Source organism: Phascolarctos cinereus, unplaced genomic scaffold (genome assembly GCF_003287225.1).
Source record: "Phascolarctos cinereus isolate Bilbo 61053 unplaced genomic scaffold, phaCin_HiC Scaffold_4;HRSCAF=312, whole genome shotgun sequence".
Classification (NCBI taxonomy): Eukaryota; Metazoa; Chordata; class Mammalia; order Diprotodontia; family Phascolarctidae; genus Phascolarctos; species Phascolarctos cinereus.
In genome coordinates this window covers 505093559-505569267 of record NW_027555847.1, presented here as the reverse complement: position 1 = coordinate 505569267, position 475709 = coordinate 505093559, and the positions used below count along the sequence as shown (strand labels likewise).

General features: G+C 38.7%; 4 protein-coding genes and 1 pseudogene across 4 annotated transcripts; 3 read left to right on the top strand and 2 right to left on the bottom strand.

Moving 5' to 3' along the window:
• Positions 1-8289: 8289 nt before the first annotated feature.
• ENOSF1 (enolase superfamily member 1) lies at positions 8290-46961 on the top strand. The gene is given in 17 exon segments (XM_020970656.2): positions 8290-8552; positions 11416-11524; positions 21485-21600; positions 24695-24781; positions 25255-25281; positions 26974-27046; positions 27153-27191; positions 28096-28178; positions 28834-28868; positions 35416-35503; positions 37510-37540; positions 37543-37643; positions 40240-40281; positions 41250-41379; positions 42224-42323; positions 44058-44139; positions 46060-46961. Coding segments are annotated over 17 exon segments (1329 nt in total). The 5' UTR covers positions 8290-8468; the 3' UTR covers positions 46162-46961.
• Positions 29015-35409, top strand: LOC144456986 (glutaryl-CoA dehydrogenase, mitochondrial pseudogene; annotated as a pseudogene).
• A 1131-nt stretch (positions 46962-48092) lies between the features above and the next one.
• Positions 48093-59622, bottom strand: TYMS (thymidylate synthetase). Its single transcript, XM_020970658.2, has 7 exons — positions 59264-59622; positions 57374-57447; positions 53397-53571; positions 52083-52184; positions 50046-50221; positions 49397-49468; positions 48093-48463 (listed from the first exon to the last, which is right to left on the bottom strand). Exons 1-7 carry the CDS (start codon positions 59538-59540, stop codon positions 48326-48328), a joined length of 1014 nt encoding a protein of 337 aa, XP_020826317.1. The 5' UTR covers positions 59541-59622; the 3' UTR covers positions 48093-48325.
• A 9892-nt stretch (positions 59623-69514) lies between these two features.
• CLUL1 (clusterin like 1) lies at positions 69515-94202 on the bottom strand. The gene is made up of 7 exons (XM_020970657.2): positions 94097-94202; positions 92610-92758; positions 86633-86800; positions 81951-82383; positions 74653-74790; positions 71897-72111; positions 69515-69694 (listed from the first exon to the last, which is right to left on the bottom strand). Exons 1-7 carry the CDS (start codon positions 94200-94202, stop codon positions 69515-69517), a joined length of 1389 nt encoding a protein of 462 aa, XP_020826316.1.
• A 130588-nt stretch (positions 94203-224790) lies between these two features.
• COLEC12 (collectin subfamily member 12) lies at positions 224791-458227 on the top strand. The gene is given in 11 exon segments (XM_020970676.2): positions 224791-225343; positions 247562-247612; positions 412313-412435; positions 429161-429259; positions 430023-430929; positions 430931-431067; positions 439497-439985; positions 441600-441736; positions 443389-443498; positions 454536-454681; positions 455518-458227. Coding segments are annotated over 11 exon segments (2226 nt in total). The 5' UTR covers positions 224791-225336; the 3' UTR covers positions 455538-458227.
• Positions 458228-475709: the final 17482 nt, after the last annotated feature.

Below are 475709 nucleotides of genomic sequence, written 5' to 3'. Positions count from 1 at the left end.
TAATTATTCATAGAATTTCTTTTACCACTTCATCCTGTGCATCAGACTTTTGGAACATAACCTGCAGTTATTTTCAGTGTTTCTCTTTTTGCAAATAGTTCCTCATGAGCATTGTAATTTGAGTTAATCAGATGTCATATGAAATGATTTTTCTTGTTGCCTTTGGAGACATGATAAAACCAACTCCTTTATTTGCTTCTCCATTGAGAATTTAGAAGCTATCCTTCCATTTAAGTGCAATGTTCTTCTGTCTTCTGGTTTTGTTTTTAGTGTGAGAATGTTAAGACTGATACAATTCTGTGTTATGAGAAAGTCAAGACTGATAAAAGTTCAGTTGTTTGTCCACCCAGTGGACAGGAGTCTCACGAGAGATTCTTACCATCCCTTACCTTCCTTTGGGTTATTTTGTATTCTTTGCTTAATGATTGAATGAGAACATGTTGCTGTTGAGAAAGGAATTTATAATTTTCATGTTAATATGATATATGTAATGAATATACTAATAATTTAGTTTTCTCAAGAGCTGCCTTTTCCAGCTTGTGAGTCAGACTCACAGTGCAGCTTAAACTGATCAGTCAAACCTTGACATGGCTCACAATCACTGGTATCCTTGTGCCTGTATACCTGAAGTAAAGTAAATCAAAGACTGTAGAACCTGTTCCTGTTACAGAGCTCTAGTTTTGTACTTTAGGGGAGGTGGTCGCAACCCCCAGAGACTTGACTTCTCAGAATTGTATTGTGGGACTCGTAGGTTTCTCATGGGAAACCAGTAAATGATTGTTTGTAATCCACCTTCCCCAGCTGTGATTTAAGTATATAACCTGTGCTTTTACTTCAGCAAAGGGAACATTCCTCACTCTGAAATTGATTAATTAAACTACTTCATTACTGGCATTCCCATCTTTAGGCCTGCTTTGTGTGAGTCTGAGCATTCTCAGGTTAGAGACTGGCTTAGTAAAAATCCTGTTAACACTGTGTACTATGTGCTTAAGCCCTGGGATTACAAATAGAAAAGTATGACAGTTCCCTGCTCTCAAGGAACTCACATTACATTAGGGAGAAACACCACTTAGAGCTTTAAACCAAGATGAAAAAGCACAGTGGTCTTTAGGGTGCAGCAGCAAGATAGATAGTAATCCAGCTTCTTTGATGTCATTTCTACTAATAAAACTATGTCCATTTCTGATGCAGAGTGAACCATTTGACTTTGGTGTAGCTTTGATGTAAAACTTTGGTGTAAAAAGTTTTCTGTCCTAGATCTCCAGTAATTGTTGTGACTGCTAAAGCAGTTGGAGAACCAGTTGCCAAGTCACATCTCTAATCAGGACTGATGCCTATAATGATGGTTGTTGGAGCTGGGCTGGAAGTAGAGCATGTGGTCTGTAGGGTGATGCTATTCTTGGGGTTCCTAGGCTGAATCCTGGGGTTATTTCCATCTGGACCTGAGAAGAGTTGCTATAACCAAAGAATGCATTACCTTGTGTCTAGCCTATTGGTGAGGAATTTATCCACACTTAGCTGAACTGGTCCTCAGGAAGAAGTCTGTTGCCAAGACTATAATGATATTCATTACACTTAAAATTTGATCCATTTATGGTCTGAAAATACTGAAGAAAAATTGAACAATATAAAATCCAACTAAAAAGTGGCAAAGATAAATGTAAGTCTTTTCAAAAACATCCAAAAAGTTCTTTATGTTGCCTCCTGGTTTGTTTATAATTTAAAATTATTTTTATCACTCACCAAACATTAAGGGCCTACCATGTATGAAACACTGTTAGGTTCTGGCCACATAAAGACAAAAATGAAACAGGCTCCATCCTTCAGAACCTTGCCTTTGTTTTATACTGGGAAGGAATACCACACATACACATAAGTTAAAATACAAGTTAATTTGAGGAAGGAGAGCATTTTCAAATGAGAAAATAGGCAAAGCACTTTGCAAACTCTAAAAACTGGAAAGAGTGATGGTCAAGGAAGGTTTTACAAAGGAAGTGGAATCCTAAGCTGACCCTTATTTTTCATTCTTTTATATAGTTGAAAAAGCTAAGGCTCAGGGAAGTTAATGTGGCTTCTCCAGATCCACATTATTCTTCATATTCCAAGACTAGTGCTCTTTGAATTACCCAGCATGCTACCTTTATATAAACCAAAGTCTACATGAAAATCTAAAATATATTCATACCAGTTTAATCCTAAATTTATGAATAGCTCATTCTAATCTTGTAATTGTTATCAGCTCATAAGTATTAATACCAATAATGACCTCAACAAATTATGATAATCTAAGAACAATTTTTATTCAGACTAGAACTTTGAGACATTGAGACAGATGATTGTAAACTGCATTTTCCCTCCCTTCACACTACTTTCATAAACACAACTAATGTAGGCACTGTTTGTAATAAATAGCATTACAGTAGTAGCTGTATTAGTAAAGGGGCAATCAACTTATGTAGAGTGGGTCAAGTAATGTGATATAATTATTCAACATTCTAGTTAATAGAGTTAAATTCTATAAATGACAACTTTTTTCTAATGGTATCAGTAAAATACAGAAAAACCTTGGGATTCATAGGATCTAAGATCTAGAACTGGAAGGGACCTTAGTTATCGATCTACTCCACTTACAGCAAAGAAACTGAGGCCAAAGAAATGAAGTGATTTGCCCAAAGTCACAGATAGAAAACAATGAGTTTGAACCAACATCCTCAGCTTCCATATCCAGTACTCAGGGTTCCAAATATTTGCAGTGCACGTGTTCTCTTCTTCTGAAATTCACAGAATTTCAGAATTGAAAGACATCTTTTATCAAATTATATTAAATATGCCAAAATACAAAAAGAAATAACTGCTTAGAAACCAGGAGAACATTGTACACAGTAACAGCAACACATTGTGCGATGATCAACTATGATAGACTTGGCTCTTCTCAACAATACGATGATCCAAGACACTTCCAAAAGACTCATGATGGAAAATGCTCTCCTCACCCAGAGAAAGAACTATGGAGTCAGAATGCAGATTAAAGCATACTATTTTCACTTCTTTTGGTCTTTTTGTTTTTTCTTTCTTGTGGTTTTTCTCTTTTGTTGTGATTCTTCTTTCACAACATGACTAATGTGGAAATATGTTTAGCTTGATTGTACACGTATAACCTTAAGAAGGAAAAATGTATTGCAATTCAAAAAAATTGCTTTGGCTGGAAGAAAGACACTTGCTACAATAATAACTACCATAGCTTTACTCAGTTTTGAAACCCATTGCTCTTGTTAAAATCATTTTGTTTACATGCTTAAAGTTATCACTTAACTAGATTAGAAGCTTTTACTTCCTCTCAATTTCATCCTACCATTTTTTCCCTTCAGAAGTCTTAAGTATGAATGGAATCTTCCCAGGTCTCATTTTGTGTGATCTCTGCAACCTGTTGCCATCAAATAACAAGGCTACCCTCCTCTTTTTGTAAGTCCTTTGAGGGTGGTGACTTACTTTTTGCCTTTCTTTATCCAGTGCCTCCCACAATTTCTCACACCCAGTTCGAAATAGTTTATCTGGCTTCCTTCAAGAAGTGGCTCAACTACAGATCAAAGCATACTATTTGCCATTTTTTTCTTCCGTTTTGTTTTGTTTTCTCTTTCTTGTGCTTCCTCCTATTGGTTCTAATTCTTCCTTACAACATCACTAACATGAAAATATGTTTAATAGGAATGTATATGTATAGCCTGTATCAGATTGCACGCTGTCTAGGGGAGGGAGGGGGAGAAAAATTTAAAACTCAAAAGCTTATGGAAGTGATTGTTGATAATTCAAAACAAATTAATTTTTTTTTAAAAAGTGGCTCAACTAGAAAAAATAATAAGATTCATTTGGAAGGACAAAAGGTCCAGAATTCAAGAGAACTAATGAAAAGAAATGTAAGGGAAGGTGGCCGACCGTTCCAGATCTTAAATTTTTTTTTAAAGCAGCAATCATCAAAACTACTTGGGGGCAGCTAGGTGGCACAGTGGATAGAGTACAGGCCCTGGAGTCAGGAGGACCCCAGTCCAAATCTGGCCTTGACACGACACTATCTATGTGACCCTGGGCAAATCACTTAACCCCATTGCCTAGCAAAACAAAAACAAAAAAGAAAAAAAAAAACTACTTGGTACTGGTAAGAAATAGAGTGGTGGATCAGTGGAATAAGTTAGGTATGTAAGACGTAACAGTCAATGACTATAGTAATCTACAGTTTGACAAGCCCAAAGACCTCAGCTTCTGGGATAAGAACTCAGTATTTGACAAAAAACTGCTGGGAAAACTGGAAGAGTATGGCAGAAACTAGGCATAGACCAACATCTTACACCATATACCAAAATAAAGTCAAAATGGGTACATGATAAGCAAACTGGGAGAGCAAGGAATAGTTTGCCTATCAGGTTTATGGAGAACAAAAGAATTTATGACCAAACAGGAGGTAGAGAACATTATGAAATGCAGAATGGATCATTTTGATTACAATAAATTGAAAAGTTTTTGCACAAACAAAACCAATGCAACCGAGATTAGGAGGGAAGCAGAAAGCTGGGAAACAATTTTTACAACCAGTGTCTCTGATAAGGGCCTCATTTCTAAAATATATAGAGAACTAAGTCAAATTTATAAGAATACAAATCATTCCCCAGTTGATAAATGGTCAAAGGATATGAACAGGCAGTTCTTAGATGAAGAAATTAAAGCCATCTATAGTCATATGAAAAAATGCTCTAAATCACTATTGTTCAGAGAAATGCAAATCAAAACCACTCTGAAGTACCACATCACACTTATCAGATTGGCCAACACAACAGGAAAATGATAAATTTTGGAGATGTGGGAAAATTAGAACAATAATGCATTGTTGGTGGAGTTGTGAAATGATCCAACCATTTTGGAGAGCAATTTGGAACTATGCCCAAAGGGATATAAAAATGTGCATACTCTTTGACCCAGCAATAGCTGTATCCCAAAGAGGTCATACAAATGGGAAAAGGACCCACATGTACAAAAATATTTATAGCAGTTCTTTTTGTGGTGGCAAAGAATTGGAAATTAAGGGAATGCCCATCAAGTGGGGAATGGCTGAACAAGTTGTGGTATATGAATGTAATGGGATACTATTGTGCTGTAAGAAATGATTAGCCGGCGGACTTCAGAAAAACTTAGAAAGGCTTGTATGGACTGATGCTGAGTGAAGTGAGCAGAACCAGGAGAACATTGTACATAGTAACAGCTGCATTGCGCGATGACTAACTTCTATAGACTTAGCTCTTCTCAGCAAGGCAAAGATCTAAAACATCTCCAAAAGTCTCATGATGGAAAAAGCTATTCACATCCAGAGAAAGAACTATGGAGTTGGAATGCAGGTAGAAGCATACTATTTGCTCTTTTTTTTCTTCTGTTTTGTTTTGTTTCAACTTTTTTGTAATTTCTCCTATTGGTTCTAATTCTTCTTTACAACATGACTAATGTGAAAATATATTTGATAGGAATGTATATGTAGAGCCTATATCAGATTGCACACCTTGGGGAGGGGGGAAGAGAGGGTGGGGAAGAAAATTCAAAACTCAAAATCTTACAGAAGTGAATGTTGAAAACTAAACTGAAATTATTAAAAAAAAAAAAAGTGGCTCAAATCCCATCTCCATAGTAGCCCTTTCCCCACTCCCCTCCAACCAACCCCCAACGGGAAATTCTTTCCTCTTCCAAATTACCTTTATCCATTCTGTATATATCTTGTGTGTATCCAATTATTTATATATTGTTTCCCCTATTCGAATGTACTCTGAGGGTGATAAGATTTTTCACATAACAAATTGCCTTATGTAAGTGTGTTTATACTATATTAAGTTATCTCTGTTTTTCCCATGATTTCATAAAGAAACTAATCTTTAGAGCCCTAAAAATGGAATTAGGTCTTTTTAATAGCTCAGACTACTTTATCAAATTTTCTTCTCAAAAGCCTCCTGCTGCACTTTTATCACCTTCAGCCATCAATTCAGTGTTCCCAAGTAATCCAGATTTTCTATTGTACAACTGCCTAATAGAGTGCTAGGTACACAGTTGGCATTTGATATAATATGTTGACAGATCAGTTCTGTTTTGGGGGGTTAAGTCTGAAGCCATGAGCTGGGAGCTCCCTCATCTCCCCTGTTCTACACATCAAAACTCTATCAGTCCACTAACCATTCAACCAACCCTATACCATTCTTCAATCTGGAATGCAGATGTGGTTTTTCTTGCCAAGGCCACACCCTATAATTGGGCCTTTGAGCTCCTCTCCTCTCTCCTTTAGGAGCTCACCTCCTCTGTCATCTCTAATTTGCAGTCTTTCTACTAGCCCCTTCCCTTCTGCCATCAAACAATTTCAAGTCTCACTCTTAAAACAGCTTCACTTCACCCCTGCTGTCTGCTCCAGCACCTCTTCTTTTCACTGCCAACCTTCTTACCTCCACTTTCTCATCTCTCATTCACTCTTCAAATAATGATCTCTTAATTGTTATAGCTGATGACCTTTTTTCAGTCTTCATCCTGAATTCTCTTTTGACCATCCTGAATATTCTCTCCTGGCTCAACTTTTGTGACAGTCCTCTCTTTTGGTTCCCTTCCTTTCTGACTGACCACTCCTGTCTCTTACACATCTTTTCTAATTAGAAACCATGAGTCTCAATCTCTCAGGGCTATGTCCTTGGCTCTTTTCTCTCCATTAACCCTCCCTCCATGGTTTCATCAGTTTTCATGGGTTCAGATATCACCTCTATGCACATGACTCCTGGATCATATAACTAGCCCCAATCTCTCTCCTGAGCTTAAGTCATGTACCAACATGGTTAACTCCTGGATTTTAGCCTCTTATTTGGCCTCTTGTCCCGAATTCTTCTTTCCAATTCATCCTTCATAAAAGCTGCCCCAAGTAATCTTCCCTAAGCAAAAGTCTTACCATGTCCCTAACCTGCTCATAAATCTTCAGTGGCTTCCTGTTGCCTTTTGGATAAAATAAAACTGCTTAAAGCCCTCCATAGTCTAGCTTCAACTTATCTTTCCAGACTTATTTGACATTTCTCTCCTTCATGCATTCTTGTGCCATCTGAACTGGCCTATTCGTTGTTCTACACACTCCCCATTTTAATCTGTACTTTTGCCTAAGCTGTCCTCTGTGCTTGGAATCCACTCCCTCCATATTTCTACCTCTTAAAGTCTTTAGCTTTCTTTAAGGTTCAACTCAGATACTTCCTCTTATAGAAGCAGTTCCTGATACTCAATAAACATTTATTCATTTATTAAGTTCTGACTGTGTTCGAGGCTGACAAGACAGTCCCTGCGCGCTCTCTCTCTCTCTCTCTCTCTCTCTCTCTCTCTCTCTCTCTCTCTCTCTCTCTCTCTCTCTCTCTCACACACACACACACACACACACACACACACACACACACACACATACTGATAAAGGGGGTGAAGTAGGGAAGGCAGTGAAAGAGTACCCAAAGCAGGGGCATGGTGGAGAGCAGAAAGTCCCAAAGTAGTGCAGCAAGGTGAGAAATGAGGGGATATGTGAGCTGAACTCTCCTTAAATGGAAGTTTAGAGTTCCTACAGTAAGGGAGGCTGAGGATAATGAAAAGGTCCAGCCAGCACTGAGGCTGATTAGACTTTTCGGGCTGATGAGATTATCCCATTAGTGAGCTTTCTGGGGCATGAAGGAGAGGTCAAAAAAGTTCCAAAGTAGTGAAGCCAGGTGAGAAACAAGGATCCTATTCCCAGCGGTGGGCTCTTTCCATCCTCAAATAATTTTGTACACATTTCTCTTTAAGGATTGTATTCCCTCAGTAAATTTAAGCTCTTTGAGGGTAGGGACTATTTTTTGTTTTGTTTTGTCTTTGAATGCCCACTGCCTAGCAGAGTGTCTTACACCTACTTAATAAGTGCTAGTCAATGAATGAAAATAGTTTGCAAAATTACTGCAGAATGAACTAGGAATGACTGGAAAAAAAAATTCTATGTATTAACTCTTCAGGGATGTGACATGCATTTTAATGGAAGACAAAACTCATTGAGCCAAGGGAATGACGATCTTTGCAACTTCAAGTATCACTGGGGATCAGGACTGGAGAGGAGTAGGTAATTGAAGCTTTCTGACAACAAGGAAGTAGCAAGTGGACGTTCCGAGCTCTGTGGGTAATAGAACTACATTTCCCACATGCTAGTGAGCCGACCGCTCCCATCATGCTTCTGGCTATTTCATAATAACCTATTCTGTACTATACACAATGGAGAAATGGAAGAGGGAGGGGACACAACAACGTGGACGGTACGAAGATGGACAGGGCTCCAACCAATCAACGCCGGTGAGCCCTTCTTTCCGGGGTTATAAATTGGACAAGTCCTGGAGTTTCCTCAACCCCTCTCCAGGAGTTACTTCTCTAGTGTGTACCGAGAAGAGCTGAACTGAAGCAAGATGGTGGGGGGCCGCATCACCAGGCTGTCTGTCCACGACGTGCGTTTCCCAACCTCTCTGGGAGGCCACGGGTCCGATGCCATGGTAAGAGTGAGCTCCAAGGCCTGAGCCCGTGAGCTTCTAGCCCGAGTCATTAGCGAGATACAGCCTAGAGGCCGTGGGTATCTCCGCGAAGCGGAGTTGGAAACGCGCGGAGACTTTGACCCCTGGTTGGGGTCGCGGGGAGCGGGATGTGGGGGTACATCGCAGCGCAGCGCTGACAGCCAGACCCCAGCTACTGGCTACGGTGAAGTTTCTCTGCTGCAGTTGCCCAACTTTCTGGAACTTGTGGGCGCAATTTTTTTTAGATGTAGTCTAAATCCCTGCCTGGGTCCTAAATCCCTGCTGTACGACCCACTAAGTGGTCGGCCGGTCGGCAAACCTCTCTTTAAGTATCTGCCGGCGCAGTGTGCGGGCCATTTCACTTGGGACAGCTAATATGTCTCTAATTTTAGTGATATAGGGTACTCCCAATGAGGAACCTTCTACCAATGGAATTCAGCAACAGCTGCAACTTAAAAGAGTTTAGAGAGTTGCCTGGGTGCGAAAAGACTTACCCTAGTCTCACATAGCTGCCACGACGGGTCAGAGGGGCACTTAAACCCAGGTCTTCCTTCTCTGTGGACAACTCTCTACCTTCACCTCAAAGGACAAAAAGTAAATTGTACTGGGTTTAAGGTTAAAGCTCAGAGTTTTGATTTGAATTTCTTTTTCAGTAAGGTCTCTTACACTTTTTACAAGCACAATGCAGCTTAATTAACTTTCATGCTCCTTGAGTAACTTATTATTTTGCTTCTTCCAGGATTATGGTGTTGTAAAATCTGCAGTAGCATTATAGACAGCATTACCAGGAGAATTTTGGCTCTTAAAGAGACAGAATTTTGTAGCATCCAACTATTTGAGATAATTGGAAGCATAGGTTGACCAACTCTTCCCAAGGTCCATCCAGCCTCATTTCTTCCACTACTCTGTTTGGAGTCAGCCAAATTTTTTGTTTGTTTTGGATATAATGGGGGTTAAGTGACTTGCCCAGGGTCACACAATTAGCTAGTAAGTGTCTGAGGTCGGATTTGAACTCAGATCCTCCTGACTCCAGGGCAGTTTCTCTATCCACTATACCACATAGCTGCCCCTAGCCAATTGTTTGTCTGCAGCACCTGTGCAGTCTGTGGTCACATTATCAGTGAACTAATTTGACAGATTCTTAGAGCCTGGGCAACTTACATTTTTTATTCGCGTTTTTCATCTGCAGAAGACCAGACATTTGCATTTATTGAGAATTTCATTAAGAATACTTGATAGCATTTTAGAGCTTGATATATAATTTGTACAATGTCATGCAAAATGGAGGATTTGGAGAGGCTGCCTCAACAGGTGGGACATTTCCAGCCAGGATATCTTTTTTGAAAAGAAAATAAAACATACACCTACAGAAGAATGACACTGATTATAGGACACATAAGTTTTGTACAAATTTGATTTTGGAGGAGAAAATGGCTATATATATATATATATATATATATATATATAGTACTGATACAATATGGTGCTTACATCATTCAGGTGCTGTGTCTTGTATTATTTTTTGCGTTTTAGATGTTAATCTTTACTCCCTCTGTAGATGGTAATCTCCTTAAGGCAGGAATTCTTAAGCTTTTTGTATGTTATAGACTACTTTAGTAATCTGGTGAGGTCTAGTGACCCTATCTCAGAGTGTTTTTAATTTAAATGCGTGAAATAAAATACAAGGATTAAAAAGGAAACCAGTCATATTTAAATAGATATCAAAATATTTACAAAACAAATTAAAAGTTCAGAACCTCTGTTAAGGGCAAGGACTACATAGTACACAGGACTTCTCTACCACCACCACCATCCCCCTTCACCTTTCCCATTGTTGTTGGGTAGTATTAAGTATACTTCATTACCCAGTCTACGCAATCTGTGTTGGTTTTACTCTTTGGTAATCAATGCAGCAGTCCTTGGGGCAGCTTAAGTGGAGCAGTGGATAAAATGCTGGACCTGGGGTCAGAAAGACTCATCTTCATAGGTTTAAAACTGGCTTCAGACATTTATTAGATGTGTGACCCTGGGCAAGTCATTTAACCCTATTAGCCTCAGTTTCTCATCTGTAAAGTGAGCTGGAGAAGGAAATGGCAAACCACTCCAATATCTTTGCCAAGAAAACCCCAAATGGGGTCACAAAGAATCAGGCATGGCTGAAAATAACTGAACAACAAAGCACCAGTCTTTGGGGAGTTGAATTAATTGAATGAGAGCTGAAGCTCTCTGCATATTTCCCTTCCCTCACTTGGCTTCTGACAGCTTCCATTTTCCTTCAGAACTTTCAGAAACTTATTTGTGTGGGGTAGTGTACTCAAAGAACTGAAGGAGGAAATAGATAGCCATAGTCTGACATGAGCAAACATTCAAGGGTGTAAAATACACTGGAATGCCATTATATTTGGAATTTGACAACTGTGAATTGATCAATATAAAATAAATTCCCTCACTTGATTTTATCAGTATGACTACTATCTCCTTAGAAGGTCATTCTTCCCACCCCCCTCCCCCAACTTATTAAAATGTTTTCATGAGTTGCTGTAGCCAAAAAAAAATTACTTCCTGGTGGGATGCTTACTGAAAGCTTCCATCACTGTGTAAGACCCAACAGAGGCAGTGTTCCACAGCATAACCTCTGATCCCAGGTTCATCTGGAGTGGAGAGATGGCAGGGAAGACTGATGGAGGACTTTCATTCTTACCCTCTTTATTGTTGTTCAACAATTTACTCAAATTAATCTGTTATTGTGCTAGCTCTTACTTATTGCTCATGACTTTCATTTACCTAAGAATACTAACATTTTTAATTTGGGGCGGGGTGTGTGTATTGGAATGTTTCCATGCAGCACGCCAACCCAGACTATTCTGCAGCCTATGTTGTAATAGAGACAGATGCAAAGGACGGACTCAAGGGATGTGGAATCACCTTTACTTTGGGGAAAGGGACTGAAGTTGGTAAGTTGACTTTTCTTTGAGTAAAGAAGTATTTAGGCATCTCTCAGTTTTGTTCTTGTTTAACCATGTTTTGACATTCTTAGATCTTAAAATAAAAGAAAGTAAAGAGATACCTGTTTTTAATATAAGTTCCAAATTCTGGCTCTCCCTCCCCTCTTCTTCCTCCTCTCTAAGATGGTAAGTGATCAGACATAGGTTATACGTGTGCAATGATGTAAAACATTTCCGTGTTAGTTATTTTTTACAAGAAGACTCAAAAAAAAGTGAATGAAAGAAAATGAAAAATAGCATACTTCAGTCTCTATTCAATCAATATCAGTTCTTTCTCTGGAGGTAGGTAGTATACTTCATCATTAGACCTTTGGAATTGTCTTGGATCAAGTGGGATGATTTTTAAGGAAAATTGGCCCTTGCCCTCCTCAGCCACCCACAAGTTGCTTCAAAACTAACCTTCCTGGGCCCATTGTCCCATTGCTTCCAATGAGGGTAACTTTAATAATATTAACCAGTTGCCTGGTTTGAAATTCAGCTTAAGCAATAAAGGTTATCATTTTAATACGTAGCCTAATCAATGGAGTGCTGGACTTGGAAGTCAGGGAGATCTGAGTTCAAATCCTGCCTTATGCCAGCTGCGTGACCCTGGGCAAATCACTGAACTCTGTCAGCCTCAGTTTCCTCAGCTGTAAAAGTAGTGATAATAATAGCAACTACCATACATTATTGTGAGGATTAAATGAGATGATGTTTATAAAGTACTTTAGGAACATTAAAGCATTCTATAAATGCTAGCAATTGTTGTTGTTGTTATAGGGGCATTTACATTAAAGGGGTTGGACCAAAATGTCTTTCTCATCAATGCTCCTGAGCCCTAAGAAATGAGTACAGGTCCTTCTAGAAAATAAGGCTATTATGTCCCATCTAGTTTCTCTCTGCTTAAGCCTCTGTTCCTTACATCTATGGCACATATTAGTTGATCAAAGTAGAACAATATCATTATAGAATCATGGAATGCTTAGACTGGAAGGGATCCTTGGATCCTTCCAAATCCCTCATTTTACAAATAAGGAAACCAAGTCACTGAGTGGTGGAGCTGGACAGAACCCCAGGTCTCCTCAGTTATACCCCAGGGCTCTTTCCATACAAAGTTGTTGAAAGGAATGAGCAATTTACCACAGTATCTGGTATGTCTGTTAACCTCCTGAAGCTATAAATGTAGTTTCCAAAGTGGCCTGACTTGAAACCACAAAGCAATAAATGGGGTTAACCTCAGACAAAATTCTGAAGTAGCCGAATACTTTGTGTCCTTTTTCTCCTACATGTCTAATTCCCTAGTCCTTTCTTTCCCCCTCTTGAAATCTGCTTTCAGGAAAGTATATGACATCAGAGGGTTTTTGAACTGAAAGGATAAGCCAGATAACCATATGAGAGACGAGACCTCATCTTTGAATCAATCAGCAGCATTTATTGAGTGTCTCCTCTATTCCAGATGCTACTGACAGGCCCCCTGAGAAAACAAAGAAAGAATGAAACAGTGCTTGTGTGAAGGGAGCTTACCTTCTAATGGGAAAGATAACAAGTACATGTCAGCATAGAGAGTCTAAATAGAAAGTGTATAAATACAAGTGTACGTGTACAAGAGAGTTTGGGCAGGAAAGCGAAATAGCCTTTGCAAGGCTCAGCAAAGGCTTCAGGCAGAAGATGGTGCCTGCCTTGCATCTCAGAGGAAGAGAGGAACTCTGTTGTGTGAGTCAGCAGTAAGGGAGTGCCCTTTGAGCCCACAGAAAAGCCAGTTCAGCTCAATTGCAAATCTAAGGTTATCTTTATTCAGTTCTATCAAACATATTATACAGGGTTAGATTAACCTTTTTTGTTTCTTGGATCCCACTGGCTGTCTGCTAAAGCCTAGGGCCCCTTTCCCACGATGATGTTTTGAAATGCATAAAATAAAACACATAGGGTTATAAAGGAACTAACTGTATTAAAATACAGTTACCAAAATATTTTTTAAAAATAGATTTATGGACCTCAAGTTAGGACCCCTGGTTTAATGCTTGTGTTTGTGCTAGGAACAAGGATACCTTGTATCACATGGGAGTCTTTTTTTTTTGAAGGCAGTCAGCATTAAGTGACTTGCCCAGGGTCATATAGCTGGTAAGTATCTGAAGCCGAATTTGAACTCAGGTCCTCCTGACTCTAGGCTAGTCTTTCTTCCATTCACTGTGGATGTGGTACATAATCTCACATAATAACTGATTTTATGAAGTACTTTAAAGTCCTCCAAGAGTGCTTTCCATTTATTTTCACATTTGAGCTTTGTTAACAAACCTTGTGAGGTATGTAATATTTTCCCTATTTTACACATGAAGAAACTGAGGCTCGGATCATAGGATTGTAGTGGTAGGATTGTAATCATTTCATTTTACAGATAAAGAAACTGAAGCCTAGGGAGGTTATTGCCCAAGGTCATGCAGCTAGAAAATGTCATAAGGCAGAATTTGAACCCAGATTATTTTGACTCCAACCCCAGTACTCTATTCTCTATGCCATTTTGCTCAGATAATTTGATATCATTGAATTCATTTTAATTAAAGTTTTTATTTCATGTTGATTCCATTCTCTGCATCTCCTTAGGATTATTTGTTTTTAAGTAGAGTTTGGCTTTATTTCTTTGCTAATGTTGGAAGATGGTGTTCATAAACAAATATGTCTTCAAGCTCTGCCTTTTAGTTAAAAGTGGTAGAATATTTGGCTTTTATAATTCCATCTCTCAACATTAATGATTTCCTACTAATACTAGTAAAGCTAGTGTTCAATTCTAGGATCTTTTTGAAATGCCTTAGGCATTGGCCTTTCATATGTTTTTGTAATTAGTGGAATGGTTGAATTTAAGGGAATTCTTTTTTAACTTGGCATATTGAAAATACTAATTAAGTACATGGTTTCTTTTTGGAGCTCACGGTTTTGAATCCTTAGTTAAATTCTTTGGACTTTAGATGTAAACACTTTAACTAAGCTTCTCAATGCCACTTGCCTTAGCTTATGCAGCTAATTTTAATAATTTACAGATTGTTGATCCTCAAATTCATGGCAGCCATTCTGAATGATGCTATGCAGTGTCAGGATTGAACCTGCTACCTATTGAATTCTTATAGAAGTTTATCAAAAATATAATGTGGTGTAGTGGGAAAAAACATGGTAAAAGTGACAGATAACTTGGGCTAGAATCCCGTTTTTTCTATTTACTACCAATTCCACTCAAGGCAAGTCACTTCACCCCAGTGGGCCATAGTTTCCTCATCTGCAAAATTAGGGGGCTGTACTAGATTAACTTGTTCCTTTCAGACCAACGTCCTATTACGGACATGTGATCTCCAATCATTCAAAAAGAAAGGGTGCATAGATATATATCTTTCTGATCCATTATTCAGTTGGCTATCTACTAACTGTATGACCATGTTCAAGTGGGTTGTTCTTTCTGGGTCCCAGCTTCCTGATTATAAAATAACAGGTTGGACAGGGTGGCCTCCAGCCCCTTCCTGCTCTAAATCTGTGATCCTGTGGTCAGGGGAACATTGTACATAGAGATTGTCCAGATTTTAACAAAGCATTTGACACCAGTAGTAGTAGTAGGAATAATGATAATAATAATAATAACAATAACAATAACCAATATTTATATATTTAATGTTGGCAATGCACTTTTACATATATCATCTCTTTTAATAAGCCTTAAAAAAAACCCCTGTGAAGTAGGTACTATAGATATTATTATTATTTTTTTTTTAACAGATGACAAAGCTGAGGATCAGGGAGGTTAAGTGATTTGGCCTGGTCAGACCACATATAAAGTATTGTGTTCATTTTTGAGCATCACATGTTAGGGAAAATGTTAATAAGCTGGAGTGCGTCCAGAGGATGGTGTAAGGCCTACTTGTTGTTCAGTGATTTTCAGTCGTGTCCCAATTCTTTGTGACCCCATTTGGGGTTTTCTTGGCAAAAATACTGGAGTGTTTTGCTGTATCTTTCTCCAGCTGATTTTACAGGTGAGGAAACTGAGCCAAACGGGTGTAAGTGACTTGCCTAGGGGCAAATAGCTAGTAAGTATCTGAGGCCAAATTTGAACTCTGGTCTTGCTGACTCTATCCCCTGGGCCACCTAATTCCCTAGAGAATCTTCCATATGAGGATTCTTTGCAGGAACTGATGATCGTTAGCTAGGTGTAGAGAAGGGAAGGAGGGGAAGAGATATGAGCTGTCCTCCAGTATCTGAATGGCTGTCTTGTAGAAGAGGGATTACGCATGTTATGTTTGACCCAGAAGGCAGAAATAAGAGTAATAATGGGTGTAAGCCCAAGAGGCCAGTTTCAGCTTGATGTCAGGCAGTGTCTCCTAATAATCAGAAGTTTCCCAAAAAAGGGAATGGGCTGCCTCAGGAGACAGTAGGCTTCTTCAGACAAAGGGTAGGGGACCATTTATTTGTTGGATATGTTGTAAAGGGTTTACCTGTTCAAATACAGCATGGACTCAAAGTCTAAGGTGCAAAGGTTTGGGGCAGGCAGAGGTCATGGGAACTTAGGCACTATAGTAGAGTAAAAGGAACGCTGGAGTTGAAGTCAAGAAGAATTGGATTCAAATGCTAGATCTGGTGCTTGTTATTTGTATGATCCCAAGCAAATCACCTCATCTCTAGGAGCCTCCTGTTCTCATCAGTAAAATGAGGGGCATGGATTGCATAATCTCTAAGGCACCTTCCAGCGCTGAGCCCTTTGACCTATGGCTCTACCCTTGAAGTCATGCCCTCTATTTATTCATTAGGCCCTTTATTTATTCATTAGGCACTTAGGAGTGAGAAACAATATTGCTGATCACACTGCTAATTATAACGTGTTTGTATGGCTCTTGGCTGTTTACAAAAGATTTTCATCAGAACCACCCTGATAAGATGTCTTAGAATGAACTAGCTTCCACGTGTTCCTGGACCTGCACCTGATGTAAGTTAAGCCTCTTTAATGACTGCAGAACCTTTTTGTTATAGCCAGTGTTGTGAAAAGTACAGACAAGTCCACAGAGATTGACTAAGACGGAGCTCACCAAAGATAGTGACAATTTCATAGCTTCGTGCTTTGCCTTTGGAACCATTACCTGTAGGTAGATAACCAAGGCTTTGGATTGCTCATTTCAGATACTTTGCTGATTTCTCTTCATTCCTTTGGCTGAAAACTCATTTGGGGATTTAACTGAGAGCTCTTTCTGAACATGGCCAGACAGCTTAGCCTTCACCTAATGTTGCCCATTGGCTTAAGGTTTTAAGATAGATATCCAACCTTGGATCACATGCCTCTAGCTCCTGACTTTGGGACCTTGAAGAACACCTCCCAGTCTTGCCCCAACTTTCCCACCTGCCTCCTGTGCCAAGAAGGGCAAAAATAGATGTTTTTCTTCTTAGTGCATTTTAAATAAATGTGTTATTTTATAGTAAAGTTTTTGTTTCTGCCTTTCTGAGGCCACAACATGACAGAACACACTTGAATCTGACCACACAGGTCAGGTGACTCATAGTGGTCTCATTAAATGTGTTATACTGATGAGACCTCATACATTCGAGATGAAACATGTCCATTGGTTTTTTTTTAATATTTAAAGCTACTTCACTCAGCTTGCTTAGTATTTCTATAACCACATGATTCAGAAAAGAGAAAAAAATGTTATGCTTTTCCTCAGTTCAATCAGAACTTTTAAAAACATGCATATGTAAAAAGATAAATTCCACCCACTGGTTAAAACATAGCTACCAGAGCAGCACTCAGATGAGACTGGGAACAGTAGGGAGCAACAAAGCTACATGCTCAGTGGAGATATTACAGGAATGTTAAAACACTGTTCCCAGCCATTCATGGGTTAATGTACATGTGTCTACGCATCATATGCATGCAAAGTATACTTTAATACTTTAAGGATCCGTGCTTTCATTGTTGTGAGCCCTCCCTCTACAATGGCCTTAAGAGAGTTAATAGGACTGAAAAGTCCATCACCCTGAGACCAACTTCTTGCTGAGCCTCCCCAAACTTATCTAGTCCTTGAAAAATATATATATATTTTAAGGCAGTTGGGGTTAAGTGACTTGCCCCCAGGGTCACACAGCTAGTAAGTATCAAGTGTTTGATCGGAGGTCAAATTTGAACTCAGGTCCTCTTGACTCCAGGGCCGGGGCTTTATCCACTGCGCCACCTAGCTGCCCCCTGAAAAATATTTTTTACCATTTGTCCTAGGGCCCATATTCCAACCCTGTCTAGGTTGGTTGGACCTGCCAGAGGCAGCACTCTGCTAGGCTTACCTTCCAAGAACCCAAGGTTCTCCATATCATTATGAGATATTTGGAGTAGGACTTTAGTGGGATACAGCTAGGTCTCGATTAATGAAAATAATGAATCCATATAGTCAAATTTTCACTATTCAAAGTTACATAATTATGTAAAAAAGGCCATTCATTTTTTCCAGCCCCATTGTAAACATTCACTGTGAATCTGAATAATAGGACCACTTCATGGGATTCATTATTCCAACTAATTGAGACCTAGCTACATATTGTCAGGGAATTTTTTCCACCACTTAGGAACAGCATACCCATCAATGGAACACTGGTAAGTGTGGGTCAAAAATAGGAGACCAAAATGAAAGCAAAGAGATTTATTAGCATGCCAAGGAAACTATTGACAGTAGCTTCAACTTCCTACAAGTGCAGATTTAGTTTTTATAACTTTTCAGTTCTGCTTAAAGTACATAGCCAATTAGCGTCATTCTGCAGCAACTTAGGAGAGAAATAACACCTTTTACAGGAGAGGGATAAGGAGAGAAAGAAGAAATCATTTAAGGGAAAAAAGGGCAACTTCTGGGGGGATATTTGTCATGCATTTGGTAGGGTTTATCAGAATGAAAAAATATTCCCTGTTCAAGGGTTGGAGACAAGGAGAGGTGGCGAAATAGTTTTACAATTGTGAAAGAGATCCTTTTAGACAAAACTTCAGGGTTGAGGTCACTGTTTAAGCAAGACTACAGGTGTCTCTTGTCCAAGGACAACAAATACTTGTTAGAACAGTGGATGAGACTATTCTTCTTACTTTCCACTATTAGGCCACCAGATGTTTGGAGGATTTCTACATTTTTAATCCATCACGATGTAAAATGATCATGGTCCCCATCCCCACCACAATATGTATTATAGTATATTGTTGCTATGGTTCCAAAGTATCAAATTGCTGCAGTTTTTTGGATCTGATTCTCACAACTTCAGTAATTAAAAATCCATGTTCTTTATTAGTCTAATTGCAGAATATAATCAAAAAATACAGTCACATAGTCAGTGTGTTTCACAGCATCCAGGATATTATAGGGGCATTTTTGTGTTTTCTCATTACCATGTGACCTGCTGATCACATGGTCAGTGATTCATAGTATTGATCCAAATCAAGGGCCCAAAGTTTAATGTAACTTAGAATGTAATGTACCATAAGTTATCACTCTTTTCTTCAAATTGCTTTTGTATACAAGGACACAAATTCCTTTTGAAAAGAATGCCATAGTTAGTGAGTAACCATTGAGGAACAAACACCACATTTACCTTTCACTGTTCTTGGGAAAAGCCAGTATTCCTTCCACCATCCCATAATGATTTATGATGATACACAATAATAATAATGATAATAACTAGCATTTGTATGGTGCTTTCATATTTGCAGAAAGTCTTTCCATATATTATCTTGTTTGATCCTCACAATGCCCAGTGAGTTAGATGCTATTGTTATCCCCCATCTTACAGATGAAAAAACTGAAGATTAAATATTTCTTAGAAAGGTCGTGTGACTCCAGGCTCACATTTCTAGTAAGTAGAAGAGGGGGCGGGAAGGCATGGAACATCATATTCCGTAAGGCAAAGGAGCTTGAATTGCAGCCAAGGATCAACTACCCTACAAAAATGAGCATAATTTTTCAAGGGAGGAGATGGATGTTCAATGAAATGGGGGACTTCCAAACCTTCCTGATAAAAAGAGCAGAGCTCAATGAAAAATTTGATCTTCAAGTACAAGATTCAAGAAAGACATAAAAAAGTAAATGGGACAGAAAGATACAAAATGTTAATAAGGACGAACTGTTTACATCCCTACTAGGGAAGGTGACACTTGCAACCCTTGAGAACTGTATTGTTATTACACCATGTTAAAGGAGTATACATAAAGAGGGTGGATATTAGTTGACTTTGAGGTAATGATAAAAAAAAATCTAATCAAGTGGATTAAATGGATCCAAGTAAGTGGATTAGTCTGATCTTAGGAAATGTACTGAGAAAGGAGGAGGCAGACAAAGGTAAATTATATTACAGGAAAAGACAGAAAATCCTATTACAGCAGAGGGAAAGAAGGGAGAGGGGTGAGCATTGTTTGAACCTTACTCATCAGATTTGGCTCAAGAAGGGAATAACATAATCAGTTAGGCATAGAACTCTAACTTGCCCTATGGGCAGTAGGAGGGAAAAGGGGAAAGAAAAGGGAGGGGGGATAGAAAGGAGGGAAGAAATAGTAAGGGTAAAGGGGAAGGAAAGGGAAAGGGGATAATAGAAGGGAGGAGAGACTGAAGGAAGCAGTGGTCAAAAGCAAAACACTAGTGAGGGGAGAAAGGAGAAAGAAAAGCATAAATGGGGAAAAAAGGATGGAGAAAAAGACACAGATAGTAGTCATAACTGTGAAAGTTGAATCACTGTCTTTTTTTCCTCTTCTGTTGAGTTTTGTTTCCTCTTACTGTTGGTTCCTCCTATTGGTTTTAATTTTTACTTACAACTTCACTAATGTGAAAATATGTTTAATAGGAATGTAAATGTATAACCTATATCAGATTGTGTGCCATCTTGGAGAGGGTGGTGGGGAGGAAGGGGGAGAAAAATTTTAAACTCAAAAACATGGAAGTCATTGTTGATAAATCAAAATAAATTAATAAAAAAAAAGAAACAAAAAAATTGCATTTCAACATCAACCAAAAAAAAAAAAGAAGAGGGGTTGGGATTTGAACACAGGGGGTCTTAACTCTAAATCCAGGGAACTATTCACTACACCATTAAGCTACCTGGGCTATCTGCCCCACTGAGTTTATGCGAAGAAAGTACTTTGCCAATATTACAGCTATATTATCATTATTACTTAACATAGCAATAAATTAATCTTTCATCAGTAAAAAGTGGTTCTTGTTAGATTCTAGATATAGACACATTTTGATAGCAAGTATTTGTGTACTCAAAAGTAAGGTTGAATTTTAAAACAGTTTTTTGTCATTCAAACCCCCTTTTCCTCCAGTTACTCTGAACAGGTGACATTTAACTCTAGGTTTGATCATTGGTCAAACACAGAAGGACGGTTAGGTGGTGCCGTGGATAGAACATCAGGTCTGGAGTTCAGAAAACCTGAGTTCAGATCTGGCCTCAGATACTTACTAGCTGTGCAACCCAGGGCAAGTCACTTAACCCTCTTTGCCTCAGTTTCCTTATCTGTAAAATGAGCTGGAGAAGGAAATAGCAAACCATTCCAGTATCTCTGCCAAGAAAACTCCAAGTGAGATCACAGAGAGTTGGATGTGGCTGAACAATGACAAATATGAAAGGAAAATAATTTAGGAACATTACAATTTAAACTTTCAGGGCCCTATTTCTGTCATTAAGTCCAATCAGGACATTCATTTTCTCTACTAGAAATTACCTACATCATCACACATATTAAAGGGCATAATATTTTTGAGTTATTCATTGATTATAGTTGGAAAGGATGTATTTGGGGATCCTTTTTAAAGTTTAAAACATTTTACAAAATACACAGATTGGTTTCAAGTTGTTGAGTTGATGAAGTATTTTCCTCAACCTATTGGCTTACTGTGAAGAAAAAGCCAAAACAAAAACCAAATGCTTAATTGTGTTTTACAGTGGTCTGTGCCATAAAAGCACTTTCCCATCATGTGCTTAATAAAGACCTTGGAGATATTGTTAGAAACTTCAGAGGATTCTACAGGCAGCTCACTAGTGATGGACAGCTCAGATGGGTAAGATGCTTATTTTATGGAATGTTCATATGACTCATGGGTTAGCAAAGAAAATCTGAGGTGTGCAATGAACATAACCAACTGTAATAAAAATATCAAATATCCCTGACAGTGGGAAAACTCCGAAAGAGGAAAACATCTATGATACAGACAAATTAAGATTTCAGGGGTTTAAACAAGGTATTTTTGAATATAGCTGATAGGATTCTGTTCCCTGAATAAGCAACACTGATTGTCCTGACCCACACTGGGAGCTCAGGGTGATCCTGGAAGAGGCCTTTCCACCACCCTTTACTTGCCTAATCCCAGTGTTTTAGGGAAATTAGTCCAAGCAGAAACCATGGGATTCTCTGAGCATGTGGATGTCATAGCCAAGTTGGAAAGAGAACTCCAAAGCCACTAAAAGGAAAATATGTGTTATAGACTTTATCATGGAAAGAGACACCATCTAGTGCCCACCTTTCATTTTCACAGATGAAAACAAAACAAGACCCAGCTCTAGAGAGGTCACGTGACTAAAGTCACACAGGTTAGTGAGGAGCAGAGTTGAGTCCCAGGCTCTTTCTAATACCTGGTGCTGCTGAAAGACATGAACAAGGCAGTGGAGCAACTTTTCAGAACTGGTGTTCCAGAAATGGAGGTTGAAGTGGGATTGTACATAGTTATGCTTTCACTTTAGTGGATTAAGCTCAGTTAAATCTGAACTGATGTAGTAGGCATCTGTTAGAGGCAGCTGGAGAGGAGCAGAGCATAAAGCTTTGGATCTGAGGAGTGACTGAGTTCAAATCCAGCCTCAGATACTTACTAGCTGTGTGACCCTCCATAGGGTCACGTAACTTCTGCCTCAGTTGCTTTATCTGTAAAATGGAAGTCATGGTAGCACTTACCTTCCAGGGTTGTTGTGAGGATAAAATGAGATAATTTTTGCAAAAAGCTCTGTGCCAAACTTAAAGTACTATATAAATGCTTTTGTTCCATATGCCTTATTTGGGGGAAAAAAACAACAACCAACAACCCACTGTTCAATTATGGGTTTATTGTTGTTCAGTCATTTCAGTCCTGTCTGACTCTTTGTGACTCCATTCAGGGTATCCTTGGCAAAGATAGTAGAGCGGGTTTGCCGTTTCCTTCTCCAGCTCATTTTACAAATGAGGAAACTGAGGCAAACAAGGTTAAGTGACTTGCTCACACAGTAAGTGCCTGAGGCTAGATTCGAACTCAGAAAGATAAGTCTCTGACTCCAGGTCCACGGCTTTATTAATCCAATAAATATTTTTAGAATACCTAATATATACCAAGCGCTGTGCTAAGTGCTGGAATACAATTAATAAAAAGAAAGGCAGTCCTTGCTCTCAAATTGCTTACAATCTAACAGAGGGACACAACACACAAAAGGAGGCAGGAAAGTAGGAGTGGGGGGAATAGGGATACCTGGTGCAGGAGGCATTTTGTTCCATTGAGTTGAAGCCAGCCAGAGCAGCAGATGCAGAGTGGAATGAGCCCCCAAAAGTCCCGTTTCTGCCCTGGCTAAAGGAAGGCATTGGGAGGAGTTTGCTCCACCCAGAAATAGCATGGGAGAAATGTGACTTTCGTAAGACACTTCTTTTTCAAAAAGACATTTCGGCCTTAAAGTGCTATATAAATGTTGCTGCTGATTGATGACGATGGTAACGATGCACAAGATTCTCCATTACTTTCACTGTAGCTATGCCTGCTTGAAGCATAAGGAAGCTGTTATATAAATAGACCTGTACTATCTTGCATATTCCCAATATTTCTGTTCTTTTTTTTCTGGTGAGGCAATCGGGGTTAAGTGACTTGCCCAGGGTCACACAGCAATTAAGTGTCAAGTGTCTGAGGTCACATTTGAACTCTGGTCCTCTTGACTCCAAGGCTGGAGCTCTATCCACTGCGCCACCTAGCTGCCTCTAAAATTTAGATGCTGTAGCATTTGGTGCATATAGTTTTAGTACTGATATTGGTTCATTTTCTATAGTGCCTTTTTTTTATAATGAAGTTTCCTTGTTTGTTTCTTTTAATTAAATCTGTTTTAGCTTTGGCTTTGTCAGAGATCATGATTGCTCCTCTGCTTTTTTTTTCTTTTTTTTCTTTTTTTTTTGGTGAGGCAGTTGGGGTTAAGTGACTTGCCCAGCATATTTCCAATATTTCACTTATGTTTTCTTCCCTCCATTCTAACACTGACCTCCTTGGCTTCCTTTAAGCCCCAGCTAAAATCCCACCTCCAGGAAGCCTTCCCAACAACCTCTCTTAATTCCTGTGCTTTCCCTCTGTTATTTCCTATTTATCTTGCATATAGCTTATTTGTACATATTTGTTTGCATTTTGTCTCCTCTATTAGATTGTAAGGCTGGTGTCACTGGATCACAGTTCATGGGTTAGGATGTAAGATGACTGGAAAGGTGTGGGAGTGGGGGAAGGTTATGAAGAACTTTGAATGTTAAACATAGGATTTTATACAATATTCGATCCTAGAAGTGATAGGGAGCCACTGGAATTTATCAAATGGGGATGTGGGGAGGGTATGATATGATCAGACTTATTCTTTCGGAAGATCACCTTAACAGCTCAGTGGAAAGTGGCCAACAGGGGGGAGAGACTTTTGGTAGAGAGACCAGCTTCTCTAATAGTTCCAGCACAAGAAATGGGGTATGGGAGAAAGAGCCCTGGGCTAGGACTGCGAACGATAGTGTGTCATGGTTCCGCTGTAAAATAGCCATGAGACCATGAAGCTCTCTCTGCATAGTATTATGTGGACTTGAGACAGCAGAGACCTGGTCTTTAATCCTACTTTGGACACTTAGCAGCAGCATGGTGATAGAAAATGACTCTCAGTTTATTCATCTGTGTAGAAATTGCCATTTTTAACTGTCAGCTAAGAGAGAACAGATTTGTCATCAAGTCCCTGATGGTTGTTTATTTAGGTTTTTAACTTTGTGACTCTCAGAGAAGCTGGAAATATGGGATGTCCCAAAAGTCTTAGAGCAGTTTCAGGCTTTAATAGTTCAGTGCTGCAGTAAAATTTTTGGATCTTCATGATTTCCAAATAGTTGTGCTGTGTTTTGTTTCCCAATAGATTGGCCCAGAGAAAGGCGTTGTGCATTTGGCTACAGCAGCTGTTTTAAATGCATTGTGGGACTTGTGGGCCAAACAGGAGGGAAAGGTAAAGTGGTAAAATTTCCTTAAGATTAAGCTTAGTTGGATTATCTTTTTCATTAACATGATTAGCATTTACGGGGCATTGGTCTTTTGCTTGTGAATATGCCTAATGTATGACAAAAGGCTGATAGTATTTTCCTAAATCTGGTTTTTAGTGAGGAGGAGGGGTGGGTAGGGACAGGTTTTCTGTGATTTGGAGACACTGAGAATTGGTTTGTTTTCCTCAAAGGTGTGAGGAGGGATGGGGAAATGAAAGGAATACAGAAAGAAAAGAACCAAGTGGAGGAGGAGATGGCAAAGGTGTAGGAGAAAACAGAAGGCCATAGGGAGAAAATGTTGGGAAAGAGGACAACATAGATATTTGTCACATGGAATCAGTTTGGTGCTGACACATTTTCTATCAGGCAAAAAAAGTGATGTGGGTGTGTGTTGGGCTACTTTTGCACATAAGTTTAATAAATGTCTTTTTTTTAACAGCCCCTTTGGAAATTACTTGTTGACATGGTAAGAAAATGCTTTTAAATTATACTCATTGTATCACTGAAGCCCAGTTACTTCCTTCAGTCCTTGAGGGAGTTGTAATTTTGTCGGTGTAGGCATACTCCCTCTCCCAACCAGACAGCTCAAAGAAAGATGGTATTGGAGATTTTCTGTAACTGAACAACTACCCTGGTGATAAGCCTCGCTCGGCTCAGAAAGGCTGGTCTGCAACAGCAAATGTCTCTGGTTGTCTCCTGGAAGCCTTTCCAGCTGGGTAGGGCCTGCTAAAGTCTGTGCTCCACTGGTATAAGCCTTCAAAACCTGAGCCTGTCTACATGCACCATGGAATATTGGAACAGGGCATCAGCAGAGCTGGCACAGTTATTATGCTTTATAATAAGTAGAGTAACTGGCTCAATGTCCCTACAATCACGAAGCAAAAAGTCTATTTAAAACCTAAGCTTCTTCTGGTATGCTGGTATTAAAAGTATGAACATCTGTACTCAACCATTCACGTTGATTCCAAGGATAAATGGCCTAGAACAGGATTTGGAGATCACTGTGATGCCTGCCTAGGAAGATTGTGGCTTAGCCCTTTTCCTTCTGTTACTTAAAAGCTTTATATTGATACCAATGTGGGCCACTTGACTACTGAGGAGGAAGAATGTGGACAAAATCAAAGATAAGAACAATGTTGGTCTGTCCTAAAGGATTCTTAGATATTTTTTCAGTGGCCTATGCACTTGTTTATAATTAGTGGGATGTAGGCAAAATAATGGAACATCTGCTGTGAGCTTCACCTCTACCCAGCCCATAGGGATAGCAATATCACTGCTAGGTCTATTTCCAAAGATGATTGGGGGAAAAGGAAAAGAACCTTTGCTTTATATGTTCTAAAATGTTTATAGCAGCTCTCTTTGTGGCATTAAAGAACTGGAACTTGCAGGCATGCCCATCATTTGGGGAAGGGCTCCTGCTTTTTATCAGTTCTATGAATTTCTCCCTTAGTGGCATCATCTATTGCCTTGACAATATGGTGTTTTATTTGAATTGAATAGTATAATAAGCCAAAATATGAGGAGATAGAGATCCTTTAAAAATTGTTTTCTTACAATCTGAAAGAGAAAAGCAAAATTTTATATAGCAAGATGGTACCTTTTTTTTAGTGACAAGTACAGATGGAGACTTAATAAAAGTATGAAAATGGAAGTCCTCTCTTAAAATATAAATACCCTCAAGAGGGATAATACATTAAAACATCAGTCATTTATATCTCAGTGTGAATGGATTTATTTTATGCTTCCCAAACAACAGCTAGCTGGAAGCAGATTTCAGTGATGGTGAAGAAGGGAGGGGGTAAGGTGAAAGAGGAGCAAAGGGTGGGGCTATGTCTGAGGAAATAAGGCCTGGCTGTACTAAGTTGTGCCTTACAGTTTTGTTTCAGACTAACCTTTGCAGGGAGGGCAAGGGGCTGGAAGGGCAAGAGAAAAGTGGTGAGGAGGGACATGAGATCAGGCCAGTTGCTGATGAAGTAGAATCTTGGCAGCCTAACCAAGTCAACATGACCTCCAAAGGTACATTCATTTAGAGGAGCAGGCCCAGCCACATTTTTTTGTCAACACAGTCCTACAAACACCATCATTATTTGTATTTAATCAGGATGCATTTTTTTCTTTTTCCTATTTGCTTTTTCCCTCTTTGCCGTTGTACTGCCAGGACCCCATGCAGTTATTATCCTGCATAGATTTCAGGTACATCACAGATGCCTTATCTGAAGAGGAAGCCTATGGTAAGTCATTTAGAAGATGCTGTTTGGCAGCATTTTTTGTTGTATAAATAGAGTAGAACCATTCCTTGTCTGAAAGAATGGATAATCAGCATTGTTATATTTTCAGAAATACTGCAGAAGGGGAGCATTGGCAAAAAGGAAAGAGGTATGTTGATTGAAATTTTGCCTTCTTTTTCTCTTTTTTTTAGCTTTTATGTAGTATTTTACTTTTCACTAGTTACATGTAAGCTTCTAATGTTGTTAGTTGTCAGGGTAAGCTTTCTATACAAGAATGTTACATGCCTTAGGGTATATTTTATCATACTGAATGTCTCACTCACTTTGCAATGAGGCCTTTAGTCAGAAGTCAGCATGAAGGGAATCTTGAATGTATTTTAGTCATAGGGGTAGGGTTTGGGCCTGTGGTTCCACTAGTATGGGAAACTCCCTAATGAAGAAACTTCCTCTACTAATGCAGATAGCCACTTTCTTTGTGACTTAGAGTCTTAGAGAGTTGTTTAGAGTTCTTCATCTGTGTTTGTGAAGGCTATGGACCCCTTCTTAGAAAAGGGTTTTTAAATGCACAAAATAAACTCTGTAACTGAGGGAAATGCTAAATTTTAATTCGACATTAGTGAAAAAAAAAGTTCATAGAGCCCCTGAAATGAGTCTTGGTTAAGAACCCCTGCTCTAGAAGATTCCAGGGAGTTGAAACATTGAAAAAGAGACTTAGTCATTCTGGTACCACCCTATTTACACTTTAGAAAGTAAGCTCTTTGAGGGCAGGACCTATCTTTTTTTTTATTCTTTGTGTTGAGTACAATGCCTACCACATAGTAGGTGCTTACCAAATCATATCAGCCAAAATGGTAGTCTCTGATTGCCAGGTAGGTAGCAGCTGTGATCTGTTTAGGGAAAGATGTTAATAGGGAAACCACATGTCCCTTAGCATGTGATTGGGGTTTACATGAATAGCAAAAGGTAAGCCATAGGTAGTTCTAGACCTCTTTTTCCAGCAAAATTGCCCGCTAGGCAATATCAGATACTCACTTGAAGAATTGTCTTTACAGAGGAACAGATGTTGGAGTGTGGCTACCCTGCATATACTACTTCCTGTGCCTGGCTGGGTTACTCTGACCAGCAGTTAAAGCAGGTTTGTACTTTGGATATTCTATGAGGAAGAATTCCTAAAATCAGCTGCCTGGCAGATCATATGATCATAGATCTAGAGCCAAAAAGGTCCTCAGAGGTCATCTAGTCCAACCTCCTGCTTTTACAAGTGAAGAAAGTAAAGCCCAAGGAAGCTAAGTGATTTCCCTAAGATGTCACAGGGAGCAAGCATCAGAGGTGAGATTTGAACCTAAATCCCCTGAAGCCAGAGCCAGTGAACCTTCTGCTGCCTAGATGTGGGCTACTGGTTTGTCCACTTAATCGTTTTGGAACTTGGTAGTCATTTTAGAGAGTACGTCTACTCTTGGCAAAATAATATACATGGAGGCCTGTCAAGTTGTACACATGGATTCTTATTTGAAGCTAGACAGCTGTGTACTCCCCAGTATTAAAAATGTCTGGCCTTAAGATCACACCCACCCCTGCACATCTGCATCTCTATCCTATCTGTCAAGTATATGGCTAATGAAGGTAGATCTGAAAAGACTAAACGTTTGGGATTTCATTTTCAGGTATCATATATCTAATAGAGGTATATATGTCACAGACTCCCCTTCTATAAAAGAGAAGTATTAATGCATTTTTTCCCTTCTAAAAATGCTTTGATGATTAATGGAATATGTCTCTTTTCTCCCCAGTTATGCAGTGAAGCGCTCAAGGAGGGCTGGACAAGGTATGTGGTTTCAGAGTAATATTGGACTTTACTCTCCACTAGTAAAGAGCACATAAAGTCTGTCAGAAGCTTGAGGAAGGACTGAGAGTGAAAAATCAAGCACGCTCCCCAAAACACTTCTACTGTTTTGGAATTAGGTAAGTGTGAGATAAACTCTCAGAAGGATTACCTCCAAGAGGGATTTGAGCACATCAAGTAAGAGCTTCCTAATCTCAGAAGGTGGAAGGGCAGTTAGAATCAGACTTTTATTTTCACACTGCAAACTTTTCTAGGTTGTGTCCCACCCTGTGAGAGCTCTGTTATAACAGAATAAAACAGATAAGCACACAACATTCCATCGCTATAGCCTCTCCGGCCTCTCTTTTTAATTAGCCTCTCTTTTTAATTAACAGATATCTATTTACTCTTCCTCCCATTTCCCTAATCCACTGGAAAAAGAAGGTCGTTGTTGATCTTAATTTTTACAACTTTCAAAGTTGTTTGTTTTTACAGTGTTGTTATTGTGTAAACTTCTGGTTCTATTCCTTTTATTCTTCAGTGGTTTTTAAAGTTCTTCAAAATTATTCATTCAGTAATCTTGATGTTAGACTATAGCCTATTCTTCTGGCTTTTCTTCCTTCCCTTTGCATCAGCAGTTTGGCAGCGACTGCATTTGATTTGTGATATTGTGGTTTAGAGTACTCCCTCTAGTGGTGCAGTTCACAGATCATCCGCAGCTTCCCATCCTGTGCAGTTTTTGACCCAGGTCCTGCCAAAAATCTGCTGTAGGGGGCTCTCCTTCAGATACTTTGTCACTGATGACAAAGCTATGAGAGGCTGTCTAGTCAGTTATCTCAGCCTGTTGCTACTTGACTAACACATCTCTCTGATGGATGATCTCCTTTGTGCTGTTTCTTCCATGCAGTTCTTCATGGGAAATGTCTTGCAGTCTACTCTCAGGCACTAAGTATCTCTTCAATCCCTCTGGGTAACCAGCCTCTTTAATTATTTTGTTTGTAGTATTCCACCATTTATCACTGCACACTATCACCGGAAAAGTTTGCAGTTAAAAAGATATGTCTGTATTTCAGGAAGAAACTTGGGGGTCATTAAAATCTCTGTACGATTTCTCCAGAGCAATGCAGATAACTCCCCTATTCAGTTCTGGGTCTACTTCATTGTGCATCTGTCCTGACTGCCCACAACATACGTACTAATGGACCAACTCTATGGTTTGCTTGTCCAACTGCACTCCATAGTCTGGACAATAGGCATTCTTCATTTGGTTGGTTTTTGCTGTGTGGATAATTAGGCTGAATTCTTGAATGACTCTCCCTAAAGTAGAAGGCACTATTGTGTCCTAGAGCTTGACAGATTGAGACAATGACATCTACCGAAGGGAGCATCTGGAAGACTTCACTGTCTTCAGGCAGTCTTATGATAGATACTCTAACCTCCAGGATGGTGATGAACACATGTGGCTAGCTTGTTTCCTATTTGATCAAAATTATTTCTATTGTTACATCTTTTAAAGAATCTTCCACAATTTTGACATAGGTGTGAGAGATTACTGGTTAAAGAAGATGCTTTTAATGAGGTGTTTTTACTTTATCAAATGAAATGGGTTTTTTTTAAATAGTTAACACGTAGTAAATACAATGGGATCTTCTGTTTTCTAGGCTTTTAGGTCAGTTGTATGACTGTAACAATGTAATCTACTGTGGAATATTATTCGCATCAATCTCTAGAATCCTGCTCTATGCTGACCTTGGGCTCTGAGCAGCTAAGGCAAGCTAGCTTTTCTCCTCATGGCACTGAAGAGTGTCTCCACCTGGTTCCTTAGGCAAGGCTACAGCCCAGTCCTGAACTTGGTGAGAGGTTAAGCTTCCTGTCTTACCTTCAAATGGTGGGACCCATTGTTGCTGGAATCACAACTGACCCCAGATGAGATTCTAACCTGAGATACTTTCTAAGCCTATTGTCTGAAAAGGCTGATGCCCTGGATCCCCCTAGCTGAGCAGAATGAAGCACAGATCATTTCATAAATTAGGGGAGTGACCATGCTAGGTCCCACCGTTACTGGATGTGGCTGTGCAGGGACCTCGTCTTTGGCGTACGGTCTTTTGGCCTGAGAGCTAGAGCATGTAGATGGTGGATACTGGCGAGTCATGAGTAGTTCCTGCCCTGACTGGCAAAGGGTGAACTCCTGGGTTGATTTGAGAAGTAACTTGGCCAGAATGGAGATTTAAACCTACTACCATGCAGCCAGCAAGAGCTACACTCTGAATGGCTCCAAGAGCTGGATCACCAATGCACCTGTTGCTGTGTGTGAGGATGGTTGGGCATGGGACTTCTGTTAGATGCCAGTATGTGAGGAATATCAGCTTCCCAGATTGAGGCCAAGTTTGCACTGTGAGCCTTGGTCACAAGCATGGTCCTCATGGTCATTGTGGAAAAGCCTAAACAGAAGATGTTGCCCCATATTTCTGGCCTTGCTGGACCATTTGGATGTCTGAACCCTATACATGAAGCAGTTTGGGGTCCCCTTGGCTAGAAACTAGCTCATCAAGTAGAAATTGTCTAATATGCTCACAGAGATCAGCCTGGGCCTACATGTCTGCCCACAGCTTGGGCACTTGAATGACCAGGCAAGGCCGGCCCTGAAATGATTTCTGCCATGGAAAGAAACAACTGTGGCAAAGCTCTGGATGTCCCTAGATGGGCCAGTGACATGCTTGGCGGGAATGGGATTTCTGCTCAGTCATTCACTGTTGAGAAGTAAGTGTGTTTTATTCAAGGGCTGATGAGCATCATTCAGAGTGGTCATCTCATCTGTTACTAATTGTCCCGGTCCCCGCTGCCTAGAGGGACAGACCCATCTCATTTTGCCCTTCCCCCAGGGCTCTTTGGTGCCTTTATAGGGTGTGGAAGATGTCTAGTCTTTCTGCCCCGCTACCTCAAGCCCCCACCAATCATCTTCTTTCGGAAGCAGGTCCCTAGCATCTCCCATGTGGATGCCTCTCTGTTGGGTGATCTGGGCATGTGCAGAACAAAGTCCATGTTACACATGATTTTAAAGTGGATTTCCCAGAGAGTGTGAAGATTTCTTTTATGAGGAGATGGCTGAAACTTTCCTTTCTGGAAGGTGGAGATTGAGACTGAAGAAAATGATTTTGGTAACCTGAATATTCCTTGTTCTAAAATAAATTCTGTTGAGATGCTGAAAGTAACCGTGTAGACCATGCCAGTCCATTATACTTAATTTTATGTAACTTAGGAATTCTTTTTTTTTAAATCAGGGCAAATGAAAGGGGAGTAAACTTCAAAGTAGCTTTGTGGAACTATTCAGTTGGTAATTGAGTAATGTAAATCCTCTTTACCCAAACCTGTAATGCTTCACAGCTTGCTAATACCTTCTGACCCTCGTGATCACCTACTTATTTCCTTTTTTTTTTCATGAGGCAATGGGGGTTAAGTGACTTGCCCAGGGTCACACAGCTGGTAAGTGTCAAGTGTCTGAGGCCGGATTTGAACGCAGGTCCTCATGATTCCAAGGCTGGAGGTCTATCCACTGCACTACCTAGCTGCCCCCACCTACTTATTTCCAAGATCCTGGACTTTGGAGCAAACTGAGAACAAGTGGATTAACAAAGACCACATGATAGAGGGGAAAAATAAACCTTTATGTACCCTACTCATATCTTCATCAAGAGTTAGCTACCCAGAATTAAACACTTTGCTTATCAATATGGTTTAAAATAGCATCACCTTTTTTGACCGCTTCTTCACACTGTTGTCTTATTTTGAGCTTGCAATCCACTGAAACTGTAAAATTTTTTGCATGATGATTGTCCACTATACTCCTCACTATCCAGTACTTGTCCAGTTGGGGTTTTTTTGTATTTTTGTTTTATTTTGTTTCAAGCACAGGTATAGGAGTTGACACTTTTTTGCTATTTCATTTTAATTAGACTTGGCCCATCGTTTTAGCCTGTCAGAATTTTTTTTGGATTCTGATTGTCATCCCATTCTTTTAGCTTTCCCTTCCAGGTTCAAGTCACCTGCAACTTGATAAACATGTCATCTATATATTCATCCAAGAGACTGCCAGAAAAGTCACTGATAGAAACCTCCTTCAAAATGAACATTGACCTATTAATGACTACTTTTTGGGTCTAGCTATTCTACCAGTCCTGGTTCTACCTAACTTTCCCAGCATATCTGCCCATATCTGTCCCTCTTGTCTTTAAATTTAGAATAAGTGACTTTGTCACTACTTGGCTGAAATATTAGTATGTCTATAGCATTTCTCTGACCTGTAATAATTAGGCCTTCCCTTGTAACCCTTTCAGAGAAAAGAAATGAGGTTAGTCTGACAGAGCCTATTTTAAAAATAATCAAAATTAAATATGTAAGACAGTAAAATTTTGACTTCTCTTCCCACCTCTCCCCATTCAAAGTGAAAAAGAAAGAAAAACAAAACCCCTGTTACAAAGGACATGTATTTTGTCCCCAGTTTTCTAAATCCATGTCTGTCTTTGTACTGTTCCTTAAGCTCTCAACTTTCTTTCCCTTGTTGAATTTATACTCATGCTTTAAAGCCTGACACCAAGGCCATGACCAGGAAGGCTTACTTCTCCTCCCCGGTGATCACCTTTCCCTCTTTTGAATCTCACATGTCGTTTATTTCCTTTGGGCCCTTTTCTGTTAAAAGTGGAGATTGGTTGACATGATCTCTACAGTACTCTGCAGCTCTTAATCTTAAGTGAACACAATACTACAAATGTAATTTGACCCAACTCAGAGTACAATAGGACTTTAACCTCCCCTGTTCAGGACTCTAAACTTTTGTTAATTATTGGCAGCTAAGTGACACAGTGGATAGAGTGTTGGACCTGGAGTTAGGAAGTACTGAATTTGAATCCCACCTCAGATAGCTATGTGATGATGGGCAAGTCACTTAACCTGTGGCTGACTCAGTTTCCTCACAGGTACAATGGTAATAATAGCACCTACCTCCAAGGGTCCTTGTGAGGATCAAATAAGATAATATTTATAAAAACATTATGTAAACTCTAAAGCAATATGTAAATAGTAATATTTTTATTATTAACTCAGCCCAAGACTGTTTTTTAATAAGATAGATAGATCACACTGTTGAACTGACATTGACCATGTGATCATCTAAAATTTTCTAGTTTTTTTGTATTTTTTTTTATGAGTACGGGTTGCTATCAATTTACTTATCTCCTTAATTAACATGTTAGTAAGAACTTAATAAGAAAACTTGGGAATTGTAACTAGTTAGTCTAGAAAAGTTTGAGAAGAGAGTTAGGAACGGTTTTTGTGACCCTGCTCTAATTAGGTTCTTCTCTTCCCTCCCTGACCACTCCTTCTCACCCTCCTTTGCTCATCTATCATCCAAGTCATGCCCACCAATTGTGGGTGTATCCTAAGGCTGTCTTCTGGCTCCTTTTCTCTTTCCTCTCTACAGTCTCTCACTTGGTGACCTCACCCCCTTCCATGGGTTCAACTACTGTCTCCAGGCCAATGATTCCTAGATCTGTGTGTCTAGCTCTTGCCGCTCTCCTAAGCTCTAGTCTCACATCAGCAGCTATCTATTGGACATTTTTTAATGGATGTCCCATAAACATCTCAAACTCAACATGTCCAAAACAAATCATTATCTTTCCCCTAAAACCTACTCTTCTTCCAAATTTCGTAATTGCTGTTGAAGGCACCACCATACTTCCTGTTACCCAGATTTAAAACCTCATTGTCACCCTCAACTCCACATTCTCACTCATCTCATATGTCCAATCAGTTGTTAATTTCCTGTCTCTACAACATCTCATCTATATCCGCTCCTCTCTACTCGTACAGCTACCAACCTAATTCAAGCCCTCTCATCTCCACTATGCAATGCCTCCTATTCATTCTTCCTACCTCAAACCTTTCCCCACTCCAGACTCTGTATCCCTAGTGTTTAGCAACAATGCCCTGGCACAAAGTTAGCTTTTAATAAATGTTTGTTGGTGAGTTGATTAAAGGAAGGTTGTTATGTTTTGGAATGCATATTTTTGTTCTGGGCTCTAATTACAGAACTTGTAGACTCCGCTTATTTGTAAGCCCTTAAAAGTCAGGTAGAGTGCTTTATAAACTTAAAGTATTATATCAATATGACTTGTTAGTTTAGGTTATAGTTTAAATCATATGGCTGCAATAACATCCCTTCCAGTCTGGCTAGTCTGTGAGTTACCAACAATTCATTTCCTTTGTCAATGCAGTAAATAAATTATAGTAGTACTAAAGATTCTATTTATCTGATGTCTCCTTGGACCAGCCAGTAATTTGTAGTTGCTACAGTTCTAAGTTGAGACATTCTTTACAATAGTCTTGTCAATACTAAGTGACTCATCTGAATGCTCTTGGAAAAAAAACTGGAGGGTATTGAGAAACTGATATCTGTGAATTATTGGTAGATGTGATCATTTCTGTAGAAAATTCTCCTGATTTTTGTTATGTTTTGTGGACAGATCTGAACCTCAAAACCAAATGTGTTTTTTAGGTTTAAAGTAAAAGTTGGTGCTGATCTTGAAGATGACATTCGTAGATGCAGAATTGTAAGAGACATGATTGGGCCTGAAAAGATTATGGTAAATAGCTTCTTAAATATACATGTGTTTTAAACATACGGCTTTGAAGAAAGATATGTTTACTTACCTGAGGAGCAACCGGTATTATGAGTTGGGGTTATGGTAAGGTTAATAAGCTGTTTCAAAAAAATTGGAGGTGTGAGACTGGCAGTAGATAGATAAACAAATAACAAGATCTATATAGAGTATATAAATCTATATGTAGAATCTGTATAGATAATTTATAGGCTTATATGTTCTATAAGGATGCAGGTAAAATATAATACTAAAGTCTCTAATTCTTTGTCTCACTCCATCTTAATACTAGTTAGCATTGCCTCAGTCAAACTGAGACCTTTTAAAGACCTTAGCTTTAAAAAAGCCAAGGTCTCTTGCTTCCAGGACCATCTCCAGTCATCCTGTTCTATATCTGGCCACTTGACCCAGGTGGCTCTGGAGGAGAACGTGAGGCTGGTCACTTTGCACAGCTCTCCCTCACTTAAATCCATTTCACTTGCATGTCATGTGCCACCTCCCTGATGTCATGGTTGTCAGCAAGAGCAAAAGACAAGCAACAACAACCTTTGAGCAAACACCTGTCCTTTCAGCATATCAGTTCATTGGCCCAAATAGGAATAATTATTCCACCTTCCTAATATTTGAAACTACCAACTTCCTGGTTGGTGTATAACAGTGAGCCAGTGTCAAGCAGAGAATATTAAAGGACATTGGCTGAGATGACAAGGGTTTTTCCCCCTGTATGCTTTGATTATATAACATATCTGTAGAATGTTTTTTAGAAAATGGATGAAGTCACTGAGATTTTTTCCCCACAGTATTTTAAAGGCCAGCTACATGGTTCAGATTGGCTGCTTGGTACTGGTATTTTTACATGTATTTGGGGTCCATATGTGTGATTTTTATTGGTGTGGAGAACTCTCAGGATGGAAATTTCTTCCACCAGTTTGGTCAGTAACTCATCTGTAACCTATAGTTTTAGAGAGCTGCCAGAGATATTGAGAAAATTAAATGACTTGCCCACAATAAGAGGTATGAGCAGGCGTCCGAGGCAGGACAACCAGTTCCTCTTGACTTCGAAGCCAGCCTTGTATCCACGCTGCCACTATGTCAGTAAGAGTATGAGATAAGAAAATACTATCACCCTATATTATCACCATATGTTAAATTTATAACATATAATATGATATCTAATAATTTATAATATTTGATAATCAGTGAAGCTTAAAATTGCATTAAGACTTTTGAGATGCTCTGCATATGTCTTTCTGGCCTCATTATCATACAGGATCCCAAATAATTTTTATGTTATTCTGAGAATTATAAATACTAAAACTTCATAAACTGCTAAATGTCAGCTCTATAGAAGAGTTCAGTGCAGCAAAAGTTGGTGTCTATAGCATGTTAACTGCCAATTGAATAGGGACTTTTAAAGGCAATGTTCAAATTGGAAATTAACCAGAGGGTCAGGTAGGTGGCACAGTGGATAGAACACCAGCCCTGGAGTCGGGAGGATCTGAGTTCAAATCTAGCCTCAGACATTTGACACTTACTAGCTGTGTGACCCTGGTAAAGTCACTTAACCCTCATTGCCTCACAAAAAAACAAAAAGAAATTGGCCAGAACACCAGGTCTGGCTAAAGACTTCATATGGGAAGTGTCCTGAGCTTTTCCAAAGATCATACATCATTTAGATACACAGTTCACATCTCTTCTAAAAGACATGCAAAAACTGGCTGAGAAAGCTCTCAGTCTCTTAGCTTCTCTTATTGTACCTGCATGTTGTGCTTCATAGGTAAGCAATGTTGCCCATCATTCGTTTGGAGACTCTGCTTAGGCAGTCAGTTCAGTCATGTTCAGCAGATTCTGAACCATCAACACTCCTTTCCTTTTGTGCCTTAGCTTAGAATTAGAAATTAGTTAGGATGCAGCTGTGTGTATTTCAAAGTTTAGGTTCTAAATACCTGGACAAATGTGGGATGATGAATGGGATTTCTCATTCCCTTTAGATGGTGGATGCCAACCAGCGATGGGATGTGCCGAAGCAGTGGAGTGGATGTTAAAGTTGGCTGAATTTAAGCCGCTGTGGATTGAGGAGCCGACCTCCCCTGATGATATTCTTGGACATGCCACCATCTCTAAGGTAGGAGAGTTGTGTCTCTTCTTCAAGAGGTGGTCATTACAGATATCAAAATTCTTTTGGTTTTTACTTTTCCTGATGAAGAATTAAAAGAAGTAACTTGTCGCAATACTAGGTTTGAAGAATTCACATCCTTTTATTCTCTTAAGCCTCTGTTTCATAGCTTTCTTTGAGTTCACATCCTCCCCTCAGACACTAAGTAGCTTTGTAATGCTGGGCAAGTCACTTAACCTCTCTAGCCTCAGTTTCCTTATCTACAAAATGAAGGGATTGGATTCAAGGACCTCTAAGGCCCCCTTCTAGCTCTAAAACTTAGGATTCTATGACTTTTTTTTTAAGGCAATTGGGGTTAAGTGACTTGCCCAGGGTCACACAGCTAGTAAGTATCAAATGTTTGGTCTGAGTCTGGATTTGAACTCGGGTCCTTCTGACTTCAGGGCTGGTGCTTTATCCACTGCGCCACCTAGCTGCCCCTCTGACTTATTTTATTAAGAAATGACTAAAATTTCTCCAAAGATTAACTACAACAAATCTTATACTGTACAATTATGGAAATGTTGACTGTGTTTTATTTTATTCACCCAGGCATGAGAAAATATGGAACATCATAATGGGACTGGAAAGTATTTGAGATGTGCCAATTTAGGAATGGGAACAGCCAGGTGGCACAGTGGATAGAGTGCTGGGCCTGGAGTCAGGAATACTTACCTTCCTGAGTTCAGTTCCAGCCTTAGATACTTAACTGACTGTATGATCCCGGGCAAGTCACTTAACATTGTTTGCCTCAGTTTCTTCATCTGTAAAATGAACTGGAGAAGGAAATAGCAAACTACTTTAGTATCTTTGCCAAGAAAACCCAAAATGGGGTCATAAAGAAAAGATTAACATTTAATCTAGGAATATCTTTCTATTCTGTAACTTAGTCAAGTATTACTAAATGCCTAGCACTGAGTTATGTTTACAAAGGAAATCTCAGATGATAACAACTCTCAAAAATCTTATGATCTAGCTGGTTTAGCAACACTTGCATATATGAGATTATTAGAGACAATCAAGAAAACCAAGAAGAATTTATTAAGCATCTATCACTCAGCTATTGTGTTAGGGGCTAGGGATTTGAAGACAAGATAGGAAACAATTTCTGATCTCAGTGAGTTATATACAGAATAAATACTAAATAAATAAAGATAGTTGGGGAGAATGGGCACTAAGAGTTGAGTGGGTCAGGGAGCAATAGTAAAGGCAAGAGGCAATGAGGACCTGAATTAATGTGATGATTCTCTGTCAGTGGAGAGAAAGAGATGTGTAGAATTAGAAATGGCAATTAATCAAATATGTTGGGTTGAGGGAAAGTGAAGAGTAATGCCAAAATTACAAACCAGGAAGGCTGGAAGAATGGTACCTTCAACAGAAATAAGAAAGTTTAGTAGAGAAGGGTGGGTATTAGGGTTGGGTAATGATACATGTTTTGGACATGTTGAGTTTGAGGTATCTATGAGACATCTAGTTGGAAATATCCAAAATGTCAGTTGGTAACACAAGACTATGGCTGGGGAGAGAGACTAGGGATGGAGATATAGATAGATAGATAGATAGATAGATAGATAGATAGATAGATAGATAGATAGATAGATAGATAGAATGAATCATCTACAGAGAACTAATCATTGAACCTATGAGAGCTGATGAGTGAAAGGAAAAAGAGGTTGGGGAGTTGTCAGAAGGGGTAACAGGCAGAGCTAAGTGGCACATTGGATAAAGTGTGGGGCCTGGAGTCAGGAAGATCAGTTCAAATCCAGCCTTAGATACTTAATACTAGCAGTGTGACTCTGGGCAAGTCACTTAATCACTTCAGTATCTCTACCAAGAAAACCCCAAATGGGATCATGAAAGAGTCAGGTACAATTTGAACAGGAATAACAGAAGGGGAAGGGGTAACATGACTCTGGGATTTTTTTTTTTAAGGTAGGGACAATTGGTATGTTTGAAGGCCAAAGTGAAGGAGCCTGTTGATAGGTAGGCAAAAACTGAAGAGTCCAAAAATTGTGGGGACAAGGTTCCAAAGAAGGTGGGAAGGGCTGGAGTCCAGAGTATAGGTATAATAAGCCTCAAAAGAAAAGAAAGATGTTGGTAAGGTGAGATGTGAATATCAAGAGAAGGTATCTGAGAAAAGTTCTGGTAACCTCACTTTTGTCCATAAAGCAGGAAGTTATCATTTGCTGAGTGTAGATGGGGGAAGGATTTAAGGTTGTAAGGAAAGAAAGTTTGAATAAATATTATATATCCACAAACATAGCTTGCTTCGTATGTATTTGTTTGTCCTTTCCCCTCCCCCCCCATTAGATTGTAAGCTCTTTGAGGATGACTGTCTTTTGCCTCCTTGTATCACCAGTACTTAGCACAGTGCCTGGCACATAGTAGACATTTAATAAATATTTTTGATGGATTAATTAGTATTTCCCTTAACATTCTTTAATTGCATTCAGTTTATAGTATTCAAACAAAAATGTTCCCTTCAGCTATAAATATTTTTAAACATTCAAAATTAGTTTAGAAACCTATGAAAATTACTCCTCTTTTTATGTGTCTTTTTTTTTAGGCCTTAGCCCCATTAGGAATTGGTGTTGCAACAGGAGAACAGGTAAGTGCTCAGCACTGCATCCCTGCCAACAGTTCTTGACCATCTGTTGATGGCGTCCTACTGTAATATCCTCTCAAAGCGTTGTCATGTTTTAGAAATTTTTAGAAATTTCTATAACATTTAGAAATGAAATCATTTTGGAACCATTATGGAGGCTGATTTAGCACCTGGCACAGAGCTGGTGATGAATAAATGTTTATTGACTGAAGTAAAATGTCAGAAATGTGTACATCACCACAATTCAGATGACTAAGTGTATATTTTTCCTTTCCTACACATCTAATCCCTACCAAAAAAAAAAACCCAATGATTTTGAGCTCTTGCTGCAAACTGATAAATTTGCATTTTGTCATTTTAAGGAAGCCAGCTTCTGAATTGAACCAATATTGTAAATTTATGTTCTTTTTCTGTGCTTATAAATTAAATACATCTGCCTGCCAAAATCTACTCTAGTCATTCTGAAGAGCTGACTGAGAAGGAAGTCATGGAAGCTCAGAGCAAGGCCAGGGCCAGGAAGATGGATCTTGACTAAGTTAGCAGATTCACAGCCCTCCCCCGCAAAAGGCGACTCAGTAATGCCTGGTCCAGGTCATTTGGGGATCCTATGCTGTCTCTAGCTCAGGGCTTTCTTTCATCATAATTCATTTTGATGCTTTACTTTATCTCTGACCTGTCAACATCCATGATGCATAGGTATTTCTTAATGAAAGGAGGTTTGGTTTGTCTCTCTGACAGTGCAGGCCAGTTCACTGGCTGAGAAAATCTGTGTGAGGTGGATCAAACCCCCCTCCAGCACCTTCAGCCTAGTATTCACAAAAGAAAAATCCAGTCCAGGTCTCACAAAGGACCAGGGTCTCTGGAATAATGATCTTTTAACGCCAAATTGCCTTGTTGCCATTTACAAAGGTTTTAAAGGTTAAGGCAAAGGCTGACTTTTTGTTGGCTTTTATTTTTAATTCTATCTCCAGTGCCACAATAGAGTGATATTTAAACAGCTACTACAGGCTGGTGCCCTACAGTTTCTCCAGATTGACAGCTGCAGACTGGGAAGTGTCAATGAAAATCTCTCTGTGTTGCTGATGGCCAAAAAATTTCAAAGTAAGGGTTTGGAAGAAGTTGAAAATCAACCAATCATTTTTCCCCCTGAGTAGAAAAAGTTAATAGTTAACCCTGTGATTCCACTGTCCTTATTTTCAATTCATATGTGAGTGCTGGCCCTATGATAGATTAGATGTCTGCTGGTTTTTGTTTTGTTTTTAGTGAGGCAGTTGGGGTTAAGTGACTTGCCCAGAGTCAAACAACTAGGAAATATTATGAACTCAGGTACTCCTAACTCTAGGGCCGGTGCTCTATCCACTAAACCACCTATCTGCCCCCTCTGCTGGGGGTTTTTATGTTTTGTTTTGTGAGGCAGTTGGGGTAAAGTGACTTGCCCAGGGTCACACAGCTAGTGAGTGTTATGTGTCTGAGGCCAGATTTGAACTCAGGTCCTCATGAGTCCAGGGCCATTGCTCTATCCAGTGTGCCACCTAGCTGCCCCTATGTCTGCTATTTGAAGACTAATTTGACCATAAGTAATGAATTTATTGGCCACGGAAGCTTTGGAAGTCTACCTGTTAAAATTATAGGGGTTGTCATCTGCAATGGGGGAAGGACCACTCAGTAAAATTACAGATCCTCAAAGGATGGAAGTGAGTGTATTTTTCTATTTTGATTTTTGGTGCCACACAACCTTTAATCCGAAGTGTCTGACTCGTTAGTCCTGGGATTTCTTTGTCCCAAATACTAATGAATATTAATACTAACACCCACAGCAAATCAAAAATTACAGGTTCACCTTCTAACTTCCATACTTTTAACATTTTATTGGGATTTACCTCTTTCACTTTATTTGACTTAATACTCTTCACATTAAATTGGGATTTATCTGATTTCCTTTCAGTTCCTGTTTGCCCTCATGCTGGAGGAGTTGGCCTTTGTGAGTTGGTACAGCATTTAATAATATTTGATTATATTTCAATATCTGGAAGCCTTGAAAACAGGTCAGTAATGTACTCTTTTAAAAACCTAATTAATTAATTAATTTTTAATTTTCAACATTTGCTTCCATAAGATTTTGAGTTTATGAATTTTCTCCCCCTTCCCCAAGATGGCACGCAGTTTGATATAGGATCTACTTATACATTCATATTAAACATATTTTCACATTAGTCATGATCTAAAGAAGAATTAGAACTAATTGGAGGAGCCACAAGAATGAAGCAATGAAACAAAACAAGAAAAGAAAAGGAGAACAAACAAAGCTTTGATCTGCATTCAGACTCCAGAGTTCTTTCTCTGGATGTGGATAGCGTTTTCCAGCATGAGTCTTTTGGAGTTGTCTTAGATCCTTACATTGCTGAGAAGAGCTAAATCTATCAAAGTTCATAATGTACTCTTGAGAATCATAGAAACTTAATTCTGGAAGGGACCTTAAGTAATCTCAATTAAGACTGATTTCTGCTTATCTAGTATCTCCAACCAGGTGTGTTTTCTTCTCCAGATATTTTTAGATTCAGCTGTGGTGACAGTGTTAACTCTAAATACATGTCTAGTTATGAATGAATGAACAAACAAAAAAAAGAATTTAGTGCTTATTGTGTGCAAAGCACTGGGGATACAGAGAGAAAAACAAGACATAGCAACGTTCTAGGAGGTCATATTCTAACAGGAAAAGATCATACACATAGGAGATTTCTCCTACAACTCCAGTGGAAGAGGTCAGTGGTCCACTGGGTACATCCGATGACCTTTCCATTGATAAAATCATACCCATTTCTGATGTTGAATCATTTAACAGCGGAAGGACTTTGGTTCGAAGAAATTTCTTTTTCTGAGTCTTCAGTAGCAATGGCTACAGAAGTGAGTGCTGCTTGAATCGCCCAACAGTTGTTACCTTAGATGATATTTTCAGGGCCTATGCTGAAATCAGGACTTATGATCTGAGAGTTGCTGCTAGTCCTGAGGCTCTTGGACTGATCCTGCCTATGCATGGTCTTCAATTGGTATTAAATTTAAATTAAAGTTGGTCTTAAATTAAAGGCTACATTGCCTCTTAGTCCTCACAAAATCAGTAGCAACAGCATTCATATTTTTTAAGGGTTACAGAGTGCTTTCCTCACATCACTGTAGGTAGGTAGTGCAAATATTATCTTCATTTTATAGATGAGGAAACTGAAGATTAGACACAGTAAATGAATTTGCCCATGGTAAGCACCAGAACCAAGATTTGAGCATGGTCTCCTGATTCCCAAGACCAATGCTTCTTCTACTATACCGTGTAAGCTCTCTAAATTATTGAATCTTAGGGTTAAAGGACTTAAGAACTAAACTGATCCCACCCCTTTGTGTAACTGGAATCTTCTCTAAAATATCCGCCACAAAAGGTTGGTTACGTATGCTCTTAAAGGCCTACATACAATGGAGAGCTCACATTTCTCAAGGTTGCCAAGTGCCAGGCCAGACAATCAGAAGCCAGGTACCTGAAACAGGCTGAGGTATACCCAGCATTGCTAACTCTGATAAACCTTGTCATTGTCAGCTGCTGCATAAGCTTGGCACACACAGTGCCCAACTGCTAGATGGATGATGCTTTGAAAAAAATCGAAAAGCATTTTCAAAGAACATCAAACATCATTCTGAGTAGTGTAGCATGTTGTTCTTTCCTCTTAGGAAATTAAAAGCATTGCCTTTACCTAATTTATGCACTAATATCTCAGTTTACTTTTTTCTCCTAGGATGTGTGAATATGTAGATCATCTGCACGAACACTTCAAGTATCCTGTAGTAATCAAAACAGCCTCTTACATGCCTCCTAAGGTAGGCTGAGGACAGTTATAGTAAAGTGTTTCTAAGATGTTGCTAGTGGTCTAAATGGATTCTCTTAATTCTGTCTTACATATTTAACAGTACCTACCCTAGCCCCTGTGATCTGGACCTTAAGACCTTGCCCATACCCCAGGGTTCTCTGGTATTCTTAAAGGGGGCTTGAGGGTGTCTCATCTGTGCCATTAGCTCAAGCCCCCACCAAGTGTGTTCTCTCAACTTTTGGGAGTCCACTGCATCCCAGTTCCATTTAATCACTTAAGTCATACTAGCCTTAACTGAAGAATATTTACTTCAAAGGTATAATAAAGACAAATATACAGGTATCCCCCCTGCAAACCTTGGGGTGAGGGGAATAGCATAATCCACCACTATACCACCTCAGTGTCTGGGGATGGGATTTACCTCAGTTCCTATATAGCACAATCCCACCAGCTTCAAAGTCCAAAACCTGACTTGGGCTTGAGTCCCAAGTACCTAGGCTCCCATGACAGGCAGACAGCAACATTTGGCCTGGAGTCCTGCCTCCAAGGTCACTATGGCTCAAGCAACCTATAATTTCACTGGTATAGGGAATCTCTTTACTAATGCAGAACTATAACTATTCTGTAAGTTGCCTTTTTATTGACTTGCCACAGACACCAAGAAGTTAAGTGACTGGCTCCAGGTCACAGTCAGAATGTATCAGAGGCAACACTTGAATCCAGATTTTCCTGCATCAGGGATAAGCTCTTTTGTCTATTACACCATGCTACTTTTCCTGTGTGGAATTACTTGAACTAAGTGGCTTGTTACCCGAGTTAAAACTGAAAAAGAGCCAGTTAGGAGACTTGTAGAGACTTTGATGATGCCTGATCATCTCCCAACCCACAGATAAATAGATAAGTAATTCAAATTGGATAATGGACTTTTCATTTCATCCCTCAGGTGACAGGTAAAATTTTCAGTAGTCATACTTGACACAGTTTCCAGGCATGTACTCAGCTTTATTATTTTGCTGGTTTGCTCAATTCCTTAAAAAAAAATAGTAAAACTAAAACATCGTGACTCCACCCCTGGAGGTATCTTCAACCTCGATAACATAAGAATTGTTCTTTAAGTTCTTGAAGTGACTGAGCAAGTCACTTCACCCTGTTTGCCTCAGTTTCCTCATGTGTACAATGAGCTGGAGAAAGAAACGACCAACCACTCCAGCATCTCTTCCAAGAAAACCCCAAACGGGGTCACAAAATCAGACACCAACTAAAACGATTGAACAACAATAACATGAGTAAACTGAGCTTGACAGGTTAGGTGATAAAAAAATATGTATGTCTCTCATGTTATTATTCAGTCGTTTTAGTTGGTGTCTGGTTACTTGCTCAGGATCACATAGATAATGAGGGTCTGAGGCCACATTTGAATTCAGGAAGTTGAGTTTTCCTAACTTCAGGCGCAGCACTCTATCCACTGTACCACCTAGCTGCCCACTTACTCATCTGCACCTCGAGGATAACACTAGCACCTACTTCACGTGGTTGTTGTGAGGATCAAATGAGATAATATTTGTAACTAGACGTTAGCTATTGTTATCATTCAATTAAGTAATTGCCTTTGTAGGCTTAACTGTCAGGGCCAAGAAAAGTAGGAAGTTTTCCCAAGTTTATTCTTTAGTTCTCAGTTCAGTTTAATGATATACAGGCTTATTTAAAGTCTTAAAAGTTGACAAATAAATTCAATTTAAAGCATCTGGGGTCTGATAATTAAAACAGCTCAATTGCCTTACAGTTGGGTTTTCATTAAAAAGAGGTCAAAGCAACTCTATTTCTGAGAGTAGCAGTATCACACTGGGCAAAGAAGGCTGACATTTCTGTTCCCTTGAGATAATGTATTTTTATTATTATTATTATTATTATTATTATTATTGTTATTAAGGATGCCGGCTATTCCACAGAAATGAAGGAAGAGTCTGTAAAGAAGCACCAGTTTCCAGAGGGTGAAGTTTGGCAGAAACGCATGGCTGCTCAGCAAAATTAAGTTCTTAGCCTAACTCTGGCTTTTCCCTCTAGTATAGATGAATTTTTAATGAGGGAGAGGGGAGGGAAGCTTGTCTGATTTGACATATCAAAATAACAGTATTATCCAAATCACTGTCAAGATTTAAACCATTCAGATAAATGTCTCAGGTATGATCCTCAGTGATCTGAGCCATATTCTTTGATTATTTTCTTAAAGAGGAAGTAGATTATCATGTATGCTAATGTTTCCCTGTAGTATTGACATTTAAATGTTAAACAACATTTTAAGAATTGTTATGTTAAGAATGTTATGTTATGTTGTCAGAATGTTTCTGCTATTCTTTGCTGTTTCTACAAATGTATCAAAGAAAAAAAAAAGAAGCCCTGAAATTCCTGGTATGGTGTTTGATATAGAACCAAGGGCAAGACAAGAACACTGAGATTTCAGAGGAGTTTTTGAGCGGCTCCTCCTGGTCTCTACTGTTTATTAGAAAGAGCAAGTGAGGGAAAGCTGGCCCCCTTTCATTCTTTTAACACGTATCTTCCAAGAATTGACTGTGTGCCATGGGACGGACTTAAAAAAAGTCACACTATCTCCTAACTGACATTGCTATCTGAATGGGTAAATCAGCCAGGTCTAAATGGAAAAATTCTTTACAATTCCCTAATTAAACCATAACAAGGAAGCTTGGGAAATGATGGGAAATTTGCACAATTGTGTTCCAATATTGATTGCTTGAATTTTATGCTAAGAAAAATGCCAACATGTTTTAAAACTTCTTGTGTGGATAAAAGATCAAGTAAATCTTATGACATTTATTCAGTAGTCCATAAATATACACTAACTATACAAATAAATCTAAATATATATATATATATATCTATATATCTCAAATATAAATATTTCTATAAATGTAATACTAACTATACAAATAATGGTGGGGGTGTGTAAGGGTAATGAAATGATTCAGAATTAGAGAATTTAGAGGTACAAGAAGCCTCATAGGTCCAATCTAATGCCCTCATTTTAGATGAGGAAATCAAGGCAGAGTAGTGAAGTGACTGGTCCAGAGTTGGATAACTGCTTAGGGGGAGGCAAAACCAAGAACCCAGGGTCCTGACTTGCTGTCCAGTACAGTACACACATACCCCCTCAGTACATGAAAGAGAATAGGAGTGGGCCTGAGTGCTGGGCTAGGCCCTGGGTGTGACTTTGGATACTGAGACTACAAAGACTAAAATTAACCTTGCCCTCAAGTTGCTTCTATACTTTCAGAGGAGAGGACAAGGATCTGCCTGTGCAGGCAACTTGAGACCACTGAGAATCAAAGAAGGCCGTGTTACTTCCAACAGAAGTATCTTTATGACCCATAAAGTAGGATATTTGTAGGGGCAAGGTTCAGCCACGTGGAATCCCTCCCTCCTCAGGACAGCTCCCATCACAACCCTTCTCTCCTAAGCCATGCCTTGGGAAGGCTTGGCACAAAAGCATTACTGGAACCAGCAGCTTTCATGACTTCATCTATTTGAAACTGTTTCCCATGCCGTTCATTCCCCAGGGGGAAAAAAAGGAAACCTCCTAAATCCAAAAAAGATCATTGAAGAAGGGATTATCAATTCAGATTCTGTAACAAGCAAAGTCTACCAATAGCAAAATTCTTTGTAAAAGGTAATATAAGCGCATTTCAGGAAGTATAATTCTATACCCAAAATATGTTATAAGTGACTGCCATGAATTCATTGTATATGCAATGTATTTCCCATCTTTGTGACAAAATATTTACATTCTAGTAAATTTTTAAATGGGAAAGTCGACTAGTGACATTTTAGTCCTTACCTGCCACAGTGCTTAGCACTTTAGCTCCATAAAGCATCTGTTGATGGAGATAGCATGACCAGAGAATTCATGAGTACACAGCTGTACTGCTTTAGAGAATAAGAAAAGACCTATTCTGTAATGCAAGAACTGCTTTATTTTAATAATTACATAAGACAAATACTTTGTTTATAACCATTCACTTCTGTTAAAGTTGTGTGTGTATGTACATAAGATAATAATCTGATCTGTTAGGACTTCTGTTTATGTCACAGGGTGAATTAGATTTTCTCCACTCCTAACCCTTTTCCATGTCTTCTTATCCTGGAAAAGATGGAACTTGTTTTCAGCCGGGAATCAGGCTGCTTTAAACAGCCATCTCCATTTTAATAGCTGGGTGAGGATTGTAGTCTTCAATCAGGAAGTCCTCAGCCTGGAAATCATCAATGGTTTTAACTTCTCGAAGAATTCTGAGCTTAGGGAAAGGTCTTGGTTCTCGCTGAAGCTAAAAGTTAAAAGGTAAAAATCAGATTACCACTGCACACCTACAGAAAATGGCTCACCAGAATTTTCAGTGGCTCATCATGTAGGCACCATATTTCACATGGGGCATATATAGCAAAAACTCCAGTCTCTACATAGCGGCAGTGGATGGTGTTAGGCCTGGAGTTGGAAAGATCTGAATTTAAATACAATACTCTATAAAACCCAATTCTAGGGTCTGTATTTTAGTTTTTGTGTGTTGTTTTTGTTTGTTTGTTTTTGTTTTTTTAGGCAGTTGGGGTTAAGTGACTTGCCCAGAGTCACACAGCTAGTAAGTGTCAAGTGTTTGGTCTGAGGCCGAATTTGAACTCAGGTCCTCCTGACTTCAGGGCCGGTACTCTATCCACTGCACCACCTAGCTGCCCCCTAGGGTCTGTATTTTAGAAATAAATTATAGAATTACTGGACAGTTGTTATGCTAGTAATAGTGAATGGACTAAATCTAATAAGCAGTTAGACTACCAATGTGTATGTAGTTTTGATAGGAGCTACAGATGTAGCTGCTTTCCATGATGCCAAACTGTTCGTTATTGCAAGGACTGATGTCTTCACTGTGGTATTCCCCTAGTGATGCAAATCATAGAATACTACATATTTGGAAGAATAAACAAGTAACCCAGAGAGTGACAGGAAGTCTCATGGTGGGCATTCATAGGCTTACTATGCATGCAAGACTGGTATAAAAAAAATGTTATTGGCATATAGAGTACTGTGTGCCTGGAGTCAGACCTGAGTTCAAATGCAGTCTTAAACACTTCCTAGCTGTGTAGCTGCGTTTATCCATTGCAGAAGGAAAGGAAAGGGAAAGCCACTCTACTAACTTTGCTGAGAAAACCTCATGGACAAATTTAGAGTTGGACACAACTGAACATATACACTCAGAAAATTGTCTTACCTGAATTTTCAGTGGCTCAATATGATTTGAGTATATATGAGCATCTCCCAGAGTGTGTACAAAATCACCTGGCTAAAATACAGTGAGAAGAAACAAAGAAGTAGTGTTAGTTAAAACTCAGATCAAAGAAAACAGTACAAAATCCACTTTTCCAGAACACAATAACAGTAATAAGTCTTAAACTTACCATGCTTGTTTTAGACTTAGGTCTCTTAGGTCAAATCCAACATTCTTATTTTATTTTTTTAATCAATTGACTACTAATTTTATGATCTACTTCTCTGTTAGTTTTAAGAATCCTCTCTATTTTTTTTAATCCTACTTCTCTAGATTACCTTATGGCCCTATATATATGTTTTGAGTTGCAAATCCTCCACATATGCCATCCACATTTCATTTGAAAGAGGAGGAAACTGAGGCAGATGAAAGTTAAGTGCCTGAGACAGGATTTGAACCCTGGTCTTCCTGACTCCAATCTAGGATTCTGTCCCCTCCATTATACTGCCTCTCATCAAAAGCGTTCCTTGTAATTAAGTCCCAAATTTTATTGGAAGGTAAAGAATGAAACAATTCTCACTTTTTAAAAAAATTCTAACTGAAGAATGTGGTTCATTTGGTGCTTAACTTAAGAGGAGAGGGAGTTTCCTACCTTTAGGCCTGTGATGTGAGCAATCATGTAGGTTAGCAGGGAGTAACTGGCGATGTTGAACGGCACTCCGAGGCCCATATCTCCAGATCGCTGGTATAGCTGACAAGAAAGCTCACCATTCAATACATAGAACTGACAGAGAGCGTGGCATGGAGGCAGTGCCATCAGAGGAAGATCTGAGACCAGGAATGTGAAAAAAGGGAGATAGTAAGAGGATATCAGCATAGCTCTAAAAATATGAAATATAACAGGACACACCAGCTGCATGCTGTACTCATTTGACCTGGTCTCAAAATGACCCTTTATGATGATAATAATAGCTGGCATTTATATGGTACTTTAAGGTTTGCAAAGTGCTCTGCAGATATCCTCACTGAAAGGTAGATACTATTATTATCCCCATTTTACAGAGAGGAAACCGAGTCAGGCAGAAGTTAAGTGGCTTGCCCAAGGCTTCTAAGTGTCTGAGGCTGGAATTGAACTCTGGTCTTCCTGACTGCAAGTCTGGAACTCTATTCACCTAGATGTTGCAGTGACAGTAAGAGAAAGATATTTAGTTATTGTGTTAATCTACTAGGGTTAATACAATAACTAAATAAAACTCTTTATGGCCAGAGACTTTTGATTTTTCTCTTTGTACCCCTGGTGCCTGGCACATAATTTGTTGTTGAGTTGATAGTGGAATGTTTTGCCATTTCCATCTCTAGCTCATTGTTATAGATGAGAAAACTGAGGTAAAGAAGGTTAAGTGACTTGCCCAGGGTCATATAGCTAGTAAGTGAGGCCAAATTTGAACTCGTGCAGATGAGTCTTCCTGATTCCAAGCCTAGTGCTCTATCCACTTGCCACCTAACTGCCCTGAAACATAACAGTAGGTGTTTAATGCTTACTTGGAAAAGATAAGAATTCTAACCTTTCATATTTAGTTTCTTTCTCTCAGTATAGCAGGATTATGGTAGGTACCTCCACACCTGGTTTCATATGGAGGTAACAGTGGCACCATCTTATTCTTAACAGCTGTTTTAAAACAGTGCCTGTTAATGACACTATTTGGGTTCTTCTTGGCAAAGATCCAGCTCATTTTACAGATGAGCAAACTGAGGCAAACAGGTTTAGGTGATTTGCCTAGGGTCACATAGCTTGAAGTCTGATTTGAACTCGGGTCCTCCTGATATCAGGGCCAGTGTTCTATATACTAGCTGCCCAGCGACAGTAACTAAGGTTGATTCCCTCCAGCTCTAAATTCTACAATGTTCTGTATTCTTTGTTCTTATCCTTATTTATTATATTTCTGAATTTTTTTTTCTTTTGTTAATGTGCCTTCCCAGAACAGAACTACTAAATGTTTTTGTTGCACAGGTCACCGGTCAGTCAGAGATTCAAAGAAAGCCCTTACTCTGTACTTCTTAAATGCTTAAATATCCCAATTATATTTTCCCCACATAATACTATTTTATTTTTTCCATTTACATGTAAAGATAGTTTTCAACATTCACTTTTATAAAATCTTACAAGATTTTGAGTTCCAAATATTTTTCTCCCTCCCTCCCTAAGGTGGCAAGCAATCTTATATATGTTATACATGTACAAACATATTGAACATATTTCCACATTAGTTATGCTGTGAAAGAATCAGAAGAAAAGGGAAAAAACATGAGAAAGAAAAAAGTAAGCATTGATCTGCATTCAGACTCCATAGTTTTTCTCTGGATATGGATAGATAGCATTTTCCATCGCAACTCTTTTGGAATTGTCTTACATCATTGCACTGCTGACAAGAGCTAAGTCTATCAAATTAGTCATTGTACAATGTGGCTCTTACCATAGACAGTGATCTCCTCCTGGTTCTGCTCACTTCACTCCGCATCAGTTCGTGTAAGTCTTTGCAGGTTTTTCTGAAATCCGCCTGCTCATCATTTCTTATATAACAATGAGCAGGCGGATTTCAGAAAAACCTGGAAAGATTCTGATGTTTTTGAAAAACCTGCAAGCACGGTGGCCAGTTTATGATTACGATTTATTTTAGGGGGTAGCTACCTTTAGGATTCCAAGCACACATAATGATCCTTCTGTCATCAGGATTGGTTTTGATTGTGTCAATGACTTTTTGCAGTTGATCCACTCCTTGTCCGGAATAATCTGAAGGGGAAATAAATTCCAGAAATATTTATAAACAATAGAAAAAGACAGAAACAGAATAAAGAAGATTGTAGAATCTTAGAGCTGCAAGGAATAGATCTTAACCTTCTACTTAAAAATGCTGAAATCATGAAATAGCCTCTTCAGAGTGCTAGAAAGTTCTCTTTGTGGGAAAGTCCTTTCCTGGACTGACATGATGCTTGCCAACAGCTGTTACTTGGCTCTGAATTTGAAAAAACTTTTTTCAAAAAAGGATAGTTAGATATAAATTAAGGAAACTATGTCCTAGAAGAAACAGAAGGCCAAGTACAACAGGTGGTAGCAGTAGTTAGATCAGACAGGTCAAATCCCAGGAATTTATGAGGGCCTCTGATGACAAGTGCTTTACTGTAGACAGAAATTACGTTAGTTTTTCATTTTTAAATTCAATTTTATTTTCAGTTCCAAATTCCCTCCATCCCCTTCCCCAACCCATTGAGAAGGCAAGAAAAACAGCCTACTAGTACTACAAGGCATAATCATAAAAAACAAATTCTATTGTATTTCTATATGTATAAAGCACTTAGGTTATTATATATTTGTAAAAAGATAAACACAGGCAAATGGGGAGGGCTCCCTGAAAGACAAAGATGGGAAAGATGGACCAAGGGAAGGTCAGTAATTTCAGCTCTACAAAGCATTTGCTGGGAAATAGGACTTGTGGGAGGTTCATGGAATGGGGATGTGTGCAAAGTTTTGAAACAGACAAAGGCAAGAACCATAAATAAAGGAAGGTCCTAGAACTTAAAAAGGTGTAGCTATTTGGAGTTTGTAGAATGGGCCTGTTAGTCTTGGGTTCAAATGCTACCTCTTGACACTCAGTGTGATCTTAGGCAATTAATTTAACCTCCTCAGGCCTCAGTTTCCTCAAGGGGGTTAGATTACCTCTGAGGTCCCTTCCAACTCTAATCTATGATCCCCTGGGGAAGCTGCTTTGGGGTTTAGCTTTTTAGCTTTGGAAGCTCTTCCCTGCCTCCCAGGCATTTCTTCACACAACCCTGAACAGAGATATTTCTCCAGGAGACCTCATGTGGCTAGAGACTGAGTGTATTTTTTTTTTGTTCCCCCAGTATACGTTTCTTATTTCCCCACACTCTTGTCTGAAATAAAAGAATACGCCTACACTCTTGGGAACACATGTGAAAACTTGACTCATCGCTCACATCTCCTTACCTGTGTTCATCTCTTTGTATTCTGCCCCAAAATGTCTCCACTGGAAGCCATATACAGGTCCCAAATCTCCTTCCTCTCTGGTAGTGAACCCCTGCTTGTCCAAAAAGTCTCGAGATCCATTGGCGTCCCAGATTTTTACTCCTTTGGCAGAGAGCTCCTTAGCATTTGTGGAACCCTAGAAGAAGTGGGGAAAGAAGTCCGGTCATTCTACCCACCTCTCAGAAAACTCAAGGGCCTGGCAAAATGGTGGTCTTGCCCTCCGTGAGAGAGAGACAGGACAGTGCAGTGGAACCACACTTAGGAGACACGAGACATGTGCTTGACGCAGGTTCACTCACTGAATCACTTTGGACAAGTCATTTAATTTCTTTGACCCAAAGCTTCCTTATCTATAAAATGGGGATAATAAGGATGAAACCTGAATTGCACTGTACCCACCCTCACAAGGCTAGCATAAGGATCAAATGAAATAACAACGCATATTTAGAGAGTACTTTATAAGACTACCTTGCAAGGTGGGTCAAGGTGATACTAGTATTCCCATTTTCCAGATGAGATAATTTGTACTGAGTGAAAAGTGTCACATAAGTGCAAACTAAAGAGAAGAAAAAAATCAAATATCTATTTCTTGCCCCTCCTCCCTCAAACCTTCAGCTAAAAAAGATCACCTTCTCCCTTGAAGTCAATTCTTCCGTCACCTCCTTGCCTTTTCTGAACTGGACTCAAAACCAGTTTTTCTAAGCGCTATCACTTTCAATGCATTTTTCCTATCTTCCAAGTAACTCTTCAAAATCATCCATTCTTCATTTCTTTTCTCATAAAAGTTTCTTGTTTTGAAAGTTCCCATTTCTCTCATCTTTTCTTTCAAGCTACCCAAGGTTTATTAAGCACCTATTGTGTAACCAGTACTGCTGGGTCCTGGAAATCCAGTGATGAAAGATGAGGTCCCTGCTATCAAAGAAGGTACACAATCAGAATACAATTAAATGCGTTTCAGAGATGAGAGTGGAAGAGGAGATTAAAGAGGGAGGGCTAACTTCCAGCTGAGGGAAAGGGGAGGTGGCTTTCTGAAGGCAGTGGACCTTGAAAAGAATTTCACCAGCTGTGGCTTCCAGGCCTGAGGAACATGCAAATTACAGAGACTGGAGAACAGGATAACGTGAGGGAGTGGATAAGTATTAACAATTCGGCTGGACTGTAGATTGTGTTCAGAGGAGCAGTACACATTAAGCCAGAAAACTAGGTTGAGCCATATTCTGGAGAGCCTTACAGGCCAAGCAAAGACGTATTTTAATTGTTGGGCAGTAGGGAGCCATTGAAGATTTCTGAGCATGGAAATGAGCAAATTTTTAGCAGCAATGTGGAGAGTCTGGAGGAAGAGGGAGACCAGTCAGGGGGGCTGTTTTAATAATGCAAACAAGAGAGTTAATGAGGGCTTAAATTAATGTGCTAGCAGTGAGTGGGAATGGAAAGGGCTAAATGTAAGAGATAATGCCAATGCAGAACCAGCAGGACTTGGGAATGGATTAGATGCAGGGAGAGAGAGGGAGGAGTCAGGTTTCAAGTCAGTAAATATTAAGTACTTTTTTTTTTGGCTAGGCAGTTGGGTTAAGTGACTTGCCCAGGGTCACACAGCTAGTAAATGATTAGGATTTGAACTCAGGTCCTCCTGACTCCAGGGCTGGTGCTCTATCCACTGTGCCACCTCGCTGCCCCGGTAAATATTTTGAAGCACCTATTATATGCCAGACACTGCTAAGCACTAGGGATACAAAGAAAAGTAAGAGACAGTCATGTTCTCAAATACAGCCTAATAAGGGAGATAATGTGCAAATAACTATGTGGTAACAAGGCGAGTACAGGACAAATTAGAGACAACAGAAGGAAGCACCGAGATTAAAGAGGACCAGAGAAGGCTTCTTAAAAGAAGATTTTGGCTGGGACTTGAAGGAAACCAAGGAAGCTGGGAGATTGGAGATGAGGGAGAGAATTGCAGGCATGGGGAAACAGCTACAGAATATGCCCGGAATCAAGATGTCCTATGTGAAAAACAGAAGGGAGGCTGGTGTCACTGGACAGGCTTTGAAACCACTTTGGAGAGGCATCTGGAATTATGCCCAAAGAGTTATTAAACTCCCTTTGGGACAGCAATACCACTACTAGGTCTGTTTCCAAAGATGATTAGGGGAAAAGGAAAAGAACCTATAAGTTCTAAAATATTTATAGCAGCTCTCTTTGTGATGGCAAAGAACTAGAAATTATAGGGATAACTGTTAATTGGGGAATGGTTGAACAAGGTGTGGTATGTGATTGTGTTGGAATACTCCTGTGCTGTAAGAAATGATGAGCTCTCGGTGATCTTAGAAAAAGACTTCCACAATATAATAGATAAGACTTGCACGAAATAATAAAGAATGAATGAGCAGAACCAAGAGAATGTTGTATACAGTAACAGCAGTATTGTTTTAAGAACAACTTCTTAAAACCCAAGGCATTTTGACTACTATAAATACCCAAGTTAACTACAAAGGACATACAAATGAAGATGCTATCTGCATACTGAGAAAGAATAGAATAGAAAAGAATAAATAGATGTATACATATTTATGTCTTAATGGTATATGGGAAGGAGGGAAGAATTTACATTATTATATATTTCAAAGGAATAGCCATTTGTACATAATAGATTTATAGTTTCACAGGCAATCTTTATTCTATAAGTTAAAAATTAAATAAATAAATTTTAAAAAAAGAAAAGAACCTGGGTATGTCATCAAAAGAAACATACTCAGGAAGAAAAGCAGACTGGGGACAGAGAGGGAATGAGGAGTTCTTTTTTAGACCAGATGACTTTGAGATGTTTACACAATATCCAAGTGTTATACCAGCAGGCAATTGGAAATATAGGAATGGAGCCTGGGGAGAGATTAAAACTACATTTGAGAAACATTTGCATGAAGGAGATAACCAAAGTCATCATACTAGATGAAATTGCCAAGGCAGAGAAAGACTCTCGAGAACTGAGGATGTCCACAGTTAAAGGGGAGGAGGAGGAAGAACCTTAAGACACAGGAGGAAATACAGGAGTGCAGTATCAATTTTCCCTTCCTCAGCTCCTGACTCTTCATGACCTCGTTTGAGGTCTTCTTTGAGGAGATGCTGGAGTGGTTTGTCATATCCTTAGGAAACTAAGCAAACTCGGTTAAATAACTTGCCCAGGGTCATAGAGCTAGTTAAGGGTCAGAGGCCTGGTCAGGTCTTGCCAACTCCAGGCCTGGCATTCTATCCACTGCTCCGCCTAGCTGCCCTAGACTTTTGGCTTAGTGCTATTGACTCAAGTCAATAAAGATTAGGAAACTGAATCTTTTTGATAATGGGATTTAGGGTTAGTCTAATTAGTTTAACACCTGGGAAGATACATTAGACCTTTCATAGAGCATCCATAGCCTCCAGGAATGAGAATCTCCCAGCTTGTGGGTAGAGGAGGATGGCCAGAAAATGACAAACACTGAGAGGAGGAAGATAAAGGCAGAGGTCAGAGGGGTTTTGGCACATGGCCAATTACATCTGACTGTCTTCCCTTCCCAGTGAGCCATTTTTAATCCAGTTCTTGTGAACAGTGATACTTTTTCACTAAGAAGATTTTTTTTGTTTTTATCTTAAAAAATAGTTATTGATATCTTTCTTATATACCTTCTTCCCAGATATGTCTCTCCCTCCCTTTATCTGGGGAGCCAGCTGTTAGGAAAAAAAAAACTAGCTCAGAAAAACTAATCAACAGTCTTCTAGTATATGTAACGTTCCACTCCCATAGGTCCCCCACCTCTGGGGCTTCCATTTTCTAAGCAGATAACTGCTGGCTTCCTGTCTGTACCAGCAGTGAGGCAGAGTTTAACATCATGATGCTACAGGAAACAAAAGCAGTAATAACACTGTGTTCTTTAGAGAAGTTAGATGAGAACTTCAGGCATCTTTACCTTAATAAACCACAGCAGTTCCTCCAGCACACCCTTCCAGAACACACGCTTGGTTGTCAGCAAAGGAAACTCATCTAAAAAAAAATCCACAAAGAATCATAGAAAATTGAATTAGAAAGTAAGGCCACACAGAAAGCACTATTCTATGCTGCTTCAAAAATCTGTGGTGGGGGAGTCACTGGTGTCCAGGAGCACATAGCATTGATGTAGGTTGCTACATTAGCAAAAAACCAAACTAAAAAACGATGGATTCAGTGCAACTAGCCTGTGTTACCACCTGCCACACACAGTAGGGGGTGTTCTGCTGAGAAAGGTTAGGATGCCAGCATGGAAACAAAAACCTGTTGTAATGTGTCAGGCAAGCTGCCTCTTAGCTCCACCACCATGAAAACCCCCTCCAGGACAAAGTCCCCTGCATCTTGGTGGTTACCAGAGAAGACTTGCTCTACACCACTACTCCACAGTCCATTTATTCCACAAATGATAATTTGCTCAATCCGAGACCAGCTGGGCCAAAAAAAAATTAGGTTAAAGGCAAATGAAAGTAATAGAAGTTAAAAATCTAAATAACTCTGCTCATGGGTACCTAATGTCTTCAGATCATTTGCTTAGGCAGAACAGAACCTAAACTACTATGCTCATGAAATGTCTGCTCTACTTTTTAGAGTCTCTGGAGGATGAGCATCATTTGCATTTGTCAAGGGTTAGATAATTGTTATTTAAGTCAATGTTCTGAGCACAGTTGGAAGGAATTTTAGAAGCTTTATCTGGTCCAGCCCCCTTTTTAAATTTCTTTTTTTTTGCAAGGCAATTGGGGTCATCTCCCTGTGCCCAAGTGTCCACATCTGTAAAATGAAGGGGTTGAACCGGCTGACATCTAAGGTTATCTTCCTGCTCAAAATCTATGATCCTATAATTGGGTCCCAAGTCCCAAGTGATGATGTGTGTCAGTCTTTTCTCCAGTCTCTATGTGCTCACTGGATAGCCCTGGATTTGGTGACATTAAGATATGGGTTCAAATTCCATGCCGAAAAGTTTTAGTGGTGTCCTATTGAGCAAATTCAGGTAGCTAGGTGGGGAAGTAGAGTGCCCTCCCTGGACTCCGGAGGACCCGAGTTCAAATTCCACCTGCGACACTTACTACCTATGGGACCCTGGGCAAGTCGCTTAACCTCTGTTTGCCTTTATCTATTGAAGAAGACGCCAAATGGGGTCATGAAGAATTAGACTCGAATAATCGACTCAATAACAACTGAGCAAGTCACGCGGGGGCCTATGGGCTTTAGTTTCTGAAAAATGAGGCGAGCAGGAATAAAAGCTAAACGTTGTGAAATCGTAATGAGCAAGCCTGGCCCCAAAGAAGACATCTAAGAAGACGCCTCCACTCGCTGCTGCAGGGATGGCTTACCATGCGTGAGTATTACCAGACCTTTTCAATGTTGGTTAGGTTTTTTTCTTCTTTATTCTGAGAAATGGCTCCTTCAGAATAGATGGAGGAAGGATGGATGATTTAGGTAATGGCAAGTGATTGAAAACACAAGATTTCAATTAAAATGCATTTAAAAAAAACCCAAGTGAACCTCATGGTTAATTTTCATGAATTACCATGGCATTTTAGAGCTTGCAAGCGCTTTGCTCACACAACCGCCGGGTAACGCGGGTCACGCCAGGGGGGGTTATCTCAATCTAAAGAGAAGAGCTAGGTTCCCAAGACGGGGCTGATCCATCCCCAAGCATCCCCCCTAAATGAAAGTCAGGGCCGGGCGGGGGCGGGGAAGGGGGGTCGGCCCACGTGGGCGCCAGGGCCCTTTCCCGGGCGCGTGCCCGGCCTTCTGAGCCGCCTCCCCCCCTGCCCCCTCCCGACCGTACCCTGCCGCCCCCGTCTCTCACCTCGGAGGTTGTAGCGGGCTTGCAAGCCGAACACGGACACGGTGCCGGTGCCCGTGCGGTCCCCCTTCTTGCAGCCGTGCTGCAGGATGTACTCGATCTGCTCCAGGTACTGCTTCTCCCCGTGCGGTCCGGGCGGCGGGCTGGGGCTGGGGCTGGGGCAGGGGTCGAAGCTGGGGTCGGAGCCCGGGCTGGCGGCGGCGGCTGCAGCAGCATCCTGTGGCTCGGCTCTCGGCTCCGGGCCCAGCTGGCTGTGCAGCTCGGAGCCTGCGGCGGGCATGGCTGCAGCGCGGCGACAGAAGAGCGGGAGGAAAGCGCGGCCCCCTTGGCGCCTTTTTCACTTTAAATTTAGGCAACTCCTCTTCCTGCTGCAAAAAAAAAAAGGAATTTCCGTTCCCGAGAGACCCCGAGTTGGGCCCCCTGGCTGGGGCGTGTGTGCGGTGGTCGCCCAGGGAGGTAGAAGTTGCACGAGTATTTGCTTGCAGCCCTCTCCCCCTGTTCTCCCACGGCTCCCCACTACCCAGTCTTGGCATCTGTCTAGCAGAGGCGGCTCAGCCTGATGATTGACATTTGTGTGGCTTATTAGAGTGTGCAAAGCGATCGACTTAATGCCCTTCATTACGGAGCCTCCTCCCACCTTTCCCTGCCCTTACTTGTGGATCCAGTGACAGCGGCCTCCTGGCTGTTTCACTCACAATATATTCCATCTCTTGCTCGGGGCACTCCCTCTGGTGTTCCCCCGTGCCTGGAATACTCTCTTTTCCTCCACTCTGACCACTGACATTTCTGGCTCCCTTTAAGTCCCAAATTAATTCCTATCTTTTACAGGAAGCCTTCCCCAGTCCTTCTTAATTTCAGTGCCATGACTCTATTGATTATTTCGTATTTATCTAGTATCTGTCCCACTTGATTTGTATATGTTCGTTTGCATGGTTTCCTCCATTAGACTGTAAGCTCCACCAGGACCTGACAGCCTTTTGCCTTTTGCTGTGTCCCCAGCGCTTAGCCCTGGTGCCTGACGCTTTATAAATGTTCATTAATTGGTTGATAAACCTCACCCCAGCAGAATGTAAGCTCCTTGAGGGCAGGGACTATCTTTTGTCTCTTTCTGAATTCTCTGTGCTTAGCACAGCACCTGACACCTAATAGGGGTTTAATAAATATTCGTTGATTCGTTGATTGATAAACCATAAATAACTGTCCTCACCCGGGTATAATGTAAGCTCCTTTAAGGCAGGGCGATGATTGACTTGCATAGGCACTGAGAAAATTCTTGTTGAATTGACTTGAACCTTTCGCCCTTGGGGAGAGGTCTACTTCTCACACACCACTGGCCTTAGGATTTCGATTCAGTATATGGCTTGGCTTATAGACATTTGAGAGGCATTTCGTGGCAATGCAGAGCCCACGAAGCCAGGAAGACCTGGTTACAAATCCATGACAGATACTGGTTGTGTAACTTCGGGCCAATCACTTAACTGTCCGTGCTCTAGGCCGATTCTCCATGAGCCCATCTGTTGCACAGAAGGTGAGATCTACATTAATAGGAGTTTGCTCAATTTCTCATATACCAGTGAAATCGCAAGTCTGATCCCTGTCCCTGTATGCACATATCCAGAACTCATTCGGAGTTTTCCCCCCTACTCCCGACGCATACTACCTTTTAATGTGGCCATAATGGGAGACAAGCATCATGCCTGTGACTTTCCTGAAGTCTAACTTTTTTGGCTGTTCATTGAAACTCATGACTGTTGTTCAGTCATTTCAGTCATGTCTGACTCTTCATGACCCTAATTGGCATTTTCTTGGAGTGGTTTGCCATTTCCTTCTCCAGCTCATTTTACAGATGAGGAACTGAGGCAAACAAGGTTAAGTGACTTGCTTAGGGTCACACAGCTGGTATGAGGCTGAATTTGAACTCAGGTCTTCCTGACTCCAAGCTTCCAATAAGGAACAGGGGGAAAGCCCAGGAGTTAGATGAATAACAGTTTGTTCCTCTTAAGGATTTATGAGATCTTTGTAGTTCAGTAAACATCTGTAGCCAAAGGAACTTATAGTTAACAATAATTTCCCAATTTAGCAATAACATTTTTAAGTATCAGTATCCTGTAGAAGCTTTAGTGTGCCCTGCCATTTTGCATATCATACATATCTTTGTTCAGGAATCCCAAATTTCTTCCATCTGCAAAATTCTGAACTCCCACAAAAATTTCAAATAATAATAATATAAGTAATAAATTTTTTTGCTGTTAACAGAAGTTTTCTTGACTTCTAGGGAATCATCCTCTAGAAATTAGGAAACATTTTCTCATCAGTCCCTGGCTCCACTACTTGATTAACAAAAACCAGGAAAATATTCTTTTATACAGTCTGTTTTCAAATAAATCACTTTCTAAAAGACACTTCACAGAAGAGACAAAATTAAAAGATTAGGCATCAAAGAAGTTCTGTGAGTGTCCTTAAAGGCCTTTAGTTGAGGTCACTCATGTTCTTTTTCAGGTTGTACATTTGTATTAAGTCAAAAGCACCATAAGTACATGGGAAATCTTCATAGATAATGGAAAACTCAAGGTTTAAAAATCCATTTTGTTGCTTTTTGGCGTAAGATTTTAATAGGGAAATAGAAAAGAACTTGAAATTGTTTCTGTACACCCTGATCCCTTTGGTCAAACCATCCCTCAAAAGGGAGTTAGCCCAAGTTTTGAAGGCCTGGCTCATTTAGTCTGTCATAGTAAATTTCTTCCTATTCAGTATGGATATAAAATATGTACAATCTGTCACACAGGACAGGAAAGTGCACTTGAAACCTTAAAACACTACATAAATGAGTTGTTTGTTTTTAACATTAAGTTCAGGTGATTTTGTGGATTATCTGCTGTCTCAGATTCTCATGGCTCTACTAGGTAGGGTTTTTGAGGGTTGACTTTTTTTTATTTTATTAATTTATTTTGATATATCAGTAATCACTTCCATATGCTTTTGAGTTTAAAATTTTTCTCCCCCTTCCTCCCCACCACCCTCCCCAAGACAGCACACAATCTGATATAGGCTATACATTAACATTCCTATTAAACATATTTTCACATTAGTGATGTTGTAAGTAAAAATTAAAAACAACAGGAGGTACCATCAGAAAGAGGAAACAAAACTCAACAGAAGAGGAAAAAAAAAGTAGCAATTCAACTTCCATAGTTCTTTCTTTGGATGTGGATAGTATTTTTCATCACAAGGCCTCTGGAGATGTCATAGATCCTTATATTGCTGGGAAGGGTTAAGTTTATCAGTATTAGTCACGAGGGTTGACTTTAATAAGGCTAACTTTGGATTTTTTATGCCGTCTACATCCTACCACCCCAAACTCAGTGTTCCCTGACCTGTGCCCAGACTATGTCATACACCGATTTCCCCTCCATCTCCCTGAAATGCACTCTCTTCTCACTTTTACCTCTTATTATTCCTAGCTTCCTTCAAAGCTCAGATCAGGTGCTCCCAGGTCCCAGGTGTTCTGTTCACCCCAGTTTACTGACCACTCCCATTCAGATTTTAGACCCCTCCTCCAGTCATCCCAAACTACTTAGCCACTCCTAGATCCCTCCCACAGTCTTTCTGTATATAAGCTCCGTTTTTGTCTCCATTAAGGTGCTCAGGCTCTTTTAATCTACCCAAAGGCTTAGATGCCAATCTAGCTCCTTAAGAGTCTGCCCAATATGACGGATGTTCTAATAAACCTTGACTTTGGCTGAAAGAAGGCCTGGGTCTAATTCTTTTGAGCAAGATCCACATGTTGTGATATTGGGGTCCCAGCACCCCTAAACCTCAATATTGTGACTAACCTTCAATAAATAGAAGCCAAATGAAAACGGGCAAGTTTTAAGGGGTGGCTGAGAAGGGTTGCAGTAAGAGGAAAACATCAGTTTTCCTTTTGCTGTCCTACATTAGCTTTCTGAGATTCCTATTGTGTACCAAGCATTTGCCTTTTTCCTTTTATGTGACCTTCTCCCATCCACCCCCTTTGTTTTTCCTTGCCTTCTTTCTTACAGTCTCAGTCAAGAAGGCAGCACCACATGACCTGAGGTGGACCTAAAATCTGAAAGACCTGAATTCAAATCCTGCCCTGAGATACTTACTGGCTATGTGACCCTGAGCGAGTCACTCTCAGAAATCAGTTGTTTCCTCATCTGTAAAATGCAGGAGTTGGACTTGACTCCCTTCCAACTCTAAATGAATGAGTGCACGATTATACACATTTATTATTATATATAATTGTACATTATACATAAATGCTTATTCCTTTTCCCTCCCCCTTATACCTTGGAAATTGCTACACTCCAAAGCAGGGCTCAATTGATTGTTTTGTTGATTTTTTTGGATTTAAGAAAGTGATGGAGAAAATGTTAATAATACAGATTAAACACTGGTCCTGGAGTCAGGAGGACCTGAGTTCAAATGTGACTTCAGACACTTACCAGCTGTGTGACCCTGGGCAAGTCACTTAACCATGATTGCCTCCAAAAACCAAACAAAAATAATGCAGATTAAACTTAAAAGTGTGTCATGGACTCTTTTTTTCCCTAGAGAGCCACTTATAAAACATTTACCAGCACACCCCTGATTCAGACAAAAGGAATTCTTAAAATCAGAAGCAAGTATGTATGTGTATGAATAAACAGCCAGGAAATAAATACATGTTCAATTACATAAGCAGTTTTGGACATGGACATTAAGATTACCTCAGAACCAGTAGTCTGAAAGAGGTAAATGCATTCCTAAGCATAGGTCAAAGCTCACTATTTTGATATGCAGGTGAGGGCAAAAGTGATGCACAAATAAATTTTATATGGCCTTTTTCCCCCCTACTTGTTTTCAGCTTTATTTCAAAACATTTTTCTTCCAGTTCGAATCAGAGGACGTTTCCAGACCTCTGGTTTGCCCCTAAGTGATCAGATTTCCATCTTAACTTATTCTTGCCTTGTCCTAAAAAACATAGACAGAGGATGTGGTGAAGTCATAGAATTTTAGAGCTAGAAACAGTCCATCATTTCATAACAGAGGAAATGGAAGATCAAGGGAGGGGAAGCCAGAAACTCAAGTTTTCATGATGTTAAGATTATTAGATGAGGTTTGGAAATAGCACTTCCCAGTGGCCTTTTCTAATTTATCAGGCCATAAGTGCCTAGAAAAAAACCTGAGTCTCATCTAACCTTTATATCGTCTCCAAAATGTATAAGAAATATTTGCTGAATTTTATTCACACCAGGTCTGTAACAAGTGTTTTCCTCAATTAAATTGAATTGACTTACCTTCGGTTGCTAAGTGGCAGAGTCAGGACTATATTCAAGCACTCAATTTCCAGTAATCTTTCCATTTCATATCAAATATTAGATCCATCGTGAAAGTGCTCAAGTACCTCCCAGGGAGTAATTTAACGCTAGAAAAATCTACCTGAATGGGTCCTATACATTTGAGATGCAGCATGGAAGAATAAAAGAGCACCATACTTTATACAAAGGGTACACATACTTAGAAAAACCTAGAGAATCTGATTTTACCTTTTGCTTCCATTATAATTTTTAAAAGACTTTATCTTCCATTAGGAATGATTATCTTCAATTTTCAGTGACTCCAAACAATTGAACTTTCTAAGCTCTGTGTCTGTGGTCTAAGAGAGTAAACTAACACAGTCAACAAAGAGTTATTTAGAAGAGGAATTATTTTGTAAACGAAAAGAATCCCTTTTAATGCTAAGAATAGCCTTTTTTCCTTTAAATACTGCTTCCACCTTGGGCTCATCACTTTATCTCTTGTGCTTCAAGTTAATGATCTGTAAGATTATAAGATCACTGTAACAAATGGTTTGTGTTTACATTCATAAGATGTTGCAAGTATAGTCCAAGAAGAATTGATGGGGTACAGGTCTGAGCTGAGACCTTTGCCTCTCACCCCAAAACGATTTTGGGTCCCTTCTGTCTGTGGGATTCTTCTAGAACTGTCCTACTTGATCAAGGAAGTCTGTAGCATTCACTTGAAGCTATAATCTCATCAACCGGCCTTTCCTTCTTCCAATTCTTTATTACCCTAATTGAGCCCAGCCCTCCATCTCTATTAGCCCCAGTGGCCCCTAGGCTATTTACCATCTTTGATTCTATCTAAGATTCCTTTCAACAACTCCTAGTCACTCCCATCCAGATCCTCCCTAGACCCTCCTCCAGTAACCCCCACCTACTGGACACTCCCACCAAGGTACCCCTTCTTCCAGACTCCTCTTCCAGTCACCCCAAACTACTTGGCCTCTCCTAGATCCTTCCCATAATCTGGCTGCCATTTAGGGGCTGAGATTTCCTCATGTCTGCCTGCCGGTCTTTTTTCTTTAATTATTATTAATTTATTTTGATTTATCAACAATCATTCCCATATGCTTTTGAGTTTAAAATTTTTCTCCCCCATCCTTCCCACCACCCTCCCCAAGACGGCACACAATCTGATATATCGCCTGCCTGTCTTAAGCGTGTCACAAATGTTTAGATTCTTAAGAGTCTAGCCAATATGGATGATCTATAATAAACCTTGTCTTTGGCTGAAAGAAGAATTGGGTCAAATTCACTCAGGCAATACCCGAGTGTTGTGATTTTGAGGTCCCAGCACCCCTAAACCTCTAAACCTCAACAGAATGATTAGATGTCAACCAAAAGCAGCATGTGTTTTTCATTAAAATATTGCCATGTTAAAGGAAAATACTACAGTGTCAATGCATATTATAAATGTAAGACTGAAAAGAAGGAAAACCCCCAACATATTAGTAAAACAGACATTTCAGAGACTAGATCTTCATTTATTTAGTTTTTAAACAAAACCCACAAAATATAGAGCATCCATACACTAACTATACTTTTTTTTAACTTAAAGCATGTTTTGAACAGCTATTAAACTACAATAGAAAATTAATCAATTCTCAGTTTTTCATGGCATTCAAAACTAATATTTTACCACCATAAAATCACATATTTAGTGCATTCATCACATCTTTCTCATCTGTTTCACGATTCTGGGACCTCAGACGGAGGGGTATGTCTAGATCCCAGATGTCAGCTGTATCAGATCATCTCATCTTTAAAAAAAAAAGGCAATAATAATTGTCATTTTTGCAGAACACATAAAAAATCAAAACAGTGTTTATTATCTACATTGCTGTAGTTAGAATAGGATAGAAAGGATAAATATCCTTGTCAAGTTACAAATACTCCTCCAGTGTTTAGCATCATTTAGCTCAGGTGAGATCCTTTTCCCCTTTGGGGAAAGTATGAGAAATAGTTATAAAATAGCAATATAAGAACAGAGGCTTCTGGTGATAGCTTTTATAATTACAGCCTAGGGTGTAAGACAATAGCATAAGTGGCTTTAGTTGTTGAAAAATAAACAATTAAATATTATTAGTCATTAAATAAGCAGCAAACTAACATGTAAAAGTTCTATTTATTCCTATTTGATTAGATGCTTACTGCTCCCTGAGGTTTTCCTAGATCGCAGATGGGCCTTTCTCTCTAGTGGGAAAGCCAAATAGCTTTTTGGTGCTTTCCTTGCTCACAATTGATGAACAATAAACATTTATTATTTATGGTAATAAAAGATACATATCTATTAAGCTAGCACTTAATAGATGGGCACTTAATAGCACTTAATGTTCTAGGTATTCTAAATGATAATATTACAGAATCATAGATTTAGAGAGGGAAGAGGCATCAGAAGCCATTGATTCCAATCTATATATTATACGGATGAGGAAACTGAGGCCCAGAGAGGTTCTGGGACTTTCCCAGGATCATACAGCTACTAAGTGTGTGAGACAGGATTTGAACACAGGTCTTTCTGATTCCTAAGTACCACTTTATGGAAATGGCACTTAGGAATCAGAAAGACCTGTGTTCAAATCCTGTCTCACACACTTAGTAACTATATGTACATGGTACATGGAGGAGATAGATAAAGCATTTAAGTGCTTAATAGGGGCTAGGCCCTGTGCTAGGTGTACAAAATCCAGAAAACAAGATGGTCCTTATTCTCAAGAAACTTACATTCTAATAAAAGAGATGCTGAAAATTAGAGAAAACAGATTTCTCCCAGTAAGTCAAGCACTTTTTTTTCCCTAACGGTGGGATGGTGATATGGGATGGAGCTTCAAAATGGCCTGTTGTTCCTTATGAACATTTGGAGCAAACGAGGGAGGTAATATGATATAGTAGAAAGAAAAATTAATCTGGAATCTGGAGAACCTGACTTCAGTTAAATCTTTCAGGTTCTCAGTTTCATTCTCTGTAAATTAAGGGAGTTGGACTCTTTTATAATACTTAGAGCACATGATAACATAGCCAACATGTAAGTGTGTGTGTGTGTGTGTGTGATTAAGTTAGTCAAATCCTCCCACCCCTGGCATAGAGACTACCCAGAAATGGCATATGTAGTTTAATTATTCATTGAAGGCAGCGCATTAACTATGACCCCTCATAAACAGTAAGAAGACAAATCCTTCAGGATGGCGGTTACTGAACGAAGTTCCCTTCTAACGATCGCAGAAAACAACATTTAGACTCTGGTGATCACTGTTACAAAATAGTTCTGGTGGTCTAGAAACCTTCATGACAGTCTCCCCTTCAGGGAGGCTGTAGCTTATAGAATCTAGTCATGTAATAATACTGGCTATAATATTTTTTAAGGTTAATCCAGCTGTGTATCCCAAAATAATATCTTTCTAACAGTTAGCTTGTTTTTTCTCCCTATACTTATGTACCCCACTCCAAATCCCCTATATTCCCCAAACACTAAAAAATGGACAGCTCCAGGTGGTTACCAAAATCAGGGTTTAAGTATCCTACTCTTAGAATGGCACCTTGGAGCATGCCTTTTCAGCTGAATGAACCGTGTCTCTGTGCTTCCCCACACAGCAGTGTCCTTATGTGAGTTATTCTCCATGTTAGCATCAGGATTCCCACCCACGACCACTCCTCTTTTTACCCCTTTATTTTCTTACTATTAGGAGAACACCCTGTTTTCCAGAGCTGAGGCCCAGCAAGCAAGCTGTGCCCTGATCTTGGCGCAACAATCCTCTGGACTCACCCTCTGGATGAACTCTGCTGCAGCTAAATCCTAGAACTGGCTCGAGCCAATCCTAGGTAGTCCCTGAGCTCAGACAAGCGCCTGCACGATCCATGTTCTGGTCATCAAGCCCTGCTATGAGTAGACTTTTTCCACTAGGCAAACTTGTCTCTGTGTTGCTGTTACTCCCTCGTTGCAGTGGCTGCACCTCAGTGCTTGCCTCTATGTCTAGCCATGTCTACATGTAACAAGGCTTAGTCCTACTACTTTGGGTCTGCTGAGTCCTAGAGCAGACTCCGGCACCTGTGTCTAGTTTCCCACCTCCAGCCGAATAAAGAAGACCTTTTGCCTATTACCTCCATGATTTTTCAGAGTTTAACTGTATAACCTCTGTGGCTCTTTGGTCATTTATTTTCAGAGTTTGAGAATGGTGTATGTGATTAAGTTGTATATTGGGTCCCCTTCAACCTTTCTCCTTCCCTTTCTTTCCCATTACTGCCAATAAAGCTTTGCATTGAACTGACTCCCATTGTTTTACATGCTATTCTGTGCATCAGAACTCATTAAGGGGTTGTTTTTTCCAACATCTCTGGCTGGCCTACAGGCCTTCCTTTAAACATAAACCAGGTATTGGTCAAGGATTTAACCGGTTGGTAACTGCACTTATGTTAAGAGAGCCTGGTGCTATAAGCCCAGTCACAGAAAGCAAGGATTAACAGGGGAACCCTATGTTCTTCCGGAAGGGATTTATTTGTACCAGATTGGTTACAAATCAATCACGTGTCCAATTTAATTTGTTAAATAAAACTTAAAAATGAAATGTGCTTACATTTACATGAAGGTTCATTGTATTACCAAAGCAGAGAATTGTCACATCTCACTCTAATTGGGACATACATTTATTTAAAAGAGGATTTTGTATCTAACATCAAGAAATGCAGTCCATTCACTTTAACTGATGAAATCATCCTTAGATGGTATAGCATTTTGTTTCAATTTGTGGGAACTGAGAGGATGTGAATCTTTTACCTGGATGAGACTATTTATGCTTAAATTGTAAAATGCGGAATACATTGCATATTGGTGTGGTCTATTGCCCTTACTTCTCTATAGAGTTAAACACATTTCAAGAAAGTACCCTCAATGAGGCTGCATTGCTTACCAGGCTCAAAAATGTTGCTTGTAATGCTGTAAAGCTTTCCCAACGACATACTCAATGAAGTCAGAATTCTCCATGCTGACATCCTGGGGGACTTTGATGGTGAAAGTAGGTGAAGTTAGGATGCTCACTTCAAGCAGAGTGCCATTTGAATTAGCAGACTTTTCTTCACCAATTCTTGGAGCTACCTGGAGAAAATGTATTTACAATAAAGATTATTAGAGTTTTATACGTATTTAAGACTTAGTTGAATTACCAATTTTATGTCTCAATTTTAAAAGCCATTTTTACTAGAGAAAATAAATATTTCAATTAATCAAGCATTAATTATTGACCAAAACCACCAGTTGATCCAAATAGTATTGAAATAAAAATTACATACTACTATCTATACTTTCTTTGCTTTGTGGCTTAAAAAAAAAGCACTGTGTCAATCTTCTAGATTTTCTTAAATTCTAGACCTTTTGGTGTTAATGGGCTACTCATGTGCCATGCACTGCTAAGTACAGGGGATACAAAGACATAAGTAAAACTGTCCCTATGTCAAGAAGCTTACATTCTTTGATGATAGCCCATAGGACTTTGTTGTATTTTTTGGGGGGGGGTTTCCAATATTTTTATTCAGGAAGTACAACTATTAATAAAGCACAGCAGTGATTCCCAAAGAATTCACAAACATACACATACATATGTATTATATGCTATAACATACATTTCATATGTGTTATTTAGTTGTTGTTAAGTTTGTATCTGACTCTGTGACCCCATTTGGGGTTTTCTTGGCAAAGATACTGGAGTGGTTTGACTTTTCATTCTCCAGCTCATTTTATAGGTGAGGAAACTGAAGCAAACAGGGTTAAGTGACTTGCCCAGGGTCACACAGCTAGTAAGGATCTGAGATCAAATTTTAACTGGAAGATGAATCTTCCTGATTCTGAGCCCAGTGCTGTATCCACTGTGCCACCTATCTGCATCAATGTCTGTATGTATCTACCTATCCATTTCTCTCTCTGCATATGTATATGTATGCATACATATATGTATGTATACATATTTTTATTTGAATAAAAAATAAATTGTACCAATGCATAGTTTGACTTGAACTTTAGAAAAATATTTTTTAAAATCTTTTTCAGTAAATTCCTAAATGTTTGTCAAGCAAAAGAATAGACCAAATGAAAATCTCAGCATTCTGCTAATTCCCATTTACAAAAGTGTAGTTAGCATTGCTTATTTTACCTATTGGTATTTGTATGTTTTTCCAGATAAAGTCTATTGAGTTTTCACTGTATGCAAATATGGAGCTATACATGTATGTAATGAAATTACAGCCTTTTTTTTGTGTGTGTAAAGCAAAGAAGAATCAAAAATAAACATACTAACAACCCCCTGCCCCCCAAAAAAACCCCAACTCAAACCCACAATCTTTAATGAGACCTAACATTTATATATATACTTTAAGATTTCTTAGAGCAAAGATACATAACCTCATTGGGCCCTCAAAACAACCCTATTGGTAGGTGCTATTATCATTGCCATTGTATAGATGGTGATACTGAGGCTGAGGAAGGTTATGTCACTTGCTGACCTAGCTGGTTAAGTCCCTGAGGCAGTATCTGAACACAGGTCTTCCTAACTCCAAGTCCAGTACTTTATTCACTATACCATTTTGCACCTTTCATGTAAAGATAAGTATATGAATTTGCCTAATTCTTGAACCAAGGGGGAAGAGGGGCATTTTATCTATTTATGTCAGTTGTACCAGGCTGTGATAAGGCTGTCAATAACTTATCTCTTATCCTAAAAGGATATAAGTAAGAATGGTTTGATCCTATCAGTGAAGTATACAAGGCACTGAATCTATTTTTTTTAACTGACAATAATATTTCATATATGCATAGCATTTCACAGTTTTGGAAGTATTTTTCTTTTTTTTAAATAATATTTTATTTTTCCAATCACATGTAAAGACAATTTTTAACATTTTTAATAAGATTTGTCTCTGTCCCTCTTTCCCCTCCCCCCTCTCTGAGAGGGTAAGCAATTTGATATAGGTAATATATGTGCAAACATGTAAAACATATTTCCATATTAGTCATGTTGCGAAGGAAAAAACAAAACAAAAGGGGAAAAAAGGGAAAAAAAGTAAAAGAGTATTCTTTGATCTACATTCAGATTCCATCAGTTCTTTCTCTGGATGTGGATAGCATTTTGGAAGCATTTTTCACAAACATTTGATTTTTTTTTAAGGTTCTATGTTTTTGAAAAACCTCAAATTGCACCAGATTAAATGTCCCATGCTGGGTGCTAGCACAGTGGCAATATACACATATAATCAACTTGTCATTTCCTCGGAGGGGAATGAATTCTTTTTTAGATTGATGCATCACCTTTATAATATTGAAGATATTTTCTGATCCTCTGGTCCAGTGAGAGAGTTCAGTCACCCATGCAAACTTCTCCCTCATCTTCCCCATCATGGCTATCATGTCTTCCATGTGATGCTGGGTCATCTGGAAAATCTGGGTATATTGCTGCTCAGAAATGTTAACCAGTTTAAAGGCTTCATCAAACTTCATGTGCAGCTCAGGGACATCAGGGCAGTCTGAGGAAGAAGAAAAAAACTTGGCCGCAAAATATTCCTGGATCTCCCTTTTCTTGACCATTCAGGGATCCCATAGACTTCTGTGGTTGATTCTGTTGCAGAGCACCCTGGAGTCTGAGGCCTCCCCATTCCATATGACTGGGCAAAGACTGCAACTAGTCAAAGAATCTGTTTATTTTTATGATGCACATTATTATAGCTAGGGTGAGCCGTACTGTATGAAATACCAACTCCCATCTGATAGTTATCGCCTATGAAGACTTATTTTCACTGATTGTCTGAAATATAGGTGAACCTATCCTCAGTCAAACTGTCTTCTTCAATCTTTAGCCATTTTTAGACATAGTCCAGACAGAACAATTCAACTCAACAACCATCAATTACATACTCTTCAAGAGTACTGTCCTAGGCATTGGTAGAAATACCAAGATGAATGAAAAGAGCTACACACAGTTTTTAAAAAAAAAAACCCTTTAGATTTGGAAAGGACCTCAGTCTCTGTCTAATCCAAACCATACAAGAAAGGAATTCCCACTATCACATACCTAGCATGTATCAAAGAGGTTAGATTTCTATATTCCCTTTGGCCCAGAAATCTAATACCAGACAGGCATGTGTCCCAAAGATGCCAAAGACAGAATGAAAAGTCTAATATTTACCATAATATTCATAGCAGTACTTTTGTAGTAACAATGAAGTGGGAATAAGGTAGGTATACATTGATAAGGAAATAGCTTCACAAATTGGGATACATTAGTAGAGTGTCACTGCCCATTAAAATATAGCAAATATGAAATATTCAGAGAAAGATGGATAGATTTATATGAACTGATCCAGTCTCCTGGCCAAGGCAAATCCTTCTACAGGCACTTTTCATCCCACTTCATTCTGTCCTTTCCAGGATATTGACCCCTCTATTATTCCCTACTTACTCACTAATCTTCCGTCTTTCCCTGTATACTGTCTGCTTCTCTGCTGTCTACAAATACATCCGTTTCTCCCATTTTGAAAAATTTTGAAACTTTTCACTTGATCTGCCCATCACCAATAGCTGTTGTCCTATATCTCTCTTACCTTTTTGTGGCTAAACTCAGAAAGCCATCTATAATTAGATGCAATCTGGCTTACTCCAAGAGTCCTGCTCTCTTGATACCATACTGCCTTGCAAGCACTTGAGCCAACGAAACATTAAACAAAAGGCAGGTTTTATTACAGGCAGGGCTAACAAAGGGGGAAAAAAAACTCAATAGAAGTAGCCTCCTGATGACAGATCTCTCTTCTCCAGATTTCCCGGCCAAGAACTCAGTTTAGCGTTTCATCACAGTGAGCTTGAGAACTCAGTGAAGGAGCAGCATTTTCTGAATACTTGCATTTTCCCCTCTGTTGCTACCATGGCACTGGGTAGTCCAAGTCCTTCTCTGCAGTGTCATCACTTTCAGTGTGCAAGTTTGCATACTTTTCAGGCTATTCAGCTATAGTCCCTGCCCTTCTCAGTCCTTTTATACCTCTGGTAGACTAGCAATACGGTCATTGCTGACTCTATATACCTCCCCTCTTCCTTACCCCTAAATCCATTGATACATAGAGCATGGAACAAGCCATTTGATAAGGGAAAAACCCATCCCTGCTCAGCACACATATGCAGTGGGCCCCTCCCCATCCCACACAAGAATGATCACTTCAGTGAGCCACTCAGCTCCCTTCAAAGCCACCTGAACCAACAGTGCAATTACTTTAAAATTAAATGATTAAGTAAACATTAAATGAACTAAAATTTGCAGTTATATCCTCACATGATCCTCCAAGCTATATTTACCCAATGCATAAGTGGATATACCTAGAAGCTGAAAGAATTCTTGAAGGCTATGGTAACATCGCATTTCAACAGATTGAAAGAATTACAGCATCATCCCCATCATGCCTTATTCTACTTGGACAATTTATCCAATGGGGAGAATTGCTTTATTTATTTTTCAATTGCATTATAATTTTTTTTTATTAAACAATGCTTTTAATGCATTATTTTTTTCTTAGTAAGTAGTAATAATTTACTCTAATTAGCAGATATAATTAGTATTCTTTTCTGTTGGGGACATTAGCCTGTATTTAGTCTTTCATCATGAGCTTTGAGAAATCCAAGACAATGGAAAGGCAAACCAAAATAATTGGCAGTAACAGGCTTTGAAATCTAGATTAAGCATACTCAAATGGCAAAATGTGGAAATATATGGAAAGGAAAACAATTTGTGAATTAAAAGGACTTGTAAAGGAAGTCTTTGGGCCTCTAAAAAGAGCACATACCATATTTCATTTTGTACTGGGAATCTGTTATGTACGTATCTTATCTCCCTTAGGAGAGTAGAAACCTGTTGAGGGGAAAGATTATCTCTTATTCATCTGTATACCTCTCCCACCTAGCCTGGAACCTTGTACACTGAAGATGCTTTAAAAACAATAATAATAACAACAATAAAATACAAGCTCTGAAACCTATTTATTAAATCAATGTGCATTGAAACAAATAAGAAAACATTAATTTACCTTGCAAGAGGTTTTCTTGGCATTTTTGACATCTTTCTTGAAATTCAGAACATCCAGACAAATTCTGGCTAAGCTCTTTACATGGTACTCTGTTGTGTCCAGGGAAAACCTCCAAAAACATTCCTGCTTTGTCAGGCTCTAGGGAAAAAGAAATTACTGATACATTGATTTCACTTCGGTTTTAGTTCTAGTGAATACAAATGTAATTTTTAAAAATATACTTTTGATAAGAAAAAAGTTATTTTATTCAAAGGATATGAGTAGAAGTCAAAGACTGAGAAAAGACATAAAGCATATACATATATTCATACACATATAACATGTAATACATACATACAATATAATACTACTATATGCACATGCATGTAACACAATATAGACAATAACCTATGTACACAATGTAATGAACATGCATGTATTTGTATATATGTGCATACATATGTGCACATATTTGCAGATATGTGTTGATATGTGTATGTATATGTGTGAAAGAGAAGAGAGTGAGAAAGCAGTATTTCTGGAAGAGATTTAAAGCTATATCAGTTATCTTTCATTTAAAAGGGAGATCAAATAAAAAAGTGAATAATAAACTACGTAAGTCAAGTCCTACAACGTATTAGAGTATTTTAGTACATTAGAAATTTGGACATACAATGGAATGCTTATTTCTAGTTCAGGGACATAATTTTCCTAGAATCTTTCATGTTACACCAGTACAAAGTCATGTCCACAAGGTGCTTATTAACTATTTTAACTGTTTTACATGCTGCTGCTTAGGCATAATTCCTGATGGGTGGAGGGAATGCCCTCTTGATGTCAGCCTGTGTGAGAGGTGGAGTTGGTAGGGGAATGTTGGAGAGGAAAGACACGTTCTTTATTCCAGCTTCAAGAAAGAGACACATGGTTCCAGACACTCTTTGGAGAAAAATATGTGTAGAGAGATGAAAGACTTTGGGAAGCAGCAGACCAAGAAAGGAGCCAGAACCTCACTATTTCTCTAAATCTCAGCTTGCCTCCCTAGAGACTTTCGGGAAATCCCCCTCAGGTGAAATGTGGGGAGGGGGAGAGGAAGAAGCTTTTCTCTTTCTTGGTTAAATGAAATCTCAGCTGGCTCCCATAATCAACTGGCTCCTTTCCTATGTATTTCTGGTATATTCTAATCTATCTAACTTCTCTGATTTCTGTATGCTATCAGCTTGAATAAAAGATTTTGCTCACAATTCAGTATTTGTGATGGTCTTTTGTATAACTAGCATTTACAGACCAATGAGTGTAAGCCTAGGGTTACCCCTTCCTCTTTAAGGGGCGGTGCCCAGAAAAGTGACTTGAACCTAAAAAAAATTCCCTTAGACAAACAATATATAGGGGGATAGATGGATATAATTCTAGTTCAGTACCCCCTCCAACTTTGTAGTCCCTTCTCCTATTCCCCTCCAGGAAAAAATAAAATTCCCTTGGAGAGGGTGGGCGAGTTCAGAGATATATATCCATACTTCATCATGATATGCATTTAGGTTACCCATATGGGCACATACATAAAGCACATAGGCAACGTATGCCCTACACTAGTATGAGGGTTAAGGACTAGACTAATGATTTCATTTGCATAGGGGACTCTGAGTTGAGTGAACTCATTCTACCGATACTTGCAAATAATAACAATAGCTATAATAATAGCTAACATTTATATAATGCCTACTACATTCCAGACACTGTGCTAAGTGCTTTGCATATATCATCTGATTTGATGCTCATGACAACCCTGGGAGGTACAAACGAGGTATTAATGGGGAAACTGAGGCAAACAGAGGTGAAATGATTTGCCCAGGGTCACAGAGCCAGTATGTGTCAGAGGTGGCACTTTTTAATTCAGGCTGTCCTGGTTCCAGGGCTGCCACTCTAATAACTATTAACCAATTATCATCATTATCATCCTCTTCCTCCTTCTCCTCCATGCTTGGAATACACTCTCCTCACCTCTGCCTCAGTCCCTTTCTTCCTTTAAGATGTAGCTCAAGTGCCATCTTTTCTAAGAAGCATTTCTTCATCTCCTAACTACCAGTATCCTCTCTCCCAAACTACTTTGCATTGAACCATTTTGTATTTATTTGTGTTCTTTTTATACGTATCCTGTATATACTTAGAGAAGTACTTGTCATCTCCTCCATTAGACTGCAAGCTCTTTATAAATAGGGACTGGTTCATTCGTTGTATTCTTATCCCCAGTGCCTAGCACGGTCCCCGACATAGGTAGGCACCTAATAAATACCTGTTGACTGATTGATAACAAAATGATATCTTTATTAAGCTTTCCTAGTATCTCTTCTCTCCTTGTCCCAAGGAACCTTATTAGCCATCAGACACTATCGTTGGATTGCCATTACAAATAAAGGCTGGCAAAATCTTGTAATACCAGGTTCTTTAGGCAGGTTTCCCAAGGGCTGTAGACCAATATGACTTGCTCCCTTTCCCAATTGGAAAAGTGCCAGTAAATCCCACACCCATATACAAATGCCTGTTTGCTCTCTGAGGTAGCCTTAGCGTTCTTGGCATCTGGTTTGCAGCAACCTTCCAAATAGCTCTGCACTTACTTTACTTCCCTTGGGAGAAAAGATCCATGGTGAGGAATGAGGATGCCATTTAGTGATCTACATATTTCCTGGCTAGGACCACTTGTATGTCAAAAGGTTGAGAGGAGCTTAGACTGATGTGAGTTTTTTCCCTTGAATTTTATCCTGAAAATTGAAGTTTCAGTCCATTTGCAGCAAGGAAAAAGTGGAGGGCAGGGTCTTCAATGGATGTGGTGAATTGGAAGAGAGCCATGGAAAGCTAAGAAGGCAGATATTGACATTTTTCCTCATTTCAGAGCATTGGAATATACAAAGTTGTCCTGCACTAGGAGGAATGATGGTGTAAACCAGGAAAGAGTGCTAGCTTGTATCCAGAAACCTACCTATGTGATGTTAAGCAAATTATTTAATTTTTCTGGGCCTCAGCTTTTTTTTCTGTAAAGTAAAGGGGCTGGATTAGAGGATCTCTGACATTCCCTTCTAGCTCTGAATCTATCATCCTATCACCTGGATTTAATCCCCCCCTCCCCCATCAACATCTACTGTCTCTGTGTGACTTTGGTCAGGCCACACTTCTCATTGGGGCATCTTAGTTTTCTCTCTTTCTCTCTCTCTTCTTTCCTTTCTTTGTCTTTTTCATCCTTTCCTTCTTCCCTCCTTCTCTCCCTCTCTCCCTCCTTCTTTCCACTTCCTTCCTCCCTCCCTTTCTCTTTCTTTCTTACTTTGAGGATGTCTACTTATCTATCATACTACCCTGTCTTTGTTGTTATTTTATATGCATTATATTCATCAATACATTTATATACCATATATAAATATGTAAATATGTAAATATATAGTAAGATATCTCAATTATATAATATATATAAAGCACTTTCTAACAGTAAATCACTTTATAAGTATGACTTATCATTATGTAATTGCAAGGATGATGTATTATTTGAAACATTTAAATTCATCTACATATCAAAGAAACTTGATGTCCAGTAAAATTATTGGAATAAATTTCTTCCCTCCCCCCCAAACTCCCCTACCCTGTAGTGGCCCTGGTGGTGAATTATTTTGCCTAGGACCCTGTCTCTGCTATTGAACATATGGAGAATGTTCAGAAATGATTGCCAGATTAAAGGTGCATCCTACTAGAAAAAGCCATTGGTCATTGAATCTAACTGTTTTTCCAGGTATGGAGTTTGTCTAGCTGGCTGATTTCTGCCTATATAGCAAAGGTACAGGAGAGAAATCCAGCACAGTTTCTGACTCTTACATAAAACAAGTCACTCCCAGGGAGGTGCCAGTCATTCAGAGTCCTAGCTAGCTGGTGCAAGAGCTTGCTTTCCATTTTGCCAGCTGCAGCTATTTCAGTCAGTTGTCAGCCAGCAAAAAATCCACTCCTCTCACCTTTCTTCTGGGAAAGAACCCAGCAAGAAACAAGTTCAAGAATGCACAGGTACTTACTCCAGGTGTTGACCATGTAGCAACACCTGTTTTTGAAAATTTTTGCTATCTAAACACCACAGAGAAATTCTGAGAAAGTCTTTTTCTCTCTTTTTTCAAGCTGAACTATGGAAGATAAACCCAGAATAAATTCTTATCTCCCGACTTAAAGAAATAAGGTTTTCTTTTTCATTATGGAGAAATAACTGTTATCTGTAGAAAGCAATATTTTTTTTCCTTGTCTGGCTCATTCAATTTGGGCCACATCTAAAAGAATCTTATCCCACAATTCTTTGCATGAGCTTTCATAGCTTAAAGAATTATAGCATTATAGCATTTTAGAATGAGAAGGGAGCTTAGAGATCAGACAGTCACTCCGTCATATGGGCTTAGATCTGTAAGAGACCTCAGAAGCCATCTCTCTAGACCAACATGTTCTTATTACAAAGAACCCTTTCTACAATTTACATGATAAGGAGTCATGCAGCTTTTGCTTGAAGATTTCCGATGAGAGAACCCCATGACCTCTTGGGACAGCCCATTCTACCTTGAGATAGCTCTCATTCTTGTGAACTTTTTCCTTGCATTGAGCTAAAGTGTGTCTTTCTGTAACTTCCAAATACTGGTTCTAGTTTTGTCCTCTGGGACCAAAGAGAGCAATTCTAATTTATCTGTCATGTGACAGTCATTCCACCTTTCCAAAACTTGAAGGCAGTTGTGCACATCACTAAAGGTACATCATTACTCTTTGGTTTGAGCCATTCAACCAGTCCCAAATCTCTCTTAATGTAGTATTGTCTAACCTACATCTCTCCATCTTGTGCACAAGAAAAACATGAGAGACTTTGTAAAATACTTTACTAAAATATTGATAAACATCATGTATAACATCCCCCTGATGTGGAAGTCTAGTAACCCCGTAAAAAAACGGTCCAGGATGAACTGCCCTTGATTTAGCCCACACCAGCACTTTGTGATTGCTGTTTCTTTTTCTATATGCTCACTGACCATCCCTTTGATAATACATTTTAGAATTGTGCCAGGAATCAAAGCTTATAGCTTTCAGACTCTGTTCTTTCCTTTTTCAAAAATTTAGATATCTTCCTTTCCCCCAGACCTTCTGCATTTCTCACATCCTCAATGACCTTTCAAAGATCACTGACAATGTTCTAGTGATTGACATGTTGTCAAATTTCAGTAAGTGCCAAACTTCTCATTTTAAAGATGAGAAAACTGAGCCTTAAGAGATGATACTCTTTTCCCAGAGTCACATTGGTAGTGAATGGTGGAGGAAAGATTTAAACTCAAGTTATGGATTCAAACTCCAAATTTCTTCTGTGGCTCACTGTCCTTCCTGCATTATGACTCAGAGAAAATAGGGTAAGGCATTGAGTTCTACCTGCATATAAAGCTAGATGAATATGTCTTAAACTCGGCACTGAGTCTCAAATAGTGTCTAGAGAAAGTCATAAAGAATAGAATTGTGTGAGTGAAGTATGGAGAAGGAGAACTATTAACAATGGCCACAATGATTAAAATGATGAGAACAATAAAGCAAAACTGAATGCTGTGTGATCATAATTACTAAGCTTGGCCCCAGAGAAGGAAAGATACACCTCCTTCACTTAATTAGAGAGGTTGGGAACTGTGGTTGGTGTATTGGTTATCTTTGACAAATTCTTTTTTTTCTTTTTCAGTCTTTGTTACAAGGAAAGGTTCACCAAGTGGGAGATGGGGATGAGAGGGACATATTCTGAGATGAACAAGATGCAAAAACAAAAGACATAATTTTAAACAGAAGAATAGAACTGTGGGGCTCTGTGCAGTTCTTTGGTGTGGGAAACTAAATACAGGTTATATAAATATAAAGAGTAGGCAGCTACATGGCACAATGGATAAAGCCCTGAGCCTGAAGTCAGGGAGACATTTTAGGATGATCAGATTGGGCAGCTGTGTGGAGGATAGATTGAAAAGATGGGATGCTGGATACACAAAGACCAATTAGTCATTAGGATACAATTAGTCACCAGATGCCAATGCTGAGAAAGGACTCTATTTTTGGTGGTATATTGTAATTCAGGTTGGTATAGACTATTATACTGATATTTTCATTAATAACATTTACTTAAAAATTCAGTGTAAAGTGCTGGGATTGGAGCAGGATACACACCTTACTGAATTATTCCCTTCTGGGACCTTCCCAAAGACAAAGAAGGACAGCAGAGTTTAATTTTGGGCTATCCCCTTAGTTGGGGCAGCTAGGTGACACAGTGGCTAGAGTGCTCTGGCCTGGAATCAGGAAGACTGGAGTTCAAATTCTATCTGAGACACTTACTAGCTGTGTGACCTTGGGCAAGTCACTTAGTCTTGTCTGCCTCAGTTCCTTATCTGTAAAATGAGCTGGAGAAGGAAATAGCAAATCACTCTAGTATCTTTACCAAGAAAACCCCAAATGAGGTCATGAAGAGTTGGACATGACTGAAGGATAACAAAAATATAAAAAGTACACCAATCTCTTCCATCTTCTATCTAAACACTTTCTTTCCATCAACTTTTACCCACACTGATGATTTTTTTCCAAATGAGGAGGTACACTGGTATTTAATTTCAAACTGGTGGTTGATGTGTAAGGAAGACAAACTTTGTGACATGGCAAGGAAATTTGTGAAATGAATGGGTTAGAGTGGATTAAATTAACTTGTATAGAAAGTGTGAGTTTGTTCTTTTATCAGCATGTTCATTCTCAGCTGAGTATATTCATAGCAACCTGTTTCCCAAGTGGCATGAAGTACATATCAGTCTATAAGCAGGGGCACGGGCCTTCAGCTCACATCCTGTCAGGGTGAAGTGTCTTGTCATTTAAGGAATGACTACTTATGATTTACCTACTTCATTCAGAAGATGGACCCAAGTGAATAAACTGGGGGAAAAATCCATGTAAAAAACTTGGAAACATTGCTTAACCACAGAGTGACACTTCAGTAACAATAAATAAGGAGGCAGTGAGGTATTAGAAAGAGTGCTACATTTGGAATCAAAGGATCTGGGTTTGGTTTCTGGTTCTGCCACTTACAGCCTTGTAGTAACCTTGAGTAAATCATTTCATTTCTCTGGGCCTCACTTTCCTCAGCTATAAAATTAAGGTGTTAGACTAGATGACCTCTAAGGACCATTTAAGCTCTAAATCTGTGATCCTATCATCTCACGAACTACTGAAAACTAACATTTACTATTCTACCCCAGACTAGATATTGGTAAAGATGTTGGCATCAAATTCCTTTTTATAATACTTGCCTTTCACTTGTTCTGGTAAATTCTTCATTCCTTTTAGCATTTCAGTAATCGTTTCACCAATACCTGTCAAAATTGATTTGCTGAAATCAAAAAATAGCTGAAAGAAATTGGGTATGTCCCAGCTTTTCAGAAGACTTGTGTTTTGGGGGGTTGTCTCTGATAAAGCTGGAAGTAAGTAGGCCTCTGTTAAGTCTGTGTCTGAGATGAAGTATGTTTGGAAAGCCTGGTCAAATTCTTTCTGTATCTGTTTGAAGACATCGGTGCTCCTGTCGAATAGTGTGTTCACATCCATGGTCAGTTGGTTGAATGTGCCCTCCATTTGGGATAGCTGAGTATCCTCCTCATCCAACTTTTCAGTGACAGGAAGAGCTTTTGCTTCATCCTCATGAAAAGGAAAAATTAATTGAGGCATTTTCTTGAAAAAGCTTTCAATCTGTAGGGGAATAGAAATAAATTCAAGTTCTTACCTTACATCTAGGACCTTTCTATCAGCAAATTTAAAATTCCCAACTTGCTGGCATATAGGAGGCACTTAATAAATGATAGCTGAGTTGAATTCCTGGGTACCTTAGAAATAATCAGTGCATTTTTAATAATGTACTAATCATTCGTTTCAGTTCCGTTAAGTGCTTACTGAAGCAGGTAGGTGGCACAGTGGATAGAGTGCCGGGCCTAAAGTTGGAAGACCTGAATTCAAATCCAGCCTCAGACACTTCCTAGCTGTGTGACCCTGAGCAAGTCACTTCACCCTATTTGCCTCAGTTTCCTCACCTGTAAAATGAGCTGGAGAAGGAAATGGCAAACCACTCTAGTATCTTTGCAGAGAAAACCCCAAAAGGTGTCACAAAGAGTGAGACACAACTGAAAATGGCTAAATGACAACCACAAAAATATTCTGGGTTGAATTAAATTCCTGTAAAGTTCTGATCTGAGAATCTTGGTCATGCACAATTGGCTCAAGTTTAATGACATTACTAAGGAACCAAAATTTGAGGAATGGAATTTGGAATCCTAAGAATACCAGAAGATGCATAAGGTAGTATCCAGAGAAGATTTTTGGGAAAAAAATATGAATAAGCTAAGATTGCCTAAAGTCCTTTTCTTTAGCTTCTCTTAGTTGCATGTTCTCAACCTTCAGTCCTTTCTGAATACTTTCTCCTTTGCCTTAACCTATAAAAATGAGCTCTTGGGAAAGGATCAGGTAAAGTATTCACTCTGAGATGTATATGATTTGTAGGGACGGCTTGGTATGTTACTTCTACCAAGAGTATTTATATTTTTTGAAAATCAAAGCCAGTGTTTAGTTTAAGCCAAATTCTAATCACTGGATTTCACATATTAAAAAGTTAGCAAGGGAGGTATTTTGAGAGGCAAAGGAGTCTTCCTGGGTGACTCTGAAAGCAGACAACATGTATACCTCCTATTTTACTTCCATATGTAAATATCCATATACCTAAGCCAGAACTTTGGCTGACTTGGGACTATTCAACAGGGTTACAATTAGCTTTATGACTGGCTGCCTTGACCACCCGCTACCCTTTGCATTGCATTGCAGCATCTCTCTATTATATCTGACAACCCTTCATCTCCCTCTTCACATTCCAGCTCCCACCTTATCTATAGAGAAACCCTATGACTTTATTTAAAAACAACCACAAGTAACAAGCAATAAAAATAAATTTAAGTTAGGCCTCCACACCAAAGAAGAGTATTTCACACTGAAAACCACCTTTGTATGAAGGATGTATTTTACCCATATCTTTGTTTTCTGAGCATTAATTGTCTAAGAATAGAAAACCATGGTTACCTTCATTCTTGGTTAGGTATTGCTAACAGCAAAGCAAAATAGGGAATTTAAGCAAAATTCAAATCATTCATTTCCCTTTGACCATTTAAAAAAATGTCTGCTACCTAAAAGGCACTGTGCTAGGTGTTAGTGATAAAATGACCAAAATGAAATAAAGTTCCTGTCCTCAAAGAGCTTATGAACTGGGGAAACAACATGTATACATATGAGTAAACATAAGAATAAATGTAAGATAGATATAAAAGAATTTTGGAGGCAGGCATTAGCAGCTGGGGGGATAATCAAGAAAGACCTCACTGTATGAGGTGGCCTGTGAGTTCATCTTTGAAGAAATCTAGAGTTTCTAAGAGGCAGAGTTGTGGAGGGAATAAATTCTAGGAATTCCATGGTAAAATGAGTCAGCTGGCTAACGTCCTTTCAGCACAGAAGTAGATCATGCCCATGTTGCTACACCATTAGACTAGGCCTAGACATGTTTATTTAACAGCTGCTGTTTCAATTATAAAAAGATTTGGGGCAGAGCATAGCAAGCTGTCAAATATTGGGGAGCTCAGACTATCCACAGGGATCTTTCTTCAGTTCCTGACTCTCACAAAGGAGTTATGTTTTATATCCTTTTAATTCTTTTATCATCTTTATTTATAGTACTTATTTTATCACAAGGAAAATATATATAATATTTATCGTAATATAATATTTGCTTTATTTATGGTATTTAATTATTTTTCAATTATTAAAAGTTTTGATTGGAAAAAAAGGTTCTCAGAATAACAAAAAAAACAAGTAACAAATAAAAATTAGTCTTAGGAAGAAAAGAGTAAACACAATTACCATTGACCATTTGTCAAGCTCAACAAATACAACTTAGTATGTAAAAATACTTTTGTCTGTATATTGAGAGCAGTTATTTAAAATGAAAAGAAAAACTTTGTATACTTTGTCTTATAATCTATTAGGTTTGAACCAACACTTGGCCAGACTATTTTTAATTATGTTGATAACCTTTTGTAGTGTTTTATAGAATCAAAGAATGTTTGATTTGGAAGTAACTGAAGGAATCATCTTATCCAATCCACATATTTTGCAGAAGGGAAACAGAAGTTGAGGGGTTGAGTGATTTGTCCTGAATCACACCGCTAATCAGTTAACAGTAAGACCTGTACTCTTCACAGCACGCTCCGGGGGCAGCACTGGCCCTGGAGTCAGGACTGACCTGAGTTTAAATCCAGCCTCAGACACCTGATGCTTACTAGCTGTGTGACCCTGGGCAAGTCATTTAACCCCATTGCCTAGCAAACAAAAACGCAGCACACTATGGATGGATTAGAGATTGGAGGCAATCACAAAAACCCAGCAGATTTAGTTTAGGGGAGAGCCAAGCAAATTTAGCTTCTTATTTATCCTGGGGATTACTTTCTATTTAATTGGGTATGGCACTGGCAAACAAGAAGGTGTTCTGATTTTCCTTAGCATTGTCCAATACTGGCATGAAATCTTAATCATCAAGCTCATGTCTCAACAATGTTGTTCATCCTTCATTTTTTGAAGAGGACCAATGATATCACCAATGATGTCTTAGATATCACCAATGATGTCTTGACTTGTGTATGAATTGGATTTAAGTGAGTCAGAGTTGCAAAGTCTTACAGGAAGGGGAAGAAATTCAGGACAATAAGACAGGCATCTCTAATATGGAGACTGCCCCAGTGTAGATGGATCCACTAAAGTCCTTCTCTGATGCTTCATGATGATTCTGAAGTCACCATGGGCACTTTAAGTCTATGCCAGCAAAAAGTAAGCTGTGGCAGGTTCTCCCAAGCTGGAAAGATTTTTGTACATGCCTGGTGAAAGATCACAGTCTTCCAACTGAGAACCTAGCTAAATTTGGAGGCTTCCAGCAATGGCAACGTATAAACAAAGTTTGCTAAAAAGTAGAAGTGGGGCAGCTAGATGGCACAGTGGATAGAGCACCGGCCCTGAAGTCAGGAGGACCTGAGTTCAAATCCGGCCTCAGATGAAACACTTGACACTTAGCTGTGTGACCCTGGGCAAGTCACTTAACCCCAACTGCCTAAAAAAAAAATTTAAAAAGAGTAGAAGGGTTGCTATCGGCATTGAGGGAGGAAGTGCCCAAACTTACAGCTCCCTGAAATATTGAAGAAGTATGCAAGTAACCTCTCCATTTGTGCTTCTTGACCAGGAACCCCAATATTTAGATAATATTACCATGAACTGAGTCAATTTTATACATGTGAGAATAGGTGAGGTAAGAGTGCAAAGGAGACTCTCCACTCCAAGAGGAAAAATGAAGGAATGAATGAAACGTCATTACTGTTTTCTAGCAATAATATTATAGCATTGTATAGATTTTGAAGAATTGTAAACTATTTAAGTATAAATACATTGAACCATTGGCACAAAAAATTGACAATATGCTCTGTCCTCTGTTTAAGATATTTCAATGGCTCTGGATCTAACTGGCATTGGTAGTGTCTCCATTGGTACAAATGTACTCTTACCCTGTGTGATTCTTGCCTGTCAGGTTATTCTATCCATCCTTCAGTGGGGATTTAATCAGCATACTGGGGGGCTCCATCTGGTTCTTTTTAATATTGTGTTGATATCACAGCAACACTTGGGCAGTCCATCTCTTCTCTACCAACTGTCACGTTGTGGCTGGCCCACCTATCACTTTTTATACCTGCTCTTTTGTGGAAATCATCCCCCGTTTCCCCTCCATAGCCCCTTTTGTTAACTTTCTTTTCCCCTTTTCCTTTTCTCCCTGTCCCTCCACCCCACTAATGTGGAGCCAGAAGGGAACTTAGTCGAGTTCTGGGAATCTTGAAATCCTGAGACTCATTTTTTTCCCCCTTACCTTATTTATCACAGTGGACCAACTTGGTTGGCAGGTTGTATAAAATCTCATGCAACTGCTTTCCAGACAAGACTTGCATTCATCCCATAAACCTGTCAAAGACACCTGGCATCGCTTTTCCTCCGCCTCCAGTCTTTCTTTGACTTCATTCATAAGTTGCAGGGCCTCCTAATTGAGGGGGAGAAAATAACATGTCATTTCAATGTCAAGTGCCTCAGTACTTGCTGCTTTTAAAGTGAGTGTTTCTAAGCTATTTTTCCAAACCATTTCCCTTTCCCCTCTCAGCAGCTGACAGAGCAGCTTCTATTGTCTATTTGGATAGGACAGAAGTGGTCACTGATCAAGCAATTCTCTCTGTAGACAATATAAAGGCCACTAGGTGGACACAGTGGATTTAGGAAGACCAGTGGTCAATTCCTGCTTTAGATATCAGCTGTGTGACTCTGGGCAAGTCATTTGATCCCTCTCAACCTCAGTTTCCTTATCTGTAAATTGGGGATAATAATTGCATCTATTTCCAAGGGTTGTTGTGAGGATCAAATTAAATAATATTTGTAAAGTGAATTGCAAGCCTTAAAGTGGTATGTAAATGTTAACTGTTACTATAGGAAAAACAAAAACCTAGGGGCTCTAAAAATCTAAAACAATAACTTACATTTATATAGCTCTTTAAGGTTTACAAAGTGTTTTGAATATATTAACTCCTTTAATTCTACAAACAACCCTGTAAGGTAGGTTCCATTATTATATCTATTTTAAGGATGAGGAAACTGAAGCGTATAGAGGCATATAGAGGTTAACTAACTTGCCCAGTCACACAGGCAAATCCTGAGGCAGGATTTGAACTTAGGTCTTTCTAACTCCAAGTCTCTCATATTTCTTGTGCTACCTAGAAGACTGCCTCAAAGTGAATGTGTAAATTATAACTTTTATAGTCTATAAAACCATGAGATTCAGTTGCACTGAATGTCTGAATATATTGTTAAGTATTACATGTTAAGCAACATGTTTGGGATCAGATGACTCCTCCACATTAGGGGTGTCTAGATACCCACATGCCTGTGAGTACTACTGTCTATCAAAAAAGGCAGGGGTGTCAGGGCTGTCCAGGAGTGGAGCTGGGAACATATGGCTACAGGCGTGATATAGAAAGAGGAAGAGCACCCTCTAGTGGGTGCCTTTTGGTGGTGACAGAAAGGACTCCCCTCTGTCTTCCCATCCATTTTAGAGTATGGAAAGCGGAAACGGTGTGGAGCAATCCACCAGCTGAGCTTCCCTGGTCTACATTTTGTCCTAGGGGGATGAATAATCTCTTTCTAACTTTGTGTGACTCTCTCCCCTCTCTGCGCCTCAACTTTTCCTTATGCTTACAGAAAATGATTAGAAGAGACACCAGTTAACACTGCTAAAGTCCTCTAGAATACTCAGTAAGAAGCCCTAAGTAAAGATTAAAAAGCATTATTATTATTAATAAATTATTATATTAAACAGTAAATTATATTAAATATTAAATAATTATTAATAATTATTACTAATATTATTAATAAAGAATTTTGCAATTCTGAAATAGTGCATGAAATCCTGAAATGCATGATCCTAGGATGAAAAACTGTGGGTCCCAAGCCTTTGTAGAATAAATCCCAACTCCTCCCTCGATTAATAACATAAAATGAGTTCTGCTAAGTAAATTAAATTTTTATAAATAAAATTTTATCATTGTCTTACATTATGATTTCAGGGTCACCTAATTTTTGTTTTCTGTCATCTTCTTTGGGGGCAACTAGGTGGAACATTGGTTAGAATGATGACTCATAGTCAGGATAGACCTGAATTCAAATCCTGACTCAGATATTTATTAGTCAACTCCAAACTTATCTCTGGTCAGGTCACTTAATGTTTCTCGGCTTCAGTTTCCTCATTTGTAAAATGAAGATAATAATGACACTTACCTCATTGGGCTGTTGTGAGGTACGAGATAAATGCGATAAAATATGAATGTATAGTTCTGCATAGAAAATTTAGTACAAAGCCTGGCACACAGTAGGCACTTAATAAATGCTAGTTGATTGACTAGTTAACTTTAAAAATTTTAATGAAAATTATTCTTTTTTCTTTTACATTTATTAGGTATTTCTTTTTATGAAGTTATTCATTTTGGTTTTTTATTTTTTATTTTTATTTGGAGGGAGTTCAATATTGCTAATATGAGTAAAGAATGGTCCTTGGGGCTTGCACTTGGAAAAATCCTCTAGGTTTGTCTAAGTTTAATCAGGGCTTCCCCTAAAGCATGGCAGCTATTGTAATAAAGGTCCCTCTCCTCCTGCTGCTGAGACCTCAGGATCCTTTTCAAATGTTTTTCCTACTTGGCTCTTACTCTCTCAGTTATAGAGAGATGCATTTAATAAATGGCTGGTTTGGAGCTGGCTGGCTCCAACACATCCCTGGAATGATCAGACCCAAGCCTTAAGAGGAAAATTGGCCTCAGAATTGTAGTGAGGGCCCCAGAAACAGAGATGACCAGGAGATCAAAAGCTTTCATATCTGGAGACCATGACTAGATTTTGTTTCCCTCCCTTTTTAGCAAGTGGAAATGGAAATGAGCTTTGCCCAAAGAATCTTCCCTGGCACCTCACTGTCTCAGTGCCCTTTCTGTAGAATATGCTGCATTTAAGTGAAGCAAAACAACTTGTCAGGAAACCAATTCCCCCCCTTTCCTCCTGCTTGGGGTAAGGAGGGAGGGGGGAGCTTCATACCAAATAACAGGAAAACAGAAAAGTTCATAAGCCTAAACCAACATGAGAATGCAATAGATTTAGAGGATTCCAGGACATTTCCAGGGAGCAGAAGAAAGAACACTGGACGTGGCATCAGACTACGTTTCTGTCCCAGCTCTTTCACTCACTAGCTGAGTAACCTTAGACAAATCCCCTAATTTCTCAGGGCCTCAAACATCTATTGGACAGTCTGTGATTCTGTGAAATTTTAAATTGTTCTTATTCTTCCTTTAGTTTTATTGTCTAGGACTTCAAAATCCTAAGCTTTAATAAAAGACAAAATGTGATGTGTCATCAGGGAGATAAAACAAAGTGCTTTTCATTTCATGGGGTTCAGAGGAAGGAGAAGCAACAAATGGTTGGGATATCAGAGAAGGCTTCATGAAATGAGTGATGTGATTTATCTTACAAAGGTGAACATTCACCTAAACTAATTAACTAGAAATTCTAAATTTTTTTGAAAAATTCTTCATGACAAAAACGGAATGAATCACACATCAGTGATTAGCTTCTTTACCATTATAGGGTTTTGCACAGTAGGCTTTGTGTGAAACAATTTTGATTGTTTGTGACCTAGTTTGATTATCCATCTTATTTAACACGTAGATCTGAATTACCTCTAGCCTCATCCTCAAAGAATGACGACTTACCACCTTTGTGCATATTCAAAAGATTATGTTGCAAGCCATGAAGAAGGTTCCAAAAGTGTTTTGAGCAACATTAGCTTCATTGGAATGTGTAGAGTCTACCAAGTTGGTTACTTTGAAGGGAATAATGTGCTTTTATTTATGTACATTATGGTGTGTTTGCTTTAAAAAAAATTTACTAGTAATACCTTGTGGGCTACTGATTGTTATCTTAAACTGAATGTTTAGACATGCTAATGATATTGCGCCATTTTGCAAGAGCTAGCATAGTGAAAGGGTCTAATGAATCATGGAGTCTTACAGTTGGAAGGGATATTAGAAGCCATCTATCCAACCCCTACCCAAACAAGAATCTTCTCTACAACATACCTGACAGAATGGTCATCCAGTCTTTGCTTGAAGTTCATATACTATTAGGCTGCATTAATGAATAACTGTTAATGTCAGGAATTTTTACCTACTAATGTTAAAGGTTTCCATCAACACTATAAAGCTGAAAACAGCTAATCATTTCTTGTATTTCAATATCATACTCTTTAGTGATGCAGTGATATAAGAAAGTATAAAATTGAGTCTAGAAGATCAACAAGTCCTTTTGGTAATTGATACAGTGTGGCGTTAACACTGAGTTTCCAGACTGAAGATCTAAGAACTTATTCTTTGTGCATGTTAGGTCTACTCCAGCTTTGTACCTCTCATTCAGTTTCATCAGCATCCTCAGTGCTATGGAGCTCATGTGAAGACATGTTTTACTAGACACAGAAAGACTTCCTTCAGGTCTGACAGGACTTCCTTAGCTCCTCTCTACTACAGACCTTCCTCCAGGATGACATTATCCATTATTGACTTATGTAGCCGGCTCGGAAACTCCTTACTGTACTATCAGCTGGCCCATATCTCTTTATCTTGTCTATAAACAAGGTGCCAGAGACTTTGTCAAGTGCCTTGATGAAATGCAGGTATATGATGTCACTCGATGTTCCTTTGATCTAGACAATGTTGTAAACCAGTCAAAAAAGCAACAGCTAGGTGGCACAGTGGGTTAGAGCACTGGACCTGGAGTCAGCAAAGTCTGAGTTCAAATCTGGCTTTAGAAATCTGTATTTGGGGGCAGCTAGGTAGTGCAGTATAGAATGCCAGACCTGGAGTCAGGAATAAAATTTCATCTTCCTGAATTCAAATCTGGCCTCAGATGCTTATTAGCTATGTAACCTTAGTCCAGTCACTGAACCTTTCTTGGCCTCAGTTTCCTCATCTGTAAAACAGGGAAAACATTAGCATTTACCTCCTGGGGTTGTTGTGAGGATCAAATGAGATAACCTGTACAGCACTTTGCAAACCTTAATGTGTTATATAAATGCTAGTTATTATAAAAGGAAATGAGTCTGACATGCCTTGTTCTTGATGGAGCCATGCTAATGCCTAGAGATTACTGCTTCCCTTTCCGTAAGCTAACACAAAATCCATTAAAAATATGTTCTAGAATATTGCCAGGCACCAAAGTCAACCTACAGTTTGATAAACTCTCTTCTTTCTTTTTTGCTCAAAGTAAAAATTTCATAGAACACCTGAGTCATAGAGACAAAGTTCTCTCTAGCCTTTTATTTGTCACAATATGGGGTTAACTCTAGTGTTTAGGTTCAGGGCATTTATTAGCTGCATTATTAACAGATTACTGACTAAGAAGGTCACTAGAGAGTAACTGTGGGTATTTTTATAGCCCTTGAAAGTTTGCAAAACATTTTATATAAATTAATTCATCTGAGCCACACATCAACTCCATGAGATTAGCAACTGCAGGTATTATTATCCCCATTTTACAAATGAAGAAACTGAGGTTTGGAGAATGACTTGCCTATGGTCATACTCCATGTACATAGTAAATGTTGGAGGTGAATTTTAAAATTAGGTCTGCCTGAATTCATTTCTAATACCTGATTCCCTATTGCACAATTCACCCAAATTTTATCACTGTCAGGATGAGGAGATGAATCCCCTCTAGGAATCTTCAGGAACCTGCGGTGAGGGAAGGAAGTATGGGGTCAGCATGTGCTTTGGAGATCTACTAAGATATTTATTCATCTTTGAGATGAACACATCTGGAAGTCTTGGACAAATATTCAACTGATTTCTTGGGGGGAAATGCTTGGGAGGAAGGGACAGGTCTTCTCCTATTTAGAAGAAAACATGGAGGTGATAATTCAGGCAAACCCTCCCCTACCAAACCTGAATATAAGGTTTCAGAGAACAGAGAATTTGTTAGATTGCTGCTTTGGTCAGATATGACACGGCTATTGAGAAGACACACTCTCCCAGGAAGAACAGATTTGGGGGAAAAAATCCATTTGGAATCCTTCCCTCCTAGTGGGGTGTGCACAGATAGTGATGTCATCTATGCATAGCAAATACAGCAAATGCCTATTTGGGAAGCTGATTCTTGATGTAACCAAAATGATTGTTGGTTTATGAATGCTGGAGGGAATAATTGCTCGATTGGGCTAACCATCACAGTCTATTTTCTTGGCACATTTAGGGAACAAGACCATTTTCAATCACCTGTTTTTCTTTACTGCTTTTCTTCAAGGTTTTCATTAGCTCCTTATGTTTTACTTCATTTCTTTCCATCATGATTTTCATCTGCTTAATTCCAATCAAAGCTTTCTTCACCTCTTCATCTACATATTGCTCTCCAACCACAGACAAGCCTAAGAGAAGTACAGGATCTGTTTTTGGTTTTTGGTTTTTGCTTTGATTACACAACTACATTGCAAAACCAGTTCACCGATTTTTTATTCTCTTAAATACAGGCCTAATTGCTCTTTTATAGCATCTGACTCTGGAAGCCTTTCATAATGAATCAGCAATAAGCTGCCACCCCAACAACACCTTCTGTTCGTGTGTTGTGAGCGCCTCAGTGTGCTGTAGTTAATTGGACCTCATTCTTGTCACTTCCATCAGTGACCTATTTTTATTTATTCAATGTGTTTTTTTCATTTGGGAGTCAAAGTTTTGCCATTTAAAAAAATAAAAAGCATAAATCGAATGTATACAACCAGGACGTTGAAGATAATCTGTAACCCCAGTCTTTGTTCAAATAACCTCCATGGAAGCGTGAAAGAAAGAGCTATGCCTGGAAATTTCTGCACCTGGGCCAAGTTGGGTGGGTGGGAAGGAGAAAAGAAAATTCATCTCGGGGGTACTATTGTAGTACACCACCATGGGGTAGAGCATGTCAGTGCTTTCTCAAACACCCTTTAAATTTAGTACCCTAAAGCAAAGCCCCAGTCACTCCACTTTATTTATAGTTCTGAACAAAAATAATTGATTCATTGGCATGATCTTTCTCCCAGGAATAAGATTCTTTCATCTTTTTCTTTGAATACACTGTTTCCTAATTCTTGATGAATTGATTTAATAGGGCTAGAATTCATTGTTTGGTATCCCCGATTCTTTAAAAGAGTAAATTGGATTTTTAAAGAGTAATTATAAACCTTCAAAGCATTTTCTAATTTGTTCCTTTTCAACAAATTTAATTGTCAATATATATGAAATACCCATTATCAAGAAAAGGCCACATTTAATTCTTAAAATGAGAACTCAATTAATGACCATAGAACAGCTAGATGCAATATATTTGTTATTTAATTATCCACAGTATAAGGATAACTGTAAAGATGATCTTCGTTGCTTAATTTTTTTTGAAGTTGGAATCTCAGTTCATTGTTCACTATTTATGTGACACCAAACACCTGGATGGTACTGGAAATCCTGTCAAAAAATGGTCAGTTTTATCTCTACAATACCAACCAGCTGGCTATGGAAAAGTATTCAGATAATTGGCCAAATTTTTCCATTTCTGTCCAGATGTTTGGCATCACGTCTCTGCAGCCTCTATGTTTAATATCAATCAGCCCTAGAGAAAGTTTTACAACATTATGAAACTGAAGGGCCGTAATGAAAGCTGTTATCTCATAACTGTGAGCCCTAGTAAATGCCAGCAGTGCATAGAAACAGGATAAGGGAGATAAAGAAAGCAAACCTACTCTTTAGGTTTTCACTGAGATCAGTTGTGTCTTTCCAAGTAGGTGCACACTGACAGCCTTTCAGCCATAACAGATGCACAGTAAACATCAGAATTGGAGGCTTCATGTTCCCCATTACTGAAAAAGAAAAATAAACCTAAATTAAGTGCTAGCCGTTAGGTTGTTATTTTCAATTCAGTATCAAATGGAAACATATGTTACTCCAAAACATGTTTCTGTTGAAAGTTGACTACTTTCACTTTATGAGCTGAGACCACATACACTTATTTTAATGCTTCTATTTGAGGGTATTGAAAAGACTAAAATTGATATAAAAAGGCAAAGATTATTGTGTTTGCATTCCTGCTGATGGCTATAGAAGGACACTATCCCAAGAATCACCAGCCAACGTAAGGCCTCATAACCTCACAGATTCAAAACCTTATTTTTAAACTAACTTTATTAAATGTAAAGATCTCTAAGAAAAGTGGAAATGTAGCCATAAAAATGTTTTCCAAAATTCTAATTTTTCAAATTGGTTTTATACAGAAATTTCTCTAATTTACTTATTGTTATGAAAGCAGAAAGAGCTATTTATAATTTTCCCTCTTTAAAAACAACAACAACAACAAAACACCATAAGGGTTGATAATACCATATGTGGTAGGGCCAACAAAACTTAAACTACCTCAAAGCTTTTCCCTAATGTCTTTTCTCTATAGTTTCTATGACTCCTTTGTATTATGTATGGAAAGATATGGTTCTTAGAATTTCACAAACTCATGTGCTTTCCTTTCTCACCCTGATGAATGCAGATGAATCAATCTTCCTTGATTAATAATATATACATGCATATATACATTAATACATAACGATTAATAAGTAGATCCGCTGAAGTTTAATCTTCCTTCTCTGTGGAATTTGAGGCAATACTTTACAGGTAAATTCCCAAGGGGGAAAGTAGAATATCATAAGCTCCTCTACAAAGCCTTTGAAGCTATATTTGAGGGAATAAACTCAAGTTATAAGGTCTTGAATTTTTTTTATAGTACACTTAAACAATATTTAATCAGGTTACAATTCACGCAAATTATTATGTATAATATATGTACATATGTAAAATACAGAACTCTTATTTTTCCACTAAGAATACATATTCAATTAATTTCATAATAAATTAGGAGCAGCTACTAAAGTAAACTTTAAATATATACATATATGTATCTTATATTTGTATCATATCATTATATATGTATTATATCATTATATCTTATATTTACCAGTAATTTTGAAATTTTTCCCTTGTAAAGTTGCTTCTCAGTGGCAGGAAAGAACCTCACTTTGCTCTGATCTAATTTTCATCTGTGTCAAGGATTTAGCATTGTTCTCTTTATCTGATGACAAGGTCCTTAATCTCATTAATGAAATGTTTTGCTGTTAGATAGAAGGCTTGCTGTTGGTTTATGTACTAAAACCTTTTGGGGCTTAAAAGTAAACACTAGGGGGAGTGTTGCACAAACTGTTGGGCCCAAAGACATTTGTCATTTCACAATTCAGACACATTTCTGGTTTCTATAAACCATTTTGAGCCAATTCTATATTTTAAGAAAATACATGTTGAGATTAATTTAAGGTCTTAAAGGCTTGTGTATTTTAGAAAAATCTCTGGCATGTGGCCTTAAAATAAATTTTATGAAGAACCTAAAAAAATTAGTTCCTCGTATACTCATACTCCATAACTTACATGAGAAGCCAGACACAAGGGAGGAAGACCAAAAATGTTTTTGGAAAATATAGCTCAAGATCAAAGAATTAAAAAGATTATGGTTCTCCATTCCTGAAGAGGACCATGACATCAGGGAGATGATGACACGACTTGCAACTGACTTTGGTTTGAGTGAGGGAGGGCTGTGCAAAGTCACCAGCCTCACTTTCTGCTCCAGAGCCATCTGGGTCCAGTGGCCAGATATTCATCAGGATGACTGGAGATGGCCCAGGATGCAATGGGAGGCCCTGGCCCTTTTAAGCTAAGGTCTTTTCAGGTTCTCACTTTGAGTAAGCTAATGCCGTTTCATGTTTCATATAATTTTTTTCTCCATGAAGAGAATAAAGATACTGGGTTGGGTAAATACCAATGACGCTGCAAAACATTAAATTGACTCCAATACCCCAACGGATTTATGATATCATTGATGAGGATGCTCTGTCCAACAATACAGAATACAAACCACTAATGTCTACTTGTCTTGTGTGATTCCTGTCCATGTTATTCTGTAAATTTACCACAGTGGAGTACACCAATGTGCTGAGGGACCCTTCTTATGTTCTTTTGTAATAACATGGATACTAATGGCATATACATGCTGTCTACTTTTCTCTCACCATTGCTAATGCAAATAGAAAATAATTGTTATTAATTATTTATATGATTATGCACATCTGAACGAACAGGAAATACCTGGTCACTTCTGACTGTGTACAGATAATTGATTGGATAAAGCAAAACCAATACTAATTTAGAAGATTAAAGGTGACAGATATTTGTGGTTATAGCAGTTTCAACCCTACCTGTGTGAACAAACCATTAACTAAGAAAAACCTTTAACTTAATAAAATGATATTGACTCAATCACCTCAATTCTGAGGTGATGTGAAGCACCACAAGAATAATGAAAGAAATAACACTTAATGGTTGTGGTACAAAATGACTTGAAAAACATGGAGGAGGAAGAGGAGGATGAAAGACAGAGAAGTATCATCTCACTAAATAGTGAAGAGCAGTTGAGAAGACAATGGGCCTATAGAGAGTTTGGCATGAGACCTAGTCAAACTAGGTCATCCTAAAGGCATTCATAGATGAAACTTGGAGGAAAAAAAACCCCAGATGTCAAATGGAATAGATCTGTGGGTAGTCTCATAGTAGTCTATTTTTATCAACATGAATAGTGGAACCCTCATATTTGGGCTCTACTATCTTAGTATCTTGTATCCAAGAGTTAGCAATAGGGATCCTTAAGGATCCAAAGCAAGAAAGAGCTGCAAATCTGACTAAGTAGAAAAAAAAATACAAATTGAAAGGCAATAAAGATTGATTTCTGAAGATAAATCTAAAAGGAGAAAATTCAAAAAGGGCAGAAAAGATTGTAGCCCCCAGAAGGCAACCAAGAAAACATTGGCAATTCCCAAACCAATAGCCATTTTCTCATCTATACAATATCTTTATGAGGATGGTCAGTACACACACATCAAGGTTATCTTGGATGAAAATAAGTGAAGGGAATGAACAGGCTTTCCCAGCTTCAATGTACAGCCAGAGTTCATCTGTTTTTTCTTTTGAGGTGGATTTTTTTTTTCATCACGAGTCTTGATCATAATTACAATAGTGCTGTTATGTACACATTAAGCATTTAATAAATACTTTTTAAATTGACAGATTGACTGATTCTCTAGCAGTACAAAGGGTTTCTAGATGCTCAAGTTTGAGTACATTATGAACCCCAGAAAACTACAATTCTTCTTCAATGAGATCTGTGGTCATTTGAAAAAGGTTAGCTTATCCATAGATAATGGAAATCTGCCTATATATATAGTCATTGATCTAGATGCCATAGATAGTAGCTATAACATAGGAAGAGGAATAGCAGTAGAGAAACACAGAAATTCTTAGGAATTGTGCTTTGTACCCCTCTAATCCACTTTTCTTGTAATATTGTGTGGTTTTGATATCTGTGTTGATGTCTTATCATGCTACTAAAAGGCTTTAAACTCTAGAGCAGGAGTTCTTAATTATTTTTGCGTTGTAGACTTCTTTGGCAGCCTGATGAACCCTTTTCAGAATAATATTTTTAAATGCATAAAATAATACATATGATTACAAATAAAAACACAGGATGCAACCATGTATACATACATATACACATATACATATATGCAACATACACATAAAATGTATATATACATGTGTATACACACACACACACACACACACATCACCTCTGGGAGCAAATATCAAGTCCTATTTATCACTTGTCCCCTTCCTACTTTTCCACTCTTCTTACACACTGTTCCCCATTCTGCCTCCACGTATTCTGAGATTCAGTGACACTGGCCTCCTTGCTGTTCTTTACACAAAACAATCCATTTCTTAACTCCAGGCATTTTCACTGGCTGTTCTCCATGCTTGGAATTTTCCCCTTCTCTTTTTCACCTCCTGGCTTCCTTCAAGTCTCAGGTGATGTCCTACCTTCTACAAGAAGCCTTTCCCAGTCCTCCTTAGTTTTAGCTCCTTCTCTCTGAGATTAGCTCCAATTTTTTCTGTCTATATCTCATTTGTATGTAGTTGTTTATATGCTGTTGTAATATGCTTTCCATTACACTGTGAGTTCCTTGACAGCAAGGACTATTTTTTGCCTTTCTTTGTATTTGCATGCTCAGTACAGTGGCTGGCACATAATAGTTTCTTAACAAATTTCTTTTTTGACTTTGTTGGGTCATTTTATTGTATTAATTACTCATGAGTTAACTATTTTGGCTGGGGGAATCTTTCAACACCATGACAAAGCAAGTTGAGTCAAACCAAATATTTGGCTAAGACATTCTTGGAACCATCTGGTTTGAAGAGTTACTATCCTTCCCTACACACAGGCTTGGATTACCCTAGAGAGCGACTGGCTATTTGCCCAGCAGCCAATGGAATATCCAATACTTCTGGTACATTTCTCAGAAAAATGAAGGGTAGCTGTAGCTTGCTGCTCCTAGAGAGGTGACCTAGCAGCTGGAAATTATGGGAATTTGCTTGTCCAGGAATCTGACCCTGCCCATATGCATCAGTTTGTTCATCCTCAAAATGGTGTCTACTTTTGTGCATACACCCAACTAGACAAGGCAATAATTCCAAATCCAAATTGGTTGCAAAATAGAAACAGCTTTCAGAAGGTCAGCAGACTCCCTAGCTCATTATATATATTTTTTCCCTTAGCCCTTATTCCTCCTTTAAATATAATTTCTGGGAACAGAACTTGACTGCAAATTAATAGTAATGACTGGCAAATTATTCTGATGCTTCCCAAAGTTTTCCTTCTTTAATTACCTCATCTGTTTTTCTAGCTGTCTTTTTGTCCTTAAGATGAGGCAATACTTCATTTAGGTCCTGGTACTTCTAATGTTATGACACATTATTATGTCCAAAATTTAGGCGTTTTTGTTGAGGTTTTAAATTTATGGATAGATGTTTAGCCATTCCAGAGACCCGAGGGAAAGACATCTTTATTGAGAAGGACAATGGTAAGACCCAACAAAAAGAAGTACACACACACACACACACACACACACACATGCACCCACACACAGAGGAAGACAAAGGCTTAAAAAAAAAAGAAAGCAAGGGAAACCATTCATTTCGTTTTAATTAGTACATATGGTGCCTTTAGCCCACACATTACTCTTTGTGTGTCTACTGGAAAACATGGCTCACTGGCACCCCAGTCTGGATCCTTGATGACTCCAATATTCTTTTCTAAATCTTGGATCAGTGCCAGAAGAGAATGAGGGTCTCTCCCCTACTCCATGACAACAGCATGCAAAATTTTTTTTTAAATTGCCCTGTACGACAAAGAAACATAGATGGGAGTCAGGATTTGCAAATGTCCTATCAGTTCCTCCTAGACTGCCTTGTTAATGTGTAAGGAACTTGGTAGCCAATGTGTTCAGTTTGGAAAAGCCACAGGTGGCTGGGATTGCAGAGTACCCTTCCCCAAGCTTGATCTTTTGGTGGAAAAACCCTTCGCTTTGACAATTTCCCTCTGAACTAATGGAGTCCACACAAATGACCCTTTTCCACCCCCGGCCAGTTCTATCTTTCTCCCTGGCTCATTAGATCAGAATACTTTTTTTCCCTCTTTGGGTTTCCCAAGAATTATGCCCTACAACTTTTGGCTGGATCCCCTAATTTGGCATACCCATCTCGCTCCTTTTCTTGGAGACTCTGCTACTTTGTCTTTTTGTATTTAATAAGTATTTGTTAACTCAATTCAACAAAGATTAAGCAACTACTATATCCATGACACTGAGAGAGATGTATCAGAGACCAAAGCTTGATGGTTTCAACTCTTTCATCAGCAAAACTTCTGCCCTGTGGCCGGGTAATCCTAGTTAATGGCTGCTTTTTCCTGGCCCACAATTTCAGGAAATCCCTTTTTCCTGAAATGCTTCACTTATAACCATCTCTACTAGTCACGATAACAATCTTGTTCTACTGCCCCCCCCCCATTTGTGTATTGTCTTTCCTATTGCAATGTGAACTGCTTAAGGGTAAGTCTATTTTCTCCTTTGTATTTGCCCCGAACTTAGCACATTATTTGCTATATAATAGCTAGCATTTATATAGCACTTTAAGATTTGCAAAGCACTTTACACATATTGCCTCATTTTATCCTCACAACAATCCAGGGAGGTAAGTGCTTTTATCACCCCCAATTTAGAAATGAAGAAACTGAGGTTGAGATAGATCAAATAACTTACCTAAGTCCATAAAGCTAGTGTCTGAGACTAGATTTGAACACAGGTTCTCTTGACTGCAGATCAGATAGTCTGAATCTGTAAACATTTATTAAGTGGCTACTAAGTGCCAGGCTTTATGCTAAGATGACAGTCCTTGCCCTCAAAGAGCTCTCAATATGATGGGGGAAGATAGCATATAAAAAACTGAAAAGCAGTGGGAGGTGGAGGTCTCATTCTGACCACTGCACGACATGGCTGCCTATAAGAACAAGTTTTTCAATAGCAGAATGACTTCTAGGTCACAGGTTTGGGTGCGCTACTGGTGAGCAACAGAGCTGATCAGAGTGGAGAAGAGGGTGGGAAGAGCTGGGCTGGTCTCCAATTACTAGAGTAACTACAGACTTAGAGGTTTCTTAACATTGAAGTAGGGCTTGGGTTATAACATTTTAACAGTATTATGAAACAGTGTCAACTTCATGTAGGCAACCTCTGTAGGAAGCAATGAATGATTTTGTGTTGTTCCTCCATCCATCCATTCATTCACCACATAGCAATTTCCTATTGGGTACCTAGCACCCAGTGGGACAAATAAAATGTTGTAATAAGTCAATAAGCATTTATTAAGCACTTGCTGTGTGTCAAACACTTTGTTAAGTGCTGGTGATAACAAAGAAAAGCAAAAAGTCCTTAAGTGGAAGGCTCATTACCAATTAATATAGGAATATAGGAGACCAGGGAAATCTTCCAGGTACAGATAGCTTTTGAATTAGGTTTTACAAGATAGGTAGGAATTTAATAAATCTATAGCCAAACTCCTGCGAATAATTATCTAAATTTGTCACCTCCACTTTCTCACTTCTCACTTCTCAGTCCCTGGAAATTTGGCTTTTGATCTCACCACTCAAATAAAGCTGCTCTCTCTAAGCAATAAACTGAAGGTAGATTTTTTGTTAAAGCAATGACTTTTTCCTTGTACTTAGCCTTCTTGATCTCTCTACAGAATTTGACATTCTTCCCTTTGCCCCCTGTCCATGTACTCTTTTCCCTGGATTTTCTGACACTGTCCTCTCCTAGTTCTCTTCCTCCCTGTCTTATTGATCCTTCTCAGTCTCCTTTGCAGGATCACCTACTTCTCACCTCTGTCTAGATAGACTCAAGACTCTGTCTTGGACCCTCTTTTCACATCTCTCTTTATTCTTGTTGACCTCATCATTTCTCATAGATTCAACTATCATCTCTTTGCAGATGACCTACAAATTTACATATCCAGCCCTCATCTCTCTCCCCAATTCTAATCCTCTGTCTCTGACTGTTTGCTGGATATTTCCACCTGGATGTCCCACAGGCATCTCAGAGCTAGAACTCAAACTAGAACTAAGTAACCTATCTTCCTTATGAACTTTCATGTTACTATCAAGGGTACCACCATCCTTCCACTCCTCTTGGTCCTTCACCTCTCTTATCCTTTACTCTTCACTCTCATTTATTTCCCATTTCCAATGATTTCCAAGTCTTGTCAATTCTATCTCACAACATGCCTTGCACCTACACTTGTTCCTTCTTGTCACTTACCATAACTCCACTAATTCAGGCCCTCATCATTACTAGCGTGAAGTACTGCAATGGTTTCTTATGTGGTCTTCTTTCATCATCCTTTTCCCTCTCCAACATATTCCTCATCCCAGTAGTAAATTGAATTTTCCTAAAGCATAAATGTGACCATGTCACTCTGTGCTCAAAGAGATTCCATGATTCTGTATTATTTCTAGGATAAAATCTAAACTGCTTAGCTTGGTATTTCAACTCTCCATAGTCTGGCTCTGACTTACTGTTCTAAGAGAATTACATGTTATTGCCCAAGCATTTTACGTACCAGCGAATTTTGCTTCCCTGCTGTTCCCAGGCAGTGTGGCACAGTAGAAAGAATATTGGGTCTGGATTTGGAGGAACTGGGTCCAAATCCCAGTTTTACTATTTACTATGTAACCTTGGAAAAATTACTTAACTCTTCTGGGTTTTAGTTTCTTTAAACTTTCAAGTAAGGTGGTTGGACTAGATGACCTTGAAGTTCCCTTTCAGCTCTAGACCTATGTTGCTGTGCTCTACAACAGAGGCATCAAACACTGCCCCCACCCCAGACTTATGCTGCCTTCAAAACTCCCCTAGAACCTGAACCAGCTTAAATGTAATTGGGAAATATTTAACAAAATAAATAAAAATACAATAGAACCTAATAATGTTAAAAGCACTGAATAAGATCCAGCCCAAATTTCCTCACCTGCTCATTGTTTATCTTCACAATTTTGTCTGTGTTTTCTGATGGGCTAATTCAACAAACTTTCCTTCTAGTTTCATGTCATAATAATAAAATACTAATAACTAATATCTGCATAGAACTTTAAGGTTTGAAAAACATTTTACAGATCTAGAATCCTCATTGGATCCTCACTCAATCCTGCGATGTAGATACTATATTGTTATTCCCATTTTACATATGAGAAAACTGAGATAGGAAGGAAGCAAGCATTTATTAAGTACCTGCTGTATGCTAAGCACTTTACAAATATCTCATTTGATCCTTATAACAATCCTAGGAGGCAGGTGCTATTATTGCTGTCATTTTACAAGTGAGAAACTGTAGACAGTGGGTAAGTGACTTGCTTAGGATCACACAACTAACAGTGTCTGAGTCAGGATTCAAACTTAGGTTTTCCTGAAGTCAACTCCAACACTCTACTCACTATGCCACTTAGCTGCCACAAGTCATAATCTGATCAATATAAAACTTTCAGCAACTTGTTTTTTCTTTAGTGTAGAATAGTTCTTTTCATCTTTCTGCCAATTACATTGAAAAGACTTTGTGGTGTTATAGAATTCAATACAGTTAATACAATGCCATCTGTGAACAGGATCACCCGGAGAAGTTTAGCATCAATGGGGAATCTTCTTTTGTTTGGACTCAGGGCAGGGAGTCTTTATATGATGCTAGAGAACATTGTAGGTGAGCAGACATCTCTAGGGTGTTTTTAATTTAATAAACTACAACCTTACTTATTCATTTATGACTTAATTGCTAATTTTGTTAACCAGCTAATATATTTCTAAAAATTCATGCCTTCTTATTGATTGAGCCAAACAAAACAATGAAAATACATATAGAAAACCAATTGGGAATAATTTTACATATATGGCATTTGAAAATGAAAATTATTTTTAAAGCCAAAACAACACAATGTAACTCATTTCTTGTTAGGGCAGATGAGTGGAGCTTAAATTCATGCACATCTTTGTTTTCAAATACTTTGGAGTGCAGAGATTCTTTTAATTTAAAGGTGAACCCATGGAAAATCGAGAACATCTGTAGAAAATTGCATAGGAACTCAGTGCCACAGTCACTTTTTTAGGTTAAGACACATAACCCCAGGGTAATCCCACCCTGAGCTCGCCACTGTTCTGAATCATCAAAGACAGAAGCCCCCATTCCCACTGCTACAAACAAGATGCCTCCCCGATATTAATTGTCTCATTTACTGATACAACCAAAAAGAAGATAAGGATGGAGGGAAAGCCGGGTAGCCTTTCAGCAGGAGGCAACACAGTCTAATATAGACTCTGGAGAGTCTGTCCAAGGCAAGGCACAAAGTAAAGAAAGTGTTAGCTCTGTTCATTAGATGGGAAGATATCTCAGCACACTTTTTGAGGGGCCTAGAAAAATATTCCAATGTCATGTCCCTCAAATTCTTCAAGGTCATTCAAAGTTTAAGTGATTTTTATTATCCCACATTCCAACTCGGACTTTTCTATCAAATCATTTCCTGTGTAATTTCATCGCACACTATATTTATTGCATTTTTATTAGGTAACAGCATCTAATTGCCTCCCTGTAATTTGTACTACCTCATATTTCTGGAAGGTCATTTTTAGCATGTTACTGTCACTAACTAGAAGACATTATCAGTTCTGGGAAGGCAGTTAGAACTCTTTTTCATTTGAATGAAACTTTAATGTAATTCCAAAAACTCAGAGCAGGTTTTCTATTCACAGAGACCAAAGTGATGTCCCAGGTAAAGAGAAATGAGCATGGGCAGAACTGTCATCTTCTTCCATAAGATTTTTTAGTAAAATCTTTTTCAATGAAAATCTACTTTCTCTCTACCCATCTTCTACTTCCTCCTTCCTACGTTAAGAAAGAAAGAAAAACAAACCCTGTATTACAAACATGTTGTAGTCAAGCAAAAAAAAATTCCTGCATTGGCCAAAAAGAATATGTTCAGTCTGTGCTCTGAGTCCTTTGCCTCTCAGACAGGAGGTAGGTACGTGTTTGGTTGTGAGTCTTCTTTTGCAAGATCTTCAACTTTATACTACTTTAAAAAAGTAGGCTAAGTAGGACTAATCAGTCTAATCTAGTCCTATAAATACTCTAGACAGCATCTTTATTCCATTAGTGCCAGTTAACTAATGTTCTGCTCAGAAGCATAAACAGCAAATGAAATTAAAGGGGCCATCAATATATTTTTATGTTTGGTTTAGTAGACTGGTTGAAATAATACCCTTCTTTTTAGCCCCTAGCGTAGAATACTTGTTACTGCCCAGAGCTCTAGCCAATTCACAAGTATTGGGAGACAGCACATATTAGTACAAGGGAACTTGTACTGTTCTAACTCAAGTCAGAGGACCGTGTTCAAATTTCACCTTTGGTACTATGTGACCTTAGATAAATCACTTAACTTTCCTGAGTCTCAGTGTCCTCATCTGTACAATGAAGGGATTGGATCTTATGACCTCTAAGGTCCCTAGATCAATAGCCCTATGATCTAGGACTGTTCTGTATGATGAAAGCCCATAAGTGTTTACACAGCTCAAAAAACACTCACTCCTCTTGTAATTGTAAGCCTTGTTTTGTAAATAGCCCCTCACAACTTTAGACCTCATGAAAGGTTTCTCTTGGAGAACTCCTTATACTTCATAGTATTTATCTCTAGTTTCTTGCAGGGCAGCTAGGTGGTATAAGGCAGATAGGTGGCATAATGGATAGAGTGTTGGACTTGGAATCAAGAAGACCTCAAAAAGTATGTTGAGATATCTTCCTATCTAATGAACAGAGCTGGCATTTTCTATACTTTGTGTTTTGCCTTGGACAGACTCTCTAGAGTGTATATTAGACTATGTCGCCTCCTGCTCAAAGGTCACATGGCTTCCCCTCCACCCTTATCTTCCTCTTAGTTGTATCAGTAAATGAGACAATTAATATCAGGAAGGCATCTTGTTTGTAGCGTGGGAATAGGGGCTTCTGTTTTTGATGACTGAGAAAAGTGGTAAGCCCAGGGTGGGATCCTTCCTTAGAAGTATGTTATGTGTGTCCACATAGATCTGCCTAGATGTGGCAAGGGGGATATGAGTAGATATCTGTAGAATCTCTTCTATCCATACTTCTCCAAGAGAGATTTTGATTTCCGCTGGGGTTGGGGATGGATGGGAGCAGGAGGTTAGGGCCAGAGGCTGGCCACTCTGCTCTACTCAGAGAAAAGGTTCCAGGCTAGAATTGTATACAGCCACACTTTTAAATATTGTTAGTCCAGGGCAAATGAATTTTAGGTTCTAGCTGAATTCCTGATCAATGTCTCTTTATGGGGAAGGAATGCCCCAAGCTATATATTCAAGACTTGGTTCTCTTCCTATACATAGCAAATGGCAAATAAATCCATTTATCCAAGCTAATAGCCAGGCATTATGTTAATCACTAGTGATATAAATAAAGACAAAAATAATCTCTGCCTTCAGGGAGTATACAATCTCATGGATTTGTTTATTTATTTTCTTTTTCCATTTAAAAAAATTTGCTACCTTTTATTTTCAAATCATTTTTATTTCCTTTTTTCCTTATGTTTATTCTTAATAATATTTTGTTTTTTCCAATTACACGTAAAAACAAATTTTAACATCCTTTTTTTTTTTTTTTTTGCTTTTAGGCAATTGGGGTTAAATGACTTGCCCGAGGTCACACAGCTAGTAAGTGTCAAGTGTTTGGTCTGAGGCCAGATTTGAACTCAGGTCCTCCTGACTTCACTGCCGGTGCTCTATCCACTGCACCACCTAGTTGCCCCTTAATGTCCATTTAAAAAAAATATTTGAGTTCTAAGTTTTCTCCCTCCCTTCCTCCCCCCCTCCAAGACAGTAGGTAATTTGATATAGATCATAGATGTGCAACCATGTAAAATATATTCCATATTACTTATGTTGTGAAAGAAGAAACAGACCAAAAAGAAAAAAAAAAGAAAAAATGAAGTGAAAATAATATGTTTCATTCTGTGTTCAGACTCCATAAGTTCTTTCTCTGGATGTGGATGGCATTTTTCATCATTCGTCCTTTGGAATTGTCTTAGGTCATTGTATTGCTGAGAATAGGCAAGTCATTCACAGTTGTTCATTGCACAGTACTGCTGTTACTGTGTATAATGTTCTGGTACTGCTAACTTCATTTTGCACTGGTTCATAGAAGTCTTTCCAGGTTTTTCCAAAATCTTGCCTGTCATTTCTTATAACACAATACTATCCTATTACATTCATATACCATAACTTGTTCAGTCATTCCACAATTGATGGGCATGCCCTCAATTTCCAATTCTTCACCACTACAAAAAGAGCTGCTACACATATTTTTGTACAAGTAGGTCCTTTTTCTTTTTTTTAATCTCTTTGGGATACAGACCTAGTAGTGGTATTGCTGGATCAAAGAATATATACATAGTTTGATTACCCTTTGGGCATAGTTCCAAGTTGTTCTCCAGAATAGTTGGATCAGTTCTACCAACAGCGCATCAGTCCCAATTTTCCCACATCCCTTCCAACATTTATCATTTTCCTTTTTTTTTGTCAAATTAGCTAATCTGATAGGTGTGAGGTGGTACCTCAGAGTTGTTTTAATCTGCATTTCTCTAATCCATAGTGATTTAGAACATTTTTTGTGTGACTATAGATAGCTTTGATTTCTTCATCTGAAAACTACCTGTTCATATTCTTTGACTATTTTTTCAATTAGGAAATGACTTGTATTCTTACATATTTGATTCAGTTCTCTATATGTTTGAGAAATGAAGCCTTTGTCAGAAATACTTGCTGTAAAAATTGTTTTCTAGCTTTCTGTTTTCCTTCTAATCTTGGTTGCTTTGGTTTTGTTTGTGCAAACCCTTTTTAATTTAATATAATCAAAATCCATTTTATATTTCATAAAAGACTCTATCTCTTGTATGTCATAAATTCTTCCCTTTCCCATAGTTCTGACAAGTAAACTATTCCTTGGTCTCTTAATTTGCTTAAGGTATCACCCTTTATATCTAGATCATGTACCCATTTTGATCTTATCTTGGTATATGGTGTAAGATGTTGGTCTATACCTAGTTTCTGCCATATTGTTTTCTAGCTTTCACAGGAGTTTTTGTCAAATAGTGAATTCTTATCCCAAAAGAATCTTTGAGTCTTTGGGTTTATGAAATGCTAAATTACTATGGTCATTTACTACTGTGTCTTATGTACTTAATCTATTTCACTGATTCTTCACTTTATTTCTTAGCCAGTAATAGATAGTTTTGATGACTACCACTTCATAATATAGTTTAAGATCTGGTATGGCTAAGTCACCTTCCTTTGCATTTTTTCATTAACTCTTTTGATATTCTTGACTTTTGTTCTTCCAGATGAATTTCATTATTATTTTTTCTAGCTGTACAAAATATTTTTTGGTAGTCTGATTGGTATGACACTGAATAAGTAAATTAATATAAGTAGAATTGTCATTTTTATTAAAAATAAAATAGAGAAAAGAAAAATAGTTTATCAAAACACTTCAGTAGTGTCTGACAATATATTAAAGTATCACATCTGTAGTCCTCACACTTTTAGTAACTTTTCTTAAATTTTCTCCAGGAGGAAGCATGGTCATTATAATTACATGCCTACTATGTTTATTTTCTTTTTAAAGATACTTTGTTATTGATATCTTTTGTCTTTAAAATCACCTACATTTCCCAATGTATCAGAACCCTCCTCCTCAGCCATGCCTAATGGCAAAAAATAAAAAAAGGGAAAAAAGCAGTTCAGCCAAACTAACTGTCCTATGAGTTAGTCATGTGCACATAAGCATCTCTTCTGCTCTCTTCTCCATTGACTGGTTCACTCTTGCTGGCAAGTGGTAGGTCGTTAAATGTTCTAAAAAAAAAAAAGGACATATGATACACTTTTAATTTGCGTTGTTGACATTTCTTCATAACTTTGAGTCTCGACAAGAAAACAAAAAAAATTAAGCGCTTATTTGTAGTCCTTTGCTAATTTCTGAAGTGTAAATGCTAACACTGAAAATTTAACTATCCTCTCTTGTGAGTTGGTTCAAGCTGGCTCCAGCAAACCCCTGGCTGGTTCCCAGAGGGAATGGTCACACTGATATAATTCATTTTCTAAGGGCTCTAGGGATAAGGATAGTGTGGAAAAGCTATGTGATACTGTGGATAGAGCCCAGGGTCTGGATTCAGGCAAGGCAGACAATTCTGTTTTGTCACCAACCAGTTCCGTTAAGAAGGAAAGACTCTTCTTTCTCCAATTAGTTCCCAGCAGTGATGCTCTTCCTACAATAAACTCTCAGCAGTGAAGTTTTTCATCTAATCAGTTTCACCATGGAGGAAGGTGCAAACTCTAAGTTCTTTATTTCTGCCCTTTTCCACAAATTAAATTGTCCAGATCTGAAAGGGGGTGTACTTTACATAACCAATACATCAGAAAAGTCTGACATCTGCAAGATTTCATACCCATAGTGCTAAATTTAATTTCAATGATAGGGTACATCTGTGAGCAGGAGATGGCAATGAGTAGGTAGGCTGAGCTGTCAATCTAAAACTAAGCCAGAAGGCCTCTCTGAACATGCTCTAATAATTTGTATTGTCTCCTTTCATGTAGGGCATTTCCCTAGCAGCTCACTTCAGGGCCATGACCTTCCCTTTCTAAGCAAATCACTCCTCCCTTTCTTCACAGGGTGATGGCTTTCCTTTCAAACCCAGTGTGCCAAATGGCAAGATACCAGGCGAAGGGAAAGTAACAAAAATTCTGATGCTTTTCTTCCCTTACAGCTTGGGGTGTTTCCTAGTTTGCCATTTTATTTCTAGAGGCATCTGGATTCTAGATCCATAGCTAGGTTTAAAGCATTTAGTTCATTATTGATCCCTTTCACTTTATCCTAATGCTTTTAAAATATGACTACCAAAGATCCTAGTCTGAGCTAGGCAAAGTCTCTTGCCTTCAGAAAAGAAAATCTGTTGTTAAGTTGTGGCTGACTCTTCATGACCCCTATTTGGACTTTTCTTGGCAAAGATACAGGAGTGGCTTGCCGTTTCCTTCACTAGCTCATTTTATAGATGAGGAAACTGAGACAAACAGGGTTAAGTGACTTGCCCAGGGTCACACAGCTAGGAAGTGTCTGAGGTCAGATTTGAACTCAGGAAGATGAGTCTTCCTGACTCTAGGCAAGGCATTCTATCTACTATGTCATACAGCTGCTCCATACTGGGAAAATTTAAGTTCTCTCTTTCTCCCTTCTGCTTTATATCCATAAAATTATTAACCAATATATAACACTACACCAGACTTGGCTTAGAAATCTCCCAAATGGACTTGACTTTAAAGAGCGCATTTTTTGCTAAGATTCTAGATATGCAACATAATGTTCCATGGGCTCCAGAGTCATTTCAAGAACTTTGGGGATAGACCACCAGGGGGAACTATTTAGAAGAGGACAGAACTCAAGGGGTTATGCAAATTGTATATCTGTTAAAATTCCTGTCATATTAACTTTAGTCATATCACAAGTCACAAATTCGTCAGGCAAGAGATGTAACAAAACACAAGGTGGAAACATTTTCTCTAAGTGGTAATGCTCTTCTTCTTCGTTAGTGATTTACTAGTGTATTTTTGTTTTCTTTTGTCTTTAAGTAAGATAAACTTTTGGGGTGGCTAGGTGGTACAGTGGATAGAGCACTGGCCCTGGAGTCAGGATAGACCTGAGTTCAAATTTGACCTCAGACACATAACACTTACTAGCTGTGTGATTCTGGGCAAATTACTTAACCCCAATTACCTTGCCAAAAACAAACCAGAAAAGTAAGATGAACTTTAGGGTTGTTTTTTTTTTAAATTTTATTGATAATAATGAAACCCAAACTGCAAATCCACTAGGCTTGAAGAGTCTATATCTAAAATTTCTTTTCATTGTGCATCTAAAAAACATCTAGGAAAACTGAGATCCCTGCTAAGGTATCTCAGTTTTCATAGTCTGCAATGCTTCCAAGAATGATGATAAAGTCAGAATAATCAGAATTCATTTTAATCACTTGGAACCAGATATAGGGAGGGGAAGGAAAGGAAAAGGAAGAAAAAATATTAAAAACCATATAGCATGAGCTCAACATTGCGCAGACAGAAAGATTGAATTGAACTGGATATCTATAAAGTTTATTACAAAAATGGAGCAAAGACTTTTGCACATATAATATCTAACATCTAACTTTCTCACTGTCCAAGGTTTCTGTGGAATATGCCTAGTGTAGTTACATTCAAAGAATGTTTTCAAGTCCATATGTTTAGTTCTTTTATTTTCCCTCTGGCATTCCAAATAAACCATGTATCCTAATACCTTTCTAAACCTTGAAATGCACCATTTTTCATTTTTACCGTAGAATCAAGAATGTTGTAGAATATACACTTTGATGGCTGGGCTTAGGTGGTAGATATTGAAAAGGTCCTATGGGAAGATCTGAGATTTGTTTGTTTTTTAAATTAAATTTTTTTTTCCAAACAAAAATCTGTCTTCTGTCACTTTACTTCTTCTCCCCCTCTAATGGGAAAGCAAGAAAAACAAAACTTCTTGAACAAAACAAATCCCCACATTGGTCCTTTCCAAAAAAAAGACATGTCTCAATCTGAACCATGAGTTTATCATCTTCTATCAGGAGGTGAGTAGCATGTTTCATCATGAGACCTCTGGAATCATGGCAGGTCAATGTGTTGATCGGAGTTCCCAAATCTTTCAACATTTTTTTTTTGGTCTTTATGATACTGTTGTCATTGTATAAGCTGTTCTCCTGGTTCTGCTAGCTTCACTTTGCACCATTTTTTAAGGTGTCCCAAGATTTCCCCATTCCCTTCATTAAACAATCCCCTTCATAATTTCTAACAGGACAATAGTATTCTATCATTCATATACCATAGTCTGTTCATCTATTCCCAATTGATGGGCACCCCCTTAGTTTCCAATTCTTTGCCACAAAAAAAGAGCTGCTATAAATATTTTTGCTCAAATGGGTCCTTTTCCTCTTTTTTTGATCTCTTTGGGGTACAGACCTAGTAGTGGTATCACTAGATCAAAGGGTATTGGGTTCTGAGATTCGTGCAACTCCCCAAGACAAGTGAAATCGTTTGATGGAGTGGAAGAATGAGATTATTGAGCAAAAAGAACTATATGCCCCTATCAAAGATTCTGCTTCAGTCTATTGCCTAATATTTCCACAAAACAGCTAAAACTGATTTATCTAATAGCCTGTCAAATAGTTGATTGAATTATCATTTCCAGCTGAGTAACCAGGCTCTGTAGTGCACCCCCCCCCCCTTTACAGTGTCTGCTACTATAGAAGTTGAGGCTGGTGGAACAATTGAGTTTAAGAGTTTTGTCTTTCAGGGCGGCTTAAGCCAACTGGATTTCTGCACCAAGTCTGAAACCAATATGGTAAGTTCCCAAGAATAGGGTCAAAACGTCTATGCCAATTACCAGTGGGATTGGGCTCGTGTGTGGCCACTGAACTTCCAGCCTGGGCAAGATAGGTAGAGCTAATCTAAAAATAAGTGAATACATACATTTTTTATTTATTTAATTTAACTTATTTTTTTTACATACAATTAAAAAAAAGATCACTTCACACCTATAGCACAATGATAATTCAATAAATTCAAGTTAGCAACTATTTATCTTTAAAAAATAATTAACTAGTTTATTTTTAGTTTTCAACATTTACTTCCATAAGATTTTGAGTTTTAAATTTTCTCTCCTTCCCTTTCCTTTCCCCTCCCCAAGATAGTATACAATCTTATATAGGCTCTACTTATACATTCATATAAGCATATTTTCCCATTAGTTTTTTTCCCCTTTTTTAGGCAATTGGGGTTAAGTGACTTGCCCACGGTCACACAGCCAGTAAATATCAAGTGACTGGTGTGAGGCTGGATTTGAATTCAGGTCCTCCTGACTTCAGGGCTGGTGCTATATCCACTGCACCACCTAGCTGCCCGTCCTGTTGGTCTTGATGTAAAGAAGAATTAGAACTGATGGGAGGAACCACGAGAATGAAGCAATAAAACAAAACAACAAAAGAAAAGGAGAGTGAATAGTATGCTTCCATATGAATTCAGACTCTATAGTTCTTTCTCTGGGATGTGGATAGCATTTTCCATTGTGAGTCTTTTGGAGTTGTTTTAGATCCTTGTGTTGCTGAGAAGTGCCAAGTCTATCAAAGTCAGTCACTGCACAACGTAGCTGTTACTGTGTATGATGTTCTCCTGGCTCTTCAGCAACTATTTATTAATCCGTGTTCTATGTGCAATGTCCTATCAATGTCCAAAAATGAGGCACTGGGGATCCCTGAAGTGCCTTCTGTATCACCAAAGACAGCTTCAATTGTGTTTAGGTGGGTTTTAGTGATGAATGTTTATAATTGCATGTCAATGCTTTAAAAACTGGTCGTCTGAGTATGATATGCAGGCTACCTCTCTTAACCAGAATAACATATTATCTGACCATGAAAGTGTGGGAGAATCTTTACTGAAACTTGATGTCCTCCTAGGAAAAAAATGACCTATTGGCATTGCCAGACTTCTTCCCATCTAGAGGCCTTGATTTTGGATCAGTTGAGACAGTAAGATGTCATTGTGGTTGTCAGTCTTCTTTAGTTCATGTTTCAGATGGGCAAGAGCAGCAGTTTATGTGGGTTGAATACTCTTGCCCTCACTTTCCCCAGATGTATATACTTACTTTCCTCAAGTTTTCAACCTTTTTCCAAATCAAATACCCTTCTCCTTGCTTCCTAGGAACTCATTGTCCTTCACAATTCACAAACCTTGTTCATCTCCTATTGATAGTCACAAGATGTTGCTGGTGAAAATTGTCTCAATTGTTACTTAATGTTTTAATTTGTGTGTGTGTGTGTGTGTGTGTGTGTGTGTATGCGCGCGCGCGCATGAGCATGCTGACACCTGTTTTTAATACAGTAAACCTATGGAGACAAAATCCTAGAAAAGTCAGCAAGAGGTATGTGTGAAATGGGGAAGAAGGCGTCAGAATGATGAGCTTTCAAAGAGGACCTCAGGGAGTATATGAAACTAGTAACTTGAGACAGGAAAAGTATAAGCATTTCTAAGATGAGAATTAGGAACTTGGTGGGAAGTCTTAAGGGAATTGGGTTCTCTTTGGGAACAGGAATAATCTTTTGCTGGTCAATGGAGAAAATGATCATGGGATAGAGGCTCCAGAAGATGATGGTTTACCTACAAGGCCACATATTTTCTAGAGGAGAATTCAGTCTAAAACATTAGTTAAAGGAATTGACCTTTACTATGAAGGTAGAAGTAGCTTTAACAACCAGTCAATTAACCTAAAGGACAATAGATTAAAAGCTGAAAGGGACATCAGAGGTCATTTAGTCTAACCCTTTTATTTTACATGTGAGGAAATGAAGGTGAGGAGAGTTTTTGACTGAGGTCCGTAGTCAACCGGGTATTAAGTGTCAGAGGTGGGATTTGAATCCAGATCTCCTTAGTTTCCACTAACTTTCAACTTCCTTCAAATTGATGAGAATAGAGAGAAACAGGCTAAGGACAGGTGACTGCCAAAGTACAAGATGTACTATCTCAAATTGGATAAAGAAGGTAGCTATAATGCTAGAGAAAATGGAAAAGTCAAAGAGTGGCTTCCTATAGATGCTCCACATATCCAGGAAGAGTGGGCAGCAGGATGGTGAACTTACAGCCTTATCAACAACCATTCTACCTTAGACTAGGAGCCTGAGAATTTCTACTTGAAAATGCTCAGGCTCTAGAGGCAAAGGATCCGGGTTCAAATCCCACCTCTCATGTTTAATCTCTGTGTGGTCTTGAGAGGTCCGTTGGGTCTCACTGGGTCCACGTTTCAATATTTGTAGAATGAGGGTGTTTGACTGGATGGACTCATGGGTCCCTTCCAATTCTAAATCCATGATCCTATGATTTATTGTCCAAGCTGAATATAATTAGGGTTAGGTGACTCTAAGATAAGAACTTGAAGAATGATAAAGAAGAATAAAACTGTTAGTCAGTAGAGGGTAGCTAAGAAGGATAAAGGATTAGCTCCATATATATGTGTATATATATGGCAATTAGGGTTAGGTGACTTTCCCAGGGTCACACAGCTAGTAAGTGTCAAGTGTTCGGTCTGAGGCCTCATTTGAACTCAGGCCTGACTTCAGGGCTGGTGCTCTATCCATTGCGCTACCTAGCTGCCCTTTCCATTTATATTTTCAATGAAGACTTATGCTGCTTCATTCTGTGCCACAATGATTTCTTAAAAAAGGGGAATCTTTCCCCTTTTATTTTATATTTGTATCCCTATTTGCTAGTACATAGTAGGTACATAATAAATGCATGTTGATTATTTGCTATGCTTTTTCTATAGTTGATAGCATTAAAGCCCTTAAAACACCTAAAGGGGGCCTTCTGCTTATTCCAGAAACAGCTAGGTGGAAGAGAGGATGGAAGCTTGCATCCCCTGCTAAAGAGAGATGGGGCGGGGCATGTCTGGAGAGGAATTGAAGATGGAAAAAAAGAATTTTGGCAGTAACGGTAAGAAGCAGAAGACAGCTGGGGTATGGGGGACTAGCTGGGAATTGAGAAGTATCTCCAAGGGATTACCACTTACAGAAGGCCCTCACTAATAACATAGACCTCCTACTCTTTGCCCCAGCACAAACCAGCATAAGTCGTGTTAGGGATAATGGACACTGCCTTACGCAAAGCTGCATTTAGACAAGGTAGGATCCAAAGCAAAATAATTGTCTGAGGGTCCAGATGTGTTCAATCAAGACTTATACCAGTTACCATGAGGTTTCTTAGCAGAAAATTGTGACTGTGAGAGAAGATGGTTGAATGTTAATTCCAGAGACAGCAGGGTGGAAGAGAGGCTGGCAGCCTGCTTCCCCTCCTGCAGAGAGAGCTGGGGGAGAGGAATTAAAGATGGAACAAGGCATCTTAGCTTCCTCTTATAGCTAATCATTTTGGCTAACTAGGTGCTAAGCTCAGCTGTTTTTACCAGCCGAAGGAGTGGAAGTATTGTCAACACCCTCTAAATTTGGGGGCAAAGCTTGCTACCCAGCCTTAGCTATGTCTTAGGAAATGGACATTTTCTTTTTTAAAATTTGTTAAGCTGTTAAACTTGCCTTGTTTGTCTAAATACCATGCAGGTATCTGAACTGGTTCGAAAAGCCCCTTTCTTTTTATTTTCCCTTTGTCCACCTCTATCCCTTCATTCTAAACAGTAAATAGATAGAGTTCCAGTTATGGCCAGGGTTGAAAATGGGGGAGAGGAACAGTTTTAGTGGCTTTATGATAATTTCAACATATGTATGTTTAATGTGGATGTATGCACACATATACACACATTTAGCTGAAGAGGAAAGAGAGAGCGTGTATACAGGGAAGATTAAGTATTATTATTATTATTGTCAATCATAATAATGATGCTAATAATAGCCAATATATAGCATTTTACGTAGATTATGTTTAAGTTAGTCTGTAGAACCACAATAGCTAGGGAGAAAAAATGATGCTGGAATGTCACAATTTGCACCCTGGGACCTGTGCAGTTCACTGATTTTTCGGGTTTGATTTCCCGTTTGACTTCCAAAGTATGAGAGGTGAAGTTCCCAAGTATTTTAAAATTTAAATTGCCTTCAGTGAACTCCAGGTGTGAAGCCTGGGTTGAGCTGGCCCATCAGGAAGTGCCTTTTTGTTTTAATTATTTATTTTTTATTTATTGCTGTCCATTTCCCAACTGATTCAGAAGAAAGAAAACATGCAAAATGCTTAATCTTCCTTCAACTTGAGGACAACAATTCTGGTGGGGTGGGGGTGGGAAGCAGCTGAAATATGTGTTCTTAAATATGTGCAGTCATTTACAAGAAATGGACTCGGCAGCAGGGAGTTTTACAATCCCGGTGGTCCCTGAATAAGAATATAAAATCAAATCGTGTGACTCAGTATGGGCCCTTTTGGCAAGCCTGGAAACAGACATAAATGTCCAGCCAAGGACTACATAACTTCTCTTTCTACGAACCCCAGAAATAAAGAAACACTCAGATACAAAAAACAGATTATGTTCTTTTGAGTGCTAGACTCAATATCCTAGGAAGAACTCACAAGGTTTGAAAAACACAGATACTTATTTTGATGCAGAGCTTGAGATGGTGGGAGGAGTAACATAGGAAAAGAAAGAAAAAAATGTAGTATATAGAAAAGCACTCTAGATTCAAAGTCATGATACCTGTGTTTGTATCTGGGCTTTAATAATTTATGGGCAAACTACTTATATTCTCTGAGCCTTAGTTGCTTTATCTGTAAAATGGGTATAAAAACTGCATTTCTTAGCTCACGAAGTTGTGTGATGGAAGAACTTTGTAAAACATTACATAAACACGAATTATTAAAAAGAAAGTAAAATTGTTTCCCTCTTTCACTTCTAACCCTGGCCATGGCTAAAAGCCTGTCCATCTACTTTTTAAAATGAAGGGATATCATTTGCTTGACTATTCATTTCTATTCCAAGGGCTTTCCTCCCTCTTTTTACCCCATTTGTGGGAGTGGGGTGGGAGGGGAGAGAGACAGTTAGTCACTAAACATTTATTAAGAGCCTACTCTGTGAGTTCAAATATGGCCTCAGAGACTTACTAGCTCTGTGACCCTGGGTGAGTCACCGAACTCTGTTTGCCTCATTTTCCTTATCTGTAAAATGAGCTGGAGCAGGAAATGGCAAACCATTCCAGTCTCTCTGCCAAGAAAATCAGATGTGCCTAACTGACTAAACAATAACTATGAGCCAGGTACTGTGCTAAGTTCTGGGAATATAAAGAAAGAAGACAGTCCCTGCTCTCAAGGAAGCCACAGTCTAATGTGAAACAACATGCAAACAGCTATGTACAAAGAAGCTGCATGTAGGGTTGGTTGGAAATACTCGGCAAAGGGAAGGCACTAGAATTGAGTGGGATAAAGAAAGACTTCTGTAAAAAATGGGATCTTAGCTAAGACTTGAGGGAAAAGGGATCTGAAAATGTGTGGAACCACTAGAGTTTATTGAATATTTTTTCCCCCAGAAATGATAGTCCTTTTATTTCAGGAAGAAAGGAAACAGAGACAAATAAACAACCTTCTTCCCTCCCTCCCCCTAAATCAGAGCATTTGGGGTTCCACTGAGTTCCCAACAGGCCCAAGCCTTCCTGTATCCCTTCCCTAAAAGTCATAAGACTTTAAAAATTAACTGTGCTCTTCCCTATGATTCAACCCACCCTGAGAGCTGGGCAGGGGTGAGAGATGTAAGGAAAGAGACACCCCTCCTTAATATACTAGAGATGCCTTTCCCTAGGAAAGGATGAAGGCCTGGCTGTTTGGTGTAGGGAGATGGAGGAAATGCAGGTCTGTTCTTTTTCTTTGGGTAGGTGGAGGGCTGAAAACAATTTCCATTTAACCTGATATATTTATGTATTTACAATGTATGGGAGAATGAAGTAAGGTTTGGGTGAGGTCAGTTCTCAGGATGGGGAAAAAAAGAGAGAAACATACATCATCACCCCTCTCTTCTTGGTCATAGTCTTTCTCTACTCATCCAGTTTCTCAAACACAAACTGGAAAAAGTGAAGGAACATGAAGTGATGGGAGTCAGAGAAAGAAGGAATGTTTGAAGGATTCCAGTCCACAGCTCTCTCCAAGAGAAACTGAGAGAGCAGGGAAAGGGTATTCCACAGGGAAAAGGGATCTGAACGTGTGTGGAACCCCTAGAGTTTATTGAGTAGGAAGGTGACACGGTCAGACCTGCACCTTAGGAAGATCACTCTGACAGGTATGGAGCAGGGGTGGGGAACCTGTAGCCTTTAGGCCATATGTGGCCTTCTAGGTCCTTGGGAGTCCAAGTTTTACAGAACAAATTCTTTTATTAAGGGGATTTGTTCTGTGAAGTTTGGATTCAGTCAAAGGGCCACACTTGAGGACCTAGAGGGCCACATGCGGTCTCGAGGCCACCCTTGGTGTGGAGGATGGATTGGAGTGAGAAATACTTCTGGCAGGGGTACCAAACATCAAAATATTGCAATTGAGGTAATGAGGGCTGATGAGGGCCTGCACCAGAGTGGTGGCAGCATCAGAGGAGAGAATGGAGAGTACTTGAGAGATGTTACAAGGGTAAACAGCAATAGACTGGCTGTGTGAAGTGTGACAGAGTGAGGAACTAAGGATAACGCCCAGACTGAGAATCTGGATGACTGGAAGGATGTTGTCCCCTCAACAATAATAGGGAAGTTCAGAAGAGGGGAAGGTTTAGAAGGAGAAACAATGAGTTCAGTTTTGGACACATTGAGTTTAAGATATCTACAGGACATCCAGTTCAAGATGTTCAACGGTCGGTTGAAGATGTGAATCTAGAGGTCAGTGGGGAGGTTAGGTTTGGATAAGTGTATTTAAGAATCAGCGCAGGATGATAATTGAGTTCACTTGGTAGCTGTGTGACCCTGGATACACTCTGTACACAATTCTGGCAAAAAGAAATGATCTGCAAAGGGACAATAAACTCAAAGGTAGAAGTACATTTTTATATCCCACACATTCCAACAGTTGGAGATTATTAATGATAATGGTTAGCAATAATGATAATATAATTATATTAACTACAATTATCATTATATTGGATTATTATAATAGAGTAATTATATTATAAAACATCATAATTAATAATAATAGCTAGCATTTATATAGTCCTTTACAATTTGCAAAGCACTTTACATGTTATCAATGTTGATTCTCACAACAGCTCTGAGGAAACTGAGGCAGGCAGAGGTTAAGTGATTTGTCCAGGGTCACACAACTAGTAAGTATTTGAGGCAAGACTTCAACTCAGGGCTTCTTGACTCTAGGCCTAGCAATCTATTCACTGTACCACCTAGCAGCTTCCTAAATTAGGTAGTATAATTCAGATAGTGGGTAGCTAAGTGGCAAAATGGATTGAATGCAAGGCCTAGAGTCAAGAAGACTCATTTCCCTAAGTTCAAATCTGGCCTCAGACACTTACTAGCTACGTGACCCTGGGCAAGTCACTAAATTCCATTTGCCTAGTTTCCTCATTTGTAAAATGATGTGGAGAAGGAAATGGTAATCCAATCTAGCATTTTTGCCAAGAAAACCCCAAATGGAGTCATGAAGAATCAGACATGACCGATCTACAGCAAAATTCAGTAGTGGTGAAATCAACAGATATTGGGAAGTTTTGAGGATGGATAGGCTTTTTGGGGAAATATAATAAATTCTGTTTTGGATACTCTTGCTCTTTTTACGGTTTTTTTTCCCTAGAATTTCTTTTTAATCCAGGAGCTTTTTGGCCCACATGGCATAATTCATAGAGCTATGCAGAAATGCATTGTAATTCATTTGTAGGGATTGTCATTGTTCTTCTATGAGAGGCAGCATCATGAAATGGAAACCACACTGGATTTGGAGTCAGAAGATCTTGGTTCTGATCCAGACCCATACTTGTTGTGTGGCCATAAACAAGTAAGTCATTGAACCACTCTGCCTCTCTGAACCTTAGTTTCCTCATCTGTAAAAAGGGAATTATAATACTTATACCACCTACTTCATAGGTTTTTTGTGACCAAAGTAAACCTTAAAGCATTACATAAATGTCAGTTATTATTAAAATCTGGGCATATGCGTGGCATAACAAGGAAACTGAGCAGCTGAGGGAGTAGAATTCTCTGCCTTTTCCTCTACGATGAATGTCCAGTGGGCTTCCTTTGTAAGACTAAGTCAGATCTCTACTTCTCAGGTCAGCAACTCATTTTGAGAAAATATGGTGAAATACAGCAAAAAATCTAATGGCGATGCCTCATTATCATATAATAATGATCCTGGGTTCTTGTAGGCTTTGTCAGCTGTGAAAGATTATACCAAGCCAGAAGTGCTCTGAGTACAGGCCTGGCAATAGTCTGGGGATGGAGCTAGCTAATTTTGGAGACTTATCAGCTTGGTCACCTTTTGATGAATTCTTTTTTGTCATAACTTTCTCTATGAAGTCTCAGAGCAGTTGTGATCTCAAATCTTAGATGGATGATTAGCTGATAGGAGATCAACCAATGAAAAATAAAGCGCCTTGCAAACTGTAAAGGACTACATAAATACTATAGCTATTATTATTGATTGTATTATAACTACTATAACATAACATTATTTTTTAATATAATTATATTAGCATTATTGGTAACATTTATAATTATTAATAATTGCAGTAGGAAACCTGCAAGAAAAAGAAATCTGAGAGTAAAGCAATGGTCTTTGTTTGTAGAAGACATAATTAAAAGGAGAGGGACTGGGGGAAAGAAAGATCACTTTTGAACTAATAGCTAGTTTGCCTGCATTTCAAGGTTCAAATACTGTTTTAGAAACACATCAAAGGAAAATCAGGAGGTCATTTTGGTCTTCTGTAAAGGCAGAGGCTGCAAATTCTTTCACCACGAAGTAATCATATCACACAATCCCCAGCTGGGCTACTCAGTAGGGGGAAAAAAGCGCACAATTAGAGTGAGAGAAGATGTGGACGCACAGGTCTTCCTTTTCTCTTACCAGTTGACAGCTGATGCTGACCACAGGTTTTTCATTCAGATGTCAGTGAGAGGCCTTTCCACCCTATGTCTGCTCACCATCTCCACTTTTGACCCTAGTGGTTTCCTTCATGTTCAGTATTCATTATTTTCCATCTGTGGAGTTCTTTCCAAATTCCTTTACTTTCTGGCCCTTTCTTATCTGAAATCCCCATTCCTTTTTTTTTTTTTCATACTTGGCCTTAGCCAAGGTTCCATATGCTCATAAGGCTGTGTGAAGTACATAGTTTAGAGAGAGAAAAATGGTCATTTATCTGAGGTGCTTTTTCCCTTCCTTTAATTAAATTCTTCATAGGAGATGCCTTGGTTCCCATGTGACTTCATGCCTCATTCCTTCTTCGCTGGCCCATATCCATATGGTATCAAGACTTTCATATTTTCAGAAACCACTTGAAGCATTGTTTTGCATCAAGGGATTGGGATAGAGACTGGACCTGTAAGTTCCTTTGTGTAAGGAACTCTCAGGTGAGGAAATTCCTTGCAATTTATAGTCTCAGAGTTGCCTAGATCATTAACAGGTTAAGTGACTTGCTCAGGGTCACACAGCCTATAGGAATCAGATATGAGACTTGAGTCCCGGGTTCTCTGGCTTTGAGGACAGTTTTCTGTCTACTATACCAGGAAGGTGAAACAGAGATTTTAATTTCTCACAGCAATCTTGGGAAGTAGGTGCTATTATTATCACCATTTGATAGTTGGAGAAACCAAGGCAGACAGAGATTATGTGACTTGTCCAGGGTCACAAAGCTACTAAGTGTTTGGGGCAGCATTTCAACTTAGGTCTCCCTGACTCCAGGCCCATGACTCTATCTAAGACTGAGAACAATAAAAGAAAATCAATCTCAAGTTGCTAAATCTTTGTTTTAGTTTCCAGGGTCTCTGGAATAAGCCCTAACAGGGCCCCCCATCCATCTCATGCAAATTTATGAATTTAAAAACCTGGCTGAATGAAAACAGGAGTGTTGACAAACACCAGTTTTGCCAGGAGTAGTAGAACAGCTCTGACAGTCCACAACAAAGCCCCCTTTTCCATTTTGAAAATGGAAAAGTTCATATCCAGCAGAACCTTAGCTAGAAGAAACTGCAACTGGGCAGCTTCATTGGGTCAGTAAGGATGGGATCACTAGGTTGTGCAGAAGACAGGTTGATGAGGGGAGGGAACTGACAGAGGGTGATCACAGTTGAGCTGGCAGTGTGTTCCTCAGAGAGACAATTGAATGCCACTTTTAGGGTGGATCATGATGGTGAAATAATTGCCTTAGGGAGGGAGTATGGTTGCTTCCCTGAAGTTAGTGCCCTGGGGCAGATGACCATTTGTCCCACGTTTGTTGTGGCTCTGACACCCAGTGAACATTTGGGAAAAGGTGAAAATATCAACTGTATCCTCACATACTCATGCCTTGTCCCAAAATGGGGGCCTGGGTGAGAATTATGAAGCAGCAAATTTAGTGTAGCAAAATTGTGGGGGGCTCCACATGCACAGAGAGGCCCTCTAGCCTCTTTCACCCCTGCCCCCTTCCAAGGAAAACTTTTATTCCTGCCAGAAGGGGAAGCAGGAAGGTGGGACTAGAAACTACTTTGCTGTCGTTGGAGAGAGGGCTAGAAGCATATTTCTCTGCTCACTTAAAGATTGCTAGTGGGGATATGATTGGATTCCATCTAACTTCTGATCACTTTGTCATTTTTGGGAGGGTCAGGGGGACCCTTTTATATTCAAGGCTTGACCTTTTCCCAACTAATACCAGTTCCATAATGAACATTCATAGAGAATAGCAAAGAAACTCATTTATGAAAATCATAGTGAAACAAACATCAAAAAAGTATACAGAGAATATATACCAGACAATACAGAATGAAGGAACACTCCCTTTGGGAGTGGGATAACTCAGCTCAACCAAGAAAGAAGGTCCTGGATCTCACCCAAGGGGAAACTCAAAAATTTCTAGTGTAGCAAGCTGGGGATAGGGACATGACAGAGACTGCTGGCTCTTCTCATGTTTTTCTAGAGTCTTTTCCTTTAGTGACCTTAAGTGAGCTTGGCCTCTTCCATCTTCTCTCTTGAATCTGGAAGCCAGAGGCTGTGGAACTGACTCAACTCCAAGAAGAAGAAACAAAGCTTGAGAGTCCCCAGAAGGAGCAGGAAAGGGGACTGGGAAAAGCTTGAGTTTTCTAACATCTCCCAACTCAGCCCCACTCGTCACACATGCTAGGGTCTTCATTCCCACTAATAAGGAGCAAATCCCATACCAATGGCCCTTGGGACAGTGGTTACATTAGAATATGAAAAAGGGAGTTTCTATGGAGGCCTGTAGAAATTTACCATAATGGAGTTGTGACAGATATTGTCTGCTGGCAATATGGTAGAGGAGATAGAAAACTGGTCACAGAATTAAGAAGACCTGGATTCAATTTCACCTCTGAAACATGCTGGCTGTTGCAACTCTGGGCAAGTCACTTAACTTCTTACTGCATCAGACACTTCTCTTCTCAGACTGAAAGTTATAGATCAGGAACTCTTGGTAGAAAATGTTTCCTCATCAGGAATTCTCAATATCAATGAAATCATGGGTCAGTTAAAAAAAAAGTCCAAATCACTAGTATAAGAAAAATTTCAAGAGGACACAGAAAGACAGATGGGGAAAGAGAGACAGAAAAACAGAGAGAGAGATGATAGATAGAGATAGATAGATAGATAGATAGATAGATAGATAGATAGATAGACAGATAGATAGAAAGATAGATGGAGAGGTCTGCTGGAGCCAGCTCAGCCTGGGGAGCAGATTGTTAAATTTTCAATGTGAGTATTTATACTTCATGAAATTAGCACACATTACAAATTAGGTCTTGATTTTATTTTTTATTGATTTTCTAGACTTAAGAAAGTGATGGAGAACACATTAGTAATGCACATTAAACTTAATATGTGTCATGTACATTTTTTGAGATGTTTAACAACATTTACATCACCTCCATAGATAGATAGATAGGTAGGTAGGTAGGTAGGAAGAGCATTTATTAGGCATTTACTATGTGTTGAGTGATAGGAATAAAAATATAAGCAAAAAGAAAGATAGTTCCTGCTCTTGAGGAGTGTACAGTCCAAAGGGAGAAGAACATATAAACAGGAGCTAGAAAGGTAGGTGGGGAAATCCCACCGGAGTCATGGATTCAGCCAGATTTGAAGTGAGCATGGCTGTTATGATTGCTTCCTGAGATGGAGGTTCTGGGGAGGAAGTCACCTGTTGGAGGAGGAGGAGGCTATATCCATCAAGCCACAGAGGTGGAGAAGTCATGGGGAACTCAGGGCCTGGGCTGAATTTGAAGTCATCATTACATTTGGTTAACTATAAAGTAAATCTTCAGCAAAGAGGATTTCTTTCTTTACATGAGAAAATGCAAAACCAAGGATTATTTGAGTCAGAATGTCTATTAAACCTGGCCAGATACTATAATTCTATTGACCATCTTCAGAGATTAAATGAATTAGAGTAGTTTTTGATATCTTGGGGAGTCAATGTTCTCATTAGTGAAATAATCCCTGAATTTGGAGGTGGGGACTCAGGTTCAAATTACAGCTCTGCTACTTACCAATTGTGTAACCTTGAGCAGGTCATTTCATGCCTTTGAGCCTCATTTTCCTCATCTGTGAAATGCAGAGAATAGCATCTACACTAATGACCTCATAGAGTTTTGTTGTTTAAAAAAATGCTTTGTAAACCTTTGAGTGTACATGTAAATGAGCTATCACTATTCTAGATTTGTGTAGTTATATTCTTTAGTATATACCAATTAATTAAAGCATTAATGATTCTTTTGTATAACACAGGTTAACAAACTTCAATAAAGTAGAGGATGAGAAGTATTCTTATTGAATGTTCTGACAAGTTATATATGTACATATGTATATATGTATATGTTTGTATACATACATATAAATGTGCGTACATAAATATAAACATATTGTATATATATATATGCATATATATATATATATATATATATATATATATATATGTATGTATAAAAGCATTTATTAAGCATTTTTCTCTGTGCCAGGTGCTGTGCTAAGCTCGGGGGATACAAATACAAGGAAACAAGTTAGTCCTTTTCTATTAAGGAATTTCCTTTCCAGTGGGGGAAGACTAACCATAAAAGGGTGCTGGAAAGGGGAAGATTGTGATGATATGGTGAGATGATGTCAGGGAAGTGGCATGAACCCCGGCAGCATAAAATAAGAAGGCACCTCCAAGGTTCCTCATCTCCAAGGAGATGAGGAAGATGACCTGAGAACAGAAGGCATGATAGGCAAATGCTGGGAAGTGGCATGGAGGTCTGGGTGCTAGCGAAATAAGGCTGCAATACAAAAGGGCAAAATGGGCTGCACCATACAGGTTTGACTCTAGGCTACCTCTGAATATAAAAGTCATTTCTTATTAATTAGCATCACCAGCAACATCTGGTCCAGGCTTCTTCAGTGTGTGTGCAGCTATACAGGAAGCTGCTGCTGCTGCCGCTGCTGCTGCTGCTGCTGCTGCTTTTTGCTGCTGGGGAGATGAGTGAAGCTTATTCCAAATTCATGGCACTAAGTACATGGTGTAAGCAGCACTCGGGTTTTAGACAAACCAGATGTGGGAGGAGGGGCAGGAAACATTTTGGTCAATGTAAGCCTTATAGTTGGATGGGCCATTTCAATTATTACTTATGTTGTGATTTTTATTTTCTTATAGAGTGATATTTTTTTTAATCTAACACCAAAACACTCAAGTTAGTTCTGTGGATTCACAGAGATAGTGAAATCCTGTAGGAAAAGTGGAATCATAAGTCCTGGGTTCAAAACTTAACACATGCTGACAACTTGTGGGACCTCAAGCAAGCCCTGTAGGCCTCATTTTCCTCATCCATAAAATGAGAGGGGTTAGACTAGACGATCCCTAAGATCCCTTCCACTTCTAAATCAATGGTTTTCCTCTGGCCATGATCCAAATGACCACAGGTCACACAGTTATTTGCACCCTATCAATGTGACCACTGTCTTTGAGATACAATCAAATGGTGGCACCACAGGGATGAATCTCTATCTCACATTTATTTCCTGATTATTTAAAAGGTATGCTAACTCTAGCTATTTTTGTTGTTGTTGCTTTTTTGAAACCAGAAGGAGAAAGAAAAAAAAGAGGTCACCCTGAAATTTTCATTGTATGAAGCAAAAAGAGAAAGCCACATTCTCTCTCCCCATCAATAACATGAACTTTCAAACATGTAAGAATAGTTAAGGATTCCTTCTGGCCTATTTTAAGGAACAAATTTTATTGGAGCTATAGCATCTCGTAATCCTGAGGTATTTGGGAAAACTGCATTCTTCAGATTCTGGGACCCTTGCCGCTTCCCCTGCTACTTCAAATAATGTTCGTTTTGCTGATCATGCACTCTGTGAGCCAGCCGTGTTGTTTAATTGTAAGTAAATAATGTGGAAACAAATCCATGCCTGACATACTGTCATGTGATGTTTACTGCTCTGGAAGGGCGATTTATTTTGAGGATATTGAAAAATTCCATTGCTATTTAGGGGAAGCAGCAACTGGGACCTTCCATAAATTAAAGTGATTGACCTCTGTACAGTATATATGATCCAAAACATCGCACACGTACAAAAATGTCATGTTAGAAAAGGAGCAGTGCTGGACAAAAATACATAATGTTGCTAAATAAAAACAGATACCATAGAGACAACTGAGTTGCTTAGATTCGCCAGGTCCAGGCACAGCTAATTTAGTCTTCCTAGAATTAATAAACATGGGAGTTTCATAATGGGGAGGGAGCACTGGTTTAATTCAAACTAGATTGCGCTCCACATGATCATTTCAATTGCAAGCTCGTTTCTTAAACTGAAGGTTTTGTTTTTCTTTTGTATCATTTATTCTCATTAAAATTTTTTAAATAAAAAATTTTTTAATGCTTTTTACTTTTATATCACAGTAATTTGTAGAAGTACTCCTTCCTTCCCTCCTCTCCTCTCACCCACCAATAGAATTAAAAAAAAAACAATTGAACAATAACATTAGTTAAGGGACCTCACCTCATAATGTATACACCATTCCAGCTTAATCTCCTTTGTCTACCAGAGGGAGTTATATTCCTTTCTTTCTCTCTTTCTTTCTTCTTTCTTTCTTTTTTCTTTCTTTCTTTCTTTCTTTCTTTCTTTCTTTCTTTCTTTTTTGAAATAAATTTTTATTATCTTTTGTCTTTATATCACCTACCTTTCTTAACCTTTCCCACCTTACCCCACTCATAGAGAGCTATCCCTTATAACAGTAAAAAAGGGGGAAAACAGTTCAACAAAATAAATTAACTATAGTTGGAAAAGTATGACATTGTATGTGGTATTCCACACCCTTAGTCTCCCACCTGTACAAAGCAGAGGGCAGAGGTAACTTCTCATATCTCTTCTTTGATTTAAACCTAGCCATTATAATTTTGCAGCATTTAGTTTTCATCATGTTATAGTTATTTCCATTTACATTGTGCTAAAGGTAACTGGTGGGAGATGTCTATCCAGGAGGCATCATGTGTCAGGCTAATCAAATAACTGCCAACACTTCCTCTTAGACCTAGAAGGGTCTTGGAGTCCCAAAGCCCTGGGAGGAGCAGCATTTCCAGACCAACAGCCAGCTTTTAGCCCTGATCCCTGCAGCCTTAACATAATTGAGTAGGCAAATTCCTCCATCATCCTTGCTACCACCAACACTAACTGCAGGCCAGCTACCACCTATGGGCAAGTAAGCCCCTGGGCAAAACCTCTAAAATTACTGGCCAGTATCTGGCTTGGCCCCTAGCCATTATCCAGAGAGCAATCCCAGTGGCGAAGAGGCCAGCTGCCGTCTATGGGCAGGAAAGTCGGCTTAACTGAAACAGCAAGAATACTGAGAAAGAGAGACAGGAAGAAGAGTCAAACTGTCACCTCCACCTTGACCACCATCTTCACTCAGTCTCTGATAGAAACATACTGGGATTCTGATCCCAGAAACCCGGGGAATAGTAACATGCCCCAGGCCCCAGCCCACCCTTTCCTGGCCCAGATCCCAGGACCACCCTTACAGTCTTCACCAAGGAAAGCAACCCCTGGGAGGATGCAACTTGGCAACTCTTTCTGCAGGTGCTGCAATCTTCCCCTCCTCAGCAGCTACAACTACTGAAGACAGGCTCGAAATGCTCCATACCAAAGTCCTTACTGTCAAATGGCTCCATGTCAAAAATAGATACAGTTCCGGGCAGCTACGTGGTACAGTGGATAGAGCACTGGCCCTGGAGTCAGGAGGACCTGAGTTCAATTTTGGCCTCAGACATATAACACTTACTAGCTGTGTGACCCTGGGCAAGTCACTTAACCCCATTGCCTAGCCCCCCCCCAAATAGATACAGCTTTATTAGTGGAAATGATATTAAAGGATATGCATATATTTTGCCACTGAACCATAAGGACCATGGGACTTTCCATTTGACTAACAATCACAAGATTTGGAATGAGTAGATGTGAATTTGGAATAAAATGTGAGCTCCTTAAAAGAGCATGGGATGTCTCCATTTTTCTATTTTTATCTCTAGTGCTCAGCACAGTGCTTTGCACACAGTAGGCACTTAATAAATGCTTTTTTATTCATTCATGTATATATTGCTTTCTGGTTCATAGACACATACATAGATCTTCTTCTTCTTCTTCTTCTTCTTCTTCTTCTTCTTCTTCTCCTTCTTCTTCTTCTTCTTCTTCTTCTTCTTCTTCTTCTTCTTCTTCTTCTTCTTCTTCTTCTTCTTCTTCTTCTTCTTCTTCTTCATCCTTACAGCTTGAAGAAACCTCAGAGGACATCAGGCTCATTTCTGTCATTGTACAGATGAGGGCTAAGAAGCTTAGGGAAGTTTAATGACTTTTCTAAGGCCACACATCACAGTAAAGATTCGAGGTGGTATTTGAACTCAGGTCTTCTGAATTCAGAACCTCTGCTCATTGTTTTCCTTACCTCGATTTGTGCAAGTTCACGTAAGTCTTCCCACATTTCTCTGTATTCATCGAACTCATTATTTCTTATAGTGAAGTAATATTATATTACATTCATATACCACAACTTGTTCAGCCATTCCCCAACTGATGGACATCTACTCCTGTTTCCAGTTCTTTGCAACTACAAAAAGTGCTGCTCTAAATATTTTGGTATATATTAGGTCCCTCCCTCCTTTTTATTTTTCATTGACTTTCTAAGGTATACACACACCTAGCAATAAAATCTCTGGGTCAAAAGTTAAGAGGCAGGGGTGGGGAACCTGCGAACAAGCAACCTGCTAGGTCCTCAAGTGCAGCCCTGCAGCTTCAGTTTATTAAAAAAAAAGTGTGTATCAAATACTAAGTTATTGAGAATCTCTGATTCTTTATTTCTTTGGTCTACTTTTCTATTTTTTAACCAAACGATTTTTATGATCACTACTTTTTTTTCCCCCTTTTTGGCTAGACAGCGGGGTTAAGTGACTTGCCCAGGGTCACGCAGCTAAGAAATGTTATGTGTCTGAGGCCGAATTTGAACTCAGGTCCTTCTGAATCCAGGGCCGATACTCTATCCACTGTGCCACCTAGCTGGCCCTGACTGCTACTTAATAATACAGCATGAAGTTTGAAAGTGCTATTCTCCTGTCAAAGTCTTTTTCCCACCATCTGTTTTTATAATTATGTAGTTTTATATGTTTTTGTTTTGGAGGGAGCTAAGTGGCCTACTACTTGGAGTTGGGAAGATCTGCCGGAATTTAAATCTGCCCTTAGACACTTGCTAGCTATGTAACCCTGGCTTGAGCAAATCACTTAGCCTCATCTGTCTCAATTTCTTCATCTATAAAATGGGGATAATATTACACCTCTCTTACAAGGTTGTTGTGAGGATCAAAAAAGATAATTTTTGTAAATCTCTTTGCAAACCTTGAAAAATTACACAGTGCTAGTTATTATTATTATTTTGAATAAATTATGTTGATTGTTTTTCTATTGTTGAATCATCCTGGCATTGGTTGTCAAATCTGACAAATTTGACTTGGTTATCATACATTTTTTGTTTAAAAAATTCAGTGTTTTTTTAAAATGTTGCCAGAATTTCATTTCCTATTTTTGATAGATCTTCATTAATGATATTGGTCTATAGTTCTACTTCTTTGCTTTTATGGAGAAAATTATATTTCAGTATCTGTTCCAGGGCCATTACTAGTTTTTCAGTTATGCATAGTTTGACTTCTTTTTCATTATCTTTTCATTTGCGTTTTTGTAGCAATGTGGGTGTGTATCTGAAGATTCTGCTTTATTTGTTTTATTTTATACAATTTTGGGTAAGTTTTTCCATACAAATCTTCCCACATCTCTCTGAATTTCTCAAATTAATATTTTCTTACTGCAAAATAATACTCCTCTATAATTATACACACTAGGAATTTTCTAGATATCAATATATCAATGTTTAATACTTTTGATTATGTGACATTTTGTGAGTTCAACTCATTGGGGCTCAATGATTGTAGCATCATAGATTTAGAGCAGGAAAGGCCTTTGGAGGGGATTGAGTCTAACCTCTTCATTTTACAGATGAGGAAACTGAGACTGAAAGGTTAAATATCTTGTCCCAGGTCACACAGCAAAGCAGTATCTCAGGCAGAATTGGAACTTAGGACATCCTGACTCCAAGTGCAGCATTCTACCCATTGTGCTGTCTAACTGCCTCTAGAAACTTACCACTGTCAAAACTGTTTCTAGACTTTTTCCCTGCAGTAGTGCAGCTTCATTGGATCAGAGAGGAAATGGTGTCAGAAGTGGCTAATTGTTGTTGTTGTTTTGGTTTTGAACAAGTAACACAAGGTGTAAGTTCAAGTTCTGTAGTGGAGGAGAAACAGACCCAGAAGTAGTTGTGGGAAAGGTCCATTGTTACTGAGGAATGAGGGTCAGTTCTGAATCAGGAACTATTTAAAAACTATGGTTTCTTTGAATCATTATTTTGAGTACCATGGATGTATCAGAGCAGATTTATTAAGGAATTCTTATTTTTCTATTAATAAAAACCAGAGATGTTAGAGCTCTAGGTAGGGGAAAATCTTTCTGCCTCCACTCCCCCCTTACCTTCCTCTCCCCCACCCCAATGGCCAAGCAGTCCACCTCTTTTTGTCCAGGTCTGTCTGTTACAGTAGCTCCAAAATATTGTCAGTCCATGAAACTTCTCTGAAATTGCAATGTGGAGACTCCCTAGGGGAAAATGCCTTCCCAACCTTTCAAAATCACCACTCCAAAAAAGTTCTTGTTCTTGACCGTATTGAAGAGACAACTTGGACTAGAGAATAAAGGGATGAATTGGAATAGCTGGAATCAGGAAGACCCTAGTTCAAGTCTTGAATCTAACACCTTCTTACTCTGTGACCATGGACAAGTCATTTTACTTTTCAATGACCCAGGCAACCTTTTTGGCTGTAACTTATAGATGACATGAACCTGCGGAGGAGATTTCTATACTGGCAGTTTCCCACACTGATGAAATCATAGGTGGAGACATGATGGATATAGAGCTGGGCCTGGAGTCAAGAAGACTTGAGTTCAAATGTGACCTCAGATACTAGTTAAGTTAACTAGCTGTGTGACCCTGAGCAAGTCACTTAATTTCTGTTTCCCATCTGTAAAATGGGGATAATAGTAGCACCTACTTCCCAGGGTTGCTGTGAGGATCAATTGAGATAATATTTGTAAAGCACTTAGCACAGTGCTTGACACATAACAGGCACTGTAAAAATGTTAGTTATTATTATTAATAGAGCACTAGCCTTGGAGACAGGAAGAACCTGAATTCAAATCTGACCTCAGACATTTACTCGCTATGTGATCCTGGGCAAATCGCTTAACTTCTGGCACCAAACACATTCTAAAAGTATACACACATGCAGAACCATCTTCTTCCCACTGTAATAACCATTGCTGCTTTCACCCTATCCCCCTAGTCATGTATTGGTTGGAAGCTCTCATATGACATTCAGGGCATAGGGACACTTTGGGATATTGGGAGAATTTCTGCCTTGTTATCCCATGTCCCCCCAAAATCTGGGAACTCCATTAGACAGCATTACCCAATGGGTTATAACCAGCTCTCCTTGCCTGTGTCAGGCAATATACAAAGCTCAGAAAAAGAAAAAAAAGTTTATCAATAGGCAGAAAGTCGAAAGGTTTGTTAATAGGCTGAAATTGAAGTCTTAGCAGAGCTCGCGGAAAATATAGATACCCAACCTTTCTCCAGACGCCTACACAGCTTCAGTCACATTTTTTTTAGGGCTGAGTTCATAATCCGCACCTCTTGAAGCTTTTCACACCTGCCCAGATCACTCTGCCTGTAGTTCTACATAGATCCAGCAGGTGGCAGAACTAGCCCCATTTTTCTCCCCCGAAAAGAAGCCTTTCGGGATATTTCAGTTCTCAGATGAAGTTTCCTCCATCCAGTAGTAATGAAGTTGGTCTGTCCCCTGTAGTACAGTTCCCAGGGACAACTGACCTCAAACAACAGTTTACCTATCTGTCAGGAAAACAAAAAAGTTCCTCTTGCCCTCAAACATGCCTCCATCCCCTGCTCCGGGGCTTATGTTTCCCTCTGGTCTCAGCACTTCTGAGGGACTTGGAAGGTTAACAACACCCCCCCTTCCCACTTCAACTCATTCCTACCTCTGCCCACTTGTTGGAGTTATTTAGATTACCTAAGGTATGACCTTTGACATCCAAGGTCACGTGAAACCCAGAACTCCTCAACATTGCTACACACCTGTAAGAGAAAAATGTACAGTCTCATTACATTGGTAAGAAGCACATGATGTTTTGGGCATTGTAATAGAAGTAGTACCAAAACACAGTAGGCAAGGAAAGCAAGACATCATGACATGAGCAGGGCATCTTCATTGCAAATTCGATATTAAAAAAAAACTTTTTATACAAACAAAATCAGATTTAAATAATTGGAGAAATATTAATTGTTCATGGCTTCACAGGGCTAATATAATAAAAATGACAATTGTACCTAAACTAATTTATCTATTCAATGCTATCACAATTAAATTACCAAAAATTATTTTACTGAATTAGAAAAAATGATAACAAAATTCATTTGGAAGAACAAAAAATCAAGAATATCAAAGACGTTTAGCAGTACCAGATCTTAAACTATATTTTAAGACAATAATTATCAAAACTATCTGGTACTAGCTAAGATATAGAAAGGTAGATCAATAGAACAGAGCAGACATACCATTTACCCCAGCAAATAAATATAATCAACTTGTATTTGAAGAATTGATATGATCTTAGTTTACACTGAGAGGCATAGCTTTGAGGAATATGTCCCTCAATATTTTTCTGGACTTACCGCATCTATAGTTCTGGGTGCCACATTTTTGTTTCTGCTGTTCAGTTGTGTCTGAATATTTGGAGTTTTCTTGGCAAATCTTTTAAGAATGGACTGCCTTCAGAACTCTGAGTACTAAAGAGGTAGGGGCAGGAGGGATTTATAACTTGTTGAGTGCTAGAGTTTTGAGCCAACTGGGACCCTGGAAGCAAGGGTTTTAAAAGGGGTTTTAGTCAGGCAATAAATGGCAGTTTTTCTCTATTTTTTCCTCAAACTAAAAATATTCTGAACTTAACATCATCAACAGACACAAACACTCCAAATATCCCAAAACCAAAACAGACATAACTCCTGCTAAGTACATTTTTTTCTAAAAAAGTGTATATTTATGTTTTGTTTTCTTCTGTGGTATATATTTTACATGTTTTTCTCTCTGTCTCTGTCTGTCTCTTTCTTTCTCTCCCCTTTTCTCTCTCTTCCCACTAACTCATAAATTCTCTCCAATATAGACATTCTAATAAATATAGTTAAGCAAATCAAATAAATATCTTTTGGTTTCTTGAGGGAAGAAGGGATTGTATTTTTAAAAAATCTTCATATCCCCTGAACCCAGCACAGTGCCTTGTACACACTAGGTACTTAATAAATCTTTGTTGAATTAGATTGGAGCTGTGCCTATGAGCCTTTGTTCATTTTAACCCAACTAGAATTGATAGTCACTTAAATTCTAAGGTGCCTGAGGAGAGCTATTTGCTTTACCTGGGATAACATTTGAGTTTATTTACATATTTCTTCTTATCTAAGTTTCCAAGCTAATAGGAGTACTTGCCCACCTTTGGCTATTTTTCTGTTCATTAGCAAACACTTTGCAAGAACCTAGGCTTAAATAGGGCCATCTAAACTATTCCCAGACTTAGGTTTCTTTGGACTCGGCATTTCAGTTTCCCTTTTGTTTATGGAAATCTTTTCCAGGTGGACAGAGGAGACCAGCATTCTATTTGCGCAGTGTTACAAGGCTATCTTTTATTGCCTGTGATCTGGAGTGTATCTCTGTCTTTGACCTTCCTTGGCTGTCCTCATAGAAGATGAAAAACCAACAGGAGCCCTGATGGGGAATTTCCCCCTACTGTGTAAGCCTAGAAATTCATATTGGGGGAGGTTTTGGTAACAGCCCTTCCACAGGGATAGACTTGCTTTAGTAAAGCATTGCAAGTGAGCAGCAGCTAATAGTCTTCACAGTATAGTCATCTATGATAGAGTTGCTGGCAACTCACCCCTGCCATGAGCTAACATTCCATTCCATGCTGAGATGGAGAAGAATATGATTAATGCCTCTAACACAATCACATAGTTACCTAGAGTGGGACTCTAGCAATGCTAGGAGCAACCTTAATCATGGGGATCCCTTGCTGTGAAAATATTTGAATAATTAAAAGCATTCCTCTGTCAAACAAGTCTCCTGATAGTGAAATTTGTTACTTCTATAGTTTTTCTTCTTTTTTGATCAAACTCTTCAAAGCAAACAGGTAGCATCTATACCAAGGAGACAGACAGCTTTTAATTTTTACTTTCTACAAAGATTAAAGTCTTTTTCCTGAAGAGAAGGCTCAGAATTGTGACATTTGTTTATTTGAATTCTTATTCTGACTCAGAAAGGCAAAAACTCTTAAAAGTTAGGATTAAAATGATTAATTGGGGCACATAAGGAAATGTTTGTATTTTCGTGTGGGTATAAGAGGACTGGTTTTGCTTACACAGGAAATAGATGGGCAGAAAAGCTCAGGAGCAGATTTCAGAGTCAATCAGAATCTCTGCTAGAGGATGGGAACAGAAGCATGCAAACTTACAACAAACATGAAAGTGGCCTTGCCTGCAGGCTACAGTGGGCAAGGTCATACTCACTGGGCTATAGCTCCAGCGTAAGAAGAAGTACACAATTTAGGGCAAGAGAGAACCAAAGTCAAAGGTCAGGAAGATAACAACACACCCAGATCAGAGAAGTACCCCTCTCAGAGACTGAATCCAACAAGGATCTACACACTGTAGGTGAGATTTGAAGGAAGGAAGGAATATAGTATTATAGTGGCAACAGAAGGGGAATAGTGACATAGCGAGAGGGAATATACGATTTAGGGCAAGAGAGAACCTTGAAAAAGGTTGGGAAGGTGACATGACAAGATATCAGGCAAGTGTCTTTGCTCTGTCCCCTGTGGGGCAGATAAAAGCTGAATGACGGATAGGGTATGACACAATAATAAGAGCCAATAGAAGGGGAACTACTAGAAATGTGTCTGAGGATTTTCAGCACAGTACAGTGTTTTGAATAGCAGGCACAAATCTGTCCAGGTGCTTACATGTTCCCATGGCAAAGATGGGTAAATTAGTAAGCTACTGTGCCTGATTGAAAAATATCCCTTGGGGGCGGAGCCAAGATGGCAGAGTGAAAGCAGTGACTTGCTTGAGCTCTCCCCCAAACCCCTCCAAATACTCATAAAAAATGGCTCAAAACAAATTCTGAAGGAGCAGAACCCACAAAAAGACAGAGTGAAACAAATTTCCAGCCCAAGACAACCTGGATGATTGATCAGAAAGATGTTGTCTTGAAGGGCTGGGAGTGGAGCACAGCGCAGTGTGGGCGCGCAGGTCGCAGTGGACCTGGAGCTGAATCGCGGGCAGCTGTGGCGGCTTCCAGATCTCTCAACCCACAAACACCAAAGACAACTTAGAAGGTCAGTGGGAAAAGTCTGTTTCTGTTGGTGCTAAGAGAGGAAGGCGGGATCTCAGCTCCATTCCCCAAGAGCGTGGCCCTTGGCGGGGGTTAGGCTATTTTTTAAGGTGTTATTGGACTATCTGAAAGCCATGATCAAAAAAAGAGCCTAGACATCATCTTTCAAGAAATTATCAAGGAAATCTGCCCTGATATAGTAGAACCAGAGGGCTAAATAGAAATTGACAGAATCCACTGATCTCCTCCTGAAAGAGATCCCCAAAGGAAAACTCCTAGGAATATTATAGCCAAATTCCAGAGTTCCCAGGTCAAGGAGAAAATATTACAAGCTGCCAGAAGGAAACAATTCAAGTACTGTGGAAACACAATCAGGATAACACAAGATTTAGCAGCTTCTACATTAAAGGACCGCAGGGCATGGAATATAATATTCTGGAGGGCAAAGGAGACAGGATTACATCCAAGAATCACCTACCCAGCAAAACTGAGTATAATCCTTCAGGGGGAAAAATGGTCATTCAGTGAGACAGAGGACTTTCAAGCATTCTTGATGAAAAGACCAGAGCTAAAAAGAAAATTTGACTTTCAAATACAAGACTCCAGTGAATCATGAAGAGGTAAACAGGAAAGAGAAATCATGAAAGACTTATTGAGACTGAACTGTTTACATTTCTGCATGGAAAGATAATATTTATAACTTATGAGACCTTTGTCAGTATTAGGGTAGTTGGAGGAAAAAAAATTAAATGTATATATACATATATATATATATATATATGTATATGTATATATACATATAAATAGATAGATAGGTAGAGGGCACAGGGTGAGTTGAAGATTAAGGGGTCTTATCTGGAGAATAAAATTAAGGGATGAGGGAAGATTATACTTGGAGAAGAAGAAAGGGACAGGTAGAATGGGGTAAATTATCTCACCAAAAAAAAACATAAAAGAAAAGGCTCTTACAGTGAAGGGGAAACGGGGGAAGGTAAGAGGGAATGAGTGAATCTTATTCTCATAGGATTTGGCTTAAGGAGGGAATAACATACACATTCAATTGGGTATGGAAATCTGTCTTACTCTACAGGAAAATAGGGGGAGAAGGGGACAAGAGAGCAGGGGGATGATAGAGAGGAGGGCAGATTGGGAAAGGGGATAATAGAAGTAAATACTTCTGAGGAGGGACAGGGTCAAAAGAATGAATAGAATAAATGGGAGGGCAGGATAGGATTAAGGGAAATATAGAGTTAGTTTTTCACAACATGTCTACTATGGAAGTGTTTTGCATAACTGCACATGTTCAACCTGTATGGAGTTGCTTGCCTTTTCAATGAGGGTGGGTGGGGAGGGAGGAAGAGAGAACATCTGAAACCTAAAGTTCTAAAAACATATGTTTAAAAAAATGTTTTCACATGCTACTGGGAAATAAGAAATACAGGAAATGGGGTACAGAAGTCTATCCTGCCCTACAGGAAAATAGAAGGGGAAGAGGATAAGGGGCGGGGGGGAAGAGATAGAAGAGAGGACAGACTAGGGGAAGGGATATTCAGAATGCATGCAATCTTGGGGTGGGGGGAGGGGTGAGATGGGGTGAAAATTTGGAACTCATAAACTTGTGGAAGTGAATGTTGAAAACTACAAATAAATAAATTTATATTAAAAAAAGAAAAATATCCCTTAAAATTATCTACCACTTTTGCCTTATAATTCATGTATATCGAACTACCTGCTGCTTATGAATGAGGTTTCCTTGGGATCCTCAGCTAGGAGCTGTAAGTCCTCATGATATGTATATCTCTTATTATAAATTAATAAATTAACTTATTTATGATTAAAAAAAACTCATGAGTTTGGACAGTGTGAATTAGTCCTCAGAAACCAATTACCTCTAGAGAACTGTTAAAATAGGATTATACAATGGTGCTGGAACAGACCTCATAGGGCACCAAGTCCATTTTAGAGATAAGGAAGCTGAGTCTCAGAGAACTCAAGTGACATGACTGGAGTCACATGGTTAGTAAATGTCTTAAGGCAGGTATCAAACCAACATCTTCCTGATTTGATGACAGACTCTTTGTCCACTGCACCATGCTGCCACAGGTAAGTGAAGCTGTTAAGCCAAGGACTGGACCCTACATTCTGACGACCCCATCTAGCTTCACTCATCTTCTTACTACATATGTTAGTAAAGATGATAATGAGCTTGGAGGCTCCAGAGCTATACCTTTCAAAATTCAGAGCAGAACTTTTCTCAGTGAAATTGCTAATGAGTTTGCCACCTGCTGCCTGCCTTAAGGACTCAAGCCTTGGGACAGATTTTTGGAATGAACTATTTCAGTTGCTATAGCATAAAAATATCTGTTAAAACCTGTATGCTAGGACCATGTGGTCCCAGAAACAGGTTATGCCTTTGTAACTGAGCTTCCAATCAAACCTAGGACATTTATCATGCAGTTGTATATGCAGAAGGAAACATGACTCCAGATTGGTTGTGAGAATACTGAGGCAACAGTGCATTCATTTAAGAGATTTAGTTGGAGCAAGGATTTCTTGGGAGAAAGACATTTTTAGTTTCAGAGACTCCTCAAGAAAGAGAGATATGAGAGGCTGTTGCAGGGAGTGGAGAGGAAAAGATTTTAGAAGCTGCAGACAGCAGGGGACTCCAGCTCCTTAATATGGCCCTGATTTCCAGTTTGCCTTCTTGAAGACTTCAGAGGCATAACTTCTCCTCGGTGAGATTGGGGTTTCTCTCTTGGTTTCAGCTGAGATCTTATTCCACTCAAACCTAAAGATTTCATTTAGTCCTTTGTATTTTCTGGTATGTTTTTATAATCTGTATAACTTCTCTAATTTCTGCTTTTCATTTCTTTGGATAAATGCATCTACTCACTATTTGTAAACAGTATTTGGTGGAAGGACCTAAGCTGGCAAGTATAAACCAAGGACTACTCTCTCAGTTAAGAGTGATCAGGGAAGCAACTTTTGTTTTTAATCTATTATACTCCAGATCAGATACATACATACATACATACATACATACATACATACATACATATGTCTTTTAACTGCACCAAGATAACCAAGAAAACTCAGTATCATAGAAATCCTCTCTTATACAGTTAACTAGAGTAATAACAAAATCATTTAGGGCAGCTCCAAACTTCCCTTTGGCTTCCGCCTGAGGAATGTAATATTATTATTCCATAATCAAGTTTTGGTCAGGTAGGGTTAATATAAACAGAAAACTGTCAGTTGACCAAAAAGTTGCAGGAGGAATGGCCCTGATCCCAAATAATAAATAAAAGGGATTAGGGCATAGCTGTCTTCTAGGCAATCATAAACACTGTGAAACAGAAAGCTAAAGCAATACAATAATGATCATTTATATTAAATAACATCAATTTTCCTTGTAATCAGGTAACATACCCCCAATATCCACTTAATCAGCACATTACATCTTGAGTCCCAGATATCCCATGTCTGGTCCCTGGAAACATCTTCACTTGGACATTCTGGAATAGACCTTGTTTCAGGGTAGCTCTGAAGGGGGCTCCTATGAGTGGATCTGATTCTCTGATTCCAAGTCACTTGCAGGGATTCCTAGGTAATTCTGCTAAAATCTGCCAGTAACAAGACTCAACACAATTTAGCACAATCTCCTAATTTGCTTTTTCAGTAGAAAACTAACTCAAACCTTTATGGATCTACCTCTATTAACACCAGAGCAACAAGTACAACAAATTAAGAACCCAAAATTCACCTGAAACTGAAGAGATTTTTCAGTTTTTATATATGACTTACTCTTTCTATCTCTACCCAAACCCAGTACCTGACATGTACAATGCCATCAAGAGGCTGAAAGAAGAATCTTTAAATATGGAAAAATGATCCATGAGGGCCTGACTTGTAAAATGAGCCCTTTTATGTCTTAACAATATCACACAGATACTTCAAAACAGGAAAAGGGAAAATGATTTTAAAATCCTTTACAATTATAATACCATTTTGTATGTAAAATCCTTAATCCAATTTTAAGAACTTATTACTAAAACATACTATGTGTGTATATATGTATATATATGTATTGTATGTCCTAGTTCTTAGAGAAAATCTAATCTCATTGATTTCTGAAAGTTTACTACTCCAGTAATTAAAAAAAAACACTTTCACATTTTTGTCTTATCCCCCTCTTCTAAGGACATATATATTATCCTCATATCATCCTGAAAGAATGGACCTAATCTTATACATAAACAAGTATCTATTAACAAGGGTTTGGCAAGTCCAAAAAATCATTTATCTAGTTGCTTAGGATATATAGTTTACCCCAAAATCAGATTAAAAATGGAAAGATCTTTCATATTTGTGTCCTGTTATAGTAACTCAGATGTTTTAGCATTAATCTATTAACAGATTTAGTATTACAACTTCTAAAACTTCCAACAACAAAACTTCCTACGCTGATTATAAAAATTTGCTGTAAAAGGAAAAATGGAGGGAAATGGTTATAATGATATTAAAACTGTCCCTTCAAGAAGCAGGCAGATCTGACATAAGCCATAACAGGGAAAAAGTTCCTTAGTTCTGTTGGTTCCAGACATGAGTTATTTAACAACCAATCATTTAGCAAGGTTCCAAATTATTTATAGGGTACAAAGCTAGCCTCAGAATGAACCAGGTGGGAATATTTCCTGTTCAGAAAGCACAATAGAGAAACTGAGTCAAGAGGATCTTACCTTTGCCTATGCAAGGTCATCCTCTCAACTTTCCTAGACACAGACATCCATTTGTAACAGTACGTAAACAATATAAGGGATTTTAAAAATATAATGCAGACTTTTTTGCCAATAAAATAATATTCATTCATTTGAATGCCATTTAAAATACTCTCATATAGAAAGCCACCATATATAAATTTGATATTCTATATTAGTCACATTGAAAACCCACTGTAGAGTACTCACACTCAATGAAAATAATAGTAGCTAAGATTTTATATATAGTGCTTATCATGTGCCAGGCATTGTGCTAAGCACATTTCAATTATTATATTATTTGATCTGTATAACAACTCTGGGAGGTAAATGCCATCATTACACTTTTTATAGATGAGGAAACAAGTAAAGAGAGGTGAAGTTACTTCCTCATCTATAAGAGGTCACACAGTTAATGAAGTTCTGAGACTGGGTTTGAACTCAGCTTTTTCTGTTCCATACACTTTCCTAAACATATTGCTTTAATGCCAAGTAGCAAATTTATTTCACATTAAGTTCTGATTTTCCACAATTATCTTTATACGATACCAATTAACTGTTATGCTTTTTCAGCAGTTAGAAAATCTTTAAGCCATAATTTGGAAATTTACATTAAAGATTACATTTCATTTACAAACTTTTCTTTCTAATTTATAAGGTGATAAATTTCTTAAAACCAAGGAAGAAGGGGAAAAAATTCCCCTCTTCTTACCTATCTTTACCTCTTTAGTTTCCAACCTGACCAGAGTTGTGAAGGCAAAGAAAAAGAAACTCAGTTTTCCTCCTCATCTTCTACTGAAAGTCTAATCAAAAGTCAGTGAGAGCAAATCCCTGTTTAATATTACTGACAGCTGGGTTTGATGTTTGTAAGGATTGTGGGTGCCAAAGCAAAGGTAGGGAAGGGGTTCTATGTGATATGTGGTTCTTCAGCAGGATGCCCTTTGCATAACTTGGGAGATATCATCCTCTGCTGGAGGTTTTATCTCAATTGTGTTTCCTGCAATCCCTCTCAAGTGCCCCCTGTTAAAGTAAAGCACACTGGCCCCCTTCCCCTTATTGCTCTAAATCTCCCTTTCCAGTTCTTTGTCCTTTTCCTTTTTAAGTTCCTCTTCCTCCAATTATTCCCTACAAAAGTGGTTTCTTAGGAATGCCATGCGCTCTCGCTCTCTCTCTCTCTCTCTCTCTCTCTCTCTCTCTCTCTCTCTCTCTCTCTCTTCCTCTTTGAAAAATCCAGATTTTTGAGGAACAGTTTCAATTTGAAAATCCTGTCCCACTGCACCAACAATTTTTTTTCCCCTAGGTTCTAGTTCTTCAGGTCTGGTTTTTAACAAGTATAGCTGACAATCAAAGGTCCCATATTTACCTGGCCAAATTTGTTTCCCACAATTATCTAAGTACTGATTCCAACGTGAACTGAGTTTTATCACTTGGGCTATGGACGTCTTTGGGTGCATGTGCAGCTTTACCTTATCCCAAGCTTTATCCCAAGCTTTTAATAACTTACCTACTGGGGAATTGGCAGGAGGCTTACTCTGTGCCAATCCTATATTGATACATGTATCCCTTTGCCATTCTATTTCTTGGCAATCTAATATTGGGCAAGGACCAGTACTCACCCTTCTCGCATTTCCACATACTCCCTTTTCTTTCTTTGTGCACAATGAGAGAGAATTAATTTTGAGTTTAAGACCTATTTCTCCTTATCCTTTCTGAGTTTGGGGGGTTTAATTATCCAACCACTTCACAGATGACTAACCAACTCATGATTGGACAAAGCCAAGTGCCAGCTGAAGGATGGAATAGGCTCCCTCAGTGATAGTCATGTGAGTGAAAGGCCACTCTTGGCTAGCTTGCCAAATCGCTAAAAGGATTTCTTTATATGGGCCTCACCATAATTAAAAAAAGAAACTCAGGGAAAAAATGATAAAAAGGAGTTTATTCAGCATACCAACGCAATTAGCAGTAGTAGTGTGACTGGCCATGATTCAAATTTAATACTGCTTATAGGCAGGAGTAAACAACTCTCACGTAAGGGAAAGACAATCCTAATTCTTCCATATTTCAGTGAAGAGATAAGGTTAGTACCACCTCAGCTATTCCCTAAATGTTTTGGTTGGTATATGTTTCAATGAGAAGATGGGGTAAGTGAGCATGCGCATCATCATCTCATGTAAGCTAGCAGCCATGTACTCAAAGTCTAAATTAGGTTTTTTAAATGGAGTTACTTAGACTGACTCAGCACAAATGTCAATACCCTTCATCATTTCTTGAAGCACAATAATATTCCATTGCAATCATATACCACAACTTATTCAGCCATCCCCAATAGATGGGAAATTCCTCGGTTTCTAATTCTTTGCCACCACAAAAAGAGCTGCTATAAATATTTTTTGCAAACATGGGCCCTTTCCCTTTTTTCTTTGATTTCTTTGGGGTATATATCTACAAGCAGCTGTATGTGGTTACATATGCGGTTTGTCCTTCGTTCTCAAAGAGGACATGACATCAGGAAGATGATGCCATGACTTGCAAGTGAATTGGATTTAAGTAAGGCAGGGATGTGCAAAGTCACCAGCCTCATTTTCTCCTCCAGAATCACCTGGGTCCAGCGGCCAGATATTCATCAGGATGACTGGAGTTGGCCCAGGATGCCGTAGGAGACCTTGGCATTTTTTCCCTAGAAGCAGTATTTCTGGGTCAGAGGGTATACACAGTTTTATAGCCCTTTGGGCATAGTTTCAAATTGTTTGCCTGACTGGTTCAATTCACAGCTTCACCAAGAGTGCATTAGTGTACCTTTTTTCCCCCCATCTCCTCCAGCATTTGTAATTTTCCTTTTCTATCATGTTAGTCAATCTGATAGGTGTGAGGTAGTGCCTCAGAGTTATTTTAATGTACATTTTTCTATTACTGACTTAAAGCATTTTCCATATGACTATTGATAGCTTTCATTTATTTCTTCTGAAAGCTGACTGTTCATATTCTTTGATTATTTATTAATTGGGATTGGCATCCATTTTTATGAATTTGAGTCAGTTCCTTATATACATGAGAAGCTAAATCTTTATTAGAGAAACTGGCGAAACTTCTCCCAGTTTCCTGCTTTTCTTCTTATTTTGGTGTTTTTGTTTGTACAAAAGCTTTTCTAAAATTTTATGCAATCAAAATTGTCCATTTCCCTCCTGTGATCTTCTCTGTTTCTTGTTTGGTCACAAACTCTTCTCTTTTCCATAGATCTGACTGGCAATTTTTCCATGCTCCCCTATTTTGCTTGTGATAGCATCCTTTATGTCTAAATCATGTACCCATTTTGACCTTATCTTGGTATGTGGTGTGAGATGTTGGTCTATACCTAGTTTCTGCCAAACTGCTTTTCAGTTTTCCCAGAAATTTTTGTCAAATGGTGGGTTCTTGTGGCAAAAGAATCTTTGGGTCTTTGGGTTTATGAAACCCTAAATTACTATGGTCATATACTACTGGGTCTTGTGTACCTAATCTGTTTCACTGATTTAGCACTTTATTTCTTAGCCAGTACCAGATAGTTTTGATGACTACCACTTCATAATATAGTTTGAAATCTGGTATGGCTAGATCACCTTCCTTTGCATTTTTTCATTAATTCTTTTGATATTTGTTCTTCCAGATGAATTTTATTATTATTTTTTTCTCACAAGTTCTCAGCCAAACTCTTTGGAAAAAAAGCTGTGATACTTGATGCCTCTACTTTCTCTCCTCTCACTCAGTCCTCAACCCTTTACAGTATGGATTCTGATCTCATCACTCAACCCAAATTGCTCTTTCTACAGTTACCAGCAGTGTCTTAATTGCCAAATCTGATGGTCTTTTCTCATTCCTTATCTTTCTCAACATATCTGCTACATTTGACACTATTGACCACTCTTTCCTCCTGGATGTTCTTTGCTCTGTGGGGTTAGTAACACTATTCTTTGCTCCTTCATCTCCTACTGGTCTGACCCCCCTCCTCAAATTCTTTTGCTACTTCATAACCACATCACATGCCCTTATGGTAGGAGTTCCTTACATTTCTGTCCTAAGCATTCTTCTTTTCTCCCTCTATGCTGTCTCAGTAACCTCATGAGCTCTCATGAGTTTAATTATCATCTCTCCATAGAGGACTCCCAGCTTCTGTTGAGTGATGCTGATCTGGATCTGGAGTTAGGGGACCTGGGTTCTCTACTGCTTATAACCTCTGTGACTTTGGGTAAGTCATTTAGAACATGAGTTCTTGAGAGTTCCACCCTCTTTAAGGGAATGTTTTACTTTTCTATATTTATCCCCCAGTGCTTAACACAGTGTTTTGTGTATAGTTAAGCCCTTAATAACTGGCAATGGGACATTTCAAATTGAATGTCCTGGAGACATCTTAAGTTCTGCATGTCCAGAACTAAACTCATTCTATCCGTCTTCCAAACTTCTCTATTTCTGTTGAGATCACCACCATCCTTCTAGTCTTTCAGATTTGTAACCTCCACATTACCCTGAACCCTGCCTCCTCCACCCCCCCGCCATTCTCCTTCAACTCACATATGCAACTGGTTTCCAAATGCTGCTATTTCTATCTTCACAAATATCTTACATCCAAACTTTCCTGCTCGTTCACTTAACACCTTAGTTCAGAACCTCATCACATCTCACTTAGATTATTGCAACAACCCCCTATTTGGGCCTCTTGCTTTCAATCTCTCCTCACTCCAGTTTATCCTACATATTTCTACCAAAACAATTTTACTTAAGAGCACATCTGACTGTGTTACTACCCTACTCAACTATAGTAGCTTCCTATTGCCTCTAGGATAAAATATAAACTTCCTTGTTTGCTTTTCCAACCTGGCCTCAGCCTACCTTTCCAACCCCAGTGAATATCATCCCTCTCCCCTATTCCATACTTGGCAATTCAGCCAAACTAACCTTCTCTTTATTCCTCACATGTGCCACTTCATCTTCAGTCTCTACTCCTGTACATTGGCCATCCCACATGCTTGGAGTGCATTTTCTTCTTTACCTCCTCCTGATAGATACCCTCTCTTTAAAAGGCAGTCCAAGCACCATCTTCTACTTGAATTACTCCAACTGCTATTACCTTCCCTCCCAAACTACCTTGTATTTAACTAATTTGTATGTATTCTTATTGATTCACTTTATACCTATGTTGTATACATCTGTTGCTGTTGTTCAGTCATTCAGTCATGTCTGACTCTTTGTGACTCTGTGGACCATAGCATTCAATCTCTTTTGTGTCTGTGGAGTTTTCTTGGCACAGATATTACAGAGGTTTGCCATTTTCTTCTCCAGTGGATCACCTTTTGTCAGAACTCTCTTGGATATGACCTGTCTTGGATAACCCTGAACAGCATAGCTCACAGTTTCATTGAGCTATGCAAGCCCGTCTGCCACAACAAAGCAGCGATCCAGGAGGGCCTGTATATATTACAAATATATTTATTGTCTTCCCTATTAAATGTAACTGCTTTCTGAATGAGATTGTTTCATTCTTGTCTTTGTCCTTTCAGTACTTGGCACATTTTTTTTGTTGTGTAGTCAGTCAGTCATGTCCAACTCTTTGTGACCCCATTTGAGGTTTTCTTGACAAAGATGCTGGAGGGTTTTACCATTTCCTTCTCCAGTTCATTTTACAGATGAGAACACCGAAGCAAACAGGATCAAGTGACTTGCCCAGGGTCCCATAGCTAGTAAGAGTCTGAGGCCAGATTTGAACTCAGGTCCTCCTGATTCCAGGGCCAGTGCTCTATCCATTGTGCCACCTATCTGTCCGCCTGGCACACAATAGGCACTTAATAAATGTGTATTAGTTGAACAGAGGGTTAAAAGGAGAAGTTAGAGAGGTCATAAGAAGCAAGAGAGAGCAATGTCACAGAAGAAGAAAAAAGAGTATATCCAGAGCCACCTTCTAGGTGATTAATGGTGTCCAAAGCTTTGGAAAGACCAAAGAGGTTGGGGAATGAGAAAAGTCTATTGGAGATGGTAATTAAAACCCATAGGTGACTTTGAAAAGGGCAGTTTTAGTGGAGTTGGAAGCCAGATCTCAAGAAATTGAGATTCTATTTTCTTGGGAATTGGCAAGAAAAAGGAAGAAATGTGGTGCAGTAGAAATACCAGTGATTCTGCAATCAGAGGACCTTCATTCAAACCATACTGCTGATGTTTGCTATCTATATGACCTTGAATGAGTTACTCAGATTCTCAAGAGGGTTTCAGATTTCTCATATGTAAAGTAAGGTGGTTGGTTTAGATGACCTCTAGGATCCCTTCTAGCTCTTGATTTGTCATCCTATGAAAGTAGGGTAGCTTGGGTTGGTCAGAAGGTCAAGGAAAGTATTTTAAGGACAAGAAGACTTCACTATGTTTGTAAGGAAAGAGATAAGAAACCTGTAGAGAGGGAACTCTTGAAGATAAGTGAAAGGAGGTGATTGATGAGAGTAAACTCTTAGAGAGGATAGGAAAGGATGGGCTGGATGGCATAAGTCGAGGGCCTTGGCAAGGAGATGGACTTCTTCAAAATAGGAGGAAAGGAAAAGAAAAACAGGTGAAGATTCAGACATATGTTTAGGCATGGACATGGACACAGAGAAAAATGTTGAACTTAGGCAGCATCTTCAGGGACAAAATGAAAGAAGAAGCAATTGTCCTAATGATTTGATTAATGTATATACTAATACCAATAATTCTGAGGAAAACCCACCTATTTTTTCCTCACAGGAGATAACTGCCTCAACCCTTCCCTTCACTTTGCCAGTGTAGATATAGCCTAGGGCTTTGGCAGGAATGAGATGACTTTATACTAATTAGAAAAAGAAGAAATTGGCAGCTGCTCTTTTAAAGTGCTTTGAACAGCTCTCCAGAGAGCACATTCAATAGCCAAAACACCAAAGCAAAAATGTACATTATTAAGATCATATCCATTCAAAAGGCAATTGTTCACCATTAGTTCCAAAAAGAATAGAGAGTTCAGATTCCCAGAATTCATCATGCCAAGTCTTTGCTTTCCAAGTTTTCCTCCTTGCTCTTCGCCTCTTTGCCTTACACATTACATATTACAGTTCCATTCCATAAGATGTAAGTGATATTTATAGGAAATCCTGAGTATTGCCAATGAGTGAATAGCTACATTAAACACATTTTAAAACAACCTTTTCTCACAGTTGTTTATAATAACCTCTCAAAAGTTTGAAATTAAAATCTGTTTCCTATCCACCCTTTCTCTGCTCACACCTCCCTTTTCCCCATTGATTAAAGCCAAAAACTTGCCCTTGAATGTATTTCAACTGCCTTGGCCCGGCCCACCACCCTCAAATGCTCTGTAGCTGATTATCCAATCCCTGAATATTCTTGTCTTCCTGGGTTTCCTTCTCATGGTTCATGCTCAATGGGTGCTTCTCTCCAAAAGCTTACTCTTCCCTGCCCCATCCCCATTCCCATCCCCAAAGGACTAACTCTTTTCTCTCTGCTCCTGCCTCTGAGTCTCTAACTCTTGCCCCATACTCCCCCAATTCTTGGCAACAGAACACTTGAAAAATTAGCCTTCCCACCAGAGATGTAACCCATAATTCTTTCACATGGCACAAAAACAATAGAGGAGACTGGGATCTTGGTACTGCAGAGGACAGATTTGATTGTAAGACAATTTTCCCTGGGAGGTCCATCCCCTAGAGATCCAGTTCTTTGCCCTTGTGGAGATTAAGGGAGGGGTAAGCCCAGGAGATGGGTGCTACTGTGATGGGGATCCTGGTAGTGGTGATATCCCATATGGTGTGGAGGGCTGGCAGAGGAGGTTCGATGAACTGTGAATATGGTATTTTATTATTCTTGTTTGTTTGTTTTTGCTTTGTTAGGCAATGGGGTTAAGTAACTTGCCCAGGGTCACACAGCTAGTACCTGTTATGTGTCTGAGGCCAAATTTGAACTCAGGTCTTCCTGACTCCAGAGCTGGTGCTCTATCCACTGTGCCATCTAGCTGCCCTGGAATATGGTATTTTACACAGGAAAGAAGCATACCCTCTGGGGAGAAATTTCACCCCCTATATTTCAGGATCCCAGGGCAAACTCCCATTTACCCTATGTTACTTAGGCCCTGCTTCCTTACCTCAGCAACTATTCTGCACTCACTGGTATCTAAGACTGTTACTACACTTCAGGCTATAGCACAGAGGCAAGATGGCTCTAAATACTGTATCTCTATTAGATGAGAATAAAGAACAAAAAATTCCTTGATAGTTGTATCTTCTCCGGCCTAGCAGAATGACCTGCACGTAATAGGTATTTACTATTCAAAATGAAGCTGAACCTTGTCCCACTTACATAGAATTGTGAAATTTAGAGCTTGGGTAGTTAGGTCGCGCAATGGTTAGAGCACTGGGCCTGGAATCAGGAAGACTTCAGTTCAAATCCAGCCTCAGACACACTTATTAGCTGTGTGACCCTGGGCAAGTCACTTCACCCTGTCTGCCTCAGTTTCCTCATCTGTCAAATGAGCTGGAAAAAGAAATGGCAACCCACTCAAGTATCTTTGCCAAGAAAACCCCAAACGGGGTCACCAAGAGTTGGACACACCTAAACAACAATAATAACAAGGATTTAGAGCTAGAAGAGATCTTGGAGATCATTTTGTCGAGCCTTCTCATTTTATAGTTGAGAAAACTGAGGCCCAGAGAGGTTAAATGACTTGTCCAAAGTCACACAGATATAACTAGAAAAGCTGAGATTTTGACCTAGGTTTTCTGATCCCGGATTCAGTATTTTTGTTTTAGCATTGAGTAACATAGAGCACAATGGGACAAATAGACTCCTTAACATTTGGGAGATTTAGGCATGCTAAAGATTTACTATTCATTTCCACTTCAGCGACCATCTCTCCCAATCTACCACATCTACAACTTTATCCTGAGGTGCCAAACCCTCAGCTGACACTTCACCCAGTTAAAAATCTTTGCCAGTAACTTCCCCCAGAGTGTTTTTGGCCCAAGGGTTTAGGCAGGAGATGTTTTCAGGCCAAGAAAAGTCAGCTCTGTGCAGAATTGTCACCATTATCCTCATGCCTATCATATCCCATCCATTTCTGCAAGATCTACAAAAACTCTGTTTGTAGGTGAGTGGCTGAGGAGGATGGGGAATGCATATAGTGGTGAAGAGAATTGTGAGGCCAAACAAACTGCTTGTGGGAGAGGCGGGAATGGGATGGAGAGAGGGGTTTCTTATCTTCTCAGTGTTTGGAAGTATATTATTGTGTTCTGTGGAGTTTGTAAGTGAGAAACAGCACAAAGTTCAGAGTATTTAGTACCTCTGAACAACCAAATTCATTTGCATGAATTTATTTCCTGTCAAAACACTGATAAGCATGCAGGCCCTAACTCAGCCTAACCCCAGTACAGAAAACCACCTTTACATAGTACATTTCTTCAACATTTGCTGATCTCTACTTCTCACTTCTATTTTTTTAAACTTCAAAAAGTTTTTGACTCCATGTATCCCAACACTTTCTCCACATCCTTTTTATTTATTTATTTCTATTTATTTTTTATTAATTTATTTATTTTTAGTTTTCAACATTCACTTCCACAAGATTTTGAGTTCCAAATTTTCTCCCCATCTCGCCCCTCCCCCCCCAAGATGGCATGCATTCTGAATACCACTTCCCCTAATCTGCCCTCCCTTCTATCTCTTCCATCCTTCTCTTATCCCCTTCCCCTACAATTTTCCTGTAGGGCTGGATAGATTTCTATAACTCATTTCCTGTATATCTTATTTCCCAGTTGCATGTGAAAACAATTTTTTTAATATTTGTTTTTAAAACTTTGCGTTCCAAATTTTCTTCTTTCCTCCCTCCCCACTTACCCTCATTGAGAAGGCAAGCAACTCAATACAGGTTATACATCCACATACACAAAAGGAAGCATGGAGAACTCACCTTCCTTCTCTGGGTGTCCTGGCTAAGGCTAAGGGAGCTACTTTCTTCTCCTTTTAGGATGGTAGCTCTGTCTCCATGAAGCCCTCTCTAGGTTTTGGTCCAAAAAGATTCCATTCTTTGTACATAACATCTTAAGATTTGGAAAGGATCTTCAGGGTTATCTATTCCAACCCCCTGGTCAATGTATGAATCCCTCCTATAGTATCTGGGACAAGTGGTCATTCAGTTTCTGCTTGAATACATAAGTTCCTTCTTTCCATTCTTTTGCCTGTTCCTCTCTTACTTCGGAAAACTGCCTGATCTCAAGTCAGATTCTTTAAGCCCAAATAAATGTCATTTTGCTCAACTTTCTTAATTCAAATTTATTTCAATTTCAATTCTAGATCATTTATAATTTAAAGATCTACTCTGTGCAAGGCACTGTGCTGGGCACTGGAGTACAAAGATGAGATATGATGCAAATTTCTTTGTGGGGAATATGAAACACAGGCAGAATAAATAAATGGAAAAGCATTATTAAGCACTTATTTGCAAAGCACTGTGCTAAATGATAAGGAGGATAGAAAAACAGAACTATTCCTTGCTCTCAAGGAGTTCATATTCTTTTTTTAAAAAAAACTATTGGTGGCGTAATAGCAGTGACTTGCTTGAGCTCTCCCCCAAACCCCTCCAAATACCTATGAAAATGGCTCTAAACAAATTCTAAAGCAGCAGAACCCACAAAAAGACAGTGTGAAACAAATTTCCAGGCCAAGACAGCCTGGATGGTGGATCAGAAAGATATATTGCACTGTGTGGGGAGAGGAGCGCAATGTGGTGTGGGTGCTCAGGCCTCAGAGAACCTGGAGCAGGCCTCAAATGATTGAATTGTGGGCAGCTGTGGTGGTTTCCAGACTTCTCAACCCACAAACGCTAAAGACAATTTAGAAAGTCAGTGGGAATAGTCTAGGTCTGCAGTGAGAGAGAAAGAAGTGTGGTCCCAGCCCCAGTCTCTGAGCTTGGCCCCGGGGCGGCGGCAGCCTCCACAGCTTCAGGCCCACAGACTGAGGGGGAATCCAGTGGCTGATCAGAGGTGAATTGCCAGGATCTCTCTGCTGGTGCAGAATTGTCTTGCTTTGCCTGTGCTTGGATGTGGGTCACAGTTCTAGGGGGTAGTCCTGGGGTGAGGAGGAGTGCTGGTATGGTGGAGCTTGTAGTGATGGTACAGAGAGAATCCTCCTCACAGTTCCAAGACAGAAAAGAGTGCTTGTGATCATTCATAGACCAGAGCACAGGCTAGGAAAGGAGTAAACACCTCTCCCCTTACCATACCACCTTGGAAGAACTGAAAATTTACAGATTCCTAGAAGTATCTCTGAAAACAGCTGTACAAACCCCTGAAGCTTGGGACAGTACATTCTCCACATTGAAAACAGACTCTTACCTTAACATAGAGTTTAAAACTCAAGTTATTGGCCGGGATCATGAGCAAGCAGCGCAAAAACAGTCAGACCATAGAATCTTACTTTGGTGATAAAGAAGATCAAAACATACAACTAGAAGAAGACAACAAAATCAAAGCTCCTACATCCAAAGCCTCCAAGAAAAATATGAATTTGTCCCAGGCCATGGAAGAGCTCAAAAGGGATTTTGAGAAGCAAGTAAGAGAAGTAGAGGAAAAACTGAGAGTGATGCAAGAAAATCATGAAAAACAATTCAACAGCTTGCTAAAGGAGACCCAAAAAAATCCTGTAGAAAATAATGCCTTAAAAACTAGCCTAACCCAAATGGCAAAAGAGATCCAAAAAGCCAATGAGGAGAAGAATGCCCTAGAAATCAAAATTGGCCAAATGGAAAAGGAAGTCCAAAAGCTTGCTGAAGAAAATATTTCCTTAAAAATTAGAATAGAGCAATTAGAAGATAGTGACTTTATGAGAAATCAAGACACTGTAAAACAAATCCAAAAGAATGAAAAAATAGAAAACAATGTGAAATATCTCATTGGAAAAACAATTGACCTGGAAAATAGATCCAGGAGAGATAATTTAAAAATTATTGGACTATCTGAAAGCCATGATCAAAAAAAGAACCTAGACATCATCTTTCAAGAAATTGTCAAGGAAAACTCTCCTGATATTTTAGAACCAGAGGGCAAAATAGAAATGGAAAGAATCCACCAATCACCTCCTGAAAGAGATCCCCAAAGGAAAACTCCTAGGAATAGGAGCCAAATAGCCGAATTCCAGAGTTCCCAGGTCAAGGAGAAAATATTGCAAGCAGCCAGAAAGAAACAATTCAAGTACAGCGGAAACACAATCAGGATAACACAAGATTTAGCAGCTTCTACATTAAGGGACCAGAGGACATGGAATATAATATTCTGGAGGGCAAAGGAGTTAGGATTGCAACCAAGAATCACCTACCCAGCAAAACTGAGTACAATCCTTCAGGGGGAAAAAATGGATATTCAGTGAAATAGGGGGCTTTCAAGCATTCTTGATGAAAAGACCAGAGCTAAGTAGAAAATCTGACTTTCAAATACAAGACTCAAGTGAATCATGAAGAGATAAACATGAAAGAGAAATCATGAGACACTTATTAAGGTTGAACTGTTTACATTCCTGCATGGAAAGATGATATTTGTAACTCATGAAACCTTTGTCAGTATTAGGATAGTTGTAGGGTAAACATTGTATGTATGTATGTAGATAGATAGATAGATGGATAGATAGATAGATAGATAGATAGATAGATAGATAGATAGATAGATAGATAGATGGTACAGGGTGAGTTGAAGACGAAGGGGTCATATCTGGAGAATAAAATTAAGGAATGAGAGAGGATTATACTGGGAGAAGGAGAAAAGGAGAGGTAGAATGGGGTAAATTATCTCACATAAAACTGACAAGAAAAGGCTTTTATAACATATACACTCAATTGGGTATGGAAATCTATCTTACCCTACAGGAAAATAGGGGGAAAGGGGACAAGAAAGCAGGGGGATGGTAGAAGGGAGGGAAGATTGGGGGAGGGGGTAATCAGAAGCAAACACTTCTGAGGAGGGAGAGGGTCAAAAGAGAGAATAGAATAAATGGGGGGTGGGATAGAATGAATGGAAATATACTTAGTTTTTCACAACATGACTACCATGGAAGTGTTTTGCATGATTATGCATGTATAACCTGTATCGAGTTGCTTGCGTTTTTGATGAGGGTAGGTGGGGATGGAGGAAGGGAAAAAATTTGGAACCCAAAGTTTTAAAAACACATGTTAAAAAAATTGTTTTCACATGCAACTGGGAAATAAGAAATACAGAAAATGGGGTATAGAAATCTATCCTGCCCTACAGGAAAACAGAAGGGGAAGGGGATAAGAGAAGGGTCAGGGAGAGATAGAAGGGAGGGCAGATTAGGAAAAGGGGTACTCAGAATGCTTGCCATCTTGGGGTGGGGGGAGGGATGAGATGGGGAGAAAATTTGGAACTCAAAATCTTGTGGAAGTGAATGTTGAAAACTAAAAATAATTTTTTTTAGTTTTCAACATTCACTTTTATAAGGTTCTCCCCCACTTCCCAAGACAGTATGCAATCTGATATAGGCTATACATGTATAATCATGTTAAACATATTTCCATAGTAGTCATATTGTGAAAGAAGAATCAGAAGAAAAGGGAAACACCACAAGAAAGAAAGAAAAAAAGAAGAAAATAGTATGCTTTGATCTGTATTCAGACTCCATATTTCTTTCTCTGGATGTGGACAACATTTTCCATCATGAACTTTTGGACTTATTTTAGATCCTCACATTGCTCAGAAGAGCTAAGAAGGATCTCACATTCTAGGAGGCAACATAAGTGGAAGATTTCAGCTGCAAGTACAAAGGAAAGGTCCAGTGTCCTGAGGGGGAAGTGGCAAAGCAGATGTTAATGCCTCTTTACTATCATTACCACTGACAGAGGCTTATCAGTTTCTGATGTTGAACCATTTGGCAGTGCCAAGGATTTTGGCAGCAAAAGCTTCATTTTCTGGGTCTTCGAAAGATATGGCTGTAGTACCTGTAGGAGCAGTTGCCAGGATGCATCTCCACAGGGCTTGCTTCACAAGTTGATGGATCATTGCTGTTCCCAAGACTCCTAGGTTCAGGGTCCTGGGCTGTCTCCATCGGGATCTGGGGGAAGATGGTAACAAAGGTGGTAGTAGCGGTTTGGCTTTCCTGGCACATACTACCACCTATCTCTCTTCAGTGTAATTTACTGCCTCAGATAGGTTGGCTTGCCTGCCATGTGGGTAGCACTTGGTTGGCGATGGTGAGAATAGCTGTCCCCTTCTTCACAAGTTCTGCTTCCCTAGATAATGGATATGAGAACTGGGCTGGAAATAGGACCAGGCATCTGTTGGGTGCTGCCACTCCCAGGGTTCCTGTACCCATCTGCCTGCTAGTGGCAATTGATCAGCTTTTGTGGCTGGTGGTGATGAGGAAGGTAGGTTCATTGTCCACAGTGGTCTCTCCCCTCAGTGATGGCTGCTGGGACTGGACTGGAAGCAGGTTCGATGGTCTGGGAGGCACTGTTACTGGGTCCAGAGTCCCACACTGTTTCCATCCAGGTCTGAAGGGAGGTGGTGGCCCAACTTGCCTAGAACATGCTGCCTCTTGTCTTGCCATCCACCTAGAGGATCCTGCTGCTTCAGGGACACTGCCCTACCTGCTGGTGGGGATAGAGTACAGTAGAGGAAAAAAATGAAGTAAGCATTCCTGCACATTGGTAAGATGCTAACTTTCTACATGACACCAGAGAAGATATCTCTTTGTATCTATGTATTTGCCTAATAGAAAGTAGCTATGTAGGTTAATCACTCTACAGATGTTCTCAACTGGAGAATAAAGTGTAGTCTTTTCCCTTTTGTAGGGGACTTGATCTCAAATTTTCCTGCCACCCATATATACCTATAGAATTTTTTGTAAACATGTTCAATACTTATGGATGTTGTCTTTGCCTATGTGATGACATTATGCATTCCTGAGACCAGCATCCCTGGAAGGCTATGGTCAGTAAACAACAAAAGTATAAAAATCAGCATTGTTTGAGGTAGACATTTTAACTTTGAGAGAATAGAAAGAATTACATTATTTCCATTTTCCTTGTGGTTTTTTTGGGGGGAGGGATGGGAAGAGTGAGCTTCTAGGTAGAAAAGAGAATAAATGTGGCTAATAAGAAATTGGAGCCTCAAAATGCAGCAGCATTTCTATATAATAATAACAAAATCCAAGAGGCTAGAAATAGAAATAGAAAGGGAAATCTCATTCCAAATAACTACAAAAAGCACAGAGTATCTAGGGATCAATCTACCAAAACACATAAAATATTTGTATAGATTCAGTTATAAAATATTCTGAAAGAAATAAAAAAGAACTTAAATAACTGAAGAAATATTTAGTGCTCATGACTAGGCCATGCCAATATAATAAAAATGAAAATATTTCCTAAGTTAATTTGCACTTTTGATACTATGCCAATCAAATTACCAAGGGGATACTTTATAGGCTTCGATAAAATAATAATGATATTTATTTGGAAAAACTAAGGTCTAGAATATCCAGAGAAATTATGAAAAGAAGGAGGGACAAAGGGGGGGGGGGACAGCATTTCCAGGCTTCAAACTTCCAGGATAGTACTTCAAGGATTCAAACTATTGTAAAGCAGTGGTCATCAAAACCGACTGGTATTAGTTAAAAAGAGAGAAGCAGATCAAAGGGACAGACTAGAAAAGGGAGAATCAGAAACAATGTAACTCAATAGTCAGCGTTCAATAAACTAAAAAAACATAAAATGCTTAGGAAAGAACAAACTATTTTTATCTGGAAACTAGAAAACAGCCTGGCAAGATTTAGGCTTAGACCAATATACCATGTTCTACAATACATTCTAAATGGATACTTGACTTTAATATTCATGATCAGGCTATAAAAAATTAAAAGAGAAGCAGATAATATACCTCTTTCAACTATGGGTAGGAGATGTATTCTTAACCAAACAAGTGATAGAGATAATTACAGAAGATAAAACAGATAATTTTGATTAAGCTGAAAAACTTTTGCACAAACAAAATTAATATACTTAGGATAAGAAGGAAAGCAGTTGAATGGGAAAAACATGTTTTTATCAAGTTGCTCTGGCAATGTATCTAAGATACATAAATAACTAACATATATATGTATAAACATACATATACAGATGAATACAGGGCTGCTAGGTGGCATAATGGATAGAGTGCCAGTCTTGAAGACAAGAAAACCTGGGTTCAAATACAGCCTCAGAAACTTACTAGTAGATGACCCTGGGCAAGTCACTTAACCCTATTTCCTCAGTTTCCTCATCTGTAAAATGAGCTGGAGAAGGAAATGGCAAACCATTCTGGTACCTTTGCCAAGAAAACCCCAAGAGGGGTCACAAAAAGTAGGACACAACTGAAAATAGCTAAACCACAACACATAAATATGTACTTATTATATATATATACACATATATAATATCCAATCCAACTACTCTGCTATCCCTCTTTTTCTTCATTGCTCAACTTCTTGAAAAACATGTCTACCCTGATACTTTCACTTTCTTAATGCAAACTTTTCCCTCAACCCCTTGCAAATTTGCTTTCTGTGTTCTCCCTAATGATCTCTTAATTGTCAAACCTAATGAATTTTTTTCAATTCTTCTCCTCTCTCTGTAGCTTTTTACACTAAGGACCACTTTCTTCTCCCTTGGCTTTACAGAGCCACACTCGTCGGATTTTCTTGCTACCTTTATGACTGACTCCTCTGAGTCACCTTTGCTGACTCTGCATCTTCAAAACCTCCCTTCCACACTTCTTATTTACATGTCCCCAGCTGCTGAAAGGATCTATCTACCAAGGGTTCCACTGGCACCTCATACTTAACATAACCCATCCTGGCTTACATTATCTTTGCCCCTGTGCTTGCTTCTGACTGGTATTTTTACCAGTGATACTACCAGGCATCTTGGTCTCCAGTGTTAGCAACTTTGGTTTTCTACTCTGCCCTCTTTCTTACTTTTTATGTAAGAATACCTTGGAGATATTGGGGGTTCAGTTCCAGACCACTGCAATAAAGTGAATATTCCAATAAAGTGAGTCACACAAATTTTTTGGTTTCCTAGTGCATATGAAAGTTATGTTTACACTATGCTGTAGTCTATTAAGTGAGCAATAGTATTATATCTAAAAAAGCAATATACATAATTTAAAAATACTTTATTGCTAAAAAAAAATGCTAACCATCATCTGAGTCTTCAGGGGGTAATAAACTTTTTGCTGATGGAGGGCCTTGCCTCATTGTTGATGGCTGCTAACTGATCAGGATGGGGTTGCTGAAGGTTGGGGTGGCTGTGACAGTTTCCTAAAATAAGACACAATGAAGTTTGCCACATCAACTGATTCTTCCTTTCAAGAAAGATTTTTCTGTAACATGTGATGCTGTTTGATAGCATTTTGCCGACAGTAGAGCTTCTTTCAAAATTGGAGTCATTTCTGTCAAACCTTACCATTGCTTTATCAACTAAGTTTGTGTAATATTCTTCAATACTGTTGTGTCACAGGAAATAGAGAGGCCAGAGGAGAGGGAGAGAGATGGAACAGCCAGTTAATGGAGCAGTCAGAGCACACACAACTTTCATAGATTAAGTTTGCCATCTTCTGTGGGTGCAGTTTGTGGTGCCCCAAAACAATTACAGCAGGAAAATCAAAGATCACTGACCACAGATCACTGACAGACATAACAATACTAAAAACTTTGAAATATTAGAGTTACCAAAATGTGACATAGAGACATGATGTGACCACGTGGCTTTGGAAAAACAGTGCCAATAGACTTGCTTAATGAAGGGTTGCCACAAACCTTCAAACTGCAAAAAGACAAAACAAAACAAAACAAAAAAACCCACAATATCTGTGAAGTGTAATAAAGCGAAGCACAATAAAATGAGGCATGCCTGTATACAATCTGCTACTGAATCCTATCCACTATCCCTCCACATTCTCTTTCCTCTCATTCTCTTCCTCTATTCTTTTCTTTCTTTTTAGTTTTCAACATTCACTTTTATAAGATTTTGTCTTCTAAATTTCCTCCACTCCGCCTCCCAAAATGGCAAGCAGTCTGATATAGGCCATACAGGTATAATCATATTAAACATATTTCCACATTGGTCATGTTGTGAAAGAAGAATCAGAACAAAAGGGAAAAACCAACAACAAAAGAAAGAGAAAATAGTATGTTTGGATCTGCATTCAGGCTCCATAGTTCTTTCTCTGGATGTTTTTCCTTTATTCTTAATACCACCATGGTATTCAGACTTTCATTACCGTTGTCCAGACAATTCCAATACCTTTAAATAAAAGTTTTATTGATGTGTTTTGTTTTTACATTACATATTTATGGATTTCATTTTGCAGAGTAATTTGTACTTCATAAAAGGTCTCTTGTAACAAAATAAAATAGTTAAGTAAAACTAATAATACAGTAAAAGTACATGTTACATTTCATATCTATACCACTCCTACTCCTCTATTTAAAAAAATTAACAAAAGGCTATTTTCTCTCCTTTCCATCTACCCCACCCCCAATTCTTATAACAAATATGTGTAGTCAAGCTGATAAATTCCCTCACTGGCTGTATACATACATATATATATATATATATATATATATATATATATATATATATATATATATATATATATATATACATGTGTATGTCTCATTTTGCACATGTATATATATATATATATATATATATATATATATATATATACATGTGTATGTCTCATTTTGCACATGATTCATCATCAGTCCTCGAGTCATAAATGGTCATTGTATTGTGAATACCATTAATTTTTTAATAACATCTTTTGTTTTCACATTTTACCTTAGTTTTCTCCTGTATCCCTCCCCTTTCCCCACCTAGAGAGCCATCTCTTAAAACAAAGATTTTTTAAAAGAGAGAAAAAATTTAGCAAAACTTATCAATACATGGAAAAAAATATGATATTATATGCAGTGTTTTACAGCTACGACTCTCTCATCTTTGCAAAGGAATGGAAGAAGGTACCATCTCAAATCTCTTCTTTAAGATGAAACATATTCTTTGTGATTTTGATACATTCTTTTTCTATTGTTTTATGATTGTTCTTTCCATTTGTTTTAATGTAGTCATCAAGTACATTGTTGGTTCTGCTCATGTTAGTTTGCATCAATTCATTTGAGCCTTTCTAGACTTCATGATATTTGGCATTTCTTTTTTTTTTGGGGGGGTTTAGGCAATGGGGTTAAGTGACTTGCCCAGGGTCACACAGCTAGTAAGTGTTATGTGTCTGAGGCCAGATTTGAACTCAGGTCCTCCTGAATCCAGGGTTGGTGCTCTATCCACTGCGCCACTTAGCTGTCCCTATATTTGGCATTTCTTACAACATAGTAGCATGCTATTACATTCATGTACCACAATTTCATTAGCTATTCCCCAAATCAATGGATATCTAGTTTGTTTCTAGTTCTTTGCTACTACAAAATTGCTGCTATAAATGTTTTGGTGTATTAGAGTCTTTCTTTTTATCAATGATTTCCTTGGAAGTGTGTGCCCAAGAGTAGAATCTTTGGGTCACAGGATATGGACATTTTAGCCGTTTATTTGCACAATTCCAAGTTGCATTCCCAAATGGTTGAATTAAGTCACAGCTCCACCAACAATGTACCAGTACACCTGTCTTTCCACAATCCATCTAATATTGACTATTCTTATCTTTTGTCATATTTTCTAATTCACTGGGCATGAGGTGAAACATCAGGGTTGTTTTGGTTTGCATTTCTCTCATTATAAGTGATCCAGAGCATTGTTTTTTATGGTTATTAATAGTTTGCAATTCTTTCAATAGCTGTTCATAGTCTTTAACCAATTATCTTTTGGAGAATGGCTTTTGGTGTTAAAAATTTCTGTTACTTGTCAAAATATTTTGTGTATCAAACCTTTATCCAAGAACTTTGATACAAGGTTGTTTTTTTCCTCCTCACTAGATTTCTTTTCTTCTTATCTTAGACGTTAACTTTATATGTACGAATGCTTTTAAATTTCATGTAATCAAAATTATCTTTCTTATCTTTTACATTTGCCTCTACACTATGGCAAAGAATTCATCTTCTACACATAGCAGTGAAAGGCATACAATCTAATTCTCTTTTTTCATGGCATGATCTTTAATATTAAAGTTACATATCCATTTTCAGTTTATTGTGGAATATGTTGTAACATATTGATCTAAGCCTAATTTTGGTCAGGCTGCTTTTTCATTTTTTTCAGCAGTTCAAATTAAATAGGGAGGTTTTTTTTTCTAAGTAATTTATGTTTTGAGATTTATTGAACACTGGGTTATTGAATTCCATTATTTCTTTGGCTAGTCTGCTCCATTGATCTAATTTTCTATTTTTCAATGAATACCAAATGGTTTTTATGATCGCTGTTTTATAATATAGTTTGAGGTCTGGAAGTGATATTCCCTCTTCATTTCTACCCCTTTTCATTATTTCCCTTGATATTCTATATCTTTTATTCCTCCAAATAAATTTTGTTATTTTATCAAGTTCTATAAAGTATCCCTTTGATAATTTGATTGGTATAGCATTAAGACTGTAAATTAACTTGAGTAGTATTACTGTTTTTATTATCTTGGCACAACCCAGTCATGAGCATTCTAGAATATTCTTCCAACTACTTAGGTTGTTTATTTCCATAAGGACCATTTTGTAGTTAAATCTATACAAGTATGGGATATGCCTTAGGAGATTGGCTCCCAAATATTTTGTTTATTCCAAATATTGTAGTTATTTTGAATAAGATTTCCCTTTCTATTATTACCTCTTGTGTTTGGTTGTTATTATACAGAAATACTGTAATGTGGAATTTTGCTGAAACTGTTATCTTAGCTTTTTAACTGATTCTCCAGGAATTTTTAAGTACTCCATCATGTCATCAGCAAATAAGGAATTTCAGTACTTCTTAGAAGGTTGTTTTGTGTCTACTTGATTCTCCTTACCCTCCTCACCCAACCTATCCTTCATTTAAACTGATCTTCCTCCTACATAGATCATGTCATGCCTCTACTCTGCTAAAAAAAAAAATCAGTGCCTGCCAAACTCCTTTGCTTAACATTCAAGTCCCTTTATAATCTGGTACCACCCTACTTTTCAGCCTTATTTTATTCTATTCCAAGGGGGGAACTCTCTGCTCTAACCAAATGGGACTGTTCTCTGTCCCTTGAACTGCTCCATTATGATTTCCTGCTTTCACACCTTGGCTCTTTGCTGTTTATAAACCATCTTTCTTTCCCATCTTCACTTTTTAAAATTACTACCCATCATTTTGGGGCAGCTAGATGGCTCAGTGGATAGAGTGCTGGGACTGAAATCAAGAAGACCTGAGTTCAAATCTGGACTCAGATACTTGCTACTGGCTGTGTGACCATGGGCAAGTCACTTAACCTCTGTTTGTCATAATCCAGTGGAAAGGATATGGCAAACCACTCTAGTATCTTTGCCAAGAAAACCCCATGGATGGTATTGTTGTGCTGTGGTCCATGGGATCACAAAGAGTCACACGTGACTGAATAACAGCAACCCATCAATTAGAGCCCAACTCAAATGAGGAGGGCCTGTGTGAGAACCTTAACAATTGTGTTTTTTTTCTAATGGTGCTGACGATTCTAATTTGTAAAGTATAGCAACATGTTAAAATAAAACACAACTGCTTTTTCATCTGATCATTGCCATGGAAATCTAAACACTTCATCTTCTCTTAAAAGCTTGCATGGAAAACCAATGTCATGATATCAAATCTAAGAACTCTTCTATTCTCACTATTACTATGTTCTAGAAATTCCATTCTAATGATTTTAGTACTCCCATACCCTGTTTGAATGCAGGATATTGCTATTTACATCCCACCCACTACTCTCATGGTTGGTCAATTCAATTTTTTAAAAATCCATTTATGCCAAGTTTTTTATTCGCAGATGCTTTGAGAGCCACTTATCACCCTCAGAATGTTGCCATAGTGACAGTCCTCTCACTGGGAATTGATTGCCGGCCTAACTTGTATCCCCAAACAAAGGCCAGTTTTAATAAAAAATGGGTACCCTTTCTTCTTCTTTCTCACATGCTGACACTATCTCTTCTCTACCAGCTCTTGGGCTCTTATGAAATTATTTTTCTTCCTCCCTCAACCCCTCTTCCCCTGATAGAAAGCAATGTTCTATTCTTTCAATGCAGCTTCAGTCTCTGTTAGGAGGAAAGCAAACTGGTAATCACTTTATACTAAGATGTGGATGACTCATAGCCCCGGGGTGGTGGCAGGGGAGGAGGAGTTTTAAAAGGATATTTGTTAAAAATAAATCTTCTAATATGTACAATTTTACATGTTGTGAAAGAATGGAAGGAAGGATTTCTGGTGGTGGGTTGTAGAGTGCCCTTTATATCATACTCCATAGGGCAGAGAGTAACTAGATAGTGCAGTGGATAGAGTACCCAGCCAGGAGTCAGGAAGACCTGAGTTCAAATCTAGTCTCTTGCTAGCTCTGTGACTCTAGGTAAGTCACTTAACCTCTATTTGCCTCATCTGTAAAATGGGATAATAGCACTTACCTCACAGGATTGTTGTGGGAATCAAATGAGATAATGATTGTAAAGCCCTTTAGCCCAGTGCATAGCACATAGTAAGGGCTCTATAAATGTTGACTATTATTTTTATTACCCACCTTTAAGGTTGGCTCTCATTCGATCCTCTGCTCACTACCTTTCACAGGCTTCCAACCTCTGTTGTATATACCATCTAGCGGTACTGCTGGGGTTCATTGCATGGAAAGTACACTAAGGAACAATTATAACAGTAATTAAGAAATGCTGTAAAGCACTGTTTTATTTATTGATTCAATAACTTTGCCATGGGTCATCAAATAACTTATTTTTTTCCCCTCTGAAATGTTTTTCTTTTGCTTCATGTATCCATTTTTATTAGTCACTGTGGAAAATGAGGCTTGCGTTGACTTAAAATTAAGCCATCTGGATTTGTGCTTTTAACCAATATTAATGAGTGGTCCAAATCTAAGAAAGAAATGCAATTAATGATTTCTAAGGGATTTTCATTCACTTCAATAGGAAAAAAAGATGCAGAGTGCATTTTTTTAAAATGGAGCTTTTAGCTTTTCCCAACTCTTTTTTTTAAAATTTATTTTTATTTATTTTTAATTTTTCCCCAAGTCTTTTAAAGTACAATTTTGGGGTACAAATTTAGGTGAACTGACCACATTTCCATTCATAAGTTGTATTTAATGTTAAAAATAAGACAGTCTAACAAATCAACTTTGTAAGTAAAAGGAGAGGGAGACATTGGCTGGATAGCAGTTAATCTGAAGTAGATCTGAGGGGTTTTAGTGGACTGCAAGCTCCGTGTGAGCTGACAAGGTCATATGTTAGCCATAAAAGCTAACACAATCTTACACTGCATTAAGAGAGAAGCACAGTGTCTAAGACTAGGGAGGTAAGAGTCCCACTATACTTGGTCCTATTTATACCACGTCTGGAGTGCTGCGTTGAATCCTAGGTATCGCACCTTAAGAAAGACATTAAGATGCAGAGGGGGCCACCAGAACCTTGAAGGACCTGGAGCTGGTGCCAAATGAGGATCGGTTGAAGGAAAGGAAGGGGAAAGGGAGGGACATAGCCTGGAGAAAGGAAACCATGGAAGAAACATTTACAGTTTTCAGGCATTTGAAGGACTATTCCTGGAAGAGAATAGACTTGTGATTGGCCCCAGACTCAGGGATAAAGCAGGCAGGCAGATTTAGATTTGATGCAAACCTAAATCCATCCTAAGGCATGTATCTCAAAAAGTAGAATGTTCACGCTCAGGAGAAAACAGCTTCCCATTGCCTGGAATTCTTTAAGAAAAGCCTGGATGTCCGCTTGTCAGATATGTCCCCAGAGGTATCTCCCCTGCTTGCTTGGGCATCAGAGGGATTAGGAGGCTTGTGAGATCCTCTCCAAATATGAGACTGTGGAAGAGGACAAAAAAGACAAAATATATTCCAGCACAAGAGTAAATAGCCAGTAACAGTGGGTCAGTCAGCAAGCATTTATTAAGTACCTACTGTGTGCCAGGCACTGTGCCAAGCACTGGGGATACAAGAAGCTCACATTCTAATGAAGCAGACAAGACGAAAACAACTCTGGACAAACAAATTTTATACAAGACAAGAGAAGATATTTTCAGAACATGGAACATTTGTGTAAAAGGCTATGGAAAGCAAGTTCTTTTTTTTTTTGCATGTTTCGATTCCATTGTTGTATCTCTCCAATTTAAATAGCAGGTGACTGCACAGAAGTCGCGCTATCACGTGCTGTGGCTAGGTACGGGGTAGACATGTTCCACTCTTAAAGGAAAGGACTAGTGCATTATCTGTGCTCGGTGTTGACAGCCATTGACTTTGCACTGGTCACCTTGTTCTTCCTGCACCTGATTCTGTCTTAAAATGTATCTGATGATACCTCCACACCTGGTCTTAAAAAGAAGAAGCTAAAGATACCAAGGCATTAGATGCCAAGGTTTTAAGTCAGGGTGTTAATGAGAGAAGGACTTGGGAGTATGGAGACATGGTAGAGAACTTGCAGATGCAACTAACTGCCCAAGAGCAAACGTTTTGGTGAAATATTTTGTTATGCTGATTTGGTTCATTAAAAATAATATTGATATTTATATAATGCTTTAAAGTTTGCCAAATGCTTTACTTACATTAGTTCTTTTTTATGAGGTATTATAAGTAGTGGTGTGCTGGTAAATGGGCAGCTAGGTGGCACAGAGGATAGGGTGTCAGGCCTGGAGTCAGGAAGACCTGAGTTCAAATATGACCTCAGACACTTACTAGCTGTGTGACTCTGGGCAAGTCACTTAACCCTGTATGCCTCAGTTTCCTCATCTGTAAAATGACCTGGAGAAGGAAATGGCAAACCACTGCAGTCTCTGCCAAGAAAACCTCAAACAGGGTCATGAAGAGCTGGGCATGACTGATAAGCAACTGGATCATCAAAAAATGTATTTACAATACACTTCTAAGTTTAATCTGCATTATTAACATTTCTCTAAAGCTTTCTTAAGTCTAGATAATCAACAAAACAATAAATCAAGCCCTTATTTATAGCATTTGATAATTTCCAAAATGTAAATGCTCATACTGAAAATTTAACAATTGTCTGGTTGGAGCTAGTTCTAGCACACTCCTGATTATGTGTACTGCTATTCCCATTTTACAAATGTGGAAACTGAGGCTCAGCCCGAGTGAGAGCCCTGGTTCACACAGCAAGGGTCAGAGGAAGGATTTGAACCAAGGTATTTCTGACAAGAACTCTACCCACTAGGCAACACTTCCTTTCTTTTGTTTTACTACTAAGCAGCATTGTCCAGAGATTATCATTTTGTGAAAATAGGGTTTTTAAATTAATTTATTTTGATTTATCAGAAATCGCTTCCATATGCTTTTGAGTTTAAAATTTTTCTCCCCCTTCCTCCCCATTATCCTCCCCAAGATGGCACAGAATCTAATATAGGTTATACATTTACATTCCTATTAAACATATTTTCACATTAGTGATATTGTAAATAAAAATTACAACCAATAGGAGGAACCATCAGAAAGAAGAAACAAAACTCAACAGAAGAGAAAAAAAATAGCAATTCAATTTCCATAGTTCTTTCCTTGGATGTGGATAGCATCTTCCATCATGAGGCTTCTGGAAATGTCTTAGATCCTTGTATTGCTGGGAAGGGTTAAGTTTATCAATATTAGTCTTTGCACATCTTGGCTGTTATTGTGTACAAAGTTCTCTAGGTTCTGCTCACTTCACTCAGCATCAGACCGTACAAGTCTTTCCAGGATTTTCTGGAGTCAGCCTGTTCATCATTTCTTGTAGCACAGCAGTATTCCATTACCTTCATATACCACAACTTGCTCAGCCATTCCCCAATTGATAGGTATCCTCTCAATTTCCAATTCTTTGCCACCACAAAAAGAGCTGCTATGAATATTTTTGTACATGTGGGTCCTTTTCCTATTTGTATGATCTCTTTGGGATATAGCCCTATGAAAATAGATTTAATATACAAAAGTGACTAACCTATGAAGAAAAATCTGATACCTTATAAGTTCTTGAACCTGTCATGATACCTGTAGTGTTGTGTGGACCAGATTCTGAGTCTGTAATCTAGGATTTAGTCCCTCATCTGCAACTAACTAACTATGTGACATTGGGAAAATCTCTAGGACTTGATTTTTTAATTTATAAGATGAAAAAGTTGAAGTAGATGAACTCAAAGGCACTTTCTGGCTCTAAAATTTCATAATTCTATACATTTGAATCTTCATACTTGACTACATTTAGACTTTTCAATATAGTGAAAGAATTGTTCATCCTGAAGCTATGTATTGGGGAAGGCAGTGCTGAAGAGAAGAAAGGTGCAGGGGTGGAATAATAGCACACATCAGAGAACACTCATTGTGCTTTCCTAAAAATATCCAAATGATCCTCTCCCTTTCTGGGCAGACATTGACACATCGAAGGCCCAGCCCATTTCTGCCTAAGCTACAGAACCCATCTATTCTTTTTTGTTTGTTTGTTTGTTTGTTTGTTTTTAGTTTTCAATTAATTTGTTTTGAGTTATCAACAATTACTTCTATAAGCTTTTGAATTTAAAATTTTTCTCCTCCTCCCTTCCCACCTCCCTCCCTAAGACAGCATGCAATCTGATATAGGCTATACATATAGATTCCTATTAAACATATTTTCACATTAGTGAAGTTGTAGGTAAGAATTAGAACCAATAGGAGGAACCACCAGAAAGAGGAAACGAAACACAACAGCAGAAAAAAAAATAGCAAATAGTATGCTTCCATATGCATTCAAACTCCATAGTTCTTTCTTTGGATGTGGATAGCATTTTCCATCATGAAGCTTTTGGAGATGTCTTAGATCTTTGTATTGCTGAGAAGGGCTAAGACTATCAGTGTTAGTCATCACAACGTGACTGTTACTGTGTGCAATATTCTCCTGGTTCTGCTCACTTCACTCAGCATCAGGCCATATAAGTCTTTCCAGGTTTTTCTGAAGTCACCCTGTTCATCATTTCTTATAGCACAATAGTATTCTATTACATTCATATACCACAACTTGTTCAGCTGTTCCCCAATTGATGGGCATCCTCTCAATTTCCAATTCTTTGCCACCACAAAAAGCTGCTATAAATATTTTTGTACACCTGGGTCCTTTTCCCATTGTATGATCTCTCTGGGATACAGACCTAGAAGTGCTATTGCTGGGTCAAAGGGTATGCACATTTTTATAGTCCTTTGGGCATAAGAACCCATCTTTTCTTAATGACAGGATGGTAGATCTAGCCCTGGAAGGGGCCTCAGAAGATATCTCATTCAACCCCCTCATTTTCTAGATGAAGAATTGAAGGCCCAGGGAAATTGAATGATTTGCCCAAGATCACATGTTCAATAAATATCAGAGTCAGGATTTGAACCTAGGATCTGACTCCAGAGCCAATACTCTTTCTCTGTACAGTGCTGTCTCCCCACAGTAAATAATGTGGCTCCTCAGGCACTGCTTCAAAGGCCTTATTTTCTCTCTGTGGTTATAATTTAGGGACATCTTATCACAGTGGATATCTGGATGGAAGGAGCCCAGACCACAGTCTGGCTGTGTCCTCATAGGCAAAGGGAAGTAAACAGCCAAGCAATGCATTATCCAGGAAGTTCAACCACTATGGACAGACAGTCTAGATAGTTTGGGCCAGAAAATGAGTGCTTTTCGTCACTAGAACAAAAGCTTTTTTTGAAGGGGAGGGGCAGCTTCAATTATCTGTGTAGTTGCCTCAAGTCTCTCTACTTCATTTGGCCTGTCCAGACTCAGGTAAAATGTCATTTTTCCAAGAGGAAATACATATGCAATTTAAATTCACATTTAAACAAAACCAAGGTTAGGTCCTGAAAATCAGGCCAAATTTTATTATTTTCAGTCAAAGGCTCAGAGTAGAGATAAGGAACTCTGATTTTCAGAATAAATTGCAGAATCTTAAGATTCAAGCATTGGATACTTACATGGGACAGAAAAAAAATAATATGGATCATACTCTAACTTGGGAGAGAAAGGATCCTCATGGCATCTGCCCTTAGCCATGGCATAGATGTGTCTTAAGAAGAAATCGTGACAGTTCTGTTTAATCAAGTCAAGTCAACAAGCATTTATTAAGCACCTACTGTGTCAGGCACTGGGCTAAGCACCATGGATACAAAGGCAAAAAACAGTTCCTGCCCTGAAGGAGCTCACAGTCTAATGGGGGAGACAATATGCAAACAATTGTGTACAAACAAGACATATACAGCATAAATTGAAGATAATTGCAGAGGGAAAGCACTAACATGAAGGATAATCAGGAAAGGCTTCTTGCAGAAGGTGGGACTTTAGCTGGGACTTGAACGAAGGTGGGAGGTGGAGATGAGGAGAGAGAACATTCCAGGCATGGGATACAGTCAGTAAAAATACCCACAGCTGGGAAATGGAGTGTCTTGTTTGAGAAACAGCAAAGAGGCCAGTGTTGCAAGGTAATAGTTGGCCCAGAGGCATTAATCAGTTACCACTGAATTCATACACCACCTAGCAGGGGTAGGACACAGCCATTGAATTCGTTAGGTTGGCCCTAGTCTTTCATGGTCCCATCCCATGCAACTGCTTGGGGTGGTCTAGCAGGTGCTAACAGGGGTGAGGAATGTGCGGCCTCAAGGCCACATGTGGCCTTTTAGGTCCTTGGGTACAGCCTTTTGACTGAGTCCAAGTTTAACAGAACAAATCCTTTTATGGGAAGTTTGAATTCAGTCAAAGAACTGGACTTGAGGACCAAGAGAGCCACAGGTGGCCTTGAGGCCACAGGTTTCCCACCCTGTGCTAGAACCTTTCGACATGAGTGTGTAGCATATATTACCTAGCAGGTGCAGGCATTTTCTCTGCTGCTCATGCTTCTGCCTCCAACAACCTCCAAACATTCAGTCTTGTCTAAACGCCATTACTATTTCTCCCTGTTTCTCATTCACTTGAGTTCATATTTCTGACATTTGCCAGTGCTCTTTTTAAAAACAAAAACAACAAAACCAAACAAAAAACCCTCCCAAAACTCTTGTACTCAGAGAGTTGTCCCCATGTTGCACTCATTTACAGTTCCCTGAGATTTTCAGTTAAGGACTTTCTCCCAATAATTAAGTCTCTGAGTCCCCCAAAGCTGTTGGAAAATGGCAATCCTTCAAGGAGAGGCCCATTACAAATATGTTTTAGTTTGTGGTAGACCACATGGCTTAAATACACACACACACACACATGCACACAAACTTTGGATTGGAGTTTTATGGACTCTCAATATCTAAGTCCTTCTGAAACAAACAAAGGGGTAAATTATTCATGGAAAAGAGAGAAAGGCTATTCTTTGGAAGATTAGTCAGCAACAGATAAACTGCTTTCCTTTCCTGTGATCATGCATTTGAGTAATTTTCAAGACTTGTGAAATGTTGAAAATTTTTTGTTTTATAGATGTGATTTTAGATTGCTCACTAAACTTCTTGTGACTTCTGCTTCCTCCCCTGTAGAAAGTAGAACTTGGACCAAACGATCCTCAAGCTCTCCTCCAGCTCTAAAATTCTATGATTATGAAGACAATTTGCATATTTGAGAATTGAATTCCTGATAATGCTGTTGCTTTCAGTAGTCCACTATAGTTTATTTAATTTATCTGTTTCTGATTGCCAGGAACTCAGGGGAGTTCCATCCAATAGTGAACAGTAGTTATCTAGGCAGTCAAGCGGGTGGTGATTATGAGGAATATCATGGTGGGTAATAGGAGGTGTCATGGTAAGTGAGTGGCTCATGGAATCAGGGTAGTCTGGTGACAGACATTAGAATAGAAACTTAGGCAGATAATCTATATCATGAAATCTCTGGGTTTCAGGAGACCTTAGAGTCTTCTAGTCTAACCTGTAATTGCATAGAAATTCCCTCTACGGTATAATTGACAAATCACCTTACCTCACTGGAAAAGCTCCAGTCAGGGAGAACTCACTGCCTTCTAATGAAGCCAGTTCCACTTTTGGCTGGCCTAATTCTTAGGAAGTTTTCCCTTATGATAAGCCAAAATCTACTTTTTTTATGATTTCTACTCCTTGGTCATAGTTCAGTTTTCTGTTATCAAACACAACAAGCTTAATTCCTAGTTCAGCTCCTTCATATGTTGTTTACTTTGAGGAAACTGAGACCCAGAGAGGGGCCAAAATTTTTAAAATGACCTGTACCTTAAAAAGGGATGGCTCCTCCAGTGTTCCTCGTATTTGTCATACAGCTTGGAACACAAAAGGTGTGATTTTACCTCCAACCCTCAGAGGGAACTAAGGAGTAAACTAATAAGCACCTCTAGCAACAAGGAATGAAATGATTGTGTTTTCCAACTAGACTACAAGCAGTAGAAAAGACACAGCATCATACACAGGGGTGGAAAGGATTTTAGAGGCTGTAAAGTTCAACCTCTTAATTTTACAAATGAGGAAACTAAGGTATAGAAAGATGATGGACTTGCCCAAGATCCCACAGCTAGTGTGTCTAAGGCAGCCTTTGAATCCAGGTCTTTCTGACTCCAAAGACCAGTGTCCTATCCACCATACCACATAGGGAAGATGCATAAAGGATTTGCACTTTGCATTAGTTTCTGGGTCTCTTTTTTTGTGTCCATGTCAGGGACTGCTCATTGTGGTAGACAGACTAGTGACTCACAGGCAGCCTTCCTCCCCATGACTTCTAACCTTCCTCCCTCAACATGTTCTTCTTTTTGGCAGAAAGATCAGCACCCAGATGTAGCACTTCCCTTCTTTTTTTTTTCTCTCTGGCTTCCAGCCAAGATCAGTTGTAGCTTCCCTCTTCAACTCCCCACTTGGCCTGGAGTTGATATATCTCCATGACCTCCTGCCAGATACATGTAGACAGGTGAAGTACTGATTTGTATTACAGTTCTGTCTTCAAAGAATCATTGAATGTTAGACCTGGAAGGAAACTGAAAGCTAATTTAATGCAACACTTTCATTTTGCAGTTAAAGAAACTGAGGAAGATTCAAAGAAATAAAGACACTTATTAATAGCAACTAGCATTTACAGAGTACTTTGGCATTTGCAAAGCATTTTACATGTCATCTTGTTAGATCCTCTCAACAATCTTGGGAGATAGGTGCTATTATTAATCCCTATTTTACTGAGGAAGAAACTGAGGCTGAAAGGTTGTGACTTGTCCAGGGTCACACTGCTAATAAGTATCTGAGGCAGGATTTGAACTCTAGTTTTCCTAAATAATCAAACATTCTCTCCACTGCATTGTCCAGGTGCCTGAAATTGCCTAATGTCACACAGCTAGTAAATGGCAGAGACTTGGGCCCAAGTCTTCTGGCTGTAAGTCCAGTGCTCCTTGCATTGTGTCTTATTTTGTCTGGACCTGTGGGGTTATTGTTAAGAATTATGCTCTCAACTGATGGAAATCACTTTTGAAGTATTTCCATATTTTTATTGAACCAAAAATACTTCTCCAATTCACTTGCTGGTAAGTCATCATTTACATTGTACTCAATATTTGCCCCTTAAGGTAAGTGGAACTTGTTTTATTGAGAGATTTAGCCTGCCAGAAGATCCTAGGAATTCTGGGGTTCCTGGAGGTTGAGGGCAATCAGTCAACAAAACCTCAAATTTTTTCCTCTGAAGAGTTCTTAAGAGATTGCATAGATGGTAGGTATTTTAATACTGTGCAGCAATGGTGGTGGAGCAGCTAATAGAGAATGGCACTTAGAATTAGGAAGACCTGAGTCTGAATCCTGCCTCAGTCACTAGCTGTGTGATTCTGGGCAAGTCACTTAACTGCTCTGTGCCTTAGTTTCCTCATCTGTAAAATGAGCATAATAATTGTACCTTCCTGAAAGGGTTGTTGTGAAAATAAAGTGAATTAACATATGTAAAGTGTTTTGTGAACCTTAAAATGCTACATAAATGCTAGCTATTATTGTTGTAAGAAGAAAGGGATTAAAGAGTGGAGAATGGTGCATTTTTCAAAATATACATTCGATTTTTTAAAAAATTATTATTTATTTATTTTTAACATTCTTTTCATTTAAAATTTTGAGTTCCAGATTCTCTCCCTCCTTCCCAACCCTTCCCCAACCCCTGAAAGGCAAACAATATGATATCAATTATACATTTGAAATCATGCAAAACATTTCCTCATTAGCCATGTTACAAAACAAAGCAAAAAAAATAAAGAAAATGAAAAAAGTTATACTTCAATTTGCACTGAGTTCATCAGTTCTCTCTCTGGAGGTGGATAGCACTTTTTTATCATGAGTCCTTTGAAATGGTCCTGGGTCATTATATTGATCAGAGTAGCCAAGTCTTTCAGAGTTGATCATCATTAGAACATTGCTGTTACTATGCACAACAACTTCCTGGTTCTTCTCACTTGACTTTCTAAGAGTTTATACGGGTCTTACACGTTTTTCTGAAACTACCCCCTTGTCATTTCTTTTTTTTTTAATATAAATTTATTTATTTTTAGTTTTCAACATTCACTCCCACAAGTTTTGAATTCCAAATTTTCACCGCATCTCCCCCCTCCCCCCACCCCAAGATGGCATGCATTCTGAATATCCCTTCCCCTAGTCTGTCCTCTCTTCTATCTCTCTCCTCTTCTCTTATCCCCTTCCCTTTCTATTTTCCTGTAGGGCAGGATAGACTTCTGTACCCCATTTCCTGTATTTCTTATTTCCCAGTAGCAGGTGAAAACATTTTTTTAAACATATGTTTTTAAAACTTTAGGTTTCAAATTTTCTGTCTTCCTTCCTCCCCACCCACCCTCATTGAAAAGGTAAGCAACTCAATATAGGTTGTACATGTGCAGTTATGCAAAACACGTCCATAGTAGACATGTTGTGAAAAACTAACTCTATTTCCCTTAATCCTATCCTGCCCTCCCATTTATTCTATTCTTTCTTTTGACCCTGTCCCTCCTCAGAAGTGTTTGCTTCTGATTACCCCTTTCCCAATCTGCCCTCCTCTCTATCATCCCCCTGCTCTCTTGTCCCCTTCTCCCCCTATTTTCCTGTAGGGTAAGACAGATTTCCATACCCAATTGAATGTGTATGTTATTCCCTCCTTAAGCCAAATCCTATGAGAATAAGATTCACTCATTCCCTCTCACCTTCCCCCATTTCCCCTCCACTGTAAGAGACTTTTCTGCTTTTTTTTGTGAGATAATTTACCCCATTCTACCTCTCCCTTTCTTCTTCTCCGAGTATAATCCTCTCTCATCCCTTAATTTTATTCTCCAGATATGACCCCTTAATCTTCAACTCACCCTGTGCCCTCTATCTATCTATCTACATATACATACATATAATTTTTTTCCTCCAACTACCCTAATACTGACATAGGTCTCATGAGTTATAAATATCATCTTTCCATGCAGGAATGTAAACAGTTCAATCTTATGATTTCTCTTTCCTGTTTACCTCTTCATGTTCCACTTGAGTCCTGTATTTGAAAGTCAAATTTTCTATTCAGCTCTGGTCTTTTCATCAGAATGCTTGAAAGTCCTCTATTTCACTGAATGACCATTTTTTCCCCTGAAGGATTATACTCAGTTTTGCTGGGTAGGTGATTCTTGGTTGTAATCCTATCTCCTTTGCTCCGGAATATTATATTCCATGCCCTGCTGGTCCTTTAATGTAGAAGCTGCTAAATCTTGTGTTATCCTGATTGTGTTTCCACAGTACTTGAATTGTTTCCTTCTGGTAGCTTGTAATATTTTCTCCTTGACCTGGGAACTCTGGAATTTGGCTATAATATTCCTAGGAGTTTTCCTTTGGGGATCTCTTTCAGGAGGAGATCTGTGGATTCTTTCAATTTCTATTTTGCCCTCTGGTTCTAATATATCAGGGCAGTTTTCCTTGATAATTTCTTGAAAGATGATGTCTAGGCTTTTTTTGATCATGGCTTTCAGATAGTCCAATAATTTTTAAATTCTCTCTCCTGGATCTATTTTCCAGGTCAGTTGTTTTTCCAATGAGATATTTCACATTGTTTTCTAATTTTTCATTCTTTTGGATTTGTTTTACAGTGTCTTGATTTCTCATAAAGTCACTAGCTTCCAATTGCTCTATTCTAATTTTTAAGGAAGTATTTTCTTCAGTAATCTTTTGGACTTCCTTTTCCATTTGGCCAATTTTCTTTTTAGGGCATTTTCTCCTCATTGGCTTTTTGGACCTCTTTTGCCATTTGGGTTAGGCTATTTTTTAAGGTGTTATTTTCTTCAGTATTTTTTTGGGTCTCCTTTAGCAAGCTGTTGACTTGTTTTTCATGATTTTCTTGCATCATCTCACTCTTCAGTTTTTCCTCTACTTCCCTTACTTGCTTCTCAAAATCCCTTTTGAGCTCTTCCAAGGCCTGGGACTGATTCATATTTTTCTTGGAGGCTTTGGATGTAGGAGCTTTGACTTTGTTGTCTTCTTCTGGTTGTATATTTTGATCTTCTTTTCACCAAAGTAAGATAATATAGTCTGACTCTTTTTGTGCTGCTTGCTCATGATCCCAGCCAATTACTTGAGTTTTAAACTCTTTGTTAAGGTAAGAGTCTGCTTCCAATGTGGAGAATGTACTGTCCCAAGCTTCAGGGGTTTGTACAGCTGTTTTCAGAGATACTTGTAGGGACCTGTAAATTTTCAGTTCTTCCAAGGTGGTATGATAAGGGGCAGGTGTTTACTCCTTTCCTGGCCTGTGACCACAAGTATTCCTTTCTGTCCTGTAACTGTGAGGAGGGTTCCTCCACAGCCACTACAAGCTCCACCACGCCAGTGCTCCTCCTCACCCCAGCACCGCAGCCCACAACTGTGACCCAGATCCAAACAGAGGCAAAGCAAGAGATTCCTGCCTCAGCATTGGCAAAGAGATGCCTGCAATCCTTCTCTGATCAGCCACTGGATTCCCCCTCAGTCTGTGGGCCAGAAGCTCGGGAAGCAGCTGCCCCGCCCAGGGCCACACTCTTGGGGAATGGAGCTGAGACCCCGCCTTCCTGTCTCAGCACCGACAGAAACAGACTTTTCCCACTGACCTTCTAAGTTGTCTTTAGCATTTGTGTATTGAGGAATCTGGAAACCTCCACAGCTGCCCACAATTCAGTCCTCTGAGGCCTGTTCCAGGTTTGCTGTGGCCTATGCGCCCAAGCCGCGCTATGCCGCTCTGTGCCGTGCCCCCAGCCTGGCGTGATACACCTTTCTGAACAATCATCCAGGTTGTCTTGGGCTGGAAACTTGTTTCACTCTGTCTTTTTGTGTGTTCTGCTACTTCAGAATTTGTTTAGAGCCATTTTTTATGAGTATTTGGGGGGGTTTGGAGGAGAGCTCAAGCAAGTCACTGCTTTCACTCTGCCATCTTGGCTCTGCCCCCCATGTCATTTCTTATTACACAATAGTACTCCATCACAATCATATGCCACATGTTCAGCCATTCCCCAATTGATGAGCATCCCTTCAGTTTCCAATTCTTTGCCACCACAAAAAGGGCTGCTATAAATATTTTTGTACATATGGGTGCTTTTCTTTTTCCTTTGAATCTTTGAGGTACAGACCTAGTAGTGGTGTTTGCTGGATCAAAAAGCACTGTCTTCAGCCCCTTTGGGAATAGTTCCAGATTGTTCTCCAGGATGGTTGGATCAGTTCACTACTCCACCAACAATTCAGTAATGTTCCTATTTTCCTTCATCCCCTCTAGCATTTGTCATTTCTGATAGGTGTGAGGTGGTACCTCAGAGTTGTTTAAATTTTCCTTTCTCTTATCAAGTGTGATTTAGAGCATTTTTTCCTATTACTACAGATACAATTGATTTTTTCTGAAAACTGAAAAATCCCTTGACAATTTAGAAATTGTGGAAGGATGATGCGTTGTTGAAATAGCTGTCTAAACATAGCTCGTTGTGTTAGTAAAGAACTGGAGATAAAGTGGATGCCCATCAATTGGGGAGTACCTGAAAAAACCATGATACATGAATGAAATGGAATATTAATTGTGCAGTAAGAAAGGACAATATGAGGAATTCAGAAAAAAAAAACATGCGAATATGTGTATTAAGCCACAGAGAGTGAAATGAACAGAACCAAAAGAATAATATATACATTGACTACAACAATGTCAATGTCAATGAAAAGATGCTTTAAGGAAATTATTTGAAAACCAGTGAAGTGCCTGGAGAATAGGCAATGAATGACACTTCTCACAGCTGAGGAAGTCAGGGAATTACTAGCATTCTATGTATTACCAGATTTGCTTACAGTATTGAATAATTTTACTTAATTTTCTTGGTCACGAAGGTGGATTCATTTTGGAGGGTGGAAGGTAGTTCCCCCTAGAAATGGCTATAATGTAAAAATGAGATGCCAATAAGACACATTTTAAAAAATGAAATAGCTGACAAGGGTCAAGAGTGTGCAAAGAGGGAAGTAGATAATAATGACAGCTGGCATTTAGATGGTATTTTAACATAGTGGTCCTCTGGTTCTCTGGCCCTTCCTTCTCTATGGAGAATGGCACCAGCTTGGCTGCTTGGTGGTGAGCAAGAAAGGAAGTGATGAGTCAAGGTCCCAATTAAGAGGTGGTGTGGATGAGGTCAAGGACTTAGAAACCTAGAGGAATGGATCATGCTTCTCAGCTACAGAAACATGAACTGAAGGCCTCAAGGTCAAAGAAAAAGGGGAATAGAAAAGGCAAAGTGGGAAGTTGGACACAAAAAGTCTCTTTGCTAGTCTGATCTACCCTTGCCTACATGCCTGCTCATTATGTTGAGAAACACAATTGGTGTTTGGTCTCTACCAGCAAAGACACTGAAAGGGTAAACCTTAGCCATCAGGAGTTTCAGGGTCCAGTGGATCCCAAGGCCCATCAAAAATATGAGGGGCTAAGACAGGTCCAAAGTTCCTAGGTCTTATGACTACTTAATCACCTACCCTAGTGTATAACAGGAGTCAGAAATCAGTGGAGGGTTGTTTTATATTGTCTACACTCTTTAGCTTGCTTGTAAGAGGGTGGCCATTGAGGTGGGTATGAGATGAACTGTGTTTTTCCTTGGTTTAATAGTGTATATATACTGTTGGCAAGGAAAGGGTGTTGTTTAGGTCTAAAATGCTGTGTACAGTTGTGTCACAGATATTTTTATTATGTGTTTTTTATTGCTCCCATGACAAGAGTAAAACACTATACACAGTTGAGCATGCTGTATATGTTCCAGTGGAGAAATGATTCCAATTTGCCAAAATCATGTAACTACAGCTCAGTGAACAGTGTCATATTTAGAGAGAAAGTGGGTTTCTGGTACAATGGGAGCTTAGAGCTGACCTGGGAAAATCTATACTAAATGTATATTTAATACCAAGGATGTGTTACAGTTTCCCAGGATAGAAGATTGTCCACTCTCTGAGAACCACAAAGAGCTTAATACTTCCTTTACCATTTTCATGTAGCAGGGAGAGGTACATAATTGCCAAAATATGCATGGGACTTGTTCTGAACATTTTCTTGCCATCAAATAGGATCAGGTTGGTGGCCAGCAATACTAACTAATAGTTAAGTTAAGGGTTATGAGGGTTACATACATTCCTTAATTTAGTCTGCGTAATAATACTGTAAGAAGGTTGTTCATCTTTCATTTTCCAAGAGGACCAATGACATCACAAGAGTGATATCTTGACTTGGGCATGACTTGGATTTAAGTGAGGCCTCACTGTCTCTTCCAGATTCATTGAAGTCCAGTAGGACAAAAGTCAAGACAACTGGACACAGCCCCAGGATGCAGTGGATGACCTTGATGTCTTCTGTGTCTGACCAGGCTCTAAGTGCTCCACAGTGCTTGCTTTAGCTACCTTCATGGACTGTGGAGCAAACTATTCTTATCCACCTGTTCCACTGGGGGAAGTCTTAACCTGCTTGAGGTAGACAAGCCCCTAACTCACCAACATGTCTGAGGCCTTTTGGTTACCCTTAACCTAATTTAGCTCATGTGCCAAGATGATTTTACCAGAGTGCGACTTCTGTGCGTGCTACAGCTTCTTGGAGCCCCTGGATGACAGGTGGATAGGCAGCCCTGAAAAGGGTTCTTTGAACCTTCATACAAGAGGTGCCAGAGCTCCTTAAACACCCCAAAGTAAAGTGGTTTACCATTTCCTTCTTCAGTGGATTAAGGCAAACAGAGGTTAAGTGACTTGCCCGGGTCACACAGCTAGTGATTGCCTGAGGCAAGGTTTGAAATCAGGTTTTCCTGACTCCAGACCCAGTGCTTTATCCACTGAGCCATCTAGCTCCCTCATTATAATCCCAATTTTACAGATGAGGAAACTGAGGCTTAGAGAAATGAAGCAGTTTATCCATGGTCACAGGATTGGTGATGGGCTTCAAACCCAGGTCTGTCCTAATTCCAAGTCTAACACCATGCTGCCTCTCTGAATGCAGAACAGGAGTTATGACAGGAAGAACAGGGAAAGATGTAGGGACCAGAGAGATTACAGTGAAGTCAAAGAACAGGTTAAAGAGGAGAGACACAGTAAGAGAACAGGCTAAGGGAGAGTGATGATGGAGGCCATGGAAATGAGGAAGTTAATGAACTGACAGGCACAGGGGTGCGGAACCTGAGGCCCTGAGGCCACATGTGGCCCTCTAGGTCCTCAAGTGAAGTTTGAATTCAGTCAGAGGGAGAGCTGCCCTTGAGGACCTAGAGGGCCACATGTAGCCTTGAGGCTGTAGGTTGTCCATTCCTGGGCTAGGAGAATAAAATAGCCATCAGTGTGAAAACTGAAATTACCAAGGAATGACGGCAGGGCCTTGAGTGGAAAGGAAGACTGTAAGCCACATGTTAAAGCCACTGAGAAAGGTGGAAGAGTTCCCTGAAGGTCAATATTTGATAGCAGTAAGGACTTAGTCATTATCATCATACAGCATCTAGTAGCTCTTAATGAGAGCATAGGCTCCTAGGACTTAGAGCAGGAGGAGTTCTAGTTGTTGAATGATGGGATGTGGAACTAATCATCTCTCTCCTTTTGGCATTTGACTCATTCTGGAAACATTCTTGGGCCTTTCGCAAACCCAAACAATCTCATTGACACTGGAACACTGACAATTTGCTTCCTTAGTTCTTTGATACTAGCAAATTTCAAGAACTGAAATAACTTTATTCCCAGAATTCAGCTTTAGTGCTTTTAGCCAACGGTAGTTAGGTGGCACAGTGCATAGCACACTGGGCTTAGAATCAGAAAGACATCCTCATGAGTTCAAATCCAGCTTTAGACACTTACTAGCTGTGTGACCTTGGGCAAGTCACGTAATCTTGTCTGCCTCAGTTCATCTGTAAAATATGCTGGAGAAGGAAATGGCAAGTCATTCCAGTATCTTTGTCAAGAAAACCTTAAAATGGTGTCAGGAAGAGTTGGATGTGACTTAAAAATGACTGAAAAGAGAAAACAGTTTTTAGCCAGCATAGGTAGTGGCTTTTCACTATTCTAATTTGTGTCATCTATAAAATGAGCTGGAGAAGGAAATGGCAAACTACTCCAGTATCTTTGCCAGGAAATCAATATATGGGGTCACGAAGAATTGGACACAACTAATTGACTAGAACAACAACAAAGTCGATTGAATTCAACAAATATTGATTGTTCATTCATCATGTACATAGTGTTATCTTAGGTATACTCACATAAGCATGAGTACAGATCGGTTCTGGCCCTCAAAGAGTTTATAGTGTAATAGGGGGAAATAGATAAGGCACTAATAATTGTAGTGGAAGGCAAAACACATAAGCACAATAAGAAAGGTACAAAATTTTATAAGGATTCAGATAGAGAATTAACACTTAGTAGAAGTTAGGGGAGGCTTGGGAGAGATTTCATTGAGGAAGTGCTATTTGAGCTCAACCATGAAGGATGGATGAGATTTCTATAAGCAAAGGTATGGTATCAAAGATTCCAGACAAAGGGGACAGAGTGAGTGAGGGCTGTTTAATAAGTGATTCTGACAATTAGTTTTAAACCACTGAACCCAACTTCACTCTGACACTTGAATGTCAGTAACAGGATTGTAGAGAGAGGAAGGGAATATGGAGACAAGGCAAGAAGCCAGAACCAAGAGCTCTAGGGATTTGCTAAGGCTTGGAAGGCTAGATGGTGGGTCCTCAACTAGGAGAGTAGTCAGAAGTTTGGAGGCATACATTAATTGAAGTTCAAGTTGGAGAAGTGAGGCAGAAAATGGTCAGGTAAACAAATGTCAGAGTAAATATAAAGGGCAAGCAGAGGATCAGTAATCAGGCAGGCATGAGAGAACTTGGAGGATGAGAGAGGTAAGTTCCAGAGGATGAGGCAAAACTAAGGGTTCAAAGGCCAGGCATGTGAACAGAAATCAGGAGATCCACAGGAATTATAGAGCCAAAAGTAATCAGGAGAATTACTGTATGTAGTATATTAGCATCAGAAAGACCTTCATTGAGAGACAAATCCTTGTCCTAGCAGCTAGCCAAAAGCTTCTATGCTTCCTGTTGGGACAGCGACTACCTCGGGTTCATGATTTATAAAGCCCACAGGTAGAAGCAGGAAAATGCTATGCTGCCTTGAGGGATGTATAAAGATATGTGACAGGTCCATTAAAGAGTAAGGAAGCTCTCACTGAGTGAGATTTAGCTGACTTCAGAACTCCTTTACACTGAAGGTATTTCTTTACAAGGTATTATGTAGGTGAAAAATGGACCCACATAAAGCTGGATTCTTGTAAAGCTTGACTTGACCTATACCCAGAAGAAGTAGACTGACAAAAAGAGCTACCCATAAATATAGAATCATTGAACTTACATGTAAAACATCAAAATTTTTTATTGCCATAGTTAACTAGAGAATCATAAGCCTAGCAGTCTTCAGTATTGCTCATGGGTAAAAAAATCAGTAGGTGCACAGTAAACCCAAGCCCAGCTGAAACTCTTCTATAATTTGCAGGCTTTCTTGCAAAAACCACTTCGAATCAATTTGATAACATTCAGTAAATATTTATCAAGCGCCTATTGTGTGCATGATACTGTGCTAGATGCTGGAGATAAAAAGGTGAAAAATCACAGTTTCTTCTGGGTGAGAAGATAGAGACCTTGACATAAAAAAAATTATTAAGAAGGCAGAACAGTTACAGCTAGAAGTCGAATAAGAATTCCTTTAAGAATATTCCTCCCAAAAGGTGAGCCAGCCTTCAGTTGAAGAATTTTAGTGAGAGCAATCCACTGCTTCGCAAGGAAGCCTATTTCATTTCTGGACAACTTCTCTTGTTAGGAAGTTTTTCTTTACATCAAGCCCACATCTGCTTCTCTTCTATTCATTATTTATTTATTTATTTTCTTTTTAATTTATGGAATAAAATAAGCATTTCCTGATAAGCAGGCAGATTGCAGAAAAACCTGGAAAGACTTACATGAACTAGTGCTGAATGAAGTGAGCAGAACCAGAACATTGTACATAGTAACAGCAACACTGTGCAATGATCAACTTTGATAGACTTCTCTCTTCTCAGCATACAGTGATGTAAGACAATTCCAAAAGGCTCATGATGGGAAATGCTATCCACATCCAGAGAAAGGACCATGGACTCTGAATGCAGATCAAAACATACTATTTTCACTTTTTTTCCTTTCTCGTGTTTTTTTCCTTTTTGTTCTGATTTTTCTTTCACAACATGACTAATGTGGAAATATTTTTAATATGATTGTACATGTATAGCCTACATCAGATTGCTTGCCATCTTGGGGAGGTGGAAGGAAGGAAGGAGGGAAAAATTTGGAATTCAAAACTTTATTAAAAGTGAATGTTGAAAACTAAAAATAAATAAATATTGGAGGAAGAAAGTATTTGCATAGCATAACATAATAAAAAAAATGATTGCACATGAAACTGCAAATCTACTATGCACAATTTGCTTTTCCTTTTAAATATATGATAAAGTTATCATACAAATTTCTTTCTCCCTGCCCCCCATGGCTACTATTAGACACAAATACGTATATATATATATAATATATATATATATATATATATATATATATATATATATATATATATATATATATATATATATATATGTAAAGACATTCTATACATACTTCTATTTATCAATTCTTTCTCTGGCTGCAGATAGTGTCTTCCTTCATAGGTCCTTCATAGTTCTTTAAACAATATTGCTGTTACTGTTGTATTCAACATTCTCTTGGTTTCTACCCATTTCACTTCTACTTCCACCCATTATTTTTAGCTCTGGATTATCAAGATAATAAGTTAAATCCATCTCCAGTTTGACAGCTCTTCAGATATTTGAAGGCAACTATCACGTACTCCCTAAATCTTCTCCAAGTTAGACATCTCTAATTCCCTCAATCAATCTTCATGTAACATCATTTTGAGGCGCTTGATCATTCTGGTCACCCTTTGCTGGCTTCTCCTCAACCTATCAATGTCTTTCCTGAAATGTGGCACTCAGAACTGAATTCCATCAGACTAGGGAAGAATACAGATATACAATCACCTCCCTTGTTCTGGGTTTGGGCTCCTGTATCATAACATTCCTCCAAAAAATCCTTTCCTGTCTCTCATAATGGTGTGAAGATGACCCTGGGCTCAAAGGCTACAAGACAATATTTGTAAAAGTGCCTAGCATAGTACCTGGCACATGGTAGGCAAGACACAAATGCTTATTCCCTTCTTTTCCCCTTTCCTATGTTATAGGCTTTTTATATTGGAAAGGCTTAGAATCTTGAATGTACCAGCAAAACACTAAGTATGTTTTCTGACCCTTCTAAGTACAGACAGGCTTCTTGCCCATAGCTTGACTTCCTGGTCACATGTTCTTTGGCCATGACCACCCACAAAGTAAACAGAATTACCAAATAGCCTTCAGTCCTGGTGCCCCCTTCTTTCTGCAATGATGACCAGTGACCTCTAGCCACTACATCCAATTGCCTTTTCTTAATGATTGCCCTCCCTGGTTTTTCTGAAGGGTTTAGTGTTATTAATCACCGAGAAAGTGGTTCTGGATACTTTCTTTTCTCTTAGCATTTTCTGTGACACTGCTTTCTCCAGATCCTTTCCAACCACTCCTTTTCAATTTTCATTCAATCCCTCAGTCAATCAATACATGATTGAGAATCCATTACATGCTAAGCATTGTGCTAGGGACTGAGGATACAAATATGAAGAATAAACAACTCCTACTCACAAGGAGCTTACTTCCTAATGGGAGACATGAATACATATAGAAGTATATATTCAGCATAATTATGGGACGGGCTAGATGGCTAGGCTGGAGTCAGGAAGATCTGAGTTGAAATCCGGCTTCAGACACTTACTAGCTGTGTGACCCTGGGCAAGTCATTTAACTGTTTGCCTAAAATTAGCTGGAGAAGGCAATAGCAAACCATTCCATTATCTTTGCCAAGAAAACTCCAGATATGGTCACAAAGAGTTGGATGTGACTGAAATGACCGAACAGTAGCATAGATGTAGAGTGAATTAATATGAATGTATACAAAGTAGGTAAATATGAGGTAGATTGAGAAAGAAGTTGCAGGAGGTTTGGGTAATCAGAACAGGATTTATGCAGAAGATAGTGCTTGAGCTGGACATTAAAGGAAAAGACGCTGTAAGGAGGAGGTAAGGAAAAATTGTATTCAAGCATGAGAGACAGCCAATACAAAGAAATGGAGAGTGCAGATGGAGTGTCGTGTGTGGAGACCAGTTTGGCTGGATCACAGAGTGAGGAGGGAGAGGAATGCTCAGAGAGACAATAGGTTGAGACCAGGTTTTAGTCCCAACTTTAAAAGCTAAACAGAGGAGTTTATAATTTTATCCTAGTGGCAATAGGAAGCTTCTGGTGTTGATTGAGGAGAGTCACATGCCCGTTAGTGCTGCAACCTCTAGACTTCCTTCTTGATCAAATCTTAAATTCTGGAACCAACAAGCCAGTATAGGATCAGGCCCCGACTAAACTGGGGACAGCAGAGCAAGTGTGAAAGAAAGATCATTGCTTACTTCTGCCATTGTGTAGTTTAGGAGTTAGAATAAGAAGCCTGTAGCAAATGACTGCTTTGTAGAATTGGTTCAGAAAAGCTTGGTGACTTAACCAAAATCCAAGATTCAAAATATGATAGTGCTGTAGAAAAAGGAGGAATTTTTAAAGTATTTTAAATACTTAGAGATAAAAGCATTAATAACAGGTCAAGAAGTTGCTACTGCCTGCAGAGCCAGGATCTTCACCAAGGGTTGCTAATGGGTGTTTTGCTTGAATGATCAAAGTATCAACTTTCCAGGCCTCCTCTTGCAATGAGATAAGGAAATACTGTTAAGAAATTCTGTACATCCCTGGTACTTTCCTTGCTTCATATGTTTTCCTCTTTAAATATGATTCAGGTCACCTCAGGGTCATTGCATTTTCTTTTGCAAGACCAAGAAAGATCAGTGGAATCAAGAAACCCAGTGTGATTTCTATTGATCACGATGATAAAAAGAAAAATTTGTGTAGTAACTGGAAAAAAAATCCTTTTCATTTATTTTTTAAATGTACTTTATGAATTTTATTCCACAGAATGAAGCAGAAAGAAAATAAATTGATGCTGTAGAATTCATTGCCAAACTTTTGAATTAAACGAGTTTATAATGATCGAACTAAGATTATTTTATGCATAGCATTAATTGTAGTATGATTCTGTGTTACGAGTTCAAATTGTGTAGTTCATCTGGAAGAGTTAGTGGTAAATAGAACTTGGGATCATGTTCCCCAACCACAGATGGGTGCTTGTCTCCAATTAAAATTTCCATGTAACAAATGGTTTTATTCAACACAGAGAATAAAGTTTCAAATCTTTTTTTAAAGTAAGCCTACAAATAAAAACATCATCAAAATCATGTCATATTCAAGTAAATCAAATAAAAATAAAAGTACTATTATCAGATTGTCAAGAATTTAGAGTCTTTAAAGTAACTCATTTGTCTGTCTTCCTCTTTTGCTGTATCTTTAGACTTGAAATCAACATAAGCCAGAAATAGTTATTAAAGCAACCCTAAATTACTATCATTGTGTCCCATGTCCTGAGACTTCAAAGGTTACTAATCTTGTCTATAAATAATAATTTACATAAAATACAGATTATTGTACATCCTCAGCACGACAGCAAAAAACTCACAGACTTTTAGAGCTGGAAAAACTTTTAGTCTAATTCTCTCCTTTTACAGGTAAGGAAACTGAGGAACAGAGAGTTTAAATCTTTGCCCAATTTCATGCCCAGGTAGAATTTCAGACAAATGATGTTTTTTTTCACCAAGAAGTTTGGAGGTTAGTCTTTTGCAATGATTCCTTATGCCCTTAGCTGGTGGTCTAAAAAACAATGAACTGAATTAAAAAAAACTAATTGAATTTTTATGTTTATATAATTTTATGATTATTTCATAATCACATTTTACACTGTGTAATTAGTTAGAAAAGTCACAATTTTTACTTTTAAGCTTCAGCTTAATTTTTTATTTTTCTACAGCAATGAAGAACAAACACAATTAGAGGCAGTTTATTGAGTAATTTGGTATGTGTTTGGCCTAGACATAATTAATATAAGGGTGTAGCCTCTATTCTGTCCCCGATTTTTATACATTTGCATATTAATTAGTTAAAATATATCACTTGTGAGTTTTAGCTTCAACCATTTAGAAATATTTCAATTGCATTTGACTTAAAAAAATAACCACATTATCTGAGTCTAAAGAGCAGATAAACTCACCTGGCTGTTTTGAGAATTCACTAGCTATTTAGAAATCAACAGAATCAACAAAAAATATTTTAATTCCTGAGGGAAAATAACATGAAAGTAAGATGTGTAACTATTATTTAATAAGCTTATTTTCATTTACTTATCTTTATCTTTTCAAATAGCTTTAATAACATTTAGGTATAGCATAAAGACTCACAGGAGGTCAGGGTAAGCATGGGATATGTCTGAGGCATGATGAGTGGTCATGTTTGGCTGGAGTAGCTGTTTGAACAAGGCAATACTCTAAGTGCTGTGAGGAAAACAAAGAAAGTATGAAATGCTGGTGTTTATATCAGGAGCATGAGCATGAAGAAAATGCTATTTCTTGAATTCAGGAGCTCTAACATATATCAACTAATTACTGAAATTAAATCCTTGCACATAGTAGGTACTCAACAAATACTTGCTAAATGAATGACAGTTGCTTGTTCACTCAGTATTTGCATCTTTTTCCTAAGAAAAATTCTTTAATGAAGGATTTTGGTGAGCTGAGTGACATTTAATTTGATTTGTTGTAATAATAGTAATGAAGCAGCTAAGTGGCACAGTGGATAGTGTGCTGGGCCTAGAGTCAGGATGACTCCTCTTCCTGAGTTCACATCTGGCCTCAGACACTAGATGTGTGACTGGGCAAGTCATTTAACCATTTACCTCAGTTTCCTCATCTGTAAAATGAGCTGGAGAAAGAAATGGTAAACCACTCAAGTATCTCAGCCAAAAAAACAAAGTCATGAAGAGTTGGTCACAACTGAAAACTGACTTAACAGCTTAACAACAATAGTGGTAATAAATTTCTATAGAAATCTAAAAACAAATTATATTAAAAGTAATTCATTTCAACCAATGTTTAATGGTGTTTAACTTTGTGCTAGGTAGCAGGCAGAAGAATGGGGCAGGAAGCAATATAAAGATGAATGAGACACATTCTAAGAAAAAGAGAAAAATCCTTTCAAATTTTCCAAAAGGAAGAACTTCATGAGAAAATACAATAGGAATAGAAATGTGGAGCAAAATCAATAATTTGGAATTTACAATGATGGACACTGGTTGAGCTGAAATACCTTTTTATAGGGATCAGAGCTCAGTTTATAAGATTTGTAAAGTTAGCATTTAAACTACTTAATAGTATAAAGTATTCAAGCACCCATTTATTTACAAACAATGGATATGCTGATTATGAATATTTTTAAAAATCCATTCAGTAAGCAATTCTCTACCTGGAGATGATCTTTCCTTGTTCTAACCAACATGACCCTGTATAACTCTTTAATTGTATCTTCACATAATATTTTATATTATAGTTATTGATGTGTATCATCCCTCCTACTAGACATTAAGCTCCATGAGGGTAGAACTATTTCTTCTCTGCAACTGCTCTTATTAGCACCTACCACAGTGCCTTGTGTAAAATAGGTTCTACAGCCAATGTACCCTCTCTGTGCCTTTTCTGATATTGTTTCTTATAATTGGAATGACCTCCTTATAAGCCCCAACCCCTCCCTCCATCTTTTCTTACTGAAATGCTATCTATCCTTCATGGCCTCACTCAAGCCTCAGAATGAAGTCTTCCTGAAGTCTTCCCTAATTCCTCTAGTCAGAATAGATGTCTGAATTTTTATAGCACCCAGTTAGTACCTCTCTTATATAGTTATATTGTGTTTTTAAATAGTTATTTGTGTAGATATCCCATTTCCCTACATCACCATAGTTATACGCCCCATAGTCTCCTTGAAGGAAGAGGCTATGTAGGTATATCCTCTCCAGCTTTGGTAATTGTTTCCATGATACCATGGTGGTAGATTAGAAAATATTAGGAGGTGGAGTCAAATTATAGGGAGTAATGCAGTGAGTCCCTCTCCACAAACTCCTCTTAACAGATTTAGAAAATCACCAGGCTGAATTCTTAAAGGGAAATCCAGAAAAAGACACAGTGTATCCTTTATCTAGTTTGGCTAGATATAGGAGGCAGAGAGTGAAGTCTATGGACACTGGGAACAGGGTCTGGGCAGGAATCTGCCCATGGAACACAAGAGGACCTTGGAAGAAGCTGTGCACCAGGACAAGGGGAAGTCTCAGAACAATACCAGATTATTCCTAGAGTCACACCACAACTGTTAACAGGTGCCATCTGGCAGCTTTGTCTCCCACTCCTCTTTCCCAGGTAAAAGATCCAGGGCAGGGGGAGAAGGGGACTGGGGCACGGCAGTGGCATTCTGAGGAAGGAAGTGCCTGGGAAGAAGGGAAGAAGTTCAGAAGCCAGCAGCAGAAACAGCAGCAATGTCAGAGGTGTGACCCAAACCGCAGGCACAAAGCAAGGTCTTACTTTGAATGTCTATCTCAGCCTGTAAAGAAATAATCAGGGCAGGAATCCCAAAGCAAAGGGGAGTCTACAATTCTACTTCTCCTAGCCAACAGAGCTTTCTAGCTGGCTGATAGGGGCTGAGTCCAACAGCAGTCTATTGTTGCTCAGACCCAAACCTAGGTCAGGCACTTGCAGGTATCAGATCAGGGGGGCAATCAGACTTTATCCTGGATCAGACCACTTTGAGAGCACTGAAAACTTGCAGGTCCCCAGCCTATTCCTGAGATCATGTCCGGAAGTGCCACAGAGCTCAGCCCTAACATCAGGTCTGAAGTCAGGAAGTAGACTGGAAGGGTGGACAAATGAAAAAGAACCATACCATAATGAGTTATTATGGTGGCAGGGACACTCAAAACACAGACTCAGAAGAGAATGACACCAAAATATCTACAATCACTGACTCAGAGAAAAACATGTCTTGGACACAAACTCAACTAGAATTCATGGGAGAGATGAAGCAAGAGTTAAAAAAAAAAAGAAAGAATTTTTTTTTTAATAAATGGAATGAAAGCCCTTGAGGAAAAAACTGAAAAGAAATGAGATCTATTGAAGAAAGAATTAAAATGGAAATTAACAGACTGGAACAAGAGATACAAAACCTTGCCCAAGCAACAAACTCCCTAAAAATTCAAATTGACCAAATAGAAGCCAATAACTCCATGAAGCAACAGGAAATATTAAAACAAAATAAAAGACTGGAAAAATAGAAGGAAGTGCTAGATACTTCAAAGCAGAAACAATTGATGGGGAAAACAGGTCAAAGAGAAAAAATTTAAGAATAATGAGATTATTTAAAGGACACAACTAGAAAGAAGCTAGACATATTTCAAAAAATCTTAAAAGAAAACCCTCTAGATGTCTTAGAACCAGAGAGCAAAATAAAAATAGAAAGAATCTACCCGTTACTTCCTGGAAAAAAAAATGAAAACTCCCAGGAATATCTTAACCAAAATCCACAGCTTCAAGGTTAAAAAAAAATGCAAGCATCCAGAAAGAAAAAAAAAATCACATACTTAGGATGCAGTCAGGATGACATGTGATTTAGCAGCCACCACTATAAAGAAGTGGAAACTTGGAATGATATTCCAGAAAGCAAATAACATAGGCTGAAAGCCAAGAATAACTTATGCAGAAAAACTGAGTATATAGTGTCACAGGGTAAAAATGGATTTTTAATAAATAGAGGACTTCCAAGCATTCCTGATGAAAAAACCAGAGCTGCAGAAAAACAAACAAAGCAGTGAAAAGAAACATAAAAAGATAAACAGGAGTGAACAATGATAAGGTGTTAAATATAGATAAATTACTTACATTCAAATGTGGAAAGATGATGCTTTTGTCTTTTTTTATCCCTACCATCAGCCAGGTTCATAGAAAGAGTCTAATTAGATAGAAGGCCTTGAGAGTTGTTCTGTTAGGTCTTCATCTTAAAAGAATGGAAAGGAAATGGGAAGAGGAAAAAGGAAAGTTAGGGGAAATTATCTCATATAATTGAGGTGAGCAAGTAGAAGTCTATGCAAACAAGGAGAAGGGAGTGGGAGGAAGTAGCTGATACTTGAATTTCATTCTCATCTGAACTGTAAAAAGAGGAGGAATACACAGAGTTGCATTTTACTCAACAGGGAAAAATAAGGGAAAGGAGTGGAGGGGAAAATAGGAGGGGAATAAATTTAAGGAGGAATTAGTCCTTAATAAAATAATTCTAAAGATATAAAAAATATTGATAGCTCTTTTTTGAGATGACAAAGAATGGGAATCTGAGGGGGATGCCCATAAATTGGGGAATAGATGAATAATGTGTGGCATATAAATATAATGGAATATTATTGTGCTGAACTTTTATCACTGTAATAACCAAACAGGGTTCCAGAGGACTAATGAGGAAACATACAACATGCCTCCTGATAGAGAGGTGAAAGACCCAGAATGCAGAGACAATTTTTAAAAGAGACTTAGCTAACATGGAAAATTGTTTTGATTGACTATACACATTGGTAATGGGTTTTGTTTCTTGTGTTCTTAATTGGGAGTGTGGTGGGAGTGTGAGAAGATGGATGATCTTGGCTGATTAAAACTCTGTGTTGTGTGTGTGTGTGTGTGTGTGTGTGTGTAGTGTGCGGTAGGGTGGGGATAGAGAGAAGATAGCTGGAAAAGCAAAGAAAAGCAATGGTATCTAGACAGTGCTGAAAGTGGAGATATATATGGAGATATAAATGAAAGTGGTGAAACTCAGGCTGACATGGAAAGAGCACTGAGACATGGGAATAGATAATACAACATTCATTGCCTGACGCATCAAAATGGAAACTTGAAAGATTCAGCAGAGACAGGTTGCAGTTGATGTTGTCTAATACTCTGCTATGAGCACTATATCCTTCCCCCAATATGTTGAGGACACAGTGGAGAAATGGGAATTTGGCATGCAATCTACCTTGGCTGCCTGGGAGGGCAGCCATCTGGGTACAGATGCAGAGGACTTTTGCCACTTAATTCAATTCCTTGCTATTTGCTTTGCATTTTATTTTATTCAAATGTCTTTTTTTTGGCCATGATTTCAGGTGTCCCATTCTGGCATGGTCTGGCAGGGCTGCACCTGGCAGGGGACAAATGAGGCAAAGAATGATTTGTAAGGCCCCCCTGAAGAGAGAATCTGGTCTGTGTAAACTCAGAGTGAAGGTCCTGGGCCAAGAGCTACATTTTGTGGGGTCTCATCCAGGATCTATTACTGACTGGGTGAGCTTAAGCTACCTACTCTAATATGATAGGAAAGCTATTGAAGATTTATCATTTTTTCCTTCTATTTTTTAAAGACTTCAAAGTGACAGTAATGTTTTCCAGTGAGTCTTACAGGCCAGACAAATTGATTTAAGTAACAGCAATATTATTGTGTGTCAAAGAGCTATTGAAGTTTGGGGTGTCCAATTCTCTAGGGACATCGTTGAATTATCATTTCAAATTGCACACTGTAGTCCTGGATTAAGTAGTCACTGTCGCTCTATGTATGCAGTTCTTCAGAGATCAGTACTCCTTCAGAGGACTGGACACCCAACAATGACTATTGGTTTGCAAAGGATCTTGTTTACTTTGATGATGATGATAGCATATAAGCTTTATACCATGCTGTTCACCCTTTGGAGAATATGAAGTACGGACTACTGGGTTGAAAGAGAAGCAATAGCTGCCTTATATAAATTGCCCGGAATTAATGCAACATTCCAGTATTTCCGAAGAGATAATTTTGAATGGGGTTGTATGGAAACTATTTAGTCAATCCCATACTGCTGACCAAGAGATAATGAGAAAGCGTAAGGCCTTCCTAGTAGGAGGAAGAGGTGCCTAAAGATTATATGAAGAGGCCTGCTGAGAGGGAGAATACCAACTTTAACAGTTCAGGAGTCAGTGGGAGCAACATCCTCAGCTGCTCAGATTTCAGTGACAGGCCATGTGGGGTAATGAAAAAAAAAAGACCTCAGGAGGGACCTTAGTTCAAATTCTGTGAGAAAGTTAAATGACTTCTCTGAGCTTCAGTTTCCTCATCTATAAAATATAGATAATAATACCTGAAGTATTTATTGTTGTGATGAATAAACAAAAATTATATTTAGCTAACACTTACATAGCACTTTAAATTTTGCAAAATGCTTTACAAATATAAACCCTTTTTATCTTTAAAACAATCGGGGAAGGTAGGTGCTATTATTATCCCCCTTTTTTGTGGTTGTTTAGTCATTTCAGTCATGTCTGACTCTCCCTGACCCCTTTTTGGGGTTTTCTTGGCAGAGATACTAGAGTGGTTTGCCATTTCTTTCTCCAGCTCATTTTGCTGATAAGAAAACTGAGGCAAACAGGGTTAAGTGACTGGCCCAGGGTCACACAGCTATTATGGGTCTGAGGCCACATGTGAAATCAGGTCTTCCTGACTCCAGTGCTCTATTCACTGTACCACCTAGCTGCCTCATAAACCTTAAAGTGCTATATAAAATCCAATTGTTTTCTTCATTATTCAGTGGCAGTGCCATCCTCAACAGGTAGTGATCTAGCGGAAACGTCATCAGTAGTCAGTGATTTGCTACTCACATTTTCCTCAACAACAAGTTAATTTGTGGCAAAAGTTAATCATCATAAAAGACAGTCTGTCAGCCTAACAATACTCCCACATGCGACCCAACATGAGAAGCTTGAGTCCTTTTCCGGTGGTCAGCCCGTCCAATAAATGAGGAACACTCTAAGTGCTAGCTTGAACATACCTCTGAAATAATGCAGGAGTGGTGAGATACTGATGCCAAGAGGAGAAGGCTTCCTATATTTGTAGATGGCTATTATGTCCTTGCTAAGTTTTCTCCCCTTTACTCCAAACATCCCCAGATCCTTGTGTGGCACAGTTTCCAGTCCCATCACAATCCAGGGGCCCCAGCTGGACATGTTTCTTAACAGACTTCCTTTTGAAATTACTTTGAATATACTTTGTATTTACTTAATTGTATAAAATGTTACATCCTCCAGTAAAATGTAACCTCCTTGCTGTCAGGGAGTTTTGTTGTTGTCCTTCTATTTCTAGCATGTAGCGCAGTATGTCACCAGGCACATGATAATTGCTTTATATGTGTTTATTGAATTGAATTGAATGAAAATGTTCTGTAAGACCCCATCTTTCTCTAAAAGTCAATGAATCTATTTTTAGGCAACGAGGAAACATAACTATCACTCTTTGTAGATGATATGATGTTACACTTAAAAAATCCTAAAGAATCAACTAAAAAAACTACTTGAAATTACTAACAAATTTAGCGAAGTTGCAGGATACAAAATGAACCCATATAAATCATCAGCATTTCTATACATTAACAATAAAACCCAGCAGTAAGATATAGAAAGAGAAATTCCATTTAAAATAACTGTAGACAATATAAAATACTTGGGAGTCTGCCTGTCAAGACAAACCCAGGAACTATCTCAACACAACTATAAAATGTTTTTCGTACAAAAAAAGTCAAATCTAAACAATTGGAAAAATATTACTTGCTCATGGGTAGGCTAAGCCAATATAATAAAAATGACAATTCTACCTAAATTAATCTATTTATTCAGTGCCATGCCAATCAAACTATGAAAAATTATTTTATAGAGCTAGAAAAAATGATAACAAACTTCATCTGGAAGAACAAAAGTTGAAGGATAGCAAGGGAAATGATGAAAATATATATATATATATATATATATATATAAACTATATTATAAAGCAATAATTATCAAAACAATTTGGTACTGGCTAAGAAATACAGTGTTGCATGAGTGGAATAGGTTAGGTTCAAATTACATTATAGTAAATGATCATGGTAATCTAGTGTGTGAGATCCAAGCTTTTGGAACAAAAACTCATTATTTGCAAAAACTGCTGGGAAAACTGGAAAACTGCTGACAGAAACTAGGTACAGACCAATGTTTCACAACGCATGTCAAGATGATTTACCATAAATGGTGATACCATAGGCAAATTAGGAGAGCATGGAATAGCATATCTATCAGATTTGTTGATAAGGGAAGAATTTAGGGCCCAAGGAGACACAGAGAGCACTACAAAATATAAAATAGATAATTTTGATTATATAAAATTAAAAAGGTTTTGCACAAACATAACCAATGCAACCAAAATTATAGGAAAGCAGAAAACTGGGGAAATTTTTTTTCCAACAAGCACCTCTGATAAAGGCCTCATTTCTCAAATATATATAGAGAACGGAGTCAAATTTGTAAAAATATAAGCCATTCCCCAATTGATAAATAAAGGATATGATCAGACATTTTTCAGACAAAGAAATCAAAGCTATCTATAGTCATATGAAAAAGTGCTCTAAATCACTATTGATTAGAGAAATGCAAATTAAAACAATATGAGGTACTACCTCACACCTGTCAGATTAGCTAATATGACAAAAAAGGAAGATGTTGGGTGTGGGAAAACTGGGACACTAATGCACTGTTGGTGGAGTTGTGAACTGATTTAAGTGTTCTGGAAAGCCATTTGGAACTATACCTAATGGGCTATAAAACTGTGCATACCTTTTGTTCCAGCAATACCACTGCTAGTTCTGTATTTCAAAGATATCCAAAAAAGGGGGAAAGGACCTATTTGTACAAAAAATATTTATAGTAGCTCTTTTTGTGGTGACTAAGAATTGGAGAGTGAAAGGATGTCCATTGTTTGGGGAATGGCTAAACAAGCTGTGGTATACAATTTTAATGGAATACTATCGTGCTATAAGAAATGACAAGCAGAGTGATTTCAGAAAAACCTGGAAAGACTTACATGAACTGATGCAAATTGAAGTGAACAGAACCAGGAGAACATCGTATACAGTAATAGCAATATTGTTGGACAAAGAATTGTGAATGACTTAGCTATTCTCAGCAATACAATGATCCAAGACACTCCCAAAGGAGTAATGATGAAGCATATTGTCTGCCTCCAATGAAAGAACTGGTATTATGTGAATACAGACTTCTTTCATTTTTTTTTCTTTTATTCAAGTCTTCTTGTACAAAATGACTAATATGGAAAAGTTTCATATAATTGCACATGTATAACCTATGTCTGATTGCTTACCATCTCAGGGAAGGGGAAGGGAGGGGAGGGGAAGAAGGGAACGATAAAATTTGGAACTCAAAACTTTAAATAAAAATGTTTAAAAATTTTTAAAAATAGTCAAAAATAGCTATTTTCTGAGATTTTTTAAAAAAGGCATATATATTTATAGGAATCAACCCAGACTTATGAAATGTGGTGGTTCTTCTCTAAGTTTTTCAAGATCCCCCAGATATAGACCAAGTCACACTTGTGAGCTATTCCTTAGTTTTTATTTTCATTTTTATTTATTTATTTATTTATTTTTTAGGCAGTTGGGGTTAACTGATTTGCCCAGGATCACACAGCTAGTAAGTGTCAAGTGTTTGGTTGGAGGCCAGATTTGAAATCAGGTCCTCCTGACTTCAGGGCTGGTGCTCTATCCACTGTACCCCCTAGCTGCCCCTATTCCTTAGTTTTTAAGGGTCTCTGGGTCCAAGGTCATCCACTGCATCCTGGGCCATCACCAATTGTCTTGACTTTTGTCCTGCCACTGGACATTGTTAACTCTGGAAGAGAGAGGGAAGCTGATGACTTCGTGCAGCTCTGCCTCACTTGAACCCAATTTGCTTGCAAGTCAAGACATCACTCCATGATGTCACTGGTCCTCCTTGAAAATGAAGACCACCACCATCACCAGCAGCAGCAACAACCACAAAGATCACTAACTGCAAAAAGAAAAGCTTATAGAAATATTGTCACCTTGAAATATACTAGGCTATCCAATCTTTCTGCTTCTTGGTTGAATATTTCACTCAGCACTCAAATGATGTTCAATGGAAGTTCTATACCCTCAAACTATAGCACTTAAAAAATGGAAGGAAGATGTGGAAATGGAAGATAAGAAAGGTTAAGTGATTTACCCAAAGTCTAATTTGAACCTCTGGTCTCTGATTCCAAAATCATGTTGGCTTGAAAAGGTCAACTATTAAGTGTCAGAGTCAGGGCAAGGGTCTAGAATCATAGGTTCCCAAAGTGGGCAATCCTGCCCTCTGGGGGCACTGAAATGATCCAGGGGCACGATAGTGCCCTCAAGTGCAATTTGGGTGGGGCACTGAATAAAAGTAAGGAGGCAGTGGAAACATAAGGGAAGAAAAGAAGAAAATTTTGAAAAACTTTTTCATCTGTTATGTAACAGAGCTAAAGTCACAGTGATTACATTATTTTCTATAAACACACAAAATGCAAGTTATAACCAATCAGTAGTCAAGTCTGCAGACACAAACAAGTGTTGGCAGGCGAGTGTGTTACGCATTGTCGGGTAGTCCAACATGCATCAGCAGGAATATGTGCATGTAATGACTTGTTTACAATATGATACTATATGGTTACATGATGCAATATTGTGTCATCAAATTTCAATGCAGGAAAAACCCCACAAATTTATAATACATTATTAAATTTAAGATGTATCATTTTTTAAATCTTATATATTTTTTGAAATGACACAAAAATGAAACTGTTAAAGGGTTAAAGAAAGTAGATTTCCAGGGAAGCGCTGAGTAAATTTTTTTTAAAGGGGCAGTAGGCCAAATAAATTTGGGAACCTCTGGTCTAGATCTAGTGCTTGGCACATATTATTGATATTATTATTGATACATTGGATCTTTAATCCCCAATTCCTTCAACCACATTGATTTTACTAGACTTTACTAGAATGTGCATTTTTCCTTCCTAAGTAAAACTGAATATCTCCCTCATCTGAGTCTTCCTTAGAGAGACAATACCTGTAAGAAAAGCATAAAAACATTTTATGGATAGGTCAATGGTCTGAAATACATTAATAATAATGTTTTTTTTCTAACAGCTTTAAATAGCTTAAATAAAAATTTATATAGCATTTTAAGGTTTGCAAAGATTGTGCATGTTAACTCATTTAATCCTCACAACAGCTGTAGGAGGTAAGTGCTATTATTATCTCTTTATACAGACAAAGGAACTGAGGCACTGAGCAATTAAGTGGCTTCCTCAGGGTCACATAGCTAGTAAGTGTCTGAGGTAGGATTTGAACCCAGGTTTTCCTGACTCCAAATCCAACACTCTTTCCACTGTTCCATCTAGCTCATTCATAATTTGTCAAGAGGTATAAGGTCTGTGTTACTCTTGTATCACATCTGTCATTTTGAGATTCTTTGTGATGATGTGTAGCAAATCTGATCCAGCTCACCAATTTATTACCATTCCAGACAACGTGGCCATAGTGTAGAAAAAGACGTGGTCATACAGATATTTGAGGTTATTCTTCTAAAATGCTAAAACATGAAGAAAAACTGGCCTGTCAGTTTTCTGGATAAATAGGGAAACCAGCTGTCAGCCCTAGCTAACACTCTTTCAAAAGCCCAAACATTTAAAATCCTAGAGAAAAATAAAATCTCAGTAGTCAATTACATAATTTTTAAGTACCCAAAAGTAATTACTCTGTTAAAGATAAATTTAAAATATCCCAAACACAATCCCAAATTCAGCTGGAATGCTTGCCTGCTGGCTCCCAGACCAACCAAAATAAGAAAGGAAGTAATTTTGGACTCCTTTTCCCACTTCATTAGTTCCTATATTGGAAACATAACCTTTTTATTTTAAAATATATTTTATTAATACCTTTTGTTTTTATATCACTTATATTTTTCCACATTCCTCCTTCTTCCCCTTTCCAGAAAGAGAAGAACCATTTCAGCAAAACTACAAATAGTTGACATAGTCTGACATTAGAAGCCAAGCTCCACACTCATAGTCCTTCATCTCTACAAAGACAGACAATTGGGAGTGCATAAGTATAACTTTTCAGTGAGATTTCTCCACTCTTTAACTGCTATAGTTCAGTTCAAGACCAGTCAAATTAAAAACAAAAAACCACTTACTGAGTGCCTTTTATGTATTAAGATGTTTATGCTAGGTGCTAGAGATGCAAAAACAAAACCAAGAAAAAGAAATCTTTAAAACACACGTATAGAAAAATAATTGCTGCCCTCAAGGAGCTTATATTCTATTAGGGCAAAGGTTCTTAACCTAAGAACTTGAATTTAAACATTTTTTTAATAATGTATTTCATTGTTATTGGTGTCCTTTATATGCGTGTAATCTTAATTAATGCATTTAAAAACAATTTTCTGAGGGATCCTTAGGACCAGACTGCTGAAAAGATGTTAAATACTGAAAGGATAAGAGCCTCTGTAGTAGAGAGACGTGATGTGTACACAGATAAGTAAATAAAAGTTCATATCTGGGAGCCTTAACAGGTAAGAAAGAGGTGGTAAGTGAGTTGACTCTTGAAAGAAGATAGTTTTTCTTGGAGCAGAAAATAGGAGACAATGCACATCAGACATGGGGTATGTTTTATGCAAATGCCCAGAGCCTAGAGACAAAATGTTGAGTTTGGAGAAGCCAGGAAAATAGTTTACTTGGCTGTAGAATGCATGAAAGGAATCAATATGAATGTTTGGAAAGGTAGGTTTCCTACTTCTAATGGTGGGAAGAGAGTCATATTATGGAGGGCTTTAAATGCCAGATGAAGTCTGTATTTTATTCTGTAGTCAACAGAGAACCACTGAAGATTTTTGAACACAGCAGTGAAGCAGTCATACTTGTTCCCCAACAAGATTAATTTGGTATCTGTGTGGAGGTGTACTGTGTAGAGGACAGGAAAAAGCATGAAAGTGGGAAGAACAGTAGTCCAAATGAAAGGTGATGAATATTATTGTGGACAATTTAAATTCTCTGTGAGGCATAAAAAATATTAGCAAGTAACATTCTATATGCCATGATGTTTTTCAGAGAACAAGCTTATCTTCCTGTTATGCTGTTAAACCTTGATTGTGAAAATAGGGAGAAACCACTGATTAGTATAAAAATAGAACTGTGTTTGGTACTCTGTTATTGATGCAAGACTTTCTTGAGTAGTTAAATTTTAAAAAAATTATTGGCCCTTAATCTTATAGTTTGTATCAAATTTCTATAGATTGTGGCTGCCTGACTTTCATCAGCAATATTTAATGCAGAGATTTTCCCCCAATCCTTACCCTTTCTTCTGATTCTACTTGTAATAATTTCATTTATGCAAAATATTTTAAATTATATATAATCATAATTATTTATTTTCTTTGATGCTGTCTTCTATCCCATGTCTGGTTGTGTTTTTCTCCTACCCATAATTATGAAAGATATGACCTTTATTCTCTTTTAATTTTTATATAACTTTTTATACTTAATTTTTTTATTGGTGGCATATGGCATAAGATGCTGAGCCAAAATTATTTTATACTACAGTGATTTCCGGCTTCCCAGTAGTTCTTGCTGAAAAAAGAACTCTTCACAATAATTTGTCTTTGTGGGTTTGTCAAACAGTTGGCTGCTATTCTCATTTTTTATCTATGTCTTACCTACCTAGTCTTTCCAATGATCTCTTTTTTTTTCAGTCCAATACTAGATAGTTTTGATAATTACTGCTTTGTAATATTATTTTGAGACTTGATAGTGTCACACTTATCCTTGTTCTCAATTTGCTTCATTATTGCCCTTGATATTCTTTACTTTTTATTCATCCACATAGGTTTTGTTGTTATTTTGCTAATTTTTCCATAAAATCTTTCTGTAATACCTTATCATGGTATAGAGGTGATCCTGGGTTCTTAAAGCCTAGGCCAGCAGAATATAAGCTCTGGAAGGTTCTACTAGGTTGGAAAGGCTTCAGGGATGGTGCTGATGACAGACTGAGTCTGTTTGTGAGGACCAGCTTTTGCCAATCATAAAGAGACACAACACTGGTAGGCTGATCATTGGTGATGCCATTTTGGGGAGGGCTATGACAACTCATCCACCAAAGAAAAAATTAAAACAGACCTCACTCCTTGTGATTCCCTCTGCTTTGGGAGTGATGATGACAGAGTGGCAGAAAAGGGAGCAGAGGATACTAAGAATCATACAATTTTTAGACCATCAATAAGCTTTAATTTGTTTGTTGGTACTCCAAATTTAAGAGCATTGTCTGCATATTGCTAGGGGAGTAAAATCACACCAATCTTCACACACACACACACACACACACACACACACACAGAGAGGGAGGGAGGAGAGAGAGAGAGAGAGAGAGAGAGAGAGAGAGAGAGAGAGAGAGAGAGAGAGAGAGAAGTCACACTTAAATGGAACTATGGCTCATAGGTACTCTTTGGAAAGGCAAGGAAAGGAGTTGATGAAATGAGTTTATTATGTACCCAGAAGCTACAAGAAACATTATTTAATGGAACATTTTGTAGAATTAAAGAAAATTGTTTTTAATTAAATTTTATTTTTAGTAAACAAAAGCCTGCCCTTTTACCCTCCCATCCCACCTCTCCCCATGTAAGAATGACAGAAAAATAAAACCCCTTTTACAAACATGTATAGTCAAGCAAAACAAATTTCCTCATTGATAACATCCAAAAGACAAAATAAATACATATACACACGTGTATATCCACAAAAATATGTTTATAATACACATGTGTACTTATTTTTGTATATGTATAGATGTGTTTATATATGTACATTCACGTGTGTGTATCATTCTGTACTCCTAATCTCTCGTCTCTTTCTGAAGAGGTGGGCAATGTGTTTCATCATTAGTCCTTTGAAATTCCAACACTGATCAGAGTTCCTAATTCTTTCAAAGCTGTTTGTCTCTGCAATATTGTAGTTACTATACAAACAGATCTCCTGATTCTGCTTAATTCACTCTACATCGGCTCATACAAGTCTCCCCAGGTTTCTCTGAAACCATCCCCTTCATTGTGTCTTGTATATATGACATCCATACATCACAACTTGTTCAGTCATTTTCCAGTTGATGGACAATCCCTCAGATTCTAATTCTTTGCCACCTCAAAAAGAACTATAAATATTTTTGTACATCCTGAGTTAGAGTTCATTCTGCCTAGGACAAGTTCTCTCTTAATCTGTCCTCCCTCTAATTCCTTCTTTTCCCTTCTTCCCTTTACCTCATATTTCCTTGTTGGGTAAGATGTATTTCCGTTCCTAGATAGGTATGTATGTGTATTCTTCCCTCCTTTGATGAGTTCAGAGAAGAGTGTAGTTCAAGTTCCATCTACTTCTCGTACCCCTTCCTCTTTGTTTAGATAGACTTGCTCACTCCAGTTATGGGAGATACTTTTCCTTAAATTTCTTTTCCTTTCCCTTACATCACTTCCAATGTATTCCTCTTCACCTTTAATTACCATAAATACATAACAGAACAAGTCCCAGGCCTTCCATCTAATTAAATTCACTCTATGACCCCTGATTACGATAGAGTTCAAAGGGGACACATGTATCATCTCCTCATATAAAAATATAAGTGGTTTATCCATGTTTTGTCCTTTGTCATTGTTCATGCATGTTTACTTTTATACATTTCTCTTAATTCCCAAAGTTTGAACTTCTATAAAGTTTTGGTCTTTTTATCAGGAATTCTTGGAAATCCTCTGTTTCATGTATCCCCATTCCCCTTTCCTCTCCCCTCACCTGCATAGAATTATACTTGGATGATTTTTTCCCCTGCATGTTATTCTTGACTCTAAGTCTATATAATTTGGTTTCTGAAATATCATATTCCAAGTTCACCACTCCTTTACAGTGGTGGCTGATAAATTATATGTGATTCAATTTGCTTCCTCAGTCCTGGAATTCTTTCTTTATGACTACTTGCAATATTTGTTTTTTTGACTTGGTAGCTCTAGATTTTGGCTATACTGTTCTGGGGAGTTTTCATTTGTGGGTTTCTTTCAGGAGGTAACTGGTGGATTCTTTCTATTTCTACTTTGCCCTCTTATTCTAAGAGATCAGGAAAGTTTTCTTTTAAGATTTCTTGAAATATGATGTCTAGGCTCCTCTTTTTTGGTTGTGGCTTTTAGATTGTACTATAATTCTTAAATTTTTTTCACCTCAATCTATTTTTCAGGTCAGTTGTTTCTGCCAAGAGATATACTTTACATTTTTCTTCTACTTTTTCAGTCTTTTGACTTTGTTTTCATATCTCTTGCTGTCCTGCAGTGTCAAGGAAGGCAATTTAGTAGTACCAGATCTTAAATTATATTATAATGCAGTAATTATCAAAACTCTTTGGTACTTTCCCAAAGGGCTATAAAACTGTGCATACCTTTTAATTCAGTATTACTGCTGCTAGGTCTGTATCCCAAAGACATCCAAAAAAAGGGAAGGGACCTATTTGTACCAAAATACTTATAGCACTTCTGTTTGTGGTGGCTAAGAATTGGAAATTGAAAGGATGCCCATCAATTGCAGGATGGCTAAACAAGCTGTAATATATAATTGTGATGGAATATTATTGTGTTATAAGAAATGACAAGCAGGATGATTTCAGAAAAATCTGGAAAGACTTACATGAACTGATGCAAAGTGAAGGAAAACATTGTACACTGCAACAGCAGTATTGTTAGACAAAGAACTGTGAATGAACTTAGCTATTTTCAGCAATACAATGATCCAAGACAATCCCGAAGGGCTAATAATGAAGCATACTATCCTTCTCCAGAGAAAGAACTGATACTGTTTGAATAGAGACTGAAGCTATTTTCTACTTTCTTTCATTCTTTTTCTTCAAGTTTCCTTGTACAAAATGACTAATATAGAAATGTTTTGCATGATTGTACATGTATAACCTGTATCTGATTGTTTAGCTTCTCAGGGAGGGGAAGGGGAAGGGCAGTTTTCCTTGATAATTTCTTGAAAGATGATGTCTAGACTCTTTTTTTGACCATGGCTTTCAGATAGTCCAATAATTTTAAAATTATCTCTCATGGACCTATTTTCCAGGTCTGTTGTTTTTCCGATGAGATATTTCACATTGGTTTCTAATTATTCATTCTTTTGGATTTGTTTTACAGTGTCTTGATTTCTCATAAAGTCACTAGCTTCCAATTGCTCTATTCTAATTTTTAAGGAAGTATTTTCTTCAGTAAGCTTTTGGACTTCCTTTTCCATTTGGCTAATTTTGCTTTTTTGGGCATTCTTCTCCTCATTGGCTTTTTGGACCTCTTTTGCCATTTGGGTTAGGCTATTTTTAAAGGTGTTATTTTCTTCAGTATTTTTTTTGGGTCTCCTTTAGCAAGCTGTTGACTTGTTTTTCGTGATTTTCTTGTATCACTCTCATTTCTCTTCCCAGTTTTTCCTCTACTTCTCTTACTTACTTCTCAAAATCCCTTTTGAACTCTTCCAAGGCCTGGGACTGATTCATATTTTTCTTGGAGGCTTTGCATGTAGGTGCTTTGACCTTGTTGTCTTCTTCTGGTTGTATGTTTTGATCTTCTTTGTTACCAAAGTAAGATTCTATTGTCTGACTCTTTTTGTGCTGCTTGCTCATGATCCCAGCCAATTACTTGAGTTATACACTCTTTATTACGGTAGAGGTCTGCTTCCAATGTGGAGAATGTACTGTCCCAAGCTTTGGGGGTTTGTGCAGCTGTTTTTAGAAATACTTCTAGGGACCTGTAAATTTTCAGTCTTCCAAGGTGGTATGGTAAGGGGAGAGGTGTTTACTCCTTTCCTGGCCTATGCTCTGGTCTATGAGTGACCACAAGCAGTCTTTTCTGTCTTGGAACTGTGAAGAGGACTTTCTCTTCACCGCCACTACAATCTCCACCACGCCAGTGTTCCTCCTTGCCCCAGGACCGCCCCTCAGAACTGTGACCCAGATCCAAGCACGGGCAAAGCAAGAGATTCCTGCCTTAGCACTGGCAAAGAGATTTCTGCAAACCCCCTCTAATCAGCCACTGGATTCCCCCTCAGTCTGTGGGCTCCAAGCTCAGGAGGCAGCTGCCTCCCCAGGGCTGAACTGGCTCGGGAACTGAGGCTGAGACCTAACTCCTCTCTCACCAGAGAAACAGACTTTTCCCACTGACCTTCTAAGTTGTCCCTGGCGTTCATGGGTTGAGAAGTCTGGAAACCTCCACAGCTGCCAGCGATTCAGTCCTCTGAGGCCTGCTCCAGGTTCACTGCAGCCTGAGCACCCATGCTAAGCTGTGCTCCTCTGCCAGCCTGGCGTGATACACCTTTCCGATCAACCATCCAGGGTGTCTTGGGCTGGAAATTTGTTTCACTCTGTCTTTTTGTGTGTTCTGGTGCTTTAGAATTTTAGAGCCATTTTTTAGAGGCATTTGGAGGGGTTTAGGGGAGAGCTCAAGCAAGTCACTGCTCTCACTGTGCTATCTTGGCTCCGCCTCCTATAATTCTTGCTCTCATCTTCAACCTCTCCCTGTATACTGGTTCCTTCTCTACTGCCTCTAAACAGCACTGTTTTTTGTATTTTACTTAGTTCTCATGTATTGAGAAAGAAAGCAGAGGAGACAACTTCTCCTTTACAGAGACAAGAGATACCTTGCCTAAACAGAGTTACGCTGTTTGGAGTCATACTTTAGAACCATTACAGATATAAAGTGGTGGAGCCAGTTATGGTATGCCTACTTAAATTTAAGTTGATCATTAAAAAATGGACACAGAAGCCAGCGTGCCAGGGGTTACCATGTTGGGGCCCTGGCTCAGTAATGCATAGATCTGCCACATTTCCAAGGTTCCAGTTCTCAGCAACCAGTTTCAGAAGTGATTTGTCCCAGGCTGGAATGACATCTCCCCTGCTGCCTATAGTCACCAACTAACTCAACATATTTCTTTTACTTAGCTTCTTAGTTCTCTTACCCAGAAGTCCCTTTATCAAAAGTTTATGAGTCAGGGCTTAGGGAGATAGAAGTTTAGGAATCTAAGTACTGGCTGTCCAACAATTCGAGACACTCCACCAAGTCTTTATGTCCCCTTTGTGGCTGTGAATAAGCTAGCATTACACAAATTTCACAGGATCACAGAATTTTAAAGTTGGAAGGGACCTGAATGACCATCTAGTTCAGGCCAAACACTAAAGCCATCCTCATTATAATAACACACCTAATAGTGATAAGCCTTCTAGGAGGGAAAATCCACCATTTCTGGAGGAAGCCTATTATTCTTGGAAAACTTTGTTAGGAAGTTATTAACATCAGGCCTAAATCTGTTTCTTTGCCATCTCTACACATTGCTCCTGGTTCTGACAATGAAACCAAACAGAACAAGTCCAGTACTCTGTGTTCATACACTTCCTGATTCTTTCCCCCATTTCTCCAACCAAACTTCATATAAATTGTAGTTGAGGCCCTTTGTCAAAATGGTTGCCTTCCTCTGGCCTCTCTTTGGCCCATCAATGTCTTTCTCAAACTGGTGCCCAGAACTGAACATAGTATAACTCTATATGAGATCCGATAAGGACAGAATATGGAGGGATTATCACTTCTTTATTCTAAGCTGCACCTCTCTAAATGCGTTAGTTTTTGCAAATCTGCATTGGCTTTTTTTTTTTCCTGTCTGGCATATAACACCGCTGACTCCTACGGAGCTTGCAGCCCTCTGGACTCAAATTCCTAGAATTTTTTCAGACTTCTGTCTAATCATGCTTCCTCATCCTCTACTTCTGCAGCTGATTTTTAAAAACCCAAATGTAAGGCTTTATGTTTATTCCTGTTGCATTTCATTTTATTTGATGCCCATGTTATTTATGACTTTATTAGAATCATTGATAAAAATGTGAAACATTTATAAAAATATTGTTGTTGTTTTTTTACTTTTCAGGGTTTTTCATTTGTTTGCTATGCATTAGACTTCTCAGAAATGCAAAGTTTCTTGTCTTAGCTGCATCCCATAAATTAAGGTATATTACTTCATTATTATAATTTTCATTACCATCATTACTTAGTATTTTGTCTTCAACCTACTTATTTTTTCAAAAAACATGATTAAGTCTTTTAAATCAATTTTATTTGTAGAGACCTGTAATTTTTGTGATCTGTACTTTTTTTTATTTTGTGATCTGTATTTTTTATACTTTTCTCTAATAATTCTTGTTCTTTTGATTCCCATTTTCAAAGTGTTCATTGCTTTGCTAAGTTTTTCTAGTTTCTTTTCCAAACCATTGATTTTCCTCTCCAGTTTTTAAAATTTAAGTTTTATGTCACATTGAAACTCTTCAAGTTTTTTTTAATAAGGCCTCTTAATAGTTCTCTGGGTCATTGTTTTTTAAAGGATTATAGATCTAGATCTTAAAGGGACTTCTAGACCATTTTATGAATGAGGAAACTGAGACCCAGTCCCAAACAGGCATTGTCAGAAGCAGATTTTGAACCCACGACTTCAGACTCTAGAGCCTGTGTTCTGGGATTCTAGTTGTAATTATTGCTGAATTATTCTCTTGAGGTTTCTCCCCAACATTTGTTAACCCTATGGTAGGGAATGGGAATTGACTCATTTCTTGAGCTGCTCTGCCAATTTTTCTGTGGAATTTCCCTGTATTTCTTTACTTTCCTCTCTTTTTGCTATTATTCTTTTGGCATATTTCTTGCTGTTTTGAGGTGATGAGAGGTAGCTGGGCTTAGATACAAGCTCTCACTCAGCCATCTTGCCAAAAGTTACAGTAAGTAAATTTTGAGTTAGGCTCTAAAGTTATCTTAGAAAACTGGGCAAATCCCTTAACATCTAAAGACCTTGGTTTTCTCACCTTTAAAAAGAGGGAGTTATAATAGATGATCTCTGTGGTCCCTTCCTGCTTTAACAATCTATGAATCCATAAAATTTGATACAGCAGAAAGGAGAGAGAAAGGGATTTCAGAAAGGTGATGTCAAAGTACACATATGGAAACAAGAAAACTGTGTGGGGATATGTTAAACAGATTACCTTGCCAAGAGTAGAAAGGCTGTGATAGAATAATGAGGAATGAAGAGATGGAAGTAGAGGAAAGAGCCAAGTGTGAGGGAGGGCAAGGAGAGGGCTGACTGATGGAGGATCTCAAATGCTGCAGTTGGTAAACCAGAATGGATGCCTCACTGCTGCTGATGCTGAGTTTTCTAGTGTATGAGAAAATAATAATCATAACAATTTGTATTTCTATAGCACTTTATGGTTTAAAAAGCTTCCCCTTTCCTTTCCCCCAGCAACTCTGTAAGATAAATAGTATCTGTATTATTATCCAAATTTTGTAGATAAGGAAGCTAAGGTTTCCTTATTTGGCCAGGCTCACACAGAAACTGTTAGAGCCAGGAATCTTTTAGCTCCATGACAGTTATCGCACCCTTTTCTCCTCCCTGCCCTGTCCTTGACTTTTTGAACTTCAAACCATGCCTTCTCTGCTGCAGGAACTTCCCTTAGTGCCTGGGACCTCCTTGTACTGAAACAGCCTACTACCCTTGCAGGCGGCTCAACCTGGAATATTCACTGCAAGGCCTTCCCCCACCCTCCACTCTTTTATCCCATTCTTCCTGGAGTTGCCATTTTGTGGAAGGGCCCAAGCCCACCTGCTTTCATTCTCCTCCCAGCCCTGTCCCTGACTTTCTGGACTTCAAAAACTTCACGAACATGCTGCCATGAAAAGCACCTCCCTCTTGTCCTCCTACCCACTTTTCAGTCTTTTTTTGTGTGTATGTCTTGCCTCATTAGAACTTAAACTTGAGTATAGAGATTTCCTTTTTGCATGTATTTCTATCCCCAGCACTTAGTACAATGCCTGGCACAATTTCCTTCCTTCTTTCCTTTGTTCCTTCATTCCTTTGTTCCTTCATTCCTTCCTTTTCTCCTCTGTTCCTCCTTCTCTCTTTCCCTTACTCCCTTCCTTCCTTTTTCCTTCCTTCTTCTCTTCCCTCTTTCCTCCCTTCTTCCCTTTTTCCTCCCTCCTTCCATTCCTCCTTTCCTCTCTACCTCCCTGTGTCCCTCCCTTCTTTTCTCCATTCCTTCCTCCTTCCTTTCTCCTTCCTTCCTTCCTCTCTCTCTTTCTTCCTTCCCTCTATCCCTTTCTTCCTTCCTCCCTCTGTCCCTTCCTTCCTTCCTTGACAAATGCTTCTGAAATCCTTTGCTTTCCTCACTCTATGTCTAGAATCATTCATTTCCAGCAAAATGAGAAACATGGATATGGAGCTCAAGAGTCAGATAAACCCAGGAGTAGCAGTAGCCAGGATTTTCAATTCAGATAATAACCTCAGTATCAGAATGTTTTAGGCCAATACCAGACATGTGACAACATGCTAAAATAATCTTGGCTTTGAGATAATATTGGAAATCAGTGTGGGGCAGTGATGGATTGAGGTAGCTGAGCCCCAGCAACAACATTGGCACAAGTAATCAAGAAGGCAAATAAAGCCCTGTTCAGGTCTGTCTGAAAACAAAAAGGCATGGCCAACAGGCAGTTTGCCACAGGATTTCCCCACAAGTGTTGGAGAGAAAAGCTACTATCAAGAAAGAAAAGACAGGAAGATCTCACTTCCAGCAAATATAGAAGACAAAGGGAATTCTGCTGTGACCTGCAGAGTGTATACTCTTTCTGTGAATTTGCCAGTGCCAAGTTCTTGCTATACATGTACAAGGTAAAAGTTGTTCTCTATAGAGTTCAGCAAAGCATTTAACCGTGTCTCTCATTCTTTCCTTGAAGGCAATGCAGGAAATTATCTCTTGCACACAGTAGGCGCTTAATGATGTTTGTTGAATTGAAGGTAGACTAGATGGTAGTATAGGCAAGAAGATTCAGAACTAATTGGACGATTGAGTTGAAAGAATAGTCATAATGGCTCAATATCACCTTGGAGAAAGGTCATAAATGATAATAATGACTGGCATTCATACAGAGTGTGAAAGCTTATAAAGCATTTTACATATACACTGAGCATCACAACAACCAGATGAGGTAGTTGTTAAATTGAATATTATCCTAATTTTACAATTAAGGAAACTGAGGCTAAGAAGGGTTAAGTAAATTGCCCATGGTCATACAGTTGTAAAAAAAACAAGCCAAAATATGTGTGTGTGTGTGTGTGTGTGTGTGTGTGAGAGTGTGTAAGAGCATACTATGCAGGTAAGAAATAATGAGGGCAAAGGAGAGGTCCAGATAAGGTGCTTTAAAACTATTTGATGTCGGAGAAAACACATTCAGCTAGAGGAATCAGGGCAGTACTACACAGAGCATACACTTCTTAAAAAGGAGGAGGAGGAGGAGAAGAAAAAGGAGGAAGAAGAGGAGGAGGCATAGGACATAGTACTTCTGGGAATGGATGATGGCCGGTGCAAATATCAAGAACTGGGAGATAGCACTCTGAGTGTGAAAACAAGTAATTTAGCTAGATGGATTTATATCCTGCAGGTGGTCTCCCTCCTCCTCACTTTGTCCTGACTTTTAGGTTGAGATAGATATAGAATATTGTAGATGGAAGAGGTCCAAAGCTGGCCCCAAGCCAAACTGCCCTCTGGTGTAACTGAATCAGCTGTACTGATCTAGGGGCTCTGCCGTACTTAAATCCAATTCTGGAGCAAGTCAAGACTTGGCCCTTACGATGTCACTGGCCCTCTTCTAGAACGAAGGCCCACCAACAACAGCTGATCTAGATAAATCATTATAAGCAGCGATGCCTCTAGGCAAAATCCTGATAGTCCAAAGTTTATCTTGGTGTTTCCTGTTTCGCCTTTCTTTGTCCTTTTCCTTTTCAGTATCTTTCCCAGTACCCTCCACAAGGGGTATCCTCATACTCTTCTAAAACCTGTTCTGAAGAAAGGATCTGATATGTCATTCATTAGGTATTGGCAACGGGGCGGGATGCTAAATGTTTTCTTTATTCTTTTAGACCAAGTGCACTTGAAGTCCATGAACATTGTTTTTAAAAAATATATACATCTTGATAATTCTATTTTAATATAATTTGTTTCCTTTGCAATACTAAATATTTTGTTTTGTGCATTTGAAAACATTAATCTGAGAAGGGGTCCTTAGTCTTTGCCATGTTCTTTTTCTTTTTTTCTGTGAGGCAACTGAGGTTAAGTGACTTGCCCTGAGTCACACAGCTAATGTTATGTGTCTGAGACCAGATTTGAACTCAGGTCCTCTTGACTCTATCCATTCTGCCACCTAGCTGCCCCTTTTACCATGTTCTTGAAGGAGTCTGTGACACACATAGAAAGAGCCTAAGAACCTTTGCTTCAGATTATGACGTGTGACGTGAAAGGCAGCAGGGAGGGTCACTGCATCAAATACAACCACCACTGCCCCAAATTTCACCATTTGAGATGCTTGTTTTTGTGTCTTAAAGGTTTTCCAGTCTTTGAGGGCCCCTAGGTACTGTTGAAAAGAGACATCTTAAGCCTCACTAGCTGCTCTAAGTAAATGAGTTGATGATATCAAGGCTCTGGAGAATGAGATATGGGATAGGGTCTGAGGTGGAGGAAGAAGAGAGGGAAGTTACCAGGAAGCAAAAGCAAGACTCTGAAACAGAAGGCAAGAATGGGTTAGAGATTTATTCCATCCTGACTAGGGTTACTCTGAGCCAGGAGAGAAGAAAACAGCCATGAAGAAAGGACAGCCAAAGACAGGCCTTTTATAGAAAGGAGGTTATTTTTGAGGAAAGCAGCCCTCACGGCAAAGAGTAAGATTCCCAAATAGCAGAGGGCCCTGCATATGAGTCATGGCTGTTGTCATATCCAAAGTCTCCACCAGGCATAGGGAAGACCATTTGATTGTAGATCTAAAGCTGGGAGGAGCCAACTTTCTCATTTTCCAGATGAGGAAACTAAGTCTCAGAGAAGTTAAGTGTCTTGCCCAAGAGGACGCTAACTGTAAGTGATAGCAGTGAAATTTGCTATTAAGTGAATATGGGCAAAGTACTCTTTGGGTTTTGGGCCATAGAGTCTTTATCTGTAAAACGGTGATAATACTTGCAATTTCTATCTCATAATTTTAGGGTTTTTGTTTGTGAGAAAATTGCTTTGAAAATTATAAAACTATATATATATATATATATATATATATATATATATACATATATACACACACACAAATATATACATATATGTATATATATCAGCTGTTGGGTAGCATAGAGAAGAGAGTGCTGGGCTTGGAGTCAGAAAGACCTCAGTTCAAATCCAGTTTCAGACATTTACTAGCTATGTAACTGTGGGCAAGTCACTTAACCTTTATTTGCCTCTGTTTCCTTAACTGAAAAATGGGGGATAATAATAACACCTGACCTCCCAGAGTTGTTGTGAGGAGCAAATGGGATAGTATTTGTAAGTATTTACCACAGTGCCTGGCACATAATCATCATTTAATAAGTGTTCATTCAATTTCTCAGACCTCTTCCCCTGCGATGTGTATATATTGGAGGTTGTTGTAATGCTCTCTAGTGGATGTGAGTGGATAGTTGGTGGGAAGTAGACATCTATGAGATTTGATTGGAGGATGAAACATACCTCTAGACCAGAGGTTCCCAAACTTATTTGGCCTACTGCTCCTTTTAAAAAAAAATTACTCAGTATCTACCCTGGAAATCTACTTTCTTTAATCCTTTAATTTTTTTTTTTTGAAATTTGCATCATTAACAAATATAAAATCTATATATGTTTTTTAAAATAATGATCTTAAATTTAATAATTTATTGTACATTTTTAATTTTTTTCTACATTGAAATTTTGATGGTACAATATTGCATCATGTAACCATATAGTATCACATTGTAAACTAGTCATTTCACACACATATTCATGCCGATGCAAGCTAGACTTCCCAACAATGCTTGACATGCTCACCTGCCAACACTTACTTGTTAAGACCTGTCATTGGACTTGACCATTGATTGGTTATAACTTGCATTTTGTGTGTTTATTTGGAAAACAATGTAATCGCTATGACTTTAACTCTATTATACAACAGTTGAAACACGTACAATTGATTTTTCAAAATTTTCTTCTCTTTTATCCTTATGCTTCCATTGCCCTCTTATTTTTATTCAACGCACCCCCCAGTTGCACCCAAGGCTACTACTGCCCCCCTGGATCATTCCAGCACCCCCAGGGGGCAATATTTCCCACTTTGGGAACCTCTGCTGCCTAGACTAACACGAGAACTGCCACATTACCCATTAGGGTCTGAGACAAGAGACCAGTGACACATCAGCTGCTCTAAGAGCCTGAGGCACCCTAGGTATTTGGGTAACTACCCAAAGTATCGGTGTTAGCCTGGTGTTGGGTGACATGAATTACATAATGATGACTTACGTACAAGAAGTAGCCTAAGAAATATCATTCAGAAAATGGATATATCTATTAGGAAAGATGTAGGCCAGTTATGTAGCAAAAGCAAGGATAGACAGCCCAAGTGATACCCTTGTGTATAGAAAATATAAAAAGGCCTGGAGGGAGGCCTCCAGCACTTTGGGTACATCCTCTAGACAGGATTTATGTGAGACAAGAATCTCACAGGTTGAGAGGGCCATTTCCAGTGGTGCTGATCCATATCTTGCTGCTGGACCCAGATAGCTCTGGAGGAGAAAGTGAGGCTGATGACTTTGCACAGTCCTCCCTCACTTAAATCCAGTTCACTTGAGAGTCATAGCTGATATCACAGTCCTCTTCTAGAGTGAAGGACAAACAACCTGAGAGAAGGCATTGATGGATTGCTATCTGGAATGGCCATATCAATAGGGGTTGAAAATCACTGAAGTTTTGGGGTACAAAGGATAAGTATTTGGTCATTTAAAGCCTCTTTGTAATTTGATCTCATTAATGCCTATTGCCACTTTCTCATAAAGCATGTCAGAGACAAGTTCTCTACAAACGTGTTGGTTTTACTGCCATTAGTGGTGAGAATAAATAGATTGCTATAGCCAATATGACAAAAATCTATTGCATTTTGCATCTAAATTTTTTCTTCTTTCCTATTTTATCTATAAATTGCCTGAAGATGATTTTAGGGTGGTAGGTGGCACAATGGAGAGAGGGCCAGTCCTTGAGTGAGGAAGACCAGAGTTCCAATCTGGCCTTAGACACTTTTTAGTTGTGTGATCTTGAGCAAGTCACCTAACCTCTGCTTGCCTCAGTTTCCTCATTTGTAAAATGAAAATGTAAAATGAAAACAATAACAGCACCTAGCTCCCATAATAGTACCTACCATCCAACTCTTGTCTATTTCTCTCAACCTTTGCTTCAGGAGGTATACTCAACATGACTGGGGAATTTCCTCAATCTCCCCTGCCATTGTGAATGTTCCAGTGGAGCACTCTGGCTACCTCATATTTCACTGAAAAGAAAAATCGGGGTCATTTGCTAAAAGCTGCCTCTTCTCCTGCTCTCATCTCACATTGGATGCCTTCCAACACTATCTCCACCTTTGTTCTTGTCTCACATGAAAAGACAGCCCTTCTTGCCAAAGCAAATACCTTTATGTGTGCAAGTGATCCCATTCCATAGTGTCTACACTAGCAGATTTCCTGCTCAGTCATCTCCACTCTCTCACTCACCTTTACTCTCCCCCTGGCTACTGGTTGCTTCTCTCCATGCCGATATCTCCCCTATCCTCAAAAAAACCACTCACTTTATCTGTCCATCCCTGGTACCTCTCCTTCCTTTTGTGGCTAAACTCCTTGAGAAGGCTCTCTGCAATGGTTGTCTTTACTTATGTCCCTCTCATTCTCTTCTTAACTCTTTCCTGTCTTCCAAACATTGCTCTCTCTCAAATGAAATCATAATTGTAAAGAATTTAGCACAGTGCTGGACACATAGTGAGCACTACATAAGTGTCATTTTATTATTATTATTTAGCTGAGTCTCATGCCAACCTTTCGAAAGGCTATTTTTTTCCTTTCTGCTACTTTTTGTTATTTTTGAGACAGCATTGTTGGTAACATACTGCCATTTTCCTCAGGAATGTTTTTTCAAATGAGCTTATATTCTAGATTGGTATCTCTCTTGGCTGCTATCTCTTTTGCCAAAGAGATTAAGTATTTGCTGGTTGAGGCAATATTATTATGTTGGGTATTATAACTATCTGTGTTGGTCTTTTATCCTTTTACTAGACTCCAAATTCCTGGAGGGCAGAGACTTCCTCTTGTCTAAACTTTGTATCTTACCCAGTGCCTAGCACAGTGATCCACACATAATAGGAGCCTGAAAAAGTAGTTTTATGGATATCATTTGTTGCAAATTATTATTCCAAAAATATTCCTTCCTTCTTTCCTCCTCAAAGAATCATTTTTTGGAGCAAAGAAAGAGAGAAAAAGAGAGAGAGGAAAAAAAGCAGTTTAGCAAAGCAAACCAACATATGCACTGATTCTGATGATATGTGCGTTTTTCCACACCCATAGTCCTCCCTGTCTGCAAAGAAGCAGGGTGTATGTACATGCATTTTCTCATCTCTTCCCTGAGGCCAGGCTCGACGATTTTAATTACTCATCATTTAGTTTTGATTTTCGTTGTTCATATTAGCTAGCATTTATAAAGCACTTTAATGTTTTGTTGTTGTTCAATCATTTCATTCATGTCTGACTCTTCATGATCCCATTTGGGGTTTTCTTGGCAAAGATACCAGAGAGATTTGCCATTTCCTTCTCTAGCTCATTTTACAGATGAAGAAACCGAGCAAATAGGGTTAAGTGACTTGCCCAGGGTCACAAAGTTAGTAACTGTCTGAGACCAGATTTGAACTAAGGTCTTCGTAACTCCAGGTTGGGTGCTTTATCTACTGTGCTACCTCGCTGCCCCCTTTAAGTTTATAAGTTATCTCATTTGCTGCTTACAACAGCCCTGTGAGGTAAGTGCTATTATTATCTCCATTTTAAAGAAGAGAAAACCAGGGCTGAGAAACATTGAGGGACTTGCCCAGAGTCAAACAGCTAGCAAAGGGTCTGAGGGAGGATTTGAACTGAGGCCTTAACTGACTCCATGTCCTTTTTCTAGTTCTTTAACCTTCATTGTTGGAGTATATATATATATATATATATATATATATATATATATATATATATAATATATATATATATATATATATATATATATATATATATATATTATATATATATATGTGGGATTTTTTTTGCTCTTCTTTCTTCATTTTGCATCGCCTCCTACAAGTCTTCCCATGCTCCATTATATCCTTCATATTCATAATTTCTTAGAGGCCCATAATATTCCATGTTTAGCTATGCCCTGGGAAATGAGTGAGCAGCAGGAACTTAACACATATTTTTTATGGTAGTGCTGTCACCTAATGACACATCATTCATCACCAGGCCATACTTGAAGCCTATCTCACTTGGGAGGGGCTGGCAGGGCTTATGCTAATGACCTTCTAGAATTCAGACTCACTTGCATGGAATGATACACCTGAACAGCACCCTCGCCTAGAGAATCAATGCAAAAATGAAATTTAACTGATAGCTTCAATAAAGTAGTAGTGTTTAAATAAATTTGCAAAAATTATCACATTTTCTAAATATTATTAGCAAAACTCATGAGGAAGAACTAGGAGGAAAAGTTCCATTAAGATAACAAAATACATTATATATCTGGGAATTAACCTATCAGAATAGACATGAGGCTTATGTAGATAAAACTATAAAACAGTATTTTACCTAAATAAAAGAGACCTAAATGATTGGATATATATCCAAGGTTCGTGGCAGGGCTGTAGTCAAATCACCAAAAGGCTACTTTATAGAATTAGCTAAATACTCCAATGGATTTTCGATCTTATTGATAAAGGAGGTCTCTCCAATGACGTGTTTTAACTCCTTTGTGATCATCCAACTCTTGTCTATTTCTCTCAACCTTTGCTTCAGGAGGTATACTCAACATGACTGGGGAATTTCCTCAATCTCCCCTGCCATTGTGAATGTTCCAGTGGAGCACTCTGGCTACCTCATATTTCACTGAAAAGAAAAATCGGAGTCATTTGCTAAAAGCTGCCTCTTCTCCTGCTCTCATCTCACATTGGATGCCTTCCAACACTATCTCCACCTTTGTTCTTGTCTCACATGAAAAGACAGCCCTTCTTGCCAAAGCAAATACCTTTATGTGTGCAAGTGATCCCATTCCATAGTGCCTACACTAGCAGATTGCCTGCTCAGTTATCTCCACTCTCTCACTCACCTTTACTCTCCCCCTGGCTACTGGTTGCTTCTCTCCATGCCCATATCTCCCCTATCCTCAAAAAAACCACTCACTTTACCTGTCCATCCCTGGTACCTCTCCTCCCTTTTGTGGCTAAACTCCTTGAGAAGGCTCTCTGCAATGGTTGTCTTTACTTATGTCCCTCTCATTCTCTTCTTAACTCTTTCCTGTCTGTCTTCCAAACATTGCTCTCTCTCAAAATAACCAATGATCTCTTCATGGCCAAATCTAATGGTCTCTTCTTGATCCCTTTACAACTTTTGAAGTTATCCATCATTCTCTTCTCCTTGATACTCTCTTTTCTCTTTTTTTTCTTTTGTGACCCAGCTATGTTTTGATTCTCCTCCTGCCTCTCTGATCTCTCCTCAGTCTCCTTTGATGGATCCTCATCTAGGCCACATCCAGTGGAGTGTCTCCCAAAGCTCTGTCCTGAGCCCTATTCCCTTCTCCCCCTATACTGTACTATGTTATTGGCTTATTCATTAATTCTGGTGGGTTCAATTACCATTTCTATATGAGTCTCACATCTCCGACTGCCTTTTGGATACCTTAACCTATGTTGGTTGTCGTCCTTTGTGCTTGAAGAGGACCAAAATAGCATCACTCCATCAGAGTCAAGGTATTGTATGTCTGACTGTGGCTCAGATCAACACAAACTCAAAAGGCTCTACCACAGGCTAAGCACAAATAGTCCATGTGAACATTTAAGGTGGAGATGTCTCTAAATATATGCATCTCCTGTTTCTTTTGACTTACTGCAATTCTGCTTTGCTCATAAAGCACAGCAGCTTCTTTGATGAGAGCATGCCAAGCTGGGTGATCCTGTGCCAGTGTCTTCCAGGTCTCACAACTGATTCCAAAGTTCTTCAGAGAGACCTTGAGAGTGTCCTTGGATTTCTTCTTCTCAACTCCATGTGAGCACTTGCCTTGTGTGAATTGTCCAAAGAATAGTGTTTTAGGCAAACACATGTTTGGCATTCAAACAATATAGATAGCCCATCAGAATTATTTCTTTCTTCTACTAATAGCTAATTATTGAACTAGGGCCAAGGTTTTCCCCCTTTTCTACTTCCTCATCCAGAAATTAACCAGTGTGGGAAATCTCTTTCCAAGATTTAGCCTGCCAGGGTGGCTGAGGTCTAATCAAAGACAGTAAAAGAAATTCTAAGTTTAGGCTAACAGATGGATGGATTCCAGCTCATTGTGTTTACTCATATAGGTTTGGGGAAATATTGATTCTCCCTTTTGTCAGACAGGTGATATGGAAATTGACAAGTGTCTCGTACCAAAATTTGGGTGATCCAGTTACATATCCCAGGACCCTCATTATAATGTGGCCCAGCCCCTCATTGTAATATTCATTTTCTCATTGATTGTTAATGAACCAGAGTTCATTGCCACCCTCAGGAACACCTACTCTTCGGGGCAGCTAGGTGGCACAGTGCATAGAGCACCGGCCCTGGATTCAGGAGGACCTGGTTTCAAATCTGACCTCAGACACATAACACTTACTAGCTGTGTGACCCTGGGCAAGTCACTTAACCCCATTGCCTAGCCAAAAAAAAAAATTTAAAGGAACACCTACTCTTCCATGGGTGTATAAATTGTGAGCTCCCCACCATGAGAAGTCTTTGGTTTAAGAGAGATAGCCAAATGAACATCCTTTTATTAATAAACATGCTGGCCTTATTAATAAAATGATTAAATTTCCCAGAAGCTAGAACTTTTTAAACACCGTATTTGCCTGTCACCACAGGACTTTAAGGTAGGTAAAAATGGTAAAATGGCATAGGTTATATTTTTTGACTTGTGCCTAAATTGGATTTAAGTGAGGCAGAGGCATGTGAAATCATGGGCCTCACTCTCACTTCCAGAATCATCAGAGTCCAGTGGCAAGACAAAAGTCTAGACAAATGGTGATGGCTGAGAATATAATAGATGACTTTGTCATCTTTGATGTCTAACCAAGCTTTAGGTATTCCACAGTCTCTGCTTCTGCCACCTCCGAGGCTCATTGGAACAAATTGTTCATGTTCATCTATTCTACTGGGGAAATCCTCACATGCTTAGGATAGATACTACCCTAACTCACCAAAGGGCTTGAGACCTGTCAGTCACCCTGAACCTGGTTTAGCCCATCTGCCAAAATGGTTTACCAGAGTGTGGCTGCTACACAGGCTGCAGCTTCTTGGAGCTACAGGGGAAAGCTGGATGACTCGGGTGGACAACAAAGGTGGAAAGGAGGCCTGAAAAGGGATAGGCAGACCTTACACCAGAGGTGCTAGTCTTCCCTACATGCCCATACACTCCGATTTCCTATATACATCTTAAATTCAATGTGACCAAAATGAAATTTATTATTTTTTATTATTATTATTAACTGATTATTCAAACTCCTTTTCTAACTTCCTGATTACTCCCAAGGGCACCCAAGCCCACAACCTGTCTGTCCTTTGTAACATGTCGTTCATGCCCATATCTCTCCTCTGACATTGCCATCGACCTAAAGTAGGCCTTTACCACCTCAGGCCCCAACTATTGCAATAGCCTTTTGTTCGGTCTCCCTTCCTCAAGTCTCTCCCTACTCCAGTGCATCTTCTTCTACTCATTTATCAAAGTGATCTTCCTAAGGCACAGATCTAACCAGGTTACTCTCCTATTCAATAAACTCCAGTGGCTCCCTATTGCCTCCAGGATCAACTACATCTAGGCAGGGGGAACAGTCGATGAGAATTCACGGGAAGATGGAATGTAGTACAAGAATAGTAAGGAGTCCAAAGTCATTGGTTCATAGATTACATGGAAAGGAGTAAGGTGTAAGAAGATTGGAAAGGTAGGAGGGGGCCTGGCCATGAATGGCTTTAAAAGCCAAGAAGAGGATTTGACATAATTATTTACATATTGCTTCCCCCATTAGACTGTGAGGTCCTCGAAGCAGTCATTATCTTTTGCCTTTCTTTGTATCCTTAGTATTTAGAATAGTGCTTGGCACATAGTAGGTGCTTAACAAAAGCATCAGCACCTCATCAGAAAATTATAGTGGCAGGAAGGTTCCCAGAGCCCTGAGCAGTTTTACCTACGATCATGTAGCTAGTATGGGCCAGAGATGGGATCTGATCCTGAGTTTTCCTGGCTCAGAAGGCAGCTAGCTCTCCAGTCATTAGGCTACACATCTCTCCCCTCTGCAAGATTTCCAACACATGATTGTTCAGTCTCTGCTTAAACTCCTCTAATCATGTAGTACTATATAAAGTACTATGTGATTTTAAAAGAGGGAGATATCACTTCTGGCTGAAGGAATGATAACAACAACATATTTATATAGAATGTGGGGGGTTTAAAAAGTGTTTTTTCCTTTGTAAGGGCATTAGAGAGAAGGTGAATTTGAGGTGAGCCTTGCATGTGGGGTTGGGTCTAGACATAGACAAAGGAAAGAACAAAGTCAAAAAGGTGGTAAACTGAGGCAGCTGTAGAGAATAATATGATTTAGCTGTGGTGGTGTAGCAGAGTGGATAGAGATCATGTCTTTTTTTTTTTAAGCAATTGGGGCTGTGACTTGTCCAGTGTTATATAGCTAGTAGTTATCTGAGGCTGAATTTGAACTCAGGTCTTCCTGATTCTAGGGATGGTGTTCTATCCACTGCACCACCTCAATGCCCTGAGACCTCATCTTAAAGCCTGCAACACCAGGCATATATTGGCTGTTACCCTGGGCAAATAATTTAACATCTTACTGACAGAGAGAGTATTTCCTCTTGGCAAGGTATTAGGAGACACCCTGTCTTCCAGAGCTAAGGCCTAGCAAGCAAGCTGTGTACCCTGAGCTTGGCATAACAATAATCCCCTGGATGATCTCAGCCATTGCAAAATGCCAGAATTGTTTCATATAATTATTGTATTGCTTTGACCAGCACTAGGTATTCTCTGAGCTCGGACAAGCACCTGCTGTATCCATGTTCTGGTCATGAAGACCTGCTATGAATTAAACTTGTCACATTGTTGCTGCTACCCCTCATTGTCAGGGCTACAGCTCACTGGGAAGCCATTGGAATAAGTATTGAGATCTCCTCATGCTGCCTTGGGTCCCTTGCACTAGGGAGCAGAACACCAGCACATGTGTCCTTTCTTGCAAGCTGTTTCCCTCACTTTGAAATTAAACTTCTTTTTGATTCCTGACTCTCCTGTCTCTAGACTGCTCTGTTCAGCTCTAGCCATCCACAGGTTAGAGGCTAGCTCTGTCCAATTGACACTCTCCACCCTCTGGAAGTTCCCTACACCTTTGAAATTGTAGGTCCAGTATATAACATTAACTGCTAAGTTGGAATCAAATTGTAGTGGACCTTGAATGCTAAACTGATGAATTTACAATTTAACTGGGATGTGATGGGGGACAATTGAAGGCCTTTGAACAGTAAATGGATGAAATTTGACCTATGCGTTAGGAATTGGCAATAATATATAGACTATTTTGGAAGTGGGACAGACTAGAAATTTTGAGGCTGACTTTAAGAGCACTGCAGTAGTTCTGGAGGGAGGTATTGAGAGTCAGAATCCAGTGGTGACACAGAGGTTGACAGGGGAGATGAGTGTAAAAGGGATTGCAGAGATATGTGTTTACACAAGGATAGGGAGAGGAGAAAGGTGAAGATATGTGAGTACTAAACACAAATTATAATAGCCAACATCTATATAGCACTCTGAAGTTTATAAAGTACTTTTTCCACAACAATCCTGAGAAGTAGGTAATATATTATGATCCCCATTTTACAAATGAGAATACAGAGGCTCAAAGGATGAGGACTTGCCCAAAGTTACACCACTAATATTTGGCAAAGCAGGTCCTCAAACCCTGGCTTTGTGAGGACTTCAGGTCCAGTATTATTTTCACTATACCAGACATTAAGCCAACAAACAAAAAAGAAGATAAGGTGTGCTAGGGCAGCTAGGTGGTGCAGTGGGTTGAGTGCCTTACTGGAGTCAGGAAGACTCCTCTTCCTGAGTTCAAATCTGGCATCAGACACTTACTAGCTATATGACCCTGGGCAAGTCATTTAAGTTTGCCTCAGTTTCCTCATCTATAAAAATGATCTGGAAAAAGAAATGGCATACTCCAATATCTCTGCCAAGAAAACCCCAAACAGGGTCATCAAGAGTTGGGTAAGACTAAAAAAGCAACTGAACAACAACAACAAAGGTGCTCTAGTTCTCTCTTCCTCCTTGCTTATATGAAGTCTGGTTTTGTTTGTTTTTTTCCAGATTCTTTCCCCTGATACTCAGCCATGATAGGGCTGGATCAGAGATCAGCCTTATGAGATATTTCCTTATGAGATACTTATTGCTACAAGACAGACTTTTCTGCCGAAAAAAAAAATGAATGCAATAGATTGCCTATTCATACCTATTTCTTAGAAAGTATTTTTAAAACCTATAAACTTAACACCTGTCTGAATTGAATGAAAATGATCAAATGAGCAAAATAAGGAATAACATCACATACAAAACAATAAACTCCAATTTTTAAAAGCTTAGTAAAATGGAAGAATATGCAACACACACAAATATTAACAACATAAGTAATCTAATTTGTTCTTTGTCCCTGTCCAATGTCTTTTCTGCTTGGGAGTTCTTATTGAATTTTATTGTGTCACATTATATTTCCTCAAACTATTATATGGACAAACAGAAAAGCAACTATTTCATGGACAGAAGTTGTTGGCGTCCCAGTATTTTTATATTTTGCTAATATTTCATATTGCTTGAACAAAACACTCATCCAAAATATAAAACTTTGCTGGACCTCCATTTATTTACTTATTTGCTTATTTATTTATTTATTTATTTATTTAATTATTTAATTATTTAATTATTTATTTATTTATTTATTTATTTATTTATTTATTTATTTGAACAGGCTAGCGCAGGGGTCTGTTTCCAGTGGTTTCTGAGAACACAGGCAAACACACAGGCTTCCTTAAATAATTGAGAATGGATGCAGAAAACCCAGCTCAGTGTAGTGGAAAAATCCCTGGGGCAGAATCACAAGAGCTGGATTCCATTCCTAGTTCTGTCACCCATGTAACTTTAATCACTTATCTGCTTCGCACCTCAGTTTCCCCATCTATAAAATTAGAGACAACATAGAATAATAGCTAGAAGGTTTTCCCCAGAGTTCAGAAGACCTGTATTCTAATCTCACTTCTGACACATAGACCATGTGATCCTGGGCACCTCATTTAACTTCTCAGCACCCCAGACAATTCCTTAAGACTGTAAGCTGCAGAGATGCTATCAAAAGAACTGCAATGGTTGAGAATTTTTCTTATAAGGTGTTCCCTACACTAATGAGATGACAGATAAAAACAAAACAAAACAAAATATGGTGGCCAGGAGAGAGGAAGATAATATGCTTTCCTTACCTGCTAAGTTTGTTTCAACCTTGTCTGTGTCTCAGCTTTCTTGACCGAGAAGTGGGGATAATAACATATACTACCCACTGGGTCATCAAAGAGGAGAATTCATGTAAAGCATTGTGTAAACCTTTAGGTGAGGAGAGTAGATCTGTCCTTTCATGGATATAAATAAGGATCTCCTTGGTGAGGAAACTCCCTCTCCCAAAGTAAGTTGGCATCTTCTCTTAGAAATGCCTAGAGCACTATCAAATTAAGAGACTTGCCCAAGGCCACAAGGCTAGAATATGTCAGAGGCAAGACTTGAACTCAGAATTCCTGATTTCAAGCCAGCCTTCCTTTCTTGTGAAGCCAATACTATTATTGATCAAAGCAACTTGAAAGAATGTCCTGAATTAGTAATCTCCTTTTACAAAGGAACAGATCAGGTCCAATACCCAAGAAATAAATATGCATTCCTGATTATTTCCAGGGTAGTAGGTGAGAAGGTAATTTTTTTTAAAGCGAGATTTTACTTTTAACTCTTTCTTTTCTCAATATGTAACATATTGAGGACATTGGTCAAAGTACCATAGGAAAACTAGGTGGTTAAATTTGTCCTTCACATTACCTATCCAGATACTTCATTTATAGGAATTTCAGCCCTTCCGTGCCTTCTCATTCAATGCATATTTTGCCCATGTCTTTCCCTGAATTGTCCAAAGAGGACAATCCCCCCCTCAAAAAAATCTTTGAAGCCCCCTTCTTCGGTCTTCATACTTGACTAGGGTTCCAGAGCAGAACTCAGGTTGCCTATCACTTATACAGACTACTCTGTATGTGCTAGTTAAATAATTTTTGTTTTGAAGTATGGTTTTTTTTTTTTGCCTTTTCATACTGTGTCAGTTTAAAGTGAACTTTTGACGTTCACTATGCTTGATCGGCAAAATTAAGGCTCAAGAAGAAGCAGTTAACTTGTTGAACCATATCTAATTTATCTTAAAACTCTAGTCTCTGATCTTCACAGAGCAAAGCAATTCAGAGATCTCCCCAGGCGCTCTGGCGGTCATTGGTGTCAGCCGAGTAGTTTGGGAGACTCAGGGAGGGACACCCGCCCGGTAAACACGGAGTGTCACGCAAAGAGAGACACTGAGAGACAGAGAAAAGCTAGCGAGAGAAAGCGGAGGAGAGGACCAAGTTGCGAGAGAGGAAAGAGCTCTGTAGCTACTACTACCCCCAGGTTTCTCGCTTCGCCCTCTCCCCTTGGCTCTGAGGACTGGGTGAAAAGGGGAGGAGATGCTCTTGTGAGTTGCGCCTCCTTTCGTCGGGTCGGGTGAGTGAATGGTGTGCGATCTCCAAGTTTTCAGACTGGAAAGAGCCTGGGACGCAGAGCCCGAGCTCAGAGGACTGACTGACTGGTCGGGAGAAGGACAGGCAACAGGCACAGTTACCAGTCAGCAGCAACAGCCACTTTGGGAAGCAGCAGCAGCAGCAGCAGCAGCAGCAGCGTCCCACCGGTGTTTGAACATGGAAGTCGAATAAGAAAGAGGACCACGGCAAACTTCATAAGCGGCGCTCCAAGTCTCCCAGGCGACTCCTCTTTTCTGTCAACATGAAAGGTCAGACGAGGAGCGGGTGGGCACCTGGGGACTTGGGGAGGCTCCATCTCTCAGCTTTTCTTGGCTGCCTTTAGGCTAAGAGGGGCATCTGTCAGTACCTGGCCGGCCAGTGTAGGGCAGGGATGAGAGAGATACCTGCCCCATACTCCTGCTAGAGAGCACGGGGACCGAGGGAGGTAGAAAGCTGGCTCGGTAGCTGTCCCATATGAACTTCTTGCACACTCCTCTGGGGCACCCACGCAGATCTCATGCGTGGGTGTGCAAGTTCACGTGTATCTGTAAGGAGAAATATGCATCATGCAGACGGGATGTGAAAACTTGGAAATATTCCTCCCTCCCCCTCCCCCTCGTCTCTGAAGGAGTTTGAAACTCTAAGTAGTTGTTTACGGATTCCAGTTTCCAACTTTTTAATTGAAAAAATATGGTGAGGAGGAGAGGAGTAATAATTCTTCCCAGTCATTTTTTTTTTCCTTTAACTTTCTCAAGTATTTCCCAGCCTCTTTCCTATATTTTCGTTTTTCTTCTTTTGGGCAATTTACCAGCCGGGGAGGTTGGTATGTTGTAGTGTGAGTGTGTTTGCTCCATGATTTTGTGATGTTCTTGGTGCGCCTTCTAAACATCTGGCAATGATTAGGTGCCAGTGGAGGTTTTTAGCTGGCTTGGGAAATGTATTTGGCATCTTTCTCCATAAGATCCACTGACTGGAAAAATAGCTGTTTTCGGTTTTGAATCTCTTAAAGTTGAAACTTAAGTTTACTTGTGTGCTTAAGTTTATTTGATGCACACATGTGCTTTAGTTGTGACACATTCAGTTTAAAACTCCACTGGATTGGATCCCCTGAAGTTTTGTTTACGGAAGTATCAGATAATATCTTACCTTAAAAAAATGAAATAGTTACAAGAAGGGCTTTGCAAGGCATCCTTCTGTTTGGGAGAAATTCGGATTTTTGTCAGCAGGATTATGATTTATATCTCGGATAAATAATTACTGCGTGGGCATCAAAGGAAAATATTTAGAGGTTAGCATGCAATTGTATATACATGAGATTCAAGTTTCCTTTTTTGTTTTGTTTAAGATAACACATTTCAATAAACATGCAAGCAGGCACCAGTTCAGAGCTCAAATTAGGTAGTTGGATGCTTAAAAATGCCATCCGGATACACTTACAGTGAGTTTCCAGCACTCAGAAGACTAGTGATGTGATCACTTATTCATTTGCCAGAGTGGCTGTCTAAAGGGTGGAGCTTGGGAAGCCCACACACACTTTTAAGGAAATTTTTGGCACTATGAAGACTCACTCTCCTAAAAGGCAACCACACCATATTGTTAGGAGTGACAATTTACGTGAATTATTCTACATTCCCTAGTTATTTTAGTCCCTGCCTTAGATTTCCAATAGAGACCTACCACAAGCCAGGTGACGTATACTCCCTTTCTGAAAGGGAACTTTCTTCCTATTGGAAACAGAAGCTTCAGGGTTGTTTTTCTCATGTTGGTAGCTGGCCTAATACCATTTAATCAGTTACCAAAAGGGGGAGTGTCCAGATTGCTAAATGTTCCTTTTGTTATCCATTCCTGTCCCTTTGGCCAGAATTCACTCTTTGCTTATCACCATGGGCAGCCAGCATGTCTTACCCCCATGGCTTTCAGACTTTGCAGCCTGAGGACTGCTTCAGCAGGGCAAATCACCAACTCCCACTTACCCCAAGTATTCCCATTTGTCTCTGCAAAAAACTACAAACAAAAAGGTAGGCTTTTTTAAAAAACAAGATATGTCATAAAATTAGTTACATTTTGAATGTTTGTCAGTGTTCTTTGCAGTTTTGATTCTACTCCTGTAAAAAATATATTCTTCCCCCCACCCCACCCCCCAAAAAACCCCAACAACTAAATGATTACTTTGAGGAGATTTGCACTGCAATTTGGACCAGCCTACAGAGAATCTGGAGAATATTTACCCACTGTACACTTATAGCTAGTCTCCTTCATGGTACAATTTGAGGTATGCCTAAAGGCCTCTTACCCAAAGACATCTCTCCCCATGACTACCTGATGGTAGGGCCTGAAATTACCAGATTCTTCATGCTTTGTACAAGACATTAGGTTGAAGGCCTCCGTTAAACTGTAAATACTATCTGGAGAACTAACTCTTTTGGCCATTAGCACATCAGCTTGAATTAATTTATTGAGCTCACCCTAGCAGAAAGAATAGGACATAAGTCAGGCATAAGAGAGACAAAATGGGAACTAGGAACTGAAAAGTCCAGAACATGGGATACTTGTGGGAGGCACTGCCAGGGGTTGCCCTATTTGGAAAAGGGCCAAGTGTTCTAGCAGATATGAATAAGCAGTGAAATAGTGCAGCTGAAAGAGCTAATTCAGTTTTGGACTGGATAAGTAAACATAGAATGTTGAAAGCCGGAGAAGAAATGGTTCTGCTATACTCTATCCTGGTCAGATCACATACAGTACATTGTTTCCAAGTCAAGGTGCCACATTTGCGGAGAGACATTGATAAGAAGGAAAATTTCCAGGGGAGTGTGGCAAGGATGAGGAGAAGATGGGAAACTAAGAGGAAACATGAGAATCAGTTGAAAGAACTGAGGATATTTAGCCTGGAGAAAAGAATTGATAGGGAGGTCAGGGGGAGATGATAGCTGTCTTTAAAAATGTGAAAGATTGTCATGAAGAAGGTTTAGACTTTTTTCTGCTTGATCTCATAGGGCAGAAGTAGGAGCAAAAGATTGAAGTGATAGTGAAATAGATAACTCAACCACAGTAAACACTTCCTAACAGTTTTTGTGATTCATTCATTTCAATTGTGTCTCACTCTTTGTGACCCCATTTGGGGTCTTCTTGGCAGAGATACTGGAATGGTTTGCCACTTCCTTCTCCAGCTCATTTTATAGAAGAGGAAACTGAGGCAAATGGGATTAAATGACTTGCCCAGGATCATACAGCTAGTAAGTGTCTGAGGCCAGATTCGAACTTGGGAAGAGGAGTCCTTTTTTTAACATTTGGGTTTTTTTTTAAAGTTTTGAGTTCCAAATTCTATCCCTCCATTCCTTCCTCCCTGAGACAGTAAGCAATCAGATATAGATTATACGTGTGCAATCATGTAAAACATAGAAAGATGAGTCTTAACAAAAAAAAAAAGTCCTAACCACTAGAGCTGTCCAAAAGTAGAGTGGACTGGTTTAGGGAACAGTGAGCTACCCATCAGTGAATTAAGATTAATCAGAGGCTAGATGACCATTTGCCATTATTATAGACATTAGTCATAATTTTGGTAGATGTTGGTCTCCAAGGGTCCTTCCCAAATTAAGGATTCTGTGATTCTATGCCTAGCTAGTATGACCTTGAAGATTCAGGGGCAATCTGAAGACATCCTATATTTGGTGGGAAAAGTAGATGATAGAAGAAGTTGGCTACAAAAGTAAGGATGGAATAGTTTTAAAGGCAAACTTTGCCTGTTTACAATTTTGTCTTAGGTTTGCCCTTAGTGTACCATTTAAGAACCAAAGAAACTAATGTGATCTTAGGTTCCATTAAGAGAGGTATAAGATAGATAGGCGGTGGGGATTGTTAATAGGGTTATTCCAAAGTGGAATGGGCTGCAATGGGAGGTAGTGGGTTCCCCTTCATTGAAGTGGCAAGATGACTAAGTGCCACTGTGCTGTGGAGGGTATTCTTTTTGTTTTTAGATACGGATTGGATGGCCTCTGAGGTCCCTTCTCAATCTGAAATTCAGTTCTGTGAACTGTTGGCCTAAAATAGAGGATCAGACTAGCATTGGCCTCTATTCTTCAATTTGTCATTGATTCACTGTAAAACACTGAGTCAATCTTATCAACTTGATCATAGCATCATAGAATTCTTCCTTAATGAATTCAGAGCCTGGCTCACAGTCTTTCTCTTTTCCCAATCTCCTACCCTTATACAAGGGGATTTCATCATCATATTGGTGCTCCTTCAAATATCCTAACTTCCCTATTACTCAGTCTACTGAATTCCCTTGATCTACTTTTACTTTGCATCTCAGCTATACAGAGAGTTGTGTGCAGGCAAGAAACCCTTGACTTTGCCATTACCCACAAATGTCTTACTTTGGAGTCCATGCAACCCAAAATTATTTTATCTGATCACAGTTTTTTAGATCATTCTATCTTTCCCTATGTCCTACAATCCCTAACTTGAGTCTTCATCCTTACTCCACCATCCATTATGCCATCTTGAGTTGGCTTCAGAGAGCCTATTATTAAATTTTTCAGCATGAGCACTGATACCCCAGAAATTGTCAAATGCTATAAATCAAGGCTTGATTTATTGTTTTGTTGGTATTCTTAAGAAAATGATGGATAGAAATGCTGATAATTAAATTAAATGTAAATGTGTATATTGAGTACACTTTTAAAAAGAGTCAGTTGTTAGACATTTACCAGTACAACATCCGACCCACCACCTCTGTTATTTTGTAAAACCTCACCCTTACGCTATGCTCTCCTCTCTTCCTTTGGTGAACCAACTTAACTCCCTTTGGTGAACCAATTCAACTCTACACTAGCCTCTACTCCTGAATCTCTTCCCTCCTAGTCCTATCATCAATCAAATCTTGTTAAACTCCAATCCTGTGTTACTCCCCTCCTGCACTACCTTCGCTGCTATTCATGTGCTTCTGAGTAGAGCTAAAGGAAATCATGAAACTGTGCTTGCTGGGTCCATTACAGATTTATGTTATCTAATCTCAACTGAGCCCTAACAAGCAAGGAAAACATTCTACTCCTCCCTAATTGATTTGCTATCTCACTCCTCACAGGGGTCCTTTCAAACCTTCTGATCTCTCCTCAGATCACCCACTAAATGCCCTCCCTCTACCCTCTCAGCTAAAAAAATTCTCTTTATACTTCACTGAAAAATTTGAGGATATTCAGCAAGAACTCCACTTTCTCCCCTGCTCCTCATCTCACATCATTCAGACATGCCCCTACTAGAACTTCAGTCTAGCCTCAGATGAAGATGTGGTCCTTCTTCTTACCAAGGGCAGACCCTATACATGTATCCTGTTCCCATTCCCTCCCATCTTCTCCAGGAGATTGCTCCCCATTATCATAACCACTTTCTCTTTTATCTTCAGTCTTTCCTTATCTACTGTTATTTCCTTGCTGACTATAAGCATAACTATTTCTTCCCCATCCTTAAAAAACTCTCACTTAACCTTACTATTCACACTAGTTATCATTCTATAGCTCTTCTCTTTTTCATGGATAAATGCCTTGAGAAAGTTGTCTACACTTGGTGCTTCCACTTCCGGATCTCTGTAGCTAACCCTAATCTTTCTCCTAAGGTACAGTCCAGACAGTTGGAAATTCATTTTTGCATTTTCCATTTCCAAAAGAGAACTTGTTATATTCTACCTCACTCCTCTCTTCTGAATGTCTCTACTATTGTTGAGGCCACCACCACCCTCCCAGTAAACCAGGCTTACAACTTCAGTGCCATCCCTGACTCTTCACCTGAATCATCCCACATGTTCAACCCATTAACAAATCTTGTTATTTCTACCTTCACAACATTATTTGCATATATTCGCTTCTGTCTGTACTCACATACCCACCACCTTAGTTCAGAGTTTCATCATATCATTCCTGGATTATTTAAATATATAAATATGCTGGAGGCAATGGGTTGATTGACTTGCCTAGGGTCACACAGCTATTAAGTGTCTGAGGCAGAATTCGAACTCGGGTTCTTCTGACGCCAGGGCCAGTGCTCTATCCACCTAGCTACCCCTCATCCCTTGATTATTGCAATAGATATCTTTCTCCCAGGTCTCCCTGCTTCTAGTCTTTCCCTACTCCAAGCCATCCTTCAACTACCTGACAAGGTCAATTTTTTAAAGTGTCTTACCATACATATCACCTCCCTTTTCAATGAGCTTCAAGATCAATTCTAAAGTCTTTTGTCTGCTGTTTAAAGGAAACATAACTTGGACCCTTCCTGTCTTTCCAGTCTGCTTAAACTTGTCTTGTCTCCACTCACTCTCCAATCCATCTATTCTGACCCAATTGTACTTCCTCAAACATGACTCTCTCTTTTCACTAACTATCTCTCACACCTGGAGTATGTTGCCTCTTCACTTTTGCCCTCTTGGTTTTCCTGGCTTTTTAAAAGACAACTCAGATTTGCCTTTTGCAGGTAAACCTTCAAGACCCACCTCCAGATCAGGTTCTACCTCCTTTGTATTTATGTTGATGTTCCCAGATGTTTTCTTGTTGTCTCTCCCATTAGAAAGGACTCTTTTGGCCATTCTTTGTATGCACAGTGCCTAGCACACAGTTAATACTTAAAAGCCTGTTGACTAACTAAGAACTAGAAAAGATCTTATGGTTCTGTTTCTTTTTTCACAACATGACTGATATGGAAATAGATTTTACATGATTGCACACATATAACCTATATCGAATTGCTTACCATCTTAAGGAGGAGGGAGGGGAAGGAAGGAGGGAGAAAAACTTGGAACTCAAAATCTTATAAAAAATGAATGTTAAAAAATTGTCTTTACGTGTAATTGAAAGAAATGAAATCCTCTTAAAAATAAATAAAAATAGAAACAAAAAAGTCCAACCCTTTCATTTTGCAGATAAAGAAATTGAAGCTCAAAGAAATTAGGCAAACATGCCCAACATCACATAGTAAGTGACAGAACTGGGATTCAAAGACAAATCCTCTTCTTTCAAATTCTATGTACTTTCCACTACTTCAGGTTATTTGTCCTTATGTAAAAGAGGGATAATGATCCATGTCATTGGTTTAATTTATCCGATTTTTCAAAATGTTCTTTGTGATATCGTTGTTGAAAAAATATTTTTTTCTTAACTCTGTGATAGGTCCAAAAATATTAGAGCTGTTTGATATAATTGAGGTACAATCAGCTCTCCATTACCTACATAAATGGAGAAAAGGGTTACAAAAGAACAATATGTAGTTTTAAATCAATCGATCAATCAACAAGCAGTTATTAAGTGTCCCTTATGAGCTGGACTCGTTGTTGGGTGCTGGAAATACAAAGACAATTTTAAAATTTCACATACATATGTAACCTTAAGTTTCTTTATGTTTATTTTTTTGTTAGAGCAGATTTACCTTCCTAATTAACTTTTCCTGTAAATCATTAAAGAACTCTTTTGCATACCTTAAGTAAACACCAAACAAATGGTTGAGTTACAAGGAAAGAGTTGGGAATTCAAAAACTGCTATTGGTGTTCCCCCAGGTCAATAACCCACTTGAGAGTTCCTCTAAGTTAAAGACAATAATGATAACTAGCATTTAGCAATATCGCCAGTGCAGTTATTGAAATATTTCTTTGTCTTTTAATCACTAACGCATGATTCAGAAATCCAGAATTTCATGAATATTTGATTTCCAGAATTATGGAATCCAATATTAACCCTGTAAAACAGCCTTTAAAGGAAAGCATTAATGTAAAGCCTTCTTTAACCAAACACAAAATCAATGGGCACCTCAAGAGTTATGGGAGTTCATAAATATTGCCAAAGAAAATCTAGCCCCTATGTTCTTCTATTGCCTTTGTAAGGTACATATTTGGCTTTCTAGTTCTGATGTTTAAATCTTGGTTGTCATGCTTAAGATAACTAGCACTTTTCAAGGAAGGATATTCACACACTCCTCTTATGAGTAACATTAACACCAGTCTACTGAGTGAGTTCAGCAAACAGCTGTCTCCATTTCTATTTCCTCTATCCCTGGAATAACTAACGAAACAATTATATCATTATAAATTTGCAAAGAGCAAATGATGTATTCTGTTCCTGGAATTCTGGGATTCTTTTAAATTGATTAAAACATGAAGTGCTTCTTCGATTGATAGCCAGGTCCAACCCTTTAATATGAAACCGTGCTTATAAATCTTGTTAAGATTTTCTAATAATTATTCACAGTGCTTACTAAAGGATCTCTGATTCTTCATCTAGAGTAAGGTAGGTCATTCCTCAATCACATTCTCCAGTTCTGAACTTTGGGGATGTTTGTGAGTTCTGATGCAGCATTTGTTGCCTAAGAAACAGCTGAAAACAACTGCCACACATTACAACATACATACAGAACCACTGGACTAATTTAACACAGGGGAGGAAGGACATTGCTATTAAAACATGGTGTTCAGCTGCATATTTTTTATGCTTTTGTATATAAACATCTTTGAAATGCTGTTTAGTAATAAAGAGTTTTAACATTCATCAGTAAGTGGTGTACTCCCCCACCCCTATTCCTCTTCCCCTTCTCCCACCCTCCCCCCAACTTCTGGACTCATCATCTTTTGCTTTTCCAGGGCTTGTCTAAGATTTTTGTTCTGTTTAAGAACAAAAGAAAAGCATATACAGAGGCTGTTTCTGTACAGGTCTAAGGGGATGATGTTAGTTAAGGGGAAAACTAGAAAAAAGAGAAGAAAGCTTTTTCCTTCTCTGTGTGTGTTTGGAGGGGGGTGGGATTAACAGGTGGAGGAAGTGATTGAGCTCTTATTTTGATAGGCAGGTTTTTACAGATGAGGAAACTGAGGTCCAGAAGAAGCAAGTGGGATTTATTCAAAATCATGGACCCACTAAGTGATAAAATTGAGACTCAAACCCAGAACCTCTGACTCCAAACCCGGTGGTTTTTTCCCCCTCTACCCTGCACTGGGTAAAGACGTTAATCCTTTTGTCATTAGAAATGACTCCCTTAGGCAGAATTTGGGCCTGAATCAAGCACAATCCAATTTAGAAGAGGCTGAGCTTACTGATGAATGAATAAATGTGGATAGTTTACTGCTAGCTTCCACCACTGAAAACAATTTGAGCATAAGCAGTGCTGACAGCTTTGCCATGAAAAACTTAAATATTGTCAGCAGTAGAATTTCCAGACATAAATCATAACACTTGGTGGGTGATCAGTAAGAAACAGAAATAGGTGACAATGAAGGACAGTAATATATCTTTACAATGTTTATATGTGTGTGTGTGTATGCATAGTATATGTACATCTATATCCATATATACACACACAATATACATATATGCACAATCTTTAGAAAGACCATTTTATTTTCTCTTCTTGTTAGCAGACTTCTGCCTAACCACACAAACCATCGAAAGCTGGTGGGAGGTAAAATTCAAGTTTAAGCAACTGTATGATTTTCATTTAATTAAATGGAATGTGAACAGCCAAAACTCGTGTAGTGCTTTGAAAATGTCCTGTAGATCATTTAAGGGGAATGAAACTTGATGTTTATGATTGCATAGCAACAAATGCCAACAAAACTAGAAATTAATATTACACAATTAAGCTGCCAGTGAGCTCACATGAGCACTCAACAACTAATGGAGACATTTAAATGTGTCATGAAAATTAAGTCAACATTCCTTCTTGGTATCTGTAATTGGTAGGAGACATGAAAAACAAATCATCAGATTCAAATAAGTCTATGTTACTGCATTATTAGAGGCACGCTGACTATTCCCCTGTGCCAGGGAAGTGACGATTGGTCAAAGAGGTCAAACATTTGAAATTCTAAGTAAATCACTGGTTTACCTCCTATGCTGCTTTGTGGGAGTTTCTTCTTCTCTTCTATGGCCCTGGGTTTTTCTTTACAACATAGGAATCTAAGAAAGACATTTTTAAAGGGAATGATGCTCTACCAATGAAAGAAGCCTGCACATAAAATATGTGAGAAATTTTTAAAAGGATTATAATTGTAAGCATTTCACTCAGAGATTCTGAGGTGGAATCTTATATACTTTGAACAGGTCATTATATTTATGTAATGGGTTATATAAAGTCAAGGTCGTTTAATCCTAAAAGTCCATTTTAACTTAAATATCTCAGGTAATATGTCAAATACTTTAGGTGAAAAAGTTCATTTTTTTGGTCAGGTATACTTAAGTAATTACAGATGTGTCAGAGCTGACCTTCCACTGGTATTTGGGACCCAGTTTGTCCATTTTATTTGCCTTCAGCTGAGAACACCTCTACTTCACCATCACCATGACCGACATCATCACAGCTACTTCCTTTGAAGTTTCAGAAGAATGCCCTCCATAAACTTGCGTTATAAATCAGTAAAATGAGTAAGCTTTTCCCATTTGCATAAGCTGCCCAATCTAGTACATGTCATCAGACATTGGCCTAGGTGAAGGTAGGCAAGGTAGGGTGCAAAGCATAGAAGGGCGCAACAAGGGACATGTTAAAGACTACACACTTTTAGTCTTTATTTTCTTTTTATTTTAAATATGTACATAGATGATCATCATAACAAACACAAAATAAAATTTAGATTTTATTTTTCTTTTAAGTATATAAATTGCTTGCTTGCCTATGTTTCTTTCTGGTCTTCCTTCTGTTCTTTTCTCTGCATTAAAAAAAAAAAGATGTTGCCATGACCCTCTTTTATTTTTTTTTTCATTTTTTTCCCCACTACCCTGTTGCCATCTTTCTCACCTCCCTGACACCTCTCCCTCTCAAATAGACATGATCAAGCAAAATCAATTTGCTCATCAGCCAGGTCCGAAGATGCACGTCTCCTTCTGCAACTAGCCCATTACCACTTTGTCAGGAGATAGGTAGCATTGCAGTGGTTTGTGGGGTGCTGGGAACTATTTAACAACTAGCTGGGGGTGAGGGGTGGGGCTGGAATGTACATATGAAGCACTTTCAAATTTAGTCTTCAATATTAATACTTTCTCACCTTCTTAAGTCTGGACAATCAACAAAACACCAAGCCAATCTCTAATTTGTAACTTGCTTATTTCCAAGGTGTAAGGGCCCATACTGAAAATTTAACAACCAGCTCCTGTGCTGGCTCCAGCACAGCCCTGGGCGTGCTTCATTATGGTCAAGCCTCTGGAATCATAGTTGATCATAAATGCATGTATTTTCAATACTAGAAAATTCTTCTCTCAACAGAAAGGTATTTATGCTATGCTAAGTGCTCCAGCAAAGGCTCAAATTCTTCATAAAGCAGAGATATGAATGTGGGGAGATGAGATTCTGAAACTTTATCAGGGGATAAAGTAGCACTATGGCTGTCAGCAGTCAGTCGATAAACATTTATTAAGTGCCTACTATTTGCTGGTGCACACTGTGCAAAGCACTGGAAATACACATATGAAAAAAGAAAGATAGTCCCTGCCCTCCAGGAGCTTCCAATCTTAGCTGAAGGGGGCATTGCAAAACAGAGTACCTAGGGCTGGAGCAGGATGTTTCTGGAGCCAAAATTTAGCAGAGCAGCTGATAAGAAATGAAGTTAGCTGGAAAATTCTGAGCCCTCTACAAATTAAGGTTTTTAGAGAAGTTTATTGCTTCTACCTGCTGCCCTGTAATCAGAGGGAAGAGGCACCCGAGGAAGCTGAGGAAGGGTTGAATCTGAGCACTGAATCATTCTCTGTGATCATGAGATTTCAGGTGATGAGCTCATCGTGGTGGAAGCAGATATCTATAATCAGCACCATGACTGATTGCTTTATGCCTATTTGTATCTGGCAGACCTCCTGAGAGTGGGTAAACCAAGACTAATTTCAAATAAGGACATAAGAACAAAGGACTATAGGAAACACCACACAAATTTGTATCTGCAAGGTAGGAAAGAGGAGCAAGGTGGTGAGGAGGAATGTGTACTGAATTTGGAATCAAGGATCTGAGTTCTAATCCTGCCCCTGATACTGTTTATCCAGGTAACCTTGGAGGACTCCTCTGTGCCTCAGTTTCTTCATCTGTAAGATAAGGGGGTTATTTCTAAGCTACCTTCAGCTAGGTGGCACAGTGGATAGAGTACCAAGCCTAGTCAGCAAGCCTCTTCTTCCGGAGTTAAAATCTGGTTGAAGACACTTACTAGCTGTGTGACTCTGGGCAAGTCACTTACCCTGTTTGCCTCAGTTTCCTCATCTGTAAAATGAGCTGGAGAAGGAAATGGCAAACCATTCCATTATCTTTGCCAAGAATACCCCAAATGGGGTCAGGAAGAGTCAAACACAACTGAAAAACAACTGAACAACATGCTTCCTTCTAGCTCTAAATTTGTCAGATGATTATCTATGCCTGTCTGTGGCATAGATTTCACAATAAGCTGGATTATTATCTAACACTGTTTTCCCTAATGTTTAGAATTTGTTTGTAATTTTAACATTAGTCGCTATCATAGAACGATTAGTCTCAAAACAGTCTCTATTCACGGTCCTCTAACTGTATGGCACTGGGTTAGGTACCATGAGGTATCATGAGGTACAAAAATGAATGCATACGTTTCAGTTCCCACTCTCAAGGAACTTTCTGTCTAGTAGAATAAGAATTGTACACAAATAACTAAGAAAAAAGAATAGAACTTGAGAAGTGATGTCACTAGAGAGATACAAGGGGTTATGTGAATGCAAAGGAGAGAGAGTTCACTTTTTATGGGAATATATCAGGACATGCTTTGTGGAGAAGGAATCAATCGATCGACAAGCAAATTCAAAGCTTCTGAAGCAGGATTTGCCTTGAAAGATGGATGAGATTTTAACTAGTGGAAATGCAATGGGCAGCATTACAGATGGAGGGGCATAGCACAGGCAAGTGAAGAGTTGCACACACCTGGTAAGAGAATGGAAGTTCTTGAGAGCAGGGATTGTTTCCTTCTTTGCATTTGTATCCCCAGTGCCTTGTACTTAGTAGGTGCTTAATATATACTTGTTGACTGATTGAATGAATGAATGAATGAATGAATTGGAATGATCTTGGCTGGAACACAGAATATAGGAGGAAAACAGTCTGGAAAGTTAGGTCAGAACTAGATTGTAGAGGGTCTCAAATGTCTAATTGCAAAGTTTGGACTTAATTCTGTAGTCAGTGAGGGAGCAGTAAACTTTTATGTGCAAAGCAATGATATTATAAGAAGTAATAAAGTGTGATTTTCTTCTATTTAAATATTCAAATCTGTAGTCTTTTTACTCAATCATTTTGCATTCTTCAAAAAACACATTGATATTTTATTTCTAAAGTTAGGTCTTTTTTTTGTAGTATTCTTTGCCTTAGTATAACTGGAGACAAACTATTTGTCCTTTTTTTCTGTTCTGGAAGATTTATCATGTTTTCATTATAATTATAATAATGTCGCTGTCATTATTTATCATGCTTTTTATACCTAATAACAATAGCATTATTATTACTCATGTTACTATATTATACTTATATTGTTACTTTTATTTCCTTCATCATAAGTTTAATTGCTGATTAGATTACATATAAAATGCTGATCTCTATGAAATAAAACAAGAATTAGCAACCTCCTAATGGACAGAGTAACAAAAACCATTTTCCTGATTTCTGTGCATTTGACATATCGAAAGTCAGCTTGGTGGAACAGATAGAGTGCTGGATGTGGAGTTAGGAAGACCTGAGTTCAAATCATCCCTCTGCTACTTATAACCTATTAACCAAGGACAAGTCCTGTAAGTTCTCAAAGTCTGTTGCTTCATCTATAAAATGAGAACAAAGATGGCTACATAACATACTTAAGGGGTTGCTTTAGGTCCTGAGTTGCTAATAATATATGTAAGAGATTTGCAAAATCTAAAGCACTATATGAATGATAGCTATTATCAATTTCTCCAAAATCTCCAGGATCTGTAATTTCATCATTGTGGGTATTCCTACTGGTGCCGATTATATCTCCTTTAGACCTTAGATTGTTTTAAAGCTTTTGTGTGGTCCCATTTTATTTTTCAAATTGTATGAATCTGATAGGACAAAAGTGATTAAGTTAAGAAGAATCACAAGCATCTAAGTTGAGCCAGTAGCACCAAACCAAGCCCTTTAGAATGTGCAGTTTGAACATGGGAGGTAGGAACAAAGAGATTTAACACAGAATTCACTTGAATTGGGTTTCCTAAGCCCAGTTTGGGCTCCTCATTTGCACTTAATCAGAGTAATATAGCTCTTGGCTTTTAGCACAGTTGTTTAGATGATCTAAAAATAAGGTTAAGTGATTTTAAAAGAAAGTGCATTTATCAGTTTTCCACCATAGAATGTATCTCTAACCACATAGCATTTGTGACACAGAGATACAGTGTTTGGTTTAGATTCTTCTGGCCAGAGTCTCCTTGCATCATGGAGCTCTTGTAGGCTTTGGAGAAAGGGATTCAGAAAGCTACAAAAATGATTAAATGGGAACCTCTCAAATACTGAATGAAAATGTGAGTCATGTTCCATTTAATTTGCTGAAGACTAATATGCTGTCTAAAGGGGCCTTTCAGGGCACACAACTTATTTCTTTACTCTTTAGTTCTCAGGTTGCAGAAATCAGAGGCAGTTGACTTAGTATAGATCATTATTCACCCCAAACTAGCTTAATGGATGAAAAATGCCAAAGATTTCCCTAAACTTTCTTCAACTATGAAGGAATAAACAAGACTGCCTATCTTATTTTATCTCTGTTTATCCCCAAAACAAGCATTGGAGCTTATTACATTTATAATAATTGCCTGCTGTACCTAAAACTGTCATTTTAGGTCTTACTTTTGAATAAATCATTGTGTCTTCTGATTGCAAAACAAGAAGTCCAGAAAGTAACTCAAGTCCACCTCTTATGATGCCATTGAGCAATCCATGAATAATTAAATCATCCACACAGTCCATCTACTGTTTGAGGGAAAAACCTGAGGCTGGGGAGGAAAAAGGCAGATACAAATAACACTTTAAAATCATATATGTCAGCTATTTAATGATACTGCATTGAATTCGTTCCATATGTTTGCAGTATCCTTTACAGCAACCAGCTGGAAAGGCAGATGGAAAAGAAGAAAGCAACATAATAAACTATATACACTTAAAATAAGCTTTAGAAAGCTGTAAACCAAGGACATTCCCAAACACAGACTTAATATAGATAAAATGCACTTTAAAGAATTACTTTTCTTCATTTTTACATCAACTAATCAATAAACATTTATTAAGTACCTACTGAGTGCCAGGCACTGTACTAAACACTGGTAATACAAAGACAAAAATGAAACATTATAAAGGAGTTGACATTCTAAAAGAATACATAAAAGGTAGCAAATGGAAGCAAGCCTTGGTTTCTTGAATGGTTGGGCAGCAGCATATTTTCCATGGTTTGCCTATGATGTGAGTTAAGTGTCTGAATTCCTGGTTAGTGTTAGTAGGTTAATCACAGGGCATGAATCCCTATAAATGACGAACTTGAGTTTAACCGAATAGTGAGCCAACTGTTAGAATGTGCTGTACAGAGCGACTGAAGTTCTGGTATTCATTCTTGACTGAACTGTGAACTAAACAGAGGTTATTGGTCCCTTCCCTCCTAAGAACCTAGACAGCCAGACCAAACTGAAACCAAATACATGTGATTTAAAAAAAAAAAACACTTTTGAAATAGAACAAAGATGGAGCATCAATACAATCTCCAAACCAAGCCTGGACCAAGCATAGATTCATTAAGTGCCTGCTTGAAGACTATGGCAGCAAAGAGCCCTGGTATCACTGCTACTGTCCACAGGCCAGCTGCTCTCTCTGCAGCTCTGGATTGGCAATGAAGCTATCACCTAGAATTCTTCCTTATTGTCATAACAGCTATGTGTATTTTCAGACCAGCCATAGAGTCAGAGTTATGAAGGACCTTAGAGAGATCTTCTGGCTCAATGTTTTATTCCATGCAGTACTTCTTCATTCTTAGGATGAATGGGGGGAGAGGAGGGGAAAGGAGAAGGAAGAAAAAAAGTAAAAAAAAAAAAGAAGGTTACATGAAAACTTTATTATATATTTTAGAGGAGTAGTAAGTTGTACATAATAGATTTGCAGTGTCATGTGCAACCATCTTTTTAAAATTCTACCATGTTATGGAAATGCTTGTTTTATTTCATAAATAAAAAATTTTTAAAAAAAAGAATAAAGAGGCAGTATGGCATGGGGGAGAGATTGATGACTCTGGAATCAGAGACCCTGGGTTCAAATCATGCTTCTATAACTGATAAATTCAGTAAGTCACTTAACTCTTTCTGGACTTTGGTATCTTCCCCTTCAAAATGAGGTAGTTTGAGTAGCTGACCTCTAAGGTCCAGTCCTAGATCTGTGATTCTATGTAATAACTCATATTTTTATTGTGCCTTTAGGGTTCACAAATTACTGTGAGAGATATTTTTTGGCTATTGTTGGGTCCTTTCAGTTGGGTTCAATTCTTTGTGACCCCATTGGGGTTTTCTTGGCAAAGATACTGGAGTGGTTTGCCACTTGCTTCTCCTCATTTTACAGGTGAAGAAACTTAAGCAAAAGGGGGTAAATGATTTGCCCAGAGTCACCCAGCCAGCTAGTAAGTGAATTTGAACTCAGGTCCTTCTGACTCCAAGCCCAGAACTCTATCTGTTTTGCCAGTTCATACCTCCTCAATATAAATTAACCAAATACAGCTTTGACAAAGGGACATTTACAGAAAGTTGTGGCATGGCCTGAAGCACAGGCAGAGCAGACTGCACATGTTTGAAGGACTGGGCCCCCGTAGCCCAACCCTCTGCTACATGTAGGTCATTTTCCTGATTCTTCTTGCTTTGTACCCATCCATTCAAGTCTTCCCAATGCTTTTCTGAATCATATATTATGGAGCAGAATGTGCCATGTGCCATAACTTGTTTAGTCATCATCTAATCAATGAGCACTTATTTTGTTACAATTAAATTATTTTGTTACAATTTAATTCCTGATAATCAAAAAGTATAATGGCTGCTTGTGAGGTAGTGGGTTGCCTTTTACTCAAAGTGTTCAAGCAGGGGCTAAATGACCCCTGGCCAGGGATGTTGTGAAGAGATTATGGAAGATACAGGGATAATATAAATGACCTCTATGGACCCTTCTATTTAAACCCAAGGAATCTACCAGTTTATGATGGATCATTTAGTTTCCTTTAGCAGAGCTACAGAGATGACAGTTTTTGTTTTCCTCAACATTTACTTTGATGTTTTAATTTCTAATAGACATACATGAACAAAATCTCTTTGTTGGGTCCTCAATAATTTTAAGAGTATTAAGGAGTCTTAAGACTAAAACATTTGAACAGAGCTATATTGAAGGATCTTTAATCTCAGTGGCATTGGTTCTCCAATTTCCTCATCCTGTATGATTTTTGTCCATGTTCTACCTTAAATGCTTCATAGGAGATTTACCCAACATTTGGCCCTTCCTTTTATTGTTTTAGTATCTTGAGGAGTATCAGCGCACCATTTGGGTTATCTTGCTTTGCATCAATTAGTTTTTAAAAAGTAACATGGGCTGCTTGTGAAGTAGTGAGCTCCCTTTCATGGAAAGTGTTCAAGCAGAGGCTGACTGACTACTACAAAGGAAATTATAAAGAGGCTCATAGAACACAGGGAAATTGTTGTCTCTCATTCACATCATATGACTGGACCATCTAATGTTACTTATACTACTTCTCATAGGCAGCTCTCCCTTAGTAATATGTTACCCTCTGCTTATAGCCACCACAAGTTAAGTCAGCAGGCATTTATTAAATACCTACTATGTGCCAGGCATTGTGCTAAGTCCTGGCAATACAAAGAAAGGCAAAAATAGTCCCTGTGCTCAAAGAGCTCATTCACTGTTTAATGGGGAGACAACATGCAAATAATTATGTACAAAGAAGATATAGGCACTCTAATTGGAAATAATTCAGGGAGAGAGCAAGGGGGCACTAGCGGCTGTTTTTATTTTTTGTGATTATAATTTTCCCAAGATCATGGTGTTCCATAATTTGCATCCATTTGGTGTCATGGAGAAAATATCACTGTTTTTTTTAAAAGGCAGTTGGGGTTAAGTGACTTGCCCAAGGTCTCACAGCTAGTGTCAAGTGTTTGGTCTGAGGCTGGATTTGAACTCAGGTCTTCCTGACTTCTGGGCCAGTGCTCTATCTACTGCGCCACCTATGTGCCGCAGAAAATATCACTGTAGACATGTGTTTGATAACACAGCAAATAACCTGCATTTAAATATTTGAAATTAAGGAACAGGGAAGGGGGGGTTGGATGGAAGTACCAGAGATGCTTCTGAGTTTCACAGACTGCCTCCAAAAAATCATCTCCCCCCATTTGAAAATGTTTTTTTTCCCTGGAATCTAGAAGACTCTGAATTCCAGAAACATAGTAAAATAAGCTCTACTTGAACTTGCATTACTATGTAAAAGCAAGACTCAAAGAATAAATCACCAGTAGAATTCTGTTCAACATACCATATTGCATGATCTCGAGCCAGCTTGGCTCTGTGCCAGTTACCAAGGAGAGCTGGAGGGGGAAAAAAATCACATTTCAAAACAGTGCAGCAAAATACAGCATACCCCATAGGTATTAAAACTCTAAAATGCATCTGCCAAAGCCAAAAACTATGTTCTCCCTGATATAAATCTTAAATTAAACACTTTTATTGTTGTTTAATTTGTTAAGGTCACCTCTTCCCTGAAGACAAGTTGCTGTCAAAGACAGGAATCAAGTTCAGGCAACTTCAGTCTCTGGGTCTTAAATCTCAACCAAATCCTTATTTGTTTAGGAATCTAGTACTTGCTTTGGCTTTGAATATGTCAAAAACAGTACTGGAAAAGTGGCAGGCTGCTCAGGAGACCTGTCTGAGAAGGGCATCAAGTCAGATGCCACTCTCTTAGGGAAGGCATTAAGTTTGGGTTTGAGAAGCCAGAAGGAAGATTTTGAAAGGATTCTGGCACACTCGCCTGTTGTGCCATGACATCCACAAAGATGGTTAGGGATGCGCTTTGCTTGTCTCTCCATGTCTTGAGAAAAATGTTAGGAGACACTCTAAGGTTGTGTGTGCTGAGTCAAACATCATCAAACCCATTTGGGCCTTGGAAAAGCTGTTGTATGCCTGCCACAGCTGAGAACATTTTTTATGAAAGGAAATTCATTTTTAACCACTTATCTTGTGCCTGTACACTGCTAGACTGACCCACACTCAGACATAATCTTGTCGACTTGTTCCATATTCCCCAGTTCCATTCCCTGATCCTCTGTGCTCTCTGTGTCTCCCGAGCCCTTATTTAGATGATCTGTTTGTGAAGGGAGCTGCCAGGAAACCAGTCCACTTGACTTTTGGGTGTAAGCACCTCGGCCAGGGCAGCAGACACCGGAGCCAGGACATTCACACCCCTTTAAATATTGTGTAACAGGCATGAGTGTAAGCGACTTGGTTGTCTGTCCTATCAACAGACAAGGTTTGTCATTTAATTGTAGAGCAATCTGAGCCTCTCATCAATTCAACTCACAGGAACTATTAGCCAAAATGGATAGAAAGGTTACCACTCTTTTTGTCAACAAACTTTCCATATAGAACATAAAACTGAGGGGGCAGCTGGGGCGGGGCAGCTAGGGGGCACAGCAGATAAATCACCGGCCCTGAAGTCAGGAGGACCTGAGTTCAAATCCAGCCTTAGACCAAACGCTTGACACTTAATAGCTGTGTGACCCTGGGCAAGTCACTTAACCCTAATTGCCCAAAAATAAAAAATTTAAAAATTAAAAAAAAAACCTAGAACATAAAACTGTGGATCCATGTCGAAGAAAAACCAATTCACTCATATACTCAGGGTATCCTCACAGACACCCAATCTCATTTACTTCTTCACAATAAGTAGGATTGGCAAAATGGAAGACTATAGAAAAGGAAGAGAAAAGGTGCTACAGACTTCAGACCCATTCTTAAGATATATTTTCTCACAATAAATGAGCACTCCAAGTATACAGTTTCATCCATTTGGGTATTTCAGACAAGTGTTGGGCCTTTGGGGGAAAGGAGTCATAATTTTCTGGATTGGTTGGTCAGTCAATAAACATTTATTAATTTCCTACTATCTGTTGGGCATTGGGCTAAGCTTTGGATCATTGAAGATGGTACATTTTTTATGTCAGTTAGCCAAATAATTTATCTTCATAGACCCAGTGGAAATAAAAAACAAATCAGTGGATTATGACAACTGAGTATATTTTTGAGGTAAATCAAGATCAGATGTAATAATGGTGATGAATAATAATTTTCTTAGAGCTCCGAGAGACCTAGATATGGTATAATAAGCCTTAATTTTCCTCATTAAATGTGTTTGGCTGTAGTTTTGAAAAGCAGCAAAGTCTGCCCTACACAACCACACCTAATTTAAACTTTAAAATGAGAAGCCTTTGAGTTCAGCCCTCATAGAATAGGGAGGCAACAGTCTGATGGAATGTTAAGCATTTGTATTTATCTGTATCTAGGAGGAGGATTTTAGGCTATTTAGAAGCTAGCCTGGCTTACATAATTTTTAATGCTTAGTTGTTTCCAAATCTGTCTCAAACTTTTTTCTTGTTAAGTGACCAAAGAATTTGACACAGCAAGGAAATTACCTGTGCTTCTTTGGTTTGTGGTATGCTTTCACTGGATAAGCAGAGCAATATAAAGGAGAAAACACTGGACATAAAGTCAAAAAACCTTCTCTTACCCTTGTGCGCTCACATATAGTGGGAACATTGCCTTCCGTTGTTCTTTCTGCTACCAAGTTGTCCCCTTTCCAATCAGTCCTTTACTCAGCTGCCAAAATGAATCTTCAAATGGCACAGGTCTGCTGGTTATTTTATTACTTTACTCAAAAAGATTCAGTGGCTCCTTATTACCTTTAAGATAAAATATAATTCTTTAACCTGTCCTTAAGGTCTTCTCAAAACTGGCTCCAACCTTCCTTTCCAACCTTATTTCACATTGCCCTACTCCACTCACTCAACATTCCAGGCAGCTTGGGTGACTGGCTAGTTCTGGAGATTTGTCCAGCTTTTTCCTGCTTCTGCTCTTTGATAGAGGCTATCCCTTGTGCCTGGAGTAGATTCCTTCCTTATCTCTGTCTTTTGAAATCTTTCTTTTCCTTCAAAGCTCAGCTACCATATCACCTCCTCCATAAAGATTTCCATAATTCCTAAGATCTGTGGTGTCAAACTCAAATAGAAACTCAAACCAAATACAGCCACTAGTCCGTACATAAGGAGCCATGTTGTCTCATAGTGACTTAGTTTTAAAGTATGATATTTATCTATATTTTCTTACAATTTTATTTATTTTGTTAAATATTTCCCAAATATATTTTAACCTGGTTCAGGCCACACTGGGAAGTCTTGTGGGATGCTTCTCACCTGCAGACCATATGTTTGCAATCTCTACACTAAATGGAGTTGATTTTTTTTTCACTACTATTTTCCTCGTAGCCCAGATCTCTTCTTTGCCCCTGGTATTATAACTAGATATATGTAGCATTCCACTCATGCAGTAGATTATAAAGTCAGTCCTTGAAGGCAGGACTGTTTCATTTTTAAAATTTTTATACCTCCAGAACCTAGAATATTGTGCCTTGTTCACAATCAGTAAATAGTTGCTGGTTGAATTGCCTTTTGGAATCCATAAGACTTTCCCTGATCCCTGAAGGTAAAGGGGATCACTCCCTCTCTCCTTCCCCAAGTCTTTCCTGCTATGTTTTGATTTTTCTTCTAATTAGTATTATAATTATTTGCATATATGTCTCATTCACCTACTAGAATGTGAACTACTGCAGTGTCCTTTTCCATCTTTGTATCCCTGTCTGGCACAATGCTGTGTACACAGTTGGAATTTAATAGATATTTGTTGAATTGACTGAAGGGCTCACCTCTGCTGTTTACTAGCTGCATAATTGTGAATCACTTAACCTCTGAGCCTGTTTCCTCATCTCTAAAATGGGAATAATACTACTACATGCCTCTCAGGGTTTTGAATACATCAGAGAAAGTATTGGAAAATGACAGGGAACTCAGGAAATGGATCTGAAAAAGATATCTGGGTTTATCTAGCTCTGTTATATATTATATAAATATAAACTATTAGTATTATTTCTAGACATTTTTAATTAGACTTGAAGCTCCCATCCTAGAGAAGAAGATTAAGAAAGCTGTCATCAAAACACTCTCTGATGTTTACTAGAATTTACGTCAGGTGCATTGGATGTGAGAATATACGTAGGAAATATGGTCTGTATCCATCCGTGTTCAACATATGTGAAGGAAAGAATGCCCATAAGATCAGTTTTATGAAAATATCCTAACCACTTAAGCAGATACTTACTGAGCCACATTTCACCTCCAATATTATTTTCCAGTGCTAACATATCAATTCTCTATCTTTTGTTTACTTGTAGACGATTTTGCAGAGGAGGAGGAGGTGCAGTCCTTCGGTTACAAGAGGTTTGGTAAGTAATGAATACCGTCCCCATTCCTTGTGTGTTGTTGCTGAGATACAGTAAAGAATTGTGGAGTAATCAGAACAAGATCAGTGTTGGGCATGTGCTAGCAGAGACTTTTCCGATGGACTCCTCTGGTTCCAGGGATCTGTTTTGTATTTAGTTTGACAATGGGATGTCCGTCAGTGGCTGATGTAACTGAAACTGGTGCCAGTAGATGAGCTGTTATGATGTAAGTTCAAGGGAGATGTATCTTGTGGGAGAAATGCATTTTTCTCTGGGAATAAACCTCTAACAACTGTAAAGCCCATTGAGGATAGCAGCAACTAGAAAAAGAGTTAGGGTGATGGAATCTCCAAGGGGTTACTCACTGAATATAAGACTGACATTTTAGCTAGGTGAAGAAGTAGTAAAGATGGGACATGTAAACTTTTAACAAGACAGAGGTTAAACACACAAGATTTCTTGATTCAGCTGTTAAGAGAACAGCTGTATTTCCCTTATGTGACCTGTTACTCCTTTCTCACCTAAACCCCAACCTCACCACTATCTCAGTTAACATCAACTTATCAATGGTAGTGATGTCATTCTGGTCCTCTTAGAGAACAAAGAACAACAACCAAAAAAATGTTCCTTCAGGTTTCTTGACCAGGATGCAACCTGGAAGTCATGAGGCAGCCATGGAGGCACTGTCTGTCTTGAGAATGCATTTTGTGGATCCCGTACTTTGGTTTTTCAAATTCTCAAAAAGCAAACAAAACAAAACAAAAAACCAAAAGCATTGCAGAATTTAAAGAATGTTTAAGGAGAAGCAAGTTCCATCTGTCTATATGGCTTTTATGGGGGGGGAGGCGGGAAAGAGAGACAGAAAAAGAGACAAGGAAAGGAGAGGAGAGAATGAGAGAGGGAGAAGGAGAGAGACAGAGAGAGAGAGAGAGACAGAGAGAGAGACAGAGAGAGAGATACAGAGACAGAGACAGACAGACAGACAAAGACAGAGACAGGAAGAGACAGAATCAGAGAGACACAAGAAAGACACTGGAGAGAGACAGAGGCAGACTACCCTTTGATTAAAGTTAACAATTCCCAGCTGTACTAGCTCCCTACTTGTTTTTACCTTTTTTCCTTTTAAATGTCACTTCCCAAGTACAAACCCCTCCCTTAATTTTTTCCTTCCTTTGTCACTTTCTGGGTAAATAATGTTTTTAGATTGGACTACAGTTGTATTAAACCCACAGTTTCTCCATAAGCATGCAGACAGCGTAGCATATTCTGCTATTTATGCTGAACCTCTCTCTACCCCTGGCCAAGGCCACAGAGTCAATATTTCTGTCATGTGCAGTTGTGTTATTCTGTTTGGGAGTTCACTGAAGTGGGGGAGAGGCAAGGGAGAATGAAGATGAAACTAGAAACTATTAAAGGAGGCCCTCAAAAGAAAGAAAAAGAAATAGGCAAGATAAGGGGAAATAATATAGCAGCAGTGATTGGTAGACAGGCAGATACAAAATACGAGACAGAAAAGCAGTTAGGAAAAAAAATTGAGATACCTGTGAGCAAAGGATATCACCAAAAGTATTTTGAACAGTGAACAAAAAGAATTCATTTGGCAACATTGACTTTGAGAGAAATTTTATTTATCACTTGCAGGAGAAAGTTTCATTGCTCTGAAATTATAGAGAGATTAGTGGGAACTTTGTGAAAAGCAAGAAAAAATAAAATTTAAAAAATTGGAGGGATTAATTTATGATAACTAAGGAGCTAAATGTGTAAGTAGAAGTTGCTGAACAGTGATGACCAAAGGGAAAAATGTGATAACAGCTTACAAATATTTGAATAGTGTAAATTCCAAGAAGTGAAAGGAATGATACTGGGTGGTACAGCTTACCGGGAAGGGTGGGATGTCGTTATGAACGAGAAAATTAAATCAGGATAAAGAATCTTGATGATTTTCAGATAAACTAATGGATGTCTCATTCAGGATAAAATTAAATTTTACAGTTCAAAGGGGGATCTAGGACTTTGTGTGGTCCAATTCCTTCATTTTACAGAAGAGGAAACTGAGACCCAGTAAGAGGTGATCTGACTTGCCTAACTCATTGTACTACACGTACCAGTGCTTAGCAAAGTGCCTGGCACATAAGAAGCCCTTAATATAAGTATTTATTGACTGAATAGAACTGATGTAACCTGCACTCAGCACAGCCACTATAACATGTCAACATGTCAGCATGCTATGAAGTTGAGTTTATGAAGAGATATAAATTTATATATATGTATTATATCACATATGATATAATATATACCTCCAAAAACTATAATGTGCTAGATGGGAGTAACTAGGTGGTGCAGCAGATAGAGCACCAGACCTGGAGTCCAGAAGACCTGAGTTCAAATGTGGCCTCAGACAATTACTAGCTGTGTGACCCTGGGCAAGTCACTTAACCCTGTTTATCTCAGTTTCCTTATCTGTCAAATGAGCTGGAGAAGGAAATGACAAACCACTCCAGAGTCTTTGCCAAGAAAGCCCCAAATGAGGACATGACTGAACAAGAACTGAAGTGTTAGATACACTACCTAAAAAATGATACAGGAATGAATCAATCTGGTGTGAGTATGGTCAGACTGGATAACATGGATGACTTAGCTCACTGATTATAGTATATCTTCCTTAATAAAATGAACATACAAAAATCTGAATTTAGAAAAATTATGGAGATATTTACAGCATACAACATTAATAAAAGATTCACTATAGAGGCCCTTTAAATAACATGCTCCTTTATCATACTTAATATTTTTTATTTACAAAAAATACAGTCTTTCATGGACCTATTTATTGCAGAAAATAAGGGACAGGTGTTATATTGTAATTCTATTGGTGTTATTTAATCAGTTAATCAGCAAGCATTTGTTAAGTGTTTATTTACTATGTGGTAAGTAGTGTGTTAGGCACTGGAGAGACAAAGACAAAAATGAAACAGTGTCTTTCCTTAAGAAGTTTACATGTTCTAGGGAGAAAAAAAGTGCACAAAAAGCACACGCAAAAGATAAACATAATGTAATGGGGGAAGGGAGCTTTAGGAACTAGTGGCTGAGTGGCTCAGGAAAGGTCTAACATGGGAGCTGGTGCTTCAGTTGAGCTTGGAAGGAAAGTAGGGATTCTTTTTAAAACATGGCGCTGAAGAGGGAATGTTTTCCCGACATGAGGGGCTGGTGTATACCAAAGCATGGAGATGGAGATTGGGTGTTGCATATGAAGAATAGCAACAAGGCCATTTTGGCTGTATCTTAGTGTGCTTGAAGAGGAGTAATGTGTGGAAAGGCAGGTTGGAGCCAGTTTGTGAAGAGCTTTGAATGCTGAATGGAGGAGGTCGTCTTTGATGCTCCAGGAAAGATGGAGCCTCTGGAGTACATCAAGCAGGGAATGAAATGGGCAGACCAACAGGTCAATTCAGTATAATCAACAATAAATGAACAAAATAGTCTCTTCTTTTGCATTTCATATAATATGTATATATGTACATACACACGATTTCAGTAAGTCATCCCCAATTATTCAGGTACTGCTTATTGAACATGTAGGATAGCGGCTAGAATGCTGGAATAGCAGTCAGGAACACAGGCCTCATACACCATATGACTTGTAGCAAACCACTTAATCTCTGTGTACCTCAATTTCCTCATCTGTAAAATTAGGGGGTTAAACTCAATGGTCTCTAACATCTATTCCAGCTATAAAACCTATGCTTTTTTAAACTATGGAGATATTCTTGTTCCCCCTCTGGGTCTCAGTTTCCTCTTCTGTAGGAGGAGGGGGTTAGATTAGGTGATGTCTAAGGTTCTTTCTAGCTATATCATTCTACGGATGACTAATCAGCCTTAGGCTTCTCCAGGCCATTTTTCTGAGCTCCCATTATTTGTTAGCACCTTTTTCTCAGCAAAGTAAAGTGTATAGTGAGGCTGAAATAGGCCAATTTGCCACTTGTTAAGTCACTCTAATAAAAACTTTGGTGAGGGAGATGTAGAAGGATTAACTACCTGGAATTTGGAGATTTCTGTTGATTTCAATTATCAGTTTTCCCTAACCCCTGGATAGATGAGCCTGGATAGAGAGGTATTAGTATGTAAATGATTTGGCATAGTTTATTATCTGTTAATTTTTAAAATGTGTATCATGTAAAGTGAATCAGAGTATGAATTATTCTCTTCCTCTTTTCCCCCCAGTTATCATTATCTTAAAATGTCTTAAGTGACATTGGAAAATTGTATTATTATTAGAGTTAGCAAAAAGAAAAGAATTAGTTCATATTTTAAAGGCATCAGTTCAAAATGTTGGAATGTATTTGATATAATGATCCAAAAATGTCTTCCAAAAGTTATGGGTTAGTCGTATGATTAATATGAACACATCCCCCAGTTTTTTTTTCATTAAAATGATCTTGGGAAGGAGAACGAAAAATGCCAGTTCACTTCCAAGGTGTGAATGGTAAAGTGTGGAGTTCTGGATTATCCCTTCATTTGCATTTGGAAACTTGAACTTGGAATTCTGCTATTGAGTTTCTCTAAATGGAATCCAAGAAATGAAGAAATTCATAATAGAGATAATTTCAGAAAAGCAAATTGGATAAGCCTTAAAAGATAAAATCTCTAAAGATTTCTGAGGCCTTCTTAAAATTCTACAACCCCTTTTTATTAGAGGAATTGGATAGTGGCAAGAATTTAACATTTTGCGTTTCCTCACATACAAAGTCACATTTACTAATAAACAGTGAATGCTTTTTTTTCAAAAACTAGAAATGTATAGATATTTCTCCTTCTTGTTTTTCTTCCTCCTCTTCTTCCTCTTCATCCTCTTGTTCCTGTTCCTCTTCCTTTTCTTCTTATTTCTCTTCCTTTTCTTTTTCTTCTTCTTCCTCTCTTTCTTCTTCTTCATTTCCTTTCTCTTCTTCCTTTTCTCCTTCTTTCTCTCCCCCTCCTCCTTTCTCCTCCCTCTCCTTCTCCTCCTCCTTGTCTTCCTCCCCTTCCTCCTTTCTCCTCCCTCCTCTCCTCCTCCTCCCCTCCTTCTCCTCCTCCCCCTCCTTCTCCTCCTCCCCCTCCTTCTCCTCCTCCTCCTCCTCCTCCTCCTCCTCCTCCTCCTCCTCCTCCTCTTCTTCTTCTTCTTCTTCTTCTTCTTCTTCTTTCTTCTTCTTCTTCTTCTTCTTCTTCTTCTTCTTCTTCTTCTTCTTCTTCTTCTTCTTCTTCTTCTTCTTCTTCTTCTTCTTCTTCTTCCAGATTTGTGATTTCATTAGTAGAGAGAGTTTCAGGGGGAGGAAACCCCCATTAGTAATGCAGATGGGCAGCTGTTATGCAATTTAATAGTCTTAAAGAGTTGCCTGGGACACTGAGAAGTTAAGTGACTTACCCAGTTACATCTCTAGTAAGTGACAGAACTCAAGGACTTGAACCCAAGTTGTCCTGGCCCCCAGGCTAATTATCTAGACCAAGGGTTGGGAACCTGTGGCATTGAGGCCACATGTGGCCCTCTACGTCCTCAAGTGTGGCCCTTTGACTGAATCCAAACTTCACAGAACCACCCTCTGTGGCCTTGAGGCCAGAGATTCCCCACCCCAGTCTAGACACACTACCATGCTGCTTCTCAGTGACTTAAATATGCTGTTTTTGGATGGCTCGTTACAATATTCAAATCACTTTTGCATGCATTATTTCATTTGATCTTCATATCAACCCTGTGAATCAGACAGGGCAGATATAATCATCATCATCATCATCATCATCATTATCATTCTAATTTTAAAGATGAGGACACTAAAGCACAAAAAGGTCAGGTGAACTGTCCAAAGGTTTGTCCAAAGCTGTTACACAGCTGGTAAGTGGGATAAATTAGAGATACTCTTCAAAGGCAAGGCACTACCCAAGCTTGAGACTCAGACGCCAACCTCTGATCCCAAGCTCAACTCCTTTACCACTTCCCAATGTTGCATCTCTACACAGGCTTAATCCTTAGCTTATTTCTCATGTAGAAATGTTATGCATGTCTAGACAGTAACTAGTGACAGACCACTTGGGAGACGGGATAAGATTCTCCTCTTAAGGTCTCAGTTTCTTCTTTCATCAACTCTGATCACCTCACAGCGGTCTAGTGAGAGCAAAAGAAGACAATATAGGCAAGAGCATTATGAATTTAAGAGGTGTCATTGTGATAATGATGATGACAGTAATGTAGGTGCTCTCCATTTGAAGTATTTTATGGTGCTGAACAGAGTTGTGATCCTGGGCAAGCTGTAACCTGCATCTGTCTTAATTTCTTCATCTGAAACATGAGGATGATAATAGCATCCACTTCCCTGGATTGCTGTAAGAATAAAAAGAGACAATATTTGTTAAGCCCTTTGCAAACCTTAAAGATAAATGCCAGCTTGGCATGGGGAGAGTAGAAAAGTATTTGCCTGGCAACCAGGTGAACCAAGTATTAACTATGTGGCTTTAGATAAATCAGTTAATTACTATGTGGCTCAGTTTGCTCATTTGTAAAATGGGGTGAATGGATTTGATTATGTCTCTATTATCCCTTCTATCACTGGCATTCTTTGATTTGATGACGCAGTACCCTTTGTGGGCTTGATGGGGGCTCCAGAGCACATGACTTGTGAATTCCAAGAGTCCCAAAGTTGCTCAGATTATGGAAAAAGACAAAAGGATTTAAACTCACTCTTAGCATTCTGCCCTCTCTGTGGCAGGCAGCCTTGGTAGTGCTTTCCTTCTGAGGTTATCACCAATGATTGTATATGTGTCTTGCTTGTACATAGTTGCTTGTACCTTGTCTCTCCCATCAGACCATGAGATTTTAAGGGCAGAGGCTAGGTTTTGGGTGTTTGATTGATTTATTGATTTATTTATTTATTGCCTTCTTTTATATCTCCAGTAACCCTAACCCTAACCCTAATTGCGCCCAGCATATAGTAGGCACTTGACTTGTTGACTTGACTCAGTAGTGAGGAGCAGACCTAGTCACCAGGACAAGTTCCTTTGTTCTGTGATATAGCCTTGCCTGTCTCCCTGACCTCATCCCCCTGGTCCATGGTGGGGGAGTGGTAGAGATAAATCCAACTTTGCTTCCTTCATTGCATTGGGCTTTCTTTTGTTGTTTTTGGAATACAAATTCATTTAATAACAGGATGCTCAAAGTTTGAATGATGGGAGAGCAGGAGATACATTGCTGAGCCTATGAAAAACATGGGTAAAAGTCCTGTAGATTTAAAAGTTTACAGTGAGCAATTGTGGGCAGCTGGAAACATTTGTTGGTCAGTGTTTGGCAAACAAAGCTCTAACCAAATTGCTTCCCTGGGGCTTAGCTTTGGGATTATTAATAGCCATAGTGTGTTTGTTGTCATTAGTCACATCACAGGAGAGAAACAGATCCATAAGGTTGCAAGTTGTGAAACAACAACAACAAATAGGACGAAGTCATTCTCTGTGAAGTGGAACTCAGTTCCTTGTGGAGATGAAGTGATAAAGTCTCAAGGAAAAAACCTGGAGAATAGGCTTTATGGGAAAGAGGTTTGCTGTTGGGCTTTTTTTTTTAAAGGCACATCCTGTGTATCTGTGACCACCTCCCTTGCCAATAGGCACAAGTGTGCATTCCAATTTGACCTAAAAGAACCTTACTTGCTCACAGCTTCACATGCATATGCATATTTGTTTCTTAAACTGTAAGAGATTTAATATTTAAACTACTTATTTTCCTTGTACTATCTAGGATGGTTGTGAAGAAAGTGTTTTCCTTTTTTAAAATACGTTTTATTGATGCCATTTACTTGTATACTGGCTAAATTTCTTCCTGTATTTCTCTCCCTCCTCTGTCCAGAAAGCCATCCCATCCCAAAGGTTTTTAAAAAAAAAAAAAGAGAAAGAGCAAGAAGAAAAAAATAAATCAAATCCATCAATTCATCAAATAAGTCTGAAATATATACAATGTCCCTCTCTCCTGATACTACCCTCTTTCCCCCACATACCTCTACAAAGGAGTTGGAGAAGGTATCTTCTCATATGCTTTCTTTGGGTCAAGCTTGTTCTTTGTAATTTTGCAATGTTCATTTTTAGTTGTTTGTGGTTGTTTTTTTCATTCATATTATTGTAGTCATTTGGGCTCTGTTTACTTCACTCTGCATCGATTTATGCCTTTCCCTGCTTCTCTGCATTCATCATATTTGTTGTTTCTTACAGCACAGTAATATTCATTAAATTTGTGTACCATAACTTGTTTAGCTGTTCCCCATTTGATAGACAGCTTTGTGGTTTCCAGTTCTGTGATACCACAAAAATGCCAGGATTTTGTATATATATACATATACATACATATATACACATACACACACATATATACATACATATGTATGCACATACATATATACACATGTATGTATATATACATAGAGAGAGAGATTTTCTTCTTATCAATGGCCTCCTTGAAGTATAAGCCTAGTAATGGAGTCTCTGGGTCAGGGCATGGACATTTTAGTCACTTTATTCACATAATTCCAAATTGCTTTCCAAAATGGCTATACTAATTCATAGCTTACATTACATTAATGTTCCTATGGAAGAAAGTACTAGATATATGAAAATTATTGTTATTATCCATAGCCACTGATATGTAAGGTCCTTCTTATCCCTCTCTTTAATGTCCCCCCTTTCAAAATAAGTTTAAATGGACAATCATTTTGTTAAGCAGTTTAATTGGCAAAGTGATAAATATATAGTAGGGCTCAATAACTATTTATTGAATTGGACCAGTCCTGAGGCTTCACTACTATCTCCAACCTCCCCTTCCCAGGCCTTTGTTAATTAAGCACCTCCCAGTATACAAACACAATATGTAAAACTTGCATTTTGTGCCTATTGTCAACTTTCTGAGCTGCTACCTGACAGGAAACTAAGTGGGTGCTGAAGGAATTAGAGTGTGGTGGATTATTTGGCTTTCTTTTGAAAAAGAGAAAATATTCATCCTTAGCTATTTTCCTGTCAGCACAAGTGATGATTCCTTCTTCGAGGCAGGGTGAAGTTTCTAGTTTCAGTGGAGAAAAAAACCCTGAAGTAGTTTCCTGAGTAGATGCTGCTAAGGGCAAACAGTCTGATGTCCCAGTTGGGTTCCCCTGCTTGGACTTTGGGGACCCAACTGCCCTTCTCAAAGCATCTCCCTGACTGGGCTTTCAAATTTGAGTAGAGAAATGCCTTTGAAGTCATCTGTTTCAGAAAACAAACTATTGCTTTCCTCTCACATTCCTCTCACCACCCTCCTCCCCAAAGACTGACACCAGCAACGTTAACCCTTTCCCCTGATAAGAATGTTAGGAATTTCCATCATTTCCTGTGGGGAATGACTAAATGAGCCCAGTGTGAGGGCCGTCCTTTCAGCAGTACCTTTTCCAAATATCTTTAAACAGAAAGAAAGAAAAAAATAATAAGTCAGAGGGATGAAACTGAAAAGAGAAATGTGTTAAAGAACAATAGAACATAAATCTGGCTTGGTGCCCGTGTGAATTTTTTTTTTAATATTCAGAGCTATGAAGTAAGCATCTCTATAGATATCAATAACTCTAGCATTTATGTTCTGTAAATCATAATGAATTCAGCTATTCCTGAGTCTATGAGAATTTACATGTAATATAATCTAAGGAGCAGGCGCAAAAAGAAAGTATCAGACATAATTTCTTTTAACCGTTCAAATAATAAGACTGTTGGATGAGACCTTAGTCGGTCATCTAATCCATTCCCCTCCTTCTGGGAGGTCAACATTCATAGTATTTTAGAAAGGTAGCTATCTACCAGTTTTCTTTAAACACTCTTGGAAAAGAATTTTCTAAAGAAATTTATTTACTTATTTCTCAAATTAAGGCAGCAGAGTAGATAGATTGGTATAGTAGATAGCCTACTGGTCTTGGAGACAAGAAGACCTGAGTTCAAATCCTGCTTCAGACACTTAACTAGCTATGAGACCTTAGGCAAATCACTTAATTTCTTTGTGTCTCAGTGTCCTTATCTGTAAAATGAGAGGCTGGACTTAAAGACTTCTAAGATCTCTTACAACTCTAATTTTATGATCCTATAAGTCAGCTAGGTCGAGGTTCAAATTTTGCCCCTAATACTTATTAATCCTGTGACTCTAGGCACTTAACTAACCATGTGACCCAAACTCTGTGTGCCTCCAATGATTCTGTAAGACATATCTACTGTGTTATAGATTTATTTAGACAATCATAAAATCTGGGGTTTGGAAGGCTCCAAAGAGCCCTTTTAGTGTCCATTCCATTAATTATAGTTTTGCAAAAAAAAAAAAAAAGGAATCTGACCTGCTTTCTGCATCAAACATGAATAATAAATTTGGTTTTGGTTTCTACTATGGCTTTTGGGAGAGACAGCTTAGCCTATGAATTGAGTTTTTCACAACTTCCATTTTTCAATAGTATCTCATAGCTTTTGCTGGAGAGGTAAAGTAGTTTAGTGAATGTATATAGACCAAATCAACAGTAGCTCATCATTTCATAATGGCTGTAGTACTGAACACAGAAGTCAAAATTGCCCAACTGTTTCAATTATAATTCCCACCCCTAACCTTCCTGGTTTTCAGTTTCTCATAAATTTGGGTGAGGGGGTGGGGTAGGGAATCTGTATTTCCTACACTTGGTCTTAAGCTGAATATATGTTGTTTCTATTTTTGGAAAGATTTTAGAAAAATCTACTTAGCTGTTTTTTGGTTGACAGCATGAAAAAATTAGGATTTTTTTCAGTGGTGGATTATAGGGGATAGGATGGGAAAGAAATCAATCCTTTTGGGAAAAAAAAATTCAAGTAACTAAAAAAAATCCAGCAGAGTTTTGGAAGTTTGCTTTACAGTAATGTCAATTGCTCAGAAACCTTTCATAAAATATAGGGCATCGATGGCTGCTGCTCTGAGGCCACAGGTTCAGGGGAAATTCATGATTAAGGGTGCTATCCATGGTCAATCCAAGAAAAACGGTGTCTTTGGCATTTTTCATTTTCTGGTGGGTTTTTTTTTTGGTGGACTTCTTCCTATTTTAGGTGAATCTAGTCCTCAGAGCCAGCTTCCTACAATCCTCTTTTCTTCCTTTCTGTCTCTCTTTCCTACCCCAGGCTTCAGTGCTCAAGTGGATCATTCTCCCTTTTTCCTTCACACTCAACATTTGCCTTTCCTGTTTCCTATTTGCCTCAGTGTCATGATCTGGTCGCTGTTAATATAATTAAGGCAGGGTCTCTTAACCTTGGGTTCAAAGGTGTCTGTGGATAGATTTCATGGGGTCAGTGAACTTGAATGGGAAAAAATTGCATTTTTATTTCAATGCTACTGGTTTCTTTGGTAATCTGATATATTTTATTTTATTCATTTAAAACCATTCTGAGAGGGGATCCATAGGCTTCACCTCTGCCAAAGGGGAGCATGACACAGAAAGGTTAAGCACACCAGGTTAAGGGTTATAGGTCAGTTAGTCAACATGTATTTATTAAGTATTTACTATATACTATTCTATGTACTAGGGATAAAAAGAAAGACAAAAACATTATCCCTGCCCTTAGGGAGCTTACACTCTAAAAGAGGAAATGAAATGCAAGCAACCATGTGCCTACAAAATATAGCAAGTGTAAATGTAACATAATCCCCAAAGGAAGGCATGAGGGGGGGAGAGGGGGGAGGAGGCGAGGGATTGAGGAAGACCAAGAAAGACCTTTTGAAGAAGGTAGGATCTGAACTGAGACTTGAAAGAAGAAAGGAAAGCCCAGAGCAGGAAGTGAGGAGGCAGAGTATTCTAGGTATAAGGCATGGAGTAGAGAGCTATAGTGTTAAGTGTATGGAATAGCAAGAAGGATGGCGTAGCTGAATTATAGAGGACAGGGAGGGACTAAAGCATATGAAGACTCAAAAAGTAGGAAGGGGCCAGAATGACTCAAGAGGCCTCCTGGAGACAAGGACTTGAGGCAATCAAATAGAGTTAATGATTTAAAATTTTGTTAATTCAAATGCATAGCCAGTGGAGAAAAAATTTGAATGGAAATGGTGGTTTGCAAGAAGTGGGCTTCTTTGCATCCCTCCAATGTCATTTCATAGTTGAAGGCTAGGACGCTCCATCATCTTCCCTTTCCAATCTATCCTTTGGCTACCGAAATAATTTTCCTAATGCTCAGGTCTAACCGTGTCATTGCCCTTATTAAAATCCTTCAGGGACTCCCTATTACTTTAAAAATTGAGGGGGGGGCAGCTAGGTTGCTCAGTGGATAGAGTACCAGCCCTGGAGTCAGGAGGACCTGAGTTCAAATCCAGCCTCAGACACCTAATACTTCCTAGCTGTATGACTCTGGGCAATTCACTTAACCCCAATGCCTTGCTAAAAAAAAAAAATGGTAGTGGTGGGGAGAGTCCAGAATAAAATACGAATTCCTTAGCCTAGCATTTAGGGGACCCTGCATTCTAGCTCTTGTTTATTTTTGTAGCCTTATTATCTATATTCTACTTTTTTTTTTGTCTAGGCAATGGGGTTAAGTGACTTTCCCAGGGTCACACAGCTAGTAAGTGTTATGTGTCTGAGGCCAGATTTGAACCCAGTCCTCCTGAATCCAGGGCCAGTGCTCTATCCACTGCACTACCTAGCTGCCCTATTATCTACATTCTATATCCTAGCCAAATGGGATGATTAGGTATTCCATGATCTTAATCTTTTATCTTTCATATCTGTGCATTTCCACAGATTACCCCACATGCCTAGAATATACTGCCTCTTCATCTCTTCCTTTGAAACCTTTCTCTTCCTTCGGGGCTCAGCTAGGATGAAACCTTCGCCAAGCCTTCCTTGACTCTCCCTCATTTTCTTAGCTCTCTTTGGATCTTTCCTTTATCACTCTCCTTTTCTACACCATCTCATACTTACTTGTAAGCATGTCATAACCTCCTTCTGCCTCCCTCCGTTAGCATGCAAGCTCCTTGAAGACAGAAATTGTGTGATTTTTCATCTTCGTGGCTCTGGTACTTAGGACAGGCCCTTGTATAAAGCAGTTTCTTGAATAAAAGGTTATTTTAGTTAAGGCTCGATTCATCTCAGCCCTCTCCTCTGGCATTTGAAGTGCTCCTTGGTCAGGCCAGTGTGTTACTACAGAGAGCTTGGGCCATTCTTGTAAGCTACTCCTGTCAAACCTTATGTTCTTCATGTTTTCCTTCATCCAAAGAGTAGCTGTGGGGACTCTCATAGTATCCAAATTTATTCCAAAAAGTATTTATTAAGCAGCTACTGTGTTTGGGCACAGTGCTAGGCTTTTGGGATAAAATGACAAAACAAAGAAACAATCCTTAAGTGAATATATTTTGAATTCTACAGAGGAAGGGGGGAATACTAGTTCCTTTAACCTCCTCCTTACCTATGTAGTACCAGAAGGGTTAATCACTCCTGCTGGGGCTGCTGCTATTTCTTTTACTCTCAGCAAATTCTTCCTGGAAGACTGCCACGGATTTCTCAGAGCTGCAGGGTCTCACACCATCCTTTGTTTTATTATTGTCATTATCGTTGGCATTTAGCATTAGTGTGGTATCAGAATGAATAAAAGACCTAAAGATGCTCTGACTCACACCATTTGAAATCACCTGTAAGACATCATGTCCTAAGTGTGTTGTTTGTTTTATAATCTGATACCGTTTTATTTCTGCCTTTTAATCTTGGCTGCAAGAGATTTGGAGCAATGTAAACTGCTGACCAAATCATGTCCTTCTTATTCTAATCATGTTTGAAGTCTCAGTCTAGGAAATCTTGAATCATCCTCAGCTTTATTCTTCCTGTTTCTTAATAAAGTTTTCACTTACTTCCTTTTGTACTTGTCAGTGAAAATACAGAGCCTTAAAACAATATTACCAAGCCTGTTTGGCAAAGACAGTCCAGCAAAAGTGCTTTCTGGCAAGGTTGTCACCATTGCTAGGGATAATTTTACATATATCTCCCTCTTGAATATATTTTGGAAATCAATTTGGGGGATATAAACTGTGAAGCAATATAGGGACATTTATGTCAGACATTTTCTTTATCAGTCTAAAAAGAATTTTATAATTTGATCTTTTCTATCAAATAAAACAAAAAATGTTTTCAGGAAGGGAAAAAGTTTTTTTTTCTGATTTTTTTTCTGTTTTCTCTCTCCTAATCAAAAACTTTACTTTTCTAATTATCTTACCAATTAGTCACATGATGGTGACTGAAGACAGATTTCCCAAAGTAAATCCTAAAGTATGTTTACAATGACAATGTCATTGTCACATGGAACTTTATGTCAAGGATTCAGAAAGGTGGGAGTAGGGGAAAGGAACAAAAAGGATTTTTTTTTAAAAAAGCACTCATTGGGTCACAGAGAAGGTGAGTACAGAGAGATAAACAAGAACTTGAAGAAAAATGTAGGTGAGAGCTGGTGGGCCTTAAGGAGCACTCCTTTCGTGAAAAAGCATTCACTTCATGATGTTTGCAGAGAAATTGAGACAAGCAAGACTCTTTAAAATGGGAAAATGACCTTCTTAGTCAATGAGACATAAAAATTACATGACATTTATTAATAGCTGTCAATAATTTGCTGGGCATCATACATAATTTTTAAAAAGTAGAAGGCTTTTTTTTAGTGTAAGTTAATGAAAAACACTAAGACTCATACAAACAATAATGGACTTGCATAAAAGAAAAAATAATAGCCAATTATAAAAATGCCTCCCCTCCCACCAGCAGGATTTCCAAAAGTACAATAGGGGGCACCCCAAGCTAGGGGGAATAGATGCTGCTTCTCCTCAGTTCTTTCACCCTCTTCCTCCTTCCTGGAGGGGAATTAGAGACTAGAAGATTGACAGATTTAAATGTTTTGGAGGGGAAAAAATGTTAAATAGTTATTCCTACCCTAGATTCTTCCCATCCTCTATTTCTCCCCTCCATGAATACACTCATCCACTTAACTAAGGGTTTTTCTTCAAGACCCTGTTTCCTTGTGCCCAGCAGCAAAGATACCATACTAAGACAGAGATCCTGCCTGGTGTTAGCCCTAGAGAGTCATTTGAGGAAGGTGTTTCCTTTCCCAATTGCTTCATATGTCTTGAATTGTTGAAACTATTAAGCGTTAACATATGAACCCATGCTAATATTAACAGTGGCTTTTAATTGGCTCTGGAAATATTTAATAAGCTAATTTGGTTCAAAGGTACTAACTTTTTATAGGAGGAAAATCTTGGAAAGGCATAAAGTTATCTGAGAGCCCAAGAATAAGAATACATTAACAGAGTTGGAGAGAGAAAGAGCTAGGAATTTTCCATCTATAAAACGGACACAGTACTTTTTAGTATCATACAATTAGGGGCATTATGTGAACTGGTGTTTTAATGTGAATTGAACTCTGAAGATGTATGTCATCATTCAATCTATGTCACACTTATAAGAAAAATATGGGATTATAAGTGGGCTTAAAAGCTAAACTTTAAACATTTGTTAAAAATTAACAAGCGGAAAATTCAGATCTATCCATCCTTGGTTCCAGATTGGAGCGGTTCATTCCAATCTGTCTGTTCTATGTTCTTTTCATGTACTTTTTCAGTCCCGTAGAGATATGTAGCAAAGCTTTTGTGTCTTGAGTCAATCTTCTTTCAAATTAAAATGAGAAAGAGTTCATTCCCCACCAATCACATTAAATCAATTGGGTCATTCTTCAAATGCATATATATCTGCAAAATTAATAAAACTATTAAGTTTTCATTAACAATAATCTCAAGGAAATGAATTCAGTAAACTGGTCATATTTATCATATTATGAAATTTTTGTTTGTGCTTTTCATGTTAATGAAAGACATGCTGAATGAAAATCTTAACCACACTAGTTACCATCAAACAAGTATCACATTAGCTGACAATCCAAAAAGACTGTGGCTTTTGAAATCTCCTCTTACCTATGGAAATATTCCCTGTTCTAGTTGGTGACCTTATAGAAGACAGAGTACCAGGTGGTCCTATAAATCTTAGGACTTTCCCCCCTTTTGTCTCCCAAACTCTGTAATAAGAGTAAGCCCCTTTTCCTGAGTGATAAAATACTAGTTCAATTCTCTAATTTCTTGCATTACCAGTGTTTCCTTTGATGTTATTCAAATTTGTGAGCAGATGATCATGCTATAAAATTAAGTAACCCATGTTGGCAAGCCAGGAAGAATGAGTTTTCTTGAACAACATTAGCAGTTTTGGTTGGGAGTAGGGTAGGATAATCTATGTGGAAGACTCCATTCCTCTAATATCACCATATTTCCCAAGAGGCTAACCCTTGAGTCTGGAGGAGGCTTCTGAAGACTGAACTGAGGTTAAATGACTTCCTCAAGGTTGGGTTGGGCAGTTGGTTATGGAAACAGGGGCTTGGAATTAAGGTGGTTCTGCAACATAGTTCAAGAGAGCAATGAACAGACTAGCTCTAGGGAGAGATTAGAGGAACTGCTAGAATCAGGAAAGTAGGTAGTTAGGATACCACTCTGAGGCCCCTTTGAAGGTCTCCACAAAACTCCAAAATAGCTTGCCTTCCTGCTTTTCCATTTAAAAAAATGGCATTTGGTAGGCCTCCTGCTCCTACATCTCTCCTTCACACTATCTGAAATGCTTCATTTCATTTTACGTGGGGTCACCTAAATATGAATTGGATTAATTATATTGCTAAACACCTAGTCCCTATCTGAAAAAACAGTTGCACCAAAGGAAGTGGAATTTTAACAAAGGTGGGAAGTGAAAGGAGGGGCCGCTTGGGATCAAGGTGTTTTTGAGAGTGAAAGATATTCTGGGCTCTGTCTCTGACCCTTTTCTCTTTTTTTCTCTACATTTTTTCACTCTGTGATCCCATCAGTCACCCCTGGGTTCAATGACCATCTCTATGCAGAGGACATAGATCTATATTTATCTAGTCTTAATCTCTCTCTTGAGTTACTGTCCTGAATCACCAGGACTCTACTAGACATTTCACGGACCTCTTAAATTCAACATGTTCAAAACAGGACAAGTAGAAATAGTTCAATGTTGCTTTAGCACCCGGCCAAGGGAGTGTGCCTAGAAAGTTGCAGACCCCAAGAATGCTTAGGGCTTTTGAAAGAGTATGTGTATAATGCTTCTGCTTTAGTAAAAGAACTTAAAGCTACCTGAGAAGCCTGAGAGTTGCAGAAAAGTTGCTTCTTCCAAGGAAAGAGTAAACAGCCTTTGAAGAGGACCAAGTAATTTGCAGTAATTCAATTCAATAATTCATTAAGCATTTATTAAGCACCTACTATGTGCCAGGCACTGTATAAAGTCCTGAGGATACAAAAAGAAGCAAAATACAATTCCTACCCTCAAGACTGTTCCTTAAAAGAGACCACTAACATTTAGGCCTGTGGCTACAGTTGTAAGTTGTTGTAAGTCGTAAGTTACTCTTGGGCATATGGATTTCCCTACTCATGTGCCTCACTGCTAGGTTTTTGTAAGTCCCCCAGAGGCTGTTCATTGGTAGGAGAGTGTGACCTATGTTTATGAGTAGATTGTTATTTTGATTGTGTAACAGTCCATATAACAGTGCGCTTCTGCCTTTTTTTGAGTAAATTATCATGTTAAGATTACTATGGCTTTTGCCTTCTCATTTAGCAAATTTCATGTTAAGATTAACTGTGCCATTGTGACTGCTTTGTATAAGTGGGAAGTGCACCAGTGGGGGCTCGGAAATGATAGTTGCAAGTAGTAGGAGCATATTCCTTACACAATTTCCCTTAGGACCTGGAGAATGAACAGTAGATGAGTGGTCATGACTGTGGCCAGCCCACCAATATCCCTCTTCCCCAAATCTCCCAGGTGTAGCACCACTGTGCTGTCTGTGTAGCTTGTGCACATGATATCCAAATTAGCAATTGCATTCTCACCTTTTCTCTCTCTGGGCTGACTTATTCACCTCCAACTGAGAGAGTGTGTGCGCTTGTGTGTGTGTGGGGGTGTGTGTGTGTGGGTGTGTGTGGGGGTGTGTGTGTGTGTGTGTGTGATTGTTTTCCCTTTTTCTTTATATCCCTAGAGCTTAGCATAGGGCTTGACATATAGGTGCCAATTACTTAATCAATTCTTATTGATTGATTAATTGGGACAAGGTCACAGAAAGGAAAGTAGGAAAATATAAAGACAAATACCATGTACTTCACGATTTTCCTAGGATCAGCCCTACTTCTATTGCCAGAGACTAGACTGAAGAAACCTACCATGTTTAAAGGGACATCTGCAGGGCCAATAATCCTCCCACATCTTTGGATCTGGGGCCCCAGAATAAGGGAAACCCTACATGCCTCTGCCTTGGAGAGATTGGGGTAGAATGCTGGAAGTGGTGAAAACCAATCCAGTTTATTTATCTGGTGCATTTTCCTTGCTGGCAGATCTATTTTCTGTGGATTGAGAAAGGTATCTATTTTATGGATGAGAGAGCAGCTCCTCCATGATTTTGTCACCTGGAGATCAGCAGCTGATTCCCAATATTCTCCTCCCCTAATATCAAGGTAGGAAAGAACTTCTCATTTTCCTCTGTGGAGCTCTAGGAGTATCATTATTATACTCTGTAGAGGAACAAAGGAAGAATCAGGTTGTTTGTTCGTGAAAATTATTATTTAATGACTAAAAGATTAGAGGCAGCATGGAATAGTAGAGGATGTTTGACTTGGAATCAAGAGAAGTGTTCAGATCCTGACTCAGACTCTTACATGCTATGTGACCTTGGACAAGTAACAACCTCTTTGGGCTCAGTTTCCTTATCTGTAAAGATAAGGGGATTGGACCTGAGGGGGGTCATCACAGACTGAGCTCTGGACTCTGAATAAAGAAGATCTGAGTTCAGATCCCGTTCCAAACCTCTACTAGCTGTACCACCCTGGGCAAGTCACTTAACCTCTCTTGACCTCAGTTTCCTCATCTGTAAAATGGGGATAATAACATGCACCTCTCAGTTTGTTATTAGTATCAAATCAGATAATACATGTAAAACATTTTGCAAAATGTAGCTATTATTTGTAGTAGTAATAATAACGATGCAAAAATAATCTAGCCCTAAGATAAGCACCTTAAATCACTGAGGGTAGGAATGAAAAGGGAGGTATAGGTGATGGGTATTTGAAAGAAAAATACCTAGGACTTGACTAGTTAGATCAGGGGGTAGAGAAGAAGAGTCAAAGATAACTTGAAAGCTCCCACCACCCAATTTCCCTTTGGTGTCTGACAGCATCTCTTTGTTTAAACCCAAAGATGCATAAATAACAAACCAAAGCATGTAAAACTAGCACCTCCAGAGAAATCCACAGGAGCAATCCTACTCATTCTTGAAAAGTAAAGCAGAAACTCACAATTTGGTTTGCCTTCAGCAGTTCTTAAGGATCACCATGTTATTAGTTACACTGGGGGAGACGGATGGTCATTTATCATCTTTTTTGGGGGGGATTGTTTTCTAGACACAGTTAAGCCTTGTACAATGAATAGAGTGCTGGGGTTTGAGTCGGGAAGACCTGAATTCAAATTTGGCCTCAGACACTTACTAGCTGTGTCCCTGGGCAAGTCCCTTAACTTCTGTTTGCCTCAGTTTTCTCCACTACAAATTGGAGATAAGAACAATCCCTGCCTCCCAGGGTTGTTGTGAGAGTCAAATGGGATAATATTTGTAAAAAGTGCCTGGCACATTGTAGGCACTACCTAAATGCTCATTCCCTTCCCCATTTTTGGATTATTTCCCAACCATTGTGAAGCCTAGATTTCTTTGCTGTTGGTATCTAGGTGTATTAGTAGTATCCGTTTAGCATTGGATCCAGAATATGATTTCTCTGCAGTTATCTGGAGTTGTGTCTACACAGGCACAGTAAGATAATTTCCACTTCATCACTCAATTCTTCAGTGGATCTGTGATCTCATCACTGTGGATATTCCCATGGTAAAGATCATAATCCATCCATGCCTGCCCTTCCTGTGAAACCTTCATCCATCATCCATGTCTTTCCACAGATTCACCACAGAAGATTTAACCAAAGGCCTGAGGGTCTTCCTTCTGTTCTCTTGACACTGCATGGAAACCAGTGGAGCATATGGGCTATCCATCAGTCATCCTCTCTTATTCTCAACAATTGACTACTTTCCCATCTTTCTCAGTAATTCACTTCTCTGAGTCACACTTTGCACTACTCTCCTACACAATTCCTCATTGGCAATGTGTAGTTGCTGCCGCCTTCTCACATCTCTTCACTGGCCTTTGGGTATTATTCCTCAACTTAACTTCTTCAGAGACTGTAGCATTCCACGGCTTGCAGCTGTATAACATCACCAGAAGAACATTGGTGTTAAAAGGAAGAACATTTCTTTCAAGGAAAATCCTAGGATCATTAAATAAATTGTGCTGTTTCTCAAAAGCAATCTACTCTGCTCTTCTCTGATCCATTTCTAGGTCCATCTCATTGATCTGCCTTCAACATCAGGAAATTTGGGGGGGATGGCAGAGTGGGAATTGGGGAGATCAAGGATATACAAAGTCTTATACAAAGTTCTAATATATAAATACATATATTTTTAAAAGAACAGCTGTTAAACTACCCTGAGAAATGAAGGGTGGGAGGAGATAATTACACTTTTCTTCCAAAGGAGGAAAAGTTTAATACTACTTTCTGTTGCTTATTTTTGTGGGCACTTGGGGGAGAGGAATCTAGAGGGAAAAGTGGGCAGGAAATGAAATTAACCTAAAGAGAGGGTCATGAATGGAATAGAGACAACCAATGCAAATGAACCTTTTCTGCCTCTTTCCACCATGGGCCCTCAATAACTGCTCTCAGCCTCAAAGAGTCATGTCTTTGATGCTCTGTAAGGCTTAAATCTTAGAGCTGGGAATTTATTTCTCTTAGTGCCTTAGTACTAGCAAAGGAATAATGAAGAGGCTAAGGACTTCTCTTTCTAACTATTTCTTTCTCATATCTATTCTAGCCAAAACCTGCCCACCTCCAATGTTTTTGTGGCAACCAAATCCCCATCCATGTGCACTTCTTTACGTAAGCACCTGACAGTCAAACTGAGCAATGGAGAGATCTCAGGTTCTCTGACACCTTGCCAAAAAGCCTCCTGAGTAGTCAGTCTTCTTGAATGTGGTTTGAAGGGCCATTTTGTTTCCTGTTCTCCATTTCAAAAATGTCCTAGGAAAAGGGAAAAATCAGATCAAATTATGTTTACATAGTACTGATTTTTAGCAAACTAGAGAATGATAGAATTGAAATGCCTTAAGAATGTTTTGACATAAGATGTCATTTAACCTCATGCAGGCCCCCCTGCCCAAGCTAGCTTATGCTTTCCCCTCTTTGTGCTGAATTCCCATTTAAGCCAATCCTGTGGGAGGTATGGCAAGGCAAAACTTAGACATTACTTATGAGGCTCACTTTGGAACTGATGGAAGAAAGGAAATTTAATTTAGCTAAACATCCTTGGGAAAACTCAGATGACACCTGTATTAGCAGATTTTTTTTCATCCCTGAAGTGGGAACCTCTTAACTTCCCAGAACTTTTGCTTCAAAGGAGTTTCTTTCAGCTTTCATCATTTAAACCCTACATTGTGTAAATCAATCCCTAACCACTATTTCTAGGTACCCCAGTGGGCCAGGAGAAAGAAATCTTGAAAGTAGCTAGAGTCCCTTAAAACTAGCCTATATAGGGCTGTTTGTAGGTCATTTCCTCAAAACTATTGTTTAGAAGCTTCCTACACTTAGACTTTTGATGTCTCTGACCAGTAAAAGTGGAATGCTTTAAGAAAATGGAACCTGAGAGAATTGCTCTGTATCAATTGTGATAACTCGGTTATCTATTTGCTTCACCTTATTATGCTCAGCTGTTTTAAGAAAACCCCTAGTGTTCAGCTGCTTGGGGGCATTTTTAATTTTTCTCTACCCCAGAGCTCAGCATGTTCTTTAGGTGTGACAATAGGTCCTTGACACTTTTCCCAGGATCACAAAATCTCAGGGATAGATGGGACTTCAGGGGACGTCTAGTCCAAGCTGAACCTGTTATCTCCTTTATGACTTCTTCCCAAGTGATCAGCCAGCTCTAGCTTGAAGGCTTCTAAGGTCAGGGAACCCAACCTATTCCATTTGTTGGGAAGTTGTTCATTACTCCAAGCCCCATGAAACTTCCAGCCATTGCCCCTAATTTTTCCCCGTGAGGTCAAGCAGAATAAGTCCAAATTCTCCTGTTGAGCACCCTTCTTCCTTGCCTTGCCTCTGACCCTCCCCCCAAACCCCCAAGGCCTCATTAGGGTGTCTGCAATACCAATAGGACTGTTCATATCCCTTGGATGAATAGAGAGTAACCAATTACAAGCTTTCTAGTGAGGCCTTGTCGCCTGCCCTGCCATTGTGTCCTGAAGTCGTCTGAATCTTACCACCTGCACTGATTATGCCCAGGGTTACTCAACCAGTATGGGTCAGAATAGTGACCCATAAGTCCTGGGTTGATAACCCAGAATTTAAACCCAAGTCTTCCTGGCTCTGAGGCCAGCTCTACATCCATCACACCAGCCTTCTTCTCAAGGATGAGGTTGACAAGAAATAAATTCTTATCCAGAAAATATCATTGCTAAAGACCATCATTGCCGCCTACTAGTATGCACTGTTCCAACTCCCCAGAACAGATTGAAACATATCAATTTTTGTGGCCATTCAACCTGCTGACACCAGCCTTCCATTCCCCTTTGTTCTTATGGCATAGTAAAAAGCTGGCATGTGCAGTGATAGTAGGGCTGTACCTGATGTTGGGAGAGACCTGGTTTTGAATGTTGCCTCTGACACTTAATAGCTGGGTGTTCATGGGCTCATTCTCTCTGTCTTGGTCTCTGTCTCTCTCTCAGTTTTAGTTTCCTCATCTGTACAAAGGAGATGGCATAAAAAAAATACCCATGACACAGGAAATCAATTGAAATACTAGGAGCTAGGTGGCACAGTAGGTACGACCTGAACCTGAGTCAGGAAGACCTAAATTCAAATCTGGCCTCAGATGCTTACTACCAGTGTGACCATGGGCAAATCACTTAATGGTCATCCGCCTCAATTTTCTCATTTGTAAAATGGGGATAATAACACCTACCTCCTAGGGTTGTTCAGAGGATAAAATAAGATAATATTTGTTAAGCACTTTGCGAACTTTAATAAGTGCTAGCTATTATTATTACCATGCTACATATATTTCATATATTACTGTTGTTAAAAAAAAAAAGATCTGGCTTCCCTCCCCTCTGCTCCTTTGTTGCTCTGGCATAACTCTTTCTAACTATCAAATCACTTCCATTCTTCTTTTAAAATCCTAACCCTCAAATCCACCTCTCACACAAGGAATCTCAGAGCTAGATCGCTGTGGGCATGGTAGATTTTAGATTCCCCTTTAAAGATGCTTTTTAGGATTTCAGCAAACATATAGTAGTTTGGGGTTGGCATATTAGCAGCATCAGGCCCCACACTGGGGAGAAAGTTTGTGAAAGGCATACCACCATCCCAATATTCTGTTTGGGAAGCTGGGATTGAACCTCATTTATCTGAGGGTGGGTTCTGGGCTGGCTCTTTTCATTGTGGCCCCATCTCCCTCCCATTAGGAGCCAAGTCTCCTTCCTTTATCTAAACTTCCCAGCCCCCAATAACCTCTCCTGTGGGGGCCTCATTACTTGTCTGTGGGGGCAAGTAATTCCTAGTTCCCTAAAGCTACCAGTCTACAACCAAATGTTTATATAACACAGTGATACCACTTTACTACTTCCTAGAAGGCACCACAACAAATCTAATTCTCCTGAGTTCCCCAGCCTGATGCTTTTGTTTCTCAAAGTAGCTAACAAGACAAGGTTTACTTCATCTTGCTTCATCCATGGTTCTGTGAGTCTCATCTTGTGGAACGACCTTCTTTATGGAGTAGTCTTCTCATGTCTTCCACCTCTGCCTTTATAGTGGAAACAGGTGGTAGGATTATGCCTGCTCCAGCTGCTTCTTTAAAGTTAAAAAAAAAACAACACCGAAATTAAACGGATGATGTGTCAATATAAACCAAAAAAATCAAATAAATATACAAAACAAGGGGAAAAACCTTGCTGAAGCCTCTTAGCCTTTAGTGAGGCAGAACCCAAAGAATTAACAAACAACAGGAAAAATAAGATGTGGTTGTACTATATTTCCTTCCAGATCTCTCCAAAATTCCACCATCCTTAGCTCCCCTCCCCCCTTTCCTCATGGCCTAAAATTTAGCAGACACCTCAGAGGTACAGTCCTGAACTAAATAGTGAATCCTGTTTAGAACATTTCTAACATGGTCCTCCACACTCTACCTGAAGATCTCTAGTGATAGAGAATCTTGAGGTAGCCCATTCAATTTGTAGGGATAACTGTAATTGTTAGGAAACATTTCCTTCTGTCGAATTAAAATTTGTCTTTCTGTAGCTTCAAGTAGTTGACCCTAATTTTTCCCTCCAGAACTAAGCAGAAAAGTTCTCTCTCTCTCTCTCTCTCTCTCTCTCTCTCTCTCTCTCTCTCTCTCTCTCTCTCTCTCTCTCGTCTCTGTCTCTCTCTGTCTCTGTCTCCCTGTCCCTGTCTCTCTGTCTCAACAATTATTGTTAGTTGTTTTTCAGTCATGTCTGACTCTGCATGACCCCATTTGGGGTTTTCTTGGCAAAGATACTGGAGTGGTTTGCCATTTCCTTCTCCAACTCATTTTACAGAGGAGGAAACTGAGATAAACAAATGACTTTCTTAGGGTCACATAGTTAGTAAGTGTGTGAGGCTGGGTTTAACCTCAGGTTCTCCTGATTCTAGAGCCAGTGCTCCATCCACTGTGCCACTTCAAATATTCAAAAGCTGATTTCACTTCCCCTCCACATAGCCTTATCATTCTCCCAAACTGGACTACTTGTTATTCCCAGAACTCATCATTCCTTCTCTTGCCTTCATGCATTTGCACAAGTAACATTCCCATAGCTAGCCCCAGACCTGGAATCCTCCTGATTGGCATTATGTAGAGATTCATCTTAATTCTTGTAGTGAGTCTCAGCTCAGCCTCTGCCTCCTATAAACCCTTCCATGATTATGCCAGCTACTACTCTCAGATCATCCTTTTTTACCGCCAGATCACCTTGCATTATCATTATCTACACAAATACTATTCTCTCCTTAAAAAGCATAAACTACCTGAGAACAGACTGATGCATCTTCTTTTTATGCCCAGAATCTAGGAGAGTGGTTCAAACAGAATAAGCATTTAATAAATATTTAATTGAATTTAATTGTCTATTGACATCTTCCTAGCCACAAGAGGCCTTATCTCTTTGCTGATCTTTTGTAGAGTTGTAGGATCAGAATTCTTGGCAGCAACCCTTGTGAAATATATATCATGTTTTGATGTTTTCAGTTTCAAATGCCTGCACGTGAGGTACACTGGTGGTTACATGATTCAACACAGTGAAAGAGCAAAGTTTGTACAAGAGCACCACACAATATAACTTGACTTGAGTAAAGACCCTGAAGGCAGTGAAATTCCTAAATTTATCTCCAAAGTGAAGAAAACTAAGATTTGAACTGATGTATAGAATAACAGAAGGGAAGGATGAAGACGGTGGGGGAAATCAGAAAGCTTTAGGATTTGCAATGCATCAAGTATCCTAACACATTCAGTGGTCTGTCCCAAGTGGCCTCCTAGAAGAGAACCTTCCATAATGAGGCAGAATAAACATGAGTCACCTGTGATCTCTTTCTGGGATGACTACAGAAGATCTTTATGTGAGTTTAAATAACAGATCCAGTCAAAAACCTGCTTCTGCCCTAATACTATTGTTTACTAAGCTCAGTGCCAGGTCAGAAGAATCAATTTTTTTTCTTTTCCCCTCTCTCTTATTGGAGGATTCCTGAAGTAGAAGCTTAATCAGCTTAATGAATCATCATTCAGCACTTAAGTTTTCTAAGCAAGAATTTCAGGGCATTCTCCCCTGGGAAGTATTGGAAGGTCACAGAGTGAGTTGGTTGGCTAAAAAACAGAATAGTGCTGAAGGATGATGAATGAGGGGGAAAAAAGATCTGATAAACTGATGCATGTGTTTTGCACATGATTTCATTAAATCTCCAAGTTGATTTTAGGGCTGCCTTAAGTGCTTTCAGAGGGACCTGAACATACCTCCTCTCCTTCTAAGCTCTCCTAACTCACAATTGTAAGAAGAGAGCCAGAAAGGGGCTTCCTCTGTCTGGCTTTTCTTCTCTCACTGCTAATTCTTGGAAGTGAAGGAAGAAGTGGGAAGAGCCATTTGTAGCAATCTGGAGATATTTGCCTCTCTTGGTCATGGCCAAGTCCTAGGGTCTTCATCCTTAACAAACTTGGAAGTAAACGGAATTTGTTTTTGAGATGCCTCACAATCTGTCCCTCCTCCCCAACCCTTTCAGTGTGCCCTGCTGCTCCCCCTCCCTAGTCATCATTTCATATAGTCCTGGATCCCTTCCATTGAGAAAGGTGATTAGATAAATTAGATAAATCAATTCACACTTAGTTGTTGATGACAATGTGGTATTCTTCCTGAGGTATTTGCTGGGTTGTTTTTTGTTGCTGTTGTTGTTGTTGTTGTTTGTTTTTTGCTTTTTGGTAAGGCAATTGGGGTTAAGTGACTTGCCCAGGGTCACACAGCTAGTAAGTGTCATGTGTCTGAGGCCAGATTTGAACTCAGGTCCTCCTGACTCCAAGGCCCTGTGCTCTACCCATTGCACCACCTAGCTGCCCCTGTATTTGCTTTTTAAAAGGCCTTCAGGGACGGGACAAAATTTAACTCAAAGGGGTGATTCTCTAGTGATCATATTTCAGATACCCAAGCTGAGCCTTTATACCAGGATTTGGAGCAATGGAGATCAGCAGGTAGAATAGTGTAGGAAAGGGAGAGTGTTGTTGTTCAGTCTTTTCAGTTGTGTCTCACTCTTCATGACCTCATTTAGGTTTTTCTTGGCAAAGATACTGGAGTGGTTTGCCATTTCCTTCTCCAGCTCATTTTACAGATGAGGAAACTGAGGCAAACAGGGTTAAGTGATTTGCCCAGGGTCACACAGCTAGTAAGTGTCTGAGGTCAGATTTGAACTCATGAAGATGAGTCGTCTTGACCCCAGGCCCGTCATTCTAACCCCTGTGCCACCTACCTCCCCAAATGCATGTAAATGCATGGATTCAAAAGATATTTAAAGAGAGAGAGTAGGTACTACCTTCCCCTTAAATCACATCAATTGGGCAGCCACCTATGTCATTCAAGTATTAGGCACTCCTTCGCCCTTGTACAGTCTAACAGCTAACTGAATTATTGTTGGCTTTAAGACTAGGTCTGTACATTAATCAGTCAATTAGTCATTTAACAACCTTCAGTGAGATGAGCACTATGTTCAAAGTACCAAATAAGGTCAGGTAAAGGATACAGAGGAAGTAGGGTTCATGGTTCTTGGCCTTGAGAAACTTGCATAAATAGGTCAGACTAATAAATATGTAGACATTTGAGTAACAGAAACAAAACATAACTAGCCAGCTGAAGAAGAAAAACTTAAGGGGAACATGATTGTTGTCTTTAACTATCTAAAGGGCTCTGTGTGGCTCCAGAGGTCAGAGCTAGGACAGTGGATAGGAGCTGTAAGGCAACAGAGTCTGGCTAAGCATAATGGATAGCTTTTTAACACTCAGAGTTGTCCATGATGCAATAGGATCTCTCAGAGTTCCAAATTCCCTGTAACAAGAGTGTTGCAAGCATTGGCTGGATTATCTATCAGAGCCGTTGTAGAAAGGACTCCTGCGTCAGGCAGGAGATTGGACTTGAGAACCAAGGTCCCTTCCAACTCTCAAATCTCAATGTATGACAATTTTCTGGAGATAGAGGCAAGTCCAGAGTGATGAGGGAAACATGAACGCTTGAACACGAAGAACTAGGTGGAGATGGATCCACTAGGTGGATTTAAGCAGCATAGACAGCAGTCCTATGGTGACAATGGACAGGAGAGAGCATATCTTTGCGATCCAAGACAGTTGGCTTAAATGGTTAAAGAACCACGTGGAGCCCAGTAACAGATAGTACATCTGTTGCCTAAAAACTAGCCTCATCAGCATTTGAAGGGTCTTGCCACCAAAAGACTGTCCACTAGCAGATGAATTTCTTTTGGCAACTTGTAAAAAGTGCCTAATGAGGGTGTAGAGGCAGCATGGATAGAGGGCTGGCTTTAACAGCAAGAAAATCTAGAGTCAAGTCCTGCCTTTGAGACATGCTAGCTGTGCAAGGATGATACTAAACCTCTTAGTACTCCAGGCGATTGTCCACAATTATAAAGTTGCTGCTAATCTATCACCGGGGAAAATTTCTATAGCCAAAATTCTTGACAAAAATGAAATCACCAGTCCAGGACAAAAGACATCCAAAAATTTGGAGTTTTGACCAACTTCAATTGATGGACACCCACATAAATCAATGACAATAAAATTATACTTTTACACAGTGCTTTAAGGTTTACTAAACATTTTTTCTAACACTAACCCCACAGAGAAAGCAATACAAATACTATTGTTCCCTTCTTATAATCTAGAGGAGAAAACATACTCTGAGAGGTTGCACGACTTGCTGTGAATAACACAACTAGCAAAATGCAGGGTTAGGATGCAAACCCGGGTCTTCTGGCTTCAACTATAATCCTCCTTGTACCGTAACACATTGCCTTTTGGATGCTTGAAGTGCTGCAATTAAACTGGGAAGAGCTGGCATGCCTGAGTCAGTAGGAGCTATGGTAAGATGATCATAACTTGTTTAATATGGGAGACACAGTGAAATGGTTTCGGTGAGACATCTCAGAGTAAATAAGGAATGTAGGTTAAGCATTTAATATATGGTCAACATAAGCCACTCACCTCATGACAATGGTCATGTGACAATTCTTAGGTGACTCTTGCTTTCAGTTCTTCCAACACGTAAAACTAAACCCTCTCAGTCTTCCCTCAAGGCTTCAACAGTTCATGGAATGCATGCCCTCATTGATGCAGATGCTGTTTTCATTGATGCAGGTCTTAATTCATCTGTGACTGCCCATTCTTGGTGAATTTTATAGATCTTCCACAGATGAGACACATTTCATGCTGGAGGCCTTCCCCAAGGATCTTTTCACATTTCATGGGTTCCTTATAGAATACTTGGGGTGTCCATCTCCTATCCCTTGTCCCCACTGCAAGATTGCTAGGCCCTCTGCATTTCAAATCATGCATTTCTTTGACAATATTTCCTTTACAACTTTTTAGTCAGATGTCATCATTGGAAATATGCTTCGGCCTACTTGTACCTATGATGTGTCTCTTCATTTTGGGTAACCCAAATTTAGATTGCTTGGAGGCCACAGTGTTTCAAGATTCTCAACCCTACAACAATGCTGGGAGAACATTTGTGTTGAAATGTGTCTTTGCATTGTTGACTAGCTTGAGATCATTCAAAACTCTATACAATGTAACATTTGCAATCTAGCCCACTCTCTTCCTCTCGTTCAATTCTAGGCATAGGGGCAGCTAGGTGACACAGTGGATAGAGCACCGGCCTTGGAGTCAGGAAGACCTGAGTTCAAATACAGTCTCCGACCAGATACTTGGCACTTACCAGCTGTGTGACCCTGGGCAAGTCACTTAACCCCAATTGCCTACAAATAAATAAATGGAATGAGTGCGTTGATTAGATGATCTTTAAGGTCCCTTCTAGTGCTAAATCTGGAATCCTAAAGACATCCCTGTCTATCTGTCCTGGATGTCATTTGCAAACAGAAATATCTGGAGAGATCCACTCTTACTTGGGCCTCAAGTAAGACATCTTCCATGACAATGTCAAACATATCTGGCAAGCAAACATCTTCTAGTTTTACTCCATGACTGAGGTTAATAACCTGACAGCTGCTGAACAGAGTTATCTCCATGGTTTTGTTTATGAAGCAATCTTAGCATAAGGTTAGTACAGCATCAGTAGAATTTTAGCATACATATGAAAGTCTCCTTGTTAGAGAAGAGCCTTTATGGACTGAAATTTTCTGATTTCCCAAAATCTCCTCTGCTCCCCCTCAACTTTGCCACAATGAAAAATGTGGTACATCTGGCAAGCCACATCTTCATGAAGTCACAAGACATGTTTATGTAACTTAGTCAAAAGAACTTGAAAATATAAATTTGCAGCTCTTCAGACATAATGGAGCTTTTGAAAGACAATCTATATCCTGTCAGTGAGATATGCTATTCCTTTAATCATCAGCTCCAAATATCCTGAGATCCAGTTATTGTTGGCAATGATGTCCTTTAATGCTGAATGAAGACAGTTTTATTTCCCTGGGCTCAGCTTGCTGAGAGAGGCAAAAAGTGGGAAATACTATAGCAACCCAACAGAGCAATCTTACAATTATGGAGAATGTTCCACCCTTGCTAGAGGGTTCTCAATTGACTTCATTTGCACGTTATAAAAATGAAAAAAAAAGGATACATTTCTTGACTTTTACCTTGTTCATTTTTGTTTGTTTGTTTGTTTGTTCTGTTTTGGTTTTTTGTTTTGTTTCATTTTGCAGGGGCAAGAGACGGGGAGGTGTCTGATTTTAACAGTTACCCAACCACTGTGCTGGAGATAAATCAACATAGTCCATATATTCATTGGCCACTTTCCGAACACGAAATATAAAATGCTTCCATGATAGTTGCTCAGCTTGGACACAGCTCACCATGGTCTATATACTGTACTTGACTTTGTTGGAGGAGAACATAGGTGTCGGACATTATTCAAGGCAGGGTTAAAAACATCTGCAGTTTAGAAATCAGCAGAGTTCCCCGGGGGAGAGTGTTAAATCCAGAGTGTGCTGATCTGTTTCCTGTCTTTGTTATGATTTCTTCACTGTAACTGAATATCCCTCTGAGCTGCAGTGAATGAGTGGCCCTGGCGCAGCTGTGTCAGCAGGCCAAGGACTGTTGGCTTAGCGGACTCCTTTCACGTTTACACAGCTAGCTTCCATAATCCCAGAGTCAGTCCTATTCATTTACAGGTTAAGCCGCTCCTTGTCTTAAGATCGATGGTCTTTGCTATACACTCCATTCGGTGGTTCCATGCTGGAGAAATATAATCTAATTAAAAGTAATTAGGAGTGGGGGTTGAGACTGGAAAGCAATCACTTGGCCTTCTTGAGTCCCTACCTAAAGAAAATTCATAGGAACATGAGTATGCCTCTTACTTAGCTCTAAAAAAAATGGTCAGGAAAAATATGTGGGAAAGCAGTATTACAATCAAGCATCTGAAGGGATTTCCTGGTTAATCCTTAGAATTGTAAAAGGGCTAAACATTCTACAGGAATAAATGAAGGAATGGAATCTTGGGGATTGAGGGTATTATAGCCAATGGAAACTTACCTACATAATGCATTGTTTTACTTTTACTTTCTGGAAAATGGTCTAATAACGCCTTCTGACATTAAGGTCCACACCAGCTCTAAATATATAATCTCACGGTCCTATGACCCTTATTGTTTTTTCCATGTGTAATCTATCTAGTCTCAAAATGGTGAGCTGCCAGGAACTGACCACTACCAACAGTCCACAACCCAGCTGGAACACTTGTACTCATTTTAAAAATGAGTCATTTAGAGACCTTGAAGATTACATATTCCATTCTTAAAACAAAGAATCAACTGCCAACAGGTTTCCAGTAAGCTAGAAGAGCATTTAACCCAAAGTGGGTTTGGTGACCTTCTTGAACTGAGAAGTGGGGCAGGTTCCAGTGAAGTGTGGGGAACAGATCATGAGTAATGCAAAAAAAAAAAATCAGTCCATTTTTTCCAGTTTCAGGGAAGGGGGACTGGGGAGTGTGGAGGTGGAGGGGAGGAAAGCCAAGCCAGTTTAACATTTCTATAGAGGTTTTATCTGGGTGGTTTTTCCTTATTGTGCTTAACATTCAGCTGTGGAGGCCCAACATCTGAGCATAAATCTGCACATCACACTATTGACCCAGAATCTCCCAAGTCATTCTTCCTAATGAAGACACCAGTGAACATTTACAGGTTTGTAAGAAGGCAATAGACCACAGCACTGCAAGATCAATGTTGATGTTCTCAGCTGTGATCCCTAGCTCTGAAGCCATATACAATGATCATTATTGGTACAGTAAGATTTCAAAATTATTTTAGGGCTGGCATGATTCTCTGATTCCACATAGCTCTGGTGGGCCAAATGATTTTCAATGGTAATAATAACAATAATAGTTAACATTTGTATAGCATTTACCACGTGCCAGGCATGTGCTAATGAGCTCTTTATAGTAATTAACTCACTTATTCCTCACATCCAACCCAGGAGGTGGGAGGTACCAGGCCCACAGCCCCCATGGTGTGAGTAAATGTATATATTAGATTATTTTTCTAAATCCAGTGTCTAAATTCCATTTCATAATAGTAATAACACAATATTAGTATAAAAATCATTCATCCATCAGCAGTGTGCCTTATAATACCACAGGAACTTTACATACTGTCTAACTGTACGCCCTGTTGTATATATGACTTTCTTAAGCATGTCATTTAAAATATTTTGCGCTAATTTTGTATCATTATAAAATTCCAGTGCCTTTCATCTAGCTACGGCATCATCAGGGGATATGAAACAACACCGTCTATCACAGTGTTGTCTACTCCTCAATTAGATGGATTTGGGGCCATAGTACAGAGGAAAGAGTACTCAGTGAGGAGTAAGAATACTCGGGCTCAAATCCCATCTGTTACTACCTGTGTAACCTTAGTCAAGTCACTTAACTTTTTGGATCTCAGTTTTCTCATTTGTAAGATTTAGGGTTTGGCTAGATGTGCTCCAGCTCAAGTCTAGGAACCTACGATCACCACTGAGAAACACATTATCTACAATAATAAAAGGCCTTTATTGGGAAAGACGTTAGTGACACATCACTGATCTTCCAAGTACACTGCAAAATGTCCTCCTCTACCCTTCCATATCCTTCCTATATTTAACTTCAGAGATACGTGAAGGAACAAGAGACGGGAAGGGAATAAGCATTTATATATCACTGAATACATGCCAGGCACTGTGCTAAGCATTTAAAAAAATAGTATCTCATTTGATCCTCACAACAGCTCTAGGAGGTAGATGCTATTATTATCACCATTTTACAGCTGAGGAAACTCAGGTTGTGACTCACCCAGGGGCACACAGCTAGTAGTATCTGAGGCTGGATTTGAACTCCAGTCTTCCTGATTCGAGGCCCAGCCTTTTGTCCACTGCATCACCGACTACTTCTGGGAGGATTCTGCATGTAGTTTCTCCTTCATTATTTGTGGTTTAGTTGTTTTCAGTCATGTATGATTCTTTGTGACCTCTTTTGGGGGTTTTCTTGGCAAAGGTACCGGAGTGGTTTGCCATTTTCTTCTCCAGCTCACTTTACAGATGAGGAAATTGAGGCAAACAGGGTTAAGTGACTTGCCAAGGGTCACACAGCTAATAAGTGTCTGAGGCCAGATTTGAGCTCAGGTCTTCCTGACTCCAGGCCCTGGCACTCTATCTACTGCATCACCTAGCTGCGCAGCTTACGTACACCAACAGAAATTGTAATACCTCTTTGCCTGGTTAGATGGGCTTAGTGTGGTTACTGAGTTGCGATATCCAAAAAAAAAAAAAAAGCTCCGCTATGTAGCCACTCTAGTTAAGAGCTTCTCCAAGGTCAGCTTACCTAATCCTTGGACAGCAGACGTACTTGGATCCGACTTCGAGTCTTCCAGCTTGAGCTCCACTGGCGTAGCCCCAAGACTCAGTCTCACCAAACTGGTAACATGAGTCATGTCCATCACATCTTTATTCAGCACTGTGTCTCACAGCAGCCTTTTCCTGACCAACCCCACCTGACTAAAGCTTCCTTGGCTCTCTATCGACTTAGCAATTCAATGCTTATCTTGCACTAGATTTATTGAATTTGTGGATGTGACTTTGTATTGCTTGTCTGGTAGTTCATGCATGGTGTTTTCTCCCTGAGTTTACTGCATATTCTTCATAAACAGGAACTCTGCTGGTTCTTTCTTTTGTACTGTCTCTCTCTAGGGCCCTTCACACAGTAGGTACACAAGGAATGACTGCTGAAAGGACTGGAAAATTATGAAAAGGAAACCTGTCTTTGGGGAGATGACTTCAGCTGCCTGGCCACAGTTAGGCAGCATTCTATCTTTATTATTTTAATAGTTACTAATGCAACGAGCGTTTTAGAGCTTGTGTTCATTTCTGTGTTTTGGACTTAATATCACTCTAGTTCCTTGTGCTCACTATGTGATTTCTTTTTTTTAAATTTTTTAATATGAATTTATTTATTTTTAGTTTTCAACATTCACTCCCACAAGTTTTGAATTCCAAATTTTCACCCCATCTCCCCCCCCACCCCAAGATGGCATGCATTCTGAATATCCCTTCCCCTAGTCTGTCCTCTCTTCTATCTCTCTCCCCTTCTCTTATCCCTTTCCCCTTCTATTTTCCTGTAGGGCAGGATAGACTTCTGTACCCCATTTCCTGTATTTCTTATTTCCCAGTAGCATGTGAAAACATTTTTTTAAAACATATGTTTTTAAAACTTTAGTTCAAATTTTCTCTCCTTCCTCCCTCCCCACCCACCCTCATTGAAAAGGCAAGCAACTCAATATAGGTTGTACATGTGCAGTTATGCAAAACACGTCCATAGTAGACATGTTGTGAAAAACTAACTCTTTTTCCCTTAATCCTATCCTGCCCTCCCATTTATTCTATTCTTTCTTTTGACCCTGTCCCTCCTCAGAAGTATTTACTTCTGATTACCCCTTTCCCAATCTGCCCTCCTCTCTATCATCCCCCTGCTCTCTTGTCCCCTTCTCCCCCTATTTTCCTGTAGGGTAAGACAGATTTCCATACCCAATTGAATGTGTATGTTATTCCCTCCTTAAGCCAAATCCTATGAGAATAAGATTCACTCATTCCCTCTCACCTTCCCCCATTTCCCCTCCACTGTAAGAGACTTTTCTGTTTTTTTTGTGAGATAATTTACCCCATTCTACCTCTCCCTTTCTTCTTCTCCAAGTATAATCCTCTCTCATCCCTTAATTTTATTCTCCAGATATGACCCCTTAATCTTCAACTCACCCTGTGCCCTCTATCTATCTACACATACATACATATAATTTTTTTCCTCCAACTACCTAATACTGACAAAGGTCTCATGAGTTATAAATATCATCTTTCCATGCAGGAATGTAAACAGTTTAATCTTATGATTTCTCTTTCCTGTTTACCTCTTCATGTTCCACTTGAGTCTGTATTTGAAAGTCAAATTTTCTATTCAGCTCTGGTCTTTTCATCAAGAATGCTTGAAAGTCCTCTATTTCACTAAATGACCATTTTTTCCCCTGAAGGATTATACTCAGTTTTGCTGGGTAGGTGATTCTTGGTTGTAATCCTATCTCCTTTGCCCTCCGGAATATTATATTCCATGCCCTGTGGTCCTTTAATGTAGAAGCTGCTAAATCTTGTGTTATCCTGATTGTGTTTCCACAGTACTTGAACTGTTTCCTTCTGGCAGCTTGTAATATTTTCTCCTTGACCTGGGAACTCTGGAATTTGGCTAAATATTCCTAGGAGTTTTCCTTTGGGGATCTCTTTCAGGAGGAGATCGGTGGATTCTTTCAATTTCTATTTTGCCCTCTGGTTCTACTATATCAGGGCAGATTTCCTTGATAATTTCTTGAAAGATGATGTCTAGGCTCTTTTTTTGATCATGGCTTTCAGATAGTCCAATAATTTTTAAATTTCTCTCCTGGATCTATTTTCCAGGTCAGTTGTTTTTCCAATGAGATATTTCACATTGTTTTCTAATTTTTCATTCTTTTGGATTTGTTCTACTGTGTCATGATTTCTCATAAAGTCACTCTCTTCCAATTGCTCTATTCTAATTTTTAAGGAAGTATTTTCTTCAGTAAGCTTTTGGACTTCCTTTTCCATTTGGCCAATTTTGCTTTTTAGGGCTTTCTCCTCATTGGCTTTTTGGACCTCTCTTGCCATTTGGGTTAGGCTATTTTTTAAGGTGTTATTTTCTTCAGTATTTTTTTGGGTCTCCTTTAGCAAGCTGTTGACTTGTTTTTCGTGATTTTCTTGCATCACTCTCAGTTTTTCCTCTACTTCCCTTACTTGCTTCTCAAAATCCCTTTTGAGCTCTTCCAAGGCCTGGGACTGATTCATATTTTTCTTGGAGGCTTTGGATGTAGGAGCTTTGACTTTGTTGTCTTCTTCTGGTTGTATATTTTGATCTTCTTTTTCACCAAAGTAAGATTCTATAGTCTGACTCTTTTTGCACTGCTTGCTCATGATCCCAGCCAATTACTTGAATTTTAAACTCTTTGTTAAGGTAAGAGTCTGCTTCTAATGTGAGCAATGTACTGTCCCAAGCTTCAGGGGTTTGTACAGCTGTTTTCAGAGATACTTGTAGGGACCTGTAAATTTTCAGTTCTTCCAAGGTGGTATGATAAGGGGTCAGGTGTTCACTCCTTTCCTGGCCTGTGACCACAAGTATTCCTTTCTGTCCTGTAACTGTGAGGAAGGGTTCCTCTCTACAGCCACTCCAAGCTCCACCACGCCAGTGCTCCTCCTCACCCCAGGACCGCCGCCCAGAACTGTGACCCAGATCCAAACACAGCAAAGCAAGAGATCCCTGCAGTCCCTCTCTGATCAGCCACTAGACTCCCCCTCAGTGTATGGGCCGGAAGCTCGGGAAGCAGCTGCCATGCTCTTGGGGAATGGAGCTGAAACCCCACCTTCCTGTCTCAGCACCGACAGAAGCAGAGTTTTCCCACTGACCTTCTAAGTTGTCTTTGGCATTCGTGGATTGAGGAGTCTGGAAACCTCCACAGCTGCCCGAGATTCAGTCCTCTAAGGCTTGCACCAGGTTCACTGCAGCCTGTGCGCCCACACCTGCACTGTGCTGTGCTCCCAGCCCGGCGTGACACACCTTTCTGATCAATCATCCAGATTGTCATGGGCTGGAAATTTGTTTCACTCTTTCTTTTTGTTGGTTCTGCCGCTTCAGAATTTATTTAGAGCCATTTTTTATGAGTATTTGGAGGGGTTTGGAGGAGAGCTCAAGCAAGTTACCTGCTTTCACCCCGCCATCTTGGCTCTGCCCCGTCACTATGTGATTTCTAAGATTAGTTATAATAGTCTCTTCAAATTATAGAAGTCTTTTCAGCAGAGATGTGGAATGATTAGCTCCCAGTTTTTCAGGGTTTTTTTCATGGTAAAAGTTGATAAAAGGTAAAAATGTGTTGGTTGCCACAATTTGAATTTTAAAAGCCCATCCCTAAAGACTGAAATTCGTATTTTGAGACTTAAATGCCAAATAACCTATGAGAGTTATGCCCCACTGTCCAAACACCAGCCCCCTTCCCTTCTTTTCTTTTCTCTTCTATTTCCTTGATTCCTACTCTTTTTTTCCTCATTGATGATTTCTCAAACTGTAGTAGTCCTCACCAAGTTCTAGGTGCCCCAAAAGTGAACCATCAGAAGCAGATGTGGTTAATGTTCAGGTGATACTCTGAGAAAAGGGTTGTCATGAATATAGGTACAAATCCCAGGACATCCTTCCTCTTACTGATCTCCCAGTGGAAATCCATCCCAGTAATAATATGGCAGTAATTAAGAATTCTTACTTGCTGAATTCACTGTCACCTTTAAGTAGGGGAAGTTGCGTTGCTGTGGAGGAAGCAGAAAAATAAACCACCAAGCCCTAGAGACCTCTCTTTGTTGTTTAGAAATTCAGCTATGTATTAGAAGATGGATTTGGCACTTATAATAAAAATGACTCTGGTTTCCTGCTGGTTTTTAGGATGATGTCTTTTGGTTACATTCTTTAAACTTGTAGAATATTAATTTAGAATTCTCTTGGGTAAGGGCTTCTAACTGTGTTGCCTCTGTGAGGGCACTGGTTCAAGGAGTCAAGACAATGAATGACACATACCCCATAGCCTTCTCTATTACCAGCCCAATGTGGTGTTTAGAAGCTTAGGGTTCTGAGTTTCAGTTGCCTGGCATAGCAGAAGATAGAGGTTTTGTGATGTTCATAGAGTAGAAAGCAGGCCAAAAGACAATTTTTTTAACTGAAAAATGAAGAGCAGTGCTTAGAGACCTATTTATTTTTGTCCCCATCTCCTGTTTTTGTTTGGACATTTTGTTCAGAGTAACTAAAGCTATAGCTCTTCATTGTTGCACTGAAGGCAAAGTCCAGGATTGCAGAACTATGGCAATGATGAGAACTATTTAAAAATAAATAATGATGATGAGTTTCTTAGGAAAAGAGACCAAAGTATTTTAAAATCAAAATACTAGAAAACAAAAGATTTACATTCTTGGTAAGAAGAAGAATAAAATAAAATGAGACACATATATGAATTGTAGACAGCTTCAAAATAAGGCATTTTTGTATACTAAGTAAAGTTTGAAAATGATACCCCCTGCATTTGGAGATCATACTTCCTGGGTATAAGTGTCCATGAGAAGCTGAGCCTCGTCTGTATCCTATATAACTCAGCTTTTTACATTGACATTTTAATAAATCTGTCGTTTCATTGCTCTGGTCCACTTCTTCCAAGGGAAAAAGATTGTGACCTTTTCTGGCTCTGTGCAATTCCTGTTCATGCCTTTTCGTAAGTCCTTCATAAAGGAGCCATCCAACATACTGGATTCCTCTGGTTACTTTACTCTCTCTGAAGTACCAAGTTAGCATTTAAAGGGTTCTGGTCCATCTATTGTCTCTCCTTCCTGCCTCATGACTGTCCTACAAGCTTCTCAAATCATATCTTCCCTTGATGTTATCTACACCATTTCTGTACATTTTTTCCTTAGAAACATGCTTTCCTTTATAACATGCTTTCTACTGTCAATGTCCTATCCTTTGCACTTTTTTCCTTTTTTTAAATAAAGAAAACTTTATTTGGTACACACATTTTTAATATGATAAAATTATTAAATCTTTATCAGAGCACAGTCAAATAAATTATGAGATTCCTAATTTTTTTCTCAACAATAGCAGTTTTATTCTCAGTATAGTTTTTTTTTGTTTGTTTTCTTTTTATGCTTTCTGGTGAGGCAATTGGGGTTAAGTGACTTGCCCAGGGTCACAACAGCTAGTAAATGTCAAAGTGTCTGAGGCCGGATTTGAACTCAGGTCCTCCTGATTCCAAGGTCAGAGCTCTATCCGCTGCATCACCTAGCTGCTTCCTCAGGATGGTTTTTGAAAGAGATACCTGCATATTGCATTCAGCCTCCAGTTTGTTTCTTGCTTTGGATTTGATCAAGACACTAAATCTTGATTTATAGGTATAAACAATATTAAGGCTTTTTGAGCATATTTAGTAAGAATGAGACATACTTCTCTAAGAGTAGACAGAAAAATTTTTAACTTCATTTCTTGGAAATCAGTTTGGTGTTTGTTTATTATAGAAATCCATTAACTTATATTTAACTGAATTGTTGCTGATATTTTTCTAGGTCACGAAAAGGATTTCCTTTTCAAACCTCTTTTATTTGGTTTTGGTCAGTAGGAACTATTCCTTTAACTGTCTTTTTCAGATTTATCATATGTACTATAATGTTCCCCCTCCTCCCTTCCTGCTTCACTCCTCTCCCTTACCATTCTTTCTCTAATCCACATGTTTTTTCCCTAACACTACTACTTTTGGAATATTTCTCTAGGATAATAAAGTTTTTCCCAAGTATTTCCTGTGTCCCTTTGATAAGCTGCTTATACCCACTGAGGGTGACATATACACCCCAAGCTAGAGCCCATACTTTATCTTACTAGCACATACAGAGCTTGCAGCCCACTAAAATTCATTCCTGTAGTTATATGTCTATGTGCATGTGTATATATACACATGCATATATATACATAAACATACACATATTCATACATATGTACATACAGTCACACATATACATACAGCTTTCTGTCCTTGTCTCTCCCATTCAGAATTTTTGTAGTTGATTTTTTGACTCCAAGTGCAATATTTTACATCAATTCCTATTAAGTTTCCTCTTTTACAATTCATACTATCGTTCCAGTCTGAGATCTTTTGTTTTGTGACTCTGTTAACTAGCATATTAGCTGTCCATTCTAGGTTCATGCCATTTGGAAATTTGATAAACATTCTCTCTATACTTTCATCTCAGGCACTGATAAATATCTTGATATGAAATCAACATAGATTTTAGCTCTCTATCCATTAAAATACACTGACTCTGGGAGCAGCTAGCTGGCAAAGTGGATAAAGCACAGTTCCTGGAGTCAGAAGCACCTGAGTTCAAATCCAGCCTCAGATCAAACACTTGACATTTACTAGCTGTGTGACTTTGGGCAAGTTACTTAACCCCAACTGCCCAAAAAGAAAAAAAAAGAGGTAAAGGAAAAATACACTGACTCTGATAGATTAAATAGAAGCAAAATAAAAACTGAGTTCTTTTCCTTCTCTCTATTGCCCTTCATCATCATGTATAACCTTTCCCTCTAAAGAATAGTCCTATACCTTCCTTGTGCCTTCTATCATCTCTGACATAGCTAAAGAAAAGATCCTTGTAATTATCCCTAGCGTTAATTGAAAGATTCAGCTCATGCTGTGTTTAATTTGATTCTTGTAAAAATTTTTATTGATCTCTTTTTTACATTACCAGAATTTCCCCCAGTATCCCTCTCCATCCCCACCTGACAGTGCTATCCCATTTAACAAATAACATTTTTTAAAAAGAAAAAGAAGGAAACAAAAATTGACAAAACTATCAACACTTGGCATGTGTCTGAAAGTGTGTGCTGTGTATCACACTTGTGTACCTCTCATCTCTGCAAAGGAGTGGGCAGTCTTCTCATACCTTTTGATCCATACTTATTCTTTCTGATTTGACAGGATTCACTTGTGATTTCCCCCCCCAATTTACATTGCTATAGTCATCATGTATATTATTTTCTTGTCCCTGCTTACTTCACTCTGCATCAATTCATATAGATTTTTCCATGCTTTTCTGTATACATCATATTCATCATTTTTTGCAGCACAGTAATATTCCATTGGGGCAGCTAGATGGCATAGTGGATGGAGTGCTGGGTCTGGAATTAGGAACATTTGTCTTCCTGGGGTCGAATCTGTCTTCTGATACTTAGTAGCTGTGTGATCCTGGGCAAGTCACTTATCCCTGTTTACCTCAGTTTCCTCATCAAGTTTACTCTGACCACAGCACAACCACTTCTGTAATGGCTGACCACAAAGTCTGGCATTGGTTGCACTTCCAGGTGTGCCGAGTTTTCAAAGCTTCTTCACCTTTCCAGTCCTCTTACATCTTACTCCCTGACACGTCTTTTTTGATTCAGTGACACTGGCTTCCTGATTGATCCATGAACACGAGAAGCCACCTCTCAGCTGTGGACATTTTCCCTGGCCTGCCTCCATGCCTGGAATGCTTTCTCTCCGGCTCTGACTCAACCTTTTTCTTTTTTTTAAATAAGTTTTTGTTGATGTCTTTTGTTTTTCACATCACCATAGTTTCCCTCAGTATCTCTCCCCTTCCTCCTCTCAGAGAGTTATTACATATAACAAATAGTATTTTTAATATAAAAAAAGAAAGAGGGCAAAATCAACATAATTAAATCAACACATCACAAAAATCTGAATTTATGTGTAATGTGCAACACTTGTGGGTCTCTTGCTTCTGAAAAGCGGTGGTGAGTTAGGAGTATTTTCTCATATCTCTTCTTTTGAGCCGTGCTTATTCTCTTTAATTTTGCAACATTAATTTTCAACTTTTTTGTGGTTGTTCTTTCCATTTACATTATTGTAATCATTGTGTATATTGTTTTCTTGGCTCTGCTTGCTTCACTGTGCATAAGTTCATGTAGACTAGAGATTCCCAAACTTATTTGGCCTACTGCCCCCTTTAAAAAAAAAATAGCTCAGCAACCCCCTGGAAATCTGCTCTTTTTTAACCCTTTAACAGCTTTTTTTGAATTTTGCACCATTTCAATACACACATATATATATATGTATATATTTTTTTTTAAATGACACATCTTAAATTTAATAATTTGTTGTAAATCTGTGGGGTTTTCCCTGCATTGAAATTTTGATGATGCAATATTGCATCATGTAACCATAGAATATTGTATTGTAAACAAGTCATTACGTGTACATATTCCTGCTGATACATGCTGGTCTTCCAGATGGCGCATAACACACTCACCTGCCAACACTTACTTGTTAAGATCTGTCAATGGACTTGACCACTGATAGGTTATGACTTGCATTTTGTGCATTTGTTTGGAAAATAATGTAATCACTACTCTGTAACACAACAGATGAAACATATACAAATGGTTTTTCAAATTTTTCTTCTCTTATCTTCTTTCCTTATGCTTTCACCACCCCCTTCTTTTTATTCAACACATCCCAATTGCACCAGAGGCTACAACCACCCCCTGGGATTATTTCAGTGCCCCCCATGGGGGCAGTGTCACCCACTTTGGGAACCTATTAGTAGACCTTTCCATATCTCTCTGTAGTCATCAAATTTATCCTTCCTAACAACATATTAATATTTCAATACATTCTTCCTTGTTTAGTCATTCCATAATTGATGGGCATTTATTTTATTTTCAATTCTTTGCTCTCACAAAAAAAGGGCTGCTATAAATATTTTAAGTGTTTACGGAGACTTTCTTCTAATCAATGACTTTCTGTCCACTGGGCTTTGGTATGTATTTGGGGGTGTCTAGATGTGTTCAGTGACAAAGCTGAGAAAAGTAATATTAATGTAATGAGCACATGATGATAGAAGTTTGGACAACTTCTGCTTTTCCCACTTCCCATTGTTGAGAGAATCCAAGGATGCTTGTGCAGAGCAAGAGTTTCTGGATGAGTAACCATGCAGGATGGAGAAAGGCTGGCGAGACTAAGCAAAAGAAGGGTGCACGTCCAATTCACGCTGCCAGAACCGCTTTGACAAAGCCCGAGAGGCAGGCCAGACATGGACCAGTGTTTGGAAACTGTGCTTGACTCCTGATGCCTTGCCAAGAAACATGTTCTGGTTGTAAGGGAACTATTATTGCCAAACTACTGAAGCCAGGCAGCCCCACCAGAGGCCAAAGAGAAGCTAGAAACAGACGGCATTGCTGCTCTAGCCTTGAAAGCTATGACTTGATTATCAATTCAGTAACTTACCTAAGTGGTTCTGAGAGTGTGTGGGGACTGTGAGTCAAATCTCTGGAGAAGGTGCACCAGGAAGACCTTTCCTAATGGCTTTGCTAAAGGCCTAAGCTTTCATGAATCCTCTCTGTGTTCCTGACTGTCCTAAATAAACTTGGTCTTTGCTTAATACCTTTGTTAGCTTGCGTGTTTACCCAGTGGGGCTGAGGATCCTTTGAGAGATTTAAGCCAAATTATTGTGTTCCCAGGGGAACTTCTGGGTAGAGAAATGAACCATCAAGATCACTGCTAGAAAGAGGACCCTGAAAATGAATCTGGTCTAATATATCAGAGGTAAAGGTCTAATACTTCTGCCATCATCTTCATCTTGCTTTCCTCCACCACCCTCCAGCATGGCAAACTTGGACTCTATCCTTGGATGCCATAACTCTGATAAATGCACTTTTACCTTATCTTGCCCAGAATCAAGCCTCTGTGCCACTTCCCAGTCATTTACACACTATGCCTATGTGCCCATATCCCACCCTTTTCTATTTCCCCTTTATGTGTTCTTTCCCCCCATTAAAATGCTTATTGAGGGCAAGAATTCTTTTGTTTGTTTCTATTTGTATCCCTGGTGCTTAGCTCAGTGGTTGGTTCCATAATAAGCATTTAACAAGCTTTGTCTATTGACTCAGAATCCATTTAAAAACTGTGATTCAAATAATTGGTGCAGTTAAGTGGTGCAATGAATAGGATTCCAGGCCAGGAGTCCGGCAGACCCGAGTTCAAATCTGATTTCATATACTTACTAGCTATTCGATGACAAGATAGAGTGAAGGCCAGTGAAAAAATGGAGTTGATTTGATGTGGGAATGGAGAGAACCAATTAGATTCTGTCTTATGAAAAATGACTCCATCTTGTACTGCCACATATGTCATCCTCCATCCTGTTGGTTTTTTGCAAATCACCCATGGGAAACTAGATGGTGTAAGCCATCTTTTGTTTTATAAATGCAAATGGATGCAATTAATTAGCATTTCTCAATTCTGGGAAAAGAAACTTATTCACCACCCCCACCTCCTAACTCAACTGAAACTAACTCTTTCCCCTTCTCAACTTGGAAAGCCCCTGATCTCTCCTCTAATCAGAATCAGAGCCTAATTTTGTATTATGGGTTTTATCTTGTTAATTATTTTCTTTTAATTAATTTATCTTATTTGATTAATTGTTTTTAGTACATGAAAATCAGTCTCACTCCGTGTTCAGGGTCTTCGGACTTACTGGGGAGTCCATTGACCTGTTTCGCTAATATAGTTCAGACTATTTCCTCAGTTATTATTAATTATCCACCACAGTGACCTCAGGTAAAGTATTTAACCTCTCTTTCTCTCAATTTCCTCATCTGTAAATAATAGCACTTTGCTCCCAGGGTTGTTGTCAGGATCAAATGAGATAATATTTGCAAATTGCTTACTAAGCACAATGCCTGTTACACAGTTAGCACTATATAAATGTTAGCTATTATTTTCGTCATCATCATCATCATTATCATCATTAAAATGCATAGCTGATTCTGTCCTGAGTTACACATTCATGATAGCCATTGCTGTCTTTTTTGAGCTACACATGTGCTTTGGAAAGCCAGTGTGTTTACACTACACTTTAAGTCAAGACTATATTTTCACAATGTGCTTGCCAAACTTTGTCATTCTACAATGGAAATTCTGCCAGCACAAATATTAGGAGGATCAGGCTCTCAGTGCACATCCGAATTTATTTGTAAAAGGAAGTTCTGTCTTATTTTTACAATCCCAGACTCTCCACATCACATTGGAAGTGCTATTGTGTTTATCCCATGATAATTAAAAAGTGTTTGAAAGAATATTATGACCAAAAGAGATATCTTTGAGAGACACCTAAGGTTAATGATATAGATAAGCTTAAAAAAAAAAAGGACACATTTGTTGACCACCATTTGATATTAGGAAAGAAACAGAAGGTGGTTTTTTTTCTCTCCTCGTAAGGTTCAATGTTTTTGGATTTTGCACAGCAGCCTTTTCTGTTAACTTGCTTAAAACAAGTTAGCTTTTCCAAAAATAAAGGATTTATTAGAGCAATAGACTTTGAGTCAGGAATACCTGGGTTGAAATTAATCCCCAGACATTTACTAGCTGTGTGACTCTGGGCAAGTCAATTAACCTCTATTTGCCTCAATTTCTTCATCTGTAAAGTGAGAATAACAATTGTACCTACTTCACAGAACATTTGTGAAGATCAAATGAGGTAATATAGTAAAAATCCTTTGCAAATTTTAAAGTGTTATGTAAATGTTGGCTATTAATTAGAAACATTTTAAGCTAATTTGGAAGAAGGTACAAAAAAGTCTTATTAAAACAAATCCCTCATGGTCAAGAAAATTCTGAGTCTCTGTCAACATTTCTTTTCAGTCAATCAGTTACTAAGCATTTCCTAAGCCCTTACTGTGTGCCAGGTACTGTGCTACTAAGCACTGGGAATACAAAGAAAGGCAAAAACAGTCCCTGCCCTCAAGAAGCTCACATTCTAATTGGGGAGAAAACATGCAAACAACTATGTATATGCATAATATATACAGAATAGAGGGAAGGTAATCTCAGAGAGAAGGCACCTGGTGGTGTGGAAGGAGGGGAGTAGAAGAAGGGAAGGACTTGGAAAGACTTTCAGAAAGTCAGATTTGAACTGAGCCTTGACAGAATCCAGGTAAATTGAGAGGCAAAGGTGGGAAAAGGGATCATTTGAGGAATGGGGCACAGAATAGGAAATGGAGCATCCTATATGATTAACAGGAAGAAGGCAAGGGTTGCTGGGTTGTGAATGTGGAAAGGAGTAAGGTGTGAGAAGATAGGAAGGAGCAAGGTTGTGAAGGGCTTTGAATGCCAAAGAGAGCCTCTTGTATTTAGTCTTGGAGTTAGTAAGGAGCCACCAGATTTTATTTAGTGGAGGTAAGGGGTTTGTGTTTGGGGGCAGGGGTAACATGGTCAGGTATAAGCTTTTGGAGAATCAGTTTAGCAGCTGAGTAGAGGAGTGGGAAGAGACATGAGGCAGGGCAGACCAACCAAAAGATTATTGTAATAGTCCAAGAATGAGGTGATGAGGGCCTGCATTTAAGTGGAGAAAAGGGATGTATACCAGAGATGTTGTGAAGGTAGAAAGAACAATACTTGGAAACTCATTGGATATATGGTGTGGGTAAAAGAGAAGAATCTCAGATAATGCTGACATTTGCAAGCCTGGAAGACTGGGAAAATGGCGGTGCCCTTGACAGGGATAGGGAAGTTTGGAAAAGGGGAGTATTTGGGTAAAAAGCCAATGGGTTCTGTTCTGAATGTGTTGAGTTTAAGAGGACTACAGGCTATCCAGTCTGAGATGTCCAAATGTTTTCACAAATAAATCAGAAAATGCACCAAGGCCTGATCCTCCCAATTCCCTATTACCGCCTATAAAGATCAATTGTAGCCAGATTGTGAAAAGCTTTAAATGTCATATAAGAGTTTTAGCTTGTCACAGAGGTAATGGAGAGCCACTAAAGCTTCATGAGTATAGGAAAGAGATGATTAGATGTATACTTTGGTGATATCTCTTTAACAACTATATGGATGATGTATTAGAGTGGGGAGAAAAGGGATACAGGGAAATTAGTTAGAAGGCTGTTCCAATAGTCCAGGCAAGAGGTGATGGCCTGAACTAGGGTGTTTTGGCTTCCATAGAGAGAAAGGAATGGATTAGGAAGTGTTAAATTAACAAGATTTTGAGGATGACTCCTCAGTGTGTATCTGGAAGCATTGTGGTATCCTCAATAGAAACAAGGAAGTTTGGAAGACAGATGGGTTTAGGGGAAAAGACAATGATCTCAGTTTTGGGCATGTTAAGTCTGGTGGGACATTCAGGTGGAGGGGAGAGGCATCCAGCAAGGAGATAGAGATGTCATACTGAAGCTCAGGAAAAAGACGAAGCCTGGGTATGTAGGTTTGAGAATCATCTACATAAAGATGATAACTGAACCCATGAGAGCTGATGAAGTCACCAAGGGAACAAATGGAGAGAGAAAAGAGGAGGTCTTAGAGTACATCCATGCAGTGGGGAAGGACATAGATGATGATCTTGCAAAGGGGAATAGGAAAGAAGTTATATGGAGGCAGGAAAATAACCACAAAATTGTCATAAAAACCCAAAGAAGCATCCAAAAGGAGAGGTCATCAGTGTTCAAATGCTACAGAGAGGACAAGAAGGATGACTGACAAAAGTCCATTGGATTTAGTGACAAAGAGATCATTAGTGACCTTGGAGAGAACAGTTACAGTCAAGTGGTGCAGACTGGAAGCCTGATTATGACGGGTTGAGGAGTGAGGGGAAGATGAGAAAGTGGAGACAATGACTGGTATTTGGGTTGTGAAAGGGAGAAGAAAAGTAAGATGATAATTCCAGGGGAGAGTTTTACAATAGTACATTCCCAACTCCATGGTTTTACTTCTTTATTAACTGGAGAAGCAAACTAAATTTAATAATCAGTTTAATTTTAAAAGTTCAATTTGGATTTGATTTTTTTGTTTCTTTTTTTTTTTGGTGAGACAATTGGGGGTAAGTGATTTGCCCAGAGTAACACAGCTGGTAAGTGTTATGTGTCTGAGGCCAGATTTGAACTCAGATCCTCCTGACTTCCGAGCCAATGCTTTATCCACTATTCCACCTAGATGCCCCTGGATTTGATTTTGTTTGTTTACATATGCATAATATTGTTTCTCTATCTACATCTCTGTGTAAGGTTGTGGGGGTGTTTTTCCACGTGAGGAGATTCCTGTATAACTTTTACCTTAAATGAAAACCAAAATCGGATGTGTATTTCTGGGAAATGACATTTCTACTTTTTTCGTTATTGTGAAACATTGACTAACTAAAATATATGTCATTATATGGCATTGAACATGTTATGGCACTGCTCATCACTGGACACAGACTAAGTTTCAGTATTCTTAACAGCAACAAATGTTGCTGTTTTTACAAAACATTGTGACATTTTTTAAGATTAACTCCCACAGTGTCTTGTTGGCATTATTCTACTCCCTAGTTTAGAATAAACATTCTTGCCCATGTATCAGCTGCATTGTTTTTAATATGTTATAAATTTTTGAAAATTAAGTGTTCTTTACATAGCATATAACAAACCCTATGCTTATGTACAGTGCATATTATTTGCTCCAGACTTGTATGAATAAATACAGAAATTGGCCTGGAAATCAGTGACCTGGTTATTGGAAGGAAAAAAACCATATTCATATGGAATATATTTACATACACGAATATGTGTGTATATATTACCCACCAACATTTTCCAAATATATATGAAATTCCTTCATTCTAGGAGGGTAGAATAAGACAGAATTCTAAGTGTACCTCACTGTTTAGAATGATGCAGATGTTACCTCTGATTGGTTCTAGGCTCAGTGATTCCAAATAGATCATAGAAAGATTTCAATAAATTTAATAAAGCACAACCTACAATTTGGCATTTGGTCTATTTTCTCCTTGATAACTAGGTTGCGGACCTCTGAGCCTCAAGATTTTGCGGCGTGGTATACTGTTAAAAGTGCTCGATAACAAGGCAAGCCATGAGTTCTGAGTACTGGCTTTGCCTTTGGCTAGTTGCGTGACCTCATCTTGTGCAGGTCTCTTCCCTTCTCTAGATGTCAGCTTCCCCTTATGAAAAATGAAGAGGTTAAACTAGATGATCTTTAAGATCCTTTCCAATTTTAATATTTATTCCGTGAAAGATTTTCACTCCCCCAAAATTTAGTGCCTTCTTTGTAGAGTACAGCATGGTCATCTAATAAATATCACAAGATGCTTTGAAGTAAACAAGATGCTAAGAACTAAAATGCACCAACAGCCACCAAGAAATTAATCATTATCTTTAGGGGAAATCAAGCAATATCTCTTACATGTCTCACCACTGGAAAATTTTCTTCCTTTCTTGTCTATAAATCTACAAAAATTCACCAAGGCACCAGCAATGCTTGCTTAAATTCAATAATAATAAAACTGAGTCCTTTTGAACCAGGTACAACATGATAGAATACTAATTCACCCCCATTAAACTTTTAAGAGAATCCTGCACATTCTTGTAGGTTTTTATAATACAGCACCTCAGCACACTTTTTAGGGGGGCTGAAACCTAGTGCATGAAGCCTGTGTATCCACTTTCTTGCCTGCAGTGTACAGGAAGGTAGAACAGTGTTTCTACTACTGGTTTAGCCAGTCATCTTGAGCCAATCAATTAGTTGCAAATGCCCTTGTTAAACTTAGGACATAAGTGCCATCTGTCTACCTTATGCAGATGTTAGGAGAGCAAAGGAAGTCAGATACACTAGATTCTGTGGTAGGGGTCTTATAGAGGGAAATTGGATGAAAGGGGAACATAGGCCAAAGTTGTTTAAAAATCCTTTGAACTGATTACAAAGGAGGAGCTGTTTATGAAACTATTCCTATTGTTTTCTTATGTAGGGGTAGTGCCTATTGGGAGGAACATCTAAGACACACATGTGGACAGGTTGTTAATAAGACTACAGTCTTTTGGTCAAAGGATTCACTTACCAATAAGTGACTCTGCCGGATCTCCATGGCCACAGAAGAAATGGTGTGCTGACCCCACTCAGCAGTCTCAGGGGTTGATTTATTCCGTAGTGACTCCAGAATCCCAGGGGCTCACATCTGTCATTTGTTCCACTCAGCAGGTTCCTTTGGTGACCCAAGTTACATGTGCTCATTTTCAGGGACAAATTTCCAGAACTTGTGGAGAATAAACATTATGATAGTATTTATCCAAAGTAAAGCATGAAGAAATCCTTAAAGAAGTGACAGTATTCAAATCCACCCAGTATTCTTAGCCTACATAATCTTTCTTGGGAATAATAATACATTTTCTGCATGTCACATTCATAGTTGTGTTGAAAGAATTGGTTATTGTGCAAAATTCTTATTATCTACTTTGATTTTAGATAGAGAGATATAAAATGATATTTGAAAATAGTTAAGTTAAAGGAAACCCTTTATATACATATATATATATATATATATATAATAATAATCCTTTAAATATAATATCAAATTTAGATGAGACTTCAAATATTATTTCATCCAGTCCCCTAGACTTCATGAATTGTGCTGAAGTTTTTAATCTTTAAAATTCACTGTGAAGAAAATTTCATAAACTCCTTCCTGTTGAAGGACTTAACAATCCTTCCTGCCTGGAAGTTCTTACTTCTATCTAGCTTCAACATTTCCTGATATAATTTAAACCTGTTTCCTCTTGTTCTGACACTTGTCAAATTAGGCTAACTATGGCAAAATCCTAGAGAATGCACCAACATCCTACAATTTAAATGCTTTTTTTTTTTGGCTAGACTTGCCCAGGGTCACACAGCTAGTAAGTGTCAAATATCTGAGTCCAGATTTGAACTCAGGTCCTCCTGACTTCAGGGCCGGTGCTCTATCCACTACACCACCTAGCTGCCTCATTAAATGTTTTTTGTTTTTTTGTTTTTTTACCTGAAGTGAAGGAAAGGGAAAACACCAAAGGCACCAAGTTCTAAGCAGCCTTCTCATTATTAAAATAGGAAAGTGTAGGTTTGACAGAAATAGAATTATCCCTCATTTCACCTTTTACAGTAGTTATGAAAGAAGTAACCTTCTAACTTTTCCAGAGATGCCTCATAACCTGTTAATGGCTTAGACACATACTGGGAGGATCTAGTTCCATAGGCCTGACTGTGTTGTCAAATTCTGTTCTCCAAGAGGTCAAATTAGACATCCTCCACAAAGTAAGCTAAGCAATTTCCCAAAATGCTTGGGCTTTTAGGTAGAATTTACAAAGGTAGAAAACCACAGGTCCTTCTTCTCATATCATTGGAATCTACTAAAGCAAAAAGCCGTCTTCCCCTCTCCCCAGTCCTGAAAAAGTGGCTACTACTCCAAAAGATGCTTGGAAAGCAATATCAGAGCTAAGCATAGTAGTATGTACCAGAAAAAGGTAGCTGTGTGAGTTAGCAATGTTATCTTAGAGATTGTGGTCAGGATAAAGGACAAAGGGCATGTCATCTGCAGGGCTTGGAGAGACCTGAATGGAGTGGGGGATGAGTAAAAAGTGACTCCCTACCACATTGACTCCATACCATGTTGACTCCATACCATGAATAACTGTTACTGCTCCACAGGTCTTTCAGCTACCATCCACCTGGGCTCATATAGTCTCCTACCAATGTGAGGTCAATAAGTGAACTTAATATGATTGGACAATGTAAAGAGCTAAGAATAGTATCTCTAACAGGAACAGGTGTTAAGGCAGGAAAAACCAATCCAGATAACTTGGACCAGAGATAATGACACAATTAATTTTCACAGACTCCTTACTATTAAAATATTATAGAGCATTAAAATATCATTGTATGGGGCACAATATATGAAATGAAATGCAAGCTCACAATATTTGTGGATAGAATTTGTCTAATACAGACTAAGTAGGGGGAAGACCAGTTTGGATTTGTTTTTTTTAAAGTGTTACATATAAAATATTTTGAAAGTAATGCCTTTCAAGTCCCAGTGAGAATAATGACTAACAATGTTCTGCCATTTTTAAATCCTACTGAACCTGCTTTAATAAATGAATCAGAATGTATAATTGGAAAATTAACTACTTTATGAAAATAGTATCACTAAAGTTTTAGAAGGGTCTGAAAACAATTTGTTTTCATGATCAGGCAAACATTATTCTTGGAATTTTGTTTCCCTATTGATTTATTTAGCAAATCTGTCCTTGTGGACAGCACTGAGACAAATTTTAGCTGAACCTGTGTCCTAATGATCATAAACGTTGAATTCGTGGTGTCCAAATTGATAAGATCTTTGTAGCATGACGTAGGCAACTTTTGTGAGTGACAAAGATCAAGAATAAGAAACAGAAGGACAGAGTAATAATGTTTTTACCAGGATCTTCTGAAATCCACATGAAATGGAATCTGCTGAGACATGGGTTTTGCCACATTGAAAGAACAAGCGCATGTTTTTACACTTCTGGCACTGATTTCATTCTGTTCTCTGCATGAACATTATTGCACTGGTCAGGTTTGATGACTTTATTATATGTGCAGTCCAGAATGCCAAGTTTCATGTGGGAAAGCCATTTTCAATAGAAATAAATGAACTGTGAGAGCTGCAGGAAAGGAAGAAAGCAATAAGAGAGACTGGACTCCATTTAGAAATAATGTATATGAAAAGGATCTCAATTGGACTGTTTTCAACTGACAAACAGGAAAAAAATGAAGGGTGAAACTTTGTCCTGGATCTGGGAAAGCCCTGAACATATGATCCTCCTCACTGTTAAATCACATTCCACGATCTACCTCCTCCAGATACCCGATCTTAGAGTTCTGAAGTGTACTGCGCTGAGTTCAAGATTTAGCTTCTGACTTAATTCTAAATTTCTTGATTTAAAGATATCTGAAACATAATGGAATTATTAATTTTTATGATCAGTACGTTTTTATCACTGGAATTCCTTGAATTTTTTTCATTCCACCCAAATTTTTTTCACCTTTTGTCATACCCTCTGTTCCTGCTAGAGAAAAAAGATATTCTTTTATAAAAACTGAATGTATAAAAATGTAATCAGGTTTTTTTTAGATGGGTCAATTTCTCAGAAAGCAATTATCTTCCTTAAAATTACTACATGGAACTTAATGTTTAAGATGAACTTTTTTTCCATAAATGGTTATATTAAATAACTTTAGCAATAGATTAAATTTAAAAAAAAACTTGTAGGTCTATCAATGCTTTCACCTTCCTTAGAATTTTTACTGTCTCTGTCTTCAACTGTCAGTACAATACCCTATCATCATCTAACTTAACATTTAATGATTACAACTATTGGACATATAGGAAATGGGGCACTGCACCTTCTCCTTCACTAAGAGGCATACCTATTTTGGATACACATGTGGTGTGGACCAGGTTCAGTTCTGAGGGGACCCAGTCTCCAATAAGATGATCACACTCCTTTTCTCAGTCTCTTTGATCTACTAAACCCCAACCTTGCTCCCCAAGGGAATATTTACTTAAAGGTCAGATTTGGTTTATGTCTAAAATCTCCTGAAAGAGAAGAAATGTACGAAGTGTTCAATATGAATCAGGTATTTATTCCCTACACATAAAAGAAATACTACATACCGAATATTCACGAGTCTGCCTTGACAGAAAGACTTAAAACAGGATACATTAACTTTAGTTTATAACTGCTGTTATACCACTCTCCTAAGAGATTAAGATTTGAACCTCATCAGACCATAGAGCAATTTAGGAGCCTGATGAATAGGCAATATTACATTTCCTCTTGGATCTGTAAAGCCCCCCTCTATCAATGTCTTTAGGCCAGTGCTTAGTCTTCTCTTGTTGATGGTCATCTTCTCTGATGTAGAAACCTCTCTCCAATGCAAACAAGAAACCAACCAGGACCTCAAGAACTTCCAAATTCGTAAGATAATCTCTAAACACACATAGTCCATTTCAAGACGGATGTTCAGTTACCTATGTATACTCAGGAAAGAAACATAAAACAGAAGCACCAGATAGGGAGGGCTCTGCGATCTAGTGGTAGGCTTGTCTGTGTAGCACATGTACATTAGCTGCCGTGTGCTCATAGCTGGAGAAATGGGCGAGCCTCCCTTTCCCCTAAACCTCACAGAAAGTTACACAGTTACAAAGGGAGTCATGGGTGGAATCATCGACAGGTTCCATAGATTGCTTCCTGGTGTTCCTCAACACTGCAAGTAGGCAGGGAAGACTTAAGGATTCATTGTGCAATCTCTGGTGATAATCAAGTTTAAAGCTGGAAGGGACCTTAGAAATCATCTAATCCAAGCTCATTATGTAGCTGAGGAAACTAAAGTCTGAAGACATCATGTGACTTTCCCAAGGTGAAACAGCTGTCACAGGATCATAGATTTTAGGGTTGGAAGAGAACTTGGAGGTCATCAAGTCCAATCCTCTAATGTATAGGTGAGGGAATTGAGACCCAGAAAGGTTTAATAACTTGCTTAGGGTCACACAGTTAGTAAGAACCTGAGGTAATGTTTAAACCCAGTATTACTGATTCCAAATCCAGTGCTTGATTCCCTGTGCCAGACATGTCCAGCATATGATCTCCAGCACTCCTGAGGGTGGCCTGAACTAGATTAAAATGTAATTGGGAAATATTTAACAAAATAAATAAAAGAAAAATAAAACAGATAATATTACATTTTAAAACTAAGTCAATATGTGGCCTGCAGGGATCCTTATACATGGTTTTGTTGTTGTTGTTCAGTCAGATCCAACTCTTCATGACCCCATTTGAGATTTTCTTGGCAAAGACACTAGAGTGGTTTGCCATGTCCTTCTCCAGATCATTTTACAATGAGGAACTGAGGCAAACAGGGTTAATTTGATGCCACTGCACTATACTATTCTGCCTCTCAAGTAGTAAGGATTGGGGGAGAAATGAGACTTGAACTTAAGACTTTTGACTCCAATCCCATGCTTATCTCTATCTATGACGTTAGGATTGTCATTATATCAGAATGCATATTTCTTGGCTGCATCATCCTTTTCTGTCAATATCTACATTGCTGGATGAAAGAACAGAAGCATATACTGCAGCCAAATATATTTTAGAGATCACCAAGAAATGCAAGCACCCTCCCATTACAACATAAAAAAATCCAACATGTCTTTAAGAAAATGTCATTTTTACTCAAAATTAAGACGTAAAACCCGGCAGGTTTTTCAACCAGAAAATGAAAGTAGGTTCACCCATAAACCAAAAGGGATTGAAATGGAGAAGATGCAGAGTTTACTGAGTTTCCTTTAAGCCTGACATTTGTTTTCTTTCCAGCCACAGGGAAATAGATATGCCTGTTTATTTGGATATTGTGGGTCTGCTGGTCATAATTTAGCTCCTGTTCTGAAAGGGGTTCTTGAAAGATAATTTAACACTATGAAATTTAAAAAGCATTTATTAAGTACCTACTATGTGCCAGGTCCTGGGCTGCATTCAGTGTCGTGTTCTATTAAGAATATTAGAAACCATGAAAACCAGACTCTGCACCTTCGGAGCTTGCTGTCTAGTTGTGGAGAAAAGCTAAACTGGGGGAAAGGGGAATGAATTAAACAAAGGCAGTCCCTAAGACATGCCAAGGGGTGCTAATAGTCAATATGTATAATTGGAGTCCAGAGGAGGAAGACCTCCCTATCAGCTGAAGTGATTAGAGAAAGTTTTTAGAGAAAAATTGAAAGGGACCTTTACAAATGGGTATACTTCCAGCAGGTGAAAAAAGATACTAAAAATCATTTCAGCAGGGCAGAAAGGGAAGTCAATGAGCACAAAGGAAGGAATGCATGAGGCACATTTAGGAAATAGTGTGTGGGCCAGCATGCCCAAAGCAGAAAGTCGTTGCGGGGTTGATGTCACAAATAAGCTTGGAAATGAAGGTGGGTTTCTGGTGTGTAGGTCTTGATGCCACAAAGGAGTTTGGACTTCATCTAAGGGAGGCTTTGAAGGGTTTTGTGTAGCAGCATGATGGAAATGGTATTTTAGGACATTAAATATGGACAAAGTATGTATGAAAGATTGGGAGGGGAGAGAACAGAAGCAAGGAGAGCAATTGGGAAGCTATCACAACTATTCAGATATGAGGTGGTATAGGGGTGGCAATGGAAAGGAATAGAAATGAGAGATACTACAAAGGAAAAATGAAGAAGACTTGGGGCTTGATTGGATATGAGAGGCATAGGAGAGAGACATGTAAAAGATAAATTTGAGATTTTTTAATTCTGGGCAAGTAACATCTTTTTAGATTGTTTTCACATTACTCTCACTTTTATGCACTGTGCACCATAGCCAAACTGGCTTACTTGCTGTTCTCTGTATATAGACACTACATTTCCCACCTCTGAGCATAGTCTATTGTCCGTGCCAGTAATGCCCTCACTTAACCTCCATCTATTGGAGTTCCTTTCTCTCTTCAAGATCCAAATCAAGTGTTACCTCCCACACAGATGTTGTTGTTTGTCCTTTGTTCTCAAAGAGGATCGCGACATCAGGGAGGTGATGCCATAATGTGCAAGTGAATTGGATTTAATGAGGGAGGGCAAAGCCTCTTCTGGTCCTTCCCACTCCCCACACAGTTGTTAGTGCTGTCCCTCTCCAAAATTACTGTGCAGTTTTATTATACATATTTTGTATTTAATTATCTGTGTACTTGTCATGTCCTAGTAGAATATAAGCTTCTTGAGGTCTTTGTATTTCCTGTGGCTGGTATAGTGCCTAACACATAGCAGCTGTTCAATAAGTGCTTATTGAGTTGAACTGAATTAAATTCACAGCCAGGACAGTCTGTTTTTAAATAGCATTTATCAAATGTCCTTCTTAGTACAAAGTACTGTGCAAATCTAGAAATGCTGAATTTTGTAATCCATATAATTTTTCAGGTTGAAGATCCTTTTCATTCCAAGGATTGCATTCCTTTTCTTATTAGGAGACAATATTCTTTAATTCAATGATCTCCAATGGAGGTGCTCCCCTGGCTTTCTGGCAGATGAATAAAATAGCGTTTTTGATCTATATAGCATTTTACAGTTTACAAAACGCCTTCACGTAGCAGTTTGGTTTTCACAACATCCCTGTAAGATAGCCAGCAAAGGAAGGGTCAAGTCTTCATTTTGCGGCATAGGAAACTGATTCAGATATATTTAATGATTTGATAGATTGGTAGTCGTTTATATCCTCACCACTTGTTTGATCCATCTCACTGATGTAAGAACATCCTAAAATGTGAATTATAGAACAAAAGTCCCTGAGTGAACGTTAACCTGCTTGTTGCACCTTCACAGAAAACTAAAATTTGGAGACTGGTCCAAGAAAATTAGGAGTTAAATGAGGTCATGGACAGAGCATTTTTATTCCTGTCTTTGCTGTCATTTGCTACTCTTAGCTGTGAGAATGTACAGATGTTTGCCTCACAGACTCCAGCTGTAGGCCATGGAAGGAGCCAGATTCCTTCCCCCTTTCCTTCTCTCCCTTTTCCCCCCCTCAACTATTTATAATGCTTAAAGATCCCAAGAAATAGACTTGGAGATGGAGGTAACAAACAATACCTTGACTCCTTATGAGTCAAGACTGAGTGGCAAGGGAGCTTCTGAGTCCAAGTCAAGAGATGGGACTTTTTCTTTATATAAGAGAAAAATTATAAAGGCATTTATTTTGCTTTTGTTGTTCTATGTACTAGTCCCACATGTTCTGGGCCCTTGGCAAGGTCTGAATCATCAGCTGACATAGGACTTGGGAACCTCCCAGACCAGTTAAGAACATATTTCTCACCCAAGGAAGCATTTAGAGAGCCAGCAGTCATGTTCTTGCCTTCCCATCAACAACTCATTAATTTGTAATGACAATATCCTTCGATAAATTTGGCTCCAGATACATTAATTTTGTGCATGGATTGTCTTTCATTTCTCTGTTATGGCCTCTAGATTACTTTTAAAATTACCAGTTCAGAAAGCATTTTCTTCTACACAGTGAGAAATTTGACAGGAGAAGGCAACTGTCTCCAACAAACCTTTCCAAGCTAAATCACGTGGCCCAAGACCATAAAGCTAGTCACAAAGATGGAACTGGAGTGCTAGTCCAGTGTTCACTCCCTTACAATGTAAACTCTGTAAAAGATATATTGTACTAGAAAGGACAATGGCTTTGTTTTGTACACAAGTTGCAATAATTGATACTCATGCAGCATTTTAAAATTTGTTACTTTAAGTGCATTATCTTATTTGATGTTCATAGCAGCCATATGGGTAAGGTAACGTTATTATACTCATTTTACAGATGAAGAAACTGTGACAATAATGATAGCTGGCATTTATACAATAATAATAGCCATGTAAAGTAACATTATTATGCCCATTTTACAGATGAAGAAACTGCGACTTAATAATAATGTTTATATTTATACATAAATAAATTTATAAATAAATAAATAAAAATAATTATATTTATATTTATAAGGCTTGCAAAGTGCTTTACATATATAAATTCATTTGCTCTTCATGACAATCCTGTGAAGTAGGTTCTACTATTATTCCTATTTTACAGATAAGGAAACTAAGGCAAAGAGAGGTTAAGTGACTTGCCCAAGATCACACAGCTACTAAAGCCACAGAGTTGACATTTGAACCCAGGCCTTTTTACTCAGCAAGGCGTAATGGAAAGAAAAAGGAAACAAGCAATTACTAGGTAGCTACTATCTACCAGACACTGAGCTAAGCACTTCATTAATATTATTTCATTTGATCCTCACAAAACCCCATGTGATGTAGAGTTTATTATGATCTCCATTTTTCCATTGAGGAAAATGAGGCAGATAGAGGTTAAATGATTTGCCTAGGGCCATACAGCTAGGAAGTATTTGAATCCAGATTTGAACTCAGGTGTTCTGATTCCTAGCCCAGAGCTTTATCTGTTGTGCCACCTACCTGCCCCAGACATGTAGTCAAAAGACCTTGGTTTAAACCCTGGCTCTGCCATTTACTAGCTAAGTGACCTTAAGCATTTAAACTTTGAGGGCTTCTGTTTCCTCATCACTCAATGATTTGTGAAGTTCCTCTCAGCTTACATTCTGTGATTCCATGACTCCAAGCCCAGAGCTCTGTCTCCCCCACCACGCTTCCTCTCCTGTCTTGGTTTGTCGCCAGACCATTTTTGAATTTGACATAAGACACAACAACTTTCTGGGCTCAGTTTTCTAGATGCTTATCTTCTTAGCATGTCATTTGGGAGTCTGTTACTGACAGAAGCATAACAATTTTTAGTTTATAATGAAATTAGATTCATCTATATTTTAGAGGGGAAACCACACATTCTATCCAACGCATTAAAAAACTGGTTTTGGGTCAGGAATGGAGGCCCTTGAGCAAAGAGCAGGGACAGGGCCTGTGGGTGGAGGGAAAAAACAAAATTAGATGGGAATGAAGAGGTAAGTAAAAGGCTAAGCATGCTTCCAAATGAGATCAGCACAGGGGCTGGGCAGAAGAAGAATAGCTTCAGAGTTTTACTATTTCTTCCTCCCTACCCAGTGCCGTTACTGATACCTTAGATCCCTTCCTGCACTGGCCCTGAGGGGAGGTTAGAAGTAGGGACAAGGTAAGAGAGTGGTAGTGTCAAGTAGCAACTAGTTCAGACAGAAGGCATTTGACAGGGTCTTTCATAATATTCAAGGTCATGATGGAGAGATGTAAGCAAAGTTAGTAGTATACTTTGGCGGTTGAAAAACTGAACCCTCAAACTAGTGACTAATGGAGAAAAATAATGTAGAAAAGCGGCCTCCAGTGGCATGTTATAGGACTCCAATGGGGCTCTAGCAATGCACTGTTCAACATTTTTATTACATTTGGATGGAGGCATCCAACTGTTAGGCTTATTTAATGTGCAGGTGACACAGACCTGAAAAGAATAGTTAACACCTTAGATGACAGTCAGAATTCAAAGACAACAGATTAGAATATGGGCTAAATCTAGTTAAATAATATTTAATAGAAAATTTTGAAGTCTTACATTTGGGTTTTTTTAAAAAATCAATTTCACAAATATGAAATGGAAGAGGTATGGTTAACAACATATTATGTTAAAAAGCTTTGGAATTTTTAGTGGGCTATAAGCACAATATGAGTTAACCGTGTGATACAGCAGCCAGAAATGTTAATATGATCTTAGGCTGCCTTGAGAGGTGATGGTCCCACTACACTCTACCCTAGTCAGACTATATATCAAGTGCTCTGTTCAATTCTGGGCCCCATGTTTTAGGAAAGATGTTGATAATCTAGAAAGTGACCAGGCTGGTGGGAGGCTGCAAGATCATGCCATATGACAATCAGGTAAAGGAACTGGTATGTTTGTCCAGGAGAAGACTTAGAGGGAATATGATAGCTTTCTTCAAATATTTAAAGGACTACTGTAATGGGCAGTTTTGACTTGCAGATAGTGCCTTATCATGGAAGACCACTTGTTGGGAATGTAGCTGGGAGAATTCAGACTTTAGATTTCAGTTAGACAAAATTAATTCTAAGTTCCCTTTGAACTCTGTGACTTTAAAATTCTAGTGAAAAGTGTTGTAAAAAATGGGTCACATCCTGACAAATCTCCTTCCATATGTATTTTAAATCCACCACATTTATGCTTTAAACTCTGACACTGGGTCCTGGAATGTTAGTGCTAGGAAGGACCTTATACATCTAGATCAACTCCCTCATTTTAGAGATGAGAGACTGAAGCATAATATTGGGGCCTGACTTCAGAAAGTTGTAAAAGTGGTAAGATAGGCTAAATATAAGCATATATGTGTGTATGTGTATATATGTGCACATATGTGTTATATATGTGTGTATGTGTGTGTACATTTATATAGGGTGTTCCCAAAGTCTTAGTGTAGTTTTAATCTTCAAAAACTTGTGTATATGTACATATGAGACATGCACGTATACTTAAATGTGCACATATATTCATGTCTGTGTATGTATATACATATCATGGACATATACACATACACTATGTACATACATATACACTATGTAAGAGTATACCTGGTGAAACTTCAGCAAAGTCTGGAGGGGAAAAGACAAAAACATAAAAATGTAAATGAGAAGGCCTTCAGATTCTTTAGTAAGGGTCTTGAACTGCACATGAAGGGGCCAGCAAAGATGCACTCGCTTCTGGGCACAGGTTGCATCCTTATCTTTGCTCCTCTCTCCTTATCTGCATAAGACCCCAATAAGAGTCTGGAGAATATAACTGGTATTGGTAAGCATAACCCGAGGAAGAGTCCTTGGCTGAAGGCTACCGAAACCATTACTAAAGGAGAAATAGCTGTCGAATACAAGAGTCTAACAGGGGTAGGGAACCTTTGACTGAATCCAAACTTCACAGAACAAATCCCCTTATAAAAGGATTTGTTCTGTAAAACTTGGACTGAGTCAAAAGGCTGTACCCAAGGACCTAGAAGGCCACAGGTTCCCCGTCCTTGGAATCTAGACCTCACCTCCTGCCTGGAGGTGACAAAACTCAGAACCAAGGCTCTGAGAAGGTCAAAGAGGGGAGGCTTCTGCCAAACCTGGGCTAAGGGCCGTTACTCTAGTTGAAAGTGCACATTCACACACATGTATCCATACATATGTACATATACAGAAACATAAAAGTGATGCTTTTAATTAAATGTAAACATTATTTTAAAAATTTTTATTAAGCATATCTCTAAACTTACTTCAACTAAACTATAGAAATTTGCTTAGTGTTTTATCACTTGTGCATCAATTGAGAACAAAATTACTAGCCCTACAACCATAAAAAAAGGAAAAAAGTATATAAGTAAAATATGGGAGCATCTTTGGCTGAGAATGATTATAGCTTATCTGGGCTTCTCAGGGAAATTAATTATTTGCAATGATAAGAAGTTATGATCTACTTTTGATTCATACCCCTTTAGACAATTCATTTATGTACTTTAAGAGTAAAAATATGAAAAAAATATAAAAATATGAAGTTAAAGGTAACTTCTGTTGGAAGAGGAGGAGGAGGGAAAGGGAGGCAGAAATGAGGATTTATGTGGTCATTGATTATAATTTTATGCCTGTGAATGTGTACTATGGAGTGAGAAGTCAAAAGCTTTGCATTCAGCTTTTTCAGACTATTTCATTTATAATCAATGAGATACTTTACCTATTTTCCTGGCCTCTATAACTATTTGCTGTTAACTGGGTTATAGTTCACCCACAGATCTCCCATTCCAAAGACTTTTTCAAGTGCTATAACAAAGTATCTCCATCTGTTCTCTCCCTTCACCCTACTCAAATCAGAATAAAACTTTTTAATCCCAGGAATCATTTTCTGTCGTTTCTGATTGAACAGTGAAACTTACTGAAGAAAAAGGATTTGCCTTGCCATCTGCTATCTGCTGAACCACTTAATGACAACTTTCCTATTCCTGACCTCACAATGAAAACCAACTTAGATCTATGAAAGAAGAATAAGTTTGTGGGGGAAAAAATCTGTTCAGTGGAGAGTCATGGGACAGGTCATCCTGGGCAGGGGGAAGAATGTTGGAGAAATGAAAATCCAGTGCAGGTGGCCACCCTGAAGCTAGTTTAACTTGGGTCAAGTATGATCTCTTCCAGCTGTTAGAATATATATAGTGGTACAATGACCCAGATGTTCTCCACTTGTTTTTCTTCATACCAAAGTGTTTTTTTCTTTACTTATTTCATCATCAATGAAGCCTAACAGAATTAGATTTACTTTGGGGCTAGTGGAAGGAAGGAACTATGAATATTTAGTTGGGTGGATCCAGTAGGACCTACCTAGCAGACCCCAGGATAAGAAAGTACTCACTGTCCCTCATACTTCTTTCACATTGAATCCCACCTTTCTTCTCTATCTCATCCTTCTTCTGTCCTTCCTTACTCCCATTTTATAATCTCTTCTTAGAATGGCTTTTTGTTTAGGTGGCTATCAGACTGTACCCAAGAGAACTGTGACTTCAGGCCCTGTCACTCTTTTTTTTAGACCTGAAGAAAATCCATTCTAGGAAACAAATATATGGTTGTGATTAACCTGGTCTCTTCAGGTTAATTTGGACAAGGAGTAACCATAGCATGAGCTTACATTTAGTGTCCCCCAAACTGAAGCTCAGGACCCCAAATCCAATCATTTCTGGAAGAAGGAGGAGGAGAGGAGAAAGAGAAGAAGAAGAAGAAGAAGAAGAAGAAGAAGAAGAAGAAGAAGAAGAAGAAGAAGAAGAAGAAGAAGAAGAAGAAATTAATAGCTCAAGAAGGAGGAAATTTATAGGCCACTAGTTGACCATCCTTAAAACTGCCTATAGGAAGAACTGATCCTCCAACAGATTTTTGACTCACTCCTCCCCTATAATTTGTTATTTGCAAAATAAGCAGTAATTTAGCAAAGAGAAAGTGCCCACCCCTAATCCTTAATTCCCTTTAAATGTAGGAGCTGCTTATGCATTATTTCTACCATTGATTGAGACTCTTCTATGTAACCCAAGTTAGCAGAAAAGAAAGGCTAATATGAAGACAAATGGTTGATGGACAACTTAGAGGTTAATAGTTTCACTGGGGTCGTCCAGCTGACATACTTACTATGCCCATTAGTTACAGATTTTTGTTTCAATTTCCCCCCCTTCCCCCAGAGATAACATGATGCATTGAAGATGAAGGGGAAAAGTGGCCAGTTATTAAGGGCATCTGACTGTCAGGAAGACAAGAGGCTTTTGTGGCTACTTAAGATGAGCAGTCTGGATTTCAGTCCAGGAAATATCTACTCTGCATTACCAGACAGGAGAACGCAAAATTGCAAGAGACTCTTGAACATAACCAAACAAAATAACAATTATAATATTTTTCTTCCAACATTTTTGCATTTTGAAAATGTTAACTAGTGTTAATAATTCACGTTTATTTTAATATGTACAAAGGAAATGAATTGAAGGCTGTGACTGCAATGCCAAATATCCAAATGAAAAAATTTTAAATGTAATACAAAACCTGGCTGGTTTGTCTATATAATGCCTAGTATCTGATTATTTGGATTCTTTCTTCCTCTTTGGTTTATAGAAAAAGAATACTATGTGTGTGATTATCTGTAGAAATGAGCCTGCAATATGGTCTACAATATGCAATAGAAAGCTAGCTAATTTGGTCAAGGACATAACAATGTGTGCTGCAACAGTCACTTATGTTGTCATTCATAATAATCATGTATAGAGTGAAGAAATCTTAACTATATTAATATTTAACATTAATTAGTCATTAGCTATAGCACCAAATATATCCTTAATAATTTGGATCTTAAAACGGGACTCATTTCCCAGACCAAATATTGATCGTTCAGAGTTCTTGGAAGGTATTGAACCCAGTCTCCAAGCTTTAACTTTGAATCACTTCATATCATATTATATCATATCACCGTGGTAATTGTACAGAGAAATAGACATTTCATGAAATAATCCAATATAATAAATAAGAAAACATCTTCTAGAATAGAATGTTTACCTTTTATGTGTGAAAAATGTAAAACCTATGTCTAAGATTGTTATTAGTAACTAGGTAACATAAGGAAAATTGGGGTAGACCAAAGTATGATATGACTTCAAAAAGTAAAGCCATTCAAGAATAGCTAAAAGAGCAATTATTTTTTACAAATGAGGTGCAAGACGAAGAATCAATATAGAAGAATTAGATAGGGGAGGTGAGCTTGTTAATTCTGGAAACTTACTCTCATCAGTAATGGATTTAAGAGGGGAAAATAGAAGAGCATAAAATTTTAGAAGAGTATAAAAATCTAAATCTGGGAAGAAATAAAACCCTAAGGGAATAGAGAAGGGGGAGAGGATAAAGGAGAGATCTTTAGAGGGGAGGATGTGGGACTACGTTAAAAGAGGGATATAGAATGATGTTTAGATTTAAGGGAATGGGAGGATAAGGGAGGGATTGCTGGAGTGGAAGTAGGTCAAGTAATAGCAGGGCAAGGTAGCAGGTAGAAGTAAAGTAAAGGAGTTAGGAGACATAGGAAAAAAGATATGCACAAAAGAAAACATCTTCTGTAGACTGAGAAGAGTAATATGTAGATATTCAAGACATTTGTCACAAGTATATAGAAACTGTGTTTAATAAAATATAAATTCATGTAAATGTGTTGCTCAATGCATGCTTGCTTTTTGCCATTATTTTCTCAATTAATAGATATTAATAGTATACATGCTATCATGTTTGGGGTCTGTGAAACTTTTCAATCAAAAAGGGTTCCTCAAAATTGAAAAGGTTGGGAACCACTAGACTAGATACTTGCCAAGGTCTTTTCCATGTCTACTGTATGATGCAATGAGATTAATAAGGAATTGGAGGTTTTTCAATGATTTTTAGTTTGAGGTCCCAAACTACCTTTGGAAGAGACATACAAAAGGCTGTTTGAAGTTACAGTGGAGCTCCAGTGAGAGGTCAGGACTAGAGATAGATGTTTGGGAATAATCTATATGGGGATGTGCCCTGAAACCAAGGAAAAAGATGAGATCACAAAGGGGGATAGTGCAGAGAGAAGAGGAGAAGGATAAGAACTAGGGGAATACCTATAATTAGAGAGGAGAAAAGAGGGAAAGATGAAGATAGAAGGAGCAAGTAGAGAGGTAGGAGAATGAGGATAGTATCATGTCAAAGAAGCCAAGATATACTTTCTAGATGGGTCAGTGTTGAATCCTATAGCTCAGATTAAGCTGGGAAAAAAAAGGCCATTGCATTTGCCACCTTTGAGAGAAAACCATCTTAGCAGAGCAGACAGAAGGCAATGTGGCTTGGAAGCCATATCAAAGTAGAAGACATGGACTTTTAGGATGGAGTGACTTCAGCAGGTTCACAGGAGGGGGAAACGAATCTAGTCAAGATGGAAAGATTGATGGAGCCAGCTTTCTGAAGAAATGGGAGGTATGGGCTCAAGAACACAAGTGGATCTAGCCTTGGTGAGAAAGAAGGGGTACATATTTCTCCAAGATTCAATTAGAAAAGGTGTGAGATGGAGAGAAGGGAAACTGAGGAATTTAAATCATTGAATATTCTCAGGAAGGTAGGGAATAATTTCATCTGCTAAAAGTGAAGAGATAGGCATGGAATTAGCCCCTTGAGAGAGGACAAAATATTTGAAACAGCCACTGGATAAACCTAGAGATGGATTAAAAACACAATTGGAACCTAGCTCATGTAAACTAGCATGATTTTGTGGGAAACCCAGTCAACTCAGTTTTGTGAATTTCTCCAACAGTGCAAAAGTCTAGGACCAAGAATGGAAAAAGTAAACAGTAAGGTTACCCAGAGTTAGGGAACAATAAAATGGAAATGGCAGAAGGCCCCAGATTGGGTAGAGAGACAAATGAAAGTAGAATAAGGGAACAGGTTTGAAATATTAGAGAAGGTAGAGAGATTGAAGATGCTAAGGAAGCAAGGTTCAATAAGAGGGGTCAAATAAGAAAAAGAGATTGTGAGAAAGAGAAAAATCTTGACTACGAGAGATTAACAAGAAAATTTTAAATTCCATATGAAATTCTCCTGGATTATTACAATTATTTTGAGTATCTATTTTTTTTAAAACATGAAAGGTTTTCAAGTTTGAAAATGCAAAGCATGAAAGAAACCAAAGAAATTTTAAAAGTCTCCCTTTTGATTGGCTTATTTTTCCATAATAATCCATTGCTATCTAAATTCAGTTTGCAACAGGAAACACGTTTTGAAATTGCTTTTCTTCCTTTCTTCTAGCCAGTGAGGATTTAATGATTTATAAGTAATAGTCTAAAAGAATTCTCCACAAACACACGATACTAGATTATTTATTAACAGTAATAATAACAACAACATCATATATTTGCATAATGAGTCAATAGGAGTTTGTGTTTTCAAGGGAGTTCATTCTTATGGGGCATAACCCTCTATGAGGTTGCTTTTTAATGTTGCAAAGAGGTTAACAGCCCACAGAGTCCAGTCTGCTCCCTAACACAATAGCCCTGGAGCCTCTAGAACCCGAGGGACAACTGCAAGGAGTCAGATTACAAATGGGCCTGAGCCAAGTATGAAAATCCCTTAATTATGGCAAGGGGTACTCTCTAAAATGGTCTGACTCCCAGGCTGGGTGACAATCTGACTTCTAGGCCCTATTCCACACTTCTGTGAAATGATTGCTTGGTTACCAAGCCAGACTCAGAGACAAAACAGCACTAACCCATTCATTTGAGGGTCCTAGAGAATTCTGGGGCCCCAAAGTGGTCTCTCCCAAGCATCCCAGTAAGGCCCATCCTGATGGAAATCTTCAGAGATCCCTGGGCTACTGCTCACAAGTGGGGAATCTCTCTAAAGAACTGAACTCCCGAGCAGATGGAGGTAGTGGTTTTGTCTTGAAGGAAAAGAGAGGAATTAGATTAAAGCAAATAAATGTTGATTATTTTAAGGATATCAATTGATCCTTTAAAAGTGAGTCTTGAGAGGCCTCTCTGAAGCAAAGCTGAAAACTCCTTGGAATTTTTCTCCTTGGATAATCATGTGAGTTTAGATTCATTTCAGCCTCCCACTGATTTGGCTGGGTCTGGCAGGATTCTTTGGAAGGCCTATCAGATTTAAACACTAAATCTAGGAACAACACAGTGGAGTTTCAATGTATTTTAAAAAACAATTATCATCATTATTATTGTTATTTTTCCAGTATAAAAATTATTTAATATGAGTATTATACTATGAAGAAATGATAGATGCCAGGCTTGCATCTACCTAATTCAAGGACCTGAAAAGATATACAATCATCTTTAAAAAGTATGACTTTTAAATGATTTCCCTCTCCTCAAAAAAAACCCGTTAAACTGCTGGCTTATGTCTTGGCTCTCCTACGAGCCCACCCACTCCTAGTCTCTTACTTCTTCTTCCTTTGACTATTGAGAGACTTGGGACTCAAAGGATGAATGGGTGCGGCAGGGGTTGGAGTTGGGGATAAGTAACTTTGTTAAAGAAACTTTCTCAGAATATTTGGTCATAAAATGTCTGTAGCTATCTTTAGCTCCAGTCTTATGCCTTACCCATCCTGCACATTACTTGCTGTTCACTCACATGGCACTCTTTCTATCTCCACACCTTTACACAGACTCTTCTCCAAGACTGAATTAATTGCTCAGCCCTTTCATCTGTGCCTCTTCTATTCCCTGGCTTCTTTCATGAGTCAGCTCAAATCCTACCTTCAGCCAGAAACTTTCACCTACCCTCGGCCCACACCTTCTGCCCCCATGCTAGTGCCGACCCACTGAGGATTATCTTCCCTAGATCTTATGTGTACAGTCATTGAGACATTGTCTCCCCGCTAGCCTGTGAATGCCATGAAAACGGGGCTCTTTTTGACCCTTTCTTGTATCCCAGTTAACACAGTATCTGGCATATGGAACGCATTTATTAAATCTTTCTGATTGATTGATAGATTGATAGATATTGATGATAGACTTGCAGGTCTATAAAACTCTTCCTTCTCATCTCTGCCTCCTGGCTTCCCTGGCTTCCTTCAATCAGTTCAAATCTCATCCTTTGCTGGAGGCCTTTCCTAGTCGTGCCCCACCTATCCCTCAGGGACTGATTACTTTCCACCTCTTCTGTCTACATCTTGTGGGTACTTTTTTTTTATTCGTGTATTTTTTATTCATATGGGGTTTTTTTTATTCATATGTTGTCTCCCTCCTTAGAATACATGATCCTTGAGGACAGGGACTGTTTTTACTTTTCTTTGCATCTTCAGCTCTTAGTGCAGTGCCTGGCACATAGTAGCCCCTTAACAAATCCTTTTTGATGGATTATTAAAGGTTATCAGTATTAAGATTATTAAGGACTAGTTTAACAGTAGGTAGACAAGAATTATTAAAATTTTAGATCTGAAATCCTAGAATATTAAAGTTGGAGGGCACCTTAGAATGTATCCAGTTTAACTCCTGAACATTTTGCCCAAGGCCCCACAGCGAATGCTGGCGAGTAAGGACTAAAATCACCAAATTTTAGAGCTAGAACTTTCAGTCATCCTACTTATTCTAGACATGAGAAAGGAAGAGCCCAGAGAAGCCGTGATATGCCTTAGGTCACCCAGCTGGTCAGTAGCAAAACTGAGACCAGAGCCCAAGTTTCTTCACTCTTGGTCCAGTATTCTTTCTACTACCCCACACTGCCTAAGAGTAATGAATTCATTTGGGATTGGATTCCTTGTTTCTGTCTGATTTTCCTGAAAAATAGCCTTGAACTACACTGGTTTGATGTTTTTATCTGCAGAAATGTGTATGCATAAGGTATGCAATATGTAGTAGGAAAGCTAGCTAAGTTGATCAAAGACAAAATAGTGTGTGCTGTGGCAGTCAATTGTCATGTCATTCACAAAAATCCCAGGGTATTGTTTGGCACAAAAAGATAATTAATTGTAGCATCAAATACATATTCCGTAATTTGGACTTTAATACAGAATGAGCTTCCAAGTCCAGGCATTGGCAATTCACAGTTCTAGGAAATTATTGAATCCAGAGTCTCCATGTTTTAACTTTCAACTCCTTCTTATCATATCATGCATACAGAAAAAAAATCATTAAAATCCTCTGTAACCCTATTTCCTTTTCAAAGCAACTTCCCTTTGATTCTGTGATTACATGAAATTTTTACATATAGTGCCAAGTTAATAATACCAATATTCACTTTGTGCCAAGCCAGTGTGGTTTTTTTTCCAACTGAGATTTAACACACATGGCCCAGGTTTATCTTGTGTATTTTTCCACTTGAGGTTTCTATCTACTCTTATGTTCACATTTTCAAAAAGAAAAAGTAGGTATCTAGAATGATGATGTGTCTGTTATATGCATATGTCATATTTGAAGCAGAAAATGGGTTTATCCACAAAGCAGATCATTATCACTCTCTATACAAGGTAATGTTGAGTAGAATTTGCACACTTCCTGGATAAATGAAATCCACGTAGAGAGAGTCATTAATGATTGAAAAACAAAAATGAGCCACAGTCTTCCTTCTGAATTATCCAGTTTAACTGAATTGATCATATTAATTCATTAATCAGATTCAGTCAACTGACTGACCCCTTATGTACAGAGCACTGAGACAATGTTAAATGACCTACCCTGGTCAGTCCAATGAAGAGACAACACCAATACACACTTAAAAAATAGGAATTCATATATGATTCCTTTCTTACATGTGGATTCCCAGAGAAACCATTCTAGGTATGATATCTTCCATGTGTCAACGCCCACTTAAAACCATAGCTCATGTGTTCCTGCCATTGTGTTTACTTTTATCAGCTAATAGTACAAACACAGCTCTAGTTCAAACAAAAGATATTTAATGAAATATCATAGCAATCAAAATGTTAAGAAAAGATTCCCCTGTGCATACCTGGGGTATATACTGTCCCAAAAGTTGCTTAACACTAGTGGGAGGACACACATTCAGAGAATGTGTGCGGCCAAGGAACAAGCATGAAGGGTACACAAAGAGAGAGCACTTATGACCAGGGAACATGTGTGAAGAGGCACACACCAAGAACCTGTGGGACCAGGACACAAACATAGAGAATATGTATGGCCTAGACATACTCATAACCAATGAAACTCATGGTATCAGCATGCTTCCCTCTGCTACCTTCTGCTTGGCATCATCTCTGCTCTGCACAGGGATACATCACTCTGTTGATCTGGTGATTGGTATTATACCTTGCTCCCCACGACCAATCTCTAGAGTTCATCTCTTCAGGGCCACTTGCTAGCAATTTTGGCACATATCAGGAAGTTTAATTAATTAATTAATAGCTGATAATAGATGGCAGCTATTTGGTCATAAAGAGCTTAAGAGCCACCACACCCAACTAAGGAGGAGCCAAACAAATTCCAAATGAGTGCTCCAGGCTAAGGTTAGGTTTTTCCTTTAAGTTACCCTTATTTGTGTCTTAATCAAAGTCCAAAATGACTGTCTGATTTAGGTTGAGAAGGCTCTGGTAAGTCCCATTTAAAACCTTAAGGGAATTATAGGCCCTTCACATTGATTCCCTTGGTCTTCTCTCTCCTCCTCTCTCAGACAAAAGCCAATGGCTTTGTAGAAGCTGGGTAAGAAAGCCATTTACCTCCTTAAATTCTCTCTGGGCTGGCATGCAAATGAATCTAAGCAAGCACAACAGCCAAGGAAGAAAGTAGAGTTATCATCCGCTAACTTCCTAGCCTATCATCTTGCATTTACTATGTATATCACTACCAAAAAAAGAAAATCAACGGAAAACAAAACAAGACAAAACAAAAGAGCCAACCCTGGCTTAGGTGCTAAATCTTGGCTAGTGAAAAACCTCACTGTCTTCCTAAATTTCAAACACAGACTATCTAACAATTCATAAAGGTTACTGATTTGTACTTGAAATTACTAACTGCCGACTCTTCGCTTGACACAGCATGGACAAGGCATAGCTGGACTCCAGTATGCAGAATGGGCGGTACATTACATTGACAGCTGCTGATTTGGCAGTTCAGTTCTCGCCTGGTCCATCTATTCCAGCGAACCTTACTAAGCACTTTGACTAGGCTTCTCTCCGTGGGTGTAGGACATGGCTACGTATCCAGGATTTTACTTCTCATTGAGCCTACAAAGTTGATGGTTGATTTATTGAAACAGTTTTAAAATTTGGGCCTGCGGATTTTTGAAATGGAGGTTTAAAGAAAATTTAATTTGTAAACATAATGCCTTATGCAAAATGGGTACTTTATAAGTATTTGTTGAATTGGATACACTCTGTTATTCAGTTTTTAGCCCTTAAAATGCTTTGCTATATGAGTATGGACTTAAAATTGAGGTTTACATAACTCTGTAAGGATAACAGTAATCTCATTACTTTAGATGCTGCATATGTTTTAACGCAAATAGAAATCAAGTATCACTTGAAATTTACTTTTCAGTAACAGTTTTTATGTATGGAGGTAGATCTGTGGATTGATATGAGCATGTACATGTAATTAGTAATAGTTTTTGTATGTAATACTGCATTACTACAAATTTTTAATCTGCTGAATGTCTGACTATTCTTTAAAAAGCATACCAAATAACACTTCTAAGAAGTCTTCTCTGATTGCTCTAGTCAGTAATGGCTTCCTCGTCCTCCCTTGGACTTTACACAGCACATTACTTATACCTCTCCTAAGTACTTACATATTATTTTGTGCTATAGTTGTGTGTCATATCTCCTATTAGACTAGAAGTCTTATGAAGGCAAGGACTGTGCCTTATCTAAATATTATATCTTCCTTAGCACAGTGTTCTGTACATAGTATAATGTTAGTCAATGTTTATGGAATGTAGCATAAATTTCAAATTTATTTTTAAATTAGATTTTTATTTACATCTTTTATTTTTACATTACCTACAGTACTCCCTCTAACAGACACTCTCTCCCTTCTCCCAGAGAACTGTCTCTTATGACAAAAATGTTTTTAAAACAGAAAATTTCAAAATCATCACAATGAACAAGGAAAACTCTGTTTTTCAAAGTATACTTCAGTGAGTAAGGAAATATTTTCAACAGGCTATTTTAATAGCAGTATTATGCAACACAGGGTCATAGGATTTAGAGTTAGAAAGGATCTCAAGTCATCTGGTCCAACCTCCTTACTTTTATAGAAAAGAAATGAAGAGCCTAGAAGGTAAATCAACTTGCCCAAGGTCAAATAAGTAATGACTAATAGAGCCAGGTTTAAAACTCAGGTCTTCTGATTCCAAAAGAATATTATACATTTCCCATAGATTGTGTAAATTTCACACTGTGCCATACTCTAGGAATATGCTAAAGATATAATTGTTATGTAACAAACAGTAAATAGACAAACTTGCAATCTACATCTTACCGATAGACACTAAGACAGAAATATAGACATCCAGAACCATAAAGATTCAAGCTAAAACAATCCTTAGAAATCATACAAACTAATCTCTCATTTTAGAAATCACAAGATCATAGAATATCCAAGGTGGAATGGAGAAAAGGAATCTTATGTATCACCTATACAGAGAGTAAACAGATCACAAGACTGGCACAGGGGCATAATATGATAGTAATGGGAGAGTTTTAATTATCTAAACATCTGCTACAGTTTTCCCTCTTCCTAAAACATAGTAGCTACCTATTTCTAGTCTTCCTTTAAGGATAGTTTCATCCTTTAAAAGGTGGGGGAAGTCTACATCCTCATTTGATAGATCACAGAATCACACAGTCAGTGAAAGGAACAACAGCTGCTATCTAGGGGTGGGGAACCTGTGGCCTCGAGGCCACACGTGGCCCTCCAGGTCCTCAAGTGCAGCTCTTTGACTAAATTCAAACGTCACAGAACAAATCTCCCCACTCTCTGAGTCTATCCATTCAACTAGTTTTAAATCCATCTAATTATATTATTGTCTAATCCCCATTTCTCCATTTTTTTCCCCACAAGAATAACATGAGATACTTTATCCAATGTTTTGCTAAAATCCCAGTATACAGTATCTACAGAGTTCTCTTAATTTATCAATATAGTAACAATGTTAGAACAACAGAATAAGGTTAGCCTGACATGACCTGTTCTTACTAAAGTCATGCAGGTTCTTTATAATCACTGCTTCCTCTTTAGGTGTTCATTAACCATCTCTTTAATAATAGGTTCTGGAATTTTCTCAGAAATCACTTACCCAGAGTTAGCAGATTATTCTCTTCCTTTTTTTTTTTTGAAAATTGGGACAAATTTGCCCTTCTTCAATCCTGTAATTCCTTTCCCATTTTCCACAATCTTTTAAATACCACTTAGAGCAGCTCTGTAATCACATGCACCAGCTCTTTTACTACCTGAGGATACTATTCATTGGAGCCAGGTGACTTTAATTCACCAAGGGCTCCTAAGTACTCTTTTCCATTTTATATTGGTTACTAATTTCCTATTAACCATTTCATTTTTATATTATATTGTTATTGTTTAGTCATTTTTTAATCATGTCCTACTCTTTGTGACCTCATAAGTGGTTTGCCATTTACTTCTCATGTTCATTTTTACAGATGAGGAACTGAGATAAACAGATTTAAGTCACTTGCCCAAGGTCACACAGCTAGTGTCTGAAGCTGTATTTGAATTTAGGAAGACAGTCTTCCTGACTTCAGGCCCCAAACTCTATCCACTGCCCATATTATGTATCATCTCCCTAGTAGCCTTTCTTTTCTTTAGAAAAATCTTCCTTTTCTTTTGTTTTCTTCTTTGCAAAGAAACTGTATCAGTTTGGCCTTTTCTCTGTTTTCAGTTATCATCATCCTTTCAAGTACATATCATTTGAAGAGAGTCCTATCCCTTTTTTGATCCTTCTTTTCCCCCTACTTAAACTAAATATTAACCCTCTCTTTGCTGTCCTTAGCTTTCCTGAACAGGATCTATGAAATAGATAGAGAGGTAGTCTCAAGAGTCACAAAGACTTGGGGTTCAAGTTCTGCTCCTCTGTTACATATTGGCTGTGTGACTTTCTCAGGAATATCAAACTTGAAGCCATGGGCATCCAGCAGTGGCAAAACTCCTGAATACCACCCAAACCAAATTAAGATGTAATTGGAAAATGATTAACACAATAAATAAAAATACAATACAGATAATGTTAATTTGAGGTTTTCTAAGGCAATATACATTCCACAGAGGTAATGGTCACTGCCCACTAGCCTTAAAGTTCCTATTATTTCCACCCCAGCAACTAGCTCCTCTCTGTTAGTGAGAATCAGATCCAGAATAGAATTTCCTCTTGTTGGTTTCTCCATATTTTAAATAAAGAAATTATCATTAAAGAAAGACTAGAAATTGTTAACTGCTCTCTGGAGCAACCTCCAGTAGATGTCTAGATAATTAAATTCCTCTGTCACTATATTACTTCATGCCCCTATGCCAGTATGATGGCCTCTTTCCTAAACTCTTTATATATTTAATCTTTTTTTTAATCAAGGGTGGTTAGAAGGAGGGTTTCTTTTACCTAGCATGTTCCAGTCATTTGTTTAGCTCTGGTTTCCAAAATGCAATAGGGTTATCAAAAATTTAAAGTCATTCCAGAAGTAGTTGAGGAGCCTTGACATAGTTGAAAAAAATTCGAAGATCAGCTATATATGGGAGGGTTTGTTATTACTTCCTTGAAAAGTAGCAATATCAACATTTATTCAACAAATGTTTATGAAGCACCTACTGTGTGCACTTATTCCCCCTCACTCTGTCCAATCAGTCACCATGTCTTATCATTTCCATCTCCTTGACATCTCTTCTGTCTTTTATCTATCTTCTATCTCCTCATCCATAGTACAGTTCCTCTAGTGTGGGCCTTTGTCACCTCTTGCTTAGAGGTATGATGGTACGCTTGACTATAATAGGGAAGCTCAAAAGAGGGGTAGGTTTGGGGAGAAAGATACTGAGTTCTGTTTTGGACATGTTGAGTTTGAGATGCCTACGTGAGGTCCAGTTCAAAATGTTTACCAGGCAATTTGTGATGAGGGACTTGAACTCATGAGAAAAACTAGGGCTAAATATATAGATCTGGGAGTCATTGACACATGTCAGAACCCTGGTCAAAAAACTTCTGTTGCCACCTCTCAAATAAAATGCAAACTCAGACTGTCATTCAAGGCTCTCCACCTTCAAGGCTACTCCACCCTAGCTTTCCAGTTTTCTGATGTTATTTCCCCTGAATGTACTCTTTACTCCAGCTCAACAGTTACTCTTCACAGTTCCCCAGTCTTATCCTGCCATCCCCAGCCTCCATGTTTTGGTGCATGCCAATCCTGAGGTCTAGAATGGATTCTCCTTTTCCACTAAGTCCATTCCTACCTTTTGGCATCCTTCCCATCCTTCAACGTCTAGCCCAGGGGTGGGGAACCTGCAGCCTCGAGACTACATGTGGCCCTCTAGATTCTCATGTGTAGCCCATTGACAGAATCCAAACTTCACAGAACAAATCCCCTTAATAAAAGGATTTGTTCTGTAAAACTTGGACTCAATCAAAAGGCTGCACCCAAAGACCTAGAAGGCCACATGTCACCTCAAGGCCACAAGTTCCCCACCCCTGGTCTAGCCCATGAATGACAAGTAAGGGTCTCAATCACTGACTACAAGATTCCTGCAACCTCTAAGTCAGACACTCCTGAGAGACCAGGGAAGGGCTCAGAAGGTACTATAAAGAGCACAACGATTACTGACCTTGTGACACAAGGTCAACATTTCTCAGCCATTTAGCTTAGTCTTGGCCTAAGACCTCAAGCAGCTTACAGCATAGCCCATTGGCAGAGGACTTTCCCCAGAAATACACAGGAAAACAAAGACCAAGTGCCCTACCTTTCTGATTATGATGCATCCTATGTGAAACCCTTCCTAATCACTCAACCGCCCTCTAAGTAGAAACACTCATTCTCTCCTCAAACTTCTCAGGCCACTCTTCCCTTTCCTATGCAAGTTATCAGTTACTAATTTATAGTGTAATTATTTGCTTGCATCACTCATGCCCCACTATGAGATTATAAGTTCTCTGAGAACAAAGAGTGAGTGGTTTTTAGGTTTTTTGTTGTTGTTGTTTTTTAATCTTTGTATCTCCAATGTTGCTTAGCACAGTTCCTTGAACAGAGTAGAACTTAATAAATACTCACAGGGGCAGCTAGGTGGCACAGTGCATAGAGCACCGGCCCTGGATTCAGGAGGACCTGGTTTCAAATCCAGTCTCAGACACATAACACTTACTAGCTGTGTGACCCTAGGCAAGTCACTTAACCCCATTGCCTAGACATAAACAAACAAACAAATAAATAAGCAAACAGATAAATAAATAAATGAACAAACACATAAACAAGTGGATGAATGAATGAAATAAATAAATAAATGAGTGAATGAATGAATGAATACCCCCAAACTTGAAATAAATTTGCTAACTTTAGAACAAATCCCAGAGAACTTGTGGGATCTGGTTCCTTGAAGGCAGGATCTGTGTCTTATTTTGTTGTTGTTTTATCCCTACCCCTAGTGCTGTGTTCTGTGCAGAGCATATAAGTAATATATAGGGTTTTTTAATTGCATTGGAGATTTGTAAGAATATGAAAGGTGCCTCATTTCCTTGGATGACACAGGCAGATTCAGCAAGCAGAGGCTCAAGTCCATTCTTTTTTTAGTGGGAATACGTAAGGACCAAGGAAGGATACTTGGGTGTCCTTTCTCAAATTCAGCACCATCTATCTTTTGAAAAAGGACAGGGTTGTGGGGGTAGAGTGTGGTCCTTCAGGACTGGACCAACCCTTTAGAGTCTCCTCCAGTGCCTAGAAGGCCACCATGGCCATTTATAAGAAGATCTTTCAAAAATAAGTGGTAGCGTAGGGATCCCACAAGTTTCTGTGAAGTAACAAATGAAGTTTGATGCCTTGATAGCCCAATTCCTTGCCTGGTTGAAGTTGTCAACAGAAACCATGTTGTATATGGTATTGGGAGAACTTCTCAGAGTAGTCAGTACAGGAAGGCTTTAGACCAGAGCTGGGCTGTCCTTTGTTGTATGAAAAAATAGAAAGTCTAAGTCCAAATCTCCAAGCTAGGAGTGGGACTATTTTCATCTTTCTCAGAGACAGCATCTGTAAATAATCAGGCAGAAGCCTTTCTATAAAATAACACAGCAAAACCTCAAAGAGGATTCTAAGTCTGCTACATTTAAACAAGATTTTTAACCCATGGGGGAGCCAAGATCAACACAGAGCTTCCTGCACATAAAAGCCTGGAATTTCATCGCAGTGTGGGGGCAAAAGCGACAATCACGTTTTCACTTTTCTGAATCAAATGCTGTTTAATGTTACTATGAGGATGGGTGGAATGGAGTTAGGCCTGTGGGTTTGATAAGTCCTGGAAGTACTACATATATGCCACCTGTACATTGGGGTATACAGCTTCCATATATGAGAAAGAAAAAGAAAATGGGAATTTAGCCAGACTAGTAAGACTGATGGAAGTCAGGGAGGAAAAAAAGAGGAAAAGAAAAAGATCACTTCAAGGTCAGGCTACTCGACATAATTTGTAACTGGACTTTGATTCTTCACAGAATAATATAATCAGTGAAGTTTATAGTATAAAATGTTCTGCCTCTGAGGATGCTTTGCCTAAAAACAACCCCTGGGACACAGCTGTAAACACCCATCCAGATGAAGCACAATTGAAACCAATTTATTTTCCTTTCTAATTCCTGCTCCATGGAGAGAAGGAGCAAGAACCCAGCCCACATGTTTGTGGGGGAGAGAACAAGTAGTCAGTCTGGGACTTGAGCTAAGGTGAGTGAGTAGGAGGGCTGCAAACTGCATTTTGATAAACTGAAGAGGCTTTCAATGCAAGTGATTATCTTCTCCCAAGCAATCAATGACCCAGAGACTTCTTGGCCCCAGCAGATCATGGGACCCCATGAGCACACTGCTGCTGGGCTAGGCTCACCCAGAAATGATCAGGAACTTCTAAAGGCTCTTAAATTCACTCTTACTAGGAGGCTCTATGCAATGTGTACCAAGGGTGAGGAACCTTCAGCCTTGAGGCCACGTGTGGCCTTCTTGGTCCTTAAATGCAGCCCTTTGACTGAATCCAAACTTCACAGAACAAATCCCTTTAATGAAAGGATTTGTTCTGTAAAACTTGGACTCAATCAAAAGGTCTCGCCCAAGGACCTAGAAGGCCACATGTGGCCTCGAGGCTGCAGGTTCTCTACCCCTGTAGGCAGTCATGTGTTGTGAGATTCTATTTGGCCTCAGAGGGCAGAATTAGAATTAGAAGCAATGGGTAGAAGTTAGGCAGAGGCAGATTTTGGCTCAACATATGGAAAAACTTGCTAACAGTGCTATCTGTCCAGAAGTTGAGGGAACTGACTTGGGAACACAACTCAATTAAAAATATGTACATACACACATATATCTACATATCTATATCTATATCTAATTCTGCACAAAACATGGTGCTAGGGTTGGAAATTTTTTTTAAAAGATACAAATCCTACCTTCAAGGAAGCAGACTCTGAAAGCTCCCTGGGACTTGTTCTAGGGTTAACAAATCTAACTGAAATTAGTAAGCATTTATTAAGTTTTGTTCTGTGTAAGTAACTGTGCTAGGTAGCACTAGAGATGCAAAGTTTTGTGTTTCCTTCTAAAAATCATCTCTACTGTTAAGGAGCGTGCCATATTATAGTAGGGCATGAGTATATATAACAATAACAGATAGATAGATAGATAGATAGATAGATATAGATAGATAGATAGATAGATAGATAGATAAACAACATATAACAAATAACGATAGTGCAAGTTAGTAAATGAGAGTCCCCCATCTCTAGAGGCCTTCACTTAACCATTAGGTAACTACTTGTCTGGGATATTGCAGAAGACTTTCCTACTCAAGATTGGACTTCATGATGTCCAACTCAAGAGATCCTATGATTCTGAGAGACCTTCCTAATTAGTATGATCTTTTCCTATTGTTCTATAATGTTATCAGAAATTTTCTCCATCAAAGACATTCATAAATGGCCTTCAAGAGACCCGTGCATTGAACCAGGTCAAGGCATTCAATTACTTTGAAGGGGAGATATATTAGTTAGTTAATACATTACCAATTCATCTTGATTGAACAGACATGTTATTCTTCTCTAGAAGATCCCAATAAAGTCCTACTACGTTATCTCATTGTAGTTAGGAGGTGACTCTGGGATTCCAAAGGTTAGGGCCAGTGCTACAAGTTCTGATGAGCTATACCAAGTTGCAAAGGCTTTCATTACAGGCCTAGCAACTGGCTGTTTTTCTTTCATCCAAGGACAAGACTCACCAAGTGTATAGAGTCTTATTACCAGAAAGCTGGCTGCTATGTGGCAAATTTTTTAGCCACTACAATCCATAAAAATGGATTTAGCCACTATAAATCCATAAAAATCTGTAATGGGCAGATAGTTGGTGTAGTGGATAAAGTGCTGTGCCTGGAGTTCAAATCCAGCCTTAGACACTTACTGTGAGACCCTGGACAAGTCACTTAACCCTTTGCCTCAGTTTTTTCATTATAAAATGAGCAGGAGAAGGAAATGGCACACCACTCCAGTATCTTTGCCAAGAAAACCCCAAATGGGGTCCCAAATAGTCAGATGCAACTGAAATGACTGAACAACAACAAAAGCAATCTGTAATAGTGGGAGGAGTTCTCACAGGTCACGAAATAACAGATTTCATTGTGCTTTATAGGACTTAGAAGTGTAAGGGACCTTTGAAAACATTTGGTCCAGGGGTGGGGAACCTGTGGCCTTGAGGCTACATGTGGCCTTCTAGGTCTTTGGGTGAAGCCTTTTGACTGATACAGAACAAATCCTTTTTATTAAGGATTGTATTATTTTACAGATGCATAAAATGAGGCCCAGTATGGGAGGTAACTTACTCAAGGTCATACCATCAGTGAGTAGCAAAGTATCCCCTTGTATCCAAAGTGCATAGGAGGTAAATGCTGAAGGAAATAGAATTAAATTCCTCAAAGGCAGGGATCACATCTTCTCCTTTTATACCCATCACAATGCCTAACAGAATATCAAACACATCAGGCATTTAGTGAGTTCAATGAGTGTGGCGCAGTGGATAGGGAAACATTCTGAGAGCCAAAGAAAATCTGGGTCTGAATCTGGCTTCTGACACAGGCTGTGTAGGCTGTGTGACCATAGGCAAATCACTTAACCTCTCAGTGCTTTAGGCAACTCTGTAATACTATAAGTTGAAGAGGAAGGGCCTACCTACTTTGGGAGTTCTGAATGCCAATGGAGTTTCAGGTTCAGTCTCTGGCCTTATCTCTTGGAGTGAATGAAGGCTAAAGTCATGCTGACCCGAGCACAAAGAATTTTAGTGGTAGGTTCACAGTGCCTACCAATAACTGTACTTTCTCATTTCTTCTCCAAAGCCAACCATGGTCATTGTGATGCTATATGATGCTATAGCATTCAGTCTCCTTTTCTTTTTTTTCTTCCTTTTCTTAACCTGTACGTTATTGTAATTCTAGGTTCTGATTACTTAACATAGCATTAGTTCATAAAAATCTTCCCATGCTTCTCTGAATTCTTCATATTTGCTGTTTATTACAGTGTAATAATACTGCATTATATTTATGTACCACAGCTTGTCTAGCTATCCCCCAGCTGATGAGCATTTACCTTATTTCTGTATCTTGGCTGTCACAAAAATTGTTGCTGTATTTTTTTGCATATGTGTAACCTTCTGTCTTTGATCTTCTTGGGGTGTATACCTAGCAGTGGTATCTACATATCAATAGATATTTAATATTTCATTAATACTCTTTTCTTTCTTGTAATTTATACCACTATTATTCTTCCCACAAAGATATCCCAACAAACAAAAAATAAACAGAAACTTTAAAAGCACCCTTCTTTGTAACAAATGAGTGTATAGTATGTATAGTATAGTATATATACTACATAGTAAAGCAAAATAGAGCCACACATTGGCTATTTCAGAAAATGTATGTTTTATTGTGGTACCTCTAGTCTATCATCTCTCTATCAGGAGTTAGGAGATATGATTCATTATTGGCCTTTTGGAGTCATGGCTGTTCATTGAATTTATCAAAGTTCTTAATTCTTTCAAAGTGTTTTCTTTTATAATGGTTGTAGTTAATGTAAAAATTGTTTTCCTAGTTTACTTAATTCACTTTGCATTAGTTTATACAAGTTTGCTTAGGTATCCCTGTCATTTTCATTGTTTCTTACAGTGCAATTATATTCATATATCATAATTAGCTCAATTCCCCTAATTGATGGACAATCCTTTGTTTCCAGTTCTTTGCTACCATGAAAAGTACTGCAATAAATATTTGTTGACATATGAGTTCTTTCCCTCTTTTATTCTTTCAACTCTTTGGGGTATAAGCCTGGTAGTGATATCACTAAATAAAAGGGTATGAACAGAATAGTTATATGGTATCTAATTCCAGAATGCTTTCTAGAATGGTTGGATTCATTCACAGATCTGCTAACAGTGTATTAGTGTGCCCAAATAAGTAGACTCTTGATGGTGCCCTATGGTGACAAGTCAGTTGAGCAAAAGGACACACTTTAGGGAAAATACACAAAAGGCATTGACTTGGTGAAAGAGAGATCAAGAACAGAGAAGTCCATTTGATTTGCTATTGTTAAAATGATTTCTTTTGTGTTTTTAAAAACACTGAACAAAACACAATTATATACACTCTAACTGGGTTTATTAATATTAGCCCATGACGTAGGTGTGATCAAAAATATTTCTATTGTTTTTCTTTTCTTTTCTTGTCTTTTCTTTTTTTTTTGCCATACAGTTAAAAAGTATTATGGTACAAGGGGAAATTATATGGCCAATAGGACTGCCACTTTGACCTTGAAACATTTGGTTAGGAGTGATCCATCTTATTTATACCTGGAATAAGAACCATCTATGAGTTTTAATCAGCTATGGACATGTTAGGTAATACTCCTCATTCTCCCAATGTCTAGGTCCCGGTAGATTAGGCCACTATCCAATGAATCAATTGGTTCAACCTGTAGATGAGACCATTCCAACGACCATTCATTTGTTTGGACAGGCCATATCTTGATGCCATGCAGACTGGATCAAGAAAAAAAAATCCATTTCCATTTGTGTCCCTGTGTAGACACCAACAGGATGCTATTTGACCAGAGTGTCTGTGCTTATGTTTGTCAGCTGTAAATTCAGCTGAAATATTTAAAAATATACTTACTGACAGAAGTATGGTCGGTTTCAAATAAATAAATAGAAAGCATCCCAAAGGCAAGAATTTCTAGACTGTTGGAATATTCGAATGTTTCTGTGAAGTGAGATAAAGTGCCACTTATCTTCAGTATGGGTGGCAGAGTTCTGCTTAAATGTGGTTATTGCACAGACTTTCTGTGTATGACTTAAATTATGGAAATAGGTGATTTAAACCACTAACTTCCTAAATTAAAGGCATAAAAGTCAGACATATAATTTCTTCAATTACACACCCATATTTCTCCTACATTCCTTTGGATCTTTCATGTCTGTCTTCTGCTACTTTTATATCCTCCTCATAGGAAATGAGCACTAAGGAGCATGGACCATCTGCAAGGGGGTGAAAAACTGCATTCTCTTTTTCCTGCATTTATTTTTAATGAGCATTATTTTCTCGGAGAAAATTAAAATCACTGTGCTTAAAAATCATTTCACCATGAACTCTGCTGGCATATCTCTCTTAACACTGTCCCAACCAACATTACTTCATAATTCTAAGTCTATTAGGGAACACAGATATGAGGAATATAAAGAAATATGGAAAGACATTTATGAGGTAATTTAAAGAATGAGAAGAAAACTGAAGCAGAAAGTCAATGTAAACTTTGACTATGACTACATAAAAGAGAAAAATATATGTACAAATGCAAAGGCTAATAGACAGCCAATGGAAGTGTCTGCCGACACTTGGAGACAGCCTTTGCTATACAGAGTAGTGAAGAGTACTATATCAGGAGTTTTCTATCTAGGGTAAATTCAGAGGAAGCCAGAGAACCCAGCTAGTCACATGCAATTAAGCATAAAAACATGCATGCACAGACAGAGCATAGGGAGAATTATTAGTCGGAATCAACCCTTATTGTCTACTTTAGTACCTAATTTCTGCAACCTAATCCTGTACCTTGCTCCATTTGGACTGGGCCCCTTGGATGTTGTCAGCCTCAGTTTTGACCCTTCTGCCACTCCGGACGATGCTTTCCATGTCTGGCTCTTCAGTTTCATGAGCTACATTTTACTTGCCTTCCTACTGGGAGTTTTTTGGTAGAACACTTTTGGGCCCCTTCCTGCTAGGAATCTCTTGGCTTTTGTAATACTGTACTCCACAATCTGGGAAATTTCAACCACCACCATGAAACCTGCCTAGTTAAAGCCTATGACAGTCCCAGTCCTGGCCCTGGTTCTGGATTAAGTCAGAGAGAACATCAAAGAAGAAAATACACAGAGAGTAACAAAATTATTAAAGATGTCTGCAAGTCAGAGGTAACTTTGTAGAGTTTAATTCGTTATAACCTTCACCATAGCTCTATTCCAATGATCCATAACAGTCTGAGGTTCTTAGAGGTGCTGTCAGAGGAAAGGTAAGCTCTGAAAAGTTTGATAAATCTGGAAAAACTTTGGCTATGTATCCAGTGATAGACTGGACCTTTTGTGTTCTAAAGACCAGCCCAACTCAAGACTAGAATGATGGCTACCAGGAAAGAATTTTTTTCAGCAGCTCGCTAAGACAAGCGTAAAGGAATTGTAGTCTACAAGTAGAGAGTATCCACAACAATGAAGTCACAGATTCTTGAAATAGTGAAGTAATTAGATGTAAATATAAATTTAATCAGCTTTGTTTTTGTTTAAAATTAATTTTACAATAAATTACCCATTTAAGAAAAAAACCACAAAAAACCCTCTAACCCAACCTTACCCTAACAAGCAAAATCCTACCATAACATCTTTTAGCTAATCTCCCTATTTATAAGATTGTTCCTAATTCTGTCCATAAACTTCATTTCACACAAAACTATGTTTTCTCAGAACATTATCAGGGTTAGTAAAGTTATTCCCATACCAAATTCTGCAGATTATAAGGACAGAAGAAAATAGTTTTTAGATGGCTTAGCACTGGTTTCCCTTGGATTTGATAAACTATGGCCCTGATCTATCTTGCAGCCTAATCTCCTGCTCTTCTACTTCATATACTCCAGACTCCAGGCAAATTAGATTCTTCATGATTCCATGACCACTTCTCACACTTTCCTGCCTTCATGCCCTTGCCCACAGACCTGGAAAGTCCCTCTTCCTTATTTCCATCTGCTGAAATTCTACTTATCCTTCCAGATCAAGATCAAATGCCACCTCTTCTATGAAGCCTATCTTCTTCTTCCCAGTCATAAATGATCTTTCCCCATTCTGAGCTCTCATAGCTTGTGCCCTTCATGGACTTAACATTTCTTACTTTGTACTAGAAATTTTGCATGTATGTGTCATCTCCCCTACTAGATCATAAGCCACTTGAGGGCAGGAACTAGGCTGTATTTGTGTTTTTTCTCCTTCAGTGACTATCACAATGCACAACATATTATAAGCATTTAACAAGTATTTGTCACCATTGTTGAATCAAATTGATTTAAATCACCAGATGAAAGCTCAATTTAAATAGATATTTAAGAAAACTCAACATTACTTCTCCACAAAAAGGGCAAAAGAATTATATGGGTGTGCGTGTGTACATACACACACATACATATACCACTCCACATTTATCTAGGCTTGTCCTTGGACAGACGATCTAATCTGTTGTTCATGTGTACATGTACATGTACGTGATCTATACTTGAAGCTTTTAAATCTAGGTAGAATGTGACAGGATTTGTACTTTGCTGCTATAACCTTCAAGAACTCATGGTTACCTCCATCAGGCATTTGAGTAGGACTTTTGTGGAAATAAATGGACATTGCAATTTTAGAAAGTGCATACCACCATTCAATTTCAAGCAGCAGTTTATTATGATTTTTCTAAATGAATAACACAGAGAGAGAAGATTTCTGAAAATCAAAGAATTCTGGAGCTTTACAGTGTCTTTACAGATCCTCTAGTAAAACTCTAGTGATGTGATTCTAAATGTTTAACAACCAGCTCTTTGGGGGGCGGGAAACAAAAGTACACACAACACACTTTTAAGTGTAATCTACATTATTAAAAATTTTCACTTTCTTAAGTCTAAATCATACCTACCAAAATACTGGAGTTCTGCCAATATTCCATAGTGCAGCCAAAACCAGATTAAATATAGTTGGGAAATATTTAACAGAATAAATAAAAATAGAACAGAACATAGATGATGTTCATATGTGATTTCCTAAATCAAAATGCTGCCCACAGGGATCCTTATGTGCGCTTTAGTAGCCCCATGTTCTAAATAGTTGACCCAACTTGAGATATCCACTTAAATGTGTCATTGTGAGGCTGAGTTTAATCAATTTGGTTTCTTTAAGTCCTCCCAAGTTATCTTTTATGGAGTAGTATGGTACCTTGCCCAGCATATTGAAGAAGCAGTTTTTAATTAGCAACAGTAAGTATACATGATATTGCTAGAGCATTAACCTCTGTCTAATGGCTGTGCATAGCTTTTTTTAAAATGAGATTAAAATTATGTCCAAATATTTAGTTCTTTCTTCCACCATATTTCATTCAAATGAAGAGATGCAGCCCTGGCTGTTCTTTCACTATGCAATATTTTGTGGGTTGTTTGTTTTTTTTTTTCACTTTCCTTATTCATATGTGAGAAAGAACTGAGAGGGTTACATGACTTAGCAGTCATTTTTAGGACTCTCTAGTGAATTATATCCAGAAGAATGGAGGATTTTGCTGTATTTTCTGCATTCTGAAACACATGTTTTTATGGACTATAATCTCATTTTAGTGACATACACTTTCATAAATTTCAGGGAAATATTTTATCATTTCTTGTTTTGATGGATACACCCACTAACATCACCAAATATCACATATGCCAGAAGGAGAATATTATTCTTTATTAACCCCAAATCATACCCTGCCTTTGTTCAGAAGATAGATATTATTCATATTTCATATCATAATAAAGGTAACATTTCTATAGGAACTAATCTTTCTGTGACTGTAGTTAAGTACCAGTGAAAATTATAGTTATTTCTTTTTTTTTCCTCTAAGAAATTTTCATGTTTTTTTTCTTCTGTTCTCGAAGATAATCTGCTTTACATTTCTAAGTATACGTATAAACCAACATTTTTTTCAAAAGATAGAAGATTTAATAATTTTTGGCACCAAACCAAGTGCTGGAATGAGGGCATTTGCTTCACCCAAGATAGCAAAGTTCTCTACTCCTCAGGTTCTTCATTCATTTATTCATGCCAGAAATGTTTATAAAGGGCCAATTTTGTGGCAAGTATTCTCCAAGGCACTGGGGAAAATACAAAGCTTAGATAAAACAGTGCCTGTCTTCATAGGGTTTACAATCTAGTCAGGAGCTAATTAAGTCACATTCGTCATGTAACATTTTAAGTTTACAAAGTACTTTCCTCTCAGAACACAAACTGTTAACACATAGCTATAATACATATTACATGACAAGTGAGTTAGAAAGCTAGGAAAAATTGCTGTTTGATGTCTGAGAGGGAAAGTCATTACCAAGGAGTTCTGGGAAGGAGGACAATAAGGGAAGACTGCTAAGTTGAACTTTTAAAGGGCAGATAGGCATTCAAGAGACAAAGAGAGACATTTCTCTTCTAGGCATAAGGAAGAGCTAGAGCAAAGACAGATAAGTTAGAGAGCATATAGCATATTCAGGGAATAGAGAATACACTGGTTTGATTAAAGTATAATTATGGGGAAGGAAATAATCTGAGATGAAATTAAAAAGGTAAAATAACAGTAGGTCAGAGAAGACATTGAATGCTACATGAAAAAATTTGAACTTGTCTCTGGAGGCAATAGTGAGCCATTGAAGATTTTTGAGCAGAAGATCATCGTAATTATGTACATAAAATGATGATTCTGTCAACTGTGTGAATGATGGCTTGTAGGTGGAAAGAGAGTAAAGGTCAGAAGCCCTGTTAGGAGTTATATCAATAATCTAGGTGGGTGGTAATGAGGACTTGTACTATGGTAGTAGAAGTGAGAATAAAAAGAAATAAGCTCATACAGGGGCTTGCATAACTGAAAGAGATAGGACTTAGTAGCTGGATAGGAGAAGTTAAAGGAAAATAAATAAATAAATGAACAAACGAAGGAATGAACGAACAAACGAACAAATAAATAAACAAACATGACACCAAGGTTGTGGACCTGGGAGACATGGTGAATGGTGGTGCTACATATAAAAACAGAGAAGTCTAAAAGGGTAACCAATTTAGAAGAAAAGATAGTAAGTTTGAGGAGGCAGTAGAACATTCAGACACATCTATCCTGAAAGCAGAATCACAGAATTTCAGAGCTGTCTCATCCAACCAGCATCTGATCAAGAATAATATCTCCTTAATTGCATAGCAGCATTCCATTCCATTAATGCATCACAATTTATCTTTAAACATTTTCCCATTGTTGAACTCTTAGGTTGCTTCATGTTTTTTACAGTTGCACATAATGCTGTTACGCAAATATTTGAACAGATATCTTTGCTGTTATTTTCAGTAAAACTTTCAGGTAACAATACTAGCAATGAAGTTATTGGGTCAAAAAGTGTGTTCTGAATATGAGTGTTAAAAGTTGAATTTTTAAAATATCCTCTGCAACATTCACAACATCCTTCCCCTTTGGATGAAGATTTCTGGTGCAGGGACCACTGTCTCTGGAGATAGCCTCTTACACTTTTGGACAGCTCTAATCATTGAGAAGTTTTTCCTTGCATCAAACCTAAATCTTGTTTTTTGCAACTTCCATCCATTCCTCCTATTTCTGACCGTGGGCCAAGTAAAGAAAAAAATCTAATTCTTCTTCCACATGACAGCCATCTGAATACTTAAAGACAACTATAACATTCCTTCTACATCTTTTCTGAGCAAAATATTGAGAGTTCCTTTAATGGATATGCCCCTCACCATGCTGGTTGCCTTCCTCTGGGTGGTTTTTAGCTTACTGAGCTTCCTTCCTAAAATGCAGCAATCAGAACTGAAAACAACACTCCAGATGTTGTACAGAATGTAAATGAACTATTACCTCCCTATTTTAGACAATATGTGTCTCAATTCAGAGTAGTATGCACTTTGTACTATTAACCCATATTGAGCTTGCAGTCCACTAAAATCCTATGGGTTTTTGTCATATGATCTATTGTCTAAATCAAGCTTTCTTCATTTTTTACTAACAAGGTTGATTTCTTAAACCCAATTATTCCCTATTAAATTTCATCTTACTAGATTCAATCTATCATTCCAGCCTTTCAAGACATTTTTATATCTTATCTCTCATTCAACATATTAGCATACTTAGTGTCATCTGTAAATTTATTAAGTATGCCATCCATCCATGTATTCATCCAAGACATTTATAAAAGCATTAAACAGCACAGCACTAAGGATGGATCCCTGAGACACTCCACTACATGCCTCCCTCTAGTTGACATCAAGTCACTAATGGCAACTCTTTGGGTCTAGTCATTTGACCAAATTCACCCAACTGTGCTACTACCTAGCCCACATCTCTCCCTAAATCTAGCATACACGGTAGGCTGTGCCCAGCTTTCCTTTTCTCTACTTCACATTCTAAGTTGAAATGACTAATTCTCCCCAAAGTCCCATCATTTCTATTTCAGGAACTGGTTCTCCTTGTTACTAGAATCAGATCAAGAAGAGCAGTTCTTGCTCTGTTATCACTAGGATACAGGATTGTTCATCATGAGAGGTCAGGCAAGACTAGATATAAGAATTTTTGAGACACTTGTGAACAAAGATATGTGACTATCTGATCTTAAAAATCTTTTCCAGCTCTAAGATTCATGTTTCATGTTCCTGTTTCTACTTTTCTAGCTTCATGAACATAGAATAGAATGAAGGGTCTACATAGAGTAGTATTACAATGACAGTCATTTGTGGATAAAACTTTCTTTGCAGGGGAAAGAATGAAAAGACTGTAAGGTAATTGAAGGATGCAAAAGAAGTTTAAAAGACAGGAGAAACTTTTCTCTTTGGACTTTGTCTGGACTTCACTTTTGCACCTATCTCACTCCACTGGATCAGTTATGTGTGTAGATACTTTTAACTCTTAGTAGATTGTAAATTCCTCTAGAGCAGGATGAGCTGACAGGCTTTGCTAAGGATGCTTAACGGTGGCCCTCAGCATCTGGAGATGGAGAGGTGGGGGGAAGAGGCAAAAGTGAGATTTGGCACAATGACATGTTCTACTTTATCATCGATCTGTACCTATAGCATATATCTGTATCTTCAGTACCCAGGATAGTACATTGCTCATTGGACTTCACTGGGATAGGTGATTCCCAATGAGAAAACTCTACCCATGCAATTTATAATCTTAGAGTGTTGCCAGGGGCACTGAAAGATTAAATAATTTGCTCAGGGTCACACAAGTAATGTGTGTCAGAGGTTTTATCTAAACCTTGGTTTTCTTGACAGTCAACAAGCATTTATTAAATACCTGTGATATGCCAGGCACTGTGCTAAGCACTGGGAATAAGACAAAAAGTATGTCATTGGTCCTCTTCAAACACAAAGGACAAACAACAACAAAAGATAGTTCCTGCTCTCAGGGAGCTTACAGTCTAATGGACTCTGACACCAGCACTCTATTCATGCTGTCACACTGCCAATTTAACATGTGCTTTTCATAGCACTATTTGCACATAGTGGGTATGTAATAACCATTTGTTGAATGGAACAGAGAAAATAGAAGGGGCCAACTAAACTCTTCCAATGAGAAAGAATTAATAAGGAAAAACTCCCTAGCCCCAGGAAGCTCAAAGCTTTGTATTATTGGCTCAGGAGAGGACAAAAATATAATTCAGTTACTACAGGATTGGCCAACATTTCTTAAAGCTTGCGGACAACAAATGCATTAGAGATGATGTCACTAACGGAACTTATGATGATGATGATGAGGTTGAATATACCATTCTTCCAGATCTCACCCTTGCCTCTTCCCCTCATCTCTCCACCTCCAGATGCTGAGGGCCACCATAAGCACCTCAGTAGAATCTGTTGGCTCACCCTTTTGCTTTCCTGATATGACAGCATGATGGTGTTTCTGAAAGTTTGGCTCCAAATACCACCAGATACATTCTCAGAGAGAGGGAAAGTCATGACAGGAGAGAATGGAAGAGGTACAGTGTTAGAAATAAGAAGGAAAAAAGGCTGCATTTGTCATCCTTGGCCCAGCCAGATTGTTCATTTAGTCTGTAAAGGTTTTTTTCACCACCTACATCAGAGGATGAGGCGAAGAAAATGCTTAGCAAACTTCAAGTGCTTCACACTCCTCCACTTGAATGTGAGTTTGCATTGGATTATAATGCCTCCAAATGCAAGGGCAGAAGTTTAATACCTGCAGTGATTACTGCATAAGCTGGCCAGACATTTTACAGATGATGGCCCACTGTGGTCACAGAGGAAACCAGGAAGAGAATAAATAGTGGAGAGGAAATCATCACCAAGATCCAAAGAGTCAAAGTTCATGTGCTATTAAAAGTAGGTCCTTGACATCTTTAGACACAAAAGGATTCAGCACATATTCCACATAATTGCTAAATCTCTCCTGAATGGCTCGGACAGCACAACCTTCCTTCAAAATGTCCTCATATCAGCCCTTTCTAATTGTGAATACCATTGCCGCACCATAGAGGAAGCATCTTAATTTTCACATAAGCTAAGAAAACAACACAAGAGCCCTATGACAATCCCAGAACTACATAATCTGAATTCAAATGTGGACTTGACTCCATCCTCATGATGGAAAAGATTCCCAGCCAGAGTGGAAGCACAGAAGCTTCTTTCCCTGAATCGTGGGAATTCCTCCAGGATATAATAACAAGACAATTAACGGAAACATTGACTGAACACTTAAAAAGACCCATAACTCACAGCAATTATTGCAGCAACTCTCCCATTACATGCTGTGCTCAGGCTCTGGCCTGATCTGTCTTTCTTTTCCTCCTTCCCCTCAAATCATAATGAACTTTTAAAACTCAGTTCTGCTTAATGTTTCTACCATACAATGACAAACTAGTGACCAATGTTTCTTCAATAGCTATTCATTGGTAGTATGCCAAACTCTGAGTTTATTTGATTTTTAAAAAATAGACCAAATTCCATGTTTGTTATGCCAACAAAAACAAAAGGTCAGTTCTGAATTTCTGTCGGGCCTACTATGAACGATGTCTTTAAGAAAAAAGAAAGTAGAACTATGAGATTCTCTCCCTCATACAGAGAGGTTTAATCTATTGGTCATGCAGAGAGGATATTTCAATATTCTACTTTATCATCTATATTTATCTCTCTATAAATATATTTATTTATATATCTATATTTATCTATATCATGTATCTATATCCTCAGTACCCAGTACAGTACATTGCTCATTGGACTTTACTGGTGATTTCACTGGTATAAGGAATTCCCAATGAGAAAACTCTACTCATGCAACTTACATTCTTAGAACATTGCCAAGGGCCCTGATATACACACACACACACACACACACACACACACATGCATGCATGCACACATGCACACACGCACGCATGTACATATATGCATATATATATTTCATAAACTCACAAATTTTTTTCCTAATTTCCCTACTATGATGATGACTCTGATGACTATAGTGAAAATCATTCACCTAAAGCAAAGTTGGTATTATTCATCACAACTTCTACATCTTTTTCACTTCAGCCCAATCTTAGACCCAACATGGCTAAGACAGATGTATTGACTGGTTAAAAAGGACAGGTGGAAACAAATTACAACATAATCTAGTTCATATGTCACTGTGACAGGCAGCCAAAGAGGACCTTCCAGGTTATTGCATAATTAGCAGGAAATGCTGAACAATTTTTCTTAGCTCTATATAAGCCAATTTCCTTTTGCCTTGCGAATGTATAGCTGCTAACCCAATACCATATAAAACCTTCCTTCCTGTAATCTGAGGATTTCGTATTCTGAATTCAGAGAAGTCTTGTAATCAGCATTCTTAAGCTGCATTTAAAAAGGCATAGTGTCCAAGAATGGGGTAGCAACAGTCCCACTATATTCTGCCATGGTAAGACCATATCTACAGTACCATATTCAGTTCTAAATTACACATTTTAGGAAGGACATTGACAAACTGGAGTGTGTCCTGAGAAGCACAACCAGGATGGTGAATAGCCTCAAGCTCTATAAAGGGAGCTGGAGATTTTTTAGCCTAGAACATAGAAGACTAGAGTAAAAGTAGAGATGGGATGGTGGATGACATCTCTACTTCCAAGTATTTGAGGGACTGTATTTGGAAGAGTAACTAGACTTATTCTGTCTGGTCCCAAAAGACAAAATTACAAGCAATGTGTAGAAGTTAAAAAGGTAAATTCGGTAAATTCAGGCTTGATATAAGGAAAAATTCCCAACAATTAGAGCTCTCCAAAAGTCCAATTTACTGCCTCAGGAAAGAGTGGGCTCCCCGTCACTGAGTATCTTCAAATGAAGACTCATCTGTTGGGTATGTTGGAGAGTGGATTCTTGTTCAGGTATAGTGTAGATTAGTTTACCTCTGATGTCACTTCCAACCCTGACATTCTGTAATCAGTACAACTGACAGGTTTTCTACTGAGTGAAAAGAAAAAGAAAAAGAAAATGATTGAAAGGGTAATCATTTATCTTTGTATATAAGCTACTGAAAATTCAAATTGCTCTTTCTAGAACAGGAAGCCAATCTAACTGATTATGAAATTAGCCATGTTTTAGAATAGTGGCCAATATAATCAACAATAAAAATAGTAGTTGAGGTGTTCAACTCGTTTCAATTTAATAAGCATTTATTAAATGTTTAGTATTTGTCACGAACTGTGCTAAGAGCTGGGGGTACAAAGATGAGGTCAAATAGTCCCTGTCCTTAAGGAATTTGCATTCTTTGGGGGGGGGCATGCCTTGTTCACAGATAAATAACTACAAGCTATATACGAAGCAATTTCCAAGGGAAGAGCACTGATGTCATACCAGGGGCAGTTTATTAATAATAGAACCAGAGCCCTTGAGGGCATAATGGAAGAGTAGGAAAACAGGTAAGGACACAAGAGAGATAGGCTTAACATGAACATGAGGATGAGGATGAGGTAGCAGGGCATAGTAGTCAAGTAAGGGAGTGTTTGCTGAGCCAGCTTATAACTTGGAATTCAGAAGCACAGGGTTATTGAGTGGAGTAATAAAGCAATAAATTAGCTCACCCTTCATGCTAGCAAAAGTAATGTTGAAATGTTCATTAATCCCTAAGAAATGGGAGGAGGTATTTGGCCAGTTGCTTTTAATAGTACTCCTAGAGTATACGGTGGGCAGCTAGGTAGCACAGTGTATAGAGCTTCGGGACTGGAGTCAGAAAGACCTGAGTTCAAATCCAGCCTCAGACACTTAATAGCTATGTGACCCTAGGCAAGTTATTTGACCCTGTTTGCCTCAGTTTCCTCATCTGTAAAATAATTTGGAGAAAGAAATGGCAAAGCACTCCAATATCTTTGCCAAGAAAACTCCAAATGGGGTCATGAAGGGTCAGATATGACTGAAATGACTGAACAACAAAAGACTATGTGGTAATTATCATCATGTATTTCAGTAGGATTATTGTATTTCTTGTGTTTCTGTGTTGTGCTATTAATATAATAAAAAGTTCCACAACAAATTAAATCATCTTGATCTGCCACAGAAATTATTTGAAGTAGCAAAATGAATCATGGGGTCCAGGGCATAAAGGGTTATAGGGAAAGGTCAGACTGAGCTTGGAGATGGCAGAACAGAATCTAATGAATGGAGTTCCCCTTTGATATGGCCTGCATAACGGAGACAGATATTTTTAGCTTCTAGACTTGAGAGTGAAAGAACTCAATTAGGTATGTATAAAGTACCTTAAAGTATGCCAACTAGGTGGTGTTATAGCTAGCTGTATGTTTTTGCATTTGGATGCTATTTACTCCTAGATCCTATCCAACCCATCCTTTCCATTCCCATGCAGCTATTCTAGGTCAGGGCCATCACCTCCCAAACGAACTACTGTAAAATCCTCTAACTGGTCTCCTAGCTTCTCGCCTTGACCTTCTTCAGTCCATCCTTCACACTGCTGCCAGAATAAATTTTGCCAAAGGCCACTTAGAACACATCATTCCTCTTTTCAAAAAGCTTCAGTAAAAGGTTCCCCATTGTTTGCTAAATAATGTCTGTTTGCTTATTATGACACAGTAGTCGTATAAGCCATTAGTGAGTTTGTAATAAGCATGTGTTCCACTTCAAAGCTTATTACAAATACATTTCAAATTAGACTTTTGAAAATGTCTGCTGTTATAAAATCTTATCCTGGTTCCACTTACCTCACTCATTATCACTTTATACAAGTGTTTTCAGGTTTCTCTGAAACCATCCCATTTAACGTTTCTTATGGCACAATAGTATTCCACTATATTCATGTAACACAAATTTCAGAGTAAGACACACATTTATGACCATTGTGGGAATTTGTTTTGCTTGACTATACATATTTGCTACACAGATTTTCATTTTCTTTCTTAGTTGGGGAGAATACAAAAGAAAGAAAACAAATTCTTTTTAATTTTTAAAAAATAATATTTAACTTTATAAGAAAAAACTATTGCTAATGTCTACTTTTTGCTGAAGCAATACAAATGAGCAGAGAGAAGTTAAAGAATATACTATATATATTTAGTATATATATTCTGTATATATGTATATATAATCAGAGTGTGTGTGTGTGTGTGTGTGTGTGTGTGTATCCAGTATAGGTATATGTATATATTTGTGTGTTTGCATGCATATATATGCATATATATATATACATATATATATATGTATACATATGTATATATACACACACACACACTGAAGAAAGAGTATATTCCCAAACATTTTGCCCAGTAGGATTCAGAGAAGTAACGCTCATATATGCAAAGGGATCTTATCAACTCAGGAATTTTTGCCCACCAATGATATAGATTATAATCCATCCATTCTTTACCCATCTGATGATACCCTTATCTATGCCCCTCCCATAAGTTTGTCACAGGAAGTCTACCCAATATTCTGGAGGTCTTCCTTGCTTTTTCCTGGCATTCCAGGGGTACCACTGGAGTACTCTGGCTGTGTACCTGTATTTTCTCATTCTTTCCTCATGACAAGTTTTGATGTTTTCTTCATGGTGTTGTTCAGTCATTTTTCAGTCATGTCCAACTCTTTGTGACCTCATTTGGAGTTTTCTTGTCAAAGATACTAGAATGGTTTGCCATTTCCTTCTCTAGCTCATATTACAGATAAGGAAACTGAGGGAAACAGGATTAAGTGACTTATCCAGAGTCACACAGCTAGTAGGCACCTGAGGCCAGATTTGAACTCAGGAAACTGAGTCTTCTTGATTCCAGGCCCTGTACTCTATCCACTGCACCATTTAGCTGCATCTTATACATAGTAGACCCTTAATAAATGCTAATTGACTGCCTGACTTTGGAGCTCAGTAGTTAGATGTTACAGCCTACGCCCACCATGCCTTCAGTGTGATATTCATCTTTAGTTCTTTGGAGGCAGTTGTATTCAATATCTTGCTGTCATATGCCAATACCAATAGACTGCTAATATTTAAAAGATGAATCTTTGCTTTCCTGACAAGCTTGGAGTCATTAAAGGAGCTTTGCAATTTCCTGATGGCAAGCAGCTCATTCTTACCCTTCCATCCAACTCTGCCTAATTCAGTATCCATCTGATTTGTCTGTATCATTCTACACACTAAAGGACCAGCTATATAGGGTTTCCATCTAAATGTAGATTGAAATCTGGATAATAGATATTCTTTATGCACTTGATCTTTCCTATGTGGATGTTTAGGCCTAATTCTTTTGAGTGATTGCAGATCTTTTCAGGGAGGTTCCATAATATCCTCAGGCTTGAAGCAATTAGGAAAGTTTCATCTGTATATAGGAGCACCTGGAGGACCTTACAATCCACAGGAAATCCTTCTTGAACCTGAACTCAGCGCTGGATCTCCTCCAACACAGTGGTTGTTTTGCAAGCATACACTTCCCTGTTTCATGCCTCATTTGATTTTCTTATCAGAGAATGATTAAACAGAGTTTTTTCTTTTGTTACACCTTCTAAGGAATCTTGAATGATTTTGATGTCTAGACATGAGTTACCTTATTGTGACAGAGCCTGTAAGGTAGACTTTTGTTATACTGAGTCAAATGCTTTTACATAATCCACAAATACACACACACACACACACACACACACACACACAATGGAGTGGGATCTTATATTCTCTATATAGTTTTCTACTAATTAGGAAATGGTAAAGATGAGGTACATTGTTGAATATAATTTGGGGCAGCTTTCTTGTTCTCTATTAATAATCTTATTGAGGATGGCCTCAGTTTTTATATAGATGACTTTAATAAAGATTGTGTGTACATGGAAGAATAAGTGTATGGGTTAGTAATTGATGTTTTTTCTTACCTTTTTCAGTTAAAAAGGTCTGAGTTTTTCCCCATGCCTTTGGTATTTTCCCTTTCTTCACATATCTACTATATCAGCATTGTTCTCTTCTGTATGTACTTCATCCATTCTGGATGTTTCCCCCATTTTCTTGTCTTTGATGCTGTTTCTACCTTCCCTATAAGCATATCAGTAGCTGTGATATTAGAATTCAAGCGCAGTTGCTCCTTGATGGATAAAATAGTTATGATGATCTTTGTAAATCTTTTCCATTCTTCTTCTGTTTATAATCCTTCTTTCATTTATATACTTGAATGCCCTTGGAATGACTTTCCTTAGTTGTATATCTTGCCAAGTTTGCTTGTAACTGGTTTTACTTTACATTGCTTCTGTCTGTTTCACGAGGTTATACTGCTCTTCATCATCTATCAACCTTCTCTCTAAGATTTTACAAATGAGTTTATACTCTAACCCAGTGTTGCTTTTGGCAGTCATCTTTTTCCATTTAGGAAGTAAGTTAGATGTTTGCTGTTTAAGGTACTTTCTGGGCTCTTTTGGTCTTCTGTTGGGGCAATTCATTTATACAGGTTAAACTTTTATATAAAAATTTTATAGACAGTGTCTCTATCCTTTTCATTGTCCATTTCCAATTTTTATTTTTAATTTAAGGTTAAGTTGTTTCAATATATTCCATATCTTTTTCTTATCGTTCTGTCTTGGGGTTTTTTTTGTACTAATTCTGAGCTAATTTCTCACAAGTTAATGATTTAATTGTACACAGATAGATGACTCAGGGATAATTCCACATCAACAACAAGACTTTTCCTTTCTGTTAACACATAAACTATTTCATTCTTTATGGTGTTATTTGCTCATCGTTAGTTCTAGCATCGACCAATTCTTCTCTTGCAGAAAATGTTCATATAGGAGCATAAGACTTCTGGGTAATCTGTATGTCATTGGCCTCACTCATTCCTATTTCCTGCACTATGTTTTCCCATATATTTCCCCATCCTCACCCTTTCTCACCTTTACATAGGAGTCACCAAGTGTTTGAATGTATATTGATTTGGAGGATCTTATCAAGTTCCTTATGGAATATCTCTACTTATCATAAGTTCTATGATATTTAAAGAACAAATATCCCATAAAATAATGCTTCTCAATAATTTTAAGTGCAAGATAAAACCTAAGTCAATGCTCCATTTCTTTCCATCTCAAAAGAGTACTTGTGAACTATGCTTTCATGTGAATACATCTTCCTTCCTTTTTTTCCTGGTTTCATTTATAGCAAGAGGTCACTATTGATAGGATTCATCTTCTTCATAAATATGTCTACTCATTGGTCATTAGACAAAGATCTTATATTGAGAGTATCAATAGTCAAATTAAAGTTGATTAAAGGCTTAAAAAACTGTATGATTAATATCATCTGTCACCTTTTTTGCCAGTCTGTCACCATCATTGAAGAAACTGAAGGGACCACATAAGACTGAGGGCCATTTTTCATTTTTCTTTGTTTCATAGTTTGCTGTAGCAAAGAAAAAAAAATCTGTCACCTATGGGCCAGTCTCCTGGTGATGAGCCTCTCCCTAGTTTTCTAGGCTGATTCTTGGAAAGCAGACTCAGTCTGCAGCTAGACATTTTAAGCTTTTTCAGCATGGTAGATCTCCATGCCCCAGTGAGGCATCAGAGTAGAATTTTTTTTGGAGAATCATTCAACTTCATGCCTATAGAATGATACCATGCACTGAATACTAATTCAAAAGATGTTCTCCCTCTTTTCAATGGTCCAGTGGCTATATATCCAGGAAAAAGCCATAGATTGAAAATCAGGAAGTACTATGTTCTAGCTGTGGTTCTGACGCTGATAAGCTGCGCAACCTTAAGCAAGCACATTATTCCTCTGGGTCTTAGTTTCATCATCTATAAAATAAGATGATGTTCTATATATGATGGCCTTTTCTAATTCTAACATTCTGTGATTTCTTGTTACTTATTTCAACTCAATTCACATATATATTTTTAAGTGCCTGCTTTGGATGATGTAGAGTGACAGATGCTTGGGATACAAAGTTGAAATTGGGTTCAGTCCTTGCTATTGAGTAGCTTACAATCTTGGAAGGGCAAAACACACATACACATACACGCACACACACATTCACACACAGAGATAAACACATAACTATAATACCAGGTAGACTATTTGTAAGTGTGTAAAAGAGGTTTGAACAAAGGAGAGAAGAATCACTTTTAGCAGGGAAAACCAAGGAAAATTTCATGGAAGAAGTGTCACATCAGCTGAACTTGAAAGAAAAAAATTCAACAAGTAGAGAAAGTACTTTTCAGGCATAGGTGAAGCATGTCCTTAAACTCATGGAGGTAAGAAAGGGCAGAACAGGATTGGGTAAGAGTGAATAGTCCAGCCTGACTGGAACTAAATACATATAAAGTAGATGGGTATCATGTGAAATAGGGCCAGAAAGTGGTATGAAGAATGAATTGGAAGGGGGAGAGAATGGACAGAGAAACAGGAAGATTTTTCTTCACTAGTTTGTAAGTGAAAACCTAAAGGGCTATTGTGCTCAATTGGTAGACTCTATTTTAAAGTTAACTGCCCTTCAGAGAAACAATAACTTCATACCCAGATACTTGAGTTGCTAAATGATAGGACACATTTTCAATGTCACCCACAGTTTTCTATCAATTACTTTGCTAGCTTCTCAATGGGGACTTCTACCCAATAAGAGAATACAGAGGCAGCCTGGTGTAATGGCACAAGCATTTGACACGGTTAAAAGACCTGCATTCTTGCCCCACTTCTTATTGCAATAATGCTTGTATTACCTCCCTCACAGGACTGTTGTGAGGAATGCAATATATGATTGGTTATTGCTAAGTACTCAACAAATGTTTGTGAATTAGATGCATAAATGAATGTTGATTTCACATTTTTGATTGAAAAGTATGTTCAAGAATTCATACACACAACACACACAGACAGATCTCTCCCTTGTTGATAAGACAGTGAGTGGTACTGGAGTGAAATTATTGTGGCCTAGCCTAGTGTTAGATCTTTGAGAGAACCCATCCTGCATTAAAAAATAATAACATTTGTTACTTATCAGTAAGTATTGATGGTCACAAATATTTTTGATAGCATGGTGTGATCAATAAAATTTCATGCAGACAAAAAACAATAAAAAGTATTGTATTTCACTAAACATAGGAGGGCTTCTTTATCTGTACAATGGAGGAGAGGAGAGATTGACTATCAAGGGTCCATGAACTTGTTTTTTCAAATATTTTAATAACTGTACTTCATAACTGATTTCCTTTATAATCCTATGTATTTTATTCTAATTAAAACATTAGGTATATTATTCTGATAAGTGGTCTATAGGCTTCCCCAGACTTTTGGATCCATGTTAAGAAAAAGGTTAAGAACCAATAAACAAGTCAATTCATTCAATTCACAATGCATTTATTATGAACCTAAGATATGCTAGGTGATGAAAGTAAAATGATCACAGAAAAACTATCCTCTCTTCAAAAATTGCATTCTACTGGGGGGATGCAACATTACACAGAATAAATAATTAAACAGAAGACAATTTGAGGAGAGTACAATGAGGGTGGGTGGAGGAGGAGAATAATGATAGGGGAGGATGAAAGGTTTCCAGCAGAGAATGGCATCTGCATTGAGACTTAAGGAAGCCAAGGTGAAGGTGAATAGAGATTGAATTCCAGGCGAGAAGGACAGTCTATGAAAGGTGTGAACATCGTGTACTAAGAGCAGAAAGTAGACCAGTTTTTCTGGAACATAGACTATTTGAAGAGGAGTAACATGAAATAAGTCTGGAAAGGTAACCTGTAGCCAGGTGGTGAAAAGTTTTAAATGCCAAGCTGTGGAGTTGTATTTATTACTTGAGACCACTGGTGATTCTTGAGTAGTGAAGTGCCATGATCAGACCTCTGCTTTAGGAAGATTATTTTCACAGCTGTATGGAGAATGGTTTGTAGAAGAGACTGTAAACAGAGCAATTTGGAGGCTATCATAATTATTCAGGCAAGAATGGTTGTGAGCCATGTAAGTGAAGAGAAGGCTAGAGGTTGATGGCTATGTGAATGGTGAGAATGGCATAGATGTGAAATACGTTGTGGAAGCAGAATTGAAAAAACACAGCAACTACTTGGATATAGATGGTGAGGGAAAGGGAGAAGGGAGAACCAAAGATGACTCCAAGGTTATAAATGAACTTGACTGGAAGAGTAGTGGTATTCTCAATGGAAGGGGGAGGGAAAAGAAATGAACAATCCCAACCATACCAGTTTCCAATATATAATTCAAATAATGCAATCATAATCTTTCCTTCTTTATGATTCCCTTTCTTCATGTTTCTTCTTCTCTCTATCTCTGTCAGTATTTGGCAATGCTTGAATTCTCTTAGGAGCCCAAGCTTAGCAACAACCATGGATAATTCAAATTTAGTGTTGCATTCATCCTCTTTTGAGTTCCAAACTTGACATCTTTTATCTATTTATGAAGGGCAGGCTCTTTTGTTTTGAGAAAGTAATTGAAAAGAAAGATTGTCAAATGAGGAAAGGTTATGTGATGTTTTATTTATTGAAAACATAGAAATGGTTCCATGTGTGGCATGGATCCCCCTGTTCCACTGAAGTGCCAGCATCCTGGGGCTGAGTTTATAATTGTTCTCTGCTCCTCTTGAATCCCACTTCAGGGGCCACATCTGTCTCCCTGACAATCTTCATGACATGGACATATAGCCTCACTGGCAGTGCTCCCTGTAAGCCTCAAATATTCCCCAAATAGCTCCACATCTACCTTCTGTCTGTTACCCACTATTAACTTTCCCTTCCCCAGATCCTCTCCATTTTTCCCTGTAACCCTTTAGTGGATAAACACTTTAATTAACTTCAACAAATATTAACTACTAACTATGTACAAGACACAAGAACATTCTTTTTAAGTGGGATGAGACAAAAGGTATAGCCTTGTGGATTACCAAGGCCTACTCTCCTCCATCTAGTGGGTTTAGGTGGGAAGTTCATGCTTTGAGTTTGCGCAAGCCGCATCCGTCCCTTGCCTAACCAATACAGGATCTCTAGGGGCAAAATACTAGGACAGCAAGCTACAGTACTTTCCTCCCAGTTGTCCCCTATTTTTCAAAAGGGCTGGTGATGCCACTTTTCATATAGACTTTGGGAGAAGAAAAGGAGACCAACTCTAAGAAAAATTTCAAGTGGAGTGATTTGACTTTGGTAAGCTCCCATCTCAGGGTGCCTCTTCCCCCAACCCTTTCCAAAATGTCCAGTACCTTCATGCAACACTTTGGTCAGTTAGTCAACTAGCAAGCGTTTGTAGTTGACTGTCTGACTTTACTGCCTAAAGCTTCTTTGTTACCCCCTCCAGGTCACATTCAGGTGTGCCATTCTCTGTTCTCAATGGGTAGTCACCCATTCCATATTCCCAAAATTAGCCATTCTTTCTGTTCCCTTCTCAAAAAGTCCGTGTCTTCTTAAGGGCTGATCTCAGCTAAATGTTGGAAGGAAAACAATCTAAGTAAACTAATTAACAATGAACCCCCTAAACCTTACAGGCATGATTGCTTTTATTTTGGGGGGGAGGTTTACATTAGTCATTTCCTTTTAAGCTAAAACAACCTACCCCCTATCCTCCCCACCCCAGCCAACAGAGAAAAGTTTTTAAGGAAAATCAGCAGACACTGTATGAAAACAATAGCATATATCACATTTCTTATTCATGGTCCCCCATCTCTCTTTCTGAGAGGAGAGAGATAAATTTCATTGACACTTCTCCATGATCAAGGTTGTTTATTACAATTAATCAGAGGTCAATGGTCTTTTAGTTTTGTTTTCATTAAATTATTTTAGAACTAAAAACTGTATTGTTGTTCTCCTGGTTTTGCTTATTTGGTTCTGTACCCAGTTCATACAAGTCTTTCCATTTCTTTTATTCTCTCATTCTCTTATTACAGGCAACTGGGTGGTACAATGGATAGAGTGTGGGACCTAGAGTCAGGAAAATCTGAGTACAAAACCAGCTTCAGAAACTTACTATGCAACCATTTCACCTGTGTCTGCATCAATTCCTTCATCTACGAAACGGAGATAATAATAATACCTACCTCCCAGGGTTGTTATGAGGATAAAATGAGATATCTATTGTTTTCAAAACCTTATATAAATGCTAGGTGTAATTATTATTCTTCATTTCTTCTGGTACAATAATATTTCATTACATTAGTATACCACAATTTTATATAAATCCTCTTTGTTTTCTGGCTTTCATTTTTTGTTTTAGCTACCATAAAAAATACTACTATGAACGTCTTGGCATATGGCATCTTTGTTTCTGCTCTTGATTTCCTAGGGGAATATGTTCAGTAGTAAGATCATTGAATCAAAGGTTATAAACATATTAGTGACTTTTATTGTTTTCTAGACTGGTTGGACCAATTCTTAGCTCGACTAACAGAGTATTAATGTGCCTGCCTTTGCTCAGCTATTCCAACATTAACAAATTTCATTTTAAAAAATAATCTTTACTACTCTGAATGGTGTTAGATGACAAATGAGTTGTATTCATTTGTTATTTCTCTTATTGTTAGTGATTTTGAGCATCTTACATATAACTGTTGAAAGTTAGCCATTTTTAAAAACCATTCATATCTTTTGATTACCTATCTATTGGAAAATAATAATAATAGCATTCATATAGAGGATTGTAAAGATTAAGGACTATAAAGCTCTTCATAAATATTATCTCAGTTTATCCTCACAACAATATCGGGAGGGAGGTACCATTATTATCCACATTTTACAGATGAGGAAACTGAGGCAGACACTGATGAAATGACTTGCCCAGGGTCACATAACTAGTAAATTATCTGAGGTCAGATTTGAACCTCAGGTCTTCCTGACTCCAGGTCCAGCAGTCTATCTACTGTACCACCTCACTGCTCTTAGTCTTAGATATTGTGTCAATTCCCTGTTTAACTTTTTAAATTAATAATCATTTTATTTTCTCTCTTTCTTCCTCACTAGAAAGAAAAACAAAATCCTTGTAATGAATATGCATAGTCAAGTCAAACAAGTTCACACATTGGCCACTTCCAGAAATGCTTATCTCATTCTACATATTGTGTGCATCAACTCTTCAAATATTGCATTTAAATACAGAGTTAGTACAGGGTCTCCCAGAAAGTCTCAGTGCAGCTTTAAGTTACTAAAGCATAAAGGTTATTAACCTTCATAAGGGCCATCGCTTTGAAATATGGGGGTTGGTAAGGACAACTTTCCCTTGTATACAATCCTTCCTTCATATTGATTATTTAGAAACATTTTATGTAAATGTACTAAAAATAATAAGCAAAGTACTCTTTCTGAATGATAATAGTGTTTACACATTGTTACTAATTTGTTTGAAGCCAGAAGGCAATATAATGGATCTCTAGTTAACCCCTCACCTCTTTTTGACTGAGGGACCACTGAGATTACTAGAAATGTTTGTGTAATGAAATAACAGATTATTTTATAGTAGTTTTTGTTAGACAGGTACGAGAAGAGGAAGTCAGGAAAGAGCAGAGCTTTCCTTGAGATGCGCCTCAGGTCTTGATTAAGTATATACACTGGTGCTGTAAGGTGGAGACAAGAAAAAGCTTCCTGTAGAAGGCGGGACTTGAGAAGGAAGCCAGGAAAACCAGCAGGATGAGAAGATGGAGCATTTTAGTCATGAAGGACAGCCAGCACAAAGATAGAGCCTTGCTTTGTGATTTTTTCAAAGTAGAATGGGTGGTCCTGATGGTGGAAATAAATTCTGATTGGTTAACAATTAATAAGAGAATGAATATTATAATGGGAGATGGACCTATTCTAAGGAGGGTCAGGGGTATGTGACTCTGATCACTTAGTCTTGGTCAAAGAGATTTAGCTATATTCATATCACCTATCTGACAGAAGAGAGAGAATGCACATTTTCTCAGACTTGTGTAAGTAAAACACAATGGGCCCGAATCCATCAATTCACCTAACTTTGTCTTTTGAACAGATCTAAGTTCTCCCTCTCAGTATCAGCCTTTAGCTTCAAAGACTGCCTGAGTAACCTACAGGGGCTGATTTCTGAATAAGGAAGTAGAAAAGGGGGAAAAACTTAGGTCCTAATTCAATAATTAGTTATTAAACACAAGAGAGAAATAATCATTTCTCAATCAGAGGGAGAGAAAAAAATATTTGTTAAGCATTTATTATGCTCTAGGCACTTTGCTAAGTGCCAGAAATTCAAATATATGCCAAGAGAAGGCAATCCTTTCCCTCAAGGAGCTTACATTACAGCACATAAAGGGGAACTAGGGATGAGGTGGTGAAGTCCAGACAGCAAGGAGCGAAGCCTGGAGTAAAGCAAGCATGGCCGGCCTGCCTGCCTTACTGTTGATAATGAAAATGATGGTAAAGATGGAGAAGGGCAGGGCAAGAGCTTTCACTCTGCTTTGAAAAAGTTGGGCTACTATTAGAGAAAAGGAAAGATCAGCCTAGTTGGCCATTCCCTACAAACCAGTACTAAACTCTATTTTTTGTCTTCATTGTTTTGAGAAGCAGTATAATGCAGCTGAGAGAGCACAGGACTTGGAAAAAGAATAAGACAGCTGTTTTAGTGGCTTGTAAGCTTGTACCATGTTTGTTTTTGCCATAGGCAATCAAAAAGGAAGCCTTAAGTAAAGGCAAAAAGGCACCTTGGCTCTTTAGTTTTCAGGGAGGCTGCAGTGTTCCCTAGCAGCATGGAAGAAGAAATTCAGAATGAAAACAAACTTTTTAAAAAGAGTATAAGCAAGGGGTAGCTAGGTGGCACAGTGGATAGAGCACAGGCCCTGGAATCAGGAGGACCTGAGTTCAAATCCGACCTCAGACCAAACACTTGACACTTAACTAGCTGTGTGACCCTGGGCAACTGCCTAAAACCCCAACTGCCTAAAAAAAAGCAAAACAAAAAAAAATGTACAAGCAAGCAGAGGGGTGATCTAAATCAAGGGCTTTTGAGGGTCAGGAAGCTGGGAGATACAATTGGACACTGGGAAAAGATGTAGAAGAATGACCTGGTTCACATCCTGTCTCTTACCTGCAACAACACCATGGGCAAGTTGTCTAACCTCTCCACCCTTATTTCCTCATCTCTCAAATGAGACTATTCATATTCCCACTGCCAATTTCAGAGGCAATTGAGAGAAAATAACCCTGTAAATTGTAAAATGCCTTGTCGGTGTGAGCAGCTGTTAGAGAGGCAGAGAAGTGTCTCTCTTTGACCAAGAGACAAAAAATCAAGGTTCAAGTCCTGATTTTACTACATACTACCTGTGTGACCCCAAACAAATTACTTAATATCTGAGTCTCATGTGTAAGATGGTCATGAATAATACTTGCACTACCTACCTCAAAGGGTAGTTATGAGGATTAGATAGATAACATATATAAAGTGTTTTGCTATCATAAAGCACTACATACATATCAACTATTAATATTACTGTCCTGTGCATTTAGAAGCATAGAATTTTATTACTGGGAGGAACCTGAGAGATAATCCTTTCATTTTATGTATCAGAATTCTGAGAACTGAACAAGTGAAATAGGTATTCCAAGGTATAGTCAGCAATGTCTAATGGAAAGAGCAGTAAATTTGGACTCAGAGGACCTGGATTCAAATGTTAGGTCTGCCATTTATCACCTCTATGACCTTAGACAAGATACTTAACTTCTCTGGGCCTCAGTTTATTGATCTGTAAAATAAGGAGATTGGACTTTCCACTCTACTATGGTCTTTTAACTCCATATTCAGGACTCTGTTCTTCAGTCAGCTTCTTCCTTACCCCATTCCTGTGAATTTTGTTCCACTTGGCAAGACGGAACTTTCCTTGCCCTTAGTCACAATAGCATTGAAATAGACCCTTATGGGCAGAGCAATGTGGGACAATGTGGGAGCAGAGGAACACATTGCCTCTCTATTGACCCTAATGAGTAACTTCATGACCACTTCATCAAGCCCTACTCTGAGCTCTGTTCTGAATCTGTGGGTGGCTCCCATCTGCCCTTTGAACATGTTCTTGTGTACAATAACAAAAAGTTCATGAGTTTGTCAGGAATGCCTTAGCGTACAAGACTATAAACCAATTCCTCTTAAATTCCTACCAGACTGATGACAAGGGGATGTTCTGGAATTGGGTAATGTTAGAGTGAATTTGAATTTCTTCTGTGACCTGTAAACAGTAGACTAAGGATTATATGACAGTCGCATTTGACCGCTCAATGCTTTTGTTACATTTTTCTAAACTCTGAAGAACAATTGTTAACTAACGAACAAAGCCACAGGAATTACTCCAGCTCAAGAGAAAAAACAGGAAATAACAAAGTCACCTAAGTTTACCCATCCGTGGTTTTATGTTAATATTGAGTACTTTTTATGCATAAAGATAAAGTTATTCAGAATTTTCATTACAATATTCACATATAGGGTGCTCACTCTATCCCCACTTGGCTTTTTTTAAAGTGAATCCTATAGAGATATCTGGTAACAGAAGATGCTCTTCTGCTTATTAAAATTACTTATGAAGCTTAAGATTGAATTTGTTTTTTTTACCTATTCCGGAGATGGGGGAAGGGGAGATTAAAGGTATGGCCCGTACAGTTATAAACCTGAATCTACACTTGCAAAGTGAAGTAGAGGCAACTATAAAGATAAATAGGTTGGATAATTTATTAGAACATTCCTCTTATTTTTGTCTAAATTATCAAGACTGTTGTCTCAGTTCTCCATCTCACTTAGCCAATACAGATATGCTTCCACTAAAGTTCTACCCTGATTTCAAAGTGTCACTGACTCCTCCCTTCCCAATCAACAGCATTAGCTGCTTTTAAGGAAATGACCAATAGGCTGTTGTAATATCCTGAGCCTCAGTGACTAAACAAACAGAGCCAGCTTTATTCAAGGAGGGGGAGACATGAGAATTTGCAAGCTTGCAATCTTCCAGGTAACTTCCTAGCTAGAAATACTGGAATCCATTTTTTAAAAATGATGCTTACACATTAAGGTTATAATTCTTAACAATAAACCTACAAAACCAGATGTAATAACACATTCCTTTAAGCCCTGACACTGGGGAGGTTAATACTGGTGGATTTCTTGAGCTCAGGAATTCTGAGCTGCTGTAGAGGTGAAGCTGATCAGGTGTCCACACTAAGTCAAGCACTTGTATGATGACCACTTGGGAACAGGGACCCACCTGGCTGCCGGTGGAGGGCCAAACCTGCCTGGGTTAGAAATGGAATAGAGTAAAGATTCTAAGGCAGGTAGGTGGCAGGGTGGATGTAATGCTGGGCCTGGAGTCAAGAAGAATCATCTTCCTTAGTTCAAATTGAGCCTCAGACACTTACAAGTGAATGAATCTGGGCAAGTCATTTAACCCTGTTTGTCTCAGTTTCCTCATCTATAAAATGATCTGGAGAAGGAAATGGCAAACCAGTCCAGTGTCTTTGCCAAGAAAACCCTCAAATGGGGTTATGAAGAGTTGGATACACAACCAAACAGCAACAACAAAAAATATTCTATGCTGATTAGCAGTGGAGTGGGACCCCTGAAATTCCAGTCTGGGCAAGATGGACACCTATTCTCCAAAAAACAAACAAAAACAAAAAAAAACCAAAATTATGGAATATGAGTAGGCTGTAAGAAACAACGGACATGAGGAATATGAAGTGAAGAAAGATATATGTGATACAAAGTGAAATAAGCAGAACCAGGAAACAATATATACAATGATAATGACAAAAGAAAACTGACATCCAGCACAGAGCCAGACTACTTCCCTCCCCCCAAAAAAAAGCATTGGTGAAGTCTTTTACTTGTCAACAAGCAACATAGAGAAGGGGCAGTGGCGGAAGGAAATGGCTATTCCCCATTGCTCTACCTGTCAAAGAGCTAGAGAAGAGGATGTGTGCCTCTTCCCAAAATTCTTTACTTCTGGGCTAGACAGATCTTCCTGGAATCTTTATAGTTTACTCCACAGTTTCACAAGAAGGTTGATGGCAAAACTCATGCCGTCTTCATTCTGAACTCTACGCCAGGTTTGAGAATCACTAGGGCTATTGCCACTATTTAAACATAGATCACTTTTTCAATCAAGTCACATTGCCCTTTGCTTTTTCCCAAGTTCTGCTTGATTTCAGAGGGCAGTGAGTAGGTAGAAGTTACAAGGAAACTGATTGCAGTTCTGTACAAGGAGGAGCTTTCTAGCAAGCAGAGCTGACCAAAATGTAATGCAGTGCACCATGACCTATGTATCTTGTCCCTAGGAGTTTTCTAGCTGAGGTGACGTGCCCACCTATCAGAGATGCTCTAAAAGGTATTCCTTTTAAAAAAAAATTGTCAATAGCCTGTTTTTATTATATCATCTTTATTTACCAATGTATCTTTCCTACTCTGTTTCCCAGAGAATCATTATAACAAAGAAGAAAAAATAAAACAGTTCAGCAAAGCTGATCAGTACCTAAACTTGAAGTAGAGCATTGAATAGAGTGCTGGGCTGGTAGTTAGAAAGACCTGAGTTCAAATGTAGTCTCAGACATTTACTAGCTGTATGACCACAGGTAAGTCATTTAACCTCCTCATCTATAAAATAGGTATTATAATAATAGTAAGCTGTAGCATGTGCAGTGGCCACACCCCAATAAACCATCTCTGCAGATGGGCTAAACCAGGTTGAGGGTAACCAACAGGCTTCAAACCTGTTGGTAAGTTAAGGGGATGTCTACCCTAAGCATGTAAAAACTTTCCCTGGTAGGATAAGTAGATGAGAACAATTTGTTCCAATGGCCATGAAGGTGGCTAAAGCAGGCACTGTGGAGCTCTTAGTGCTTGGTTGGGCATCAAAGATGTCAAGGTCATCCACTGGGCCATAGACAGTTGCCTTGGTTTTTGTCTTAATTGGACTTCAGTGACTCAGAAAGACAGAGTTAAACTGATGACTTTGCACAACTCTGCCTCACTTAAATCCAATTCACTTGCAAGTCAAGACATCACCCATGATGACATAGGTCCTCTTCAAAAATGAAGGACAAACAGCAACCACCATAATAATGGCAATTACCTCCAATGGGTGTTGTAAGGATCAAATAAGATAATAATTGTAAAGCACTTAGCACAGTGCCTGGCACGTGGTAAGTGCTATGTAAATGTCATTTATTTATTTATTTATTATCAATTAAATCTGACATTGTATTTAGTGTTCCATAACCACCACCTTCAGAACGTGTTCCCATGAAAGTAGAAGATTGGATTAAAGTCCTTTACAATCCTTCATTTGGCAGAGGAACCCTCTCATTATGCAGATGGAGCACCCAGAAGGGTAAAGTGATTTTTTTTCAAGGTTGTATGGCTAGTGAATGGCAGATTTGGGCACAGAACCCAATTACCTGACTCTCTGTGCAATACTCTGTCTGCTACACTGGGCTGCCTCTCACTATGGAAGTCCATGTTGGATTCTCAATTTTGAAACATCAGAATAGTTTCACCCCTCTATCCACTCTTAGGCTTATCAGAATACAATGATTCAAGATTTTTCCCATGCAGTAGAATATGACCAAACACACACAACCTTCTTCCCTTTGTAGTCAGAGAGATTGATGTCTTTGAACTGCCCATCTACCATAAAAGCTGTAACTTTGAACTTAGGGGCTGGGTACCCAATGTTTTTGTGTCTCTGGATGCTATCCACTACAAAAAGAGGAACTCAAGTGGTCTTCCTGGGGAATCTCATTATAAAACTGGTTTGCCAAAAAAAATCCAAAGACATAGACCTCAGCCAGCTCAAGATAATAAATTTCCAGTACAGAGGATCAATGTGCTGTAGTTAAAATAGGACTAGACTCAGACTCTAGTAACCCAGGTTTTAATTCTAGTTCTATAATCTATAGCTAGCTGTATGACCCTGGACAAGTTACTTAATCTCTGTTAAGCTTCAGATTCTTTTTCTGTAAAAAGGGACTAATACCTGCCTGAATTATCTCATAGGGTCATTGTAAGGATCAATAATAATGCCTGTAAAAACTCTTTGTGAACCATAACACTCTTTAAAAAGAAAAGTATTATTCCTTAAAACATCATTAAGAATAGGACAATAGCAGGTTTACCAACATTGTAACAGCCTCCTGGTTGGCCTCTGTACTTCCAGTCCACACAATCCATTCTCTATTATTGTTATTGGATCATTTTCAGTCATATCTGACTTTTCATGACTCCATTTGGGGTTTTCTTGGCAAAGATAATGGAGTGGTTTACCATTTCCTTCTTTAGGTCATTTTACAGATGAGGAAACTAAGGCAAACAGAGTTAAGTGACTTGCCCAGGGTCACACAGCTAGTAAGTGTCTGAGGCTAGATTTGAACTCAGAAAATTGAGTCTATATCTATAGACAATAATACAATTTTATGTAATTTAAATGAGCTCATGTTATTTATGAATATCTCTAAGCCTTGTTTAGTTAATAATTCTTTAAATAACCATAGTTGTGAAAGAGTTCATTCTTTACACTACTACTGAATCAGTCTTTCTAATACATAGCTCTGCTTGTGTCACTCCTCTGTTTAAAATCTTCAATACTTCCCCATCACTTACCAACTCTTTAAGTTGACATTCAAGGCCCTATAAAGTCTATCTCCAATCCACCTCTCCGATATTATCTTGTAAAACACCCTTTCATAGACTCTACCATTCTGTCATGTTAACATATTTACAATTCCTCAAATACAGATTAATTTTTTTTGCATTAAATAGTATTTTATTTTTCCCACAATTACTTATTAAGAAAATTTTTAGCATTCATTTTTATGAGATTTTGAATTCCAAATTTTTCTCCTTCTCTTTCTCCCCTCCCCTCTTCTGAAAATGGTAGGCAATTTGATACAGTTTATACATATGGTATTATGTAAAATACACTTCCATATTCATCACAATTGTGGAAGAAGAAACAGATCAAAAGAAAAAAACATAAGAAATAATAAAGTAAGTGGAAAAAATGTACTTTGATCTGCATTCAGAGTCCATCAGTTCTTTATCTGGATGTGGATAGCATTTTCCTTTGTGAGTCCTTTGTACTTGTCCTGGATGATCATATTGCCGAGAACAGTTGAATCATTCATAGTTGGTCATCGCACGATGCTGCTGATATTGTGTACAGTGTTGTCCTGGTCCTGCTCATTTCACTTTGCTTCGGTAACACAGATTAATTTATCACATGCATGTTATCATTCATGTTCTTCTATGTGCCTGGAATGCCTTCTCCCCCCTATCTTTACCTAGTAAAGCCTTCTTATCCTTCCAGTCCCTGATCAAATGCCATTTCCTTCACAAAGTCTTTCCTGATAGAAGTGACTTTCTTTCCTCTAAACTACCATATAGAAATGGGACTAGGGATTGGCAGGGTAAGACTTCATGTAGAGTACAGTACAGGGAAATAAGATGAGGCACAGAGAAGTTAAGGGATTTGATTATGGTCAGACAGCTCATGCCAGCCTTTTCTGATCTTCCCAGTTGCAGGTACCTCCCACTTAGAAACTATGTTTTGTACCTACATACATACATATATGTTATTTCCCCTGATATAATGTAGTCATTGAAGACAGAGGTTGTTTTGATTTTGTCATTTCATCTCTAGCATCTAACATGGCACGTGGATTATAAGAGGGACTTAATAAATGCTTGTTATTAAGCATCAAAATTAAGACTCAAAATTAGGTTCTCCAGCCTTCTTCTTCCCTCTATATCATTTTGTTGCTTCTTCTACTGCCGCTACTGGTTATGGTACAGATGATGATGGTAGTCATTATATCCCTTAGACTTTGGGGACTCACTAGGATATCACCTATTAAAGTTATAGTGACTATCTAGATGTGACTATATAAAATTTCATTGATTTCATTTGATAGAGTAGAAAGAATAGTGACTCTGGAGTCAGAGGATCTGAGTTCAAATACAATCTTTGGTTCTTCTGTCATGAATCAGAAGAGTCATTTAACTTCCCTGAGCCTCAGTTTCCTCATCTGTAAAATGAGTAGGTTAGACTAAATGGCCCCTGAGGTCCCTTCCAGCTCTTTCTATGATCCTATGAAAAGCTGCAAAATTACTGAAGGTAACTTTTCATTCAGAAGAATCAATGAAGGATTCAAAGAATTATTTATGTGACACTAACCAGCCTGAGTTATTAAAAAACTGAATAGGAGAGATAGATATACAGGGGAAAAAATGCTTCATTGGACCTCGTGAGGAGCTACTCTAAAGCCCTTGGATTCCTCAAAAGCAAGTCGAATATAGACAACCTTGGAGTATTAGCAGACCAGGAAGTGCTAACCATGTGGAGATCCTAGATAGGAGATGAGTATTGTTAGGCCTCAATTAAAATGCTGTTAAGAAAAAGCCAAAGTTCAATTCAGAGACCTTCTTTTAGTGCAACCAGTACATCTGATATTTCTCTATAGATAAGTTAGAAAGAAGGAGAATTCCTTTAACTAACAGATGCTCGGTTTAACTTGGGATAAAGAATGAGCCTTAACAAAATGAGGAAGAACAGTTTATTTTTCAGGAAGCTTGAAGCATATGTTCCCAGATGTTGCCCGTGCCACATAAGTCAGGGAAAGAAGCTTTAGTCTGCTTGTTTAAAGAAAAAAAAATACACACCAAATTGTTATTTTTAAAAACAGAAAAACAAGCCCTCCAATATAGTAAATGTTGCAGAAATCATAATAAATTGTGGCAGAAATGTCCATTTTATAAAACAAAATCAGTCACGTCTCATGTTGCACAACAGACAGCGATGTGTGCAGGCTTTTCTGTGCTGATTGAGGACACATTGCCATATTCACAAACATCCATCACAAGCTCGGCTATGCACCTCAGGATTCCTTGCAGGACCACAATGAACATTCCAGTTGTTGAGTATCCATGTTGGAACAATTGTTACTCAGTTATCCAGGAGATCCTATTTGTGTCTAAATAAGCCATCTGAAAACCCACTCCCCCAGTGTAAGTAAGTACCTGGGGTAAAATAGCCCTTAGGAAATCTAATAAAGAAGAAAGGAAATGTGCAATTTGAAGCCAAAATTGCTTCTTAAAGTGTGGTCAAATCAAATGTGAAAAACAATGGCCTTGTTCTGCCAGAGGGATGGATAGTAGCATGTACCCTCCTACACAAACTACACTTTTTCCCCCTTTGAGTTTTATTACATATTTGAACATAGATTACCAGACATACATTATGGGGGAATTTATAATGGTCTGGAAATGATTAATGCCATGCCATAACCTATTAAAAAACATAACCAGCACAAGTTGTTCCTCAAAGCTGCTAATTTATGTCCTAACAAATCACTTTTGCATCATTTGGTGCCTGAATTATCCAGATGATTGTTCCTCTGGTCCCTTTTGTTTCTCCTTCCTACCCCACTTGCTGCCTGGCTTTTTACAATTTCTTTCCTTCTCAGCACCACTTAGCCACTCTAAACAGGGGGCCTAAAAGAGAAAGGGAAGCTCAAACCATTTAATTTTGCTACTTGTTAGAAGGAAGGAAGCAATGCTGATTGAATCCCAGGCAGTCATCTGCCCCCAAAATGATCACTCAAACAGTACAAGAAAAGAAAGGCTAAACTCTTCTAAGTTCTCTTTTATGTTCAATTAACAAATAGATTTGACTGCATAACATTGGGGTACATTCTGGTTTATGGGAGCACCTTCTTTGTCCAGAAATTTAGGGAGCAGTTGGTGCCCTTCTTCTGCCTTGACCTCATGGGATTGAGGAACCTGCTGCCTTGAGGCCACATGTGGCCCTCTCTGTCCTCAAGTGTGGCCCTTTGACCAAATCCAAACTTCACAGAATGAATCCCCTTAATAAAAGGATTTGTTCTGTAAAACTTGGACTCGGTCAAAGGGCCACACCCAAGGACCTAGAAGGCCACATGTGTATTCAAACCTTTCATTCCTTTTGAGGCTCAGCCCAGCTGCCATCTCCTATGAGAAGCTTTTCCTGATCTTCCTAATTGTTAATGCACTCTTCCTCTTGAAATTGCTTTGTTTTTACTTATCTGTATACATGCTGTATACCTGAAATGGAATGGACACTCCGTGGGTCAATTTCTCTCTTACCTTGTCACAAAATGTGAAGCCTTTCCCGATTCCCCCCAACTAGCTGGTGTGGTTCCTCTCTAACAACCATGTGTTTATTTTGCATTTATCTATATTTATTTATTCTGTGTATGGTTATGTAAGCACATGTTGTCTCCCCCTTTCAAATATAAACTCCTTGAGATCAGGAATTATTTCATTCTTTGCATTTTGGATCTTCAGAGCTGAGCAGAGTGCCTGGTGCCTAGTCGGCAGCGAATAAATGATTATTGGTTAATTGAAATCCACTTCTTTAAGATTTATTCATGCCCTCTTAGGAGATCATAAACATGATAGAGAGCTTAGAGAATCACTAAGCTGGAAAAGACCTCAGAAGCACCGAGTTACCTGCCCCTGAACAGAAATCCCCTTTGACTTCAGCCCCAACACACAGTCACATAAGCTCTGTTTGAAAGCTTCTCATGCAGGTAAGGAGGACCCCATTATCCCCCAACATAACTCATTTTTACCTTGAAGATCTTTGTTAGGAAGGTTTTCCTGACATCAGGACTCATTTTGCTTCCTTGCCCCTTCTCATGATTGTTCCTGATTCTGCCGTCTCAGGGCCAGACAAAACAAGTGTAATCTCTCCTTCCTCTGGACAGCCCTTCAAGTACTGGAAGACACCCTCATGTCCTCCTTGGGTTTCAATCTTGTGTTTTCCATGTCATGCTTCACCCTCTAGACTTGATTCCAGCTGCCATCTCCCTCTGCCTTCTCGTCCCTCTCCTCCCATTGATGAGATCCTCTCAGAAGCTCCATTTTGAGCAAGAGCCCAGACCAGTCATGGTTCATTCTCTGGACTTCATTTCCCATGATCCTGCCCAGGTCCCTTCCCCTTCCCACCTTCAGCTCCCTTTTACATGGTTTCTTACCTCATTAGAACATAAGACCTTTAAGGGCAAGTACTCTTCCTTTACGCACATAGTAAGCACTTCATAAATGTTTGTTGACTTGGCTTGGCTTTTCTTCTGAAGGCTTATCTATTTATCCTCGTGAGACACTAATTTGATCATATAAAACTGTAACAGAATAGGAATTTTTCACTGTATTCCCCAATATCAACATCTATTATCAGATTTAACAGCATAAGGAAGAGATTCTGGAGAGTTGGGGACAAATAATCTGTGAGTGTCCCATTCATGCCGCTGACCTGTAAAGCTTCCAGGAGGTTTCACAACAGAAAGGTTTCACTCAAGGCATGAAGCACTGAAGGCACGGGATCATGATGGGACAGTCAGTCAGCTAGCATTTATTAAGCACCTATTATGTGCAGGCATTATGCTAAGTGTTACAGAAGCAGTAAAAGGAATAACTTTACCAATTCCTCTGTTTTCTAGTCCACCCTTCTGCACACCTCTTTGTTGTTGTTGTTGAGTCATTTCAGTCACGTCTGGCTCTTTCTGACCCCATTGGAGTTTTCTTGGTAAAGATACTGGAGTGGTTTGTCATTTCCTTCTCCAGCTCATTTTACAGATGAGGAAACTGGGTTAAGTGACTTGCCCAGGGTCACACATCTAGTGTCTGAGGCCAGATTTGAACTCATGAAAATGAGTCTTCCTGCTTCAAAGCCCAGTGCTCTATCCATTGTGCCTGCCTCTACTCCCTCTACATACTGTTCCTCTATACACACAGAGCAATTCAGTGCATATGCCTATGCATAAGGCTCACAATTCCTGTTCTATTTCCCTTGACACTACTTCTTCTCATCAGCAACCAGCCACAAGAGCAGCAGACCATTCATCAGTGCTCTGTTGTTTTGTCCACCAATGACACAATATACTTTTTCTATACCTAGTGATGTGAGAAATGTTCTCAGATAAAATAGTCACACAGGCAGTGCTAATTGATATTAATTTAGTTTGTTCCTCACAACAGCACTGTGAGGTAAGTACTGCATGCATTATTATCCCCAGTTTATAGGTGAGGAAACTGACTCAGTCCGCCACACCTGCCAAGAGCCTCATCGCTACTGAGTGTCAGGAGAGGGATCTGAATGCCCATTTCCCTGAATTTAACTGCAGTACTCCAGCTGCCCTATACTGCCTCTCAATAATCAACAAGGTATAATGGAATGTTGGGTTTTGAATCAGCGGGCCTAATTCTGCCCCACATGTGACTCTGGACAAGTTGCTTTGCCCTTCTGGGAATTATTTTCAGAATTTTTTACAAGGTAGTAGCAACAGATGATCTCTAAAATCCCTTTCACATTTAAACTAGCATCCTATGATTTTTCTAGGTCAATATTTGAAGTGATACTTGATTTTATTTTATTAATTATTTTATTTTTAAATTATGGAATAAATCAACATTTCCATAGCATAATATGATTTAAAAAAAGACTGTACATGAAACTGCAAATCTATTATGTACAACTTGCTATTCCTTTTAAATATATTATATATATTATATGTATATATATACATATATATATATATATTTAACAATGCCTTAGACTGCTGATAAAGTCACCTGACTTCTAAGTGTTGATCTGACTCCTTCCTTTTGTTTTTAACCTACTGGGTTCTACCGGATTAATAAAAAAAAAAGAATCAAAAGAATTCAGAAGTCTTTATTAGCATTGGACTTGAGGATTAACTTTTCATACATAGGCCCCCTCTGACTACATACTTTCTTTGGCTTTATGACTCTTCATATTGTGTTATTTAAGCACATGGAATTTCCAAATCAATATATAAACATCCCCAAGTAGCATCAAAAGAGGCAGTATGCCGAGAGTGCGGTAAAAGCTGTCTGCTTCACACAGGCTCCCAAGGCGCATGGAACCTTCAGATGTTCTCAATTTCTGGCCTTCAGTTGGTTTCAATTTTTCTTTTCTTCTTACTCTTTTTATGAAGTTCACTAATGTGAACTTCGTCAAAGCCTCTGCCATGTTAGAGAATACTGTATTAGAAGCTGATTGTTCTACAGTGAGAATGTTTATACTTCATTGTTCCAAGGATACATCATTTATTTAATCAGTATGGGGTACTCCTTCTACTGATTTATATTGTCACTTTTAGTTAAAGGTCCTTGTGAAAAATGCCAACACAATCACACTTTAGGCACCTTCTGGTAGCAAGCCCTTCCAAACTTATCTAGGCTGATCTTTGGCTTGTAATCAAAATTTTTCCAGCTTAGTAGGACTAGAAATGGCAAAGCCTTCAGGAACCTCTAGTCCACAAAGCATCAGAGTAGAATCTTAGCAGAGGAAGAATTTTCATGTTCTATATTTATTTCCATATTGATGTTCTCAGCCCCATTTCCCTGTCTTGCAGTTCTTGTATGTATATTTCACCTCTGTTTTCAAGAGAACTCCAATTCAAGAGATGCGTGAACGGGCAACGGGAGAACTGCGCCAGGCTTGGCTTTTTGCTTTAGAATTGGAGAATCAGCTTTTCTGAGCAGACTTCACTAGCAAAATTGGGGGAAAAAATCCTTTTGACCTTGTATTTTTAACTACAGAAGTAGGTGGAGAGGAGAATTTTGCTGTTAGCTCTTTTCATCAGATAATGGATATTTTTCTCTGTATTCATGATAAAATTCTAAAAGAAAAGTGTAAATGATGACCCTTAATATTGAAAGTATAGAGAAGTCATTTTTTATATTTTTTAAACCTAGAGTCAGATGACAAAATAATTTTTTTACTGAAAGGGATGCAACTGCAGTTATTTACATTACTTTGTAACCCAGGTTTCAAGCCTGAAGCATTTTCTCTCTTTGGTGGAGAGACTGATGGATAACTCAATGCTGCCTGCATACTTGAGGGATAGAATTAGAATTAGAACTTTGTAGAGGAGAGTGATTTTTCATCCCTGGTTGTACAGAAGTCATCCACAGTTCCACATTCTTTTCAGGGAGTGAGACCCATAGAGAGAGAGAACAGACTTTGGAAACCAGGAACATGTTGAGCAGCTGGCTTTCCCCTATATGTTTGCCTTCCATGGTCTGTCTGTCTGTCTGTCTGTCTGTCTGTCTGTCTCTCTCTCTCTCTCTCTCTCTCTCTTTCCCTCCCTCCCTCCCCCTCTCTCCCTCTATCTCTCTGTATGTCTCTGTCTGTCTCTGTCTCTGTCTCTGTCTTTTTCTGCGTGTGTGTGTGTCTCTCCAAGTTCCTTCCTGAAACCATGTGTTTTCCAAAGCACTTCCATCACACATCCCCACAACTCTCCTGGAAGCAGGTTTCCAGCCTCCTCCGTGTGAGGAGGTGCCATCAGAGGCACTCTGCCCAGGTGCCAGTCTCCAATTACAATTGTTTAACCTCTGGCAAGCACTAAGCTTCCTTTGTTCTGGATCCATTGGATGACCAATGGAAAAGAATTCTCCTGTCCTTCCTAGCTTAGTTTCTTATTTTGGAGGAGATTATGAACTAAAGGTATGTGGGGTACAGATCAGAGTTTTTCTTAATTTGAAATTATATGCCATATACATATCTCCTTTACAGCTACTTAAGCCAGTCAGATATATTTAAGTTCTGAAACATCTCTTCACTTTTGAAATATTCAAAACCAGGAATGATTTAAATGTGGAACCAAGTGTAAAACTAAATATAGCATGCTGGCAAGCACAAAATTCTTTGTATTTTTTTTCTTTTTACCAGTCCTTTGGTGACACAGTGTCAGACTAATATTGTATAGAATAAACCTCAGGCTTTTGTCTTAAGGTCCCCAGAGGCCAAGAAGAATGATATTGATGGCAGCCATCCAAGAGGTATGGTCTCCCCAACTCCCATTATTCTATCTCTACAGATATCACTCCATCAGATACAGTGAAATTCAGAGCAGCCAGAGTGGATCATAACTTTCCAGTAGCTAGGGGAAAGCTGAGAGACTGATGGGTGCCTCAAGGTGGGATCCACTGCAGAGTAGATATAAAGAAAGTCTAATAAGTAACAATATTCCCTGAATCAAAAGGAAGTAAATGGGAGTCATAGCAACAGTAGCCACAGAAGAACAAGGAGAGTGTTTGCAAAAAGAGGTTAGAGAATAACGTCCCCAGGAAATCCAGGGATGTGTCCCTCTGAGGAAGTGTCTCCAAAAGATGGAGACTCTCCAAAGCTATAGATCCAGTCTGAGAACTGCTTCTAGGCCATATGAGGACCATAATCAGCATGGCCATAGTTGTATCAGATGAGAGAGAGAGAGAGAGAGAGAGAGAGAGAGAGAGAGAGAGAGAGAATGAGGCCTTGGTGGAATCTGGCAGGCTTTCTATGCCATTGAAGCCAAAGGTAACACAGATAGGTTCCCTATAGCAAGAGCCAATTCTGAAATGATAATAATAGCTGACATTTATATGGTGCTTTAAAGTTTGTGAAGCACTTTAAACACCCATAATCTCATTTGATCCATATCATAACAAATATTATGATTCCTATTTTACAGTGGTGGAAACTGGGATTTAGAGAGGTTAAACAGTTTATCCATGATCACAAAATCAGTAAAGGGCAGAGGCAGGGTTTGAACCCAGTTTTTATCTAATTCCACATCTAGCACTCTTTTCATTCCATCATATCATCATCCCAGGCCATTGCCAGTCATCTTGACTTTTGTCTTACCATTGGATTTTGATGAATCAGGAAGGGAGAGTAAGGTTGATAATTTTTCACAATTCTACCTCACTTAAATCCAATTCATGCACAAGTCAAGACATCACCTGTGATGTCATTGGTCCTCTTTGAAAAAGAAGGACCAACAACAACAATAATAACATGTTTCAGTTCACCATGGGAGGCAGCATCAGTGAGAAGAATACTGTCACTGGAGTCGAAAGAGCTGGTGGCGATTACTACTGTGTCACCTCGAGCAAGTCAAGTTAACCTCCCTGGGCTTCTGGTTGTTGTAGCGTTTTCATCTGTAAAATGAGAGTATTAAACTAGCTGGCTTCTGAGGTCCCTTCCAGCACTGTATCTATGATATCATGACCATGGGCAGTGGATTGTTTCTAATTTAGGCAAATTAAATTTTTGTGCTTTCATCACTCTTAAATTGTCTGGGTCACAAGAAGGAAGACGAAAAGAGTGAGGAGGCTTTTCCTTAAATCAGGGGTATATCTAAACTAATTCTAATCAATTCTATAAAGAAAATAATCAAAATCAGATTGACTGACGCTGTGTAGATTAAATGGCTAGTTGTAATCAGCTGAATTTTCCATTTTCCAAGCAAGAGATTATATCTTTATGTAGACACAATCTAGGTAAGTCATTTTCTTCTCAGTCAGTAATGGTACCACTAGAACTGGCTGAGCCCCAAGAATGCATATAAAAACGATGGCCATCACCATGGAGATATCTATCCTTCAGAATGCTGGAGACCTGGATAGAGAAAGAGCAAATGGGGCATTTGCTCTGTAACTAACAAATTTGAGCTCTAGGTACAGTCTGTCCAGCACTATGCCTGCCACATAGTAGGTGCTTAATAATTGCTTATTGATTGATTGGACAACAGGAACAAGTTATTCCCTTTCAAAGGTCCACTTTGTCAGTGGCTCTTCCTGCTCAATAGTAACTGGATTGCTTCCTCATTTCAAAGCTCCCAACATTTTTAGGCATGAGTTGTTTCCTCTAAAGCAAAGTGGCCCTAATCCAACCCCAGTACAAAACTTCTCATTAACTTTCAGAGTCTGGTGAGCTCTTCTCTCTCTCTCTCTCTCTCTCTCTCTCTCTCTCTCTCTCTCTCTCTCTCTCTCTCTCTCTCTCTCTCTCTCTCCTACTCTGTTTCTCTCTGTCTCCCCCTCTTTCTCTCTCTTCTTTCTCTCATCCCCCCTCTCTCATCCAAGTACTCTTTCTCTTTCTCTCATCTGTCCACCTGTCTGTCTCTGTCTCTCTGTTTCTCTCTCTCTCTCTCTCTCTCTCTCTCTCTCTCTCTCTCTCTCTCTCTCTCTCTCTCTCCCTACTCTGTTTCTCTCTGTCTCCCCCTCTTTCTCTCTCTTCTTTCTCTCATCCCCCCTCTCTCATCCAAGTACTCTTTCTCTTTCTCTCATCTGTCCACCTGTCTGTCTCTGTCTCTCTGTTTCTCTCTCTCTTCTTCTCTCCTCTCTCTCTCTCTCCTCTTCTCTCTCTCTCTCTCTCTCTCTCTCTCTCTCTCTCTCCTTTCTGTCTCTCATACACACATACATTAACCTGGGGAACTGGAGCAGGGAAGAGCCACCACTTTCACTCTTTCGCATTCCTAAATACATTTGCTGTACCCATCCCACCCAAATTCCATCTGTGATTCAGAGGACCTGTGTGGAATCTGTCAGTGAGGGGACTGAACCTCAAAGCTGCGGAAGGTGCCATCTCCTTTTAAGAAGCTGCTAGCAAGGTAATTAAAAGGAGCAGTAACCAGAGCCTGCCAGGCCAGTTCTTTGGCACTTTTCTCCAGCATGTTGTGCGCACCAGGTCACTGAGGGCCTGCAAATTGTACGGTAATGGCTGGTTCCTCAGCAGGAATAAACATGTGCTTTCAGTTTTCTAAATGAGTCAGGCACATGCTGCTGCGAGATAAACGCTGATAGCAAGCAGATGTGAAGTGTGTGCTGCAAAAAGAAGGAGGAGGAGAGAGGGAAAATCATGGGCTGGCATCTTCCACCCTCCTTGAGACTATAGACTGATGCTTAATGGAGTCTGCCCTTTTTAAAAGCAGCATCTTTTTTTTTTCCATAAGAGTAATCTCCATTTCAGCCCTTCAATGTAAACGCATTCTGGCTCCAATTTGTCGGCTGACTCTAATCGCCTCAAAACTTATATAAACTCTAGGTGAGTAATTTCCCCCAAGTACAGTACATCTCTGGAATGCACGTGCTGTGAACTTGAATTAAACTTTTAACCTCAGATTTCTCTGGCGAGGGTTATTATCCACATTTTCATTGTGCAGAAAGAAAGTTGAGACCCAAGCATGCTGTGTTCTTTCAGCAGTTCAGGTTTGTGTTGAGATGCTGGGTTTTCCCCATGAGGTTTCCCCTTGAGAGTCCATTGCTGGGGGTTATAATGAAGGCATTGTTTTTGCCAAATGAGGTTATATTCCAATGAAACAGAGAGAGACTGGTCTGGAAGTAAGGTTTCTCTGCACCCAGATTCCTCTTCTCTGCTTTGTGACGAGTCCTTTTGAGCTGAGTAGATTAAGAACTTATGGCAGGATCTTTGTTCCTTCCCAATTTGAATGTGTTTGTCTGGTGACTTTCTGAGAGCCAGTTGCAGACCGATACTTATAGCCCTCTGTATGGTAAAGAACAGAGCACAGGGTCCTACTCCAGGAGCAATACATATTCTTCCATGCTCAGCTTAATTTCTCCTCCTTTCTTCTGGCAACTGAATCAGCAGATGTTAGGATGTTTAACAGCTCCCCATTTCCAATGCTGAGTTTGAACATCTTTCATTTCTTTACAATATCTAACCCTGCCCTCGTGTCCTTGAATCCAACATCTGTGGCATGCATCCTTGATTAGTCCTTTGTCTGAAATGAGCAAACGTCAACTCCTCAAATTTTACGGAGGTAATATTGTCATGGGGATGAATACGTTATCCCATCCTCCAAGGAGCTACTCTTAATCTGTGCTTTATTTTTGTTTGAAGATGATGGAAAGGTGACATGATATAGTGGAAAGAATACTGGCCTGGGGATCAAGGAAGCTACATTCCCATGACTATCTCTAAATATCTATGTCACCTCAGACAAATTACTTACTCTCTCTAAGCCTCAATTCCCAAACCTGTAAAATGAAGGGCTAAGACTAGATCATCTTTAAGATCACATTTGCTCCCAACAACCTATAATTCTGTGAGTTTAACTGTTAGGTTTTTAACAAACTCAAATTAAAACACAAGATGCAAAAATAGGGGCCTAGGAGGCAGAAGGGAATGTGAAGGTTGCTTTGGAATGTTATTGAAATCCATTCTATTTCAGTGTTCTGATGGAAACACTGTGATGTTATTAATCCCACTTTACATCACATCTTCCAAAGGATTCTTTGGATTCCTGAACAAATGAGAAACATACTTTCCAAGCACTGGAAACACGAGAGGAGAAGTAATAGTGTCATTCCCTCCACAGGAATTGGAATATTTATTGGATAATTAGTTGCTGATGCTAACTTTCCCTAAAACCTCACCCTAGTCCACCATTAGCTGCTCACCTTCCAGACCTTCTTCTTCTTTTCAATCTTTTTTTTTTCCTTTGGTAAGGCAGCAGTGCTGACATGAAACTTAGGATATGGAAATGAGGGGCCACTTAAGGTTTCTCATTGATACTAATCACAACACAATAGAAAGAACATTGTACTAAAAGTTAAGAAATCTTACATTAAAGCCTGGCTCTGACATTACTCTATAACCATGTGCAAGGCACTTCCATTTTCTGAGGCTAAGTGAAATGGGAATAATAATACTCATCTTATCTGCCAGGTTGGGTTTGTTTGATTTTTAAAATTTTGTGAGAAAAGTGCTTTGTAAACTTTTGAAAAGGATACGGAAATGTGAGTTGGCATTGTGACATTTATCATTGAATGCCAAGTCAGGGATAGTTTTTCATGTCCCTGACTCTTTTTATTACAGAGTAATTGCTTTTGCAGAGTGCAGAATGATTTGGCTTCACAAACATCTTAATGTGACTTATTTATTATGTTGTGGTCCTGAAATGAAAATGATCTTCCCTTCAACAATTTCTCAGAGAAATTGCCCTAGGCCAATTTCAGAAATTTGTTTTCTTTTAATTGCCCATGGCTCAGAATCCTTTGCCATGAGGAATCATAATACGCCAAATGTCTAGGGTGAAAATTCCAGAAGAGTTGGGAAACTCATGCATGGGTCTTTGATAAGAGCCACCATTTTGTTGAGCTCTTTACCAATGTTTTGAGATCAGTGTCTATGTGTTATAGACAAGTTATGTGTTTTTTAATGAATGTTATATTTACCATAATTTGTTGGGTAAGTAAATTTTACATTAATTTTGTTTTGCTTTGGTTTTTTGCTAGGCAATGAGGCTAAGTGACTTGCCCAAGGTCACACAACTAATAAGTGTCAACTGTCTGAGGCTGGATTTGAACTCAGGTCCTCCTAAGTCCAAGTCCAGTGCTCTATCCACTGCATATGTCAAAATTTTTAAATAAATTTCTATTTTATCTACAATAACATAATATCCAATATTTCACAACACACCCTTGAAGAAACGCTGGGCTAGACTTTTCCTTTACATTTAGTTCATTCTCTCTTGTAATATAGTTTTTGTATATCATCTCCCTCTCCCAATAAATAGATTATAAGCTCCTAGGTGGAAGGGTTTGCATTAGATCTGTCTCTGTAATCCCACAATCTAACACAGTACCTCACTGACAATACTTAATAAGTATTTTCGAATGAATAAATGCATGAATATGAGTTATTGATAATCACAATTATAAACCATAATAAATATTTGCTGAATTGAATTAGAAGCACTCTCACATGGCTTCTATCAGAATCATTACAAAAGCATCATCCTGTGTCACCAAAAATGACAGGGATGAGGGAGAATTGTGAATTGGTAGGCTTGCTTTTCTTTGTACCATAGTGTAGTCAAAATAATTCTACCAATATTTTAATTAACACCTGAGGTGTTTACTAGCTACATGAACACAGAAACATCATATCACCTCTTAGTACATCAGGAAGCACTCTAAGAATTTACAAATTGCCAGTCTACTGAGCAGCAGATCCCCCTATGCCAATGAAATCACAGGTCTAGACCTGAAGTGCTATCATGGCTCAAACATCTTCTAAAAGTAATCACTTTGGTCTGCAAAGTATTATTAGGGGACTCAAGTTTGTTTTCTGTTTGTACATCTAAAAGTACAAAGGTGTGGGGGCAAATTTGAGACCAAGTCTAATTAAAGGTGACTGCTACAGCAAGACATTAAATAGATAAGCAGTCTTCCTCACCCTAACCCCACCCAGTAAATAACTTACTCCCAGGGAGTGATTATTGTCTTCATTATTGTCTACATACTATAGTTTAGCAAAAAACATCCCCCACCCTCTACTTGTGTTTTTAGGTATACATATGCATATATGGAGCTAGAGCAGGTATTAAAAATAAGGCAACCTTTGACAACAAGATTAGAGACTGGTCTGAAAGATATGCTTCAATATAAATGTTTTTAAAAATAAAACTAGAAACCAAGGTGAAAAAAGGTGGAACCACTTCCCTACTGAGATCCAGTTGCCCACAACTGTCTATACAAGGTCATGTTCTGAGTTCATTCCCTGATGAAACACTAGTTTGCTATTGTGGAGAATTTTGAGATCCCCTGAGTAATGCTGTCCCTTCCTCCCCTCAATCCTTCCTTAAGTGTTCCACCAACCACCAGGTAATGACTTGGGTAGCAGAAGAACTGAGACCATTAACTCATTCGGACCACTAGGGTACCATTTAGTTCCTTAAGACTGTTATTGACTAAATTACCTCTTTCACAACACAAGGGCATCATTTAGTGAACAGAAGCAGTAATTTGCTAAATGATACCTTTGTGGCTTGAAAGAGTTAATGGAGCTTCCCCAAAAGTCTAATTTACTTCCAGGGTGTAGCTTTTACACTTTAAGATTCTGGCTCAATTTTCTCATTTTGCTTCTCTCATAGAAACAGCACAAAAGAAGGGGACGTTTTAGCAGAGTCTTTCCTATGTAACAGTGTCTAGTATTTATGCAGCAGACACAAGTTCCATTTCCATGTTCTGTGGGAAGCCAGGCTTGTCTTGAGATCCTGCTGTGCAAAAAGTCCTGAGAACTTACCCCAGATGGAACAATATCTTTAAAAATAGTTTGTGCATTGTTGTTGTTTTTGTTGTTTTAATTTGTTGGAGGAAAACTTCAAGCCAAAATTGAACAGATTCCATCCAAGAGATTAAACACTCCCTTTTCTTTGAAGAAAGTTAATCATTGTAGAATCTCAGAGCATCTGGTCCACGGCATACCTGAGCAGAAATCTCCCCTGCATCATCCACCAATAAGTGGTCATATAGCTTATGCATAAAGAACTTCAGTGATAGAGGAACCTTTAGAAGATAATACATGTTTTTAGGCTCTGGGGACAGCCAGGTGACACTTTGGATAGATCACTGTCCCTAGAGTCAAGAAGACCTGGCAAAATTTGGCCTTAGATACTTAATAGAAGTGTTACCCTAGACAATCACTTAGCCTCTATCTAATTTAGTTTCCTCACCTGGAAAATGGGGATCATAATAGCAAAGAGCTGTTGTGAGATTCAAATGAGGTAATATTTGTAAAGTGCCTGGCTTATAGTAAGCACTTAATAAATGCTTATTCTTTCCATTTCTTTCTCCCTCTTTCCATCCCATAATAGTAAATTAACTCTTGTTGTATGTTACTGTACATTTATAAGTTTGACAGTGAATGATATTTCTAAAACCTTTGCTCTAGCATAAATGTCAAAGATCCTTTCTAGAGACAATGGAAGCGTTGACACTATGGTCTTGTGGTCGGGCATATGATCTAGCAGAGGCTCCCAAACTTCTTTGGCCTACTGCCCCCTTTTATAAAAAATTACCCAGCATCCCTCTGGAAATCTTACAAACCAAGAAAGACGTCTCAGATTAAGAGTACAATTGCACCCAAGGCTACCACCACCACCACTACCCATCATTCCAATGCCCCCAGGGCATATTGCCCACTTTGGCAACCGCTGATGGAGGAAGGCATCCAGCTATAGAACAGGAGCCTGATTTGAAGGGGGTAACTTCACAAGGGCAGCACCAGCCAGACAAGCAGTTGCAGGACTAGAGGAACCTCTTCAGATCAGTCAAGACATTGCAGATGGGTCAAAGTCCAAAGAGAAGGAGCCTGTCTAGCAGATTGAAGTCCCATGGTTTCCAAGAAAAGGCTGAGTAGTACTGTTAATTTGGGGCATTTGAGAATTTAACTCTTCTGCTTTCATTGTGCCCTCCAAACCAAAGAGAACTGAGGATTGACTATACTTCTTCACCATGGGAAGACACGGAGAACTTTGACTGAATGAAAATCGGCAGAATTTTATTGATAATAGCCAATGAAAATAAAATAATCAACTGCAAAATCAACACAAATAGCCTAAGAAAGCCCACAAATTTCTCTAAAATTCTAGTGGTTTCTTTTTTGTTCATATCCAATATGCAAAATAAAAGGCAGCGAGGTGACACAGTGGAGAGAATACCAGGCCTGGAGTCAGGAAAATCTGAGTTCAAATCCGGCCTCAGACATTTATACTAGCTGTGTGACCCTGAATGAGTCACTGAACCCTGTTTGCTTTAGTTTCCTTATCTGTAAAATGAGGTGGAGAAGAAATGGCAAACTACTCCAGTATCTTTGTGAAGAAAACCCCAAACAAGGTCACAATGAGTTGGATGTGACTGAACAACAAAATACGCAAAATAATTATAGACATCATAACTGTCTTTGTTTTTACTTTGTCCTCTTCTTATGAGCATTTCATCTCTTTTGCTGTGGAACATAGAAACGTATAGCTCACAATAAATGTGATCATGAGAAATGGAAATCTCAAATTTTACATAAAAAAGAATGCAGCATTTAGACAAAACGCTAAAATCTCTGGAAATTTTAGATTTTTTTTTTAGAAAGAATGATATAGAGCAAGGGAAAAATCACTTGCTTTAACCAGTTGAAACTTGTTCATGAGGTGTAAGGACCAGATGTTTCTGAACCTGCGGCTGCTATATATCTAAGAATCAGAGCAGATCCAGATTGTGGAAAGGGAAATGGGAAAAGAAGGCAAGGAAAGAGGTTATGCAGTCTCTATTTTTTCACACTATTTTAAGGAAGATCATAGTCCAGTCACTTCCATATTCTAAATTCTGAAGGACATTCTAAAGTAAGAGAGCATTTGCTGAACTTAGAACACACTTCAATCCCCAGAGATTGAAATAACAAATAATTAAGCCTGAGGCTCACTGGGACTAAAGTTTATTGGCAATAAAAGGCAGCTGTGTTGACAACTTTACCAATTAATCTGCCAAATGCTAGCACGTCACATTGTTAGAAAACAGGGCTGGAAATGTCCAGGGATCTGTATAAAACATAAACAATATCCTCAAAGGATTGCTTGCTGGTCAGCAACTCAGTACCACACCTTCAGCAGATACAGCGATGTCTTACAATTTTTGGTTCCAGTGATGAAGGGAAATGCACCAAGCCATGTAGAATATCCTCAGCCCATTATAGATTAAGTCATGTGCACATTAGAGCTGTTCTAGATGACCCTGGCTCTTCCAGGGAAACTCCAAGGTTCAATCCAAATTAAGATGTCTCCAAGACAGTCCATCCTACAAGTAGCTCAAGAATTCCACTCGAGGTCTAGAAAATTCCCATTTCTGTTCTTAGTCTACTTTGAAATTTTGACAAGGGATGACCATAGGTTGGGCAGAGAGAACTACAGGGGGAAGGATGTCATCACTGCCCTTCTCTCAAGGGTAGATTTTAGCAGGTTCTTCAAATTATTAGTGGACAGACTCTTACAGATAGCAGGATATAATAACATCAGCCAACTTGGCCACTACTAAAAATTGACCCATCTTTCCCATAAATGTTGCCAACCCTCCAATTTAGCAAATAAATATGGGCTTTGTAGCACCCGCCCTTAAATTTTTATTAATATTAAATCATAGTATATGTGGTAAGTACTTTTAATGGAATGAACTTTTAAGGGAAAACTTCCTGTATATTTCTGCTACTGCTAGTGAACAGAGCCCACACCAAACATTTGTCCAAGATAAACATATGATCAATCATTTAATCTGAAAATCTAAGGGTCATTAACTTGGAGAACCATATAAATAGCTGGGATCCCCTCTAGGACATCTGTCTTCATAGATGGCCATAGTGAAGTCATTTCATCTTGCTGTCTTTTATTTTGCATTACTTCATGAAATTTATTGTTTTGTAGAAAAGGATTTGAAGGATTTCAGTCTTCCTGAATACTTATTTCTCTACCCCTGACATCCATATTGTTTATTCATTTGCTTAAGGACCTTTTACTTGAGAGAGTCATTCTGCTGAATTAAACAAAACAGATGTTTTCCCTTCTGAAATATAGTTAGTTGGTTAGCAAATATCTATTGAGTATCTACTTAATGCAGAGCACTGAATTATTGTGAGATTTAAAGAATGAGAAGGCACTAATGCTGCCTTTAGGGAATTTACAATCTTATTGGAAAAGGCCATGCTTAAGGTGGCACACATTTACTTCTGGAATAATAGGCTCTTGCTTCGAGCAATATTGGACAAATAAGAAGAAAAGACATGATTTATTCAATGTGCCCAAATTATATATACAAATAGTTCCTGACTTTCAAACCAGCTTCATTCCAAAAGTTTATGTAAGTCATCTGCAACTCAGTAAAGTATTTTCTCATAGAAATAATCTCAACAAGATGGGTAGGTTTTTAAGAGAGCCATGAAAGCCTCTTTTCCGTAGGATATGCCACATTATGTGCTTGCTAATGCTGAAACATAATGCATGAGAAATAACATATATGGACAACTTTTGCATATGCTATCCCAAACACAAGTCTTATACATATATAACATAATAAACTCATAACATTGCATGTTGTAATTAAATGGATAGGTCAAATGCAGAAATATCACATGTATCTATAGTACATGCATAGCATTAGCATATTTTAAAAAACACAGCTTAGCAAGAACAACATAGCACATAACAAACATATAGGTTTTATATGCAATAAAATACAACGTGTATTGCAACTACATACACGAAGTACATTACACTAACTACACCAATGGACATTATCTAGCTACTTGAATAACCACCTCTCTCCTATTTGTTCCTAAGCATTATTATCACCTTGGTCTCTGGCTCAACAGTAGTAACACTTTTATTGTGACTTCCTGAGCTGGTGACTGACCTAAGTTAACTATGAGCATCCTTAGACTTACAGGTTTGTAGTTCCGATCTGGACCATGTGGATGGACCAGGCTGACCATAACTCTTTTCAGTTTATTATTATTATTCAGACTATTACATATTTTCATAAGCTCTTTGTTTCCCAGGGGCCTCTAAGCTGATATATCAGGCAGGAAAAGGGCTGCTTATGGGTTCTGCCCTCCATCTCTTCCTGAATAGAGGTACCATGGATAGAGCACTGGCCCTGAAGTCAGGAGAACCTGAGTTCAAATTCGGCTTCAGACCAAATACTTGACACTTACTAGCTGTGTGACCCTGGGCAAGTCACTTAATCCCAATTGCCAAGAAAGAAAGAAAGAAAGAAAGAAAGAAAGAAAGAAAGAAAGAAAGAAAGAAAGAAAGAAAGAAAGAAAGAAAGAAAGAAAGAAAGAAAGAAAGAAAGAAAGAAAGAAAGAAAGAAAGAAAGAAAGAAAGAAAGAAAGAAATTTAATAGAGGTACCCTAGGACCGAGATAAGCTCTGCCATCTTCCCTTATCTTTAATGTGTGTCACCACACGGCATCTCCAAATCGTCTGAATCCTTACCACATGAGCCATGTATTACATGATAACCTAAAGCAAGGATCAGCAAACTATGGCCCATGGGCCATATCTGGCCCACCACCTATTTTTACACAGGGCTGAGAGTTAGGAATGGAACAACCATTCTTAACTTGCAGCCCTGTATAAAAATGGCACAAAAACAGGAGGCAGGCTGGACCTGGCCTAGAGCCTCCCTACAGGATATATTCTGACTGACAGTCAGATGGTAGGTGAGTTGTTCTGCTTGTGACATGTTAATATATGTGATCAAGGAGCATGTAAAAGGGATACACATCAGAAATCGATGTGGCAGGGCATAGGCATGGAGGACACACACATAGGAAACATGGTCAAGCAACAAGCCTTCTCCTATCCTGAAGAGGAGCTGTTAGCATCTAGCATTGGCATTACTCTGCTCTCTGTTGCCCTAGGCGAGCACACCATTCTCTGCTGAGTGTACGCCGTCTGTGCTAGAAATCTCTGCTGGCCTTGTGATCAGTGTTCTGATCTCTGCTTCCATCTTCTGGTCTTCAATTCTTTAAGGACATCAGCTAGATTTTCTTTTCCCTTCTACTATGATGCACAGGGCTCTCCCTAACCGGCACAAACTGACACTATGAGTCAACCACCACACTAAGCCAGACAGCCAACAAAAACTAGTAGAGTGCCCCCAGAGTAAGTAAGACTGTCAATTTTTTTAACTGTCTTTTTTTATAGTTCTAATTGAGGTCCACAATCCCAGACAAATATTTGACTGAGTTATATTTCTCGAAACTCCAAGAAAATTCCTTGTAACTCTTGTTTAACCTCTAATTTAGCATGTGTTCCCAAAACTTATTCAGGGAACTTTGCAAAACAAAACAAAACAAAACAAAACCTCCTAAAAGCTGCATGGAAGCTATGACCATAAAATCAGTCTACTGCCCAAATCATCTTTGATTGGTACACAAAATGTAGTAGGAAAAAAACAAAAGGACCAGGTAAAGCAACAGTGCCTCAGTCCTTCCTTTATTAGGCATATCTGCCTGCAATAAAAGTGCTGACCTTCTTCTGTTTACTTCTGCCCAGCACAGAAATGCTATATCTGAACATGTACTTACATGTGTACAACACCTAACACATGGCCAGCATGCGTACTCAAATGTTAGAATATCAGTACTTTTTAAAATCACAGTCAGTGGGATTCTTCAGTTATAATTTAAAAACTGAATATCTTACATTGGCTTTTGCCATCACAATTAAATTTAACAACTATTTATTAAGTATTTACTACGTGCCAGGAACTATTATGCCTCATTATAGATAGTGGAGTTGCAAAAAAATAAAATAAAAAAATAACACAATTCTTGCCTCCACGGAGTTTGCAGTCTCCTGGGAGGGAAACATAAACAAGGATAACTACAATACAAAGTAGAATATTATAGAATCAAAGTAGCCTTATAAAAATTGATGAAGGTGGCACCTGATTTTCATGGTGAAAGAAGAGAACGATTCTGAAAGACAGTGATAAATATGGAATACTTTGTAGGTATATGTGCATGTTTGGATGCAGAAGTGGCAGGTTGAGATTAGACAGTGACTGGTAGTCACTTTGGCTGAAATAGAATACCTGATAGGGGAGTAGTGTAAAATAGGTCTGGAAGGACAGTTAGAACCAAATCAAGATGGGCCTTATAAATTTTATGAATTTATTATATATATTATATATATATATATATATATATATATTACATATAATATATATTATATTATATATTTATTTATTTGTAAGTTCCAGGGCAAGAGAGTTTGTATTTTATGCCATGGACAGTGTTGATCCAGTGAAGATTTTTTACCAGAGAAGTAATATTATCGGATCTATAGGGAGATTATTTTGGCAACTAAGTAAGGTATGGACTAGAATTACTAGAAGTTGGTAACAAATAAAGAGATTATGAAATGGTCCAGGAAGGAGCAGGTGAGGTCCTGAACTGTAGAAATGATAGTTTGAGTAAATAAAAGTTTGATGAATGAAAAGGATGTTGTGGAGTTAGAATCAATAGAACTTGGGGCAGCTAGGTGGCACAGTGGATAGAGCACTGGCTCTGAAGTCAGCAGGACCTGAGTTCGAATCCTGCCTCAAACACTTACTAGCTGTGTGACCCTGGGACATCACTTAACCCCAATTGCCTCCCCACCAAAAATTAATTAAAAGTACATTAAAAAAGAATCTATAGAGCTTGAGTGGGGGAGGGAGGAAGAATATATTATTATTTCAAGGTTATGAGTCATCCATCAAGGACAATGATGGTACACGCAACAGAAATAATACTATCCAGCCTAGCAGTTATATAATAATTTAAAGTTTGCAACACACTTTGCATACATTTTCTCATTTGATTGTTATCAACAACTCTGTCAAATAAATTCTATTAGTATTCTTATTCTATTTCAGAGTTGAGGAAACTGAAACTGAGAGAGGTTAAGTGAATTGCTCAGGACCTCATGGCTAGTAAATAAATGTCTGCAGCAGGATTCAAACTCGGGTCTTCCTGACTCCAAATTCAGTGTTCTATCCACCAAGCCGTTTATCTGCCTTGGGAAAAGAAGGAGATTTAGGTGTGACAATAATGAGTTCATGTTTGGACATTTTGAGTTTGAAATGTCTAGTAGGATGTTGGAGATATGAGGTTGCAATTCAAAGGACACATTTTGGCTGCATGAGTGTTAGGCCTCATCTGCATGGATCATTGAGGAAGTAAATGTAGAGAAGAGAAGAAAGCTAAAAACAGACTCCTGAGGGATAGACACAAGGAAGGAGAGGGAGAATGAACTTGGGTCTGCTGAAACACTCATTCTCCTTCTTTTCCCTTGTCATCAACTGACTCTTGTTTAAGCCAGTCATGAATGTGAAACCACCAGATGGCTCCTGTCTAGTACATTGACTCCAGCCCTTCTTGATAAAATGAATGGATGTCTCCTCCCACCCCCGACACTGCTTTTTGACACTTGGATCTCCACCTTACCAGAATGCCTATTGCTGGGCAAGCTGGATCGAACTGTCATGGAAAGAGATTCATGAACTCTCTAGGGAACACGATCATTCTAGCACTCTAAATCAGTTGTCAGAGGAAGCAAGAAGCCATCACTTAATGGAACATTAGGAGGACTTTTAGTATTTTGAACTTTGAACTGGATGAGTTGTGGTCTCAACACTAACTCATTTTGTTTTTCTCCTCTGTCCTCTTTTCCCTTTCTTTTCCTTTTTTCTTCCTTCTCCATGCTTTCTCTTCATTTCTCATTTTCTCCTGTGTTCCCAAACTGCTGCATTGCATGGACTTGATTTGTTGGAAAATAAGTCTTGTCCCATGTACACTGTGATTACTTTTTCTGGACAGTATTGCTAAGCAGTAAAGGAAGAAATTAAAGGCTCCTCTAGGCCTGTGTTTAAAATTGTGGAGGCTGCCAAAATAGATGAACCCACCTCCTCACCTCCCTACTACCACAGAAGAAAGTGGTGTGGGTGGGCCCAGGAATGCTGGAAAGCATCCCCTGACTTTCAGCATGTTAGTATGATTACATGCTCCTGCCCCTCTGGAAATGCCACTTTCTAGGAGAGACCTTTGAGGAGAACAACCAGATGTGAGGGTTTGATCTCGGAGGATTGTGTTTTAGAAACTTGAGAATATCATTGGGAAAGGATGATACAGTGCTTGCAAGGCCACAAAGAAAGAAAAGTACAGAGTAATGGGGTAAAGTTTGGGGTGCAAAGGAGAGAGGGTGTGAATAGCAAGTAGCACTTCAAGTGCTTGGCTAGGATGGATAGATCGGAAAATGAAGGAGGCCACAGAGTGGGCTTTGAAAGGGTTACAATTTAGGAATATAAAAGGAAGAGATAATTAAGGAAAGGAAAAATAAACCATGAGGTGAATATGCAGTGTGTAGGAAAGAGAAAGAAGCTCTTAGAGGTCATCAGAGACTGTTAGACTAGCTTTATCTGAAAATTAAGGATATGTCATAGATTTAGAGCTAAAAGTGACATTAGAAGCCATTGAATCCACCCCCTTATTTTACAGATGAGGAAAGTGAGACATAGAGAGATTAAGGACTTTTTGGGTTCACACAACTAGTAAATAAATAGGGCAGAATTGGAACCCAGGTCTTTTTGACTCCAAGTCTAGTGCCAGTGGTATCAAAATCAAATAGAAACAGGAGCCACTAAAATATACATGAAAATCCCTGGGGGCCACATATTGACTTAGAAAACCACCTAGTAACATTATCTTTGTATTTTCATTTATTTTGTTAAATATTTCCCAGTCTGTTTTAATCTGGCTCAAGCAACAGTTCTTTTTTTTTTTTAGTGGTGAACTTTTTATTTCCAAGTAACTAATTTGTAAACTTTTGAAACACAACCCATTTCTAATATGGTACTGCTGTGTTTGTGCTCTATGAGCAAAGCAGAATTGTGGTAGCTCAAAAGAAACATGAACATAAATTTGGAGGCATCTCCCTCCCAAATGATCAAACAGACTCTTTGTGGCTATTTTGTACTAGAGCCTTCCAAGATCATCTTGGTATGATCAGCTACAGCCAGATACACCATACATTGACCCTGACATTGGAATGTATTTTGGTCTTCTTCAAGCCCAAAGGACAAACAATAACAATTGCTGCATTTGACTTCTTGCTAGGATGTCCTTCACGATTTATTCAAATTTTAGGAATATTAAAATGCCTTAATTCCTAGATTGTTGTTCTTTGTCGTGTCTGAAGAGAACCAATGACATCATAGGGTGATGTCTTGACTTCAAGCAACAGTTCTAACAGTGTGATTGACACCTCTGTGTTATACCACGCGGCCCACAAAATACTTTCTTTATCGCGTATAATGTTAAGAGGACACATGCAGAAATATGCTCCAATTTACACAAAAAATAAATTCCTAGAAAGTCAATATAAAAATATTCAAGGTGAATCTTATTGCTTATAGTTACTTAAACTAAAATTTCAGGAAATGCCTCTTATGGAATTCACCATCTCAGCTGTAGCCTTCATTGACATTGACTCCATTTACTTACACCACCTATCAATTATGTCTCTTCTAGCTGTAAGAGCAAAAATCTTGGGAGGTGTCTTTCATATACAATAATAGTATGATTACTAATACACTAGTATATGTCTAAGAAGGTAGCAATAAGAGGTAACCATATGGCATTTTCTTATACCTAGTAGATACTCAGCAAATGTCTACTGAATGACTGACAGAATGAGTAACTTATCAGGAACCAGCTGGCAAGAAGAGAGATTGCCAGGTCTTTGAGATCAGTATCTAATAGGGAATGGAAACATAGCAGATGTTCAGTGAATACGTTAATGAATGAGTGAATGAAATGTATGGATCTCTACCTACAGTGAGTTATCTATTTATTTATTTAGTCCACAGTGCGTTCCATTTAGAGCTTTTAAAAACTGGCATGGTTATGAGGAAAATTCCCAAGGAAGTTTATCAATAGTGTGGCCCATGGTAGCTACTTAATATAAGTCCAATCCCACCTATTGATAAACATTTATTAAGCACCAATACATATTACACAGCCAAGAGCTGTGGTAGGCACTATGGATACAGAGACAAAAACAAAAATCCCTACCCTGAAGGAGTTTACAGTCTTTGAGAGAAACAACATGTATACACATATATAGTTTATATGTACATATATGTGTATACATATATATGTATGTATGTATGTATACATATATACATATACATATGTTGTTTCTCTATCGTATATATGTGTGTATGTATATACAAAGTAAATCTAAGGTAATTTCAGGGAGGAAGCAATAGTAGCTGGAGGGATGAGGGAAATCCGCATCTCAGAGATAATCATTAAGCTAGAAGCTCAGCTTGTCAGACCCAAATCTTTGCTGTGTCTGAATGTGGTTTAATGAACACAGAATTCAGTTTTAGGAAGAATGTTGGGTGATGAGAATCCAGTGTCAATAGCAGAAGGTGTGTTTGGAGGCTTTGGTATTTTCCACCCACAGGTTTCTATAGTATTTTTAAATGTATTTTTAAATGTTTCTGTAATGGAGAGAAAGGTAGTGAGTTGGGATTTGCAGTGCCAGGCCTGGCATCCATAATTATAGACTTACAATGTCAAGTTTTGTCATATTTCCAATCTTGGATGTCCTTTTTTCTCTGTATGACAATTCTGCCAATTCTAAGTGGGGGAGGTGCTCTGGGGAGCCATAAATTCTTGGTGGGTGAAGCAGGATCTCACATGCACCTGCTTTGTGAGGGTCTCTTGGGGTTTACATTACCCCAATGTCAGACTGCTTGTCATTGTATTAGAAGCCTAGGGATTCAAGTTCTTTGAACAGTCAGCTTCAGAGAGAATGAGAGGCTTTCAAAAACGAAATGGGCCTCCAGTGCTGCCAGCAGGACCCAGGGATTCCCTCCCCTGCAGCATGACTCCAAAAGCTCAACCAGGCCCAAGTCTCCACAACTGCTTTGGAAAACTAATTTTATTTTAAAAATAGACACGGATGCTGCTTTTCTGCGTCCTTGCAGTGGATTTTAATGACAGCACATTTCTGGAGGGCTAAATTGGCTTCTCCTGGTTGGCTGGGTCTACAGGTTACAGTACACACATCTGAGGGCAGAGACATGAAACCTATTATTCAGGCCACCCCAGAATGTGCTGTTTGAACCAAGTGTTAGGGGTTGCTCAGACAGGAAGTACTGAAAAGAGGTTTGAACTGGGCTAGAGTATCTATAGATATTTTTCCAATCTAATTAAAATGGATTCTTTTGTGTTTGATTCATCACCAGTCAAAAGGTTGTCCACTAAAACCCATTAATATTCCTATTTAATTTCACGGTTGCTGACCCTTGATGTCATTTCTGTGTTATGGACCTCTTTGGCAGTCTGATTAAGCCTATGGACCCCTTCTCAGTATATTTTTAAATGCTTAAAATAAAATACATAGGATTATAAAGGAAACCAATTATAATGAAATACAGTTATCAAAATATTTGTTTTAAGTTAACAGATCCAAGTTAAGAGCAGGGAATAAAATCATCATTGCTGTGGACTTGACTGAGGAGTTTTGTTTTGTTTTTTTTCTTACTTCAGCCTTGTAGTAGGAGTAGCCTAGGACTACTCTTCCTTTCCTGTAGGACTTCCAATCTGGAACTCTCCCAAGCCCCTCTCTTCTAGCCACACCTGGTTCCTTGTCTCTTTCCTGCTTTTCTCTTCCCCTCTAAGTTGCCTAGCACTCAATGCAACTTTCAGAGGGAGCTGCTATCGCTCACACTTTGTGTGAAGGCCAAGTAGTAGTTTGGAAAGACCATATATATGGTGGGCTTTAGACTCTGCCCAGTAGATGAGCTTGTACATTCAGAAAGCAAGTGGGAAGGGTCATGGTCAGTGTCTTACAAAAGTCTCTGAAAAAGTTGGCCTTTGTGGTAAATTGTGACTATGGTGATTCTACTGAACAATGACAGTGTTTATCTATTAGGAACTAGGTTGGAACTATAACTTTTCCACTATACATATTGTTAACAGCAATTAGTATCTCAAAACATCACACAGAGAGAGAGGGAGAAGGCATGGTTCTATTACTGTGGTACTCAAAAACATAACAATTTTGGCCCAATGAGAGGGTTTGGCTTGCTGAGATAGGATTGAGATTCCAGGATGGCAAAAGATATATGCAGGAAAAAGAAATATTCATTTCACACTAGACAGTGCAGCCCTAGGCTTCTTTAAGGAAGCAAAATGATCCTTTGAAAAGTAATTCACACAGAGTGTCAGCTTCTTGCCAACTCTAATTCAGTGCAACCAGCCAAAAACAGCCAAACTTTGTTTTGGGCTGTGAAAGCAGCTGTTATAATAAACTCCCTTTCCTCTCTCTCTCTCTCTCTCTCTCTCTCTCTCTCTCTCTCTCTCTCTCTCTCTCTCTCTCTCTCTCTCTCTCTCTCTATCCATTTTTCCTGTGATGATGGCATGACTGTTTAAAATAGATGTCTCCAACACATGGATTTTCTGGGGTCATGATAATATTTTTAATTTCTGAAACCCAGTAAGTTTCTTCTGAAGTTCAGAAATTAAAAAAGCCACATAGTGTTTCATATTGTGTCTGTTTAGAATATGTGAGTGTAAAATCCTGTAGGTTGGAGTCCCTTGAAACCTGTACTCTCATTCTTGGGCCTTTGATTGACAGGGCCAACCTGGGATTTTGAATGCATCCTATATTTTGTGACTTTTAGCTTCTCTTTCCACCCCAGCCTGAATGTCTAGCTGAAGCAAGTCCTTCCCACTGACTGTCCCCGGGGCCCCAGCTAACTAGGTGCTCAACTTCCCAGCTGCCTAAAGATAAAACCAGATGTGTAGTGATTATGCTTTTGGTTAACTGCTACTGCTGAATCCCACAGAAAGGAACTGTTTTTCAAGTTTTTAGAGTAGGGTGTCTCACAGTAGACCATCTGGACCTCAGTAGTCAATATTGCCTTGTTGGTTGTAACCATGGATGAATTGTTTCCTACCTTTTCTCGGTGTCTGCACAACCTCTGCCTTTTTTTTAAAGACAGTTTTAATATTTGTGCATGCTTCATGCATACTCCTGCTTCATCTTTAGCTGCTCAGGGTGCTGGCCACATTGACAGCCATGAACCAGGCTGCATCTTCACATGTTGAGATATGTATAGGTGCCAGAAAATAAGCATTGCTGCAATTTGGGAAGCACCACTCCCCCTACACACACACACACACACACACACACACACACACACACACACACACACACACACACACACACCCCAACGGCACTTTGGCTAAAATACCCAGTGTGTTTGATGGGGAGAGAAGGAAGAAAGAAGAGGAATAAATGCAGATAGACATTAGAATCTCAAAGAAAGAGAGTTGTTTCAGGCTTGAGTAGGAGGGAGGATATTTTATCTTAAAATCTTAATACAATAGAACATAAGCTTGCTGGATACCCTGTCCAAAATTAATCAAACACCCCCCTTTTCTGGTATTGCCTTTGAATGGCTGGTGGTAGTCAATAACACTAGAATAAAGAACTTACTAGTATAGCTTTGGGTTAAAGTTCATTTGGATGAAACTCTCCTCATTGGTGGAGATTGATTACTTAACACTCCAGGTCTTTGTGAGGGGCAGAGTCAGTGGAGTTGGTGAGAGCTTGAGAGATAAGAACTAGCATGTCATGAAATTACTGAGGTCCTGGCTTCTCCACATGTTGGCTTGTTTCCAGAGCTTTTCTCTTCTTTCAGGAACCTCTCCCTAAAGAAAATGGAGAACTGCATGTCTTCTCTCTCCAAGCTTACAGCCAGAAGATCAAGATATCTCTTTGCTCAAACTCTTACCAACTCCACCCCTCCTACAGGTGTGGACCATTGAGGAATCAATCTCCACCAGTAAGAAGTTTTGTTGTTGAGGCAACTCAACAGCTAAGGCAAACAAGGTTAAGTGACTTGTCTGAGACCAGATTGGAACTCAGGAAGACTCATCATCTGGATTCCAAGTCCAGTGATCTGTCTACTGTGCTACCTACCTGCCCATATTAAGTACCTACTATTTATCAGACACTGTGCTAAGTCTTGAGGATATGAAAAGTGGCAAAAGATAGTTCCTGCACTCCAGGAGACTACAATGTAATGGGGAAGAAAATAAGCAAACATTTATACATAAACAAGCTATAATTATATAAGTGTATGGGTGTGTGTGTGTGTGTGAAGAGAGAGAGAGAGAGAGAGAGAGGATAAATAGCAAATAATTTTAAAAAGGAAGGCACTAGAATTAAGAGGAGTTGGGATAGGCTTCCTGTAGAAGATGGGATTTTAGTTGGGACTTAAAGGAAGCCAGAAAAGCCAATAGGTAAAGATGAGGAGGGAGAACATTCCAGACTTGGGGAACAGTCAGTTTAGATGCCAAGAGTCAAGAAATGGAGTGTCCTATTCAGGGAACATCAAGGGGGCCAGTGTCATCAGATCAAAGAGTAAGAAATGAGGAGCAACGTATAAAAAGACTGAAAATACAGGATGGGCTAGGTTATGAAGGGTTTTGAATGTCAACAAATTTTGTGTTTCATCCTGAGTCACTGGAGTATCGTTATCAGAGTCGTGATGGCAGTATCAGAGGAAAGAAAGGGGCATATTCAAGAGATGTAACAAAAGTAAAATCCATAGGCCTTGGTCCCAGATTGGATATGGGAGAATGAGAGAGAGTGAGGAATCAAGGATGACACTTAGGTTGCAAGCCTGGGAGACTGGGAAGATAATGGTACCCTCAACGATAATAGGGAAGTTTGCAGGGGGAAGGTTTAGGGGGAAACATAATGAGTCCAGGTTTGGATATGTTGAGTTAAAGAGGTCTACTGGACATCCAGTTTGAGATATCTTAGCAGTTAGAGACGTGAGATTAGAGGTCAGAGAGATTAGGATAAGATAGGATACTGGTTGCATCAAGTCTCAGAATATTGCGGAAACTCCTGGATGACATCCTGAACCACTCAAAAGAGTCTAACTTAACCATCTACACAGGCAAAATGAAGAGGATGAAGAATGCATCTCATCCAGGTTATGATACATAGTGAAAGAATGGAGAAGCAACCTTTAGAGCCCAATTGGGCAATGAGTTGGCCCCCAAAGTGAGTAGTCAGTCAGTCTAGATTGTCATTGGGAAATCGCAAAGTTCCTTTAACGACCCCAAACTTTTCCCTGAAACAAAGGCTCATCTTTTCCACACCAGTAGTCACTCTGTTTTGTCGTATAGCTGTGAATCATGAAACACTAGTCACTAAAGAATTAAAGTTGAGGACCACCCAAGAGACAATGCAAAGGTAAATCATGTCTAAGAGCAAGTGGCAACATCCGGCAAACACGTAATTACAAAGGAGAGGCAGTTTAAAGGGTATTATCACATAAATGCAAGGGGCAGGGGGAATGTACAAGAATGAAAGATGGCAATGGATAGCCTAAGTGCTCCTTTAGTCTCATTGCAGTGTCAAGAGAACTTGAGGAAGGTCCAAAATGTGTTGGAAAACCCCTCTGTTGGGGAGCATCGGCCCTGGATTCAGGAGGACCTGAGTTCAAATCCAGCCTCAGACATATAACTTACTAGCTGTGTGACCTGGGCAAGTCACTCAACCCCCATTGCCTCACCAAAAAAAGAAAAAAGAAAACTCTCTGTGCCAAACTTACTGGAGGACATGGGTAGCACTGAAGTTCTTACAAAGAAATATTTACTTCAAATAGTATAATCACAAATATACAAACTTACTCCCATGACACATGAGAGACAGAATCTCCTGCCCCCTATACTACCTCAGTCTGTGCAAAGGGGAAAGAAATTAGTTTCATAACTTAGTTCAGTTACTATAGAGCACACAGTCTCAATTCCAAATCCAAAATCCACTTTCAGCTTGAGTCCCAGGTACCCTGACTTCTCAGAGGTTTATACTGGGCTGGCTGGCTGAACACATGCCACCTGCAATACTGGCTCCAAGGTCACCATTGCTCCAATGCATTGGTCTGATGGGATCACTACTGTCACCTGAAACTCAGGACAAATGATGCAAAATAGAGACAAATATCCCTACCCATTTCCTGGAGCCAGGGTAAAAAAGGGAGAGCCCTAAGGGAAGAAAGTCCTTCTCTCACTGGTTCAGTTTATGGCATCTGCATGCCATATGTGGGTGGATTGTGATCTTCACCCTCTGGACACAGCAAGAAGGGAACAAATAGGAAAAAGCACAAGTCAGAAAGTTCATCAGAAAAAAGAGGGACTGACCATCTCAGTCTTGCCAGTTTTAATGAGACAGGCAGACAATTAAAAGAGGCTACCCCCATCCCCTAAAGAGGCCTCCATGTTAGGGAATCTGGATATGCTCCAAAGGCCCCTCAGGGTGCTTTTATGGTTAGGTGATCTGGGAATAACCAGACAAGCCCAAGTCACATATGTATAAGAGTTGCACAGTCTGGGCACGCCTGTTTTGCCATCTATATTAAATGGATGGTTAGCATTATGAGCTGTCAGGAGGAATACCCACATTGGTCAGCTGACAGACCCACTGAAGTATTGGAGTAGACTATTGCCAAAATAATTTTTTATCACCTGATAGATTACATTCTGGCAATGAACCTCATCATATTTAGCTTTGTTGATCCCTAGATGACAGATGCACAAGCCTTCACTGAAATCATATCCAAAGTCTTTCCCACTTTGTAGAAACTCTGAGAGCTGGTGTTTGGTCACTATAACCTCCACAGACCCAAACTCACCCACAAAGCAATGAGACATCCAAATAAGACTTTGGCAGATGAAATGACACAGCAGAGCCATTTAAAATTTGTGGAATGAATGGATCTTAATACTCAATAGTGTATCACTATATTTTATTCACAGTTTTGGTTCTTTTAATGTTTTCATCTTCAAGTCTACATTATAATAATAATTATTAATTTATCAAATACTTCTTTGGTGTCTACTATGTTTGAAACACTGTGTATGTGCTAGACTCTTAGAGAAGCAATACAAAAAAGCACCAAATGTAATCCCTGGCTTCATAAAGCTCACATTCCAGTAGAAGAGAGAAAAACAAATCAATAACAAAATAAGGGAGAATGTGAAAGTACTACAAGAGGACTAGAAAATACTATGGGAGGTCAGAGGAGAATTTCTTCCTCTGTCCTGTCTGTCCCCACACAAGTTAAATGTAAGCTTCAGGAGGACAGGGGCTGTTTAGTTTTCTTTTTGTGCCTAGCACAGTGTTTTGTACAAAACAGGTGTTTAAAAATGTTCATTGAGTTTAACTGAACTAAGAGAGATCACTTATTTTTCTGTATAGATGAGGAAAGACTTCATGGAGAAGTTAGAATTTTAGTTTGGCCTTGAAGGATGGTAGGAATAGTTCAACAGAAGCAGGTGACAGTAGAGAGGAGATATTCCAGATGGAAAGCTGGGCTTTAACAAAGGCAGGAAAGCCGGGAGTGTGTTCAGGATAGAGTGTATTTGTAGCAACAAACAATGCAGTTTGGGTTGGAAAACAGCTTACCTAAAGGGAAATAGTGGGGGATAAGTCTGGAAAGATAAATTGAGGCCAGTGTGTGGCAGGCTAAGGAGTCTGGATTTCATTTGGTAGGTTATGAGAAACCATTAAAGGTTTTTGAAGAGTTGAGAGAGGAGTTGGGAGAAAGGAGTGATGGTGACAAGATGTGGAGATACATAAAGGCATAAAAATAATGTGTTACAAACTGACTATATATAGCAACCTAGAATATTTTTTAAAAATTCAGACTGCCTCTTAGACATTTTTAATGCTTCCTAAGGTGCTCTGGTACAAGCAAGCCCCTGCCCAAGAATAAGGTAAAGCTTAGTTTGGTTTGGTTTTTTTAAGCGAAAAAACAAAAATAAAAACAAAATAACCTTAGCAGTTAATAGCAGCCACAGCACTGCAGTAGAAGAGAACTCAGACGTGGGTTTTGGTTTTTTTACATACCCAATTGACACATGATGTGAAGTGGACATGTAGGACACAATCAGTAAATGACACATTAACATCATATGTTGGTAAATTGAGGCAGGTGCCTAGAAAATCTCAGAAGAATCTTCCATTCATCTCAATGGTTTTTTCTGTTCTGACAATTTCACTTCTACTTTCACCTCCCAGAGTTTGCTACAGCTAGGTACAAACCATGCTAGATAGCGGTTTACCAAAAAGAGCTGGGGAAGTGCTAAGCCCCTGGCAGAAGACTGTGGCTCAGGTAAAGACCCTTTAGTCCCTCAGTCATTGCCCTTTCAATATATGTGGCATTGTGGGAAGAGAACTGAACTTGAAATCAGGAGACTTGGGTTTGAACCCCACCTCAGACACCTACTAGTTTTGTAACTTTGAACTAGTTCCTATGTTTCTCGGAGCCTCAGTCTCTTTATCTGTAAAATGGGAATAATAATGCTAACAGTCCATATCTCACAAGATTACTATTAGGAAAGTGTTTTGTCAACCTTACAATGGGATTAGGTGCAGGGCACCTATTTCCTGTGTGTTCTTAGGAAGCTGAGTTTCAGAGAGAAGTCTGAAATATCTTTCTCACAGAAAATGCTTTGGTTCCCCCAAATTCAGTGACACAATGGAGTAGTTTTAAAAAAAGTAGGTGTAGCTAGAATAAAGATTAAATAAGTGGGCAGTTGTAATAAATGTCAATTTTATGAATATTTTTTAGGTTCTCAGTGCTTTTTTGAGCCTAAGTACTGGTTATTCAGGAATTTTGGAACATTCAAGAAACTAGAGCCTTGAGTAACTTTGTTAACATGTCCAAGGACAGCGCTTAAATTGTGTGGGACTTGTTGGGATCTTCACTCTAGGGCTTTATTGGAGAGAAGAATTTGGAAAATATATCAGGGTATATTATAGAGAGCAAGGTTCCCTGTGTTCGATGTGTGGTTATTTCTAAAAATCATTTGATCAATTCAGAAAACATTTACCAAGCACCTGTCACATGGTGCTGTGCTGAGCACTAAGGAAACAAAGATGAATGAGCAGTCTCTGACATTAAGGAGTTTACAGTTTAATAGAAGAAGATATGACATGTAATTGGCAGTTCTAATATAAAATATTCTATTAAAGATAGTTACAAACCTTTTTTTTAAGTCTTTGTACTTTGATTGATTTGTCATTATGGAAATAAAGATGGCAGATTTCATCAGAGAGAGCTAGTGGTTCCTAATTATGCTTGTTAGGCCATATCATCTGGCCTCTAACTTTCTGGGGTCCCCTTTTCATTGATTTTATATTGTAGTTTCCTGTCCTTCATGCCATAGAGGCAGCCTTTTGTTACTCTCAGGAATTATAAGTTCACATGTTTATAATGTTCTCAGTTTACAAGTACTTTCCTCACAAAAACATCGTGAAGTGGGTAGCATTGGAATTATCACCATCATTCTGCCCAAGATTCTGTGAATACGGCAACACTGGAAACTTCCAGGGTGGAACTGGCACCCAGGGCAGATTACATTCCATCAAACGACTAGGAAATAAATCTAGGGCATTGTTTGAAGCTCATTGAGATTAAGAATTACTTGCTCAGGATCACACAACTAGTGAATGTCAGCAGTGAGACTTGAATCCAAGTCTTACTGACTCCCAGCCCTGAACCCTATCCACCTCACCACCTCTATTTTATATATTTTGTCATCATCCTAAAGACAAGGAAACAGAAGCTCAAATAGGTTTAGTGACTTGTCCAGAGCCATACAATTAGTTTTTTCCTGATTCAGCCTAGCATCAAATCTCTGTAGCCCCGTGGGGAGAATGGGTGTACTGTTCTATGAACTCACTTAGACTCCACTAGAATGCAAATTCATTAATATCAAGAAGAGCATTTTCAGTCAATCCCCATGGGGGAGCACCATTACTTTGTTGTTCATGGCCAGTTGTCACTGTTGGCACATATCTACCATCTTCCCATCCTGCCTAAGTAAATAATCATATTTTTTTCTATTTTTCTCTGAGAATATTGTTTCATTCTCTGTTGTGTGTCTCCTTCCATCCTATTCTTAATCCTGTGTATTATAGGATAGCAGCTTCCCATGTGAACCTGACCCATCTCTCAGAGACCTCTGGTTCTTTCATCTCCACTTTCATACATATCAGTCAGGCATGATTTATGCCCAATTACAAATGACTCTGGAGCAAAGGTAGAATTGTCAGAATGGATCAGATCTCCAGAACTAAAAAGAATCTCTGAGAAGAGCCAACCCCTGGATTTTACAGATATGGAAACAGAACCCCAGAAAGTACAGTAACTTGGCTCAAAGGACTCTCAGGTAGTCGTAACAGAGACATGATTGGAATTTCATTCTCTTGCTTTCCAGCCTGATACTTCTTCAATTTCCAAATGCCACTCTTTATCTCCCCAAATAAGCTCAAAGTCAGATTGATTTTATTTTGTGTAATGCTAGCTGCTTTTAAAAGCTTGCAGCTCAATGTTTACACATGTTCCAGAGCTGTACATTGCACAAGTAAATTAGAACCTCTGACTTTACTAGCTCCGTCACAACCACAGCTGCACGAGGACTTTTTCTTTTCTTGTCTCTCCTTTTGCATGTAGTACACGTTCTTCTCCTTTACTAGGTGTTGTTTATTAGGTGTTTTCCCCTAAGTGCTGTATAAAACTGACAGATTTGTTTCAAGGCAGCCAGTAGGCTCAGATTTAGTAGGTGGTTGTCTTTACTAGCTCTGCTGCTGCTGTTGCATAACTGGTTTCAGGAAGGAAGAAGCAATGCAGAATGGGCAGACCTGGAAATCAGAACTGCTGTTTGCTCCTATTTCAGGGACAGCTGTTCTAAGACTCTGGGTGAGCCACCAATCATGTCTCTGCAGTTTACTCCTGATAATCTTCAATTTCCTCAGGAAGCTCTACAGGATAATAGTAGAACCTTCCTTGCCTTTTTTTGTGCAATGGTGATGTTGCCGACCTATCATTAATAAAGCCCAAGCCTAAAGTTGTTTTCCTAATGGTCTTGACGGGTTAAGGATGGTCCACACACTTTCTGACTAAGGGCATAAATTTGTGTGATGGTTTACATTTTCCAATCAACTATATGATGCAAAGATGTGCTCTACTATGGACTATCTGTAGTGGAAGTCTGCTTGTTCCGTTCTAAGTAACTTCATCAAGAATACCCTCAACATATGTTTACCTTTAACAATAAGATTGTACATACTTTAAAAATGGATTTTCCAGTTTGGTCTATTGTATATACTGAAAATGTAAGAAAATAAAAGTCACTCAGGCAATCTAGTCCAGAATATGTTCCTTAACATTTCATATAAATAATAAAATAGGCATATAGCTCAGTAGTTATAGATGTTATTTTTTACATCTTTTTTGGTAGTAATCAAGTCTGAGAGTGTTTCCACACTTTCAAAATCTTCTTCTCTTTCAGATATGTTGAGAATTGATCTCACAATGTCCTCACAATTGTCACCTCCAGCGTGAACCCACCCTGTTCATTTGGTCTGGTTCAGCTGCTTTTCCATCTTTATTCTCTTCCATGTCATTTCTACCTTCTCTATAAGCACTAGTGGTAACTCCACTGTCTTTGATAGTGAAAGAGTTTGTTACAAAAATCTTTGCTGATCTTTTCCATCTTTCCTGTGTATGCTGTCCTCTTCCAGCTTCATCCTTAAATGACTTTGGGACAACTTGGCTTAGCTGGGTTTAAGCTTTCTTTAAACTAGTCTTACTGTCTACTGCTCCTCTTTGTTTCATGATGTGATACTTCATATAATCTCCTGAAACCATTCTTTGTAATATTTTACAAGTGAATTGATATTCTAGACAGGCATTACCTTTGACTGCCATATGTCTCTGATTTCTAAGTAGGTCACAAGTTTGCTCAGATGTATTTTAGACTCTTTGGTCTCTTTAGTTTGGCTGTTGATTTATATCAGTAGTATATTCGTATATTTATATCAGATTTGTATCTAATCTAGGGCCTTCTATTTTTTTTCTCAAAGTATTCATGAGGAATAGGCATGAAGCTTCTGTGTAGTCTACCAATCTTTGTCCACTCTCATTCTTAACTCCTAATCTACTCTCAATCCCTATTCTCCAGTGTGTTTGGTTTTGGAGTTTGTTTTTTTTTCAGGGGGTTTGCCATTTCTCCTATTCCCATTTTTGCCTTGAAGGCACTGAGTATCAAAGTATATGTTGATTTAATTTGAAGGGTCTTTATGAGTTCTTCCTAAAAGTTCTCAGTTTCTTCATCTTTTGAAACAAATGGTGGTAATTAAGCTGCAATTACTCTCATGGTGGTCTTTTTGCAAATCATGAGCACTGTAATATGAGAGGACCAAATATTTCAGAAATTTCAGAAAATTATTTTTCTTGTTGCCTTTGGATGCATGATAAAAATCAACTCCATATATCCAACTATTAGAATTTATAGGTTATCAGATGGAAGGGACTTTGAAGGTCATCTAGTCCAAACTCTTTATTTTGTGGAAGGAGCTAATAGAGTATTCTTCCAGCTGGGCAATGCTATCTCCCAAAATACATGAACCACTTAGACCTTCCAGAATGGGGTGGAAAATCACCCATATTATCAATCCAGATAGAGGCATCATCTTAGCCTGAAACTGTCAAGGTTTGGATGATCTGTCATTCTTAGGGTGACTGTGCTGAATGTTGTTTCATTGTCTGCTCAAACATAGCAATTACCTTTGGAGAATGTGCTATTGCACATTTTGCAGTAATACTTTTCTGACATCTGTTTTGCTCTCAAAAATTTACTTACATGGTGTTTTGCAAGTAAATTGTTTACACTTGTTCATCTATAAATGTAACTGTTTCTCTCACATCTAAAAATCAGCTTCTTTGTTTAACAGTTATTTGTGAAGCCTTTGCAAAGGAACAGCAAAGTTAATGAGTGTCCATTTTCTTATTATTCTATTATTCTATTCATTAGCTCTTCTACTAAAGTCTTATTCTGACAGGAGTCCCTCTGAAATATTATTCTATTTTATTCATCTTATTCTATTCATTAGCTCTGCTACTGAAGTCTTACTCTGATAGGAGTCCTTCTGAATTCTCCAAACCTGTGTTAGCAGGACAGGAATCCTGAAAGGACACACCAAGCTAAAAAAAAAACCCTTCAAATTCAAGCCTTTTGGTAGGTTATGTGTCCCTATCAGCCAAGGGCTAGCCTAGTTAAGTTCAGAAAGGCATACGTATTGTTGACTGGCCACCAGGCATGAATATTTTCAGTGAGGTAACTCATGAAGTAGCCTTTACTAAGGCATAAAGAGATTGTGATTATATCAGTGGAAGGAAGAAGTACCACAGAATCTAGAAATAAAGGTTTAAATTGAATGGTAACTCTCTGTACTACTATTTATTTCTGGGTTTATTTTCCAGTTTGCACTTTGGGGCCTTAAAAAAATCATAGTTGTCTGACCAATGAGTGCATTTTTTACTTCCTCATCTGACTGTCCCATTTTAATAATGAGTATGTGACTAGATGAATGGGTTCTACTTCAATGGATCTGTGTGTAAGCTGCATTCCCAGTCTTGGTGGTCCCATTAGCCTGTAAAATAACTCCCTCCCATTTCCCTCATTAGTTTTCTGCATTCTTTTGCTCATTTAGGTCATTTCCAGTTAAGTGACTCATTTTTCACTCAGGTTTCAGAACTAAGTCCAAATTTAACTGTCCCAAAACAGTTAACCAGATTGTTGCTATAATATCCTAACACTAAGATCTGTCTTCTTTTCTATGTTTAATTTTTTCTTATTCTGAAGAGTGTTTACTCTTATTACAGAATCACAAAATTCAAAAGTCGGAAGGGACCTTAGCAGCCATCTAATCCAATCCACATCTGAAAGGAATGCTCACTATAACATCTGACAAGTGATCATCTGAGTTCTGCTCAAAGACCGTCGAGGAGACCTCTCAAGGAAGTCTATTCTCCTTTTGAGACAGGAATTTGTTAGGAAATTTTCCTGACATCAAGCCTAAGTTTCCCTCCTTACAACATTCTCCTGGTTCTGCCCTCTGGAGCCCAAAAGAACAAATCTAATCCTTCTCCCCTCTAAAAATCCTTCAAATGTCAAAGATGGCTATCATGTTTCCCATGAGTCTTCTCTTCTCCAGACTAAAAATGCCCAGTTCCTTTCATTGATCCTCACACAACGTGGACTCAAGGCCCTTCACCATTCCAATTGCCCACCTGGAGCCACTATCCAGCTTATCAGTCTCTTTCTTAAGTGAAGGTGCCCTGAACTGGACACAGCACTAAATGAAGCCTAATAAAGGCAGAGCTATAGTGGGACTACCATTTCCCTTTGCCTCTCTAAATGAAGTCTAAAAGCTCAGTAGTTTTGTGGGATTTTTTTTACTGTTATATCACACTGCTGACTTTTATTGAGCTTATGGTCCACTGAAACTTCCAGATTTTCTTCAGGATATGTACTTTCCAACCACGCCTCTCCCATCTTGTACTGATGCATTTATTTTTCATGCCCAGATGTAATCCATGTTGAATTTTATGTTATTAAATTTAATCCAGTGCTATAACCTGTCAATATCTTTTTTAGATCTTGATTCCAGTCAGCTAGCATATTAGCTATCACTCCAAACTTCACATCATCGGCAAATTAGATGTCTTTATCTAAATCACCAATTTAAAATGTTAAACAGCACAGGGCCAGGGTTACCCACAGGTCTCTGTGTTATCTGCTGCCATCGTACTGTGAACAACCACTCTTCAGGATTTACCATCCAACCGCTTCTGAAAACATCTCATATTATCATCTTGTCCACATCTCTCCATACTCTCAACAAAAATAGTATGAGAAACTTTACCAAAAGCTTTTTAAAAATCTAGTTCAATTATATCCACAACATTTCCCTCATCTTTTGGTTTAGTAATCGTGTCAAAAAAAGGAAATATGGTTGGTTTGACATGACCTGTTCTTGATGTAGCCAGGCTTGTTCTTTGTAGTCACTGCTTCTCCTTTCTAGATGTTTGCCAACTTTGTAATCATCCATTCCATACCTCAGTTTCCACAGCTATAAAGTGGGGGTTATCATTCTTAGATTATTTACAATATCTCCCAAGAATCAAAGAAGTCAGAAAAGAAATAGACTTTGGCTATGGTCTAATACAAACCCGTTACTTTGCCAATGAGGATCTCTAGGCCCCAGATGGGTTTAGTGGCTTCCCAACATCACAGTTGTTTCCTTAAACTATGCACTCAGACAATCTTATATTTCAATTTTCATTCTCTTCCCTCAAGGGATTTAAAATCTTATAGAGAGGGCTACGTCCTGTAAACAAATAACTATGTTATGGAGTAGAGCGTAGTTAGTGCAAAGGAAAGGTCCAAACAAAATGGATAGATAAGTATCCAAGGGTCACAGGAATTAAGTAGGGGTAATTCTGAAAGGTTTCAGAAGAATGATTTTTTGAGTAGGATTTTGATGGAGGAAAGGAATCTGTTTTAATGGAAGGGGGCACTTCAATCAGAAACAATGGTGTAAGTCAAAATTAAGAAGGAAAAATAAAAAACAGTGGTCCAAGGACAGTGAGCAAGTTTGCTTGATGAAAATGGAGAGTCTGAGAAGGAAGGTGGAAAGATAAGAGAAAGCCATTTACAAGAAGGTCTTGAAACCCATGCTAAGGAATTTAGATAGTCTCTGATTAACAGTAGAGTGACATGATCAAGATGATATTTGAAAAGAAGATAGTTCTTGCTAGTGTAAATAGGATAGATTAAAGGGAAAGAGTCTAGGGGCAAGCTTGTTATAACTCAGGTTTTTTAATACAATTTCTTCTACACTTCCTTCTTTCCATTGTGACCTCTTCTACCTTGTTTCCTTCAGCTCCAGCTGTGGGTTAGTCTTTGGCCTGCTGGCATTTGTCGTGGTTTTAACAGCTCATTGGTCCCTATGGAGTTTGACTCTGAGCTCTTCCAGTATACCAGAAACTTCAAAAGAGTTCGACAGACACGGCCACATTACTATGGTTTTAGGCTTAACCTGAGCAAAACTCCCAAGAGCCTTGTGGCTTCCCTTCTCCTCCCAACACACCCACCCCTAATCCCACATTCCCCAACATTCCTACCCCACTTAGAAGTGCTTCCCCTGAGACATAAACAGCCCTCTTTTTGGCTTTCTAGAAAAAGCCAAAGGCGTATGGGCTTTGTCTTGCTCAGGGCAGTAGGAAGGTGATTTAACCCTGTCTCCTGTCAGAGATCATAAGAACTTACTTACTTGGAAGAGAGAGGGGAATTGACTGACCCTTTCAAGAGTGTCCCCACAAAACACTGACAAGAGACAACGCAGTCCATCTAAGACTGTGGCAGAGAACCTGACTTATTATGTCTAGCTTTTGCTACTCCTTTCTGAGAAAGTTTTGACTACCAAAACATGAGATGTTTTGCTTTCCTTTCCTTTTAATGAGTGTCTCTTAATCAAACCATGGGTCTAACCTGCTTCAACAATTTCTCTTCCCTGAGTGGCTTTGCTTGTTTTTTTTTTCTTTTCCTATTTGGAGATGAACTCAGAAATTCCACTTTAGCTACATATAATTAAAAGAGGTGACCACTCACTCACTGTACACTGTATGTGCTGGAATGTGGCATAGTGGGAAGACAGCATCATATCTGGAGTCAGGCTTCCTAGGTCTGAATACAGATTCCACTGGTTACTCTCTTTGTCACTTAACCTCTCTGAATTATAGACATCTCATCTGTAAAATGGGACATGGGTGTGCACTAGATTCTAGCTCTAAATCCTATGGCTTTCTGTAAAATGTACCACACCAAGCTTTTGTTCCAGCTTTCCTCAAAATACCTATTCAGTCTAGTGTATTGTCATAGCCCTAGATACCCAGCAGCCTCTGAGTAACCAGGCTGAGGCTAAACTTTTATGTACCCTTTTAATTAAGAGATTCAGTATCTAATCACAGTAAGGCATTGTTTGCCCTGTTGTTTGCCATATAATGAAAAAGTTAGGGCTGTTGAAATGTATCATTAAGACAGTGGACAATTCATTCAACGTCCTTGGAATAAAGTGAACAGGAACTGAGCCAAAAAAGAAAACCAACTGGAATATACAAAGACGTGAGACAAGTTGGTTGGGCAGCACAGTCAGTGGGGAGAGCTCTCCTAGCAATGAGAGCATTTGTGTTTGGTGTAGGCAAGGAGAAATTTCTCATGATGCAAATGAAAACCACTTGAGAGAAATAATGGCGTTCCTGTGAGACTCTATGTAAAGGCAAGAAAGTCTCACTGAGCGTATCTTTGAAAAGGACTACTTTCATGCCTTCCCTATTTTGTTTGTTTTATTTTTAATGAATCACTGAGACCAAGCTAGGTTTAGGTCTTTGTGCTGCTTCTCCTGGAGATGAAGCTTTCCTTGATGCCAAAACTCTATCCTCTTTAAGTGCATAGAATTCAAAGCTTGGGGTGAAAACTGAGGTGTTTGGTCTCTCGTAAAACCTTCTTTTTTAATATTTTTCCTAGTCTGAATATATTTTTAATAAATAAAGAAACACTGTCTTGCTTTGTTTACTTTCTACAGAAAGTGATTTTCATTTCCAATCCCTGTCCTGTTCCCATTTTCATGATTTTCCACATGGTCTAGGAAAATTGGCATAGCAAGGTGAACGGATGTCCAAAGCAGAGAATGACATTTTGAAAACTAAATTACTAACTAATAAATAATTTTTTTAAAAAATTTTTTACTAAATAAATGTCCTGTCATTTAGTAGATAGCCATTATAAAAAGAAAAAGCTAATACTTTGTCAGCTAAAATCAAATGTTTCTTATACTTCATTTCTGTTCTAGTGGCATCTAGTAATGTTGAAGTGGCTGATTGTGACTTTAGTCACTCTACTACTTTGTTGCCTTTGAGTGCATATTAATTATATGAATCGATTTGAATCATCAATTCTGGCTCTAGAGCCAGATCACTCTCCAAGGCTTATGGGAATACACCACTAGGTAGTAGACTGATAACTTTATAAATAGCCACATTAAAAAGAAATGTCAAATCTCAGATCCAATCATGTGGTTTACTGGATTCTGAAACCTACCAGCTTTCTGAGGCTTGACTTCAGTAATCTGATCCATGTAATGATCCAGCTCAGATGTGTACTTGTGATAATTAAAACAGACCCAGTAGCTACCCATACATACCAAGCCCTATAAAATTTGCCCACTTTCCCAGTGAGGAAGGGCATTTGTCAGCATTTATCCACCTTCAGGAAAGAGCCTAAGTCCCCTAACTGATGATGGATATAGAAAAAGAAACGTTAGTAAACATAGATTGGCTGGGTTGGGGTGGGGGTGAGGGGGCTGAGTTATATTTTTTCCAAAAATTATTCTGAATCACAGACTGGAATGAAACCTGGACCACAAGCTTAGGGAGGGTTCTTTATGGAGAACCATAGCAGAAAGGAATTCTCCTCAATGTTGAAATATTTGTCTCCGTGCATTATCCTTCCAGTCGAGTTTGAGGCAATCTCCCTAAACATTTCCTCCCCCTCTTTCTTCTTTTCACTTTAGATATGTATCATGGGACACATTACTGTAGGGTACTTGGAGTTTTGACAATGGGGCTAAATTCTTAACCTTTATGGTTCTCCAGGAGGATACTCAATGAGTTAAACAAGATGCCTATAGCTCGAATTAGTCCCCAAACTTCACCTTGCACCAGAAACTTGGATTATTTAAGATGTATAAAACAAGAGCCAAAAAATGAGTTCAGTGGGAAATGTTTCCATAGGGCCAAGTGTGAGGACAATACACAGGCTTCCATATGCTGTCTGGGCCAGGTTTTTTGATAAGCCAAATCTCTCAGGGGCAGAGGGCAAAAATGCTTCGCTTCCTGAAGTAGAATCTCTTATCTTCAACCCTCTGCAGAACAAGTAATCAGGAATCTGCAGATGGGTGTCTTCCTCCTTCCCCCTATTCTCAGGAACCCCCATGTGAGAACAAAGTCCCTAGTATCTTGAAAGTAATGCTAAGAAAATAAACACTACAAAAACTGGTAACAGGGGGATGTCTCTCTTGCATGTTTTTGTGGCCATCTTGGTTCAAGGGGAAGGGGGGTCCCCCAGATATATGAGCCAGCAGGATCTCTTTGTAGCAAGCGTTAGTGTGTTTGGCCAGATGTCCTCCCAGTGGAGGGCAGACAGAGAAAGAGAAAACAGAATTCTTATTAAAAATAAGTCACGGGAGGAAAAAAACAGAGAGAAAGTGTGTCAAGTGGAACAGGGGCCCGTGAGGTGCCATCTGATATTGATTAAATGCTGATAAAGTCAACAGAGAGAAATGCACATCGTGAGGAAGTGACCCTGGCTCTTCGGAATGCAAACCAGTGACAAATGTCTGGGAGCCAGTCTGCATTAATACCATATGTATTTGATATAGTGCTGAGAGTCCAAAGCTCAAAGCAATAGCAAGAGTATTATCTAGCTGAAAGAACACCAGGGTGGGAGTCAGAAGACCTGGGTTTTTGTCCCAGGATTTAGTCTGAGCGACTCTGCCACTAATTAACTCTGCAGTATTGATCAAGTCACTTCACCGCTCTGTGCCTCAGTTTCCTTTTCTGTAAAATAAGAGTTGATCTATGTTCTCTCTAAGGTCCCTTGCAGCTCTAATATTTTACGATTGCTAAAAACTAGTTCCCCTAATGGGTGATTTTCATTTATTATCCTCAGGGACAACAGTCTTTCATTGGTTCTGAACTTCTTCCAAATCAGTATAATAGATCAGAGAGGAGAGGAGTGGAAAAATAATACACTTGAGTCCTAAAATTTGAACACAGAGAAATTTTTCAAAATATGTCTTCCAATCTCTCTGTATTTGAGATCTCCCAAGGACGAGCCCCCATTTTGTGCCTCTGTGTTTTACAGTAGTACATGCTGATGTGACATGGGAAGGAAGGAAAGCAGCACAAGGCTCTTTGACTACATGCCTATAGTTCATTCTCTATCAGCCAATTTCAAAAGCATCTTTACTACGACATTGAGGTTGGGTGATACCTAACCCCATTGTAAAGAATGTGTGTTCCTTAAATAATTGCTTGGGTTTTTTCTGGGAAATTTAACCATTTTTTAAAAGAAAAAAAGAGACAATGGGTATGGGACTATGGAGACTGCACAATATAGGTGAGTTTGTGTCAGTAAATGAATAATGCAGTCTGTATCTAAAATTTGACTTGGGCTAGAGTAACGCCTATTAAAGCGATGAAAGGTAAAAGCACAAGTTCCTGTTTTATACCACTGGAAGTCCTCTGTACAGCTTCAGGGGGCCTCCAACCTTGTCCAGTTGTGTTTAGCTCATTCATTCATTCGTTCATTTAGTAAGTATTTGTTGAGTGCCAATTATATGCCTAGTATCATGCTAGGTGCTTCAGAGTATCCAAAAGAAATGTGTCTCATATTTGACTTTAGCCTCATTTTCTCAGGGCCATGTCTTTTACATTTTACTACACACAGAGTTCTCCAGTAACCTGAGGGGTTTAAGGAATCTCTCTTCTCTACCATTGGCTTGAGCTTCTGCTGATTGTGTTCTCCTCATTTTAGGTGTCCATTGATTAGCGTCCTAGTTTCATTTAACCACTTAACAATGGATTCACTTTTACAAAGAAATATTTACTTCAAAGATATAGTGAGGACAAATACATAAACATTACCCTTAACATCTCAAAGGGCATAATCCACTCACCACCACCCACTCCCTACCATACTAACTCTGTCACCGGGAAGGGTAGGAAGTTCAGGCTTGCAGATTAGCTCAGTTTCTACATAGCATTAGTTCCACCAAATTCAGGCTCCTGGGCCCTGGACCTTTGTTCCTCAGGCTTTTGCTTCTGGGCTGTCTGCAGCATTGGCCTGGATTCCTGGACTCCATAGCTCAAGTTTCCAGGTCAGAGATTCCATTCCCTCCACCTGGAACAGAAAAGGACAAAGGAAAAAGTCAAAATCCTAGGCCCATTTCTCGGGGACATGTGGCCCAAAGGGGGATTAGGGGGAAGAATTGGAGGAAGGAGGTAGCCTTTGGGCCTTCCTTCACCTGTTACTACACAATGCCATCTGTCATGAAAGAATCCTTCATCCTCAGAGAAGAATGCAGAAAAGCCCCAACTATATTCAGGCAGTTTTAAAGATGCAAACTACTCAGCCACATGTCCAATGGAAAAAGGGCAGCTCCCAGCCATGTGGTAGACCAATAAAGATGTTCATGCATTCTAAAGTCATCTGTTCTCCCAGAATCAGGTACCCCGATGTGAGTGATTCCATCTTAGGTAGCTGAAGAATGTGCCAAACCCCCCTTACAAATGCTAGAACTTAAAATCCAAATAGGAGAAGAATATACATACATGAATTAAGTAGTCCTGTAAAGAAACCCATGATTAAATGCCAAAAGAAAAGGTTTGGCCATTCAATACAAAGGATGTGGAAGACCACTGTTGGTCAGAATATTCAGAAAAGACATCAGGAAACACTTGGGGTATTGGTCCTTGAATTAAGGGTACTCTTTAGATAGGTAAAGAGCAGGATGTTCTAAGTATGAGGAATAATCTAAACAATCTCAGAGCCCAGGAATGAGTTTAACTTTTTCAAGCAGTAGTAAAGAGATTGGTTTGGCCTGGGTGAAGGTTTCCTCTGAAGGACTGGTGAGAATTGGATGGAGAAGTTTGGGCCAGATTACAGAAAGACTCTGATTTGCCTGACCCAGGAAAATTCACATTATTCTGTAGTTAATATGGACATTTTTATTGTTTTTAGGTGAGACAGTGATATGATGAAATTACTATTTGAGAAAGTTTAGTGTAGTAGTGAAGGCAGCTAGATGGCTCTGTGGATAGAGCACTGGACCTAGAGTCGGGAAGACCTGAGTTCAAATGCAGCCTCAGACATTTATTAGCTATGTGACCCTGGGCAACTCACTTAACATTTGTTTGCCTTAATCCACTGGAGAGGGAAATGGAAACTTCTTTGCTAAGAAGACCTGATTATGGGATCACAAAGGGTCAGACATGACATGACTGAATAATAATAACAGTCTAGTAGTAAATGTGTAAGGTGAATTTCAATAGGGAGACAGAGAAACCAGCTAGGAGATAATTGCAGTTATCCAAGAGTGAAGTGATGAGGATTTTAGTCTAGGGTTTTGCCTGTAGGATTGGAGACAACATGGGTGAACTAAGAAGTCTTAATCATGAATTGCATGGCAGGGGGATGGGGGCAAAAGAAGGGGGGAGTGGGAGCAGGAGGGAGGAGGAAGGGGGGTGAAGTTCAAAGGAAAGACTCAAAGGTGACTCAGAGGCTGACTTCCTCTGTGGTGGTACGATTGATGGCAATGGGAAAGATGCAAGGAGGAACCAGCTGATTTGCCAAGGAATATGATGCGTTTAGGTTTGAATACGGTGAGTTGGAGTTGACATTAGGATGTCCAACCGAGAATGCTCAATATGCAAATAGAAATAGGAAACTAAACTCAGGTAAGAGAGTGGGGCTAGAGATTGAAAGTCATATGCATAGGGATCATATTGTAGTAAGTGATAAGAAAGTATCAGTTAGCAAAGAGATTGTTTCCCAGATCTGTTTTTCTCTTGGGGAGCTGCACCTCTTCCCCCTGTCCCCTAAATGTGTTTGCTAACAGAATTTCTTTTTTGAAAGCATCGCATCATCCTTGAGCCTATAAAAACTTGGGCCACAAGATTCTAGTTATCCTTTCTCTGAACTCTGAAATCCATCCCCTCCACCCTCTTCTCTACACTCTCTCCTCTTGGCAACTACAACCATTCCTATGTCTTCAGTTATCACTTCTATGCAATTGACTCCAATGTAGTATCCCCAGTCTCTGAGTTCCACTCCTGCATTTCCAGCTAGATATCATCACCTGGGTGTCCTGCCAATATCTCAAACTCACCATGTCCAAAACTGAGCTCATTTCTCCTCTAAAGGCTATCTTCATTCCTTCTCACTTCTCTATTTTTGTCATTGTCACCACCATTCTTATAATCACCCAGGCTAAAAAACCTTTGAGCCATCTTTAACTCATTCCTCTCCCTTACCACCTCTAATCAATTACCATATCCTTTTGATTCTACCTCCCCAATACTTCTCACATCCATCCTCTCTCCTCTTCCACTGCTATCATCCTAGTTCAAGCACTCATTACCTCTTGCGTAGACTTATTGTTACAGCTAATATGTCTGCTTCCTCCATTCTCTTCCCTTGTCCAATCCAGTCAGACATCAAGCACATATTAAGCATTAACTATGTGTCAGACACTGTGCTAAGCACTGTGGATATAGTGAGAGGCAAAATACTGTCTTTGCTCTCCAGGAGCTCACATTCTAATGAGAGAGACAACAGGTAAATAACTAGGTAGATATAAGACATATATATGTATGTCTATATATATATGTAGACATACATATATATATAGACATATATATATATATACACACACATATCTATACATGTATAAAGTAGATGGAAGGTGGTCTCAGAGGAAAGACAATAAGGAAAGAGGAGAGGGGTCTGGAAGAGGCTCCCCAGAGAAGGTAGGATTTAAGTTAAGTCTTGAAAGAAGCCAAAAATTAAGACACAGAGCTGGGTAAGGAAAGCATTCCAGGCTTGGGGGATAGCCAACACAAAAGCAGAGACGGGAAATGGGGTGTCCTGGGTGAGGAACAGTAAGTAGACAAGCATGACTGCATTTTTAGGTGTATGAAGGGGAGTAAAGTATAAGAGTACTAGAATGGTGGAAAAGGACCAAGTCGTAACAGGCTTTAAATGCCAAACATAGGGTTCTGGCTGTGTGAGTAGAAATCAGGGCATATATATACATTATGAAAGAAGAAACAAGATTTGGTGATGAATTGGACAAATGAGGTGAGAAGGATGAGTCAAGGGTGAGCTGAGGTGGAGTCTGATGGTGGTGGTGCCCTCAATAGCAATAGAAAAGTTGGGAAGAGGAGAAAATTTGAGGAGAAAGATGAGTTTAGTTTCAATCTTGTTGAACTTGAGATATCCAAAAGGCAGTTGATGATACAGGACTGGAGCTCAGAAGAATGGCTGGATAAATAGATGTAGGAATCACTTGCAAAGAGACAAATAATTGAATCTGTGGTAGCTGATGAGCTCACCAAGTGAGATAGTATAGAGGGAAAAAAGGGCCCAGATTAGAACCTTGGGGGTCACCTACAGGTAGTAGGCAGGACATAGAAGAATATCCAGCAAAAGAGACTGAGAAAGGAGTGGTCAGACAAGTAGAAGAACCAGGAGAGAATAGACTTTTCTCTAAGTCATGAAAACTTAGAGAGAAAAGTATCCAGGAGGAGATGGTGATCCAGTATCAAAAGTTGCAAAGAAGTCAAGAAGAGTGAGAATAGATTTGCCAATTAAGAGATCATCAGTAACTTCGGAAAGGTCAGATTCAATTGAATGATGAAGTTGGAAACCAGGATTGATAACTGAGTGAGAGGTGAGGAGGTGGAGGCATCAATTATAGATCTCAAGGAATTTGTTTATATATCAATTATTATAGGAATTGGTTATATATCAGTTATAGATCTCATGGAATTTAGCCAAGAAGAGGAAAAGAAATAGGGGCAATAAGTTAGCAGCAGTTCTGGGAAGGGTGCTTTTTAAGGATGGGAGAGACATAGACATGTTTGGAGGCAGAAGGAAAGGAGCCAGAAGGTAGGGAGAGACTGAAATTAGAGAGAGAGAGAGAGAGAGAGAAGAGAGAGAGAGAGAGAGAGAGAGAGAGAGAGAGAGAGAGAGAGAGAGAGAGAGAGAGAGAAGAAATGATTGTAGGGGCGATCTTCTGGAAAAGATGGAGGAGATAGGATCCATGTAGAGAGGTTTGCCTTGGCGAGAAGAGCCACCTCTTCATCAGAGGCAAGATCTATCCTTCATACATCAGCCAGAGTAATCTTCCTACACCTCATATGTGACTATGTCACCTCCCTTAGCATAGATCATTGTACATAATATGCCTGATGAGTTTTTGCTGAAAACGCTTGTTAGAGGGAAAGCATGCGAAGAGAGCCAACAAGTAAAGGTAGAGGTCATTAAGAATCTATAGGAAATCTTAGGGTCAGGAAATAAAGGCTGAGTATGCTGAAAACATCAGAGTATCAAAGCATATCACATTTCATAAAAGGATCCTGATTACTTTACAAGTAAGCAAGAGTTTTCCTCTCCCAGAAAGAGTGGGGTGGGGAAGGGTGAAGGAAGGGAAAATTGGAGTGTATAGAACCTGGCTTATGCTTGTCCGTATGGTCAACACAATTGATTGCCAAATGAAAAATGAAGGCATTGGGTCAGCAAATATTTGATCCAAATTGTTTGTCTTAAGCAGCGAAATCACCAGGTTGAATCCATTCAACTTTTGCCTACGGCCCAGAGGCATGTGACACAAGAAGGCATGGGTGTGCCCAAGAACTTAAATTTCAGTCATTATAAGTCTGTTTTTCTCATCATTTTACAACAAACAGGGCCGAAGATGCTTTTCCCGCAAAGAATGTTGCTGTGTATAAAATTGCCAGCTGAAGGAGAATAACTTCAGCTCTTGCTTAATCTCCATCATTTATCCATCAAGAATTATTGAGCACAATTACAATCGATCAGTCACTTAAGTACTGTTACTCCCAAGGGGCACTGTTAGTAAGAGGCACATAGGAAAACAGATCAAGAAAACAAATACATTCCTGATAGTCTTTGCAACATGATTTTCACATTAAAATATCTAATGTCTCTCTCCTGTATTTCGCATCGATTTGGATGGAAATTTCTCCCTTTATGGTTTACTCTCTGTATGTACTTATAGGAATGACAGCTGGTCACTACTCGGACCAGTATGTTCTTTAACAGGCTGAAACAACTAGACACTCAAACTTTACTCCCTCACGCCAAGAAAGCAAACTCTTCGTCCCAAAACCAGACCATGACTTATAAATACAGACTAGGGTTCTATATCTTACAGATCTTCACTGTCCAAATACAATGGTTAATTAAACATTCTGGTTTTAAAAGGATCTATGAAAAATAATTTTTTTAATTAAAAAAAAATTTTTTTAACAAAATGATCTATGTTTTTTACTGAGAGGCAGCACGTTATAGAGGACTAGCTAGCCTCAGAACCAAGAAAACCTGGGCTCAAATTTGGCCTCTGATGTGTACTGACCCATGGGAAAGTCATTTAACCTCTCAGTTCATCAGTGACTCTCTAACAGTTACCAATAGCACAAATCAGCTGCTGATTGGTAGAGGAAGTTTACTCACCAGAAATTCCTTAAGCCAGTAAAATCACAGGTCTGGAATTTTTTCTATTGTAACTGAGATTCCATTACAACAAATTCCAAAGGACGCTATGTAGCCTGGGGGTGGGGAACCTGCAGCAGTCTAGACTGTTACAGGTAGCTAGGTGGCAGAGTGGATAGAATGCCAGGCATGGAGTCAAGAAGACTCATCTCCCTGAGCTCAAATCTGACCTCAGACACTTACTAGCTATGTGACCACGGGCAAGTCACTTAACCCTGTTTGCCTCAGTTTTCTCATCTGTAAAATTAAGGAAATAGCAAGACATGACTGAAATAACTGAACAACAACAACAAAATCTAGACTCTTCCACTGTGCTAAAAAGTTTCTTTTGTCAAATATTGCTAAAAATAAATGGACTTGGATTTGAAATATTTTGGTCGTAGCAATTATCACTGAAATATTATTATTATAGTGAGACTTTGTTCCATGCCATGAAATAAAACCATGTACTAGTTCCTAATCGTATGGAATATAATCATTATTGCATATGGAGAGTCCTTCATATTGCTGACATGATACGTCAAGAATATATCCATTTTTAAAATACTACTTGTAGCTGTTATTGTTCAATCATGTCCAACTCTTCATGACCCCATTAGAAGTTTCTTTGGCAAAGATACTGAAATGGTTTGCCATTTCCTTCTCCACTCATTTGACAGATGAGGAAACCGAGACAAACAGGGTTAAGTGACTTGTAAAGGGTAACACAGCTAGTAAGTGTCTGAGGCTGGATTTAAACCCAGGTCTTCCTGACTCCAGGCCTGCCCTCTATCTACTGCACTACCTAGCTACCCCATTACTCTTAGTATAGATACACAAATGTAGTGTCTTTGTATATATGGTTTGATCCTCTTAATCATTCTGTGTATTTGAATACATACTAGACTAAAAACTTCAAAATAACATTGCTGGGCACAGTTCTTAAAATATATCTTCTCTTACAGGTATTCAAGAAGGAACACAATGTACCAAATGTAAAAATAATTGGGCCCTGAAGTTTTCTATCATATTATTATATATTCTGTGTGCCTTGTTAACAATCACAGTAGCCATTCTTGGATACAAAGGTATGTACCATATGAATTTTCCTTTCCAATAGCAAGTTAACTAACTATGAAATGAAAAGTGATTTATCTACAAATATAAAAATTAAGTGTCTTATTTATATTAAACTTAGTAACATAACTTCAGGCTCTGTACTCATCACTTTAGGATAGCCATATTGTCTAAAGGGCAAAAACATCAGTGATTTCAGTGATGATTCTCTCCTATGTGAGGATTTTTGGTTTTTTAGGCCTTTGGTGTTGTATAATTTTCCTTGTCTGTGAAGTGAATTATCATTTCCAGCTACACTGTCTTCCTTAGTCTTTTCCTGTCCTATCTTAGCGGTCATATGAAAACCTTGGAGCCAGCACACAGTAAAGCCACAGTGATGGTGGCCAAATAAAATAAAAAATCTCCATGGCTACTAGTTCCTTCAGCCAGTGTCTACACAGCCACTTCCCTCTTTTCTCCTTAGCAGATTTACTGTGGTCACAGTTGGTTTGAGCTAGTTTAATGTCTATAATATGTGTAGCACAATATAAACTACCTTGAAGAAGTTAAAAGGTAAAGTAAGTGAAGATCAGAGTTGTAATTCAGTTAACTTTTTTGAATTAAAGAGAAGGAAACATCTGATATCCCTTTCATTTCATACTCCATAGAATTAATCTGATCGAGTAAAATTTTCTTCTCTAGTTGGAGCATTTTTTCCTCTTGTGTGACTAAAAGTAAAAGTATCATAATTAAAATCACCAGTGGGAAACAACAAAGAATTATGGAACTCTTCCTAGACACATTCATGTTAGGCTCATTTCTGTGATTTCAACACACAAACAGACATGGACAGAGTCTACTAATCTTAATAACTTTAACTCAGCAGCCAGCTTCAGCTGCCTTCCCTCAGACTGTCAGATTGTGCAACCGACACAGGAAAAGGAAAATTCAGAGGCCCACTAGCTCTCTGCTCCTCTCACTATGCCCACTGCAGCTGCTTTGGGGGCAAGGGGGTGGGTGGGGAAGATCTAATATGCAAGTATCTTGGCCATTTCCTCACACCTTTTGTTCTCTTCAGAACTATGTGTTCTACAGTACCTGTCACATTCACAGCTAGGCATTTCCCTGAAGTATTCTTCAGCCTGCCCCCTAATGCCAGGTATACTCAGAAAAAAAGCATAGCATGGAACTTTCCATTTACCCTGCAATGTATTGACATAATGAAGAATTGGGAAAATTATCAGGCCTTTTATTCCCTTTCACTTGCGGCAGCCTCATGTAAGTAAAGGACACCTGTATTGAGGAAAATGAGGTCCAACAAGTATCAGTGTTCAGGTTATGTAGATAGACAGACACAGACACACACACACACACACACACACACACACACACACACACATACACACACACACACACGCATGTACACACGCATATTAGGGAACTGGAGTCACCTGAAAGTATCTCCCCACCTAAAGGAAAAGCTTTATTTTGTTATGAATGATTCACATTAGCCAACTTCATCAAATTAGCCAGCTTTCCATTTTTTTCAGTCTGTGTAAACATGATTAGTGATGCAGTGGCAAAGCAGTAACTAAAAATCAAGTGGTGACAATTGAGCTTTTACTGAGTCTCTGTAGGGGGCTTCTATAGAACAGTATATTAAACCCTCGGAGTTGAATATTTATTATAGAAAGAAAAGGCACAGTCCTTGCCTTTGAAAAGCTTACCTCTGTGTAACATTTGGCCAATTTTTAGTTTTGTTAGGAAATAATTCAGAGAAACTTTGTGCCTTCTTAAGGCACAAGGAAAAGTCCAAAAGCAAGACTCTCTGCAGCTTTTAGATGTTACTTCCTCAGTTTTTATAACCTTAGAAAGGAAAAAAATGAACAAAAAGACCTCCTAGGAGCCTTGGACCTTTGCAGCAAGCATCCCCTCACTCTCCAGGTCATTGCTTATGACTGTTTGGTACCGTCCAGTTCTCCTGTTTCCTATTTTTTTTTTAGGCATCGTGTTCACAAGTGCAACATTCTTGTGTAGTCCTTGTCTACTTCCTTTCTTTTCAATTCAGCTATTTGCAAAAACCTGCATATCCCATGACAGTTTCAGTAACCCTATTACACAGGCAGAATCTTAAGCCAAATAGCTCAAAGACTTATTTTGATATCACTTGCCTGTTCTGAATGTACTGGATCTTGAGTCCTGGGGAAATATATTCCAAAGGAACTTTTGAAATTCCACCTCCCGACCTCCCCCATCCACCTCCACCCATTATCCCTTTTGTTTCTCTCCTTCTACAGACCCAAAATTGGACTTTTTTTTTTGAATAGCATTTCTGCAGCAAAAGGTTTATGTGAACAGCGGGCAATCCTCTAAACTCTTCACTTAAGATGTCCTCAATATGCCTGTGATCTATGGCTCACAAAGCTGCTCTGAAAACTTCGTTTATTGCAGATTCCTTGGATACTCTAGGGAAAGAGCAAAAACCACTAATTCATAAAGTTTTGTGCATTGTTGTTACCTTTCACCAAAAGTGTTTACCTGTATACGCTCCCCTAACCTTTGTAGTTCAGCAGAGCACAAGAGTGAAATAAATAAAATAAACTCTCTGTCATTTTAACCTGCCACTCGATCCAATCCAGCAAATGTTTTAAGCACCTACTGTGCCCCAGGTACTGTGTGAGATGCTAAGGAGGATACATAGACAAAAATAGCTCCTGCCTTCAAGGATGTGTTCTACAGGGCAGAACATAACATATATTCAGATAAATTAATATAAGGTGTAATTTGAGGAGGAAGGAAGTATTTTGAGCAAATGGGTGGGAGGGGAGTCAGGAAAGGTTTCAAAACAGAGGTGGCTCCTGAATTGAGCCTTGCTGAAAGATAAAGATTCCAAAAGGTAGATGTGAATTGTTACTGATCCAAAGCACACAAGCACGTAACTAGCTGAGGTATTCCTGAGTATTTTGAATTATTAGTCAAGAAAACCACTGGAACAGCTTTTCAAGGGGAAAGGAGAACCACAGAATTTCAGTCATAGGAGACCCCTGGGGCCATTTAGTACAACCCATATGTGAAAAAGAATCCCTTCTAAGCTATACCAGACAGAAAAAGTTATTGAGCCTTTACTTAAAGACTTCCAGAGAGTAGAAACTCATCTTCCTCCCATTCCTCACTTAGCTAGTTCTAATAGTTAGGAAGTTTTTCCCCACGCTTTTTTGCCCCTTCCATTCGTCGTTCCTAGTAATATTACTAAGAACTTAACACTTTAAGGTTTGCAAAGCACCTTACAAATATTATCTAATTTTATCCACACAGAATCTCTGGGAAGTAGTGCTAAAATAATAGTGCTATTTTTTCCCCTCCCTTTTACAGAGGAAGAAACTGTGGCAGACAGAGATTGACCAACTTGCCCAGGGTCACAAAGCTAGTATATGTCTGAGGTCACATTGGAACTCAGGTCTCCCTGACTTCAGGTCCAATACTCTTATTCATTCTTCTGCTTAGTTTGGAAGAGAGCTGTTCTGACCCCTCTCTGTCTTTCCTCTCTGGGCTAGGCATACCCCATTCCTTTAACTAATCTTTGAATGGAATGGACTCAGGACCCTTCACTATTTAAAGGTTCTCCAGCTTTTCAATATCCTTCCTAAAATGGAGCCCCAAAATCATACAATACTCCCGATGTGGTCTCATAAGGACATAATAGTATGGGACTATCACCTCCTTATTTCTGCAAGCTGTGACTCTCAATACAGCCTAAAGTCACAACCACTTTTTTTGGCTACCACATCAAATCATTGACATATTCAGCTTGTGGCCCCCTCAGATCCTCATAACATTTTTCGATAATCTTCCCCCTACTTAGACTTCCCTCATCTTGTACTTGGAAGGTAGATTTTTTTTAAGCCAAGTGTTACACTTTATATTTATACCTGTTAAGTTTCATCTTATTAGAATTAACCTATTGACTTAGTTAAGTCTTTTTTAATCCTAACTCTATCATCCAGTGTGTTTATTAACCCTCTCAGCTTCATACCACCAGCAAATTTGGTAAGAATACCATCTGCGTCTTTATCCAAGTTATTGATAAAAATGTCAAGGAAATGTGGGTCAAGCACAGAGACCTGATATACTGGAGTCATCCTTCCAGGTTAACATAAAACTGTAGTGACTACTCCTCCAGTCTGGTTATTCAACCATTTCTGAATCTATCTAATCATACTATTGTCTAGTCCAAATTATTCCATGTTTTCCATATTAACAGCATAAAATACTTTGTCAAATGCTATAAAGAGACAGAAACAGACAGAAAGAGAGGCAGAGACAAAGAGAAATAGATTAATGGAGAGATAAAGAAAAAAGAGGAGAGAGAGAAGGACAGAATGAGAGAAAGAGAGAGAGAAGGAAAGAAGGAAAAAAAAAGAGTGAGTCTTGGCCAGACCTGTTCTTGATGAAGTCATGTTGCTCTTTGTGATCTTTAATTCTTTTTTTAGATTTCAGTAACCATCCCTTTAATAACACATTCCAGGATTTGGGCAGAAATTGAAATCAATCTGACTGACCTATAGTTTGCAGGCTCCATTTTCTTCCTTTGTTGGAAAATCAGATCATTTTGCCCATCTCTAATCATGTAGCGTCTTCCTCATTCTCCACAATCACTTCAACTTTGCCAAAATAGAAATGGCCATTAAATAAGAATTGGACCAAAGATCTGTACTTATATATGTATATAAACTAGAGGATTATGATACAGCTGTTGTTGGGATCCAAGCCATGAAACAGTCTTATAATAAGTTGAGGGGTTTTTTGTATTTCCATAATTCAACTTTATTGGCTAGAGTCCCAATGTTTTTGCTTTACTACTTTACAAAATCTATGATCTCATCGGTGAGTGTAATCCTACCACCAATCAGGTTGCCATTCACATTTTCCTGTAAATACTCAGTGGATTGTCCGATATCCAATGCCTTGGATGCCTTCTTTTTGTTCTTTATTTGTGGTACCAATGTACCTCACCATCTCTTTTTTGATCAGACAAGTTCCTGATAAGGTCTCTTACTACATTTATTGAGTTTAAGTTGTCATTGGTAACATATTGCATTCCATTTATACCCACCATCATCTTTCCTTTGCCCTTTGATTTATGATTTTAATTCTTTTGAGATCATAATCTTTCATGTTTGGCAGCCATATAAAATCATTAGGAGAATATTGGCATTTAAAGAGATGGTTCTAGTTGAATTGCACTCATAGCGAATGAGAAGATCCAACGTAGACACGTATTTGGAGAGGAAGGTAATAAACCATGCACTGTGCTAAGCACTTGACAAACATTATTACCTATCCTCACAACTCTGCAAAGTAGGTGGTATCATGATCCCTATTTTACAATGAGAAAACTGAGACAGAGATTGAGTGACTTGTCCAAGGTCCACAGCTAAAGTATCTGAGGTTAGATTTGAACTCAGGTCTTTCTGACTCCAGGTCCAGCACTCTGTCAACTATACCACCTAGCTGCCACACAATACCCTCTGTCTGGACCTCTTAAGAGACAATTCCACTCTGTTTTTTCCCCTCTCACTTTGTCCTTCATACAGCTAATTTTTGTTATATAACTAAGTCAGTCTACGTGTGTGTGTGTGTGTGTGTTACATATATATGTATTAAGCACTTATTGATATAAGAGCATTCATTGGGTTGGGCCCTATGTGACATACAAAGTGCAAATAAGAAATGGTCATTAATATCTTGGAGCTTACAGTCTTGTTGGCACATAGTAAATGCTTACCACGTGCCTGTTGACTGACTTGTTGAGGATGGTACTTATACATTAGAGAGTCACAAACTAAATGTTACTTAATAGATCTGGACTAAGTTTATAAATCTGGCCATGTTACTTCTCTGCTCAGACATCAGATGTCAACTTGTTGACTGCTAAGTAAAATAGCCATCACCTGTGGGCTCTACTGGTATCCATTCAGTGTCAAGAGATCTGGAAGAAAAGCCCAAGCATATTAATTAATTAATGCCCTTGTAAATAATTTGCAGTTAAACACAGTAAAGAAATATGCAGGATGGGCAGACATGGATGGATTGCATTCTGCATCATTGGAGGAAGTACCATCCTTCACAAAATCACAGATCCACCAAAGTACTAAAAATAAAATTTAAAGTCGTTTTACTGAAATATAAGGCTTCAGTGTGAAAGGAGAGGGAGTTGTTCCTTGAAAAGTGACATTGCCACATAGGGATAGCAATTATAGGAAGGAAACAGATGCCAAGAGGGAACACAGGGCTGGTGTCTCTGAGATGTAGCCAGATGTTCTCTCCAATCTAAGCCCTAGATACGTATTTGGAGTTCAAACTTGTATCTAGCTTTTAGACAAAGACTTGGCATAGCACTAATAGGTGGCTGCCCCATCACTAGTGGGGTAGACTGGACCACTGAAATGAGAGTATATTCTAAATTAACTAATAAGGAATTAAGAATCAGAGGTAGAGAAGCAGGAAACTTAACTCTATGCCATGCTGTAAAATCAGATGGGGTTGGGTGGGGGGTGGGCCTTAGAGGAGTGTTTCCCATCACAGATCAAGGGAAATCACACTGTACCATCACTCACTAAGTGTTCCTTGGCTTACAAGGCAAGACCTCGCCCTCCCTGGGAGCAAGTGGCGTGGGACTTGGGATGGGGGAGAACAGAAACATAAATGTGCCCCAGAGGCAGTTGGCTGCCCCTCCCCCCAGCAAAGATACAAGTTCCCTATAGTGGCAAGTAACTTCCACAGCTGAATAACTGATGAGCGGATAACCACAGGAGCTGCAAGATGGGGGGGGGGGGGTTGCCTGGAAACAGAGTAGGAAGGGAGATAGAAATTGTGAGTCAGTGAAATCTGTTTGATTGCGTGCTAAGGCTTACCAGACCCAGAGACCAAGTATCTACACACACGCACACATGTATGCACGTACACTAGTGTGCACACACATGCATACGCACGCGCACACACACACACACACCAGATTTCATGCCGTGACACAGATAGAAATAAGTTTCCTGGCTCCCTGCCTCATTCCTCATACCTTATTAAGCAATTCAGAGCATATCCTCATTTCAGCCACCCACCAAAACTCACTACCACAGCCCACTGCTAATGTGGCAAACATCTATTAGTACCACATCAGCTCTCTGTTCAGCCCTGAATGTCTGTCACTGACTCTTGGATTGGATGGCATGAACATCCTCCTGTCCCTGCCCCTCCGAGACACTAGCCCTATTCAGCCTGTGAAAGTGTGGGGCAATGGTGGCTGTATACCCATGCTGTTCTCTCTTGGCATCTGTTTATCCCATGTTACTATTATGCCTGTATGGCAGCGTCACTTTTCAGGATCAGCTCTCTCCCCTTTTGCACTGCAAAGGCCCTCCACAATTTGGCACCACCCTAATTTTCTAGCCTTATATTTAACAACCCCCTGATAGGTACTCTGCTGTAGACAAATTAGACTGCTCTGTTCCCCAAACACACCCTTTCCCTTCCTTTTTGTGCTCCCAGTGTTCCCTCTGCTGAGAATGTCCTCCTTCTTCCTGTCCCTCTCCATCTCTTGGATTCTTTCCCATCCTTTAAAACACAACTCAAATGTTATCTCCTCCATGAAACTTTCTCTTATTCTCCCAGTTAATGATAACTTTTTCCTGCTTATACCTCAAGCAGTATTTTGGTTTGCATCTCTCTAAGATACTTCTGTGTAATATTATATTAAAATTATTTGTGTGTGTATACATATACATATATATAATATCCCTTTATTGACTGGGAACTACATGAAGATAGGGACTATATCTTTTCTCAACTTTGATCTCTGCTAAAACCAGTACAGTGCTCTGCATGCAGTAGGTGATTAATAAATGTTTTTAATTTAATTCATTTGGACTTAGAACTGGAAGAAAGCCTAAAGGTCATCATTTCTTTTACAGAGGAAGAAGCTGAGAACTTTATTATAGTCAGAGACATAAAGTGAGTTGCCTAAGGCAGCACAAGTTATGTGGCAAAAAACTGGGAATAAAACCAGGGTTATTGATTCCCCAGCATTCTTTCTATTGCACCATTCTATCTCCCTCTTCATATTTTGAGTCCCTAAGGAAGTGCCCTTGGCATAATAGGTGTACAATAAATGTTTGTTGATGATTAAAGAAAAGTATAGAAATGGAATTTCCACTCAAGTCTCATTCTATGCATCATTATGGTGTGGAGGTGGCTTTGCATGCTCAAAGACTATAACAGGAAAGTACAATTTCTAATAGGTCTAACCAAGCTGAAAAGGCTCCATTTATGATTCTGGTAAAATAATGTGTGTTTCATCCAAGGACCAGGTTGCCTAAGGCCCATTACCATAAATTTGACAACTAGATGATGAAATTATTGATCATAGCAATTCATAGAACATGGCAAGATTGAAATCTGCGTCAGTGAAGGGACTATGTCACCAATGAAGTCCTCAATCTGTCAAAATATTGAAAAACCGACAAAATCCTCACAGCATTTGTCATTTGGTTAAAGAAACAACCTTATGCCTAATAAATGCTAAACATTTTCAGCAAGATGATGATGTGAATAGTAATGTTAGTCCAGTTCCTCCGCACCACCTCAAAACAATGGCAAATGTACCAAATCAAATTAAAAAAATAACAAGAAAGAAAAGAAAGTTGAAAAAACCTCACAGGCAAAAGAAATCTGAAAAGAAAAAGAAAAAATAAAGAAATGGGCAAGCAAAAAAAAAGCCCTAATATAGTACATGAATATCATTAAAAGTATAGCAAAATCTCCAGAAGGAAAGGACAAGACTGCAACAATCATTAAATCAATAATTGAACACTTACTAAGCACCTACTATGTACCAGGCACTGGACCAAGTGTTAGAGTTTTTAAAAAAAAAAAGGCAAAAGATAGTTCTTGCCCTCAAGAAGCTTACAATCCAATGGAGTGACAAAAAAGCATAAGAATTAATTAACAGAGGGGAAAGCATTACAAGGGGCTGGGGCAGACTTCTATGGAAGGTGGAATTTTAGTTTGTAGTTAAAAGAAGCCAAGAAGTAGCTGGATAGGAGGAGGGAAAGCATTCCAGGCATTGGGGACGGCAGCAGAAAATGCACAGCCAACTATCATACTTCTAGAAGAAAGAACAGATATACTGAAAGAATGTCCAGAGTAATTTAGAATCACAGTAAGTGTAAAAAGGAAGATCTGCCTCTATAAAATTGGAAATAGTTTCACCTAAGGAAAAGTTTAAGATGATAATAATTAAAATTTATTGACCTTATAATTGATAAAATAGAAACAGTGATGGATTAAGCAATGAACTCTTGAGAAACAGGATGGCTCTAGTAGAATGAAAAGTGGTCAGATTAAAGAACAAACAAAGCAAAATTTTTTAAAATTCTAAAACTGGGGGCAGCTAGATAGTGCAGTGGGGTAGAGCAGCAGCCCTGGAGTCAGGAAGACCTGAGTTCAAATCCAGTCTCAGACACTTACTATCTATGTGACCCTGGAAAAGTCACTTATCCCTGATTGCCTCAAAATATAAATAAATAAAATTATAAAACTAGAAGAATAGGTTAAGTTTCTATCTACCAAAGTAATAGAGCTAGAAAGCACAAGGCAGTCAGAAAATCTGAGAATTGTTGGCCTTCCAGAAAAATATAAAGAAACAAAGAGTCAAAGTATTATAGGAAATAATACCCCCAAAATTGCCTGTATTGGAAAAAGAGAACAGAATGACAACCAATAGGATGTTGAGAGAAGGGAACCTTAGATTTGAACCATCCAGTGATATCATTATCAAGTTCTAGAGTTCTAATATCAGGTATAAAGGCTTGAAAGCAGCTGGGTAAAAGCAATTTATGTTATCAACAGACTCATTTGAATAACTCAAGACTATTAAACAAAGACAAGATGTTGTAATAAAATATACGGAAAATCAAGAGAAATTGGCCTGCACTGCAAGACTAATTCTCCTATAAAACCTAAAGATGCTCCTTCTTAGGAAAAATAATTCTTCAATGATGTCAGAAACTTTCATTCTGAAAACTGAGAATTTTATAGGCTCTTTGATAATGAATTAATAATGCCCAAACAAGCTTAAAGAGATTTTAAAAACTAAAAGGTGGGATTGATCATTTTAAAATTAAACTGATAAAGAAAACTAAGAACTTTCTTAGAGACAATAAAATCAAATTAATAGAACCAAAAATATTAAGGACAAATTCACAACAATTATAAAGGACATAAAGAAAATTACCAGAAACTACTCTGCCTAATTATGTGACAACAAAACTGACAATCTAAATAAACTGTATGAATAGCTAAAAGAAAAATAAAATGCTAAAAATATCAAATTACCTAAATAACCCCTCAAAAAGAACATAAACTTCTACAGAAGAAACTCCAGGTATAAAATAGTGAGTTGTATCATAAATATAAAGATCAAGTAACCTCTATGCTACATAAACTATTTTCAATAACTGAAAGTAATCACTTTATCAAACTGTTTCTGTGAAATAAACTTGGTCCTAATTCCCAAGCCAGGAAAAGATAAAGCAGAAAAAGAAAATTCTTTTACTATAACAGATTAATATTGAAGCAAAAATATTTTTAAATACTGACAAAGAGATTATAGCTATGTATTTTTTAAATCTCCTATGACCACGTTAGATTTATACCAGAGAGGTAAGTACAGCTCAACATTAGGAAAGTAATTGGCATAAATAAATATTTTTAACACACTTATGATGTTATTAATGTTAGGAACTTCCATGGAAAAAAACTGTCTGCCCATGAAGATCAGCACCTGCTCTGCAACTTAGAGTCTTAGAGTACTGTGTAGGACACTGAGACACTGACTAGGACACTTAAGTGATTTGACCAAGATCACATGGCCATTAGGTGTCAGAGATAAGACCTGAACCCAGGTCTTCCTGACTTTGAGGCTAGTTCTCTATCATACTACCTCTTACAATATGTCATATTAATAACAAAATAACAAAAACCACATGATTATATATTAAAAACAGGAAAGGCTATTGATAAAATATAGTACTTATTTTTTTTTAAAAAAATGCCAAAGCTTTGTAAATGAAGACAATTTTAAACAAAATTCAGATCAAAAAAATTGGTCAATGATGGTACTAATTTGGAAAGCAATTCACCTGTCCCTTCTTTTTACTAATAGGACACCCCTAGAGTATAAATCTTAAGCACTCATTTATGTTGTTCTACGTAAATATTTCAAGAATTGTACATTAGGAGTATTCAACAGGGAATATTTTAGGGATCTGAAGAATGTATTGAAACAAAATTTATTAATAAAATTTTTTCATAGGGGTAGAATGTGATTGAGAGGCAGAGAGATCTGAGTTCAAATCTTACCTCAAATACCTACTATCTGTGTGCCTTTGACCCAGTAACTTAATCTCACTGAGTCTCAGTTCTTCATTTGTAAAGTGAAAGATTTAAACTAGATGTCTTACCTCTCTCCTTGATCTATATCTATGCTCATATGATCCTAAAAGTGCCATGTTGTATGATATAAATAAAAAGTGTTACAAAGGTTCAGAACAGGAGAGATCAGTTTAAGGTAGAATAGTTGCAGAAGACTTTAAGTTGAGATAAGACTTGAACTAGGACTTCAAGGATAGGTATGATATGGAAGGTAAAGAGGAGGAGGGCATGAGTAAAAATAATCATCAAGTATTTTTACAAACATAAAGATAAAATTTGGATCCAGGCCATGGGAAGGACGTGTAGCTGGAGGAGGGGTCAAATTGAAAATATCTTGCAACTCTTGCACACTCATCAGAACACCAAAAATGCAGAAGAGAAATGCTCTGTCAAGAAACAAATGGCCCCACAAAAATGAGCCCTTACAAAACAGGCTGCTGATATCATTTTTCTATCAATGATGCTTTTCCTTTTTCAAGAATTATCTAACAAGGGCCGTAGGTTGATAGACTTGTGGTCTCTAGAGTAAGATAACATATGTTTTGTGTTAAAAAGTTAATAATAAGGACCAAGGAAAATGCTGTGGGATATTACAGCAAGTGTTAGTTCTGGATCACAACCAGTCTGCTATTTGTATGCAGTAGGCAAGCTGCCATCTTCTCAAGCCTGAAGTTTGGAGCTCTACACTAAAGCTCTATTTTTAAACACAAACATACACAGATACACACAGGGCTGCATGGAGCCAGCTCATTAACACTTGTATACAGGGCAGATAGGTAGTTCCTTTGCTAAGCTCAAGTAAAAATTAATACTCTCATCAAAACATCCATTTGTTTTCTTTTTTGAACTGTGTAAATTCGAGGCATCCCTTTCTTTCTTTTTTTACAATTCTATGACTCTTTAAACCAAAATAGAAGAAAAATAAAGGGGGAGAAAAATGAGTGACCATCAGCATATTTAGAGGAGGCTCTTACTGCCAGCAAAGTAGGGCGAGTCTTAAGGTCCTTCTTGTGGCTTTAGCACAGGCTGAGGCACATGTTTTGACTTGAGAATCAAGCCTGAATCTAAACGTGTAAACAATTTAACTTTTTTTCCCCTGTTGCTGCCCACGGTGTAATAATTTTATCTTCGCCTTACTGAGGCAGTTGTAACACTTTGTTCCTAGGGACTAAAAAATGTGCATATGAACAAAACAAATAAGCTAAGGATGAAAATTATTATAGCTAGATCTATTATTACTAAACCATCAATATACAGTATTATCAAAAGTTTATCAATAGGCTTCAGTTCTTATGAGACTCTCTGTGATCTGAGGATCAACCTGCATTTTTAACCATTGTCACCTGAGGAGTTAATTCTAACACCATGATCTTTCAAGTCACACAACACCTTCCTCCTTCCAGACACAGAAACCAGAGGATGTTCTCAAGGGTGGGGCAATAAAATGACTCTATTCAGGGACAGAAACCAAGCACATTGCAGGGAAGTTGGTTACACAGACATATCTTTCATTTAGGCTCCCTTTCATCTTTTAATTATTAGAACATTTGAAAAAATAAAAATGACCTATACAATATTCACTTGCTTAAAATAAGATGAATAATAATAATTGCTAGCATTTATATAACTGTTTAAGGTTTGCAAAGCATTTTACATGTTATCTCATTTGATCCTCACAACAATTTTGTAAGTTAATTGCTATTATAATCCCCATTTTACAGATGAGAAAACTGAGGATAAGAAAGATCAAGTAACTTGCCCAGGGTCACACAGCTAGTAAGTGCCTGAGAAAGGATTTGAACTCTGGTCTTCCTCACTCCAAGTACAACACTCTATCCAGTGCTCCACCTAGCTGCCTAAAAGAAAGTTAATGCTGAACAAAATTCTTTTAAAAAATTCTGTTGCAACCAACAGAGAGGCAACATTGGTATTCAGCTGGAAGCATACTGGTGATCTCTATGAAATGTTGATGCAAAATTCGTCAGAAAAATTTTTTCCTAATGGTAGAGCATTGGACCTGGAGTCAGAAAGACCTAGTATCAAATTCAACATCAGACACTTTCTGGTTCTGTGACTACAGGTATGTCAGTTTCTTCGTTTGAAAAATAAGAAGAAAGGTGCATATGACATGTATTTCACAGGGCTGCTGTTATGTTCGAATGAATGGATTGGTTTTTAATGGTTTTTTTTAAAAGCATTTATTAAGTAAGCCTTTACAATAAAGTGTTAAGGATAAAAAAAACACAGCAAGACAGTCCCTGCTGTCAAGAAGCTCATTCTAAAAGGAAGACTAAGATAATGTGTTAAACACTTTGTCGTCTTAAGGTGCTATTGACAAGACTATGGAGGAAATGGCCAGATTGGGGAGTGAAGTGAAACGTGGCTGGGACTTTTCTGAAATAGTGATCTGAGAGGTCACTAATTGGGAGAACGAGATGGCGTAGGGCAGACATTCCAAAGATGAGAGTTAAAACTCCCAGGACATGATCTTAGGTAGAGCTATAATGCTGTTAGTGAGACTGTGGTGAAAGTGGCCAAAAACTAGAGAATGAGTCACATGCAGGCTAAGGGATGTTATTAGTAAAAGGATTTAACCAATCAGAATAGCTCAAAGCACCAATCCCACCACAAAACCCCACCTTCTCCTTTCATTTGCTGTATTTTCCTGAGTTTTATTCATACAACTACAAAATAATTTTATTGACTAGACAATCCAAAAAAAAAAGTGAGCATTTTTAACCCTGTATATGCTATTTCTTACTCACCTATTTATAGCAATGCCTCTAGACTCCATCTTCCAGAATGAAGAAGGCAACATTTCCCTTCAGGATTCTCAGGGTGCCTTTGGATAGGCTGGGGTTTCTTCCTCTAATACCACCTGATAGAATCTCCCCCCTCCCATTCCATTGTTTTCCCCCCCACACTGTCACACAGCAGTAATTAGCTCTCCAATTCCACTTAACCAATAAATATCAATTAGCTTTCCCAAAAGGATAATTACTGAAAAGATACAGCAAGAGCAGAAATCCAAACATTTCTCCAGCACCTAAAGGCACACTCTCCCCTATGACATCTCAGTCTCTGAGGAGAATGGGCTCAAGCTTAACGTAGTTTCTATACTTCCAAATTCAGCATAGCCCCTAGATAAGTCTTAGTCTTGGGTACTAGTGGACGTAATCCCACCAGTAAACTAGGCTGGGTCACCTAGCTCCTTCCTCAGGACCTCACTGACCACAAAAGTTTTCATGGACTCCGCTTCTGGATTCCCTGGTGGCTTGTCTCCTGATCTTTCAAAGACAGCAAATCACATCCGTCACCAATCTCTTTCACCTAAAATCAAGAAATAGATGACAACAGGGACAAAGCAACCACATTGCCATGCACTCACTCAAAGGTCACATCGAAGCAACTCTACGGGGAAGATAAAGGACTAAGGTCTCTCTTCCCACAAGGACTTTCAGTAATTTTTGTCTCTTTACTTGAATACAACAGTGAGAAAAAATTAAAAGTCAAGAAATTGGCCCTGGTTGACTGTACCCAGCTGTCCTTCTGAATGCACCCCAACTTTGGCTATGCAGCCAATCAACACAGAATTAGCAGGTCCCAAGCAACTACAGGAATAAATGTTCCAAATTGGGGAACAGGTGACTTCCATTTATGTGTCATCATGCCTTTCTGGAAGTAGTATCCCCCAGCTTCTTCCACATGGGGGATTGCATCAGCTCCTCAATACAGCCCCCGCCATTATGTATTTATAGATTCAGGAAAGGAAATAAAATTACAAATACATTGAAACAACTACCATTCAGGCTATGTACCCACATCTCCTTCCAGACTTAGAAGTTTTTAACCCATCTTTAGACACACTCCAAACTCAGGAATCTGGGGGAAGACTTGAGTTCAGTTCTCTAACCTCGTTGCTTTCTCCCCTCCAGGAGCGAGCAAAGGGCAACTTCCCCTCCTGCAAGGAACTGTAAGTCTTAGTTCCCAAATGAAGACCCATTCCCAGCCTTGAAGAGAGGAGAAACACATAGGCCCCGGCTCCAAATGCCACCACTTTTTTGTTCACAATCCTGTTGTAGAAGGCAGCCTTTTCTTTCTGACCACCAGCTCTGTTTGTTGACTGAGTTACACAAGATTTCAACAGCTTGTCCTGGCTTGTTTGTCACCAGCAGAGGGACAGGATGTGCAGTCAAGGGCAAACTAGACAGAGGGTGACTTGACCAACTAGCGTTTTCTGTTCCTCTGGGTCCCTGAATCTTGTGTGTAGTTATTTGTATGTTGTCTTTCCCTACCATCCCTAGAATTTGATCTCCTTGAGGACAAGGACCATGTTTTTGTCTGTATCACAAATCATTCGCACAGCATCTGGTACATAGTAAGCATTTAATAAATGCTTGTTGACTGACTGACTGACTGAAAACACGGGACAGAGAGTCAAATACTTCTGCTTTTTCATTTCTGTTGCAACAGTCTTGTGTGACCTTGAGTGGGTTGACTTTTCTGACATTGAATGATAGGTTCTATTCAAAAAGCACGTCCCAGCTGCCTGATATGTTAGGAAGGATCATAAGATAGAATTATAGATGAAAATTGTTTCCTAAATGAGCCATATGTTTGGTGCCCAGATGCTAGGGAAATAAATAAATTATAAATGCCAAATAGAATATGATACTTGGTGGGAATTCCGAAGGCATATTAAAATCAAGTCAGGTCCAAGCCAAATGCAAAACATCCAAGACATAGCAAAATATCCCAGAGCAGAAGAGAATATAATATTCTCAAGTGGCAAAATGGAAAGTATACTGAGAATCAGAAGACCTGGGTTTGAGTGCCAGATCTGCCATTCATTAGTTGTGCCACTTTGGGCATATCACTTAGTGTCTCAGAGCCACATTTTTGTCATTTGAAAGATGAGACTAATAATATTTGTCACAGCTACTTCATAGGACTGTTGTAAAAAATAAATGAGACAGCACTGTGAAGGTAAATTTGGAAATCATAAAGTGTTATGTAAATGTCAAATATCCACTTATTCATCTAACTGGGGGTTTTAAGACAATCAAAGCTAAGGATTCATCATTTGTTTTTCCTTATATGACCCTGATTACCTTAGTTTTTGCTCCAGTCTGTTTCCATCACCCTATTATTTACTAGGTTGTAAATATTCTAATGTGTTGCTATAATGAAACAGCAGCCCATCTTACAACTAAAAAAAGCAAGCACGAATAAGGATGCTTCTTACTAATGCATTATTTTTCAAATGTCAGTTGTAGAGAAGATGGACAACGTCACAGGTGGCATGGAGACATCACATTTAAGATACAACGAGAAACTCACAGAAGTGGAAAGTGGTCTGAAGAAATTAGGTAATCCATAAATGGAGCAGAACTATTTTCTCTAATTCTAATTTGCATAAATCAGTGAAGCTTTTTCTAGCAGAATTCTTGTACACTTACAGACAGCCTGAAGAATGTTTAGATTTTGCATTGTCGGCAGAGTCTTTCCACTGGATGCAGTTCAGAAAAATTTTAAGGCTAAGGATTGGTTTGGGAATAGGTCCAATAAAATCTTTAGTAGGCCAAATAAAATCTTAAAACCTGCCCTGATCTCAAAGTGCTATAAATGCCCTTCGTTAAACGTTCTTTATTAAAGACTCTGTAGGTTTATTTTAATATGCTTCCAGTTATAAATAACAGTTGCATAAATTCGTTTCCTATCTAAAAGAGGGACTGCAAATTCTATTCCTCCATTTTTTATCCAGAGGAAAAAAATACTTTTGATGATTAAAGAGTAATAAATTATTTCCCCCATGATATCCTTCCCTGTGGCCTAGAGCAGGGAAAATTCTGAGGGCACAGAGTCATTCAACCAAAGTTGTTTGGCAATCCCAGTACTGGGCATGCTTGAAATATATCCATATAAATCAGGTTGTTAAGAGTTCAAGCTACCCAGTTTGAGAACACATGTTTTTCATGCATGTAGATCTAAATCTGTGCATGCCCAGATCATACCTCCCAAAGTTCATACACACCAGTGCATGTCAATTAAAAATCAGACCCAAAAATCAGCCATGACTCTTTAACTCCCTTCAATGACATTGTGTCTCATTAATAATATTTTCTATTCCAGGAGACCAAACTGGGCAGAAAGCTGTGAGCACCAACACAGAACTTTCCTCCTTCAGGTCAGACATACTGGACCTTAGACAACAGCTTCGTGAGATTACAGAGAAAACCAGCAAGAATAAGGATGCATTAGAGAAGTTACAGGAGAGCGGGAATATACTGGATGACAGGCAGAGCCAAATGAAAGAAACATTGGAAAATAACTCTTTCCTGATCACCACTGTCAACAAAACCCTCCAGGCTTACAATGGCTATGTCAACAATCTGCAGCAAGACACAAGCGTTCTCCAGGGAAACTTGCAGAGCCAAATGCATTCACACAATGTGGTCATCATGAACCTAAACAACCTGAATTTAACACAAGTGCAACAAAGGAACCTAATTAGCAGTCTACAAAGGTCTGTGGATGACACCAGCCAAGCTATCCAACGAATTAAGAATGATTTCCAAAATCTGCAACAGGTTTTCCTTCAAGCAAGGAAGGACACCGATTGGCTTAAGGAGAAAGTACAGAATTTGCAAATGCTGGCTGCCAACAACTCCGCCTTAGCCAAAGCTAACAACGATACTCTAGAGGATATGAATAGCCAACTTAACTCTTTCAATGGTCAACTGGACAATATCACTACTATCTCACAAGCCAATGAACAGAACCTGAAAGACCTGCAAGACTACCACAAAGAGTCAGAGAACAGAACCACCACCAAGTTTAACCAGCTTGAGGAACGATTTCAACTCTTTGAAACAGACATAGTTAATATTATTAGCAATATCAGCTACACGGCCCACCACTTGCGGACGCTGACCAGCAACCTGAATGATGTCAGGACGACTTGTACAGACACCTTAACCAAACATACAGACGATCTAACCGCCTTGAACAATACACTGGCCAACATCCGTTTGGATTCTACAACTCCGAATGCAGCAGGATGTCATGAGATCGAGGTTGGATGTTGAAGTAGCCAACTTATCCGTGATCATGGAAGAAATGAAGCTGGTAGACTCCAAGCATGGTCAGCTCATCAAGAATTTCACAATACTACAAGGTAAATGGAAACCTCAGTTTTAGCTTATATTTTTAATTCTGTTCTTGGTGCAAGGCATCACAGTTTGTAGTGGTACTGTGAACTAAAGTTTAAAAGACATTAGCCCAATTTCCCCAGTGCCTCAGCTATTTTCCAGTTATAAGTCAAACCCCTTTATAGGTTACATTAATCCTTCCAAGTCACAAGGATACCATTTATCCAGTTCCTGCCTCATTAAATTAAGTACAGTCCTCAAACCCCAGGCTACAGGACCATATTGTAAGTGAAACTGCAATATAATGAGGTCCTTTTGGTGATTAGAACCCCGGGACAGAATCCAAAACTGACCCATTTATACCATATTCCACAGGAGGGCAAATTGCATTATATAACGAGACTCAACTTTGCAACCTAGTGGCCTGAAAAACCTCATCCTACTCTGTCTTCAAACTCTTATAAGTATTTTAAGATGAGGTTAAATATGGGGGGGGGGGGTCACAAAAAGTTTTGCAGGATCTAGTACTTCCTCTGTGGATCTGGGTACCCCCAGCTTGAGAAACAGTGCTGGATAACTCTAACAAAGTTAATTTTTATGAGGATCCCCTGGGGTAAAGCTAATTCACTTTTTCTGAAAAGCAGTTTATTTACAAGGAATAGGATCAGATAATTTCCTATTAGAAAATATGGAGTAATGTGGCATCAATTAAAAAATGAATATTCAAATACATAGAACTCAATGGAAGCTATATATGAAAATCTGAGGATTCAACGTTATTCATATCTGACTTTGAGATATTTCAAGGGTACATTATTTTTTCATTGTATTTCCTCAACCAATGCAGATTGCATCCTCTCTATGATATAGTAGATAATAGAATGTAAGGTCCTTGAAGGCAGGGACTGATTTGTTGTTGTTATAGAGCAGTCTCAGCACCTAGCACAGTGCTTAGCACTTCACAGGAGCTTAATAAGTATTTTTATATTTGAATTGAATATTCTTCAGAGTTGCCATGGCCAAAAAGTCCAACATTCTGCATCCAATATGGTGGTGAGGTTCATCAAACTTAACAAGGCTGATTTTAAAATTAAAGACATTCAGTCTATCACACTGGGTGTATTCTCAAAAACTTTCCAATGCCTAGCCTTCAAGAATTTAGGGTAATCTTTATCCTCCTAGTCTCTAAATATTAGAAGTATTTAGGTCAAAAAAAATCCTCAGTTATTACCTTTTTATTCATAATATTTATGCATTAATGGTGCTTCATGTAACAAGTTCTATTTTATGCCTATAATGACTATGAGATGACATTAAGGCTATGCCTGAAATATAAAAAGTTGTCATGATTTCGTGGATCTATCTGCTTTCTACAGTGAATTATTAAATGCATGGTTTATCTTTTCCTTTCCCTTCTTAACCTAAACATGGAATGAAACAAATGATAAGAAGACTGACAATTTATTTGATGCTATAGCATCAAAAGATAATATTTTTCTGATTTTGTCATGGACTACTACTACTATATTAGTCACATCATGTTATACTATATATTTTCCCATAAGCTCTTAGACAACATGGGTTGCCAGCTAAGTAGAGAGAAAAGAAATTAGTAGTTGTAGGTTCAGATGCTAGCTTTCCATTAACCATGCCTCTTCTTCTAGGCCCCTAGTGAGAAGCATAACAGGGCCAGGTGTTAACCACAGAATCATAGAATTGCAGGATTGTGAAGGACATAAGAGGTAATCTAGTCCAACTCTCACCCACAAAACATATCCTATCTCTAACACCCCTAGCAAGTGACCATCAAAGCTTTGCATAAAGACTTCAAGTAATGAGAAACACACGGTTTCCGGAGTTAGTCCATTCCATTTTGGAACAGCCCTATTTGTTAGAAAATTCCATGTAAGTATCATATATTTGTTCTTGTTCTTTCTGTAAGGTCAAATAGAAAAAGTTGAATCCCTCTTCCACATGAAGGAGGGGAAGGAGCAAACACGTATTAAGTTTGTACCCTGTGCCAGGCACCGTGCTAACATAATTATCTCATTTTTAAAGACAGTTATCAGATCCTTCTCCACCACCCCATCACCACCACCACCAGAAGCCTTCCCTTCTTCAGGCTAAACCAATCCTCCTATGAAATGGTTTACCCTTCTCTGGATTTACTTTAATTTATCAACACCTCTTCTAAAACGTGGTGCCCAAAACTGACACACTATACCAGTCACTGCCTGACCAGAACAAAGCATATGGTACCCAGGACTGAACACAATATTCCAGCATAAGTCCCTTCCCACCAAGTCTCAGTGATACTAAGAAGTTTTTACCTCCTTGTGTTAAGGCCTTTAGTTTCCTTTATTAGCCATACTCAGCACACTGATTTACAACCATCTCATTCCATCAGTGTGGTTTTTTTGGGGGGGGATGTGTTTAGCCATTACCTCCTTTTAACATTTGGAGCTTTAAGCAGCTACCAGAACTATGGTACCTGACTTCAGAGTAGCTGAAGGAACAGGAAAGTTTTTCCCCAAGTGCTTTGCCCCATTTAAAAGGCAGTGTATCAATATGCCAGGCTTGCTTTCTGTCACGCTTTGGAGCTGAAAGCACCGTGGAATAATGGAAACAGCACTGGCTTTAGAATCAAAGACCTGGCTCTGTGACTTATTCCCTGCATGACCTTGAGAAAGTCAACTTTGTTTCTCCAGTCCTCAGTTTCCCACTCTGGAAAATGTGGTTAAACTAGATCACCTCAGAGATGCTGCTATTTTGTGGACTGGTGATATGTGCTAAGTATAGTACTAATAGATTAGATTAGATTAGTTACTATACGTTCCATAATGCTTCCAAGTTTAGGCTATTTACTTAATCAACAAACATTGATTGAGGACCTCATTTCTCATCTAGACAATCCCCATTTCCAATTATATTAAATCTGTCACTATTATTACTGCTAGTTATATTTCCTTATTGATCTCCTGCTAGTAAATATTGTGTTATTACTATTTGATGTAATCCTGAGTTCCATCTACAAAACAAAAAAATGCAGTAGGACATATAGATGTTTTGAAGGAAATGTTTGCTTATGGAAATTGATTCTTCTAGTTAGTGAGACCACGTAACACATGGGCCGCATGAACCAATCAAGAGAAATTTATTTCTACAAATCTTTTTCTTCAAAATATCTTATTCTCCTATTTTATTTCTTTGTTTCGTAGATAGAAATCTCATCCAAGACAGTGATGAAGTGGTGGAGGATAATAAAGAACCAGGCATTAGTGGATTATGTTGGCTTTATGTAGTACCTTTCCTCCACAAAGCTCAAAATACACTAATGCTTTCCCGGCAGGCCTCCTTGTCCACTCTAATCCTGCCTTGCACTTTGCATTCGTTCCCTTAAAAGTTCACCTTAGACGCAAGTACACCGTGCAAAATTCTTGGCCTCCTCAAGAAATGAGCCAAAAGAAGCTGCCTTTGCTGAAGCTAAATTGTATCTGAAATTGCAATTAAATACTATGCGGAGTCTTTATACGAGCAAGAAGTTCATTTATAAACAAATGAACCTTTCTAGAAAAATGTTTTGTTTTCACTATAGGTAATTTAAGGATTTTTCTATTAACTCCACACAGAGGACATTCCAGGCTTTGTGTCACATGCTTTCAAATAGCGAATTCACTAACAATTGAACCCACTTTTCCTTTTTGTGTTCAAGAATATACAGGTAAAGCCATCTCAGTGCCACCCCCTCCCCAGACTTCACAGTATTTCTCTGAAAGAGTCTGTTCTAAGTAAGCAATCACCTGTAGAACTCTTATGGGTCTGGGTAATTGAGAAAAGGCTTCTTGTTCATTCCAAATCATTGTGTATAGATTAGCAGTGGGGGTAAGGAGTAGGCAAGGAAGCTTCCCTAGTCAAGGATCACTGAGGGAAGAACCTACATCTACACTTTGTTGTTGTTCAGTCATTTTTTAGTCATGTCTGAGTCTCTGTGACCCCATTTGGGATTTCCTTGGCAAAGCTACTGGAGTAGTTTGCCATTTCCTTCTCTAGCTTATTTTACAGATGGGAAAGTGAGGCAAACAGATGTTAAGTGACTTAACCCAGGTTACCCAGCTACTAAGTATCTGAGGTCACATTTGAACTCAGGTCTTCCTGACTTCAGGCTTGGCACTCTATCTACTATACCACTTTTTTTTTATATTTTCAAAAACCATAAATGTAAATAGTTCATAGTTTTATACCACATCAAGTTTTTTTTAAAGCTCTTTTCTTCCAACAACCCTGTGAAATGGGTTGCGTAAGTGGTATTATTTCCTAGGTACCTAACATTCAAAGAGATTAAGCACTTTGCTCATAATTACCCAGTAAGTATCAAAGACAAGATTTGAAACCTCATTTCCTGTGCTCTTTCCACTACCCTTAAAAAAATATATAATGGGAGACAGACATGGTGGCATGTACCTGTAGTCCCTGCTGAAGCTGGTGGATCACTTGAACTTGAGAGAGAGTTTTGAGCTACTCTATGGCTAACGTCGATCAAGGGTCCACATTAAGTCTGGTACCAATATGGTGAGCCCCCAGGTAGACGGACCATCAGACTGCTCAAGGAGGGCATGAACCAGCTCAGGTCTGAAAGGGAGCAGCGCAAATCTCCCATGCCAATCAATAGTAGGATCAGGCCCATTAGTGGCTTCTGCTCTTCCAATGTCTCCAAAAGAATAAAATAAAATAGGGATTGTGACTGGACCTGGGATTTCATTGGTGGGCTGAGAAAACTCCTCTACAGGCAGGATGCAGCAACTTCTACATGCAAGTTGGCACCTTCTCTGCTATTTCGGTGTGAGAGAGTTGCCCAAGCACCTAGAGGTTGAGTGAATTGTTCAGAATCACACAGATAATATGTGGCTGAATTGAGACTTGAACCCAGATCTCCTTGCTTCAAGGCCAGCTTTCTGGCCACTACACTAAGGTTATCAAACTCAAACAGAAAGAAATCCCTTCAGGCTTAGAAAACCACAAATGAATATTATTTATATTACATTGTATTTTTATTTATTTAGCCAAACATTTCCCAATTATATTTTAATCTAGTCAGCAGCACTAGGGAGTTTGTGGGTTGCAAGCAGCCTTCAGCCCATGAGTTTAATACCTCTGTACTACTCCATGCCATCTCTCTCCCTCCCTCTTCATCCCTCTCCATCCCTTTACCTTTCTCTCTCTTTCTCCCCTGTCTCTCCCTTTCTCTCTCTCTCCCTCCCTCCCTCTGTCTCTCTCCCTCTCCCTCTCTCTCTCCCTTCCTATCTTTCTCTCTCCCTTCCTCCATTCCTCCCTTCCTCTCTCTCTCCCCACAAATAAATGGATCAATTAATGAATAAATTCATAAATAAATGAACAATTTCCCCAAAGCCACCTAAGCCATAAACAACAGTGCCCAAATTCAAACCTAGATGCTCAGATTTCCCCTTCCAGCACTCTGCCAGCCCACTGTGCTGCGGAGTTCAGATTTCAGATTAACCAATCATGACTCTGTTCAAACACAGCTTTTGAAATCTTGTGCTTCTTGACTCTTGCCATTTGAATGTCAATACACGGCTGGCAGAGTAACTTTAAAAGAGTATCCTTTTCTCCCTGAACAGCAATTTCTAAGGTCTTGGAATTTCAAGACTTCAGGAGTTCTTGAATCTAGGGAAAAGGGGAAAAAATACAAAGCTTCTTAGAGTTCGGTTATTGTTCATGCTTATGCCTTTCTGGATGCGATTGTGATGACTTTAGCAGGGGAATGGGCATGCTAGCCTTTCAGAATCCTGAGCCAGGGGGCCACCCCTTTGGCCTTGATATTTAATAACAAGCAATAACAAACAGCCAGTTTGACAGAAAACCAGAAATTAACTGAAGTACTGCCTGAGCTATCACATTTACCTGTACATACATAGTTTTAACATTTTTCAGCTAAGGGTTAAAGCTGTTACTTGCATATGCTCAGATACATATATAGTTTCCATTGTTTTGGCTAAAGCCTCTTTTTTGAAGATGGATTTTATTTTAGCCTTAACAGCAGCCTAAAAAAGAAATTGAGGAAGACATAATTAGTCAATGCTTCATGTCATTCCAGATGCTAACGAGTGATGCCAACTTGAGTATTCCACAGGGACAGACTATGACCCTTGGCATCAATCAGCTACTTTTTATGAGGAGCCAATGCTAACTTTCCAAATGGCTTTAGATGTTTTTCTCAATGATCAAACGAATCCGTGGCAAACAGGCAAATTCCCAGTCAGGCCCCAATGAAAAGAGTTCACAATGTGCCCTACAGTATGCATATCATGAAACAATACTTTAAACAGTGTCTGAAGGCATTCAGGGTCAACTCCTAAAGCAGTGACTTAGATTCTGGCAGCAACCTGACACTATGGACAAAGACCTCAAAAAAGACATTCTTGGCCAAAAGTTCACATATAGTCATACATATTAGAGTACATTTTATTAAGACAGACAGAGATGGTTGTAAATATTCCCCTCTGTGCCTTTATAAAATGCCCTTGGGGTATTTAACTCCCACCTGACCAAATCTCTTTGGTTAAAGTAGAAATGAACCTCAAATTGAGGGTCAGACCAACTGACAAGGTACAGAAACCTAATCTTTCCCTAATGAGTCCAAAACATTGCACAGGTATAATTTTAGACATTTATCCAGAACAAATTTTCCCCCTTGTTTTTCCTCAAATTCCCCATCCTTTACTAGTTCTATAAATCAGTATTATGCAAGAATGTATTTCCTGCTCAAGTTTGGTGCTGACTATGGGAATCTGCTTTTGATGTTACCCTTAAGATTGTGAGTCAAGTAGATCAGGAACCATTTCCAGCTCTGAGGGAAATCACTAGAAAGCCACCGACTGAGGCCCCCTTCTCAAGTAGATCAATAAAAAAAAAATCAGATCCTGAGGAGACTAGAAACACAAAGCCCCCTAAAGACAAAATAGATAGTCCGCCTACATAGCAGGAGTCATCTGAGTACAGATGACAATTGAACCCATAGAGTTGACAAGATCACCAAAAGAAAGTTTGTAGAGAATCCAGGACAGAGTTGGGGTGGTCATTACATCCAACACAGCAGAAAAGATACAGAAGTAGGGAAGTGATTTCAAGTTTAGAGTCTTGTAGATGTCCCTAACCTAAGGATGGGTCCCAGGCAAAAGATTCTCCATTTTTAGCTCCACCCCCATCCTCCTTATTGGTTAGGCAAAGCCAGGGACTGCTGCTCATTTTGCAGTAATGTATGCAGAGTCGAGGGCAGAGAAAGGAAGAGGAGGGGACAGAAGGGGAGAAAACTGTGCCTGGACTCTAGGCCCAAGCAGTAGCCTAAATGAAGCATTTTAACAAGATCCCTCCACTCTTTACATGAGTATTCAACAGGGTGACAAGCAGCCTTAAGCTGGGCGACTTCGACCCAAAACAGAATCAGCTGAGAAGAGACAAGGGGCCATCTAGAAGAGGGAGAGCCAAGGTGCATGTGACAGTGAAGGGATAAAAGGTCTAAGTAAAGGAAGCATTAAATACTCAGCTGGAAAGAATCCTGAGCTCACTCTCAGCTGCTTTTCAAAGGACTACAAAACCCTATAGGAGGCCATGAGGTGGAGAGCCTGAGACAATCTGTGACCTGATCACTCATTCCAACAGGAAGGAAAGAAGGAAGGAAGGAAGGAAGGAAGGAAGGAAGGAAGGAAGGAAGGAAGGAAGGAAGAGGAAGGAAGGAAGGAGAAGGAGGAAGGGAGGGAAGGAAGGAAGAAGGAAGGAAGGAAAGGAGGAAGGAAGGAAGGAAGGAAGGAAGGAAGGAAGAAGGAAGGAAGGAAGGAAGGAAGGAAGGAAGGAAGGAAGGAAGGAAGGAAGGAAGGAAGGAAGGACAGACTTGTTAATATTATTTATTAATATTATTACTATATTCCAAGCACTGTGCTAAACACTTCACAAATATCTCATTTGATTCTCACAACAACTCTAGGAGGTAGGTGCTATTATTATCTCCATTTTATAGTTGAGGAAACTGAGGCAAACAGAGGTTAAGTGACTTCTCCAGGGTCACATAGCTAGCAAGTGTCTGAGGTTGGATTGGAACTCAGGGCTTCGTGACTCCAGGCCCAGTGCTCCATCCTCTATCTACCCTATATAGCTATAGACACACCTTTACCTTTACCTAAGCTGCATTACTAAAAAAGTTATGTATAAATCATATATTTGAAATGCAATAGGGAAAGTTATTTAAAAGATTTTGTTGATGAATCCTTAAAAAAAAAACACAACAAGGAATCTTTTGGTAAAGTCAATAATTGACCCATAATATTTACTATTTTGTAAGTTTAGATTTTTGTACTTGGGAAATTTTCTATAAAAAATTCTACAGATATTATCCTTTTATCAACCATTATTTATGCCAGTTATATTTTTTATTCTGTTTCAGGCCCTCCTGGTCCCCGAGGACCTAAAGGTGACAGGGGACCCCAAGGACCTCTTGGTCCTACTGGTAACAAAGGACAAAAAGGAGAAAAAGGGGAGCCAGGGCCACCAGGCCCAACAGGTGAAAGAGGCCCCGTTGGGCCAATTGGCCCTCCAGGGGACAAAGGCAGTAAAGGCTCCAAAGGATCCCAAGGACCAAAAGGACAAAGAGGATCCCCTGGGAAGACTGGCCCTCCAGGGCCAAGTGGAGACCCAGGCCCTCCAGGCCCCGCTGGCAAGGACGGTGCTCCTGGCCCACAGGGTCCCCCTGGCTTCCAAGGATTGCAGGGCACCGTAGGAGAGCCTGGAGTCCCTGGTCCCCGAGGACTTCCTGGACTACCTGGCGTGCCAGGCATGCCAGGTCCAAAGGGCCCACCTGGTCCTCCAGGCCCCTCAGGAGCAATGGCACCACTTGCTCTACAGAATGAACCAACACCCGCACCAGAACCTAATGGTAAGTCTGGGTGGCCTCAGAGGAAAGCCGGGAGGGCATCTACAGGATAGACCTTGTGGCTTTGACTCTCCTTCATAGAATGTTTACCGTGCTGTGTCCTGCTGTCCCATCTTATTTAGCAGTCAAAGTATCATGTAGGGCAAGCATGAGAATCCTGCTGCTTTAACAGGCCTGAGCACCACGTGGTGTCACTCAAACTCATACCTTTCATTCTCTCAATGTGAGCAGGTTTTCTATCCTTGTTTATTTAGCTGGGTCGGACCTTCAGAAAGCATGCCCTTCAGAAAACATTGTCTTCATTGAAACCTGAGGTTGGCCTCCACATGAGTCTTTTTTTCATTTATTCTCTTCACCCTAGGGATGAAAGTGTTCTTCAATTCACCCCATTAATACTCACACTGAGCCCTCTGTTCCCCATCTATCAGCAATTCGTTTTTCTAAAATATGTGGTAGTTCCTATACTAATATGTTCATTACAGCTTTAATAGTTCACATATATGTGTATGTGTGTGTGTGTGTATATATACATATATATACACACACGGGTATATATATACATGTGTATATACATTTATACATACATATATCTATATATAGATATGTCACTGTATGTGTGTGTGCCTATATGCACATATGTACACATACATGCGCATACATGCATACAAGGACAGGCTGTTTGGAAGTGCCCTTGGGTGCAGGAAGAACTGGGTTTTAAATCCCATCTCTAACAATGACTGGCTTTGTACCTCTGGGCAAGTCACAACTTTCCAGTGTCCTAGGCCACTCTAAAACTGTTTATAAATTGCAAGGCAGGGGGTCAGCTAGGTGGTGCAGCAGAAAGAGTACTGACCCTGAAGTCAGGAGAACCTGAGTTCAAATCCAGCCTCACTTCCTAGCTAGCTGTGTGACCCAGGGCAAGTCACTTAACCCCCCACTGCCTCCAAAATAAAATAATAATAATAATAATAATAATAATAATAATAATAATAATAATAAATTACAGGGCAGGTGCCAGTTTGCATTGATAGAGGGAATTTCCTGGTAATGAAATCACAGGTCTGTCTCCCCCTCCTCAAAAAAAAAATTGTTAGATTTTAGCCTTAACTTTGCTCTTCAACCCATACCTAATTCTGACTACCAAAGTACTCTTCATTGAGAAGACTCAGGTTTTCGTTAATTGCTACCTTGGTTTATTTTCTTTGTCCTTAGTCCTGGGTCCTCACATCCAATTATTTATAGACACCATATGGATTCCAGACTGTGGTGCACATCTGTGCCTTCTTCAGTTTTTCCTGTCCTTGAACAGACTAACCCATATGCAGATCAAATGTAAAGACAGGGAAATAACAGCCCCACAAATAGCTGTTTCCTAAATTGTGTGGTCTCAACTACTGTGTGGAATCTTACAACTCACTTCTAGGTTAAACTTCATATTAAGCACATTCATAAAGTTTTGCAATGTGTGTGTCTTCATGGGTTCTGCACAACAAAATGCCTGGCTGTCCCTTGAATATAGAAGCAACCGGGGGCCAACTGTATGTCTCTTGAATATTCCTGAAAGGGGACATCGGACCCATGCTGTTTTAACCAGTGTTTAAATGTTCATTTTCCTAGGATGCCCCCCTCACTGGAAGAACTACACAGACAAATGCTACTATTTCTCAACAGAAAAAGAAATTTTTCATGATGCAAAACTCTTCTGTGAAGACAAGTCTTCACATCTCATCTTCATAAACACAAGAGAAGAACAGGTATGCCTACGGCAATTTACAGATATTTGGAGACTGGAAATCACATGATTGAAGAGAAGAGAAGAGAATACAAAGATATTGAACATTCACAGTCAAGTAAACATATCCAGAAGGCAAACTCTCAGCATTTATCCAGTAAATAAAAGAGAGGAATTGATGTTATAGAAAGGTTTTCTCATCCCCTCTAGTTTGGAAATGCTACTTAATTTTGTGAAACAAGAGCTAATTATTAGACCCCAAAGTGGCCATGCTGATAGACTAGGGAGTTTTTCCTTTGGCACCAATTCATTAATGGAAAGGGGGAGAAGCAAAAGTATTATGAGGAAAATGGGAGAGCCAGTCGAGGGAATATAGTAATAAGCATTTATTCATGTATACAACAAGAATTTAAGTGCCTATATGTATGGAGCATCATACTGGGAAGGAGATATAAAAATCAGTAATATGTAGTCCCTGACCTTATGGAGCTTACAATTTGCTAGGTGTGGGGAGGAAAAAATATATATACAAATAATCATAATACAGAATCAAAAAGAGAAGTTCATAGAAAAGATATAAACAATGTATTGTTCAAGGTCTAAAGAAATAAAGGCTCATTTACAGCTATGGAAATGAAGAAAGACTTCATGGAGAAAGTAACATTTGAGATGGGTCCTAGAGAGTGAGTTGAAATTCATCAGGCAGAGATAAGAAAAAAAGGTGTACAGGGGCAGCTAAGTGGCACAGTGGATAGAGCACCGGCCCTGGATTCAGGAGGACCTGATTTCAAATACAACCTCAGACACATAACACTTACTAGCTGTGTGACCCTGGGCAAGTCACTTAACCCCATTGCCTAGCCAAAAAAAAGGGGGAAAAGTATACATTCCAGACATAGGAATGGGCATAAGTATAAATATAATTGTGGGAAAATATGTGTACATGTGTTCAGTTATTTTTTGGTTGTGTCTCTTTGTGATCTCAATGGGGTTTTCTTGGTAGAGATACTGAAGTGGTTTGCCATTTCCTTCTCTAGCTCATTGTACAGAAGAGGAAACTGAGGCAAACAGGGTTAAGCGACATCCCCAGGGTCACACAGCTAATAAATGTCTGAAGCTGGATTTGAACTCAGGAAGATGAGCCTTCCTGACTTCAGGCCAGGCACTCTATCCACTGTGCCACATAACTGCTCAAGATGTGTACTATAGATATAAAATAGTCCAGTTTGGCTGACTTAGGTTGTACATGTAACAGAGGGTAGGGCAGGAAGAACATAGTAGGCTGCATGGAATATGGCACTTAGAATGTACCTGCTTGTCTCTACTAAGACCCTCCTGCAATAGTTTCCTGGAGCCTACAATGGCTAACCAGGTTTGTGACACAGAAGAGAAGATGGCAGGAGGGTCAAGGGTTCCAGGAGTTTTTAGCAGGTCATCCTGAAATAATTTATCATAAAAGAAAAGCAACTATCACAGCCCCAAAAAGGATATGGAAGGGTCCAATAGCAAGATAAATTTTAAAAATATAATTAGAATGAAAACAGGGTGGGAGAAAGCAGTTTGATGTATTCTGACAAACATGCTTCTTAAAAACGGGCTGGATTTCTAAATAGTTTAAAAAAAAAGTCAGCTCTCTTAAGGAACAGTCATAATGTGCTCCCATTTGTTTTGCAGCAATGGGTAAAAAAGCAGATGGTGGGCAGAGATAGCCTCTGGATTGGCCTTACAGACTCTGAACAGGAGAATGAGTGGAAGTGGCTCGATGGAACTACCCCGAAATATACGTGAGTACTGAAAAGTTTTCTAGAGTTTCACAAAACTCTAAGTCCCTCATTAGAGTGTAAGCTCCTGGAAGGCAAGGACTATCTTTAGCCTCTTTTTCTCTCTCCGGCACTTAGTACAGTGCCTGCACATAGAAGGCACTTAATAAACATTTATTGATTGATAGAATGGTAGTTCAATAATTATGCAGCCTTTCCCCCCTATTTCCTGTCTTCCTCCTTAGCCATACTACTCAGAGAACTCCAAATTTACAGGCATTGGTAATGCTACATTAGGAAATTACTGTTGAGTTTCATGATGAGGAGGATGAAGATAAGGATGAGGATGAGGATGATAACAGCTAGCACTTATATAGTGCCTGCTAGGCACCAGGCACTGTGCTAAGTGTTGTATAAATATTATCTCATTTGATCCTCACCACAACCTTATGAGGTACTATTTATTATTGTTCCCATTTTACAGTTAATGAAACTGAGGCAAACCTAGATTAAGTGACTTGCCCAAGGCCACATAGCAAATAATGTCTGAGGACTCTGGGCCCAGCACTCTATCCACTGAGCCAGCTGGATACTTAGAGCGTTTGGGGAGAAGGGTTTCTTTGTTGCCTTTTGTTTTTACAGTTGTTTTTGGCCAAAAGGAAAACTGAATATCAAATGACAGAATAGAATCATAGTGTGGTACTTTTTGCCAACACACTTTTTTCTAACATTGTCTTGGGTGAATAATGAAAGCCAAAAGCTTCTTGGTCACTATAGATTTTCCTCAGCAGCAGTTCTGGTGGTCATTTTGCGGGGTGCCTATCAGTGGGACGTTATCAGGAAAACTAAGCCCGGCTCGTTATCTTGACCTAACATCTAATTATGAAGTGAAAACATCATGCCCTTCTCACAAACAGGAATTTCAATTGGGTGGCAAAATAATTGAATTTGTGGAAGATCAAGGATTTCTCATCAATCCAACTGAGATACCACCCCTCTAAAAACAAGCATAGAACAATGGAAGCTATTTAAATTGACTTCGTGGACCACATTTTATACACGATATCCTCTCCAAACATTCAAGCCAATAGGTGTAGCCCCTTTCAGAACCCAAATAGAACCGTCTATTAACAAGGGGAAAAATACATAGATTTGAATTTTATTTATTTTCCTGCTTCACCAAAATAGAACATGTAATAACAATCCATTGCTGAGCCTGGATGGGTCAAAGCACTTACCTTCTCTCATTCCAGAAAAGGTCCCCCTTTCATTGAGGGTAGCTAGGTGGTGCAGTGGATAGGGCCTGGAGTCAGGAAGACTCATGTTCATGAGTTCAAATCCTGCCTCAGACACTTACTATGTGACCTTGGAAAAGTCACTTAGAAAGTCAGTTTCTCCATGTGTAAAATGAGTTGGAGAAGGAAATGGCACACAACTCCAGTATCTTTGCCAAGGAAAACCAAACGGAGTCACAAAGAGTCAGACACGACTGAAAATGACTGAGCAATGACTACTCACCTCTGGACAAAAGTGGGCAAACTGGGTTCTGAACTGGTAGAGCCTGGCAGGGTTCTTTCCTCAAACTCTCTGATTCTTTATGTCTCTAGCCTGGAGCCCCAAGAAAACGTATTTATAGCTTAAACTATTCATGTCCAGATACTTCCCAAAAAGGAAGGAGGTTAGAAAGGTACTCAAAGTACAATGTAAATCAGATATGGGGAAGCTATTTTCTTCCTCCATACAAAAGAAATGCTTGGGACAGCTAGGTGGCACAGTGGGTAGAGCACTGGCCCTGGAGTCAGGCAGACCTGAGCTCAAATCTGGTCTCAGACCAGACATTTGATACTCACTAGCTATGTGACTCTGGGCAAGTCACTTAACCCCAATTGTCTCACACGCAAAAAAAAAGAAAAGAAAAGAAAAAATGCTTAACTCAAGAGAGTCACAAATACACATCGACAAAATATTTAAATGCACGTCATTTAAATACATAACTTATAACTGCTGTTATACTCCCCCAAGAGGTTGATACTTAAAACATCAAGATATGAAGCAGGGACTGCTAAATTGGCACTTCATATTTCATCTTGGTTCTACATTGTCCAATTAATTCTTCTGCCAAGGCTGTCCAGGAGTTGGACTCCTCCTTCTGTTGGTGGTCAGCATCTCTGAAGCAGAATCTCTTCCTGCCGTTAAAGAAGCCATGATCTGCTGGCCTCCTTTTAAATTCACAACGTAGCCTCCAAGGCTGGAAATGTTCACGTCAGGATCACTACTTAGTTAACCTTGCTCAAGAGAAGAACACAAAGCAGAAGTAGTAACCAGTAGCCAAAGGTCCAGGCTCAGGCTCCCCTACCCCAAAGCATGTGATTTAACTGCCGTGTGCTGGGATAGAGGAAGGGTGTGAAGAATTACACTATTTTACAGAGGAGGAAACAGGCTCAGAGATGGCAAATGACTTGCCTAGTCACACAGTTAGTCAATAAATAGCAGGACCAGAACTTAAATCCAGTTCTTCTGACTTCATGTCCAGGGATGTTTCCACTAAACCAGATAAAGAGAGAGTATAATCCAAGAACACTCAGGCAGTAATGTGACATTAATTGGCCTTCACAGAGCATGTAGAATTTCAGAATTTAGAAAACATTTCTAAACCAATAACACTTCAGAGAAGCTTTAGGATTGATAAATGCACATGCCTAGGAAACAAAGGAAAATGCCAGATTCCTCCAAAAGAACGTCCAGATATTGCAGCAAGACCTTTAGCACATTGAGTGACCATCACCAGTTGTCTTGACCTATGTCTTGCCACTGGACTCTGATGACTTTGGAGGAGAGAGTGAGGCTGATGACTTTGCACAGCCATTCCTCACTTAAAATCCAATTCACCTGCAAGTCAAGACATCACCCTCCTGATAGCATTGGTCAACTTCAAGAACAAAGGACAAACAACATCAACAATCTGTGAGCACATTGAGTGGGTAGCCTATGGGAGATTCTTGGGAAGATGAGATGTGAATTTGTTGCAATCTATCCTTTTGGAAGGAGCACACATGTTAAGGAGATCATGGATCCACCAACTGTGTTGCTGAAGTATTGAATCAAATGGCCTGAGTCAAAGAGGGGGCCATAAGACTTGAAATTATGAGGATACATCTGCTAGTGAATGCGAAATAAAACTTTTCTTCTTAGGTACATGACGCAGTAGGAAGCCATCTAAGGACATAGTCATTGGATTCAACAAGTAAAACATAGGTAAAAACATCAAATGTGCCAGTCAATCGATAGACATTTACTATGTGTCAGGTACTGTGCTAAGCCCTGAAGATGCAAAGAAAAGTAGAAAACAATCCCTCAAGGAGTTACTCACAGTCTAAAAGGGGAGATAACATGCAAACAACTATGTACAAACCGGCTATCTACAGGATAAATTGGAGATAATCAATAGAGGGAAAGCACTAGAATTAAGAGGAATATGTTAATGTACTTGAAAGTCAGAGGCCATCCTTGAACTTGGGTTTTCCTGGCTCTGAGGCTAGTTTTCTATCTGCTACATACCACACTGCCTCACACATCCAGCCTTGGTAAGGGTAAAAATCCTTTAAAGCTGCTGAAATAAAAAAGTGAAGCAAAAGCTACAGAGGAAAATGGCAGAGGAGGGGGAAGGCAGAAGTATAGACCATTAAAGAAAAGAAGATTGGCTTTCTTTGCTTGATAGGATGCCAGAATCATTATTTTTTATTTGGAGAGGTCTCCTCCACAATTGCAGCACTTTCCTTATGGCTATAAATGCAAAAAAAAACAAAAAAAAAGTAAAGAAAAGGGAACGCTCTGGGTTGGACTATCCAAGAAATCCAATCTTAATCCTTTCCTCTAAAAGCCGATGCTGGCCCATATGGAATGGATTGAGCAGGAGCAGATCAATCCGAGCCAGCTCTCCCAAGATGAAACCGGGCTCTCCTTCCCTAAGGCTCCAGCAAGAATTATGTGCTTTAGGAATGAAGCACCATTGGTAGTACCTGGGACTTGGATAAGTATTAAATAGCAAGCTATCTGGTTTGGAATGCAATCCCTGAACCACAGACGCATATTCAGAGACCCTCAGAGAGTTGGGCTTTTGCATCATAGCCACAGTGCTCAGATTCTGCTTCTCATTTTCCACAGAAAGGAATAAATGTAAATATAAGAATCTTGAGGTTCAAATTTTAAAGTATAGTATGGCAAGAATAAAATATTCAGAGATAATACAAGGCCCCCAAAATGAAATACCAAAATGGATAATAATGGATGCTGCATGAACTGAAAGAGAGAGAACTCCACACATTGTTAAAACGCCTAATCACAGCTTCCTGTGGGAAAATGTAATGAAAAATCATTCATGATATATCTTACCACATACTTTACTGAAAAAAATGGAAGCAGTCATCACATGCTCCCCTTCCTTCCCATTTCTGCATTTACAATCAGTTCAGCACCCTCTCCTATTCTCTCCTTTGCTCTAGTTTCTGTGGAAGTTTCTAGTTTTCTGTGGTCCTAGTCATTGCCAAGACCATCCCATCTATTCATACCCTTAATTCTATTTCCTCCTGTCCCTTCCAGGTGCTTGCCTCTTTTATTATACACATTCCATCTATCATATCCAGCCTGTTTGTATCTATTTTCTCCTTCCCTGCTGCCAATAAATGCCCCCAACATCTCTCCATTCTTTTAAAAAAAATTCATTTGACCCTGCCATCCTCTCAACTATCAACCTGTACCTGTCCTCCTTTTCACAGCCAAAGTTCTAGAAAAAGTCATTTGCACCCATTGACTTAACTTTCTCACTTCCCATTCACTTCTCAGTCCTTTTCATTATGACTTCACTCCATCATTAGAATGAAACTGCTCTGCCCAAGGTCTCCAACGGTCTTTTCATAAATAAAGCCCTTGGCCTTTTCTCAATCCTTATCCTTCTTTACCTCTCTGCAGAGTTTGGCACTGTTGACCCCTCCCCCTGTCCCCTTCATCTGGATTTTTTTTTAAATGACACTGTTCTGTCATGATTGGGGCAGCTAGGTGGCGCAGTGGATAGAATGCTGGGAGTCAGGAAGATGAGTCTTCCTGAGTTCAAATACAGCCTCAGACACTAGCTGTGTGACCCCCAAGGAAGTCACTTAATCCTGTCTGCCTCAGTTTCCTCATCTGTAAGAAGGAAATGGCAAACTACTCCAGTATCTTTGCCAAGAAAACCCCAAATGATGAGTACGAGCAGGTGCACCCTAGAGTAGCTGCCATTGGTCTTTCCCTGGAGCCTCAAGGGAATGCTTCCTCACGGTGGGCCAGCATACCCAGCCCCATGGTCTGCCCATACCTGAAGTCACCACATCTTGATATGTAAGATTTTTGTGACATACATTCACACAATTGTAACGTGCATCAGCATTACAAAAGATGGAAACGTAGTCTGTACGTACTCTTTCCCTCTAACTGTTCATCTTTATCATGTCTTTGAACTGACTACAATAGAAAAAAATGCCTTAGAGAGTGACTATTTTGTACATTGAAATTGTAGCTAGCATCCCATTGACCAGCAATAAGCTTGTCCAGACAAAGGAATAACACTTACGCAGCAGAACACCAAAGGCAAGACCTTATTTGGAGGGGCATAAGCAATAATTCACTCCATTTTCACTCATCACAATTCAGCCAGAATGGCAATGGGCCAAACCACCAGGGAGAAATTCTCTTCAGTGCAAACCACTGTACCAGGAAGGGATTCTCTAGCAAAGGCGTAGTTCTTATTAGTAATGCTTCCCAGTTATAAGGCCAGAGCTTCACCAATGGGAGTTTCTTGACCATGAAATTTTGGTCGATTTTGTGGGCAGTAAGAAAGCACATTGGTTTGAGAGTCTGGAAAGGACCATGGCCAATATTTAGAACTTGATGGCTGCCTCCCTCTCGATGAAAATGAAATCGGGGAGCTTTCAGACCAACCAGTACGGTTCTAAGGATGCTGGAACACTTTTAAGAGGTTTTCCTATTTGTGGGTAAGTTTATCAGTGTAGTAAAAACACTTTCAAAGTCTTCTAGTGTACTCAAAACAGGTTGTTAAAGCAGAAATGCTTTGTACAAACAACTCCATTCAATTGTGAGCTCCTCAAGGGCAGAAAATGCTTTTGCTTTTTTTTGTATTCCTAGCCTGGTATATAGTATGTGCTAAATAAATATTTATCAACTGATTGACTGACAAATGCCTTGCTAGAATTTGCTGCTGATTTATGCCTACCACTACATGAGATTCAGGCACTTTCCCCATCTATAGCTTCAGCCTCTGGTGCTGTGACATAGCACTCATAAATATAATATGTAACCAAGGGAAACATTTAAATATGAAAAATGCAAATGTATGCAGGTAGGAAAAAACAATAGGTGTTTGTGGGATAAAGAGAAGGATGTTTCCTGGCCTTCAGTTACAATTTATGCTGAAATTCTTCACCAAAATATATATGATATTTATATGATCTTTATCTGATCTACCCCATTTTTCTGTCCACAGTTGTAAATGTGTGTTAGGTCACTGTATTTTATTCTGATCCCAGGCTATTATTTCTGACAAGTTTTGTCATGCAAACATCCCAATGTGCGCGTCCTAATAATCTCTATGCCTTTCTTTGTATCCTCAGCATTTAGCATACTGCCTGGTGCATAGTAGCTGTTTAATAAATGCTTGTTGATGAATTGTCCCTCTGTTGTCCTGACTTCAGATACATTTCGAGACCATCTACATTGTATTACTATTGAGGGGACACCATCCTCCCAGTTACCCAGGCTTGAAACCAATGAGTCATCCTTGACTTCTCATTCTCTCTCTCTCTCCCCAACCTATATCCAATCAGTTGCCAAATCTTGTCAATTCTGCCTTCTAGATATCTCTTGGATGTACCCCCCCCTTCTCTTCTCTGACACTGCCACCATCTTAGTATGGGCCCTCTTCACCGGGACTATTGCAATAGCCTGTTAATTGGTCTCCCAATCTCAAGTCTCTCCCCACTCAACTGTCATATTGATGTTCTTAAAATATAGGTCTGACTGTATGAGACACCCCCTCCTCAGTGGCTCCCTATTACCTCCAGGATCAAATACAAAATCCTTCATTTAGATCTTAAAGCTCTTCCTAACCTTTTAAAGCTCCTCCCTACCTTTCTGGTCTTCTTATACCTTACTACCCTCCACATACTCTGCAGTTCAGTGACATTGACCTTCCTGCTGTTGCTCACACACAACACTCCAATCTCCTGGGCATTTTTATTGGCTGTCCCCCATGCCTGGAATGTTCTCCCTCCTTATCTCCACCTCCTAGCTTCCCAGGCTTCCTTCAGGTCTCAGCTGATTTCCCACCTTCTGCAAGAAGTCTTTCCCTGTCTTCCTCAAGTTCCTTCCCTCTGAGAATGTTGTTGTTATTCAGTTTTTTTCAGTCACATCCAACTCCTCATGACTCTATTTGAGATTTTCTTAGCAAAGACACTGAAGTGGGTTTGCCATTTCCGTCTCCAGCTCATTTTATAGATGAGGAAACTGAGGCAAGGTCACACAGCTAGTTTTATGTGATCCTGGTCATTGCCGAGATCATCTCATCTATTCATACTTTTAATTCCATTTCCTCCTGTCCCTTCCAGGTGCTTGCCCTAATAAGCCAGTGAATCTTCCAGACCCCAGGCCCAGCTAGCTGCCTCCAATCTATCCCATATGTATATTGTTTGTACATAATTGTTTTCAGGTTGTTTCCCTATTTGACTGTGAACTACTTGAGAGTAGTTACTGTTTTTTACCTTTCTTTGTATCTCAACTGCTCAGCACAATGCCTGGCACATAATAATTACTTAATAAATACTAATTGATCAATTAGTATTGTTCAACTCTTGTTCAACTCACACCAGAAGCATGGGTCCCCTGCACAGTATCCCCAGATTCAGATTCCTGAATATTATCACTTAAATTTCATATGAAGACCTCTATGACAACTTCCCCACGTGGCCCACTCCAGGACAACTCTACCTGGGAGGCTCTTGGTTTGCTTTTCTTCTCATACTGAGCTGGAGTCCAGCTCTGGAGCTGCTGTACACTGATGTTATCTGTCCTCTGGGGACATCCCTGTTATCTCTGCTCCCAGCCCCAGTTGTTCACTCTTGGTCTGGTTCCAAAGGAAGAACATCAGAAGCACGATAAAAGTTAAAGACTATTTTGTTAGTTCAGTTAAAAGTTAGACGACGCTACTGGATCATAGCAAGCCCCACAACACTTCTGTAATTTCCAACCACTTAACCTTTTTGTCTGCGTATCTTCTCCCATATTAAACTCAGCTGCATGGAAAATAATTTAAAGGTGAAGAACCAAATAAAAAGATTTCTATTTGTCCCTTCTATGTGCTTGACACAGTTAACATTTCTTGCTGTTCAGTCATTTTCAGTCATGTCTGACTCTTCATGATCCCATTTGGGGTTTTCTTGGCAAAGATACTAAAATGGTTTTGCCATTTCCTTTTCCATTTCATTCTTCAGATGAAGAAACTGAGGCAAACAGATTTAGATGACTTGCCCAAGGTCACATTGGTAGTAAGTATCTGAGGCTAGATTTGAACTCAAGTCTTCCTGACCCCCAGCCTAGTGCTCTATCCCCTATGCCACATGTGCTAAATGCTTTTTCATTACTTTTCTATGTAAGATTCACCCAGTTTATCAATTAACTGAGAAGTGTATAGGGTAGGGGCAGAGGGGAAGAAGTAGCTATAATAACCCTTGTTTATACATTTGTGAACCACACAGTGGTCTCTGACACTCCAATCCACTGTGGTCCTCAGCACACTGAGCAAAATTAAAATATAAGCCCAACCTCCCCTGTTTACAAAAATTAAGAGACTGTACTAATAATATTGTGCTGTCCAATAACCTGTGTGCCATTAACACCTGCTGATAAGTTAGACAAGGTGACACAAAATCAACAAATACTGAAAATAATGTAAATTCAACAATCTACATTCCAATTCTTTATGCATTTTCCTTACCTTCCTCATCTACCTTTGGGATCTTCCCACCATCCTCAAAGGTATCTTTCTACTTGGGGGCCCATATAAGGTAGTTTTTTAGTTAGTTGACAGAAAAAAAGCTTTTACTGAGAATTTCCCAAGTGCCAGGCAATACACTAAGTTCTGGGTCATTCCCTGCCCTCAGAGAACTTATATTCTAATAGCAGAAGATAGTACATAGAGGAAAACTGAAAAGGAGGGGAGGGAAGCATGGTGTGGACAAGGTGAGACATGATATTGAAACCTGGTTCTAGGCTAGACAAGGTCCAAACTCAGAGGTTAGCTCACATCTTATTATAGCCTCCTTCAAATTATCTTTACGTTACTAAATTGATTCGAATATGGTCTTTTAATCACTCTTCATGAAGAATACCCCAAAATACACATTTGAGAGGAAATTCTACCTTGTGTGTTTTTTTAAACTTACTATCAACATCAGATGTCTTTTGTAAACATGATTTGGGGCTGCTGGTCTCACCTTAGAAGTTTCTAATGATTTGGGGTGTCCTTGAGTAACCTCAGGACTGCATGTTATGATGGGAAAATGACTCATCGTTTCTGGAAAGCTGTGTGTATCCTTTTCCAGATGTTCTCTCAGACCCTCCACATCAGGCAGGCGTGTCCTGAAGCTGATCATGGCATCCTTTCAGGCAGTAACCATAAGCTTCTGTGTAGCAACCTGTTTCTTGGGGGGGGGGAAACTATTTCTGAGGCTGATATTGGAAGTACATCTAATTTATTAAATGAAAACATAATCAAGAAATGCTAACTCTGCCAAACAAAAATCCTAAGGGTTGTTTCAAATTACACAGTTCAAGTTAACGCGCCTTCAAATGAAGCCACCCTAAAGAAGCTTACTTCTTGTTTCTGTTTTTAATTTCTTGAAAAAACTGAAATATTCTAAACAGCTAGTAGTGAAATTAAATTTATCTTTCTTAGCTAGGGCAACCAACAAACCACCACCAAAGAAGTCATAGCTATTTGTTTATCGTTAGAGGGATTTTAGATGCATATTTCTTATGCTGGTGAAGCTAGGTGGCATAGTAGATAGAGCACTGGGCCTGGAGTGAGAAGACCCAAGTTCAAATCCAACCTCAAACACTGATTAGCTGTGTGACCCTGTTTGACTCAGTTTCCTCATCTGGAAAGTAGGGATAATAATGGCACCTACCTCCCAGGACTGTTATGGGGACCAAATGAGATAATAAGTGTAAGGCACTTAGCACATGGCTGGCAAATAATTATTGTTATCACTCTTATTAATTCTGTTCTTATTTTCAGTTCTTATTTATGTTCATATATTTCAAAACATATAAAGATCCAAATGAACTTTCAAAAGTCTCTCTGCTCAGAAGAACTAAGACAAAACAATGTGTAGGAATAACAAACTCCCATGTGTACAAATACAAACCACATTCTCCCATATTTCTCAAAGCCAATGAAATGAAGACTGAATTTAGAACCTTAAGACTAGGTATAGATCCTAGCTCTATTACTGTGTGATTCTGAGCAACTCAATTAAGCTCTCTGGGCTCCAGTTTCTTCATCTGTAAAATGAAAGTGTAAGACTAGATGACTTCTAAAGTCCCTTCTCGAAAGCTAGGACCTATGTTAAAAATTTATCATTTGCCTCATCTTGATAAACTACGTAATTTATTGAAAGTTGGAGTCTTTCCCCCCACAGCTCGGCACTTAAATGGCATGCTGAGTTGATTTCATTTGGACGAGGTCAACAAACACCCCAGGGAATGCAGCATGGAAATCAGACTTTAGGCCTCCTGACCTTGACATCCCTATTGTATTGACTTGAGAGATTCCCTTCTCAGCAGCTGCACATATGCTTCTCGTTTCTAAAAAGAACATGCACTATTTTTAAAATAATGTATCTTCATTTCAGGAAAGATACAGTAGTTTGATTTTTTAAAATTTTTTTACTTTTCTTCTCTTGATCAAAGACATCATACTGTGCAAATAACACTCAATTTTTGTTTTTGCAAAAGAAATTGGAAAACTGGACAGCCTGATAACTGGGGTCATGGCCATGGACCAGGAGAAGACTGTGCTGGGCTAATCTATGCTGGGCAGTGGAATGATTTCCAGTGTGAAGACATTAACAATTTCATTTGTGAAAAAGACAGGGAGCCAGGTAAGCAGCATGGTGTTCTTAAGAGGAAGAATTGTAGAGCCTGGGTCACTACCAATGGATGTTTTATCCATATAATCTTTATCATTTTTGACTCATCCAATACAACAGCATTCATTAAATTTTCCTATCATAGTGCACCAATATCACGATTTTTTTTCAAAAAAATTTGTTGGGAGAGAAAATAAGTATTTGTTTACTGAAAAAAATTAAGAATAAAAAAGAGACAATGGCACCACAAGAGCCCCAAAGGTCTACACTGTGCCTTTATGAGATTTTTTTTTTCACTTTGCTCTGTTCTGAATATCTCACATCTCTAACCTAATCTCCTTCTACATCTGCTTCTTTTACACTGGAGATTTTAATGCAGTTTCCTTCACCAGAGCTACAACTCATTTAAAAGAATGGGGTCTAAAACAACCCAAATTTCTGATTTGTTAAAATCAAGTTTAGCCAATTTGATTGTCAGTAGTATAGCCTCTAAGGATGAGCATCTGGCCCTTGAATCTGACTAGTTTGGGTTTTGTTTTTGTTTTTTTTTGGGGGGGGGTTGAGTGTCAAAGGCTGCAATTGTTTTCTTTGCTAATTATTCATTTCTTTGGTATTATACACACCAGGATGACTCTCAGGTGGGGAGAGAGGCAGGATACAAGAGGATATCTAGCCTATGTAAAAACAAAAGATATCAGTGAAAATCTATTTTTAAAAAGAAATCATATACATTATTGTTTAAACCTTGCATTTTAAAATCTTGAGCAGTAGAACAGATTGGGTAATCCTTATTATTTTAATACAATGTTAACTTGATTAAATATTAAAACTGGTTTTGTTCCTTTTAGCACCAACTTCTGCATTATAATAAGCTGTGAAATGACAAACATGGACACCAATTCTGGACATCTCCCAAAAGCAACGGATGTGCCTTTCTGACTAGATCATCTTCTCACCCCGTGGAAAAAGAAAGCACTGAAAACTGGTTCAACAAAAATTCCTGCTGCAAATTTTTCTTCCCTTCCACCATTACTCAAGGACTTGGGACCTAGTTGATGGTCAGTGCACAGCTGGATGGAATCCAGTAGCCTTTCTCAGCCAATAACCACCCAAGTATGTGAGCTCTCACTTCAGAAGCACAGGGATACTCCATTCTGAATGAGTGCTTGTTACTCAGCTATAGGAAAAGCTTCAACATCTACTGTGTAAACAGTGTGTTACATTTGCTAAAATCCCAAATGTAGGAAAATTATACAGATATACATATATATAGTCCAAACTCTTAGTAATAATATGGAATATACTTTTAAGAGCTTTTAAAACTTTGTATTTTTGTACAAAATATTTGCTTTTTTATATATTTTTCTTTTTTATGGTTATTTTACCAACATAGTACATGAAGCCAAAGAAAACAATAATGGTACTAATAATAACTCATAGAGTTTCTTGTCAGATGCAGCTCTTCCCCGTGGTAAAGGATGTTTTTCAGATTTTTTAAAAATTATACACACATATAGATTTATATATGTGTATATATACATATATGTATGTATATAAATGTATATATATGCATATACATATATGTATATGGGTGTATCATTTCCCCAGGGAATTCACTAACTTGAAATAGCTTTATAGACTTTGGCAATGAGAAGTTTATGATTTTGTACAGGTCAAGACAGCCAATATGGTTAAAGTTGGTCTGTGTTGGTCACAGGGCCGATCGATCGATACCCAGTGATCCTGCTCTGTCGCATTTAAAAGAAGTGGCTGTCTAAAGGCCGTTTCTCATTTCTTTGTATTGGTGGCGTCGGTGGGAAGGTATTCATTGGAAAACGAAGGTCTCCATCTCTGGCCCTCTGAAGGGCTCCACTCATGTTTCTAAGGAAATAGTGTCCCAGGAACCCCACAGCAGCAGGTGCTGCCTACCAAGTGATCCAAGTGTAAGTTCAGTCAACAGCACTGTCTTTGGAAAGACAGAAATAAACTATGTGCCGCCTGGAGTGTTTTCATTTTTTGAGTCAAGTTTCAGAAAAGTAGTTTCAAAGCACATAGGTTTTGAAAATTGAGAATAAATGAAAGACCACTAAATCACAATCCTGAACATAAACTTTTCCCAACTCCTCTCCCCTATGAATCCTTCTCTAATTTCTCCCCTCATTCAGAAAACTAAAGTAAAATATGTCTTAAAAAAAGGCATTGGGTACTGCCCATGCTCAGGGGTGAGGTCTCCACCCACCAGATATCCTACCCTCCCATCCCCAAGGAGCTGCCTAGGCAGTGCTGCTATCTATCTTAAATAAAATTTTTAAAGAATAAAGAAATAGTTCAACTTTATCAATTGTGTGATTTGTCATCAGTTCAACCACTTGCAGTGATTTATGCCACCTGCACATCCCTTTAGCTTTGTGCTGGAGTTTACTAGAGCCAAAATGACCAGTTCGTGATAGCATTGTTGGAGACCTGAAGGTTTAGACTTCCAGCTACCCTGCTCCAAAGCTCAACCCCAAAGGACTCAGGCGTCTTATGACTCAAAGGCCTTTGTGGGCAAACTTCGACCCCCTTTCTTCCTGTTTTTCATCTGTCAATTATGATTTGTCTCGAGAAGTAACTTGAAAACAATCCAAGGAATTCCTAATGTATACATCAGAAAAGAAGGCTAGTGCTGCTTGAACAGCTGAAAATATTCATGCCACAGTCATATTTTTCTTCCAGCAAGAATGTTTCAATTTTCAGAAGGCAATTGGGAGACTTTTAATGATTTATTCAATAAAATCACTTGGTTTAAAACATTATGAGGCAATCAATGTATATATGACTATATACTTGACTGTGTATAGACCAGATGTCTTTCCACACACTTAGAATTTAGGCCATTTTCAAGGGAATACGTTAAACAAAAATGTGACATTATCAAATGGAAGAGCATATGTCTAGCAGCTCTTAGCAAACTTTAAAGCACTACTTAAATGCTAACAATTATTATTATTATATGTAATGAGATCTTCAGATAACTGACTTGCTACCTGTTGTGAGGCAATGGAAAATGGTTTCCCCAGCAGTGGCCTAGGAAGAATGAAAGCTCAGTTCACTAAAAAGGAAAAAAAAACACGATTTCTCCTTCCTTGATCAATGCTCATCATCCTTCCACATCCTTACAATTTCGAATTAGTTTGAGCTGAAGTGGCAGCAAGCAGGAATAGCAGCTACTACCACAGGAAGAAGGTTTCTAAGGAAGTAGAAAATTGTATAAATCAAGTAACTATACTGAGCATGTAGATTTTTGCCCAGACAGCAGAATTTATTTCCCCTTGAAAAAAAAAAAAGAGCATCTTTTTAACTCATTCTTGACTTCAGTAAGGACATGCTCCATTTTCATTAGGAGAGGTAGGATGGTATTGTATAAAGTGCACTTGTTCCGTAATGTAAGAGTAACTGGATGTGAAAACTGACTATCACTAGCTGGGAAACACTAAATAAATGTCTTCACTGCTCAGTGTTGGTTTTAGATGGATATTTTTCTAGCTGTATATACATAATAAAAACAAAGAATCTTCCCTTTTAGCTTTTTCCTTGCTCAGATATATTTGCATGGCAAGTTCCAAAGTATTTGAGGGTCCCAGAAATAAACTGTAGGGGCTCAAACCCACATAGTTCTGTGGGTTCTTTTGGCAAAGGCCCCTAAAATGGGTTTGGAGATGGAAAATGTATAGTAGGGAATTAACCTGGAGTTATAAGGACTTTCTAGCTCTAAGTGAGATAGAGAGTGAGATAAAGATATGGATCCTCCTTGCAGGAGAAAGGGAGTTCAAAAATCAGGCTTTATCTGGGAGCATCCTGTCTGACTTTTCTCCCTTAGGTAGATAAAGTGGTTCACAGCATCAGCTATAACTGAAGAGATGTCAGCCTGTTCCTATAAGGGAAAAGATTTCTAGACGTGGCACCCTAGCAGACAGAAGCCAGATGTCCAGTATATTCCCTGAAGAGATGAAACCCAGAAGCTGGTAGCCCATAAACATTTGGCAAACGTGAGACCAGTGGCAGACATGAAACAGAAACAGCCAGTGGCAATTACATGGCACTAGCCGAGAGCAAGGCCCAGTGAAAATACATTATATATGGGAGGGAGAGAGAGAGAGAGAGAGAGAGAGAGAGAGAGAGAGAGAGAGAGAGAGAGAGAGAGAGAGAGAGAGAGAGAGAGAGGAGGAAGGAAGAAGGAGAAAAAAGAGAAAGAGAGGGGCAGCTTAGGTGGATGCAGTGGATAGAGCACTGGCTCTGGAGTCAGGAGCACCTGAATTCAAATCCAGCCTCAGACACTTGATCACTTGAGACTAGCTGTGTGACCCTGGCCAAGTCAATTAACCTCATCGCCTAGCCAAAAAAAAAAAAAGAGAGAGAAGGAGGGAGAGAGAAGGAGGAGGAGGAAGGACAAGAATATATCCCACACAAGAACAAAAGAGATCAGAACAGGAGGAGCATCATGATGACATCACCAGCACACACCTTCAGCTGTGTGGAATCAAATGCTCCTCACATGTATGTTCTGGCCATGTACGTTTCTTTTACATGTTCCCCTAAACATAAGTCCCTATGTGTATTCACTCTTCACAATGATGTTGCAGGTATGTAGAAGAATATGTAAGAGATTATACCCAAAATTGAGAGGGCATATTCTCCCCAAATAAGGAAGGTGTTATTTTTTAAAATTTTTATTCCATTTTATAGACTATATATGCTTTATAATATACTATGTATACTATCTATTTAGTATATACTAAAAATATATTTTATATACTATGTTGTTTTGGCTGTGTCTAGCTCTTCATGATTCTGTTTGGGGTTTTCTGGGCAAAGATACTGGAATGGTTTGCCATATCCTTCTCCAGATCATTTTACAGATGAAGAACTGAAGCAAAAAGAGTTAAGTGACTTGCCCATAGTCACATGGGTATTAAGTGTCTGAAGCCAGATTTGAACTCAGGAAGAGTCTTCCTGACTTCAGGCCTAGCACTCTATCCACTGCACCGCCTTTATATACTATACTCTATGACACTATACTATACTTTACTATATTTTATTTTTGCTACAATATTTGCTAAGGGCAAGTTGATAGCTCTGACTGACATGTCAGTCAACTAGTATTTTTTAAGCACCTACCACATACTAGGCACTGTGCTAAGTACTGGAGAGAAAATGAAAGGGAAAAAAAAATAAAACAATCTCTGCTTTCAATGAGCTAAACTCCTCATCAGGGACTGGAGATTCATGAGCTATGGTTTTGAATAGATATAGACTCACAGACTACTTGAATCTGTGGTAACTTTTGTGCAGGCCCCATGTGCTGAAAGTGCAATGCTTCACAAGTCACATGTAAAATGGGAATAATATTTAAACTGCCTGCACAGGATCATTTGGAGGACAAAGTAACGTAATGTTTGTGAAGCATTTTATATACCTTAAAGTACTATATAGGTGGAGCCAAGATGGCGGAGTAAAAGCAGTGACTTGCTTCAGCTCTCCCCCAAACCCCTCCAAATACCTATAAAAAATGGCTCTAAACAAATTCTAAAACAGCAGAACCCACAAAAAGACAGAGTGAAACAAATTTCCAGCACAAGACAATCTGGATGGTTGACCTGAAAGGCATAGCACGCCGGGTGGGCAGAAGAGCACAGTTTGGCGTGGGTGTGCAGGCCGCAGGGAACCTGAAGCAGGCCTCAGAGGACTGAATCTGGGGCAGTTGTGGCGGTTTCCAGACCTCTCAACCCACAAACGCCCAACTTAGAAGGTCAATGGGAAAAGTCTGTTTCTACAGTGGTGAGAGAGGAGCACCGGGTATCAGCTCCATTCCCCAAGCTTGGCCCCGAGGCGGGGGCTGCCTCCTAAGCTTCTGGCCCACAGACTGAGGGGGAATTGAGTGGCTGATCAGAGGGGGATTGTAGGGATCTCACTGCTGGTGCAGGATTCTCTTGCTTTGCCCATGCTTGGATCTGGGTCCCAGTTCTGAGGGGCAGTCCTAGGGCGAGGAGGAGCACTGAGGCATGGTGGAACTTGTAGTGGCTTTAGAGAGAAAACCCTCACAGTTCCAAGACAGAAAAGACTGCTTGTGGTCACTCATAGACCAGAGCACAGGCCAGGAAAGGAGTAAACACCTTGCCCTTGATCAAAGCACCTTGAAAGAACTGAAAATTTACAGGTTCCTAGAAGTATCTCTGAAAACATCTGCACAAAACCCCCAAAGCTTGGGACAGTACATTCTCCACACTGGAAACAGACCCCTACCTTAACAAAGAGTTTATAACTCAAGTAATTGGCTGGGATCATGAGCAAAGAGCGCAAGAAGAGTCAGACTATATTATCTTACTTTGGCGACAAAGAAGATCAAAACATATAACCAGAAGACAACAAAGCCAAAGCTCCTACATCCAAAGCCTCCAAGAAAAATATGAATTGGTCCTAGGCCTTGAAAGAGCTCAAAAAGGATTTTGAGAAGCAAGTTAAGAGAAGTAGAGGAAAAACTGAGAGTGATGCTAAAGGACACCCAAAAAAATACTGAAGGAAATAACACCTTAAAAATTAGCCTAACCCAAATGGCAAAAGAGGTCCAAAAACCAATGAGGAGAAAAATGCCCTAAAAAGCAAAATTGGCCAAATGGAAAAGGAAGTCCAAAAGCTTACTGAAGAAAATACTTCCTTAAAAATTAGAATGGAGAATTTGGAAGCTAGTGATAATTTGAGAAAAAAAGGCATTGTAACACTAATCCAAAGAATGAAAAAATAGAACACAATGTGAAATATCTCATTGGAAAAACAACTGATCTGGAAAATAGATCCAGGAGAGAGAATTTAAAAATTATTGGACTATCTGAAAGCCATGATCAAAAAAAGAGCCTAGACATCATCTTTCAAGAAATTATCAAGGAAAACTGCCCTGATATTTTAGAACCAGAGGGCAAAATAGAAATGGAAAGAATCCACCAATCTCTTCCTGAAAGAGATCCCCAAAGGAAAACTCCTAGGAATATTGTAGCCAAATTCCAGAGTTCCCAGGTCAAGGAGAAAATATTGCAAGCAGCCAGAAAGAAACAATTCAAATATCGTGGAAACACAATCAGGATAACACAAGATTTAGCAGCTCCTACATTAAGGGACCACAGGGCATGGAATATAATATTCCGGAGGGCAAAGGAGATAGGACTACAACCAAGAATCACCTACCCAGAAAAACTGAATATAATCCTTCAGGGTAAAAAATGGTCATTCAATGAAATAGGGGACTTTCAAGCATTCCTGAGGAAAAGACCAGAGCTGAATAGAAAATTTGACTTTCAAATATAAGACTAATGTGAAACATGGAAGAGGTAAACAGGAAAGAGAAATCATAAGAGACTTATTAAGGTTGAACTGTTTACATTTCTGCATGGAAAGATGATATTTGTAACTCATGAGTCCTTTGTCAGTATTAGGGTAGTGGGAAGGGAAAAAATTATATGTATGTATACATAGAGGGCACAGGGTGAGTTGAAGATGAAGGGATGATATCTGGAAAATAAAATTAAGGGGTAAGAGAAGATTATACTGAGAAGGAGAAAGGAAGAAGTAGAATGGGGTAAATTATCTCACATGAAACAGACAAGAAAAGGCTTTTACAGTGGAGGGGAAATGGGGGATGGTGAGAGGGAATGAGTGAATCTTATCCTCATAAGATTTGGCTTAAGGAGGGAATAATATACACAATGAGGTATGGAAATCTATCTTACCCTAAAGGAAAATAAGGGGGGAAGGGGACAAGAGAGCAGGGGGTTGATAGTGGGAAGGGCAAACTGGGGGAGGGGACAATCAAAAGCAAACACTTCTGAGAAGGGTCAGGGACAAAAGAAAGAATAGAATAAATGGAGGGTAGGATAGGATGAAGGGAACAGGACTACTATGGAAGTGTTTTGCATGACTACACATCTATAACATGTATCGAGATGCTTGCCTTTTCAATGAGGGTGGGTGGGGAGGGAGGAAGGGAGAAAATTTGTAACCCAAAATTTTAAAAACATACGTTAAAAATAAAAAAATTTTTGAAAATAAAGTATTATATAAAAGTGTATGTGCATGTATGCAATCACTACTTGCTCTAGTACTGAACTTAAATCTTCCAGAGACACTCACTAGAAAAGGTTTGTATATTTTGCCTAGTGAAAAAGAAAATCCCAAATAGGGTCACAAAGAGTCAGATATGACTGAAATGACTGAACAACAAGAACGATTTTCTTGGCAAAAATAATGCAATGGTTTCCTTTTCCAGTGTGGAATAGATGAGGAACTGAGACAAATAGGAGTTAAATAACTTGCCTAGGTCACACAGCTAGCAAGTGTCTGAAGTCACATTTGAATTCAGATCTCCCTGTCTCCAGGCCCACTGCTCTATCCACTGTATCTCCTACCTGCCCCAGAATAATACGAGTAGTATGCAAATTACTGAGATATATCTAAGATAGACAAACTGATTTTTAAAAAAATAGAAATTTAGAGGGAGAAAATGAATTCATAGATAAGACTAATAATAATGCTTACCAAATGTCAGCTGCATCACTGGTTATTTCCAAAGGCTTTTGATCACCCAAGAAACACTTCCTGGAAGAAGTTAATTTCGAGGATTCTGAAGGAATAGATTGCATTATGATTTATTGTATGCTAGATGATTTGCTTTATGTAAAATTTAAAAGTTTTAAATATGTATTATGTGCATATCCATCATTATACTAGGCACTATGGAGTTTACAAAAACAGAAGATAGCCTCGCCTTTGGGAGATTATAATCTAGTTAGGAAGACACTAAGTAAATGCTGTAGAAATTGAGAAGCAAAAATCCAGGGTTTGCCAGCTTGGTTAGTCGGCTGCTAAGTCTTAAGTGAATTGAAAGGAGAGAGAAAGCAAACATAGGAGAGAAACTATGTTGCCAGTCATTGATTCATTGGTGGAAAAGTAAGGGAGGGACAGAGATTGATGGGGAGGCCCATGAAAGAACTCAGATGTTAAAATGGATCCCTTCTACTTACAAAAATGTGAAGGAAAGGAGAACAGCTAGAAGCTGTTCCTTAATAGCAGGATGGTGACACATCTTTTTCCCCATTAATATGTTGAAAACCCATCTTTTAAAGTATAAAAAAACATTTATAACATTATCTACATTCTGATGCATAACCATTTTGGGGAAATTTTTTAATGATTGGGCATCATATTTATCCAATAATTCATAAAGAAGCTATCAAAAAAACTCACAACTTGGTGCATTTTTCCTCTTTCCTGCCTTTTGCAACTATAAATAACCTTTGCAAAACAACTACTACAATATTTCAACTTAATGGACAAAGATCCAGAGGAAAAGATCCCAAAGAACTTTCAGATTCTCTCAATACTGAAAAACTAGAAAAGGTGATAATATCTCTACTTTTCAATTGAATAAGCCTGTGGAACTACCTCTACATAAAAGGTCCATGTCCAGGATTTGTCACTGCCTCCTCCAGATTCCAGGGCCTTATTGGCACTTAATTTGTAAAACAAAGACCTCCCAGATAATCTGAACAGCATTTGGGGGAGATTTATTGCTCTAAGCATACAACTATACATTTTTTTTTTGTAATTAAAGGGTTTCAATTTGAGGTATCAAACACTGTGGCCAAATTGTGGCCTCATAACACTCCCAAGTGCAGCAGGAATCAAATGAAAATGTAATTCAGAATTATTTAACAAAATAAATAAAAATACAATAGAACATAGATAATGTTAATATATAGTTTTCTTAGGCAGTATGTAACCCTCCCACCAGGGATCTTTCTGTGTATTTTAGTGGCTCCCAGTTCCTGAGTTTGAAACCACTGACCTAAAAGTATTGTCCTTTTACCATTTTCCAAAGTTTCATTCTTGGGGCAATTTTTATGTTTAAGAAACAGTGTGTGTGACACGGTAAAAAAAAAAAAGAGTAATGGAGAAGAGCACCCACAAGACGGCTAAGTGAGTGTCAGTGACTTAAGTCCAGTTCTCCATGATTACCAGAGCACCAACAAATGCACCAAATCAAAAAATGAGGGGGGAAAAAAGAGGAACAGCAAAAAAAATTTCTGAAGGAAATACTCATGGAAAAAGCTAACAAGAGACTGAAGAAATAAGTAAGCAAAAAATAAGCCTCAAAACAAAGTTTAAATACCCTAGAGGAAAGAATATGATGATAAATCTTCAGAAGAAAAAAATAAAACTACAACAGCAACAACAATTAGATTCCCCCAAAGACGTAATGGACCTATTGCAAGACTCTCCAGAGTTATTTAGAAACTCAAGACAGATTATGTGGAGATCCATCATCAATTATAGTGGTAATATTATCAAAAGGAGAATATAAGGCAACAAACATGAGAATCAGTAGTGTAGAAAATAAGTTGGGAAATTGTATCATGGCAGTAGATTTTAAGAATAAAAGAATAAAGAAAGAATATAAAATAAAATAAGTAAATAAAAGAAATAAATAATAAATAAAAGAAATTAAACATAAAAAGAATAGAAAATAAAATAGGAAAGAATAAAATAAGAACCCAGACAAAACATGCAAAGATTACAGAAAAATAATAGCAATGGCACAACTGGAAGAAAATTTCTAATATTTATAAATCAAAACAATAAAGCTAGAAGGCAGAGCTCAGTGAGATATCCTGAGAATTATTGGTTTCCCCAAAGATATATGAAGAAACTAATCTGATTCATACATACTAGAAAATCCTGTAAGTACATTGTCTGGAATTATTGGAAATAGTGAGCAGACTGAAAATTCAAAGAATCCAAAAGATTCTGATGGAAAGGAACCCTAAACATAATTCACTCAGAAATATGGTCACCAAGAAATTTAATGTCAAAAAACAAATCTAGTACATAGTTAAGAAGAAGCAATTCACATATCAAAAAGCATCAATTCAAATTACACAATATTTTCCCACAAGGGCAAGAAATAAAGAGAGGCTAGAATGTATTATTGTAGAAAAACAATAGAAATCAACATGTATTTTTTAAAAATCTACCCTAAGAGAAAAGCATATTTGATCATTTTCAATGATGGGACCAATTTTCTCCCTTCTGCGAAAAGATCCAGTTCTTGCCAGGGCTTTTCACATTCAAAAAAATCAAGAATAAGAAATTTAATAAAGTAAATAGGACTTGAAAGCTAATAATAAGTGCATGTTGGCCCAAAGTTTATATACTATAAAGAAGTGATAGAACTATTTTAGTGTTGAAATACTAATGAAGGCTACTGAGAACATAAAGTCTAGAAATAAGAAGAGAGACTTCCATAAGAAAAAAAAAAAGAAAACTAAATGACTTGGAGGAAAGGAGGCATGGAAATATTTAACACTGATGAACCACTAGATAACCTTGTCCAATCTCACATCTCCAATTGCCTATTAAATATCTGAAAGTGGATGTCCCCTAGACATCTTAAACTCAATATGTCCAAAACTGAATTCATTATCTTTCCCTCAAAACTCTCCCCTCTTCTTAACTTCTCTATTTCTGGTTACTGCCATCCTCTCAGCCCCCAGACTCACAGCCTAGGTGTCTCATTGAATTTCACCTCCAATATCCAATCTGTTGCCAAATCCTGTTGACTTAACCTTTGCAATATCTCTCCTATAAGACCCCTTCTCCCCTCTGACATTGCCACCACCTTGGTGCAGTCCCTCAAAACCTCATGCCTGGACTATTATAATAGCTTTTGGATTGGTCTTCCTGCCTCAAGTCTCTCCCTACTCCAATCTACCCTTTGTCAAATTGACCTTCCCTCATAAAATTCAAATCTGACCATGTCATCCTCCTATTCAATAAACTCCAGTAACTCCCTATCATTTCCAAGATCAGATTTAAAATGCTCTGTTTGGCATTTAAAAAAAACCCTACATAACCTTGCTCCTTCATATCTTTCCAGTCTTCTTATACCTTACTTCTTGTCCCCCCAACATATTCTACAAAATCCAGTGATGCTGACTTTTCCTAGCACAAGACAATACTGTGTATATTTTTACCTACTGTCCCACATGACTGGAAATCTCTCCCTCTTCATCTCTGCCTTCTAGCTTCCCCAGCTTCCTTCAAGTGCTAGATAAAATCCTAGCTTCTATGAGAAGCTTTTGCCAATGTCCCTTAATGCTTGTGTTGGTTATGTCCAATTTATCGTGTGTGTGTGTAATTTCTACAGAGTTGTTTGTATATTATCTTCCCCCTTAGACTGTGAGCTCCTTGAAAACAGGCACTGACTTTTGCCTTTCTTTGTATCCCTACAATTTAGCATGTCTGGCACATAGTAGGCCCTTAATAAACACTTGTTAATTGACTGAAAACCAATTCACAAAATAAAAAAAAATAAATGAAAAGGAGAATTCACAACAAATGGAGAAGCAAAAAAGAAAGATATTGGTGGCTACTATTCATAGTTATATGTCATCAAAACAGGTAATTAAAATGAAATTTCAAAACCTAGTAAAATATATTTTTAAAACAGAAAATATCAAAATCAACAGAAACAGAAATAGTTAACCTAACTAACCCAATCTCAGAATAATAAATTAACCAAACCAGAAATAAACTCCCATAGAAACAAAAAAAAATCCAAAACCAGACAGATTTCCAAGTGAATTCTATCAAGTATCTGACAAATGAACCTATGTTATATAAATTGTTTTCAAAATGGAGAAAGGCAATCTATAAGATGCTTTCTATGAGACAAACATATTTCTGATCCTTAGATCAGTGAAGAATAAATGAAAGAAAAGTATGTATCAATATTGCTAAGAAATATTGATGCAAAAATATTGTGACATTATCAAAAAGATTATATTATGTCCAAAACACTATTCATTGTATTGAAACTGTATTTATAACAGGAATACAAGGATGCATCAACATTAGGAAAATTATTAGCAACACGAATGAAATAGCAAAACACTCCAAATGTCACATGATTATATTGTTTTTTAAAATAAAATTCAGCACATATTCATGCTTTTAAAAACACTAAAAGTAATTGGAAAAATGAATCTTTTCTTAACATGATCAAAACCATTTATCTAAAAATGAAAGTTAGAATTATTAATAGTATTTTAATGGAAGTTTTCCCATTTAATAATGGAGTCTTTACTAATAGGATAAGTAGTGAACAAGCATGTCCACTGTCATCTCATTATTAGACAAAAAAATAGATTTCTAGTTATAGCAGCAAACCAAGTAAAAGAAGTTAGCAACATGAGACAAAATTACATCTGTTAGTGAACAGTAGGATAGGTTACTTAGAAAACCCTAGGGAATCAGCAGAAAATTAATGGATAATAAAATAGCTCCATCAAACAACAGGATGCAAAACAAAACCACAAAATTATCACCATTTCTGTATTTCTCCCAAAAAACAGAAAGGAAGAGAAATAGAAATGTCACTTACAACAACAAATAATGCATTAAATATGTAGAAGTTAACCTACCAAGCAACAAAGATGACCAATTTAAAGACAATTTTCACAAAAATAAAGGAAATCCTATGTAAAAGAAGAGATATTCATTGTTCATGTACATGTCATGCTGCTACAATATAAAGTGACAATGATAACCATATTAAACCACAGATTTAACATTATATAAGGGAATACTTTACAGAAATAGACAAAATAATATGAAAATTCACATAAAGGAACAAAAGGTCAAAAACATCAATAGCGATGATGGAAAAGTGGAAATGACTGGGGGTTGGCATTAACAGAGCTCAAATTATAAAATAAAACAATATTTATGAAAATCATTTGGTATTAGATAAAAAGTAGAAAAGTTGAGCTGTAGGATGGAATAGATAAGCAATACTTAGAAGGAAAAGTACATAACAGTCTAATTTTCTTTTATAAACCCAAGAACACAAAATAGTAAGGAAAGAACTTTTTGTTAAAGAACTGGAGAACAGCTTGACATAAACTAGTCTTAGATTAACATTTCATACCTCATGCCACAACAAATTCCAAATAGGTGAAATATTTAAATATAAAAAGTCATAAAACAAAAATTTCAAGGAGAATGAAAAATTTTCTGTTTGAAATTGTGGACAGGGGATGAATTCATCTGTGGCACAAAGAATATAATGAAAATCAAGCAAAAAAGACAACTTGAAAGTATACAAAAATAAAAAATCCTTTCACAAATAAAACAGTGCAGCTGGAATAAGAAGAAAAGGGGCAGCTAGGTGGCGCAGTGGATAGAGCTCTGGCCTTGGAGTCAGGAGGACCTCAGTTCAAATCCGGCCTCAGACACATAACACTTACTAGCTGTATGACTCTGGGCAAGTCACTTAACCCCATTGCCTAGCCAAAAAAAAATTAATTATAGAATAAGAAGAAAAGATACACTTTAGAATTTACCTTTGCATTAAATATCTCTATTAAAAGTCAGACATCCATAATCTATAAGGATATGATAAATATATACGATTAAAGATCATTCCCTAAAAAACAAGTGGTCAATGCATGTGAACAAAATGTTTTCAAAAGAAGAAATGTCAGCTACCAACAAACTGGCTGAAAAAGTTCTCAAACTTAATAATAATCAGACATGAAAACTAAAACAATGCTGAAGTATCTCTTCACACTCGACAAATTGGCAAAGATAATACATGATGGAAAAATTCAGTGCTGGCTAGGCTGTGGGAAAATAGGCAAGTTATTCACTTCTGGTAGAACTGTTGCTGGTCCAACAATCTGAAATTATGCAAGAATGATTAATGAATTGTTCATAGCCTTTGGCTGAGTGATCACCCTACCCAATTTATACAAAAAGATCATTTATAGCCAGAGAAAAAAACTATGCAAAAATTCATAGCAGCCTTAATTATAATAGCAAAAAATTGGAAACAAATAGTATGCCCTATGATTATGGAATGACTGAGCAAATTATGGAATATGAGTGCAATAGAATATATTGTACTATAAGAAATGACAGATATCTGGAATTCAAAAATTACAGGAAGGTTTGTTGGAATTGATAGAGTAAAGAAAATGGAATAACATGAACAATATACACAATGACAACTATATACATGGAGACAACTCTGTCAATAAAACTATAATTAAAGCAATAGTCTGCAATAGTTTTATTAATTTATTAAAGTTAAAACACATAAACAAAATATAAGATTTTGCTTTGTTCACATTTAATTGTGACTTTTGTTGAGATGTGTAAGCTATATCAAAACAAAAATTATCAATAAAGAAATGGTTTAAAAAGGTTTTGGTCTTGGAGTCAGGAAAGACCTGAGGTCAAATCCTTACTCTGATACTGTGTAATTACGGAATCACTTGCAAGTCACTTACTTTCTCCAAGTCTCATCTGTAAAATGGGGATAATACCTGCAGTAATTACCTTGCTGGGTTGTTGTGAGGTTAAAATAAGATAATATATTTAAAATGAATGGCTATATCATAAGTGATACTTTTTACAAAAAATAAATAAATCAATAAAAGTCAAACAAGAAGACAGCAAATATTAACCCATGTATATGGTTTCTCATCTTTATAAAAATCTTTATTAACTTCCCTTTATTTTTAATTGAATTTTATTTTCAGTGCCATCTTTATAAAATCTTTATGAAAATACACAGAGTAAAAATATCCTGTATGAATGCATTTGTAAGGAACAATTTCCTATAGCAGATCACATTCTATGATGTAAAGAATAAAAGAACATACTATATTGAGTTTGAATATTTGACTAAGAACAAAATTGAGCTTTGAAGACTCTCCTCAGATAAGATGTCTCACACAGGCAGTTTGCTCCTTTAAAAAAGCCTATCCCTCTAATACCAATGGGAGCTAGGTGGTGCAGTGGATAGAGCACTGGACCTAAAGACAAGAAGACTTGATGAGTTTTAAGGTACCTTCCAGTTGTAAACCTAGGATCATGCTGTTCCTACCTATCTTTAAAAGCTAGTTCAAATGCCATCATCTCCTTCACACAGCCTCAAACAGCATTTTGTACTTCTCCAATGCCTGTCTTTGTGTATTATTTGAATTATACATAATCTGAGAGGCAGGGTGGTGGTGGAGTTAAAGAGCTGACTACAAAGCCATAAAGACTGGGGCTGAGTCCCTCCTCTACCGCATCCTGTCCCTTTAACAGTGGATAAATCACTTAAACTCTCAGTGCCCGAGACAATTTTCTAAAACTAAACTGGGGAGAAGGTGCTAACCTAAAGAAAGTATTAAAGGGAGTTCCCTCACAGTTCTCTAAACAAACGAAGTAAGGTCCAGTCCTTATCATTTCCCCCTAGAGCTAGAGTTCTTAATTTTTATTACATCATGGACCCATCTTGCAATCTGGTGAAACCTATGGACCCCTTCTCAGACTAACTTTTTAAATGTATAAAACAAAATACATAGGATTACAAAGGAAATAGTAGGTTAGTTAAAAAAAAAGATTCAATTCTTCCCATCTAAATTCAATAGAGCTATTAGGTTGTAAATTCCATGAAAGTGGGCACCATTTTTTTTTAATGAAGATTTTTATCTCCCCCAGGACCCAGCACAGTAGTCTGCACATAGAGCTAACTTGTATTACTCTTTATCCACCACTCCCGTCCTGGCCTTTCCTATCTCCTTGATTTTCCTCATACCACTCCCATTTCTGGAAAAAACTTCCCCTGTGTCTCCATATATTGGAATCCCTTCTTTTCTTCAAGGCTCTTCTCAGAAGCCACTCCTTCCCTGGAACCTTCCTTGACTATCTGCCCAGGTGAAAGTGACCTCTCTCTCTCCTCACATTTCTCATAGTACTTTACTGAATTCTCCATATTACATGTCACACTCTCCATTGTGTCATCATTATATGGATGTCTTTATAACCCCTATTGACTTGTAAACTTGAGGGTATAGCCTATAGACCTTCTGCATCTAGTATTGTGGCATAAAGAGCACCTGATTTATGCTTATTGACTAGAATGTAAATGGAATTAATTGAAGTAAATTTACATAAATAAACAGTAGGTGGATTAAGTAGGAAGTGAGAAACCATGGTACAGTGGAAAGAGCATTGTACCTCGAGTCAAAGGGCCTACATTTTTTATTTCTTCTCTGATAACCTATTCTTTTTTTTTCACCTTGCACTTAAAAGTATTTTATTTTTTCCAATTACATGAAAAGATTCAACATTCACTTTTGTAAGATTTTGAGTTCCAAATTTTTCTCTGTCCCTCCCTTCCTTCCCCCTTCCCCAAGACAGGCAGCAATCAATCTGACATAAGCTACACATACATGTACAACCATATTAAACATATTTCCACATTAGTCATGAAAGAAGAATCAGCACAAAAAGGAAAAATCATGAGAAAGAAAAAAACAAAAAACAAAAAAAGTGAAAATAATATGCTTCAATCAGCATTCAGACTCCATAGTTTTTTCTCTGGATGTGGATAGCATTTTCCATCACACATCTTTTGGAATTGTCTTGGTCTGATCACCAACTCTGAAGCCAACTGATGGCTTGTACCTGGAGACACCTGGAGCCCAGCCTCAGAGCCTTCTATAGACACTACTCTGTTGAAGCACCTGCATGTAGGATCTCAGGAGAGAAATCTAATTGCTGGCAGCATGGACACTGATGTCTGCCGTGGAGGCTTTGGCATGAGTGGAAAAGACCCTGGACAAACACTGTTGTCAGTTTGCTGTTGGGAGTAGCTAGAGGGAACTTCTAGGGTTTGGGCCTTCCTGACACTGAGAGGCCAAGGCTTAGTCTAAGAAGGATAGTACAGTGTGGAGAATACACAGCCAAAAAAATATGAAACAATGCATTTATATTAAGGGTTTTTATTAATTTCTAATAGTCTGATTATGGTCCTATGATCCTAAAGAGCTATATTCAAATACACTTGTGTATGAATTCTAAGACAAGCTCAATGGGAATTGTAGTGGAATAGGAGAGTTTATCCCAAAGCACCAGGAGGCTGAGCTATGATCTGATTGGATAATTTACACGTAACCTATGATGAAAATCTAGGACAGCAACTACGAAAGGGTGGAGCCAAGGCATAATTAACAGCAGTACCAGATTGCTGTAAGAAAGACCCCAACTAGCTGTGTGACCTTGGGCAAGTCACTTAACCCCAATTGCCTAAAAGAAAAAAAAAAGAACCCAAGAGGGGGCTGATGCTCCAGAGTACCCTTTGGTGTGAAGTGGTGGACATTATTTATAATTTTTAAAAACCAATATCATACGAGGACTTGAGAAAGCACCAATCAGTCTGGTAACAGTGTCCCCTCTCTGTTACAAAGTATATTGTGTTGTTTTGGTTTTTTTAATCCTATCTCTCCAATCAGATCTTGAGTTATTGGTGGATAGAGCACCAGACTTGCAAGTATGGAGAGCAGAGTTTAAATCCTGCCTCAGATTTTAATAGTCTGTGTGTGACCCTGAGCAAGTCTTTTAATTTCTCTTAGAATTGGTTTCTACATCAGTAAGCACCTAGGACACATGGTTGTTGTGAGAGTTAAATAAGGTAATAAATGCAAAGACTTTTGCAAACAATATTTGCGCTATATGAATGCTAATTATTATTATTATTAATTTACAGATCCCATGGTACCTAGAACAATGCTGGATAAACAAAAGGTATTTAATCAATATTTACTTAATACTTTACTTAATTACTTTACTTAAATTGTCTCTGTCCCCAAGTGAAATCCAGGGAGTTTCTTCAAGAACAAATTTACAAATCAAGTTCCCAACCAAGGACATTCATTCTTTTCTTTTATTATTTTTATTTTTTATGTATTTGCTCTTCTTCCTACCTTCTCCCCCATCTCTCCACCCAAAGTAAAAAATAGTAATAATAAAAATAAAACCTTCAGTAATAAAAACAACAAGGTTGTGCAGTGGACAGAGTGTCAGACCTAAAGTTAGCTTGAATTCAAATCCTGCTTCAAACATTGACCAGCCATGTGGGTAATTTCCTCATCTGTAAAATAAGGATACTAACAACACCTATCTCATAGGGAGGTTTTGAGGATAAAATGAGATAATACTTGTAAAGTGCTTTGCAAACCTCAAAGCACCATATAAATGATAGCTATTATTACTGTGAAATATATATAGTCAAAGAGCCAGGTCAGCAGGAAGCTTGAATGAGGAGGAAGGCCAACAGCTGTCTTGGACAACTTTGGCTTCCACTCCTAAGCTCATTTTGAGAGGGAAAGTCAATAAAAGTTGTTTTGCTCATGTGCGATGCCACCAGAAATGTTTGCACAAACAAAAAGAGCAATACTTTAAAAGTTTTATAAATGTGCATTTTTTAAAAAAAATCCAATAAAACAAAGAAAAAAAGTAAAAGAAAAAAGAAAAAGTTCAACTGGCCCGTCCTTCCCCACCCCAGGAAGTAGAGGTAGCAAAACAAAATCAGCAGTCTTTCCAGCTCCTTCAGCAGAAATGGTTACTATGTTGTGTGCCCAGTAAACCCTGAGACATTGTTTTGTTTTTCCATAATGGTGGTAACTTCTTCTTTCTCTAAGCTAAGCTCCTAGTGAGGCAATAGTATTTTAAAAGTTAGCAGCTCTTCTTTGAATCATACTACTTAGCACCTTTTCCTAAGCCCTTTAATAAAATAACCCTTAATTTATGATGCTACGAAATCCCACTGAAAGATAGTTGTGGTGTAGTGGAAGGAGAGGGGGACTTGAAGTTAGAAGACCTAAGTTCAAGACATGATTCTGCCCATGAGTCACTGAATCTATCTGAGCCTCATCTGTAAAATGGGGATAACGACACTTGCTATGGCAAAATTGCCTTGTCCTATTTTCTCAGTATTGGGAAGAGGGAAAAGGAGGAGAATATTGCTGTCAATATTGCTGCATGCCCATTAATTTTGTTTGTAATTGCGATTTTTAAAAATGTAGTCTATGGGATTTTCCACCCTCAGTCCTCCAGTTGAGGTGAAAAGTATGGATGAATGAGGATTGAGAATAGGGGCCAGAGGTCTGGGCTCTGAAGTAAGGAAGAGTTTAAAACTAATACTTGAAACTACAGCTTTGGAATGTATACATTAGTTCATCTGCATGAAAGAGTGGAACAAAAGTTAGGGATGGGCCCATCAATAAATACAGATTCAGAATGAAATAGAAGTATAATCTTAGAAGAAAGGTCATGTAGGGAACATTTTTTGTTTGGGAAGAAGGTATCAGAGATGTCTCAGGAGGATGTTCTTTTCTGCATTTGTTTATGAAGTTTCTATGACATAGTCAATTTTTGTGACACTGTTGATCCCATTCAATATTCTCTAGAAGTCTATCTCAGGGGTGGGGAATCTGCTGCTTCAAGGCCACATGTGGTCCTCTAGGAACTCAAGTGAGGCCCTTTGACTGAATCTAAACTTCACAGAACAAATCTTACATTTAAAGCAAAATTAAATTCATCTTATTCATATTCATGATTATGATTGCCAGCTGTGTATATCCCTTCGTTCTATTTTCTTATACTTTTCCTTCTCTTTTTTCACCAAACTGTCTTTAAGAGTTTGCTTTGCAGGGCAACTAGGTGTGCTGTGGATAGAGGACCAGCCCTGAAGTCAGGAGGATTTGAGTTCAAATCTGGCCTCAAACCAAACACTTAACACTTACTAACTGTGTGACCCTGGGCCAGTCACTTAACCTCAATTGCCAAAAAAAAAAAAAGAGTTTGCTTTGCTTCTGACTAATGCCTGCCTTAATCTACACTCCCTCTTGTTCCCTATTTCTCCCTTAACTCTTTTCCTTCCTGTTTCTCTGTTGGGCAAGATGTATTTTTGTATCAAATTGTCTGTGTATGTGTGTATTCTTCATTCCTTTGACCAGTTCAGATGAGAGTAAGTTTCAAACATCACCCATTCTTCACACCATTGTCTGTCCTTGTGCACTACATTTATATGAGATGATTTTCCCCATTCTTCCTTTCCCTTCCCCCCAATATATTTCCCTTCGCCCCCTTTCCATCATTCTTTAAACATCATCAAAAC

Coding starts and splice junctions, on each gene's coding strand:
- TYMS (XM_020970658.2), bottom strand. CDS start 59,540: ATGCCCGCCGCAGGCTCCGAGCTGCACAGCCAGCTGGGCCCGGAGCCG. Junction 57,448..59,263: donor AGCCCGCTACAACCTCCGAG/GTGAGAGACGGG, acceptor ATTTTTTTTTAG/ATGAGTTTCCTTTGCTGACA. Junction 53,572..57,373: donor AACTGCTGTGGTTTATTAAG/GTAAAGATGCCT, acceptor CACTTCTTCTAG/GGTTCCACAAATGCTAAGGA.
- CLUL1 (XM_020970657.2), bottom strand. CDS start 94,202: ATGAAGCCTCCAATTCTGATGTTTACTGTGCATCTGTTATGGCTGAAA. Junction 86,801..92,609: donor AAAGCAGTAAAGAAAAACAG/GTGATTGAAAAT, acceptor CCCCTCAATTAG/GAGGCCCTGCAACTTATGAA. Junction 69,695..71,896: donor ATATCTTCAATATTATAAAG/GTGATGCATCAA, acceptor CATTTTCTCCAG/GTAGCTCCAAGAATTGGTGA.